Source organism: Nipponia nippon, unplaced genomic scaffold (genome assembly GCF_047370975.1).
Source record: "Nipponia nippon isolate SJK-2023a ecotype South Korea unplaced genomic scaffold, ASM4737097v1 scaffold_5, whole genome shotgun sequence".
Classification (NCBI taxonomy): domain Eukaryota; kingdom Metazoa; phylum Chordata; class Aves; order Pelecaniformes; family Threskiornithidae; genus Nipponia; species Nipponia nippon.
The window spans coordinates 24,553,568-25,130,283 of record NW_028262369.1 but is presented as its reverse complement, the minus strand read 5'-3'; the positions used below and the strand labels follow the sequence as shown (position 1 = coordinate 25,130,283).

Below are 576,716 nucleotides of genomic sequence, written 5' to 3'. Positions count from 1 at the left end.
ACAATCTCAGGGTCGGATTTTTAGGGTGAACAGTCACAATTACCTATCCGAAATGTTCCTTCTGGAAATATTTTTCACTCCTCCTATCTCAGTGCTAACTGCAGCCAGAAAACCTACTGACTAGTCTATTTAAAAAAAATAAATATAATAAGGAAATAAACAGCTAAAGCTGATTCACTTTCATATCTAAAAGAACATTTCTGCAAGATTACACAGTCCTGGGAACCAAACCAAATCCAGGCAGAGTAGCTGCTTTGGAAAGCACACCTATGACTGATTTCAGCTGCTAAGCATGGACACAGGGACTTTAACCTTTTTCAGGCACCAACGCAGGAATGATGCGTAGCTAAACAGCTTACTTAGTTCCATGTTTGGGTGTGTGTGAGAAACTAATGAAAAATGGTGATTAACTTAAATACAGTATTCTCAAAACACATATGCAGCAAATGCTCCCTTTCTCTTTGGACTCTGAAAGAAAGTAGGAGAAAAATCCAGGTATTTTTTTCTAGAGCATGGGAAGTCCTGCAAACCCTTATTAAAGGCCACAGAGAAACCATGCATTTTAATGTCTCCAATGTGCTGATGCATTCCTCTTTGTTACTTGGAAATAATAAACCTACTGTGTACATTATCTGCATGTAGGCTATCCACAGCATACGCCAAGCATGCATCTTAGTAGGTAGGGATAAAATACCCAGGGTAAAATAAGACTTTTAAACCCATGTGGAAATGCTGGCTGGAGACTGTCAGCAATTTATATAATTCATTCTCCTGCCTTATAGATGATGCACATCATTAATGAGCAAATATATTTGCCTGTAGACCAATATCTGAAACTCCTCCTGATAGCTACAGCAGGCATGGGAACAGGCCCTAAATTTGCTAGTACAAATATAAATCTGTCTTTGGTTGAGCTCAATCATACATTAGCCATTGCACAGTCTAAAGCTTGGCTCTCAACGTTTTCAGGCTAATCAAGAAGACAGTTGAGTCAAAGCATTAATAGTTCCTCACTGCAGAGAATACCTTAAGGCATCATAATTCACCTGACTCTGCACAGTTGAGAACAGTAAGGGAGATACTGATGACTGCCCATGCATACCGTTGTGTACAACCTCAGAAAACAACAGACTGCTTGGACGAGCAAAAATTTCATCAAAATAAAAAGAAGGTCTGCCTGATTTCGGCTTTTCGATGTGTACAAATGGTAAAGCGTGGATGGATACTATTATGAAAAAGGGTGTTAGCAACAATGAAAGTCCCCACGTGCACAGGATCCTATCTCTGTGCTCCAATTACCATGTGAGGACAACACAGTTTTAAGGGCAAATTTGCACCTCTGAACAAAGGCTAGTGAACATGATAAGCACACCCTGCCTGGCAAACCGTTACATCTGCAAGAACAATTGGTACATCTAATTGTGAAAAAAACTAACAAAAAATACAGCATCTTTTTTTTGTGAAAACAAAACACTTTTCTAGAATTGCTGTGCTGTACCTGTATTTTTGGGCACCTATTTTTTAATCTTCCTTCACTGAACCTCAAACTCCAATAAACAAGCTACTAATTGTTTTTCTGAAGCTCCTAAAAGGGTTTCATGGACCCTCATTGCGAATTATAATAGGCTGTGTAAGGCATAAGGCTGTGCAAGTGCCCATCCCAGGTCCTTCCAAATGTCAGAGATGCATGTTTCTAGCTGCATTGCAAAGAAGTGCACAGTCCACGATAATTTTTAAGAGAATGCATTTTCAATTCCATAAATAATGCATAGGAAACATACACTTTGCTTGCTACCTTGTGGGAAAGCCATGTTTGATACACACGCCCATTAAGGCTGCAGGGTCTAAGCTTGTCACCAAGGCAGCAGTCTGGGATGGATAATCAGGTCAATGTACAGAAATGAAATTCCCAGCTACTTTTCTCTTAATGTTAATGAGAACTATATAGCAAAGGTCTGACTCTAAACAAGCCTCCCAAAGATGGCTAGTCTTCATCAAACTACAAGCAGACACATGCCAGTGATGTGCAAACACAGCCAGGAGGAAGCAAGACAAGAAAAACTTTAAAAAAGAAATTTTGTAGAAAAATGGCTAATTGTTCCCAGCCCTGAGTGAAACACAGTAATCCCTTACTCTGAATTATTTTACCTCCCAATGGAGCTGATGAAGGAAAACAGAATCTGAATGCTTTGGAAGATTTTGTACTGCCAAATGGAATGTAAAATCAGTGACTTCGGGGTAATTTTGTCAGGTTTGAGACGCCATGGCCAGGAGCTCTCCAACTGTTTGACAAAACAGAGATTAGTTCTCAGAGCTCTTTACCTATTTTTTTTCCCCTCTTTGCAATATTACATTCTGTGTCAGGACATCTGGTCCCACTGTGGGAAGGTGATAGAGTCTCCTCACATGAGGCGATGCGGTTCGGGAAACCTGCCAGCAAGAAGGTCTGCTCTCTGTTCCTGCTTTGTCAGGGAGTTGCGGGACGCGGAGTGCCACGCGTCTTCCCATCCAGAATTGCGTTAGGTATGAAAAATGGCTGCGTGTCACCTACTGCTCCGTGCAATTAATCACCGGCTGAAAAAGATAGGGCACTAGTTACTCTCCAAATGACACGAATACATGACTGTTTAACTCCTTTGGACAAATAGTCCCTTGGTCAAGAATGGCCTTCCTGTTCATAGCCAGGTATAAATAAACACACAAAATACACAGCTAATCCGTCACCTAGAAAGTCACATGGAGCTTAAACGCACTGTCTGACAACCATTCATCTTTAGGAGACACCACCTCTACTGACGAGCTTCACTTCTGATCCCCTTTTACAGAGTTTGGATCAACACAAAAAGCAGTCTGCTTCACCAGTTGCTTCTTGCTTAAACAAATAAAGGAGACCAGAGTCAGGTCCAAAATTTCTCCTCAGTCCAACCCCCCCCTGATTCTACACCATGATAGCTTAAATTGTTTACCACAAACTGTTAAAATGGCTTTTCAACACTAATCATGATTGTTTTGAGATAGTCCAGAATCTAAAAACCTTCATCATGGACGGGAAATTTCCCACTCAGGTCCTGCTTTGGATGCACCCAGCTAGCATTCCAAGTCATGTCTTCATCTGACCATACCCAAAGTTCATTATTTGGTTCCAGAGCTTTGGGTTGCATCCAACTCTTAAATTACTACCAGTTTGATAACAAAAACAAATGCTGTCTGTTTGGCTACTAATTAGTCAACAACGATGAAAGGAAAAGAAAATAAAGCAAAACTTCTCTTCTCTGACAAGCTGTCATAAGGATATGAGGAGCATGAAAATAACAAGTTAGCTCCTCTAGAGCACAAGACACCATGGCAGCTCGTTTCAAAGCATGATTCATACTGTCTTGCAAAGCAGCAACCTATGAGTAGATAAGTATCACTCTGCCAAGGAAACAAGAGGTATGGGGAGAGTCCAAAAACGTTCCTAGCCACAGCAGATCAGCTATTGGAGAGATGGTGAAAGAAGATGAAAAAAAACCAGTTTGCAGCAGCGCCATCCAACATTGTAGCCATTACCAGCAAGATAACGTGATTAACAGACAGCTTTAGAGGTTTAAGAAAATGCTGTGACTTAAAACAGTCATTTTGTGAACAGTAACAGTAAAAGGAATTACATATCCCACTAAGTCCACTGTGGGTAAGTCGAGTTCATAAATTTCCTAAACCTCTTCAATGTACATTCCTGAGACATCACCACTCCATGCACAAAGGAGCACAGCGTGTATTACGCTCATTAAAACCAGTTCCCTGAAATAGAGGCTGGAAGCAGCCCTTCTTTTGCCTAGAGAGCTCATCAGCTGAGCAGGAAAAGAAGGAATGCTGTGGGCATCTTTTCTACTCTCCACTCTGAGCTACCGCGTCCCACCACAGCCTGCTGCTGCTCGGTGTCCAGCTGGCAGGACACATCATGCCACTTCATGTGGCATAGAGGAGGACTGAGGCCTCCATGCTGCCAAGAAAATGCACAAAAATCAACGTGCTACACAGCAGGAATCATGAGACTAGGCAGAGGAAGACAGTACAGTTCAGCAGGTCCCACGAAGCACAGATTACACTATTTTTCTCATGTTGGTGGACCCCACGTTGTGCCCCAAGCTCCCTCGGAAGGACCCAAAATGCATAAGCTTCCCAGCCCCAGTGGCTGCATCCTTCCCTGCTCTCATTTGTGAAGCAATCAGTCACCTGCACAAGAAAAAACACACAAGTATACACCAAAAAACAACAATTCCAGAAAAGTGAATTCCAGGCACATCGCAAGGAGGCGTTCAGGGACTTGGCAGCAGAACAAGTCTGATTCAAGGTCCTGTGATATAAGTGAAATGAGCTCACATCTCACTGCTGTACATGCAGTTTATGAGCTGACATGTTATTTTACATGGTACGTTCCCTCCATCCCAGATGAACATAGAGCAAATAGGCCCTTGAAGGATTCCTGTGAACTGTATGAATACTGGAATCAGATATGAGCAAAACACCAGCCTTCAGAAATGCAGATTAGGAAGCACACAGATCTACAAGGACTAAAACCCACAACATTTAAATGAAGCCACCATGTACGTATCTGCCATGTAGGTACATACGGGCTACCGTACTACATTTTTTCTACAAAATTATTTCGTTGGTTTGAGGTTCAGCAGTTTGGGGATCAAACTCCTTCAGATTTCCCAGCTCCCTTGGAAAACTCCCAGACGGCTTAACAGGAGGGGAACAAGGGCTGGAGGGAAGCCCCTGAACCTCTTAGTGAAAATTGACTGTATTTTATATAACAGGAAGCATACTGCAGTTTCATCTGTTACCGTCCTGTAAAATGTAGTTTATAAAAGCTCAGATCCTCTTTTATCTTCTATAAATGGTAGACAAAGGCCTTTGTTAATCCAGGTGTTAAAACACTCTGTAGCTGCCAATTAGACAGCCTTGATACAAGAGGAAGAATACAGATGAAATAATCTATATCTCGGGTAATGAACTTCCACTGCAGTCAGGACTAGAAACAAACACCTTCTGGGAAGTCATCTGTTGACAGACATTCAGAAATTATTGCTGATACTCAATTTGAGAAATATTCAAACAATTTCCAATAGGAATCATCAAGCACTGTTTCTTACCCGACTACCTTATGTCAATATTATTTTAATTTATATGACATACTTTGTAATAAACTCTATTCTGAAACCAAACCTGAGGTAACATATAACTGCTGCCTTTGGGAGAACAGAGGTAATGATTTCTTACCAAAACATCATTTTTATATGACGTTTCATAAGCAGCCAAATGCACAGCTTGAAAACTAGGACCGCTGAATTTCCATCATTTTGGAGAACTTAAGTAGAGACTATTCTGAAGTTAATATAATATTGACTTTCCAGCACTGATGATTGAACTGTTATGATATAGTAAACGATCCACTGTTAATATTTCACCTTTCTTCTGCACCTTTAATTTTAAGAGATACCCAAAGTTAAAGGATGTGTCGTTGCAGAAACAGGAACTGGGACTCATAAGGCTTGTGTTATGTTCCTGATTGCGACTTTCACTCTTTGGGCCGAGCATTGCAATAGAAACTTTGCCCTGTTCATATAAAAACAAAGCATACACATTACACCTTACAGTAGCTTGATTTCATAACACAAGTATTCCCCATTTGAATTATAATGAAGGTATACCTTGAGCTAGATAATTTACAAAAAAAATCGCTACTTATTAAAAAAAAATGTAGCCTTCAAAATCTGGTTCAAGTCTTTCATTGATCTCAAGTTTGTGGGCCCAGCTGCACTACTTATCTGTGCAGATCCTTATGTGTTTGGTGAATAATGAGTATTTTACATTCCAATACTATCCTGAAGAGGTTTTTTCTTCTGAGACAGTGTTTCTGGCAAATTAATAATTCAGCGATGTTTTCATGGTGGTTCTTTCACCTTTATTTATTGCCCTGACTGAAAGAGACAAAATTTCCCTTTGGAGAAGGAAGACCAAGAACATATCATTTAGAGCAGCTGCCTCAAAAAAAAGTGATTTTCAAGTTCCACTGTAAATTTTCTGTTTTAAATTACCTTTAGCTCTTCTGGTAATCTGTCTGCACTACTTAGGGTTTATATTTTAAAAAGTAATGATAATGGTAGAAAATGTCAGGATGTCAGGTAAATAAGGTTTTAAAAAATACCACATAAGTGTAATAAAGACCTATTGCTTCAGAGTTTATATTTACTTTTATTTATGTGCTTTCATAACTTCAAAGAGGCAAGGAGCTGCTGCACAGCAGCTCTGGGAAAGTTCAGGATATTGGCAGCAAAGGTACAAACCAAGATTAACTGGTAACCCATATCATCTCCAAACCTGCTTCAGCACAAGACACTTTAGTGCACACCTCTCTCTGACAGCCCATGAAATATTTTGCTGTATTGGCACCATAAACCCTTTTTCGTCCCCTCAGTAAAAGGCAAAATAAAAACAAATCATAAGAAATGAAAAATAATTTCTCATGGAGATGAACAAACACAGATTTTCACAAAGTGACAGTGTTTAGTCCTCTGAAAATGGATAGGTTTTCCAATTGTTTTCCAAAATTACAGTTTTGAACTGAAAAGAAAAAAAAAGCAAAAATACTTCTCATTTTTTTAAATTCTACAGTTTTATTCATACATTTTGCCAACTCAAAGAGTGAACAGAGTTCCTCTTCTCAGCGTGAAGCTGGATAGATCATTAATCTAAAAGTAGCTAAGCTCTGACCAAGGACAACTTCAAATTGAGAAAGCATTGGCTGTTGAAGAGATCTTCCCTATGAAATAAACCTCCTGAGACTCAATGAATGTAGACACATAACTTCAGGAAATTCAGTAAGGCTTTGTTTCTTGAAAATATCCCATCATTAGAAAGATGGACCACCTGCACCTCCGCATGCCTCCAAAGCTCTGCTCAAAATCAGTGTTGTCAGTAAATTAAATTGGTTTAATAAAGTGAACTTTTACCACAAAAGAAGTGGAAAAGTTTCTGTGAAGTCTTTCAGGGAGATCACTGGAATTCAAGGTTATATCCTGAAGTTTCCTCAAATAACTTGTGGTAAGAGCCAGTATAAAACTTCAAGAAGTATGAAAAAAGAAACATCATCATAGTACTATAGAAACTCTGCATGACACAAAGGTGGAAACACCGGGCTTGCTGATTTCTAGCTTGCTGATTTATACAATGTTTGTCACCAACACCCTACTTAAAATGGACCATTCTGGCAATATCACTGCTATCATAGCTCTGTTCAACCTATCTCTTAGTGTCAAGAGCGAAAACAAGTTGATAGTGGCTATGCTTTTTTTTTAAACTGTGTAATAAAATATGTGAGTATGATATGTGTAGGAAAGGTGCAAGGGGATAGATAGTAAACAACACCAGGAACAAAAGAACAGGTTTCTAACGTTTAATGCAGTGCCCTACTAAGACACTGTGACCTAAAAGGGTCCATTGCAAAGAGTTGGAAAGTATGTCGCTTCATTGGGCCACTTCTGTTTTTAGGCCCTCTTCTGAGACTGCTGATAAGCACAGCAATTAACGACACCTTTTTTAGAAGATCTGAGGAGAGGAACACCTTTGCACAGGGAACTGGAGTGAGGTCAGCACGCCTGCTGCCATCAGCCTCTGAGCAGGCTGCAGGCTGCTGTCAAGAATCAGAATTTGAACTGGAAACACAGAACCTAAATGCTCCTCTCCCATGTGAACACCTTCACCTAATGCTCGCTCCTATCTTTTCTTCTTTCCAAAGATCTTTTCCGGTGGGTCACGTGTTAATACACAATCCAGGTAAGAAGTGTGGTTATTGCCACCTACACCTTTCTCTATCACCTTCTGTAGACAGCTTGAAGAGGCAAACAGACATCTCACAGGACCTCCATAAATACTCCAAGTGCCCATCTAAGCTTTTAGTGGGATTTATAGTTAACTCATTTGATATTTAAAAAAGTACATGTCCCATAAACATCTGGTATTCTTTAAAATCTGGTCCTGAGTAACTATATTAGCTGATAATTCTCAAATACACAGGACTTTACTGCCCAGCACCAGGGTTTCCTCCCTGTAGCAGTTTGCCTTTTGGAATCAACCAAACACATCAGCAAAAACACAGCACGGTGGCTTTCATTCAGCTCTCCGTGGTTATTTTGAGTCTGCAGCAAGGTCACCATACAAATTAGCATATTCCAGTATGAAATATTCAAAACCAGGCAGCACAGCCTTACCCTACAGACTTCTGAGTTTACTGGGGTCATTCTTTTCAATAAGCTTTATTTCACATAAAGCTGCATTTTAGAGAAGAGTCTCCTCATAAATAAAATAAATAAATGGTTCTTCTCTTCCAGAGAGATCCAGGACATAAATACCAGGCTGTCATGACTGATTTCCACCATCAAAGTTATCAGGCCAGGTAGCTTATAATGTACGTGTTTTCATGACACCTGATTAAAGCTGGTGTCATCACAGTTTTATGGACTACTTAAATGTGGCAATTTCCATTAAGTGTTTTTAAAAAAGCAATTAACAGTTTTAACAAGAGTTCACTAGTTCAAATCATTTCAGCATTGACTGGTAGATTGTCCTCCTGGGTACCATGCTTGACATTTGCAATCTCTTAGCCTCTCACAAGTAGCATTTTGGCTAAGTAGGACGGGAATTATGAACATTACTTGGTACTGCAAATATACCTCTTTTCAGAGGAAACAACAGACTAACAGCAAACCCAGGCACCATCAACAAGCAATTAACAAAACTTGCAAACAATGCTACTAGGGGCAGCGTTTCTGCTAAAGAATTTGATCTCCCATCTAGAATGAAAGCAAATCTGTCTGCAACAACCCACCAAAAAAAGACAGGGAGGCAGCTGTGTGTGAAGGAGAGCTTGAGAAAGACAGATCGCACCCAAATTGTTTAGTGTGATTGACAGATTTTCAAGGAAAAACAAAAATCGGTGAAAATTAGAGTCTGCAGTATTGGTGGAACTGAAAGAAGATCAGGTTTCAGCAGGGTCCTAAACTGAGTGGAGAGCAAAGGGTCAGCAATGGACGTGTCAGCCTGATCATTCAGAAGACACACCAGAAATCAATATGTAAACAAAGCCTTCTTAGCCATTAATTTTTTTAACTATCCTTTTGCTAATAATATCTATTGTGGTGTCACAGTGCAAGAGAGAGTTTTGCGATGCGGATCAAGCCACCATTTAACTAGTAGATTTGAATCTCCTATGCCTTCATGTGATGAACCACACGATCTCCACTGGCACGCAGATATAGCGTGTCTTTACTAATACGGAAAATTTGACAATGTGAAAACAATCAAAGTAATACATCAGAGTACGTTGTCCAAACTATAGCGTGCCTTCTGTTGGGAAATCAAACTGCTGCATCTAAAAGAGATAAAAGGGAAAGAGGAACAGGACAATACCTTTGTTGCAGGACTACATCTACATGGGAAGTTACAGGTTGTTCCTCCTTAGTTTCCTCCATAAAACCGCTGGCTACTCAGAGAGAGAGTGACATCCCCCCAACTTCTTCCCAGCTGGCTGCTCATCACAGCTACTGGGCGCTGCCCGTGACCCTCCAAAAGGCGGTCAAAGCCCAGGGCCAGGCCAGAGACACAGGGCATTTCCCAAAGAGCAATGAACTTCTTCAATGAAGACAGCAAACCTCCCTCAAGACTTCACTCTTCTTTTTTGAAAAGACCCCTTTTTAAGGGTGGTTCTAACACATTACAAAGGATACGGCATGGAAACAATCTGCTTTCCAGCACCCTCCTCCTCATGTAACACAGGCTGGGAAGCCCCTGCACAAGGGACTCGTAGCTTTATGCTTCTCCCAAGGGGAGAGCAATTTCAGACAAACATAAAGAAACAGTTGTTCTTTTACAATGCTCATTTTGGCAATTTTCTCTCAAATCAACATTTCTTCCTTTAATTAGCATCTTTCCTAGCATCTTTCATAGAAACTACAAACAGAGAATGACATTTCACTGTGGCAAAAGAGAAGAAGAAAAGGTGCAGGGATTGCCGGTGGTGTGGAGCAGCAGGCGATGTTGTTCTCCTACACCTGGATTTTATTTGCACTGGGGCAGCAGGGATGGCTCACTGAAGCAGCCCAGCCATGGGTCTGAGATGCCTGCTCTGCCCATACCAGCTGCTGGTGATCCAGCTTCTTGTTCTCACCAAGGTTCACTAATACAAACACATCCTGCAACACATCTCACCAGTGTTGTATTTCGGCCAAATTGCACTGTTGCTCACTGCACAGTCAACTTTAACTAGCGCTGTCTGTGTCTAGAAAATTTGGGCTTAAATAGTTCACAAGGCTCAGTCATCTGTAAATTTCTCCCCAAAAAGATTCAGCAACAAATCATGCCCAACTAAGTCAGTTGCTCTACTCTCAACTATTTTTTCCATCACAATAAGACACAACTAAAAGCATACATGGCTGTCATGCAAGTCTCTTGGGGAAAGCTGTTAAAGTGTTAAGACACACACTGTATTTGACTGGAAGATAACAGTAGTTCAGAAATAAGAACAGTTTTTACTATATAATATTAAAGCAACATATTATCTATTTTACTTCTTAATTGAGACTGCTTTATATAAATTAAAACAGAGGCTTTCCTAAGTTATCATGTATGCTCACAGAAGTATTAGGAGCACTTTTAATTAAGCCATGAAAAGGAGTTTGTTTTCAAGGATGAGGTGGTTTCATCATACTCATTATGGCCTATTCTTAACAGGGGATCTTAGAAGAAGCTCTCATTAAACAGCTGTTTGAAATGAGAGTAGGTTGATGCACGCCAGCTACTCCCACTATTGCAACATCATACTTACAGCTTAAAACAATTAAAGCTCTACAGTGACCACGGAAGTTCTTTGTATTCCTCTTCACGATAAAATTTACCCACAAAAATCTGTGACTGCTACTGAAAGAGACAATTCAGTTAACTTAAGGGTCCAAAGACAACTTACTATTTTTTTTTTCCCATCCCAAATCTTAAAGCCAGTGGGGCCTGTAGATAAAGAATAAAGAAGCCAGGTCTGGAGAGAGCTCTGGAAGTGTCACTCGAATACTGCATCCTTTCTCATTTTCTGCTAGCCAGTCCCTGCCTAGGAGCTGCCCACAGCAACAGCCATTAGTGCCTGGGTGCAAGGCTGCACTGTGCCCTCCCTTGTAACTAGAAAAACCAGAGAAGCAGAAGCTTGAAGGGCTCTACAGCCAGGAGCATCCAGGGAGCTCTTTACAAAGACTGTCCTATGCATAAGTCTTATTTAGGACAGTGTGGCTTGCTCTGGCAGCTTGCTAGTCATGTAACATCATGTCCACTCTAATGAACACAGAGAATACAAGTGTCTTGTGGAGGTATGAAGGAATGTAAGTGTTAGCACTTCAGTAGAAAACCCTGCTTCTTCTAGGACAGTTTGACATTCATTGGCGTGCATACTTCTCCCCAGCATACACTGATTCAGATTTGAAGGAACCCCAATTAATAGAGCTCTATCAATGGAACAAAAGCACCACCTGTCCTACAACTTAGAGAAGTATCACACAGTACTCCTCAGGATTATTCTTTGCAGAAAAACTCCATCAGGATTCCTTTCCTTAAAATATTTGTCATTGTGTGATCCATTTCCAGGACAAGCCCAGAGGCTGCACAGACTGTGCCAAAAAGAAAGGGAGCGGCTGAGCTATCATAGTGGGAGTACCTAGCTCTAGGGTAGCTCACATATAGCACTGGACACTTTGAAGACAGTAACCAGGTTTATCCTGTTACAGATATGGTGAAAGTAAGACACACAAAAGGAAAAAGGATTTGCTTGAAGTCACTCAGGAACTCAAGGACTGTGCTGAAAAGCCTAAACCTGCAAAGAAAACAGAAAATGAAATAGCATTCAAAATTCCCGCAAAACCTCTTTGACCTCATTAAAAAAATTCAGTCAGTGAAAACTCTTAAAATCCTGGACTCCATCCTAAAAGGCAGTTAAAAGGAAAAGCCACTGTGGGCACAAGAAGTTTAATTGCAGAGATGAATGAGGGAAGTTCTCATCTCTCAGCAGTAAACCTTTTAGTATTTATGACATTGAAATTACACTCCATAAACAAAGGAAAAGTTAGAAAAGGGCTGGCTTCATAAATAATGGCACATTGTTGTGCCAGCCTTATTACCTCACGTCTGTTTTCATACAGGCACCAAGCTTTCGCAGAGCAGCCTGTAGTACCCTGCAGCTTCCCTGCAAAGTGAAGTGGGAAAAGTCTCCTTTGCCAAAAGGAAAAAGACCAAACAAAAAGACCACCTTCACTAGAAAACAGTTTCAAAATATACAATATCCTGTTGTGAAACTTCCAGGAGAAGAAGTTGCAACAAATGAAATAGCACCCATTTGGTTGTCTGAGCCAAATACATCTGTGGTGGCAAAGTACAGGTGGCTGCTGGTGTTGTATGCTTATATGGAATGGTAAAAGTGCAAGCTAGTAAAGTGTCCATGGCCTCTTTTTGCTCTGAACCATACACATGGTGATGGTAAAATGAAGGAAGCAATTCTAACAAAGGAAATACTTGACAAAGTTTAAGTCCACACCATACGTATGGTTAGGTCTGGCACTTTTGCTTCCTGATCTATTGGTGCTGAGTCCTAACTTCAAGCACAAGCATGCGTGCATCTTGCTAGGAGGCAGGGGTGCTGGTGCAGATGCTGTGCAGCAAATGCCTGTACCTGCGCAACCCCTTCTCTTGTGCTCCGCTCCACTTACTGAAATCCCAAAGGTTACAGCCGGCCATCCACGGAAAGGAACAGAGAAGCAGCACTTGCAGAGGAAGATTCAGTACCAAGTCTGCTTCTGTACAAATTGCCCTCAAGCCAAAGAGTTTGAGTTACAAGTGTGCATACACTACAGAAATAATTACATCATTTTTAAAGGTAATAAATAAGCAGACAGTAAGCAAGGTTGAAAAGGGGTAGGGAAGAGAGAACAGGTCAGCAGGCAGCAGGATATGAAGCAGAAGAAAGTTAAAGTATACAAAAGCTCTCTGATTCATCTTACTGAATAGTCCTATTGAATTAAGACCAATAAATAAATTAAATTATATCAGGCACAAGTTAATTAGAAAAGTATGAGAAATAAAATAAAGTGAATGAATAAAATTGTCAGAAGTATCTATAGACTCATCTGTATTGCTTAATACAGAGCAGGCGAAGACACTGAAGCAAGCTGAAGGCACAGACGCAAAGCGAATTGGTCTGCCTGAACCCCAGGATGCTCTGGGCACTGCTCCCAGCAGAAACCTGGAGCCAGCTGGGTACGTGTATACAGGGAAGCACAGATGTATATGTTTGTCAAGCATAGTCAGTGGTCACACTGCCAAAAGAAAAACAGCAGACAAACAGTGGCTAAACCATACTATTTTCGGTGGTTGATGCAGCCATTAAAACCACAGAAGAATATGATGAGTTCAAGGCATCATCTTCTCACAGGGCCTGCCAGTACACTGATGTGTTTGTGCACTTGTTGAAAGTAGAAGTTAGGCATTTCCACCACTCTGCTGTCAACCAGCCAAGGTCAGGCTGTTCACTTTACCCCTTTGTCCCCCGCCACCATCTCATGTCCTCTCCCTGAATGTCAGGCTCTCAGGAACACCCTGTGCTCCAGTGACTACTCGCAACAATGGAGCTCCTAAGGAGTACACAGCTTTTAAAGGATCAAGGAAACGTCTTCTGTCTACACAAAGTCTATTGCAATTGTTCCAAAAGGGCCTTTGGGCATTGCTAAGGTAAAGTGCTTATAAAGCTAATGGTTATTCAAAACATAGGCCTTAGAGAGAGAGAGAGCAGAGCATCCAGCAAGCCATGCAGCAGCTAAATGAGGGATTAGAGGTGCTCACAGAAACCACAGTTATTCAACAGAAAGGGAGGAAGTTTTGTTCCAAATAAATTAGTGGAACTAATTAGGCAGCAAGCAGGAATCACACTAAACTACCATGTTACACAGTAAATAAACTCAGCCTTAAGTGCCCCCAGAGAAACTCAATATAGGTGTCACATCTCCTCTTACAAGAGGAGAGGAGGGTACCGGCAGCCTCCAGTTACCCAGCTGGTTTTTAAGCTGTGTTCTCTGGTTTGTAAAATGTAGAGTGGGAGGTTAGAAGTTGATTCATGGTGCGACCTCGGGTTCTGTTCTACAGCTCTGCTCATCCTTGAGCAGAGAAATTACAGCTCCGACAGTCCGACCAAACATCCTCATCTCAGACAAAACCATCTGGGACTGTTTCCTCTGACGGTAAGCAAGAGGGTTGCAGTAGATCTCCCTGCTACGGCATTTCAACAGTCAAGGATTATGACAGACTGCTCATCCAGAGGCAGGAAGGAAGCTGGACCTTGCAGCCCCAGCTCGACTGCAGACTTGCTGCCAAATGAGCTAACCTGTCTGTGCCTTTGACAGTCTATAAAACAGACACAGCCCTAGACATGTCAGAGACATCTTAAGCGACCGAATTAAGATGCTTCCAGGTTTTTATTTGACTTAACATTGCATCAGAAGCATTTGCAAAATCTTTTCACCTTGCATTCAGCCCTCCTTGAATACCCCATGGCTGACACACCACCATACCTTATTGCCACCTAGTTAATTTGAATTTTAAAAGTCAGCTATAGGCTACTGAATTCATAGTCTTATTTGACTTTTGAATCTTCCGTGTATGTTGGGTTAAACTGCACGGCTACCAGTGCTAAACCAAGTCAGACACTATTATCATGCCCTTACTGTAAAGCGAGGAAATTCAGAACTATATTTAATTGCATGGCCCTTTATATTTTCACTCGCCAACAGCCAAGTCAAGTGTCATGTAATGAGCAGCATGAACCAGCAAGACAGAAGAGGTGGATTTCTTTAAGCACAGTGCAGAAATCATGTGAGAAATTATTTTCCTGGTTGTTTGATGGCCCACAGCTGTATAGCTAATAACCATATTGATGCCATGAAAAAACAAAACAAAACAAAACAAAACAAAAAAACCCCCCAACAAATCTACCCTCAACTAAATTCTAACTTTTAACTTGCACCATTTTCCTTAACATTATAAAGTGTTTATTATCAAAATGCTGATACACAAGTGGAAAACATTCTGTCTAATGCGTATGTGTGTATTTGCTGGAATCCCCAGGAGGTTTCTCCAAAGGACGTGCTCACTTCAATGAACCTAACGTGGTAATTAATAAACTCACTAAACAGACTTGGCTGCTGAAGAAAGGATGAACAGAATTGAAGGAAACCCTGCCATGATGGAAGGGTTTTCAAAAATACTGTGAAGAGTATTTTTGTACGGAAGGAAAGACTTTTTAAAAAAGGAAAATGACGGCAGCTAGAGTGAAAGATGAAGAGTGAAAAAGTGGTCAACAAAACAGAACTTCTCTGGGTGGGCAGACAGATTACAGGCTATGAACCAAGACATCAAAGCCTCCACACCATCGCATGCTCCACTCTGGGAAGGCTGGGAGGTTTTGTGCTTAATCCTTATTTTAAAAGGTTACATTAGTGCTTATTGTATTTTGCCTGCTGTGAAGTTACGATTCCTCCCCATGAATTGTATTATACTGATTTTTGTGTCTATTTAATATGGTGGTTTCTTTCTGGTTTTGTCAATAAATTGGATTCCCAAATTATACATAGCATTATTAAGCATCCTAGTCAATTATTAAAAAAATACATCAATGATAACTATCAAAAATTTATTTGGTGCTAAAAAGACATTAACACATCATTGCTGGAGGAGTAATTTTTATTTGCTGTTTTTCCATTATGATGCACTGACCACAATACCGCTCACAGTATGACTTAATTCATTTCCACTTAAGAAGAGGAAACAATTCTGCAAAATTACTGCAGATCTTAATACCACAGGTTCTGCCTTTGTACACAGGCCTGCAAAAACGGGAGTAACTGTCTGCTTTGATGGCTTTTCCCTACAATACTTTTTGGGGTTTTCCCTCAAAGTTTTGTTATATCTATAACTGCTGTAAACCATCATTTCACACCTCCTCCTCTTCATCTTCCGTCTGCACGTGTAGTACTTACCCACAGTTTTGTGGTCAGCACAGACTGCAAGAGGCCTTGCTGCCGAAGGTTTGCAGTATCAAGTCTCCTGGGAAATGTGGGAATGGCCTCTCTGCCTCCAATTATCCCCAAGAGTTTCACCGTGTCTCTGGGCTAGGGACACAGTCTATCAGCCAGTGAGAAACAGTGTGAAGTCTGATGGGAAGACCATTTAGTTTTAAGTTAATTGAAAACAATTCTTCTCAGGCAAGGGGACAGGAGCTTCCCCATGGTTAGGGTACTCACTCGGGATTTGCAAAGCAAAGGTCCAAGTCTGAGGTCTACCTGATTCAAGCCCAGCTTCCCAATGACAGATATTAATGCATCAACTACTGATTCTGGGTGGTGGTTCCTGTCCTCCACCTTGAAAGGCTGCTCTGACTTCTCTACTCTCAAAGGTTGTAGTTGATCCTGATTCCAAAACGAGGAACTTTTATGAAGTCTGTAAAACCTATGACTGAAGAAATGTTTCTCACCCAGCTACGAAGACCAGGTGATGACCTTTTCCTCTTCCAGCAAGTCACGTGTGAAAGAAAACAGAATGTGCAAGGGGACAGCAGCTCCTTTGCACGTGTGTTGTGTGTGAGACACACGGCACGACTCAGCAGTGAGAAAGCATAACACCATGTCACACTCTAGCTTTTCAAAACAACCACTGTTAGTTTCGAAAAGCCTTTAATTCTCCAAGCTGCCAGCCATATAGGATAGCTCCAAACTGTTGAAAGTCTCATAACTGCTGTGTAATACGGCAACATATACTAGGAATGCATGTGGTAATTAAAGACTATCTACAATTATGACTACAGCAGAGGGGAAAGCAGACACGATGACACATGCTGTACTGTTTAAGTTGTCCACAAGGCTGTTGGTGAGAGGAAGACGCAATGCTGCCCCAACAGTAGTGCTGGGAAGGGATGCCAAAGCTGTCAATTCCAAAACGCTGCCCTCCCAAAAAGAAAAAAACAACCAAATGTTGCTGCTTTTATCAAATGCAGAGAGATACGGCTACTTTTCAAGATAGTAAAGCCCCAAAATGGGGAAAATGAATCCCTGTACAAAGCCACAGGCTGACCTTCTTAAGAAATAGGCAAAACTTCTTTCCCCTACCATTTGCACCGCAGAGTCCACACGGCTGCTGCCAGCACAAGATAACACTCCATCCGCTCCTATGTGTTAGCTGCCTAATTGCCAGCTAAGTTTCCATCCTGAATTCTTCCCGTCAGTGCTGGCTGGTAATGATTGATGAAGCAGACAGCACACAGCTTGATTTCTTGGATAGCAGGTTGCTGTTGCAAAGCTGGCAGTTAAGAAAAATCTCATTCTGAATCTTTAAATGGACCGCATTTGATGAGGAAGGCATTGAGGGAGTGAGAATAAACGTGAAGCACCAAGGTGTAATATTGAAGAGTCTCACATTTTATAGCATAACCACTCTTTAAAGAGCCCTTTAATGGGAGCTCTTTAACCCCATTAAACCCTAACCCTAACAGATGTGCTTGGGAATACTCTCAAAGCAATTGCACAGTTGTGCAAGGGTGTTAACGTGAGGCAGCTGCTTCCCTGCCGGTCAGTGAATCCATGATGTGTAACCAGTCCAGTCTCAAATCTGAGGAAGGAGCTCTCCTTTGGCTCTCTGTGTACGAACTCCAGACTAAATACTCTCTGCTAAATACATTCATTTGCTTTGGCAGGGCATATCATTTCCATCCTCCTCGTTAAAGCCTACTTTCAAACAAGCCGCAGGTCATTTCCGTTCCGTATAAATCAGGACAGAGGATAAGGGAAGGCCAGAAATGACACATTTTTAATCCTAAATCTAGCACAAGGTAGCAGCACTTCAGAACTTGTGAAACAGAGGGCAAGTGGCTGAGGAGGGGTGGCCAAGAAGAGCTGCAGAATCACAGTCTTGTCAGAAGCTGGTTTTAATCCTAAGCACCAGCCCAGGGTTTACAGGTCAATCTGTATGGCAGAAGCTCTGCTCTTCATGACTGTACCCCCTCCATCCTCTTCAGGCATGTTGATCAAGGACATGCTTTACAACATGGACATGTTGGCAGTCATTAATGAAAACAAAGATGAGAGGGGGAAAAAAAAAAAGGCAAAACAGACTTGAACAACACAAAAATGGCAAAACTGAATCACAAAGTCAGCAGAGAAAATAGTGTACCTGAATGCAGTTATCCACAGTACGACTGATGCACTTGACAGTCTCCATATCCAGTTGGAAACAGTTCCCACGCTCCTGAAATGCGCAAGCTGCAAAGGCAGCTGCTGAACCCAACATTAGAAAATGGCCCACTTGAAATTTTGGAATAAACATCATTCTTTTCACTGGTGGAGTCTACAGCTTCACTGGTGGAGTCTACAGTCTACATCCCCAGGGATGCTGGGGAACATCCTTGATTTTCTGACGCTCTTCTCAATTGGAAAAACATTTATCTTTGCTGCAATATGCGGAAAATCTTTACTGTGCTTGAGCCCCAGTCTTCACAATCAGATCTCACTCCTAAAATTCACAGCCAGATCCCCAAGGAGGGCAGGAGGAGCTGCGTGGACACAAAGCCACGGTTTCCTTCTGTTTTTGAAGGAATGTGCTGAGAAACTGCCTCCATGCGAGGAAGAGGGTTTTGGATCCACCTCTATCATATGCTGCAGCAACATTCCTGGTGCTGAAGCAACTCTCCTAACTTTCTGCAATTATTGAGGGAGCTGGCAAACACGAATTTGGAGAAATTCAGTAGCATCCCAAGAAGCCTGACAATCTGCTCCCCTGTGTGTTATTGGTGCTCATTCCCTTGGCTTCATCCCAGTCCTTTTCATCCCAAATTTCTCTGACTATCCTGACCCTTAATGTCTTTCCTCTGCACACCTTTTCAGCTATTCCCTTAACCACACACACTCCCCATGATAATAAAAATCCAGCTCATAAAAACAGAGAAATAAAATTGAATGTTGAACTCTTGACATTTTCTATCCATTACTGTATTTGTATGTACTGTCTTTTCCCACTGCTCATTATCATTTGTCTCCATATCAGCCCCTGTGTTTTTTTTAATCCAATTCTCACAGTATTTGATACTTTATATAATCACATACTTTGAAAAGCTGGAGAATCTCAGCTTTTAATGTGAGAATCTCAGCTTCAGTCAAAGTGATTTTCTACCTGCTGGGTTTTGAAAGAGGGGTGCATGGAAGGGAGAGAAAATCCTGAATACATAAATCCTCAGGGGCTCAAATGACACAATGAGAAAGCTAGACCAAAAAACTAAAGGGGAAAAAAAACCATTTCATTCTAATGAAGTCAACTTTCTAAGCCAATCTCATGAGGAAACAGGCAGTAAGAGTGTGACCTACACGGCCTCTGTAGCTATAAAGGGGACTGGTCTAGATTAACACTAATGTCAAGATTAGCTAATATCCTGTTTCAGGAGAGAGTGCACGCAGCAGAGAGACACAGCATTAAAATCTTCAGAAAATCTTAGCGCTCTATCTAGACAGATGTGGGCAGAACTGTCTTTAAGCAAAACATTTTTCAAAGCTTTCCATGAGGTACTGAGGTGAATCTTTGTTTAACTGTAATTGGATTTCCAATGGCAAGAGGTTCTGCCGTTCAAGAAACCAGATAAAGGATGAGCTGGGGACATGGGGGAGAAAGTCCCAAGCCAATTGCTGGTTACTGGGCAGTCGATTTCTCGTGAACAGGTCAGAGGACCGATATCTGTTGAGACCTCGTCTTCAGAGCTTAACAAGCTGAATTATTCTCAAGTGGACATTTTTCTTGGTTTTGGAAAGTTTTAAAATTCTCCATCAAATCTCTGTTAGTGCCACAAAACGTGGTTTGCTATGAAATAATCTCATTACAAGGTTTCTAAGGGTTCACAGTGTGCCCTAGAGTTTACAGATGTCTTAAGTTATCCTCAAATATCACTTTTAAAGTCTGTATGTTAATAAGGTGTGATGTATGAAATTTTCTTTCTAACTTTTACCTTGACATCATTTCATATCTCCTTTCTGTTCAGGAAGCCATTGAGGGATGCATTTTAGCTACAAAGATCAATCTTCTAATCCTGGTATGCTCAGGGAAATATTGGAATGGTTTTGACATGATAAATATTTATTTTTTACTTTTGCATAAAAAGAGCATTTCCATTCATTTGAAGCAGGAATTATGAATCTGATTAGAAATTGGGAAAGAAACAGGCAGCTTCTAATTACCCGCTTTTTGCATGTTATTCTGTTTCTCACTTCAGGCCTAAATACCAGCCTATGAGGATACTTGCACCACCTTCTGAGACACGTAACTCAGATACAGTTAATTGCAAAAAAATATTTTTACATATCTGACAGTCTACTTTAACTGCATAAAGAGATTAATAAAAGATTTACTTGCCCGCTGATAAACAACTTGAGAACCTGCCACATCTGCTAGACTCAGTGAAGTGCCTTGAAACCTACCATGCCACGCCTGGTTTATAGTAATATTTTTTTTTCTTCTCCATTAAACTCTAAAAAGTAATTATCGACAGTTACCCTGATTCTTTCAGCTATCTTTTCCTAATCACAGCTTAAAAAACCTGCAACGTGATTTCTGTATCCAAAATTAAAGCAATGTATATGTTACCACTGCCAAAATATATTCACAGAGAAGTATATCTGCATCTACAGACTCTCTCACCAAAATCAAATACTGTATATATGTATTGCATAAAATAAACTCGAGGACGCTGTATCCTGGGACTGTAAAGTATGTTCAATGCATCACATTTTGATGCTTTCCACTGACTATATCATGGCTGATACAGGTCATTTCAGATTGAACTTTAATTTTGAATATATGCATTAAAATGTAACCAGTCCTAGGGAAGAAAAAATATACCTGTGCTTCAAACGTGTCAGCAAATGAAACAAACTCAATTTTTCATTAATAGAGAATCATTACTCAGTGCGACGTGGAAAATCTAGAGGAAACTTGGGGCGTACCTTCTGAAGGGCTAATCTGTTACAAGGACTTACAATTTGACAAGTGGTGTATAAAAACCACCCTTAAAAGAATATACTAGAGCAATAAATCCACTAACTCAGCAAAGCCGGAAAAGGTCACAAGCATTTAGCCATCCTGTGACGTCAGCTACTTCACTGACATGATTCTAGATTTCAGGTTAAATTTAATGTTGATCTGTAGTCAAGCACTGGATCTGTTTATACAAGACACTGCATTTAGCCCACAAATGATCATGGTTAGTGTCTTTCTTGCCTCATTTTAGTTATTATACAATAAACAGAAAGCAGTGGACTTCCCACAGAATGATCGCAATTACTGATGCTATTCTCATTAGTCTCCTCCCCTCCTATGAAGTCCCTAAATACAGTTTTCAGATCTTGCGGTACTGAAGCAAGAGTACGACACATCAACATTCAGAAGGCTTAGCTGGTGTTGTGGTTTGTCGTGGCCACTTGAAACCTGCCTGTAAGCAATCAGGATCAGTTCCTGATGAGCACACACAGGAACTGGTTGGTCCCTTAGATTAAGTGGGAAAACCAATACCAAATAGAATAACTATTTAATGATACCTGTCTCCTCTTAATGATACCTATAGAGCAACTTCACACACTGTAGTATTGGTAGCAGACTCACAGAAAAAGTTACGAGTAAAAATAAAAAAAAGAGATGTATTTTCCTCCAGTTTGGCATCATCGTCAGACATTAAATACTGAAACTGATACACTTGATCAGTAAATGTTTTGTCACAGTTACATCAGAGTCGAGTCTTCTCCCTCGCTGCCCCCCAACGCCAACAGTGACAGACGCCAGGTAAGAAATGCCAGTACAATATATATAATCTGCAAAGGAAAATCAAATAACAAGAGAAAAAGTAGAGGTCATGATTTTCTTTAGGCATTCATTAATGTCTATTCAAATATAAATACTGAACAAAAATCCGTATTTCTTATTGCGGGAAAGCACACTTGTGCCAAATCCTTTGGAGATTTGGTTCAAGAACAGTTCATCCCTATCTGAAGATTTGCCTGAAATACTGCCAAAAACCACTAACGTTTTATGTTAGCTGAAATAAAAGCTACTGTTGCAGAAGAGAGAAATGCAAAGGAGCTTCACAGGACCGTGTCCCCACTCCTGTCTGTATAGTCATGTACCTTATCAAATCCTCTTTGGTCTTTACCTTTCTGCTACAACTTCAACTGTGCTCATTTTGAAAAGCAGCACAATACACCAATGGCAGATTTCTTCTAAGTTATCTACATCATAATCATCAGAGGAGGTACCTCTGGATCTTCCATTTATTTTCTAGGTTTTATTGGTGCCTTTCATGTTATCCACAGAAATCAAATTGTGAACAGTTCAGGAAAGTTCTTCTGTGATCCCTGTTCTCAGCCTCTTCTCTCCCTTTTCTCTCCTAATCATCAACTCAGGGACTCAGATTTGCACATATATAAGACAAACATCAACATAAACAATTTCAGGTTTGGACTAAACCAGGAATCCGTCACAGAGAATTTTCTGTCTCTAGTGGAACAGATGTGGGATTGGGGCAGGGAAGAGATCTCTAAGCTAGAAAAGTCCCGAATACCACAGATCTCCAAAGTCAGATCTCTGCTGCGGTGCAGAGAGCAGATATGTGCAACACTGACACTGGTGGTGCCCACACGCCCCTGCGTGGTGCAGGGATGCTGCTGATCAGCTCAGAGAAGCGAAGGTTATGATTGCCATGGTATGATGGTACCTGGAGAAAGGGTGACAATCCCTGAACGCACAGGGAGGAGAAGCCATCCCTCCTTCCTGCATCAAGTATGCCCATAATGTAGGGTTACCTGATGTGAATGGCAGCTGCACGTCTTCGATCACTGGTTGCCTATTTACCAGCAAGCTTTTCAAGGAGGTTCCTTAAACCCAGCCAAGTCACTTTACTACTTCTAAACACACACCTACAACCTGTTCACTCCGTCCTCACACGTGCTACTCTATCAACAGAAATATTCAAGCTCATTAGAGCAGGTTGTCAAAAGCACTTGCAAGAAGAGATTTTGTACTTCAGAGGATTCTCGTCAGCTACGAGGTTCCTCTTCAAGAGGAAGAAAAGTAATACAACTGTCCTGATTAACCTGGATTTCTGCAACATCAAACACTTGCAAACAGAATACTCACAAACACCCTGCGAGCCAAAAATTGTTAGCCATCATTTTCCCATAGCTTGTTCGGGTTTCTTGTAAACAAAAACACTGGAGCAAACAGGACACATGCATATTCATCTCAGCATGCTGGATTTATCAATGTAATACTGAGTAACAGTTAACCAAGGGAGATGCACAGACTTGCAGGACTGAAAGCCTGTCACCTGTACTGAGCAAATTAGGGATCTACACTCTCCAACATACTCTTGGAAAGCTGGGGGAGGAAGTTTGCTGATATCAATTTATTCAGGGTAATGAGGACAGATGCTGACCGTGAGGAGCTGCAGAAGGACCTTAAGAAATTATATGACATATGAGATGGCAGAGGAAATTCAACAGAATAAATGTCAAATATGCATGTGGGAAAAACAATCCTAGCTTCACATATGAAATGATGGACTCTGAGCCAACTGTGACTACACAGGAGTGAAATCCTGGATTTACAATGGACAGCCCCATGGAAATGTCAGCCCAGTACTACCAACAGTCAAGAGAAAAAAAGACAGCAGATCAAATGTCAAGAATTATTAGGAGAAAAGGAAATGCAGGGAGGTTATAACAGACTTCTCCAGGATCTTGTATAGCATGGACAGCATGGATGGGGACTGCTTGTTCATGGACTTTTCCAATAATGACACAAGGACCCCTTAAACCAAACTGGAATCATGTCCAAAACAAACAAATACAAGTGATTTTTTTACCTAACAAGAGAAGCTGTGGATGTCACAAGCGTACACTGGCTTAAGGGTAGAGAAGATTAAGTTCACAGAAGAAAAATCTATTCATGCTTACTATCTACACAGAAATCGCTCCTGGCGCAAAGTCCCTGAGCTGAAAACAGCTGGAGCCTGGGAAGCGTTAGAGGAGAAGCGTCATGTGTGCCTGCCCTGCTCATACTCCTCTAGCCTATGGCCACTGCTGGAGATGGGGTGGTGGGCTGGACCTTGTAAATGGGAATTAACAGAATTAGCTGAAGCTCAACTTCGTATCTCTTAGCAGGAATTTGATTTTTGTTCTATTTTTAACCCAACATATGTTGAATTCTTAATTTTACATTTCTGGTTCCAGTGCGGTAGAATTTTGCAAAATGAATAAAAAGAAAGAACGGGAGGGGGAGAGCGGCGGAGTAAAGACGTTGCTTATTTAAAGAAACATACTGGCCTGACTTCCCACCACTCAAGAGACAAAGCTTACCGAGACTTTGGCTACCTACTTAACTTTTGCAAAAGCATCAGCTAAGGCTATTTTCAGAAACTAAGCGTGTGCTGTTTACACAACCACTCCAGTTCTTCCTCCCCCAGTCATAATAACCCATGACACAGCCACATGCAAAAACACCCTGACATAAGGGTATCTGTGTGTGGTCAAGAGTGTCCATCTCAGGGGGATCTTCTGGATGAAGCCAAGGAGCTGTGTGAAAAAGAGGAGGTTTGGGAATAACAGTAATCCAAAGCGATGGAATAGGAAGCTCACAGCAGCAAGTGGTAACATGATAGTTGAACCTCACAGTGAGTTTGTGCTTCTGCTATCAGTGCTCTTTGCAAGAAATTCTGTTCCACAACACACTCGCTTCTGATATTAATTTTGAATGCAAGACAGCTTTGTAGTACCTAATCCTATTAGCATGCTCCTGAAATCTGCAAGAGCAGAAATGTAGGACTGGCCCAGAGACTTACCTCTCAAGCTCTGCTCCCCCGTGAAACAAATTCAGGTTCAATTCAACAGTCCTTGGTCCCTTAGGGACTGATTAGGTAATATTTACCCATGCTGAGCGATAGTTATGCACAACAGTAACACAAATAAAAATACTTAAATGAAAATACTTTGGACAAAATATGCTTTCTTAATCTGGAAAAGTTCATGGAGTTTTCCTTCTGTACATTTCCAACCAAACTGGAAAAAACAAACAGCTGATTACATTTTTTTCCCCACTTTCAGTTTTCACTGAGCTCTTTTCCTACAGTCTCTCTACCATCTCTCCTTTTCCTACCAGGCTTTTTCACAGGCAGGAATTGAAAAAAATAAAGAAAAGAAAAAATACATAAAATAGAATGAGAAAAAAGGGGAGAACTTTTTTTTTTTTAAAGTTGTTTAGAAAACAGATAAAAGTGCTAGATGTTTGAATGAAAATAGTTCCTGTCAATATATATTTTTTAAGAAAAGTTTCATTTTACTGGACAATAGCAATTTTGGCAAAGGGGATGAGGTAGAACACATTTGCTTTGGACAGAAGTGTCATCTCAGACCTGGGCTTATTCTTTGTGCAGCCAGGTTGGGTATCTGCATCTTGCATTAGATGATCCCCAATGACTGTGGTAACAGATGATCACAGAGAACCCTATAAATCGCCTACGGCAGCTGATGAGAACATGTTTGATTAAATGGATTTCTGTCCAAGTTCCTGTTGCACGACAGCCAAAATGTTTTAACATTTTTGTAGATGTGTTTCTGTGCAAAAGAATGAAGCAGATGTTTTCTATCACAAACTGTAGGCTGGTGGCTAGGGCTTAGGTCTGGGAGACAGCAGAGCATCAGTCAACATGCAGGATGAAGAATTCCACTGGAAACCACGCAGTGCATCCGCCAGTCTCCCCCATTTCACGTGATTCAGCAATGGATGTGGTAACAATTCAATTTTAGCTAAAATGATTTTGTTTTTATTGAATTCTGGAATGAAAACAGGTTTTATATCTTTGAGAGACACCATGAAATAGAATAAGCAGCCTGTACTCCACATCCCCTCAGACATCCAGTATCTCAGTGCAGAGACAACAGATTGGCAACAGGGAATCTTTCAGACTCTAAAAACATACAATACCTCTTCATGCACGTTTGTGGTTTGAGGACAGCTAATTTAAAACAAAAAACCCCACACCATTAAGTAACAACAATTATATATTGGAGTTTAATAAATTTCAATGCTTTTATTTAGCTTTTTGAAATAGCAGCATTTCATTTCTCAAATATGAAACATATCCCAAATGGTAAGCCTATCAACTATGTATCAGAACAACTAGCTGACTTAAATTTCACAACTTCTCAAGAATTTTATTACACAGTAAGTCTTAATGAAATACAATACTGGCTGTGATATAATAACTATTGCAAAGTAAAAAATACAGCCTGGTAATGCGACCTCTAGTCAGCTCCCATCTCAGAAAGGAAGCACATCTAGCACTTGCCCAGTGAAGCTGCCCCAGCTTTGCCAATACCCTAATCACAACGTCACCTGGGATTTCACTGGTCTGGCAGCACTGCTGTTCTGTAGACTCCTACCAAGGCCATTGGTCCATGCCCAGTTTTTCACAGCATCTTCGTAACTGCTTAGTAGTGCCACATTCCTCTATAGAGAAACAACCGACTCTGTGCATATCTGATCCATTTAAATGAGGGTTCTAGCTTCAGGTCAACAGGCCCCTGCCCAGTTAATAATGCCTAAATATCTCTACAGGTTGGCTGCATTCAATGGATAGCTAAGGACACTGCTATCACCAGAACTATGTAATATATGCAAGTATATCACACAGGGCAGGATGCGGGCATTGATGCTTTCTGTGGTCCCTAACAAGGAATTTGAGACTTAAGACCTATAACGCTGTTCCAGAGTAACAGGCAGAGTCTGTGAAACTTCATGCTGTCTACACAGGGACTACAGACACATACTACCAGGGCATGGAGCATGCTTATCTTCAAAATACTCCGATACAACAGGAAACATCCTTCTTAGTGATGGGGTCAAGGCTGGGAGAGCTTTCACACATAAACAGCAGATTTTGCGCTCTGAGGATAGCTGAGCTAATGCACACCCCTTCCAGCGACCCATCTCTCATCAGTTCGCATTTGCTCCACATCTGCACAACCTTTATTCATCCCTGAAGGTCTTGGACCTCCATATTGCTGCACCTCTAAGCTATATTTGTTTCTGACATGGAAAAAAAGCCAGACAATGACATGAACAAAAACAGAAGAATTTTTTTTTTTTCTTCCAAGAAAGTTCTTGTCTAGGACAGTGTCCTAGTTTCAAGCTGGGATAGAGTTAATTTCCTTCTTAGTAGCTGGTATAGTGCTGTGTTTTGGATTTAGGAGGGGAATAATGTTGATAATACACTGATGTTTTAGTTGTTGCTGAGCGGTGCTTACACTAAGTCAAGGACTTGTCAACTTCTCATACCTCCCTGCCAGCGAGGAGGCTGGACGTGCACAAGAAGCTGGGAGGAGACACAGCCAGGACAGCTGACCTAAACTGGCCAAAGGGCTATTCCATACCGTATGACGTCATGCTGAACAGAAAACTGGGGAGGTTGGCCAGAGGGGCAGGACCACTGCTCGGGAACCAGCTGGGCATCAGTCAGTGGGTGGTGAGCAATTGCATTGTGCATCACTTGTTTTGTATATTCTTTTACCATTATTATTATTTTCCCTTCCTTTTCTGACCTATTAAATTGTCTTTCTCTCAATCCACAAGTTTTACCTTTTTTCTGATTCTTTCCCACATCCCACTGCAGGGGAGTGAGTGAACGGCTGTGTAGTGTTTAGCTGCCTGCTGGGTTAAACCACAACAGTCTTTTTTGGCACCCAAAGTGGGGCTCGAAGGGTTCAAGATAACGACAGATTTGATTGGAATGTGCTAGATCAAATTTATAGCTGTTATTGCTGTTTAGCTATTAATCTGCAGGCTCCTGTGCTTGCCTCAGGGCTTGCTTGCCCTACTGTATATTAGTCTAGTGCTCATTAGTAGCTGCTTTTTGCTTTCGCTGCTTGCTGTACTGCTTCTCACCTTACTCTGCTGTGCCTGGGAACATTTTGATAACAGCAGCGGCCATGCACCCGGGCTGGCAGATGGCCAGGGCATTGCTGCTGTTTCTCTGCTGCTGTACTGGACAGGCTGGAACTCCAGTGTGAACTTGAGACAAAGGGACTGTGACCTGTGGATGAGTCCATGTGGGAGCAGGACACCCCAAAGCATCTGTGGCTAAGTCCACACCAGAGCAGGTACAGGCTGTGGTTATGTCTGTGCTGCGGCAGGTGTACCTCTGAAGGGACTGTGGCCCAAGGGTAAGTCCACACTGGAACAGGTGCACCTCAAAGCAACTCTGGCTGTGGATAAGTCCATGCTGCAGCAGGTACAACTTGAATTTTCAGTGGCTGTGCATGAGGTCATGCTGGAGCACCTCAAAGCACATAGCCATGGATAAGCCCACAACAGAGCAGGTACTCTGCTGGAGGGACTGCAGCCACAGGTGAGGCCATATTGGAGCAGGTTTACTTCTGAATGGACTGTGGCTGTGGGTAAGGCCATGTTGGGGCAGGTACATCTCTGAAGACATTGTGGCCCAAGGGTAAGTCAACACTGGAACAGGTGCACCTCAAAGCAACTGAGGCTGTGGATAAGTCTATGCCACAGCAGGTGTCCCCCTAAAGAGACTTTGGCTCATAGATAAAGCTCCACTTGGAGCAGGTACTCCCCTAAGGGACTGCAGTCTATGGAAAAGTCCAAGCCAGAGCAGGGGCAAGGGAAGGAGTTCATTGCAATGTTAAACCCTACACTCTGATCCAAAGGAACCAGGGGTGGAGGTTGTCATGGAAATACCTTTAAATTATTGTTATCCTGAATTTGAGTTGCATGTTATAGGAATTACTGTAGCAGGAGCCACCTGAACCAATGGAGGACAAGCTTTACAAGAAGCAGTGCAAGTGCAGCAGTGACCCAACCTGAGCTGGCTTTGGTGCCCAATAACTCCACGCAACACACCACCTCTCCTGTCCTGACTGACCACCATAACAGATGGAGTCCAAAGTCATGGACTAAATGAACTCAATGGACATTTTGTGGATATTTGTGGACATTTTATGGGCATTTTACAAGGGTGGTCCATAGACTAAGGGACTGGTAACTGTGTATTATATTAAAGGATCAGAAAGGGGGTAAGGGTTAATGAGGATGTATTGGATAGTGTGGGACCTGAGCATGACATAAATGGTATGGAATAAGGGGTGGAGAATGTGCTGGTTTTGGCTGGGAGAGAGTTAATTTTCTTCCTAGTAGCTAATACTGGGCTACGTTTTGGATTTGTGCTGAAAACAGTGTTGGTAACACAGGGATGTTTTAGTTACTGCTGAGCAGTGCTTACACAGAGTCAAGGCCTTTTCTGCTTCTCACACCATCCCACCAGCAAGGAGGCTGGGGGTGCACAAGGAGTTGGGAGGGGGCACAGCTGGGACAGCTGACCCCGAATGACCAAAGGGGTATCCCCATACCGTATGACATCACGCTCAGCGTATAAAGCTGGGGGAAGAAGGAAAAGGGGACGTTCGGGGTGATGGCGTTTTGTCTTCCCAAGTAACTTATACTTGATGGACCCCTGCTTTCCTGGAGGTGGCTGAACACCTGCCTGACGATGGGAAGTAGTGAATGAATTCCTTGTTTTGCTTTGCTTGCGTGTGTGGCTTTTGTTTTAAACTGTCTTCATCTCAACCCTCGAGTTTTCTCATTTTTACTCTTCTGATTCTCTCCCCCATCCCACTGCAGGGGGAGTGAGTGAACGGCTGTGTGGTTTAACCCCAGCTGGCAACTAAGCACCACAACAGAGAACATGGATATTCTACTTCACATTTCACATTTTCTTGCTTATTCAGTGCTGGAAGTGGAAGCATCTATTGGGATTTCTGTTCAACTTTATCTCTCTTCCCCCCAAACCCCCATGAAATATTGTTCATTTAAAAACATGAATCCAAGATAAGAATTATTTGAATCACCTGTTCCTCACCTGCTGATGGCCTCTGGTATAACAGGGGCCTTTTATCTTTCATTTATCAATTTCTTATTTCAGGGCATAAGCAATGAGAATCATCACAACCCATAACATTAGCAGTATTTGAGTCTAACTTGCCTGACACTTCTGTTTCAGGAGACACACAGAATTCAAAAGTGACTTGGTGGAGCTTTGAAAAGCTAAAAGAAGTTAAAACTGGCTATTCCTACCATGGAATCTCATGCCGACATAAAATGTTTTGAAAGGATGCTTTGGAGAAGCAAGGATCCCTTGTAAATCAGTCAATATTTGCTTCATATTGAGACTTTAATGCTACCTTTATCTCCACAAAGTTGTCTCCAAGGTCAAGACTCCACCTCGCTCAGGTTTGGGAAGCCATGGAGTACATTCAGAAGAGCTGAGCAGAGGACAGGGGAAATGAGGCTCTTTAACGGCATCTGCTTTCCTAAGCTAACGCCTAACGACCTGGCAAATACAGCCATTTCTGACAGGTAAGACAGTATCTCTGATAGCATTTCCCTCCCCTTACTTTCTTCTGACATACATTCCTATTGCACTGAATTACAGATCATTTCAACATCCTGCAAAACTTGTTACTACGTTATGGGTCTTTGTTCCCATTTTTGTCTGATGAACACTAAGTATTCAAACAGCCCCAAAAATATACTCAGAATAAAGCTAATTCAGGACTGTGACATGACTACACTCTACCCCAAACATCAGCTTAGGGTCAGCAGTTCATAATCAGTCACCCTTAACGTGCAGATAATGCAGAAAGCACAGGTGTAACCTGTCCTCAGACACTTATACAAAGGGCCTTGAACAAGCAAGTTTTATCTAACATGGAAATCAACAGAAAGAACTATCTATGCTCTTCAGAGCAAATGCATCAATCCATATACTTGAACAGAAACATTAAGAACACTTAAAAAATTAGAGACAGACATCCTCAGTTAAAACTCAGTTACAGGACACGACATTTTCTTAGTGAGTCAGACTAAGCAGTTAGCCAAAAATAGTTTAGAGTAAGTCATTTCAGGCAGTTCACCTGCTCCTCAGACTTTAGGGTTCTCAGTTTTGTGTCATTTTATAATCATATTTGCCTAATTTCCAAATTTGTTTTTCCAGCTGACTACCTAAGAAACAGCAAAACATTGTAGCAAAACAGCTGTAAAATGAACATAATAAATCAAAAAGCAAAGGTTTATTTACTTTCCCCTCCTTTCCAGTTTCTTTAAACTACAGCAGTCCTAGGCTTTGCCTGCAAAAAGTAGATAAAACAATACAGACAACAAAAAAACAAAATCCAACAACAACAAAAACTTGAGGCAGCTTTTAATGGATGGCACTCCTTTCATAGCACAAACCTGCAGTTTGTTACAGGGGTTCTAGAGCAACAAATCTCCAGAAGACATTAACCATCTCTAATAGAAACATAAAAATACTAAACTCTTATGCAAAGCATGTTTGTGACTTTTTTTTTTTAAATGAATTTTATATAGCTTCATTCACTTAATATGTTTTTAAAGCATTCAAATTCTTGCAATACAACAAGATAATGGCCTATATCCAGAAGAAAAAAAAAAAAAAGCAATACATCACTCGGCTAACGTTTCTTTTCCATTTTGTGATATAATTCACTATACCTAGTTAGCTCCCTTTTGAAACCAGAAAGGAAATACTGTGAAGAATCAGAAAACAATGAAAATGAAATAAAAACAAAGGAAAAAAATCACTTATATGAAAATATAAAGACGACACATTTGAGAAGTACTGAAGTGTAACATACCAAATTAAAGATATTTGTAAGGAATGGAAGAAAACGCTCTGTCAGAGATAAGCAGTTTGACATCCCCTGTTGCCACATGAAACGGAGTTCAAGGATATAAATCCAGGCAGCTTCTGATAAAATGATGTCAACCTTATTTTGCTTTTGCTGCAATTAAGAGAAGTGGCTGCCTCCACATTGGACTGCTGGCACCTGTGAAATTTCTGGTGCCAGTTGGTCTTATTAACAAATTGAATTCACACAGGAACCCAATGCTAAAGGCACTGCTCTTCTAGCACTTGGACCATAATCTTCAGACCCAGCTACTGCTCAGGGAATTTCGACTTTATACAATAGTCACATTTTCTGATAGTAAGAGCTTCTGTCATCTCTGTTCCTAAAATGGATTTTGTTGCTATTACAAATTGAATTTCAGGTTGGTGGCATTTATTTGATTATAAATTTCAGAGGCTATTTTCTTTCACGCTTTGAGTCCATGCCTGCTCAACCCAATACATTTCCATGCCACAGAGCCGACTGGAGCAGCTTTCAACCAACACATGAAGCAGCCTAGGTTGGTGAGTTTACAGAGATGCGAAGAAGCAAGAAATACAGAAAAGTTTGATGTGTGTTGGAGGAGCAGGCAGGGGTGGTCTAAATCACCATTTACCACAAATCTGTGCTTTTTTAGCAGGCTTTTGCTGATAAATATCAGCTTAATCCTAAAACCGGATGCTTCAATTATGGGATTAACGTCAATCGACATACAGAATAACAGAAAGTAGAACTGATTTCCTTATGGAGGTACTAAATCAGTGCCTCATTGCTGGTTCCACAGAGGCAGGCTGGCTACCATGCAGGGAGACGCTAGGTTTCCTGTGCTGGAAGTAAATAGTGGCTTTTTAAACAATAAAAGCATGAGTTTCACTGCAAAGTCTTTTAATATGACCTGGGTGGTTTGGGAGTGAAATGCAAAGGTGGAAAAAGTCCATTCATACCCAGCGCTCCTTCAAAAAGACAGGCATGGGAAGAGACAACCCTGAAGGAGGACTGCCAGCACTGGAGCTCAGCATCCTGCAGGAGACAGGTTTTTTAAACCCTCTTCTTTTATTCTTAAAACAAAGATACTCCTCACAGTTGAGTACTCCAAAGATACTTCTTAGTGAAATGCTAAATCAGTCAAGAGATGCAGAGAAAGTGTAGTAAGGCCCCCAAGAAACTCTCTGTAGAAAGTGATTCCTTTCTCTCCACGGCCATGGACTCACACACTGACAGAAAACTGAGAAGTGAACTAGCAAAGCTGAAAAAACACTTCGAATAAAGGCGACCTTTTAATTATGGAAGTGAACAGTGTTCCCCATATCAGCCATTTTTCTGTTGGGTTTTTTTTGTGTGGTTTTTTTTTTTCTTTCTTTTTTTTTCCCCTTTTTTAATCCATCTTTTGGAAATGGAATCGATTCCCAACCAATGCATTGGACCTCAATGCATCGGACCTCAATGCATCGGACGTATTTGTTGGCTGGATCCTGTGATCCTTACTCAAAACAACATAGCAAAATATTCAGACAGTGTGCAGCATTGCTTCGGAATATAGCACGTGCTGCGAACATAAAATAGATCACGGTAATAAGAGACAAAGTATAATTTAGATTCTATCCTGAGGAAATTTAATAACCCAGTATTAGAAAAATGTAACTCATTTGACAGCACTTCTTTAAAAAGATATGAGCTCAGAAAGCAGACAAATGCTGCAAGGTTTTTAAGATTTACAAAGACGAATGCACATACTGAGAATTTTGAAGTTGAGTGTGAAAGGCAAGTACACAAGGCCCACCAAAATCATGGTAAATGGCAGGCGGGATCTGTTGGCTACCTTCCCAAAGCCAATCCAACTCTCCTGCACTGCCCAATTCTGGCAGCTGTGGTTCAGTTTCATACTTCAAAGAGCCATCAAAGGCACCTTTCAGAAAGAAAAAAAACAGGAAACAAAAGTACTTCAAGCCCTACTCCTTTGCTTGCAGGGCACTAACATTACAAAGATGCCCGGTGCTCTTTGGGCAGCGCCAAGCTGCAGTGGGGAGGGTCAGGTTCGCCTCCAGAGCTCTCTCTGGGTAAACTCCCTACCCTGAAGTGTGAATGGGGACACAAAGCCAGACAGGAGCCTTCACTGTGCTGAATATGCATGTGGTGTCTCTGAAAGTGCATGACAATAACGAGCTTGCACAATCTATGGTAAATTAATTCAATAGCTAAATGAATTTACTATCCTACAGAGATACTAGAGTGGTAAAAATGGATAAGCAATGTTGCTTATGATATTTTTACAAAAAAAAAAAAATCAGTCGGAGGGGAAAGGAACATGTTGGAGAAGACAGATTTTCACAAATATTTGTATTTGAATTGCTGATGAACTCTTCCTGCTGTTATTTTTATTAATGCTTTAATTATATATGCAATACACTTCATGAATAACTGAAAATATATAGGAGCTATAATATTTTACAAGTAGAGAGACAGTTATATAGCCAACTTCAAATATACTTCCTTTCTGTTAAGGAAACAAAATGCACTGGGACTGTGACCTTTTATGTAATATATTTAAAAGCAAGTATGTGATGGAGTAGTTCTCCTGAGCTCACGTTAAAACTGATGTTGCCATCTGTAGAGCAGTATTTCACTCCATGTCTCCGGGGTTTTTTTTAAGATGTACCGGTCAACTGAAAACACAACGGATACGGAATGGGGCAGCAAATTCTTATTGGGGCATTATAAGTTTTGGGACATGCTCAAGATCTCTATCCTAGGACAATAGCTTATTGTTCCAGAGACACCTTTAAAATAAGCAAAACTTTAAATATGCACCTGCACAGGGATCTGGTAAGGCGAGTGAGCAAAACCAGAAGCCCTAATCATAACGCTACAAATGCATACTGAAGCAGTATTTTGAGACCCAAGTGGAATATGTAGGTGAGTTAAGGAAATACCTAACTAAGCAAAACAGTGGAGTACATTCTTCTTCATGCTTCAGTCACCCCAAAGCAGTCTAGTTGGTTTTGGAATAAGCAGAGAGCGAGTCCATCCCATCAACCGGCTGGTGCAATACCCCCGACACACTTAACACCCAAGAAGAATTAGTCCCACAGCGCTCTCATCCAGTCTTCCCAACCTCATCTTAACACACAAGGTATTGCTATGTTCAGGACACTAACCCCATTTGAGTTGCAGGCCTTGAGGTCTGCTGGAGACTTGCTGTGTTGACCCTTCTGAATAGCATGTAATGAAATCTTTATTATAATTTTCTTTCAACCCACACTGCTAAAATAATTTGTCAGCTGCTTTAAAATGGTCTCTGTTTTTCTGGCCCTGCTTCTGGCAATCTAAGTAGCTGTCATCACTGTAGGAGCAGCCTGCTTGATAAGATAATAATTTTGTTTACATTGTGCTATAGGATGCCACGCTGAGTACAGCGCAAGGAAAATGGCAATCGACAGCATGCGATGTGCATTTCCAGTAAGATGCGGCGTATCTTCCTTTATTACTTCCTCAGAACTGAATGATTTTGGCTGATGTTCTTAAAGGTAAAGAAAAAAAATGGGTTTAATGTATTTCTTCACTGGAATACATTGCAGTAAAACCTGTAATAGCTTTTTTTTGCACCAAACCTAAAATATACAGCATTCAGAAAACAGCTATTTATTGAAGCAGGAAATGCAATACCAAGACTACAAATCACTTTTTACATATAGAAAACTGGAAGTAAATCTGGCTAACGCCTACCTCTCTACCAAAAGTAGAGCTCCCAGTCTCAATCTAGGAGAAGCCAATTTTCATTTGCCATGTCGTTGCAAGTTAAAGGCCTTACTGCATCTCATTTTCATCCTTTGTAAAATGGAGATACAGCCACGTATTTTAAGAAAGGGTCACGAAGCTCTCCTAGTACATGAGATTGTAAATCTACTAGGGAAGTGTACCAATATTTTTACAGCAGTCAGTTGGGTTAGTTTTAATTTGTGTTTGATTAGCAAAGTGCTCTGGGCCAGACTCACAATAGTCACAGAATTCCCTATGCAGCAAGGCAAAATTTAACAATTATAATGGTAGTAATATGTACTCAGTCTTAGCCATTAGCTGTTAGGAAAATGGGTCAACAATAACATAGCTGTATAGCTAGAGGATTTCTCCACCACACATTTAAATGCTGCAGTATAGGGCAGCAAGGAACATGAACCAGATTCCTATTACGTTTAGCATGATCACTGCTATTTTTCCCTTTTCAGTAAGGGAATATTTTTATATACCTTTTTCTAGCTCTCTCCATAAGTTCATTTCTCAGCTGTGTTCTGTTCTCTCCCTCCTATGAAGGGTCAGCCAGAGCTGGAGTACGTGGTCCCAGGAGCAAAGCTGAATCTAGGACTTTGCATTGGAAGGAGAAGCACTGAACAGCTTTGCCAGGTCAACCAAAAGGCAGCATAATGAATCCTTAAGCAGTGCAAGTGCACAGAATGGGTATTTCACATTAATAATTGATGATTTACCAAGAAGGGTTACTGAGTGGTTTTACATCCAAAGTCAGCACTGTTAAGCCCCGTCAGTAGGTAGGAAGAGAGCAAGCCAAGGAGGCGCGAGTTTCTGCGGTACACTTACCGGTTGCTGTGTGGGAGGTAAGTACACAGATCCCATTAAGAAAGCGAGGGGTCTCTGCACACAGCCACCCACGCGCACTCGGAAAGAGCACTACTGCTCCTCTGCCCGGCCAGCATAACTGTAAACTCCATCTCAGAGTCTGACAAGACAAATTGTGAAATTTATCTTTCTCAGACTGGATTGTCCTCCGTGTAATGGGAACAAGAGGCAATACCAACAAAAGAAAAAGCAGCATTAAAGCCCTTTTTGAGGACAGAAAAGGAAGTAGTCATACATCAATATGCTAAGTCAGTGCACAACACATCACTTCAGTCTGGAGGCTCAGCTCAAGCCTTATTGACCCACACAACAGTCACTGCACAAGACCTTGAAACGCAGCTGAGGGCTTAAACAGCAGGACCTACAACCACCAAAGAAAGGGAAATAAAAGTGCAAACAAGAAATGTTTGTCCTTTCCTAACAAAGTGCCCAGCTTTACGTAGCTCAGGCAAAATTTTTAAAGAGCACATTATTGCAGATGACAACGGTGCTTTGTTACTTGAGGACAATTGGAAGTGTCAGAATTTATGAAGGTACGAACGTCAAAACATTATTTCTTCATTAATGGTATCAAAGCCTGTGCTTGACTTAATGGTCACAGTTTTAAGGATTCATCAATGTCGTTCATTTGAAGTCTGCCAAAGTACACATGTAATTTAGTCTGATTGTTTAGGAACACATTTCATCTAACTCCTGTTGTTCAAGAATAGAGTCAGGTGATTTTGGCTCAGTCTGCTTTTCCTAACAACTGGAAACAATAGTAACATGAATTATACCTTACTTCATCCATTCAAATGCAGAATGACTTAAACACATTGATGAGCAAGAAATTGCTGAGACAGAAGCACCAAATTTCACGTTTGAGAAGCCTGAACCTCCCATTTGGAAGTACCAGTAAATTTCTGTGCAGCAGCAAATATAAAGTACTGAATTACTTCCAGCTCCATTTTGTGAAGTGAGGTAAGGAGAAACTACAATCAACATTTACCACGTGTCAGCAAATAGTGTTGCAAACATCATGACTAGAAATCCAGTCACTCATAATGATGCCTTCTTGCCCCTCTGAGAGAAAAAGAGTACAATTACCTCCTGCATTCACACTTTCCAGGCTCCCACTCGGCATACATTAACACCTGCACAGGCCAGACACTACCAGCATTTTGGGTGAGGCCATGTTTAATTGATTTAGCATTTTCAAGCTGATGGTTGCATATGGCAAAGTTAGGGCTACATTCTGGCTTTGTTCCCAAGAACGTAGCACAGCCTGAGCCAAGAGGCAAGAGAGAGATGTGTAGGAATGTATTTTCAAGCACAGCATCAGTCTGTCTTCACCCACTATTGATAACAACACACGCAGGAAAGGCACCAGTAGCAGCATGTTTCACTACCAGCACTTTCTACTGGGTGTACAAGAACAGATACACAGGAGGATTCAAGGCTGCACACATGCAAAACACCTTAATGAAATTTGCATCTACTGACTGTAAGCGATAGTAAACTGTAGCAGAAAAACCCATGCCAAACTGCAAGTTACTATAGCAGCAGAGTGGTGTGAAGCCAGGAGAGCACAAGGCAAAGCTCCTAGCCATTATCTCAAAGGATATTGGAAAAACAAAGGTGAGTATGCGTAATTGAAAAGGCAACTGGATGCCCTCCCTGAAACGCACACTAGGACAGAGCATTTTACTGACACTCGAAGCCAGACAGCTACGTTAATGTAAACATAAAGCAGACAGAAGTTATCAGCTGTGATATGGTGGAAGAGGGTCAGGTGCAACCATTCCACCCCCCATGCCATTGACTGCGCACAAAGCAGATGGCTTGCCACAGATGGACAGATAATTTTTCTGACCAAAATCAACATGCCAAATTATCCTCCAAACCAATGGCAACTGGAGGACACACGAAATGATACCTTCGAAGCCAGCTGGCACATGCCATCCTGGGCTTGGATGTGATCAGTGGCACAATGGGCACACAACTTTGCTTCCATCTGGTGCGGCTGGCAACGGTGGAGGTCGACACACAAGCTGAAGGAAGAGAGCGGTGCGAAGATGAAGCGGTTGACTGATGACAAGAGAGAATTGAACGGGGAGGAAAAAAATGACCTGCAACAAATCAAGTGTGGCTATATAGATGTGTGTCTCTTCAGCAGACTCAATCAACAGCCTGAGGGTGACAGAGATACTGAAATGGTTAAACAAATAGCTTCACGTCGGCCTGCCCAGAGTTACCATGAGATGGATAGATGCAACTAAGAACCACTGACCTTAACAACACAGAAAGAAGCGAGTGTTCTGGAAAATACATAGATAAGCCAAATACACAACAGAAAGATAAATACCAGTATGTGCTACGATTTGCATGCTAATCCATAAAGTCCAAGGTAAATGAACAGACAAATGAGTAGTCTAAATGAGAGAAATGTCAGTACTGCAAACTGCATCGCGTATTGGTAAGTGGTGAACAGAGGGACCCCCATAACCCCACAAGAGTCCTCAATCTCCAACTTGTCCATGTGATGTATCTTCAAGCAAAAAACCTTTCACTAGATCTTTTTTCCACCTTACCTCTCATTTCTCAATCACCACACTGAGAACTGATTCTACATTCGGTTAATAAATATTCCTTACACATTACATTTTCAAACAGCAACCTTCAGATTTTATCTACACCTGATCTGGGCCCTTAGCAGGAGTTTCCACAAACTTCTACAAAATCACCTCTTTATCTTTAAGTCTTTTACTGCAATGCCTTACAAAAGACTTTGTACAGGGGCCATGCAGGAACGGTGGGCATGCTGAGATCACCCATTCTCAGAGTGATTCATTTTGACCATTTGTTTACACGCGTCTATATAAGTGCATCAAACATCTCTAATTCCTAGACTCTCAGTGGGGGGAAACTTTCTTTTCTTTCAATATTTGTATACAACAAGTACAACAAAGTACTATTCCACAATAAAGGTCCCTATGCACAACAGCAAGACAAATAATAAGCTATAGGATTTAAGGGTACAAAAAACAGCGTGCCAACAAGTACTCCAATTTGACAGTGACTCGCTTTTCTCACGCAGGGAGCTTAGCAGAAAGCCTAAAATGGCAAGATGCCAAAATTGAGCTACTCAGCACGAAGGCATGTTTCCTGCACATCATGATCAGCAGCGGTAGCTGTGAAAAAATCAGAAGTCAAGAGGCATAGTCCAGCTGTAAAATGCTTAATGAAGAAAAAGGGGGAGGACAGGACTCACAAGTCAAGGTTATCATCCGGTATTAGCAAAAATAGCAGCACATTGCGTCTCCTGCATTGCCGTACCCTCACAGCTCTCTTCTGCCGGTCCAAGCACCAACCTGTTCCTCTCCACCATCAACTTCTCAGTTTATCTCAACAGTCTGACTGAAAAACCTGCCTTAACACAATAATGTTTTTAAAAGCTGTTAATCACCATAATGTCTATTAGTAGATCATTATTGTCCACAGTCCTAACGCAATTTAGCACTACCTTCTGACTGGTTAGACACCAAGTCCCACAGAACCAGCCAGTTCATCAGAGAGGTGTTCAGCTGATAAAGAAAACACTAAAAAGGCCTGTGTTCTCCCAGGGCAGGTCTTTTGCCCACGGACATTTAAAAACAAGCAAAAGTTTTCTTCTGTTGTTAGGCGTAAGCTGCTTACTGAAGGCAAATGTACTTGTTTTCTGCCAACCATTCAAGTCTCTCTTTTTGTTTGGAGGAAAGGAAGGAGAGAGGATTATCCAGCTAAGTTTGGATAATCACAAATCTTAGGGACAGTGAGTTTTTGTGAAAAGGGGGAGGGAAAAAACTGGCCTGATAAACATATTTACCTTTTAAAATTATTTCCCCCTGGAACTTCAGATACAATAGGATTAAAATGTCAAGACATGAAACCTAAGCTCAAGTGTCTTTCTCAAGGTCTCACATGTAAACAAATCTTGAGATCCCAATTCAGTGTCTCCTAACTGTGTTTAGGTCCTGAAACCAGCCAAGAAGATGACACAACAAGAAGCGTCCTGTTAAGAAACATGCAGAGAGCTTAGAAGTGAGATTTCTGAAGATCTTCACCAGATGCACCAGCAGAAAAAAAGCCATTAACAGATGTAGCTAAAACCTTCCGCAAAATTTCACTCCAATTTAAGTTTCATATTTTAAAAGATGCATTTTGGCTTATGAGTAATGTTTACTTTTCAAGTAAGAAGTAGCTGAATTTTCATTTTTATATCAACTTCTAATTTATTTTTTATTAGATTTTCATCAAAATGTTCCCATGAGCATGGGGCAAAAAGCAAGCAAAATGTGCAATGCAAAAATAAATTCTCTCATTTTTTCTTAGAAACTGTTTTCCTCCTTATCCTTCCACTCATCAAGGGTTAGCTGTTCTGAGAGACTCCTTATTCAACTGATGAAGAAAGGAAAAGGAGCTGGTTGTAAAATATTAACTTATTCAGTTTTTTATCTTTGGGAATCAAACACAGATTAATTGTCAAAATTCTCTGCCTTTCCCTCCATCATGTTATTAGCACAATCCATAGGGAAGAACCCCCTGCACGGCCCAATACTAATTATAATCATGTATATATTTATCAACAGCCAACTCCATTTTCATCTGCTACTGGATGTCAAGTACATACAGAGCCAATCCTTACAGGATGGTTGTCTGTGGTCACTGCAGCTCTGCTTGCATCTCGGACAAAGCCTCCCCCTTCAGGGGAACAGGACTGCACAGACTGTGGCTCTTGGATGTCACTTGACAGAAAATACTAACCTGAACAACTGCACAGTAAGGCACAACTTAATTCCCAAACGTCATCTCTTTCCTTCTAAACTGGGTTTGTTTGCTATATTTATTGTAGCAATGTCTTTTCCATGGTACAAGTAACTGCCCTTGCCAAGCACACTGCTTTCCCTTAGGCTACTTTAAATCTCTCTAAAAACCAAACAATGATCCTTATCTTAATATAAAGTATCTGTGAATAGTCGAGAGCAATACAGAAGAGCTTTAAATTAAGAGAGAGGGGCCAATGATGCAATAAGAGCACTTTGTCCCTAAGTATAAAGCGGATCAAAATTCAGTTTTGATCAAAAGCACAAGCTATTCGTGCCTGGCCATGGAACAGCTCTCCTGGCCCCTACCCAGCAAAGCCCTTAAGTGTACCAGTAGCTCTTAGCCTAAGATTCCAGCTTGCAATAGGGCTGACAAAAGCACAAATCGAGGGTCAAGCCTTCCGCGTCTTACACTCATCTGTCGCATCCCTACCACCCAATTTGGCACAGTAGGTCACAAATACCAGTCCTTGCTCAGAAAAGAGCTAGCAGTGGCACAGCAGGGCTCTTCTGCAAGTCATGATGACCAACATGTCCCCTGGCCAGAAGGCAGCCTGCCTAACCAGACCATTCCTGCCTCTACCTCCACCTTTTAACTGCTAAGAGTTCAGCTAGAGGCAAACAAAACCCCAGGATCCCTCTTGCTGCTGAGTTGCTCATCTTTCCTCACCTTTTTCCCAGTGTCCAGAACAAAACCACTGCACCTTGACCCCCTGCAAGGCTGGTCCTGCCTGTCATCGTTGGATTGATTTGTAGCACTGTTTCACTGTCTCGCTCGCCCTATTTTCTTGGTCACAGTTGGTGAGACACGCCTACTGGCTGCTGTCCACTGCCATAAATTTTTTATATATATTTTTAAAAATAACCCCCACAAGCTCTTAGAAAAGCCTGATTATGATCTGTTGTCTCCTTATTGAAAAATACTGCATTAATGTTAAATAAATTAAAACTAAGCAGTAGCTGCATAGGGAAGATGTGATGTGCACCCACAACTATTGCCTCATTATCACTGTTATTGAGGCCAGTGTCATATGCTGAGAGGAGAGAAACTGCAACCGCTAGCAAGTGTCTTAGCACACTATAAGCAGCAAATAGACTCAAGATCTGAGAGTAAAAGACACTATGCTCAGTGGCATTAGTTCACTTACAGCAACCATTTTTATTTCCAGTCTTTTAGACTATGCAACTGTTGACCAGGACGGATTCTAACAAGAGAGTGACCGCCATTAGAAATGGAAGCAAACTGCGTGGGGATTTAGTGCCTACTTGGACACTGCAGGTTAAACTTTTCCCAGCAAAAGCGAATTTTTTGGTGTTCAAATTCCATTTCATGGCATCCCTTTAAGGCTGGAAGAAAGAAAAAATTAGACTGACATTTAACTCGCACCCTGGAGCCAGCTAATCGGATATAGCAGGCGAGCAGAGCAGCATTAGGAAAAACATGTGAGAAAGGGGGGAAAAGCAATATCAACTGGAAGTACTGCAGCTAGAAACCTGGGAGAAAGTGGGCTGGCACAGGGTGCAGGGAGGCCCAGGGACAACAGTGATATGCAGGAGGGAGACAGTAAGGGGGTGAGCAACGAAGGGATACAGCCAGAGCACAGGCCAGCATAAGGAGAATAAACATTAAGCACAAAAGGAAAGAAATTTTGCTTCATGGGGTAGGAAGCATTGCTCCATGAGAGCAGAGAAAAGGGAAACCAAAAAACAGAATGGGAATGCTAGAAGCATTACTGAATCACTGGAAGCATGACAGGAAAAAAAAAAAAAAAAAAAGAGCAAATGGGGTTCAGGTTTGTCAAACAGCATGCAGAAAAAGCAAGAGGGGAAAAAAAGGACGAGGGCTGGGGGGAAGACCAGACAGAACAGGCTCTAAGAAAGACAGGGAGTCCCAGGGAAAGATCTGACTTATGGAGCACTCGACAATCGGGCAAGAAACCCAGAGGAGAATTATAAAATGCTGTAAACTTAGGGAACCTTAATTCTGTCAAATATAGTGGTAACCAATAGGAATAAGCATTATATTGTACCCACTAGGTATTTTCAAAGTAGTGTGTGAATAATTATCAAGGAGTGCATTGAGGAAAACATCATCATAAGTGCTCATGTAAGGGGATAAATGCATTTCCCTGTAAAAATGCTTTGAATTTTTTTCCTCAACAGCCTCCTCTCAAATAAAATGAGGCCTTTTAGATACTCACAGAACATGGAAGGGGTTTTGTTTGTTTCTCCAAGTATTTCTAAATAACATAGCAACACCCCCAAATATTTCTTAAAGTGCTTTCCTTTTTTTCAGTATGGGTGTAAAATTAACTCTGAAATAATAATAGCTTAAATGAAATGCATTAGTGTTACTTTGCATTTGAAAGCATTTAGTAACAATAATATTAAAAGACTCAAGAATCTCATAGTGCTTTAAAACTACACTATAACTACATATAGCAAATATATTCATCTTTATGTGGATTGGTATGTTCTGACAAGTTCTTCCTGAAAACTACCTGAGCTACCTGACAATACTGGTAGCTTTTTTTTCAAAGGAGGGAATGGATCTTTTAACAATATTACTAGTCCCAATACATTAGAAGACATAGTTCTAATAGAACATTACAAAAATAATATTGTAAAATCTTTTTCATTTCAGAGGGTTTTAAAAATCTAAATCATTAACAGCATCTAGGAGATCAGCTCTAAACAACTCTAAAATTTAAATCAATATATACAAATTGTGCAAAAGCAACAATGACTAGCCCTAAATCGAGAAATTGTTTCTAATCTTTAGTACACGAGGGTCGGACATTCACAGAGGCTCATGTAAAGCTCTGCTAAGAAAGTAGCTCAAGGCCTGAAGTCACCAACTCTTTTCTGACAAATGATCTCTGAAATAGCCACCATCAGCAGTAATATCGGAGATGCCATTGCTCTTACAGGACTAAATGGCAAGGACATTTGAGCAACTGTAGCTGACACTGAGCTAAGAAATGTGAGCAGAGAAACTAGGATACAATATCCAAAAGCTGAAACCTGGTAAGAGTGCAGCGCTTTCTATTTGTTCATTTTTTTCTTCCTTCTAAAATATATGTGGTGAAAGTGTGAGGTGATAAAAGGCCAAGTATCTGTACTTTAACAAGTTACAATGAATACAAGTAAAAAATACCGTATTATTAGAAAACCAGAAATATCAGAGAAGTATGACAGAAGCATGAGATGCTAAGACCAAAGAGCTTATTCTTCTTTTCCTATCGCACTAGAAAGACATTGGCTATCTCAATAGGTATCCCATTTTGAGTGCCACTCCTTAAAATATAAGGAAAAGTCAACTGGGGGGGGACAGGACCCAAACAACTAAGTAGTTTCAGAAGCATGATCAACCAGAAAAGAACCAAGATTTCTTTTTTTTCTTCTTCTTCTCCTGCAAAGCAAAGCCAAGCCAAGACTAAGTTAGGGAGGTGCTAAGCATCATCCAAAAATGTCCAACAAAGCAGTAACACAAGAGGACATTCATCAGTTCTTCTCTGTACAACTGACAGGAGGACAAGCGGTAGAAAGAATTAGGTATTAGAAAAATGAAAGTCTTGTTAACTGCAAGAGTGGTGAAGACCCAGAACAGCCTGTCTAGGGAAGATGGGAAATCAATATCCAAGGTTTAAAAAGAGGTTAGACAGACTGTCAGCTTCTGGGGGTGAGGCAGGTACACTTGATCTTGCCTAAGAGCCTGGCAACATACTAAGTTACCTCCCAAGGTCCTTTCCACATCAGCATTTCTGGGATTTTTTTAATGCTTCAAGTAATTTGTCTCAATTATGGGATAATTTCATATATGAAAGAACATATCCAATATTAGTGTTAGCATATGTTAACTGATTCTCCCCCCCATCTTTTTTTTAAATGGAAGACAATAAATTCAATGAGAAATGAAGTGTTTGTTGTTCTTTTCCCCTCCCTTTTGCTTTGTTTTGCTTTCTTGTCTAAGGGCTCAATGCTCTGGGCATTTGTATCCTTCGGTTTATTTTTCCTCAAAGAATTTTAGGAATAAGAAAATATTTTATGATTCTGCTCCAAGGTCACTACACATCTCATCTTTCTTGTTAATAATAAGGTGTTGTTTTGATCTTGTCCCTTCTTTATTTAAGTACATAAGGTGCCCTAAGGTACATACGAATTGATACTGTGCATGTTTGCTCCAGTGAGCAGAGGAAAAGTATTCCTTGCACTGCAAGTCCCTTCTTGTCCTCTTTACTCACTGGCATCTCTCTCTGACTTTCAGAAATCAATCCAGTAAGAGAGTCCCCAACCACTATCTCCTACTGCAGGAGACATATCCTCCCTACTACTACTACTACAAAAAAAAAAAAAAAAGACAATATTGTTCTCCCACAAGATAAAATCCTGTCCTTTATTTGTAGTCTAGGGAGCAATTTTTGGATTACTGAAGGATTTTGCATTGCAAAACAAATTAGAATATCAGCATTTGCTAAACAAATATTGTCTTTGGGACCTGCAAGCAGAAGAAACACAACATCCTTTCTGTTGCAAATATCATCAGATCTTAGCTCTAACAACAGCTGAGCAGAAAATATAGAAGCTGCAAACTGTAATTTTAAAAAGCAAATATTTTAATTGCATTTTACTCCCAAGCAGGTGCAGAGCAATCTCTCCAGATTCCCCTCAAACCAGAAATTTCAACTTCAAACCCAGTGCTGGTTGAAAAGACTGGAGTTCATTGGTGCTTCAGAAAAGGAATGCAAATTCCCATTTATTTCTGAAGTCAGCTAAACACACACCTTTCAGGCAAGGAACATTACCAGGACCATTTTTGCTATGATGGAGGTGTACTGAGAAAGCAGTATATCTACTTTTTCTAGAACTACATGTTCCGCATAGATTAAAATCACTAGGTGACATTTTTAATCAGTATTTCCATACGGCATTGCTAAAATGAGAACATTAGCAAGTTCATTTACATTTGCAAAGTAAACCAATTTGAACAGTACATGAGCACTAGCAAGCAGCAAGAATGCATGAAGTTAAAAGATTGTGAAGAACAAAACGCTCGTGGGCACTGAGCTACCTTCCCTCTGCTCACCTTTCTCCACATCATGTTAGAGAACACCATTGCAAGGCAGATGTCTTTCTATCCCACTCCTATTTAAGCTCAGATTAAAATCTGTCTTGTGCAGGTCCATTTGGTGCATAATGAAAGAGAAGTTTGCATTTGGGATTGGGAAGTCCCCCGTTGCGGAGGACGCTCGCTCCTGCTGCTGCCTGGTCTGCTCACAGGAATGCAGTGAGGTATTGCCTTCTCTGAGGCCACCAACAGGCATGTAACTGTGTTTGGTGACAAGTGAGGAAAGATTAAGGCAACTGTGGCATTTCTTGGCTTCCAAAGTTGAGAAAAATCACAGCATGATGACAAATCAGATCCCTTGTCCCAGTCAAATAGCTCATTTTTTTCCAAGAAAATTAGATTAGCTGTAAGGCTGACAATTTGTATTCCAGTCTCAAGTCTAGCCTTGTCTAAAACAAGTCTGAAGGAAACACTGACAGAGCATTAGCACCACTGGGTACTGCTTTAATAACTTTTTAATTGCCCACACAAAAAGTCACATCTCATTTCTAAATAAGTTGGTTAATTTAAAAAGCAAAACCACTCAGAGCTTCCCATTGTTTCTAAAGCCTTGTGAAATTAAAAGTACATTTTATTCCAGTTAAAGAACACAAGGATGCAAGACAGGAGCAAGGCTGGCTGTGTAACAGCTCAAACTCATTTCACTTTAGATGATCTTGAGCTCTGAACAGAACACCTGTACCCTCTAGAAATGTTGCATTCTTATTCTTTAAAGAAAGGAAAAAGAAATACAATAGGACAAGATGTAGGAAGATGTAGGTTTAATTGCAACCATTTGTAACCTGCATTTCACCCAGATACATATCTTATTTTTAAGCAGATATTCCTAATTAAGCAGAGGAACTGGTTATCACCAAGCAACTGACTTGCAGAATGGGGTTATCAACACTATCTGATATAACAAAAGTAACCTGAGATATTGATCCAGAATTAGATGCCCATCACAAGTTGCAAGATCCCAGGACCAATTAGGGGACAAGGAGGAAGGATGCAAGACACCAGGACAACAGCTCTTGCATCTGAATAAGGACTCAGCATGACCCTAATCGACTTTTGCCTGGGGAGGTGACAGGGTCTGAAATGGGCTATCTACTTCTTATACATCCTCCAATATCACAATATCCGAGACCCACTGTGGTGTGCATGTGTATTCTTACAGCCCTTCAAGGCAGGGAATCCTACTGCCTCCCTAACCTAAACAATCTACCTGGAGTTATATAGAGTCAGTAATGGAAGGAGAATTCAACATGAGTCTCTTGCATTGCAGGTTAACTTGCTATGCTACTAGGTCATCGTTCCACTCTGGAGATGTCATTCCAGGCTATTAAGGTACTGCACAACTGGAGCAGACTTGCCCACATTTTAAGGAAGCCTAAGAATATGCAAGAATTCATAGTCGGTCTGGCAGTCACAAAAAAAAAAAAAAAAAAAAAGCTTTAAGATAAGGGGATCCTGAACTAACTGTGGTTTTGCATTAAGTATAGCAGCTTATGGGGCACAGTGCAGCAAGCTATTCAAAATCTGAGAACCCCTGGTAATTTAAAAAACAAAACAAACAAAAGAAAACCACACAAACCACCCACACCAAAGATATTAGTTCAAAGTAGTACTGACACATCGTGGTACTGTCAGGGATAAGGCCCTCGGGGACAGCATCATGGTGCTGTGACGCTGTTCTGTATTTTGGAAGAAGAACAGGGATCCTGTCCTGCACTAGGCCTGCTTTTACAGCACTGACATACCCATAACTCAACCTGCAGTTTCAGTCCACCCATCAAATAAAACAATATTTTCCATATCTGCAACCATTTTCTTTCCACAATCTCAGGGTGACATACTGACATTGAAGAGAGCTTGGCAATAAATCTAAAAGGCAGGTAAATATTAGCATATTATTTGCAAATGTTAAGACTGAAGTACTGAGGAGTCTCTGGTCAGAAAAAGAATCAAGCCTTTCTGTCCTTCAGCCCCTCACTTTTATACATCAAAGAGTTACAATGCAAATAGGACAGTGCCAGAAACCAGGCTCTGAAGCTCAGCTAAATGTTCCTTGAAAATTTAAAATTAAAAGCTCACTAGTCTTACGTTGTTTCTGTTAAGCAATGCACGCTGTGGTGCTGGCTCACGGGTGAAACAAATTGCTGCTGTAAGTCTATTAAAAAGGAAAAAAAAAGTCTACCATATGGTGCTGACTGCAGTATCTCTTAGCAGGTGAAAAGCATCCAAAACAGTAGCTACCATACTTAATTATTGTGACAAATTCAGTGATTCAAGGTAGGAGGTTTTTTGTTGCGGTTTTTTTGTGTTGTTGTTTTTCAATAGGCTAATGTGCTATGCAGAAAAAATAACATTGGGGATAAGAGACAAGACGAGGAGAGGAGAAACCACACACTCACATGCGAGCGTTTGTGTCACCCAGAAACGGGAAGGAGTTCAAGCACTGAGGCTGTGAAACTTAAGACAGTGCAGGTCTTGGTGCACCAAAGGAGAAGGATGCACGAAGTAGCAGAGAGTTTCTCACACAATTCTCTTGACTTCCCTTACTATCTAACCTGAGCATCTACTGAAGTAATACCAGCACTGAAACCACATACAACACATCTACACTGATGAAGATGGCGAAGCCAGACAGCGCCTGTCCAGACCACCTGAGAACCTGCCTACACCCAATGTGGACATTACAAAAAAAGCTTTGCTGAATCTCATTTCCTCCTTCTGATCCACACTGTCATGTCCCGACACACCGGAAAGGCTGAAGAGATCTCAGATATCAGGATAAAAAACACAGTGGGGCTGCTGCCCTCGCTGCACCAGGGTTTGGCTTCCCGTGTGGCAGGCTGCACAGGATTTACTGTGTGCCGCCAGGCATCTGCAAACATGATTTTGAAAATGTCACTGGAAACAAAAGGTTTCCCAGCCCCAGCAGTTCCCAGCACTCACCTGTGCTTTTTTCCTCCCCACATTATCTCAGCTGAGTTGTCGATGCAGTTTGATGAAGTTAATCAGCAATTAGATATTTCAAAATTATTTACAATAAGATGGTAAAGTGGTCTCAGGTTTATTACATCCCAGGTTATGCAAGATACACACGCACACATGGTATCTGATGTGCAAGCATGCAAAGCCTCAGAAAGTTACTTGAATAGCTTCAGTGTGGCTGTTGTCTGATCTCAAGGTCCATGATGTCTGGTACGCTCAAAGGAATACTTGGGCAGCAGCTTTAGCCAGACGTGATTTCAACCATGCGTAAATGAAATTGTTGCTTTCACATTTCAGCATCTTCCCTTTAACGCTAAACCAGACAAACAGCACAGCCAAACCCGAGGCTTTCTGAACTCAGAAACAGGACTGAGGGTTCAGGTTTTTCTGCGAGCTTCTGTAGGGGAAGCTAGGGAAACACAGTCCCCATTGCTAGCAGGCTACCACATCCGTGTCTCTCCGTTTTGAAGACTCACCTGCTCTGGATGTTCTGAGTTAGTCAAGAGATAGAGGGAATCCAAAGAGTACTTTAAATACAAACAAGCACACAGACCAAGTGGCATATAAATCAATTAGCCCCATACATAGATGAGGCACACTTCCAAATTATTTGCCATTTAGTGTAAAGTTTCATGGGATACTGCTGGGATCCTCCACAGCTGCACCTGCTCTTCTCCTACTCCCCTCACTGCATTTCAACATCACGCTGTCCATGTGTGTCACACATTTACAAGAATCAGATTAAGTTATTCCAACAATCTGACTTTTTCCCCTTAATAACATAGGTTATGAAGAGTCAAAGACACTTTTGTTCAACAGAAGAAGTCCATGAATAATTTCCCCAGTTCCTCATGCCCTGAATCATAGCTGTCTCCACAGTACACCCACAAAATATTAACCTAATTCAAGCAACAAGAAATGCCCCTCTCCAGTTCAAATAATTGAAAAGTCCCTGTGAAAGACCCAGAGATTTGATTCACTGTTTTTTCCCCAGGATAAACACTTCAGGTGAACTCAGTTAATTATATTCATCACGAGCTGAGCTCCTGAGGTTCCCACAACCCAACAGATTAGTTGCCTTGATGATTTCACACCTACGAGTTTAAATATTTTGTTTTTATCAACATTCTAAATCCTAAACTCTTTAACATCTTGCAAAGGGGATACACACACACACCCATATATACACACACATTTGAACCAGTGATTAAGTAATTTTCTTTCCCTTCTAAAAGCCCAAATTTAAAATAAAACTTTCACTAGCAGAAACAGCTAATAACTTACCCAAGTTCAAAACCAGAGCTTGCATAATTTTATTTCATTATAAAAAAAATTCTTTAATTACCAGGGGTTGGGTTTTTTTCTTCCCTTCATAAGACCCTACAAATCTTAAGGGAAAAAGCCTTTTTGTGGTCCTTCCACACTCTCACTAATTTGCTCAAAAAGCCTACAGTAATTTCCCTGAATAGCTTCCAAAATGAATGCCATAAAACAGCTCTCTCACTGGAACTGTCTTACTTGTGGGTGAGTTGACGGATCAACTCATTACAGGGCTTACTTGGTGGTGGGAGGAACCAACACAACCAAAAACCTAATCAAAAAAGCGTTTGTAGTTTTAAATTCATAAATACACATTTTAAAGCATGCCTACCCTGAGCTGCAAGTGTCTTTCTGTAAGTTAGAAATACACCAAAAACAACACTCAGTGTAGCCACAGCAGCTACTCCTCATCTCAGAAAAGAAAGTCTGACCAGAGGTAAATTTGAAAAGTAATAAAATACAACCTTGCCAAAAATACTGGCCATGAACTACGTACAACTGATACATGCAACTGATCTTTGGTGGCAGGGAGGCATCTCCAGAGGAGACCAAGGGCTCCTGAAAAGGTCACCATATCCCGTACCAACCTCAGCGTGGGCACCAATATGCGGTGTAGCTCAGTGCATGTTTACAGCAGTAATTAATATGAACTTGAAGCATAGAAAACACAAGTCAGGAGTCTCAGCAGCCAAAAGTTGTGGTCACAAGCCCTGGCCAAAAGAAGCCTTTCCTTGCAAGAGCTGCTTGCTGCGTACCCAGCAGCGTGGCATTCCAGCATCATCCCCAGGTGGCAAATCCCAGATGACAAACTCCCCACGACAGCAGCCCAAGGACTGCCGTGAACTGCGCCGCGGAACAAAGCGATGCAGTCCAAGCCCAGCAAGCTGCAGCGATTTTGGCCTCAGCTGCAAGGAGTTAACAAAGGTTCACAAACTGCTTCTGCCAGCCTCAGCAAGCGTCATCGGCAAAGATGGAAAAGAGAAAGAAACAAGAGGGCAGATGACAATGCCTGATCTTACAGTCTAAAGATTGCCTTCAGGTTATGTCTAGTGAATAGGGAAAAGAACAGGGGTCTGTTGACCAAAACTGGTGTCTGTATCATGAGTGGAAACAGGTGACTGAAAATAGCTGAAGAAACATCATGAGAAAACAAACAACGGAAGAAGGTTTCATAGATACCATCTACCCAGGGTTCAATGCCGCTGCCCAGACTGTCCAGCGGTTTTGTTTACCTCGAGGATGCCTGCATCAGTTTGTCACAGCACTGCTACCACATCAGTCACTCCCAGCACAGAAAGGGAACCTTTTTCTACTTCATACGGGATCCTTCCTGCTTCTTTTATGTTTACTCTTTTTTCCACTTGTTACCAGATTTTTAATCCAACATACAGATTCACACCAGAAAAATGGGACAAGATCCAGAAAATGGTTGCTGTAGCCAATGCACCCGCTGAAAGCTGTCAGGAACTGAAGAGGCTCCTCAACTGAGATCACTCACACTCACTGCATCACCTGTCTCACCCTCAAACACATTAGGTTTGTCCAAAGAGATTACCTATTGCTCTAAACAAAACTAAGCAGCCTTATTATTTGACAGAATAAGTCATTTCTGACCAATACCTGAAAACAGGGGACACTGTGGTTACCACTATGGTAACCAAGCTGTCTGAGGCCTTTCAATTCCTGAACCAGTTTAGCTATTAAATGTATTGAGGAGACCTCTTTTTAAACCATTAATTCCACTTAACACAAACTGAGGTTCAAAGAGAAGTGCTCCCTCTAGGTGCATAGGCCAATAATTATCATGAAGTTGTGAAAGGCAACTGAAGTTCTGTGAAAAATCAGTCTCATCCCCTGGTCACAGGCACCCAGAGGGGTAACAGCATCAACACGCCACCTCCACACTTCTACAATCTGACGGTGCGTGACATGCTTTGCTCCTCAGCTCTCTCTCACCACAACCTTTTCTACAAGCTCCCCCAGAAAGGAGCATTAGCTACATAACCGGCATTAGTGCATACCCAGTGCTTCCCAAGCTGCACACTTCATTTATGGAGAACACAAAGGCCAAGCCACAAACCAGACAAAGACATTTGTTACCTGAGCAAGTGCTACCAGCTAAGGCACCTCTAGGAAGAGTCTGAATCCTACAAGCCTATTTTATAGCCAGCTGGTCTTCCCTCCACCTCCAAAGTCACTGAAACATCCCTTATGAAGAAGAACACACCACATGAGAGCAACCCACCTTAACCAAGGCAACAAAACTAGGAACAAAACAAGGATGATTTCTTTTAATTGCAAGTGGACAAACAGGTGCTTTGGGTTCCTGATTAGCTCAATTCAGAACACACAATTTGTCAGGCTTGGATTCAGGATTATGCCACCAACACTCCACGTGTTCTCTTTCTCACTTAATCTGTCATATACTTTGAAGTGATCTGCAAGACTTTAAAAAGCCTTGCTCCTGAGGGTAGCTGAAAACAGCCAACCAAAGCTTAGAACAGTCTAGCAGAAAATATCCTTCCTAAAGGCTAACAGTAAAACCCCAATTCCATTTTGGAGGGAAGCAAGAAACCACAGAGGAATTCTCTAACAGGAAAAGCAAGGTTGACCTCACATATTGGGAGCTATGGCCAGTCTCAGACAGTGATCTATTTTCCAAATACTTATTCACCAGTCCAACCTTAAATGCTGTTATCCAGAATGATCATACTTGACCAATTATGAAAGTCAAGTCAGTCACTGCAGTAAACTCTTGATCCAACTCCAGCAATTCCACATGAATCCTGAAGCATCACTAGTACCGCGAGATGTTTAGCAGCTCATGAGATCACATTTCAGTTTTGACACAACACACATACCAGCACATCGTCAGTCTATGCTTCATCTAGACTCAGGTGAATAGATGGAGTATGAATTTACCACACTACCACTGCTCCAACAGCAGCCATCAGATTTCGGTACAACCCCTGAACACGTTTCATTCCACCCAGTACGCCTGCAGTTAAATCTAAAGCCTCAGGATCCAACAGCATACTTTTCCACAAGCAGATTTAAGACTCTGTAGCTAATACTCTAAGGGACAACTCAATCTTCTGTGATTTAGCCCAAACAGACAATACAGTTTGACGAATTAGTTAGAGATTTTCCCATTAATCTGAGCTTCTTCCAAGAGTTCAATGCCCACAGCAGACTATCTTTGCAAAGAGGGAAGGGGGATGCTTTACCACTAAGGGAATAAGAAGTTAGAGTGAAGACTATCACTAGGCATCTGTGGGTTGAGCAGAGGGGCAGGGACGGATGGACACGCACACACAGCTTGCAAATACAAGACCGGGAACTTCATCCCCAATTAAAATATTAGACAGCAAAAAACTTAGTAACCATCAGTCTTGTCTTTAATATAATGGACCTAACCTTAGAATCTTTGACCACGAACAACCCAGCCTCTCAAAAATTTACTACAGGAAAATGCATTATTAAATCAAATCTGAGCATGGCTCAGAATCTCAACTCTTTGTTCCCTGATGCTGCAAGGATGTATCTGGGCAGGGGGTGGAGGGAGAGGGAGGGGTGTTATGAGCAAGCTGGCTCAACTGATTTCTTGTAAATACCATAAAAATGAACACTTGACCATAATCTATGAATTGGATATAAAGAGAGAAAATAATTCTTAAAGAAATGAGCACTTTTAAGTGCTTCATGAGCATCAAATTGAAGAAAACATTTATGAATTTTCCATCATGTTGTGAAGCATCATGTCAGACAGGATCAACCACATAAAATTATTTTGTGACAATACATGTAAATGGTTTTAACACTCTCTGTCTCTCTAAAGCAATAGCAAAGACTAGCCAAGCCATCTGAGAGTTCAGAATTGTAATAGGGCCTTTGAAGAGATTATTTGCAGACTAATCCTATATTTTCTCATGGAAGCATTCTACAATTTGAAGTACCATATTCACACGGCACATTTCGCCTTCCAAAATTACCTCTGAAAGAGCCAGTGAAAAAATTATACACTGCGTAGACAAGCATATATCTAAATGATATGCATGTCTAACAGAAATAGATTATTTTCAAGGGGTCCTAAACTCAGCTTTTCCATTTGTTCATACAACTGCATGCAATAATAATTTATGTATAAGAATCTATGCATTTCAATCAGATACGCACAACTGCTAGGGCTTTCTGTTTGCTCATTTTTGCATGTTTATATAAAAATAATAAAAACAAACACATTTTTAAAAGTATTACGTTTGGGTTTTTTAAAATCTGAAAAAAATATATTTCTGAAAAAAGAATCTTCATAATGCTGAAACACCTTCAAAGAAGAGATACCTATCAGAACATGGAATTTTAATAACAGTTGCTTGAAAGCAATCACTGAGAGATGTCTTCAACACATCTCCATTACACATCCTATGTGGTGCCTTTACCACAAAACTCTATTTCCTTTATTCCCCAACTATGATTCTCAGGAATTCAGGCTTCTAACCTTGGTCTGCTAGATGTCATCCAAGTCAGATGACTCAAACAGCAACTGGTCAAAAGCATGAGTGTCCCAGTGACATGTTCAAGCACTTCAGTGTACCCCACATTCCCACTGCAGCAGGAAATAGTGAGGCTAGAGTAATCCACTAAGTATTGATTAAAAAAAAAAAAAACAAACCACACCAACCAAAAAGACACACACACACACACACACAACCACCTTGTTTAGGATACAAAGAATCGGTTCTCCAAATCCTTATTTAAATGATAAGAAGAAACTAAGAAACCAAGAAACGAAGATACAATAAGACTAGTTTGATACTTAGACCAACCCAAAAGAAAAACCTACTTGTCATCACAGGAAATTTTCCTGATTGTCTGTTTAAAAAAAAAAAAAAAAAAAAAAGCCTGTTTCTTATCCAAGTGTACCAGCAGATAATGAATGAAAGTGGTTAGGGGTTTAGGAAATCTTCAGGCAAGCTGCAGAGGAAACTGTTGGGATTCTGCTTATTCCAAAGCTCAGCCATTTCATCAGCCAGCAGAGAGCAAGCCGTGCTGTGCAGCACTGCATTACAAGCAGTATGCTTTCCACTGGTTTTGTTTGTTCCTAATGAACTCCGAAGTAATAACACCACACTGGAAAAACATTGGGGCAACAATAAAAATCTGTAGTTGCATTCTTATATCTTTGTTATGCCTGAAAATATCCAGATTGAGAAGCAATAACTTGCTAGAACTTAAACTGAAACAGAAGGGTTTCAATTCACTGCAGCCCTGCTTGGTACAACGTGCTTGAGAGGGTCTTGTACCTGCAATAAAGTGCATGAGCCACAGGAGATCATAGGACAGGGCAAGGGAGAGGCAAGACTGACCTTGATTTCATCTGATTTCATGGATTTGCTAACCTCCAGCCTCATCTGAGATAAAACATTTAAAAAGAAAACATATGTGAATATGAAGCAGCTTTAGCAAGTCAGGTGTATTTATACACAGCACATAATTGCTAAAACTACAGAAGTACTGTGGGATGGATACGAGAAGGCTGCCTGCATCCTTACCACTGTAAGGCAGACCCAAGGTTATGAAAGCTGGAGAACACAAAGAGCATCTCAAACCAACTTGAAATCTCTCTCTCTCTTCCCATCCTTCTTCAAAGCTGCACCACATCACATTGTACCAGAAGGCTAAACGTTATTATTTCTGTTTCACCAGAAGACAGGTAAAGAATAGAAGAGAGTGAGCACCGTCACAGTGGGCTGAGGAGATGAATCGCATCATTGTGCTTGTGCCACTGCATCGCACCTCAAAAGCAAAAACTACGGTGTAGCTACAGTTCCTTACCCAAATTTCCTGCCCACCCTTCTGTTTTCCTCTTAGCCTCTATATTGTTCACAGTAGCCAGTTGTATAGAACTACACAGAGAAATAATTTACTTTCTCTACTTTTTAGTGCCACAATTTCTAAGATGGGAGCAGCGTTGCCTCCCTTCCCCACAGAGATATTGTCGGCCTTATTCTCCTGTTCTGGAAACACCACTGACACTGTCCTGGTGCTGGACACAGAGGAGAATACAGATGACCTGACTCACAGACTACAGCTGCCTTTAATATCTTTTCTAACACGAAGAAATTAGATTAATCTCGTAATCAAAGGTGAATATCATCTTCAAAAAGCCAAGGCTTTTCTCCAATAATAAGCTTGTATCTGTAAAGCCCTGTGGCACAGCAACACAAGGTTTCTCTTTCTGCTGTGTTTTACCATGGAGAGGGGAGAAGAATTTAATTTCACTGCCCCATTCATGGTGCATCTGTGATCCTTATTGAAGTAACTGACTTTTGGGTGCGACAGCAGGAAGCGTCTCCAGAGTGGCTTTCAATAACTTAATTAAAAAAAAAAAACAAAACCACACACACTAAAAAAACCCCAACCAACCAAAAAAAAAACCCACCAAACTCACACCACCTTCTAAATTTGCTTTGTCCATGTAAGGAGGAGTGCATTAGATCAGATAAGGGATATTAAATGGCCTTTAAGTCTGACAGCGAAGAACAGCTCTAATGGGAGTTCCAAATTGTGCTGCTAGCAATATACTGTACTTACAAAACAGTAACATCAAGATGCCAGAACAGTGCCATGACCTATATTTCCTGCAAACCAATTTTCTTCTTTGTAGGGTGGATGGAAAGAATCCAACTGCTTTTTAAGTTCCTTTTTGTTCTGCTGGAACTATGCCTTATCATACACATTTTTCCTACACCCAACTTTTCTATGCCCCACAGCATTTAAAACATGAATTATCTACAGTCTATTTATGCAGTTATAAACAATAAATACTGCAAAACCATGTTTAGGCTGCAATTACCGGATGGGAACAGAATTCTTTATATCTTATTTCCTCACTTTTAAAAGAAGCCAAATCCCTTAAAGGGGAATCTTAAGCAGAATAACGATGTTACAAGGGGAATAGAGGTCACATATTCTGAGGAACTTCTGTGGATTCATTATTGATGGAGTATAGCTTAGCTGATGCTGTCAGAGCATGTAAGTTCGGACCTTAGCATCTCCACCCTCAACATTACAAGTTTCCCCACTCTCTATGCCTTTTAGTACTGCAGGTTTAACAGTGTGAGCAGGGGAAACACTAAGCTTATGCCATAGCGACAGGTTTACTTGAGCTTCTAGTAAGGTGACACCCAAAAAAACACTGCTAGAACAAGGCAAAACCATGACTAAGGACTGAAAGGACTGGGAGACAGAGCCATTTTGTCACACCTCTGAGGATTTTGCCTCGGTTTTGCATGCGTGAAGATGACCAAATTTCCAACACTTATATTTATCAAAGTGAACAATTTACTCTCTTGGGTACTCCCATCCTACAGGAAAATTGTATCCTTTAAGGAGGACATGAGAATCAAGACAACATTTTCAGAAGAAAGGAGGTATGTTTGACTTCTTTTGCTCCCACTGCCATGTGATATTCCTAAAAATTCCATTTTTGTCTCAGAAGGAGGAACTTCACCTATGTCTTGTACAGACACACTACACTCAGAGTGGTCAAAAACACACCTGAAAGGATTTATTATAAGCTTGTTTTCACCACTCACCCCCCTTACAGACATCCTTGCCAAACGCAAACACTCTCCCTCAGGCAGGAAAATTTGGAAATAGAACACCTGATGCAGCTTTTATTCCCAAATTGTCTCACGTGTGTTGAGTGTCAAAAAGAACCATGTTGTGCCACAGCACCCGCTTGTCTCGGGAAAATTGAAATCGTTCAGTGTCTAACACTTTGAATGATTTCCCGACTTCTCACTTGCCCCATCTGCTCCTCTCAGTTCATTTTGATTTGTTTTAGCCTTTGTGTCTGCAGTGGCACCAACAGAACTGCAGCATCACTGCAAGCTCCTCTGCTATGGAGTAGTGCCAAGTTTGTCTCAAATTCAGCCTCCTCCAGAAGTAAAACAAAAAGCAAGATCACTGTCCAGTTCTGTTGTCTCCCACTTCCTCCAAAATATGCACAAGCAGCTACCTGGTTTCAATGAGGAGCTCTAAAAATAACATGCCACCTCTAAGATAACCAACATTAAAATTATAAATCAGATGTCTGCAGAATACAGCAAAGCGCATGAATGTCATATCTCAGCCCCAGTTTTACTTTATCAGTTGGTCCAATTAGCTAAGGAATTAAGTCAAAATTACTTGAGTTTATGTAGCATGTTGTTTCTTTGCTGCTAGCATGGTATTATAGGACCTTTAAGGCAAAAATACCAGCTGCTCTCCAACATTTAAGAAACTGGCATTCTGAAACCAGACACAGAACTTTTAGTTAGGTGGGAATATTGATAAAAACAATAGGTGAGACGTACACATAAAGGGGTTTTTTTTGTTAAGACAGGACACAAGATAGGCAATTACAGTGCTCTCCCTGAAGTTCAAGAGAGTCAGGATAGACCTACCCAGGGTTTTAAAAAGGGCCTTAAATATGATGGAAGAAAGATGTTACAAATAAGCACATGGAAAAAACCCAGCACAATCTGCCCATACAAGTCTCCATTGAAAAAGACTCAACTCTGAGCAGAACCTTAACAAAAGAAACTAAAAAACCACACACACACACTTGTTCATCTTCCCACAGACTTAAAGTCAGTGATCACCAGATTAATGAGGGCCCACAAAGATGCAGGTGTACCCATGAGAAGGTAATCAGTCCAAGACTCACTTCTGAGCCACCAAGGACTGAATACACAATATTGCAAGCGAGAAACAACTGATGGGGAACAGCACTCACACCCCCAACTTATGTTCAGTGTCACTGCAAGCATCATGCTGATAAGAGCTCAAAACTCTAAGACAACAGTGGTCTCAAGTTGCCTTACGTTTACTCTAAAGAAGGCCTCAGCTCAGTGAAAAAAAATTTTAAACCTCTCCAAAACCTTGGCATACACTTCTTCAAGTTCAAAGTACCAAGCAACACAAGGGACTCAAGGTGTGGCTTGAGGTATTTGTAAGGTTTGGTATTTGTAACAAACATTCAGGATATATCAGGTAACCATGAACTTCTGCTTTAGCTTCAGTAAAGCACACAGCGAGTGTACCCGTACTTGGCACTAGCTCCACTATGCTGAATCATTAGCTGGACTTTCTTACAGTAGCCTTAACAGTATACTTTTTCCCCAGTGTTCATTCCCTCCTTCTGGTGCAGCTAATGAAATTTAGCTTTACAATTCAAAAGATGTATGGCTATACATCTTTAAAGAGAAGTCACTAAACACACTGTTTCTGCAGCATCCTGAGCAGCCAGTCACAAAGTTGAGCTGGTCCTGAATTCAGGGAACGTCGTTCAGCGGTCATTGGGGAGTAAATGAGGCAGAAAGCAAGTTAGCCAGGCAGCTGCGGAGCCGAGAGCCCAATCAGATGTGGGAGCTGCAAGGGAAGCAAAGGTGAACAGAACTAGAGAGCCAGCATCCAACATTTGCAAGGTAAAATATGATGTTTGCAACTAATAGGCAGAAGTAGGAAGAGACATCTCACTGGCAAAAAAGGCTGGCTGTTTCATAAACTGCTCTCGTGAAATTCTTTGGAAGTCTAAAGTGCACGTCAGTAAGCATATGTTCACACTGCCTCTTCAATAAAGGGGGAAAAAATAAAACAGGATACATATCAAAAGAATGAATTAACCAGCTTCGATGCACACACCACCCTCCTTCAAAAGTACAATTGCTCCAATCTCTGTTTCTATCTGTTGGCGTCTGCTGACAGGTAAAAATGCTATTCCATTCCCTAATTCGTACTTTTGAAATAAGGGCTACATGATCTCCCTGTCACTGTGAAATTCTTAGCAGCCATGATGTACAGCATAATTCCAATGATGAAATCTTGGACAGTTACTGATTTGTTCCACAACGTACTGAAAGAAAAACTTGTCAGCCGAACGTCTCCAGACAACTGCAAAATACATTATTATTGAAATTAGAGCAAGAGGAACCTTTTTGTATGGCTCTTTTATTAAATAATTCCAAGTGACTCCATTGCACAATTACAGTATCTGAACTTTGCTTTTTAAATGTTGCCATGTGTAAACTTCATTGTGTATTTGCACTTGAAGTGATAATCTGAAGGCAACAGTCTGTAATAAATGAAATTATTAATAAGCCCTAGTCCAGGTCCTCCCACTAACAAACGTCACTGTACCCTAGAACCCTGCACAAGGTGACATTCTCGCTACCAGATTAATATTTTATTTCTTCAAAATTTGTGCACAGAAAGTTACAAGAACAGGCAAGCACTTCTACAGAAAAATAACCTATTTCGATGTAAGACAGCCATTTAGAATTAAAAGGCCTTCCTTGGTCTCCAGAATCAGAATGAACTGGGCAAACCATAACCTCCAGGACCAACAGTGATATTAAGCCTAGATCATTCCTCCACATAGGAAGAATGCCGGGTCTCCTGTGACAATCTGCGCTTGTGCAAAGTAAACTGTAAAGGAAAAAGAAAAAATGCCTGATCACTCCATATCACCATCATCAAGGAACTGCTCAGTTGGAGGATGGGGTTGTCCGAGAGGTTAGTAACGGTACGCTTGTCTTTTCGTATCTAGGTAACCTGTGCAAATCTGGGTCAAGTTGATAATAATCAAACCTAATTACAAACTGACAGCTGTTCAGTGGTTTATACAGTGTTGCCCACTCAAGATTTTATCACAAGTCTCATGATATTTAGCGTTCTTCTTAAGCTCTAATTCCTGAGATTCTCCACTTCCAATAAAAATGAATTGGAGTTTCCATCCCATAAGCTTGGACAAAAAGCTTTAAGCATGACCTAAATGCAATATAATGGTTTCTAAACGCAAAAAAGCACAGATTGTTTAAATTTGCAAGGTTTTTAAAAGGAAAAGATGACATTTTAAAGACTAAGTCAGGAACTGGAATGGTTGTTTGACAAAGCTGCACATGAATCATGTCATTTCAACTCTGGTGCTCAGGATAGACTAGCATCCGCTGTCACAACCAACACATTCGTGGCCTGTGGCAAAATAGGTTGGAAGAGCAGGACTGACCTGTCTTTAGAACGATTCACTTGGCCCTCATGCTGATACACAGCATGCCTCCTCTGCAAACCTCATCTGTCCTTGCTCTCCTTTCAGGGAGCACATTCACTTTCCAAGTTCTCATTGCAACACTTTACACCAGGACACTATTCACTTTTTTTTTTTCATACATTTAAAATTTTGCTGTGTAACTTTACAAGCTTCTTACAGCTGTACAGCCAGATACAGATGGATACAGGTATACATAACACAAGTATTTGCTAAGAACAAGCAACTCCAACAGATAGATTGTTACACTATCAAACAGCAAGGGTAGAGCACGTATTGCCGAGTAAGTGAAATAACGGGCTTAAACCAAAGTCACTGGTTAGAACTACAGCAAAAGTAGTCACCTGCACAAAGAATTACTTCAGTTTTCTACACTTTTGCGACACTAAGTGCCTTGCTATAACTTAACGCCCTTCCTCCAACACTGATGCCTGTCTCTTCGAAAGAACTTCTACCGTCTCCCCTGCTCTAGTCCAGCTCAAACACCTTTAACTCAATAGAGACCCAGATGACAGCAGGGGAGAGGAGATGGTGTACTGTCCTGCACTGGCTTTTGGCTAAGTTCTTCACCTATGCGTAAGAAAGCCCTTCTGGCTTGGAGCAATGGGCCAGCTGGCTCTGTATTCAGTAACCTTGACTCTTTGGCAGTCACCAAGAGCAGACACGTACTGCGATACTTCACCAGAACACATTTCCAGCCTCCAGACATTTGTGAACGTGGCATTTGTACGCCAGAAGCACTGTCACCCCAGGCAATAGTCCTCAGTTCTACCACAAACTTTTCCAGAAGATTGTTTGGTCTGTGTAAGCTTCTAGCACCCGCAACATCCCAAGGCAGTGAACCTTCCTGTGTAACACCACCTTGCGCGGAGCGTCTTTGGTCTGTATCTGCTGCTTGCTCGTGTCATATGACACCCTTCACTTAATTTACTGGAAAAGACAATTCCTTATTCAGTTCTCCATATGGTTTTAATAGGTCTCTATCGTAAGTGCTCTCTTTTCTGGGCTAACCTTCTCCTGTTCCACAACCTCTTTTTTTATGCTGAGGGGACATGAAATCTTTATCTAGGGTAGCTCAATTGAGCTCAAAAAATAGACATTCAGCTAAAAATCTCTCCCTTCTATTTCTGTAAAACAGTTCTTGTCTTCCTAACTTACTCGTCCAAGCCAAACCTAGCACAGCAGTCCAGAACCTTTAAAAGCAGGAGACTTACCTAATTACTCCAGTTTTCTTCCACGTTATACTCCAAAGACACGACTACACAGAATTCAAATTACACAGCTCAGAAGGGAAATTAGACACTGATGACTTCCAAGTTGAGATCTCTCTGGCTTCGGATCAGGGAAACCTTTATGTCTACCACATCAAACCAGCAGGCTAGAATTTTGGTCATGCAATGAAAAAAAGACAGTAACATTTCAACCTGTGACCTGCTGCAACAGCCAAAATGGTCAATACTCACTGCAACCCTTCTGTTTTCTTTCTACACTTTCTATACTTGATTCCTAAGAGGAACCTCAAATATGCATAATAAAAACTGGAACATTTCAGACACTAAGCACAGCTGACCTTTACATAAAACTATTCTATTTTGCTAATGTGTAAGAAATGATCCATTAGTATCCAACATGCCTGTTATGCTTTGTAAAGATAGCGAGGACGCTGAAAAGCTTTCTGTTTTTCCAGCGGTATGTCTTTTCATAGCTCTAAGCCAAGTAATGCATATGCTGCACCAAAGCGGGATAATGATTTTAGAAGCTGTTGATCCTGATGTCCTGATCCCAGGACACATGCTTCCAAACTCTCGCATACAATTTACAATTACACGTTCACTAACCATGAGGCAAATGTTGGAAGGTCATTCGTATGGATAACAGCTATAGAAAACTTGTGATTTAACTGAAGTGACACCAGCATTAGCAATAAAGAGCATACTCTCAACCCTAACCACGGCTTGACTCCAACTCTACACAGTCCTCCTGTGGACCAAGCCACAAAGCCTTTTCCACATGAAAAATATTGAACTAATATAATATAAAGCATGAATTTAAGCTCATTTGAAAGGCTGCAAAACCATGTGTAGGCATGGTTATTTCAATAGTAAAGTTGCAATTTCAGTTTAGCTTCAGCTAACTGAAGGCATTTTAATGTTAAATCTATATAAGCCAGTCCTAATCTGAACGATGTTTCCAATAAGGGCCTGTACCAGCTTAACAGCATAGGAAAAAATAAATCAATTTAAAGTGAGGCTTGTTCAGTCATCATGTACATCTCAGACCTATGACTGGAGGGACTTTGGTCTATTGACAGTAATCACACACTTTAACACAAGCCCGACACCATCTCCTCATTCACCAGACAAATAAAATTTCACATTGGAAAACAATAATGACAAGTTAATATTTTCAGTAATAAGTTATCTTCACAAAGAGCACTTGACCTTCATTGTAATTTCCACACAGCTTGCAGTAAACCACCTGAGTGTGTATAAAATGTAATGAATAAAGAAATATTAAAAATGATAGAATGTTATTAAAGTAGGTCACAATTCAAACAGCACAATTACTGAAAAAACGATGTTTGAAACTACATCACTCACAATCCTTCTCACACTGGATGAGCTACTCTATAATTTATTTTGCCTAACAACAGCTTCTGTCCATATTCTCCCTCTCTTTATCCCCAAAGACTCTCTATTAATGCAGCCCACTGTGCCGCATGACAGCATAATGCCCACATGAGGCATGAAATGTCACAGATCACAGCTTTACACCTGGCCAACATAATATATTCATCAAATTCTTTCAAGCAGTGGAAGCATTTGTTGTTATTTTGTGGGTCAAGCCATACAGAGGCAGATGGAATGGGCACTTTATTTACATGTGAAGTCCCTAAGCCCATTCACTTTATTTATGACGGACAAAATCTGGCCTTACACAGTTATCTAAGAAGCCTTGGACCAAAGACATTGTTATTTTATAAAGATAAGGAACAGTGGTTTCCTCCCAGGCTTCTGGATGACGATGAAAACTCATTTTGTTGCTTAACATCACATTCCACATACTGTGAACATCTTAAAAAGCTCAGAGTTGGGATTTTGATTCACATACTAAGAGGAGATCAACAGAATTAAGACCCATGCCTGTATGTTAAGGCAACTCTAACAAGACAGTAACAGAATGATGAGACTCTCCCAAGCACTCACAACTGCCCCTCTGAAACCCCACAAGTTCTGTAGAAACTGCACCATAAGCCTCCGTAACACAGGTTGGAGCGGTCAGCTCTTTAACCAGAAACTCAAGACACGTGGATGTAGATATTGGCTTTACCCATCCCTCCATAGACTACAAAACAATCTAAACTGTCCACAAATACATGAAAATGTAGAATGGAAATTCCTGGATGCAAAATGTATCACTTTATACATTATGTATATTTTGAGTGATTTTGCAACAGCTTTTTAAATTATTGACATCGATGCTGTCAGAGTTTTGGGGGAAATTTCTATATAAATAGCAAAAATCTTTGCTATAAGGAGAGTATTAACCCTGTTATCTTTTAATTATGTGTGTTGCACATGAGCATTAGTGACATAGGTAGCTTAGAAGCATAGCCTCCTTTTGTTTCAGCTTGCAGGAAAATAAAATCTCAGGACAGGTCTTCCAATAGAAAAGAAAAAAAAGTATCTACTGTTACATTCCTCTTCATATTTTGTTAATACAATTATATATTAAAGTCTGGATGCATATCTAATTTTATCTCTCAGCATCTGCCACTGCTTCATGACCTCTAAGATAACAGACCACAAGGGCTTTGATAAATGCAGAGGTAGCCCAGTAGATACAGAGCAATCCTCTAACTTCCCAGACAATATTTTGACTGAATCACAACAAACACACCATCCCTAAACCTCCAAAATATCATGAAACCTCTTCTCCCCGAGAAGCGTACTGCCATCCTACTCCTTGTCCAACCTGAATACCAAAAAAGCACTGCCATTAAAACACATTCATAACCAGACAACGACTTTTTACAGCGAAGTGCCTTTTTTTTTTTTTTGGAAAAGATTCAAGTTCAGATAGCTAAAAGGAAAATCATGATTATAGAGAAGAAAATATTTTACACATCAACTCCTTTCTCCTGAAACACCAGTTTCAGTAAGATTTAGCATCTATTTACAATGGACAGATGACTCTTCCATCCACTGGTCCTCATGAAACAGGGGTGAGAACCAGCATACTAGAAGGAGAGGGAAATATGCCATGGCCAGCTTGAACTGAAGGGGGACTTCTCCATAGGAAGACTGTAGTTATCTAAATTGGAACTGGGCTTTGACGAGTGGTCTTGCAAAAAATGCCTTATTAGTCCCAGAAACAAGTAATTGCAATGACTTCTATGCATTGACGCAATCCACTCTAAAGACCATCTGGAGTTACCAAGGTGCACTGTGTCATATAACACTCAACCATGATAACTACAGTTGACACAGTTTAGAAGAACCTGCAACTAATAATATGCATGCAGAGAGATTAGTGCTAACATGAGAAAATTCCAGGGAATGGAGGAGTGATGGTGTGAGACCAGCTTTACCTATCCCTCCACAAAAAGGAAGTTAAGTAGAAAAGAAATATCAATCCATAATGCTGAATGTCTTGATTTCCTTTTGGCTTAGCAGCTCAAGGTGAAGAAAACCCCTGGTAACACAGAGCTGCAAGGAAGGTGTGCCCAGAGAGCCCTGGGCCCCCAGGTGCGGGATGCACATTTACCAAAGCGGCATATCCTGAAGGAAGGCAAGGCATTCACTTCATCCTCATGACAAAGAAGTGAAAGCTCAGGCTTTCAAATGAGACGTAAAATAGAGCCCTGACCATTCATCGTCATTAAAGATCCCATGACAATTCTTGCAAGAGTAAAAATGTTAACTAACACGTCCTGGCCAATATCCAACTCGGATAATTGCATTCTGCTTCCTAAATTCCCCTTGCAGTTTCAATTGGATTAGTTTTTCTTCATTTCTCTTCCCCAAACCCCTCCTGCATAATGTTTCTAGCCCAGAATGGCTGCTGTATTCCACTCCAGAGGTGCGTGAATTATCAGTGTTGGGCAATCCCAACATACATTTTGTGTACATTAGTCAGAGTAATACCCTCACCTCTCACTGAGGAGTATTTAACTTTTCAAATGAGAAATCCCACTGATGTTAGTAAGATATTTTTTTCTAAAACGTTGCCCTGCAAGGAAGGGTAAGGGCACCAAACCCAGCCTCCCGCCAATTAGAAAAGTCCTTTGCTGGGCCATATTCTCAGCTTAAGGAACCAGATGCAGTTGTTTTGGCTTCAATGGAACTCCGCTACATTAAAACAGGAGTAAATATTCACACATTATTTTTCCACTAAGTCATTCATGTTTAAATGTTGCAAGAATCAAAGAAGTTGGCTGTTGAATGCATCAATCTGCAGATATAAAAGAGGAATATCTGAACATATTCTCCTCGCTTCTAACTGGCTTGCACAATCTTCACGCTATTTTAAAGGAAAGTTGGAGGTTCTTTAACTTGGCATACGGATGAAAAATGAAAGCGCTGTGAAATACGACTCTCCTGTTGTTTGTTATGTGTACTCTACTGTAAGTATTCACAATACTATGGAGGCAAACTGAAAAGTCCTGACCCAATGCATTTTACGAAACAGGAGGAGCAAAAGTGATTTATGTGCATAAAAGCAAAAACCGACAAGCCTTTGATTTTCTTGTAGAACAATCCCAAAACGATTGTCAAGACTGCTTAGGTTTCTCACCCTCTGCGCTTCCTGTAATAGGACCATTTTATCCAAAATGCTGTTTTATAGACACTGTGTAAAGGGTCATTTCCATCTGCTATCCAGGTTACTCAAAAGAACACTTTTCATTCCCTCTTCCAAGAACTCTTAGCAACAGTTGAGAATGGCTTGTTTCCATTTCCAGCCTGCTTCTGCATCCCTGGTAAAGCATAAAACCACAAACATGCCACCTACTTTGTTCTTTACAGCTCTGATAGCAGAAGGACATCCTTAAAAATCTGAGAGCGCAATTGTAGACAGCCTATAGTCAGATGTATGGGGAAAACAGACAATATACTCATTTTGGTATTTCCGCATAGTATGATAACCCTTCTCCTTTTCCCCTGGTAGACAGTGAATTCACTTAATAGGCGTCACTGTGATAGCATCCATATTTGCCAGCTCCAGGCTGGGCCAGTTGCAACATCATGCATACTTCCCTAAACAAAGTGTGGAAGAGAGCCATGTGGGACCTCCAATACCACCCTACTTCAGTGGCAAACACTCCTAGTTACTAAGGTATGGAATTGAGTGGTGAAATTAAAGGTTGGTACCAGAGGGTGAAAGCACAAGCATGACTTGGGCTCATATGATGAGCACAGATGGATCTGCAAAGGAATTTTATGTCAGAATCAGGTGGTTAAAGAAACACAGACTACGTTCCTGATATGCAGCACAGATACAAAGTTGGTAAGGAGAAAGCTGATCACCAGAAGTGACTGACTTAATTTTCTGCTGCTCAGGTACTGCCATTCTGGATACCAGTCTTGACTCCAGCTCGGCTCCTTCTGCACACGTAGGTGACATCAACATGGAAAACGATACCCATCCCCAACCATATACTCATCTGTTCCCATAGTTTCTCCCCAGTGGAGAAATAGGCTTGAGCTGGAGAACACTGAAGTGTGCATCCTTACGATAAGTAGTGCTCAAGATTACCTGGCATTTCTGCAGTAAACACAAGATGGAAAGCTTAGTCCTTTCACTGAAATTTAATTTCAAAAGTGTACAACTGTTCATCAATGGCCTCAATTTCATGAACAACCTGAAAAAACACTGGAGTAAGATGTCTCTTTCAGCCACTCCTTCCTTCCCACTTTCATTTTTTTTAAGGCTACTCTATCTGGAGTGGAAACGTTAGCATTACTGTGTTCTGAAACACAGTAGTCACTGCCAGAACAATCAATAAAAAAATTAGCATGACTACAGGAACAGAAGCTTGGGATTAGAGAGATCTAAAAATGGAAGGATTTCCCTACCCTCCCCTCTGCATCCTGATGAACCCTTCCAAAACCTGACTGTAAACATTTTAATTCTCTGTCAGCTTGCTGGAGGAAATCATTACAGAGGCAAAATTAGAGAGCACCGGGTGCCGCTCTGCAATAAGCGTCTGTCAGTCAAGCAGGCGTCACCCTGCAAGTCACCCCAAGCACTTCCATCCTCCCATCCAGAAGGGTGCTGGACACAGAGGGTTTACTCAGAGCACTGCTAGAGTGATCAGGCCAAAGCTGTACTTCAGCCAGTCAGTGGTATGATACTTAAATTTTGTATTTATTATTTAAAACAAATAGAGTCATTCTCTCTCCTCTCATGGGTTCAAGCAGTTTATACATTTAATTCAATTTTAAGAGATACGGGTTTGTTTACTAGAGCAAACAAAAGCCAGTAATGAAGAGCTGCACTAGAGAGAAGTAAGCAACCTGCTTGTCTTCCATCAAAATTAAATTTTTAGCACCAAATATTGACATTAGAAGGTAAGCAGCTTAGTTCCATGTCTGCTTTTCACACCTTCCACGTACACACCAGAGAATCTGGTGCGAGATCGCTGAAGAATACGTGCTGACCTATGCTGTGAAACCACAGAAACCACCATCTAGAATGTGTTGGGGTTCCTCAGAATAAAACTTCATCACTCAATTTGCCAACACCATCAACTTCAGGAATCTTCTTCCCTTTTATCTCCAGTTTTCCTCGCCTTCATTCTTTGCAGCATCGCAGACAGAGCAAACCATACACAGAAGAGAATGATGGTATCATGTACCACTGCACATCACCAGAACAGAAACCTGCACTCTACTTAGTTAAGGAAATATATTCAAGCAGAAGACCTCACTGTCAATTAAAGGAAGAAGCGGCGGGGGGGGGGGGGGGGGGGGAAGACCAGAAGAACCTGTTGCAAAAAAAGAGAGAAATATTATTTTATTCAGATTAAACCTTTGGGTCCAGAGCTTCTCTTTTTTTTAGATTTTTGGTTTAGATTTATGACTCATACGAATACCTACAAGCAGTTTAACACCACAATTAAAAAAGCACAATCAATTCAGCCCAGATTGCTTAAATCCAACATAATTATTTCCCATAGAACTACTGAAGTCTACTGAAAACATAGCTGCAGCATTAGAAGGTTATTTGCTCCAAGGACCTTCTTAATATGGCTGTATTGTAATACTGCAGTGCAAAAGCCTATCTAGTCATAAAAAGAAATTTAGCTCAGAAACACAACTTGTGGGCAATGAAAAATACATTTGCTTCAATTTTCACTCATTTAATAATAGCATTATTTAACAAGATTAGTTAAAATGACTATCCTCAAAAGACACAGCAGAGCACCTCTTCTCATGAGACTCCTAGGGCACCGGAATGAAATTCATTTCTCCAAACCAAACATTCAAAGCAACCAGCAGCACTAGAAAGACCATATTTAAAAGGGAGAAAAACATTCTGCGACTGACCAGAAAAAACAGCCCCTCTCTATCCCCTCTATACCCCCCCCATTTTACTTTAAAGCTGCCATGTATTTCACTGGCAAAAGAAATTCTGTTCTTCCACTAGAAGTAACAATATATTTGTCATTACACTTTGATTTTCATTCGAAACCAAGAACACACTGAATTTGCACACACGGGCAAACAGCTACTAAAATCTGGGTGTATACTGTATCACATCACTAGTCAAACCCCATATATCCTTGCATAATTATTTTCTTACAAGGTTATGCCTAATTGGCCACTAACCTAACTGATTAATCATCTACATAAAAAGGCGTTGAGAAAAAGGCTGAAGGGCAACAAAATATTTATTCGGCTTGCAAATATTAAACCAACAGGGGACAGCTGGTTCAAGTTGCTCCTTCCAGGCTGCGCACGCATAGGTGGATGGAAAGAAAACCCTGCTAAAGAGTCACACACACAGAGAAATAAGAAAGAAACCGGTGTCTCACGTTCATTCCCACTACGGCCGCGAAGATGCTCACTACAGCTCTAAGTTGGCTTTGCCCGGCTCTGGAAGTGTTAAATTATTCCACACGCCACCGAAACAGCGGGTTCTCCGAGCAGAGCCGCGGTTCGCATCTCCCCGCTCGCACGTCCCAATCGCGCAGTTCTCGCCGACTTGGCCCTCGCTGGCAGGCGAGGAGGCACCGGGCTGGCCGGGCATCCCTCCCCGCCTCCTCGGCGGCTCCTCCGCTGCCGCCCGCCGCGCCGCGCCAGCGCCTCCCTCCCGGCAGACAAAACTTTGCGCCCAAGTCCGCCGCCGCCGCTACGCGCCTCTCCCTCCGCACTGAGTTACGCGGGCGCGGCCGCCCCGGCAGCGGCACCCGCTCCCGCCGAGAGCCGGGACCCCCCCCACCTGCGCCAGGCGGCAGCGCGGGGCGGGAGGGCGAGGAGGCCACGGGCGACTCCCCCCGCGCAGGGCCGCGGCCGCCCCCGCGGTTGGCTCCGCGCAGCTCCGCGGCTCCCCGCCGCCGCCTCCTACCTGCAGCCGGCGCCGCTCCCCGCAGCGCCCCGCTCATCCTCCTCTGGCGGCGGAGGGGTGCGAGCCCCCTGCCCTTCCCTCCCCTGCGCTCCCGCTGCTGGGCGCGGAGCCTGCGCCGGCGGCCGCGGCTCCCCGGCGAGCAGATCCGCGGCGCTCTCCGCGCAGCGGCAGCCCCTCGGCGGCGGCAGCGCCGGTCCCCTGCAGCCACCGCGCTACCGCATTCCCCCTAATAGCGGGGCGCGCCGCACCCGCGCCTGGGAGCCCCCAACCCCGCCCGGCCCGGGGGCAGGAGGCGGCGCCCGGCGGGCCCCCCCCCGCCCAGCAGCACCGGCCCCCCCGGGCGGCAGCAGCCGCCGCTCGGCCGCCCTGCCCCGGCCTTCCTTCTCGGGGCTCTGCGCCGCGCAGGGTGCCCGGGGAGGGCGAGTGCGGGGCCGCGGCTTGCAACTCGCTGCCCGCCCGCACCCTCCCTTAACCCCACCGACCCCCGGCAACACCTTTCTCATGGCTCCTCTCGCCGTCATCCGCGCCCCAGGCCGCTGTTTCTTCCTTCTGTCCTGGGGGCCGGCAGGTGATTTGAGAGCAAGCTGAAGGAAGTCATTCCAGCGCACAGGTGGTGGTAGAGGGGCCGGGCTGGTCATCACTCCCGGCTTCGTGGCAGGGGGGGCTGCAGCCAAAAGCTGACTTTGGGGAATGGGACACTTGAACCCTCGCCCAGACTGGGCAGCATCATCCCTCTCCAGCGGTGGCCGGGCAACAGGCAGCAACTGCGAAGACTTACGTGCCTTTGGCCAGTAGAGGTAGGTCTCTCAGATCAAGTGTAGACACTAAGAGGCGTTCTGGGCCCAGTGGGATGTGGCGTTGCGCTTCCTTCCCATGCTGACTTCTTTTCCTTGGCCAGTTCTGCCTGGCTCTCCCACAGGAGGTTTCCTTCCTGGCTGCTGTCTCTCCTGTGCGGGGAGGAAGAGTAGATGTCTGCTCTTGCTGCTTGAAAACGGACTTTGAAGGCAGAAATACTTTTGAGCGACAGCTTAGAGCCACAGTAGATCAAACTTCCCTTTTTGTTCACAGTTCGATGTTAAGTATTTATCTTGGAAGCTCTGACCTAACCCAGCTCTGTCAATAGGTGACTGGCCTGCTGGGCAGTGTTCAGGAAGGAGAATTACCATCTGTGTACAGATATCTTCCTTGCTCTTCTTGTGCACTCTTTCAATGGGATGTCACCAAACAGCAAAATTAATCCCTGGCAAGGAAGACATTCATGTGTGAGCTTGCAAACCACAGCAGTGAGACAGTGATTAAAGTTTTTGTCTAATTCTAGGAGATCAAGCTTGTAATAGCTAGAGAATGAGGTTTAAGCTGCTTTACATATTCCTTCACATGTAAGATCATTAAAGCATCCGTGGTTACTGTACCTCACAGGAGAGGCAGCCTTGCTGGAGGTGTTAATAGTTGCTGAATTCGGTGGCTACGGACATGTGCCATGTGACAGGGTGTTAACCTTTTGTCAGTGTGACCCAACACATTTGACTAAACCATTTTTCCTGGCCCCAATCTCTTACCAGCTCTCCTGTGTCGCTTATTTATTACAAGAGTAATAGCTCTTCCTGCTTAAATAGCTTCTTCGATGCAAACCTTGAGCCATTTGACAATGGCTGCCTCAGACATTTTGTTATCCTTAACTCGTGGGTGATAAAAGATGAATAAAGCTGTCAAATACCCTATTGATTATGTGATTGAGATGTACCCTGATTGCCCTTCTTATGTTGAGTTTCTTCCATTCTATTTCTTTTCTGGGCTTTGGGTGTGGATGGAAAGAGGAACCATGCCTACAAAACAGCGCTGAACTTGCAGTCTGTCTGCCCAGTCTTCTCCAATCCCACCACGTCTATGTGAGGAATTCAATTCTCAGCAAAAATACTTGTCAAATCTCAAGCCCTGCATCCTTCCAGTGTTAAATTATGGTGTCTCTGACTTTGAGGCCCCAACAGTTTTCTCGCTTTCGTCTTCTTGCCTGGTTTTGGAGGGAGAAGTTTGGTAGGAAATCCCATCAGGTTCCCATAGTGACTGAATTAAGCCACAGCTGCAGGGTTGTGATTCAGGTACAAAGTGGGATTTGAGAGATTGGGGTTTAGCTTCCAACTCCAGTACAGATTCCTCCCTTCTTTTAGCAAAAATACTTGCCAAAGACAGAGAGGATGATCAGTTGGGTTTAAAAGCTTGCTGTTGGTATGATTAACTCCCTAAGCTTTGGGAAACCTCTCAACTTGCATAGAAAGAGCATAACGATGCTAATCTGTACCAAGAACATCGAATGTACAAATGCTTATCTGCAATCCCATCCAAACAAAGAGATACAGAATCGGGAAATGCTTCCAAAAGATCACTGAAAGAGATCTATATGCAAGTGGCGTCATTAATTTCGTTTCCTTAAACGCAGATGTCTGAGCAAAAAAGCCACATAAGTGCCTCGGAATAAGAGAGCACTGGAGTGCTCACGCAGAGCTGTCTGAGCTCCAGTGCCTCTGAGTCAGCTGGGAAGCAGAGTGCCACAAACAGCTGGGCAAGCAAAGGAGCAAGCCCCGAGAGAGGGAGCAGGAGCAAAGATGCTGCAGTGCACAACTGCAGTGGGGGACTGATTATACTCATCTCAGAGCAGGCAGAGTTTGAAATGGAAATGAGGAGAAGATTTCCCTGCCACACTACCCAGCAGCTACAGTAAATGTTCCTCTAAGAACAACAGGGAAGCAGGCAGCGTGCAGCATGGACTTTGTTTTGTTTCACCGTTATTCAGCTCATCTCAGAGGTTCATTTGTTACTCAAGAAGTCCCATACAGTAATGAAACATTAAGAAAAAACTATTTCTACCTTCACATCTTGACATTGATATTGAGGTCTCCCTGCATGCAGAGACTTCGGCTTGTGTACTCAAAGCACAGCAAATTACCAGTTCTTTACACAAGTCCCATCCTTATGGGCTTGGAAACAAAATATCAGCTGCGATGCAATGCAAAGGCCTCCAGAGCCAGGAATTCAAAAGGCCTCACATCTGAGCTGCAGAGTAAGTGCACTGCTTCCTTTGGCAATCAGGCATGTCTGAGAATGCCTCACGTTATAGTGCCTGCTCAACCCAAAATTCCTATGAGGAAACCAAACCCACCTTCACTGATATACTTCAGTTTTCCCTGAACCTTCAAAACTTCCAGACATATAACATTCAGGCAAGGATCAACACAAACGTCTAGCAAACCTATGCTTCTGCCAAAAAGAGAAGTTTGGCTTGCCTTGTCATCATCCTTCATTGGAGCTTGGGGATATTTTTTTTCCTTCTTTTTTATGACTTTAGGAAACTCCTGGCTTTGTCAGGCAGGACATGCATCTTCTGCTGGCACCTAAAAAAACAAACAAAAAACCCCCTCTGATCTCTGTTTTAGTTGAGACAGAGCTACTTAATCAAATACATGCCCAGGAATACCACAAGTCTCATATGCATAGAAAAATGTTCTGACTTTTTCTGTTGCAATGCTTTTACTTTACGCTTCCCATCCATGAATGGAGCTTGATACAGGTGTCACTACCCCAATTTTACCAGAAAGACAACTGAAGTGAGGTAGCTGGTGTTTGACTAGTGGCACCATCTAGAAGTAGATCAGGTAGCATGACTTGACTTTACATCTTTCAAATACACACAGAATGATTTGGATCCTTAGCTGGACTACAAAGAAGATCTTTCTTTCTGGAGGTTTCTTTTTGACCTCTGTTACAAAAAATACCGTGTGTTCAATGCTCAAAAGCAGGAGACTCTTTCATCGGAAGTCGTTGCTTGGGTGACACTTAGTAGATTGTAGTGCCTCACGTCCCTGCTATTCCCAATGCTCCACCCCCAAGCAGCTCCTTTCTAGGTATTTCTATTTTACTCCTGAGGGTGGAAGAAGGGGGCAGGGAGGCGCGTTCTGGGATTATTGGCACAACAGAGCTACCACTTCTATCAGAGACAAATGATCAATGTTTTCTTTATGATTTCCAGACCAATACAGTAAGGTAAAAGGGATTTCTGAGATACTTCCCAAGAAAATGCATTGCATCACTGTAGTATCCCCTACTACTCCTACACTAAACTCCAATCTTTAGATTAATATTCAGGTGTAAACATTAGTCTGGATTTACATCCATAATATACACACCCACCCCCTTCATCCACTGAAAGAATAATTTAGTATTTTTATTCAATAGTCACCTCCCAAAACCACTACTTCCCAAAGTAAAAGTCAAGTAAAAACCATTAATAATAATTGCACTATTTCTTCCTTAAAATATATTCCTCCATATGATTTTTCTAGAGGAAAACACAGAAAATCTTTTTTGACTGCCTCGTGTTCCTTTTCTAAAACATTTGAGAGATCAAACTTTAATAGCTTAAATATGAATCAATAAAAATAAACTTAAAAATTGAGATTCACATTGCCTAATATTATGTTTGGGCATATTTATACCAGTAGCAATACTGTAGTCATCCAAGCAGGAAACAAAAATAGTCCTACTTCTCCAGTCACAAATAAACTAATTTTAAAAATCAACTATTTCCAGACTACACTTTATATTCTCCTCATAAAAAGAGAAGGATGGTGGCTTGAGGGGAATTCATACTTAAAACTAATTTAATGATAAATTAGTGCAAAACATACATAACGTGTATGGCTGTTTTACAGAAATAAAGATGCTAAATTCAGTCAAGAAATTATTTGCTGTGAATTATTCACTTAGTTCTGTTGGTTCCTGAGCCTTTATAAAGGTTCTGTGGAAAGCAGAAAAAAAAAAAGTCAAGCATATGCAAAGCAAAACAGCATCAAAAGTCAAAGAAGTCTCCAAGGGAGATGAACTTCAATCCCAGAGTAGGGTAAACAAATGGAATTATTTACAATATAACATTATCATTTGCGATGATATTTTATTCATTATTTAATCACACACTGAGTCTGCCTTGTAGCCTGTGGTAGACAACATAGCCATTTTGTTCCATCTTTCACCTGCCATGCTTGAACGTAAATGATATAGTTTATTTAACATTTGTATACATCAGGCAAGCTATTGCCTCCTTCCTGTGTTTGAAGCATACTCCTTTCCCTCCACCTGCTCATAGGGGGTACCCGGATCTCAAGGTCGCAAGAAATTGGTAGATTAAGTGACCGAGTACAGATGACTCCTCATCTCTTTGATCCCTGGATAGCAGGCTGGCACGTCTCCCTCCAGAGATCTTCCTCTTATTGAGCAGGAAAAAACCCTCAAAGAAAATTCAAGTGAAGAGCCAGTGTACTCGGTGGCACGTTGGACTGAGATTCTATTAATTGCCACATGTCACCTTCCGTGGCAAACTGAACTGTTCACAACAGCACAGCGAGTGTGGGAAAACAGACAGACACTTTTCTTGAAAGAGAGATAAGCATAAACAGCAGCAGCAGTACTATAAAATTCTGTACAAGAAAAAAAATCAGCCTGCTTATCACCATTCGCCGTTTGTTTTGGTTGGTGCAGAATTTTCTTACTGGCAAGCTGAGAAGGAAAAGGAGGGTTTGCTGGTCAAGAGTGGTCTTGCACAACAGCCTAGAAAGGATGAGCTTTTTGTCCCAGTGCAGAGTTAAGAAAATGGGCTCAAGATCACACTTTTTTGCTGTAACTGGGCCTTAATTTCACTCTCTATTGCTATTTTCTGTATTCTCTCATGTTGAAGATGTCCAATACTCAAGCTAAGTTTCAAGAATCTCATTATTTCCTTTACAATTTGCATAACCATGTGTATCAATCGAGTGCTAAGCTTAAGCACCTCTTTGCTTAATCCCCTAATTCGCAGGGGCGGCGGAGAGGGGACAAGACCAGGGCGGTTCTGTTCAGCAATGCAAATCAGCCAAAGGAGGGTACTGCTGGGATCAGCATAATCCAACAGCTACTACTATTCAATTTGGAGACTAGGGATGATAAAACCAATTTTCCTAGTCAATCAATCGCCGTGATCGACTTGATTCAAAAAAAATGGGGTGCAAATCAGAGTGTAAGTTAATGAAATCAGCAGAATTATGTCAAATGACACCGCTGAGGATGAGGCCTTGCGTTAGAAGCATCCCACTATTGCTGTGAAGGGAAGTCAACAAATTATAAGAAACCATATAATTAAGAGCTTATCAAAGCACTTTATCCCATCAAGCACTACCTTAGAGATACCAGGTATTTCTTTTATTAACACTTGAGGAAATGAAGAGCAATGAGGATGCTTGAAACATCACAAGGCACTCGGAGCGAGCCAGGAACGGAAGGTGACATACCCCTTTACATCCTAACTGATTAAGGAGGTTACCCAGGGGAACAGGAGAAAAAGAGTTGTCGCTGTCTGAAGCTGATCCGGGGTCTGCTGTCACTGCCAGTTCCATCGGCGAGCAAATCCCAACTAAAAGACTTTTGAGCTTCCTTCCTAACTAATTCTGCTGTTAGCATGATCTCCCCACCAGTCCCTATGAGAACAATTACATGCTCCGTCTCCTTTCCTTCCTATTGGATTGTCTCAAATAATAAAATTGTTTGCAAATATTAATTGTTTCACAAAAAACTAGGACCTTCAGATGGTGATCGCTGAAAATGAGGATTTTCCACTGGAAGAATGAACAAACCTTACTAACAAATGCAAACCTACAGGCTGTGAACAACCCTCTGTCGCATTACAGGGGTTGTCATACTCAGTTTGACTTAACTTTCCAAACTCATTTGATCCTGGTACTGTGTGCAGCGTAATGAAAACAGTATTAGCTTCATTTACTGTAGGTGATTTCTTAATAGCTGATTCACATTCCTCTAATAACCCATCCCCACCTTCCTCATCTAGGGTATACACGGAGCCAGCTGAGACCTTAACACAGACTCTGACACTGGCAAATGCCTCTTTTTGATCACTTGAGGTTGTATGAATCTATAACATACACATCAAAATCAAACATAAAGTAAGGGAAGCATTAATTAAACCATATCAAACACAGACTTGACAAGACTATGATTTAAGTATAAAACTGCCTGAAGAATTGTGATTCAATATTTTAGTTCGTAACCCATTTTTATCGTTGTACAGAGCTGAAAAAAAGGAATGCTTTCCCCCCTCCACCCCCTTCCTCTTTTTATTTTATCTTTCAACTCAAGCTGGCAAGTCTGTCTCAGCATCGCCTATGAAAAAAGGTGACATAAATTGCTCAGAGAGCTGAAAAAGAAGAAAAGCTTGTAAACAAGTTACCTATTCTTATACCTTGTCCCCTCATCCCAAAGACAGAAACAGCAGCACATATTTCAGAGGATGCAGTTTCTTCTCCTCCAGCTCTAAGTCTGAGAATTGCTCCATGCAACACTTATGCAGGGTCCCCTGTAATTCTTTATCTCTATGAAGATCATCCTAGATCACCAAAATATTCAAAAAGAGCACAGCCATTCTCAAAAAGCTAGCAGGCATAGCTGGTTTGATCATTAGGGAACAGTGAGGACTGACTTACCAAAGGTTTACTGTGGATGTTAACCTGGTGTGTACGCAAATGCTTTAGACTAGAAGTCTTGTGACTAAAAACTCTTGTGAGATTTCTGATACTCCCTGCTCAAAGTTCAGCTAGAACCTGAAAATCTAGGGGGTCATGAAATCTACAAAGAATAAAACTTAAACAAACCTTTAAATTTAAATACATATATCCATCTAACATAAATCACATAACCCCTCCTAATGAACATCATGGAGGAGTCAGCTGTGGGCAAGAGCAGAAAGAGATGCGGTACAACAGAGATAACTGCTATAATAGTTAACCCAGAAGTGATCCAAAGGGCTAGCACTGTATGTGGGCATACAACACCTCCTGTATTAATTTGTTAAGTGCTTTCCAGCCTGTCTCCCATCCTTTAATGTCAGACAGGCATATTAGAATATTAAAAAGGCCAGTCAGGCCTGACATTTGACACCAGCAGAGGTCAGGGACACAACCTCCAAGTCAGAGCCTGTTGGGTGGGTAATGCTAACTTTCCTCTAATACCTTGCAATTTCCATTTCTCTTTGACTCTAGGGATATCCTCTTTCTTCCTCTTGATTTCAGGCTAGGCTTTTTTTCTTTCTACACCTCTCTGTACAAACCCTCTTCTGTTTGCTTCTCTGATTTCATACATAAGAAAGGGAAATAATGCCTTTTTTATCAATAGGAATTCATCACTTGCACTTTTTGATAAAAATAGCTACTCTGACTATCTTATATTTCCACTCATGTATCACTGGCATCCAAAAACACCTATCATCTGAGCCTTGGCACTGTGAAAAGATGATCTTACACAAGAATAAGATGCAAAATTTTCCCCTAGAGTGGTAAGAACCTTCCCTGGAAACCTCCTCTTTTGCTGCAAACACAGAGCTGGCCCATTGCTCACTTGTAATCTTCTGCAGTAGCCACAGTCTGAGGCCTTTGTGTTTCTTCAGTTTTATGATGAGTTTACTACCAAGCTATCTTCAGTGTGCTACTCCTCACTTGGATGTGACAGCAAATGAAATTTCATTCACAGCAGGATTATTATTATTATTATTATTATTATTATTATTATTATTATTATTATTATTATTATTATTGAGCTGGCTACATCTGAAAGAGCACAAATGTCATACCATTGCTCCCATACATCACTTCCCCTTCTTTGCCATCTGCTCCTAGAGTTGTCAGTCAAAACAGTTTCAGCATTCTCCGTTACTGTCTTCAAGTTTGCTTCTGCTGACCCAGTTTAATTTCATATTTGCATCTTCATGTTGCATGCATCCCTGCATGCAAGTTAGTGAAGTTTATGTGTGTCATTTATCTCACTCCTCCCTGCTCCCCCCAAAAATGTGTACTTTTGGAAATTTGATATTCATTACTCTTTTTGACAGATCCTGGTACAGCTTGAAAATGCTCCACAAGACTTGTCTGCATTGGCCACATTGATTTATCAGATTAATTTAACTTCTTTGAAGAGGCTTTCAGTAATAATCAGCTCTATTATGTTCACAAAAGTAATTCTAAATGCAGAAATGTTAATTAAGATTCAGGGTTCTGATTTGCCTTATTGTTAAGATAAGGACAGCTCTGAAATTCAGTTCTGTTTGGCTTCCAAAACCTCAAAGAAGTTCAGAGGTCCCAGAAGCAGAAGGCCATCTCAAACTCTTCTCTTTCCGAAATAAATATATGCAGCTTGTTCAGACCTCTGCCCTTGGTCTTCCCCTGCATTATCATAAGGACAAAGCAACAGGCAGTGACAGCATCAATAAGATAAGACGCCTTATTTCTTGACACAGGTAATATAATAGAGATGAAGGCTTCCAAACGACAGGAAAATGTACAGATAGAAGAGACTAAAACATACAGATAGAAAAGGCTAAAAGTAAACTAGAAGATACTAGAAATTGTATTAAAATGTGTATAACATTTCATTTTTCAAAGTTTTCCCCCTGTTCTCAGTTAGTACCACCATCACTTGATGAATAACACCTCGCTGTTTTCCAAGTAAAAATGTGTTGGTGTAAAATGGAGTGCTCTCCTAGAGACTTATCCTAATGCAAGTGGTGGTAGCAAAACTGTACCTAAATGTCTACAGATAGTGAGTGTCCTTTCAGGGGTTTTCTAGCCCCTAGTGGGGAGAAAGGGCTTGGATACTGTACTTGTTGCTATGGTAGCTACTAAAACTGCTGCTTACAAGGATTTTTGAATTGCTCTCTGTATTCAAACATGCTTTGAAATAAGGTTAAAAATCAACAGTTACAGCACTATTAAAGAGCCAATTACTGACTTCTTTATGTTTTCCAAAATAAAAAAAAAAATAGAAGCAGCACTTAATGTCCCCTCTGCATGTCAGTTGTGTTAATACTAAATCACATGCAGTCTGTAAAGATTTTTCAGAACAGGGATTTGAAGCAGCCCTTATAAATAATTTAAATGATTTATATAATTAAATTAAAATGCACTATACTTTTTCTTGATAATTTCAGACATGAGCGCCTGCTATAAATGTGATCCCTAGTTGGAGACAAGCTGCATATCAAACAATACGTGCAAAAAATGGTATGAAAACAGATTTCTAGGCATTGTGTGTATTTCTGGGTTTGAAGAGGTGCTTTTCCCAGCTTGTCTCACTGCGCACATTTCACACTGGCTGCCGGACCAGAATGCTGCACTGAGGCTCCAGATTTGCCACTTGCTCATCCTGATCTTGCCGTCCGAACACAAGGAGAGACTTTCCCACGCCATCTCTGTTTGCTGTTTCAGAGTCATCTAATTGCATTTTCAGAGACAGCCTCCATAGTCACGCTGCTCTCATGAGACAGGACGTTGGACCACACAAGTGCAGTTGTCACAGCCAAGGGTGACAACGGGGCTGAATGAGTCTTTGGATAGGCAGCCACATCTCCCTGGGTTTGCTGAAGCATCTCTGAAGCATTTTTGTGCCCTCATTGTGGTATTCATTTCATTATTATAACTGATAATTAAAGAAGAAACATTGAAATTGGTGTACTAGCTCAGACGGAAGGGCTGTCTATCCAGGATCCTGCCCACTTTAGCCAAGACCAGCACATGCAGTTTTGAGATCCAAATGAAAAGGGAATGGTTGATGCTCAGATAAGACCAAGAGAGAGTGAGATGAACATGCACTAAGGAGTTTTCCTCTACAACTAGCCCCGCAGAAAAGAGATAAAGAAGAGGGCATGGAACAAAGGCTGTGGTGTTCAAGGAACAGCTTTGTTTCGCATTACTCTCAGAGGTTTTTGTCTGAATTAATAAACAATGCCCTAAGGGAAGAGGCTGGAAGAGACTTTGGCAGATGTTAGCCCTTCCTTAGTTGGGGAGACAACCCAGCAGCCATACAGCAGTTATGGAATAATCTGCCCATAGGGAAGCTGCTTCTTAGCTCTCATTAGTTAGAGGTGGGGTTATACCCTCAAGCATGAAGCACAAATCTAGGAATTTTAAAAGCATTAGTAATAAGAAATCCACTACTAGCATTGTTTCAGCTCCTTTTAATTGACCATAATGCAAATAAATTAAAACTGTTTAAAAGATACTTGAAAGGAATTCCAGAAAACAGTCCTCTCTGCTGGTATCATGTTTAAATCTGCTACAATGCCCAAAGAAAATTAACTCACGTCTTAAATAATTCATGCATTTATTGGGTCAGAGGCTTTTTCAGATCTGATGCTCTGCCAATAGAAATGGCAGAGATATAAAGAGAAATCAGACAGGAGCATTATCCGTAAAGTTTGAAACTGGATCTAATCCCAGTCTTCCTGAAGTAAGATGTGTTCTGATGAAAAGCTGTTTTTCAGGCTTGCTCCTTCTGAAAGCAGTGAAGGTTCTCCCAACAGGTGCACTGCATTCAGGTCATATTACTTATAAGCAGAGCCACACAGTTTACAATAGCAATAACAGAGAGATTGTATAAGTTATCTGAATGCAGACCTAGCCACAGTCATATTCATTCTTTCTGCAACAGAGTAAACAGCCAGCACTGGCTTCTAGAGCTACAGAGATGATAATATGAACAGTTTAAAGGTGGACATACTGCTGTACCTTTATAAAAATCAGCATAGCAACTACGGTGTGCACAGTACTATAGGTGCACTAAACCCCTAAAACTTCAGCAACATATATGAGTGACATTTTTCTTATTTCAGCTCCCTTTAATAGACTGGTAAGTGCTTAATATTCATTATAATGAATTGCTACAGGTCTGAGTGGAACCAAATGAGGCATGCCCAGGAAACAAGCTTTTGACATGACTCTGCTAATTCACCTCAGCTGTGGCCTTTAGCGCCACCTGATAGTCCTTCCCCAGATCTCATATAGAAAGGGACTGCCACCATGACCACCATGAGCCGTGCCAATCCGTGTGGTTAGTTTATATTGCAGACAAATGTCCACTAGAGATGAGGTCAGGGCCACCAAACTCATTTTACTCTTGACCGTAAGTCTGTTGAGACCTTTGTTTTCAGAGATGAAAAATGACTGCATTAACCCATATGCTGCAAAGTGCGATACAGCTTTCTGTTATCCTGCACCTGTAAGTCAGCACGACATACCCCAGGATGAGCAAAAAATGCAAAGACTGAGTTAAAATTCTGGAAGGGAAACTTTTAGATCAGTTGTTACCAGTGAACTGTCTCTGTTGGAAGCACTCCAGGGATAGTTGAATTAATTCAGCCAGGGTGTTGCAGAAGGCATGGATAAGCAATCCAACATCCATTTGGGAGAGGTGGTAATGCGGCACTACACTGTTCGGAGATAATCAAATGTCAGTCTGGCAACTCTGCTGATACGATCATTAAAAGATGGGCTCAATTCCACGAACACTCCCAGGTTTTTCATCCCTTGAGATGGAAACAGCTTTACCCCACTTAGAAGAAAAATTAATATTTTGCATATATAAAGCTCTTTTATCCCCAAGGACTTCACTTAATATGGACTAGATTTATAAATAGACTTCCAGCAGGTATCTTTGGAGTTGTGATCAATTACTGATAGTCTGGCCCTTCATGTACAGTGGAACTTGCTTGTAGATGATCTCAATATAATTGTGAACACACAAAGGGCAAAAGGATTAGGGTCCCATTGCTCGTCATGTGCAAGTGTTAGGTAGGCAAAAGAGAATGCTGCTTAAAAAGTTGAACAGACTGATGGAAGACAAATTTTCACCAGGGGCTGAATTCTGCATATCATTTACTTGCCTGTCACTGAGCAAAAGAAGACAAAAGAAGACGTGTTCAAGTAATATTAGAGGTCCAAATAAAAGGTCACACAATTCTGACGCTCCTAGTAAGATTCTTAAAGTATCTTAAATAGAGTCTTTGTGCAATGCGTAGCTTTTTCCAAATAAAAACCGAGTTCAATTAGATGACTAATTGCTCCAAAGAGAAGCATGAAGCCTACCAGAAAACTCTTCACATCTGGGGTCTGACCCTGTCATCATATGTAATACAGTCACTACCATCCAATTAGTATTTCCCATCAGGAATAAGTACACCTGAGGTGACCTGACTCTAGTGTTTATCATTCTTGTGGACCTACCGAAGCTGATGCTGTGTTAATTTTAGCTCTTCAAGAAAGCATCAGCACCAAGTCAGGAGGTTGTAAGAGCACTAAGAGAACACCTACATTTCTTAAAAAAGGTCCAAAAGACAAAACCCTGGGATTAAACTTATTAAAAACAACAGAAAGAGCTAATTCTGTACCTGGTATGGTTATTTCTTCTTACAAAAAGATTTCTTTAACCCAACCACTTGAACTAATCCACCTGCATATTAAATGTATTATTACTTTAAAGGGGGACAGGACAGCTTGTTTCTCACTACTGTGCTAGTAGATAGCAAATGGTAAGTTGTTTTGCCATGAAGCGAGAAAGGCATATCTATTTGACATGCATGACCTATGCTAACTGAGAGCACATTGGACAGCAGCTACATTACCATTAACCAGCATTTACAAATGAAGGTTCATAGCAAGAGAAATGAATGGCAGAGCATTTCTTTTAACATATTCTCCCATTATATATCTATCCAATAACCTTCCAGGAAAATGAGGAGGTCAAGGGAACAGTCCGAGTTGACAATGCTGAATCTCAAAACTACTATTATTAAACACAGCAATTCGGAAACTGAGAATTGCCGATTGAACGACGATGTGCCAGTTAGACCAAAGGTGACCGTAAGGCCAACAAACTCCTTGAGCAGGACCATCAGCCAGGGCAAAAGAGCAAAGAAAGTAAAAATTGGTCTGAGGCAATCTACACCGATGGTGTATTTACAGAAAGGAAGAAATGAGTAATATGCCAAGTGAAAATAAGTATATAAAACAAAAAGCAAAGTAAAATGAAATGTTGCATCACACACATTCTCTAGCTCATAAATACAGATGCTGGAATCACAGAAGGCTGCTGGTCTGAGTCATTTCGCAGTCTCTTGGGAGAGAAAATTGATGTACAAAACATTGAGGTTTCACACAGAAACTTATAAATAAGGACTTCTAAGAAAGGTGTAAACAATTTACAAAAACCACAGATGCAGCGGATAAGTGGAAAGATGTGATTTTTACAAGACAGAACTCTGCTGCAAGAATTTTCCAGAAGCATATGACTATAGCATACAAGCGGTTCTTCTGGGAACTTCTCTCCAATGCAGCTTCTGATGACTGCACCTCCAGAAGGTGGCATTTTTGGTAGGCACTACTTAGTACTGTCAAGGATGGTTCCTGACAATGTTTTGATCCACTCAAGAGCACACACACACACATCCATAAAGGTCAGCAACAATGCTCTGCTCTAGGCAAAAGAGAAAGGGGGTTAGCAGCTCCCTGTTCACATTGTATCAACTTGTCAAATAAAACTTTCTTAGCCACTGATTTCTTCCTTGGCTGTCATTTGTGGCAACTTACCATGACAATTTTACGTAAGCAAAACCAAGTAAAATACGTCTAATGCTCCTTCCACAGCTTGCAGCCCACTGCGTAACCCATCCAGTTTCCCCTCCTTTTGCAAATCCTCAGAGCAAAAGGAAAAGAGAATACAATTTATTGAAGCAGGTCCAGAAGCCCCCAGATGGCAGGCGATTGCAACAGTCATAAGAAAGAAATAAGACAGCTAAGGAAAAATAAAGCTTACACAGCTACTGCTAAACTTACCAAATAACCCTCCCTCCCAGGCTTGAACCAAAAAAGGAAGAACTATTCAGCAGTAAGCCAAATGAAATGAAAACCCTAAAGACAAACTCAAAGCAAGGTCCTTCTTCACATATGATACAGTCTTAATGTATATTCACAGTGGGAGCAGGGCAACGTGAACTCAGTGTATTCTGAATTTCAGGATCTTTCCAGAAATGCAAGTGATCTGTTAAGACAGAGTAGAGGCTCAGATGTGCTCTACCTCTCATCTAGAATAATGATAAAGAAAGAAATGCTGAATATCTCAAGCAAGGCCAGATCTTCAGCTTAACACAGCAACTTTGCTCCTACAGAGCCAGTAGCTTCTAATGTCCACATCTGGAGAAGGAAAAATGTCAGGGGGAGGGAAGAGGCTCCCAGGTAGGGTCACCAAGGGATGTTTTTTTTTATTGGGATGTAGATTAGTTCATGTTGGCAGGGACCTTAAAAGGTCATGTAGTCCAGCACGCCGCTCAAAGCAGGGTCAGTTATGAAAGCTACGTATGCTGCTCTTCCAGCTCCTACTCCTTCTCTAGACAGGAAAAAACTCCATCAGCCGAAACTCTCTTTCTCAGCCCACAGCAGGGAGAGAGATGCTGAGGCACCCTCTAATCAGGGTGCTTTGCTGGCAGCCAGGGAGTGTCTCCTCCCTGTTCTGGCACCTCAGGAAAATGCCTTTTCCCAGCTGGGACAGATCCAGTCAAGCTTCCAGTCGCTGGCACCTCTGAACAGAGAGAAGGGAGCTACCTGGATTTGGGGTCTCCACACATGCTCCCACAAGGTAGCCTCTGGCTCAAGGACCAAGCACTGACCAATAGCATTTGATGTTTTACAAGGCAGTGTGGAAACAGTTTCAATATTTTAGATTCTTCAGACATGCCCCAGAAAATTCACTCCTTAATTGCCTTTAAAAAGAAGGACAGGATTCACCACTGGAGATATAAACATGTCTGTACTTCTGTAACAGCAGGTAGACATTGGAATAGTATATCCTAAAATGCAAACCTTTCATTTCCCATTCCTTTCGATAGAAAGGCACAGGGGTTTTACAGCGTAGCATGAAAGATAAACAAATGCTGACTTCTCTAATCTTCAGAGGAAAGGCAATTTCCCTTTCTCAGTGTTTGCTAAACCCCTTTGTTCAAGCAAACATAAAAAAAGACTTCTCAAAGAAAATTTCACTCCCTTCTCCCCCCAACCAGTATCTTCTAGCCTGTATTTACAGCACAGAAACATATCATGCAAGATATATGAAAGCAGTTACTACTATTAGGCATGGATCTATATTTTGAGTGGTGGTTGTGGCAGCATAATATGTGATTGCCTAGATAGTTCAAAGCATTAGCCACGCTGCATACAGTGACTGTTGCGATAATGACACACCGAGGAAGACATGAGATTAACGTTACACATCTCTGCTACGAGATTCCCCAGATCAGTGCTTTTACCCTTTGCAAATCAACCACCAGAGTGGTTCATACCATAGCATACTTGTGAAGCTAGGAGCTTTATAATCTTTTCAAATTAGTAATTTCATCCCATCTCCCCCAACCCTTCAACAGAAAAAAATCAAATCCAAATAAATTCTGTTATCCCAACAGTTAGTCAGGATATTACCTGTTATGGGACAGGAATGGGAGGAGGTTCCAAGTATCTGGGAATTTGGTTGATTTTTTTCTATTTCCCACACAAACCAAAGAAATTCTAAACCCTTCAGTGCCAATGATGCACCAGCACTGGAAGTCTGAAATTCTGAAGTCTTCAAGGACAGAAAAGCTGTTTGGCTCCCAGGCCTGTTCTGAAGATATGATATCAGGTTAGGAGAGCAGCTAACCTGCATAGGTATTATTCAGAAGATCTTTCAGAGCTTTCACATATTCACGCAACTGATACCACTGAATAAGCACTATAAGTACTAACATAGCATATCTGAGCTTACATCTGCTCCTTATTCAGCCTATTATTGGCATTAACTAAGTGAAAGGCAGAAATGAGATGTCACTTAAGATGGATTCTCCTACACTTATTCACTTGTAGCATTATCTAGGATTCACACATATTCAAAGCCAGAAGATATGTGCTTGCTTTAGTAGGTCTGACATCCTGATAAGAGATGTAACACTTAACACATTAGCCAGAATGTTATACTGTCCTGAGTTCAAGGCAATATCAGGAGAAAATTCCTTCTGCAGATTTTGAAATCTCAGTTCAAAACAACTCATCCTAATACCTCTCATAATTATCATTTGAGAATGGTAAAACGAAAAAAATAAAAACACAGCCAAATCTTAAGTACGGGATACAAAGCCAACCCATATAGGTCTTCTTTCCCTTGAACACTTCCTTACCTCCAAGTACAAATGCAAACAGCCAGCTTTGTTTAACCACCATCATACATTTCTGCCTTTCTCCCATGTAGTATCTTCATTTATACCATTCATTCTATTGATAATGATTTCACTATTTCCAAACATTCATTTCTTTATTCTAACATACTATCAAGAGCCAATCAACATTGAAAATACGGGTGAATCCAACATTTATAAATGCAAGTGATTCTCTGTGTTGTTTCATGTATTTCTAGCTCAGTTAACAAACACAGTTAACTCTTTCTCAGCCTGATGCTCACCTGCAAGTCAACAGCGATAAGCAAAGTATCAAAATAAACTAAACTTTGAAGGAGGTCATTTCTGTCATCCAGTAGCAAATTGTTACCAAAGATATGACATCATAGCAATTTGTTCACACTTCCTGCATTTATGTGGGGTAGCTGAAATCTCTGAATAACCAGAGCAGTGACTTATTTTTTAGAAAGTTTGAATTTGACATATTGACATGAAGGCTTAAAATTTGATGTTTCTTTCAGAGATGAGGATAGGCAGATAATGTAAGCATTTTTTTTGTTTGGGTTTGGTTTTTTTTAATCTAAATTCATGGTCCCTCCCCTTCTATTTACCTCCCATCATAAAACTCAGCTCCCTCCCATCTGCCCCAGATTTGAGTGGGAGGCCAGCTGGTTCAAGACTAAGATACTTTTCCTAAAACACAGAACCAAATACAAGAAGTCCATGAAGGAGGAATATGTTGGTGTCTCACATTTTTTCATATTAATATATCAAACTAAGGGAGGATCAGATAAGGCTCTATCTCAAGTTCGGGTTCCAGTTTGGCTCCTACATGTGCATGCTCTCAGGTGTGGACAGTGTTTCCTGCACTCCAAGCCTGGAGAGGCAGACCAGCCCCAAAGATGCGTATCAGTGGTGATACAAGCCTGCAGAGGAGACACAGGACTGACTGGTACAGGGGTTGTTTGTGGTCTCCTGTCTCTGAACAAGCAGCACTGATTCATGGCCACCTAGCTCAGGGAATTAGCAGAGACAGCAGACATCTGCCTTTACAGACATAGCAGCTGCAGCTTCACAAGAAGTGAGGTTGCATAGTTATACCAAGTCAGATCAGAAGTCAGTCCAATTTCTCCATGCTTCTAACCAAGTTCTTTCCTATAGATGAATTATCCCTTTCTCGCCAGTGCTTTAGTGGAGTAACATGAGCTAATGAACACAGCAAGGATAATGCTCGGCATCTAGTTTATCGCTGTTACCACACAAACTTCACACAAACAATGGGTGCAGTTCTCTGTACAGCTGTAGGTGGTTTGTATCTAGAAGAAGCAGTTAAAACTAAAGCTGATCACTTGATTTGCTAATATTCCACCAAGGTATCATTTATTATGGATACGCTGTTTATTATGCAAGGCCTTGGCAAAAATGCAGAAGAGTTTGAAGAACGGCTTCAAAAACAAACATCGCTTTGTAGGATCCTTTAAAGCACTTGCCCCCAGTTCTCTTTAGGAAGCAGTAGTGACAGAATGATTTCTTTATGTCTATGTCTACTTTCACACCTCTTAAGTCATTTCTCCCCACTTCATAGTGAAGAAATAAGTACAATCATATGCTCCTCTCAGCAGGACTTTTCTGACTCCAGTTATGATGCTCTGGACTTCTCTAGGGCCAAGGGAGTAAGGAATAAACACAGGCTTATTTCCCTCCCTCTTCTCTAACTACAAGCCTTCATGCTCCCTTTTCGCATGGGGCCATAAAAACCTCACAGGTTCAGAGCATGTCCTCAATAAGAAAAATATCCCACAATCTTAACATCTTCTTTACCAGGTGAAGAGTAAAGGCAGAGCATGCAACACAGGAATCGAGGCTACCTGAGTGTGATAGGAGCAGATCTGCAGAGCCCAGCAGCTGTGCTGAGGGCCCTGCATTTTGGGGAAGTTATTTCAGACTAGCCTGAGCTCGATTTAAGTGGTCTAGGTGTTCATTAGCAAACAAATTTGGTGCACTCCTAGAGCATCTCTCCTGACTTAGTTTCATACTAAAGAAATCCACTTTGTGCACTCCAAGAACCACAGTGCAGTGAATGAGAGATTACCTTAAAAGCTTACCACTGACCTGAATTAAAACATCAGGGTAATACCCGCCTGACAAGCACAATTTCTTTTCTGTATCTAAGTACTGGTTTGACCTGATTTACAGCACTATGTAATACAATCCGAGCAGTTCCAGTTCCCCGATGTTAGTCACTATTCACTAATTAAAGAAATATTACATTTAGATAGCTGATGAAATGAGGTCGACAGGTAAGCAAGAAGAAAAGGATGGAATCAACTTACAAATTCAAGATCTTAGGGGACTTAAATTACTTTCATTAAAACACATTTTACTAAGAAAAAAAGAAAATCACCATTTGAAACAAGTTTTCAAAGTCAAAACCCTCTATTCTTTTTTAAACTTTATACTGGCTTTTAACTCAGTTTTTAAGGAATTAGTGCTTCAGTGATAGCTGTGATCAAAGCTTCTCTTTCTGCAGTCAGGAAATAAGGTTGCTACAGCTACCCTGATGACAGATGTGTTTCTAGCACTTCCACACTCCGTTCCAACCTACTGGCTGCAACTGATTTATAGCCTTTCTAGAATACCTTTAATATCTGTCTTTGAGTTTTGTTTAGTTATTTAGCATTCAAAATTTCATTTTATTTGTATGCATTAATAATCCCTGTAGAGGTGATTCTTAGCACCTTTCAGATGTGGTTTGCAAAGTAATTTACAGATGCTAAGTCTAATTACTGCCCATGAGGTTCTGCTCTGCCAGAACATACTACCTTCTCTGTTTAGAGATTGCACAAAGCAGTAATTCATTCAAGCTGATGCTGGATGAACCTGGAAGACACCAGTGAGGCCTTGACCCCAAAAAGACTTGTGCATACAAAGATGCACATGCTGCAAACAGAATATTGAAAACAGGGAAGAGAACGGTCCCAACCATTTCTTTGTGTCATTCCTGGCATAGGTTAGAACAATTCTATGAAGGTCTTAAGAATATGCAGTCTAATCATGGTAGCTGTACAGCTGGAAAAATAAGGGAGCTTGAGAGTGACTGATCAACAGCCGCAGGACAGGCTAACAAGGTGAACATCAGCTGTCCAAGGACGAACAAAGGTCTGTACAAGGCATTGTGATGTTGTGTGGGTGATGAAATACAGACTGGGAAGTGTACAACCGCAGCATATAAAGACATATAGCATGCACTGAACACACAGTGCATGCAATATAAATGAAGCCTGCATGCACACTTTGCAAATAAATAAAATATTCAACCACTTAGTGAGATAAGAAATAGGTGGACGCATAAGAGGATTAGGCTGTATAAAGGGGAACTCTAGCTGGAACTGTTCTGGGGTTAAACTCTTTTCCACCCGCTTGATCCCAAGTCCCTAGGGTTATGTTTGCTCTCTATCACATGGACTTCAATAAAGGTTTGTTAAGCCAGTTTCAAGCCGAGCTGAGTGTCTGCACAAGTCTAAGCACGACTGCTCCCCACTATTAGTCCTTGGACAAACAGCATCACCCAAGAGCGCCAGCAGCGACCAGCAGGACCAAGCAGCCCATGAGGGAGACACCCTTGGAAGAGCTGGCAATGCCAAGCACATGCATCCCTGGTAGGTGTGACAGTACAAGCAAGCATCAGCAAAGTCACAGGTAACTTAGTGTTTCCTTGGCTACCCAATAAATTCAAGCTTTAGAAGCAAAAATCAACCTGGAGTTAGAATATTTGCTGTAAGTATAAAAAATTGGAAGTTTCCATTAATCTATATGTATAAATTTCCATTCAATCTATATGTATTTTTAATAAATGACAACTGTGGCACTGACATAACTGAGTAGACACGTTTTTAGCTGCAGATGCTAAAAATAAGAACCTTCAAAATAAACAGTTCCTGTTTCCACTAACCACAAAGAAAGCATGAAAACATCTACAGAAGTCTTAACTATCAAAGGCGCAGCTAGTGAAATGCCAGATTTTGCTTGGGTATAGAAATAGGCAGTTATAAATCTATTTTAAATGTATATGTAATTTTAATAAGCAAAAAGAAAGCGATCCTGACAATAGTAGTGTTATTGGATTACATCCATTACACTCATTTACAACACAAATATATGCATTTTATAAACAGCAAGCAATTTGTTTTTGTGTTGAGATCTAAATTTGTCTATTGAAATTTATACTGGGGAGGTCATAGACGGAAAAACCCCTGAGATACAGAGGACTATTTATATAGTTGGTACAGCATCTAAGAAATCAGGAATTTTACCAGGTTTTGGTGGGTTGTTTTTTTTCTTTTTTCTTTTTTATTCCAAACAATGTTCAAATATTTCAACAAATATAAGGAAGACTCTGTCAAAAACACAGTAAAATGTATTATGATTGGAGCTAACAAATACTGTATAGACTAATAAACAACGGTTACTGAGATGCATGATTTTAATATAAGTACTTAGATCACGAAAATGTCACTCTGAAATGGCAAAGTACAGAGCAAAATACTCAGCCTGCATGCATGGTTGTTCAGACAGCTGTAATTCTTCCCAAGGTACAGCCTGAGCTCAATTTATCACTCTCTTCAGTTTCAAGGTGTGCTAAAACAGGGATGCATGAGAAAGAAAAGGTCTCATTTTATAGAGCACAGCTAGGCTAGGGATCATTGCAGTCAAGGCATTAGCAGGGCAGCCTAATGGCCAGAGCTAGATACCAGGGGAACGGAGAGAGAACCAAGGTTAGACCAAAACAAAACCCAAGGTCCAAGAAGAAACTGAGAGGGAACGCAGTGGTCTCAGTTGCTTGTCAGCTGAGGAGTAGTTATAACATTTCCCAGAGGCCAGGTGCAGTGCGAAGCCTCAGGCCTGACAAAACCCTTTGCATTTCCAGAGACTATTAAGAAGCCACAGCTGGAAAATAGCTCCTGTCCACACCTGCATATCCTAGACATTCACCTCAACCCTGTTGCAAGAGATTGTCCTGAAGATGTCCTATTGATGCCACATACCACAGGGCTTATTAGAGAATAAGGATAAAACTCCAGCTAGCTCCAGCTTTCCGTCTCATTTCATATCAGCAGTTACCCTTGCTTCCTATTCATTATGTTGATCTTTTTGCTGGCAGAGCCATAGATCCATCCTACTTCACCACTCATTTTCATGGGGAAGGCATGCATGTTGGTGTCTGTTAATTAATTTCCACCTCATCCAAAATCAACTAAATCAGACTCTCAGAATACGCCATGATAGTCAGCACATGGTGCATGTCAAGTCACAGGGCTCTCTTTCTCATCTGGAATTACTACCCAAATGTAAATGCAGAACACAGACAACTTTATCATATAATTTCTGTTGCTTATCCACTTATCTAACACTTCATGAAATGAAAGCCAAAAAAAATAAAATCAAGGCACACTTTAACAGTAGACACTTTGTGCTGATTTCTTCCCATGAATGCATTTTTAACTGGTTTTCCCCCTTAATTTAAAATGATACCTTGCAATCAATTTAAGTTAAGCAGAGGAATGCTCAATGCTCACATACTGCCTATAGTCAGTTTAGGCTCCTTTATTGATACATCTTAGGTTATAGGCATTTTAACATTGTGTTGTCCAGCGTGTAGCTTATAACTCATCAGACAGCTGGTTTTCGGACTAAGTGTAGGAAAACCACTTTAAGCTCTTCCACACACAGAAAATGTTGGACTGTCTCATTTGATAGCAATGTACTCTGAGGACATGGGAGGGTTAATGAGGCTAGGACTAGGGTACGGCTACATGAACAAATTGCTGCAGGGTAGAGGAGTGCAGCTCTACAGCACGTTAGCTGCTCCACAGCCAGCTCTTACCTTGCAGTATAACTCTTCTCCATCTTTCCCTGTAGTAACTTGTTCTCATAGCCATAACCCTAGGAATACGCTGGCATGTTAGCAACAATGCATGCTTATTGAAAGGAGCAGATGTTAAGAATACTTTGAAAGGTTAAGAATCCCAGCATGCCTGAAAAGGGAAAAGAAATACACTGTTTAGCCTTTTAGTTAGCAAGATGAATGCTTGGTCCCCTCTGAAGCAACAGTTGTACCCCCAGCCTCGTTACTGGTGCATGTGTGTGCTGGAGAACCAAGGCTGCAGCTGGGAGACACTGGGGTAAGGAAGTGATGTAGTGACAGAAGGAAACAAATTGTTGGGATCTTGAGGCAATCCTTCACAGAGTGACAAGAGCAGGATCAGACCCTCTGAGATCCACCTCCAGATCTCAGCAGGAGATGTTAAAGGCAGATGGACGGTGCAAGAGGACATGTCTGCTCTTATAGCAGTATTTACTTCTTCTTTGGGGAAAAGGTCGTAAATCACAGAAATATTCGTCAGGCTGGTCCTGGCCCACAAGCTATAGTCAAGATATGCCATGTAAAGTATACCTGCACACCTAGCTGCTGTCAGTAGCAAAACACTCCAAGCATAGCAAAGTACCAAGCACAAGAACTTGCCCTCAAGCAGAACAGAGCAAAGGTCTCTGAACAGGAACAAATGACAGATGAAGCCTTCTTTCCTGCCATGTTACCTCTGTACCTCAGCTTCCCTTGCCAGACCCACCTCTGGCATGGCTCACTGAGGACCAGGGGCGAGCTGAAATGGAGCCCTGGGCAGCAGGTACCTGCAGGGAGGCCCCTGGTCAGGGCAAGTAAGACCTGTTGGTGCACTTGGGCCCGGCCACACTGGCGATGGGTGAGCAAACATTTCCCTTACTGCCCTCCTGCAAGGAAGAGTTAAGCATCATCTCACTGAAGCACTGTGAGAAGCTAAAGTTTTTAAGATTTCTAAAACTTTTTCAAGAATGAGGGTGACATACAAGTGCCAATTAGCATAAATCCCACTCATCTAAATAAATGTTTTAATTAAAATAATTTTAAAAACCCTTCAAAATAATTTTTTCCTGAGGTCAATCAACATAACAGCTCTTCACCCTGACCCTACTGAGACTGGTATATTCTTTATGCTCTGTTTGCAGTCCCACTGACTTTAACACTACTACTGCTAGAAGAAATTACTCTGAAGGCAATGAAGCACCATCACTTTGCAGTGCTGTAAAAGAGATCAGGTGCATCTTCCTCATTGCACACTGAATAATAAAGCAAGCTCTGTGCACTTAAGCAATCATCAGCAATATGGCTAAACGGATGCCCATCCCTCTGTGCTCATTCCAGCCTCTAAGCCAACTCCTTTGTTGTACCAATTTCCCCTCCCATGTTATTTTTCACCTGGGCTGATCCCCAATGAGGATCACTGCACAGCTGTGCCACTGTCTGTGCTGAAATACGAAGAGGGACAAGGTCAAGTGGAAAGGTTAAGGGCTGCTTAATCCTCACTGGATGCTGAGGGAAAGCTCTCTGTAGCTGTGGCCTGGGTTGCTGTATTTCACATGCTGGCCTTGCTTTCTCATGCAACTGAAGTCTAAAATGTTCTGTTTTTAGAGAAGCTAAACAAAACAAAAGCCCACCTTTAACCATAGGTGTCCATTACAGACTTGATTTTGTAATGTCAATCAGTTAATTAAACTGGCTAGCTAAATTTTCTTAGGTAACATATTCTGCTGGTTTTACTACATTACTATATATGTATTTACATATTGTTATAGTGGGGCTTCTCAGGAGGTGTTACTGTGGTAGCAAATGGTAGCAGGGTAATTGGTCTTTACTTTCAAAAGAAAGAAAAAGAGCCTAACACAAAAATAATACTCTTTCCTTACACAGTAAGCTTCAGTAATGAAATTAAGACTTCTAACACAAAGCTATAAAAAGTGACAAATCTCTCTTGCAATTCTTAATTTGTGTTAACCCCTTGACTCTAGCAGGTCTGGAGCTCCTGACATTAAGTGCTAATGCATTTAGCATTAAACATACACGCTAAATGCATTGGAATTATACCATGCTAATGGAAGCATTCATGGCCTGTCAGATAGGTCGAGTATTTGCTTCACTTGGGTGTTTACTATGAGCGAGGCAGCGTTTCAGCATCAAAGCCTTGTCAGAAACTTCAGTGATCTTTATTTGGAGAAATTGCATGGCACTATCCTGCATTTCATTGTTTTTTCTCCTATTCTTATCAGCTGAAGACTGGAGTTTGAAAGGTTACTCTAATTAACGTCTTACCACTAGCTCATTGATATGTAATTTATGAAAAACAAAAACTTTTGTTTTGTTACATCTCTAAAGAGGTATCTTTTGGATTTAAAATACAAGGAGCTTACTGAATATTGAATACAACCAATCATCTTAAGCACAGTGAGAGAGTCCTGTGGTGAATCTGCTCCTTTTGGTATTTGAGTTCAGAGGTTTAAAAGAGAAACAGAAGCAGAAGAAATTAGTATCATTGAGTATTTGGTTGGTAAAATATTTCTCCTATAATATATTATGAAGTGCACTGTCAAGCAAAACCGTGGTAGACTTTTTAATATGCAGTGATACAAGCCTAAGTGTATTGCAGCATGCAACACATAAACCTCTAAGTATTTTTATTCCAATGAATAGATCTATATATTGTCACATATATCAGTATATCAAACAAACATCCTAAAATATCCAGGCTAATTAATTCCAGATCATATATAAACATACATATACATACACAAACACACACATACCTGAGTAACATATGTTTAGACCATTGCTCACAGACCGTACTGGAAATGACGCTGGACTGAAAAAGGGACAAGTTATCCATTATACGCACCAAGACTTCACGGCCATTAGGGGGGGAGGTCACTACCAAGCTCTGACTAACTGCCGCAGGTCTCCTCTACTGTTTGTTTATTTATCAGCATCACTATGCAAAAACATAATGCTCTAGAGAGTTTGTGTTTCCTTTTTAACTTGATGCAATTAGTCACCTAAATTGTTAAGAATTAAGCACAAATCATCCTGGTAGCCACAGAACATGTTCAATTTTGTCCTCTGGATTTCAGGTTACAAGGGCAATAGAGATTTCATTCCAGAAGGAAGCTGACACCCAATTTAGAGTTGCCTTACAGACAGATTAGGCAAATGTCTGGGGGAGCAAAATACACGGCACAGCAAACGTTCTGCCCATGACATATTATGATGTTTGCCCAGGGCAGCAGAATCTGAGAGCTGACAATGGATGGCATCTGGATTTTCAGAACAAACCCCCAAACATTTCTTGTTATTCACAGCTGACAAAGCATCACTAAGACATGCTGCTTTTGATTTCTACCTGTCAGGCTACATTCCAGCCCCTGTGATGCATCCACCTGGAAAACTCAGAGAGACAATTTTATGACAGGAGAAAGAAGACAGCAACTGAATCTTTGCAAATGAGAAAGCCCATGGACTAGTCCGTGTTGTTTCCTCCCAACAGCTTTCCCCATAACCCATCCAATGGCAATGCCCTGAGTAACCTAACTCGGCACTTTCTTCTCTAAAATGCTCTGTTTAAGGTGACATGCATGTCCAGATTCAAATGCTCAATAATTCAGCATTAAAAGACTGTGACAAACTTGAAAAACACAGAGCTGCACTTGCATGGTACCTCTCACTGCCTTTGTTTCCCCACCATCCCTCACCCCACAAGCCTGTGACACCTGAGGGAACTCCACAGAGAGCAAACAGCACTGCAGCTAGTAGGAGCAGACCAAGCAAGCATTAAGATATCTGGTGGGAGGACTCTACCCCACACCACTCAAATCCAGAGCAGTACAGGGGAGAGATGCTCTCCTTTCCTCAGACAAACCAGAGTATCAGGAGGAAAAATATGTCAGTCTTTCTTATATTCTTTAGCAGAAAAGTATATCTGCTGTGTGAAATCACCCTGTTTGTACGCCTTATCCCTGACCCCACCCTAAATACATCTTTTTAGACAGACACTCACTGGGGCAGAGAGCATCTCGGATACAGTGCTTGGCACAACGGGGCTCCATTCTTGGTGGGCTCTTAAGAACAACCATAAACACGATCAGCAATAATAATCCCCACTTAAGTTACTGGAGGTATTTTTAGGCTAATGCCCAGCTTAAAAGCATAATTCATTCACAACAATGAATAGAGCCAGCAGAGCATCAGTAATAATCCTCTCACATTACAGTAAGCATACTGAGACGTTAGAATAGCACAGTGACGATAACTCCTCCTCATTACCAACTGTGAGCTGCAATCTGTGTGAGATATCTTTTTCAACATCAAAAAGCACACAGTTCAGTGCAGGCAGGGGTAAAAGATGGAGACGGATGCCTTACACTACTGAATTTAAAACTAGGACATTTACTATAAGCAAAGAAAGCCAGCCTTTGGAAATGGATGGTTAAAAAAAAAAGGAAAGAAAGAAAGAAAAAAAATCACCTGCTAGTTTCATACCATGGGAAAGAGTAACTCTGCAAACTCCATGAGTCAGCGTATCATCAAGTAATCTGAATATAAAAGCAGGAGCTCTGCAAAGAAGTGCGAATGCTTCAGTAATAATCCCCCTTCACACTCCCTCATCCTTATTTTCCCTTTCATTAGCAGGCACAGTGTTTCCCATTAGCTTATTGCTTCTATACCTGCTTTAGTTTCCACCAGGAATTTCCACTGACTGCCTATCAAGCAGCTCCTCTATTACCCAGTTTCATGGCCTTAGCTTCATTTCTGCAAGTCAATTGCATTACTAAATACTGGGTGTGCAGGAAAAGGAGGCTCCATGTTTAAAGAACCCACTAAGATTCACTCCAAATAGTCATGCCATAACTGTAACATGCAACACGCCTGCTCCTTCTCCTAAGGCACCTCCCCAGGCTCCACACAACACTTCTGCTCTGGTGCTTACCTCAAAATGACTTTGTGCTATAAGTGCAAGCAGATGATTCACATGTTCTGGAGAAATATAAAATGCTAATAGAAACAAAGCAGCTGGAGAAGACTGTTTTTTTCTCCCAGTCACAGGTGCTTCCTACCTGCTCCCTTTCGAAATTCTATTTCTAAATAATTCATATTTTTCATGATAGACTCTTCACCCAGCCAGAAAACCCAGAAATGTATAGACTAATGGCTAAATTCAGCCACAAGTAAGTGGGTTTCAATAATGGCGTGGCACAGTGAGATAAGTTACATCTGATGATGAGGTCTGAGGAGTGGGACATGCTAATAGAGCACTAGGTAACCACGGGAAACACCCTGCGCCCAAAGTAGCCCATGGCTGTACAAGAAGAGTAGAAGAAGATAAAACAAATTGACCTCCCTGTTTGTAATGCCTAGAAATTTACACTGCACTATTCCACCACACACGGTAGCAGTTCCTTATTTTTTCAAATTGAGCTTCATCTCCATTAATTTCTCTTCTTCCTCACTTCCCCTGGGACTCAAAAGGAGGACAGAAGTAGGAGGTCATTAGAAACTGCAGAGCTCCGAGGATGCTGTGAGGGAAGGGACCAGGAAGGATAATGGGATGCAGATCTGGTCACCAGCCTGGCAAATGAGGTGGCAACTCCAGCAGCACTCAGACACACAGCTGAAAATGCCCTGCAGCACTGAGAAATTCTGCAGACACTATGGAGAAAAGGCAGGAGGGATATCCAGCTATATCCAGGGAGGAGGGAGCCTATGCCCTACCTTTACAAACTCTTGTCCCACAAGTGAGGCAAATCCCAGCAATCGAGAATACCTGATTTATAACAATTCTAGGCAAGAAACATTTGTGTCAGGAAGAAATTAGAAAAAAATGCAAACAGAACTGCTGCTCTGCGTAAGAGAGCATTGTGGTTGTCCATGGCAGGCCACCCATGCTATAGAATAATTGGAAAAATCTTGTTAATTGATTTGTATCATTTCATTAGGTCGATTTTCATATTGGATCAAACTACTGAATCTGGGACTTCTGTTAATGGCATCTTCTTGGATATGACACATAAATGAGTATCGTCCTGTCTGCAAAAGCAGCAACAATAGATAACACAGCCAGCACTGTCACAGAATCAAACATCTTTTAAGAGTAATGAATAGCTTTTGAAAAATGTCATGTAAGCTAGTAACTGATTAAACTTCATGATGAAAAGGAGCATGGGCTGCTTTGGCTAATCACTGTTCACTCTCTCTGTCCAAACCCCAGTCCTTCTTTGGGCCAATGAAGATATATCTGAACGTATACCTGAAATTAAAGTGATCTAATGCATACCAGTAATTGCTTCCCCTCACTTTCAGCAAGAAGCTATAGATTAACTTGTTAATTCAAAATGTAGCACATTGAACAGTCTTCTTTCTGCAAGGATGGTTTCAGAAAGCTCAGAAATAAACTAGGACAACACTTGTTATTAAATCTTTAAGGTTTTCTAAAGTAAACAAGAATCTGTGCAGGTGCTCCATGACTTTCTGTTTTAACTTCCTAAAGGCTGTGGACTGAATTTGATGAGGTCAGTTCAACAATACATACATTCTCAGCTGTTTTTTTCTCAAAGAGCAAAGAGAGATGCATCAGGAAGGGAAAATTTACAAAACTATGTGGATTCACAGACACAAAATAAAAAGCAAATGCAAAAAGATAACAGACTTAGATGCTATCGGAACTTAATCCTGGATTCTATGTGTCTGCATTCCTCCCTCAATATGTTACAGACCACTATTACGATTTTATTTCTTCTAGACCTAAGAAATGTAATGGGAAGAAGGTCATTTAGATCCCTGCACTTGGAGGTTCCTGCAGAGGTGTCTCATAGAATAAGGAACATCCTTATGTGAAAAAGTTATTTGTTAGGTGGAGAAGAAACATAATTCTAGACCATCATTCCCATAGGCAACAACTTGAGTCCACACCACCGTCTGTAACTCATTTGTGCTGTCATACAGAAACCAAACACTGCAGTAGACCACACACTCCTATCTGTTGAAGGTAGTTTTCAGGGTAGAGCTGAAGTGAAGAAGCTTTCCTCACACGTTGCTGCAGTTTATCATTCCCATTCATCAACTCTTTCTTTAGGGAGAGATCCAGCCACCTCTAAGTTATGCTTATAATTTGCTGGGATGTATAGTTTAAAGAGCAGAACAGAAAGAATTTCTTTTTGCTAATAAACCAAAGTGATCTGATGACTTAAGGCATGTCAGTAACATAAGAATTAACAAACCCCAAAATTTCAAACTGCCTAACAACTGCTCCCCTCTCCACTACTCAGGGAATTTATCCCTCAGCCTGCACACCTATGCTGAGAATTCTCTAGGCAGAAATTTAGCTCGTTTCTGTCCTTTGTGTTGGAAAAAGCAAGCAGGAAGAAACAGCCTGTAGTTTATCCATGCATAATCAAAAAAATAAGAAGAGCACTGGCATCTTCTGATTTTGTGTCTAAACTTGCAACTGTTGTACATACCAGATAGGACTGAAATCAGCATTTACAAAAGAAAATGAAAAAGATTAAATGTAGGGCTCTCACTGGGTTACTTGCTGTCTGCTATTTGTGAAGGAAAGAAGAGGGTTATCTGACTGCGGGTACCACTGTAAAATTAATCCAGACATAATGTAGTTAGGCTTTGGTTGTTCAATTAAGAGCCTATTTTACATTTAAAGAATACTCACTGTTTCCTCTACAAAATTGTCCTTTCTCAGAGCATATAACATTTTTAAGGCATAAAACAGGGTGCAGAAAGATGGTATGCAAAGTTATTTTTTCATAAGTGATTCAAAGGAACAAAATCATCTTCTTTTTCTCCTCTGATCTTCATGTTTCAAGTAAAAACACATCAAAGAATGTCGCTCCAAGCTCTTTCTTTCTCCTTCTCTGACCACCTCTTCTTCTGCCCCTAAATACAAGGTCCAGAAGTCCCTGCTAAATCTTGGTTTCTTGATTATCTTCTTGGTTTCTTGTTTATCATTTATGATCATCATGATGTAGTAGAGTAACAAGTGCAGCTTCAGTAAATATCAAAGCTCCACCATGCTTGCACTGAGCAAGCATGAGTTTTGAGTCTAATCTAAATAACCAGGTGGACAGTGAATAGCAGAAAACATTTGTGGTAGAAATAACCAAGACCCAGACATGTGGTTTCCCCCAGTGTTCCTGTGCCCTTCGGTGCCTCTCTAAGCCAGCATTCCTCCTCCTCTTCCACTCGTGCAGTCCTGGCGCTACCTTTGCTCCTTCACAAGGGTAGGAGGCTGAGCAAGTGAAGCATAAACTACCACAAGCAGAATCAACCAGCACACAATATCCACCCATCTGGGCTTGCCAGTAGCCCACTGCTGTTAGGGTTGAATTTTTATCTCAGTTCTAGAAAAAAAATCAGTGGAACTGCCCCAGATTTGTCTTGATTTGGTTGGAATAATAATCCAGCACTTTCCTGTGACCCCCCTCTGTTTCTATTCACCTTCTCATTGAATTTATATCCACACAATGGATATTTAAGCCTAGCACCAGTCACCACATTCTTTCCACCAGAGACACAGAGAACAGATTATTTTCTTTCTCTGTGCACCAGTAACTTATCATGGCCCTCGTAAATTTAAAACTACTCTTTTGAAAATAGCATCATCGGTTCCTTGGGTCTCCACAGCTTTAGGGTGCATGGCTGTATCCAGTGGTCTCCACAACAGGGCACATCTCCATGATTTTAGGAAGCATCAGCGTTATCTCTGAAGCTTTTGAGACTACCTCTAACATCTCAGGCTTTAGCAACATGATCAGCAAATTTTGGAATTCTGTTCAGAATTTAGAAAGCAAAACCTGATCAAATCCAAGTCAGATGCTGCCAAAATAATTGTCCCAGTGGAGACATTAAGAATGTTGCCTCTATATCCCTTCAGTTAAGAAGAAGATTCAAGCATAACTGTCTATTACATCTTGTACTCTCTGAGCTGGGTGGTTTAGAGCTATAAAAATTTTTGGCTGGGTTTTTCTTCCACAAAGATTCAAATGCTTATTTAGAGCAAAATTAAATTAAAGTTAATAGAAAGATAGTGTTTAGTTAAAGACAGTGGTAGTTAAACAGTGTTTAATTAACCTGCTGAATTGGAACCCGTGGGACGTTGAGAGCAGAGCACGGTACTTAGAAAAGCTCAGCGAGATGTTTAGTATCGACTTCGTATACAAATACATGAGCTAGAACAGCATTACAATAGTGACTGATTAGTATTTATATTTTAGGGGCAGAAGGCAAACACTAGCTGGAAGCAATCTCATCTCTGTAGTTTTAAACTGTTAAATGCATCATCAAGGATTTCTGCCTTTCTCTCCAGCATTAGCCAGTGATGGAGACTAAATGGATCATTGATCTGTTTCAATATTGAAAATTGGCCCAGGATATGAAGACTGCCCTTTTGCTGAGGGAAACATCTCATCACCTTATCTGCACAAGAACATAAGTGAATTTCAAGCCCTGCTTGGTAACCACATACACTGAGACAAAACTTAATTTTCCACCCCCCTTTTTCATATATCTTGATTTTCTCCCCCATTTGTCTCTGGAAATTTCTGAATTCATCTCTTCAGCTTTATGAATCAGACCTTAGAGGGCAAGAAGATGAAACCTTGATGATATAAATTAACCCCTTTGATATTGCAGCTGCTGCTAGAAAGTAGAGCAGACCTCATCTCTAGAGTTGCCAGTCATTTTGTGATATTTGCCTAGAATTAAAAACAAAGACTGCCAATAACAGTAGAATCCAATTAAAAATTCATTTATAAATTCATTGCAAACAGGAAGATGACAGGGAAATGGTTAAGCAGATCAGTGTTGGCCGCACGAACTGGAACATTCTTAGAATTTCTCCATGAATATCTAAAAATGAACATTTTCTCTGCATCTTCTCCCTGAAATATGTCCTGAGGGTTTCTAATTGATTGATAAGCCAGTGCCAGCTTTCTTCCCAAACAGGCAAGATCACTTACCTCAAAATTTAGGAAGTGTAAAATCATTATCTACACCATTTAAGAATATACTTTTCTTTCCCTGCTTTTACACCTTACTCCTCCTCTCCTCATCTCTTGCTCTTTTGCAGGGTAACAGCAATCAGGTATCCAGAAAAACTGTTCTAAACCCTTTCCTTTGTTTTGTGCATCCCCTTCTCCCCTCCATGGTTTAACATTCTGCACTTGGAGCAGAATTCTCCCCTAGCTACAAATTCTAATATGCCCTGATCTTTCCATTTCTAAATCTGATCCCAACTGGAAACAAAAGCAATTTTATGAATAATAGGAAAGCCTGAGGTTTGGTATAGAAAAACTGAAATGGGCAAGGGGAAGATGTGATCTTTCTGTGATGCAAATAATGTTCTGCATTAAATGTGCAACCAAAAATAAAGCTCCCTGAGGTATATTTGCTAGTTCAGACAAGAAGAAACATCTTTAGCATATAAACACAAAGGGTAGATTGAAATATTTCTCTGTGTGAAAATAGCCAAGGATATAATTAGCATGGTTCTTGGGCTCAATTGTATTTTTCTAAATAGTTCGACTTTCTGCTGTTTGCATTGAAAATATTGGCATATTGGGGTATTTGCACAAAGGTAGCACTGTGTACAATCAATCAACCATAAAATGTAACTGGGAGAAATGTTAAGCCTTTTAAATGCCTTAAACATACAAACGTAAGAAAGTTATGGTAAAAACGGAAAATCAAGGCCCATTCTCCTCTCATCCAGTTCGCATCTAATAATGCAGATGTCCAGAACTAGCATGAGATTTCAGTAATAGGTGGGCTGAGATTCACAAAATGTGCAATGCACATTAAACCTAAGCTCATATTTTTAGCCCTTTGCTAGATATCCTGGACTTTTAAAGTAAAAGTCAACAATTTAATGTAACTAAATTTTAATAGAGAGAATTCATTGACTGATTTAGGGGAAGGGCAGGTTTAATAAATAAATATCTTTTCGTGTTTATCTTACTATAAGGCCAAGGTTACTAGATTTGATGACTACAGATGAATCATGTGAAGTTACGTGACTTGCTGGACTGAAGCACAAAAGAGAACAAGGTGGCTGTACTGTCATGTCGACTTTGTTTGATTCTGTAGGCAACTGAACTTCACAGGCAAGGCTTGGAGAAAGCTAATAGGACTTCCAGCACCTCTCAGATGAGTCAGTCAGGACCTTTGGAATCTCAGTCTATAACTGCATTTCTCAGGGCTGGAGAATCAGTGTAGCCGGTTACCTACAGATCTTGGACATCTACCAAAGCAATGAGCCCATACTGCTGTGTTTTCCTCAGAGGCAATCTGGTTCTATGAGATCTGAGAGAACTTAGTGGTCAGTCAGATTTGGCTGAAATTAGTTGAGGGCTTCAAAAGTTTTCAAAGAAAGACTAATAGATCATGCATACAGATACAGAGATCCAACATGCCTCATTTTCTTGTAACACTAGACTAAAAATTAAAGTCTCTACCCTTTCTGATCACCGTCAGCCCTAGACCAGTCAGATCTAGGAAGGAAGTATAACCCAGAAAAACAGACTACAAAAAAAGCCAAAACAACAGCTCGGAAGTATGACTTGTCACAGTCAACTCATTCAGAGTTTCACCCAGACAGCCGGAGGTTATCTGGGGACATGAAATTTTGCTGATTGACTCAGGGATCTTATAGGGAACTGTATGCACATGCTCACCTTCAATTTTGCAGCTTTCTTTTTTTTCTAAACAAAGTTACTGACGGTACACATAAGTGAGGCTGCAGTACTGTCTCATATATTTATATTAGATAGGTGCAATGTTCAGCCTGTCGATGCATTATGGTAAGAAAGAGGCTTTTATCTTAACCACGTTACTTATAAAATATCAGTGTTGTCAAAGACAGCATATAGATCGTGAAGGACATGAATATTATTAAAACTACTTTTTAAAGAAAACTAGAGTGTGGGTAGTGGTATCTAAATTAAAATGATTGCTGCTAGGTAAATATATAGAAGAGACTTCTATCAGTTTTGCTGTAAGAGAGACAGCTATTACAGAACTGATGGAATTTCTTACACCATTTCTAGCTGCCTGGTGCTGGCTGCTGCCAGGGAGAGGATTCTGGGTGAGAATGAGCACTGAGCTGAGCAAGTACTGACAGTTCCTGTACTCCAGCACTCAGACTTCAGAGTTTAAAAAAAAAATTCTCCTTAAACCACTTGGTTTTCTTTGATGCATATTCCCCACTCAAAATACCTGTCTTATCATCTGTCTCACACCAAAGGATATCCTGCCATTTCCTCATTAAAATAAAGTAGAAATGTGAACGAGTAAATTCAATTAATACATACTCATCCCATTTGTTCAAGAAGGCCCCTAGATTCTGACATTATATCAATTTAATTCAGCTATGGGTCAGATGCATGGGACTCAGATGTGTATCTCTATTTTAATTCAGATGTAGTGAGCATCCTTTGCTGAAAGAAACTCCTTTTGCAACATGTCAGCAGGAGACAATGTATTCAGCTCCATAATTATGTACTCGGTACAATCACATAGCATTATATACAAAATCACCACACTGCTGAAAAAAAAGCCTGAAATGCTAATTAGTTCACAAATTAACATTGATTTGATTTAATGTTGAATAAGGGTTTGCAGCTTATACTTATGATAGAACTTCACTTTCAGGCATGCTCAGACACTTACGTTTTAAATAATACTGTGCAGCTTGTACCAGGTGCACAGTGGGTTCATTATCTATGTATAAAGAGGTATGACTTACTCAAAATAAAATCAAGCATAGAGACTCTAGCACAATGTCATCCAGCAATACAATACCCTTTGGGACTGAGCTACCAAGTAAAAGCACAGTGTAACAATCACCTGTCTTTGTGCTGCATCATGTTGGGGAAAAGTGAGCAGATCGTATTACCAGTATAGTGCCCTTTCCTGTCACTGATGTCAATACTGACAGGCGAAAATCAAAATAATAATGCATATTCTAATAACATTTTGCACTCCTAAGGCATCTTCATGGAAATAACTCAGCTTTCAAAGAGCACCGATGATTTCAGTCCCAAACCACTCCCATGTAGGCAGGGAAATAATGCCCTCCCCATTCTGTCCTTATTCTGTTCATTCAAGGGGTGTTTTGACATTGACTGAAACACAGTGATGGCTTCACCCAGGGAAAATGAAGCAGAGGGGAGTTCAAAGGAAAAGTTTTAAAAAGGGAGCTGTTCAAGCTGGGACAGAGAATATGAACGTTAACACTGGCTGCTCCAGCATCTGAACAGAGGCAATGCTGTTGATCTCAGCTCCTGCTGCTGGAGTTCTGAATCTGGCCATGCACACAGGTCACCTCAATTCAGAACGGGGCTGTGAGCGGAGTTAATGGGGCTGGCAGCTGCCAGTCCTTCAGTCCTGCTAGTACCAAATGCAAGAGTGCCCCTTTGGATCCAGTGCACACAAGCACTGAAAGAGAAGTCAAGCAGGCTGTGTGCAGTTCATTAAGTGGGTGACCACCGTTCAACAAGAAGAACGCACTCTGATCCAGGAAGGGGTAAGACATCAGAAGTGCCACTTTCTGTCCATGGGGAAGGAAGGTCCCTCCATGTGCTAGTTACTGCAATTGCTCTGGCTAGAGCTAGAACAAGGAAAATATTGCAGAAGAACAAGCTGCAGTTAAGGAGTAACTCCCTTATACTTTGGACATGCCTATGCTGCCAAAGGGAGCAAGAAGCTGCTTTCTTAAAGGTGGTGGCCTGGGGAGGCCAAGACAATTGGGATGTGGAGATAAGAGTAAAAACAGACCAGTCAGTTGAATTGTTCACTCTGGTGAAGGCTGTGGCAGGAGTAAAAGATGGCATGGCTAAAGACGAAGCAGAAGATGGAGACTGGCTGGCAGAGCTGGGCAAAGCAGCATCAACTTGTTTGAAAAGTTCCAACTTCCAATACAACTGGTGTTAGAGAAAATACTCCTTTAGGACACTTTGGTAGGGGAGTGAGAAACTGATGTTTTTATCTTGTAGATCAGAGAATGGGCATAGCTGTAGAGGAGGAAATGAATCTAACTCAAATGATCAGTTCCTAAGATTTCAAGAGCTCCTTATCATTTCCTCTGCAGGCTTTTGTTGGTATTTGCATTATCTTGTTTTGTGCAGCTTATAAGCATGAACACCTATAAGCTTATCCCAGTCAGGTCCATTTCCAAAGCTATGACAGCAACCAAAACAAACTGCAGACAGAAGTTTTGACAAGCATCAGGGAATGGGGAACTAGAACAGGTCCATGTCCCAAAGGAATGAGCCACAGGGTAAGCAATACACTAAGCACATGGCAGCGAAGGCACACTGCCTTCCGTTCTCAGCACTACAGAGAAGACCCACAGACCCCAGAGGATCAATAGCAAGCTTTCTAATAACTGTTGTCTTCACCCAAGCCTTAGGGGCCCTGCTCTCCTGAAGGACTGAAAGTTTTTAGTCTGCATGGCTTGAGAAGACTCATACATTCTGTAGTCTGGGCACAGAGAACAAGTATCACCCACTGACCAGCAAGCTGCATCCCTCCCTCTGTTTCTTATCCATTGTAGGTGCTCCCTCCACAACACCAGCAGCCCAGTGGAAAACACAAGATTGTGCCGACAAGTAAAAGAAAGCAAATATCAGATTTATAAGGATATATAATGAAATTATTTGGCTTACACCTGAAAATATATCTAAACACAAAGATTGTGGTTTTAAATCCTACTTGAAAACATGCTTCCTTATTTCTTTATGCTAACTTGACACTTATTAAGAAAACATGGACTGGGTATAAAACTATATTCAGTACAACAGAGCAAATGTTAAAATCAGGACAAAAGAATCCAGGGATAAATTTATATTTGCTAGGATGAAAATGTAGATGCAAGTCTGATATTTTTGCTATTCACAGTTGAGGATTAATTTTATTAAATAATTTCGCAGTTTTCTGGTTCACTGAGTGCATATTTTCTGATAACTTCCCAAGAAGGAAAGTATTTTGTATCTAGCAACTTACACCAATATATTGCTTCATTCAAGCAGCGCTTGACCTGCAACACTCTTATTCTGTTATAGTTCATTTTTTTCAGCCTGTTTGATTTGATCTTTTCTGCATTTGCTTGACCTAGTTCACATATACCATACTGCATATAATGTAATTGTTGAGTGTCACAAATGAATACTTACAAGAGACCACCCCCAAAAATACATAAAAGAGGGGAAGTCATTATTAAAAAGGTTAATCTTCTCAACTGCTGCTATCAGTTTGCATAGATAAACTCAGGATCTCTTTTTGTTTCTTTTATGCAAAATGTCAGCTTGTGTAGACTGTTGCCCTCTATGCCCCACACTAAACATGTTACAATTGCATTATCATAAAGCATTATGTAAAATAAAGTGAGATTAACTTTCAATTATTTGGGTCAAAATTTATTCCAAATTGAAACTCATGCCCCTGCAGTGAATCAGGTCAAAGAATAAAAGCTCTCAAAAGCAGGATTTAAGACCTTGCGCTAACCCACAGACAGTGTCTTCACAATTTGTGGCCAGCACCCATGGCTTACAGATGGCTCAGCCTATGTGAGGCTGGCTGCCACCTTAATGCATGCATAACCTCTTACCCTGAGCTAATTTCATATACCCCTCCCATTTTCAACAAAAAGCATCTCCATACCAATGGCAGGAACTGGAAGGCATCTGATTTTTTCATTTGCTACCCACTAAATATAATTGCTAATGCAGTAGTAGCTGTTGCATTAATAAACCCAATCAACTGACTAGAGAAACCTCTTCACTCTCTTCTCTCCTAACCTTACTGCAATGAGTCATTCCTTTAAGAGTGATCTACAGTTGTATTTTCTGCCAATAGACTCAGGACTTCAAGAGCTGTCATTTACTGGATGGTCACTGGAGATTTAGAAGTGAAGCAACCTTGGCACTGATTCTATATGTGCAGCACATGGCTAGACTTACATCCAACAAAACAATATACTTACCAACCACTGAGAATGATTTTCAATACAGAATAACAAATTTGACATCGAAATACATGTACATCTGGCACAGAGCAAACACGCACGATCCCAGTCACTTTAACTGGCACGGAAAAACAGCAGTCTCTGAATCACCGCCCCGGCACCAAGCTCTCCTCAAGATAAAGGAGGAACAATAAGCTGGCAGCAGCATATGCCAGAGTTATCTATTGAAGCAGCCATTAGAAGGGGAACGTGCTGTATTCTCTGAACTGCATTGTCAGTCCAGCTTAGGACCAAATTCTGCTCGGCAGCTCTCAGTAAAGGCAGTGGGAGCTGTACAAAGGCAGCTCACAAAATAATTCATCCACTGGAAACTACCTCCCTTTGCCTCCACTGCAGAGAAAATAACTGCCACTCAGCACATAGCTAACAATAAAGGTGGGGTGAGGGAAAGGTTGCATTTTTTTTCTGGCAGATGCTTAACTGAACCCAGATGTCCTCAGACAAGTGCTACAGCTTTTCTGGAGTGCCAGTTACCACAAACTGGGAAGTGTAAAGAGGAAACAGGCATTTTAATGTGTTTGGCCTTTCTATCCTCCAATAGAGAAAAGCCCTGACACGTACTGTCCTCTGGTTTGAATTTAACTTGTGATCCTGGAATAAGGGCAATACATTAGCAATGCTGTTCGAATTACTGGTGGACAGTAATCTGTATTAGTGCACTCTGCTTACAAGGAAGAGCAGCAGCATGTCTCTGTGCTAGCGGGAAGACAGACCAGCCTTTAATTCCTGCAGAAGAGGCTCTTCTCAAGGCAGAAGGAGGTCAATCACGGGTCAGAGCACCAAAGAGTTTGTATTCACACAGCTGTAACTCTCAGGGGCACTAGGTGCCTTAACCTTCACAGGTGCGTTTCTCAGTTAGTCAGTAGCTACACGGTAAACACAATTTTAAAGAAGTAAGACTTAAAGGAGTCCAGTATTTGTGTAAAGAGCTTGGTTCTGTCAGTGTGCCTGCATCGCCCTTCTGTCCTCCAACTGGCATTCCACATACAAAGCCCCGAGAAACACTTCTTGAACTGAAGAATTAATAAGATTGCTGGCATTTTTAAATGTCAGTCAGTTTTTACACAAGCTCTCTGCCTGTGGAAAAATGGGAAAGTCACAATCCATAATTGTCCAGCAGGAGTGTCTCTTTTTAATGAAAATGTTGAGGATTCATTTAGAGGATCCTCTGGAACAGACATCTCTTGCACTGCTGTCTGGAGGTTGCCCCCAGAGCTCCTCTCCAGCATCAGCAGGGATGTCAGCTGAGACAGATGATAAGATTAAATGCTATCCTCCTCCCAGGGTAGGCATCAGCACCCCCACTTCCCTGGGGAGACTCAGCAATGAGAGTGCAAGGCTCTCCAGGGCTAAGGAAACAAGGAGGTCAGTGGCTTCTCCCTGACAGATACCTGCTTTGGAGACAGCACTACATGTACGCACTGCTGCCCCTTGTTCCAGTGCTGGGCAGGGCAGGTGCTGAGAGGACAAGGCGGAGGCAGGGGGATGCGGAAGCAAAAGTGCTTTTACTACTTACCCAAATGTTGTGGGAATGGTGAAAAGGTGAGAGTGAATTTTGCCTGGCCTTTAAGTCTCAACTTGAAATTTGTGTACCAAAATTCTAGATACAATCCAAGGGGGTCAGATGTACAGCTCCTCTTAACGCCAACCAAAGTCATGCCTCTAAAACGCCAACTATTGTAGAAAATTTCACTCATATTTTAAAAAAAATCTGATAATTGCAGACGCTTACTATTAGTTTTCTTGTAGAATTCTTCTTGAAGTCACACCATCAGCAAAGCTCTCAAAGTAGCCTGTCAGATTATACCTCACTCCTGCAGGGAGGCATGTTATCAAAACAATCTACCCTTTTAATTCCTCCTGTTTTCATTTTTCAAAACCCCAGCAAGGATGAAAACCAGCCAAACTGCAAGAAACTGCTGTTTGTCCAAGTTCATGGCAAATGTTTGTCCATTGTGTGTCCAAGTTCATGGCAAATACGGACACAGATTAATGAATCCAAAAATGCCTATAATGGAGTCAGGGTATTTAACAGTCAATATGTATTCAAAGTCAGCTCAGACTCCGCAGCTAATCCTACAGCCACAGGGGGTCCCTACCTGAGCAGGGATATGCTGATCTTGATTGCTCGTGTGACCTTTCCTGCCTGTGCTCCAGTGCCACATGGTGAGCAGAACAAGCTGCTTTTGAGCTGCATGAAAGCTGCAGGGTTAACCCTGGAGGCAATCAACACATTTCATCCCTGGCATGACTGCGATGGAGTATATCACATGCTACCACTGGTTATCACGAAACCCTCTCCAGTTCCTAATTTACATATGCACGAATTAATGATCCTTATAATTTTTATTCCGATAAATGGGCAAGCTCTTATAATACATGAGAATTTAAATTTTCACACTCATTTTAGGCTTAAATCCTACCCAAATGGGCACAGTGAAGCAGTTTGGCTGCATGTGTATAAGGCACAACAGCCTTCATCCCCAGGCTCTCAGAGAAGCCAGGGCAAGGGATGGAAATCAAATGGCTTCCCTTTGAGACACAGAGAAACTTATAGCCAAACCTGCATTTTATCAATTAAGTTAACTGCTCTCAATAGAAATACTCAATAGGAAAAGGAAATTTGATCAGTGGTTCCTGCAGCCACCTGGGAATGTAACACCATACACCCTTACTCCACAGAATTCCTTCATGGGATCTGGGAAATTACTTAGGTTGCATTGTTACACTATAAACAAGTTGCTTGTTTGTCTTTAACACAAACTAGTTCTTTAGCTGTAAACTTCGGGCCGTCAAAATTTCTATAGAAATAGAACTAGATGAAGTCTGCCCTAAGGACAGCTCCGCTTAGCTTAGCCATGATAAATCTGCAGCACTTTGTCTCTGTTGGGATTTTACACCATGAAAGCTGTGTCTGTCTTCGTATGGTGAAAACGATTATTTTCTTCTCCATTGGCAGGCAGCATAAAAACTAAGTGTCCGTGTCTCATTTAATAAAACTAATATTTGTACTCTGTTCCTGTACACATATATAGGAGGAGGTTGTGCAAGGCTTCCACAATAGCAGTGACATTAGATTTAGCTTTTTCCTATTCATTATGATTTGAGCTTTTTCAATATCCTCAGCAGCATCTCCCCATCTGACAGCCAGCTACAGCATCTAGGGAAAAAAAGAAAACACAAAAAGCCCCAAAAGAGGCTGGCCAGAGACAAGCCAAGGCAATAATATTTTATAGAAAATACAAAACATTTCTGGGTTTGAATTTAGGAATACGCTTATCCCCATTTATAGCCCAAGATTGCAGCAATGATTGCTAATAGACCTCTGTGAAGAGTAAAAAATTACGTTGATTAGTTTCCAGCAGTGCCATTTGCCTTTGCAAAAAAGCCTGAAGTAAAATGAGTGTGAGAGCTTGTCCATGCTGTGTGAAGGGAAGAATTCAAATTCCACAGCACGCTGGGGAACCAGGTACAAAACCAGTACCTGTGACAAGGGCACCCAGCTGAGTACATGTGCACTGGGCAGCCTGTTTCCTCTGTGCAAACTCTTACCTATATTTATCGTCCATTTTAACCTGCGAGGGTTTTTAATGATGTTCACCTCTTTTTAAATGATGGCAGCAAAATCTGCTGGTCAAATGGTCAAATGCTTAATGCAAAAACACTTCTTGCCAACAGTGAAATGCTGAATGCAAATAAACCTACTGTTCCTGCAATCCTGCCTGAGAGAGAGAGATTGATATTATTTTTTTCCTAAGATACAGGGGAAATTGATAAAAGAGATCTCTTCTGTTTGTCCCAGACATGTTTTTACTTCAGTCACATGTTTATGGACTGCTCACTGGCAGAACTGGAACAGAAGCACTGGTGGAACTGGAATAGAAACTCTGCCAGACCGATGTCAGGGAAAAGGATGCTGAATGTTTCCAGAAGAGAATGCTCTCCTCTAAAACTTCAGCAAGAAGTAAAGAAATTGACCACATGGTTTGGGAGCTGAAGGGTACTTGCAAGATACAGAGACAGGACAATCGCATGTGGCTCTGGACCTACAACTTTGGACTTTCCTTCAGAAGTCTTAAATTATCAATGTTCCTACCTCGACACTTTTGCAGAACCTGCTCTTTGGCCTGTCTGTGACGAAAATCTTACCCCAATAGAATAGCTATACACTATCTCAGAATAATATACAAGAATACGCTTATTAATGTCTGAGAAGCACTCAGGTACCGTGGTGATAAACAGTATTGAAATGCTTAGGTAGGCAAGTGAGTATCAAATACTAACAGAATTCAGAACAATCTCACCAAACATGACCTTTTTTTAACTTGCCTTTGCTTTCATTGCAACCTGCTGCCATGCACTGATGGCCTCAGCCACTTATTCAGCAAAAAAGTAAAATCAAGACTTACTTCTCAAATGTCAAAAAGTGGAAAATATAAACCTTTTTCAAAATTTCCAGGAGTGCTTTATCCACTGTGTATAAATGATGTAAAAGGCTTTTTTGCTTTACTGTTCATTTTTAAAAGAAAAGCAAGCTTCTTAAAAAGATGTATTCACCATATCAAATCAAAAGCACAAAAGGTCCAACAACTGCTGTAAGTGTGAAATATTTGAAGAATTAAAGCTGCTGTGCAAACACTGCCAGCAACTGGAAGTACTAATGTCCAACCTCAGTTGTGTAACAGACACTGGAAGGAACCTTTGCAATAATGAATAGCTGAGGAGTGATTTTCATTCTTATTGTACAGCTCCCATGCACTGGGATATGTTAATTCAGCCAATCTCAGTCATATGTAGTTTAATGATAAAATGTTTTATTTCTCAGCCTCTCCATAGAGCACAGTGAGACTCTGACAACCCTGAATCACCTGAGAGGCCACACACATCAGCAATGCCACCACGGCATCATGTCCCATCCAAGAGCTTGTGCTTATCAGACAATCTTCCTGTGATGTGACTCCTGTTGTCCTTGTCACCCTGCTCAAGAGGAATATTAGTTTGACACAAAAGAGAAGTGATATTCACAAGCGTCAGGGAAAACCAAGTGGTCTCTGTCCAAAAGCTGGTATAGCTGCAGGATTTCCCTTTCCTATCCCTCTCTTGTCCTTCAGCAATGTGAGGGTGGATGGAAAATAAACAGCATCCTGCTCTAGCTCTCTTCTCCCTTGCCTGTTATTGTTATTTTTATCTTTCTTTTACTTTCAGCTGTCCTGCACCAAGAGCACAGACTGAAGCAAGGAATCGAGCATGGAGGACATTCCCTTCCATGAATAAAGGCACTCCCATGGAAGGGTTCAAGCACAGTTGAGAATGGAAAGAACAAATCTCTCAGCACTAGCAGCTCTGGCTTAAGAATGTGGTCTAACTATCTCTTTCCTCTTTGTATTGCCATGTGTATGGTTCTCTATCTATCTTAACCCTGTACATTTAATTTCTGGCACTACCAAGTACATTTTTGTAATAAGCCCTTTCTAAGAATTGTTCCCTTCACACATACACACAAAAAGAAGCTAAATATTGGTCTATTTTCCATCCTACTGTCCCTGCCTAACAAGGTAGTTTGACAGGCAGACTGAAAATAAAAGTGATGCAGGGTTTTTCCTTCATGCCTGCCTACACACCAGCCACTTCCATGCTCTGGAAAAAGACATTTGCTACCTGCTGTGCTGGTCTGTCTCCTTCCACAGGGTAACTGCCTTGGAGATAGGTGATGCATCTGTTCTTGCTCTTACCTTGCCCTTCATATCGATGAGGTACGATTTTAGGTGTATTTCTGAAATGCCTCTGGACAGGGCGTGCGCACACATGCGCGTGCACATGCACATACATATATTAACACACACATATTCATGTGCTGGTGTTGAGCTGAATTCTCCTCAACTTTTCAGGATAAATGTGTACTTTGAGTCTGATTTTCAAAGGTAACTTGTCTTTAAACACATATTGGCACTCACAAACAGTTAAACACAACATAATAGTGTTCATGTTTATAGCCACTTCACCAGACTTAGACGCTAATGCTATGGCAGAGAATTGGGTTCCGTCAGTAGTTCACTACATGGAAAATCCAACAAAGCAGCAGTTACACGTGAAGTCAGCTAAAAGAAAGCAGAGTCTGAATATGCATCACACAATCTAAACTGCACAACCAGGGACAAGAACTTTTAAAAATCTTTATGTAAAGATTACAACAGAGTGCTTTTCAGGGAAATTTAGGGCTTAAGGTTCCCCATTTCTAGAGAGAGCAAAAGAAAAGCCATTTATCTTGACTGGTCAGGACTACGTAGGGACACAGAGATCAAGATGACAGGGAAGCATGTGGAGACAGAAAGCTGAGAAATCTATGGGAGAAGAAAGTGGAACAGGGGATCTGCATGCTGCCTGGAACTGGTATTCCTGTTATCTTTGCAGATATGTTTGTTCAGCAGATAAGCATCCAACTGAATCTCCCTTTAAGAATGACACTAGTATGTTTTCACATCTGACTGCCTGAACCCAAGCAGCCAGGCCGTAATTTTGAACTTAAATGTGACTGGCCTCCCTTTAGGACACCAGAAGTGCTGGGCAAGAAAGATAGCCAGGGTGTCGGGAGGTCAAACCCATAAAGCTCATAGAGTTAAACACATATGTGACTTAGACAACCTGTGTTGGAGTCCTGTCACTGAACCATTTTTGGTAAGGATATGAGTTATTTATTTTTAGAGGGATACGTGTTTATAGGGAAGGCCTCTGCTGCTATGGGGACTGCCATCAGTTGTTGGGCAGTCGGATGCCCGCAGAAGAGCTGGCTCTGATAAGCAGTAGCCAAAATAAATAACCTCTCCTACAACACCCACAGTCGCGCACAGAACTGACACCAGGACATGCTTGCACTCTAACCCTTGCTCTACTCTTGACCCTTCTCATGGCCTCATTTTACTAGTTAAAAATTTGGCTTTTTTAATAATCTCTGAGATTATTATAAATCGAGGCCTGATGTAAGTGGTGGCTTTCGCAAATGTTGGTCTTTGCTCTTCTGGTTCACTTTTCCTATCTGTTAAATGGGAATAACACTCATTTCACAGAGAGAGAGATGACGCATCTGATGCATGAAGATAAACACTGCAGTTACCTCACGTAGGAGGCCACTCCAAGGGTGAAATATGTCTGAGTGTAAACACTACTTTCTGAAAACATTCATTAGCAATGTTTAGTCTAAGGAAATCTCTGTGGCCATATGGGCTCCAATAGCCTTATTAATCTGCTTCATTAGTGCCAAGCAGAAAGTTGCATTTGTTAGACTAGTATTATTTTTTTAAACAGCAGGGGCTTCCCCTTTTCGGTCTGTGCTTCTGTTTGCAGGATTCTCTTTCTCATGTCCCATGTACCTGCACCTCTTGCTGTGTACCTTCCCAAGCACACTGATTGTATACTGACACCTAATTTTGTTCACCTCTCCTTTCCTAATGCATGTTGTCAAACCTGTTTTTCCCTGCAGCAAGGCTTAGTCATAAAATCATTTGGAACTTTTTACAGTGCTGTTGCATTTGCATGCTAATCAGGAAAGTCTTCATCTCCCAGTCCAGAAGAATGATCAAGCTGCAGGCTTACAGAAACCCTTTGCTGGCAGGGTTAGGAATCCCTTATTACTCCCCGAGTCCCTCTCTGAGTTTCATTTAATCTATCAGGATTCAAATCTGGCCTTTAACCTTGTTCACCCCCTCTCCCCCAGTCCTGGCCAGTATCACAGTTTGACCTCCCCAGGTCAATGCCATGGATTTTCTGCCTCCAGATGTTCCTTTCTATTCCCCTGTGCTAATGCTGGTTACTACAAGGATAAGCCTGGATTTCTCAACTCATGGGTGAAGCACTGAAAAGAAATGACCATTTTAACAACTGCTGCTCACTGATGTTGAAGCGATGATATCATTTTACCATCATTCAGGCCTATTTTAGATCTTGGCACTGACTAAGCTAAACAAAACCCACTTTGATCAGTTCTAACGAGATGATAAATACATATATATACAGGTGATGCAAAATCCATTTCTTTCCATGAGATTAATAAACACTTTGTTGAAATGTTGTCCAATTTAATCTTTTTGCTGATAGAAATAATTCAAAATGTTTAAAGGGAAAGGGAAAGTTTCCATGTCCCTAATATAAATCTTGCCTGATTTCAGTGCAGTAGCAAATGTTTGTGTTTTTCTAAATGTTTTTGCTGGTTACATTCAGCCATCATTTAACAGCACTTTTAAAATATTTCTGAAGCAGTCATTTCTGGCCTTAAGTTTCACAACTGCTGAGTTCAGCTTATAAGATTTGAACAGAGATCTGAATTTTCCAAAGATCTCCAGTATGATAGCTCAGGCTCATCTCCAGCACAATCTCATGTAAAAAAAAAAAAGCAGTACCTGCTCCCTACAGCACAGAAAAACTGGCAAGGTCCAAGTTTCTGCTACTTTGGGCTCCTTCCAGGTTGCAGAACATGCACCTTGCCCTACATGCTGCCCTGTTGGCTTTAGCTAGAGCCGCTGTGGGTTATCCAGTTGAACACCATCTGCATTCCCAGGTTCCCCAGACTAATAACATGCATGAAGCTATGTGCACATCTTTGTTTCATTAATAAATCAGGAATTTAAATAAGGGAAGATGGTCTAGCAATCAGGCTGTGGACTTGGGATTCTTGAGTTCCTGTCTTTCCCCTGCTAAAGATTTCTGTCAGGCAGGGTGCCATTCACATGGCCTAACTGTAGGTATCTAAAAGTTAGTTGCCACAGGCTCTGAAAGAAAATTCATCTGCCACTGATTCACCCTCTGGAGAAACCAGTTCTTTCTCATTAACTGTAAAGGGTACCTACAGCTAACTTCTAGCTGCTTAAATTCAGTGGGATGAATCCCACGTTTGTAATCCACTCAATAAAACAATATTGTCCTACTACTAGCATGCTGCATAGGATCTGAAGTTGAATGAAAAAGGTGGTTTTAGACATTTCTTCGCTGCGGACTTCCACTTCATCCAGTCTCTCATCTAAAATGAAAGTAATTTTTGGAAATAGCACCGGAGAAAGGACCAAGCACTGTAAGCACTAATGTAAATTTTCCTTCTTTTCTGCTGGAGGAAAAATCTTTGCTGACAAGAAAGCCTCTCGCTCCCCTGGGTGAATGTAGCTCTGGCTCTGTCTGTTGAGACTGACATAAAGATTATTGCTTGAGATCCTGCTCTTTGTGCTGTGGACATCTGGGACAGGGATTAAAGCCACTGAGCTCATTTGACATATAAGAGACCACTACCACCCTGGAAAAGGGTAACAGACACCATCTGATTGCTTTCAAGCCAGCTGCCTTAAGGGTGAAAGTTAGTGTAACCAGTTTATCATTATTTAACAAACATGGTCATTTAACAAACAGATTTGTAATTTCAGTAGGACTGAACTGACACATAGAAGTTTCCTGTACACAAAATAAAATTTTCAAAACGCTATGATTTTACACCAGAAATGTTAAAATTAAAACAGATGATACATCTTAACAGACGTTTTCCCTTGGTGCATGTTGAAAATAGCTTTTGCCTTTAATATATTTTTGTAAGACTTTAAAGGTGACTTCCATAGTAGCTGTCCTAGATCATTTCTCCCTCTTTCCCAATTTCTGAGAACTGAACCAGATGTCGTATTAAGGATGGATAAGCAATACTTGTAAACAACAACTCACCACACAAAAGAGCCCAAACTCTGGAAAGACTTAGACCGGACCAGGCACAGGTCCTAAAAAATGTTAATGGCCCAGCAACAGACCAGGAAACCCACCGACTCCCAGCTTTGAAAGCAGCTATCGCCTTCCTCTCTTCTGGGATAAGAACTCCTGTCTTCAGCCTTCTCAACAGGCAAATTCATTTGAAAATGGCTGCTTGAGGTTTGAAAGCTGGTAACCTTAGGGAAGCACAGTATTTTTAAGTAATCCTAAGTATTTCTTCACGTATTTTCAATCCCAGCAATTGACAACCTTAACTGGTGTGTAAAAGCTAATGGACCTCAGTAGGCACCCAGCTGAAATAATAACCATCCCTTGAATATAAAAAAGCAGGAACTCAGAGCATCTATAAGAAGCGATTTACCTTGAAAATTAGGATTCATGTAATTAGCATGCTTTTTTCCCACACAGCAGACCCCCATCTCTAAACACATTGGGCCCAATTCTGCTTTCACTCACTCTGTCAAGCTCAGTGGATTTATACAGGTGGAGATACAGGGAGAATCATACTTGCTGCATTTAGCTTTAATTTTAAAATAAATGAATTTTCCAGAACAGTGACAGTATTGACCTTACATATTATCCAAATAGAAATTTTAATGAAACAAGTATAACACTGAGTATAGCTGTAATAGATATGCAAATATTGGTCTTTTCTTAAAGGTCTCCCTATCTGGTCACATGGATTTTTCTTGCCTATGTGGGGGTGAAGGCAGAGAGCATTTATTAGAAGCAGAGAAGGAAAGGATGGCTGCATAGCCATGGAGAATCAGGCCATCAATTAGATTTTCATTCTTATTTCATGAGAATTCTCCCTTGAACAATGATCACAGGAGAGCTGTAAAATTTGCTCCCTTCTTAATTTCCTCTTGCTATGTGACAGCATCCACCTTTGCTTTCCATTGGCACTCAATAGCAAGCCCTGCTCCAAGCCAGGCAAAAAAACCCCATGCACATTTTATTTTAATTGTGCTTGACTAAACAAGGTGTAGGTGTAGGGAACAATTCACATGGATGGTGACTCATCCAAATGTATACAAGCCAATTAAAAAAACCAAAACACCAAACCACAACAATGGTGTCTCCCAAGGTTCCCAGCCCCAGCAGACCAAAATTGCATTTTGCTTACTTTAAAGCTCAAAGACACTGGAAAGTGAACAGAAGGCGGTAACTTGGCCTAGATTCATGTATAAGAGTACAAAGGTTACAAAATAGGAGGTTTGAAAAGCAATCAGAGTCACCAGCTGAGAGAGGTTTAAAATAACAGCCTAAAATCAGGAGCTTCAAAATAAAAGTCAAATAATAAAGACCTACTGAAAAGAGCTAAAAAATACATGATCCGTAATCACATTGTCTGTCTACTAGCCAAAATGAAACTACCTACCCACTACATCTGCCTAACATTTTATTAGACCTTCTTGCCTAAGGCCAGATGCTTAAAGGTATTTAGGTACCTAAAGATGCAGAGAGCTGCCTACTGGGATTTTTCACTCTTTCTAGACATCTAGTTCCCACTTAGAGGATTTCCATGCACTGTTCTGACTGCATGCAGAGCAGTTGCATCACTAGGTACCTCTTAAAATCAGGACCTGTGAATGAGTTTCAACAAAAACTTCCTTCCCCAGCTTTCACTTTCCACAAAAAATCTGGGTGTACATTTCCTGGTGGAACCTGTGAAGGCTAGAATGCTCCTGAAAACTTGCCTTTTAACTCCCTGAAGTGGTACCTGAGCTGTCTTGAAAACCATCTTCTCCCAGTCATACAAGTGGGGCACTTAAAATCTTTCTCTTCAAAAGAGGGGTGCTACTTTGTGCTAAAAGATGGCTATATCAAAAAATCCAGTGGTTATTTGTACACATTTATATGTAGCAGGTGCATGGAGTGAATCAGAGCAATAACATTATCTGTTATTCACAACTCACAATTGATTATCATTTGAAAATGATTCTCAGGGTGCAGATCTTAAGATTTTAGACTTGTGCTACGGAAAGATGCTTGGGTTAGAGAAGAGTTTACACAGGAGTCCATTAGTAGGACAACATCGTCATAGGCTGAGCCCTTAAAGCTTCTTAGAGCTTGTCTGAAACCCAGCGAAAGACACATAAATCAGGGTAAGACCCCTGTCTGGGAGCAAGTTGAGGTCAGGTCCCGAGAGCCCTGTCTCCTTCATTCCTTGCCCAGTTCACAGGACCGTTGCCTGTGCTGCTCATTTATGAAGTATGAGCATTGAAAGGGTCATAGCCCCGCCACTCCCATTCAGGCACTGGAGCTGAAAGCCTACAACAAAGCAGAGCTGCACCCCAACAGTGTAGCAGCCAGAAACCCTGGACAGACCTCACTCAAAGAAGAACACCCTCTGGTCACTGTGCAGCTTAACACCCCTGGGTCTGAAAAGGACACCAAGACATGCTCCATGACTCAAAGAGCACAGACTCTATAATGCATTTTTTAACACCTGCCTTAACCTAAGCACGTGGCATATCCCTCACTTGCATGGACAAAGGAGAGATTCCGTGGTGTCAAGAAAAGGTTGGGCAGATGCCCACAGAAAACAGGGCTAGGAGAACTGCATTTGGAGTTGGTGCCCTGCAAGAGCCAATAGGCTGAGCTGTGAAACTGTTTACTCTGCACTCCTGAGATGTGACTAATAAACTCTGCCAGCCAGTTTGGTTGCCTGGTTGTCATGTGCATAGCTCTGCGCTAGGTGATGACTCTTCAGGCCTAGGAGAGGACAAGGTACCCATAACTTACTGCAAACACCTTATGGATGTATGTATTTCAGACAGTCAGCAAATATCAATCACTGTCGTGGCTAAATGTCACTGCCATTAGAAATGGAGGAGACCTGCAGTGAGAGGCCATAGTTTGTTTTTTCCCGGGTTTTTATTCATGCCGACTCTGCCCTCCCTCCTTTTTGGCCTCTTTGGCATGAGGTACAGCTTTCCTCTGGGTTACTCCAGCCTAGACAGCAACTGATGAACTCCAACTACTACCCGAAGTCTCTTAAACCCTTGTCATAAACCTAATCAGTAATAACTACAACACTGATTCATTCTCCCAAAATTAAATTCTAAATGCTCATGCTCCCTCCATACACCCAGCTCACCAGCCATTTCTTAACTAGGCTCTGAGTCCCTCCTGCTGTTTGCTTCCTAGTGAGCATCCTGCTCTCTGGTGACTTTTCTGGTGATGTTGCTCATTCCTCCTCTTTGGAAATCTCCCAGGGTCTGGCCTGGGCTCATTTCTCTTCCCTTCTGTGCTCAGTCTCATGGCTCTCTCTTGCTGTTCCACTATCAACTCTATGCTGACAACTCACAAATCTGCCTTTCCAACTCTACCCCATACACATAAATCTCTTCAGCACATCATCCAGCATAACCCCCCTGCCAGCTCAAGGGCAACTTGGACAAAATTGAGCACCTTATTTCTTATATCCTCCACCCTCCCCCTTCCTGCCTTTCTCCATTATTTTCTTAATTTCTCCTCCCTCCCTGCTTCCCTCCCCTTCTCCCAGGCTAGCAATGTCAGCACTACCTTTTATTCTTCTGCCACCTCCTTCTCACATGCAAGCTGACAAGATTTAGTGAACTCTCTTCTCCATAATATTTGACCCTTTCTTTCAGTCGTATCAACTCAAACTTTGCCTATGCCCTTTTCATCTTCACAACTTTTCTCTTCTACAACTACAGCCTCCCTCCTTCCCTCCAGGCTGTTTAAGATCCATGATGTTTCCCCTCCAGCCCATCAGTCAGAACTTGGTGCTCCTTCTGTATATTGTTTCATGGACTTCTATTGTAACAACTTTCTAGTTGCGTGTCTACAGCTCTGCCTACACAGAGAGCCTCCCTTCTCCTATATTCCTTTTTGTTCCTTCAGTTTGCCAGCTGGGGCAATCTTGGCATCCATGCCTCATGCTATACAGAGCACATTCTCTGTGCTTCACAGATTCCAAATAACAATGTGCCTTTGTCTGTCCAAAATAGAAAAACCACAACAAAAGACATTTTGTTATATTTTCGAAGTGTGTGTTAGATGGAGCTATTTACTATCTATCTCCAGAAATCCTTCCTTGAAGTACGACAGCCCATGTTGTTTGGAAGCAAATGTAATGCTGGCAGGTAAGTTTTATGGCAAGAATTGTTCTTCACTCCTGCAAAATGAAGGTAACAATGCACTGAGACTTTTCTAGCTGTAGATCTGCAGGTGCTTGGTTCAATTCCAATGTGTATCCAAATTTGTGTTTAAACATGAGTGTTCTGTCATGGCATTCTTGCCTGGGAAAGGGGAGGGGAAACATTTAGGGTGCATCTGAGTCAAAAGAAGGGCTCTAGCATCATCCTTGGGAATGTTAGCATCAACAAAAGCCACACGAGGCATCCCTTCCAAGAGCAGATTGCTAGCGCGAGGCAAGGTATACAGAATGACACCCCTTTATTTCTCGGAGCAGACAGACAAAGGACCGGGCCTCAAAAATGTGGGTTAAAAGGGACAAGCCCTAGCTCCTCCTGTTTGGTCAATCAAACCTCTCATTTCTTTGGCTATTTTTACAAGATCCTGAAAAGAAAACATTTCACTCCAAGGTCAAAGAGAATGCTTTGAATTGTACTAATTAACTTCCTGGTTTTCATTTCAAGACGAAAAACATTAGATCTGCTTTGGTTTGACCCACACCAAATTTATTTCCTCCAGATTTACTCTTTGGTTGCCAAATTGAAAAGCAAATCCTCAGCCCATTAGATGAAAGCTGATGTGATTTGCTCCCATTCCTCACTAAAAGTAGTATCAGTTGGGCCTTTTCATCTCAATGGTAAGAAAAAGACTTTTTTCTCACTTCTATCTGGATCCCTTCCAAGTGTCTCTCATTTTTCAGTCTTTCTCTGAAAAATAAAAAAGGACCCTCTGCAGAAAACTATTCTTTAACCTCTCCTTTGAGTCCCTTCCCAACACAGTCAGTTCACTGGATTCTCTGCGCTCTTTGTATTTCCCAGTAGGAAATGGCTTGGAGTCTCACATTCCCCTCAAGTGCCCTATGAATTCCTTCTCCTTATTCAGGGCATTGAGCTGAGTCCTGTGCAAACTATCCCATCCTACACCCTAGAAAAGGGCCTGTTTTGCCCTTTACAGTTCCTCAAGACTTTTCGAAAATAGAGTAAAAGGAAAAAAAATCTGTTGCATTTGCTCAAAAAGGAAAACCAGTCAAAGCCACAGTTCTGCATATCCCTATAAGCCTGCAGCAATTCCAGACCTATGAGGTTTCCTGGTGTACTTAATGGTTTTCAAAAGACAAAGGCATTTTGTCCATATCTAGGGGAAATCCTGTGAACCTTCCCACTGATGTAACTGGGGTTGATGGGAACCCATTTCTGTGGAAGGAATGGCGTGTAAAAATTAACTCTTAATGCAATCAGGTTTTAGCCCTTTTCAGTTCCCGAGAAAAGCTTCCAAGTGCACACCAGCCTCTCCAGAAACATCAGCAAAGGAAGAAGCCCCCCATTCCAGCAAAACAGGAATCATTTGTTCTGGTCAGAACAGGAGCAGAACTAACAGCAGGGAAGAAAACAAAGCTGGGTGCTTCCACAGCCATTGTTGCATGCATTCCCAGATCCTGCACGGGTCACAAAGCAAAAATGAAGATGTTTTGCACAGACAGGTGCAGGCACTGCTGTGATTAATCAAGCCATAATTAGGGACCTGTCGGCAGGCACTAAATATATGTTCTAGGGCTTCAACCCTCTTAGAAATCTGTGGATGGAAAACTTGCCAGGCAGGAAATTTATAAAAACAGTGAGTCTTTAGATGATGAATGCATACAAGAAAAGAAACTTCCACTAGACTATGATAATGACAAGTCTTTCTATTGCTTCACATCTATAATTTTTTTTCTTTCTATTTCTCTGAGTTTATTCAAGTATTTTAGTATTAATTGACTACATAGTTTAACAGATAAATCCTACCTTCCAGTAAAACAGTCACAATTTCAGCATCTGCAGAGGAGCAGTGGCTTTACTGTTTTGCATTGAGCCATGTACCTGCAACAGTCTGTGGAAGCATCAGGGGTTTCAAATACACTCTGAGAACAAAATAGGTCCCCTCTTCCACTGCCCTCATCTTACATATTCATTTGCACCGAGGCAAAGGTAAAATATCTCCATTTCACAGTGAGCAGAGGGTAGAAGTTCAGTGGCATTTTATAATCTACACATGAATTAGTGCAAAGTCAAGGCTTGAGATATTGTACTTATTTCTATGCAAATGTAAGACGGGGGCCTCCCTTCACACAGAGCAGACATGAGCACTACGTCAACCTGTGGCTGAATGATTAGTACTCTCTGCTGGAGAAACTCATGTGGTTGGTAAACATAGAGGGAAGAAAGACAGGCAACTAAATCTCGATCAGACTTGAGAAGTACCATGAGATACGTCCAGGGGAAGCCCAGAAAATGAAACAAGGTTATCTGGGGAGTCTGTGCCAGTTAATGCTGCCCTGTTCAGGATAAAGCAGCTGTAGGGCTGATGCCACTGGTTTACAGCCACCCCTCTGACAGATTTTAAGTCTTCACATGGATATTCTCCTCTCTCTGTTCCATACAACACATTTCTGTCCCTATATGAACTAGTTCCTTTACATTATAAGACATTTCTTTTGGACTGCTCTGAGATCCATACACTTCTCAGTGAGAGCAGCTCACAGATGAACTCTCAATAGCACAAAGGTGCAAAATGATGAAAGTCAGTGCTTAACAAAATGTTCAACCCTCGAGCTTCTCAGCAGGGTTTTGTAGCAGGTGCTGATTTTCCCACTAATGCATGTTGCTAATTGGAGAAGACTAGTTAGTTAGTTTGAAGCTAGCTCAAGCATGTCTTTATGAGCTGAAGTCACTTTTGCATAGACTTTTGATATTAAAATATGTGCTGTCATGTGTGCTGACACCATGATTTGCAAATACAGAGGCTGTGGGTGATGTGATTAATATCGTGATTGTATTATACAATGCTATACTATGTAATACTACAATATTAAATAAAAAGGGATTCCAAGAACTAAAATGCTGCTTTGGACCGAAACCTAACCTACAGACTCATTTTCTGTAGTCTGGATCTTTGTGTATTTCTTCCTCTCAATGATCAATTGCTCTACCAAATTTACAGCATTTTATTTCAACTGGATATTGGTTAAAATTTTTTGAGGAAGGCAAAGTGTTAGGTGTCTGATTGAGCTCAGTGTTATTAAATGCGAGGGGAAGTCATCTAATGTCTGTTTAATTGTAGCTGCCTTTGGTGAGTAATACTGATGATTAATCAATTGACCAAAGGGGACAAGCTGAGAAGGGGAATAAGGGTGAATCGATGTGCAGGAGAGGATGTGAAGTAAGATGGACTCTGAATCAATGGTGTTGCTACTTGCTCAGTTAGGCTGGCGATAGGGATGTGCCCTCTGCATGAGCTCACGAGCAATGCAAAGAGGTTGCTTCACAACAAAGACATTTCACTGCTTTTTATTTATATTGATTTCCCAGTGAAGTGTGTCTTGGCATTAGGGATTCCCACAGAGCTGGAAAGAAAGATCAGCTTCTTTCCTCAGAGGGTCAAGAAATCCTGAGTGATGAATCTTGTCTTCTCAGGAAAAGAGACAGCAGAAGAGGTTTGGCTCTAAGTTGCCTACTAGAAAGCAAGAACTCAAACTGTGTCATTACAAGGGAGGAAAATATAAAAGTATCTGAAACTGAAAAGCTGTCATTAGGAGGGAGGAATACGTAAAAAAAGCCTGAGCAAAAGAAAGACAGACTGATGAGGTCAGTGCTGTTAAAAGTATTATCCGATACGGTGAAATTTATTTTTGTATTTATTTAGGGCTTTTGTAGTTAAGACAGGTGCTTTCTGTAGACATCAAAACCTCACAGGCATACAAGCTTTCTTCACACCCCACGCCCAGGTAAGCAGTAAACCGATGAGCACAGCTGGAAGAAGTGCTGTCCTCTGCTGGAAGGAATTCACACGGCTCAGCTGTGTCAGCCTCCTGAGTTAATGCTTGAAAGAGAAAGTCCTGTCACTTAGCGCCCTGTAGCTTAGTGCCAAAGCCGGAGGGAAGGGCGCTCCGTTGGGCAGCACTTCAATTCTGAACTACTACTAACTCTGAAACATGTGAAGCAGTACGTGGCTATGAAGTTGTTTCAAGACTTTTCTCTCTTTCTTACTGATGGGGAAATTGGATTAAACACAGAATAAATGGCAAAACAGAGAGTAGCCCAGACATCCAAGTTCCTAGACGGTATCAAAACAGCCAGACACCACCAATCCCTGCAGCATCAGATTGGAAAGAGCCTCACTGATACTGATAAATCATTTAGATACTGTTAGAAATGAAGACACTGTTAACACTGAACTCTGCCTTGCTGCTTTCCTGTACTTACTCTAAGACTTGGTTGGTTTAAAAGAACATGTGTGTTATACTGCAGGTAAAACAGGCTTGTGAGTAAATACGCTTCCCAGAGGAGCTTATGAGAACAAGCAGAAAGGGCTTGGGACTTTTCCTAGTTTCTATTGCCAGGTGATACTCAAACTCTGGATAATCCTGAGGACTCGCATGTAACTTAAATCTTGCAGAGTTTGTGTGTTCACGCCTCATTAGTACCACATGGAATATTTCCCCATATCAGGATGTGGTAATAGACAATAAACTTCACCCTTTAAGCTGCTCCTGAATGTCATAACATAGCCACCTATCTTACAAACTAGACCAAATGAATATGTATATTTTTCTCTCTTTTCTATTTCCCATCTGCATGAAACATATGCCATGTACAGTGATTCCAAGAGATCAGAACAGGGTCTATAGTCCACATGCTAAAATTCGTAATAAAATATGCATGATAGAACCTTGCAGAGGAAATCACATTTCAAACCAGGAAAAAAGCCCTCCTTTTTAATGAGGGTTTAATTAATGTCAGATGGGCTCAGTTGGTAACATTCTTGCCTCTGGTGTAGAAGGTCATGGTTTTGAGCCCTACATTAGGCTCTGGGCTCATAACCAATGCTGACACTGCAATGTACTTCTGCTACACTGTTAGAGGTTCTGACCTTCAAATGAGGTGTTTAAACTAAGATTCCTCCTGCTAGTCTCCGGTGGTTCTTCCAGCTGGAAGCTAAAGATGTCCTGGCATTTTTTAAGCAGCACAGGGAATAGCCCTTGCATCCTAACTTACCCTTGCTGAATAAAGTGGGTTATAATATACAAAGCTGCAACTGTCAGCCATTACTGACAGTTGACAATACACACTAATGAGACTGCTCTGTTTATTTATGTGCTGACTCCACTTACCATACAGGAAATACTCACTGCTTTGTCGTAAAACGGTGAAGGACTTTTTCTCAATGTTTGAAGAGGAGAAATACAAGGAAGATGTTAAAATAACAATAAAGGGTTGATTTCCAAAATGAGAATGCTCTGTGTATTTTCCAAGAAAAATGGTACCACTTAGAATAGGCTAATATTGTAGGCAAGGAGAGACAGAGGAGATGATAAGAAAAATGTGAGGCTTATGAAGTAGGTAACAGCCATTTCAAGACTTCTTGCAAACTATAAGCTGCATTAAAATCAAGACTGACCTTCAGCAGCAATAGGGTTAAAAATCTCAGGAAAATTATTCATGAAATAGCAGTCAGATTGGTATCAATCTATGTGATCTTGTTAATCAGCTGAGTCATCACAAAAGACATCATATGAACCTGTCTGGAAATTACGATCTTTATGATCTGTCCATTTAGACCATCACATATGATTTAGAACTAAATATTAGAACTGCTCCATTTCCAGCCTTGCCAATCCTCCTAGCCCCTGCCCTCCTCTCCTCCCCCCACCACACACATTATTTTAGAACCAAAAAGGTTCTCATTTCAGCTCCAAGCTAACGCTTTTACTTAAAGCAGAATTAAATTTGCACCTTAAGGGAGAAGGCACAAAACTTAAACACGAAGTCTCTTTATGCAAAGTATTAAACTAGCAAGGGAGAAAAAGCAACAGCAAAGCCCAGAACTTCATCTTGGTGTTTCTCACGTGCCCCTCTGAGAACTTTTGCTATACCCACTTAAAAATATTAGATATCTAAGCTACTGAACATTCAAACCTAATAGAGGCTTCCTAACATGAACCATACTCTTTGTGCTTCTGCAGTACCCTGGTGTCCCCCGAATGGCAGTCACAATGGTGTGCTGTAGGACAAATAATCCTAGCAGAATACCTTTCAGCAACATCAAACTTTATCTATTTACTCTAGCTTGGCTTGGGAGGAAAACAAAATGTGTTACAAAATAAGGTCGTGTACACTGTGCCTCCCACAATACAACTCGCTGAGAATAACCGAATATAGTGCAGCAAGCCAAAGCTTTGATTATCTAGAATCTGGTTTATGTTTGGGTAAATAAAATACAATCAATTCACATATAGAAATTTAATTGGATTTATTTGTAAGACATCCTATCTACTCCCTTTTGTTCGCTCTGCTGGGCCTACTGCCCCTTCAGCAAAGAAAAATTGAAATGATGCCATCTACCTTTATGAAATTAAATCTAAGATATTTACGGAGGCTCACTTCATGAAGATGGACTTTTTTATTCTTCAGTAAATAATTTCCGGTCTTCAAGTAACAATTTTAATGTTAGAAAGGCCTGAAAAGTAATTTATGGCTCTGAAAATCAGAGAAACATGAAAAGAACATATGTTTTCAAAGAAGAAGGTAAGCTATAGTCCTATGGAGCCCAGCCGAGCTCCCAGCCAGCCTCCCATGGGCATTCAGTCACAACGCTTTTGTATGGTTGTGTTATTCGAGACTCTGAGTAGTGATAGTATTCTAACTTCTTACTTGACTGATAGCATCTATATAATTCTAGGTATAGTTGGTCTTTTCTTGGAGCAGGAAAAAGGGCTTTCATGGTTCCTTCCAACTATATTTCCTGTGATTTTATATGCAGTGTAATGTTGAATCAGCTTCTAAAAAGGTACAAGGTTCAAGCACAGAGCTGTACTGCATGAACAAGCAACTTAAATGTCCAATTACAGAAGAAAAATTAATCCTTGACTATTTAAGCTAAACTGATCAAGTGCAAATGGCATTATTGCTGTCAGAGAGGAAACTAAAAAGCAGGTTGCCAAAGCCACACACTGGCCCTCTGAGAAGGCATGCACCTAACAGCATGGGGAAGAATTTGGCCCCTGTCGATGAAACCGCTGACTGGCCAGCTAGCATGAGCACCTTGTGTAGGATTTCTCTCACCTAGTATTTTTAGTCTAACTTCAGCAGGGCATCAAGTCTAAATTAGTTGTCCAGGGTCTCACTATAGTGAGTTAGTGAAGAGAGGATAGGCTCCTCCCCCAAAGGCTTCACAGTCTTAAAATGAGTGGGATGAATCATTCTACATAGCTATTTCCACCTCTGACTCTAGAGGGAATTAAAAAAAGTGAATGAAGACCTTAATGATAAGTCTGAAAACAGCACGTCCTTGGTCCCATATTAAAGAAATGCTATTGAAGATAAGGCAGGAAATGATCAGTAGAAAATGTTGCCCTTTCCTTGTACTCTTTATCGCATAATTAATTAAATGTAAAAATTAAAATGACACACAGGAAACTTATAGGATACTCAGAGTTGGACACTTGCCCCTTTCAACAGTGACTCTCAGACTAAAGCTGATGGGATCACTAGGGGTTCCCAGATCTACTTTAATCCTTACAATGAAGTCACTTTTAAGCAAACTCCAGCCAGTGTTTCCCAAGGCTTTTTAGACATCGTAGCTATAGCAACGGGAACCCAAACAACTCTGTTCCCTACACGACATGACTTTGTTGGGTGTTTCTTACAGTTGGAATTCAACTGTGATCAAATGTACAGGTGACAGCTCTGCTGAGGGGGTATAACACACACGCAGCAGGACCTAATCAAGCTGCAAAGTAACCTGAAGAGATGAGAGCAGTGGGAGCTGTAGGCAATACAGGCGAATTCAGGAGCAATGCCAGCCCCACACCACACAGTGAAGAAATCAATCACACTGTCACAAAATGAAGATTAGAATTAGGAGTTTCTTCCTCCATCAAAGTGAGTAACATTAATTCTTTTTATTGTGTTCTTTCATTGAAATGTGCTCTGGTTTTTAATGCGGGTAGATGCCATGCTTGTTACAAAGGACATCTGGAAGTGCAAAATAATATTTCTTTGGTGAAAATGTATAAATGGTTCAAGAATCTCTGCTTTGGTGACTTTTTCTGAAGGCCACCGTCCTCGCCCTGCTGTCATGGCTCACTGGCACAACTTCCAGCAATGAACAAGGCAGTGTCTTGTGTTCATCTCTTGGGAAAAGATATTCATACAAATATTGATTGAGAAGACTGAAGGGCAGGCAGACTGATAGCTGGCTGCAGTAGCAAGACTGCTTTTATAGTATGGCCCACAAGCATGACAGTGAAATCTTTTTTATTCCTTATCATCACCTCTGTCAGTGCATTTTAAAGCAAATTTACAAGATTTAGCATTTGATTGCCACAGTGCATTTAACATCTATACGCCAAAATAAAAATATATTCAAAAGCATTTAGAGTAAAAATGACAAAATCTCAAGTTACTTAATCATTCAGCCATTCATTGGCATCCCTCTAACAAACCTACAGTGCCTTTTGCTTAGAAATTCTTCTTAAATGGAAGCTCATATTGCAGCTAAGCAGTTCTTCCCAGGCTGTGGGAGCACGGCCAAAGGCTGAAGAGACTCCTTTCTGGAAGATGTAGTCACCTCTAGATAGAATATGGTGCAAACAAATGAAAGATAGTGTTCCTTTTTTGTGAGCAGAAGAATCTGTTTTCTAAGGTTTCCATTTAAAGCTCTTTGTTTAGAATCAAATGGCCACACATTCAAACACTCAGGCCCGACAAGAAGTCTGAAAAAGAGTGATTTCATTGTTTGCCCATGGCTGTGAAGAAAAGTCAGACATACATCCTTGGAAATAGGAAAAAAATGGAAAGAAGGTATTATCTCCAGAAGGAAAGGAGAAGCACCACAGAAAAATCTTGTAACAGCAAGATGGCTTGCTAACATTTTCTGAAGATGGCTTTCCAGTCCCAGGAGAACTATTTTAGCCACTTCTTGAGAGAAGAGAACACCTTTTCTCCCTGTAGGTGTAGAAAAGAGGCCTTTGGAAAAGTGCATGTGGTAGAGCTAGGAAGCTGATTCATGCTAGTAATGGGAGTGTACTACCAGAGGTAAAGGCTGCAGCACTTGGAAGATCTCTTACCACTGTGATCAGCTGTGAACCATACCTTTCAAAATACAGAAATAAGAAATTTATTGGTATTCAGCTACAGTGTGAAGCAACAGGAGACAGAGGCTCACTCCACAAACTCCCCACATGCCTTTTGCCTCTGTTCTTCTCATAATGCAAGTTGATCACAACCACCAAGGTCCAGGATTAAATTCTAAATTGTACTAATCATCCTCATCAAAATGACATTTTTTAATTTTAATTTTAAAACTGCATTTTCAAGAACAAATTTATCTATGTTTCAGTTTAAAAAGTGTAAATCATTTGGCTAACCTGACAATTGCTTTTAACTCATTTTTCCTTTCTTCTCTTCAGGGGAAACCTGAAAATTCAATTATTTATCTGGTTCTAGCTTTCAGAACAACAGTTCCCAAACAGCAAAAAAGCTCATCACTCAGGGGCTTTAATCTGGAGTCTGGTGTCAGAACAGACACATACAAAAGTTCAAAAGATTGAGTCAAATTATAATTTTTTAAGCCCTTTTTTAGAAATCTGGATCCTGAACAGTAGGCAAAGAAGGGCTGCAGAACAGAGCAGCTGATACACTACACAACATCCTAGAGTACTTCTAGTCCTTCCCAAATTACAAATAAAGATATGCTAGTGTCTGACATCACCATTGCACAAAAACTACTGACCAAATCTCAATGCATTCAATTACATAGCTTCAATATAATGTCTCAATATAGATTCCACAATACAATGGCATGAACCCCCTCATTAAGTATAAGCACTACCCAACCTGACTCTAATGCAGCAAATAATACCAAATTGGTCATAATTACAACATAAAACTCCTGTTATGTTGTGATTAATTTATTCTTCATTCATATTTGTATCTAATGAAAATAACTTACACTGATAAATAATTCCTCAAAAGTTCACTCCAGTGAAGAACAGAACAGGTGTGGCCCATGTCCCTGGTATCTAAATTGTCCTGGAGATGAGTTTTAATTTGCCATAAATACTTTATGCTGCATCCTTTACTACTGCATTATTCATTTCCTAGCAAAATGTGAGGCAAATAATCTCACATGGGAAAAGACCATAGACGGATATTAGCAAGGAATTTTTTCCTTTTCCAATCAGCCTTCAGGGTTTTCTGGAAAAGCAGGAAAGACTGCTGTTACTGAGAGAAAGGGGCAAGATCTCCAAGAAGTACATAGAACACATTTTTTCTCTATTGGGAAATACTTCAAGATGTTTTAGTTTTGCCAATCCACATAAGAATAGAAAGTCAAAATGTGAATTACATACGAAAATAAATTCCCTTTCAGCCCTGTGAAACATTTCATTTGGATTTCACACATTCTTAAAGTTACTTCAATAAAAATGTCAAAAGGAGTCATCATTTCACACTAAAGAACCCAAAAACCTATTCATTTTCAAAAGTATTCTATATTAACAGTTTGGAGTTTCTCCTCAAAACTTTACCATAAAACCAACTATGGTCTAATAAACCGCCACTTCAAAAACTTTCCATCATGCTAAATTTTTGTCATATTGTGAAAATACAGAAGCCTTTAGGGTGATTTGTTAATGCCAATTGTTCCTTAAAGTACCACGAAACTCAACAACAGTTTGAACCTCTCACTCTATTCTTCCTCAAATATTTAACTCTTCAATCTTTCGGCAGCTCACAGCAGAACAGTACTTCCTGGTGAACACCCCCTGGGCAAGAAAGTGATCCACTTTCTCCAGGAGAAAGTTCTTGACTTAATATTAATTTATCCTGACAAAAAGCACATTAGACCTAGCTCAAAGCACACTGACGTTACTTAGAATTTTTTTCTATCTGATTATCGGGATCTAAACAGACTTCCTGAAAAAATAAAATAAGATAAGATAAGATAAGATAAGACAAGACAAGACAAGACAAAATAAAATAAAATAAAATAAAATAAAATAAAATAAAATAAAATAAAATAAAATAAAATAAAAAACCCCTGCTGTTTCCTAACAAACAAGGAACCTTCAGCGATGGGGCTCAGAAAATGTATTACAGTTTAGACCTTACAAAGCACTCTCAAATCTCCTGGTCTTTCTCCTAGCCTGCTCAGATCCTTCTCCTTCCCCCACTCTGAAAAATATGTGTAAACAACCTTGCCTACCCTTAGCAGGGTATCACAGAGTCCATCCTTGTAGCCAGTCTGCAAATCTGTGCATCTCAGCCGTGCTGCCTTTGGAGGCAGCTAGGAAATAAACTACAACAAAAAAAATGGAGTCCAGAATCCTGCTCCAGTCCTACTGAAATTTGTTCCTTTTGAGCTAAGGGTACAGGTCTCCTGTATGATCTTTTGCAGAATAACTGACAAGAACAAAGCCCACCATTATTAACCTTTCCACTTGTTCCCATAGTTTATTGTGACAAGACAATGCAATAAGCTTGAAGGTAATCAAAAAGCAATTTTGTAGTAGTGAGCTTAAAATGACAAACCTTTCCTTTTCTAAATAAATCACCATTATTCCCACATGGTCCATGCTTGACAAGTTTGTTTCCTTAGTAACAGAGTACTTAAACAGGGTTTGTGTGCAAAGATTATACCTTTAGCCACAGAAGTGAAAGAGGAGACAATAGGACAAAAAGTGGTCCACCCACCTAAGTCTGTGATTTAAATATTTATCAGCTGGGTAATGACAGAAGACAAGGATGTGCAGAAGCCCAGGTATGCCTATTACCTCCATGCATTTTGTGCTCTTAGTGGAGTCTATGGACTCTGAGGCATTTTCAGACTACAGTGCCTAAACTGAATTTAACACTCCCTGATGTTTGTTCAATAGCTCACCTAATGTTGAGGTCAGCTGTCTTATAAATTATTGAGCAGATTAACAGTGTTAGGACTACAATATAAATAAAGGGTATGCACCAGACAAAGAAGACATACAGTCTGTCTGGCTCAAAGACAAAAGAGTGAACAGACAGAAGAAAAGATTAATACGCTGTAGATACATTTAAGAGCTTTCTGCTTTGTTTCATCAGTAATTAAATGACTGATTGCTTTGTAATAGTAAATGTATTTGACTCTGGATACACAAAACCTGATGTTATGCAGTACTGAGCTCAGTCCACTGTTGGAGAAAATCCTTCAGCCCACTCCCTTTGTCGATGCCTAATAAATTCCTAGTTCTCTTCCATCAAATGTGGACAAGTCAAGTAAACACTGAATGGGCAGGCCTTTGAAAAATTTAGCTTGCTCTCTAATTAAACAAGGACAGCTTTTCTAGCAACAAGTTAAATTGGTGCAAAGCAGATTGATTTTCAGTCTTTCAGCAGTTTTTTTAATATATTTTCCCCCTTGTCAGCTGATGGGTTTCAAATTCCTCTTGATAAGCAAATGCCATAAAAGGCTCTACACAGCCAGCATGTTGATAACTCTAAACCAGATATTAATTATATAACCTATCATTTTTACAGTCCTAGGTTCAGCTACCAGCCACTGATATACAAAAAACACTGAGCCAATGTCTATAAAAAATCCCCTGTGTATCCAAAATACAATGCCCACTCCCCTTCTGACCTGACCATTTCAGCAGCTGTCCCGAAGAACCAAATCACAGTAGTTTGTCAAGTGCCAAGTAACTTAATGTGTTGGAAGACAAAGAAAAGAAAATGTAATGTTTCTACTTCTTGCGTCAACATCAACACTTGGAAGGCAGTGTTGCTTGCTAACTCTAAGTAGCAGAGGCCAAGATCGTTTCTGCAGAGAAATTATGTGAATGAATTTAAGCCCAGATTCAAAACTTAATTTCAAATAAAGCTGGTGAGATTGTAATGGTGATGAATTATATCTGTTGTTTACAAGTAAATTTTTTCAGCATATGTAAAGGGATGTTTACAAATTAGTATTAAACTTGTGATTTATAAAAAAGTAAGGTAGTATATATTCTGGTAGACATAGCTTGTTTTAAATTTCAATCAGAAGCAACGGACTCCAACACTCTTTATGACTTAAAGTATTATTCATCAACACTTCTAAATTACCAGGACAAACAGAAGTATTCACCCATTTCCTTACACCTTCCAGCAGCCACACAGCTTGCTCACAGGTTTGATAGGCTACTCAAGGTTACAAAACATGCTGCTACTACCAGAAATATTGCAAAACGCTACTGGCCAAGAAATAACAAGATGGGTGACCTGTTGAAGGTCACCGGATAGCTTATTGTAATGAATGAGGGGATGAATATTGATAATTAAGCTACTTTTGAGGAGAGATGTCTTCTCTTCATCAAAGTCATCTGAAGTGTAGAGACGAGAAGGATTTATGCATTTCACTTTTGTTCGATCAGGAGTTTTCTCAAAGTGGCCCAGAAAACAAGGCTCATATGCTGAAATGTAAGAGCTCCAGATGAAATCTGAGGAGCTGGTAGTTTCATTAGTTACTGAGAATTACCAAGCACAGTTGAGACAAACCAATTTACTTTGTTTGTTACTGGCTTTCAAATAGTGACCACAACAACTGTGAGTCAGTATCAGAGATATCAGTAGCGTAGGAGTGTTAGTCCTACAATCAAAAAGCTCTTTTCCTATATCTCCTTCCTCCTGAGCACCCACTCTCCCTCTAGCATCTTTTAGTGTAAACAACATTCAATATTGAGATGTAGGATGAAAATGAATACAGAGTTTTGCTAGTAAAACAATTTACCTCTATGCATGGGAAATAATGAGCCCTATTCCTTTAACTCTGGAAATTAGGCTGTCTTTTTTTAAATGTACTGAAATATAAAACTTGCTAAATCTAAATTACCAGCTTAATAACATATTTGCCCAAACATTCTTGGATGAAATATCAATTTGGAAGAGGTGCCAGATTAGATTCATCAGAAAACATGTTGCAGAGTAATTTAGAAAATATTAAAATGTCAACTTCTCTCCAACCCTCCCTCTGAAATGCAAGAGAGGAATTGTTCAGCTCAATAATTCTATAGTGTTGTTTTCTTTTCCCTTCCCCCATGTTATGTTCTCTTCTAATTGTCTCCTGCTACAGGAGAGGAGCAAAATGATCCATTATTAAATGTTTTTGCTGAGTGCTTTGTCTTTACCCTCTCTGATCAGGAGCGAAACTTTACCCCCAAGTACAACTTCCATCTTCCCAAACCATGTATAGAGATTAAATTCTGTTGTTCTACACACTCAGTGAGAACCTAGCAAAATGAAAAACGGTTGCACAATTTTTAAGAAATAACATTTTGATCTTCCATCTGTGACAACCCAATGTCTATCAGGTCTTTCAGTAAGAAAGCGGCATTCTGCATTACAGGACTGAAGTGGATTTTGCAAAAAAATTTACTGTTTGCACCAATTTCAAGAACTGCAGTGCAGATTTATGCATTCCCTACTGGTAATTTGCATTAGCAATAATCAGATGAAAAAGCATGAGCCTGCAAGAATGACATTTCCTTCTGCACTTAAGAAATCAAGTGTGCAAAGCTGTTTCCTAACATTTTTTAAAAGATTTTTTTTATCCCATCTATGATAGTCAAAGGTACCTGCAAACTACAAATTAAACCTGTGGTTTAGAATGCTTTTTCATTAACAGCTAGTAAGTTGACTTGGTTTACTTATTTACAGTATTTCAGGGAACAGGATAAAGTGAATCTTGCTGCTAAGCAAAGACTCCATGTTACCATTCCTGACTCTTCTATAGTTTTCCTGCGTGATCTTTAGTAGATTACTTACCTTATCTTTAAATGTGAATATTTATACCAAGTAACTGTACAAAGTATTCAGTAAGGGGAATGACCAGACCACCAAAGTAAATTTTTAAGCATGGAAAGGATAACCCACATTCAGAGGCCAAGGTTATCAGAAAGCCTCTGAACTACACTGGCAGGATTTAACCTCTGACAGGTAGATCCTGAAACAGCTGGGAAAATAATAAATGCATTAAAATAGTACGCTTGAATCTCTGATCCTTTGACTGCAAACTATTGATGCCAGTAACTCATAAGTGTCAGGAGAGATCTCTCATCCACATATTGACTGAGTCTATTCTCACTTTGCTTATAAATCCTGGAAAGATTCTGACTCTGGGAATAAGGTACCTTTCTACCACAACCCATTTGTGCCACTCTGCCTTCTGGCACTGGCAGTGCCCCTCCTTACTCTGGACTCCAAAACTTAGTCTGTACCAGACTGTACTAAACTTGTACCGCATGATGGACACCCCACCCATCCCAGCATCACCCCCACCCACCTCTCAGCAGGTCTGTCTGATTGCCATATTGAGTCCAGCCCCAGAGCAGGAACACAGGGCTACTGAGGGCTTCATCTGCTCTGTGGCAGGCATACCTTTGCCCTAAGCAAGTTCTGCTGCAGAAGAGGCAGCAGCCTAGTTTTAGGTCACTTTTCAGGGTGCCAAAAGGTCTGTGCTGAAAACCACTCACACAGAAGGAAGAGTCAGTATCCGTATTTGGGCCTTTGAACACTCAGTTGCCAAGTAGCAACTTCACTGTCCCACGCTGGGTTTTGTAGGCTCCTGTGGTAGGAGCCTGTCCCTCTTCAGGCAGCGGAGAATAAACTGCTTATGACAGATATCACTCAAAGACAGAAAAACTACTAAGGAGCATTCCCTTTGCTTACTGGCCAGAGAGAGGATAATGACTTGAAGCTTGGGTGTCTGGCTCCAGACCACAATCAAAGTCTTCTATTTACCCACAGAGACACCTGAGATCTTCTGCAAACTTGTGCTTTAGATCTCAACCATCATAACTGTACTTCCCAAGAAATAAGGTCTGTGACAGGAACTGAAGTTTATAGACACATCAGTGGCATCAGGCTATTAATTACCTACTGTCTGTAAGTCTCTTTGAAATGCAATGTGTAAGCTCTAAGCATTATTAATAAATTCTCAGTTACCACGCTGATGTGCAGTTCAAATGGTTAGAATAAACTGTTATTCAAGTCATTATTCAGATGACTAGAATAAACTGTAAAATCCTGGAACAGCATCACTGAGTGTCTGGCTGGAATCTAATATCTTTTAAAACTGAAAATAAAGTCCTGATAATATATTCTAAATGCAACTGATACGGTGGTGTCCATCTGAATTTGCAGATACCTTGAGACAATAATTCTAAGAGATGTGAATATCCACGGCTTCAAGACTTGTTACTTCGAAGGTTCATCAAGAGGACTAGCATACACATGGGAGACCATACCGACAACAGTGCAGCCAGCCCAATCCGAATGGACAATTTTCAGCTAGTGGGGTAAGTCCTGGGTGTCCCTGCTGCCCTGAAGTCAGCTCAGTGAGCGTAAACTAGAGGAGGACGCTGCAACACCACCTCTGTTAGGGAGCACTGCAGCAGGGAAGAATCAGACAGACTTACGAGGGCTGAATCATTGCAGAGACCTATATTCTATAGAGTCCCTGATGCCCTGAATTGCTTTAGTAATCACTTTAGGCCCAGCTGCTTTTAGTGAGTACTTCACCCTTCCGTGCCAGCATTTCTTACGCAGATATACAATTTTAGATGAATTTCTTGATTAGAAGCTCGTAGTTATCCAAGTCCTTTGCTCATCAGTAGTGTGACATTCACAATCTGCCAACACACCACTCTGGGAGATTAAGTAGAATAGATTTTAAATGGTACGTTATTGACATTTCAATTATTTAAGCTTCAGTAGAAAGTGACCAGATGAGGTTTAGATTATATGATCCGTCTCACAAAAAAGTTCTGCCGGAAAGGAGCAGATGAAAAGAAAGGGTAAGGGGTGGCTCAGATGACTATAGATCATAGCTGAGGAGAAGAGGTAGGCAAGTTGGATAGATTTGCTAGGGGGATAGATCCAAAAGTGCTTTATAAAATAGTCAAAGTGATACAAACGCTTTTTCTAAATACCTCAGGAAGACAAAATACCTCAAGGAAGAAGCATGAAGCAAAAGGGCAGCAAGCATGAAATGAAAGGGCATTATCAGCCAAAAACTATCAGTATAAATCAGCCAGAAGCAAAATTAGGAAGCTAGTTAGGTGGTTTATAATCATGGGAAGACCAAGATTCTAGAAGACTTCCAGCGGAGGCAAGACAACCTAACTATTTGTGACTGAGATTATAGCACATGCTTGCCAGAGCCAGCAACAGGCAGGACTCAGAGACTCAGGAAATCTTTCCTAGGCCCGTTTTCCCAAGGAGCACAGCACTCCATTAGAACCAATCGTCATATTAGCATTACGGAAGTGTAAGATATAAAAGCATAAGACGTAAGTGATGTAAAAGCCTAACATTCCAGCTCATAGAAATTAACAGAGGGTATTTCAGGGTTACACAATGTTCTGTGTGACAGTACCTGCATCCTGGATGGAAGGCCCTGACCACAAAATATCAAAATCACTGAAAGTCTGTCATTATATGAATCTCTTATATAACAGTCTGCCTCAGTTTGCTTAAATCCTTGTTGTAAATGTTCTGTGTTGCAGATGGTCAAAACAGCTGGCCAGTAACATTTGTATTCTTATTACTACTTTTATTTTCATAATAGCCAGACAGAATCAGGTGGACCCTCTACACAGGAATAAAATGTATGAGGTTTTTGATTTTCATCTACTAGGGTAATCGTTCCATTTCCAAATAAGTACAGACACACTGAACCTCTTGATAATGACTGCAGAGTGGGGAAGAAGCAGTCAAGTATTCGTTTTTTTGTATTAATAATTATAATAATTAAAACTGTCACTAGTAAGCACTGAAAACATGATGGCCAAAATGTTCAGCCATGGATGTCTTAATCCAGACATCTAAATTCAAATCCAGCCAGATAAATAGGGGACTCTTTTCTAGCTAAGCATTTCTGGCTTCTAAGGGGCTGATCTACTCAAGAACTTTGATAATCACCTCATTTATGAACAACCGCAAAATCACTTGCCTTTTCAAGAAAACACTTCAGCACATGCTAAAGTGCTGATGTAAACTGGGACATTATTTGGGAAATTAAGCAGAGTTAGGTGCCTAATTTAAGCAAACAAGTTAAAACACTTTGGCATAAATTATGCATTTCTGTAAAGATACTCTCTCTCACATAAACAACAAATCAGACATTTTTCTTACACTGTAAAACCTCTAGCCAAAGTGTGAAGATGAGGATATTCTCTTTGATTTTTAGAGAATATCTGAGGCACATTAACTGCCAGACTAGGAAGAATGCTCTGGCAAGAAAAAGCAAAAGATTTTCCAAATTTTATTCCTAGGGAAAAAGTTTGTCATGCTACCTGAAGACATGAAAAGAAAACAGTAAATATAATGAAGCATTAACATCCATCAGGCAGCATGTTTATAGGCAACTGTCTGCTTCACACACCTTGAATTGTATAATGAGACCAAGCGAGTTTTACTACCTATGAATTAGAGTAATCATCCTCAAATGAGCTGCCTGGAAAGTATTATTGTTGCTATGAAATGGAATTTAAATGTAAAAATAACACAACAGATTTGAGTATTAAGTAGGTCCTTATTGACATGACTGGAAACAATGGAAGCCAACCAGAAATTGCCTGTCTCTTTTCGCCATACAAAAGAGAATGGGATCTAGGAAACCACTTTTTCACTCTTCTACAGACCTTGAAACAAATTTTTTTTAACTTGAACCTTCCTGGATTCATCACCCTCAGGGCACCATGAAGTTTTCATTAGTAGCTAATTGCAAACTTGTCCCTACCTCAAAATTAGTAAATTCCTCTTTGGTCTTAGCTCAAACTGAATTCTTAGAAGCCTTAAAACAGGGTTCATAAAGCAAACGTGAATTGACTGCCAACTAGAGAGGCTCAAGCTCAAAGGAGTGCAGAAAGCTCACCTAATATCCGCATCTGGAGAGCCAGAAGCAGGCCACAGCCAACAACTCAACAACAATCCAAAAATGGCAGCATTACAGGATAATGAAAGAAGAGTGTAAAACAGGCATCAGGCATGAATATAAGATTTTAGCAACAAGACCAGACATCACTTTTACAGCTTTCTCCAGAAGGAGGACTGTGATGCAGGGGTGAATAAATGAAGGGGTTTGTGTGTGACAAGCTCAGATGTTGAAACCATTCTTCTCCTCCCCCTTTTCCCTTGGTCTTTCTCTCCTGAGGCTCAGCCAGTTCACTGTTCATCTGGTTGGCTCAACAAAACAGACCTCCTTTCCATTTTATAGAGAGCCACAGACTTCTGGGTATGAAGATTTTCAAAGGCAGTAAAAAAACCCCAACCATTATTGCTCACTGTAAAGACGGATGGTTGCAGCTCTGAGAGGAAGTAATGAATCTGGAGCTAAGTGACATACCCCTTATGATCCACAAGAACGCAGGCTTTCCAGACCTAAGTTCTTCAACTCTACACTAGTCCCTTTCCCATCAGACTCTGGAAGAAGAACTCTTGGCTTGCACCACTGGAAAAAGACACTGCTAGGTTTACTCTACTGTAACAGAAAGGCCAGACACAGATAACCATGAAATGATTAACCAGTGGTTAATTATGGTGTAAAGATGGTAAGTTATTTTCCTGCAATATCTTCCCTTTGTAAGCATAAAGAAATAAAATTTTGTGTTGGACTAGATAACAGACATATGATTCCATCTCCTCTTTGGTGGGTGCACTCCAGAGAGCATAACTAAGAAGGGCATCTCTACATGGAGAGAACCAGGCTGGTAAATATCAAGATGTGGGTAAAGGACAACATTTTGCCCTACATGTGGCACTCTGCACAATTACAAATTTTCTTTACAGGGACAGAAAAGGAGGAACCTGAGTGTTTTGTGAGTTGAGCCAGCTGCCACATGTAAAGATCTCATACGTGCAGCCCAGAGGATTTGTTTTCCTAAACAAACTTGCAGTCATCTGTCTTTTTAAATATAACTTCTGTGACATACAGAGGAAAATCAGAAAGCGATGCTGAAAGTTTTCCATGCTCTATTAATTTTATTATGTAAATCCACTCCCCAATTGATATTTTCATTCAAAACTAGCACAAGATCCGTCATTATTCCTCGATGTAGAGGGAAGCAAAACAAGAAGTATTCAAGCAAGTACTCTCATTTGGATTATTATTTTAATACAGCAGTATTGTCTGTAGGTAATTTTTAAAGCATGTTTGCATAGCAATTCTAGGCTGCTCCTTCCTAGAGGCTGTTTAGCTTTGTCAATATTTATTACTGTTGCTTTTGTAAATACAATAGAAAGTAGAAATGTTTGACTTTAACCTAATAAGCAGATTTTGAGAAATGGACAACAAAATCACTTTTCTGCTTTTTGAGTTATCTGTCTCCATACCTAATAATACAGAAACAAAGGGAAAGCGAAAACTCACAAAGACTGAAACCCATGGAAATACGTGCAAAGCATCCTCAATGTTTTAACATCAGTTCTACTGCCATAGTTGAGTATTAAATAGTTGGTTAAAAACTGCTGTTAAGGTAGTTAATGTAACACACACTCACCTATTCCTGTGGACATACAGACAAATGTACATATTTCATTTAACTGCTACGTTCCTTAAATATTTCAAAGAAGTGTTCCACAATGGCATGGTCTATGAATTATACTTGGTCTAAAGGCCAAACACAGGGTTTGACTCCACTGTGAATACTGTAGCTCAATTGCTCAGACCTAAACAAGCATACAGAAGAAGTTAATTGGAATAGCCAATACATCAAAGCAATAGAAACGTTTTTTTCCCTACAGAAACGTATTAGTCATGTTTTCTGCAAAATATTATCAAATTATGACTTATAGTACAGAGCACCTAGCATTTTCAGGTAAAATTTTTGACTAAACACTCCAAATACACAGCAAGAATTAATCCCCAAAGCAAAGAACTTCCAAGCAAAAAAGATGACAACAGTGGGGAAATGAAAGCAACATAAAGGAGATGTGATTTGCTCTAGCCAGGAATAGACCCACGCACCAGTTCTGTGCGCTGTGACAACTGTGGGAATCAAAGTACAACTTCTGAATCACATTTGACAGTTTAAAACTCTTGCAGATTTATTGAACAGGTTTATAGTACAGGTTTACCATTTCCTAGTGGAAGTTACCACTACCTGGCAGAGACCATATCATATATCTGCCAGACTGTCAGGGCTCTGAGGGCACTAAAATCCTTAATGGCCCTGACCAGCTTCATCTGGGGCTTCCACCCACACCCATGAGATCACAAACTCTAATCTCCTTCCTGAGGTGTGCTGGAGCAGTACTGGTTTCCAGTGTAATTGTAGCCATGCCTGTTTCTGGGCTTGGTGCTCCTTGATCTCGACATCAACCTGCAGACTAACTTCCTGGCTTGACTTTGGCCCTGTCCTATTTGCCCGGCATAGGTACTGTGGGATGTGGCTCTGGCTGGTGAAGCCCCTGCTCTGCTGGTTGTTATTGCTCTTGGCTCCCCATCCCTTGGGGAGCTGTTGGCTTTTGCTGTTCCCTGACAGAGCAGGTAAAGATGCTGTAATAAAGCATTAATGATGATATTAATGATGTATATTTAAGTGGAAGTATTTTCTGATAACAGATTGGCTGACGCTAAGACAGGAGGGTTTTGTTAATATCCTCACAGGTAAGAGGAGTTTGGAGAATGGAAAACTTCAATCCTGGAGCCAAGCAAACAAAATACGCTGCCTCCAATATTGGCATTGCCACTTAGAAACCTTATAGGACAAGTATTCAGAGCTGCTGAGACAAGCAGGAGGTGTTTGAGGCCAAACCTGAAAAGCTTCCTATTGTATGTGGGAAGGGAAAGGTTGTGTCTCTATAGAACCTGTCAAGGCTGAGTTAAACTAATCAGGAGAGCAAAAAAAGAGCTAGGATTCAGAAAAAGTCAAAAGCCTGCACCCAACTTGACATTCACACTCTTGACACGGTCGTTCACTTTTCAAGGTTCACTACACATTTTCTGACACTGAACAAAATTCCAGTTGGGGGTGGAGGAAGAGTTTTTGAAAAATCGCATGCAAAAGCATATGCCCCTATTTGGCACTGGGGAACTCAACACTATCGTATTTTTCACAGTTCTGCTTTCAACCAGTTTTGAGTAGGGTTTAGTAGCTTATAGCTTCATTTTGCTTATCCTTAAATGCTATGAGCATGTTTTGGGCGTCTGGATTTTATGGCTCAATTATTTTACTATGGAACAACTACAACAGTATCCATGTTTTACCAAAGGAAAAAGGCAAGTAAATTTTCCAATTATAAAGGCAACGTAGCACTTGGTGTATATCATTATGAAGCCGTTAACAAAAATGCTACATTTTCATTAGCTAAAAGGCTATTTATCCCTAATGAGTTGTTAAAGACTAAGGGCAAAATTCTGCTTTCAGTTACACCAGCGTAAATCTGTAATCCATTTCAGTGCCTCTGGATTTATATTGGTGTCAGTGAAAGCAGAATTTGGCCTGAATGCTCTTGGATTTAACTTTGTAATCTGTTTCCACTTTAAGAAAGTCATTATTCACCAGTAAGGACCAATCAATAACAGTAATACTGGGGGGAAGGAGAACTCAAAGGGACTTCTTTTTTTTCCCCCTATGGATACTTTAGAACACAACACATTTATTGAAATACAAACTATAGCCTCAAACGTGTAAAGCAAGAACATATTTCAAGACTTCTTTGCAGCCTAAATGCTGGTGCAAATCTACATCTGAATGACAAACACAGAAATTGAAGCTGGCCAGTTTCTAGGGCTTCCTTTTTAAAAGAATAGTAACTGGTAAGCAGGCCATTGACCAACAGTAGGAATGTGTTCTGGGACCAATAAGAGCCCTCTGAACTGTAGCCGCCTACCTCAGCAAAACACCTTTGGCACAATACTCAGTCTTATTAAACATTTGAGATAATTTCTGAATCGTGGCCTTTAAATTGGAGAAAAGTTAGATTTGGTGAGAGTTTGCCACTGGCTTCAGTGAAGCAGGACTCTTGCCTTACAAGATTTATACTGAACTGATTGTACACGATAGATTTACACAATAAAGCAAATTACAGGTGTATAAGGGCCTTACAGGTCATAACACATCCATTAAAGTCAAATATGCTATAACAATGATGTTATATGACTAATACACTTAAATATTTCAAGTGTCAAGATTTTGAAAAATGAATAGAAATGATAAATTGGAAAAGCAAATATACAACAATAGCAAAGAACCTGTACAAATTATCTGAAAGTCATTAATGCGCTACCTCCTGTATGTGAACGTAGCTCTGCTAGCAGCTGACTACAGGAACCGTAACAACAAAGTATGTATTGATAGCTAGTGATACCGTACCATATGTGGTATGGACTAGTGATCTTCACAGCAAACATTCTGGCTCTATTTTTTCACCAAATTTCTTTATGTTGCTTCATAACTGTAGCATATTGTACCTGATTACACAAATGCTACATCTGGTCCTTAGATGAATTAATGCATCTGACTGGTAAATGAACTTCCTTAGCTATTAGTGGCACTTCTGCATTCCATGTTTTTGCTGCGACTCTTTAAAATACTTGGAGTAATAGCTAAGATTCCAGGGCAATGATTCCTTACTGATGCAATCATTTTCTCCCTTATTTAGCATTACATAAAAACAAAAAAGGTACTCTAGCCTTTATAGCTGCAAAGGTAACACGTGTGAAAACACAACAGAAGTTAATATTAAGGACTTGGAAATAATAGAGATGGGCATGCGCTGGGAGATTGATCCCAAAGTAACATTTTCATGAAGCCTAACAATTAGATTTAATAGGTCAAAATATTAAAGAGAAGCTGCAATGGCCAAGATTTTCAAAATCTGTAAAAAGATCAGCTTTCTTATGGTGTGAACACTGTATTTCACAACAACATTTGTTAGGAAGTCTGTTGACTCTACAGATTACTTCAGCCAAGGATATTTGACCACCCTAGGATTCCAGGTTGCATTTTTGGTCATCAGTGACTCTTGCAGAGGGCAACGCAGCCTTTCCTCTCCCAGTCTGACCTCCTTTCAGCTAACCTAATAGGTCTGTTCTCTCTATAAAGTTTTGGAGGTAAAGATAAGTTCTGTTTGCTATACGGTATTCTTGTACAGTAACAGTAGTAAGTGTAACCAGAAAGTATGAAGTTCTTGCTTGCCCCAGTTTTTCAAAGACAGCAGATTGTTGCTAATACACATTTTTCCTATCATCTTCCATGATTGATTCATCTATTCCTTTTATCTACTTTCATCTATGAAAGTATTTGCCATCAGTAAACAAATAATGTAAATATAATTAAATACAAAAGAGAAGGGAGATGCCTTGCATTGTATGAATATTACCCAGGAAAATATTATAATAAGCATGAATAAAACAATGTTTACTGTAAAAGAAGTAGAAACATGCAGCTGTATAAACACTTCTCAGTAAAAGTATGATTTCTCACGCTCCTTTTCTTTACTTAGTTGAATTCAACTCTATAATCCTGTAAGCCACTAAACCCTGGAGAGTATAAATAAAAGTAGAGTCACTGAGGGCTAGCATTAATTCACATTACATGGCAGATAGCTACAGGTAAAATATTAATTTACAATGAAACACAGCCTTTAGGAATCAGTGAGTCCAGTCTCAATATCTGCATGGAGCTGATGGGGAAAAAAAAAACCTTTTCAAGTATGAGTTAAGAGAGGAGGTTCTTGTAGTGACAATGACAGTATTTCAAGATTAAACGTCCCAGCATCTTCCTTCCAAAGTATTCTTACCTTCTTTTGTTTTGATCAACAAGAACAAAACATTGCAAGCAAATAGCAAGGGACAAATATCATGATACCACCAAACACACTTTGGTCTTTGTCCACATCAATCAGCTCTGCAGTTCATAACGCGTGTATTTTCACATTCTTTGGAGGTAAAGAAGCAACTATATCACTTCGCTACTACCGGACTGGAGCACAACTAAAGGAACTGATTTTCCTGGGTTATACAGGAAGCCTGTGACAAAGCAATGAAACTAACCTAGGACTTTTAGGTATAGTCCCTGGCCTCTGAACTATTTATTCTTCCACTCTTTGGGGTTAAAGGGTAGGACAGCTGATCTATTTCTTTGATATTCTCTAAAGGAGAAAAAGGAAACCCAGTACACGGGTTTATGAGGTTTTGTTATTTTGTCATTTGTGTTACTGGATGGTTTGTCCACTGCAGCACATGTTCATCTGTCACATGTTTTCAATCTTCGCTGAAATTCTCCTTTTCTTTTGTTTCCACTTGCTTGTTTCTCCATTTTTTATCCTCACTAGCTCTGCCATCTGGGGTACAGCCTCTTTTCTTCCATTTATTTGCTTTTCTCCCTTTTAGCATGTTTATCACATCTTTGTATGATGTCTCACTGCAGCAGAAGCCAGTGGAGGAACTGTGCACCTACTGCTGATGTGTAGTACACCCAGAGGATAGGATGAATCCAACTCTTGTTTGCATCTTGGGTATCTGAGTAAGGGATAAATAAGGACTCCAGCGATCTCTGGCTCTCATAGCCAGCTACCTGGTACTTGTGGATCGAGATTTAGTCCTGGGAGAATCTCAGCCACCGTAGAATTTGCTTTCAGATTCAAAGTGGAAAAAAGCAGATTCAGTATTCTGTCTATAAGGAGAATGATGATTTCAAAGCCATAGGGCATAAAGCTCAAGCCTTAACCGTTTCCAGGTTGTGATGAATATGAATGTCACGGCAAATTTGCAGATACTCTTTGGAGAGCGTAAGTGAAAAGTCAGCCTTGAAAGACAGTCCATGGAAGTGCTACTGAGGACCTTATAAGTGAGCAAAAGTACTTTAAAGTCAATATAAAATGTCAGTCATAACAAACAGATTTCAGGGCTGCACTCGTGCCTGATGTGAAAAGTGAAGCTTGGAATCAAACCACCAAACTAATTGTTATTTAAGACTTAGAAGATTTGGCCCCAGGCCTCTAAAGTCAGGCTAATGCAGTAAGTATTCAGTTCCATATATTTTTTGTCTTCATTCCCCACTCAGTTTAACTTCCAAGTCTCATCTGACCTTTAGAAAGCATTCATTTCCTCATCTCTAACCTTAAAGAACTTGCATCAGTTTGGGCTTCCAAATGCCCTCGCTGCTTTATCAATCAGAAAGACTTGTTCCAAAGCATCATCCCAATCCTGTTTAGTTTGTGTCTTTTTACACTTACTTTCCCATTAGTTCTATTGACCAGCTTAAAAAGCAGGCTCTACTGACAATTCTCCTTGCAGAAGTCCATGAAATGAAACCTACTATTTCCCACAAGGATCCTAGCATATTAATTTAAAATTTCAAAGGGAAGCTGAATCCTGTTATTGATATGCCACTGATTTCTATCAGGAAGGCTCAACACCCAGATATAATTTATCTTGGCCTAGTGTTTGGAAAATGAAGCATTCGATATTGTGTCCTTTGACAAATGTATATAGGCACTGGATCCCAGAGGTAGCTCTAACAAATGATTTTATTCTTGCATCGTTCTAGAAATGCCTAAAACCAGCAGCTTCACAGAATTGCTTTTGTAGGTTCATACTAAGTAGTCTCACTCTTTTTGGGGAGAATGAAAACCAAACCACTAACCCTCAAGCTCAAAAGCTGCAGAACTCATTTATTTTTAAACAAAATAATTAAAAGAAAAACACTAACCACAAAGACATCACTTGCAGAGTCAAACAGTCTAACTGAATTTGTCCCTGGAAATCTTATTTCACTAGGGAAAAAAATGCATATTAAAGCTAGAGTTTCCCAAGTGAATATTCTACCAAGAAGTGAGAATCTCTTTATTTGCTTTGGATGCAGTCATGTGTCTAATCTTACCATAAATACTGTATGACAGTGTTAGACTGATTTAATGGCAGCTCTATAAATAAAAACCCCCTTGACCTAAAGTACGAGCTCTGCTGCTGCCATGAAGTCAAGATGCTTGCTGGAGCTGAGGGTGTGGGGCAAAGTCCCAGAGCTGCATCCTGGAGTAGGAGACACGCTATTAACAGTTGAAACTTGGATCCTTCCTTCCCTGAGTGGCTCATGTTGAGGTGGGAGAGGGTGGTCTAGCACAAATTCTCACATGGCAGGACACAACTTGTCAGTTGTTTATGAAATGCGGACTGCAGACAGATGTACAGGGATTGCCATTAGGATGTTGACATTTACGGTTGGAAGTGCTTTGCGTTACCATGGTATTCAGGGTACTTGGGGCACTGCACTAGCTGTGTGTTTCTCAGAGGACTCTGGGCATCTGCTCATTAATGTCTAGTTGTTCTTGGCTCCAGAACAGCCGGGTGGTAGGTTAAAGTCACCCATATTCCATGGCGCCTAGGGGATGGATTCACCCTTCCTTGCCCCACCATGGGATTTTCCAGCAGGTAGCTTTAATCATCACTAGGCACCATAGAAAATTCTCCACTGGCTACAGCCGTGGAGAAACACTGACATAAGAGAACCAGTCCTGCCCACATCCTGACCTGCAGATGACTAAAACTATTAGTTTTCCCAGAGACCATATTTCCCACACACATATGCTTCCTGCCAGTGAGAGTGAACTGGGCTCAAAGGATATAAAAATACATTGCATTATCAGTCCAGAGAACAGGACTGGGCTCAGAAATTGAAGTTGAGCTTACTGTGCAGCACAGCAATGCACCTAGCCAACTGGCTAGCTTGGGTAGCGCTGCTTGATTCTGCCTTGGCATTATCACTAAATTCTCCAGACAGTCTCAATACGCCTCTGTGGAGATGACATCATGATATCAAAATGAAATGAGACTATTTAAATGCAAGACTATCGTGGTGCTAGTACAATGTGAAAATGAAACTAACTCAATGTAACCCCACAGGGAGCAAGTTACAGTTTGAGAGAGAAATAAAACAATGTAAATGCATGTTACACTGGACTTAAAGAGCCCACTGAGGCCAGGGTCTGCTGCTGAATTTGTTTGGGCGTTCAGCTTAATTTGTGTCATATATCTTGAGCTCGATGCATTGTTTTACTGAATAGCTATTAACTAAAATTAACATGCAGGAAAGTATGTTAGCGTTCAGGCAGGGTTTGACCTAAGCTGTGAAAAACAAAGACACCATGGAAGTTTGGCATTTCCTTCCTAAGTGGGAAATGTCACCGAAACAACTCAGTGATACAGAATCACACAATTATGACTATTCTAGCATAGTCAAAGAAAGATGTTGACAAACTCACTGGAAACTAGAAGGGGAGAACATAAATGATGAGAGAATGTGGGGATTCAGTCTGAATTGAGGCTACCTGGCTAGGGAGGGGGAAGTGAAGATGCAATGTCATCATAAAGTATTTGAAGGGTGTGAAAGAGGAAAAAGCTAGTTTTAGTCCTTAGGGGAGCTATCAAGGTGTAATGGTGCAAAATTGAGAATAAGAACTATCAGTCTGAATACCCGAAACAGTCTTGCATTAGTGAGATCTGCTGGGCTGTGACAGGGTCTCCCTTGGAAACAGAGGCTTCAGCTGGATCTATGCTAGGTGTGCTGGGATTCCTAGTACAGAAATACATGTTCATGTGCCACTTAGCATAAAAGCGGTGACGTACTCATGAAGCACACACTGCAGCTGTCCTAAGCAATAGCAACAGACATACATGAAAAACTTGGCTTTTTGACAGCCATGCTGGAGGTGATGTTATGGACAGTTCACCAGACATCGTGAGGTCCCAAAGTCTGCCTAGGCAAAATTTCCAGTTGGAAACATGACATAAGCAGATAGGCCCAGAGGCATGGTCATCCTCCCACTGCAGCGCATCCATAGTTCACCTCTTCCATATATTTAATAACAAGAAAAATGCAAGTAGATACCATTTTCCCAGATGATCACAAACCTTAAATGAATTAATGAGTAACAGGTCTACAAGACACAAAAATATTCTATTATCATTTTTTGAAGAAGAACCTGAGATTTATCAGAAGTCTCACAGGAACAAGAAGGGACACTAAAATTTCCCCTCTACTTGCACTGACATAAGGAAGGGATGGAGAGATACACAACTGACATTACCTAGGTCACTCTAGTTCTTTTATTGACATGCATTACTGCAGTGACAGAATACAGATGCTCACAAAGAAGTATTATAGTTCACAAGGCCTAGAATGTCAACAATATTCAGGGAACCTTTAATTCAAATAACCAGAAGTATTTCAACATGTCATTAAAGAGCACTTAATCTACAGCAACTGGCCTTACTACAAAGTCCCTGGGAAATTTTGACTTAGAACTACATGCAGTCACTATACAATTCCTGCTCTGTTGAAGTTAAGTGTATCAGCTCCTCAATTAATAAAAACAATAATCTTAAAAAGACAAAAAATAAAACAGAACTCAATTAGTCTAGATTAGGGATTGAAGACATGATACATGTTAGAGGAATTTTTAGGATATAGGAGTAAAATAATGTTAAAACTGTTTGCTGTGCAGCGTCATCATTATGAAACTCCTTGACTCTCTGCAGAGAACTAAGAAGAAAAGTACAAGGAAACACAGCAGGAGCTGAAAGCACTGAACTATGGAAAAAAAGCCACCAACCCTTTAAGATCCAAAACAGTTACGGTTTCAAATTATGATCCTGACCATATTTAAGGAACTTACTAAGGACTAGAAAACAATGTAACTGAAGGCATAAACAGACTCAGGAAAAGATGTAAATTCTTAGCTTTCCAGAGAGCAGGAATATGGAAGAAAAAAAACAAATCAGACCAAACCAAAAAAAATTGACCAGCAACAAAAAAACGCACCCTGTAACTCACACAGTAGTTTGGCATCTGGAAGAGCTTGATAAAACATTCTAGAGTTGGGGTGGGGCTCAGTTCAGGTAGTGTAGCTTTCTTAGCATTTGTTTGCTGTGCCTAGATTTTGCCTAGACATTAGCCCAGGTTTGTGACATGATTCCCATACCTTTCCTGCAGCTCTTCTAAAGAAACACACCAGACTATGGTTCAAGAGAGAGAATTCCAAAAACAGTGAGTTTCAGTGATTGCCTGTGTTCTCAGACATCAGTAGAAAACGAATAGAAAAATTAAAGCTACCGTGCTGCAGGCTGGTGCCTACCATCTGACTTCAAGAGACCCAAACTTGCCAATTCCATGTCTAGGTTTCAGGTCCAGCACCCTCCCTTCTAACCAGCAAGGCCTCTTATCAGGTATAGCTAGCCTATTTCCAAGCCATCAAAGGATCGGACTCTGGGAAGATTCTGATCTCTGGGTACGTGACAGTTATAAATGGTCTGTGCAGGCCCTATGACAGGCTGCTCACTTGGTAACTGATGAGCTGGTGTCCCGGAGAGCAGAGCCCATGTATTTAGCAAATGACAGAACTGCTATGTTGATCGAATCTATGTGGATAGTAAAGAAAAGCAAATACAGGCTTTACACTAAATGCCCATGATGGATAGATTCATCTTGCTGTGTGCTACTCTGATGCCAATGTATTCATTCAAACTACACATGTAATCCAAAATTTTCCTTGAATTTATTCTTGTTTACAGGAACTCTGAAGCACTGTGCTTCCAAGTGTTTGCAAATGACAAAGTACTATACTCTGCTCCAGGGAAGGATTTGAGTCCATATCCTGAATTAAGTCTGTAGCACATTCTTGCTAGCTGCAATAAATAAAAAGTAGGCTTTGATTTGTCTATGTGACAGTGTAAATCAAAGGAAGTAGAGGGAACAAAACCCCAAGCACATGGCATCTGTGAAATGAGGTGGGGTGGAGGAGGTGGTTCTGTTTCTTCCACAAAGCTTTGGCTAAAATCTTTGGCTTTGAAAGAGCAAAAAGCTCAAACCTCCCACTTAGAGAGACCTCAAACACTTCACCTTTGTGTTCCACAAACTGCATGCAAATCCACGTTTTATTGTCAAAATTAATCACAATACTGAGATTTTAAAATAACTTTTTATACTAAAGGAGAGAATTCTGCAAGTTTCCTAGGTGCCTAGTTTTGGGTCTTTGAAGCCCACCTGTGGGGGATGAGAGATACAGATATAGATTCCCTTTTTTTAAAAAACTCTTTCCTTTATAAATCACACACAATTTTATGAGATACCTTTGTACCAGAATCTCTAAAGCCTCAGGATGCCTGAGCACGCTGTAGTTTTGCCAAGGTTTTTTGGGGTTGGATTTTTTTTTCGTATTCTCTAATTAGATAATTTTTGTAGCAGCAAAAAATCCTAATTAAATTGTCTCAGTATCGACAGTTTCTTTGTTGCATTTTTTTTTTATTACCTTTTCCCTAGGTCAGCCTGATGGACTGGAGCAGACACGTAAAAACATGATCTCATTGAGTCCAATGCGGTACTGCAGTCCAAACCGATCAGCATACTAATCTGAAAATGTTCTATTCGATATTCAATTTTATTTTAAAAGATGCAGGATTTGCTATGTTAGCCTTTTAAACTAACAAAGATACAGAGTAGCCTTGTCTTATTGAAAACATGAAATCACTCCTATCTGCTTCCAAGACTAGTTTCAGAATTCAGATTTGCACAGGCCAACCTGCCTATCAGTCTATGTGACCTGGCAAAGGTTGTTCTCTTGGTGGATGAGTTTTCTGACCTTCTAAAGATGGGGGAATCAAGTTCAATAAGCAGCTTCAACAGCAAGCCCTTCATCCCTGACCTCCAGGCTAGATTACTGCAACTTATTAGACTGTTACAGTGAAACATGCTAATAGATTGCACATTAAGAGTCATTGATGTATCAGCACCTGGGGTGAAAGTCTCTATAGGAGGAGTTCAAGATGCCACGCATTACTTGCAGCCACTGCCACAGTCCATGGGTTAAGCCACTTCATCTTGCCTAGGCTCTTAACTGTCAAGCTTTTCTGCCTCTGTTTTAAAATAACAAGAAAAGAGTAGTAGCTAGAGTAGCTATCTGGATTTACCCTTACATTTTTCACAAGCAACCAAGTTTAAAGGAGAAAAGCAGGGAATAGGAAAAAAAGGTTAGGCAAAAGAAGCCTTAGAGGAAGAGAGAGGTCGCAAAGCAGCTCTGTCTAGTGTTAGAGAGGAAGAGCTGTGCTTATGGCTCCTGCAGGAGAGGCTTGCACGCATGTCCTTTGTTCGTGTTGTGCTAGCAGGCAGAATTGTGTACACAGTCTATAAAAATGACACCAAATCCAAATGACTGTAAGGAACTGATACATGGAAACTTGTAAACCATTATAGCAAAGTGTTTCTGTGCAAAGTTACATATGGCAAAAATGCATTTTTCTTAGTATACTAAAATGAAGCAAAACTAGTATAAATGTTTGTGGGTTTTTTTCCCCTCTAAAATAGCTATGCTTTTATTATGGCATCTTGGTGTGACGACTCTGACCATCAGCAGCCATATCCCTTCACACCCATGCCTGACAGCTATACTGGCAGATGCTGGCAGTGAGTTACAGCCTGACTCCACATCAATGGCAATAAAAGGAAAAGTTGTTTCAAGACCCCCAATCTGCTATTGCTCAGGAAACTGATCAGTGTATCAGATATCAGTGCATGAGTACTTTCTGAACACTTCTCTTTGCTAATGCTGTGCTTTTTTTATCAGCTGCCCTTAATATCCCCATCAAATTCAAGGTCCTCCTTCTTAAAGTCCTAGATATATGAGCTCACGATAGCCATTAAGAGACATCCTCCAAGATGTGATGCCTCTTGACATATATGTCCCACAGGCACTATGAAACATTAGAATGGTAAAACTGAAAGTCCACAGTTAAGAGATGGAGATTTCTTCAGGGGTAGCCTGATAGATTAGGACCTGCTCACAGAGAAAAATCAAGAAGTCCATAGGTCTCAATGGCTTCCATAGTCACACAGAAAAGTCATTTCAGTGGATCCTCTCTCTTGCAATACTGACAACAAAGATAAGGAGACGTCAGCATGTCAAAAGTAAGTCAGTATTAAAAATACTTTGCCAGAATGACAAGAGAGACCAAACAGCCATGAGGAATTGAAGCTGGGACACATTTAAAGACTACACCCTGGGACAGCCATGAGAAGTTCTCTAATACCATACATGGACATGTGTAATATGTATGTTACGTTACCTATGCCCACAAACACTGGCAGTTACTAAAGCTGCAGCCAATGCAGGACGGAGCTGTAACAGAGGTGCGGGAGTAGAAGATGATGCAGGATCAGCAGCATTCATGACAGCAGTCACTACTAAAGACAGGTTAGTTCTCTCCGCACAGCCCCAGGACACACTTCCCCTAGCTTCAGCTAAAATATAAGAATTTGCCCTTTCAATACCAGAGGTCACAACCCACCATATTGTCCAAGACTTTGTCCATCATAGCTATTCACAATAATGAAGGCTTTAGAGAAAGCACTAAAGCCTTCCACAGACTTATCTGAACTCTAGCTTAAGAGTGTGTGATCAAATTGGGCCATCATGCATGACAGCCTGAATGAGTGTGCAGTATACAAGGAATACCTGATATCTATGATTCTGATGCACAGCAGCAGCAGCGTGCAGTTATTTCATCTTGGTTAAAAAAAAAAAAATAATACACAGCATTTGGGGACAAGCACGCTTCCTTGTCACCAAATCATTGTAATTAATTTAACCACTATCATTACAGCTGAACTTTCCAGCCTAGTCAAATGAAGTAAGTCAATTCCTTCTGTGTACTTTTTTTGGATGTTTTCCTTCCTCTGTGGCTAATTATTGAACATTTTTTCTAAGCCCTAATTCATGCCTCCTTCCTGCTTACTGAGGATAAAATGTCATCTGTGCAGGAGCTCATAATCAGCTGATTCTGACAAGCAGAGGATAAAGCACAAAAGGAAGAATATTGTTTTAAGGAGGGAGAAATCCAGATCTAACTACTGGGACTTTTGCCAGGGATTTCAGTGTGAACAGAATAGAGGTCTCATTGTTGACAGTGAAAATTGGACCCTGTTGCTTCTCAAGGGTGTTGTTTCCTTCTAGCTTGTTGGCTGAAAAAAATGGTGAAACACAGACCAGTATAGCCTCATCTGTATTATCAAAGTAATGGGAGGGTGATACAGCTGAGGATATAGCAAAGAAGTGGGCAAAACCCCACCGAACACAATGCTAGCTGAGGTTCTGATTGCTTTGAGAATCATTTGCCATTTTGCTAAAGTGCTTAAAGAAGACATAGAAGCCTTCTCCAGGCTCAGAATTTGAAGACACTCTTCGTATAACTGGCAGTCTATGAAATCCAGCTGACGCACGTTCAGCTCCTCCAAATACCAAGCTCAATTATTTTCCTTCACCCTTTTAGTTCACAAAATACCTCACATGGAATGGGGAGAGAGAGAGAAAACACCAAGCACTGAGAGCACAGAACAAAACCAGAGTTCTCTCATTTCACTCCCTCCTGAACAAGTAGGGCTGGCTGATGTTAAAGAACTGCTATCTCTTCCCCTCTCCATTATCCCTCATACTCTAAAAACAGAATTCTAGAGAAGAAAATAAAAACAGCCTATCCTACTATTTTCATTTTCTTCTCACCTCAGATACATATCCATCCTGATACATCCTTGCCATCCTTGAATTTATTCGCTCACATTTCTGTTTTACAGAAGAGAAACTTACACACTAAAAATCTATGTGACCCTTGCAAGATAGCATAGCAATTTGAAATTTGGAGTCTCCATTCCCTAGCTAGGAAATTCACCATTAGGCCATTCTTACATGACACAGTCAAACAGGCCCTCCTGTCCCAGGACGGTTGTGTCGGGGCCCAAATATGCCAGCAGGCCTTAACTGCCCTGACCAGCCCCAGCAGGGGCCTCCGCGCATGTGCCCACCACCCAGGGCTCCATTTTCAGCTCAGCCCCCAGGGCTCTGATGAGCTTTGCTGGAAGTAAGCCTGGACACAGCCCTGTCCCCTGCTGATCCTGACATGTTGGCTGGGCCTCCCACTCTCTTCTTGGACCAGACCTGTCACTTAGAATTTGTCTGATGATCACTGGACTGTCAATGGGACCCAATTCTATCACCAGCCTTGTGCTGCTCACCCTGCTTGTGAGATGACTAGCCAGTACTATGGTCACCCTCAGCTCCCGGCTTGCTTTCCCTGACAGAACAGCCTCACTCTCGCTGCTCCCTGACAGGTTGTAGAGGAAGAAAAAAAACAAGCCCCAGGACATCAGAAACACAGGTGGAAGCACACCTCTTATCTCCTTGGAGCAGAGATCCTGCTTTAATCATTAGACAGAAACAAGCACGCTGTCAGCACCAAAATAAAATGTTCTGTCTTCATTTGTTACCCTACAGTAGGAGGAAAGCAGACCAGATTTGCAATAGGGGCTCAAAACTGGCTACTACAAGTGTAAATCCAATGGTGCATACTTAATTTTTGCATGTACAATTTTTCATTCAGTCAGTCACTCCTTTCTGATCATTTCTGCTAAAGGAAAGTAAGGCTTGCCAGATAGCAGCTTTTCTGTAAAGTTATCTGCTATCCAGATAAAGAAGAACTGAAAACCTTCAACAGAACCACATGAGATTCACTGGCTCCCAAGGACGATGTTTCAAGTTTACTCCAGGGAAGAGTCATTGCAGTTAACACTGAAAGGAAAAATCACCTTGATAATTTACTAAAGCCAGACTAAAAATGAAGGTGTTGCAAATGCATCAGTTTCAAGACCAACTCAGGCAGCCCAACTGCCATCTTGTGGCTAACAAATCACACTGCTGCAACTTTGCTACATTATTCCTTCATCATTTACTCCATTATTTATTCTATACACATATGGAATAAATCTGACGACAACATATCCCAAGAAGGAATAAGGAGCTCTGATTCTCTAGAGTCCAAATATACAATATAGATCAATGTTGCTAGAAAGGAAAAAGAGATAAATTTAATTAACTCAAGTCTTAGATTGCAGACAGTGGTAGGAGGGGGAGCATCTGGGTTGGGCAGGAGTCATCTAAATTCAAGTACTATTCTGTACACACTGATCTGACAGAAGAAAACCAACTTCAATACCTACATGAAAAAATATCCTCTAGGAGTTTTTTGGAAAATATTTCATTTGACAATTGGGTCAAATACCCAATCCTCTGTGCAATTCTAGAAATTAGGCAGTGAGGGAGTTAAGAAATAGTACTTTTCCAGCAGATTCTTGCATCTTTTGTGGCCCCTTGGGTTGCCCTCAGCCGCCATTTGAAAAGATGAAAAGTGGTATTTGAGACTATGAAGAACCTGCAATGAAACTTGCACAAGAACTTTAGAGCTTCCTATGAGGTTTACCAAGTTTTCAGCCCATTTAGCACTTTCAGTATCTTCTGTTGCTTATGCATGGATCACCTTACACCCTCTTTTTTCACATTGACTTGATGTTGAAATGTTGGTTTGCTCACCCTACTTCTGTGGCACTTGATGAGTTTTCTACAATGGATTGTGTAGAAAAGGCCTGATAAGAACCTGAGAGAAACTGGAGGGCCTTGACCACATCACTCGTGAACAGGAAAAAAAACAGCTTGTATCATTTTGATGGAACTCACCTTGGAAAACAGTCTTTGTATTTGCCATTGCAAACAAAAGATAGAATGACCACAATGCTGTCCACAATACGTGCCAATACAGTTATAACAAACATATCTTTCCCACTGAAATCTCCATGCCAGTAAAAGCTGAAGGAAAAAGTAGGAGGGTCAGATCTTACGGCAAATGCCACAAGCAAAATTTTTACTTTCACTCGTTAAATGAACTGTTTCTAAGATGAGCTATCAGAGCTTCTTTGTAATTGTGCCTCCACTGACTTTTCACAGGAAGGCAGCAGCAAAATGACCAGATTCCAAACACTTATTACCTTTCTCTTTGCCTGTTCCCTTCAGTTCCAACTGGAACCACTGTCCTGAACTGTTACACAGAGCTGTGTGCTCTGAAACAGGTGTCATCAGCTAAAATAAATATCTGGAAGCCGAATGCTACAAAATACATTTGTTTAGCACGTATTTTGGTATCTATCACCAAAAAGTGCTGTCAGCCAGCAGTGTTTTTATCAAATCAAGATATAGAAGACAACCATATTCTTCAAATTTGTATTTTCACATCTGTTTTGTTTGTCTCCAACAATACGAAAGACTGTATTAAGGATATTATACAGGTGACTACGTTACATATCAGGTTTCTATCAACTGTTGTCCCATCAAATGTTGGTTATGATTTGCTCATTAATCCGGTATTGTCAGAATCCCATTTTAAATTGAAATATTTTAGTAAGCTGTAACAGCAGGTTTAGGAACAAAATTTTTAGAAGGTGACAGATATCAACAAATGGAAGACTGCTTAAAAAATGTTTACGCTTAAAATATAATGACTACTGCACATATCCTTTTCAACTTTTATGCTCTAGTCAATGTATTATAATTGAGCTCTACTGAATTACTTTTCTAGTGGATAAATACTGTACACGCTGTAGTGTGAAGAGACATCGTGTAATGTATACTAATTAAGCCATTATATCTGTAGAGAAGATCGTATCTGAAATATCAAATTAGCAGGAATTAAACATCTCAAAGGATTAATGAAATGTTATGGAGCCATTCACTTCCAGGTCAACAGGTTCAGTTTCAGCTTAGTTTAATAGTTATAATGAATTTATGTGCTAGAGATAACAATTCTCTGCATCCATTCATAAATCAGGATAAGAGCCCCTGGCTCGTACCAAGAACAGCAGCCTTTAACCAGCGCAGCCAGAACAAGGTAGCCAGGAATATTATGCTAGGCCTATATTTGGCATGTAGCCTTAGGCTCCATGAGATCAAACAGCACATTTACTGGATGGCTGCAATATGTGCAGGCAGCAATGAGGGACACCAGAGACATTCAGTCACTTCTCTTTACAGATCTGCCAACAATTGCCAACCCCAGCAATAAAGTTATCACAGGCAGAACATTCAACTCCATCTTTTATTTGACTTAGCTAAAAGTCCAGTCTGCTTATCCTGATTCCTCTCTCAGCAGCCCTTGCTGCTTCTAGCAGAGACACTTGCAGCACAAGAAAAAGATGGGGTGGAGGTGCAGGAAAGGAAGAATTATAGCCAACTTCTATGCGGAGTTATCTTACAGTTAATGTGACAGTATATACACAACAAACCTGATTTTCTGGTGGAATCACAAAATTGAGGTTAAACTTTTTCCGAGATTAAATAACCACCATGTCAACAGATTTAGGCATCAGCTCCTTAGTGATGATGGGCAGTAAACAAACAATAACCAGTATACACATAAGAGAAAGTAGTTAAGAAATAACTCATCAAGAACAAATAACTGTATCTTAGTCAGGTATGCATAAAGAGGTACATTCAAGCTCTTTAGATACACACTGAAAGGTGACAAACTGTATAAATGTAACAATCATCCAAAGCCTATCACTTCAGTTTGCTATGAGGACTCTGGTTTTAGACACACACACACATTATGCAGTGTGCCGCAGTAAGCTAAGGAATGATTGGAAACACTAGAGTTCTAGCCCGAGTTTTTCACTAATCTGTGAAGATTTACTAAAAATCACTATCTTACTGTGCTTCAGTATCTCCAAAACTGTTAGAAAGCCCACCTATGCAGGTATTAGGGAAAAACTTAACTAGTATTTATGAGGTGCTTCAAGTGGTCTAGAAATGCAAGTTATGGATATTAGCCCTGACTGCAGGTGACTAAACCACACTCTGCAATATGGATTGGAAACCTAGAGAAGCCACAGTGTACACTGCAGACAAAAAAGTCTTATCCTGCTACCTCTATTACCAACCACACTTTGTCATCATCCTGCTCCCGCTTCAGAAGCTCCCAAGATCTGGAAAAACAACAAGGATTTTCAGCAGAGAGAATTTTGATGGCAGTAAAATAGCTTACAACAGACTATTATATTTGAAATAGTTTTTCAACCAGGGGTATTGAGATACCAACACCACACTGAAAAGAAAAAAAAAGCTGTGGCAGCCTACATAATATATGAAAAAAGCATCAAGCTTGCAGGATTGTTCTCTTTTAATGACTACAAACAGAATTCAAGAACAAAGAGCATTCTAACAGCTGTTTGCTTTGCTTTCCTGGCATTTACGTATTTCAAGTTAAAAAAAAAAAGTAAACATGACAACCCAAAAGTTATAAGGAGCCATTTTTATTACAGGACTGCCCTGAATGCACATCTCCTGCTTATCAAATCTCTTAACGCTCTCACTACAGTAAATGCATTAAGAGATTTAGTGAAATTTGAATTTATTTATTATTTATTTATTATGTATATATTTAGTCTCTCAACAGAAAGCTGCGAAGTACAGCATGCACTATTGGTGGTGGAAAGATGCATTTTTACTGATCTATCTTACCTTTTTTTCACTTTAGCCACCCTCCTGTACGACATGTGTCTTTCAAGTACTGAATTCCTTCAACGATACTTCTAGATCTATTTTTCCTGTGACATACTAAATTACTCAACTGCGATGAAAAGTTTCTACAGACCATCAGGAGCTTGCAACCATAGTATTTTCGTAAGGGATATATTTTGAAATTATAATTTTTATGATTAATAATCTATTAATATATTATAGTTTATATATATTAATAATATATATATTATTATATATACACACACAACCTAAAATGATTATATGTTCTTTAATTTAAAAAGTACAACTTTTACTGTGACTTCCCAAACCTTTGGAAAGCAAGCTTTTTGTAGTTTTTCTGCTCGAGAAAGAAAAAATACCTTAACAATATAGACAGATGTAATGTATAGCATTCAGTAAGAACCGTGGAAAAATTGCCCTCCAAGAGGCAGATGAGCGCATGGCATTTTCTGTGTTGGGCACAATAGAAGCAGAAAGAAGAAACCCCCAAAGCACTTGAGAAAAACATTATGGGTAATTCAAGATGTAAAGTAAAAACTGAAATTTTCAACATCCCATTTTGGACTTGAAAACTATAGTGTTTTAGTGTAGAGGCCTAACTCTTGTGCTTGTGTGTGTACTTTTTATATATATATACACACATACATGTATGTGTGTATGTGTATGTATGGTTTGTAAGGAGAGAGATATCTTTTATTAGACCACTATAGCTGGAAAAAGTACATAAGCCCTTTGTTGGCCTAATATAAGCTATTACCTCTCCCTTGAAACCTTTGCTCTCACATCACCATGATCATGGTTACAAGACTATCATAAAAATTAAAAAAAAAAAAAAATAATCTCCCTTGGTGAACTTAAAAATTGCATCTCCAGCATTCCACTGTAATACTTAAGCCACTTAAAACAGAGAGCAGAAATACGAGACTTGCATAGTTTCATACTTCATCTTGAATGCTATCAAAACTCTATGTTCTCCTTAGTCCTAAAAGACACAAGCATCAAGTTGCATATCAACCAGGAGCCCTGGATAACAAAATGAGCTTTGACACTGGAGCGAGAGAGAGGCAGCAGCATTGGGGTCTTGGTGTTGCAGTATAAACTTAAGGTCCACAGGGAAATCTAAATGGTGTATTTTTCTGTTTACCTTCAGGTGACAACGTCCAAATGCTTCAACACATCACTGAGTGTCTGTTACAAAAACTCCTGTCACTAAGAATAAGAATGGATGGATGAATAATGGTCAGGCTGGACCTTCTGCCTCTTGCCAGTAGTATTGAGCAGAGATTTAAAAACAGCTTGTAAGCAATACGCAGCCAATCTAGACCTATATAATCAGACCCAGAATCATCAACATTAGAGATACATCAACTTACCTCTGAATAGAGATAAGTTACGTAGTTGCTGGCGTTTCTCAAAGGACCCCGGTTCGTCGACTGAAGTCAGTAAAGGAATTACTTGTTTCACAATCTCTTTTTCCAGCTATATTCACTGACAGCACTGAATAGTTTTTTTCCTTTTTAAAAGCTTGCATTCTGACTTATTTGAAGAAATATGATAAAGTCTGTCCCTCTCCATATACAAAAAAGAAAGTTTCAAAATACAATACACTGTAAAATATTATGAATGTGCCATTCAAGTAAAACCCTACCATACATGAAAGATTTTTGTTTTAATACAAGTGAGTAACAAAAAAACTAAGAGCAAATACATCTTAACAGATAAAGGAATGCGCTTTCCCTTTTCTATTTTCATTCACTGCCACCTCTAAGATGGTAAGATCGACATTTCAGTATTTTCATCAACTGCAAAGCAAGGATAACTCAAACATAATAAAGATTAACATGCTGGCTATACTGGCTAGCCCATCATGAAAGGCCGAGTTTTGCCTATATTGTGCATATTAGTCTCCATGGTATAAAATGTGTGGCTTCAGGGGGATTGGGGCGGGGGTGGGGGGGATGCTCAGCATTACATGCCAGTTTCCTGAAGGAAGTCACCTTTTAGGACAAGGTACAGCTGCGAAAGCCGTGCAGTCAAGAAATCTTGCTGTATTTGTCTACTAAGTAATGTATTTCCACATCAGCAATCACTTCTATCCAAACAGATATATCCAAATCAAGTGTCATTGCAGTAAAACTGGTCTCTGATGAGGCACCCTGATCATTTAAAAAAAGACAACAGCCTTCCTTGCAAAGCATTCTAGTGCTAAAAACTGGTTCTTATACAGTGTTTTTTCAGAAGAAAGACTTCCTTGAAAATTATTTAACTCCTTTTTTAAATTGAACTTTGTGCAACCCTTTCAGGTTGCTTTGAAGAGAAATGTTGAATGAATCCATATTCTAAAATGACTTAGAAAGAAGAAAAATCCCAGCAGTAAATCCACCTAATTAAGTGGGGGTGTATCTAGCCCATAGGCTATTAACGCATCTCAGTTTAATATTTTTAAACATACTATATGTGGAACAGGCGGTAAGGTCTCCTCATTATTTCTCAAATGAAGCTGAACAGATCTAACCCAAATTACAGCAAGATAAACCAGACAACTTAAGTGATGAAAACTGTACTTTTTCCTCTGCTTTAGGGACGCTTCTGGCTCATCTGTCCTCTGATCAAGGTGAGCCTGATAAAGCTGAAAACTACACTGTGTGACTGGATTGTACAAGATTATCTTTCCCCTGAGAAGTGATTTATTTTCGTAACTCTTGATGAATAAGAAACTTTCTGCTCCAACACACTGCTCTTCTTGTGTGGGCATGGTTCCTTATTCCTTTGAGAGATCACATAAAAGAAACATAGAATATCAGTGGCTACATCTTCTTTATGCTTCAAAGACAAATTTGCGCGGTAAGACAGACCTTCAGGGACGACAAGTTTCATAAAAAGTAAAAAATATTATCATCAGTTCGTAGGTTTAACTGCAAAAGTTACTGGCATATCTTCCACTTTTTGAGTGTGAGGAAAATCCAGTTTGGGTTGTGAGAGATCTCGCTTTGTAGAATTTAGGGTTTCTTGACCTTTAGACAATTCCAGGAGATGTTGCATGTTAAGTTTGAAAATGAGGCGAGGATCTGGTCCAGAAAGAGATGGGCAATTGCAGCTCTCTCTTATTTTAAGAGCCTGTGAATACATAGGAAAACAAATCAAGCTCATTTAAATAAGAAAAACAAAGGTTTCAGTCACCGATTTGGCTTTCCAGTAAGGTTTGCATTTGCACACAAAGCCTAGTGAGTATAATACTGAATCTGAGTTGTTACTGAACAACTTTTCAACAGAAACCAAGAATTCCTGAGTAGCGATGTAGCAATATGGCAAAACAATGGAAAAAAATGAAGAATGAAGAATGAAAATCATTTTCTCACAGTCTCTCAAAGAATGGATACTCTAAAAGGTACAGCATAAATAAGTAGGAAGTTCTCCAACTATTTTCTGATACTTGTTCACATCAGTACTTTTTACCTTTTAATTTACATTCACATGTAAATTGACTGCATTGAGAAAAAAAGGGCTGTGAATAATTTACTTCATCAGATATATTCTATTATTGAAGTAACTATATATAGATGTTTGACTCAAAAAAGGAGGGAAAAAATCTCCAACAACATAACAGACATTTAACTGTTTGGCACAGAGATCCAGACGGTTGATCAGTATAGTTACGGTCCACTTACACAAGTGATCTCATTTCCAAGAAGCATTTGAATACACAGCTTCCAAGTGTTCTCAGAAAACAATGTCTCTAGAAGGTAAAAATTTATCTGGATAAAAAGATTAGCACTAAGAGACCAAACTTTAAATTACTCCTGGCCACTGAGTAAGTTCCATTGTTTCCATTATACAGATTAGAAAGTAGAGGCACAAACGAGCCAAAGAATTTCCCAAAGAGTCAAAATCCATTAGCACAGGTACACTCCCCCCAGATCATTCTGCCTTGTGGGAAATCTGAGAAAGGTATGGCAATGGATGAATCTCATGTCTCAAAAGTACCATGGAGAAATTGAAATAAAACAGTATGAAGTCAGCTGTTTTAAAGGGTGCTTAAGTTGGTGTTCATTGTAACGAAGCGGAACATACTTTAATTAGTCCATAAAAACAGGCAGCTCATTTTAGACCTAACAATGGATACTGAACAACTAAGTCCAATGCAGTACTTCACAAGCGGTTGTACACAGATCTACTAGTATCCATGGATTCTCCTACAAGACCCATTTAAACTAATCAAGAAAAGCAAGTTCCTATGTATCATACAGCAAAATACCATGTGTAGAATTCTATGGTCCTATGGTTCTAGGTTCTATGTCTCTGCTGAGAACTATTTTTTCAAGATTTGCAAAATGAAACACCAAGAAAACACCAAGTCAAAAACTAGCCTGATATTTAGCATTAATCAATCATCACTGTGGTACGGTCACTTTTATGCAGTATTATCTGTATCTTATCCTCAATTAACAGTATAAAACTATGGGCAGATTAACATCCAGCTTTATTTTTAATCCTTTCATGGAAAAATAAGTTCAAACGTATATTTTATTCCACTTCTTTCCAAACGTGGATTCTTGAAAAGTAATGGCCAGACCTGTCCTGGAGTTGCAGTCAGGTACCTCCTGACCAGTACTAGGGACTGTTAGCAGAAAGCGTGGGTTGATTCATTTGTTCTAGATGGATTAAAGAGGAAGAACAAAGTAACACAGTTTTCATAGCAGTCCTACCACTGCACTTAAAAAACAGAGCAGAAATGTTAATCTGCTTTATACACACTAAATTTGGCTGAAACATCAAATAAAATATTCCACTACACTTATGCATAAGTATTTGCCCATCATTTTGAAATAATCCGGTATTCTTCCACAGAAGACACTGGGAATATCTTACTACAGTAGATATTAAAATAGAAGAGCAGAGCTTCTTAACTCGTTTCTTTATATAAGGAGGTACCAAAACATGTTTCTCCCTAACTTTACTAGTAACTGACGAAGAGTTTGCTGTAAATGGCTAGAAACAAATAGAATTTAAATTTAACAACTGGTTTTGGAAAAAGGTGCATTCCAGGAATGTAGCAAGAGTTTCTCCAGCTGTTTGTTGCTGAAATGTAACATTCCAAATTATTTGATACCCAAATCTGGATTAGGCATACAAATATTCCTCTTGTCTAACTTGTAAAAAAATACAAATAAAGCTTTCAGCATTTGTTTTTCTACAGCATGATCGTCCATGTAGTCACCAAATGTAACCATACCGCTGAACACTCTTCTGCTTCAGTGACCAATTAGTTTCTAAACTGACATTTATGACAAACCAAGAGTTTCTCTTGTTCTCTTCCAGAACATAAGCTGCTGCAAGACTGCATTGATGTCAAGCAGCGTTATTCAAGGCAAATGGAAATATAAAGATTTAGGCTGTATCCTGGAAAGGGTAACATAATCCTCTTTTAAAATAATTCCGCAATTTTAATTCTCTTGTTTTCTTGGCTATATAGTGCCTGGCCTATTTTCGTAGTTTCACGCTAAAGTCACAACAGCAAAGGTAAAAAACCAATACTTCAAAGTTAACATTTTTACCCTCTAAATGTCTTTGCGTTCTTGCTAGACATAAAGCTGTCCAAGGAGGCAGAAGGCATCTATTCAACACTATCAACTCACATGCTATTAAAAAGACTACAGTTATGAGAATGGAAAGCTATGCTGACATGTCATCTCACTGCTAAAGACAGCTATGACTACACACTCTGGTGAAAGTAGTCTTTGTATGTACATTTGTGACTGCCATGCAACATTCAACCCTAGTTAGAAAGTGTTCTTTCGCTGGCTCAGTTGACTGCTGCTATTGTTTTGTGCGAGTAGCTCTAGAACATCATTAAGATGCCAGTAACAGGCTGAGGAGCTTACAATATCATTTTTCCTGAAAGATAAAACAGCCCAACATGGCTGGCCGTACTGTACTTTCAAAATCACTAGCAACTTCAAATCCGGTAATTTAATATTGCTCAAGTAAATTGGTTTTTGACAGTCTGGGTAAGAGGACAAGTAAAAGCATTCTTAATGAAGCACATGCATATTGATATTATAATAAGAACATGTTTTATTGACTGCTTATACTGAAGAGTGTTCTCAATAAACAAGACAGACAGAACTGAGACAAGGTTAACTAGCTGAACTCAGTACGTAGATTCACCTGGGAACTGAGAGTACTTTAATGCTGTTTTTCTCAGGTTAACCTTAAGAGAGAAGAACTGCTGTTCAGAATAAAGACCACCTCCATGCTTACTGGTTCAGGAGATCTCAAATAAGACATTGAAACTATTGCTTGTAAGTAACAAAGGTGAAGCTGTTTTTCTTATCAATACAATTGCAGTCACCTCCTGCAATGTGCTGGGAGAGGGAAAGGCATAAGAATTAGGGAGGTCTGCCTCATCCTACTGCTTTCATATAAAGCCTACCAGCAGAGACAAATCTAGAAAAAGTAATTTTTAGCTCTCAGTATTAATCCCTCACCACTGTCACAGATAGCAGGCTAACTGCTGCATCTTGAGCCCTTACAGTCTTTTGGAGTGCATCTGTCCTACCTCTCCGGCTGTCAGCTCTCTCAGTATAAAAGCCACATCATTCTCTTGTCCGCAAACCAGGCCAAGGGTTATTGTCTCTTGTGTATTAACTGCGACTACCCCGGCAGGGCTGACTTACGCTCTGACCTTGCAATTCTGACAAAAACTAAGAAACAGCACAAGCATGTAGGGACAAAAAGGAAAAAAAAATTAAAAAATAAGAAACGACGAGTTGCAAAATGAATTACAAAGAGCAGGCATAGGAAAGAGAGGTTCTACAAATGAAGTAGTAGTAAAAAGATGATTAAAAGAATGGATAGATTTGTTACTTGATGGAGAAGAAAAGCAACCTTCATATAATGCTAATACTTCAAATCTTTCACTGCTTCTATTGGCACAGAAAAGGAAAATGGTAACAAAATATTTAACAAATTTATGGGGAGGATAGAAACACAGGTCAGTATTTTTTATTCTTACTTTCCTCTAAGTTTTCACATTGATAAGGCCTAATTAATATATTCTAGTACTAGAACTATCTGAAGTAATCTTCACATCATAAGCAAAGGGCAAGTATACCAACCCATTTTTAAGAAGGAAGTGAAATAAATGTATCTTCAATTTTTCAAAAGGCAGCAGACTGAGGAATAAGCAATAACTACCCAAACAAAAAAAATGAACAGCCAATGTGGATTTGACAAGAACAGATCTTGCCAAAGTAAATTAACTTTTTTTTTGACAAGTTAATTGACCTAGCAAACAAAAGAGAAGCAGTAGAGGTGACATATCCCAACTTAGTATTACTCTCGAAATTATCTCAACACAGCATTTCCACAAGAAAGAGTGGGAAACGGGAGTTACAGTGAATCAAAAGAGGAATCTGAGCCAACAACATGATGCCAAAAAAGCAAATGTCACGTCAAGATGAATTTTTATGTTGCAGGCAAGGCTCAGTAGATAACCTTCTGCTTTATTCAGCATAGCTGAGGCTTCAGCTGATGTACAGTGGACTATTTGGACAACATACTAGGAAAAAGGTAGAGAAACTGTAGCAAGTCAGAGAACATTAAAATAAAAGGTTCAGAGATGAACTAGAAGATCCTATAGCTTCTCTCTGGCACTACACTTCCACAATTTTTCTCTCCAGAACAACGGTAAGCATCCTTCCTGCTAGTACAAAATTATTTTAAGATTTCTTTTTCTGAAAATAAAATGCATAGGCCTATTACCAAGCATCTCACCACCTTCCATGTAGGAATTCTAGGAGATTTCAGTTTCCTATTTAACAGTATATACTGTTTTCCTAGTTTACAATCCCAATCTCCCCCAGTCTGAGGGGGAAATCCTTTAAAAACATAGTAAATCTTTTCAATTTCCTTTATTTCCTTCCCAGGACAGTGTCACTTTGTAACTGCTTATAGCTCTCTTATTTATTAATTCCTCAGCTTAGCTGTAGCTTCCAACTTGTTCAGAAAACCAGATGCAAGATCTTTAAAAGACAGGGAACAAGTCAATGAGTTAATTATGTGGAAAGGGAATCCCTATGATATTCCTGCTTTAATTTACATTTCCTGAGACTGTTAAGTCACCTCATTGAGACATGCCATTTCATTACTTGAAGAAAAAAGTCTCACTTTATACGGTCGCATCTTACTGTGAACTTGCTTAGATATCTGTAGAGAAACATCTGTGTGGTCCAAGAAGTCCACAAACTTGTCCCTATTACCCCCAGCTACAGTAGCTGGTCTAACAATAGATATTATATCGTCCTGAAAACCATTTCAGCTTCAAAACCATCAGCATATGAAACACAACAATCTTTGTATCAGTACCTTTAATACAAACCCTTCTATTTTATTTGTATCTTCAGAAGAAGGGCAATTTCAACTGAAGTAATATTCAAAGTCAAATACAGAGGTAAAAGCCAGCAGAGGTTTTGGGGTTTTTTTTAGGATTTAAACCCTTATTTCTTGCTCACGATGGATCTGATATTTAGTACAGTTTCTTCACAGAGAGATACTAGAGAGATAAAAAGGCCCTTTTCAAAATCTGGCTTCTCCCCTTGGGCTCTGAATATCTAATAGCCATTAATACATGGTAAACATACTGTTCTAAAAGGCTTTAAGTATGTGAACAATGAAACAAAAAGGCATTGATGTTGAACAACAACCAAGCCCTGGGATTCCCTTTAAATGCCTAAGATCCAGCTTCAAGAAGGCAGCTCTCAGATAAAGGGGAGTCAATGCTTCAGACAAGAAGCCTCCAACACCTCTACATACCCGCTTTCATTTTTATTCCACTTTAGTAATATTAACCTTACTTATCTAGTGAACTTCTGTTAAAAACAGGAAGCCTTCAGCCTCTGCTTTCTTATCCTACTCCAAAGAATGTTTAAGGTAAAAACCGAATGAAAACATCTCTTCCTCAATTATCTTTTGGAAGAAGATTTCCTCACTTCCACTGCTCTTGGAAGTGAGAGTGGCTATAAAAAGATGAAGGTTGCTCCACCTGCTGAACTGCAAGAGACAAGACAGAAATAACATGACTGCCAGTTCTACACAGTTGCTCAGTTAAATAACTAACTTGCTCAGTCCTGGGCTAGATAGAACATAAGAAGTAATTAATTTCATTAGCACTTCATAAGCCAACCAGTAACTGTAAGAAAATAAAGGATCCTGAATCCTTTGTGTTCAATCTAACTAAAATTGAGGCTCCCCAACGAGTATAATTTTCCATTCAGCTGCTCTAATGTGTTAGAAAATCCATCAAAATAGTCTCACAACCTGTTTTTGCAAAGTACAGAATTTGTGTATAGTAATTTAAAATATTCAGTCTAGTCAGCCTCCAACCTCCTACCTCTATGTTGATTTTGATTTATGCCATTATTTAGAATATTTACTGCATTCATTCTCATCAAAGAATTCATGAAAATCTTTTTTTCTCCTTTGAAATCAGCAAACACATCAACATTTTAGTGCTCCTTCTGCTAATAAATCTGCAACTGCCTTTACAGTTTGGAACTCAGAAAGACTTAGGAGTGACTGAGAGGTTAAAAAAAGAAAAAAAGAGGAAGAAGAAGAAATTAAGAGTTGGTTATAAGAAAGGGAATTTCCAAACACAGTTTAGCTTGCTGAAAAGCAGTGCTACTGTGAAGCACGTTAACACTATCTTTTAAAAAGAAAAAAACTAGGCAAAAAACAATCCATGCTATTTTTTTGTAGTTGAAACCCCCACTATTTAAAGAAATAGTAAACAAACTAAGATTACTAAACTTGGAACAGTTCTCTGTTATTAAGCTACCAGTGAGTAGCACATCAAATTAAGAGAATCCCCAAGTAGCTATCCACTTGGCATTCCTCTGAGAGGAAACCTGAAAGAAAGAACAGAGAAAAGACTGCAGATTGATGGGCAATTGCATGAATTAGTTCCTTGCTCTAGTTCCTTGCTCAAGTTCCTTGGAGTGGGGTAAAATTTGCTCCCTAATGTGACAGAATAGAGACGTGAAGAAAAAAGCAGGCTGCAAAATCTACAGAGACCTATCATAACTAGGGCTATTAAGAAATCTTCTACTGAGGATCTGACATTCTTCTGAGGCACAATTATTCAAGGTGTATTCAATCTCACATCAGTGAGAGAGACAGGATAGGATGAGGCATTCTCTATTTGACAGCCTAGGGCTAGCTACCAAAGCAAGAGAAGTCAAGACAGTTTAGGGATCCAACTTAAAAACTGGCTTCCAAAATGGCAAAAAAGAGAAAAGAATGGATGAGAACTGTGACACTGTCACATCAATACCAGGAAGGCCATTCAAAAGCAAAAATACTACACTTCGATCAGAAATCAGAAAAGAAAAAAAAAAAACCACACCCTAGAATATAATTACATTTTACCTGTGCTATCTTAATTTTTCCTCATTTAATAAAACCTTCAAGGTTGAGAGCTTTGTAACAGAAAATTTCTGTAAGGATAGAGACAGATAAGCACGATGCTAAAGGGGTAGATTGTGAATCAATACCAAAGTAGCTCGTGAATCAATACTAAACTAATTCTGGCAACCTTCCTAAGAGAAAAAGACACACTTCGTTCAACTCTGCTCACCTCTGGGATAAGCCGGTCTAAGTGTTCAGCTCTATTTTCATGAGAAGGGTGTGTGGAGAGCCACTCTGGTAACTTGGGCTGCCCTTGAATGGTTTCTGCTAATTCCATTTGTTGCCAAAATACAGTGCTTGCTCGTACATCCACACAAGCCTGAAAACAGAAAGGAAATGTATACACCACTGTATTTTTAAAATAACACAATACACATTCTAATAGATATTGAATTACAAAAGACATCTTAAATTTTACATCTCCAAAGCCTGTTTAGATGATCCTCTCATACCTGACAGGAAAAGGCTGTTCTAAAATATCTAAAAGCAGTAAAAAACTCATCCAGATAAACACTGGATTTGTTCCATTTAACATCTGTGTAAATCCACTGATCTTAAAAAAACCTTACACCTGAATCAGACAATTCAGGAGAAAAAACTGATTCACAATTTCTGGCATGTACTTGTTCTTTAAAAAAACTCAGCTGCTTATTCTAAGTTGTATTTGCTAGATACAGTACAGCAGAAGAACAAATTAATCATCTCCCCAGATTTAGGTAAATTTACAGGAAGAAGTTTAGAGTAAAAAATACCAAGGGATAATAATTCTTACTTAAATATCTCTAAAAATGAACTGCAAAGGCTTTTCTATAAGTGATTACACTGCCTTTTTCAAGGGTGATCTGTCTAGTCCACAACAGATTAAAATAGTAATTCTGCAGAATTCCTATCTCTCTCCATAAAAGTATATATTTAACCACAGAAAGTCACGGAACACCAAGAATGGCATTCGTATATCACCAACAGACTCCTTTATACTTGCATTTAAGTGGAGGGGGAAAAAAGAACAAGATTTCTTACATTAATTTTCACTTGTTTAAGAGAAAAAGAAACAAGTACCCAGAAGGTAAGAAAATTACGTTCCCCCCCCCCCCCCGAAATACAGAAGTGGTGCTTTATCCTTTGAAATTATTTCTTAAAATTATTATTATAAAAAGATTATCTGCACAAGCAGAGAAATGCTCAGATACCACTTTGCTTCTTTCGTTCTGGTCCTACATCTTGGGTATTACAAAGCAGTGAGTACCCACACAGCAATTACATTTTTTTCATGGATTTTATTATTCCCTTAGATGACTTTAAACTACAAATGCAGTTTCAACCCCAGAACCAAAGTTAATTTTAAAAACTCTTACTTGAAGAAATATTAATAATTATTAAGCAAAGGAAAATTTCCTTATGTAATATTAACACTAGATGGTGCTGCTCCCATAGTTAGCTAACACTTACCTAGCTCTATTGCACTTAGCTAGAAATGAAAAAGTTGGTTTAGTTTCTTTAATTTAGAATTTAAATCCACAAGGACAAAAAAAAGTGACTGAAAAAACAAATTATGAATAAAATGCTGAGTAGTTTCTGACCAAATTTTTGTCTTACTTTAGCAAAGCTGCAATATTTTTTATGGCTGTATTTAGACTAAATCTTTAAATACTAGAACAATATTGATATACTTGGTAATTATCAGCAATCATAGAAAATATAATCACAATATCAAAAAGTTCTTAAATTTTACTGTATTGTTATGAGAATAGATATTATAGATCAGAATATTTTAGGTGTACTACAATACAGTAAAACATTCCTCAGAACTTCTCACAATACATGGAAACTAAGTGAAACAAAAATCTAAAGGGCAATTTATATCTTTACATACAATTAAATATATCCTACTTTTGGAAGTTCACTATTTGGCATCCTCTTTATAAATATGTAGCTTTTTCTTCTAATAGTAATAAACTACATAGAAAGTATACCGTGCAGTTAATAATGCACAATTTTACAAACTTCAATTTTATTACATACAATTTAGCCAGAATGACTTTGTCTTTCCCTACAAACTGCTTTATTTCCCATTACTTCTTTTACTTCTTTAATTTACATATCTTTAAAAATTTGGGAACCCTCCCACACACAGTTTACCTCTGTATGAAGTGTGAAACTCCCTCTGATTATAGCCGAAACTGAACAATGTCTAACTGCTAATAAAACAAACCAGTTGTAGTTACCTTTGCTGCAAACTGAAGTCCCACTTTATCAGCTTCAGCCTCCAATGTTCTGCTGTACGGTCTATCAAATATAAACTGCAAAGAGGCACATCAAAGCGCTATTTCTTTGTTTTGAAGGTGTACAAAGCTAGAGCATTATAGCTATTTTTTAACCTTCTCATAAGAAATGGCGTTTATCTATCATGTTCACATTGCATGTGATCAGTACTAACCTTCTTAATGTAATCTTTAATTCCATTACATGTAATTCATTGATGCTGCATTCAGTGGAAATTAATTCAAACTATATATATTTTCATGGCCCCTCTCATCAGCCAGTCTCACAGCATTTTGCAGCAACTAAAGGGTCAATGCCAACTTTAAACTAGAATTTTTTTAATTCACTCTTTTATTGGCATGAAGATTTTTGTTGTAGCAACTGTACATAAAAAATTCCAGTGGTTCCCTTAAACTTTTATGATGACTGTCTTTAAACCTGGTATGATTTATTGTGTATGGTAAACAGCCCACAGTATGGAATGTAGCCATAAACATTTTCATGCAGAAATCACTCCTTTGTCATGGTTATCCTCCAACACAAGTTGCAAATTGCCATTGAGAAATCAAACTAGAAGACATAAATCTGACCAACTTCTCTCCCATTTTTCTAGGATATGACATTGTATTAACACACACTAAGAGACAGTGGTAGTTTTCTCAAATGTTATTTAGTCATATATACCAGGATCTCCTGGCATATGTAATTCACATACATTTGGGCAGCCCTGCCCTAGTATATCCAGTTATAGTAAATGCAATTCAGGACTTGTTAAAACAGCCTGCTCTTGCATAGATAAGGAACATATCACAACATTCTGGTTTAGGCATCGATTAGGAAATATCAACTGAAGAATGGGGATGTGCAAGGTTAGTGAAGAGAAAAAGGTTTAATCAGCTCTTTATCTGGTTTTAAAAATATGTCCTCCTTACAAGTTCCAGGAAAAAAAAGACAAAATAGATAGAAATGAAGAGCATCAAAGAAGTGGTCCAATCCCTTGAGTACATAAAGGTATCTGTAACTTTTTGCTTCTTTCTAAAATAGTACTGATTGGTAGTTTTTCTTTACTAGGTCAAAAATAAAAGCTGATCCTCTACAGGTTTTTTAAAGGCAAATATGCTGGCTTATAAGTAAGTATAGATGAAGTCACTTTCTAAATTCTTCATTTCCTTACAGACCTTAAACATTGCAATTATAAATATATTTTTAAATTTCTCTGATGATCAAGCCATTACTTGAAGTGGAAGATACATTTCTATTGCTTTGAAAAGTACTTTGGGTCTACTTGAGTGTATATATTCACTAAACAGCAAAGATATCCCTGGCTAGTCTGTCATATATTCCTGAAGCACCATTTCCCAGTTAGTCAGATAAACTATTTGTTTAATTATTAAACATTTCTCAGGCAGGGAAATGAAACTGGTAACAGGACTACCCAAAGCACTAACTGGAACAGAGGCTTCCACAAGCAGACAGTTTTCTATTTCTCCAGTTACAACCACTTGTGGTTTTCTTCTCTGGGAGGTTTACAACAATTTTAAATAAGAAGGGGTAGCATCCATCTCAAAAAAGATTTGCAGAAGTTTAAGAACTAGGAAACTGATGGTCTGAATGCATGTGTCTTAACAGACCATCTCGAAAGAGAGATCTGGGACAGCAAGAAGATGCTAATAAAAAGATCAGCATTTAAACTCTTACCCCTTAAATAGTTTTATTTGCATTTACAGTTAAGCACTAGGTTATGATTATTTACCTGTATGTCTAGCCCAACACTGCCTGCAGAAATATGGCTGTATTTTTAAAAATAAACATAGCAGTACTGCAATCTCTAGTTCAGGACCCACCTATGCTGCAGACTGCAGAAGCAGGGATGGCATCTGAAGAAACGATCACCCTGTAATTGCTGTTACTTCCTTTACTTTTCCTGTATGTACCTGCTACTGGCCAGTCAGACAAGATACGAGCCTAAATAAACTCTGATGGGATTCCATATAGCAATTCTTATGCTAGATATAGCTTATGACCAAGTAGGGTTCCAGATCTGTTATGTTCTGATCATTACCAAAATTTCATTAACATATAAGAGACTTAAATGCGTCCTCTGCAATTTTTGAGAATTCTATGTGTTTCTTCTTCAGATCTAAAATTAAAACTATAAGATAATCTGAATCTCTTGAGAAAACTTGGGCTCTCTTTCACAGTGTACTTCTAGCCAATAAAGTCTCAGCAGTGGTCACATAAAAGGGTCTTGAGGCACCTAACATACAATACTACTCATCTGCTACTGAAAAATGCATTTATGTAAAAAATCTTTTGTCAAAGTGCTAGAATGAAAAATTGGATCTTCAAACTCTAAAACCCTTGTCAGAAATTGGACATAATAAAGACGACAGATTTTATTTTTCAAATGAATTACCAAAGCTCTCTGCGTACGTTAAAGGAAGTTCCAGGTAAGCTGACTATCCAAAATCATCAGTTTCCACATGAAATACAAATCTGATGGTGTGAGGCGGACAAGAAAAGGAATACAAAGTACTGTGTCTGTACATACTAGTGTGCAGGACATGAGTAAAACTCAGAGTCATGCTTTGTGCTATTCCAAGAATAATTCCTAGGTTTTCGTTCCCATATAAAACAACTGCCACTGTAAAAGCAAAGCTAACATGTTTCAGTTCAGAAACACATGACTGAAGAACAACCATCACTGAATCCCGTCAGGGAACTTAAATTTCTTAAGGCAAGCAAACCCACCACCTTTGGAGAAAAAAGCAGAACTGGAGCTAACATACCAAAGGGCCTACAAAGGGTCACTGGAAACTACTTACAGTCAATAATAAAAAATAAACAATAGTCAGGAGGTAAAAAAGTTAAGCCTCTGAGGATATAAAAGAAAAACAAATACTGAAACAGAAGCAAGTACTGCAATGTGGCTTAAATAACCCTTTCATAGGGTGGGATGCTAAAACTTTAAAATGTAAAACACAGTTATGGAAGAAGAAGAAAAGAAACATCCTGAGAAAACGTGCAGAAAGATTCATTTTCACATAAGCACAATAGGCAAATGTTGAATGAAGGAAACAAGCAGACTTTGCATTCCTGGGTGACTAACAGAAACAAAAATTTCGCTTCAAAATCTTTTTTATATGGGATGAAATCTTTGCCAGTATTAATCACTTATTTATCCTGCATTACATAGGGATATGTTTAATGTTACTGAAGACAAGTTTGATCAGAGTTTTAAACCAGGGCATTACTGTACAATATCTCATATATGATAGATCTTTCCTATAGCACATTAGGACTACGAGCTTAAACCCAGATTCCATTTGCAATCTAAAGCAAAACTCCAATCCACGATGCCAAAATATCAGTTGCAGCTAGCCTAGAAGAGGAGAAAAGATGCTGACAGGGAGTTAAACTTTGCTGTCTAAATTATGAGCAGTCTCAGGATTGATTCACACTTTGCTTTTTCCAAATTCAGCTCTTCAAAATGCTGGCTAGCGTTCATCAATGTACTGGTTTCGTAGCTACTTGTACAAATATCCAAGCTCTTTAGAGATAATTTATGTTCAGAATCCACACATCTACCCGTTAGCATACGAACTAACAAAACAGATTGGTTATGTTTAATTTTATGTTTTTGAGGAACCGGGGGAAATCTCAGGAAAAGCATCAAGAGAAGTCAAAGAAACCAAAGAGCTCTTTCACTTGAATTTCAGATGCAAGTTTCATGATGTAAGCAAATTTTCTTAAAAAAAAAAAAAAAAAACAAAAAAAACCCAAAAAAACCCCAACACTTTTTTAAAAATAAATGGATCAGTAACTGTCCAGAGGCAGAGAGTAAATTAGACTGGTGAAGAAAGCTAGCACCACAAAGCCTCTGAATTTTACTTTATTGGAATATATGCTGCCTGAAAAGATTATTTCAGTAAGTTTTATAGCATGGTTTACACTTTAAAAGAGTGTTTAGATGCTCAATTTTCTTATCTTGGAAACCATTCTTACCACTAACAATGTATGTAAAGAATTCCATATATTTTATTTGACTTAGAAACAATTTAACAACTACTCAAAATAAAAACATGGCATTTTAACATATACAACTTTAAAGGGTGAACCACATTTCAAGAAGACAATCATCTAACTTAATTGGCAAGCAGGTACTCAGAGCCTGTTTAGATCTCCCTAAATGATTGGAGTTAGCTGAAGTTCTTGAAGATGACAAATGAAAATATATATCAACTAAAGCGGATGCAGATTTATAAAACCATATTTCATTCAAAAACATACTCAAATATTAATTTTTGCTTATAATATTTCTCCTCTTGCCTTTTTTCCCCCAAACATACTATTTAGTGGTACTGTCTCCCCAAGATTAAAAATGGTTTTCCACGGAACTCAGGAAGAGTAATATGAAACATCAGCCTTACCTCCTGCAACTTGCTCTGAATCCACTGGCCAACAACCGCCAAACTATCACGGGGACAGATGGCCCAAATCATAGCGAGAAAAATGAGTGATAGAAAATCCAAGAAGTGAACCAGGCTGGCTTTCTCTGCCTGCAAACAGAAATTGTTCCGTTTTCATTCCTTACTGTCTGATGTTTCTTTAGAACACAATAGAATTTTGAAACGCTGTAAAAATCACTAATTTTTTTCTACGCAGCCACAGGAACAGGGCAAGCACAAGCTCGCCTGCTTGCACAAAATAAAAAATCCAATTGGATACAAGGTACTTTCAGTCTAGAATCCACACCAACTGCATAAATACAGCTGGAACAAATACGTTTTGGCTATCTCCCAATTTGAGAGATTCAAAGCTTGAGATGAGATGATGGCAGCATGCAGACAGAGTTCTTTAGTAAAAAGGCCATGAGACACCTCAGTTGGAATGAAAAATCTATAAAAAGACCTAGAAGACTGTTCTTTACATTAATTTGAGAAGAGATAGACATCAGACAGGAGCACTAATGTGACAAGGGGACACTAGGCATAATATATTTATTCTTTATTTTCTGTTGTATTCCTTGAATTTGAGAAACTAAGAGAACCTGAAGAAAGAAATTGAAATTCTTCTGTTTTTCAGAGCTCTACTTGACATGCAACAAATTGATCTGAGCACTTACAAGCCGGATCATGCAATACTTTTATCTATGCCAGCTGGGTGACGCAGGTTCCATACAAACAAGGTAAGTTCTTTTTATTATTAGAAATATTTTCTTTAGAAGTTTAACAAGTTAGTTGGCTCAACTGAGCCCAAGAAACCATGGTGTAAACTGTTGCTTATCCACAATCATGTAAGATGCAGGAAAGCAATTGTCCTGTATTTCCACTGCCTTTAAAACGTATTTGCCCATTTCTAGATTAGCTTTGCAATTTTAGCAGGATCTTTATGTTCATAAGCTTCTCATTAGGTCTTCGCAAACTGATGGATAGGTAATGAATACAATTTTTTAAAACAACATGCACAGAAAGAAATCATTTTGGAAGCAAAGAAGCACTTTCTAGCAAATCATGCCAATCTAGAACAGTATGAGCCATATTTCTGTACCATCCTCTTTTTTCATAGTTGTACCTACAAAGCACAACAAAATTATTACATCCATTCTGTTCAAATGGCAAAGAACTACCAATTTCAACATACCCATGTCAGGATATGGAAAAATTAAGTCTGTGAAAGCAATCATCTGTAAATGTAGAATCAAGCTCCAGCCATTCTGGAGTTTGGCATTCTAAAACTGTGTACTACTATAAGAAAAATATAATGTATTTTAGAATAATTTATTAAAGTATATCCACTTCTGTAGATATTACCACGTCTAGGAGTAGCAAACCAAGTTGCTGAGTGCCTCTCGTTCCTTATGTCTGCATTATAGGAGGAGAGGCATCTCCAGACCAAGTTCTAAATGACTGTTAATAGTGAGCCATAATCCATCCATACAGTTATGAAAAAAACACTGGCAGACTTTGTGCTAACACTGACTACTACAAGACTTCTGACAGTTATTAAGTACTACATGAGTACTAAGGATATACTGTATACTCTTACTTCAAACTCAATTTTTCATTAATTAGGAAGAGGCACACTGAAACTTTGGTTGGCAGCAATAGGAAAAATCTTAAAGTCATTAGAATTCATTTAAGAATTTTAGACAGCTTTAAATACTTACTGCATGTTCCAGCACAGCATGAGCTATTTCATGTCCCAAAATGAAAGACAGCTGATGAATGTCAGAAACTGCATTTAGCAATCCAGTGAAAACAAACACTTGGCCGTGCTGTAAACAAAGAGAGTGAAAATTAAGTAGAAGATACATAAATAAAATGCAGTTTCAATATTATTAATAATTTTTGTATTGGATGCAACTTACTGGAAGCACAAAAGCATTTACATCTGGTTTGTCTACCACATGGATAACCCACTTGAGCGCCGAGACCTGTGGGATGTCCTTATTGCTTTCAGATAAATGACCAACAACTCTTTCCACAACCTGATAGCGTGCATCTGTCTCAGGTAACATTTTATTTTTGAATTCCTCCACCCACTGAAAAAAAAATTCATTGATTGCCATGCAGAACAATACACAGTAAATGACTAATTGGTAAACTAATTTAGTGGCTACATACAACTTAGTTAAATATAAGTTTTAATACATTTTTCTTTCATATAGCCGAAGGCAAAATACTAGAGTTCAGGCTTTCAGACCCACAAGTCAAGGATTAATAAACTTAAAAGGAAGCAAACCGACCACAGATCAAAAATAAGATAATACAGTTAAGCTTGGCATCACAATTTGGCAAACCCTTCTATACCTTCCTGAATTTCATTTGAATTTATAATTTTTCTGTATCCATATACTTCTGTTGTAATTTGTAAGGTGGACAAATTTATATAAAAGATGTAATTTGAATATATCCTTGTACTTCTTCTGTTCTTATCTCTCATTCTCTGTCAGCCAGGAATACAGCGACATTTGTGTATGAATTATCACGTTTCACTGGCTTTAGAACAGAAAGTCACAGAACAAAAAGTTACAGAAATTAGTGCAATGGACAGCTTAAAAGAAAGCAAGTAAAGAAAAATTAGCTGATCCAATAAAAAAAAAAGAAGTAGAACTGAATACAGGTGGAGAGTATTACCTTGCAAAGTGACAGCTTAGAAGAGAGGACCTTAAACAAGTGCCAAAGAACGCTCAAATCAGCACAGAAAATGAGACAGTTCTGAGCTTGTACCTATTAACTATGTTTTTACTGCTTCTACCAGATTTCTATATTTCTTGTTATATTACAATAACACAGTTAGAAATGTTTGCTACATACATATAATGCATTCTTTAACCATCATGTGTTCCTGAATGGCTTGCTGATGGAAAGGGAACTCTTAAAAAGGACAGGGACAAGAGGAGGGGGTAACTGATGGGAGTGCTCTGCAGGGTTCTGAGCATGAAATTCAAAACTTATTAGGACACCATTAGGTATGTTTGCCCATCCCATTAACTGGACTACCTCATCACTAAAAAAGGCATTAACAATTTTAGAGTATTTTGAATTTTTTTTTTAAATCTTACCATATCGTATTCCATCTGTGACAGTTCCCTAAAATGCTCTTTTCCAAACACCAACAGTCGAGCGCGCCCAGTGATGGGTGTCTCCTCCAAGTGAGTAAAATAAAACACGACAAATAAAACTCCTAAGCTACTAACACCCAGGAGAATCTTCCATTTATTTTTCCTTGCACTTTCTTTAAAAAGTTCCCGTTTATTAGGAGGAAGTGCCTTCCACCAATTTCTTATGCTCCTGTAAGATACAAACAGTGTCAACTTAGGACATAGTTAAAAAGGAATTTGTTAGTGTCTGCCCTTTTCTGTATTCTATATTACAGTCTCACCTCATGAAAGAGCTTATGGAAGATTATACTTCAACTGGCTTCTACTCCACTCCATTTCTTCCCTCTCACAGGAGAGGAAGGAATGCCCCTTAGTGTCTTTGTTCATCTCCCTCTACCACATATAAATGAGAATGAGAAGGGCAAAAGATACATCTAACACCTCAGATAATGGAAACAACTTCTTGCTGAGCAAACTCTCAGTCTAGGCCCCAGTCCTACAAAATTTTGCAGATATCAAATTGAAAACACTACAAATACACCTACCATTCGCGACAAACTCACGAACACATCTTTGCATAATAGGCTCTTACACTGAGAGAGGAAGTAAAATAGTATTTTACCTGCCAAGAACGATAGCAAATAATTTCTGAGCTGGCTTAACAATAATCCAGAAAAGAGGAACTGGTGCAGCCTGAATTGACAGTGATGTGTGAAAAGATCTGATGATATGAATGTTCCAAGCAGAAAAATGATGTGCGAATTGCCCTACAGAACTGATCTGGAGGGATGTGATCTTCTCCCGCAAAGGCCCAGAAGACTGGAAGCAAAACCTTCCCGAACTGCAGTGTGCAATCTTGTATACTTCTGTATTTGGGACATTCAAAAGACACATCAGTCTTTTACCGATGAAGTTTCTACAGGAGTCAGGGCTACCAGTCAAAAAACAGTTTCTAGTATTTCCACTCAAATCCAGTCTTTGGCATCTATCTTTTGTACAACTGACTTGAGTTCGGCAATATCCTGCGTAAGACCTATAGAGGTTATTGCACTTCTCCTGCTTGGTCAAAGAAGCCAAATGAAAGAAAACACAGTTCCTGCCGGGCAACTTTAGACCACAGATGATATTCATAACTTCTTTGGTTGGTTACCCTGAAACAAAGAAAAAAATAGCAGAGAGGTATTAAGAAAACCACCCAAACACGAAACTCTGAAACTTCATTTCATCTGATCAGATACCATGGATTTGTTTGTCAACAGTTGCATGGCACAAAAAAAGTCACAGTTACAGCTGCATCCTGTCGCAACTTTAAGGTACCAATCTGCTTTCCACTGTGAAAAAGTCAAGGTCTTCTACCACTGACAATGAAACAAAGTGTAATTTTTTTCTTTTGCTTTTATTACCACCCAATCAGAATGGCTGCAGGTGTCCCTTGTGGAAGACAAGTGTGCATCATCACCTTTCAGTGCTGGGCTCCTTGCCACAGGTGCCATTCATACACACTGAGGAAAAACGGGATCTATTGAGCACTCTGCCAATATTTTTCTCTTGAACGCAGCGTGCATTTCTGCTGCACCCGGCCTAGAAACAAAACGACTCCACACAGCGAAACCAAGTGTCTCCCAGCCGGTAGCCTCTCACTCACCGGGCATGGAAACACCTTCCCGCCGGGCAGCCCTCGGCACCCAGTCACCCCTGGCCCGAGGGGCCCCGTGGCGCTTATTTTCAGCCGCTGGGTCTAACAGCGGCCTCCGCTCCCCCCGCCGGCACCGCCTCTCCTCTGAGAGAGAGGAACTGCACTGCCGGCGCCACCCGCCTTTTCCTCGTCCTCCCTTTCTGGCAGCGGCCTGACGCCCCGAGCCGCCCTTGGGGGCTGACCTCAGCTGCCGGCCCTCAGCGCCCGCCATCCCGCACGCAAGCAACCCCCCGACCTCGGTGCTGGCGCGACTGTCGTGATATGGGCAGACGTGGGGGGGGGGGGCGGACAGGAGAGAGAGAGACGAGTCACTCAGCAGCGCCCGCCCGGGGCGGGGGGGCAGCTCTGGCCGCCGTCACAGCTGGACGTCCTCGGGATCTGCGCCGGGAAAGACTTCCTCCACCGGGCTCCCCTACTCACCACCCCGGGAGGCGGAGGAGGAGGGGTCAGACCGGGCCGACGCGGAGACGCCGTCGATGCCGGGCCGAGGCAGAGGGCGGGAGGCGGGCCCGGACGGGCCCGGCACCGCCCCAGCCACAGCCTCGGCTCCGCGCCCCTTCCCTCAGGCGGCGGCGGCGGCGGCGGCGGCGGCGGCGGCGGCGGCGGCGGCGGCGGCGGCAGCCCCCGCCCCCCGCGCCATCGCCGCCGCTTTGTGGAGGCTCCGCCCCCTGCCTCGAGCCCCCTTGCGCGAGGTGAAGGGGGCGGCCGAGGCACGGTGGTCCGCCATTTTGTGGCAGGGACGGCGGCCTCGGCTCGGCTGCGGAGGGAGGCGAGCGGGGGCCTCCCTTCAGGAGGCGCAGAGCTGTGCTGTTGCCGTGAGGTCTGTGTGCTGCCATGCCTCACCTCATGGCTGGGGTTGGCTCTGATTCCTGCGTTGCTGGGCGTGGCTGTTAAGAGGTCCCGAGCCAGACGTTTAGGCCCTTTTCAGTGTGTTATGCCTTGGCCTGTTTGCTGGTTTTGGAGACCTGAAGTGTCAGAGTGCTTCCTGCTACCAGAGAGGGCTGGTGACACTCCTGTGGAAGGGAACAGTCAGCTCTACTGTGACAGTGGTAGGTGGGGAGGTGATGTTGGACTTTGCCCAAATCCAGGAAAATGGGCAAGCTGATAATGATAATACATAACTTTTGGCCTACTTATCTAGCTGACAGAAGTACATCTTAAATGATGCGATGTGAAAAACAGGTTATTTGCTGAGTGAAAGGGTGAGGCTGGGACGTGGTAATGACAGCAGCCCAGGCTTCATACAAGCCTTGGGGGCTTGCATGTAAACAACGGCCCTCTCCTTGTGAAAGGTAAAGGAACACAGGTCTTTGCCTTCAGCAGTCACATATTCTGTGTATGAGCACAGTCATGTATTGTTCAGTGTTGGCTGAGGTATTCATTAGTCCATCCGTTTTTATTGCTGAGGCCCTCTCGCGTGACAGTTCTTAAGCACTGGTGTCCGCTGCCAAGGAAAATACATACTGACCAGATCTTGGAGTCCAGGCCAAGAAGAAACCTTATGTAGTGATAGGTAGAAAGTCTATTTTCAGTAGACACAATTCCTTTAAGACCTGCCCAGCCTCCATTATTATAAGGGGCATGAAGAGTAAAATGTGTCAGTCAATTAGCACAGCATTAATTTTTGTGACTGTCAGCTCCAGTCACAAGAACAGCTGAGCTGTAGCAGCAGAAAGGCAGTTTGTCTAACTTAAGGCCTGTGTGTGTCCCAGCTGTCAAGAAATAAAGAACTGAGATGGAAGCTATCATGAATGTCTCCTGATGCTTAATGTCCTTATTTCTTAGACTTTGTATTTGCCTGCTTTTCTTGTCTTCTTTACCTAGAATTCTCTGTTCCTAAGCCAGTCATGAGGGCTTTTTACCATTTGTTCTGTGGAGCAAATGTCATTCTTCCACCTTGCAGAGTCTCCACCTTATTTCAAGTCAGCTGAAAATGTTGTGGTTTTTTCTTAGCATATTTCTTTTTGCTATTATTTGTTTCTCCAATTGCATTATTTAACTGTTTGCATAGAGGGTATAGGAGCTATTTCTGTATTCCTGACTCACCTAAATTCCTGTTAAACTCAATGGATGTTTTGGGTGTGCAAGGATGGGGCTAAAAATTGTATTCTACATTCGGCACTCCTAAAGTCTCCCCAGGTGGCATCACTTATAATTAAAACTTCAAAGCAGACAAGCAGCAAATACAGCACAGGTAATGATAGGATCTCTCTATCAGATATCAACACTAAATGTCTCTCTGTATGAAAATCTGGTAAACAGTTGAACAACTGGATAGTTATAAAGTGGTGTTTTTCTCTAAATAGACATATAGTTAAAAAAACATTCTAACTAGTCATTTGTACCATGGCTCCTCTTGAATTTTAATGAATATATATACATAGAACTATTTTTTTCTAAGGAAATAAGAGAGAAAGTTCTATGCTTTAGAGAGAGCTTAAGACTCGGTTTGTAGCTGAGATTTTGTTTTCTAGCCTCATCTCTTCTTCAAAAAAAGACTGTAATTCACATTTCTGAAGAAGACCGGAAGGCAAGCTTTCATGGCTTAAGACTGCATAAGACCCACTCAGAGGTCTGAAGTGATGTATAGGTTTTCTGATGAACCTCAGCATGGCACTGAATTTCATTGCTGAAAAACTGATCTGTAGAGTGAATTCAGATCGTGAAGCATTTTCACAGCTGTCTTTTTTTTTTTTTTCCCCCCAAAGATGAAATGCATATGAAACACCTGTGAACTCTGCACATGGTAGGATGGAGCTCACAGTCATTTATCATTACCTGTCCCCAAATCTTTGCTTCAAGTTGCTGTGGAGAAAACCACTTAATATCAAAACCCCTTGACTGACTAGATAGGAGCTTATCAAAGCTTTTGCTCTCCACATACACTATGCAGTAGTCCTTAGCACAATTAAGCAGTTAACACTTTCACAGGTAGAATTTTCCTGTGTAGACGTGGCCATTAGTATTTGTGTATCTCTCTATATAAGTTGTTGTACTGAACTGAATGAGATTTTGTATGTATATGAAATTATTCACACAAGCAAATGTCAAATCCAATAAAAGTAATGAAAAACAGTTTCACTGTAAATATAAAAGAAAATATTTTTCTGTATACTCAGGTAGAAACATTTGGTACTAAAGTCTCCCTGCTACCAATTTTAATCATCGCAATTAAAAAGTTGTCCATTAACAGGTACAGTCTTCAGCTTCAAATGAAAAAGTTATTTGGCTTTTATATAAATCCAAGCAAAAACTAAGTATTAATCGATGGTTTTGTCATTCAAGTTTCAGTGTAATTCACTTCTTCTCATTAGTGTTGGGCTAAAATCTTGGCAGAAACAACATACTCCATCAGCCTTCTGCAAGTCAGAAATTGGATTTAATGCCACTTAGCCTGTTTGTCCAGTTGGAATCCCAGGAGTTCACATGCACTTAAAAGACTAGGCAACACTTTTCATAAATATCAAGATTTTTCCAAATGTTGTTCAGTAGAATATCCTGTCTTGACCCACTGTGAGTGTATTGTATTGTGTACTAAGTGTCCCTTGCCGCATTGACATACCAGTTAGTAGACGCTATTTAAGAATTTGTTAATAGGTAATAACTATTTCTGCTTATTATCTATGTTGTTGATGTAAAAAAAAAAAAAGTAGATTCAAAATGCAGAGGATGAAATTACTCAACCAAACAGAAGTTTACTGCAAAACTGTTCCTCTAAAAGTTGTTATAAAATTCAACACAGTCCTTTCTTTCCAAAACATTGGTGAAGAGGTGGTAAGTAAGGAGTGGTCTTTGCTTGCTGTTTTACAGTATTTTAATGAAAGACTCTCAGTAAAAGCCACAAAAGACTATAGGGTCCCTTCCTACTAAAGAATTGATTTTGATATCCCAGATGTCCCGTTTGTGAGTGCCATTTATTCAGCACTGGCATTCCTGGGAATCACTTAGTGCTGCCAGTCTTACATTGACTTGCACGAGTGTTGTGTACCTTGCTGGCCCAGGATGCTAGTCAACCCAGAGTTAAGTGCGTTAGCTATTTTTCTTCTTCCCTGGGGTAAGATAATTATAGACGAGTGTCCTGGTTTCAGCTGCGATAGAGGATGTTCAAGATACTGAAAAGTTATTGTAATGAAGGAGGAAACATCATAGAAGAAGGTAGCAAAGGTGCCATTTTGTGTTTCCTCCATAAAAACCGTCTCAGAGGAAGAAGTATAATTGTTAATTGTCTCCACAAGGTGGTACCCAAAGTACAGTAATGGCTTCAGTACAAAGCTTAAATACCAGATAAAGCTAAAGGTCAGCGTTTCAATAACAAATCTCCCATGCAAAACCACCCCTAATCACTGCAGAGCATAGCAAACTGCAAAAAACACCAAAAAAAAGAGCATGGGGCAGATCAGATAAACTAATATTGAGAACAGATGAATCACTATTGTGACCTGCAACTGTTAACAGATATAAATTCCTTAATATGCTCTGGTTAATCAGTTGTTATCTCAAACCCTTCATGCCCCACAGCCAAAAAGGACTGTTGTGGTTTAACCCCAGCCAGCAACCAAGCACCACACAGCCACTTGCTCGCTCCCCCCCTCCCTGGTGGGATGGGGGAGAGAATCGGAAGAGCAGAAGTGAGAAAACTCGTGGGTTGAGATAAGAACAGTTTAATAATTGAAATAAACTAAACTAAACTAAACTAAACTAAACTAATAATAATAATAATAATAATAATAATAATAATAATGAAAAGGAAAACTATGAGAGAGAGGAACAAAAAAAAAAACCTGGGAAAAACAAATGATGAAAATGCTTACCATCTGCCGACTGATGCCCAGCCTGTCCCCGAGCAGCGATCGCTGCCCCCCAGCCAGCTCCCCCCAGTTTATATACTGGGCATGGCGTCATATGGCATGGAATAGCCCTTGGCCAGTCGGGGCCAGCTGTCCTGGCTGTGCCCCCTCCCGGCTTCTTGTGCACAGGACAGAGCATGGGGAGCCGAAAAGTTCTTGACTGGTGTAAGCACTGCCCAGCAACAACTAAAACATCAGTGTGTTACCAACATTATTCTCCTCCTAAATCGAAAAGACAGCACTATACCAGCTACTAGGAAGAAAATTAACTCTATCCCAGCTGAAACCAGGACAGCAAGATACTGGGAGTTAAGGAACCAAATGTACAAACGTTCAGATTAAATACATTTTAGGAACTTCTTATTTTGAGGGCCTTAAGATGAAGTAATGAAAATGAACTCCAGCATCACGTATTGCTTTCAGCTTGCCAGATCTGACAACCATTGCACTTTAGAGGGCAACTTGGATGCTTAATAGTTGCAAAACTGACAGAAATTCTGAGAATCTAGCACTTAATAATTTTTATTCTCCTCACTAATTCTTGCACATAATTTGTAAACTGCTTTTAAAGCAGCTGACCTGCATAAAAACATCTGTGAAAATAGAAAATATCACAGACGACTTCTACTAGCTCTCTAAAATGCAAAATTTATTTGGAGAGACTGAAAAAGGGGAGCATTCATTAACTTTCTATACTTGAGAGATTTTGCTTAAGTCCTTCAGCAGAATTGAGACAGTTAGAAAGCCATCTTATTTCTAACAACAGAAAAGAGGACATGAAGATAGGAAGAAAAAAGGAGAATTCAACAGACCTGTGCTAAAAATGAGTGTGTCCACACTGCACAGTGCAGTGGCTACAGCATAGCCACATCCAATTACATTCTAGTTGTTCCACTTAGCTTTCCTGGGTGCAACCAGAAGAGAAAAAATGCTGCGATTTCTCATTTCAAGCCTTGCAAGGACAGACATTTCAAATACAACTTAGCTGAAAAAGGTTGGGTGCATATGCCACCAGTACTGTTGGGCCCACATGTAAAAATCTCAGTGGAAAATTAGAAATGCGTTCTCATTCAGTCTTTCATTTAGATAATACAAAGTCTCCCTAACTGTTTCTGTGGCACTTGATTTGTGCTGGAGTAGGACCGTAACAGTGTTATTCCTCGGCAAATAGGGATCCTCATGAAAATGAGATGTGAATCTTGTCAGGCTGCCTGGCGTGTATGAAATTTTAACTAGATAAATCCTGGTACAAGGGATCTTGTCAGAACTGCTGAATAATAATTGTAAAAGTTCTGGAAGTTGATTTTTCCTGCTCTGATAGCAATTGTAATGACTCAAGATTAATCTTAGTATTAAAAAAAGAGGTAATTGCCCTGAGGCAACTCAGTGGAAACGCTTTGGAAAAAGGATAATTATACCTGCACGAGGAAGACTATCTGTTTAATAGCATTAATTGGTCCAATTAAGGAGAAGTGGAGGACAGGCCAATTTGTTACTTCTTTAACTATTTTCTGAAAAAGTGGTTTGTTTTTTCTAAGGTGATTCCCCAAGATTTAAACATTTTAAGGACTATTGGGGGGATCTTGTATCTAGTTGTCATTAAGTGCTTAACATCACCGGCATGCTGGTGTTTTACCATCTAAAGAAGAGAGGGGTGGGGTGCATTTATGCAGCAGGCATTTTGTTTCACATCCTTAACCTAATCCGGCTATAATCCCAGTCTAAATAGCCATAAAGAGATTATTCTTAATCGGGGGAAGATGGGACAAGAAGAGGATTCTCTTTGTGGTTCCAGAACAGCAGCAGGTTTGGGCTATTTTACCACTGATAAGAGCTATAGCAGGCTGCAGGCTGGCTGAGTGCAGCGTAGGATCTGCTGCCACAAAGCTTTCCCTGGGGCTTGCCTGCTCTAACATAAATAGTGATGTGTGTGTCTGTAAGTACAGGTGTGGGAACGGACATGTGTGTACACACACCAGAACTAATGCAGGGATTTTGTGTCAATGTGTTGGAGAATATATACTTGCATCTATAAGCAGACATGGATTTTACCAGGGGGAATAGAGGGTACAGAGTTTAAGAGGGTTTTAATCCTTCCATGAATCCTTATCTTTCATTTCCTTGCTGTAGTGCTGGCATTGCTTCTGGCACTTCCCTCAGATCTTGAGTGGTTAAAAAAGTTTTAACTAAAAGTTAAAAGCGAAGGCCCAAACCCGCTTTATGCAGTTGCACAAAGGTAGTAGCACTGTACGGAAAGGGCAGCACTATCCTCTTCAGAGCCATTGCACAGAGACAGGAATTTTTTTCTCTGCCAGTGGTTATTTTGAACTTTCTAAGGCAGCCCTTTGCCACTTGGAGTTGCAGAACATAATTTAGGCAACAGACAGCTCTACCTTCATTAAAGCAAGCATACCTGCTGTTACATAATCCAGGTAGGTAATAGCACAAAGGCACTCTTTCATATCAGCTATGGGTTTATTTCTGTATCTACCCACAGACAGGTGCATAAATATGTACGTATTTCTACATACAGAGTATTAAAACAACATTCCAAAACAAAACAATCCCCTGAATACATTTATGCCTGAGCAGACCCCACAGAAACTGATACCGGATTGATGTTAATCACGTTGTTCAGGGCACTGCTTGAAAGCTGTCAGCCAGTGCCGCCTAGAACATAACGCCACCATCGCTATCACCATGCTGGCTGTACTCACGGATCCCACTGCAGAGAGTATAAAGCGTAATTACTTAAATACAACAAAGAAACACACCATTAAAACAGGATGATGTAATCAGGAAAAGGATAACTAGAAACTTCTAAATTAGAATGAATAATAAAAAGCATTTTAATTTTGCAAAATTTAAAGCTGACAGGGACTGCATTTTCTCCTTTTCGGTGAGCACATCAGCAGTGGACAGAAAGTCAAACAAGCTGAACATCATGGACTTTTACAGTAAAATACTTGACCTACCATGTGCAAAAAAGATATTAATATCTAGCCCGGGAGGTGGTATGACTGGAGCAGCAGGAGAGAAATGAGTGCGTAGCAGGAGCAGTGGGTATGTTTGGTTTATGAAGTCCAGATCCTACCGTAGCTTTACATAGCTTTATTCAAGTAGAATGATCTAATCCAAAGAGAGGTTCTCTGAGCTCTGCACTGCAATTAATCTTCCCATTCTTTTGATTAATTGCAGACACACACCTTATCGCTCCCATGAAATGACCCTAGTGCATTTCCAGTCCCCTAGCAGCACGCAGTCTACTGGTGCTTGATGACTAGCAAGGAAATAACTGACCACAACACGTGATTTTCATGGGGCAGTCCTTTAATGATTAATAAAAATATGAATGGCACCACAACAGCTTCTCTTCTCAATCTCAGTTTCTAAAAAGAAAAGCAGGAGCCAAAGAAAGATACTGAAACTGTTACGTCTTCAGATTTTTTCAACGATTAGTCACTTTTGCCTCTCCTAATCAAAATTATGCCTACGTGTTTATATTCTATTTTAATATCTCATCATTCACCTTGAAAATATTTTTTTTTCTTATGACAGAAATGAGGAAAATACAGTGATTTTAAAAGAATGTTGAAAGCCACAGCAGATCCCCAGAAAAGATGGCACATTTCATGATCTGCTCTGATGGAAGGACAGCGCCAACCGCCCAAACACAAAGCTTTTATCAGCTCTGCATAAATTAAGAAAGTGGTTAAGCAAGGTACTTGGAAAATTTTCATTCTGATCCTACATTTCTTCAGCACTGAGGGCTACTCAGCTCCGCATTTTTAATTTAATCCATATTATAAAAGCCTAATTGCAAAATTATGTGGAGTTAGGCTAAGTTCTGAATTTTCCTATGGGACTTGGGAAAATTCAGCCTAGATATTAAATTCTCACTTCATCTTCTATCAGTACTAATGTGTATACTGGACTGAAAAACAACCAGCTTGGACGTCTTGCTGTAAGTCAGTCACAGAATAAACTATAGACCCTGCTCCAGAAGTTTTTGAGTGTCGTAATACTGCTGATGCAATTGCATAAAAAACTTATTTTGGGGAAGCGTGATGCATCTGCCCCATCCTGTGTATCCAAAGCCCCAATTTTTCCAGCAGGTAAGTGAACAAGAATGAGGATAAATGGAAATGGTGTATGTTGAGCCAAAAAATATTAAACAAACAAACGCCCCCACCCCCCAAACAGCAAGTCTCTTCTATATAAACAAAGGCAGAAACAGAATCAAAGCAGCTTTACTTTTTTTCCTGGTATCCTCTTCATTCAGTAGAATCAGAGATGCATATTTAATAGTTTGTCCTAGAAGCAGCACATTACTGACTGTTATTAGAATTTCAAACTAGTAATGTTGAAACTAATTACCAGAATAAAAGAGCTGACCCTGCTGCCATGCCTATGTGTAGCGGTCTCATTTGGAACGTAAGCAGATTAGACTGATGGGACTTCAGACATCCATACACCGTACAGACAACATAACTGCCAGCATTTCAACAACTAGCATTATTTTCTTTAAAATGTCCTTCATGGTGGATATGACCTCCCAAACAAGGAATGTGGCAGATGAGTAGGTAGCAAAGAAGTCCAGTTCTAGCGTCTTGGCCAAATTCCAACTTCAGTAATTACACTCTGCTCTTAAATTCCCCCTGCAGCTCTACTGGAATAAAGCTCTTTTTCAGCTGTCCTGAAGCATTGTGTAGTATTTCTGTGAAGCTGTATAACACTGAAAAATATCTCCTCCCATTAAAATTGCAAGGGGAATTTAGGTAGACAGAAAGCTATTACCAGAGTTTGAATTTGGGCAGAACACCAAGGTTAACTTACACTTGCATTGGGATCAAGGGAGCTTTGCTGACTAGGAGTGTCAGACCCTTGTTAAAGAGCACAAGTGGGAATAGCTCACTGTGCCGCCTGAATACAAACTCAGAAACCTGGGATCTCCTCACTGGAAAGCCACCCCAGGAATGATTCCTAACAAATGGCTCCATATAAAAACCTCTAGTACTGAAGATTATCTTATTAAAACCTTATTTGGTTATTTAGTAATATTTATTAAATTATTTGTTGATTAAAAAAAAGTTCCAGCAACTTTAACCCCCCCATTTTAAAGGAAGTCTTTACCAACAGAAAAGCAGCTATATAACTCAGTTCCGCTAAGACAAGTATTTAATTTCCATAAGTAGATATAGCAAGAACCACTCAGAGTAGTTAAGCAAGCTGAACCAGGCCTGCAGTACCAGTGAAAGCGTTCTGCGTTACGCTAAATAGACAGCTGTAACAGTTCTCTTAGCCTCTAAATTGGGATTAATTTAAAATATTTAGGTAACAGACTCCCAAATTAGTTTATACCCAAAAAAGTCATTCTTACTAAACTAGAATAATTTATAACAATCCCTGTATAAATTGCTCTAAAAAGGAAAAAACCTCTCCAAATTCATCCACGTACACTGACTCTGTTTGCTATTTCTATTTTGTGCTTCTTTTTTGTTTGTTTTTCTTCCTGTTGTTGCCTTTCTTTTTTTCAGATGCCTTTCTTTTTTTCAGATCAAGGCACCTGTAAGCTTGGTGCTTTTATTTCACCCACTTCTTTAACCTCAACTTTCTCATATTTTCTTGTCCACAGCCACCTCAGAATAACGAGCACAGCGATGCCAAGGCCAGCAGTCAGTATCACCACTGTCACCACAGCGCTAACGCCAGCAACCAGTTGTCTCATGCAAAACTCTGGTGGCTTTTCATCAACATAGTAAATCCTTAATTTTTTTTTCCAATATCCAGAGCACCTCTGTTGACAGAGACAGTAAACGTACTGTTGTAATGAAATACAGTGTCATCTTTTTTTCAAAGTAAGAGGCTACGTCGGCTATATCTACATCACACCTAGATTTCTCAAAGTCATTCTGGTTCAGGTGGATTTGGATAAATGGGGAATCATACTTAGCAGCTGCGATGTACTTGGGGTGCAGTTTGTATCGGATCTCGAACAGATGTTTCAGGGCGTTTGCTACATCGGGAACACTGAAAGCACTGGACCTTTTTTTGTGCTTCAGTTCAATGTATATCCAGCTTGTTCTAACCAGTGTGCTCACACACCAGTGTGAGCAGTGCTCACACACCAGCAAGTATCGGTTTGATTGCACTGCCTGGCTTTGAAGATACCACTGTCCTCGCAGTCTGGATTGTAAATGCCATCATTATCTAACAGCCCATGGGGACGGCCCCGGAAGCGCTTCTCCTTCAGGGGATCACTTCTGCCTTCATGAGCAAGCATTTTGAAGTCAGTGTTGGACAGTCTACCTCATGATTTGAACCTACCAGCGTGCAGGTGCAGTTCCCAGACGCATCCTGGGCACATACCGTCCACTTGTTGGTCGCACAGGTACAGTTGTTCTGCGCTGATGAAGCTACCGCCAGAATCAAACCCAGCAAAAACTCAAACAGAAGCTCCACATTGCAGGTGAAGAGTGCGGATAAAGTCCCAAGTGACAGCAGGCAATATTGGAAGCTTTAATCCATTCATGGATTGTTTCTACACACTGGTATGCTGCTCCTTTTATCAAGATTCAAATCAGCCCCACCAAACAGGTTCTCCTTCCGTAACACCTGGCATCTCGTACCCAAATGCTAGAGAAGTCAACAAGCTGCACTTTCATCTATTGCTTCCCAGGGAGCGGCACCAATGCCTGCCTCCAGCTGCCTGCCACCCCTCTTACGTGATGAGGAAACAACAGGGAAATGACAAAAGCCAACCTGAAGCACAGCTCCTGCCTTGGGCTTCCCATATGGATTAAAGCACAAGGAGCTTGCCCTTTTCCTTCTTTGGACTTTTTATGGACCGTGTAAATGCACGTTTAAGGTATTTCTCCCATTTCTGTTGGAAGAAATCCTACTCCTACGCTTCCATCATGGGTTTTCCCGTGTCTTCCATCACACAGCTTCTGTATTCATTCCACTGTCTGGATTCTTATCAGTTACGGACTTCCTCCTTTCTACTTTCATGTATTTATAAAACAAAGCCTTTTGGAGTTTTGTGTCTGCTGCCTGGAGTAGCTGCCAATTCAGAAGGAACAACTGTTCATCAGCTTGATGGCTGCTCTCCTACTGACAGAGCACAGGAGCAGTCTCATCTTCCAGCAAGGAAAGCTTCCCTCCCTGCTTTCCTTTGGCACATATTCATCCCAAGGCAGTACTAGGAATGATGATTTTCATGCTTGCATCACCCTTACAAAGTTGTTAGCCGTTTCTGAAGGAATTTTTCAACGTGAACTTTGAGTAATGCCTTTCGCAGTACGCTCCAGTAACTCCCAAGTGTCCTAATGATCTACAAAGCACGAGTCACCATTTCCATGTGTTTTGGCAGCAGCTGAAAGATATTTTCCAGTTTGCATTAAGCAAGTCCCATTCATCCGATTTGTCAAACATTGTCAGACACTTTATAAATCATTATTTTGGGACGAGTAACGACCACAGAACAGCATATATGCCATTCTCCCATCCACACAACTTGCACACTGCCTTGCGGTCAGCTCCTTTTACCTGTGCTGCTGTTTTCCTGAGGGCCTGCCCTGCTTCAAATCAAGGCAAGCTGGGCTACTTGTAGTGATGACTTGCATCTGTGTGAAGAGTGGGAAGTTACCCTGGCTGCCAGTGAGTATTTATAACACAGTATAGGTTTAAAATTAGAGCCCCAGATGTAAATACCCTCTGCCACTAGAGAAGGGCACAATCTGGAGTTGAACTTTGCAGCTAGAGCTACTTCTAAATAAGCCACAGAAACACATACTACTTGAGGGAGCAAAGATGAGGCAAGTTCTTCAAATTGTTCCTGGATCCTTTATAGCACGTCATCACACCTCTCCGTTTCCCCTTCCTTCAGATAAAAATAACAGTAGCTACCTTTCTTGGAAAATAATTGAGATCTACACTTAAAATTCTTATAAAAATTGATAGGTATTTCAAGTTGTCATATTGACGATACTTTGATAATAGTTTAAGAAATTAAAAATGGGAAAAGAGTTCCAAGTCATTCGTTTACCTATAATAATACGCTTTTTTTTTTTTTTTTTTAAATTTCACATGCCTCCTTCAAAGTCAAAATCCATTTAACTGTCACCTACATACTCATATCTTGTCTTTATTTTATTTGACATTATGAACTTCAGAGAGAGTAGGTTTTGTTTTTCTCCTGTCTGGAGGACAGAGCATCAACTGCTGTAAGCTTACAGCTCACAGCCGGCTTCAGTGAAGCGACGGCAGTTTCTATACGGCTGAGCTGCACTGCCCTTGCACTTAGAAAGCGCTATATGGACGGGCAGTAACAGGGCTTTCTGGTAAACAGGAGTTTGCTTGTATGATGTTTACAGACATTCATGGTCTCGGCCTCATCATTTGACAGTTTCCCCTTTTTACAGACACTTACACTGAAGTAGAGAAAAATTAACTGGTTTGTCAAAAGTAACGTATGGAGGAAAAACCATAGGTAACTAAATGAGATAATCTGCTTTCCCTACTGGTGGGAGATTCTCATCGCTGTTACCTTAAAAACTACATTGTCTCTTCCCTCAAAGGTGGCCAGAAGCACAATGATGGTTTTAGAATATACCCATCGCCAAGCAAAAAGTGTAGAACAGTGGCAAGAGAAGGGCAAAGAAGGAATAATTTTAAGTTGCCCTGACAGAGCTGCATAAATTGCCAAAATAAAAGTGCACTTTTCCATTGACTTTTTTGTCCTGATGGATTCCCCCCCTCTGTAAATAAGGAAAGAACAGACATTTTAAAGACAGAAGTCTTTCCGATTACCTATATACATATATATATTTATATATATTAAAAAATAGATATGTAATGTCTCTATGACACTAAAAAAAATAAAAAGTATTATTTCCTTCAATCCATGCTAAGCTGTAACAGCACTACAAGAGTTAATTATTTAGAACAGCAGGCTGTAAAAGGAATAATCCTGTAGGAAATGTGGAGTGCATTACTTCTTTAGTGATCTCTGCTTCCATGGAAACAGTTTCTCAGCACAATTCTAAATCTCATAAAAATAGGGCACTAGGTCTATGTAAAACAGCACGACATTTCCAATTAAACAACCAGAATGCTTTTATCTAGGCCATTAAATACTTTGTTTCGGTATCAAATATGATTACAATGTTCACTGGGAAGTTAACAACCAGCTACTTCCCATGCGCCGGCTCTGTGGGGCCGGATGAAGTCACCCTGCACGCATCCCGATGCCCCTCGCCGCCTCAGCGGGGTTCATGGCAACAGCACAGCACCTTTCCCTCCCCTTGCAGACGCCAGAGTGCCCTGCTCTGGCACACTGCGCCTGTCGAGGTGCACCGTGCACCTCCGCGCTGCTTGCTTTCCACCTCCGCGGCATCTTTCCCCTACACGACGCAATGTCCTCATAGCTCAGTAACACCCAGCAGACCAAATTCTCTGCTAGCACAGCAGGAAAAAGTTAATCTGGCTCCTGCTGCTGGCAGAAATAGAGCTAGAACCAACACACTTGAATCAAATTTGGGTAATGAATATAGTTCTTTGAAAGGTAATCTGACTATCACCTTCAGAATTCACTGGAGTTGCTCATGAAAACCAACCCGTTACGTTACTTACTTAGTGACCCTACAGCCAGGGTTCTCTGTGAAAACAGCGTGGAAAATACCGATCTACCATCCTGGCATCCCTGCCACAAAGTACCATTGGATAATTTTCTGAATGAAACTAAAGCAGAGGGTTTGTAAGGACAAATGAAAGAAACAAATCTATACCAAGGTACACGGCTACTGCCCATAAAATTTAATCACTAGCCAGAAGTTTACATGCACTAGTAAGAACAGGTTTGCACTTAGTTCAAACCCTTTTTTGTATCAGCTGTGACAAAGCTCCCTCTACTGGTGTTAAACTTCGTTGAATCACTTGGTTATTGTTACCGACTTGGAGTAAAGAAATACCGGATACCGTGCTCAAGAGACAAGAAGCTGTTACAAACATGGAACACATCTTTCAAGGTACTGCATATACAGTCTTTATTAGTAGACTCTTGTATACCATCAATCAGGAATATCAAAGAAGCAAGCAAAAGGAATAAAAGTACTTAATGTCAATGGCAACAGTGTTAACTTTTTTTGTTTGGCTGTGTTTGGGTTTGGTTTTGTTGGTTTGTTTGGCTTGGGGTTTTGTTTGTTTTCCTCAACTGAATTGTTCTTGGAAAGTTACTTATTTAAAAGAACACAGGGGCATTCCCCTCCCCTCCCCTGGAACCCAAGGCATACATCCCTGTGAAGAAGCACTGCTGATAACTGGGATAGCAAAACTTGACTCAGCCAACAAATGCCCATAAAGGATATTTGCCAGAAGTTACATCGTAGGGGGGCTGGGGATCATTTCTTTGTTTTTGAAACTGTTGACTCTTCCATTTGAACTGTATCGTTCTACTTGCTACTCAACCATTTCCCATCTCCTGAGCAACAACTTGGTAAGGCGTAACAGCTCGTCATATAGAAATAGCGTCTTAGTCCACAACAGGTACACTAAAACAAAGCTAGCATGAAAGCAATAGCTGGATGGGGGCGGGGGAAAAGAGCTTCGCAATAAAAAAATTTAATGCCATATGTGTTTGGTAGCAGAACTGGTAGTATTAGTAAAATAGATTTTTATCTCCTTAGAAGCATGCAACTTCCAAACTCGTATTACAAACCACACAGTCAAAATAAATTACGAAAAGTAGGTTAGTTATTTTCTTACCATGGCTCCTGCCAACAAAATTATTACTTAGCATCACAAACGTGGTATTTCCAATCCACACACAGTATCGTGTGATAATACTGGATTACGATGGTACTAGCAGTTACATTTCCTCCCACGCCACCCTGCTACTGAACTCTTAGAAAATTTATGTGGGTATCAAAGGCTCAATACTGCACCACGTCTTCTTCTCAAGAGACAAACTGCTGCAAAAGTATGTTTTACTCAAAACTTCTGATGTAACATCACTGTTAAATCCAATTAATACAACCGTATTACTTTAACCCATTTTAATCATTAAACAGAGATGCAGCCAGCACATTGTTACCACTACTCGGGTAACACTGACATCCATCCTTAAATGGCTGGAAACAGACCGTATGTGGACAACGAACATTATCTACTTCATATTGCTCTTACACAAGTGGTTCAAAATTCCCTTCCTACAAATCAGAACTAATTACAGCTTTTCCTACATACATTTATCCTGTGTGATTTTTCTAGTGTAACCTATGCAAAACTGCAAAAGAATACCTTACGCTGCAGACCACACCACAACTAAGTAGGGAGGGAATGCTTTCTCACCAAAAGTGTAGTTTAAACTAGAAATACAGAAAGCCATGCAATAGTTGTAATTAGGGAGTCCCAAAGATGACATTTTAGAATATATGCAGACTGAGTCAACATGCCTTATCTAGACGGATACACCAAGTTTGTAAATGATACATAGTAGTGGGACCTAAAGCTGCACACCAGCAGATCTGAACATAGAAGAGAGCATAGAACGTTCACCGATATTTTTAAGTCCGTAGTTCTTGAATCTGCATTGGGAGAATCACTGCGTATCAAGGGCTCACATTTTCATACCATCAGGTTCTGCACCTTCCCCTTAGTAACATGTTATGAGGCATGACAGAAAAGTAATTGTAACTTTCTATAAAGGAGTTCCCTCCTTGGGATGTAACTCTACAATTTTAAAGCTTTTCAAACTCTTTATACAAATGAAAAGCTGAAGTTAAAAATGTAAACATAAAAAATATTAAATCCATTTATGTTATGTAGAACTAGATATATACACACACATATATACTTTTTTAAATAAGAACTGAGTCCATTGTCACTCCTCTAGATATAAACTCAAGGTCTTGCTCGCTTCATGTTTTCAAATATATTTTAGACCCAAGAAACTCTGCCCAAGATATATCTGCGTAAATAGTAATAACTGTGTACAAGTCAAGTTTCCTCATGATTTAGAACGCAAAATTTAAAGCACATTTTTTTCTATAAAGATTCACAGTGATATAGTTCATGAAACACTTCCAAGTTGCAATCAAGAAACTTCTCAATCAAAATCAATCTGTTTATGACTAATTAATATACTTGTATGAAATTATAACCGAAGAACTGATACAAAACAGTATGTTTTCTTATTGAACTGCACATTATAGAGAAGACTCCGAATATAAAAGTTGGGCTTTTATTTCTTTAAAAAGACAAATACTTTTCTGCCTGTTGCACTAAGTTTGCCATCAATCAAGAGCTCTTGTTTCCACAGGAAACAGTGGCAATTAGAAGTGGACAAACCACAATGATCTGGCAGAACCACATAATATCTCCCCGTAGAATGGAAGATCACAAAGACTGCAACCTGTAATAAGACAGGAATTACCATTTCCACTGGAAACAAGCACAACTACTACTGAGAAGTCATGAAAACTTGCCAGCTTTTCCTCCCCAAACACAGAAGCAAGATGGCAAAGAACATGCCAAAAAGCTACTTGACCATGGGGAGCAAAGGGGGGAAAAAAAATAATTAAAAAAAAAAAATCAAATTATGTATTAAACCACAACTGAATAAAACTTCAGACTGGATACCAGGAAAATTTGAAATCAGTGAGCTACAAAACTTTCATTTAAGTTCTAAGTTTCTCTTTTGTGAATTCATTCAAACTTACAATCTCTAAAGCATTAAGGAACAAATTCATTCCGAGTTAGATGTGTACCTGTAGATAAAAAATAAGAGAAAATTCCCAAACTGAAAGACTTGAGAGAGGACAAACTCTCCTTGAAGACTGAAGCACAGTATTCTTGCCAGGTTGTCCTTCCCAAATGGCAGACTGTTGGTCAATCAATTAATGGTGGCACTTGTTTTTTACAAAACGTTAGTATTAAGTGTTCCTCATATAGTCAGGTCACACACATTAGGAGTTTTTCAAAGTATGTTTAAACCATATCAATACGATGACACTGGATTCTGCAACAGTTACTATTAAAATGGATAATAATTCTGAAAGAGTTGACATAAAGGGGAGGAGGGGAAGAAAATGAAAAAATAAAAATCAAAATTCCATAATTTTGTTTTGTTAAAGCCATCACATTGGCAATTCATTTGAACATTCATTCTCATTTTCTTCGGCATTACTCTTTTTCTCACTCTTGTATGTGGAAAGGAATAAGTTTTCTATCTGAGTCAAGAACTCTTCAGCAATGAAGCAGTTTGTTACCTTGCCCAAAGTCTTCCTCATGCACTCCAGAAGCTAGTCAAAAGAAAAGGAGATTTTTTTAAAATTGTCATTTTTCCCGAGTTTATTTTTTTCCCTTCTAGCTGATCAGTATTCCAAAGGGACTTTCATTAATTTCTTCGGGATTAACACTACAGAAAGCGTTCAATTGTACAATACAAATTTTAGAAAGGAACAGTCACACAGGAACACATGGGTGATTTAAAACCAATTCTTTGAAACCAATTACACAACAGCTAAATTCAAGAGTATTCTACCAACTCAATTTCAGATTTAAGCTGTTTATAAGCAAAGTCATGTTGAGAGGAAAAAAAAAAATTAGATGTGGGTAATCATTGTGTACGTGTTTTCTGTTTATGTCTTTTGCTTTGGGCAGATTTTCTCTGTCTTGTTTGTGCAATTAATGTTACAGCTGTAGTTATTTAGAACTTCATAGCATTGACTACACTGACTGGAAAATTGAAGTTCCCACTTACGCATGACAAACATGGCACAGCGCTACTTTACTGCTTTTACAAAGGACTAGGAAGTTCAAATCTTCTCTCAACACGCATGCAGTTCTTGACACTGAAAGCATACAGCGTGCTGAGAAGAGACATGATTAATTTGACATTCTTTCTTCTCCAAACCGAGGTTAAAACTTGCATGCAACCGTTGTCCCCAACTCTCTCAAATGAACATTGTTATTTTCATTGTGTTTGTAAGTTAATAAGCTGCACTATAGAAGTCATTTATTGTGATTAGTTTACATCTCTGATTTGTAGAAATGTAACTTCAGGTGACTTCTGATGATACGAAACAGATTTCTATTTAAAGACATTTAAAATAAAAAAGCTAATAATTAAAAGACGAAAACTTACTTTCTGCAAACAAGTCAGGTCAGAATCTCTATGAAAAATTTTATTCATGGGGACACTGCTGTTGAAAGAAAAACAAATAGTGGTGCTGTAGAAAGCAGACACACGTCTTTATTGAAACATCAATAATAAACATGCAAAAATTCTAAACTGGCTGTTCTTTATAAGATAAGTAGACATATACCTATGGCAGAATCTGTATTTTTCAATTATCCATCTTGTTTTTTCAAATATTAATTCCCACTGAGGTTCCTCCGCCATCTGCTGTACTTCAAATCTGTAGGGCAGGCCTGTAATCAATTGAACATGACTATTCAGTGTTTCTAGTACACTCAACTTTTTATTTCTTTTTCTTTATTAGTTTTAGGTGCAATCCCTTCCTTCCCCATAACTGTTCATAATTTATTACTGACTGCAGAAGCTTGCAGTCCCGTTACTTGCCAATGTTAAGGAGGTTAAAGTAAAAGCATGATGTATTTTGGATTCCAAATTTAATTTTGGTGGGAGTAAGGAACAACCTGTTCTCCTCCCTGCCCTCGCCAATTCCTCATGCCATAAGGAAGCACACAGAAATCTACAACATAACAGAAAAATGGCAAAATAAACTGAGTTTTTATAACCTAGTACCACTTACACTGTTGTGGTCTCTCCCAGATCTATGTGGTTATTAAGTGAATAAAAAGGTTTTGTTTCTCTTGTATGAACTGGCTGATGAAGTGGCTGACTATTGTTCTAGATTTCAGAGGAATTTTGTTCCTAAAGGAAGAAATTCTTCTAGTTTATTGCAAGTGGGAGAAGAGGAATTTAGGAAGTATTCTAAAGGAACACCAGAAAACTACTTGCACAACACTAAAAATCAGGGAGAAAGAAAAGAGACTGTAAATTTCAGTAAATCATTAAAAAAAAAAAAAAAAGCCTTTCCAAGATCATAAGAATTTAATGAGATGGAACACGTGCTTTCCAACCATACCTCAGAGTAAGTGAAAAGAAAGCAATAAATACAATTTGCTATTTGAACACATCTCAAATGTGAAAAGTGTTCAGTGTAGAACGCATATCCAAGAGTAAGAATTAATCTACAGAAATATTTATGGCTCCTATGAAATACTAATTTTTGTTCGTTTGCACAGTACTATAGCGCTACTGCCACAGTATAACTTTTCCAAAGAGCGAGAGGAGATACCCGTTTTGTAAAACGTTGATTTCAGGAGATAAACCTAAATATGAAGTCCTCTCAGACAGAAAATGTATGTGACCAAAAAAACGTCTACTTCTAAGGGCAGATAAAGGTTCTAAGTATTTTAACTCCACACCACAAGAGTGGGATGCATGGAAATGAGGATAAAATTACGGCACTATCAGTATGGTAAACAGGAATTATCGCACAGATGTGGTCACCACTTCACATCCCCTAGGACTATGAAGCAAGTCTGCAGGCAGATGGTCTCCCTTGCGTACTTCCACAGGAAAAAACAGAGGGGGAACTGTCGGGTCACACGGATGCTGCTGTTGCCTTGCCAAGAAAACTGGAAACCTCGGAGTTTGGATGCAAAAACAGGGGGGAGGGAGGAGGAGAGAGAAGAGGCAGCTACTATAACTATATACTGTTATCAGGGGAATTTTCCTCAAATTAATGCCAGAGAATGAACAGAAGATCTGATCATCACTTGAAATACCATAAATTTGATATGATATGTTCTTAACTATTCAAGAAAGGAAAACATCCCGTTTTCATGAAATGCCAATGACATTCTTAATCAAGAATTTGTTCTCTCAGGTTGGGATTCATGCCAGCACAGCATTTTATCTTTCATATCTTGTCTTTTCCTGGACAGCTGGCAAGTTTGATCCTTTGACCTTCTGAATGCTAAGTTACTCAAATAAGGATTTTTGGCTGCTCTAGCAGCCAATTCTTTGCTATTATACTTCTGTCTCCTCGATCAGAGGATCTGTTCGGAATTTTGTAATGCAGTGAAGCATAAGTAATACGGGCGAAGCAGTTTCTCAGCTATTCATATGGATACTGTATGTAAATAACAGTGACCCTTGTTCCAACCCTTTAATTCCTTTCACAGATTGTGGGAAATACTAATTGAGAAAACCAATCTTCTATCTATTTGTACTTGTATATTCTTGTCACGACAGCATGGACTACTCTCTAAGTGAAATTCCTGGTTTTGTACGGTACAAGTTACCAACATAAATACATAAACACCCATTTCTCAAGTTCAAGAATAGACATTTTTCCCCTTAGTATCCAAAAGGAAAAGAAAAATTAAGACAATGGATAGAATATCAGTACTTACGGTAAGAACCATCAGAACTGATCTCATCACTAATTACTAGACAAGTAATCTGAGAATATGGAAGAGGATTATTTCGGTTGTAAGGACTTATAATCATTCCGATGAACATGGCTCCACCCCTGGAGAAATAACTCTAAAAACCAAACACAGACAAAAAAAAAAAAACACATACAAGAAATACAACCTTTTTCACAACAGCATTCTGAAGTTAAAAAAAATAGAATTTATGACAATTTATGAATGAACTTATTTTAAGATGCATTAGAGCAATAATGTGTATTAACATTGTAAATACCAGGGAGGCTTTAGGGTTGTTGGGGTTTTTTTGCTATTTATTTATTTTTAATGTACAGACCAGAAAGTACCTGGTATTTAGCTTGAGTGTCAATATCTCGTATCGATGGGTTAGGGTCAAAGGCCGGGTGGGAATGGTACCATCCAATAACACTGTATCCTCTGGCAGCCAGCGTTTCCGAGGCCTGCGTTTGAGATACTGGATCCATCTCGCACTGCAGTCCTGTACTGAGACTATTGCATGGCTCTGCTGCACAAACCTGTTAAAAAAGTCTCCAGATGGATAAATGCAAGAAATCTCCATCAGTTAAATAAAATTTGAAGAATTTTAAGAGTCGTATACCAGATCTTCCTCATGATAGAGTTGATAGGCCAACACTTGAACATAAGCATAACTCTAACATTTCAAGACTACAGTAAATAACGTAAATATATTGAAGTAGTTGCCCTTCAGAAACAACAATTACATCTGTTCAAATTATGTTATCGTAAGTTTTACTATATTAGAGAAAATGTAAAAAGACAAACACTTACTTCTACAATTTTATCAGCTTCAGAGTATCTTCCACCTAGCAGCCCTATTACTTCTGCCATAGACACATGAGAGTGCTGAAATGATATTAAACAATTATTGAAATTCAGGTTGTATAATTTCCCCTAGTTTTGATCTGCACAAGACAGAATACATTGGCTTCATAGCTACAAGTCAGTAACTTATCAATGACATTTAGAAGGAAAACTTAGGACAGCTAAAGCTTCCCAAACACCCAGTGTTTCAATTTAAAGCAAATGGAAAAGATTATGTTTGCTTATTATACACACACATGTATATAGTGCATTTGTATAACACTTCCATACACAAAGCAACGCTAGTTTCAAAAACTGAAGCCTATGCAACGCTGAACAACTGCACCAATTTTGGTACAACCTGTTGTTATTAAAAAAAACACACATTGCTTTATAAACACAAAATCAATTCCCAGACTAGTAGAAAATGAACCCGTAAGATTGCAAAATGGCAGTCTATTTTAGAAAGTAGCTTTAAGCAAATTATATTTAACATATGATGGAGAGTAGTAAGTAGCGATGCTCTTAGTAGTGTAGAACCAGTTGCCTTCTAGAAAAACTAAGCACAATATAAATAAAAACATTGATCTTTAGGGCCTTTATTTAATACTAGAGTCTCACTTCCAGGTCTGAATGGAAAGAAGTTAACATTAAGTAGTGTGTTTCTCAATCTTCCGATGTTGCTCATTAAAAAAACAATAAAACACCACCAAACCAAAAACCTGCAACATATACATCATAGCTTTTTGAAAGATAAAACTTAATCCTCACCAAATCCATTATTAAAAGTGCTTCAGAAGACACTTTCACCTGAAAAGGTTCCTGAAATGATAAATGCAATAATGAGTATAAGAAAAGTAACGTAAATAATAAAGCATTCTTGATTATTCACTCATAGGTACATACCTGTTTTTCTTCAGTGAATAAACAACACGGTATCAGCTGAAAGGGATCAAAGGAGCTATAAAATGAAAGAAAATTTCTCTAAAGATGTAGGACAGTCAAGAAACTTTTCAAGTTTCCCTCTGTCTCCTTGGCAGAGGCAGAACAACCTTGTTTTCTTTACTGGATTTTCTCATCCCACACTAGGATGACTTCCACCAAATACAGAAACTTCACTACCCCCACTCGTGAATTTCAATACGAAACATTTGAAATGCATACGTTATTTCAGACCGTAATACATATTCATGATTTGTAGCCTTTCAGCCTGACACTACCCAAGATATTTGTTTCATTTCTGGAAGATCTATGTTTGAACATGATGTACATTAAATAATACCTTTTTATTTGTCTTGAACCTTTAGAAGATTTTGCAGGTTTCAGTTTTTCTTCCTCTCTTCTTCTTGCTAATTCTTCAGCAGACAGATGCTAAAAAAAAAAAAAAAGTCTCTCTTAATGTCTTAAGTGCTCTTTCAGTAGTGATTCCAAAACCAGCCCAGAATAAATTCTCGACATCAGTGTCCTCTTGATATGCTATCAATTTGTGTGTGTTACAGGACTACTCAAGATAGAGGGCAATAGCCCTAGCAGAATCAAGCACAGTGAAAGTAATGACAGTCAGAGATCTAGTCCACAAGATGCCTGATGAGAGAATTCTTACATTCCTCAAGTCAATCAAATTCAGTAAATCACAGCCCATATCACAAACCACGCATAAATGCAAGTGTGATAACCAAGTAGAAAATCTGCCATTACAATCCGTGGCCAGAATTTATCATGACCCCTCTTTAGGGATGAGTGTTTTCAAACTTTATTTCCATCCAAATACGTATAGGTATGGCATTATAACATTATGGAAGTAATTGTTACAGATACTTATTACTGAAGGTTGCAAATTTAAGTGGTTTTCTATACAGGAAAAATAGGATGTTTATAGTTCTTCACCTTTTTTGTAATTTGAAATCGTAGACATGGACAATTGGATATTTTCTTTCCAAGTCTTCTATAAAATATTTAAACTTGTATGAATTTTTCTAAGCACTTCATAAACCACAGTATTTCTGGGGCTAATGCTAGTAGCTGAATTAATATTAGGAACACATATAACCTGCATTATAAGCACAAAGAAACCATATAGGACTGAAAAAATAAAATTTAAATCTTATCCTCCTACCCCCTACTGCTAGCTTTAGTAAGGCAGTTAACTGAAAACAAAGGGTCATGAAATCTCCTACAAGACAAGGCAAAGAGCTTTATAGGCATAAAACAGCATAGGGCCATACATGCTCACAACATAAACACCTTTGTGAACACCAAAGTACAGCTGTATTTATCAGCAGCATAAAGATGTAACAGCTGCTACATTATTTTCAAATTATTGCTTCCACAAAGAGAGGTTAAGTACCTATTACACAACTGTTTCCCTTGTATATTTGATGCCACGCCACCTGCTAGCAATTAGCAAGAATTAATTCCGTTACAAAAGTCTAAAACACAAAAGGGTTACCTCAAATGTCTGTCCTTCCAAATCCTTTGCATCACACCAATTTCCCCAAGGGTCTCGCACTCGCCGTCTTCTTGTACGCTGCAGCAAGCAATTCAACATGAGTCAAGGATCATACTCCTGAAAAAACTGCCTTTACTTCATTTAATCAGCCATAAGAACATTGTCCAAAAGGTTACTGCCACATGAATGTTACTAACACTATGACATATTTCCAGAAAATAAAGAACACCCTGGAGTTCTGTAGAACTAAGTAGTTCACAGTCTGTCATGAAATATCATCAGTGAAGTTTTCAGTTTTTAAGGCTGTAAAGCATAACACCCAGTTGATGCTCCATGGATCAACATCTCTGACAGCACCAGTGCATTATTATCCAGCTCTGAATTACAGCTCAGACAATACAAAAAACAATAAACCCAGTATGTTTCCATCCAGTGCATGCTACAGTTTTGTACTTCAATTTATTTTTTTAAGTGGGATTGATTTCCTTTTCCTCTCATCAACTAATTTATTTTGCTATGAAGTACTTAAAAATGCTACACTAAACGTGAATATGAAAATTAAATCTGGCAAGCCTTGGTAATTCATGTAGTTATAAATGAGTTACTACTGTGTGCATAAGGCTCTCAGTAAGTCATATCACATACCTACTATACTTAAACAGTTAAAATGCAAGCAACTTAATCACACACTACCAACACACTCCACTATTTTCTGGCTAATACAGGCTAATAAAATACGGGGAGGTGGGTAGGAAGGGGTTGGGGCTGCACGGAAAAGACTGCAACACAATCCTAGTTAAGTACCCAAACAGAAATTGAATGTGTAGGATAGCAGAAGTTAGGGCAGACACCTGCCAGATAGCAGAACTTGTACTTAGAGTGACACTCGAATTACAGGGCATTCTAATGAAACTGCAAACTGAACAAGCAAAGAAATTTCCTGAGATGCCCTAGTTTGAAAATGAAGATTGAAAAGACCTTCTCCATGCTGAATATTTTTTGCTGCCCACACCCCCCTCACCAAAACATACCATGGACTGCAAGCGCTGAGCAAGCTGGTATGCTTCCACTGTGTCTTTGCCTTCTTTGGATCGTGTTTTATCAGCTGGCTGGGGTCGGTTATAGACAGCCTGTTCTACAGGGTACAGAAGAGAGATACGCTGTACTTCAGTAGAGTATGAAGCCACTTATTTCTGGTACAGAGCCAAGAATGACATAGATAAGTGGTAACAACAAATGCCATAAAGGAAAAAGCAACAACAAAAAAACACAGTGAAAAGACATCTCCTGATGGTGATATTACTAACTGATTATATAGCCCTCTCCCACTACCACAGCATTTTTAAGACAGGAAAACCTCCTTCCTTATTGTTAATTTATTTCAGACAAAATGTATTTGCAGGCCATTCCTCCTCTCCTAGGTGACTATCATTCAGCTTTAGACCAAAATCAATCCAGAGAGACTAAACCAACAGTAACTTACAGATGTATATATACTTTTAACTTAATTTTAACTTTTGAATCTTGTAAAAACTAGCCCTGAGGATGAAGACACTGCTTTTTATTTAGGAAATAGTTATAATTCAGTACGGGAAAAGAAACAATAACTTGAATTCTGTCTTACGTGGAGGGAGGGCAGAGTTTCGGATACAGCAGGTATCAGGAAAAAAAAAATCCAACACTGGACACACAGAAAAGCACAAAACAAAAAAAACCACCCCACCAGCTGGTGTGCAGTAAACATGGCGGGGGGGGGGAGAGGAAGAAAAAGAAAAGGTCTTGTGTAAAATCAAAAATACATAACCCTGTAGGCAGGTTACAAACTCCTCTAGATTTTCAAAGGTCATGAGAGACAATCTGCTCAGAAGGTCCTTCCTAGTAAGGACTAACGTGTATTCTTCTGTGTCAGCAGTATACCCTAACATTAAGCAGTCCTTCAACATTAATACCAAAATAGGCTACAGCCATATAGGTTGGAACATGACTATACTAAATACAGTCCAAACAAAGATTCTCTTCTACAGAACTTAAATAGTAATTGTTGTTACAGTTAAGACATTAAGAATACAGAGAAGTTGGAAGGTTATCCACATGGATGCTTGATTCCGATTAAGTGCAGTCATCCATGCTTCAATGAAGTGAACTTATGACTTTTCTTTTTAAAGATGTCCACTAACCTTAATGTTCACACTTCATGTGAAAATACTCATTTTAATAAAAAAGCTGATAGTCAACCATAGATGTGTTCAGCAAGAACTGATCAGAATTGAAGTTCTGAATTGATTCCGATAAAAGTATCTTTACCACAGCCAAAGTTAATTGCTCCTATTAATTCCAAGTATGTGTGGATCCGTCCAATGCAGTTAACATCACCGCAGTTCTTAAGGCCTGGACGCACTGAAGTCTTATTCAGGTATTTGGGTTTACATCTCTCCCTAAAATAAAAGTATAGCACATTGTCAAATAGTAACAGAAATCATGAGGGGAGGAAGGAATTGTGTGACTTAAGCTGAGGTTAAGACAAGCCACTGAAGTGTTTTTTCCCTTCTGCAATGCACACACTACGCACCGCCACGCAGGGCAATCACAGCAAAAATATAAAATTCACAAAACATACAGTTTATTTTGGGGTTATTCGTACACATTCATACTTATGCATGTGTGTTAAAACAAACTCTTCAACACAACTGGTGCCAGGAAGCAATGAACTACTCAGAAGTACTATGATACTGTTAAACTGATAAAAGAACATCTGCATTAGATTAGTCTAAATAGCTCATATAATCATCGGCTTCCTTGGTGTAATAAATAAGCCTGTTTTCACTCTCTATGCACTCATTACTTGCTTTTAAACTGATACTGAATTGTTTCAGTTCAACACTTCTCTGGTATGGAATTCTAGAGTTTCTTAGCAACTAGAATAAGTTGTCAATACACAAGACAACTGAATGAGAACAGAGTTAAACTCAGCTTTCTTTCTACTTAAAAGTAAGCTAACCAACACAACAAGCACACGAAACAAAACTGTTAACAGAACAAACTGTATTTTGAGCCTGCTACCACAAATCACTAAGGTTCCTTAAACTGATTCTTTGGACATAGAATATAAAATATTCAAGTGTACAAGCACTACTCCAAATTGATTCTTAATTCGAAGTATTTTTTTGGTCAACATTATTTGCTCTAGCACAGACTATTTCTTCTAGCTGCCCTTCTGTAAAGGCAGTACTACAATGCTACAGACCTCATTATGGAATTAATTTAATCAGGTATTTTGAGGAACTATTTATTAAAACCATATATGCATTCTTACATATAGGATGACAAAAACTGGAAGAAAATAACGTAACCAAAATGGATGCAGCTTTTTCTGATATAGGACACTCATTTTCATAATGCTCCAAAGTATTGTCATTGCTTAGCTTCCAGAATGCCAGAAAAAAAAAAGGGAAGATGCAAAAGAAGCATTAATAATCAGTGCTGCTCACTGGCAATCTTTATAATGCTACCATAAAATTAATTTTACTCTTTTCAGAAATAAGCTATTAGTACTAAGTAGTGTTTTAACTACAACAAAGCAGAACATGAGTCACCTTAATCACTTATTTCAGTAAATGAAATTAATGCATCTTACCATTGATCCAAAATATAATTCCTAATTTTCAAATAACGCTCTGGTGTTTTGGCCTGGCGCCCTTCAAAAAATTCAGGAATAGCTTGCTTTTCTTCTTCCAGAATGATGCTTCTGTCAACCTCCACTTCTTGATCAGGTGGCTTAAGCTCCTCTGCTTCTTCTTGATGATCTTCGTCCACTTGGCAGGAAGAAGAAAAAAGCAATCCATTATCAGCCAGGTCTCTCTGTTCCTCATTAAGCTCCTGATCAGTTCCTTGTCTAGTACCACGAGATGTTACCAGTCTACCTTGTTCAGCTTTCTCAATAAAATTATTGTATTGCTGGTAATCTAAGTTCACAGATTTATCACCGTTCAGGTGCTGAGAACATGTTGCTGCAACACCTGGAAATACTAACGCATCCACTGTATCTTGCTTGGTATGTTGAGGATCTTCTTTCGGTAAAGAAATTGCAGAACTGTGTCCAACAGATGAAAAAACATGTTCCATTCCTTTCGTTTCTTCAACTGGACTTTTTGAAATAACAGATAATTCAGATTTTCCAGTTTCTTGCTGGAAGGTAGGAGAAAGTAGTTCATCCATGTCATCAGTTATGTCTACTTCTTCATCATCTGACAGCTTTTCAATTTTCACTGCATTCAGATTGGGGTCTGCACGGCCTCTCAAGTTTCCAGACGACCACGCTTCTACCCTTATCCCATCTTCAACGGGAAGACTGCTACCACACTGACTTTGCTCTTCTTTTTCAGAATCACCATTTTTTGCCTTAGGAAAATATAAAATACTTTTAGGAGGCAAAAAAAAAAACCAACAATCCCCTCTGCCTCCCAAATAATCAGAACTATTTTACTTGAACAGCAGACATTCTGAAGTGGTTCTTCCTCATCTTACCCTTTTAATACATTTTAATCCATTGCAATTGACTTCTACACAGCATTATAGGTATACTTTTAGGCCAAGTGTAAATTAATATGTATTTCCATTAAAACAAAAACCAAAAAACTAGACAGTAGTAATTTCTTCTTAAATGCCCCCGAAGTCTCAAATGAGGCTAAAGCTAAAACATACAGCTGAAACAGCTGTATAGTGGTGTTGTGGTTTACCCCCAGCCAACAACTAAGCACCACACAGCCACTCACTCGCTCCCCCTGGATGGGATGAGGGAGAGAATCAGAAAGGTAAAAGTGAGAAAACTCATGGGTTGAGATAAAACCAGTTTAATAGATAAAGCAAAAGCCGCACACACAAGCAAAGCAAAACAAGGAATTCATTCACTACTTCCCATCGTCAGGCAGGTGTTCAGCCACCTCCAGGAAAGCAGGGCTCCATCAAGTATAACAGTTACTTGGGAAGACAAAACGCCATCACTCCGAACGTCCCCTTTTCCTTCTTCCCCCAGCTTTATACGCTAAGCGTGATGTCATACGGTATGGGGATACCCCTTTGGTCATTCGGGGTCAGCTGTCCCAGCTGTGCCCCCTCCCAACTCCTTGTGCACCCCCAGCCTCCTTGCTGGTGGGATGGTGCAAGAAGCAGAAAAGGCCTTGACTCTATGTAAGCACTGCTCAGCAGTAACGAAAACATCCCTGTGTTACCAACACTGTTTTCAGCACAAATCCAAAACATAGCCCCATACTAACTACTATGAAGAAAATTCCCAGCCAAAACCAGCACAAGTGGAAAACAAGTATAGTCTGAAAGTTAGTCTGAAAGACTAACAACCAACAGTATAAGAGATTACAATTATACTACATTTACTGTTTAGTTATACCAGCAATAAAAATACCAAAGTCATTCTAGGAATTTGAAATCAGGTCTGACTTCATGTTTAAATCTGCAAATAAACATATTCCACTTCTCTGAATATGGGAATAAATAGAGTATGTACTTTAACAGCAGCACCCTGAAAAGACAGATTAAAATCAAGGTACGTGTACAACAGCATACTTGTCAAACAGCCTTTCTGCTAACTACAGAGATACTCTGTTTACCTTGTTCTTAAAATACTGCCGAGCATAGCTCTTTACTTGTAGAACAGTACGACTTCCGATCAACTTGGCAATTTTCGTCCACCGGCGGCCGAATTTCACCTAGTGCAACGAAGCACACTTAAGTTACCCAAACTCTAACGTTCCAGACATTGCACTTCAAAAAGAGTTTAAAAAGTGCCTAAAAGAGTTTAAAAACTCCATTATTCATTACAAATGCACAAACAGTACAGCAAACCTATGGTACAGACCCTCGCTACTCATATTCTACCAAGAAGAAAACTGCATCATCCAACAGTAAGTTATTGCTATTCTTCTTAACTAGAGGGTTGTCTTCACCCAATTCGGGCACGCTGTACATTATGCTGCCTACTAACCCAAGGAATCCTACTGAAATTAATTTGTACTTGGCAAAGCAAACCCTATTACATTCAGCACTGTACAACCATAAAATTTCCAAAGACCTTACAATAGTAGTTAAAGGATTTCACTTTATTAGCTGATTTGCCTTAAGTACACACTATACTTCCTGTAGTTAACTACAGCATTATGATTGTACAATTCATAGAGCTGTATATTTGAGATGTTTTGTGATCTCAAATTGTAATCGGCCTCACATGAACAAAATCTGGTAAACAAAGCCATTTGGGGGGATTCATCAATATAAATCTGATTTATCCTTACACTCTTCGTAGATGGCAATTATTTTAACACATTAGAAGTACAAAAGCAGAAGCAGATAAATGTAACATGCTTATTTATATTAATTATTATTTTGTTAGTTAAGATAAACTAATAACTTCTGTTCAAAATATTACATATATAAACAAACTTACCAGTCCTTGTTCAAACAGTTCTTTTTCTTCTGATGTCCACTTTAACGAGTAGCTAGCTGATTTTGTAGGTGATCGCACCCTAGGAAAACAGGAAGCAGAAGTTAGTGCTTTCTTAAAAATATATATTCTCAAATCCCAGTCACTGAAGGCAAGTCCTAACAGGAGGACTACTCTCCGTCTTCTGTAAAACTGAAGGTATTGTTTTAAACACGAATGCAGCTGATAAATAAAATATCGAGAATCAGGCAGCTTCTCCATCACAAAGGCAGATTCAAGGCAACACAATATTCATCGGTAACTAACAGTATGGAAATACATAGAAGGAGCAAACAGAAAAGTTCAGGCAAGAAAGCCAACTAGAATTAACACGGGTTTTTTTTCATAAGGACCACTGTGCTACAAAAAACAAATTTACTACAGGCCTATTATCACCCACAGCAATATTTCTCTGCTTTGAAAGGTCTTTTAAATAATTTTGTACAGCCAAGCAAAAGGAACTAAGGAACCTTTTTTTTTTTTAAATAGTGTCCAGTAACTTCACAAAAATTAGACACCACACTTAAAAATGTGACTCAGTCACTAAAATGTACGTACATGACTTTTCCAGTTTTCTTATGTGGGCTGCAAATAAAAAACAAAGTGAAAATAAAAATTAATAATTGTGATGCTGTTGCATATCTCAGCAAATAACCTTATTTTGGAACTTTTCATTTCTTCTCATCTAACTGAGAACTTTTTCCAGAACACAGCTTACCTCTTCATCGATCTTTTCTCCACTTCCTTTTGATTGAGCCATATTTTTTCAGAAAGTGATTTATTAGATAAATAATATCTGAAATCGTTACTAAGTAAGTTTTCGAAACATCAGGAATATTCGTACACGTGAGAATTCTAATAATCATATAAGTTATACTGGTTCATAATTATTCAACTGCAGAAGCAAATACTGCACTGCTTTCAAAACTGAAATACACAATTTTACACACTCCTACTAGTTCAATGCATAAGGAAGTGACATTTGACTTCTCAAGTCCCATGCTCACTTTACTTGCAGCAAACTAGGTACCCTGTTTCTAAAAGAGCATTTTTCTTTTTTGACTTATAAAACATACTAAAGTAATTTTCACTGCACTGATACCTTATCTATTTTCAAATTAAGCCTCAATAATTCATTCTATTAGAAAAATTTCAATTGCTTTATTTTCTTGTTCCTCTATTACTGTATATTACTACACTAAATTACAAAAAGAACATGAAAATAAATTAGCCCGTGATTACTATTGCTATAACCTACCTAGTTTGTGGGGTCAACTTATGCCAGAAATGCTACTACTGTTAAGACTATTTAAGCCAACACTACTTAAAAAAAAAAAAAAAAAGGGAAGGAGAAAAAAAGTAGCAGCTGTTCCTTCCCATTTTCATCCTGCATGCTGGCAGAAGCATGAACGTAGCCAGACAAAATCAGACAGTAAACCGCTCCAAGTGAAGAACAATTCAGCAAAAAGAACTAGCTATTTTTAGCCAGATCAGCTGTTTGATCAGGTTCACTATGAAGCCACACAAATGGCTGCATCAGCACAATGCTGGAGGTGGCACTGAAGAAGCAGCTGAAGTGGGGACGAATATTGCTATTTTTGGCGCCAGTGCCAGCTTAAGTCCAACAAGCTTTGGAGTAATTTTCTGAAGAATCAGAAGCATCAGAGGAAGCTGCAGGTAGCTAGATGATTAATTCAGGGGTCCTCCTTGATTTCTGCAATCTACCTACAAGGTGACTGAAGCACTGTCATCTTAACAAGAAAAGATTTGTCCAGTTCCTTTGAAAACAGGAAGTCTTCTATTGCTACACAGGAAAACATACAAGCAAATCAGCAAAAGGATACTCTTCTTCCAGCAACATTTTCTCAATGACAGCCCTGTTTTCTTCACTAATGCTGCTGTCCAATGTCCATGGCTGCAAACAACAGAAATAAGTTTTAATATTTGAATTCTGTCACAGTGTTACTTGAGTATCAGGAATATATAATAGTTTCTAAAAGTAAACAAAAAGCACTGGTTAAAAACCTAAGAGCATGTAAATGGAAGGAAGAGAATGGAGAAAACAGAAGTTCTGATAACCTTGCTAGAAGTACCATTCGTTTAAAAAATACTTACGAGACTGTTATCAGTTCTCCAAGATGAATCAAGATAGTGATCCTGCAGCAAGCCTGAAGCTGTGTTTTCATGATCTCTGAAAAAGATTCCAGTGTTCAAAACAACACAAGCATATTCAAACAAAATTAATGCTGTCATAGTTAAAATAATTGCGCAGTAAATAACAAAAACATTAACAGAAGATGACAGAATAAGACACTAAAATTAAAATCATATATTGCAGACTATTATATAAAGTTACTCTCTTATAATATTCCATTAGACATAGCATAAATCCCCCTCAGTAAGTCATCTTTCTTAGTAATCTCAGTAGCAACTCCTCACCTACCTCACTGCAGACTGTACGTGACACCAGTGAAACCCTGACCAGTAAAAATTCTCTTCCAGAAAGACTGAAAGCAGGAGGGGTCACATAAAATACACACAAATGAAAGAAGCCAGAATTTTATGGACAAATAAAGAACTACATTGTTAATATTAAAAGTGTCATTGAGTTGTATTATCTCCACTTAAGATTTCTCCATCTTTCCCCAAATAAGGTAAAAACACCCCCTTATAAAGAAAAAACTGTTTTCCTTCTCAGGAAAGCACATACTTACACAAGTTTTAATAGAATCCTATCATACAGAATTGTTAGTGCTCTTATGGACTTCATCCAGATTATGCTTGATCTTTTCTGTAAATAACTACTTATTACTTTTAGAAATGTCACTGAGGAACATCATTGATCAACTTTCTTCTATTTTAATGCAGCATAAAATCTCCTTAGTAATTAATGTAACTTTTTTTGTCATTCTTTGCTTCCAGAACATTCAGACTTTTTAACGACTAATTAGCCCTATATCCCTTGCAATGCTACTAAAATTAAATTCACCTACTATTCCAAACTGCTTTGTGCCAGCAGTTCAAACATCTCTTTATAGATAAGGATAAATCCTCATGGGCAGCCAGAAACCAATATAACTCCTACTTCATTCAGAGCGTATCAAGAAATGGGTCAGATCAATAGTCCCGCTTGCCCAGTATTCTGTCTCCAACAGCAGCAAGAGCAGATGCTGCTCTAGGACAGCACACGAGTCCAGCCGCTGTCTCCGACACAACCCTCTCATACTCTCCCAGCATCTGCAATTTATTAGATTTGTAGTGTTAGAATTGCTGCCCATTCAGTTCAGCATCTGTTTACAGATCCCTCACCCGTGAATTTGTTGAATCAGTTTTCCACCCCTCCCTATGTTCTGCTTTCTGAGCCTAGCTGCCTCCACAAGTCGCTACCAGTTATGCAACACAACACCTTCTGTCTGTGTATTTTATAGGAGTCTCCTAGCAGCCTCACCACGTGTCCCTGGTTCACGTACTGTTGGATCCGATGACAGCAGTTCTGCATTCACCTCACTTTAATGATTTCATAGGCCCCATTCTCAGCGCCCTGCCCGATGATGCTCAACACTGCCGCTCCCCCCCGCCCCGCCCGCAGCGGCCCTCAATGAGGCTCCAAGGTCTCTCCCCTGAGGCGCCCGGCGGCGGCGAGCACCGGCGGCAGCCGGGGCCCCGGGTGAGCGCGGCCCTGCCCGGGCAGCGCCCCCGGCAAGCGGCAGCGCGGAGGCGGCACCGCGCGGGGCTCCAGGGACGCTCTTCCCCTCGCCGCCCCCTCACGCAAACCCCGGCCGCCGCGGCCACGCAAGCCCTGCCCACGGAGGGGAAGGGACGCGCTCCCCGCAACGGCAGGGCTGCCAGCCCGCAGTACGGCCCTCACTCACCCCGGCGCCGCCTCTCCGGGCACGGCCGCCGGGTCCCCTTCGATGTCCACCTCCAACTCCTCCGCCGCCGCCATGATACCGGCCCCGCCGATCTCGCGAGAAGGGGCGGGAGCACCGCCCCGCGCCGGTGACGGGGCACGCGCGGAGCGCAGCGCGTGCGCAGCAGCCCTCAGTGAAGCTGCGCCCTGAGGAGAAGCCGGGGTGGAGGCGGAGAGATGGCGCTGGGGTAGGCGGGGCGCGCAGGGGGCAGCTGAGGGCGAGCCGGGCGCTGAGGGGCAACTTCCAGGGTGCGGGCGGAGGGGGAAGGGGTGACCGTCAGGCAGGGATGGGAGAGCGCGGGGGCTGAGGGGTAAGAGCGGGCCGCAGCAGAGGGAGGCTGGAGCCCGCCCAGGCCGCGCGCCCAGCTGCCGGCTGCTCCTCCGGGCTGCCCCGCTGGCTGTGGGGTGGGAGTGCTCCCGGGGGAAGCCGTGCCGCGGGGCGGCCAGGAGCCCGCCTGGCGACTCGCCGTTCCTCGCTTGCGGCTGCTGAAGCACGCTGGGCTAACGGCGTTTGCGAGCTGCCCGGGGTGAACCCGGGGCCGTTGAAGGGTGATGCGCTGGCTGAAGAGGGACGCTATTTCGGTGCATCGTGCTGCAGATGTCGGTTTTGCTAGCCTCTGTCTGTGTACTTCCAAGCATGCGGTCATGTGTTTTCATTCATCTAGAAGATAACAGCAGCAGGGTGTTGTGCAGGTTGTGTGGTAAGATGGCTATAAAAGTCACAGTTTTATTCCCATAAGTTCTTAAATTTGTATTCCATTTCACAAGAAGTATTTGTCCCTACATGGTAATTGGGCATCTAATCATATACTGAAGGAAAGCGTGAAGAACCGTGAGGGTTGATTATCGTTATGTGGAAAATGACCACAGAGAACCTTCCGTCGACTCAAGAAAGTGTTTCTGTTTTAAGAGATGACAATACAAATATTTTGAACCAATAAACTCTGCTGCAATCTTTTTGTTCTGAACATTTCATCTTTGTGCTGGAATTGATCTGAAAGTTAAATTAATAAACAGCAAATGTGATTGTTTTCATTATCTCTACTTAAAAATGCAAAATCTAGACAAATGGTATGATGAAAGATAGAAAAATAATTGTCATGGTCTTGGGATCTGTCAGTGCCATGGCATCGGGTATAATACAGAAATGTCTAAAGAGGGTCCAGCCCAATATTGACTGTCAGTGTAGCATATAATAGTGTCCTGAAAACAACATCATTGTGTTAGCCAAGTTTTGGGCACATACTACTCCTCTGGTTGGTTTATACCAAGCCTCTTGATAGGATTAATTACCACAGGGAGTGAGTCTAGTAAATCTAGAGCAGAGCAACCCCACACTAGTAGATTTGCAGGGAGATGCCTCCTGATCTCCAGTCAGCTCAGAGACCAATATTGTAATGAGCATAAGCCAAGCTAATACTACATTACCCTCAGGAGAGCCAGTGCTGTTCAGCTGTTTGCTACCCTGCTTCTCCCTTTTTTTCAGTTATAGCTGCGGAATAAGTTGGATCAGCTCACTCATAAAACCTGCATGCATGATTGGACTGAAAGGGAGGGCAGATCAATCTCTTGTGGCAGCACTCTGCAGTTAGGTCTGCCTAAGCTAAACAAAACTAGTGTTACCTACTCTGGCATCTCTATGCTCTATGTCCTTGAGGATACAGATGTCTCCTTATTGATAATAGAGAGAATATCAGAATATCACATTTGGCTTTTTAAAGATCTGATTTTACCAAACAACGCTCAACTAAGCTATCCATACAGGCTAATATTCACAGATATATGAAAAGTTATTTTCTGTCTTTTTTCTTTAAAGTCTTGATTTATACTGGAGGAGGTCACGCACAATGTGTTTAAGACTGGTGCTTTTGAAATAGGTTCCAAGTATGAGATTTGTGAGAGAAGCAAAAGACTAATCAATACTTAGAAGTTTAACGATGTCTTTAAGATCCTTTTTTTCCATGGGCACCTTTGATTGCTAACTTAATTCTGCCTGCTGTAACATAATTCTCAATCATACTGGGCAACAGCACTATCCAAATTACATTAAAAGAGAATGCTGAATTTAAATTTAGAATTTTTTGCTTTACATCTTCATTTCGTTATTAACATTTTCCTTTTCAAAAGTGTTATAATTTGAGCCTGATTTTCTGTTTTATTAAATTCTGCTACTTGCAATGGGGTCTTTTTGAGACTATTAGCAGCTAGTAAATTTGCTTTTTCTCCTTCTGACCAGTTTATGAGGGAATTTGCAGCATTAAAATGACCAGCCTTGCATGCACAATGCAATGGAGTATCCTTGCTGCTGTCTAAGGCATTAATGGCTGCCCCATGGCTCAGTAATAGATTTATCAAGTCGCTGTGTCCATATTCCGCTGCAATATGCAGTGCAGTCTTTCTCCAAATGTTTCTGTCATCAATATTTTTATTTTTCCCTGATGTCAGAAGAATTTTTACGATCTCTGTGTTTCCTTTGGTGGCTGCATAGTGTATTGGAGTACATCCATCCATGTCCTTAGCTCCGAATCTTCCTTTTTTAGCTAACAGAACTTTCACGATACTGAGATATCCTCTCACAGCTGCAGTGTGCAGGGGAGTCTTTTTCTCCTTGTCTTGTGCATTGGGGTCAGCATTAGCGTTCAGAAGCATCTCTACCATTGTTTTGTCTCCCCTTTCAGCAGCAAAATGTAAAGGTGATTTTGACTGCTTATCCTTAACATTGACATTGGCTTTGTGGTGCAACAGCTGTTGGGCAACATCAGTGTTACCTCTTTGACTTGCAATATGCAGGGGAGTAACAAACTCTTTAGTGACAGCATTAATTTTGGCCCCAGCATTAACTAACAGGCCAACTAATGCTCCTTTATTATGAAGGGCAGCAACATGGAGCGGGGTTTCGTCAGCTTGGTTCATAAGGTTAACTTCCATCCCTTTGCGCAGAAGCAGATTTGCAATGGAAGCAGCCCCAGCTTGAACTGCCAAGTGCAAAGCTGTGTGTGAAGCAGGAGTCTTTATTCTGAAGTTTGCTCCCTTTTCAATTAGAACTTCTGCTGATTCAGCTTTGCCTGTTTCACATGCCAGGAGTAGAGGAGTGTACTGCATTTCATTGTAGGCGTTTATATCTGTACCTCTGTCAATTAAAGCTGCTACAATACCATGCAGATTTTTCTGTACAGCTCTAAAAAGAGCTGACTTCATTATGTCAGGTGACAAATCTTTAGAATATTCTAGTAGTGTTTTGAAGATGGATGGGTGGTTGCTGTTGAAGGCTCTTTCGGCTGTATTGGAGTCAACACTGGCTCCGGCTTCTAGCAGTACTTTTGCAGTATTTTCAGACCCCTGAGAAAGAGCATAACTGAGAGCAGTCTGTCCTCTTTCATCTTTTCCATCAGTGGAGGCGCCAGCCTTTAAAAGCATCTTTGACAGACTGCTCTCATCTTTAAGAGCTGCCATGTGCAAAAAGTTGTGCTGGTTCCTGTAGCTTCTTGCCTCTTCTTTCAGGACCATCTTCAGTATGTGACTGTGTTTATTCTGTGCAGCCAAATGAAGTGGTGTCTTGCCTTCCGTATCCAAACTGTACATATAAGCACCACATCGGAGAAGCACTTTCACTGCATCACCGTGGCCTTTCTCAGCAGCCCTGTGCAGCGGTGTTCTTCCTTTCTTGTCCTTCACATCTGTCTTTGCACCTTTGCTGATCAAATATTCCATTATCGTTAGATGCCCATTAGCAGCTGCGACATGCAGAAGTGTTTCACTTGAGGAGTTCAGTGCATTAATATCATTATCTTCCAGTGTTTTCTCTAACTCAGAAAGATAGCCTTTAGCGACTGCATCAAAGATGCCAACATCAGCATGATCTTTTCTAGGTTTTGCTGCCCTTGAAAGTTGAGTTTCTTTTCCTTTCTTCTTAATAGCCTGTTCTTGCTTTTTCCTTCTAGGACTGTCTTTTTTTTCCTGGTGCCCTTCACTGCTATTTTCAAACCAAACCTTGTCTTTTTCGAGTAAATATCCTACCAATTGTCTTCTAGCATCTCCAATGTTTTCATTTACTTCATTGACATATTTTCTCATCTTGCTATAAAGTTTTGGCTCCACTTGCTTTAAACATGGATAAAAAAAGAGCCTGCAGGCTCGTTCCCCTTGAGAAATTAGTATGTCTAAAACTCGAGAGTTCTTTTCTGTTCGTGTCCTGTAGAAACTCATGACCATCCTTTTTTCTGGGGTAAAAATACCATTGTCTATCAGCCAGTTCAGAAGATGGTCTGGGTCGTTTATGCCTTCTACTAGCTCTTCTTTTTTAGTCCTTACGACTTCAATTGCATATGGATTTGTAAACAGGCTAGTTGAATGCATGATCATGTTGCTAATCAGAAAATGAATTGAGATATTGTTTGATGTTTGAAGTTAAATATGAAATAGCAAAGCAGGCTCACATCATTCACACATTCTTTTCATAGAACTATGAACCAGCGACTGTTGTAGTTCAGTGATGAATCTTTAAAGAATGAGAAAGAAATCAAAACTCCCTCACCTTGGGTTTTCTAGTAGTTAGAAGTCCTGTGATCTTCTCTGTTCTTCCTTAGCAACAAGTGAAGTTCAATAACAAAACAAAAATCTGTGATATGTAAAGATATTCCACTTGGAAGACTTCTTCCAGTTTTTTTTTGTGCATAATTAGGGAGAAAACAATTCTTTTGTGAATCTGATACTTGAAGAGAAGATGTTTGTTTATGGAGCTCCTCTGTTCCTCTGGCCAAGCTGTTTTTTGTAGGTGCCTAAATGACCAGTCTATTGAACATGACAAAAGAAAATTCACAGCATAGTTACTGTTGCCATGATTACATACCTTGTATGATCTTAAATGAAAGAGTAGACGTTGCCAGCTATGTAGGTGAAAGCCCTATAATATATTGAAATAAAAACATGAAGACCTAGATAAAAATAAACTGTATAAGCAGCTAGTTATAAAAAGTGATCCAGCCTTCCTAATATGAGTTACAACTTCAGTCTATGAGGTATATTTAACTTAAAGGCTATTTGGCTTGTCATTCCTGCTGTAACCTGGAGTCTGTCTGGAACTTAATTCTTTTACATGAGGTGGATCAAGGCGTGTGATTCAGTATGCAACATTTAAATTATAATTAAATAGAACTTCAAATCTGTGAATATGTATAGTCTCCAATATGGGTGTAGGACCTTTGAATCTAGCTGTAATTAATTTAACTTATTGGTGTTAAAATTCCTTATGGAGAGAAGGAAATAAACTAATAATAATGTACACGTTTTGAAACCAATGGAGAGAGAAATTGAGATTACAGAGTTCTGTAAGAGCTAGAAGTAAAATGAGTCGAAAAGCTGAAAGCTTGACCTTATTTAAGCAAATGGGAAATTTTGCCATCTGTTTCTTAGTTCAGTGCCCTTTCCGTTGGGTCCTGCTGCCTTTGAATGTATTTTCTTTAATAGTATGTACAATGTGACTGATAAGATTTTTAATTTTTTTCTGTTGACTTTGGTTTTATAAGTAAGATTGCGAAGCTTATTCTAGTAAAAAAAAAAAAGATTTATTGAAGAAATAGCCGGGAAAGGCAAGACTTTTAATATATATTTTGAAAGCTAGCCAGTTACCAAGTCAGCAAATTTGACAGCCAATTTAAGAGCCCAATAATTCCTCTGAAATGCAAAGAAGGGCACTACACCAAGAACAGCAAAACATTTGTCATTTAGTTAATGATTGTTAACACATAACATGGAAAAATATAGTTTATTGTAGGGAGTCAGGAGGTCTGAATTGTGTTCCCAAATCTGCTAATGACTCAGTCTGTGATCTGCAAATTATTTAGTCTTCAGATTTGACTTAACAAAGTACTGAAGATCTATCTGTGTCTCGAGTAAGTTAATAGTCCTTACTCAAAGTTTGGTGAAATGGGATCTTTATGTCATCATTATTATTGTTCCATGCAAAATAGAGAGAGCCATACTTGATTACCTTCGCAGGAAAGTTTTGAGTTCTGGCAATGGAAAATGTTACGTGAGTGCTGAGCAGTATCATTAATATAGACACCACAAAAATTTTTTGAACTCCTGAAAAATTTAAAAACAGAAATTGTGATATTCTTTAAGAGTCTGTTAGCATGGCAGTAATTTCCTAGTGTGCTGAATACAGAAATTTTACTAGTAAACACTACAAATGAAAGGGTGCAGTACTCCTAACTGGCCTTGAGGAGGAACATTTGAACAATATATGCAAGCAGCATCTCTTTCAGAGCCACTGTGGGACTTTATTTTGGGAAAATAATATGCAGCAAATTACTTGTTACTAGATGCAAATAACAGTCTTCAAAATATAATTACACATTTTTTAAAAAAAAATCTTTATTATATGTATGTGACTTATGAGGAAATTCTGTCTTAAACTGAGAATCACATTTGACAAGAAAATTTTGGAAGCTTGTTTTGCATGGATTAATTTTTAGAAATTATGTTTTAAAACATAATTTTTTAATTAGTATTTTAACTACTTTTAGAATTAAGCCTTTGTTCCAACAATGACTTCACAAAAAGATTAAAAACCCAAACAGATGAGAAGAGATTCAGAATTGGCTATTTGAAACATGCTTTTTGTTTATATCTTTTTAACTTACTAGCACTATTCATTTGACATATGAATGTTTTAGAGAAGGGGAAAATATTAAGGTTCCACACCTCTTCTTTAATTGAGTGCATGAGACCACAAACACATGGGATCACCAGGAAGCTCTTCATTAAAAATAAGAATGGCAAAATTTAATATTACTAAAGATCAAAGAAAAGAAATAAGTTGGAGAGAGGAAGAGGCAAATCTTTGGCCTTCTTTGTTATCTTTTACATTTATTTGTCGTTTGAGGGGCATAAGGTGATTATTTTTTTTCTTAATACGTACTTTACAGGCCACTTTTACTTCTCCTGGCTTCTTTAGCTCCACGTATCCAAGGACTGTTCCTTATTAGGTTATTTTGAAAAGAAAATTATAGGTTTTGCTTCTGTCTTCTTTGTCATATAACACTTAAGGATCTTTCTGTTCAGCAGTATGGATATATAGCAGATCAGCTTATATGAATTGAGGAAATTTTATGTTTTACTCTAAAAGGACATTGTAAAAAATTCTGATTGGTACTAGTGCAGGTTCAGCTTCAGTCGTGTCATCAGAGAAACTTCATGCTGTAGGTGTGCTGATTGTGTTTGAATTGTTTGTTGTCAAGAAGCCTGTAGTGAGTAGATTGTCATGACATAGAAATACTGAAAATGTTCACATAGACCACTTAAGCTCTAATTGTTAAATGCAGAAGTGTATATGTAACATTACCTTAACTCAGATAGATCTGTATATACTCAGCACTGACTTTGTGGGAGGATATCAGCTGAAAACAACACAATAGAGTGTAGAGCAGACCTTAAAAAGGGCAGGTGATGCTATTGATAGGAAAGATCTCTGTTTCGGCCTCTGCTGAATAAGTGTCCATATAAGGAGCATCTGCTCACTGTTTTAACCCAGCTGTAGCTGGTCTGAGAAAGGAGGCTTGAGCCAGTTACTTCTGACATGCAATCTCAGTTTTGCTACTAATTTGTGTCCTTGGGCAAATCACTTAGTCTCTGTGCTCTGTTTACACAAGCATTAAAAAAGGAAATTTTTTTCTACCTCACAGACATGTCCTAAGTGTTTATTAATGTTGGTGTAGTGCTTTGAAGTTATAGAGTGCTTTGAAGTTTTTGTCCTTTGAAGTATTGTTTTCTGACTTCTCAAAGATGAACACTTATTTCTTAAATTAACACGTGCCCATGTTTTCTAGCTTATTTTATGTTGCTATGTCATCATCAAATATACATTTAATTTTCTCTATTTTAATTTCTCAAAGATGAAAGCAACCCAAACTACACGTTGCATATTGTTAAATGAACCTGTGAGGTGATGTGCCGTGGGAGTGAGGGACCTGTAGAGGTCACCATTTCTCCACCCAGGCTTTCCCACTCTGAGCCTGGAGCCTGCAGCTGTGGTTACTGTCTTCTGCTGAAACTGCATCTAAGGCAACGGAATGACTTCCAGTAACTTCTTGTGTTCTTTAGGGCATTTTCTTGATAAAATTCATGGAAAGTCAAACATTAATAACACGGTTTTGCTCACCGTGATATTTTTATGTTTCCCAATGTGTACTTTAATTTCATTTAAGACAATTGTTTGCAGTAATGCCAGCTGTTTATTGGGGACATATCTCGCTGTAGAATAACTAGTCTGTAAGAGATAATAAAGCCAACATCATGATCTAAACATCATGAGGGATGGAGAAATATATCTGGGTAATCAAGGCATTCTCATTAATAAACATGGCTCAGGAATAAAGCTTTCTTTTGGATAACCAGAAATCTAAGTGGGGCCTAGCTAGTTGAGGTTGAACTATATTTAGGTAGAGCTAGATTGAGGAACAGCAGTGTTAGAAGTGTTCATGATGATGATTAGAGTGTACTTGACTTATTATAACGCTGGAAAAGAAGCTGACTACTCAGAATGTCTGCAAGAGAGACAAAATGTAATGCTTAGTTTTGCGTAAAGATTAACTGCAGTAAATTAGGGAAGTCAAAAAGGGAGCTTTGGCACTGAGTGATCTTGTTTGTGTAAGTCATATTTCTGTAGAGAGTAGGCTTGGGGCCTTCCTGGTGCTGAGAAATCTCTACCCTGGCTGGTATTTAAATATGGGGTGTTTCCCAGAGTAGTGCTGTCCTCTGAGTGGCACTGGCACACACAGAACGTGTATCATCAGGGGCCTGAGCAGGGGCCTGCTGGAGCAAGGGGAAAGCTGATCGGTCCAGTCCCATGCTTTGCATCTCATACTAGCACACTGGGCTCCCATCTTCTCCTCTCTGCAACTTACGCATTGGCAGGGCATAACCACCCCTGCAGAGTCCTGTGCCAGGTCCTATACTTGAAAGAGGTACCTCGCAGAAGCTTCCCAGCTTTGTCCGCCATTCATGGATGCTTTCAAAATACTAAGTAATAATACTACAGCTGATACAATAGTTCAGATATTGTATTCTATTTGCAATACCAGTCACGATGTTATCCCAACACTATAGTACTATTTCCTCAGTATAAACAAATGAAGATTGTGTTAAGCGCTGTACCCATACAATGCAAAATGTTCTTTTTTCCGAAGATTAGTGTGTACTTTTATGAAGTTCCCAACCTGGGGTAATTGTAAATGGGTAATGCACATCTGCAAAGCACCACTGATGGCTGTAACTGCTGATAGAGCAGGCTGTCAATCTGGATCAAACTGTAGGAACGAGGCTTAATGCACATAACTCAGCCAAAGTGAGGATCAGGATTGTTTTTCAGTTTACCATGCATAGGGAAGTTTAAGAAGAGTGACCAAACTACTTAGAAACCATTTTTTGCCATTCTGGTTTTTGAATAATTAGATTTAAGTATTTTTCCAAAGTTGGAATTACTTGCCAGGTAGTTTTCTGAGAAGCAACATAGTGGAGGTAGAAGGAAAAAAAGCTTTCTTATTTGGCTTCACAGAGCTAAGGAAAAGCAATGTCCGTGTTTCAGAACATAATAAATAAAAGTTGGTTTCAAACAAACAGAAAAATGTTAGTAATGATATGATGAAATATGTATTTAGTTACTGTAATTTTCATAGTGCAAAGTAAAAAAAAGTATTAAAATTTTTGTGTCTAAGTGATGAATATTACTTGTTATTTGTTTCTATACATATTTATTCTGCGAAAGTCTTTACTGTCACAAGCTTAATTTAAATTTAGGAACTAATTTGCCTGTTAATCTATTGACTAAACCTGTATGGACACTAATACTGATTTTACTAATGAGGAGATACCACTTTGCAATTTATTGGCTTAAAGTTGTATCAGTGTCATGATTTTTATAATAACTATCATTTTAGAAGTTTAAATGTGTGCTTTCAGACCAACGCTAATAGAAAGCAGTTATGGCAAAATGCTAGCCCTCATAATGTAAATTATGTAACAGTATTAAGTTACTAAATGCTGATGCAGCTTCAAGGATCAGCAAAACCAAATGGAGAGAGGGCCAGGGTTTTTCTCCAAAATGGGCAGATTTTTTTTCCATTTTAAACCAAACAAGCCCTTGTGGTTTTGAGTCAGGAACATACACTCTGTCAGTGAAATCTTACAGAAGGCAATACTTCATAGAATCTAATCTTAACTGTTGAAGAGCAAGATCCTCATTACCTCCCCTGTACTCATCAGGCTAACCTTACTGGCAGCATTATTCCCAGAAGGTGAATATGGTGGTGCCACTGGATCTCCCACAGAAGCCTTCTGGCCACATTTGCTTTGTAGATGTAATTTGTGAAGAACTATTCTGAATTTATACCAGTGCACAAGCAGAATTTTGTTCTTACTGATTATAAAATGCTGTAGATATAAATAGAGACTAACGTGACTTTGAAAGGAAATAATGTTTTGTCACATCATAAACCAGTTTTAATTGCTGTTATTTATTAAGTTATTACAGTTAGATGTCAAGCATCAGACACAGTGCAGACATTTACCTAAACAATGTCTTGCTAGTGAAGTCTCCACACACACACTTTGAAATTTTGCACTTTGAAATTTTGAGGAATCCATTTACAGTCAAATGTATATAAATTTTATTTATTATGTAAAAGAAAATTCAAATCTATTTATTTTAGTTTCACAGCTTTTTTTTTTTTTCTCTGAACTTGAAGAAATGTAAAACTTATTTCAATTCAGTGTGGAAAAAAATATCAATATTTTTTGTTCTGGTAATAAAAATTATGTTATAATTACTCTGTAAAAAAAATGCAGTATGTCTTCTGAGTTAATGATGATAACCTTTAGTTTCTAAAGCTTACCACTATCTTTTTGCTTAGCACCAGCAGCAAAAAGATACTGTAGCCTTGTGAGTGGGAGAGCAGATAGTAGTGAATAGGGGCTCAGTTAATTCCCTCTTTAAACCTATTAGAGGGCAATTGAAACAGTTGGGCCTGACTGAGTCTAATTGGTCTTCCTGATAGACTTCTTGTAATACAACGGAGAAGATTCCCTGCATCTGTTGCCTTCTCCACAGCTGTCATTTCAGGCCTCCATAAGCTTTACTATTTTTTTTTTCTAGCTGTGTTTCTTGTTTCTCTGTCTGTTTACCTTGAAAGTGGTTTCTGTATGCCCTGCTCTCTGAGCTTGGGAAGGTGGCTATTACATTGTGAGTTCTTTAGGTTTTTCTTTTTGCCATAGTTTTACAGAAGACTGATAATAATTCGCACCATTTAAAAAAATTCTGTGCAAGCTTATTTGTGACCCTTGAGTGACTGTAATACCTACATTACTTCTTTGCTTCCCAATTTTTCAGTAGCATTGTTCACTGCAGAATGGAAAAGCAAGGCAACTCAGGATTAAGAAAGACTGCCTGGCAGTGCTGGTTTAGCTTGTCTTCATTACTTTTTCTTTGTCTAGAGTTTTATATTTAGAGAAGAAGTAAGTTGATTTAGATTATTTCATATTAAATGACTAAACTATAACTTTCATTTAAATTCTATTTTTCTTAGTATTCAGATATCTATTACCAATACATCTTCACTATTCTATCTAAGTCTCCCTATCTATAGCACTTTCCTAGTCTTTAGACAATTCAAGTTACTCAAGGGGCTTGCTTGTAACCACATTTTTTAAAAAATTGGTAGTTTTCCCTTCCTTGCCCTGGAAAAAGATATGGAAGTATTTAATTCTTTTTTTTCTCATTACCTTTATTATCAATCATTTGTGCTCCATCCTGATCAACTGGTTAAAATCATCTTGGAGTTTTACCTGCATTCAGTTTATGTTTGTTGTACATCAAAATGAAATTTAACTTTCCTAGCATAGCAATGCTAGAAAATCATGGGCATGTAATTGTTTCTTTCTTGTTAGTGTTTTAATCTGTTCACAATTCTGTAACTTGGTGAGCACCTTTTGTTCAGTTTCACAGTATTTCTCATTGCTAGAGGGTTTTCTGAGGCATATAGAGTTGATTCTTTCACATGTTATCTCCTCTTTCCCATTCTGACAGCTTCCCCGTCTTCTGTTTGAATCCTCTGGCTTTGACTCACTATTTTGGTTCCCCCAGAATGTATGTGTCGTCTTCTATGTCAGGGTCTGGATTCCTGCACCTCACATTAGTTACAATTCAGCAAAGTGTATAATTATACATCTAACTATAGGGAGGTGCCTCAGTGGAGTGTAAGTTTGACTCCCAGAAACTTTAGTAGGACATTAGCACCTCCTATCTTCTTCTGAATTCTGAATTATGTTTTAGCATTAAGGAACTGATTAATTGGAACACTGAATCAGGACCTCAGCTATTCTCCTGTCTGTTTGACTCTGTGAGAAATAGCCTTGTTGATTTGGATAGCTCCCCAAATCACAAAGTCCTGACAACTCCTCCAGATTCATGGTGTTTGCTTTCCTTGGCATATCCCAAAACATCCTTCTCTGTTCAGCTGCACCTGTGATATTCCAGCAGCTCTCTTTGTTCCCAAGCCATTATGTCTTCCTACTCAGATTTCCATTCAAAGAGTGATTCATGCAGCAGGGGAAAGGCATGACCTAGCTGCCCCCTCAGTTTCCATCGCTTTGCAAATCATGTGTAGTCTCATCTGAACTGGAGCTTTCATTTCAGACTTCTCTATTCCCATTCTTGGAACTAATTCTTTTATTCCTTACTTCTGTAGTCTGCACTGTGAGGAGAGAAATGTTTGCTGCATAAAGAGGCTTTTTTTTTTTAAACTAGCTTTGGTCATAGGAGCGATGAAAACACATGAGCATAGATTTCCTTTCCCCTAGGAATGCCTTTTCTCACAGCAGATGAATACATATGGTTGTTACCTGTGCCGTAGCTGCTCTGTGGACAAAGCACAAGCTTCACTAATTATACCAGCATCCTTTTATTCTAATAATAGCTTTCATACTCTGAATGTTTGGTTCTGATGTCCAGCTGGAGAGAATTGCATACCTCCACCACCAGTCTTCACAAGAGCTGCATGCTTTTCAGTCATTCTTTCTAATGGTTTTGATGCTTTCCATTGTCCCTTGTATTACTTTCCTCTTCATCCTTTGAATATTACTACCTTATGCTTTTTTGAGTCTCCTCTTCCACCATTATTCCTCTATCATCAACCCATCATTTACAACTTCAGTCTCCTTTACTGTGCAGTAGAAGCATTCCCTATTTGAGAAAGTTTTTAAGGTTTGTTTTTGTTTGGTTTTTGTTTGTTTGTTTGTTTTTCCCCTTGCTTAAATAGCAGTTCTGGGTTTACAAGACTCTCAGGGTTAAATTGTGTTCTCTGAGACTTCTGGGACTCCTGCCAGGTGATGTGGAAGATGCTGAAGAGGCATCTAGACCCATTGTAGTCTACCTATAGGCATATTTTCCGCTGTTATGGTTCCCAGTGAAGCAAACTGTTTGGCTCAATATGTATAGCATAATAGTACACCGAATAGTAATATGCCCGCTAGGGATTTTAGAAGGCTCAGATTAAGGAAAGAATAGTGATTTTTAACAAGTACTTGCGTGGTGAATTGGCTACAATAAGTAAAGAGATGAGCAAGAGAATCAACCTTCTTTTTCCCTTGTGTGTCAAGACATAGGGAAAGCTTAGTTTCAACTAAAAGTTAATATAGCATTATGAAAATGGGATCAACATGACATTAAGAAGTGAAAGAAGGGATATTGTAGTGACAGCTCAAGCTATATTAGTACCTTCATGTTTAATTCAATAAAATATCACTATTTAAAATTTATCTGAAGCAGCCAGAGCTTGCAATAGAATTCAGAGCAAACCTACTAGAGAGTATACATGGCCATGGCATCCTTGCTAGAAATCTTGGCAAATTTAACTTAATTGTAGCAGATTACATCTCAGATTTGCACTTTCCATATTGTTGTGGTTTGGTACCTGTATTATTTTCTTTTTGAATCTTTTAAATCAAAAACTATTAAACATCTTTTGCGCTCTGTAGGCTTTCTTTTTGTTAGTTTATTTTACAACAGGTTACATTAATGTTATCTAGATGTGACTTTCAGTTTTGCATGGATTGGCACCAAAACCACCAGGATGGTAGTTTGTTCCCCCTTCCCTTTTACTCACTGGCATAATTTCCATCCAACAAAGCTTTTCAAAAATAAGGAAGGAAAAGGCCTTCCTGTACAAGCTTCCTGTGAATCCTATCCAGATATAAAAGACTTGTGTAAAAGCTTGGCAGGCAATCCCAGCATATGCCACTTAGTGACTTCCTTATTTTATGCTATCATGCTACGTACAGCAAATGAATCTGAAAATCAGAGTAATTTCCATTCATTTTCAAATAAGAACTTTAAAATGGTAAATTTCCTATCTCTGTCTAACGCCCACATTTTAAATTAAAAGTTTTGAATGCTGACAGCATTAGTCATAGGAAATCCTGTATGAACATCCAGCACTTAAGTTGGACCTTCCCCTAGATCACACCATAGAAGGAGTTTACAGGAAAACATTCTGTTACTCTTAAATACCGCGTTGATTTTTAACCCTTTACATGCCATTGTGTCTGGTATGACAGTGTTTTTTTCTAGAGCTCGTCTCCCATTTTCTTGTGATCGAAATGGTATTGAAAAACTATATATTTCAATGCTAAAATTTTCTGTATTTTAATAATGTACCTGTAGCATTCTATAGATACATATGGATACATATACACCCTCCCCCATGAACACCAACAGTCCTCAGTGTCTGCTATTCAGAATAAAATTAATTTGAAGAAAAAATATTGGTTTAGAGTATTATATTGGATATATGGGAACCAAGGGCTTCTAATAGCAGGATGTAGAAGTTCTTTATAGTTGCATATATATGGTTAACTCTCATACCAATATATTGCATAAAATATCATCTAAAATATAAGTATTTTAAAATATTTGATGAAAAAAAAAATGGTATTCACAGAAACACAGAGCTTTGATAAACAGGCTTTGCTGTGTGCAGTTATGGTGGTTAACCCATTACCTTTCCCACCCTTCTGCCCCTACCGCTCCCAGAGATGGGGCAGTAGGCTGGGATACGTGTATCCAGCTTAGCCGATCCACAGCACAGTGTACTGGCACAAGACACTGCCTCAATGTGTGGCCTTATGGAGGGGATAGTAGAAACCTCTTTTGCAGATGTCATTAGAGAGGTGGCCGTCACTGTCAAACAACGTCATAAGCAATTGGCAGAGGTAAAATTTTAAGTTAGATGTATCAGCTTACATTCATTCTTTGTTCTTGAGATACATATTGTCTTGGTTAAAAGTGCAGCAAAATAGCAGGTTACCACAGACAGCAATTCACATGCACCTTAGGCGCTATGGTAGTAGTCTGTGAATGGCAGCGGGACTGCCACTGTGCTCAGGGGAGGATTTACTGGACATGAACTTCAGTCAGCAGTATGTCACTACCTTAAAGAACAGACTCGTACCATAATGCTGAGAGGGCAAGTATATTAATATTCACATGTTAATTATCAGCCTCAAACAAACTGTACAGCTCAGTAAAAATGGAAAGCTAAAAACGCCAACATAACTTTGTAAATTAAACCATAACATGGACAAGGCATGAAAGTAACATATACAACTATGTTGCACAGGATCATTTTCATATTACATGGGTGAACCAACTTTGATAGTTTCTTTGTCTTTATTTAAAAGGAGCCATCCCACAATGGACAGTATATCTCTTAAAAAAAAAAAAATCCTAGTTATCATTTTCATTTAGTGGGAAAATCCCACACATGTTGAGTTACTGTGGAACAGCTGGCTTAAATTAAGGTTTCAGACTTAAGGAAGGAATCCCAGAGCATAAAGTATCAAATAATAGCTAAATTCAAGATTAGGATGAGGCTTGTGATGTTAGGCATAGCAAGCATATATTAAGCAAATGAACTTAAAGAATCATAGTTTTTTTGTAATGCGGTGAATCATAGTACTCCAGTTTTACATCAAAATACAGCAATGCTTAAATATAGTTCAATAAATGAATCAAAATACCTTTTAATATATCATTGTTCATAGGTGAGAGGCTTTAGATTATGCAAAAACTGATGGATGACAATAAAAGAAATAGAAAGCCATTAAAAATTCCCAGTATTTGAGAGTTCTATTCTGACTCTTCTCATGAATTTAAAGAGCCTTTCATATATTTTTGGAGCTTCATCATTATAGATCATCATTTTTGATTGTATAGGCAAAAGTGATAATTTTTCCTGGCTACATGGAGAGTTTCTTTTTGTTTTCAACCTATACTTACAAAACTTCTCTTTTTTAACTCCTAGACTCATGGAGTCATAGTATCATTTAAATCAGAGTGTACATCTCCGTGAACTCAGTATTATTCTGAAGATCCAAACCAGAGGGAGGATTTTGGCCAAGACATAGTTCTTTGGTTTGGGGCTTTTTGGTTTTATTTTTTAAGCCAAGAGCTGGAATGCCTGGAAAAAGGAGAATTAAGTTCAGTACTTTTGCGCTGCAGACCTCCCTTGTGCTTCACACAACCAGCAGTTATGGAAAATCATGTATGGGACTATGAAGTTGCTCCTCATGTAAAGCCGTAGGTGGAATTTGGACTCAAATTCATTACTTACTGTGCTATTGTCTGATATGATATCAGCTGAACCCCAGAAACGCTGAGGAATCTGGTTTTATTTTTGTATGTTAATTGCTAGGCCTTGCTTCTTTCTGTTTCTATACAGTTGCACGAGACAAGGAGTTTTGTTTCCTCTTAATGCCCTTAGATCATTACTGCCACCATAGAAGTCAGACTCTCCTAAAGAGTCAGGGAAGGGGTGAGATCGTTCGTGGTGTGTTTTCACAGATTGATGGGCCTGCACTTCTGTGCTATGACAGGCAGTGTATTCCCAAAGGGGATAACATTAGCTTTTTCTTCTTAGATCAGAATGTGGACATGTCAAAACACTTAGAACTAAATTTCAGGAGAGAATACCATTAGAAAGGCTACAGAAAATCAGGCAGCACTATTCTTCAGCTGAGCTGCTGGTGTTCCTAATTTGCAACAGATTTGGGAATCGAGCTGTTTCTAACAGAAAAAGAATAACTTCCTAAGATTGTTCCTTCCTAGAGCTCATTACTTTGTTGCTTTTGCCACCATACTTTGTCATTGTTACCTTTGGAGTTTGATTGGAAATGTAACTGGCTTTGCTAGTAGCAAATAGGTATTATAGATGCCAACTGTGAGAGCATTTCGTTAACCAAGTTGCCATATTCAACGCACAGGCACATAACCGTGGAAGCAACAACAATTAACATTAAGTTAAAAACCAAGCCTTTCTCATATTGCCAGTCTGGCATTTCCTGTCAGTGAAAAACACAGAAGCAATTTCTGCACATAAGAATGATAATGCAGTGAAGAGAGGGGGCCAAGGAAATAGTTTGAAACTAATTTTGGGTGTGGTAGTGTATTTTGTAAGTAAATTCAAAACAGGCATGGAAGCACGTATCAGGAACATGTGCAAGAAATTCCATTTATAAGACTTTGAATAATAACCTCACTGCCCTCTTAAATAATTTTAAATACATATGCATAAAGTTAGTCATCTAACAAAAACAGTTTCATAAGCAGGTATACTAAGGACTTACAGTTCTCGTTCAAGTTAATGGGTGCATGAAAAATGTTCACTGTGAAAGTCAAACCACGTTTTATAGGTTTGTCCATATGGGAAGTTGAGCGTGTTCAACCAAACGTGTGAATTCAAATTAAGTTAGTAAAACTGGTGCAAAATCTGCCCGGGCATTTTTGTAGTGTAATTTAAATTGGGAAGAATGAATTTAAGAGTTCTGACTCAATCTGTGGTAATTGGAAGATTGCTGGTGAACATTTCTTCCAGAAGATTCCACATCACTACTGCTTGCACCTGCATTTGTGTTCCACCTCCCCTATCGCCCCTCATAATTTCAGGTGTTTGTAGAGCTGCATAGTTAACAGACTACAGGAAGCAATGCAGATTAAAATAAGTATCCTGCAATATTCCAAAAAGCACTACCAGCACACATGAGGGAGTGGAAAAGAAGAGGCAAAGGAGGAGAGAAGAGGTGGCTGCTCAGTCTGGCACCGATGTGGAAAAAAATGCTTACACACATCAAAGCTGAGCTCCCTAAGGCCAGGAGGCGGATCTGTCAGTGCTCGGCTGGCAGCAGCAGCCCTTGTAGCAGTAGTGGGCCAACTGTTTAGCTATTGCAGTCCACAAACTGGCATATAAACCTAAACTGCTTTTTCTTGGTAGCTTCTTAAAACACCACAGCTAAAGCTACTCGAGGTCATGCAGCAAGACCCCAAGTTATATCAAAAAAGTAAGACTGTGCATACTTGTGTACCAGTTTGAAACAATCAGTTTTAAAGGGCTAGAGCTATGTAACTTTCTTATGAAAATAAAAGTTTAGTCTGAGGCTAAGCAAATTCCTGATAAGAAAAAAAGCCTCTTGGGACAAAATGTTTTGCCCTTGCTCATTTTCTTTCTTTCTTTCTTTCTGCTCTGGAAATTCTGACATCCCTGTTTCCCAACTTAAGAAGATACTATGATATTTAAACATGTTTTCTTCCCAATATTTGTCAGTGGCCTGATGTCCAAAACTGGTATATGCAGCATCTTTAGGACTTGTGCTACTTTTTGGCAACTGTCAATCAGTATTTTGAGAAAGAATCAAATTGGTCAACTTTATTGTTACTCTTGCAAAATTACACAGAAGCAAAAGCTGTCAGTAGTTGTGAAGCTTAGTCAGGGGCACTTCCCTAAATACACTAAGCTTAGGTGGTTTTGGGAGTGCAGAAGTGGGAAATAAAATTCAGAAGTCTCTAACCAAGCCAATGTATTAAAAGCACAGATAAATCTGCATAGAGAAAAGCAGCCTGCTTTTTTACAGGTCACAGTTCTGAAAACTGATGTAGTGGGAAATTAGAGAAGGATGTGCTGCTACCTGCAGTGCTGCACTAGAAAGATACTGGTTAGAAATCTCTGCTTCAAGGAGAAGGAACCTGGGCAAAGACCACTAAATTCTGCTTACATTTCATCATTTAAAGAAGGAAACTTTGCTGTTAACTTTCCAAGGGTTGGCTTTGGTCAGTAACCTTGTTGCAGACTAACTGTAAACTCTTGTACCGTCAGTCCTGAAGTCAGCTATACTTACTGTATAGCTTTACATAGTTTTTATGTAATTTTGCATAGAAAAGTACTGTGTTAACTGATTAGAATATATATATTTAGAAATACTTATCTGGTTCAGTCAGGAAGCAGGAAGAATGGACAATCTGTATGATAGCAAAGCCAGACAAGAAAACTACAGATGGATTTTGCCTTGGGAATTTGGGTTCTTTTTCTCCCCTTCAGGTATTTGGGTCAGACACTTGGTAATTATTTAGCAGGATAAAGATCATATCTTGACTGGGGCCCTGAGACACCACTGGAGGGTTCATAGTAAGCCTTGTTTTTAATGACTTCTTGTAAGGAGTTTTGAACAGCTAATCTTTGGGGATACCTTAGTGTTTGCATAGGGATAAAAGAGCATACATTATGTATATGATGCAGTAGAGTAAAACTTTGCATACAAAAATTTGTTCATCACTAACACGTGGTGGATGTTTGCAGAACTTTGCTGTTTAGTAAAAGGAAGCATCTCCTGATTCTAATCAGGTAATCATTACACCCTGGTGTCATCCTATCTGACTAGAGGCTCCTAAATTAAAAAAAGTAGACTGCTGAGGCACAGGCACTTCCAATTAGCAATTTAGTTTACTGAAATCACTCTCTGAAGAGGCCTGCACTTTTCTGTTAACCATAAGGAGAACCTGTGGTGCCTCCTAATCTCGATTAGGTGTCAGAAGTTAAACTGAATAAATCCTGAGCCATATCTTTAAAGTGTTATGGCTTCATTTAAAAAGGAACTTTTTATGTTTGACTTCTCAAAGTGAAAATAAAACAACAACCAGAGCTTGCAAGGTGGGTGCAGCAGCTCACAATTTTTACTACTGTTAAAAGTTCTAAAACTACTTTTGGACACAAATGAAAATGAACTTTTCATAGTTGCTAAGGCGCTTTGATTTGTGGTCACACAGAGGTCAGCAACTTTGAGAATCACATCACTTGAAATAGGTAGGCTCCAATTTTGGTACTGCTAGGCCATGCTTTTAAACCTACCAGTAATCCATTCAAGGGAGATTCAAAACTTATAAGTTATCTCTTTTCAATATGAGTGCTATGTGAATGGCTTTGTGAGTTTGAATAGCAGCATTCACTGGATTATGCCTGCATCGTGCATGTTTTCATGACTTGTTGTCTGAGACATAAAAGGCATGATAACAGCAAACATCTAAAAGTCATGCCCACTAATTCATTATTGTGGATGAGAATTCAGAAAAATAGACGTGAACGGTTGGTTTTGAACCCTTAGTGTCCTCTGAAATAACTGTGATTATTTTATGACTAAAGTGATGCAGGATCTCCCTACGCGTTGCAGTGACTATTTTAAGAATTCAGGGAAGCTGTTAAAATCAATCTTTTTTTAGTACATTTGCCTGATAGTGGGTTTCATCTGAAGGCTTTTCTGGCTACTGCACCATCTGAGCAAAGGCTCCTCTTGTTGCAGGCATCTGTGCAGCTTGTTCCAGGACTGTTTGCTTTTGAGCTCCATCTGCTGGAATTGTGTCCTGTTTCCCACATCTTTGGTGTTATTGTGCTGCCAGGTTTCACAGGAATTGGTTTTAATTTAAGAGAGAATAAGGAACAAAGTTCACAGTTCAGAGGAATTTCTAGCAAGTTGCTGGCCCTTTTGTTTAAGGAATCAACCTAAAGATTGCTTGGAGAATACAAGCCTCAAAACACAAAATAATTGTGGGACTGAGGAGAAGAAATATTAGTTCTTCCTTCACTTTTGTTTACAGAGTTAGTTTCTAGGTGTTTTATATTGATTTGGATTAATCAGGTCAGTCATAACCTATCAAGTTCTGTATGAGATTTCAAAAATAGGTTACTCACTTTACTCATTTTTCTGAATTAGGTTTTTGTTTTGTTTTCCCCTAATGTCTGTTGTTACTCTAGAACTAAGAAAATTAGCAGTGTTTTCAATATTTAATTAACTTTTAAAAAAACTGTTCTTCCCCATTGTAGCTGTGTTTCTAGTATTTCAGAATATTTAAGGACAGAAGGGACCGTGATGAACGACTAATTTGATTTTTGTAGTTCCATTGTTCCTTAACAAAAATGTACTGCAAAGAATAACGTGCAAAATTGGAAAAGAGGGCCCTGCTGTGCAAAACCACTCTAAAACTGTTTAAGTAATCAGAGGCTTTCACAGTAAATTGTACGATGACTTTCTACAAGTTTTCTAAGAAGCACCATTCTCTGTTCAGAGGATATATTATAATGTTCATATGAACAATAATGTATATATGTAGAATTAGGGTTGCCACCAGTCCTTAGGTGCAGACACTGGTGTTGGCAGTGCGTGTAATTCTAAAGAACAAGCACTTCTCTGGAAGACTTTCCTTCTCAAAAAGCAAACCACCTACATTTTGAATTTTCCTTTTCTTTAGTTGGAAGGCTAATACTACCTTCCTTCTCCCTGTCCCTAAGTTAATGCTAGATGTTACTAAGGTATATTCTGTTTCATAATGGGTTTGTGTATATGGTAATTTCAAATATTACTTCCTTGCTGTCCATCTGCCTGTTAGCAATATTTTGCGTTTGCTTCTGATGTTTGCCACTTTTTTTTTCTACACAGAAAACTTTGCCTGAACTGGTTTTAGTTTCTTCATGTGGGTAACTATGCTGTTATACCCAAGTCTTGGGAATAGGGGTAGAGAGGAAGAGATGCAGAACAGAGAAAGCGCTAGGCTTGATATTAAAGATAAGTGTTCTTTTTTTCAGTTCTGCCTTGTACTTCCCATGGACATGGTACACCGCGCTCCATGGTGTACTCCACGGATGCGCAAGCTTGTTCCAGCCTGAGCTGGTCCACCTGCCTCCGCAGTCTATTCAGTAACGCTGCCTGGGCTAATAACCCCAGAGCCGCAGTCAGGGCTATTCACTCAGGCAGAACACTGTCCTGATCCACCTGTATAGCTTCCAATTTCACCTCTGGTTCAGGCTCCACACTCCATCGTGCAGTGTCCATATGTGCTGTGTGATACTAGATAAATGATGTAAGCCTGCTGTATAGTAACCCGGGTGCCTGTTGGTTAGATTCTTTGCTTGCTGCGAAGTTATGGGGATAAGATCATCAGTGCATATGCAGCAATGTACTTCATTGAAAGACCTATTTACTTTTTCAGAAAGTACTTATTGTAATGGATTTCTTAGGGTTCTGCATGGGACAAAACTGTCAGTCATTTTTCACATAGGTTTGGAGGGATATTGTCTATATTTCTTGACAGCTTCCTATAAAATGGAAAGATAGCTAAGGCATCTCTTGGTCGCTAGACTTCGTTGTTAAATGGGTATGTGCTGCCTTGGGCTGGTATTTAAAGTGCCATGTTTTGAGGTCAGTATTTTTTTAGACCTACAGAGACGTAGGCAATTCAAGGATGGGGACTCTATTAGTAACTGCTACTGTGTTCTGAGATTGAAACTGGCTGGTATGTAACTCTTTCCCACTGTAGAATAAGTTGGATTGTTACTGTTATTTCTGTAATGACAAGTACTTTGGATTTAAAATTATTCAGTGAGTAATCATGGTTAACCCCCCCTTGTAGCTCACTTCTGTTCATGGGATAGAAGTGTGAGGGTTTTGTTGGTTTTAGTACAGACCCAAATTCTAATTAATATTTTTGTGTCCCAAACATGTTGTTCTGATTAGAGGCCCTTTGCCTAGGCATTTCTGTGTAGCCTGCCCTGTTTGAAACCCTGCCTTTTTCTGACTTCACTTCCTGAATCCGTTGACAACACTCCCAGCCAAACAAAATACATGTTCACAATGCTGTTATTTGCAAAATATTCCCTTGTGAGTACAGCTGGGGCAACAAAAAGAGAGTTTCTCTCTGAATCTCAGAGAACTGACTATTCCTTATAGAAGTAAGGCACATAATGCAATAGGCAATTTTACTCTCGGCAGTTAAGTAAGTGTTAAAACTTTGCATTTCACCACGTACAAAGCATGCACATCCTTCATTACAGTTGTGCATATTGACCACCGAGTGATCTAGTAATATACTAAGAGTGCTGAATTTTAATCTACGCTGAAGTGAGCCAGATAGCAACAGGCTCATAGCCCACCACACTGTTTACAAAACAGATGGAGGCAGAAGGAATACAAACTTACTTTGCCCTGTCTTAGGCCTGATTCTCAAAGGAGATGTGGGACTGAAGAAAGTGTTCATCTAAGTCACCCCTCTTCTCCTTGTGAAACTGCATCACTGGCACTAAAAACTACCTTGGTTGACAGTAGATTCTCTGACTGGACACCAGTACTTCCTGAGCTGGACCAAGTCAAGTAACTCATGGCACAGAAACCAACCTGTCAGATGATGCCCACTTAACGAGCAGTGCTATTACTCAGTAACTTTTTTGCCCATGTTACAGAATGTCGTACTTGAGAGAGAAAACACATAACTGCAATGCTAAATGGCTGTGTGTGCGTATTAGGATAGGGTGGAGCAGACTGTCACTCAGCTGTATTTAATTAACATAGTATTTTATATAATGTATTTATTTTTTACGTAATTAGGTGATTAAGCAAAATGCTTGCTAGTAACATCTATTCCATAACCCAGCACTGTTGAGAGTTAAACATGCACCTTTGCAGGTAATTAATCTCCTTGCCCTGCTTATTTTGCTAGTTGGCACTTGCTAAATCCCTGTAAAACCACACCCAGCAGTGCTGTGTATTATCCCTCTGCTGTCTATTCCTACATATGGTTAAAATCAACTTACCTTCCGGGTTGCTGACATCAGCAAAATGTACTCTTGGCAAACTACAGTATCCTCCTAGTAACCCTTTGTTTGGTTGGTGTTATTACAGTTGTATTCCTCTGACAGCAGCAAACACCATCTAAACAGTGCCTACCTTGACACTTGGATTATGATGCGGAAGGACATTAGTGTATTGTCATATTTTGAACATTAAAACAACCCCTCATATGATAAAATGCATATAATATGTTAAAAAAGTTAGAAGAAAGATACTTCTATGCTTCCTGTAAGGAACTGACCCACAGTAGTTGCAAGTTTCAGGGTATCATTTTGGTAACAGTAAAGGTATATATATATATACAATTATCTAGCCATCTTGTGAAGTGACCTTAAACAAGACTGTCATTTCAATTAAAATTATGCTTATTCCTATTTTAAGGAAAAAAGAAATTTTTAAGACTGCCTGCTCTAAAAAGTTAGCATTCACTAATAATGAATTTCTAATATTTTCTGGCTTTCTTTTGAGAGCATCTATTTCCTCTTAGATGTTTGGCTCTAACCAGCAAGCAGGAAAACATCTGGTCTCCCTTCAAATATATGCTTATTAAACTAAATGACTTGTTGAAAATCCTGGTATAGTAATTGTTCCACCACCCCACACCCCCCCTCCTGATGAGTTAAGTAGCATGTTTCTAAGGTATCTATTTATATTGTCATTGTACTAGAAAAAACAAGATTTTATAAAAAATACAGGGGAAGTGCTAGAGAAGTTGCTGTTTTCAGCACGTTGCTCTTTTCATTTCCCACTAGGTTGAGTTTTCCCAGGTTTTCTATTGCTTAAAATGTTTTGAACCCATAGTGACACCCAAAAGGGAAAGGATTTCAAGATAGGGAAAGGGTTATAAAGCTATTTTACTGTTGACAGCAGCATTGTCATAAATATTAACAAACAAGGATCACCTCCAACCTAGGAAGGAACACAGGCATAAAGGTGAATATTTCTATTTTTGAAGCCTATAGCATGTTATTATTTTGTTTTTTAAATACAACTGCTTGCCTTATCTTCTTGAGGGCATTAATTTAATAAAAAGCATGACAGATCAAGTCGCCAGTTGCTCCAGTTATGGAGCAATTTCATACACTGGCTTTCTACCCCTCTACAACCTGCTTGAAGTTAACTGTGTGAACTGGACCACTAGAATACAGCAGGCAAGCTAGCCAGGTTACAATGGGAACTACAACTTCAGCACAACTCGAAAAGTTGTATTAGTTTAGTGATCAGGATCTAGTTTCTCCCTCTCCTCCACACACATTCTCCAGGACATGCCTGTAGTTACAGAGTAAGTTAAACATAATCCCTACCTTTTAGGGTTCAGCGTAAAGGGCATTTTCCCAACTCAGGTACTAGCAAAAAAAAAAAAAAAAGTGGGAGGGGGAAATGCATTTTAATTTTTTTATTTTTCTTAAATATAATAGAACCTTCTAGAATTTTTCCAGAAACAGAAACATTACAAAATTATACTTTATTACAAATGGTAAACTCAGAGTGCTAAAAAAAGCCTCTTATTTACAAACAATACTGGGCAGTGCCCAAATAAACAACATAAAAATAACTTACAAAGTCATGAAGTAGTTTATTGACATTAATCAACTTCATAAAATAAAATAAAAAAAAGATATGTACATACACAATTTACTTGAAGGCAGGCAGAATAGTTCTTTTTGTTTATCAGCCTCCCACAAACCTCCCTCCCACTTTTTTTTTTTCTTAAGGAATACTACATAAAGCAATCTACAGTTTCTATTGCAGTTTAACCTTTAATACTGAATGATCATCGAATGTTAGGTCCATGCAGGTCTTGGTCAATGTTAAACGAAGATCTGACATCTCATCTGAGCAGGAACAACACTTCTCGGAGCAGTGCTGGCCGCTTCACTACTAACTCAAGCCGAAGGCTTGCCAGTCTTTCCACACATGCGCTTTGCAGAGCACAGGCAGGACTCAGCCTTTCAGCTTTTACCATTAGCTGTATGCATCTGCCACTTTTGGTTTTTTGTTTTAGTTATACCACAATATCACAGTTCTCATTTCAGACAGTCTCTTCAAAACGTTTGCAACTGTTGTGTTAGCATTAGCTGGCACCCGCTGTTGACATGGTTCATGACCTTCTGCTTAAGCTGTGCAACCTGTTCTCTGAGCATGTTGGCAGTGGATGCCAGCTCTGAGTTCTGGGCTTTCAAAGTTTTCACTTTTTCTTCCAACCTGGCAATCCTTTCCAACTTCCTTTTCCGGCATTTGGACGCCGCAATTCTGTTTCTCATGCGTTTTCGCTCGGCTTTGATTCTCTCCTGTGACTCCATGTCAATAGGGGACAGGGGAGGAGTTTCCCCTGGCATTTCAGGTACAGTCTGAGGCTCTTCTTTCAAAGCCTGAAGCCTGGGATGCTGCACGGGCATCTGGGGGTTTATGTGATGCTGAGGTGCATAGCCCATGTTGTTTGTGTTGTAGTTAGGTGCGGAGTTGAGTGCGTTGGGGTTGAAGTTGCTGAGATTGGCATACACCGGGGGCTCGCTGTGCAAATTCGTATTGAAACTACTGTTGCCGGCCATAGAGGACACAGGTGCCATGCCGCTGTTAACAGGTTGAGCGGCAGAGGTAACGCTGGGCATGGTGTTCTGGTTGTGCAGTTCCGCCAGGGCTCTCACAAAGCCTTCCGCGAACCCCTCTTGCTCGTCAGTAACATTTTTGGGGCAGAGGAACTGCGTCGGGGTCGGCGTGGTGGTGATCAACCCGTTGCTGGACTGGATGATGAGCCGCTCCAGCTCGGGGGAGGCCAGTTTCAGGAGTCCCACGTCGGGGGAGGTGAGGATGTCGGCGTTCTTGTTCCTCAGGTGTGGCTTCAGGTTGCTGGATGGGTCGGACAGGTTCAGCGTCATGTTCTGCTTCAGCACTTTGGCGTTATTATATCCATACCCGCCGCTCTCCGGCGGCACGAAGCTGGCGTTCAGGGCATCCTCGTAGAAAGTAGGCTCCATCTTTGCACTCATAGAACAGAGTCCGCGGAGTGGCGCCGGGAGCTGCGGCAGCGCGGAGAAGCTGCCCGGCCGCCGCTTGCGCCCCGCTCCGCGCGGCCACCCCAACCCTCCCGGCCGCGCAGGGAGGGGGGAAGGAGAAAGCAGAGCCTTACTTCTCGCCGGGGCGCGGAGGGTCCTCCCGGCGCGGGCCGGGCCCGCGGTCCCTGGTGCCGCCGCGCTGAGAGTCCGCCTGGCCTGGCGGGGCGGCGCGGGGCTTCGGCGGGGCGCCTCGCCGCCCTCCTCCTCCTGCTGCTGCTACCGCCGCGGGGCCGGGACGCTGCTCCGCCGCCACGAGTTGCCGCGCGAACTTTCCCCGCCTTCCTGCGCGCCCTCCCCGGCTCCGCGCTGCTGTGCCTGCTCCGCTCGCCTCCACCCGGCGGCCGCAGTCGCGCTGCCGCTTGCCCGCCCCGCGCTCTGAGCCCGCTCCCGGCGTGGAGCCCTTCACTTATCAGCGACCGGGAGCCCGCTAAAAATAGCCCATGATGTCACCCCGCGGGCTCCCCATTGGCTGCCGCCGCCTCTCCCGGGGGAGGCGGGCCGCTGGCCCGGCCCGGTGCATATCAGCCGGTCGCCATGGCCACCCCGCCCCTAGAAGCTTCTCAGCGCCGGCGCGGGGCCTTGTGGGATGAGGTAATGCTGGCGGCGGCTCGGGGCATTGTGGGCTGACGTATTGTTTTTGAATATCTGGTTACCGCGTCCAGAGCGCGAGCGGGGTTGGCCGCCGGCGGCGCCTCCCTAACGGCCACGTACCAACCGCCCGCCGGTGGGGCGGGGGCGCCGCTCGGCCCCGTCGCGCCGCTGCGGCCGTCGCCCGCAAACCGTCGCCTCTCTCTGTTTGTTTTCGCGCCCGTTCGCGTGTGTTTCGGTCGGTGCCTGCGGCGGGCTGGAGGCGGGCCGCGCTCCGCCGTGCGCCGGCGGGTTTCGGCCTGTCGTCCGCCCCCCCCCTCCCCCCCCGTCGCCGGTGGTACGGCCCTTCAGGTGGCGCTCCGGGGGAGGCCTCACGTGATTTCCCCTCCTCGCCGCGGCCCCGCCGCCCGTGCGGCTTCCAGGCAGGGCCGGGGGCGGTGCTCTGGCCGCGGCGGCCGCGCGCGGGGCCAGGGCGGGCACCAACCGCCGCGGGGCGGCCCCCGCCCACGCGCCCGCGGCGCTCCCCGCCGGGGACGCGTCCGCCCCGCCGAGGGGCCCTGCGCCTCCCCTCCCCGCTGGCCGGGCGTGCCTGCGGCTGGCGGCGGCAGAGGCCTCGCCCTCGCCCGCCCTCGAGCCGGGGCTGGCGGCCCTCGGGGGAGCCCCGCCGTGCGGGAAGGGCGTCCCGGCTCCCGGAGCGCCGCCAACACTGCCGGTCGTGCGGAGGGCGTTCAGCCGCCCTACTGAGGGTCCCCGGGCCCCGCGGGCCGCCCCTCCCGCCCAGCCCAGCGGGGGCTGCGGGGCTGGGGGATGCGGGTTTCGTCCGATACCGCCTGATGGCTGCGGGGGTGTACGCAAGGGCACGGCTTTGCCGTTACAGCGGTTGGGGACGTCAATTCCCTGTCTCTGAAACGCGCCAGGATAACAGAGGGGAGAATAAAACCTGACAGGAAAAAACCTGGTTCCAGATGGGTTTCTCTAAACTCGTCCTCCAAGGGAAAGGGGCAGCGACGGCCTAATTTTAGAAAGCATGCCCTAGTATTACTGTGGAAGTACAGGTTAGTCGAGAGGGAAAATAAAGGCTGGAGTTGAAGAATCCTAGTTGAGAAAAGTCTGTGCTGGCATGTTCACCTCAGAGCAACAGATGGGTGATCTCTGGTTCGCTGCGACCTGCTCTATGCTGAATGTGGCGTGCATCAGTATAGTACATATCTCTAATAAAAGGGTGTGCCACTTGTCTGGATTAATTTTTCTTGCCTTTCCCCTCCTCACCTTGCCCTGCACACACCCTTCTCTCTGGGAGGTGTGCATTTGTGAATGCTGACAGGCAGCTACCTCTGGAATACAGTGCAGCAGCTATTTAAGGACAGGCGGTGACAATACGCGGTAGGACAGGGACTGAAGGGGTGTACTGTTGTATCATGTTGCCAGCAGTGCAACAAGTGCTCCTTATGCTTGCAACACAAAGCTGTTCTCTGCTCTTGTAGGGTGGTCCAGCTTTTTATGTCAGTGAAGAACTTGGTCTATCAGGTTAAATCACTTTACAATACGTGAAGCTGGCAAACTTATGTCTAGGTTTGAAAATACACTTTCAAATTCCCCAGTGCTATTTTTTCCTAGATGTAATGACATAATTACCAGTTACAGTGTAGGAAGCAACAATGAAGCAAACAGAAACACAAGCAGCTGTGAAATAAAAGTGAAGGTCTAGCTCCCCTCTTTCAAGTTGTTGATTTCTTTTTCTTCCCCATTTGCCCTGGTGTTTCCACCTGACTTCAGCCACTATATTCATTTGACCATACGGTGGGCACTGGTGTTACTTTATATGATAACTGGAATTACGCAAGTAATACGTGCGCTTCTTTGTACATTTGTGTGAACGGTCTGTGGCACGAAATACAAAGTTTTGGCTGGGAACAGGGGGCTCACCGCATGCTGTTAGTATACACGCAGCCTTCACGTAGGCAGCATCTGTCTCTGTTGCAGGTAGCTCAAACTACTCAACTGCTGCTGTAGCTTCCTCTGCAAATAGTTTTGCCAAACAGCAGTAAGCTACTGCATACGTATAAGAAAAATCTCTGAAATTCATTAATGCGGTGAATGCTGGAAGCAGTTGTTTAACTCCTTTTTAATCTTTACATGCAAGATAAATAGAGGCCAGTGACTGACTCTTCTGGCACATGAACCAAGGGGCATCAAATGAAACTGGCAGGTTCGGAACAGATGAGGGAAATGTCTTCGCAGAATTGTAGTTAAGCTGTGGAACTCCTTGGCAAGAGTGCTATGTGGACAGAGGGATTTTAAAGTGATTAGATGAATTAACAGAAGAGAAATCACTTAAGGGCTATCGAATGCAGTGCATCTCTGGATCTGGAAATCCCAAAGCTGCAAATGGCTGGTGCCTGGGAGAGCATCCTGAGGCAAAACTGCCATGTGTGTGTCCTGGTTTTGTGTGCCTCTCCAGGTATCCACTCTTGGCTCCTGTCAGAGATAGGGTATCTAGTCGGACCTGATGCGGCAGTCCTTGCTCTGTTAAAACTCCCACGAGATGGTCCATAAATGATCTGTCTCTGTTGTGTCAGTGTGCAGTTTTGATGTTTATAAAGGGCTTGTCTATGCAAGGAAGAAATTTTGGAGAAATGTAAGACATGAATTTTAAGTAGTTTCCTATGCGGAGGTTTTTATTGTAAAATAAGAATTATTTTAAAATTAAGCTAAAAAGGTTTTTTTTTCTGGTTTCTGTTATATAGGAAGCCATGCAAATAATTTGCTTTAGTCAGTTTTCTGTATAGACAAATAATACTAATTAAGTTTGTTCTGATTAATTGTTGAAGTATTTGATTTGTTAGGGTTTTGTTGTTTTGTTTTATCTTTTTGGTTTTTTTCTGCATGTTTCTTTAGTCCTAGAAAGCCAAGTTCAGACTACAAGCAACATGGTCAATGTAGCTTTAACCACTCTAATACGTGTTTGTATAATCTAAAAAACTCTGCCTTTACAGTCTGTTCAGTTCAGCCCCACTGATAGCAATGCAAGTTTTTCATTAGCTTCAGTGAGTGTTGGATCAGGCTGCAGATATTAACTTAAAGTCATTTAATGTCTCTTTTTTTTTTTTTTATCCCCCACCCATTTTAGTTTTCTACTTCCTTCCTTCTACAGAGGTGGAGTTTCAGGACTAGACATTCCAGTTTGCCAGAGACGTGTTTCTACTGAGGCCTGTAGCTATGAGGGACACCCATCAGTCCACTCATTATGCTAATCGCTACTCACTTAGAGGTTATTTGGTCCAGGCTGGCAATAGACAGTCAAGCTGGTCATAAAGGTTGTGCATAGCAGGAGAGCTCTGAAATCAAAGACAAATGCTCTTTGCTGCTCCGAGGGGATTTTCTACCTAATTCGGGACTGACTGGCAAGCGGGTGCTTACGGAGGTCTCAGCTTAGATTTCAGCCGAGTGCCCCAAGTTCACCACCTGAGCCTCACTGAGTCCCGCGGATCAGAAGTGGGCCCAGTGAAGAGAGAGAGTGTGATCCTTTGTGGCCATTAGCCAAGGAGCTGGGAATTTTGGTGACTATGCCCTGATTTATTAAACAGCTATTACTTTAGGGCTTTTTTCCCCCTTTCCTGATGTCCTTAAGTAAATATTCCTTTAGTAGTATGAAAGAACACTTACTGACCCATTTATAAACCATAGCCATTTACATGTCTCAATAAACCAACTTGTGGGTAGGGATTGAAAATGAACTATATATCTCTGTTGCTGTGAGAAGCAAATGCTTTGAGCAGCAGTAATGCAGATTTTGATTTATAAAGTTCTCTAATCAATCAATACAAGACTGACTGAGGCAACCAGATAAACTGAATAATTAAATGGCTTTTCAGGGACAAATTAAAATTTCTTATACATACCACATCCATCTAAATTATATTTGGTGTTCAGGAATAAATGGGTTCATTGTTTTGTTTCACTCCTGTGTCACAAATGCTTTTGCCTATTTCTAGACCATCTGAAAAAAAAAAAAAAAGGATAAATGACGGTTTCTGCTGTTTTATATTGGAAACAGTACTCACAGAAAGAAAATGCTTGTTTCCATACAGTTTTTCTTTGAACTTAGATGTATTACACCATCTTGCTTTTTCCCCTCATCAGAGATGTTTCCACAATAATTTCATTATATAAACAATCCTTTTTATTATATACATTTTTTCTTCTGGTTTTTTGGGTTTTTGTTTTGTTTTGTTTTTACTGTATCTTCTCACACTGCTTTTCACTCGCTTAAGGAATTACTATAGAGCAGGTTTCCCCAACTGAGGGAGGCAAGAGTTTGAAAAGTCAGAAGGAGCAAGTATTTTTCTTTTATTTACTACATCAGAGTATAGTGAAAGAAGCTGGGAGTGAGGGGGCACAAGGCACAGAGTTTCCTTAAGGTAAACGGAAGTAAAATAATTCACAAGTGCTCCTGTTCCCAGTTCCTCCCTGGTTCCTCAAGGTGCGTTTTTGTAGTCGGTTCCAAGTCCACCTCAGTCTGCAGCGCAGCAGAGGTGTGGCAAAGAGGTGCCACCTCATCCACCCCTAGCTTGTATGGCCTCTCCTTTTGCTCTTTGCCCCCAGTAGGGCTCATGTGGCCAGGCAGAGATCCAGGAACTGAATCTGGCTGAAAGCTGAGCTGAAATGAAAAAAAAAAAAAAAAAATATATATTTGAGGGTACAAGGCAGGGGTGGGAGTGCATAGGCTGGGGGAAAAATGGGACTCACAGCTTGAAGTGAAGGACCCTGGAACCAGATCTGTACAACAAGACCAAAAGCTAGTCTTGAGCTAGTCTTCAGTTTGCACATGAAAAATACTCCTTAGAACTATAGGCACTTGTAAATGAATATCATGTCCATCTCCTCCACCCTCAATTAGTCATCGCATAACCAAGCTATACGCGTTTAGTCCTTTTCATCTTTCTTCTTGTCAAGCCCTTTAGCCTGTCCCCCTCACCTACTCATCCCACCAATCATGTTAATTAATCTCTGAATGTCTTTGAAACTACTAGTTTGTGGAATGGAGGAAAATGAGTAGGTTGGAGAGACAAGATTGTGAATGATGGAGGTGGAGCAAAGTTAGGAGACTTTGCAAGACCTGTTGGGTTACCTCTGGGGCAGCAACACTGACTGTAAACATGGAGAAAGACTGCAGAAGTAAAGGAGGAACCACCAAAACCATTTCCATTTTCTTAAGAATGCTGTCTGAGCAATTCAAAGCCTGGATGTTTATGCGCAGCAACATATGAATGAAAGATTTGATATGGTTGTGTCTAAAGTAGATAGGATGATCTCCTGTTCACCCAATAGTTAGTTATACTAGATTTCTCACTATTATTTTTCCCATTCCCAGCTAGCTTTTCTATAAAGTGGATTTCAGTGGTCACTGCAAGTGCTCGGAAATATATTTTCAAATAATTAATGAACTACATATTTTTTACTCAAACAACTGTATGTATTGTGTAATTTTTGATCAAAAAACTGATCAAATAGAAATTAACTACATCATTGTCTAGAGATGAGTCTGAAAGGAACCCTGGAGCCTTGCTCCCCATGCTGGGTGTTACAAATCTAAATATCACACCATTAATGTCTCTGTGTTCATTATTTCTATACCATAGCATAGCTGGTGCTCTGAGAGAGTTGGGCAAAGTTCCTGTCCTGTGGAGCTTACAGTTGGAAAAATCCTCTATGCACAAACAAGGCTGGCAGAATAGCAGTTGATCCACAGTGGGAGCCCAAAGAGTGAAGGTAAGCAGTAGAGGAGGCACTGGAGGACATGTGGCATATGGGATGCAGACGGCTGCACTCAGCGTTGTGAGCTGGCAGCATGAAAAAATTTACCATACAAATAGAAGCATACTAATGCTGAGTGGTGGGGAGGCAGATGAACACCTTTGAAAAGATATTTTCTGTGTTTCTGTTTCCAGCAGAGATCCTGCTGGAAGTGTGCATTTTTTCAGATATTACTGAAGAGCAGTTTCACTGTGGAGAACTGAAGTTAGCTTTCTGGCATTTTGATGTTTCAATAAACACGTATTAAAGTAAGTAGTGGCAACAAAATGCATTGAGTTATGGTTGCCAGTCGTGACTGAAAGCCTCAGAATAACTGGATTTAACCATTCAGAGCCCTTGGTAAAATAGCTCTCTTGTGATTAGGGTCTCAGAATGGATACAAAATGCTTGGATTTTTAATTAATAAACAATCTGGCATCCTGTCAACGTTGACACCTCACTCTGTCTTAGCAGCTGTTGGAACAGTAGGCTTCTGGCAACCTGGGATAAAGCAGTGCTTGCAACAGGAGAAGGAAAGGAAGCAAGTCTGCGTGAGACCAAAAATGCCTAGCGTAAAGCACCATAGAGCTTAGGGATTTCCAGTGAGGAATCAGGCTTTCCTTTTCTATGCTGTGGGTTCATGTTTAGACATGGACAGTGAGTTTCTGTTACTGAATGTCACCAGTGGCTGGTGGCTGGCAGATGTAAGGACACCTTTCTGAATTTGAGTAATGTTTCTGACAGTAGTAGCAATAAACAGAGAAAGCATTGAACAGTGAAAGTAGGTCCTGCAGGTCGCTCCTTCCCAGGGATTATAGTGGTGGAGCCTGTGGGGAAGTTTATGGAGTGCCTGCTCATCTAATTCAAATGGAAACAATCACTCTGGATGACAGTCATTTGTGTTGGAGTCATGGTGTGGGAGCAGTTAGGTTTGCCAAATAGCCAAGGAGAGCGTTGCAGGAAGGAAAGGGCATGGCCTGGGTAGGGCAATACCTAAAAGCACGAGCAGAGTTAAAGACTTCCGTTTTGGAGAAGATGCTACTAAACTGCTACTCTTCCTTCAGTCCCGTCTGATTATTGATAAACAACCTGATCTTGGATCACAGCTGACATACCACACAGCGACTGTGTAGCTACTCCCGCTGGTCTGGGCAGCCCTGTCCCCTCACAGGATGGCAGTGTCCTGGCCTTGTCCACAGCAGCCCCTTAGGACTTAAGAACCAGGATATTGGAAACCCTCAAAATGGCTGTTCTTTCCTCTTTGGTAAAAATTGTATGCAGTTGCCCACACTGCAGTGTCTATGTGTTCCCTTGTTTCAAAAGGAAGCAGAGATGGAAAATTTAGTCCAGAATCAGTATTGATCCCTACGTGAGATCTTGTTTTTTACAATGGGGTCAGGAGCACTGTTCACATACATGCTAGAGGAAGTACTGCGTGAACAGCCGGCAGTGCATTTGGCAGATGCATTGGTCAGCTCACAGGACTGTTTACGCAGTCTGTTGAGAACATATGAAACATGTAAAAAGCCGTAACATTTGAATATATATTTGAAACAAGTTCATGAGATCAAGGAAAATTTTTAGGGATAAAAGGACAGTAATAAAACGAAGGCCTAAGGGCTGTGATGGCTGCTAATTGAAATTCAGATTTTTTTTTTTTATTTTACTTTTTTTTTCTTTTTTTTAGGGAGCACAACTAGAAAGACATTCCAAAAAATGGCTGTATGGTATTTAGAGATCCGAGTACCAGCTGCAGTGTGCACAGATTTGCAGAGGTTTCTGTTCAGCTAAGAATGGGCTGTGGACTCGGGTAAGTCCTGTGAGGGAGGTTAAGCACGCGTGTTGTAAGAGCTAATGGTACAAAGTAGCCTTGTTCTATATAAGCATGTTTTGCGCTGATGTTTTACAGTTATTGCGTTCCTTACAGTCAGTATAGGAAAAGGTGTGTGGCTGGCAAATCTGCAAGCCCGGACAAAGCAGTTCTGGGTGTGGATGCTTACAGCCTATTGCCAGGTGCTTCAAATAGGCATTTATGTCAAAGATCTGAGGTCAATTCAATGATAGCCAATTTCAGCCCTAGATGATTACATAAATACTAATAAGAACAGTGGTGTATTTCACATTTACATTATTGGTCTGCAAAGTATTTACCTAACCCTGTAGCAGTAGTGGTGGGGAACATATATCCCTTCAAGGCAATCAAAAGAATTTACAAAGTGAAGCAAAAAATTGTTCACCTCTTTAATATAACCTCATGAGTTTAATGAGAAGTAATCTTATGTTCTGTATACCAGTAGAGAAAAACAGGAGAGCAGAATAAACTCAGATGGGATAGAACTGCAGTCTTCCCCTGTTTTGCCTCCCTGCTGACCCTTAATCACTTTTTTCTATCTCTATGGCTTGGTTTCCCTGCCTGTAAAATGGACATAATGAGACTGAAGTTCTAGTAAAGCATGCAGCTCTATGAGGAATAAATGCTGTACAAGTGGTATGAACTATTTTTATTTTAAAAAATGCATTAAGGAAAAAGGTATGGAAAAGGAATGGAATTTCATCTGGAAGAAGATCTAGGATTAACTTATTGGTATAAAATATTTGTTACTGGCCTCATTTGCTTTTAGGATATCAACCATTGACATTTTTATTGGTTTATCAGCCTTGTAATGCATTTTGAATCTGACCCAGGACTGTGTAGAGCATATACTGGCACCTAGATTTATGCCATTTTCACTCTCTGGTCACTTTCTGACATTTTCACCAAATATCTTCCAGTTGCTATGGGCCTGCTTTTTTTTGGAGTGGTTTTTATTCATTTATTTATTTACATTTAGAGTCTCTGCTGTGAGAGGCTCTGAAAATGATCTGGAGTCGTTGATGTCAAAAATGCTATATAGGAGGAAGCATTACATGTAAGCTTCCCAGAAGGGGGAAGCTGAGGAAGAGTGATCAGCACCTGTCCACAATCACGCAGATAGTTTCTTGGAAGAAAAAGCCTTGATACGTAGTCCAAAACTTTGACAAGAAGATAATCGTGTGAAACACAGGAACTCTTCTGCATGATACACCCCTTGGGAAAGCGGGTGAGAGCAACAGCCACTCCCTCCTCGCAGCAATGGGTATTGCTCGTCCTGGGGAGGTGAAGCCTACAGCCCCCTTGGACACTTCCACCCAATAAATCTGCACCCAAGCTTTCTTGCCTGTTTTTACACGTATGTTAAGTTTTAAAATGCTGTACATATAGCAGTCATTTTTAAGGGCAACTAAGGAGCAATTTTTAGCAGATGTAAATCAGCACAATTTACAATGTCGTTAGTTCCCCAAGTGCTTTCGGCCAGCACTGCTGACAAAAGAGGCAGTCCTGCCCTCTTCCTGCTCCCACGCTGTCCCCTCCCTTGCGCTGACACAGCCATGAGGTGAAGTGTGTTGGGAAATACATCCCGTTCAGATCTATCCCAGCAAAAAAACTGAATGGCTGGGGAAAGAGGCATTTGCTTCTTTTCAGGCTGTCACCAGTGTGTCTCAGTTTAAGGTCCTTGAGGAACCACCATGTTAGTGCAATTCACGGGTCTCCGTGAAAGCCAGGAGCTTCGCTAGTTTGTCCCAACAGCTTCTGGCTAAAAGGGAATTGCTCTGCAGCTGGAAACTCAATCAAGGGAGTTTCAAAACATTTCATTCATATGTGGTCCTCAGTTGATTCTTAATACACCTTTACTATAGCCAGTAGAGCTTCATAAGCCTGTCAACACTGCAGTCGAACAAAGGCTGTCTCAAGACGTTGTGTTGTGTAAATAAACCTTGTGCCTAGCAGGGTGTCACTGAGTTAATGTAAAGCCTGAAAAGGGGAGGGCGTGGGAGCAGCATGCCAGTGTTAACATTCTGTTTTCTGCACAGGATTGCAACAGGATTGCAACAGCCCAGCCTATCTGAGCCGCTGCACGTACCGTAAACATGTCTCTGCACTTGAATTTGATATGGGTGGTGATAGAACAATATACCTTTCTGGGAAGTGGTAATGGACAGCAAGATTTTGTTTTAAGGAAATTCCGAATAAACAATAGCAGTTTTCTTCTTAGAGTGCTGATGCTTTCCAGGTGGCCCACCAGACAGCCAAACAAAGGAAATATATATGGCAGCATTCACTCAAGGGTTAAAGTTTCAGAGTAAGGAGGGGGAATGTCGAAAATCCCATGAACTTTAATAGTTATGCTTATATCTTTGTGGTAGCGCTGACTCCTTTTTTTTGCTTCTCACAGATCAGTAATCAGGGGACAATTGACAGGAATAACCCCCCTGGTAAAAATATACAACTGTTTTTGAAACAAACAGCATTTCATATGCAAAGCTATCTGGTAAAGTGCATGCCCAGGGTGCTTTTTCAGGCCTCATGGGAAGTTTTACAAAGAGTAAGCTACCTTTTAGCAAGTGCTTTTCTGTTAGTTTCAAAATCCTCTGTTGCTTTTTTCTAGAATGATTTTCCTACAAAAGGTGATAGAAACCATAAGAAAAGTCTCAGTAGAGCTTACCGCTCACCCTTCTTTCCCTCCCTCCTCCCCCAAACACTGGGAGCTCTCAAAAATATTTTAGTATCCTGGAGATTAAAAACAGTGTCTTTAATTTGTAGTTGTCTTGTAATAGCTCTGACTTTCACCGCCTTGTCCTCCCCTTTATTGGGAGTACATGTGTGAGCACTCCCTCTAATGTTGTTTATACGCTCGCTGTCAGGTTCAATAAGCAGTTTCTTAGCAGGGCACCTTCCCACGTGAAGGAAATGGTTCCAGTTCTTGTCCTAGCTCCTGCTTCCTCCATGTGCAGTGTCTTGACAAGGCACAGCAGAGAACAACACAAATGGGTATGGGGTATCAGTAAATCTTAGCTGATAAATGGAAATTAACTCTAGAACCTCATGAATCTACTGGCAGCTTAGATGTAGGGCAGCTGTTTACAGGGCATTTTGTAGGTGTTCCAGTTATGCGGGTTTTGTGTAGTGCCTATTTTAAGTTTAGGCATTTTATTAATAGTGGATCTGGAAAATTTTAGAACTGTAGTACACCACAAGTGTAGTACACTCTTGGGCAACACTGAAAAGAATGTGGCAATGTTTAAGGATTCTCTATGTAAATAGGGATATTGCTAAAGAGAATCAAGATAAAAATGTAAATGTGAATAATTGCTCCTAAGACAAAGAGAAATTGGCAAGCAGCCATATAGAAATTAGAAATTTAACTAGTTTTATACTATGGGTACTAAATCATACTGGTGGAGTCTTGGGTCTAGTCAAGTGAATAGCAAACCCACAGCTAACTTGCAGGACCAAGAATTTCCCCTTCATGAATAAGTATAGATAAGTAAAATTTCCCAGAGCAGAAAAACATGTTATAGAAGCAGCCAGATTTTCAGCTTTGAAGTAGAAGAGATACTTTCATTTTCAGTATCTCCATTAGAGCTGCTTTTTGCAAGACCAGGAGTGTTAACTCTTGTGTCTGAGCCAAAATTCCAACCTAAGCAGAATGTACTCATCTAAATTTCCCTTTTGGTTTCATTTGGACAAGGTATTCTTTGGTGTAGTGTTGCTGTGTACTGTTACAGCAGTTGCTGTGTTGCGAGCTTGGGAAGGTGCCCGCATGGAAGAGGTTACATAAAAAGCTAGACCATTATAAGCTCAGAGAAACCCCTGAGTGTGATGATTAAAAAGAGAAAACGATTAGGGAAAACACATCAAAGAGTCTCAGTGAGAGTCCTAAAAGGAAAAATACTGATTATATTTGTTTTGATTTTGTCTTACATGAAGTAAAAGATGTGTGGTGTGTCCTGGGTCGCCACCCTAAGGGGTGTGTACTTAAAGACAACAGAATCAGACTCCAAGACTTCGATGTGGTTTATTTTGGTTGCAGGGCTGGGAAGATAAGATATAATTGTACCATATACATAGTGGTGCTATCAATCTGATAGATTATACTTCCCGTACACCCCTGACCACTTTGCCTACCCTCTGCCTGCTAATCTGTTTCTAGCAGGATAACTCCTAGCTTTCTGACCTTTCAAGAAACTTTCAACTACGATTTTTAAAACAGTCACAAAAATGTTTTTCTTTCTCCAAATGTGCAGTTCTTCTCTCTGATGAAAGCAGTCAGAGGCGTGAGATCGCTAACATTGATTACTAAAGCTGGTGTGCAAGTTCAGGTTCAATAAATTGTGAATCTTAGGGGCTAAAAATTGTTTAGAATTCCATTCTGGGTCTGGGAATAAGAGTAGACATTTATTGATAGTCCTGTTGTTCACACCCTACCAGATTCTAGTACTGTTATTGTAGAACAATGTTAGATTCATTTTTTTTAAAGTTTGTTGGACTTGATCTGCCCTGGGAACCGTGTTAGAAAAGGTCTGAACTAATAAAATATGCAAAATGTGGTTTTAGGGCTCTGCTTTAATGTGGAAAGGGGAAGAAAGGTTTTAGTCTGTTATAGCAAATCCAGTAAGGGAACTGTTTACTTAACGCTCCCACAGTTATTTTTTTTAATGTGCCTTTTCAGAGCTTTTCAAATGGGTTTAGCTCATGTGGACTAGCATATTAAATAATGTTTTCTACTGATACGTGTTTTTCAGTTGTTACTCTGACTTCAGTAGTTACAGTCGTTTTCTTTCTGCCACACTGGTATAGTAGATCCCAAAACACTGAAGGAAAATAACTGAACAGGACTTAGGAAATAGGGGAATAAAAAATATAATCCCTATAGACTTAGAATTTAGGTAGGAGGACTGCATCTGAGTTTATTTTCCCATTAATATATCTAGCATATATAAATTGATGTAGCATTAAGAATATTATGGATTCTTGTTTGATATGGCTTGTATGCATTGTGTGACATTTTTACTTGAGTGATGCAGCCATCCTAAGAAAATGGAAGGCAACAAAGTGTTTATACTGTCCTACTGAGAATGTTGTCTCTCTTCCCAAGTCCATGTCGTACTTGTGTGTAACATAAAAACACATCCAATAGGTGTGTGTATCTGAAAATGGCAGAAAAAGTGCCACTTTCCATCTCGGGAGTTCCAGTGCTTCCCTGGCTGCCTTGTGTTGATGACCGTTTTAGGACTTGTTTTCACATCGGGGAAGACACTGGCAATACTGCATATTATTTTCCTATATCAACAAAAATAATCATAAAAAATGTAGGAACATACTCTGTTTGTGCCAGTTAGGTGATACATTGACTTTGTTGGTTATGCATATTTGGCTTTGGCCTTTTTAGAGCCTTCCCAAGTTTGAGTCCAAGCTGCTGAAGAAATTGCCTTGTACTTTATGCTTTTGCATATAAAGAAGAGGTTTCTTGGAACAAAACATTCTAGGTGAAAGATCCTTGCGTTTTCTTGATTTGGTGACAAGCTGTAAAATCCACCTGTTCTCCTGGCTCATTTGGGACTCTGGAGAGCAGATGAATGAGCCGAACATGAGAAACAGAATGGAGAATGGATGTAGACAGCAACACTTTCCTTCAGACCTTAAAAGGCTAAGAGAATTTTTGTCTGTTTGGGATGTCCTGCTCTTGTGCATTAGGTAGATTGACTTTTTTTTTCAGATGAGGAGTCTAATCTTTTTTCCCTTATTAAAAGAAATATAAAAAAGTCACTCTGTTTATATTAACAGTGGACCTAGATTCATTTAGTTTTGATCTGATCCTCACAAAACTTCAGATCAGTTTGCAAAGGTAATGGAAGTGTAATGGCAAGAGCAGCAGTGGCAAATACCGCCCCCCCCCCCTTTTTTTTTTCTCCTTAATATCAAAGCTAAAAATGTGGTCTTGATTTATATGCAGGATTGCTGATTCGTATACTGTTAAAGCTATATAATAATACATCTAAAGCCTAGCATAGTTTATAAATACACAAAACGTGTAACTTAATAGTTATTTGTGCTGAATCTTTTTTTTTCCCCTGCATACTCTGTCCTACCTTTGTTACTCAGGGCACTAATGCTGCATTAATGCTGTAAGCAGCAAACAGCTGTATTTATCTTCATTTTATTCTTCCAAGTCACAGCAACACGCTGGAACGAAAGCCATTGTCTGTAGCAAACCTTCTTAAGTCTTTTAAGGGCATCCATCTGGATAGATGTTGTGGTTATAGAAGGGCTGATGCTGTAAGTATTCATTCCACTAATGGTATCATTGATTTTTATTTACACTCTTTGCAGGTTGCATGGAGTCTCAGTTTGAGTAAGAATTGCAGAATATATGCTGAATTGAAGAATTACAGGTGTATGGTAAACTAAAACAAGGTTTCTCTATCTGTCTTTAGGATGCTTAATCAAAGCGGTGGCTCAGAAGTAGACTGTTCAGTCTCCAGCGAAGCAGATGAAAAGTGCAGTTGGTAAGCAGCGTTAAAAACCAGGTGCATAAGTTTGAAAACGTTGATCCAAATCACGTTATTATACGTAGTAGAGAAATGTCATGACTTACCAAGATTAAACAAAGACCTGCTTAGAATCTTGTGACTTCAGCTCATAAATGGATTTCATCACTCATTACAGCTGCATAAACAAATGCATGTGGTATATATGCATGTTTTGTTTTTGGAAGTTGTTGTTTTTAAAATCTCCTCAGAGTTTTTTTAATTGCTCCTAATGAGCGTTCCCTAGATCTGGAGCGATGCCTTGTGTACCTGAGCAGCACAGCACAGTCATTGCTTTTAAGGGAATAATTTGCCTGCTTTTCTCCCTTTCTGGCAGCTGAACTGCTTTGGCAAGCAAATTATTTTAAAGGAGAAATTTACAGTATGACACCTGGTGTCAAAACTTTCATTCCTTCTATGAAAGTAGTCTTACCCTAGTGCTCCTTTGGAGCTCTAGAAATGTAATCCCAGCCCAGTCAACAATTGGAGAAAGTCCTATGCAATGTCTGAGCTCATACTGAATAAGTTTGTCACGTACCTAGATATTTTTCTGTTGTTTAATGTAATTTTTCATGTTGTCTGTGGCCTCTTTTCTCCTAATGGGCCTCTCATAAGGAATCCTAGAAATGGATGCCCTGTGATTATCCATTAGTACTTCCCCCATGTTTTCTTGCCAATATGTTACAAGTGGGATGTAGCAAGATTAATCAAAGTTTTGGTCTTCCTGCTGTGATTATTACCTGAAGGCACTAATGATGGCAGTAGTTTGTGATGTAGAGCAGACACTTGTCTGTGGCTTTAAAAAATAGTACAGATCAAAACTATCAAGCCATTCTCATATTTCTAGGTTAAAAGTTGCTGCTCTGAGTTAAACCTATACTATTCAGCTTCTCAAGCTGATAACTGCTGCCTGCTGTTATCAAAGTTTAACCTCACGAAACTAAGATGGCAAAATGTATGGGTAATTCTTTGAATTTCAATATACCATTTCATATTCAGAACTGGGATGCTGTATTATTCCTGGATGGGTAGAGTCTCATTTTAATGTTACCCTGTAAATTACTTTTTTTAACCATATCTAAAGGAAAATTACTTTTTTTTTTTTTTTTTGCCAAAGAAAAATATTCAAGGACACTCCATTTTTGTTGCCATTTTCTGAGAAAGATTTAAAAATCATATTTTAAAATGGATATTGTTGGGGGAAAGTTGTACTTTTTTCCTATTTTACTCACAGCCTCCTCTTTTTGCTTCTGAAAACTAGAGTCAGGAAGGTAAAAAGAGCAACAATATGGGACACTTCATGGTCAGGGGTGCTTTCACATATATCCTATATAGATGGATTTGGCCTGAAGTGGTTTAGTTTGTTTTGCTCCCTAGAAAAATAAAACAGGTAATAAAAAGAAATGTAACTTAAACTGAAGGAAACTGGTTATCTTTTTTGCTTTTCTGTCAAGCAGCCTTAATTTGTAGGCAACTGGGGAGGAGTCTTAATCATGTGTGTTCCTAAAGCTTGCTTAAACAAATTGCTGAGTGTCTGAGGCTTTGAGTGTCCTGCCCCTTCTGTTAAAGTCTTCAGACAATCCAGCTGCTCATCACCTCTGAAAACCTGCCCTCTTATGTAGGTAGCTAAAAAGATGCCTGACATTAGAGACTCGCGCTCCAAAATGTTGCCTTGAATGCCTTAAAATGTCACATTAAAATTAAGTACGGTTCACCCACAAACCATCTGGCTTTACAGATCTGAAAATGATCTTTCAATTAATTAAGCTTTTCTGCTTCCTAATAAGGCCTATTTAAAATGCTCGGAGGCTGGAGACACCAGGGCTGTAGGTCTGTACTGAGCAGGAGTGTGGCTGTGGCCAAGGGTCCCCCCAGCTGGTGGTGGGCCAAGCGTTGCTGGGGAGCCCTGCCTCGCCTTACCTTGCTGCGCTGGCTGTGCAGCTCCGAGTACAGGCCTGGGGAAATACCTGGCTTTCTCCTTATAAGGCCAGCGAGCTGCTGCGGGAGCCCTGTTCCTGCCCCAGCACTTCCCAGCTCTGCTCAGCCACAGTCCTAAAAAGGCAGTTCCTTGCTCCTGCTTCCCACAGCTGAGCTCCCCAGGGAGGACAGCCCTCCCAAGTCAGGCATTTTACTTACAAGGAGAGCTGTACTTATGGATTGTGCTGTTGCTTCTCAAGGAAGCTGTTGTGTTTACAAGTACTGCTGGGGTTATCCTCTCGTTTAGTGAATAAGCAGTCAATAATGAAAAGTATAATAGACTGCAGCGTCTGAGCCTGCAATCCTTGCCGCACAGGCACGTTTTTGCAATGGTATAGATCCCTGTAGGGTCCCACGTGGGGAAGGAGATGCACTGTGTGAAGGAGTTCAGAGCCGTAGTTTTGAAAGTGTATTAGGTTATGGTTTTATAATAGAAAGTACTCAGCAGCAATATGAGCTCAAAGCAATTCATGTCCTTTTTCCTCCCTCCCTTGGCTGCCATTCCTGCACTGCCTCTTTGCTTGTGCTTGCTCAGTTCTTTGTGGGGGCCATGCTGTGTTCTTGGTTTGATTTGTTCTGAAAGCCAGAAAAGAGTTTTCTGCTCAGATTTATAGTGTGGCTTCACAAAAAGTTGTGCTAGTGTAACTGCGTGAGTGGTGGATAGGAAAGAGGGGGAAAAAAACCTGAGTTATTAACGCCTCATGCTCTTCCTAACATGAAACTGAAGCTGCTGTACTCTCCTCCTGAATACAGCCTCTTCAAATGCTGAATATTTTATTAGCTATTTTTACAGGTTTAATTGAAAATTTCTGAAGGATTTGATTATTGGCTTATTTATTTCACATGCCAAGTTACAAGCTTAGTTACAGTCTGATAGATTTTTAAGGACAAGTTCTTTACTGGAGCCAGATTTTGGAAAGGCTTGAATATGCTAATTCAGAAGGGCTTTTACATGGGATTTTTTCTTTTTATTAAATCAACAAATCATCCTAGCTTAATTTGAAAAAATAAAGAGGAGTGTTTTTCAAATTTAAGATCTGTGAAATTCTGGCATGTGCAGTGCACCGAAACGTACTCGTTTCAGAAAGGGGCTTAAAATAATTCTTTTTCAAGGGGGCTGTTTGGGAAAAGTCCATGGATAGTGCGCTCTTTTGAGCGTGCGAGACATTGGGGTGCAGCTCGCAGAGTTTGAACATATTGTACTCGGGCACAGCAGTTTGTGTCTTCAGAGCCACATACTTCCTTAGTTTATCAGACTGCTCCTGGCAATTCTGTTCAACCTTTGGACTTTAAGGCCTCTCTCAGGATGTAGCATTGGTTCCCTAATATCTCTTCTCTTGTCTTTTGCCAAGTTTCCAGCAGGCAATGAGGCCGTGACAAGCAGGGTCACAGGTGTTGAAGGAAGTCAGCAGCACAAACAATTATTATTACAAAACTGGATTCCACGGTTACAAGGATGAAATACTGCTTTTCTTTATGAATCTGTCATACTATCCCCGTCTTCTGTTTTTTTGAGATTATAAGGTGTTTTCTAGCTCATTTTTCTTTTGTACCAGTGCTAGGTGTGTACCTGTGGATTTAGTAGGTGGGGTTAACAGTACTGATGGTATAGATTAAAAAAAGAAAGAGAAAGAATGCCATGCACTCATTTAATGCACATTGTTAGCTGAGATCTGTTGTGTATTTTCTAATGTTGTTTTTATACTGCTGGTTCCTTAAATATGTCTGTCATGTAAAACATGTTAAAACAAGTTATTCACATGTTTGATAGTAAAGGAGATATTTAGGAAGAAACAGAGATCAGGCAATAAGGAAGAGGGTGATTAGAGAGAAACGTTGATCGGGCAATAAGGAAGAGCGTGATAGCAGCTCTGGTACAATGAGGCAGGAGATGGAGTGTCTGACCAATGGCTATGGAATTAGATCATTTAGAAAGAAAAAACATTTACAGCTATAGGTTTTGGACACTAAATATAACAGAGGAACGTTTAACAAAACCCTGGTTGGCAAAGGGATGCTGCTGCCTCTGCCAGACAAGGTAGGGGGTACTCAGAAAAGGTGGTGTTGGAATATGGGAAATACCCCTCGCTACAAAAATTCTTCCCCTTAGCATTTTTGGCTGGCTGCTGGTAGTGGTCCCAGCGTACCCTGTGTGTCACGTTTTGTGATCCAGAGCTTTGGAAGATGTATGTTGTTGGGAAGACACACACATTAAATGATAGTGGCAGGACTGCCAGAAGCACGGTAGTTATTCTGAATCCAGAAAGTGCCCATATGTAGTTTTTAAAGTGAAAAGCAACTTTGCTGCAAAGTGTCCTGTCTTCCATACTGTGTCATTAAAGCAGACTAAACTGTCAAGGTCTTTCAGAAATTTTAGAAAAATTTAGATTTTTTTTTTTGACTGTTAGAGAAGTTCTCTGCATACACAAAGCACTTGAATGCACCCAAACTACAATCTGAATTAACAACCCCCATTTCATGCTCAGTAGTGCCATTCTCAACTTGTGATTGCGTTGCTTTTCTTAGTCCACAATGTAGCAGCTCTGCATGGGGCTCTCGCTAGTCCTTGTTTATGTACAAATTTGTAGCAGAGCAACTCGGTCAGCTTTAGTGATGTTAGTATTTTTTTTATAGACTATTCCAACTGTGTTCCTTTGTCTGAACACAGTTATAGTGAAATCAAGGACATATTCTCTTTCCAGTATGTGAATTAAGTTGAATTGTAGAATCACATTTCAGAAAATATAAACCTACCTACCTCAGAAGGTTTCACTGCTTTAACCATACTGATAAAACAGTGAAAACTTGTGAATGTTTTGAAGGTGAAATGTAGAAAACCTGGGGCCTTTTCAATCACAGAGGGGGTCTGAAGTCCCACTGTCTAATGGTAACCCTCATGTTAGCCCTGTGTGCAGTCTCAGCCCTTTGTTCATTCTCTAATCATCAATCTCCAGCTAATTCAGTGAGACTTGTTGTGGAAAAAGGTGACTAAAGATATCTGAATTTGCCCTTTAACCATATGAGGAATTCAACTACAGTTCTGATAACGCGGGTTAAAGCACACTTTAGAACAAGCTAATGTTGTTAAAAGCATGCATATTAAATGTAATCTGTGCTTCTAAATGGGACCATTATCAGGAAACGTCACTAAGAATCTAAGGAATCTTTAACAAATAGCTTATTACTTCCAGGGATGGGCTCTGTAGGTAGTTTATATAAAGCTAACATTTTAGCATTAGTGTATTTGGTCAGTAAGTAAATACACTTTCATAGTAAGTATATTTCAATGTAAACAGTACAAGCTCATGTGTTCTGAATTGTCAATGTCATTGCCACCTGTGAAAATCAAACTTAGGGAATTCAGAGAATCAGCCATCACAGCTCAGCTTACTTCTTGTTGCTTTAACATAGTATGTTGGAAATCAGAACAGAAGAGTCAGTACTGGGAAAATATTTATTGTTAATTGACTTCTAGTAGCCTGTGGATCATATTCATTGATATTTCTAAGGCTGTCATCATTTCTTTTTCACTAACTGCAAATCCTTCTGTTTTAATACAAAAAATGAACTTTTCAATGCTTGCAATAGATATCCTAAAGGCAAATAGACTAGTTAAAGCCCTCAGTAACCTGGTCTGACCTCATAGCTGACCCTGCTTTGAGCAAGAAGTTGAGCTAGATGTCCTTCTGAGGTCCCTTTCAACATGAATTATCCTATGAGCTTGTGATTTGTAAAAACAATGAATGCTATTTTTCTATCTCCTTTTGGGGTATCATACTTTGAACCTTTTTGAGGTGGTTGCTTTCCAGAAAGGCTGTAACACTGAGCACTGTCACCTGCTTAACTCTAATCACACAGTTAGTCCCACTGAAGTGAAATGGTAAGCAGATGTCCTGTTACCCTTTAAACATGGTTACTCAACCAAGTATGCCACTTTGCACACAAGATAGTGCTAGCCACAGGTCTGGGTGTTCAGTGTGTTGCAGGAGCTAGACCATGTGTATATTATTCCCTTTTTAAAAAGATTTCATTAAGAATATTTGATCTGGCCTGCCAAAAACTTAGCAATGTATGATTAGGCTTTTTTTAAATATCATGGCTTCAGGATTCATTTGGGCTGGGAGGGAAAATATAATATGTCATCTCCAGACATGTGAGATGTCTTCTCTGTATTCTGCAGGTTGTACGCTTTATATGCCATTTGCATTGCAAAAGGCAAAGTAGTAAAATAGTGTCAGGGTGCTTAATACAACTGATGAGGCCTGAGTTTTTTTCATGGGTCCTAAGAGCAACATATGATGATACTAAAGTAGTTTACCAAAAGGAAGGTAGCATTTTCTAGAGCTCTCATCACAAGTGAGTACAGCCCAGCTTTTAAGGGTACTAACCAGAAACACCTTGAGGTGCTGGGCTGTAAACTACAGCAGACCAGCAGCTGTTGTGCAAGCTGTTTGATTCTTGTGGTGAGGATGGTAACCTTAAAAATTGGGTAGGGTAGAGAGCAGGAAATGGGAGCCATTACAGCTGTCCCAAGGGAAGTGGTTCCACTTGTGAATCACAGTCCTGGTTTCGCCATGCTGTGTGGGAGTGGCGTCCTATCCCAGGAAGATATTGCCGGCTTCTGGAGCCTGGCAAGTCTAACTGCCGCAGGGGGAAAAAGAGCAGGAGACTCAGTCCCACCAGCATCACTCCTCTGCAGCCTGCTAACCATCGTTTGGGCAGCTGGAGCAGGGGAGAATCAGGATGCGCCAAGCCCTGTATGGCGCATGAATTAAGTGATATGGTCCATTGCTGACCAGAGAGTGACAAGGACTGCAGTCCTTTACTGAAGACTTTGACCACATGCCACATAGGCCTTGGGTTATCCTGTGGAGAACAAAACCTACTACTATGTGAGACAGCCCAGGTTGCCAAGTCTTGCCTCCTCCCTCCCTCCCATGAGTCACACAGCTCTGGCAGAGGCTGGAGCCTGTCTCGCAGTGGCACAGGACCTCCTGCCCTGGCTCGTACTCCAGCCTATCCTAGAGGAAACCCTCTGTGTAGGCTTCTGGGCCTTCCCTTGCTGCGCCAAAGAGCTGCCACACCCCAGTTTCTTCAGGCCTTCTTGTCAGGGCACCACTGACTTACTCATAACGGATACAGACACTGAAACCAAGCAGTCCCTCCTCTGCTCTGCGTGCTCTGTGGCTCCTAGATGGTTTTTCAGTGCTGGAAGGAATGTGCCCCTTCACTTTGTTCTGTCTAGTCCAAAGCCTCCTACAGGAGCTGTTTCCATCCATTCTCAGGAAGAGAAGGCAGAAACGAGACAGATCCTGGCAGTTGAGTGTTGCTGTTATTTATCCTTCCTATGCCCAATAATGAAATAAATCCCCAAACCACTATTCATCCAAGGCTTGTGTGTGTTTTCTGTAGCAGTACTAGCAATGACTCTACGTTGGTAGCACAAGTCTGCTATTTGCAGTTTGAGAGACAGTGAGTGGGCACAGTGGATGATGTGGAGAAGAGACAGAACTGTGTCTTCCACTTCTGTATCTTTCTGCACTGATTAAGTGCATCTTCTTCCACCTCTGAGGCAAAGGTGCACAGAGCTGTATCACAGCTCACTCACCGATGAGCAGATCATTTAGAGGTTTCTATTGTTCATAAATCATGGTGGAGAGAAAGCTACCATCTGAGTCCCCAAGGTTTCTGGTAATGTTGTGGCTCACCAAAGTTCATTCATCTCAGCCCTTATTTCTCACTAAGAACTTGTCATCTTAATCATGGAGCTAGAGGTGCAGCAGCACCAATAATTTTGGTAACTTAGGTCTTTGATATAAATTTGAGTTAATTTTATGGTATTAGGAAGCTGATGCAATGGAATTTTTGTATCATGAGACGTCTTTGCAGCAACAAAGTCTGTCATTAAATCTTAATGGCAATCCATGAAAGTGCTTGCAGTTTTGGACAAAAGGTGGCACTTATCTAGTAAAGTTAACAAGGGAGTGAAAGTCTCTAGACCTGATAGGAGTGACTTAGGGCAGGTCTACTGGTCTTCTGTGGATGGACTTCAGCTTTATCTGATCATATGTTAAGATAGCCAAGTATAAACTATTTCTATTAGGGAAGTTAAGTGTTCATGTTAAAGTAGCTTGTGGCCTGAAACAATAACCCCTGCTAAGGGCCTGAGTTTATTAGGCCAATAATTAGCTTATTAGGCATACAGCTGTGCCTGTGTAATTTTTTTAATTTCATGTTCCATCTGACTTGCATCCAATGAGTTCCATATAGTTTGTAAAAGACAGTTCATGTATACAGTGAAGAGGTTGTAAAAAGATGTGTTGAAGAAACAAAGGGGGAAACCTCACATAGGAAGTCTCAGGCTTCATGGGAGGGGAAAAGAAATGAGTGTACCTTTTCTACAGAAGTTAGGTTTAGCTGAAGGTCCAGTCTAATTCATAGACAGCAAGCTGGTCTGAAGGAGCTGTGTGGTTCAGAAGAAAGTCCTTGCATCTGCCTGGATCCTGTACCCTCACAGAGGACCTAATGTAACTAGAGAATCTGCTAGAACTATAAGGAAGCTGAGACAAGGTAATCTGCACACAGTTGATTTCTGGGTTTTCAAGAGAAGCTTTGCACATACTTCTAAACTCACGGTTGCTCTGCTTTGCTGTGTTTTCACTATCATACAGCCCACCAGGATTATACGGTGAGCTGGGCTCCTTCTCCAGCTGGGGTTACAGGGAAGAGTGCGTGCAAGTTACAGGGGAATCATCAGGGTCAACAGAAGGCCCCTGGATGAAACAATTGGACTCCAATTCTCCGGAAGGAGCACTGGAAAGAGGATCCACACTGTGTGCTTAGAAAAGCCAAACTAAGTTGATGCTTGGGCTTTGTTCACTCCACAGAGGCTCACCACACATTGTACCAGGTGGGTTCAGAAGTCGATTACATGTTCAAATAGGGAAGGATGTCCAGAGCTGTTGCCTAGAGACAGTAGTCATCTCTGCTTTCACTAGCATCTCAAGAACAGTGCTTTCAGGTGAATTCTGCACCTGCCTATAAGCCTAGGTAAGAGAAAACAGGCACATAGTGGGGTCTTAATGATAGGAAGATTAAAAGAAGAATCTTACAGAGAACTGGAAAGCATGGAAGGGATTTCAGGGGTGGGTGTGCAATATCTTCTGAAAGGTAGAAGAATACTTGCAGAAATTGGATCTATTCAGATGGAAACAATTTCCTTTAGGGACATCTGATAATACTTTCCACAGGCAAATACAGTTTTTACTTCAAAAAGGTACGAAGAGATTCTTCTGGTCTAGGGTAGACTGAAAGCAACTCAAAACCCTGACTGTCCCTCAGTAACTGCCATTTTCTCAGGTAGCTATAGCATCTTGGAAGTTTGTCCTTCATGATAAAAGGAGGACGCCTTTTAATTTCTGTGTAATAAAGCAGCCTTCCCAAACCCACCTGAACACAAAACCCGCCAATCTTACAAATTATTTTGTGTTTGTTATTTTATGTTTTTTTTAAAGACAAAATAGTCAGTAAAGTCAGGAGGGGAAGTGAAATTGCTTGCTACCAAGTTCTAGTTGTTATTTTTAATGTAACAGTACCCTATTCCGGGATGGGAAATACGCATGAGGTGACAGGTGGATGCAGATGGAGCACTAGGAAACTGGGAGGTTAGGTCAGGCCACTGATGCCACGAGTTGAACAAGAGCTAGGGCTAAGATTCCTAGTAAGCCTTCAATTAGATATTCAAGCTAATGAAAGAGAGGCTTAACCTTAAAGGCATTCTCTTCCTGGTGGCTTCTTGTACTCCTGGGTGCCAAGGCTTGTGGTGTTAGGAGCACAGATCTGCAACAGCAGCCTTAATGAAAGTAGTATATACAGCTCAACTATCTATCCAATATCACTGGAGCTTTAGAGGGCATGTGGGCTGAATTAGCATTTCTGATTAACCTCTGCTTTTTGTGCAAATGTTCCAAGGTGTTAATCCTTATGTTAGTGTAATGAGCTGGAAAAGCTTTAGGTTGAAATCCAAGCAGCATCTTAAAAAACAACTAATGTTTTTGTCATTGTCTAGACTGGTAGACTGAACCCAACTTGGTCTAATTATTTTGCAAGTAAGAAGTGTGCTCAGACTGATAGCTTGTACGTTGTGTTTTGTCTTCCAAAAGAATTTTTACAGTCTCTATAAGCTTCAAAAATAGTATAGGTTTGTAACTGAAAGACTGGCAGATGTTTAGCCGTTGTGGATGAAAGCGAGGTTTAAGTACAGCTGTTAATTTCACGTGCTGGTATCATGTAAAGCAGTGCCGAAGACCGATGCATTATAGTTGGCTTTTAAGGATACTAGCACCCTAAGAAATTGTTTATATCTTTCCTGCCTGTCCTTTGTAATGCTTCCAGTGACTACAATGATATACTTAGATAGAAGAGCTGATCTGCTGAAGCCTTACCCTAGAAATGAACTCCACTAATCAACTGCTCATGACTCCAACAGATGTTTCTGTTTTTCAGAAAATTGGAACCTCATGTTCTACTACATTTTTAAATGTTTTTTCTTCTTTTCGTACTAGCAGCAAATGCCCCATTACACATGTGAGCTTCAAAAACCTGTCACATGATACCAGGAACAAATTGTTAAGCCGGTCAGCAAAGTTCAGGTTTGAAGTGGTGGTCCACTGAAGGCGACTGGGTCTTAGAAGCCGGGGAATTGGTTTATAGAACTGCCATGCTGTGATTTTGTTGTAAATGCCAATACTCTATTTCAGCCTCTCGTATGAAATTTGGAGATGTCAGATGAACTCAGATCACAACTCCTTTTTCATAAAAAGATTGAATCACTTTAGGATGTGGAGATAAAGTTAAGTGATACTTTTGGGGATATGAGTATTATACTCTTGAAACCACAGAAACAGCATGAGAATTGTTTATATGATGTTTTTGTATAAGGACTTATCTCCTGCGGCAGGTCAAAATTGCTGAATTTTCAGACATAGTGGAAATACAGATGTGAAGAATTTACTTTTTACTTCGATTTGTTTAGCCTGTTGCATTTAACTTGCCATTCCAGGTTTTACTAATTGATAAGTGATCGATGGATCCTTAGTCAATCAATATCTTTGTATGATTTTGGCAAAGGAAAAATAATGTGGATAGAAAGGTGGATATATTGTCACTCCACAAAGATGCAGGGTACTCCGCTGTCAACAAAATCAGAACTACTTAACGGAAATAAAACACCTGTTACAAAGAGTACAATGGAACCATTACAAATTGTAGGCACTGGAGACACACTTTGGGATTAAAGCAACTCATTTGCAAACCATTTTTCTGTTAGCAGTGAGCAATTAACCATGAACTTTCCCCTACCCACACTGGATTGATTCAGGAGCCATAGCAGAGCATGGCTAAACAGGCAAGACCAGGAAGTTTATCAGTATTCACACGTCCTTAGCTAAGCAGGATCCTGACAAAATGTGGGGTACCATAATCAGAACTTGTTCCTTTCACCCTTTCCCAAAGGAAATATATTAACTTGCTGCTGTTGCTGGATTTGATTGTCATGATAAACACAAGTACAAAGAGCAGTGTGAGTTGCAAGCTGTTTCATTAAGTGAGTGGAAAGAGGTGAGAGTGAGGGTAGAGAGGGATATTGACTGCATCTGCAGCCACTCTTAGGATACTAGGTAGTTCTGAAACGTTTCTCAGCTGATAAAAATTTAATCAGTTAAGAATATGGCCAATAATATGCATTGGGCATGTTCGTAGTTGTTTGCAAGCTGGTGATATGCTCTCTTCTTTGAACATCGCATTCCCTCGTGTTGTTTTAAAGCCAAACTCTAACCTCCTGTGCCGTTTGCATGTATTTGACAGAACTTGAACTTGGGTTGAAGGTCTGGAGCACAGAAGAATTTCTGTCTGCATAGAGATGCTGTATTTTTTTCATGGTTGTGGATTTCGTGTTTGCTTCTTGCGCCGTCTGTGTAGAGAAGGAAACTGAGAAGCCCATAAAAGATGGATAACTGAAAGCCAGTGGATGATCCTCATTAGAACATGTGCACAGAGTGATGGGAGTGGGAGAAGAGGAATTATTAGAGGAAATAATCATCTAAGCCAAGGGATGACAGGACTTCGAGGCGAGCTTGATTAGGAGTGCTAAAATTGGCTGACAAGCCATGGAGAGAAAAGGTAGAGTATTGATTTGAAACTTTGTCAAGTGCCTTTTGAAACTGAGAAAAGAATTATTTTGGTGGAATGAAGGAGCAGGAGGTGGATTAAGCAGAGTCTGGCATGAACTTGGAGGAGGAGAAATCCTGATGTTGTTGCAAATGGTGAGCCCAGTGATCACAGAAATAAGAGGAAGAGGTGGGAGATGGGGGACATGGAGTGGGCAGTACTGAAAAAGGCAAAACTGGGCAAAGAACGGATTTGGGTTCTTTTAGCAAAAATTTAAACAAGCACAAGCATGTGCTGTAGAAAGAAAGAAAATAAGCACTGGAGCAGAAGACAAGATGTAAGGGTGAACAAAAAGAAAACAAGGTTAATTTGTGGATCAGTGGAGAAGCTAGAGGAAAAGCAGATAAGAGGTTCCTTTATGGAATGTGAGAGGGCCTTATTGGCAGAGAAGAACAAGAACACATTGTGCATTGTCAGTTTATCTCTTGGAAGTGATAAGCCAGGTCCAATGCAGAGAGAGAAGTGGGGACAGAAGAAGTATTTGGGCAGCAGCAGTTTTGAGGGCTGGTCAGAGGAACTGAAAAGACTGCTAAGATCATGAATGTGGGTTACAGCTAACTTAGAGGTGAAATTCTAGTGGTAGGAAGGTAGCAGGACAGGAAGAGATGGAAATCAGTCCTCAGGTGTAGGTTTTCACCAGGAAATTTCCTCTGCAAAAGCAGAGGAGGCAAGTATGGGAAAAGAAAGAAAAGAATTAATGGAGAAGAAGAAAACATGGAGAGAATCAAGCTTGTTGATGGGAGAAAGGGAAGATAAAAGTAAGGAGAAAGACTGAAGCTGGGCAAGATATCATTAATGCTAATGGGAAAGAGCAGATGCAAGACGACTGTCAAGCAATGCTGGAACAGACTTAGGCAATGACTGAACTTGGAAGCTCACCAGCAGAGCAGTGGAAGGTACAAAAAGCTTCCATGAAGTCAGGTCGGGGTGTCAGAGTGCTGCTGCAGCTACTTCCTCCCGAGGTGAGCAGGGATGCATGTCACTGTCGCCCTTGTCAAGCCAGAGGGTCTGGCTGAAGTGTGGTCCTCCCGCTCTTTGAATGCTGGGTGCCAACTTGACCAGACCTTCTCTCTTGTCTCATTGTCTTTTCTGATAGGTTTAGTCTGATTTCTTCTCTCCATATAGGCAGTCCTGTAGCACACATAAGAGACTACCTTTTAAAACAGTTGCTTCTCAGAGTAGCCTGCCAGTTGGTGACAGAGCTGATGCAGAGCTTGCTGAAATAAATGCAAAGACTCCAACTGATGTCAGTAGTATTGGATAAGTATATATCTGATTAAAAATCACTTTTCCTTCGGCTGTGTTTTCAATCTCCCTTTCTCTCGTGTTTAGGAGAGTTACACTATGAAAAGCACAAATCAAAATGTAATGTGAAGAGGTAATAGCAGTAAATAGAGTTGAAATGTTGAGTGAGTCTTTTGGACTTAACAGCTTCCACAGTAGTGGTCTCATTATCTGGAGACTGTGATCAGTGTTCTACCTTTTGAAGTATCTAGAAAGATAGCTTGTTACCATGTTAACCTTACCTTTGAAAACAGGCCTGGGGTGTATAGAGAGACCAAAAGTCTGAATGGCCAGTGGGAATAATTTTCAAGTGGCTCCCCAGACTCAAGATAGCTTGATTCAAATACTCATCAAATAGATGAGAGTGAAGATACATGGTCAGCCTAATAGAAGCATTTCCCCTCCCCATTCTGGGGCAAGAGGAGTCAGTAAACCAAAGCCAGCTTTGCCTGTAACCCTAATTAAGGAGCCCCTCTAGATTTTTGGAGGGGTGTAAGAAAACTCTGTTACCCTCTGCCCTGCTTCCAGCCTTGTGGCCAGGGAGATGGAGACACTCCTCCTTCTGGGAAGGATTTCCAAAAGTCTCAAATCTGCTGTAGGGTTGACTTGCAGTAATCTTGTGTGTGTGTGTGTGTGTGTGTGTCTAAACCACATGACCTGGGTGAACGGGTCCCCTTGAGACGGCGATGATGGAAGATCTGCTCTGTTAGTAGCCAGTCAAAGCAGTGGCTGTGTGGGCTACCTGGGGGAGTTCAGTCTCTAGGGGTTTTCAGTCTGGCACCTCTCACCCGCGTTCATGCGCTCGCTCACATACACACAGTGCCATCAATGAGTAGTCATCTGCCGGTCGCACGCCCACAGAGCACATCAGGAAGGAAACGGCTGGTCTCTCAAAGTCAGGAGTATTAAAAAAAAAAAAGGGGAGGGGGGAGGGGAGGGGAAAAAAACCAAACAGCAGGCAGTCTGTGTATTGTACCAATTCCTCCCGGACTGAAGGAATCCTTTGCCCCGTGATTCATGCTGAGCTGTCTGCTCCATCCGGCAGCAGCCGTGTCAGGCAGCCACCCACTTTTAACTGGGTGCCGGCTCTGCCGCTGCTGGCACCGGAGCCTGCAGCGTTTCAGGATTCTTTTGTTAGTCAGGGCACTGGCACTTCCTTTGGCATTTGTCAGTCTCCAGGAAGGCTTGTGTGTAAGCAGGGGCTTTGGGTTTTTTTTTTTGTTATTATTTTGTTCATTTACACATTTGGAACCTGAAGGTTTGATTCAGATTCTTTCTTGCTCTCTGCTTCCTGTAGGTTGAAGTCTCTGTTTTCTGATGATTAGCCAATACCGGCTGTTTTGGCAATGAAGATGTCTCAAATCAGTCCTATCCTGCCTGGCTTTCCAGGAAGAGAGCCCCCCTCCCCTTGTTCTCCACAGCCCCTGCCATCCAAGATTGAAATTTATCAGAGCTGCTGTGGGCAGGAAATTAGCTCCTTTACAACTTGTTCTCCACTGCTTCTCATTCATTTTATTGTTTTAACATTTTCCAGAAAATAAGGCAGAAAACAAACCTGCTTCCTCTTTACAAGTATTGTGCTGTTAACCTGTGAAATGCTTATTTCCCTGGCAGGCTGCTGCTTATCTTTATAGCAGAACCACAAGATTAAAATCAGTTAAAGTTGAACTGAGAGAATGAATAAAACACTGGAAAACATTTAGTCATCCTTTAGCATCCTGAAGATAAGGATTTCTACATATAGGCATCAAAGCTGTAATGAACACCAAGGGAGGGATAGGCTCAGGAAAAATGGAGTGAAGGGTGCTGCCTACAGACTTAGGAATGTACTTGTGAGGAACTTGTTTGGGGGACTGGGTCTTCAACACCTATATTAAGTTGGCTTGGCTTTCCTGAAGAGCTGAGCACCTGCTACTTCCATGCATGCGAAACTCACCTTAGAATTGTATTCAGGTAACAGAAAAGTGGTTTTCGCTTATTTTATGTCTGACTTTTAAATACAGATATATTAATGTTTTCTGTGTGTCTTTCCAACAGCAACATTGGAATATTATTATTTTTGAGATATGCAGAAGGAAGACACTTTCTTAATTAATATCAGACAGTTTTGGTGTTATTCAGCATTAAAAATAAACCTCTGCCTTTGCCGGGAGTAAATTTGGCAATTGTGTGCTCCCTGCTGCAGGAAAACGATGTTTCCCTTTAGAGCTCAGAAGCAAACTTTGGCAATGAAATGAGGCCCAATGTCCATTGATCTCAATGGAAAACCTATTATTAGAAGGATCACTCTGACCACATCCTGCCATCATTTTGTACTGAGAACCACCACTGAGGTCAGCAGGATTTTTGTGCAAATATTTAGGGCAGGATATGGCCCACTTCAGGGCATTCTGAGGGTTGACAAGCCTTCAGCTGAATTGTTCCCTCTTCATGTTGATCCTATCAGCCCACTAAAATCTGATCCATGAACAATTCAAAATCCCACCATCCAAGCTGGTGTTGACTGAAACCAAGTAACTCAGTTAGTGCAATTTGAACACAGACATGAGGCAAGACTCTGGCATTGCACAATGTCCTGACTGACTATGCTGTGCCTTGGACACTGAATGGGTTGTATACTTCTGACTTCTCAAGAAGACAGCAAGGAGTAAATTGCTGCTGTGATAGATAGGCCTGTGGCTTCAGCAAGTGAAAACTGTTGTTAATTGAGTAACTCAAGATTTGTTTTCAGCAAATGCATTGCATATGTGACTAGTGCAGCTAATTTCCTGCTTGCCAAATTCAGTTCTATCAACACTTATTGGAACCACAAGCTCGGATAGCAGAGGGAATGCTCTCTCCTTTATCCTTTTGATATGGGGAATAAATGAATTCTTTTCAGCTTACTGTACATCCGTGTTTTCACTGGACAGCAGAAAACTGTGTCACTGACTCATTGTTTGATCTTGGGTAAATCATCTAATCCTGTCTATCCCAGTACCCTCATGTGCATAAATAATGTAATGACTCTCATCTGTCTTTACAAGCTGTTAGAATAACTTTGGTTTATATAGTTTTAGCTTTACTTTAGTCTTTTCCACAATGTTTTATTGGTGAAAGAAAGAGGCTCTTACCCAAGTCAAAGCCAAAAGGTTTCTTATCCCTGACTGGGTGCTGAAATAATCAGTATTCACAGGTTTTAGCTAATGTGTTTCTCATACCTGTAGGGCCAGGCTTTAAGTTTATATGAATTTGACACTGCAGAAATTTCTCTGATAAAATGACAACCTGGCATTTTCAGCAATAGCTGTTGGAGCAATAGCTCCAACAATAAAAAAAAATATAATTGAAATATAATATATATTTATAATACTTATAATAAATATAAAATAATATAAAATTTAAAAAAGCAATAGCTGAGCTTTTGGAAGGTGGGAACATTCCTGTCCTGTGAACCTAAGTTACATTCTTCCAAACTCTGTACACAAATTCCCTGTAAAAGATGAAATAGGCACAGCAATGAATTGATGCTCACCTGAAAGAGTAGTTACACTATTGCCTTGTTCATATGAAGTGTAATTTAGATTGAAGCCTAAACACTTACAGAACAAATGAAAAGCTTAATCATTTCCCTGTGTATCAACAGCTATAAAGAGAAAAAAAAAAAAAACAAAAAAAACCCAAAAAGCAAACCCAGAACGTGACCTGAAAAGATAAATGGGCCACTCCATTATAGCGAGCCTGCAAGACATTTTCAGCTACAGACCACGCAAAATGATTCTTTGCATTATAATCTTCATCTTGAGGCCCAGGACTAGCGTGGTTTATGGCTGCCTCCTCCTCCTCCTGTAGTTATATGCCTAAAGAAAATGTCACTCTAATGCTGGGAAAAAATGCCTTGCTAATAACAGAACTTCAGGTAGAAATGTATTAGTTTCAAAGAAACTGGTCTCTTGGAAACCTTCTTCACACAGAGATAAAACTTCTGGAGAGAAGAGACTGCAGGATATGAGGATCTGAGAGTACAGGGGATGGGTGGTATTCTCAATAAGAGCACTTCTAAGGGACGTGTGAGAGCAAGGTTTGCGTCTCTGCTTTTTTTTTTTTTTACTTGACTTTTCTCTTTGGCTTTGGTAGAAAAAAAAGTCTACTTTTCAATTTCAGTATTATCCCAATGGAAGAATAAAACTAAAACCTCAAAAATGGTTGCAAAATGGAATTCTTGTTTCCCAGCCAGTTCTGGGCCAGAACAATTCTCTGTTTGTGGAGGGCTGGAGAGAGAGGTTTCCTCTTAAACAGGAAAAGTGTAATCCTGCTACTATACCTTTGTCAAAGGAGATGTCTGGTTCCCCAATAGAGCTTGCCGTGAAGCAGTTTGCGTTCGATCCCACGCAGCAACCATAGCATAGGCAGTAAGTACACTAATGGAGACAGCTTTGTGGTTAATGTGCTGAATCGGGACTCTGACTAGGTTCAGTTCTGGCTTGCCCAGAGATTTCTTATTTAAACTTGAGCAATGCGTTTAATCTGTCTGTGCCTCAGTTTCCTATCTGTGAGAGTTTACCTGCATGAGGAATCAGTGAACTGCTTTAAGTACAGATGTGATGTTAATTTAGTACAACCTGTTAAGCAACCTAACCATTTTAAGGTTAGCTTAAGCCTTTTTTGGAATAGGTTTAAGCTAAACTAAAGTAGCTAATTTTCAACTCAGAGTACATATTTTGCACAGGTGCATCTAAAAACCTCATCAAATCAAGATAATGAAGCAGACAAGTCCATGCACACATGTGCTTGCAGCTTCAAAAAAAAAAATATTTTTTTCTCTAAACCTTGTCTGAAAGGACAGAAACTACCTTTTGTCTGGCTCCCTGCACAAATGATCAAGTAATTTCTAGGCAGTCCTGGAGGTGTGAGTCTACCAACAACCCTATTAGTTGGGGCCCTTTTCCTATGGGCTTCCCCACCGGAAAAGGCCCTATATTCATATATGTTTTGTAGGGAGAATATGATACTCAGACTTCAGGAGTGGCACAAAACCTTATGATTGAGGTTTCTTACAAGGCTCTAATAGAAAGTGAAGGAAATACAGTGAGAGAAGTCTTGACATTGGTCTCCATCATTGCAGAGGCTAAAACAGTAGGAGGCTCCGAATTCAGTGATTTTATTGCTGCCCTTTGCATGAAAATGTGCAGATCCAGTCTGCACAAAGAAGTCACATCACTGAAACGAAAGGGAATCTTTTAACTGCTTCCTTCTATTGTCTTGTCTTACTATCTGCTTTGCCACCGATGTTCTTTTTTGTTGGAATTAACACCATGTTTTTTGTTCCCAGGAATAATAATAGCAACAATAGAAAATTACTGCTTTGCAAATAATTTTGGAAAGTACATATGGAAATCTTTAGGAGTGACAATAGCTGCAATGGATGATAGTTGCTACTAGCAATGAAAATGTTTGGCTTAAGGTATATAAAAAAAAAAAGCATGTCAGAGATGCCGAAATTTCATCTGGATAGATATATGCATAGACTGAGTGCATGATCTTCTCGGGATAGAGGGGAGATTGTGAATACCCTGAAGTCCTGACCTGCCTTTGTAAAGTTCTCCTTACCACAGGCACTAAGTGTTCTTTAATGCAAGTCAAGCACTCCAAATGAGGAAAGAGAGAGAAATTAGTCTGAACAGGAAGCTTCAAATATTCTAAGACTAATTGAGTTTAGATAATTAAGGGGGTTTAGAGCAGTAATTCAGAGGGGAATGAGAGGGGAGGACAGTTTAATTGAGATTGCCTGTCCATCTGTGAATCCTCTGTGCAGCCTTCTGTGGCGTGTCCCGGTTGTCATTCGTTCTGACCTAAAGGAGTTGATGTCGTTTGTATTGACCTTATTAGTTAGCAACACTGCAGGCTTCCCCTTGCGTTTTGTAGCTATTTGTGTACTGCTTCTGGTGCAGTGTATGTGTGACAGTTGTCTGTGTTGTCCTTGACTGGAGGAAATACCCTGCCCTGGCGCGTCTGCCCTTTTGAGACCTCATACTATGCTCTCGGGTCACGCCAGGAGTTGGGGGGATGAGGAGCAGTGTTTGAATGCTGCTTTGTAGTTCAGTAGAGGCTGTTCTGTGCATGCTGGAGCTAAGTCTTCATCTCTGCTACAACAAGGCAGCCAAAATTAGAATCAAAACCCAAACCTCTGCTGCTAGGAGTGGGTTGATGGTGATCATAAGCCTGGCTGGTTCAGTAGGTGAGAAGAGATGGCAGCCAAGCCTCATAGCTTGCCAAGGGAAAAGGTTCCCAATAGCTTTGCGCTGACTGCCACTAAGAAAACAACTTCTTTAAAGGATGTCATTGTATATTCTGCACCTCGGAAGCAAACATGCCTATGTTAGCTGCAGTGCAGCACCATGGATCCCCTCCTGCTTTGTGACTCCCTGTGCAGATGCAGCTGGTTGATGTCTCACAGATCGAGGTTGCCTGCTGCCTTTAAGGGCAGGGAGCATGACAGAGAGATACCCCGGTGTGGCGCTGGGGGCGGTCGACATTTGGACACAGTGGGCAGGAAGCGGATGAGTGAGACTGTCCTATGGTGCAGGAGATGTGCTGGTTGGTGAGGATGGTGCTGAAGAGCTTGCAGCATTGACTCAGCTACTGTCCGACAGCGTGGGCAAACCCAGAGTGCTGCAAGAGCACTGTTGACATCTGAATTTTGATTTAATATTGAATAAATGAGAAATATGGTGCTAGAGCTGTGTCCAGCTTGACCATCCTTCTCTTAGGCCGTGTCCACCCTGCGGGCAAGTGGCGTGAATTCCTATTTTATGCTGACTAGTGCCCATAGACACTCCAGTGATTTAAACGGGGCTGGCCCAGCACCATGCCAAATGTAATTGAGATCTAAATGCTCTTAAAACTGCAGCAGATCACGTTTCTTAATTTAGAAAGAAGCTAGCAGATATTGAGAGGAAAGGCCTTGAAGCCTCTACGAGCACTGACAAATTGTAATGCCCTTCTTGTGCTGTGTTTGTAAATACAGGCAACTTGAGTTGGCGCTCTGCAGGCTGTTCTCTCACCATAAGGACCTCCGAGAAAATAATAAAGGCATCTGGAAGTGGATTGTCTGGGGTTTTCTTCTTGTCTCCTTCTGTTCTTTTACAAACGTTGCAGTGGAGGAGTTGCAGTGAAGCATGAGGGGCCCTTTTCTGACAGACCGTCCCGCTTGCCCCAGGAGTCTGCTCATCAAAAATGAGGAAACAGACTCTAGGATGTTTTTTCATGGGGAGAGCCAGGCAAATGCTCTGTACTAACCTGCTATCATCAGGTGGTTTCCTAGTGATTGTCATCGTTACTACTCCTCTGGGGCTATTCGGATGTGGGAAAGTGGAATAAATAATCAAAGAGGATGTTCCTAGCTGCTGATTTTCAGTCAGATTTGATACTCGTCCAAGATTTAACACTTCTTTCTCTGCCAACCACATACTAAAAATAACATATTTTCAGGATATTGGAGACCACTAGAAAACTGTGGTATTTGGCACTTGAATAGCACCTTTCGTCTGGAGATCTCAAAGCAAAAAGTTGGAGCCTCACCGCGTCTCCTTGGAATTGGGAGAATTTGAGATGTTTTTGAAGCTGTTTGAGATGTAGGTAAACAGGAGACAAAATCTCAGAATGGCTCAAAAGGTCTGAATTTCCTTGCTGAGTGACATCTATTTAAAAAAGAAAAAGCACATTTACCTTGGCAGTCTCAGAGGTCTTCTGTCTGTGCCTCAGAGCATGGTTAGTCCTTCATGGGGCCAGGGGAGATGCACGTGGTGTGTGCAATGGGGATACATTAACCAAGAGGATGGTTCCCTCTGCAGAAAGGTTACAGCCCCCAGTAAAGGTTGGGGAGGAGTTAATTCACATATTGTCGTCACGTTTTGGTTTGGTTTTTTTGTTTTTTTTTTTCCTAGTTAAGCAGAGACTGCTTTCCAGTAATCTAACTTGTTAACTAATACTTCTGGCATAGGGAATGCTTTTTTGACAGAGAATTTTCTTGGGTTTTGTTTTTTGTTTTCCTTCTCTGTACTTTATTTTCTCTCTGATCTTAGTCATTGGTAACATAGAGATGGTGGAAGCAACTAAAAAATAAAAGCACTGTTTGGCTGGAAGAAAACCAGAAGATTAGGTCTGTTTGTGTAGATTGATTGTAATGTCACCAAGAGTCAGGAGGGTTCCCTGCCTGTTTTGTAAGCTGCCTGTTCTGCCCTGAGTATAACATGTCAGACGGGTCTTCTCGGGCCTTGGGAAAGCAGCTGCTTTTTCTCTGTTGGGAAAACAACACATAGGTGGTGGGCTTCAGCCAAAAGTCCAGTGAAAGAGCTTAAATAGAGACTGATCTGAAAGGCGGGCCGAGAGCAAGGCATAAGTTCCCCAAGGAAATGGGATTTATTTGGATTCTCTCTCTGAGTAGTTGAGTGCTTTTCTCCCAAAACTCAAAGTAGCTGTAGAGCCTCTTCCCTCCTGAGCTGAAGCACAACTAATGATTTCTTGTGTTTGATAGTTTTGATTGCTCTCCTCATTTTAATAATTTGCTTAAGTCTCTCAAAGCATCTGTAATTTAATCAAACTGGCAGCAATAGTCACTTGCCTGGAAAACAGCAAGACCGTTCATCCCATGGTGGTGGTGTACACAGCTGGCCATCGAGGCCATGTGCAGTCGCCGAGAGCAAAGCAGATTGTCTTGGGAATCACTGTCTCTAGCAGCTCACGCATCAGCTGGTGTTCATGTTGTGCCACCTCTCAGAAAATGGGAGGTGGATCAGGCCTTGAATTACCACAGGTACTGGGGTGTTTTCATTACTGGGAAGGGGGTGTTCTTATTCTTTGATGTTGGTGATGTGATGGCATGGAGATAACTACAAGAGCCTCCTTACTGTGAGCAAGCATTGGATTGTTTATTTGGCATAAAGAATGAAGTCACCTGCCTGATGAGAGATTTAAACGTTAGGGAAATGTCAAAACTGCCCACAACTATTTGATCTGCCAAATCTCAGGGAAGTTATCATTTCCACCCTGCTTGGGGAAGCTGTTTTTGTTACGTTTTAGCAGGGTGGCTGTACTGTATTGTCTACTTGAATGTGCACTGAAGCAATTTGTTAGCTTCTGCTTGCCTTATCTCACCCCATCCTGACAGATGTGAAGGAGTGCAGGTGGATCGTAGAAGATTTTTTTCTCCCAGTATTGATGATAAGGGACAAGTACCAGATCTGGTTAGAGATTTCATGCCTGACTGTTGCATCATGCTTAGTGACCTTCAAACTCTTGCTTGTATGGAGACTGTGGGGATCTTTTGATTTACAGCACTGATATTTAAGTGGTTGTACACCTTGGCAAGGGCCAAATTACTATTTCAGTTCAAGTCTGTGGGTGATGAGTGAAGAGACACATTTTGGACTCCTGTCACACTGCTGAGAGATTTATTTATTTTTGAATGTTACAGATTTCATTTGAAGTAAAAAAAAGACTTTTTTTTTGCCTAAAGAAGAAAATGCCTTGATGAAACATTTCTGTGTCTCTTTACTTCTCACTCGTCGGGGGTTGCTTCCTCAAGGAATCTCTGTCCCAGCTTTTCCTCCAGCTTCTGATTGTTCTGGGCCTTTCTCTCCATGTTAGTCATTTCTGGCTCTTGCTTGGGTTTGTTCCAGTACCCTTCTCTTCATCTCCAGTTGAAAAAAAAAAATCTTTCCTTTGCATCTTGACTCTCTTTTCCCTTGGCAGGAGACAAAAGGGAGGCACTGCTTGTGCAAAAGTAACCACTTTCAGACCTGTGAACATGAAGTGAGGCTGAGAGAATCAAATGCTCTCCAGATCTGGAGGTGTTGTGCCTGATGTAGAGATGGAGAGATAGTAGATGTTTGGGGGATTCCTGCATTGCTTCTGGGCTGGAGGAGCAGAAGTGAAAGACAAGACAGCTGTTGGGGGGGGGAGCAGAATTCATTCCCCGTCTCTCTGTCTACACTCTCTGGCCTTCTCGGACGACAAGCAAGCAGGTGCCTGTCGGCTGAATTGCAGTAGATATTGCACAAGAAACTGTAGGCTGGTGGAAAGACTCCAGGGAGCCAGCTTCAGCCTACGGACAGTAGGTTTGACTCCCTTAGTCTAGACACTCTCACAGGGATTACGTCAACAATTATTTGTCAGTCTCTATTTATTTTCCAGTGGCATGGTTAGTATTTACTAGTGCTGAGATTCTCCTTATACTCTTCCATAGTCTATCACACAAGATTCACTTCTAGCAGAGTGGCTACCTGGGCCACAATTTCCATGGTTTTTTTGATAATATTAGTGATACTAATGCTTAGGAGAAAAAAAAGGCATAGAACGTACCTAAACATCCACATCCCACTGAGAGGCAAGAGCATCCTTTGTGTATTTTGAGAATCTCCACTTCCAGCTGATGGCCCAAGAGCATCAGATATTTTACTAAGAATTGCACATATTCAATTATGTACATCAGGTTTCAGAATAAGGTCTGAGCATACATTGCTGTCATATTAGCAAAAAATTCCTTCAGTCTCAAAACCACCGATGAAACGAGTGTCACAACTCCAGTTTTTTACACAACAAGCCTACCACTTTCAGGTACAGTAACTTGAGCAAAATTACACACAGTCCCTGGGGAATGTAAATGCAGCCCAACTTTAAACATTAATTTAGGTGCCTAACATAAGAGGGCACTGTCTCTGGGTTCTCTGTGTAGTTAATGAACAGATGACTCTCAGCCGCCTTTTGCAGAAGCTTTTCAAGTAAACCTCTGCTCTGAATCACTCTCTGGAAGAGTTTTCCACTTCCTATGGACTGGAGAGGAGGTCTGAATTAGTAGAATAAAATTTTAAAATAAAGCTGTGTGAATAACCGCCTTTTTACTTCCTCCCTTCTTTTTGCAACTAGGATTAGAAGTTCAAGTGCTGACAACATTTTACGCCCTAACTTCTGGACTCCATTCCCTCCAATGACGTTATGTCAAGTCTCCATAATACAGAGAGAGGGTAACTGAAGAATTGCGTACGTTAAGGATCTGATACAAAATAACCTAAGTCTACAAAATACGGACTTCTTAGAATGTGTTTAATGTGATGCTTGGCTTATAATATGCAGCAGGATAGTACAAGTTTTGCAAGACTTGTCTTTAATGTTTTGGATCCCTGCCCCAAAGTACTGAAAGGGCATTAAACTGTGCAACTTGTTGGTTGTTGGGGAGAGGGAAAACCCATGGAAAAATAAATCTTTAACTCAAAACAAAAATCTAGGAACTTTCTCAAACTCAGAGGATCGATGTTGTTTTATTATTAAACCACTGTGCTGTTGTTCCCATGGAAACAAAGAAACAAATATTTGGAGCTGTGTAACACCTTCCTCCAAAATTCCAGTTGAGAATGTTTTGGAAAGTGTTTCTGTCAATGAGAGCCCTCCTGTTCTCTGAATGACTGCTTTGTGCAGCCTTCCTGGACTCCTGCACAGGCGACAAGGTGAAACTCTGCACTCAACCTCATGAACGTTACTTGTCTTTACAATTCTTTAAAAGGAATTAATTGCATCAGGAGGTCTTTGCCCAGTACAAATGATAAGTTTCAGGCTGCAGCAGTGACCCAAATGAAATGCGTGACAGCGGCGGCATTTGGTCATTTGCTGTTGGTTTGGGTGGAGTTTTTTTAATCCATAATTTTCTGCAAATCAATCATAGCAACATGCCAGATGATTTCACCTTGAACCCGGCATGATCTGTTTGGAAATGGAAGGAAAAAAACCCATGAAATACAACTGACATTTTGACTAAAAATGATATTTACTTTACTAAGATAATATGATCCATCTAGTCATTACCAGTGGGAAGAGATTTTTCTGTGCTGCCAGATATCTTTTACCTGAGGCACCCCATCTGTTTATATTTGCAGGCTGGGGTGAGAGGAGGAAATCTGATCAAACTTAGCAGGTGCTCCTTTTTTTTTTTTTTTCTTAATTAAAATGTTGCTAATGTCTTCTCTTTGTCTGCACACTTGCTTTCACCTGCAGGTCAACCATCACATTTTAACGAGAAAGTTTTCTTGTTACTTTGTTTTCCAAACAAGGAGTTTAGTCCAAACAAGGAGTAGTAAAATACATTGACTCTGGTTTTCTGTGTTGGATTTTTTTAGTGAATATAAGGTCAAAACTGTAGTTAAATATCTCACCACTGGGAAAAGCATCATACTTCTCATTTCCAGTGTGGAAAATAGTCGGTGATGTCTCATTAAGTGCAAGCCCATTTTACAACCTTTCCCTTGCTGGAAGCACTAATCACCTTTTTCTTGTCTACCCACATACCTATTTTCACACAGTTCATAGAAGTTTAATATCTTAGAAATCTCTTCTGCTCTGTTAAATGTCTTTGAAATCTGCTAGTTGGTTTGAAAGTTATTAAGGATGGGAGAGGGAAAGGACATTTATATAATGTTTTTGCACATTAGGCTAAAATATAAATTTTTGATGTGTAAGGAGACATCACGATTATTTCGACTCTATAGAATTGTGCTCCCCTTCTGAACTAGAGTTCTGTATGCTGCATTTACTCTGTGTAATACCGCTTGTACAAGGATGCTGAAGCCCTCTGAATGTGAAGTAAAACAAATACAGTTGTCTAAAACTTTCTAAATTTTAAGGGAATTTTTCTCATCTTTCCCTCCCTAATGAATGTTGACATTATAGTCCAAAAACTGCTCAAAGTTGGAAGGTTTAAATTGTAATCGGCTCTAAAAATCATCCTTTTCAAATTACAGGCAAGCTAAAATATACCAGCATGGGAAAACCTTCCTTCGCTGTAGGGTGAATGAACTGTTCAGATGCCTTTGATGGACCACACACTATAATACCTTTCAGTATTATCAAATAATAACTCGGAAACCCTTGGCCATATGCTATTTGAACTGAAGTCAGAGGGCATATTTGGCATGTGGTTTGTGGTCCCTGGAATATATTGTGACGGGTGGAATATACTGAAATGAGGGGCTAGGAAGTAGTGCTTTTTATTTGTAAAATCCTGCTTAACATAATTAAAGTAGTGTAGAGCAGAAGGAAGTCTTTTGCCTAGGCTAGTGGTTATCTGCGTATCATGGCCTAGCACGTCTCCTGTCTCAAAGGAGTATGTAATTCAAGAAGTGTCCCTATGAAAGGGAGAAGTAGCTTTTGTTCTCAAAACGCAGCGTTGTCATGATTGAGGCCACATGTTCCCTTATGGCCCCTAATCAGTTTGAGGCTGATTCCTATTTAGTTCCTTTCAACCACTATTATTCCAGCTTTATGCTATTGTAAATTCGCTCATTCTCAGCAAGTTATACTGGAGTGATTCTCTAGTGTGTCAGACTCTAGGTATATAGATACTGATATTCTTCCTAATGCACTTTTGCTGCCTTATGCTGGGTAATATTTTTCTACATAATGATTCACAGTAACTGTGCCTCAGGCAGGGGCTTGAGCTAGAAGATTATGCAGCAAAGCTACAATACTTTAAAATATGGATTTTGGTTTCAAAGACATGCGTGAAAAGGGAGGGGTGTTCTTGGGCTGAGGATAGTCTACACAATTTGAACATGTTGCAATATGGTGAAAGATAACCCATCATCTTGCAGAGAGACATTGTGAAAACTCATGTCTTCTAAGCGAAGATCCTGCTGCAGTTGCAGTTATGGGTTATGAATGTTTGAGGAGGCATGCTCAATTGATCAAGGTGGCTATGCATTAATACTTTATAATTACAGCTTATTTTTCAGAACTGTAATTTTGCTAGAAAATGCAGTTGTTACTGCTCCCAGTTAGTTTCATCTTTAATTTGTCTGATAATTGATAATATTTTCTTTGTTGTGAATGCATCGCTGTTTTGTCAAATACTAATAGTTAGATTTGTAGAATTAAAAAATAGTGAGTCTAATAAAGGGAATTCTTACCCAGGCTGGAGAAAAGCTGAGTTGTAGTCCCTTTTCTCCAGAGGGACTTGAACCTTTATCTCCAGCTTCCAGGAATGGTCTTAATCACTGCATTTTAGGATTGGGTTTTCATTTTGAAGAGAGAACATTATGTTTTCTGGATCACTCACTGGAATTGGTCTCTTGCTTTTGAGGTGCGTGTCAAGTCCACAGGGCTGCCGATTTTTAGGTCATTCTCATTCTCACTGTCTGGCTTGATGCTTTTTGAGTTGCTTCAAACAAGGGAGGTGTACCAAGAGAAGGGGCTTATTGGGGCTATAGCCCAGAATATGCGGTACTGCCCGGTTGGGAAACTGGTCCAGATATACTTCCTGCTTATACTTTGATTAAGGTGCAAGGAGCTAGCATGTCAGTTGTTTGCTCCACAGAATTTAAAAGATGGGTTTGTCTGCCAAGCAGTTTTTCCGCAAGTCTTCATCGTACTAACATGAACTAAAATAATGCACTCTGCAATTGCTGTTATTAAACCCAGCGTGACTGTATTTCAGCCAATGCATTTGTGTTTAAGCCAGTGAACTAATGATCAAATCCACAACTTCTAATTGCAACCAGTACATGGTGTTGTAAACATGATGCAGATGGCCTTGCTACCCTGTTAGCTTCCAATTAAAAAAAAAAAAATTACTGGTCAGTTAACCCTGTATGTGTAAGTCTCAGCCTGACATCATTAATGTGTATTTGTTGACTGGAGGAAGGCCCTAGAATTTCCCTTCTTGCATTTTTACTCTTCCTTCTGTTAATGTGATCATTTTGAATTTGATGTTGGCTGCAGAATTTGCAGAATTTAAACATGTAATTTTTAGGAAAAAACAGAGTTGCTATGGAGTAGTAAAAATGATTATTCTTCCTCTAGCCTAAGTTACTCACTTAGCAACAGTCCTAAACTAGGTCTGCTGAGCCTGAATTGATGCTTCTGTGTAGTTGCTTGCCTGTTAAAAATATGAGAATATCTTTATTCTTTCACGAATGCTAATAGTATCTTCATTATTTGATTTTGTTGGAGACAAAATTTGTCCCAGCTAATACTTTTCCTTGACTGATCCAACTGAGTAATTAAGTACATGCCTAGCTACAGTAACCTGAGTAGTATGACTAACTAGAGTATGATTCCTCTTGTACTTAAGAGATTGTGAATATTTGGGTGGGTTGGGACTGTTATGAGCCAGTCATGCTTTAATGTGTTTTTGGTAAGGGTGGTCAGCCATATACTTTTTTAGTGTATTTTTGAGAAATTAAAGATACTTTTGATAAGTTCTGTAAATAGAGGAAGGGGACACTTTTCAGGAGCAAGAGAGCCTTTTTCTGTCCAGTCCTAGGTGTTCAGATGTGCCTACAGTTTTTATCCGGTTTTCCCTGATGAAATGGTTTTGCTCAGTGCGTGTCACTGTGACTTGAGCCAACTCTGTTTAGGCCTGATCAGTGTAGATTCACTGAGCTTTGCTGATTTACTTCCGTTAAGAATCAAGCTTTTCTTCTGAAATAAATAGTGGTTTAAACCCTGTGGCCAGTCTGCAGTGAGCTTTGGGAGACAGCATATTGTTTGGACAAGTCCCCACTTATGGTACATCTTTTTCCAAATATAGTCCAGTGGTACTGCTTTTTTTCCCAAAGCAGATTTGGGAAAAGAAAAAGTAAGCAGTGGCATGTAGGAGGAGAAGTGATGTTCAGAGGGAGCACTGGGATCTCAGCAGCTCTGAAAAGCAGGCCACCTACATAGGGGTCAAAACCACTGTGGGAGCGCAAGGAAGACGATACAACATAAGCTGTAATTATTGTAGTGAAATATCTCCGCATAAAATGTAAAGTGCTTTGAGACCTTGAAAGTCTGGTTTAGTTCTTTGTTTATGCAGCACCTGAAACACCAGAGCCCTGACCTCTGAGTGGGGCTTCTGGGTGCTGCTGTGATACAAGAAGTGAAAAATACTGAGAAAAATGCTCCTGGGACAAAACATGAGATTCTCTGTATTAATGACCTTGCAAGACACAGGAATCTAAGAATGTGTTTGACAGTCTGTCATTGTAACCACTGAAACCTTAAAGGTCCAATTAAAACCTCATAAAGAGACATTCAGTGATGTTTGCATATGTAAAATAAAATGCTTTCTTAGCTCAGCTTTATGAGCGTGTATGGACTCCAGGAATTCTGAAAACATTCATGTATTTTTATGAATGTCATGAACTCAAAATTATTTAGCAAATTTTGCCACTTTTTTTTTTTCTCCACAGGCTTTCACCATTGCTTACAGCCCAAACCACAAATAAAGCATTAAAATTATTGACGTGAGCTAAGCAGGAGGGCTATTGCCAAAAATAGCAGTATTCACTCAGGCTCATTCTATGTAGCTCTGGAAAAATTATTCCCATGCTACAGCAAAGATCACATTTTTTCCTTTCTTCACTAATAGCAAAAATATTACCTTTCAAGTGGTCTGTTATTCCTGCAGCTGGGGGATAAGCAGGTTGGATGAAGTTTAAGGTAGCTAAATGAGCAAGGCTTGCCGATCCAGCCTCCTACTAATACAGTGAATGATTTATGATGCTTTTCTCTCGTGGTGCCTTCCCACCCCCTATTTTTGCCTTCAGGATGACGGCAAAATGAGGCAAATGGGCAAATGAAACCTTGTATTTGACCTAATTGAGCTCCAGGAGCATTGCTCTTTTTTCTTTCCACTTTAATGAAGTGCATGGGAGCAGTTTGAGTGCATGGTTGGGCTCTCGGAGAGTATGTTCAGAATGGATGCTCGCAGTCCTGCCTTGCTGTGCCCAAAAAGACACTTTAACACCAGAAAAAACATGGCCACTCTGAAGTTTGAAAAGAGTACAGGTATGTACATGCATGAGACTTGTCTTGTGTAGTGTGTTAACATCCTCTCAGAGAGATTCAGTCCGCTTGGCTGTGATGGAAAGACACTTTATTCTTGGATAAGAATCTCATGTGTGGTGTTCTCTTAAAGCCGGGATCCCTGATTTGGGCGACCTCCTCCTCCATATCAGCAGCAGCACACAGGAGATCCCTAAATGGACAGAGGACTGCCTCATATGGTGAATGGAGTAAGCTCAAACTTACTCCAAATTATGTATGCAACCTTGCTGTGCCTAGGGCTTGCCAGATGTTTCAAGCTGGCTTCACACAGGAGCTGATATGTCTTAACTTCCATGAGGTTCCCCCACGTACACGTGACATGTCACATATATTAATAACTGTGGCCTTGATAGTGGAGCTCTGGGGGAGAGGCATACGAGCAGCCAGCCTTCATGTGTGAAGCCCCTCTCCCACACTGTATCAGATCTGCTTTTCTGACCGTCCCCTTCAAGAGAGCACAGCACCCTGGCTCACTGGTCCCTTATTAGTTTGTGACACTCTCATCAGGTGTCTGCATGGGAGGAGCTGAGCTAGCACTTGGCATACATAGTCTTTCAAGCCTCCAGAAGCGAATTAGCTGTTTTATGGAGTTCAAACTGCAGCCCTGGGAGCTGTAGCCAATTGCACACGGTCCCAGGCTGAGTCAGTACTAGTGGCAGAAAGAGCCCACCGGTGCTGTTTGGGGGGGAGACGAGACTTTGGAGGGCAGGTGGAATTTACAGAGAAATATAAGCTATCAAATAAAGTGCTGAGAAAGGTGAGACGTGTAGAGGAGAATTTTCTAAAAAGAAACTGATAATCCCAAGGTGTGTTACGTTGTTGAAGGGAATGAGAGGCAAAGAATTGATACTGTCCATTGTGATAAGTTCCCTTTGATAGGTACAACTCTAATTACTAAGAAAATGCACTTTTATGCTTCCTTTGGTCAGTGAGAGTTAGCTTTTGTGCTCAGCAGTGCTGCTTTCTGCACTGAGATTAACCACAGCACAAAGACGCAGATGATTTGTTAGCTGATGCTCCAAGTGATTTAGAAGATTATTTGGGGAGTAAGTTTTGGAGCTGGGTTCTCTTGCCACTAGGTTTGTCTTTTGGCAGATCTGTAACTACCTCACTGCTTGTAGTAAGATGAGTACAACTATTTCTTATCTTCCCCAGATGATATGAAAGGCTAAATTTATTTGTGTGAGAATATAGGTTTTTGAGATCTTAGAACAGTATCAGTACAAGGAATGATCATCAACAGTTTTAAAATGCATCCTTGAGTCCATGAGTCAGAAATAAAATGATCATGAGCAAAAATGAGAAAGAAACCTGGTATTCCTTTAAAGCTCAACCACAAAGAGCTCATCCTGTTGATGAGCTGTCATCAGAGGTGGGATTGCAGAGCAAATGGACAAGTCCTGTACGGTGTTTTGATGGTGACCCTGCAGCTCATTCTGCCCCAACTGAAGCCAGCTAGGCTTTCTGACTTCAGAAAACCCTGTGTTATGCTCAAGCTGTGGACAAATATGCAATGACTAAGAACTTAATAAGCATCACACATCGGGCTGCATAGTGAGATCGAGTTCAGTCCTGCACTTGCTGTGTGTAAAAGGTTTTATCTTGGAGCATAGTAGCAGCATTCCACAGGGAGGGCAGGTAAAGTGTGGGGACTCTGATGGCTGCATGGTGAGAGCAAAAGGAAAGGATGGAGATTTGGGGCTGGAGGGGAGAAAGGCTTATTAAGCTGAGAGATCACTGCCAGTGAAGGTGGGACCTACAGAAAAAGTAGGATCCTGGGAGAGATGTGTGCCTCCAAGCCCCATTGCTAAATAATGTGGAAAGAAACACATGCACATCATTGTTGTAGGAGTTTTTCTCATGAGATCAAAAGGACAACATCACAGCAATCTGTTGCTTCTGCAGAAAACACAGCATCCAAGAGGAGGAGGGGACACATATGGGCAGCAAGAAAGCTCTTGAAAAACAACTAAGGAGACAGCATGGAAGAAACAGCTTATGGAGTGGGGTCAGAGCCGTCCCAGTGCAGTCAGAGAGGAATGAGAAGGCAGATGAGTGGGTGAGGACAGACACCCTACTGAATGTTGATTGTGGCACAGCCTCCATCTGTCCTTCCTTGGTGCACCCACTCCTAGTGCTAGGAATAAGCTGTGATACCATGGAATCAGATTGCTATTTGTAATGGCAAAACTGCTGCTGAGAAACACAATCTTTGTTTCCTAGTGAATAGTAAAGAAAAAATAATAAGTGGTGTTTACAGGCCCAAATTGTTTATCCTTCTTTGCAGCAGCGCTCTTTTTCTCTACAAACTGTATTGCCTGTGCCATCACAGCCTGGAGACCCCACGCACTACGCGCATGGGTGACTTACCTTTCTTAAGCTCCAGTAATTCATGGCTATGAGACCAAGGCACTAAGATACCAAACAACCTCCACATTAAATAATCACAACAGGAATTGATGCTAATATAAAACTACATCCAAGAATTCAATAACTTTCACTGTTGACAACCCAGTAGAGTTTCAGCAGTTATGACCTTCCTGTTGTGAAGATTCTCCTTGAGGACTATGGAGTAAAATAAGTCTAGAGTTGGTTAAATTGTGTATTCCAGCTTAGGCATTAATCTAAAAATGTAAATTATCTTCAGAAAGTAGAATACCTTCAATCTCGTTTAATTCTTGATACATCCATCAAAAAGACTTTGTAACCTCACAGATCTTCCCATCAAGAAGCTGGACAAGAATATCAGATGAAAAAGAGGGTTTTTTTCCTTCCTTATTCTTCTTTCAGACAGTTAGTAGGGAGAGGACAGAACTGTTTAGAATCAGCCGTAGCTACAGGGCAAGTCCTCAAATGTCTGCAATACTAGCATAGCATGACAAGCAGACAGAAAAGTCAGACCAACTTCCAGATGCCAGGTTTGCTGTTAGATTAGTTCTCTCTTGACGTGTGTACTCGGCACTTTCCCTATGGCTGCTTTGATACTGAGGATGGCTCTACAGCTCCAGATGTCTGAATTTTGTGCTGCTGTTAAGTCCGGTTTCAGAGAACAATCCTGCTTAAAAACCTCAGGAGCGGTTGCACAAAGGCACAATGAGATGTCAGAAGGAGGTAAAGAAATGTGGTTTTATTTCGGCACTGAATTTCCTTTGGAAGTATTAGCCATCACTCTTGGTATGAAATGACTGACTCCTCTACATGAGGGTGTTACCACGTTCTGAACCTGACTTTAATGTGGTCCACAGCAGAGCCAGGAGAGGTCACCAGCAAAGGTGGGCTGTGTGTTCTCCCTGAGGTAACAGTATGTGAGCCTGTGGGTTTGTTTTAGGTGTATTTAAGGTGAGAAAAAAGAAACGCAGAGAAAAAAAGAAGCTAAATCTTTATGCTTGTTTTCTTTTCAGAGGGAACACCTGTCTGGGGTAATACTTCATTGCATGCATTCATGAGAAGTAGGAAAGCAGCTCTATTTACTTCGACTTCATTAGTGGCAGACCAGCTTCTCAAATGAGCACAAAGTTTCTTTTTTTTGCCAGCTCCAAACAGATAAAATTACTACTTGGTAAATTCCACATAACCTTTAAGGCTTTCAATCACAGCACTAAACGCTACTGTGCCCCAGCTCCTGCTTTTACTAAATTGTATTATAAGCACCTTAATTATAGTCCATGCTGTCTGATGGGCCATGGAAAAGGTCGTCTTCCAAAGAACATGTGATAACAAGGGTGGAGCGATATTGGTCGTTTTTTGTCTGTTGGGAAAGGAAGGGCTTTGCAGAGAAGAAGATGCATAGTAAACAATGGTAATCTAAATATAGCTCAGACACAAAATATCCCATTCCTTTAGGCTTGCCTTCTCAGGAGGCACTGGCATTAACCATTTTACTGTGGGGATAGCTACACAAAGACATGGTCCTCCTGTTCAGAGCAGAGCTAAAAATGAGGTATGTTTTTGTTGTCATTTTACTGTTGAAGCTGCAGCAGTACAATGGGGTCTCTCACTTGCACTGCTTGTAGCAGTTGAGTTCAGGGCTTCCAGGTTGAGATCTAGTTCAAGGGCAGAGAAGTGAACAAACATTCGCAGTGACTTCACGGTGGTTTGAACAAATTCTCCACGCCACTGCAAAAGAGAAAAATCAGACCTGGGTCTTACAGATGGATTAGTCCCCCATTATAGCCCGTGTCTGCCTCTTTACTTATTTAATTATTTTTATAGGTCAGTTCAAATATAAGTTGGAGGCAGCTCGCTTTTAAAATCTCTGCTGTACTCAGTATAGCAAAGCATCTGGCAGGACGATTTCATTTCTGACTCCCACTGTTAATGGCATGGCTTTGGGCCTTTGGGTAGGCAGGCTATCCTTATCACCTTGGCAGGCTTCCAGCTCCAAATAATAATCCATTAACGTCTGCCCCGCTGGCATTCTTGCCAAATACAAGGGATATCTTTTAAATAAACATTGGCAGTTCCCAGTCAGAGGAAAGAGAAAGGGAGTAGAGGAAAAACAATCCTTGACATTTCAGTGACTTTGCAGGGCTAGCTGACACCTGGTACCACCCTTATCTGCGGGTGTTTATGCAGAGCTGCAAAACACAGCTTCTTCTGTTGGCTCTTTTGCTTTCTTTAAATAGAACTGGAAAACTTAGGAGTAGCTTTCTTGGATAGGCACTCTTTTCTTTGCCTTTTTTTTTCCAGGCTAGGGAGACCCCTGTGTTAACATCTGTGCTCCTGTTTTCCTCTGAAGTACATCAAGCATAGTGTAGCAGGCTTGCGTGCCTCGTACTTTGCCAACAATATTTTTTTCCCACAGTTTCCTCCCTAGTGGATTAGATACAATGCAGATTTACTTTCGTGGGGGCACTTTCCCACCTGACTTCCTATCTCTTCATCCATCAAACTGAACAGCCACATTGATCTGCCAGTAATCAGAGCAACTGGAGCTCACCCCATTCTCATTGTTCCTTGGGAAGTGCTTTTTCTGTTTGTTCCAACCATTTCAGTTTCTTTCTCTGTAGCTGAACTCTCCATGACAGCTTGAGGTTTATTTTTCCAGCTGTTATATTTTGCTTAATAGCAATAAAATTACTTGTTTGGATATTTCACAGTATCAATAAATGAGCTGTCCAGGTTTTATTTCTGCAGTCCAGTTAAGATCTAGCGTAGGATTCATTCTTCCAGAATGTGACTGGGGGACAGTAAAATATTTATTGTTCAAAGAATAACATAGGGTCAAACCTAGCGTTTGCTACCCAAGTCTGGAACTGGATTTCATTTCTGCTTGTGTTGCCTTGATTCACTGATTGCGCTGCTGCTACCTTAGTGTATATCAGAGGTAGCTAAGGGCACAAACAAACTCTCTTTTATTCCATCTTTATAACAAGTTAATTAAAAGATTGGACAGTAGTTTGAAGGATTTGAAGTCTTGATTGTAAGGATATTTTGGTACTTAATTCTCTCCTGCTAATGACTTGGGACTTGGTTTGCAACTACTCCCCTGCCAAAATTTCCTCAAATTTTATATTGCATTTGCAGCATTGTATTTTGCTTGCCCCTTTTCATCTGAGTGATTGAGGATATTCCTGTCTTTCCCTCAGTTTCAAAATAAACACCATCCCCACCCATGATTAAACTTCCTATCAGCATTATTACTGAATTTTCTGATGTGCAGCTAAAAGTTTCCTCTAACCCTATTACTTGTGTGTGGGATGGGGCAGAGGGACGTACCCTAACTGCTAAAGGGCACAGAGACAAACTGACAAAGTGCAGAATGCATTTTTTTGACCAGATCCTCATTTTGGGGCATTAAGCTTCTATGTCGCAACACTTCCTTTTTTGAAGCATGGTGACATTTGAATATGTGAATGTGTTTTCAATGAAGATAACTTGATCACCAGCGTTGGGAGCTTGTATATCTCCTAATTAAAATGGAACCAATCTGAATCTCCCCAAACCAATCTTTGCTGTATTTTTAGTTCAATATATCGCTCCACCCCTGGCCAGCCTGTATATGGTAAACCTTCTGCTATTTCCTGCTCAGTTATTTAATGCTGGAGCCAAGCTAGTTTCAGTTCCTGAAGCAGAACCAAGCAAAGCAAATGTGGTTAGAATGGAGTTAACTGGAAGCATTCCCAAAAGATAGCAGATTTACTCCCAAGCACACGCTGATCCACCTACAGTGGAAAAGAAACATCATTTGCAAATCATAACCTCTTCACTCTGTGTAGATTCTGTCTGGGCACTTACAGGCCTTCGTTAATAGTCTGTACTTAAAAAGAATTACGAAGAAGATGCTGTAGGCTCTTCACAAGCAGACTGTAGTTGAAAATACTGGTAAGCATCTTTGCAGTGGAAGTTATCCCCTTAGTTGTTGAAACATTGCAGCTGAAGTCTAGAAAGGGGGCAAGAGAAGAAGTGTGTAATATTGAGAGGCTGCTTAAAATAGGCAAATGCATATTAATTAAATGTATGTCCCTAAACTGGATTAAGGTGACACATCTGTTGCTCTACTTTCATTGTTCTGTTAGACTGTACCAAACCCTAGCTGCTGGAACATGTAATGTCTCTAATTTTGCTAGCCAGGAAGATCCTTAGATGCAAGTGTGCTCAGGTAGGGAGAAAGGAGGCAGCTGCAGTTGCTGTGTGGGCTAATAAAACACTTCAGCGGGCATATTTAGCAGGGAGGAGCACTCCATAGTAGCGTCCATCTGAGTCCACATCTGGAGCTGTTAATCGACTTTAGATTAGTCTATTGAGGGTCTGCTCCTCCAGGGGAACCAGCATTGTTAGCCCCCCCCGAAGTATGAGAGTGAAGGGTAAATAAATACAAAATTGCTGCATTCAGTACAGGCTGTCAATTTGTGCCAGGTGAGGTCTGTATTCTACTTTCCTGAAAGTAATCCTAAAAACCACTTTGTAGAGTACTCCAGTGGATTTCTGCAAAACTGTCACAAGCACCTGCTTCCCTTAGATGATAAAGCTTGCAGGGCAGAGAGAATATTTACCATGGTTTGCTAAAGAAATGTCTGAATTTCTCCTCCAGTAACTTTTCAACCTGTTCTTCAAATTAGAAGGGTAGAGGTCTTGAAAATAAAATCCTGGATGTTTAGTGAAAATAAAAAGTCAAATACAGTGCAGAGGCCCAAGTTGTCTCTCCCACTCTCGTGCCTCCCCCTCTACCCAGGGGATGATTGCAGTAGAGGTGAAACATTTACTAGACACTGAGGAATCCATGTAGGAATTAGTCTCAAGAAACAGAATCAATAGCAAATCTGGTTTCAGTAGCTCTTCTGTTCACAGGGTTAATTGTTTAAATAAAGGAATACAGTAATAGAAGCGCTTTGCTTCAGGCCTCTCTTTTAGAGACTCTGTAAGTATTTTCTAACCCAGATTTTAAGAACAACAATGTGTAGCTGTGCTGGAACAAGTGCTATTTTTAAGTTTCCTGTGGTTTGAGAAATTGTCAGATTTCTCTGTCTGAAGGATTGAGGGATCCAGAAAACCCGTTCTGAGTTTCTGGTATGAACATTGAATGAATATAAAAATGAATAGACACTGATTTTCTGCATTGTAGAAGACGAAAGAAGATTAAAAATCTCAGCTATGCTAATGTCAATCCAGAGCAGCTCCAGCAACTGCGAGCTTTAGTTAAATAGGTATTATTTAACCTAGTTCAGGAAAATCCCTCCACTACTACAAAACAAGTTTTTCCACTCCTACGGGTCATGACCCTATACGGAAGCAACCCACGCTGATAACCTGTTGCACAACTGATACTGAGTAAGAGTCTTCAAAGAGCAAGTCTCTGCACCTGCTGACCTCCGGTCTGTCTAGCAGGCCTGTCCAGGTTTAAATGATCTAAGCTGCCCTCTCCTGTGCGTATCTAATTCTAGCCATTAATCGGTTGTGCACAAGAGATGCCTTTTTTTGGTGCAAGCAGAGAGAGTTCACATGCAGAGATCTAGATATCCTAGTAAATATCCCATTGTACATGAGGAGATGCTGTCTGTCTTCTAGCTGCATCCGTGATGCTGTGGCTTACCTGCCGCTTTGTGGATTTTGTTATGGAATAGTTTCTGGAGCTCTGTTGGCTCTCACTGGTATGGCTGTTTCTATGTGTGTGTGTTGTCAGGCCTGGTATAACATGTGTTAAGACTAGACAGTAACAATAATTTTCTTTTTTGTTATTATAACACCATAGGTACTATTTATGTGTTTGACATGCTCCCTGTGACACAGCTTTTCTTGTTTCACCGCCAGCAGTGCCTATGAGCATCTTTCTTCTTTGTCTCTCCTGCCCATATATTCATATGCCCCATAAATATCAATAGTTATGATTAAATATAAAAGAGATGCAGTGCCAGTACTTGTGTATTGGCATAGGGGAAGAAGAGGACAGAAGGGGTAAGAGTTTTGTTTTTAGGTAGACTGAAACATTACAGTAGCAGAAACGATGGCACTTACAGTAATGTCACAATCTCCTGAATAATATAATTCCATCATTGCCTGGAAACCTAGCACTTACGCAGGGATGTATTTCACTCTTGAGTAATTGTATAGCATCTCAGCAAATGACTATTACTTTATACATCCAGGAGATCATGAGGGTTCGTGCATATTTGTTGACCACGAGACTTCTTTCCAGCAATGCTACTTGCACAGGCCTTCCCATGCACCTTTGAACCAAATTACCTTCTAGACCACGTGTCACCCTGTGCCCTCTGGCTCTGCGAGTGGAGGGACTCTGATGAGGTTGTGATGGGAGCCTACTGCTCACTCTCGTATAGACTAAGTGAAAGCACTGCATTGCTCCTTGCAATTCAACAAGTTACTGGAGGCGTACACCAGACTTTGAGGCATTTTTTGTCTTTGTTTGATATTCTTCTCTCTGTTTCCTCACCTGAATGAACTTCAAGGCACTGACACCTTTCCCACATCCTCTGAGTTTGGCTGACATCTTTTTTAAGACCGTCAGTAGTGGAGCACAGCAGCAGTCTCTTCTGGTTCACATGAATTTATTAGAATCCAGAAGCCTTTCCTGGGTGCCATTAGACCAAAGAAACCAGCAGTATGGTTCTGCCCATCTGGAGGCATAAGGCAGTGTATATACAATGCTCTTAGCAGGGACTTCTGTAAGAGAAACGTAACATTTTATGCCTTATAATGCACCGATCCTAGAAACTTTAAAAATATGCTATGGGAATGGTAGACAAATAGCAGTTGCATGGCTTATAAAATTCTGGTGTGGCTTTACATTGCAAAATGACACATCTGGCATCTAGCTGAGAGCTTTTTCACTTTTTTTCCCTATCCCAAAGTGCTTTCTCCAGGGAAAAAAATAAAAGTCAAATTGCCTGAAATAACATGCTTTCAATATTAGCAGTGTATGGCTATCTGTGCCCTGTGAAAGCGGAGAAAATATCACATATACAATCAGCACATTATGTTGTTGACCAAAACAAAACTGGAAAGTTTTAAGAACAACCACTGTATAATGTCAGATTACCACGGTGTCTGGTTTTGGGAGTCTCCTTCTCTTCTTTGAGAGTTATTATGCCAACATATGAAAGAGAAAACTAAATGAAAACCAAGAAAGATGTCATTTTCCCTCTTTTTTTTCCCCCCTTTCTTTTCCTGTTGGGAGTGTTTCTGTTTGTCTGAATAAAACTTACCCATTCCAGTACCTAACTACTATTTAAGATTGCCTGCCAGCCTGGGAAGTTGTTATGCAGGTTGCCCTTAAATAGTTTGCATTTGACTGCAGAGCACCTGTTAGTTGATTGGGAGACAGTAAAATTCAGGGCAAAGGCTTCCCAAACACAAAGGATTGCTTGTGGAAAAAGGCCTTGTTGATCTTGGAGGAAGTTATAACCACCACTTGATGACTTTAGTGAGGCATTGTATGGTGTACTAAGTCTGTACATGTGTTTCTGTGTGTGAAAAAACAACACCTGAGCTAAACAGAAGAGAACAGAGCTAAACCGAGTCTCCTCCTAACGGTCTTTCTTCAGGTGTATTTTATGGAGCACTTTTGAAAGAACTTTTTGTGTAAGCCCCTTGGAAGCTCTTTTCAAAACCCCCGTGCAGAAGTGCCGGAGCCTGTGGGCCACCCTCCTGCTCAGAGCTTGCATCTTGTAGCTCACGTCTTTCCAGTTCAGACTTTGGTCCATCACATCAGGTGTTCCAGATCCTGCAAAAGCTGTTTTCCTTGGTGGGAGGTGGAGGAGCTTGAAATAAATGAGAATTTTTACAGAAAAGTGTTCTCTCTTTATCCCAGTCCCTGTTCGTTCAACTGTTACTGCACACTGCTGCACCCTTACCTTTGCTCCGTGCCTCCCGCTTGCTGTGCTCTCCAGAGGCATTTATCCTTTCTCTTAGAGTCAGCTTTGTGTTCTGACTCATTTACTGTTGTGTTTGTGGTTAATTTTATGGGGCAAAGCAACTGGGATGACCTTGTGAAGATCAAAAGAGAGTACTTTTAAGTGTCACCCATTGGTTACATTATTAATTTTCAACTACATTTAGGTATAATATTGACATTCATTTGTTCTTTACAGGAGTGTGCTTGTTTTGAAAGATAGACAAGTAAAAACTTTTTATGATAACATAGTTCATCTCTGAAATAACTTGTTCATTTTCAGAAATTTTGTTTTAAAAGAGCTACTCTAAACTGCCAGAATTCATGAAGATGTTCCCCAGAAGACATCAATCTAATCCAGAGCCCACTAGAGTCTGTGTGAACATCTCTTTGTTTTGCTGGCTTGGTTTCCAGTAAAGCACTGAGTTCTGAAACATGGTGACACCTCTTGGTCATGCTGACTTGTATCTGTAGGATCTCCTTGCTCCTCAGGACCTCTCTTTTTGTGGTTCAGCTGTAGTCTGCCGGAATAACTTCAACTTTCTTAGCAAGAGTTGTTACTCACTGCAAAGCTTGTCAAAATTTCCACTCGCTTTCAGAGCTAGACAATTTAGTGAATTGGCGCAATATGAACACCATTGCCCAAAATGTTTACGGTGAACAAAGCCATACCACTGTTTTTGGCAAAGAGCTATATTCTAAATACTTGCAGGATCTTTTCAATAACCACTGTGTCCTTTCCCAGCAGCTCTCTCAGGGGCTGCTGGGGAGGCTGCTTTGCACAAAAGTGAGATTTGCCACTGGACAGGGCAGCCTTCTCCATCCATAGTGCCTGCAGGAACCAGGTAGGAGCTGGTAGTTATTTCATACTATTCAAGTTACTTCATACCTTTCTTTTAACATTTCAACCAGAAATGAGTTATTTCTTAACCACTGTGCAAGGCAGCACCTCTGAAATCTTGCTGAGTGTGGGATTTACCACCCCACCACACACACACAGTACCTTCTGCCCCACTCCAGATGCCAGAACGAACACAATCCATGTGTTTGAACGTAAGGCATCCAGGCTCAGGTTGAGGGAAAGCCAAGCAGTACACTAATCACATGCAGCAAGCTGATCTTTTGCTGCAGTTTTTTGTTTAAAACCTGATTATTTGTGTAGGCTGGATTCTGAAACATTTGGTTTGGAACTGGACAAGCAGAACCCACAAACTGGATGATTGCCCGGTGTGCTACAACAAAGGCAGAAAAAGAAGGAGCCTCTGGTATCATTCAAGTGCTTGACTGTTTTTTTCAGCAGGTATTTTTTCAGTTCACAGCAGGCCATTGACACCAGAAAGTGCAGCAACAGCAACCTCAGTGGTGAAACTGCCAATGTTACAATCGGAGGGAGATAAAGTGAAGTATTTGTTGGAGTGGCAGTACCAGGAAATGGCTGAGACATCACATGACGGAGGATGTGCACTCTGTAGCAGAGGGACGTATTTACTTACAGGCTAGACTTCCACCAGACTCGACCAAAGGCAGTTTTGGCTAGTTATTTGAATTACCTGACCCACTTGCAGTAGGAAGTCGTTATATAGATAGTAAATACCTACCCCACCCTTGGTAGGCAGACAGACTCTTTGCCAAAATGGTCTAGCTCAGCTTCACAGAATATAAAATATTGTACCTTTCTAGTTAAAGCTGTCATTGCAAAGACATTAGAAGCTGCTGCTGTTCCAGTAAACTGCTCCACTTCTTGGCATTCGATCATTTTGGAGAAAGCCTCTAGGATTTACCTCTTACCACCACTTGGAACACAAATCATACGCAAAGAAAAAGTCTGAAATTTTTCTTAAGGTGCAAATCACTTGCTTCTCCCACCGATGACAAAAGCTCCCAGGCCCTCTGGCAGTCAGGGAAGTTGCCTGTGATGGAGGATACCGATAGGAGCTTTACACAACCATTCATCTGAAGTGTTAAATAGAGACTCCAAGGCAGTTTTTCCTACAACGTTTTTGTTTTATTTTCTTGTAATGAAAGCTGCAGCTAACTTAGCACACATAACATGTTTGGTGATTAATTATTGTTAATTGATGGGTGGGTTTAAAATTTTAAGCAGGATGCTTGAAACATTATCTGCAAGTTATCATTTTTTAAAAAAATTATGTTGCTGTTGTAATAATTCATAACTGTAAATTCTTTTCCCCATAAATAAATGAGAAATCACCAAAATCTGTGGCTTGCAGCAATGTTGACCTTTAGCATAACCCTGCAAATTATCACCAAAATAAGATTCTGATCTTGCTTATACCAGAATATAGTTGGAGAAAGTCCATGAAAAGACAGCAGATTTATACTAATGCAGCTAAGAGCAGGTCTGGTCCAAAATAGATTTTAAAGTAAGAGGACTTACTTCAAATTAGAATGATGATGGCCCTTGCTTGGGCTGTAGCAATAGGTGATGACAGAAAAGGAAGAAGAGAAGAACTGCTTATAGAGGAGTCTTGTCTTCTGCTGCACACATATCTCGGTTTAATTTTGCTTATATTTTGTGAGACTTTTATGTTATGTGAGGATTATGTTTTGTGAGACTTCAGATACTGATACTTAAGATACTGGGATGGGCTGTGGCAGTTAATTTAGCAGAAACTGAAGTGAAAATTTTATTTCCTTCAAAGGTCACTTCTCAGAGTTCAGGAGGTAACTTTTCATTTCATAAAACCAGGGGACAATCTTGCTTGTCCTCCTCTGCAAAACCGGTGACTATTTGCTGAAGTTGACCTGATCTGACGGTATGCATGGGCCTCATGTATTGCTGCTGACTTCTCTGCACACCAGATGCTTGCTGCCTGGGTTGGATAGGCTTAGGAGAGACCACAGCTAAGTTAAAAAGGATTTATGCTCCTATTCTTCTGGATCATTAGTCACATATGTACGGTGTTAAGGACAACGTGTTGCATTGGGCTCAACAAGGGATTTTAATGCACTAAGGCAAAGATCCATAAAGGACATAAGCACCCAGCTCTGAGGCTGGGATTCAGAAGCCTTAATTAGGATGCTACTTTGCCTGCACAGTGAGTTGGGAGAATTCAGTGTCTAGTAATGGGATTCACATGTACCACTACTCTACGCAGGGGGATTGAGTTAGCAAGCTGGAAAAATGCTGAAGAAAAGGATATGTTTCTGTGCTTCAATTGGTACCTAAGCCCTTTTCTTGGATCTGACCCTGAATGCTGAAGTTTCAGTAATATGTACCAGTCAGCCTGTGTTCACAATTCCGCTGAATTTCCTTATGGAAATAAATCGAATTAAACTTTTTTTCATTTGACCCTGTTATTACAGTAGAAAGCCTAACACCAAACTGCACTGGAGGCCCAATGCTATGCTGGAGCCACACTTCCCTTGTTTCTATTCTATTTATGACCACCCTTCATCAGCTAATCACTGTTTGGCACAGTATTAAATTTAATCACTGAACTCCAAAACGTTGTAATGTGTCTACCTACTCCATGGTTCCATTTGGATGGAAATTTTCTATCTTGTTTAAAGACTATTAAAGCCCTGCCTTTCTTGTGCAGAACAAAAGGGTATTGTTTACTTTGTTTTTTGTTATTTTCGTATTCAACAAAAGATTATTATTCTGTCTCCTCAGTGCTGAGATCCCCGTGAACATGTAGACCTCCTCTCTGCTTGCTTTTCTTTCCCCTGGGTGACTACAAAATAGAAAAATTTTCTTCACATAGAAGCTTACGGTTGAAATGCATAAAAGCAAATGTTATTTATCTAAACTTTAAAGGTTTTTCTAATGAAAGTATTAATTAAAAAGTTGATGTGAGGCATAATTGAATAAAGAAACAATGTTACAAGGCACAGCAGCAGTAGCAATAACACACATCTATGATTAAGAATTAATCTTTCATGATATAAAAACAGTTTTTTCGGTGAAAACCTTTTGACCTTTTAAGAGACATGCAGCAAACCCACAAACAGGTAGTTGTTTGTTTGGATTGCCACACTGTAACCTAGGGAGAATAGCTTTTTGATCCTACAACTAGGCAGCCTGTGGGCAGGAGAGCAGGATTCTTGCTTTTTGAGAGCTAGCATCCCATTCACAGTGGGTTGACTTTCAAAAGACCCATTTATTGAATGACGCAAGGTGCAAATTATGACTCACTCTGCACAGGTTAAGTTTGTAAAAATCAACCTATATTCATCTTCCTAGCACCTACACAGCTGCGTAATGTATTTATTATCGCCAGGGTCCCATTAACCCTTTTAAAGGCTTAGAAGTGATCTGCAATACAAGCCAAACAAACTGATGTTCTTACCTAGTGAATTGAAGTTTTTCTCTTTTACCAGTGGTGATCTAGTGAATGGCAGATTTTCTTCTCTCTGGCCAGGATTAGGTCACAGAGTGGCCCAGCAGTCTGAGTTTGAACATTTCCTCCTGTTCTACCAGCCTTTGTAAAAAACACATGGATTGCTGGTGGTGTTTGCTGATATGTGACACTGTGTTTTCCAGGTCTCAACCAGATGAACCAGGTACTCTTCAGTTTCTGAGTCCTCTAATGATCTTGCAATGATACTGTAAGTAATCGTTGCTTATTATAAACAGCCTTTTAAGCAGAAGTTTGGTGCTAGTTCAGTGCATTTTATTAGTTGAAACATTTCCTTGTATTTCCCACTTGTATTGCAACCTACTTTTTATAGTAGATTTAAGGGTATGGGAGCAGTTTCACTGTGTTTGCAAGGCCTTTAAAAGGACAGAACCACCTCTTCACCTTCTCCCCCCATCTCCTTCCCCATCTTCCCTCCTTTCAAAGGGAGAACATCAGGAAGTTTGGAGATTCAGATGTGGTTCCTAAACCTGTGTCAATGAGGAAGGTCTACTACACTGCTGGAAATGGTGTGCAGCCACTTGTTCCTGTATTTCAGCTCTCCTTCCTCTCAGGAAACCCAGACTTCAAGGGAAGGAAAACCCCAAATGACCCTTGTACATGTCATTGCAAAAAATGGTGGTTGCTTAAAAAAAGGGTGTTACCTTGCGTGCATGGCTTCATTTCTCCACCTATTCCTCTACTGCGCAGGTTACAAATAATGACAGCTATTACAGGACTGGCTGTATGGGATGCACACTGAAAAATGAAGCATCTCTTTCTTTGACCTGTCTGTAGTCCTAACTCAGCAGAATTTTCCTTGTCTGGTAATATGGCGGGACTAGAGGAGGCACTGTACCTTCTCTTGTTACTGTGGGTGAGTAAATACTGCAAAAAGCCTTTCTCCAATGTTGAATCAAACACTGAAATTAATTTACTTCCTCTCTGTTCATAAATACTATGTGTCAGCCTTCTGCATGCCACAGTATGCTAACCTACTTGCAGAGATTCCTACAGAAAGGAAATGGCAAAATTGCATGTAAGATTATTTACAGCAAACTAATGTGAAAAATGAACATTCGTTAGATACTTGTCTGTGTCTTTACTCAGGGAACACGTATTACCCTGTGACTTTCATGGTCAATCACATCGAAACATAAAATGTGAGTTTCAGAACACATGTAGGGAGCAGATTGGAACTGAGTATAAAGATATATATGCTGTTGTTTTTAAGCCCATAATAAAACTTTTTGAACACTGATGAATAATAGATGCATTTAAAGGAAATTACGATCTGCTCCTGTTTAATCCTTGAAGGAAAAAAGCAAATTTACTTATGAATTCTGTGTAATGGTTTATTCTTTAAGACAGAACAATGGAGGCTTGGTAAGAAACTCACTGGAATCAATAAAAAGACCCCCATTTTATGCCCCAAGTTTGTAGTCTGCACAGAAGTCTGTTATGGCAGCTGCCACCTTTGCTAACACACCAGGGTTCAGACCAGGTTCCTCTAGGGCTACAGTGGTAATGGCTCTTAAGTCTGGCTGAAACAGTCTGATATTCCCTGTGGATCAGGGACAGAGGTGGACCTGTAACACGCACTCACCTGTGCGTTACGTCAGTAAGTCTAGTATGTGCAGTTCAAGTTGTAGCTCTTGTAAATTAAACAGAGAAATAAGCTGCTTTTTCGATTCGTGCCACTGCTGAAATATGGTCCAAGGCTCAGGTAGATTCCAGCTGTGATCTTGCTCCTTGGTTATGAACATACATTTATGTTCTCAAGACATTAGAGCTCCTTCTACACAAGCGAAAATTGTAAAAACAAAATGAACAACGTTCTCTGTGTACAGTAGAGTTATTTAAAGTGCCTGAGGGTTTGAACACAAGCAGACGCTGTGTTCGCATACAATATAAGCAAGACTTCTGGGTTTTGGCATTTAAAATTACAATTAAAAATACAGCAGGCATGTTTCAGCAACTTTATGGGATGCCATAAACATCCAGAAAAGGGTTCCAGACAAAAGTAAAGATTCACAATAAGGATTCTTTCTTCTTTTTGTTTCCTACCTCGCTTTTTAGTGTGATGTGTTGTGACACACCAAAAAACTAATGAAACAAAAGTAAAGGGCAGAAGGTGTCTCGCTCATTGGAAGCTATTGTACAACTGAAAATGTTTCTTTGGGAGAGTCAAAGTTTACAATCTGTATGGCTCTGTTCAGGTAATTGTTTTAGCTTCCTACTACAAAGCCCCAAACAAGTCTGGAAGGTGAAAAACACTTTCCTTCCTCAGTACAGAAACAGACACAATAGACTCAAAATCTCTCCCTGGCACAAGTTTGCATACCATGACGCTACCTGAATTTTCTTAGATATATTTACCACAGGAATGATGCTACTGCATAGTCAGTCAGCTATTCCCACTGTAGCCTCCTGACAGCATGCCATAGATTACGAAATTTTGTATTGTATCGTGTACCTTTAAGCAACATAGTGTTTACAAATTTATAAGGCTCATCCTGTTATGAATGTGTTTTAAGCATTAAGCTAAGGTGAGAAGAAGAACCTGAATCTCAAGTTAAGGATTTAATTACAAGGCCTTTCTTCCTCAATACTTTTTTTCCTGCCACTTATAAACCCTTTGACAAAAAGAGTTCCTCGGCTTCTTTAGTTTTTTGTACCTGAATTTCTCCTTAATCTACTCCTTAATCTCCAAAATGCTTTGAAATGTTTTTATGACATTGAGTGGAATTTCCTCTAGGATGGTCAGCTCTTTCCTAGCCTTAAGATGGCAGACAAATTGCAGTTTGTTTTTAGGTAGTTCTGAAATCCATCTCTTCTCTTTATGACACTTTAGCAAAGTGTTTTGTTCTATGCATGCATTGAAACCACATAGCCATCAACTGCCCCACCTAATGATGCTCAGCCAAAACAAATCCTCGTCCCCCGTCCCCCCCCGTCCCCCCCCCCGGCTTTCCTGGGTTTCTCTCAGTCCCCCCTGCCAGCACAGGAGTCATGCGTGGCTCCTCTTATTTTTTTTCCACCTCTCACTTTTGCATTCTGAAAAAAATGTAAAGTCTTATATAGTTTTTGGGGTATTCTCAGGGAATTTACCTTCTTCCTTCATGCAGGGGACAAGGAACAGTTAGTCTCTTCTTTCTTCTCACTGGATACCAGTATTGGGATTGTTTTTCAGGAGTTAGGGCTAAGTGAGAATTAGGTTTCTGCCACCCTTGAGTTAAGCAATGCTCCGTATTAGTGATCCAGTGTCTCAATCAGGGCAGGAAGTGCACAAACCAATCCACAGGGACTGGGAACGAGACATCTGCCAGAAAAGAGGGAGATAGAAGGTATCTTAGGGTTACATTTGTTTCCTGTGGCTGTGCATTTGCTTTGTTTTCATTTTCCTTTCCCCTCCCTGTTAGCACAATTCAAGACTATGTAGGAGCTCTTTTTTCCCCTTTACCTGTATTTATTTCCTTTAATTAGGCAATAATTTTGCAATCTGAGGGATTCAGAGGCAATCCTATTCTCCTTTCTACCTTGCTAGTTGTAGCCTCTTGTTCCTGACCCTGCCACAGTTGCAATGCCATGCTGTGAGACAAAGTTCAAAGGTTTTGTTTGTTTGTTTGTTTGTTTTTCTACATTGCATTCCTTCCCTTTCCCTTGCCTTCCTGCTGAGTGTAGCCCCAGCAGCACTTTTCCCCCATTTAGAGCATCAGGCACATCCCTCAGGCCTCCTACTGAATTCTTTACCTCCCTCAAACACGACCTTGGGCTGGATCTCACCCCTCATGCAGGTGCTCAGCACAAAACAAAGTTCAAGTTCATTTAAGAGCTATTTCAGGGGCTTAAGGGAGCATGAGATAGGGTGCAATTTTAACATCTCTCTGTGCAGGATAAATTTGATGTTAATTGTAGTGAAACTGCTGTGGTGGATAGTCTTTCGAGCTATGAGTGACCTTGTGTGCTTATTCCTTTGCAATGGCAGCTAGGTGACTTCTTCATTTATACAATCAACCTGAAACTGTCTTGATGAAATAAAGTTTGTAATTGCTGCTATCACAAAAATCGTAACAGGAAAAGCAGTTGCAGTATGTCTCCAGAATGCTGTCTCCAACTCCTATACCTTGCTGAATGTTGCAGATAGCTTCTCTGGTGATGGAGAAGTGGAGCTCTTCTGAACATGGGACAGATTTGAATAATCTCTTTCACCTGTCCAGCAACACAGAATTGTTCCTTGCCTTTCATTTGCTCGTGCTTTGCCCAGGCTAGTCATGACTGACAAAACTTCAGCTGTTTGGGCAAGTGTATCACAAGCCACTGCACCTCAGTCTTAGGAAATTTATCTTGCTGTTCAAAACAATTCCTCACACTCCTTGACATTTACTCCTATGGGTATTTGTAGGCTGTTATGTCTGCCCTTACTTGTTGTTTAACCTGGCAATAAGCATTTAGCTCTGTCCTCATAAATCATTTCCCCTCCGCTCTTTAGCTGCCTGTGCTCCTAAATATGAAAAACCCAGGCTAAGCCTACCCTTTCGATGACTACTCCCCACAGGATTTTATTGGTGGCACAAAATCATTGCTCAAGCCATGATTTCATTCCTGGCTTATTGCATGATCCTTTGCTGATTATACTGACCTAAGGATCTATATCAGCAGTTCTCTGGTTTTCTTTCCCGTGTCCTCCCACATACTCTTAAGACTTGTTCCACCTCTTCCCCCAACTTTAAAACCACTAATTCAGGCTCCCTCTCCCCAAGAGCACATCTTCTGGGAGTAGTGGAGGCTGCAGGGAGTGTCCCTGCTGCCTCTGATCCCACTTCCTTCATCCCTCACACTTCGCTGAAGGACTTCTCTGCAGCCAGAAGCTGGTTCCCAGGGGCAGCTGGAAGGTGGGCTTCCACAGCACATCTCCTGGGATCAGTGTGTGGTGGGTGCAGCTCCCTGGGGCAGGGTAAGGAAGAGTAATTGGCTGGATTCAAACATCCTCTGCCCAGAACTGTGGCAGGAGCTGGTGGGCAGGGACCTGGGCCACATGCTTACCAGCTGGCTGGGAGAGCATGGTAAATTTTTGCATTTTTGCCCCTCCTGTGGGCACCTGTCTGCGTTTTCAGAGCGGCTTGTCTGGACTTAATGCATACAAATTTCAGGAGCTTTGTGGTAAGGCCAGAATGCACTGTTGATTAAGGCATCTTTGAAGGTATCCAGATCTTAAAACAAATTAATTGCCACAAAATATCACCAGGAAGAATTCAGGAGAACCCTGAAGAAAGTGCATTTATGCAGTTTACGAGGCCACTTACAGTGACTACAGCAAGGATTGAAAATAATGAAGAGTTGTGTAAGGCACAGGAATTACTTCAGGGTGCAAATCAGGCTTTGACTTTTAAGGAGAAGAAAAAAACTTCTTGTGGGTAGATTTGTCCATAGCTGCCTATTGCAAACTTCCTTTTACTTTTTTGTTAAAGTTTTATTAGTGGTTACAACCACAGATACAAGAAGGACCAGAGAGATCCCTAATCTGGCATAGGGTATCATCTCATCAGCATAGGGTATCCTACCATCCCATGCGAAGTAGAGTGTTGTTCTCTTTTTAGCTGGTAAAAATTTGGAAGTTGCAAAATGATCATGAAAGCAAGAGACAGGATGTGATGGAAGGCATTTATTTTCCTAAAAACTCAAAAAATTTAGACAAGCCTCAAGTCTATGCTGAATTTCTTTCCTACTTGCACATTCATTTTAACTCCTCCACTCTCATCTCATTTGTTACTGTGTTAAATGTGGCTGATTACTACAGTGCGTTTTCTTTCAGGGCTCTTTCGTCTCCAGGTTGGAAGAATTGTCCATTTGCCTTGTAGCAGAAGAAGAGTTCGGTTCTAAATTTGGGATGACTTGTTCAAGACCTACTTTTGTTTCACCTCTGAGCTACAGACCCACCTTTTAAAATTCTGAACATTAATTTTGATTTTTCTGAAGACTGAGTTGTTTTCTGATGTGAGGAAGAGGGTCATACATGAGCATGAATTAAGCTGAATTGTATCTGGGAAGTTTAGTCTTGTTTAATGGCTTTGTTCAGTTATTCTACCTGTTCATTATCCTTACATAAACATTAAAATCATACGATCATTACATTTTCTCCTCTAAAATAAAGGAGATTCTTATAAGAAACTTAACTCTCTGCACGTTTTCTTTGTTTCTATATGAGTGGACACATGCACTTTTTTATTTTGTTGAGTAACTACTTTAGCCACATGTTTTTTCCCCTCTGTTTACATCTCTTCAGACACAAGGCAAGCACAGAAGAATTCCAAGTGTAACAGAAAAAAGAAAACTCTGGTTCCTCCCTCAGATCTTCAAAATCATGGAAGTGTTGTATGCCTATTTAAGCTGTGATTTGAAAAAGCCAGTGGTGTTCAGCAAATTGTTTTAGGGTTTTCAAAACCATGGCATCATATTCTGAAATTTGATTTTCCAGGTCGCAAAATGAGAAAGAAGAAATGCAATAATCCACTTGGAAGTGAGGGTCTTTCATTTCTGGCTGGTTAGTAGTTTAGTATAAGTTTAGCTACGTAAACACTGATTCACCAGGAAGGGTTAGTCATTGCCATGCTTCCTTATACTCTGTTACCAGCTTTCATGTTCTTTTTCTGGGCCTTCCTCAGCAGGTCCGTGAAGTCTGACCTCTCTTACTAGCTTCTCATATTCTTTCATTATGTATTGATCACGCTAGAATGATGACCTCTATAGAAACTCCTGGAAATACATGCATTAAGTCTTGAGGCAGGCCTGGCACTTGCTGCACATTCATCAGACTAAATCAGAAACAAAGCTGAAATCCCTTCCAAAAGCGAGGTTGAACATTTAAAATGAACCAGAGGAGATCTCGTTGGAAATGTCTATATTGTCACTATCCTCTCTTCTTTAAAAAGCATGACAACTGAAGCAGGCTGTCTGATAGAAGCAGGTTCTGCACTAACTAGTATTGCGTAAACAAATACAGAAACACTGCAGTTTCAGAATAGACTAGGATCTGCAAAATTATGCTGTCATCCCTCTGACCTCCTCATGAGGTGTGAGCATCTTGTAGGGAGAGATGTGGGACCAAGCTAATAACCTTTGTGTTGGCTGTATGAAACAGTTCCAGCTTCCTCTGCTGTGAAAACATGGCAATCCTTGGTTTAAGGTTGATCCCATGAATTGCTGAATGGCCTCATGCCCACTGACTCAGGGCAGCGTATATAAATTGGGTAAGCAAAAGCTAATTACCTCCCATAAAACATCTCTCCTCTTTTTCTTTTCTAAGAAAAAGAAAAAAAAAGCAATTTAGAATTCAGCTGACTTGAACATTAAATAGAATACATTTTAAAAGCCATGACATTTTTTGAGTGAGGATGAATTTGGAAAACTTCCTTTTTTTAAAAAAAATATGTTTATACTGTGAGTTGTGGACACAAAATTATTACTACTGCATACCTGTAGCTGAAAAAGGAACCATGTACCTCTGAATGTCAAGCGTGGCTTTAATCTGCTTTGCAGCTTGTTTTGTTTTGTTTTTCTCTGTTTCATTTCCCTTTGCGGTGTTAAGCTCTGACCCTGAAAGGTGAGGAAGTGAAGGAAATGGAAGAGTGAAATTTGGGGAGTCTGACGCTAAAAAGCCAAGGGAACCACGAGGCAGTCTGTCTGGTTGCGAGATTGAAATGTAAGTAAGTGGACTCCTCAAATTAATTACGTTGGAACCCACTTACTTATGTATGTGGACTCCCTTAAGCATAAGTCTTACATTATGTCACCGAGATGGCATTTGGGCTTGATTTATGTTGGCACAAAACTAGCTATAAACTGCACATGTGTGCCCATAGTAGCCCCTTTTCAAACAGAGCATGTTTATAGAAACAGGAAACATGGCTGCAGCAGGAGTACACCGAGCCTCTGCTGTGTCAACAACGTCACAAATACAGGTATCCAGGATCTGCACGCTGCGTTCATTTTCCATGTATTTCAACTCAGTCGGTAACTTGGAACACCATTACCAGAGATTAGTGGTTGGTTGATGGAGCGAAAATGACTTATTAAGTGAAATTTACTCCGCTAAAGATGTGTATCTGAACAAGAGCCACAATCCACATTTTAATCTTTTCCTTTCATACTCTGTCTAATCTGTGGCGGGTATTTCATGGTGATAATCTCTCTCTTTTTTTCCCTCCTTGGAGAATGAGGACACACTATATTCATTATATCTGATTCTGTAGTCACATAATTTATCTTTAAAAAGGTATGCACTTTTCTGTCTGAATAAATTTGAAGCCTTCAGGTCATGTTCAGGGAAGTGTAAACTCTGCACTATTTTTTACAGTACATTAGAAACAGTTAAATATATATAAGCAACATTCAAGATTTCTTTTAGGAGATAGAAAGACAGACATAAATGAAGATCAAAAAGAGCAGAGCATTTTTGGTGACTGAGAAAACGGTATTCTTTGGTTCCTCAGATGCATTTATTTGCACATTCAGTCTTCAAGCTGTTTGAGTTGTGAGGTGCTGTAAATAGGCACAAATAACCTTCTCTATGATCCACTTGGATCTGCTGTGCCTGTAGTGAAATAAGAGGGTTTTTATGCTTCAGGAATGCAGCGCCTTTGAACATCTTCTCTGTGACACTGATGAAACCCTTCCCAGAAGGGGAGAGGTGAAGGTGAAGCGAGCCATGGGGGCCCTATCTCCTGCATCTGGGTTGACCTAAAGGCAGACTAAATGAGCTGCACACTGTAGGAGTTCCCTTTCGCAACATCCCTTTCTTCAGATTTTAAAGAAGTCTGTAACAGAGACAGTGGTGTTGTGTACACAAAAGACTCTCCTCTAAGTTTCTAAGGAGAACTGATGATGCAGGAGGAATCGTTTTTTTCATGTGGTATACACCTCCCTCTTTCTCTTCCTCAGTTGGGAGAATCCTTATGTTGGTATTTAAATGATCCAGGAGATCTTTTTAGGGCACATCTCATATTGGGAATTGGAAGAAAAAAGATCTTCATGTTGTCTTAGAGAGACTGAGAGGAAATGCATGTGAATCCTAAAGCCCAACTTCTAAATAAATGCTGTTTGTCCATGAAGATTAGCTTGAAATATGAACAAGTACCAAGTCTTTTAAATGGATATACTTTATCTCTTGCACCTGTAGAGCTGACAGAATGTTTAAGCATTGCTCATAGGAGCACGCCCTTAGCAGAGTAAGCTATAGCGTTAACCAGGTAACTCAGAGAGTTTGGTCTATTCTCAGATCTTACTGAAAAACAGCATTAACGGTGTGTTGCAGTTCTTCCTCGGTGGATGTAGGTAATCTCAGAGAGAATTTGAGTAAGCTATAGGAGTAGGACTATTGTATTACTCACTGAAGACTTACACTCCCTTTGGGGATGGTATGGGAAAGTATTTCTATCAGGGAAATAGAGTTCCGACATCAAGCGTCTTAGGACTTGCTTATTAACTGACTGCAAGTTGGATAAATTTGTCACAATATTTGTAACCTACAGCATGAAAACCAGAGCCAAACAACCTGCCCTTGATGTTCTACTGCATGAAATATTTCAAGTCTGATTGCTGAATGTAGCCCTCAGTGCCCTGGCATGGTCACTGTTACTAGAGGATCACAGGCACTAAAGACAGTAGCTGCAATGTTCTGTTGGGTTTGGGCTGGGACATCTTTTTCCCCCTTTTATTGGAAAATTGCTTGCAGGTAAATGCTTAGTTTGAATTATCCTCCTTTGCTGTTTAACTTAGGGGCATACTGTTGTGTTTGGGACAATATTAGAACTGAATAACAGGCACCCTTATCAGAAGGATTGGGAAACAGATACTGTAGTGCTGAGTGGGAGTCATGGGGGAGGGATTTTTAACTTCCCTGGGTTAGTGCCCAGCACAGGAGTAGATGGTAGGAAAAATCATGTCGGCAGAGAATTGCATGTTGGGTCTCTGTGGGTGTGAGTTGAGGGCACCTCACAGAAGCCTGTAATCCCATCTCTGCTCTCAAGAATAGCAGGCAAAGGCAGCACAGCCTTCAGGGGCTCTCTGATGGCAAAAAGGGCTGCATAGTTTGCCTTGTCAGAGCAATGTCCATGCAGCAGTGTGGCCTTCAGATGCAAAAAGATCTGTTTATTAGAAATTAAAACATTTCTTTCTAACAGGTAAGAAACAGGACGTTTCCAAAGTTCTGCAACATCTTCCAACTGTTTGAGAGAAACGTTTTCCTTCCAGTTCATTAAAGTACTTGCATCTGTTACTGCTCACTGTTCCTGTCTCACAGAGATCCACTGCCTCTGAAGGACTTATATCAATGTGGTTTATTTGGATGAATAAGAGTTGCTGGCTCTAGCATTCGGTTTGTGATGTTTGTGAGGACTCTGAAAGTTGGGAGGTCTCTGAAGGTGCACATTAGAAGGTTGCTGGAAACCAAATGACTTATTTATTTTTGCACCTTAACTTTCATCTGAAATACAGCTCATGGTGTTGTATTGTCCATGTATTTGTGTAGTGGGAGTATGGTTTTAACACTAAGCTTTATTATAACCCCTAACAAATTCTCATATGTTATAAACTTTATGCATACCAACTTTATTTTTTTTCCCTTGTGCGTACTTGAAATTAACTTACATGATAAATGTAGAGCAATCAGAACAGGATATGAAACAGGAACCTCTGGAGTGAGCGTGAGTAGGACACAGATGTAATAGCCTTCAAAAGCACACGCTGCTTGCTGACGTTTGTTGGTAAGGGAATGGCCTGGAATCCCAGCCCATGCAGATGTGTTGCAATAGGCAGAGGAGGAGATCAGTCTTAGTGTCCCTTGATGGCTTCTCCTGAAGATTTGAGGTTATGCCAGCTGCTGCTCCAACCGCCAGCTTTCGTCTCTTGTTCTGGACTAGATCTGGAACAAAGCGTTTCTTCCCAGCCGTGATGTGTTCACGTTTGGTATCTGTGAAGCAGAGACTTGATGTGAACCTGGATGGGGGAGCAGCAGCTTCTTATAACTGGACCTTGCCTCTATTTGCATAAGAATGAGCCGGAGGAAGAAAAATGTTTATGCTCTTTTTGTATGTAAAGTGGAGAAACTAAAGAGATTCACACTGAGATTTGCCAGCTGTGTTGATCACAGAGGTTTGCAGGCCACACTGCAAGTTCGCCCTAGAGCATCTTACACTATGATTCAGCTCCAGCCTCTGGTCCTGCGTAACCTCCTCCCTTTCCCCCTGCCCTCCCTCCATCTTCCTTATCTCCGATACCCCTCATCTGACCCCTCCATTCCTGGTTTCAGAGTGTCTCCTCCAGAAGCTGGACAAATTGACAGATCTGTCAAGAGATGCAGGAAAGGAACCGGGGGTTATCTGAGCGTGCAGGTTATCTAAGGGGTTGCTCTCAAGAAACAGTATCTGTAGGCAGTACAAGTTATCCCAAGCCAGAGACAAGTAGAGGCTGGGCCGGTGAGTTCATCAGGGCCAGCTGTCTTGTGGATACGGGTGAAAGATGAGAAGTCTGAAAATAGTGGTAGAGTTGCCCTGAAGCCAGAAAGAGGTGCCTGCGATTGAGAAACATGGAAGGGAAGTTATTTTTTTGGTATGTATTTGGGGCCTTTGGATTAGCTTCCTTGGTAAGGAAGGGCTTCCTGGAATTCTTCGACCGGTTTTATGCCCAGAAGGGAATTATTTGGCACTGGATTCAATATGCATGTGGGATTTGACTTTGCAGTGAGACTGCCCTGTGACAAACCCCCTTCAAAATATAATCAGCAAAGTTTTTCTCAGATGCAAACTCTGTGTCTGCTTCCAAGTTGGACTCCTGCTTGCTCATTCCTCGGCTGGGTTTGTCAAAACTTCACAACATTTAGTCTTGCTTTTCCTTGCAGTGCTGAGTCACTCTCTGATTTGAGTGAGAATTAAAATGTTTGTTACTGTAAATTTTGCTAGCCTCTGTCTGAAATCCAAGTGAAAAAACCTGCAATGTCAGTTTTCTCAAAAATGAGTTTTTAGAAGAATTTTTATCTGCAATACTTTCATATGTAACAGTTGCACATATTTTGTGTTCTCTGTCACTTGTGGTCTCTTTAATTACACCATGGCAAACTGAACTGTGGCAGAATCAGACACAGAAAAAGCATGACCAAAGGAAAACAGAAGTTTTATTGGCTTTAAAGAGATTTTTCAATGTAAGAGGTGACTCCTCTGTAAAGGCAACATGACATCCTTCTGTCTGCTAAGTTTTCTCTCAGTCCTGTAAAAGACTGTAGGATTTTTATGTCATCCTGGGCTCTTTCTGGCTGTTGTGTAATGCACTGTTAGGGGTGTGTAGAGAACACTGGCCTTTAGTAGCTCTTTAGAGATTTGAGGTTTCAGCTCTGTAGTTCCTTATTTCTGTCCCTGCTCATCCTGGTGAGGCAGGAAGCACATACAAGGTGGTTGGAACAGATCTGTGCCCATGGAAGTTGGATGGCAGTGCATAACGCACCTTTCCCTGAGCAAAAGATGCTCACTTCAGGCAGCCATAGCTTCTCTCTGCTGAAATCCCAGAAGCACATGCAGCTACATATAGCTGACTCTGGGGGATACGCCGGGGAGCTCTGAACATCAAACATCAATCACAGTTGAGCTAACAAGCTAGGCAACTTCAGTGGTGGCAAAGCTGTAGCTTCATGGCTGGAAGAGAAAGCAGGACACCCTAGTGCATATAGTGACTGGTGGGGTACGTACGCACCGCAAAGTTTTTGCAAGCTACGGGGTATTGCACAAATATAACCAAGGCCGTAATTTTAAGGATTATACTCATGCACACAGAGGAAAATTTAGTTTTCAGAATTCTTTACTGGTGATGAAACATAATCCAGAAAGAACACTGTTGGGTTTTCTGATGTCAGTGTGAGCTGACAGAGTTGGGAAGAAGAAAAAGTATTCTTCAATTATAGGCTAAACAAGTTTAAAAGAAGTCACTGAGACATAGCTGGTATGGAGCCCCATACTGCTATTATTATATTTGTCTCTCAGAAAAAAGACATGTTTAAAAGTCCATAAGCTGTTCCCTCTCCTTCTCCCTCCTCTGTTGAAAAATTAGTCTCTTTTTGTCACATGTAAGAGCTGTACAAGTAACAGGAACAAAACATGTAGGTGTTCTGAATAAAGTCATTAAACAACATGCTATTTGTTAAGCACATCGAGTTCTGGACAAATTCATACTGTAGCTTTTCTGTTTCATGTGCTCAGGTGATAAAGAATACTGCAGAACTTTCATCAGTAAAAATTTTATTTCTTGCCTTGAATCAAATTGTGACTTAGAATGAAAATGTCACTGAGACATGGGCTATAGTGAGACTATATGACCACTGTTTCCAATCACCCTGTAATTAGAAGGGGTTTTTGTTGGTGATGCATGAGCTAAGATAATCTCTGCAGGGCTAAGACAAGAATTAAACTCTGCTTTCATCAGAAAAGACAGTAGTTGACAAGCCACGAGCTGAAAAATGTTACATTCAGTGATTCTTCATGGAAAGGGCACTATTACTGACATAGAAGTATTTCATGGTAAGAAGTCTGTCCCCCCAAATGTTAAAATGGAATGGAAACACACTTTTACAATTTCTGCTTTTTTTTCTTCTAGATAATCTAACTAACTTCTTTCTGAATCTTCTGTGATCGATGATACGTTAATGGTATCATATAATTATATGATATAGTAATGATAAATGATAAGTAAAGATTAAATATTAAATGTTATATATTCATATATGTAACATGGCACTGGTTTTGGCTGTGGTAGTTGCTATCCACAGGTATGTCCAGGAGGAAGCATCCAACCCTTAGGCACTGTTCATACACCAGGGAAGTTTGGGAACCTCTGGTCTTGGGGTTGAAGGCACCCACTAACATTGTACTTGATATGCACTCCCACTCAGGTTTGAGTCTACCTACCTTCTCTGTAGAGCTTTTAAAATGCCATTACTCTGAATGATTCATCGCCCACGTAGGGAGGGAGGAATTCAAATCAGATGGGGAGCAAAGCACTCTCCGCTGGGAATAGGAGGAGATAGGGCTTCTGGCGATGGGAGAAGTGGGGGAGGAAATGAAACTGCTGATGGGGAGAATGGGCTTCTGTGGGATGGAAGGATATTGATGTAGTTAAGTGCGACCAGGATGTGAGAGCAACACAGGCATTAGCAGTGTGGAAAAGGAAAATGGATGTTCATCAAGCCCTAGCCCTAGGAAGAAAATGGAGGACAATACAGTGATGGGGGAAAAAAAAGCCTGGCTTTTTTCCATGAGGATACCCAGCTTGCCTACTTGAGGTAACGCTTGTCTTTCTGGTTCATTCAAAAACTGATATCCCTGTCTGTAAGAGATGATGCGCTTCTGGCCATATCCATGCAGGCCATAGCAATGGTATGAGCAGTGCTGTCACCCCTGTGAGTTGCTGGACACCCTTTTAGTTCATTGCAGGAATCAGGAAACACTGATGGCACCTGGCGCACATCACCCCTCCGTGTGCTCTTTGGTGGCACTGGCTGTACAGCCAAGAAGCCCAAAGCAGGAGGTGGGAGCGATCTGCAACAGGAAAGGAAGGATCAAGAGAAAGTAGCTCTGCTTGCATAGTTGGTTGAGGGTGTTTTTGTTGTAGAGCTACCTATTTTTAATGGATACTTTGCCATATCTCTTTTGCTATGAACTGAGCTGTTGCCTCCTATTGCTTGCCTTCACTACAACTTGATTACAAGATACAATTTTGAGCCCATCATGTTTTGGATTTGCTCCTGACCTGCTTATCATTCTAAGTGAGGTTACTGGTAAGGGAACGCTGGGTGCTGGCCACCAGTGCAAATGCTATCATGACATGATCCAAGACTCTAGGGATAAAATGGCCTATCTTTTATTTTAGCCTGTAAGCATTACCACACTTGTCTACATCAAGTATCCACAAATCTGAGATAGGCTTTTGTAAGATGTTTCTAAGATGCTCTTTAAAAAATTCATCTAGAGTGCTCCCCATTTGCTTTCTTGTTTGCAAGTCTTGAGAATGCAGATGGGTCACACTTTCAGGTTTCTTCATGCAATCAAGTTTGAGAAATTTTTTTAGACATAATTATATACCCCCAGGAGCTGGATCCCATTCAACTTGCAGAATAAATCACAACAGTAGGATTGTACCGGATTGAAAAAGTCCAGAGAAGAAATATCACACATTTGTAAAATGCCTCACTTGCAGTAGTTTCTATTTATTTATAATTTACATGTTTATTTACTGCAAAGGTGGTGCAAAAGTACAAGCTGTTTTGTTTAGATAAAACCAAAACATGTCCATTCCTAAAAGTGAGAGAGTGAAATCAGATGATAGATTCTGACTGCTAAATTTAGACAGATTCACCATCTTTTAAATACCACTGTTTCAAGAAGGAGAAGGTTGAAGTGGAAAATACCTGCTCTTCATTATGCAGTGAAACTGGAAGCCGGCCAAAATGTTAGGCAATGTAGTCTTCTGGTCTGAAGTGTGTCTCCCTCTGTCTCTGGGGCAGAGGGAGCACTGACGAAGCTGTCCACACTGTTCGGTTACCGAGGAACCTTGCACATCTCTGACTGCCCCTAGTTCTTGATTTCTCTCCTTTCTGAGAAGGTTCAGAATGCTTCTTGAGTATATTCTCTGTGTTTTGAGATAACATGTGAAAAGGAAGCTTCTTGATTTTTTTTTTCTGTTAGTTGTTGGGGAAGTCTTTTCTTTTTTCCCTTCTCAAATTCACATGACTATCAGAAGTCGAGGAGCAGATAGGTAAGCACTAAAAACAAACGCAGAAGACTGAGCCATCTGGTGTGTGGAGGAGGGCCGACTCCTACAGCTCTGATCTCAGCACTAACGTACAGCATCTGTGCGGGACTGGGGACGGCGGTAATGGGGATGTGCAGCACAATTAGCCACATGAAGAACTGGCACATAAACACCTTGGGGGATGAAGTGCCTGATGCTCAGGCAGCTTTCCATAGCAGCCTAAGGAGCAGAAACAGCCCCAGGGCAGTGGGAAGAGGTCTGGGGACACACATCTCTGTTGCAGGTTCCTTACTGGAAAGCATCGCTCATGGGCAAGTGGGGACGTGTTTTAAATGGTGTTGTGTTTGCTCCCTGTAAAAAAATGTCATAACAAAAAAATCTGAGGTGGTTGCTCAGCCCAAATGAGTTTCAGCTTCCTTCCTCAACTAACCCAATGGGCACAGTGTTCCCTCACAGGCTGAGGGGAGGACAGAAATTGCTCACTGCTGCCCTTGTGGGAGCTTCTTCAGGCTGTGTTGATGCCAGGAAAAATGGGTTCCCAGTATTAGCTTTCTTGAAAGCTAGAAGTCTTGTAGACAAACCAGCCTCAGACCAGTGTTGTTCCATGCTCTGCTTTGCTGTGCCACGGCACTGCCAACCCTGAGATGAAGCTGGTAACTCCTCACACATCCATTAGGCAAAACCAGTGGAGCTTCTGAAATATACTATTTCTTTTGCTGCCTGTTTTGGGGTTGTATTCAGCCCTCACTCTACAGCTACTACCGAGAGAGATATTTTCTTGATGGGAGTGAAACTGATGATTTCTGAGCTTGGGATAAGATGGACTGTCATAGAGCGAGCAATAAAATTGTGAGTGCACATTAAGCTGTTAGCCAGTGACACCCTACTCTGTATAAAGTCTTTTACCTGCTGTTTTACCTCCCATTCTTAGTGAGACTAATGATATTACCTAAGGATACTCCTGAAGGCATAAGTAGTTCATATTTACAGCAAGCATCAAAGACATAAATGGCTACAGAGTTGCACACTATTATTATCTGCCACTTTGGAAAGATGCTCCAGGTTTCTGTGAGATTTAAAGCAAAGTAGAAAATTAGGCTATTTATTCTGCAATTCGCTGGAAAAATAAGCTTCTGTAGAAACTACCACTTCAGAGGTATTTACATTTCTTTACTATGAAGCATCTTGAGAAAGACCAATCCCATAAATAGCAAATAGAAGTTGTTACATTTGGTATAATAAGATAATATTTACAAAAGACTGTGTATGTTCTAAGTATTATGGGGTTGCTGTATAAACTGTGGATCCATTGAATATATTGTAAGAGACTCAAATCTCCTCATAGGAAAAATGAGATAGTGACATGTAAAAGTAATGTGTAAAAATTCCTTCCTGCCCTCCCTGATGATGAGTCTGCACTGAAACAGAAGATTAAATCTAATATCTCTGGCAGACCTAATTCTTTAAAAGCTCATTTCTGAGTAAGGTAACACAAAAAAACACTGACATTTTTAGCTTTAGATGTGGTGCTGCCCGTATATGCATGTGCTTGCAGTTAGAATTTGGGTATGTGTTACTGGTACTTAGCTTTGCATTTCCTTCAGCTCTCCAGTTGTAATGTACCACATGAGTGTATTGCTCTATAGTTATCTACTAGTGAAAACAGTATAAATAGAATAAAGAAAATAAAAATAGCATTTGCTGTATTTGCAATGGTGGTGGGGAAATTAAATTTGGAAAGGCTGATGAGCGGTGGATTGTGCATGTGTATCCCTACTTCCATCCTGTGTCCATCCTTTTCAATGAATAGATGAAGCATTGCAAGAGCTTTAGTGCTTCATTTCTTGTATATAGGCTCACCGTGATAAATGAGATTACAACGCACAGAAAAAACACCACCTGCCAGTGTCTGCAAGCTCAAGCTGAAGTTGATGGAGAATTTGGGTTGTCGCTGTTGCATACAGTGGAAACTCTCCCTAGGGGAGAAGGTCTGATCCAGTATCACATCCTTATTCATCACGCCCTTGCTCCTGCAGATCACAGTGATTACAATATGAAAGAGGAAAATTTGGTACTGGATTAGGAGAAGGGGCCACCCTACCCATGTCCCATGTTGAGGGGATCAGTCATCATAGATACTTAAGGAAAGAAGGTAAGAGATGGTGAATGCTGCTTTCCGTCCTGGGATGCCCTCCCAGCATCTGGCAGGCAGCCGTTTTCAGGACTTGCTGGGCTGGAGGTTGGATCCGACATGTCGTATTTAGTAACCATTGGTAGACCTAGGCCTCAGTGAGTATGATCTTGCCCTAAAAATGTGTCAAAGGAATTACAGTCAGGATGGAAATGGAAATGGCAATCCCAGCGTCCTCAGAGAAGCAGATTCCCTTAGGTGTGTTTCTTTGAAAACACATCTGAAAGATTCAGATACCTAAACATCATTGATGTCTTCTTTGTCAGTTGAATACTTTGGAAATGTTAACCAAAGCAGTTGGTTAACTCTAATCAGTCCAGTAGCATTGGAATTCTATGCTCCAGGTGTAAATTAATCACTCCATTGATAAATAATGGCTGAAGTACCAAAACATCTTATGATGGCTGCTGCAGGTGCAGAAGTAAAAAAACCCTAGGTACTAGTATCATCTTCTCAAGGTAGTAGTTTAAGTCAATTAACTGACAAATGTAACCCCCAAATAACAGCCAACAAAAAAGGACGGGCCAGGCTGCTGCTTCCTAAATCGGATTTGTTCTCTGACAAATGACCGAATTATAGGTCTTCTTAATAACAATGAATGCAGCGTATCGGTGCTGTCTTGACCCATTTACTAGATCATGGTGTCTCTCCCATGCCTTTGTTTTGTTGTTTTTCTTGCCCAAGACTTCTCAGAAGCCTTGAATGCAAGACATAACAACACAGAGCCTGCCCTGGTAGCAAATTGTGCAGTCTTTTGTTTCAAGCACACAGCATGCACCCAGACTTGCTCATAAAATATCCATAGCATAATCATGCGATGCCTGTCTCTCTTATACATTTTTAAGAGCTGTGCCCTAAATCCATTAAAAGACTGTGAGGCATGAATAGAAGAATAATCCTTCCTACCATATGGGTGAGAAAGGAGTTGGGATCAAGTAACTGCACACACAAAACGAACCATGTGAATTTGCTGACTTCCAGACTTCTTCTGTGAGAACACAGTACCTCTTGCAGTCCAGCTCTTTTGTCTAAATTGCTGAAAAGTATTTTGCGTTATAGAACAGGGGAACTTAATACGAAAAAAACATAGCTGGCATAAAGAGAGGTCAGAAAAATAGAACTGTGCAAGAGTCAGAAGATGGTGAGGACCATGTGTACCAATAGAAGGTGCTTTCTGATTTCAGGACGACTAAGTTGAGGGAAAGGCGTCTTTATGATAAAAGTAATTACTTTTGAACTATGAGGTGGTTGCTCTTACTCCGGAAGTGAACCTTGGAAATCCAATTATATACATTGGAAAAAAAAATGGCCTTCATTGTTTTGCCCTTAGGAGAGAAGCAGGGAACCTGATGACATCCCGCATAACCTAGGTGGATGTTCAAAGGAGGAGAAGGGAATTAGCCGCTCAGATTGAAAGGGAATTGTGTGTCTACTTCCCTAAGGCTCTTTATAAAATTACATACTACACCTCTTGCCAGGAGCCCTCTCATCTGATCATTTCTGTAGAACTGTAGTGTCTTTAATTCGGAAAATTTACACTCCACCTAAGTCTAGGTGCCAGATACTTCCTTTCCCTAGTCAATATGTCTTGCGTCTTGGAATCACTTCCAGGTGCCCTCAGAGATACGTTTCACTCTTTAGCCACGTTCAGCATCATCCACAGGATTTCAAACATATAAATGGGGCTCCTGAGCAGCTGGTTTTGCTCCCATGGAAGCTGGGAGGGGACTGGGAGGGGATGGAGACATTGCCCTTACTAGGAGCAGGGTGCTGCGTTCCTGTTCCTCTGTCACTGCCCAGTGACACAGGGTCCCTTGCACTTTCCAGGGCCCATCTTCATTAGTCAATGTGTACCTCTGTCATGAGGCAAGTTTCAGAAATAAATTGCATTGGTATTTATTGTAAAAGCTTACAGTCATAAGGCTAAATACAGGTTTCTATAATTCAGCGGGTGTGAACTCTGACTGAATACAGCCCCACTCAACCACTACTGCAGATGGATTCCTAGGCGGCTCAGAAAATCCCAAGAAAGCAGCACAGCGTTAACTGGACAGAGGGTTTGGGAGCAAAAGTGGCTCCAGCATTTAGGAACTGATTTCTGTAGAATCTGCTCCCAAGTGCTTAGGTCTGTTGAATATGAGGTGATGAATACAAGTCCTCTGGTGATTTTGTACACTTGAACCAAAAAGCCATGTGCTCTGTTAAAAGAAAATAGAAAAGCTTCATAATGCATTCTCGAGAGCCTTGACTGTATGAACTGTGGGACTGCATGACTTTCCCATTATAATTCATCTTAGTTCAGAAATGGATCACATATTGACCTCACTTATTATTGGTGTCACTCTTCTGAGCTTGGTGGAATTCCTTGAGTGAGCAGAATCAATGTTTTCTATTTAGAAACAGGCTAGAGGACAAAACAGCCTCCATATACTCTAGGATTTCACTCTGAAGAAAATCCCTTTGACAGAATCTTCAGTAACTAACTTATCACACAACTTTAAAAGCAAAGTTTACTGTAAATATTAATTTGGGATTTTTCTATCTTGGTCATCTGCTTTTTAAAATGACTTGTTACTAGAATTGCCTTTGCAGCTTGTGATTCTCTTTTCTACTTTCAGTTTCCCTTCTGTACTGCCTCAGTTGTAAGTAGGCTGTGGTTTTCTGAAAATGTAGCTGTAATGTTTGCTGTTTTCTTATACAAGACCTGAGTTAAAAAAAAAAAAAAAACAAAACAAAAAAAAAAACCCCAAATGACCAACTAAAAAAAAACCCTAGCCAAAATCTAATTCTTTCCCCCACGCATTTAAGTTACTACTATTGAGACAAGTTTAACATACACAGTATAATTACTTCACCAAGATACTGTGTTCACACCACACCATACTTGTGCGTATTTTGAGATTTTTAGTAACATTTTTATTGTTAAGGGGTCCCATTGCATAGGGTGTATGCGTCCACAGATCAGCTTGAACACGTGGTATGTGGATATTTGACCATAGCTGCAGGTGATAAGTCTCACAATCATAGTCTGCTTCCTTTGTTTGTTTGTTTTACAAATAGCAACCTCAATCTTGCATTTATGTTCCTGGATCCCAAGTAATGTCAGGAGGCTTCTATATCGGATGGGAGCCCACGCTCCTGGTTTGACTGCTGGTGAGGAATTACAATTAGCAAAATACTGTGACTTTCTGCACTCTTCTCAGAAGAGAGAAGTTATTATTTTAATACCTCATTCTCCGTATTTCTATTTTGATGTCTCCTCTGATTTTGATTTCATTTTCATATGGTAAGTTTGATTCTTTTCTCTTTCCATTTTAAAATACCTCAGATTACTTCAGGCACAAATTTTCTTGGTTGGTAGGTGACCTCAGCTATTGTTATCGTCAGCTTGTACTAAAATCAGCAATACCTATTTTGCTCACATTTCGTCTGGGCTACTAAATGTGCTTAGAGAAGTTAGATTTCCAAATCAAGAGCATGGGATACTCTAATTACTTTTTTCTTCTGTGAGCTAACTTCTGTTTCTGTCCGGGTGTGCTGCAGTGCCTCAGAGCTCACTGAAGCTGTGTGTGCATCTCCGGAGGCTTGAAGATCAACCTGGTTTTGCTGCTGCTGCTGCCGTTCCAGGAGGTGTGATTTCACTGATGTTCCCTGGACCACTCAGCTGTGGGAAGGATACAGAGTTCAACATTTTGCATGGGGTTTGTTTGTTTGACCATGTTTAGCCATCTAAAAACTGTCTTGTCCAAGGTAGTTGTCTGGTCTCCCTCTGTGGAGAGGGGCACCTTCAGAAGCTGCTTCGTCCCATCCCTCTTAGAAACCTTTCCTTGAGGTGATGTGAGTTGTCGTCTGAACACACCTGTTTCTCTGACTATAGGGAAAGCCTCAGATAGTCTGTGGCACCTGACTTTCAGACAGGTAAAGGGAGATGATATAAAGCCTCCCTTTTGTTTAGAGGGAAAAGAAAAATGATCTTGTGTGCCAGATTTGTACATCCAAGGGCTGGAAACAGCAACTTCTAGAGGTGTGTCCTCCTTCTTTTGGTGGTGAACGTAGCACTTCTGGGAATTTCAGTGAAGGTATTAATCAAAGGGCAGGCTCTGCCTCTCTTCCTCAGATGGAGCAATCCCCTGTTCCCTGGGAAGCGCCACTCCAGCAGGTTCCTATTTTCCATGAGTAAGCGTGAGCCAAGCAGATGAAAGCAGGAGAGGCATGTCCCCCGCGCCTGTGCTCTGGCATTTGTGCTGCAAACACTCTTGCCTTCATTTTCCTGCAAAGCTGCACTTGCCACGTCGGGCCTGGCAGCTGCCTGAAACCAATCATTTCGTTCAGATCTGGTTTGCCTGTAACAATCCTGAACTTGTTGACCTATGTGCCTATTAATTATTGATATAATGTTGCATTATTTAGGCTTGTTTCAGCAGACGGATACATTATTACCAGACAGACATTTGCCAGACAGGCTGATAGATAACATCCTAAAAAAGGTCTCAAGTTGCAGTTGTACAATAAAGGACTGTAACTTCCTTACTCTTCCCCCCACCCCTGCCTCTTGCTGGCAAATTAGTGCCACGCTACCTTGAAACCTTAATAGAAATCTAAGTATAATAACAATCTCTTTAGACAACGGGCTTATTCTTGACTTTGTTGGAGCTGTGGTCCTGATGTTGGTCAGTCCTCCAAAAATACGGAGGAAGTCTTCTTAACCAATCCGCTAAAGCTGTTTTTCTTACGATACAAGAAATTGTTTTGTTTTTCAAACCCTCGCCATGGAAAGAACTGATTTCTCCCTGGTTGCTATGCACTGTATTGCAACACTCCAGAGACACAGGCATAGCTTGATGTGTATCTCCCAGGGAAACCTGCCTTTGATTTTTCCAAACCCCGCTGCAGTCATTTTGTCTACAGATCCAAGAAAAAGGCGTATCAAAATGAATTAGCTGTAATTTAAAACATGCATGCTGAGCATTTCTGAACCTTCATAACTGCAGTGTAGCTTCAGCTGAAGCAAGAATGAAGGAACACGGTCCTTCGTGACAGTCATATCAAAATGACAAGCGCAGTGTGCAGTCACAGCTGACGAGCAGTGCTGAATACGTGACAAGCTTGTTAGCGTCTGCGTGCTGCCCTCTTTCCTCTTTCTTTGCTCGTCATGCTTCTCTCTGTCGCAACCAATTTCTCCTCTGATGTCAAAATCCCACTGCTTGATACATTGTCCATACGAAAGCAGAAGAGGAAAAAAAGAGGAAGGAAAGCAGATGGAGGAGGATGAGGACAAGAAATGCAATCTCAAATGTTACAAATCTGACGGCTTGTTTGTTTTCCAGGGGCGTCCTCAGGACAAGCAGTCGGTTTTAGGGAAACAGTTTCAGAAAGACTCAGCTGTTGTTTTCAAAAGTGATCTAGCACCAACTTCTTAATGTCGTGTGGGTACTTACTGCTGCAGCTAGGCACCCTGTGGAGTTTGCAGAGCTGTGTAACCTCCTGCCACCTTGGGTGCCTGTGGTGAATTTTTTCATCCTTTGTGAGTCGCTTATGTCTCATTTCTGATTCACTGCTACAGCAGAGCCATGTCTGAGCACCCAGGGAAGCTCCCTTAGTTCAACCCCAACTTGACTGGTGAGTTTGGCCCCATCATTCAGGGTCATCTCTCTCTTAGACTCTTTACTATGCAGCCACACTAGCATTATCCCATTAGCCAGCCACATGTGCTACCCTTCCACAAAAACAGCACCTCAGCCTCAAAGCCTATGTTAATCCCTTCATTTCCCCCTGTTCAAGCACATTCTTTCCCAGAAGTCCAGCCTTGTTCAGCAGGAGAGGGTCTGTTCAAAAACGATCCTTTAGGTTTGTCAAAAAATATTAACAGACCTGGACAAAACAATAAATGAGGACACCTGCACTGGTTTCCTCACTGCTCTACCATGTATTGTGGGTCTTGGTCAGCGTCTTTGAGATGTCCAGGTTTCCCCCAGCTCATGGCTTCTCCCCCAGTTTATACAGTCTCTCTTACTCCTGCCGACATTTTGTTGTTCTTTTTCCAGACTGATCAGTGAGGGACTGTCATCTCTCATCTCCTTTGTCATGTATCTATCTATCTCCTTCATCCAGTCTATCAGTGCTACCAGGCAATCCCAGCCACTAGACAATCAGTTCCCACCTCTTAGAAATCTGTACTTGAAAAATGGTTTTCCTGAACCATCTCTTTTTTTCCAGTAGTCCTTCATTTGAATAGATGAGCGTCAGAGTTTAGCAGCCCTCCCTTCTAGTCCTGGATAAGATGGAAGAATTTATCCTGCCACCCGTTGTGGGTTTTACCTCCATGTAGGGACAGGGAAGCAACTAACTTCCACACTCAAATCGAATTTTAAATATGTAAAATGCAAGTCCCTAACACTGAATTCACAAACTCTCTGTAGACTGTCTAGATTATTTCAGGCTAGTTTACTGAAATTAAATTACATAAAAGTCATACAAAACAGCACATCATTATGTAAAACTCCACAAAACAAGTGCTGTGATTTTAACTGAGTTGAACAAATAAAACATTAAGTGTAATTTTTGTTCAGGGCCATGTGTTAGCTTTTGAAAACAAAGAAGAAATAAATGAACCAAGTCACACAAAACATATGTCTGCAGAATAATGATAAAACATATACTGTATCTGGACATCTTGTAAGTGTGGTTTTAATTCTTGCTGCTGTTGTGGCTGGAGGCTTTTGCTGTGCAAAAAGGCTACGCTGTGTTCATATTACAATACAGAATGATTTTTATTCCTACTGCATGAGGAATAATGTAATCCTCTTGCACTAAGGTGGTGGGTTCTGAGTCCTTCAGCTTCCTGGGGAGTGCTGGAAACTTGCAGAAAGACACTGTTCAGTCGTTCTGACTGTCTGTGATACAGGTCACCTATCAACCCACCCAGGATATGAAGGAGACTGACTTTGCCTTTGGTGTACAAAACCCTAAACTTGGAGAGTGAGAAGTCCAAAGGAAGGGTCAGCGTGTGACCAGCTGAATTTAAGCAGCCTCATACCAGAACTTCTGTCACTATGCTCTTAGAGTTGCTTTGTTAAAAAAGCCACATGAGAAGTGGAGTGTTTCTGTTCTGCCTGTTGTGCGCAGACTGCATTTTGGGAAGAGAAGCTGTGGTGGTGGCTCTGACCATGCCAAGCAGACTCTCCTGCTATATATGGGGTAGAAAGGCACTTGTCTCTCTTGGCATGTTACAATTCATGCCAGGATTAACCAAAAAGGCATGCTGAGAGGTATTAGCAAGGTCCCTTTGGTAGCTAAAGATCTGTCTATTCCCTGGGTTCATCACTGCCTTACCATCCATTATCCTGTCATCAGCTTGAACTTGTCTTCTACAGCTGCTGCTTCAGCCTGAACCCTGGCTCCTGTACACTGCTCTGGGAGCACAAGTACCTGTATCTTGCAATTCTGCCGTTGCATCTTTGTCATTCTCAGGGCAGCGCAGTTGTGGTGCATTTCTGTCAGTGTTCAGGGCATGGGCCAAGAGTATATCATCTTCATTAGTTTTTTCTTGTTGAGCATGATTTCATATTGTAGGTACACGTGTTTAGCTGTCAGCTTGATTCTTGCAACAAAAGGAAAAACAAACCAGTAATACAGAGAAGTTGCACAAGCCAATCTTTAAATAATGGCATTGGGTGGAACACATGAAATAGGAGCTGTGGCTACAAAGCAGATTACTGCTCCCTATTCCTTCTATGAGCATGATATAAATTACAGCTGTTTAAACTGATGCAGCACCAAGGAGAACATTGAAAGCCTGAAGATGCCTCTGTATCCCTGCCGCTACTCCTGTTTCAGGTTTGTAGACTGAGAAGGGAGGAACCGAGCCCCAAGCCTTGTCCTCTTCCACTGAAGACTGATCTAGTTCCGGTGTACTGAGCAAAAGCATTGCCAATTCACGCTTGTATTTTCTGATGTGACAGTCACTGATGCTGCATGGGGCTTTGAGGTCCCAAGTCACGAAGAACTGAGTAATCAGGTACTGACTTGTCAATGCTCTTTTGAATGGCTGCGGAAAGGGATTTCTAAATACTTAAAGAAATCGGACTTTTAAAATGGACGCATGGTATTCCAAAAATATGGAAATATGGCTTTTAAAATCTTCCATCATTTCAGTTTTTTAAAGGTCTTAGTTTAGATTTAGAAGGTAATGACTCATTTTTGCAGCATTTTATTGTATCACATGAAATATCTTTTTTGGTGAAGGCAGGTTAATGTGACCAGTAGATGCGTATTCATCTGTCAGTACATTTGTATTTAAATCAATGAGTAGTTTAAATGATTAATCCCATTCCAGATTTCTTCAAACATCATCATTCAACATTAAGCTACAAATATCTTCTTTTTAAAAAAACATTTCTTCAAATGTTTGTTTTTGAAACTGTGGTGGTATCATATACCTGCAATATAAATGCATTTAGAGTGGCAGAATGTCCTCGTGTTTTTTTGTATTATAAATGCTTCCAAACACATATTGTAAAATCTAGATTTTGAAGCCCTGAATTCCACAGGATTCCTACAGTTCTATCCAGATTATATTAAAAAATGAAAAGAAATACTGAATTTGAGTCTTTCTTACAGAAGTCATTGACACAACTTCTTCTGGCTTCATTATTTACATGCCAGCATCACAAAATTTTGGCAAGAATGAGAAAAATGGGTTCTTTGGGACAGAGGTAAGATATCTGAAATGCCGCATGCCAGAGTGATTCTCTTAGCCCCCAGCTCACGCTTTGCCGTGCTTTCTCCTGGGGACTTCTCTAACTTGGGCGGTGAGTTAGCACGATGAATTATTCTGATGCCCCACAGCTGACCCCAAGCTCTCCTCTTTCTGGAGGGCCTTACGTGCCCTTCCTCGTCATGAGATCACATGCATCCACTGCAGACGGCAGCATGTAAGAGCAACCTTCTTGCCACAGAGCAGAAAGGGATAAAAATATCAAGCACTATGGGTGTATGAGACAAAAACAGTTTCAAAACCAAAAGATCTTGGTACTTCCATTTTAGGGTATTTCAGCTTCCTAGACACATTTGAAAGTCTTGTCCCTAACATGTATTTCTGCAGAAGCATCCTACGCTTAATGATAGTACGGTAGTAATCCCTAGGACTTTCTTCCTTCACAGATTAAAGTTATAACCTCATTTTGGTTGTGAATTAACTTGTATTATCATCTAGGGCAAATAATGCTTTTGATCAAAATGTTACCGACAAATCTGTTGTTTACTTGAATCGAGACATGAACATGACCTTTGAACTTTTTGAGGAAGAAGCTCCTTTTTATCATGCATTTTTCACCAGAAAAACAAAAACTAGGAGATAATTTTATCCACAATTGTTTTCTTAATCATCAACATCTTTTTTTAATGAAATGGTGATGTTTTATGGGGGAGGGAGGAATAATTTTCTGGGCAGTTCTGTTCTGAACTAAACCCATCTGACATGGATGTACTCGGCACTGGTGAGGCCACACCTCGGATACTGCATTCAGTTTTGGGCCCCTCGCTACAAGAAGGACATCGAGGTGCTGGAGCATGTCCAAAGAAGGGCAACAAAGCTGGTGAAGGGTCTAGAGCACAAGTCTTATGAGGAGCGGCTGAAGGAGCTGGGGTTGTTTAGTCTGGAGGAGGCTGAGGGGAGACCTTATCGCTCCCTACAGCTACCTGAAAGGAGGTGGTAGCGAGGTGGGGGGGTCGGTCTCTTCTCCCAAGTAACAAGTGACAGGACAGGAGGAAACGGCCTCAAGCTGCGCCAGGGGAGGTTTAGATTGGATACAAAGAAAAACTTCTTCACTGAAAGGTTTGTCAAGCACTGGAACAGGCTGCCCAGGGAAGTGGTTGAGTCCCCATCCCTGGAGGTATTGGAAAGACATGTAGATGTGGTGCTTAGGGACATGGTTTAGTGATGGACTTGGCAGTGTTAGGTTAACGGTTGGACTCGATGATCCTAAAGGTCTTTTCCAACCTAAACGATTCTATGATTCTAAGATTTTACAGCTACTTAAATGGATCAGTGCAAGAGGGAGTCATTTACACTCCCCTGGAAGTGGGGAGTGGTGCATATGCACCATCATCAGAGATACTTGATTGAACCTCAAGAAGAATGCTATTAAGCTTTTTGCTTTAATTATGCTTAAAACCATCTCTCTAGTGATACTGGGGCTAATTTTTAATTGATACACTTAAATCAATTCCTTAATGGACACACATTTGTTCATTATGAACTCGTTTTTACGCACAGCCACTCTCAGAGAAAGCAAGCTAATATTGTTCCGTCAGCAGTCAGGTACATTAGAGAAGCAATTGCTATACGTCTCCTTCTGATGTGTTTTGATGGTGCTCATTTCTTCTGGCATGCTTTTAGCTCCCAGTGATTCAGACGTGTCAGCTACTATAGCTGTAAGAAAACATTGATGATGGATTTATAACACCCAGGCTTCAACTTCCTGACCTGAAAAATGGCTAAGTATTTACTTTTGAAGCAAAATTGGTTTTATCCATACAAAAGACATGCTTCCTAAGTTCCCCTATCTGTATTTTAATGAAACATTTTATCCTGGTTATAATTCATGACTCTTGTCAGATGAAGTTTTCTCAATGAGGCATAGTTGGGGTAGCTACTGAATTTAGGGGAAGGAATCAACTTAATCTCTTTAAAAGTAAAGTTGTCTTGTAAAGTGTCAATTGAACTGTATTGTATAATGGTTCTGAAATGTCTCACTGTCCGTATTAAGGAGGAGTTTCTCTAGGCAGAGAGATGCTAGAGCTCTGTCAGAGCAATGGTTGTCCAAGGAGGGATGCTCTTCAGATCTCCCTCTGGGAGGAAACGAAATTTACTGTTGTTGTTGTTATATTGGTTTTAGAGCAGCTCCCATCTGAAATCAGGTCTCAGCATGCTCGGTGTTGAAGAGGTATGAGGGATAGCACAGCCTCTGCACCAAAAGTTAACACTCCAGACAGAGATAGGTTAGAAGAATCAAAGGATTAGTAAAAAATTGCAATATACACAGACAGAGCTCTCTTCCTGCCAGGTGAATTCTAGCAGTGAGATCAGATATCAAGGCTCCAGTCCTGCCATCCTCATTCAGACAGAAATCCAGTTGCACTTCTGAGCAAGCTGTTCCAGCATAAACCCCGACAGATTATTAAATAATGAATTGGATGTATCTAATATTTATTTTCCATCTACATTCTTCCAGTGGAGGAAGAGCTCCCTGAGACAATGTCAGCTCTGGGCCATTCATGCTAAATTTGTTGAAAGCTTTACTGAATCTCCTGAGAGAAAAAAATAATCTGCCTAACAACAATCCCACTGGATGAAGTCAGGAGATCTCGGTTCACTTTTCAGCCTGACTACAGATTTTCCTGTGTCCTTGGATTAGCTATTCAACCCCGTTCTTTCTCAATTTACCTTCCACAAAATGGGAATAACAGTATTTCCCTCACTGACAAGGAACAGTCCTCTACTCAGGTACTATGCTAAACTGTAGGATAGATCTGGGATATATTCTGGGACTGTTTTGTCTCAAGTAAATAGGGTCTCCCATGTGCGAGTTAAATGGGATATCTCATACAGTCATATTTTGGGGGCTAGCTGGATTAGGGAGGACAAGTAAAAGGGCCCGCATTTTTAAAAATATTTCTATGCTGCAAATCACTTTAAGTGTTTTGAAGTTATGTAAGATCATCCCCTGTTGATGCTGGATAGAAGGAGTCAGATTATTTGGCTTTGAAATACATCAGAAAGTGGCTTCTTTCCCTCCCTTCTCCGGCAACTACTATAATATTTCTTCCATCCCACAGGGAGAATTTAGCTTCTAGTACAGGCTACCCCTGGAGCACCTCGAAGTGCATCTCTAATAGGGCCACAGGGATTTTGTAGTATATAATTCATAACCAGAAACACTTCCCTTATGGACAGGTTCCTTGACACACCCTAGGCTGAGGGCAGACAGCTGTGGTTTTCCTTGGGTTTCAGTAGACTGGGTTAACCTTCCTTCTGCAAGTCACAAATGGAGGTATTTAGCTCTTGTCACCCCTGCTGCTGCAATGGTGACTGGAAAATAGAAGTTACTGAGCACTGAACAGGCAGAAATCAGGCAGAAGAAGAGCAAGATGCCCCTATGTGCTGCTCTCCTTGAACCTTAGCTTTAGCATTTAATCTTAAAACAGATTCTGCCCTTGGCCTCCGGATTAAAGGTACTAGTTACGAGAGTGGTTTTTGTGGTATCGACCTCTCTGCAAATACGGTGGAAGCAAAGGCCATCCTGCCACGGTCAGACAGTCGATGGCTTTTGGTCATTACCACACTGGTCTGGATGATGACCTGTCGCGGTGCAGCAGGAGAGTCAATAAAGGAGCTATTCCCTCCTGGGGGAGAATGAAAGTGTTTGGGGTCGTCACACCAGATGAATGGGCTAGCAGGGAACGCAGAGCTGCATCAAGGTGCTCAGCATTGTAAGATACTGCCTTTACTTGCCTGTGGAGGGAACTGAGAGCTGGCAAGGGGAGCGATGAGAGACCCACAGCTGCATAGGTGCGGAGGCCTGCACCTTGGCCTGAGGAGACAGCGGAGCCCAGAAAAGGCTGCTGCCATTTTGGGGGAGCAGAAAGAAACTGAACCCACTTGCCTGTCCTTCTCCCACCCCTCTCTCCATCTACTGAGCCCTGCCAGCCTCCTCGAAGGGGGCCCCAGACACTTCTCCGCTGTGCCAGAGCCTGCGCTGGGAGTTCCTACCTGCTCGCTTGTTTACAGTTCCCTGGCTCAGACCTCATGTCTGCTCTCTCCTTTCAGCTAATTGGCAGACAGAGGCCTCGAGGGGTTTGGTTTAGTGCCATCAGACTCCTTCTAGCTCTGGCGGTGGTGTTCTTCCCCAGACAATGACTTCAATAGCCTCCGGGCACCCCAGATCCTCCTAACAAACATCTCTCATAACTGCCTTATTAACTGATTGCTGTAGTAAGATAATAATTAACACCCTTACTTGTGTCTTAGCTCAGCCAAAAATATTCTCAAGTGGACTTAGAAATGCATAAAATGAATAAATGATTTATGTTTACTATTTTTAATGGAGCTACTTATTAGCAACGCTCTAATACAGAGCACAGTAAAAACATTCCTGATTTTGTTACAGATTTAGAAGGTGGTAATGAAAAGCTGTAGGGAATAAAATGGGGAAACACTCCCTGAGCCAAATTCTGCTCAGTTGTATTTCAAGATCTTGCTGAGTTGAATCCTGGAGAGGATTTTGGCCAGAAAAGCATTGAAATGGAGAGAAATCTCTGTCATCTACTCATTCCAGCTCACCCATTCAGAACTTGTATCAGCCAAGAGAAGGGTGCCTGCCCCGTAAGTATAGACACAAAAACGCAAGTGCAGGACATTTATATCTGCAGCAGATCAGAAGGGCCGTGTTTACACAGGCGCTCTGCGTTGCTGACTGCACGAGGCATGAGAGAGTGGGGAATTTGGCCTTAACCGATGAGGAATGAGAGAGAGGGAAGATGTGCCGAGCTTTTTGTGGCACTCCTGTGCCAACAGAGCAATGTCACTACACCAGGGCCTGGTGTTCATTGAGGGTTTTATGTGAAAAAGTGGGAAAAGTGAAAAAAGCTAGTGGGATGATGCAAGATTTCTTATGTGGGCACTTGAAATAAATTCTATTTCGCTTCTGTCATGGCAGCCTGAAGTAGCTGTGCTGCCTTCAGCATGCAGGCCGTACAATGCCAGCACCTCTGACCTCGACGGGAAGTGGGAAAGTTCATGCGGCCAGTCTTCATTAATTTATGTCGTTTCTTACAGTGATGAGAACACTAATTAGGAAGATATGGCGGCCTTTAGAGAGAGCCCTGATGCAGAACTCTGGGGACATGAATGTTGTGTCTTGCATGATTGCTGGATGACCAGAAATGCCACACTTTCTCCATGTCCTCTGTATAAAATTGAAGGCACTGACCTTTGTGTTTAAGGTTCAGGTGCATTTAGGAGCCCTGACATATGGGAACAGAGCATGTGAACTCTTCACAGTGGATGGGTTTACTTGAATTTAATTCTTCAGCCACAAATATTTTTTGCTAATACCATTCCTGAAACGAAGAGATGGGTGTCCATCGCAAGCTACTGTGGCCTGTGACTGTTGTGTGACACAAAACACACACAATTTCCAGATTTGTTTGACCGACTATCTAAATCACGTTGTTTTATTCCAACTCAGAGAGAAGTCCTAAGCCCTGCCTCCCACTTACTTTTCAAGATCTTCTACTGGTCTCTCTTCAGTGAAGATAACCATGCAGGCACATAACCGGCTTGTGGTTTTATCCTGAGATACGTATTTAGTATTTCAGGATATTTCTTTTTGCATGCACTCTATCCAGCAAATGCTGATAGAACAATTTAGCAAATACCATTAAATACCTGCAAATATTTCTTGCTGTCTTTGCTTGCATCTGTTACGAGAATTAAGAATGTTCATCAGCTGAAATTTCCCAGAAAAATGTAAATGCCTGGCTAGCAAAACCATTAAAGGCATCAGATTTTATTCTAGATGGGCCTTCTTTAAGGTGCAAGAGGTGTCAGATCATTAGTGTCTGGAGATGCTAGAGAATTTTCAAAACTGCCATTTTTTTCACTAACGTGTAAATGAAACATCCCGTGGGTATTACCGACATTTCTTAGGCAGTCCTATCAGTCAGTCACATGTAAGCTAAAGGCTACAGAACTACATTTGTCATGAAGAAAACCAGTATTTTAAGATAACTGCCATACTGACCCCTCTGATGTGTCTTAAAATGATGTATTGCTCTATTTTTTTTAATTTCCAGAAATAAAAACGAATTTGCTTCAGGGCAGAGTCAGTCTAAAAGCTTGTGCTAATAAATCTATGCAGGTTTAGTAGAGCTTAATACATATTCTGCTTCAAGTGCTTTTTAAATGCATTATCACCTTTAAGTAAATACAGTGGAAGACTGCCAAATGCCTGGATGCTGTTCTCTGTAAATTTATGCATTTATATCATTAATGCAATGAAATGTTTAAACTTTCATTGAATTTTGCTAACTGATTTGCAGTTTGAATGGTAGTAATTCTATGCATTTATCAATTACCATTTAAGTAGCTGCTATAATATTTCTGTTTAGGCAGGCAAAGCACACTCACCAAAATACTTTCCATCTAAATTAGATTTGGGATGAAGTATTCGAGTAATCGCAAAACAGAGGATACATCCAAGGTATAAAGAGTTCAGAGCTGCTCATTCCTGACAGGAAACAATATTGAGCCTTGCAGAAATATATTTTAAGGGAGTGTCTCAGGTACTTAGCCTATTGGGTAAATCCTTCTCTGTGGCACACTTGTGATGCAAGTGGGTCTAAATGATGCCTTGTCAAAATTATTATCTATTATGTGTTGCTGTTATGCTGAGAAACAGTGGCTCCGTTGCATGGTGTGCTGTAACAAATTCAGAAGATAACCTTTGCCCCTATGAGTTGATATCTCAAAGATGCACGGTCACTTTATGCAGCTGTATATGGCTGTACAGGGTTCAAGGTAGTGGTGAATTAAGGCTACTGTGTTTTGTGTCACGATGCCACGTGTCGGCTTTTGTGAGCTGTAGACGACTCCTGCTCCTTTTGTTCTTTCTGGCTGCTGGGTGCCTCCCCACCCAGCTCCCCGCCATGTCCTCGCTGCTGTCGGTGACCGTCCAGCCTGAAGTACCAGGCGTGGCAATAGCCATGGCAGCAACAGCTTGAGGAGGGAAATAAAGGATTTGTGCGGGGCCTCCATCTCTGTGCCCCAGCTGCTGCTAGTGTTAGGAGCGGCTGGATGAGGAGAGCTGGTCTGTAGCTGTACGACACAGGCGGACGGGACTCTGCCCCATCACCATCCACTGCCTGGGTGGAGTGAAGGAGGCCACAGATCACATCTGTGTGCACCCACCTCTTGTAATGGTATTGGCATGTTGGGCTTTGGTTGTTAATAGGAGAGGAAGTAGATAAAGCTGCAGTGATATTAAGATGACGATCCTTGTAAAGTGTTTCACCGACTATTTTCTGTAGTAAGTTATGCAAATTTTGTTTTGAACTGTTCTTCCTCCAGCTAGGCAGATCTGTAGGTTTCATGTGGGTTATGCATATGTAGCTGAGAGAAGATTTACCTACAAAATGGTAGCAGATATGAGGATCAGTAGTTTGATCCCTCTCACCTCCAATAGATGTCAATACACAGCAGCAGACTACGTTTATAACTTTAAAATCAAGCCCTACCTGCTTATGAGCCTACCTGGAGGTAGACATTATAGCAAAGTAATTTTAAAAGAGCTGTGTATTGTCTTTTTGAATTTATGCTAATTTACTAAAAGTTTTTGGCAAAAGATTAACATATATGTTAAGAATAGTCTCTGATTTATAAGTGAGCTGATCCACATTAGTGGATGATAGGAGGAATCTCTTGAAATTTTACCATAAGAAAAGAAAGAATACATAATGATCCTGTATATTTTTCTGCCTGCTTTACTCAAGTTTCAAGTTCAGAAACAAGTGAAGAATGGATCGAATGCCTTGCTTGAAGATACAGAAAAACATTTTTCAGCTCCCACTTGGGTTGAGTTTTCAAGAGTGACTAATAAGAAGGTGGTGATTGCTTCATTAGTATGCACTGAACTGAGTTCACAATATAATTATATATTTCAGTTGTAATTAGGACATTTAATTGATTTGTTTTAACTAAATTAACAGACATCAGGAAAAAAAAAAAGATTTGTGGCAGATTTTGAAATGTTTTCCACACAGCCAGCTGGGTTCAGCTGAGCTGAAATATCTGTCTTATTTCTGGATAATGTTATGAAGATCAAAAACCTTGCTATTGAGAAACTGTTATGAAATAATCTTGCATTTCTTCAGCTCTCTCCTTTATATGAGAAAAATGTACCAGTTGAATTTCACAGAATTCTTACGAGATGGGTATGGATACCTTTGGGGAGAGAAAAAGTGACAGATAAAAATGACTTGAATAGAAGATGTTTCCATGCATTGCCATAAGAAATAGGGTTAAAATACTGATTTCCTTTTGTTAGATTGGTTAATTGGTAACTCTGCTACCCAGTTAGGCAAATACAAGCATTATTTAGAAACCATCTTCTTCCTCCTTTTTGGTCACCTACTTCCCTCTGATTTTTTTTCCTGGTTTTGCAACCTGGCTCCATACTTCTTCTTGATTCTAGGTTACTCTAACAAGATGGCTTTTCACTTCCAGTTTTTAGCATGGAAGCAGAAATGCTGATACAGTATGAGAGAGGCTTTGCATACAGTGTGGCTGCTAGAGACAGTGGAAGCATTACAAGGCCTCTTCCATCATTTTTTTACCAGCCTTTTGTCTTGGAGGAGAGGAGGAATATTTAAAGGAGAGCTTAGAAAGTCTGTAAGTTGAACTCCATCTACAGTATTTACATCCAGTCAGATGCTTTATCTGCCTGGGCTGCTTGATCCATATGACCCACAAGGGCTGCCAAAACTAGCCACTGACCCTAGGGCTGAGGAGGCTGGACATCCTGACCCAAAAAGTGCTTACACTATTGAGTTTCTGTGTGAAAGTAATTTGGCTTTTCATTTCTGTTTCTATTGATCATACACTATTTTGAATTTTCCTGATTTCAGTACACCCATGTTGCAAAAATAAATAACAGCCCCAGAATCTACTCCATGCGACTTGTCTTGAGAAAAATGCTGCAAATAAGTGTGGAGACAAGACATGCCTTGGAGGCAGCAGTGGTTTGCTGCTCATGCATATCTGTAGTAGCTGACTGTAAGGAGTAGTTTAGAAACCTCTGGTGTGAGAATGAGGTGGGGCAGCTGAAAGCGCTGTGGTTCCTAAATTTATTCTGCTCTTACATTTACAAGAATACGTGGAATTGAGTGTGCAGCTAAATGCACACAGAATAGGAGAAAGAAAACCTAAAGGAAAAGCAGTAGCTGGGCACTCTTCTGGTAAAACCTGTTCTAGTTTTTAGGAGCAGCTCATAATCCACTGTTTACAAACAGCAGTAACATCAACGTACAGCACAAATGACTCATATTGAGACAAAACCACAAAAAAAAAAAAAAAAAAAAGAAAGCAAAATCCCCAAATTGCCACTGAGCTCTGACACAGGGCACTAAAAATAGGCAAATTCAGAATGAAAGTTATGGCACGGCAAATGGCTCCCCTCTATTAATAAGTTGTGTAGGGACTCTGCACTAAATGGGTGAGACACAGATTTTTCTCTGAAATGTTTTCCTTTGAAAATATGGTTTCATTTGAACTAAAAATTTCTTCAGGAACTTGTCAGAAACAATTTCATTTCATTTAGATATCTTGAGGCAAAGAGATCCTTTGATAACGTCAATCACTTCATGTCAATATTTTCAGAATGTACTCTGCATATTTTTATTTCAAATGATTGTTCATATTTACATATTTTTTGGTTCCTTCAGGAAATGTTTATAATTAAGTTTGGAAATCAGGATGAGAAGGATTCATTTGATCCAATAGAAATAATTCACTTGACACATAATGCTTTTCTATTTTGAATGTCTTTATGTGGGGAATAACAAAATTTATTGCGATCCTGATAACACAGACTCAAAACCTATGGAAAAACATTTGCTTTAATAGCAATGTGTATTACCAGGAAATCTTGAAATTCATGGTTTGTTCTAAAAACCATTTTGTGTTAAGTGTGTTTGCATTGAGAGTGTTGGCTGGATCATTACAGTTCTGTTTAGGAATGAAAACAAGTTTTGAAATAGCAGCTTCTAATGAAACAGTAATTTAAGTTTTTTCTGAGCTGTAGGAGAAAGCAGCGTTCCCGAACACCCTTTAAAGCATGGGATGTTCTGAACTCTACAGTCAAACCGAATGAAAGTCATGGGGGACATGTAGAGAAAACTTGTACATGTGCTGTTGATTTCCACATAGACTGCCAGGCTTTACTTTGCTTTGCTGTGAACAGCCAGCTCAACGTTTAAAACTTGGCAAACTGCGGCGGGAGCAAGGGTGTGCCCCTGCTTGGGCAGGGCCAGCAGCTGCATCTGGGCCCAGGGTGCAGCAGGGAGATGCTGCATAAATAGTTACATCTACAGTGAGATCCAGAAAGCCGTTCATCCCTGAGATATGGATCCTGGTTCTGCTACCCCTTTCCTATCTTCAAATAAAATCCTATTTTTCAGACATTCAGAATACTTGTTGCTATAGTACGACAACAGGATGTACAGAAGCTTAGCACCTTTGGAAATGTGGCCTTATATCCTATGTCATATTTCCATTTCCAACAGTAAACTGAGGAGACTGAAACTTTTGCTGTTTCTTGCCCTTCCCCATCCCATCAGGTTAGACCGTTGGCTGCCTAATGCTAGCTGTTATGAATCCAATCTCCATTTATGTCTGTAAAGTCAATTATATTATTTTTATTATTAATATATATTATGCCTCTGCAGAAAAATACAGCAAAACAGGGAAGGAATTACATACTTGGATCATCAGCACATCAGGGTGATTCATAGCAAGGAAAGAGTTGGTCCCTCTACTACCCTTTCTATCACTTGGTAGCCCAAATTTGTAGTTTATGAAATATCGAGAGTATTTTAGATCTTTAATGTAACACTGTGGTAAAGAATTTTTCTGAAAGGAAATACATATAGTTAGTCGCTTGCTTCTTTGCACTCTAGGAAATCCAAACTTCACATTTTGGTGCCGCATTGCAACAGGAAGTAAAAAGGTCTAAAAACGGAAAGCGAAAGCACATCAGCCCATTTTGCCTTTCGTTTGGGGGGTAGAAATGCGAACTTTAAAAGCACAAATAGTAATCAGATCTCAACTTTTCACTTTTAATGAGTATAGATTCCACAGCCAAAGAGTAAAATTAAAGAATAGTCCCGTGTGCCCTTTTAAAAGTTTGAAGTTTATAGTCTTTTCTCTTTTTATTGTAGGAAACCAAGAATCTGTTTATTATCTGTTTATTATAAGGCAAAAACACTTTCAAATGAAATATCTTTGAATTAGAAAAGACTAAACCTCAAATTAAATGGGAGAGTTTGAATGCACTATTGAATTCCTCCTGCTTTCTGTTAGCAGAATACAGGAGTTTCTGAAATCTGAAGAGAAATTGATATAGGAGTAATAGTAGTAGTAGTAAATTACTTTAGGTTTGGAGCAATATATGTGTGGGTGAAGAGTGTTAGAAAAGCCAGTGAAGCTGGCTGAAGTGAGTTTCCTATTCTGGAAGAAGCTGCAGTCTAAACACAGAATCCATTGAATGTATTAAAAGGTATCTATTTCTTTGCCCGTGTGAGTAGGCCTGGGGAGCAAACCACAGTATCAATCAGTTGTAACTTCAGTGGTGGCCTACCATTCTGCATGTAGCTGATGATCAGGTCTCAGTACTTCCCTGGGAGTGCAGTAGTTCATCCAAAACATGGAAGGAACAATGCAGATAGAAGGAGCAAAGGGTTTGGATGGAGTACCAGGGAGCCAGTCTGCACCCCATGCCATGACATTGTAGCACTTCTGCAGGTGGCTCTCAAAGCTAGTTTTATGAGCCACTGAATCTGTCATTGTTTGCAGGACATGGGCTATAACTGCACTTAGATAAGGCATGTGCAGAGGTATCTGTAACCCCCAGGCCCTCAAAATCTACATAGCCCATAGCTGGCGTCAATTAAGCCACTTTCTGTGGCTTGTCCTGTCTTGTGGCTGTTGAGATGGGGTGGGATGTGCTTTGCCTTTCATTTGCAACTTCTGTCTGGTCACACACGCTTTGTAGGCAGAGAAGAGTATGCTGAGATTTGAGCTTCTTGTAACTCATTAATGGTGTTCAGAGTAGCCTGAGAGAGGAAGGGCTGTAACGAGAATATCATATGGCTACTCTACCAGAGAGTACAACCTGGGGGTGGTTTAACAGCTGTGAAGAGGAGGTTCTCCTTGTGTTGGCTTTGCTTTTGAAATGTAAGCAGGTGTTTGAAGGAAGAGAAACAGCCTGAATGCTGTGTTGGATGTAGCTTGTCTCTGCAATGACTGGTTTTCTCACAGTTCTTTATTTCATCAAAGTTTGGTGAGGCTTTTTTGTCCATTTTGTTATGAATTCCACTGAGGTATTCTGAATGCAAATGCATAAAGCAATCAACTGTGAAATACCTGGATGGATGGAAGTCCTATGGCTTATAGTCCCAGTGGGGTTTCTTACTCACTGAGATAGTTTTTGGTGGACAGAGAGGCATATCTCAGTGCTCTTTGAGATTTCCCAGAATAACTTACGCAGCTTTCCACCGCCTGGAACTGGCCTAGGAGATGCAGCCAATGTAAGTGATACCTTCCCCCATCACATGTGTCACAGTTTTCATGTTAAAATGCAGATTAAGTTGTAACTGGGAGAATAAATGAAAGCTTTTCCTTGTCAGATAATAAAATAGGGGAAATGTCTGTAATTAATTAGTTTGGAGTGAGAAGTCAATCTCAACAAAACCATCGTCAGAGCAGTTGGGAGAACGTTCTGCAGGGGCATGGCAGGTTGCTGTATCGATGATTCATGGCTGAAGAGTGATGTCGCCAGCAGATGCATCTGAGAAAAGGCAGCAAGCTTGGGCTGAAGGCACACAGAGTACCAGCTGCAAGACTATAATGAGAGTCTTTACTCTGTCTAATCCTAAAAATGAGACCATTTACCCTGTATTAGCTGGCACAAGAGCATCATGATCCTTCGAAGAAGATAAGATATACCTGAATGTTGGGCTCCACTATTGTGGAAAGCAAACTGTGAGTTGAGTTTTGCAGGCTCTTCATGGCCCATACAACCATGTATTATCACTCCTGCTAGAGAGATGCTAAGGCTAAGTGTCTGCCGAGCAACTGGGGATTAGAAACCTATCCAACGGGTAGCATACTAATTCCTGGCTTTTGCAATGTTACCCTTTGCTTCTCTCTGTCCTCCAGGAGAATTTTATTTGCTTCAAGCCCTTGGGTTTGGCGTTTCAGAAAGGAAAGGTACTTGTCCATGAATGAACCTAATTGAGGTAACTCAGTTTTTGAGGTCTTTGGGTAAAGGCTTGATTCATTTTTCAGAGGATCTCTTTAGTGATCATTTCAGAAAGCTTCCAATAGGACCTGGCACGAGGGTTACTGGAAAATGCTTAACATCTTGTTAGCTCTGCTTATTTCCAGGGGAATGTAGAGTCTCCCTGTTATTGTAGTAAAATTTGGTAAAATAATAATGTCTGCCTTTGAGCCTTTCCTGAAAGTGTTATGTGTTGCTTCGGTAGTTAATCATATCAAATAATCATATCAAATACTTCAAACTGAGAAAAAAGTATCTTTCTGGAGAACAGTGAGACACTACAGAAAGGCACAAATATTTGCATTGGAAAGAATATTATTAACAACTCATATTTTTCCAAGAAATGTAACATTTCAGTGCCTGATGGTTCTTGTTGTTTAAATCAATGTAGTAGTCTGTATGGGTTAAGCTTCCTAACTAAATTATTAAGTGTAATTAAACTAAGAAATGCATAGCCAAAGACCCCAATTTGTGTTGAGAGATAAATGGGAACTGTAGCAGAGGAGAAATACACTTTATGCGAGCCTGGCTCATGAATTATTTTGCATTTAGCATAAGCAGTCTCCTGGCTACTCTGTTGTGTAGATGCCTAATCTCGTTTAATTTAATTTACTTTCCTCTTGTGGGCAGCTATAGCACCTTTTGCACCAGCTTTAAGGGCTATAAATCCTGAATTCATATAGTCAGCTACTACTTTCCCTGGGGGCTCGAGGGAAAACTTAGATCTTCGAGCACGCGAAAAGGGGTGCTTTGACCTGAGCTGAAGAGTTAATCTGATGAAAACTTGAGCGTGGCCTCGGCTGAGCTCTGTGCTCAGTTGTGGTATTGAGCCAGGGAAGGACCAAGCCAATGAGCATATTCTGGCATCAGCTCTTCGAGGTTACAAGAACCTTATGTATCATTTTATGTATTTTCTTTTCATGTGTATATAATCAATTCCAGTGGCGAGGCTTGTGTTTTGGTTCATACAGCCAAGCCAGGCAATTGACTTGGCTCCATTTTCAAACCTCTTGGCTTGCTAAATGTCAGAACCTAAGTAGGGCTTCTCTTTGTACTCCAGTCTCATACAATTGGCCTGAGTTATGTGTGTTCCCTGAGAGTACATGCATGGCCATCAATACAAATCAAACCTAGTTAGGAGCCAAACACAGAGGTCAGTGAAGCAAATATTTTTGTCTCCCCAAACTACCTTTCTTGCCTCCTGGCACAGCTATGTGAGGCCCTCGCTTGACAAGTCTTCTAAAAGTCCCATATGCCAAGAACTGAAAATGAAATAAAGTAATAATACTAATAATGTAAATGCACCAACAGTCTCTGTTTGTCAAAGTTCCCCAGGGACTCACTGGATTCTTGCAGTTGTGCACCTAAGGGAAACTATAAATTCTCTGGAAGAGGGAGGCACTGGAGGGTTTTTTTGTGATGGTTTCTTCAGTGTTGTTTATCTTAGATCTCCTTAAATAAGGTGGTGGAGAATACAGACTCCTGCAAACAGAAGTGATCAGTTCACCATGAGATATTTAGATTTCCAGTAATACCTAGGAAACAGTGAGATAGTGAACAAAAGAATGTTTAGGAAATTAACATTAAATACATTATCTTTAGATGAGTCTTGCAGGCTTTGACTGAAGAGACTGACAGATGCAATTTTGCAACAGTTTTATTGGAGCATGGTCAGAGATGCTATTCCAGTTGCAGCTGAACCAAGTCAAGAAACTATCACTCTCAAGATGAGCTAGCTCAAAAAAAAAAAAAAGAAGTCCAAACAATAAACCTACTAAAAAGTATTTAGCTAAGCTGGATCATTCTGACAGAGCCAGATGTGGGAGTGTCCGCACATGTGGCTATGTGGCTCATGGAAAAGGGTGGTAACCCCTAACGGGGGGCAGTGGATAAACAGCTGTGGGCAGGCTGGAGGTGGTAACCTCTTAACCTGCCTCAGCTGCTGCTGGAACAGCACGTCGGGCTGTGCCCTTACTTACACAATACTGGGGTTTCTTAATAGACGAATTCTTAGATTAAAGAGCAAGCTGTGGTCCAAGTTCGCGATGGGATGTGCTGCATCTCAAAATGTATGCATAAATATACATTCCCCAAACGTGTGTGCTAAGTGAACATTCAGTCCTTCAGAGCACCAGCACATAATACTGGCTCCGATTCCTCCCGTAGCCATTGTGGTTGGAGCACAGTATGTTCCAAACAGCACATTTTGCTGCATGAGTCTCAGCTGTAGATCTCGAGCAGAGAGAGGCTTCTATTAAATGCATCTGTACTTGTGTGTCTTTGGTCTGTATCAGATTCTCCTTAGGTTACTTAAACTGCTTCCAGACTAAGCTCTCTTATGCCCCCACTGCTCCATGATATTCTTAACCCTCTCCTCACCTACCGTCTATCAATCAGGACAAGCCACTTGCCTGAACCCAGTACAGCGCCCAGCACTGTTTCGCCTTGTGGGAAGAGATATTAATTGGTTAAGCGTGAAGCACACAAGCTGAAAGTAAGGCACTGCTCCACAAGCCTCTCTAAACACAAGGAGGAACGAAGGGCTGTGCTTTGCTGAAAGGTCATGGTGAGCTCACGCCAGCAGGAGGACAGCGTTTTGGGCAGGACTCTCACTGGGTGGAGGGAGCTGCCTGAATCGTTCCAGAGCTGAACTGGCGAGCGGCTGTGTGGAGGGGAAAGCCTGACCACACCAAAAGAAAAAGGGGTGTGGGGCAAATTGGATAGGAAGGCTCCAAGTATTGGGTTGGTTTAGATTTGATGCAAAGAGATGGAAAGAGGTGGTTTACCGCTATTAATACCTTTGTTTCGTTTTTTGCATCTAAAAAGCTATGACAGGGTAATGATGAGACCAACTGTATGCTTTATCATGAGGTTTTTCCTTAGGCTTTTTGTCCCATATGCTCTCAATCTCTGCAGGACCACAATGCTCGTGATTATGTGGATCACAGAGACCCTGTAGCAATTAGTCCTAGCCCAACTCCTGAGTGTCCTGTACCAGAGGAGGGGTTGCTGCCCTGCCCTGGGCTCACCACACACCATCCTGAGAGGAGGTCCGTGCTCTGCTGACTTCTGCTATGTCTGGCAGCAGGTGGGAGAAAGTGGGGTAGGGAAGATCCCACATTATGCTGCCCAGCTGTGATGGGAGACGATGAAATGATGAGATGCCCAGGCATCTTCCTTCATCTGCTCAGCTGCTTTCAATGCCCTGTCAGGAAGGAAACCCCGCAGCACCGAGACATTACCTTGAGGTACAGCCACTGGCACCATGTCCTGAGCTTGGCAGGTCTCTGAAATCTCCAAGATTTGGAGTCTGTGCAGTCTTAAAAACCTATAGCTTCTCCATAGTGGAGTGCTCCTCTGGTACTGTCCTCCTGTACTCTTCTGTTTAGGAAAAGGCAGTCTGTCCATGAGAGAAATATTTGGGAGTCTCCAAATTTCTTTTTCAATGGTATCAGCCTCCATAGCATCGGATACTTTTTCAGAGTGAATGTTTAATACTGCTGGGATAGGTCTCAGGAGAAGGGTGAAAATCAGACTTTAAATTGTGTATTCACTTAGGGTTTGCAAGGTGAAGCTTGTGGATTTAGGCTTGGTCTGGTATTGCTGAAGAAGGTGAATGTGAAGACCTTACTCTTCCCACCTGCAAGTCCTGCCCTGGTAGCCCCAGCTCTGCAGCGTCTAGACAGGCTGTGGTAGCCTGCACCTCATCCAGCACGAAGTGCAGGTACCAGACCTGGCTTTCCTGGCTGGTATTTTTTTCTAAATGATAGCTTTGGTGATGCTCAGAAAGACTCATGTCATTCAAACCTGCTGCAGGCCCACGTGTCAGAACCTGCAGAGCTGGAAGAGTGAATCGCCCTGGCCTCGCACAGGAGCTATGACACCTGTTGGACCCTGTGTCCTACTGAGAAAGGAGGATTCCCTGGAGTATTTGTACGTGAAAAGTGGGGGAAGAGGACTCTGAAGCAGCTCTTGAAAAAGCATGAGAGGAAGTTAACAACGAAGTGGAAGGGGGGACCAATATGGATGTGTTTGAAGGCCCAGAGAGGGAGCAGGGTTTTATATGCGTTGTCTCTGAATGCTGGCCGTATGTTTAGACCTGTATAGAGACAAGAAATGAAGTTGTACAAAGCTTGTATGGTTTTCCAACTTGAAAGGCTGAGGTCCAGCTTAGCTTAATTTGATTAGAATTATTTGATTAGAATACTTTATCCAGTCCAAAAATGAAGAAAAACATGGTCTTTAGTTGTAGAGATACAATTTTATAGGATCAATAGTCACCAGTGTGGCTTAAGAAGGGCACAGAGACAAATCCTTAGGGTGGTGGGGGGAGCAAACTGTCAGGATAAAGCAGAGGCAGTTTCTTTTCTCTGCAGGGTGTCAAATGTATGTAGTTCTTGGCATAAGTTTTCTGAGTGACCTTAGCCTAGTGATATAAATTTTAATTGCAACTTTAAATGATGCTGGGACCAGATGGGTGAAGACCAAAGAAACACTGTTAGCTCTGCCCACCTCTTCTCTGTCAGAGTTTTGCTTGCAGAGTATGGAGAACAGCTTTGGGAGAGGACTTAGGTTGGAGAACGGCTTTGGGAGAGGAGTTAGATAAGGATCATTTGGTTTAGGGATATCAGGAGAGCAGGAATAGATGTTATCCCCATCAGTTTGTTTGTATGTGGATCAGTGCTGTGGAAAAGCTCTTCATGAGCCTCATGGACCACAACGATGGGTTGTGAGGCCTGGGTCTAACCTACCTGAAGCTGGAGGCTTTGGTACCTCAGTATGGCCAGCTGAAGTGCTGGGACTGAAGGACATGTTTGCAGCCATCCCAAAGTACAACCTGGGTTGTTCTGCCATCCAGCAACACCATTTGTCAAAGACACAGGAGAACCCCTCTCCGTACTAGTTAGCTGCTTTTCTGTGAGTAGTTGCTTCCAATGAAAATGAAAGACTAGAAGCTTTGGGAGAAGTTGTCGGGCATCTGCTGGGGTGATGATCAATTAATCCACAGCACGACTCCTTCTTTGCTAGCATTTGCAAGGCATGAGGGTTTCCTATCCAATGTAATGTTTTGAAGAAATGGGTAGTTTTATTTCATACCTAAAATTTAATGGTGGTTGCAGCTAATTTCACTCAGCAAATTAGACAAAATACGTAAGCTACTTCCACCATCTGAACTTGACAACAAATGAAAATAGCTTTTTGGAGGGTAACTTGAGAGTTACTTGAGAGGGTTAAATGCGTCTCACCGGTGCACTCAGTTTGACAGGCTGATGCACTTTGTCTAGATGATAGATATGAAAAACTAATATCTCAGTTTTCAGAGGGGGTTCTGAAACCTAAAATCGAAACCAGATGTGCAACAAAAAAGAGCAGTGTATATTACAAAGTGTTGTGAAATAGCCCAAGGGAGGCAAGTAAGCAAAAACAGCCCTGTTTCTTAGCAACCTGCAAAACAAAACAAGTAACAGCTTGGTTGGCATCTGACAGGGCAGGTTTTGGTCTTTGCAGTGGAAAAGAAGACTGGAGAAAACTTGGAATAATTCTGGAATTTTTGGTGACCCAGAAACACCTTTCTTTTCAACGAGTGGTTACCTGATTTCTCTCCTCCCCTAGACCTCCTCCCTGCAAATGTATAGCAGTTGAGAAACACCGGTGCTCTCTTCTTGTCTTTCCTATCCTGCTACAGCCTAACATGGTGTGGAACATAGATCTCCCTTTTTTATCTTGCTTTCCCTCGTACTAAAGTCAATCGCACCCATAAAAAGCGGGTGGGAAGTGAATGTAAAAGCTACCAAATCAAAGTAATTTTGAAGATTTTGCACAACTCTAAATGATGAGGTAAAGTTCAGTTCCTCAAATGTGGAGGAATATCCAAGTGTAACTTTTGTATAGAAATGGAAAGAAGTGTTGAGTAAGTAAAAAGTTAAACTTAATTAATAATGTCCAAAAGAGTATTTAAATCAGTTTCTGGAAATGGTGCTCCTTTTTTATTTGATTTCATTCAGTTTCTTAATTAAACTAGTACATTCTCTAAACCCCACAAATGAAAAATTCACAGCTCAGATCCCATGATGTTATTAGATAGGTTTAAAATTCAGTCCTGTAAGCAAGAGAGGCACTTGCTCACTTCAATGGGCGCTATGATGTACACTGGAAAGCTCTACTGGCACAGCTGCGTCCATCAGGAGAGTGAAAAAATCATACCTCTCAGCAACAGCTGTGCTGCCAGATGCTGTGATGGGAATGGGCTTCTACCATCAAACCAGTCCATTTGGTGAAAGAGCTTATTCTGCTCTACGATGTCCATCGTAGCTGTTTGCCAAGACAGATCTACTGGTATTTCTGTCTGAGCAAATTCTGAGAAAATCCTTTCTAGCGTAGGCAAGCCACGGGGTATTCCTGTAATCAGCCTGACTCCAGGACCTACAGCTTGAAGCAAAACCACAGTGTGCCCTGAGGTTTGTAATCAAATTGCGAGAGGTAGCATTTGTGATGGAGAGGGAAGGTGGGTGGATTTGACTCGGCTTGGTTATTTTTAGAGAGGTTGAGGCTGCCAGGCAGTCAGGTTTTATGTTTTGGGGTTTTTGTTTTGTGTTGTGGGGGTTTTTTATTTTAACAGAATAAATTTCTTTTGGAAAATGCTGTTTTGGCAGAATTAGAATTTGGGGGAAAGTTCATCTTGATGAAGTTTTCAATGGAAACGTTGATACTACTTGAGATTGAAGTAGTGACTTTCATTTTGACTTGTTTCAGAGTTTAGCTCTTTTTAGCTTCTAAAAATTACTACAATATTAAAGATTAATTATAGATATGAATGGTTTGACATTATCAGATAGAAATTCTTAATGAACTAATTTTGATCCTTTCAGCTAAAAATAGTTCAGAGTTTCCATTCTGCAAACTATTTGATATTTTGCTTTTCTGTCTGATTAGCAGAAAAGCAAATGTCAGTGTTAGAATCTTCCATGGGATGAAAATCCCATTTTTTGGCTACCTCCAAGAAAGCCTTTGAGTCACTACCAAGCTGACTGGATCTGAACAGGTATCTTCAAAAGAAGGCATGGTTTTATTAGTCTTGGGTGCAAAACTGGGAGGGAACAAGGTTGTGTTACTGACTTCTTTCTCACATACTCACGTCGTTTCTCTTGAGGCTTCTAGCAGTTCTGTAGGGCATGAGGCGTCCTCAGCTTCAAAGTCCTTTTAGAAAGATGCAAACAAAAATGATGAAAGCAATAGAAAGTGATTCCAACGTGATATCTGAAATGGGCGTCACTATCTAATCTGGTCCTGTTTCGTGGGACCCATGGGCACCATCAGGGCTCAGCTCATTTTCCACCCCGCATTTTAATTCTTTCTCTGTGAGTCAAAGTGGCAGGACTTGCCCTCTAGTGCTGCCGGCTGTCTGCTAGAGTCAGTGTAACAATAAATTTTATCTCAAACAAACCAAAAAGAAAGTAGCACACTGGAACAATAAAACAAAGCAGGGGATGAAACTGTCTAACCCAAAGAAAATCATAAATGATCAAGATGATGTGTATCCTTCTGTACTATCTCCTGATGCCTGTGCTGTTCCTGATGAGCGTGAAACTCCTCTTTCTTTCAGTGGGATTTCTGGCAGGGGAGTCCCTGGCCCAAGCCCCTCAATAGCAGGCGTCGAAGTAAGTATGTTTTGGGTAGAAGTGTACTGTTCTTTCTTTGCAAATGTATCATGATGCAGAAATTTGTTTTCCTGATGATGAGGAGGTGGACTGTTTTCAGTATCCGTATCTTTTGGCAGGCAGCATTGTTGCTACATATATCTTGCAGTGAGCAGAGGCTGATCTCACTGGTAGCGTGCAGCAAGGAGGGATGCAGGCGCTAGAGGGGTGAGTGGGCAGGTTTTGTACATCAGTACTAGAGTCTCCAAAGAACCATCTCTGTCATCACAGAGCAGCAGCAGAGTGTTGTGGAGATTCACCTCTCAGTAACAAGGTGTCTCAATTGCTCATCATGCATTTCATTTTGTATTGCCCCATATAACTATTGCAGCTGGTTTTCCTGCCTGAAGAGGAGAGTAATTCTTAGATTAAAAAATAACATGACTGAGAACTGCATCCACTGTAGGGTGTTTGCCAGTCTACTATTTTTTTTGCTGTTTGTATTTAAACTCGAAGTAAGTATACCAGTAAAATTTGTAAGTGCAGTCCGGGTCAAACGTGGCCAGTCAGGCAGGTGCAGCTGGTGTTGCTGTGTACACTCCTTTTTTAACTGTGGAGAGAAATGTGGGTTTGTTTACCACTGTCAGTGCCTGAGATCCACAATGTTTAATAAATTTAAATGGTTCTTTTCAAATTGCAAAGGCTTTTACATTTGACTTGCCTTGGCCAATGAAGTCCATTAGTGCCTGAATAAGTGGTAATTAGTGGTAAGGGTCATAGTCATTAGTGTATCATCTTAGCTCCCTCTTTGTAAATCACAATTGGCAGCTGTGGGATTCTTCAGCAGCCCTTGACCAGTACCTGGGGCAGGAAGGAGAGGGCTTCACGGGAGCATTTTGGAAGTGGCTGTTTCTAGTGGTCTTTTTGCAGGGTTGGAATGGGGAGAGCAGCTCATTATAGAGGATGTGCTTCAAGAAACTGGGAAACTTCAAGACAGGGAATAGTTTGGGGGAGATGGCAAGTCTAGCAGTTGTAGGATATTCGTGTCTCTTCCTTTGGTGTCCAAGATGCATTGAATATATTGCAACCCTGCTGTGTAAAATCAGCCTGCTCCTGCATGATGTCTTCTGTGCTGCCCCGTCAGGCTTACAAACGTCATTGGGTCTCCTCTCCTCCTCAGCTTGTGAAGGGTGACGCTCCTGAAATGGTAGGGAGCAGGGGATGGTAGGGAAGACACAGGGATGTATTTACATAAATACAATTTTGTATTTACATAAATACAATTTTCTCTTGAGGCAGCTTTGTCTAAATGAAGCATTAACATGCACATTTTATTCAGTGGGACTCTGTAACATTTTCAACTAGGATAATGTCTTTGTAAATCAGGCAAGGAGATGCTTGAAGCTGTTGTGCATCGGTTGTGCTCTTGCCACTTGTGTTTGAGTGGAAAGGATTTTTCAGAGTGGAAGGTTTACATTAAGTGCAGAGATTAGTTTTCTTTCCTGCATTTGAAAACAAAGTATTTCTGACCTAGAACTCCATTTTCAAGGGGTCACTAGTCACTCTGTTATGCCAGTAATTGCCTTCACTTTATACTGGTGAACTTCAGTACTTTGCATGATATGGTGCTATCATTCATACTTCCAGGAAAGATGAGTAGAGAGATAGACAGACCTCGTGACTCAGTGTAAAATTATTTATCGGATTTAACACCCATAAGTTGGTTTTGGTGCTTCTCATGGGTACCTGTCCCATCTGTGAGAACATGCAGATGGACAGATGAGGAACTTCTAGTCACTTTGCAGCTGTGTTTTGTCACAGGATAAAAGTGTGCAAGATACAGATCAGATACAGCTGCTGAAAAACAAATTGAAACAAAGAGTCTCACAAAGAGCATGGCTGCAGCCAGAGTTCATAAAAGGGCTCTATACGCTTTCTAATGTAATAAGCCTTTATTCTGCCTGGCTAGCCCTTTGAGTAATCGTAAGAGAAAAACTGACATCTCTTTTCAATAGGAAAGAAGAACATTTATTTTATTCCTAACGGTTTTAACAAACCTCTCCATGATGAATTATATATTTATTGTAACTGCATGCTCCAGCCACAAATTCTTGCAGTCTCTTTCCAGCTGAAAGCTCCAATAAAAGACTTCCCCAGATAAAGGCCAGAGGATTTGAGCCATGGTTTTTGTACTTAGATTAATTCAGTTACTCTGATTTCCCTGGACTGGAGATTTCACAGACCAGATGAGTCAAGAGTACAGTAAATGAAGTTGTAAAATATTAAAGAATAGTAATCGTGGAGCCATGTGCCTTAGCTTCTGCTAGCTTCCTTCCTTGATTTTTATTTTCCTGCTTTCCCCCATCAGCTATGGCCTTTCATCCCTTGCAGTCTTCTTTCCTTCATATAACACTGAATACAGAGGTGTTGACAACTTTTCTTCATTCAGAATAGATGTAAAAATCAGTCAAGTTCTCTTTGAAAAAAGGTAAAAAAGGAGCCATTACCCCCGAAGAAACAATCGTTTGCCAGCTTGGCTGAAATTCAGCTGTGTGGGCAGAGGAGATTGTTCAGGGAAGCTGTGTGCCCCTGGGAGCAGAAGCACTGGGGAGTAGCCAGAGAGGAGGCAGACAGACAATAAGAACTGGAAATAAGAACTGAAAATGTGGCCATGAAAGATACTGAGGATGAAGGTATGCGTCCATGGAGGATAGGAGGAAAACAGGCTTTCAACTGTGAGCAAAGAGCCCGACTCCAGTTGATCTAGTCCTGTTTTGTTCTGGGAAACAGGACCTCATAAATAAGATTACACTGGATAAATACGTGACACTGTTTTGCGGCTAATGGAAACATCTTAAAAGACTCTGAATATAGGCCAAGTATGTGGGTCAGTAGAGAAACTACTATTTATATTTGGACCTGCCTATGAATACAGTATAATATCCAGCTGTTGAAAATACTAAGAGAAGTTGCAGAAAAGTTTTTTAGGTATAAAATGCCAAAGACTTTCTCAGGTGATGTTAAAACTGCAATTTTACTTTCATCTCCTGTGAATTCAGTGGGCAGCTTCTTAAAAGTTCCCGTTTGGCAAGGTTATCTTCAATCTGGTGAGTAAAAAGGATCTGCTCCCTGAGTAAAAGCCTTGCTGAATCACAGCATAAAACTGAAATATGAAATAACATATACTGAAAGTGAATTTTGCTGCGGACATTTAAGTATGTCTACTGAGTTTCAGATTCTAAAAATTATCTCTCTTTCCTTGCTGGCTTGTCAAATCCACTTCTGTCTTGGGAAATTTCCCACTCGTAGGTTAGAGGATCTCAGGAATTTTCACTGAGTTTGACCATGCATGCTGCAGGCGAGCTGTATACACATGCAAAACCAGGGTTTTGAAAAGTATGAGTTCCCTATCCACGAAACACTCATTGTAAATTATTCTTGCCTTGTAAAAAAACATCTGTTACAGAATTTAGGATGTGATGCATCCCTTATAAAAAGAGAGAGGGGGAAAAAGGTTGCAGGAGTCACTGATGCTGTGAAAAGGGTATTCGTTATAATTTCTCCACAAGTATAAGCAATGAGCATTTTGGGAGATCTAGGGCTGAGCTCCATTTTGGAACAGGCCCATAGCATCAGTGGGAGCTTTCTGTTGGTGGCATGGAGGATTTTGATTTCCATCAGAGCTGTGGGGTCTTGTTCCTTATTATAAAAAACATATCACGTTCCATTCTCTACTACATCCATTGATGCAGGACAAAGGCTGTTACTTACAGCCAAGCTGGGCTGTAAGTTTGTATTTTTTTTTCTCAAAGTAAGTTCTTTTATGATCGAAATCTATAAGAAAACAGCCAACATGTAATTCTGCACTCAAATAAAATGTCTTTTTTTTTTCCATAAATGCAATTTAGACAGTAATTGGAGTTAGCAAAGCTTTGAAGGTACAGCTGGAGAGAAAAGTAGAGTGCCATGTAGAAGGGTGTAGTTGAGTAAAAGAAAGCTTTTCCAGAGGACATAGGGGCCTGGAAGGGGAGAAATTGGCCATGAAACCTTCCAAACAAGGCCAGAGTGCAAGGTTATTGCAGTCTTCAACAGCTTGCATTGCACTGGTGGCTGGAGCTCATGCTGATGGGCCAGATTTTGCTCCCTACCGTCTCTGTTGCTGAGCCTAATACGCAACTTATCTGTAGCTGTATGGGTGCAACCCTATTTACTCCTGGAAGGGTGACTGAAAGCAGAGTTAAATTCCTTGTATTTAGATATTAGCTCTATCTGAAAGCCTTGAAGATCTGCAAATAAACCCTTCCTGGGAAGTTAGAACAAATGGAGAAAATGATGTGCAGGAGAGGTCAAGTCATGAGAGCAAGATGACAGGGTGAGAGCAAGGTCCCAGTCTGGAACCTCCGGTTTGCTCCCAACTGCAGTGCATGCTCTCTTTCATCCCGCCTGAAGGAAGTGGAAAAAATTATTTCATAATCCTTTGTCATGGGGTTGTGTATGCTGCAGGTCATGTGGAGAAAGCCATTTGTTCAAGTCGCTTAAGCTGAGGCTCCTCAAAAGCTGTTGAAGTCTCACGGCCTCTCCTTCCTCAAAGGAGTAAAGTCCTGCATCCAAACTAAACATGGACGGCTCCTTCCCTACTTAATCTTGAGCGCTGACCAAGACCTGCTTCCTTGTTCTCAATGGTGTCTTTTTCATCTGAGAGATTTTCCTGCCCTTTCTGCAGCATCCTTTAAGCACAGTAGGTCAAGATGAGCTAAAAAGTCATCTTTCACTCTGAAAATTTTAAATTATTGCAGTTTGTCAAACTTTTTAAGATCAGCAGCATTAATAATATTTGGTGTTTTGGCGGTTTGGCCGAGTCCCTCACTGCTGATGTTGTTGGTGGTGTGTCACTGTCAGTATTTTGTACTGAACTATCTAACAGCTGTCTTGGCTTCCTTCCCCACTAAAACAACTGCTGCTTCACAAAGAACACAGATAATTTTGTCTTCCTTGATATTAACAGATCAAGAGAGGCCTTTGCCAATACAAACTCATCTTTTATTTTTACAGTCTGAGAGAGATCCTTGGTAGAATTTGTTGTTCTCTTTTATTCTGTACTTGGAGACTAGTTGACATCTAATCTTTTCATTTCAAGTGATGCTGAGTGGGTGGGACATCTAGAAGGGGGATAAAAACTCTCACAAAAGAATCAAAGTCAAAAGGAAGCCAAAGGCAAAACAAAAAGCCTTGCACAAGGCACCAAAATGAAAGGGCTTGTTTAAAGGCAAGGGAACAGTAACAGCACAGTCTTCATCTAGGTTTTAAAAGGCAGTAAGATGAGAGACGCTGCACTGAGATTAATGTTCGTCTCCCACCATGTCCACAAATTCCACGCTTGTGCGTGGGAAGGAGAGTGGCATCATACACCAAATGGGAAATGCTGCTGTTCCTGCTTTAAAAGCCAGACCTGGACAAAGGTCTGCAGTATCCACAGCAGGCCATTTTCCTCCTGCTCGACAAAGCCTCTCTGCGTGGTGACAGAGGTGTTCACCACGGAGGTGTTCACGGTAGAGTCTGTGGGGTGGGATACTGGGACGTTAACAGTGTCTCCAGCATGACTAGAACGCAAACCTGTGTAATGGATGATCATGGGGCTTGTCCACAAGCTTCTGGTCCAGCTGCAGTCAATGGCAGGCATCCTGGTTGGTCAGTGGTTCAGTACGCAATGGGAGGCCATGACTTGGGACTTTGCATCTGTCATGGTAATGTTGGACAGAAGGTTAGATGCACCCGCTATCAAACAGGAGGAGACAGTCCTTCCTGGTGTGAAAATGCTTACTGCTGTGATCACACTAGGTCCAGTCTTTTTAGATTGTTTAGTAGATCAATTAGTTTTGGATAAAAGTAAGACAACTTCAATTTGAAAATAGTGACTGGTGGGTTAGAGGAAAATGTTAACCTTGAGTTAAGCTTTGGGATGTAAAATAGGGACAGTATTTGTTTTTTAACACCATTAAAAGCAGAACTCCTGTCAAATGCATAGTATTGAAGGGCTCATCCTCCAGAATGCCCTTGGGGATTTTAGATGGTGAATCTCCCAGTGATTCAGAGACGACTTAGGTTCTCTGAAAAATCTGCTAAACACCTTGAAGACTTAGCTTGTGATAGCTGTATGCTATTCATTTCCAGCAACCTGGTCTTTAAAATACCTTAAGTTATGCATTGCTAGTCTATCAGGCAGAACTAAGGTCCTTTCCAGAGCACTCTCACATCTGCATGTTGTGTCACGGTCATCTCAACAGTCAAAGAGATGGCTGTCATGGCTTCCTTTCACTTGTTTCTTCTAGAGTCATCGAGCCAAAAATGTGGCGCTCTTTCCAGGTATTTCCCTAATGTCACCTCTCTGCAATAAAAGATTGGGATCTCTGGGTCTTTGTTATTTGGACTGGTTGAAGGTAAACCGTATGTTTTAGTGCCCCTTATAGCAGAGTATTTAATGGACTTTTTTGCAAACTGGACAGTTCAGAGGGGCGGGAGTAGCAGAATACAGAGTTTTTCAGTACCCAGGGTGAAATCCTGAGTTTGAAGTCAGAAAGGTGAGAATTTCATGCAATCTGATTCAAATTTAGAATTCCAAATTCAGGGCATGACCTTGCATACATACACATGCCTTGCTGTGCCTACATACGTAGTCACTGGTCTATTTAACTGTGAAGATTACCTCTTAGCAGAGTTGGTCATAGAGTATTATTTGCAAGTTATATTCTTGGAGTCATGATGGAAGAAAAGTAGTACAGCAGTGTGGGGGAAATCTGCTAGTTTCAGAGCGGTTAGGTGGGTAAACAGCAATACTTCTCACTCCCTTACTCCCACATGGATAATGAGCTGAACACGTACTATGAGTAATTTGTTTTTTAAGAACTGAAATTGACCCCAGATTAGAGCATCTGTACCGTACTTAATGTGTTGTTGAAGAAACTGAAGGCTTATCATTTGAATTTGGGAAGGTGGCTGCGTTTCTATAAAATGTACTAAGATGAAATTATATGGGGAAAGGATTTTATGTGAAAGAAGTAAGAGATTATTTTTAAGGGACTACCAGAGGGCACCTGGACAGTATGGTATACTATAAAAACCTATAGAGATTGCAATAGAAAGCATGCTACCCCTCCTCCCTTACCCTAGCATCTGGCAAGCAATTCCTATTGATTTCTCAGGCAACCTCAATGACTTCAAGTTTCACAAATTATAAATGTCTACCTACAAACAAAAAAGCCATCTATTAAATTAGTGGACTATTCAGTGAGACGTTTTCTTTTGTGTTCAAGATGTACCTTTACTTTAATGATAGCAGACTGGTGTACCCCACAATCCTTTTGCATTTCTGTGTTACCTACTTGTATGTAAGTTGTTTCTTTACATCTGGTGTTATTTTTGCATGCCTGGTGAAGATGCCCACCTATCAGATTAATATTTATTTAATGACTAGTGTTAGGTAGTAAATAAGCAACACGTAGATTGTGTGATGTAATCTGTGTAAAGAGTAGTACATGTTAGCTGAGTATGCTGGTCACCGTCAAGTCACCCTCTGACTGCAAATACCACACAAAGCTGTGGCAGAGTTGTTTTTTCCTCCCACTTAGAAAAAAAAATCTTGTGATAGCTTGTGTACCAGAGTGGTACTGTTGGCACATTGTGACTCTTTAATGGCTTTACTATAAATAAAAGCAAAATATCTTCATGATATAATTCCTTCTGGAAATATATTGGTGGTGGTTTGTTAAATAGATGTTTCGCAGCAAGGTCAGGGTTTTCTACAATAATTGTGTGATACCAAGTGCCCGAGGCTTATCCAAAAGCTGTGCCAAATGGAAGAATTCATGAGACTGCTCTTTTACCTCTTCTCTATGGGCTGTGTCTAGTCACAACCCAGCCAGCCAGCTGGCCTCCAGGCAGAGAAGCTCGACAGAAGTGGAGACCTGGCTCCCATACCAGCTCTGTCCTGAAGTTTGGGTGCAGTTGAGGTCCAGCCACTTGCCTGTGTGAAGCTCAAGCCTGTATTCAAGCATGGGAGTTTAGGATGGCACTTCATCCCTCAGGAAGAAAAAAAATGCATAAGGGGTATTACCGTCCCATCCTCCTGCACCACAGGTCTCAGGCTTGTCAGAGTGAACGAAAGGGAGCTATAGACAGGACCCGCAGAAGGGAGGTGGAAGAAAGAGAGCCAACGTCCATGGTCTTCTCGCCCCTTTCCTTACCACCACAAATCCTGACAACAGTGCGTTCACCCCCCTGCCAGGTTAACGCTCCTGAGGGCTGGTTGTGTGAGCACAGGACTCCAGTAGCTGGTATACAAGACCTTCCTACCATTTGCCATTTCTCCCAGGCTTCTTCATGCAAGTGCAAAAAATCCAGCTTGAATCACTAACTTTGTATTTCCAACTCCTTGTATGTGCTAAAACTGAGTGAGCTCCTTCTGGTACAGCTCTGCACTGAAATGAATATGCCCTAGTCAAAGCTTCTGCTTGGATTTCAGGTTCATTTATAAACACTATTTCAAGTTTACAGTGGAAGCACTGACACGATCTCTGCCATGGTGGTCTGACTGAGGCACAGAAGGCATAACTTTGGATAAGCATCACTTGAATAGCGTGCCTGAGCACATTTTAGTGCCTAGTCTTCCAATGGTGTCTAATAACTTGGGTTTGTTCCTTATATCAAATGCTTAGGCCTGACCTTTCCAAACTGCTTACATAGAATACAAATAGTGAGGCTTTTCAGAGCTTAGAAAATCATTTCCAAGTTGGAGGGAAGCAAAAAATGCTAACACTTCAGCTGGAAATAGGAATAAGGAATATAATTGTTTCTCTTACTCTGGTAAATATTCAGGTGACACAATAAGCTATGATAGCTATACCTGTTGACAAGTGCTCAGGTTCTGGAGAGTAATTTTTTTTTTTTTTTTACACCTTTCAGTAGTATAAGTTCATCCCCAAACTAGCAAGATCCTAAACTACTTAGGTGCATTCAGAAATTCTCCTGCAAGTCTTGGGTTAGAAACATTGACTCATGAGAGGCCTTAAGGGTTGAGTGGTTTGAAACAAGATCAAGAACTCTAAGACAAGTTAATTAAATATACTGAAGCCTCTTTCTTCCAAAACCTGCTAATCCAAATGACTTGGCCAGCTGAATAGTAATGTGTTATCCCCTCTGCCACTCCTGCTGCCATGGCTACATTTTGTCTTAAGTCAAAACTTTGGCTTTAAGGAAAAATAGAAAAAAAAAAAAAAAAAAAAAAAGCAGCACTCTGGTATGTCTGACTACATACTAATATTAGCAAACGTAACCTTGAAATAGCATCAATGTTCATTAATCTGACCACTGTTCTGGTCCAAAAATGCTCAGATTACTGACGTTCACTGCAATTTTCTTCCCCATGCCACTATCAATAGCAGTCTTAATACCAACCTTTGAATATACTAATTGCCTCAAACTGCCTTCAGGCAAATAAATAATTCTGTGATGCAAGATGAGGGAAAGGAGTTGGTTTCTGAGTAGGTTAACTTGGACATTTTCCAGTCAGCAGATACGTATATGCCCTCACTTAGCTGTTTACAGATTTTCTGCTACAGGAGTTTGGTAATGCATTTTATGCCTATAGGTGGAAACTTAAGGCAAACTTGGGCACTCTGGGCTGTTCTTCAGCTGGTGAAGTCATCATAGCTCAGCAGTAATCAAGAGCTGTTCCAGCTGACACTAGCTATTGCTTTGAGAATCTGTGAGCTGTCTTTGACCTCAGAGCTCAGCTCCATCTGTAAGGTAGGTTTCATGGTTTCATATATACACTGAAGGTATGAGGAAGTGTTTCTTGTGAAATTAAAGGTTTCAGAGGAGCATCTTTTAAGTCTCTGAGAAAGTGAGAGCACGTCATTGTAAGATGTGTTTGTACATAATATAGATTTTAAGTAAATGCTAATTGCTAAATTGTGTGTTACTTTGTCTTCAGAATGTCTTCACTCAGCCTAAAAAAACAATCTCTAATACCTATGAAAACAAAATTGGTAACTTCTTATATACAACCATGTTTGCCCTAATTGGTATCTGTGAAGTAATTCTAGACACCCACATATAGAAAGTTAATTTAGGATTTTAAGAATTATTATTTTTTCCTAGTGCTCTCTCAGCACCAGCTACATAAATAGATCCAGAACATAGCTAGTAAATTTAGAAGGGGCAGGCGGAGGGGACTTGGTTGTGTCTGGGTCAGCTGTGGTTGATGTCCTGGCTTCACCATGGTGGATTCCTTGAGGCGACGACAGAGCCCCATGCCCACGTGCTTCACTGTTCCTTCAGAAACAGAACGTGTTCACTGCTGTCACCTACCACCTCCCTGAGAAACCTCAGACCTGGTCAGAAGGGACACAAATTATTAGTCATCGCACAAGTTTCTCTTAGGAGCTGTAAGTCAGTCAAGGATTATAAACAGGCTGAACAAGATAAGGAATGCATGTGGTATTCCTTATAGTTTTATTCAATGCACTCTAAAACAACTTTGTGGTCCCATTTTCTTCTAAAACTCTGAAAACTGGAAGACCTGATGGTTTCGTTAAGCTAAATAGTTTTGGTGATACCATTGACTGGTAGACTGTTTTTAAAAAGTACACTAGATAAAAGTACACTTAGTAAAGTGTACTTTAAATATAAATTGCCAGCTTCTCTCTGCAAAAAGACATAGCAACTGGAACTTGTCCTCATCTATTGTTTCTTCCCTGCAGTATATAAAAATGATGAGGCGCCTTGTTTCAGCAAATGCCTCTTTCTGATCTCTATAGCTCGCTGATTTTTTTTCTGCATTGGCTTTTGAGTCTTGCATCCCTAAACGGAGCATCATAGGCGGTCATGAGTCACTGTACAGGAACTAAATGTCAAAGTTGAAATAAAGTTTACTGCCACAGTTGGTGTGAACAGTGTGACTGGCGGTGTGTCATTCTCATAGCATGGATGTCTGGGCAGGGGAGAGCTAGGTTGCCCCCCTCTTAGAGGAGAGCATAATTCGACCGAGGTGTCACTGAAAGCACAGCAGCTTCTGCCTTGATGATCTTTAAAACGTACATTTGAGGGATTCAAGAGACCTTGAAAACAAATGTGGTGACCTAAAAGGATATGCAGGGCAAAGCGCTCTCCAAGTCAAGAGAGCCGCCTCTGTGCCGCAGTGTGACTCTGCAGACATGCTCGCACCCCAGCAGTATGGCGTGTTTTCCCAGAACAGCTGCATATGGATAATTGAGGTGATCTCAAACTTGAGGTGCCATGCAGAAGGCAAGGCTCTGCTGGGCTCTCTCCTTCGGCCTAACGCTGGAACAGTATGTGAAAATTTTCTGTCTCGGGTCCTCATCTGACCTCCTCTTAACAGAAACCACTATAGCACTTAAGGGAGAGAGCTAAAGGATCGTGATAGAAAACTCTACCCTGCTCCTGTATTAGGAAGTAACACTCAGGCCACTTGTTTTGGCTCATTTCCTGCCCTAATGTCGCCCTTGCCATCATGGGCTCCCTGTCTTGCAACTCATAGTGTTGAAAAGAGGAGAAGATGGAGGAGTCACTATATGGCCTTGCTGATGACAGCAGAGACTGGGCTTTTTCTGCTACTGACTTGCCCAGGTAGGTTGAGTAAATTGCTTCAGTGTGCTAAGACTCTGGTTTGTCTTCTGAAAACTGTGTGGGGTTTTTTCAAACTATTTTGAGATCAATGGCTGAAGCCTGTTGTTTCACTATTAAGTGCTACAAAACACAAAAAGTTAAAACATGAAAATTAAAAACAAGAAGCAGAAACAAAAAAGTTGCAAGAATTCCTTGCTACTTAAATTGAGACTTCTTGGGATCAAGGATCATCCTTTCTGAAAACTGAGCAAGTGTCAAATGAGAACTGTAAATAGTCAATGATGGTTTAGGACCATGGTTTTCGGCTAGGTTGGGCCACTGTGATGGGAACTCAGCACCTTTGATTTCTAGTGGCGTTAAAGGCACACAGCATCTTGCAGTTTGAATGTTAGGTTTTTCTCTTTTCTTATCTGACTCTAAAGCTTCATTCCCATTCAGCAGAATTCCATAAATAAATAAAATAACTTAAAAAAACCCCAACAACTGACAAACTGCCCTCTTGGTATTTTTAGGTCTTTCATGGAACCTTGTTTATAGAATGTTATTTATAGATATTTTTTTTTTATGTGCTCCCAGCTAACCTGCCTTGCTGGCTCTTTGCAGAAGCCTCTGCACTACTATAGTACATAGCAGCACCCCTGTAAGTGTCAGCATTCCTCTGCAAAGCTGGCACTTCAGCAAGGACGTGCTAGGTACATGACCCAGCTCGGGAGGTACGTATTGTCCTACATAAAGTGCCAATGCTGAGCCTGTTCCAGTTTTATTAATTCCCATTGCCTCCATACAGCTTGAACATTATTGCAGACAAGGATTCATTCTCCTCCTAATTTGTGCCCCCTGGTCATAGTCTGTAATACTTCCTAAGGACAGGAGAGAAAAACTGGGAGCAGTGCATTGTAGAAGTCTGAGCCTGTGGAATAAAATTTAGAGCAAGAAGGGGAGTTGTCAGTTGCTAGAGTTCCCCAAATCAAAGTGAATTAACCAAATCTTTTTAAACGGGAATGAGACAGGGTAGGACTCATGGTTGGAAAGCATCTTGGTAGCAGAGACTTGGAGGATGCAAATGGTAGAGATCTGTGATTCTGAAATGTGTTCCAAATCTGGTCCTTCCAAAGATCAGTTACAGCTGCGCTTTGTGTACTGGTTGTTTGCTACTTGCTGGGACTAGGCTTGGGCCGAATGCCCCTGGTCTCAGAGAGCGCATAAGGTGCCAGGTCAGAGTCTAAGCATTGCTGACTTGCAGCAGCTGCAGCATGGCTTGGATACTGTCAGGATATTCTGCTTTGCTGTCAGACTCTGAATGTCACATTGACTCTTTGGGCACTTCTGGCCTAAAAGAGCAAGGGTGTGCTTCTGGGACTGAGTCCTTTCCATAGACTCAGCAGAAGTCAGCTGTCATGACACCTAAAAGGCTGGAAGAGCCATGGCTAATGGTAACAGGGGTTAGCTTCAGCTGGAGAAGGCACGTGTAAGAAGTAACTTTTCCCAAAACTTGAGAAAAGGTCAAAGCATGTGGAGCTGGCATTCTGGGACAGTCCTACTGCTCGTAACTCATGTAACTCTATCCGTATGAAGCCATTCCCAGCTTTCAGCTCCTTTCCAGGAGCAAGTGAAGCCGTTTCAACTTTGTGAAAATACCTGGACATCACACTTACCTTATTGTAGACCACTTACAGTTTCACCTCTGTCTCATCAGACCCTAAAAATAACTAATTTTTGTCTCCAAAGTCTTGATATCTCTCCAAGCTGTGCTCTTATTGCTTTTGGACCTCCAACTCTTGTGAGTCATATCTGCAAATTACATGAGTCGGGTTTCAGTGGTGACCATCTCAAATTGGCTGGCCATTTAAGGTGGAAAAATTCACCATTAGTTCATGCGTTTTTATTTGGTCTATGGTCTTCGTGTTGTGAGTCTTTGCCATTTCTCTTTTCTCTTATTTTTTAAAGTAAAATGACATTCAATTTTAAGTTTGCATTCAGGGCCATTGTAAGGAAAACTGCTCTGCTGGCCTTGGAGGCATTATTAACTTCAGATGTCCTTAAAACAGAAAAATGAGTTTCAAGTTCTCCGATTTACCTAAAAGCGGTGGAGTCTGCAGGTAACAAATAATACGAGGAGCCTGAGTAGGCCTTGGCAAGCTGAAGGACACTTGGCCAGCATGGCTGTGCTGAGCAGTGATGATGAGTACTGACAGGCACAAGCTGTGGGAAGCATGTAGGTGCCTCCAGCTGCTGCCAGGAGTTTGCAGGGACACTGAGACAAGATCCACTTGCCATGCGGAAGGTAACACAGGAAACATTACGTTTCCCGGAGCAGTGGTGGGGAATGGCAACGAGTGTCCTCTACAAGCTCAAACTTACAAAAAGGAAAGCATTTTGTCAGCTGCAGCTTCTGACAGAATGAGGATTGTGGGTTTCTGCATTCAAAACCAAATTTTGTTAAATTGGCAAGCAGCTACTAGTGCTAATGTGAAGAGTTCTTCCAAACTCTGAGAGAGGGAATTTACACCGTGCTGAAAACAGCAATGAAATCACTCTGCTTCCTTCCTTGCTGCAGCTAGCCTTTGTACTGTGCTTAACGTGTTTGCTGTTCCAGAGTAGACAGGGGACTGCTAATACTGTTTGTCTGGAAGATATGAACGTAATATGAGACAGCTATTCAAAGGCTACTGCTGTCTTGCGAGTGATTTATGGTACGCAGGAAAGATTCTGATGTGTCATGCTGCAGGGGGAAAGGAAAGCGGGACCGGGGTCATGAACAAAAAGGAATTTGCTTATCCAATTTCCGTCTCTTTCTGAATTTGATTGGAACTCACAGTTGTCAGGCTGTGTTTAAGTCTCGTCTTTACCAACGCCTCCTTAACTGCGGAAGGTCAAAACCAATTATTGTTTTGCCTCCAGGGACTTTCCTTCTTCAGAGAGACCTTACAGTGGATATTCTTTAAACCCTTTTCCTTCCAATTAAGGCAACAAATTCCTTTTTTAGAGGGTTTTTCAGGGGGTGGGGGGACAGTAATCGGGAGACTGATAGATTTATCAATAGCCTTGAAAAACAAAGCCCATATGTCTCAGGAAGCCTGAAATCTAATTCCTTTCAATGACTTTTCTCACTCTGAACTTTAAATCTGTCGTTTCATTACACCGGGAATGGAAAGCCCCTAATTTTCCCAGGCTACAATTTTCCTCTGTTTTTTAACCCTCAAATACCATATGGATCTGTGCCTCTGAGTACCCGGTGTTTTTCAAGTTAGATAAAAATGTTTAAGTTCTCTTTTTGGTAGGAACTTACAGCTTTATGGACTGGAGGCAGTTGTGAGAAGCTGAACTTACATCAACAGCTGTAGTCTGACAAGTCATTAAGAAGTATTCCAGATCTTCAGGGTGGAAAGGGGGAACATCCTGAGATAGTTTTAGATTTTTTTTTTTTCCTTTCCTTTGTATTATGGACAGCGTTGTTTTCAGTTTTATAGACAGTATCTCCTTCTGCTCCAATCCATTGATACCTACTAAAGCCTATGTCAACAGATGGCTTTTTTTTAATTCACGTATGTATCATGGGCTACTGTCATTATTCTTTTACCCACTGGAAGGGTTAAATATGCTGTTTCCCCTATATTTTGAATGTGCCATTTGTTGTGGGAGAAATAGCAGCAGAGCAGACAGAAAATAATGTCTCTTGAAAGAGAAAATCCAACTGTAAGGTCGGTGGAGGGAGACTGCTGAGGAACAGTAGGTAGAGGAAGCGATACTTTGGTATTGCAATTGGTACAATACGTTGCAAAAATACTTCATAATTGCTATTTGTATCAGGATGAACTGTGAAAACATAGTACTTGGTGTAAGGTGTAACCGCTGCGCTTCACCAGGGACTCCTGTATACTGTAATGTTTAGGTGGCTGAGATTACATTGACTACACTGGCTGCTCCTACAAAAATACTAGATTGTGCATGATATTAAAGGAACTCTGTTTTTCTGGAGCTGGCAGATTTAAGACCCTTGATTAAATGCATTCACAGCTTCACTGAAGAATTGCAGAACTATGATTACGCGATTATAGCTGTGGTCTTGTGGACTGAGAATAAGGACAGGAATTAGGAGATGTGAGTCTTGTTCTTGATCGGCCAGAGTCTGTTTTGTAAGATCCTGGGCAGGTCACTTAAAATGCTTTGGCTACCATTTGGTAGACCTGTTTTAGATGTTTACTTTCAGAGGACTCAGCTCACTCCTTTGACTGTGTTACCCGCAGAGAGAGTGTGGAGTGACTGGCTCAGATGCTCAGGTTTCCATCCTAGATGCCTGCATTTAATCAGATAATTCCTATCTGCTGTGCATAATGGGGCTGAGGAGTGCCCTGTCAGTCAAGAAGCTATTTGCAATTGGTTTATAAAGGGTTAATCTATTATGAATGCCTCAATCAGCCCTTACATACAAAGTTGAATAAGTCTAGAGGGTGCTCATAAATGACTTACAATTTACTGTTCCTGTCTGCAACATGCGTATAACAAGGGTTAGCCAGGTATTAATCCTTTCTAAAACATTTATAAATAAAACTGGAATACTGAGTGTGGCTGAAATACTCTTAGGTATGACTCTAAAAGCAGAGGTGCAGAGTACTGTTTTCCTTTGACACGGTGCTAGCCTTTAGCCCTGAGATCACATCTGGGCAGACATCACAGCAGCAGTAGTAAGAAATATTTTATTGGTTGAAAAGAATGATACCCTTCTTACCCAGAGTAAAGAAAATCATCCAGGTCTAATAATAACTTGCTAATCTTGCCCCACCGGACTAGCGCAGATAGCGCAACGGAAATTTCCTTTTCAACTACTGGGAGAGCCGGTCCCCAAGGAGGGCTTTTCTTTTGATAAGGTGTCTCTCCTATCCCGTGCTGCTGATCCAGCCTGAATCAGCACGTCACCATGTGAGTGCAGGAAGATCCCAGTCTCAGCCGCTGAGTCACATGAATAACTGGAATAGTTCTGCAAAGCAGAATTAATTCCCAGAACCTCTTCAGGCATATACCAGCAGGCACATGCTTTTGCTCCAGCATTACTTTACAGCGCTGTGATGTAGTGGAAAGGGCATTACTGATATTTTTAATTGAGATAAAGCAGTTTACCTGGTGTTTAGAGTGTTAAACCTTACAAGTTTATTGTTGACACTCTCCTGCTTCCACGAAGATTTAAGAATAAGCCACGACATAACAGGGCTGTTAGGGTTAAGCTCAAATCAACTGTGCAATGACTCAGAGCTTGTAGTCCTTTCAAACCAAGTGCTGGGGAGAGAAGCTTGTTATTATTAACTGTTGAGTAGCTTGTGGTTCATGCAGACTGTTTAGCCAGCAAAGATATCTAAGGAAACTCTCTGGGTTTTTTGATCTATTATACTTTGGCAAAAAAGTCTGAATTACAAGAACAGTAAATCAGCAGCCCTGAGATTCTGGTTTAGCAAAGACCTTAGACTACATGCTTGAAATTTGGGCAGAGAGGTGAAATTGTCTATAGAACCTTTCAGTCCTAAAATTTGTAAAGGATGCCTGTATGTTAAAGAAATGGACTTGTCTAAAACAGGGAAGTGAGGGAATCCAGGTATTGCTCCAAAAAGTGGCCCAGGATGTGGGGGCTGCAATAGGGAAGCAGGATGAAATAGAATAATAGGAAGTCAAGTAGAGGGTTAGTGGTTAATGAAAATTTTGAAAGTTTTTCCTTTTAAGCTGTATTTTATGTTATTTGAATAATAGTGATAAGCTGACCAGACACACGGGGGAATGAAGAAGAAACACCACTTGTACTTCTACCTGTTGCTCTTGAATGAATCACAAATGAATACAGGATAATCTGCTCTACAGTCCAGAAACACTGATAAGAGGAACTGATTACATAGCTTTAATTTCTGACCTCTCTTCATTGTTCTAGAATATTAAAGTCAAAGTTTGTGCCATTTCTCTACAAAAAAATATGCGTTAGTCCTTCAGAAAACCTTATGTGGTGTTACTCTTGACCTGTTATTTTCAATAACCATCACAAAAGAATATGAAATTCAGAAGTTCAACAAAATTGGGAAATATTACTGCAGAGGAGCTCTAGGAACAGCGTTTAGAAGTCTGGATGTCTATGCTTTGTATTTTGCCCACAGATGAAAATGTGGCACTTGCTTGGCCTCAAAGTCTGTACCTTTCCCTGTGATGTATCTGAAACGAATGCTCACTAAACCCAAACTATTTCTGACATCTGTTGCTTGTTTGGATGGCAAAATTTGTGATAATGGTCAGAAGAAAGTGTACAGTCCAGTAGCCATGGAAACCTCATATAGTTTTTTCCTGTTTCTTTTTCTACTTTTTCTAGTGAATGAATTGCTGCTGAATCCAGCTGGATGGCAGCCCGAGAGACTGCAGTCCTCAGCACAGGGCAAACCTAGGCAAAAGCAGTGAGCTTTCTCTTTGCATGTTCTCACCAAAGTGCTATTTTCAGTAAGCAACTTTTTTTCAGGAAGAGTAGTTCAGTGCCTCAGGAAGAGTGACTATTCATTCCCTAGTCTCTCTGGCTATGGCTAGAAAATAAAATAACCCAAACACAAAGTAGCGTATCATGACTCATATCCACATGATTCAACTCCTTCCCCCCATTCCTGCATCCCAAACAGGTGGCCTCATCCAGGCTGCCTCCTGGGAACAGTCCTTGTCCTTTGCTGTCCCCCAAGTGTGCCCAGGCATCGTCTTGGGACAGCACTAGCTAGGAGAGGCTGGTGCCACGCCAAGGCATGTCCTAAAGGTTACACAACCTGAGAGATCACGGATCAAACCTATACCCTGGTCCTTCTGAGTTCACAGTATAGATATATCCTCTCTGAAAGCTGTAAGCAGGGAAGGCAGATAGTGCCAGTGGTGGTTTTGGTTGTGTGATAGGGACATGAGAACAAGGCCAATGCTGGCAGTCTTCTATTCCAAATCCTAGTTCATGGAAGAAGACCTCTCAAACCAGGGAACCCATAGGTAGAACAAGTATGGCCAGGGTTTTCAGGGACTGTCTGAGGTCGTCTGGATGTTTTTGTGTGGTACCTAAAGCTATGGCATCTTGATCCATTCTTGCTGCACCAAGATGCCACTGCAAATCAGCTGCTAACTTTTGGTATACCACTGTGCAATTAAGGTGGTTCAAGCATATCTCATACTGTCTAGATATTGTGCAAATGTTTGCAGTGATGACATATACTTTATCAACGCAATGCATAGGACAGACATACTGTCTGCTGCCAATAAAATGTTTCTCAAATTTGATTTGCACTATCCTATTTTGCAACAAAGAGCACTTGCATAAGGGCTCAGTCCAAGGACTGTTGGTGCTTATAGCAGCTTTCCTCTTGATTTGAGTGGGTTCAGTATTAGGTCCCCAACATTTTAATTGTGACAGCAGCAGCAATGCTGCTGAACATGCTCAGCTGCTCCTACAATCACTGCTTTCAAAAAACTATTTGTTATTTTGTAAGGCTGGCCCAGCATTAACTTCTGAGAATCCAGTCAGCACCTTCACCCAAACGAAACCAGTGTGTGGTTTCATCGTTGTCCTCTGAAGGAACTAGATGAGTCCTAAAACTGTACAGCTACTTTGTGTGATATTAATGCATATATTTTGTAGCTCCATCAAGGAAGGGTTAAACAAATATGTAACATGGTTCTGTTCAGCTTTGCCTTTTATTTATTTTCTCCTCAGGAAAACAGGAGGTTGATAGCAAAATCATGATTTTAGGGCTACATGGTTCAGACAATAATCTGGCTGAGCAGTAAAGCTCAGTTTATGTTCCAAAATGGAGCAGGACAGGTATTTATTATAGGAAAGCCCCCAGAGTGCAATAGTTAGTGGAATGCTCTTTCTATAAAATTTTACAACCAGTTTATAGAATTCCGCAGAGAAGATTGTCAAGATGCAATCTTTATTGTATTTCAGTCCAAATCTCCGTGTGGCTTCTAAATGTCTGTACTAAGTGTGCCTCTAAATGGACTTGTCCCTAGTCACATGGGAAGTGCGTCATGCCAGAACTGATATCATCATTGGATTATCCTACTTGTTAGCACTTTGAATCTTCATAATGCACTTTGAAGTCTTCAGAGGAAGAGCTTCATGGGAATATTTGGAGAGCTTGATTCAGTTCTTAATTGGACTGACTCATGTTGAGTCACCAGGATATCCATTAGCTTCATCTTTAAAATCCAACACTCGGGTTTTCAGAGGACTGTGAGGAAACCAGCCACCCCCAGCTGCTGCTGAGGTTCCATAGCATTGGGATACCTACTTCCACTGTGCTCTCTGGAAAGTGCTGATTTCTAGTCCACCAACCAACACAGGTCTGGCTGCCAAGCCAGCCAATTTCTGTGTTCTTCTGACACCCGGTTGACCAACTGCTTGCCAGGCAGCTTTTGAAAATCATCTCCTACTCCCTGGCTTCAGCATCACTGGCATCTATTACGCACAAAGGGTTCACCACACCCACACCTTGCCATACTGCAGGAAGTATTTGGCTAACAGTGGCAAAGTTAAAAATGCAAGAAGCATTTTCCTTTTCATTTCTAGGAAGGGCTTTTTACTCCGTAAATCAGCTCCTTGAACAAAACAGCAAAAGGCAGTGAGTAAGGCACCTGATGACTACAATAATTTAGGTTGTGGGAAGCAGCAGAATTTGATGTTGAATAAAAATCTGAGTGGGATTCATTTCACCTAACTTAAGCCATCTGAAGTTAAGCATTCAGTCTAAGCAAGTCATCCAACTCTTGATCTGTTGTCAATGGGGACAAGTAGCTGCTCTTGAGATGGTGACTCACCCTGTCTGTCTTCGTTCTGCTGGGCTGAAATGAATTGCCCTTTGATGTCGCTTCCTAATACCACTTCCTAATACTCTACAAAGTATGTAGAGAATCTGGGGTGGGTAGTTTAGTATTGCTGGTTGATGTTAGACAGCTAAAGTTAGGTAAGAAAAAGCCTAGCACTAATACATTGCCATGTGCAAAGGACCATATTTAATAAAAGAGAACACTGTTTATAAGGCCAAAGTCTGACTTGTATGAAAACAATCATGGGAATTGCCTAAACTGTATATAATCAACCAGACATAACTGGTCCCCGAAACATACTGGCACTGACAGATACACGGATGTGGGGTAGAGCATCTGCTCCTGCTTTGCAGGTGTACTGTGAATGCTAGCAGTTTTTCACTTAACCTCGTTCCAGACATGCCCATGTACTGAAAATGTCTTAGTAGCTTTCTTTTCCATTATAGGTGGCACTTGTAGCAGCTTTTAGCTCATTACCACTCCTTTTGGGGTGGAAAAAAGGGAGGCATATAATCTATGGACGACCTTGCAAATCTGTGCTCTATAAGGCCCTTTCCTCGAGGAAGACATTTGCTTCATTCTGTAGCAACAACACCACAGAATGGATGACAAATGAGAGAATGAGCAATTCCAACTATTAGGATAATGAAGGGAAAAGAATCAGGCCACTCGCTCATAAAATTAAATTTTGGCAAACTTAGCCAAACCCATATGTGTGTTCTGGACCCGCTTTATTTTACGTCTCTTTGAGGATCCAGAGAAGGATCTACAAACCCCAGCAACATTATAGGGCTGCTGAAATTTCCATCATGTAGATGCAATTTGGGCCAAGATTTGCAAACCTGTGTTTGATAGAGTAAAAAGAAAATCCCTACAAGGTGTTTGCAGAATTGAGGGTAAGCTACCAATGCTACAGCCTCACCTGAGGTGTGATTTTGCTTATTCATTTTGATACAATAAACCTCTAAAACTAAGAAAAATGAGTCCCGACTTACTTAGACTCACTAAAAAGACCCCATGAAATGATGTAAGTGATCTGTGACAGCTCTCTCTGAATAGCAGGTTTGACTTGAGAGTAACTGTGGGCAATTAAATATTGAATATAATAAGAGGAGTATTTCCTTTGTGTTTCTTACGACATTTCTTTGGTTAATTATATCATGCATCTATTGAATATGTAAAGCATGCTGCTAAAAATGTTCCACTTCAAAAATTAATAAAAATATGCCAGAAAACTAGCTGTGTTATGAATAATACTAGAAATGTTACAAATAATGACGACTATGGAGCCAACGGGCCTACTCCCACAAGTAAAAATTATCAGGCATGAATAAGAATTGCAGGATGGCAACTATAGTACTTTAAATCTTTGAAACACTTCACACATTTTTCACCCTAGAGACACCTTGCAACAAAAGAAGAGGAGAGATGCAGGACCTGATCCTGTACTGTTACGTCAAACGGACCTTTGCCAATGACTTCAACAGGTCTAGGATCAAGCTGTATAATTTGCCTAAGGTTGAACTGGATGTCACTGGCAGGATGAGCTCAGGCTTCTGGACTCCAGCCCTGTGTACTGTTCGTGAGAGCATACGACCACTTACACAGTGTTATCTTTTAGCATGGTGGTGACCGTATAAATCACTCCTGCCTTTCAGTTTCATATCATTTTAATATTAACAGGGCTAGAATTTTAGGAAATAGCATTATGATGTCCCTTCCAACCCAAACTACTGTATGATTATATAAACATATATATATATATATATGCATGTGTATATATATATATTTATACACACACACCCCCCCACACCCACCAGCCCCACATACTTAAGAGCTGGGCATGATCTGCTTTACCTAAAACAGCCTGTGGACCATGAAGACTAAGGCTGTTTTAAGGCTTTCTTTCGGATGGCCACACTTATCCCCCCTTGGATCCCAGGAGAAAGAGTAGTAGAGGTGAAATACAGCTGGGGTAGTAAGGGCTGAAGCAGACCAAAATGGAAGGGCTTAGGGGACAGTGTAGAAGTTACTGCCTTTTTTTTTTTTTTCAGAAGATTGACAGATGTGTAATTCTCGAATAAAACCCACAATCTGAAAACAGGAGGGACTGGCAGAGCTAGACAGCAAGGGGAAGGGGCGAACCTGGCCCTGGTTTCCGCTTGCATTTTGGGCCTATTCCTGCTGTTGTATCAGTGATGTTTGGCATCCTGGTGCTTGCAGATTGTTATTTGGGAAGAAAATCAGTTGGGCTGACTGACAGTATGCTGGATATGTTGTCCTAGGGATAACATTTGCTACATAAGCTGAGGACTCAATGTAGACAGTGTACTTGCATTTTGCCCACGCCTGCACATGCGTAATTCCCATTGATGTTGCTGACGCTTGTTTGTGAAAAGGCTAAGTGAAGCCCCAAGTTATTTCACTTTGCACTATCAACATTTCAGTCTGAACTAATAGCTGTATTTACGGGGACTGATCAAGTCTGATTGAAGTCTTTCCACAGATATTACAGGGCTTTGGGCTGGGCCCTAACAAAAGCCAGATTTTTAAATTTATTACCACATTGCAAAAATGTTCTACATTATTTGCTTATTGTTGAGTAATATTTGATTTTGGAAACTTTTTTCTCTTCCTATAGTAGAATGAGAAATCTGGAAAATCATTGTTTTATGAACAGAACTGGTAAAAAAATGTGAGACATACTGTAACTTCTTAAATGAGAAATTAATCTATCAAAACCCCACAACACTGGACACTCAAAGGGAAAGATGTGTCAGGAAGAAGAACCAAGCTTTTCATGGGTTGTATCCTTATTTTAGGCAACAGTGCCTTGTTGCTGTTTTGTTCTTTGCCAAATTTTCCTTTTATCTTGCTTTAGTTACTATGCTCGGCTTTCTTGAAAAAGAATGTATAACATGGAATGATACCTGAATGGTTAGAAAGATAGTTCACCATCATGTCTTTGTTCATGAAGACTGTCCTTGAAAAAAGGTAAGTGCTGCTAGGATTATTGTAGCCAAGTTTTCTACGGAAACAAGACTCACCACCCGTATGTATGTGGCAGTCTGTTAGTCCCTTTCTAGTAATCCTTGATGGTTTTGGCTGATATTGACCAAATTTGACTGGGAAGCAGAGGTCAAATACATAAAGTTCCTATAGATTTTGTGCAAATAGCTGGCCAGTTAAAGGTCTTCTTAATGTCCCTTACCAGGGAAATGCAAACACAACCCCTATATCAGAGTCCACATGGTAAAGGCAGAGTGGGAAGTAGGTTTCTTTTGTCCCAGTGCTCATGGAACTACTTAGAGAGCAATGAGTTCATCCCTCTCTAAAAAGAAATGCAGCATATTGGCTGCTTCATGAGTGCTTCATGAAGAAAAGGTGCTTTACAGAGGGCTTTAGTGAAGAAGGTGTCACCCCATACTAGTAAAGACTTTGCACATGGAAAAAAGTAGAGGTTTAAAAATTAAAGAGAAAGATCCAAATGAACAGGCGCAAAGATACAGAGGTGGCAGGAGAAGGGATGAGTGAAGGATGTCGAGAGATGTTGACTGGACCAGATGGGTGGGCAGTACCTCCTTGTGTCTGGCTGAGCATTGGGATGCAAAGCTTCACAGTTGTTTCAGAGCACATGAAAAAGCAAAAGGATTAAGTAAAAGAGGTGTCATATGCAGAAGAGGGAGTGAGGAAGCTGATCTTAACAGCTACATTTTTCTACGTATGCTGCATCCTTCTAGAACCACTGCACAAGAGAGACGTAATTTAAGAACTCTTATCTTCTTGGCAGAAGCAGGAACTGGTACAGAGTGGGACAGGGGGTACTTTCAGTTAAGAATGGCTGGGTCTGTCCCTCTGGGCAAGAACCCTGGATATTTTTTCCCTGAAATAACACAGTCCCTTTCCCTCCTTCTTATGCTTTATCTAGACCCTGTAATTACTGAAAGGGAGTTTCCATTGTATTTCTTCAGCTTTTGCTGGTCTTTCACATCTTACTCTATTTCAGATATCAGAGAAGATCTTTTTAGGGCTTAATTCTTAGCAAATGTGGAGGTTTATCAGAACGGACTTGTAGTGCCAAAATAATGTACTTGCTGTGCCCCTCTCAGAGTTAGTGAGAAGAATAAGGTAGGGTGTGAACACCCGACATTTCAGCAAGTCCATGATAACTGCCTGGATGCTCGCTTTTACCCTTGGAAAGTGGAAGTTAGCTCACTTCTCTTTTCCTGAAGGCAGCTTATTTTATGTTTACTGAAAACAAAGGCAAAGCAATAAAGCCACTTTAAGAAGTTCCTTCTACTCTTGGAAGTTCATTTCTGCCCTCATGCTGCAGGTTACTGTCTCCTCTTGGTGCCAGTCCAACTGTGTGTGGAGGTGTGCTTTAAATTCGATCATGGAAATAATCTGGGCTAAAGAAAACAGACAGCCCCCCTGATTTTTATTTGGATTTTTTTTTTACTTGGGTTATTTCAGTGATCCAGTTCTCCGTGTAGTTCCACAAACAGTTGTCTTGCCACACAAATGGATGGCAAGCGTAGCACGGGGGCCGAAGCAAAGGATGGGGAAAGCCTTGCTGCTGTCATAAGGTATCACTGAACTCTGATCGCACAACTCCCTGCTGAGCAGCGGAAATGCTTTGGTTTCACTTGCTTTAGCTTGTTTCTGTATTCGCGACTAAGGCCTACTAGTAGCTATTAGTTGTATCTTTCTTAAGCAAATTACCATAAGCGCATTTCATGAAGTAACTTCTAACCTCACTAAAGCTTTTTTAACTTACTGACTTTAAGACCTGATCCTGCTTCCACTGTCATAAATGACAGAACTCTCCTGATAGTGAGGCTGGCCACAAAATTGAAAAGTCATTGTAAATGCTTTAATACCAATGGATTTAGGGATTTTCTCAAGCACTTTATAGTTATATTCCCAGCTTTGTCTCTGTTTCACTGTCGATTGTCTACTCTTCTCCCTAATCCTCCCTGCGCTTTCTGGAGCTCTATCTTCCCGTCCCACTGGCAGATAAAAATTTGTTGTTGCTAGCTTTAATGTTCTCGATGTATTGACATCTCACTCCTTTCATGTAAACGTAGGAATGTTTTGGTGTTTTCTTTTAGTCTTGAATTGTTTAAAGATAATTCATTCAATCTATTATTCTATTCCTATTAGCAGCCTAACATCTGAGCTTCTAATTACTCTAACCTTGCTGTTTAATTAGTTAAAGCTTGCTCATCACTTTCAAAATTGAAAGTATTAAACACTTCTGCAACATGATTATTTTATATTTGCTGAATGATTAGCATCAGGACGTTTTAACCTTCTCTTTATATCCATTGATGGAGTAATATCCCTTGTCACTTCCCTCCAGAAACCAGAGACATCGACCAAAACTGTCCATAGAGTAATTTCTTTAGCATCATTTGGCTTCTGACAGGGAGAGATTTAGCTCTGTGCTACTTATCATTGTCTTTGCCTCAGCTTTCCCCACTTTTATGGTCCTCTTTCTGCTACGGATCCTTTTCAAGTCATTGCTTAAATGGATCCCAGAAAGACTTGGGCATAGTGCTGCCGATGCATTTGTCTGTTGCAGAACCCACTTGCCCATGCCAGGAATGTATTTGTGATGCACTTATTTTGATTTATGCACTGGGAGATTAAAATTCAGTGCACCTAGATTGATTATAATTATGGAATTATACCCCTTATCCAGTAACAGTAAATGTGGAAACAGCTGTACTGTGTTGGTCTTCATCAGGCGAAGGAGAGCAGGCAGTTATCTAGATATCGCTGAAACTGTGTGAATATTCACACTGAAAAACTAAACAAACCCCTTCAGAACTTAATCTTCTTTTTTAAGGCAATTTACCTGCAAAAGAGATGTAGATTTATTATTCAATAGTAGTCAACAAGTGATTCTGATACTTAGTCTCGTGAATTACTTGTATTCTCCAGGACCATTACTTTTAAATGTTAGCTCTTATCATTACTGCTTGTTATTTGCCACTTAAGCCACCATGTGTTGTTTCCTTATCACTAACTAGATAACTCCCAAACCCACAAAGCCTCATCACTTTAATAAGGCTTTTTTTCTGAGGCTGATTTATGCCAAGAGAGTTGCATGAACACTTACAGCCATGTTCTCTGAACATACTCCCTCCTGTAACTCTCTGTTGTGAAGAAGTAAAAGATGAGAATATGGTTGAAGCAAATTTAGTTTGTATGCATGTGTACCTTTTGGTTACACTTGACCAAGTTATAGCATTGTTGCAAGAGGTCTCAGTGAGAGAAATATTTGAGTTTCTAGTCTACACTAATTTTGAGACATGGAAAAATTATGATAGTAATAGAAACAGGGAGTTCTTCAGATTCAATTTTCAAGAAGACCATTAGAGACTTTTTTCTTATATAATTTCCAATCTTTTCCTACTCAGCTTTGATAATAAATATCCCTTGAGGACAGCAAACATGAATCTATTGAGAATCTTGGACGAGGGGTTTTAATGATTTCATTTAAAGTGCCGTTCGTTCAGTTCTTGCAATCTGTCTGTCTCTTTCTTCAATTCCTTATGTTTTTACTCAAAGAATTCTCCCTTCCAATTAAGTGAATGAACCTTAGAATTGAGTAAGCCTGTCACAGGAAGTAAAATGAATATGACTGATTTTTATAATATAAATTGGAAGCAATTACCAGTTTTCTATCTTCATGCTTGCTTGGAAAATTTACACTTAACCCAGCAATACACCTTAATTAAAGGCCTATCTATCTATCTATATAACCTTCTCCTTCTAGCAAAAGTCCTTCTGTGAGCTATATTAAATTTACTACAGCTTCATCTCTTTATTAATAACCTTTTCGTATATTTTCAATTAAGTTTCTGGTCACATTATAGCACTGAGGTAAGAGCTCTGTCTGACCTTTAATAGGATATGGATAATAGAACATCTTTGGCTCATGTTCTCCTTTGGTAGCACAACCTCCCACTTTTACTAAAAACATCTATGGAACTTGTAGACGGCTAAACGTGCGTGTTGCATCAAGAAAGACTACACCAGACTGCAGTAAAACTGGATGGACATCCATTCACAGCCTCTGAGACTAGACAGTGCTTAAACCACCTCACTTTTTCTAGGTTTTATGGCAAACACCAGTGGGAAACCATGAATGACTCTTAACATAAGACAAAAATATTTTATTTTGACTGATATTTTCCATATGGCAAGTCATGCTTCTCCCCACATGAACCCTAAGGAGTGTATGTGGGGCAGAGGGTTACTTTCAGATCATTAGGACCACATCATATCTGAATTCAGATGTTAATGTTCTGGGATTTGGACACTAAGTAGAATGGACAATTCAGAATACAGAATAGTAAGGGATGTTTATGCTCCCTTCAAACCCAAATTATTTCTGGGTGGGAAGGATATATTTGGTAGCCAGCCAGAGTTTTGTCAATAAGAATATCTGAACCAGCTGCTTTTCTTGCTGTTCTCCCATAGTTGGGTTAATCTGTTGTTCTTTATGTCTTGGGTTTTTTTCTTCTAACCTGTAACTCATGATGCTCTTAAGAATTTTACTGCCAGAGGCACCTATCACGTATTTTTCTCTTGATAGGTGATTATCATTTTACTTCATTGAGTATGAAAACCCCAGCTCTTCTTCAGCTCCATTTTTTTGTTCCTGGATCAGCCTTTTCCTAATTTAGTTCAATAAATCATACAACCAGCCTCAGCTGAAAGTTGCTAAAACACAAAGGGGACATAGTAAGTTAAATCTGCCAAGGTGACATATCTCTGCATTGATTCCTGTTGATATTTCTGTCTCCATGGATGTCTGAGTGTTTAAGAAACCTCATCTGGCATGTCCACATAAAGTGGGGTCTAAAGATCAAAGCAGTAATTTTGTCCCAGATGAGGTGGGGCTTGATATTTCAGATGGAGAATTTGATCTGTGGCAGACCCTCGCTGGATGCCAAGGGAAGAGCTCTGGGACGGGCTTGGCTCAGGGCAGGGGTGCCACTCCTGCAACGATGTGACTCAGCTATTCCCACATGGGTTTGTCCTATTGACTTGAATGCATATTTCACTGAATTACTGGTTGAACCTGCTGGTAAATGTGCCATATCAAAGAGTTGTGGAGCAATATCTTCCTCAGGCGGGTGCTTGGCTCTGAGCACTGCTTTGGAAGTAGCTGAGATCTGCAGATAACGCTCATAGAGGCTGCGTTATTTCCGAGGCAGTCCTGCCTTGGTTTAGACGCAGTCCAATGCATCTTGCCCTGGAGCAGCAGAATCCAACAGTCACTGTCTGGGCTGTATCACCCTTAGTCAGCAGGACTCACACTTCATCACTGTTCAAACTGAAAACGTATTCATCATCATCATCGTTTGTGCACCTGTCACGATACCGCCTTCAGCTCTACCAGTATTTCCGCCCAGTCCACCCATTTACCAGCTTCTTCCACAATTATTTCCAAACTTCCTTCTGTGTCATAGCCTATGTTCCTGGTATGAACTCCCTGACTTTTTCCACCAGTCTTTGCGTATTTAGCCTCTCTTAAATACACATTTCAGCATGTTTTTCTACAGAACTGAATTTATTTCTACACGTATTAGGTTTTGTTCCCGTTCTCCTACCCACTTTCTACTTCCCTGTCTGTCCTGAGACTGTGGATTGAGGAACAATCCCTTGTTTAACATGCATGCAAAGCATGCAAACACATTCTAAATAATTATGCAGATATTTTTCAATTGCTTTCATTGTGATTTTTATTATCATTGTTTTGGTCTTATGATGGAAAGCGGAAGCCGAGTGAACCAAAGTGCCTGGCTGCGAGTGGAGCTGGGACTAGACCCCAAATTTTCCCATTCCTGTTCGGGCTAGAGCACATGACTGTCTCCTCTGTATGTTCTCCCCTGGAAAATTTTTATTTACAGAAATAGAAGTTCTGGAATTTGCATAACTTTGTAGCAGCAGTTTCTGTACTATGCTCAAAAGACCTTTTTTTTTTTTTATATTCAGGCCATGCCAGCTACATTTCTGCTAAATTATAGTAAAGGAGATTACTGTGAACACTGAATACTTCTGTACTGTTACATTTCCTACTGTGAGTTTGCTGTAGTTGCTACCAGGCTGTTCTGTTATTGGGAACAGGAGGGAGTGGCATAAGAGAAAGCATTTCTTCCGAAATGTGGTGCCCATTGGAAAGAGTCTCCAGAGCCATGTGTCTGGGAACTGCATTCAGGCTTGTGTTTTGGGGGCTGTTAATGAAGTGTAGTCCTAATTGCAGAGGAGGGAAGGGACTGTGAAGCAGCAGATCTCTCTCTGTAGATGAGGCACAGGAGGAAACAGGAGGGCAAAGCCAAGGAGGGAGCTGCTGTAAGCAGTGCTGGTGCTCAGGGACCGGTCTCCTATCAACACCAAAGCAGCAGACTCATCCCTAAGGTGCTGTCAGCTTTGCCCCCACAGCCTTCAGGCTGGCTTCTGCTGCTTGGAGGGCCAGCACAGCAGAGAGCAGCAGGGCTGGGTGCTCCAGAGGTATGGAGAGAGGGTTCACCGAGTGATGCACCGTCTCCTCCTGTCGCATGCTAACAGGGGACTGACAGCCCACTTTATTTGTCATCACTTTCTTTCCCTCTTCAGGTAAATCCACCTCCCGTCCAGTGGCCACTTCCAAACCAGGGCTGAACATGCAATGCCGAAAGGAGAGGACAGAATGCTCTGGGAGACAGACACACAGGATTTCCTCCCCGCTGCCAACTCAGCCCCTAACAATCAGTTTGTTTTCCTGGATATAATTTTAGAAAGAACTGGAAGGAAGGAAACCTTTCCTGCAACTTTCATTTCTGGACTGAAATAATTTCTGGATCTCATTTCTGGAACAACTGTTCTGCTTGCTAAGAGATGAACACAAGGGATTTAAGGGAAGGAACTGAGCTCTGACCCTCTGTCCATACACTCCTGCAACTGCTTCTTCTGTTCATCACCTCCCTCACCTTGCACAGGAGACATTGGGAGGGGCTGAAGACACGGTAGGAAGAGCCTGAACATGTTGTGCAAAGTAACACATCCTTCAGTTGCTCAAAGGGACACTGAGGAATGCCACAGTGCTGGAATGCCATGGATCTGTGGAAAGACCTTCTGGAAAGAAGTTGAGGGGAAGCAGAGATGTCAGGCAGCTTGGAAGATGGGATACCAAGGAATTTTGCAAGAGGAGGGCTTGGGCTGAGTGAGATGCCTGGCAAGGGAATGAATTTGCTGGAAACTGAGGAGAAGACGTATGCGCAATATTCAGTTCCTTTGTGATTTAATCCAAAATCATTCCGTGTTTTCCATTTTTCAGAAAGCCCTAGTTCTCATATCATCTGATTATGTGAGGCTTTCTGCCTTCAATTAAAAATAATTCTACTGGTTCTTCAGGTCATAGAGAAAAGTTTGCACAGTTAATCCAGTTTGAAAGGCTGAAAGCCTAGAGTGCAAACTGCATCCCTTTGGGGTAATATGTGTGGGTTTCCTAGTGGCATTCACTGTATTACTTTTTTAGAAGTCACCAAGAGCCAGTCAGAGCTGCAACACGTATTTGGGTTTTTAGGCCATGCATTCTACCTAAAATGTGGTAGATCTGTGGGAGGAAGATGGAACAGCCCAGAAATGGCATAATTTTGACACATGGAAGACAGTGATTCAGTTATTTCACAGGTACATGGACTACTGCAAATATGCAGCTCATAAAAGTCTTGACAGTGTTTAAAGAAGCAGTTTGATAGTGTCAGTCCCCATATCATCATGCCAACTGGTCATTTTGTTTTCTGTATAAGCAGAGGGCTCAGGGAACAGGTGAGCACTTGGTTGGCCTGAGGAAATGTAAGTGTCTTCTAAGGAAGAAGCATTGTTCATGGAGCTTTAATTGACATTTCTTCATCTGGACTTGTTCTGTGAATGAGGAGAGGACCTCAGTCTTTGAGGATGCTAATCCAGCACTTCTTGCTGACCTTAAATTCACCTACGTAATTTAAACCAAATCAATGTACAAGTGACACAATTTCTGCTGAGAAAGTGCAATATGTGCCAACACTTTTAATATTATTTTTTTTTTCTGTCCGTTTAATCTAGTATCTGATGTGAATGGAGGGAAAAAATGATGTACAACATATTCCTTGCACCAAAGTCTTAGAAAAGAAAATGTAAATGCATGAGTATGACACAAACTCCCCTTCTGTTAACATGCACTCACACAGACTTGTTAAAGTTGCCAAAAGCATAGTTAGCCAACCTACAGCATATACATATGTAATTTACTGAAGGGAGGGGACAGGTCTAATTTATGCATTTGGCCCTCAGACCATGGTTTACCTCAATACTTTTCAATGCGCAAATTCTGTAAATCTTACTGAGAGAAAGAATGTCAGCTCGCGCCAGGCTCTGGACATGCTGAAAATGTCGCTCGCGCAGATGATGACTTGTGTTTAATTTGCTGTTGTGGATGGGCCTGAACCAAACTCTCTTGTTCCAAACATCTCTAAATTTAGGAGTTTTTGGCATCCCAGTCCAGATATGACTCAATAGTTCTCTGTGTTCCAAAGAATAAGTATTAGGTTGCAAAGGTGGGAGTCGTTATGTAAATGGCACAATATAAAGGAATATCTATATTAATACTTTTGTTATGCCTTGGAGCTAGAGGTTTGCCAAGGCTTAAGTGGACTTAGGATGAGCTGGCCACATCCAATTAATATAAGTAATGTGACTTTTCTTGAACAAATGTGACTCCTCGGTGCGCATTACAGCTGTTGAGTGTTCCAGCTCTGCTGCGTCTGGTCCTTAGAGGATTAGGAATCTGTATTCCAGTGTTGAAGCCTGTTCTTGTTTCTGATTTTGTTTGGTACTAAATAAATGGGTTCTGATTTTCAGTGCTTCTGTCAGGGAAGTGAAACGTATTGGTGTGTGTTATTGATGGATATACAAGCCCTAGAAAATGAAACAGAATATGAAATTAAGAATTATGTGTCCATATGCAAAGTAAGTGCATTGGACCTCCCATCTCTTTCCTGATGTCACTGCTGTATTCATAGTTTCTATGTCATGTAAGAGTCTTCTAAGGCTTCTCTCAGTGTAGCACCTGAATTTCTGCCATTGATGCCATAATTAACATCTAAGATGCTCTGCTGCTTCTCTCCCTTGTCCAGAGGGAAACCGTATGTGCAGTTTATCATGGGGCTCAGGTGCTGGCTCAGAGAGGGCGAGTGGAAGACGAATGCCTTGAGGTATGCAGTTGTACTTTGCACTTTGAAAAGGTACTGTGGGTTTTGGTCAAGTGTACAATTCTGCTCGGTTTTAAGGAAAGGAAATGGGACTTCCTTCCACAGTCTCCTACAGAACCCTTAATATTATTCAAATGTTTCATGATTCACCTATCATTATATACCAGTCTCACTCCAGGATGTCTCCCAAGTGACTGGGATTCAGCACTGGCAGACAAAAGGGGAGAAAAACAGTGGCACTGAGGAAGATTATTCCAATCCCGCTTATGGCTTCCCAGACTGGGAAAGACAGGCAGTTCCCCCTGCTCCTCCACAGCTCTCTCCGTGGCTCACCATGATCTCCACCTCCACTCACTGCACAGGGCCCCTAACTGGAATTGTTCTTTCCAGTCCAGTGGTCCCTTGCTGCTGTCAATCGTGCTGGGTATACTGCAGTGGAAGAAGCCAGGTTTGTCCCTTTTCTGTGCTGTCTGAAATCCTGTGCAGTTTGAATTACCCACACATAGAAGCAGTAGGGAGTATAATGCAAGCATGGAGCAAGCACAATGTACTGCATGAGGATCAGCTTAGCATGTTGGATCAGTGACACTTTGCAGCATAATAGAAACCGCTTATTCTTTTTCACAGCTGTTCTCCCAAGCATTTTAAGCATACATTCGCCCTCAGCATGCAGGAGATTTACGTATTTCACTTCCATTGACATGGTAGAAGAGACCCTCCTCACTTCCAGATTTGTTCTTTTAATAGGCATCCAGCACAAATGGGAATTAAGTACATGTGTGTGTCCAACAGAGAGTAGACCAGAACCAGCTGTAGGCACAAATAACTGCTTAGGAGGCCCATTTTTTTGTGCTGATTTGGTAACTCACAGGACAGCCAAATCTTCCTTTTTAGGAATGGGAAGAACAGGAAAAATAGAGGACCTCATCTTCAGATTGTATCACCCGTGGAAGAGGAGAGTCAGCAGGGAGAGAACTCTCCGCATGAGGTTCTCCTCTCCCTGCTGGAGCAGCTGGAGCAAATAAGGTTCATCATGGGCAAATGTGAGCTCATTTTGCCTCTACTCCAAGCTGGCAGAGAAGTCAGGGTGTTTTGGGCTCGGCGTCAGTGCTGTGATAACTTGCTCGCGTGATTTACTAATTGAAGTTAGAGATCCTTCAAGATACTGAACGTCTGTGGCATAGACACGCTTCTCTCAGTCTTAGTTGTCTTATGCTCCAAACCTTCTCAAATCATAAATCTAAGTCAAATGTATGCAAATAGTAGAAGGACAACGTGGATTTGGGGAGAGACAGGTAAGGCTCTGGACGCATTCTCACTATTGGGAGATGCAGAGGTGAGTCATCTGCACTGTGTGATGACAACGCAAGCACAAGGAACACAGTCCTCAGCAAAGTCCTTTTAGAATTAGCCACAGAAAAAGCTGAATCTTAAAAACAAAAGAAAATGGTATTAGGAGGAAAGAAGTGGCAATGACTGGCGTCCTTAATTTGATGCCAATGATATCTCAGAGTAAGCGATTTCCCAGAGGATTGTCAGAGATGTGAAATGAATTGTAAGAGCTGCTTTACAGGCATTTGTGGGCACACACACCTGCTTACAGCAAGGGAAAAGACAGTGCGTAAATGTCTGGAATATTACATAAAAGCTGTCTGGTAGACTAGGCAGAGCAATTAAAATCCATCTCGCTTAAATGAACCCTGAGTGCAGGTCAAACAAATCTAATTTTTATTGTTCCTTAAGGAAATGTCTGTATAGGAGACAAAAGGGGGATGCAGCCGTCAGGTTAAAAAATCAAGATGCCTTTAAAAAATTAAATGTTCACAATAGTGCTACAGCACACTAGATAAATGATATATTACAGCGATGGTTTAAAACTAATTGATGACTAATGTTGTAATGCATTTGTAGCTACACTGATCTATTATATATCTTGGCCAAGCTGAAGGGACACTTCAAGGAGAAAAATTGCTAACTGTTTTAACCTGATGGAACTTGGGGAAAAAATAGTTACTTTAAGAGATAAATGGAAAGGTTGTGACCTCCTAATGTACATCTGGGTCTTGCAATGCAAAATCAAATTATCATTAAACTGAATGTGATCTGTGATGGAATTAAAACAACTACAAACCGGCACAGAAATTTCCGTAGAGAAATACAATAGGGCAGTTTGAGCTGGGACCATTAGCTAAAAAGCTGCCTGGCTAAAGAACTGGTGTAACAAGTTGGTAGGGAATTGTTTTGCTCTAAAATGAAAGTTCATTTAATTGGAGACTGCAGGAAAAATGTAAGCATATTTACAGCAATTTACATATGTAAGACATTCTATAAACATTACTTAATTAGTGCATAAATAATTAGCAATTTACCCTAAGTTCTGAGTAACGTGTGTGTCTGGCTCTTGGAGGGGAGGCAGGAAGCCTCGTTTTCCCCTCCTCATTTTTGTCATGCCTGAGGCTCATGCCCGCTGGGTTTTACCCTTACAGTTGGAATTCAGAGAAGATGTCAGTCAGGCTCTGCTTATTTTCACATCTAATTCATGCAAAAACCAGGTTTCCTCCTGAGGCGGTAAACTGGCCCATATTTGCCTCAAAGTTTGGCCTAGGTTCAGTGAATGACTCACTTTAGCTAAGGTACATCCATCTTCCTGGCTGAAACACAATATGGGAAGTGTTGTCAAAGAGCAGATACCCCACAGAACTAGAGCTTACAGATTCAGGACCTTAGAAACCAAAAGTAATAGCTTGTTTCATCCCCTGGTTTCCTGTTACCCAATATTAAGGACATCGAGTGGGTGTAATAAGAATATCGTTACTCAACCCAGAGAATCAGTGTGGGTTTTTGCATGCTAAACAAGCTGCAAATGGCTGGGATGTATTGCTGGAAGCTGCGCTGAGAGGAGCTGCAGTCAGTAAGCCTCCGTGGTCATGGGCTCTGTGCAAAGTTCTATGGAATAAATATGACAACAGGTTACAAATGAAGATAACATTATGGGCCACTGGTAAAATATGGATTACCTTGAAAAGGCTTGTGATTAAAAGGCAAAAAATACCACTGCGATCCTTGGCCTTACCCTCAACCTCTCAATTGATTCCCTTAAATAGGAGTATGATACGAGACCAGTCTCACAAAGACAACCCTCACCACAAGCAACACTAATTTTCTTCTGGTTAAGAATAAGTTAATGTAGCAAGAACATGACCAGCCTGTGATATTGTCTGAAAGCAATGTGTTGCTCCATGATAAATTAACCTTCCAGTGGGAAGGGAAATGCTTGCAATACCAAATTGCAAATATTTTATACTCTGAAGGGTTTGATGTTCCAAAAACCCAAAAGCCTCCATATATTTCAACTGCTGTACATTAGGTTTCCTCCTTTGCATTCATTCAGTTTTGGTTTGAAGCCCAATACAGGCAGCAGCTTGGAAAAATAATTCTCTAGCTCAAGATGGAGCAGCTGAAGTCTTAATTCTGGAGGTCTTTCTTTTAAAGGGGGACATGAGTCTTGGGTCAAAATTTTAAGTTATTCTGATCATGGTATTGGCGTCAGTTTTCAACAACATTAGAAACACAGTGACACAAGTACCACTGAGCTGACTTAGAACATGTGTTTTCTCAAAGGATGATAAACAGTCACGTCCACAGCTCTATCTGGGATTTCTTTCCCTTCACTAACATATTAAAACAAAGCAAATCTAACAAATATTTTTCTTCCCATATCAAGATGACTTCCTAAAGCTGGGTGCTGAGTAAATAGTTCTTGGATGGGCAGTTTTTAAGGCAGAAAAAGCATGCAAAATAGCTTTAGATGAAACTTTGAGCTGACAGTTAATTTAAAAGCAATAAAATAAGGGAAAAAACCTGGGTAAACTTGAAGCACAGCACTAGCCTATCAGATTGACTGTAATAGGTGGTCAAAAAGGATGAGGCTGTATTCTGGAAAACTTGCTTCGTTCAGTAAAAGATTCTTCTCTCTCCTTCCAGTTCCTCAGAGCTTACCTTAAGAGTTTTTGGGAGAAAGCTGAGATACAGCGGTAGAATATACAAATGAAGGAGTGGACAGAGTTAAAGCATCATTCCCTTTGAAGGCAGCAAAAGAGAGTACGTATAGAGGTGGCAGAACCCCCTGGCCTCCCTCCCCAAACCCCGTCACCAGCTTAGGGGGGTCTGTACAGGCCCCTGTGCTCTCAGCAGCCACCCGTAGCTCTAGTAGGTAGCGTGCCCATCATGGTGGAGTTGTGCCCTGCGCATGGGCTTGTTTCTTAGCTTCTGACCCTCGGTGGCCGGGATTCCATTGAGGGAAATGCTTGCAGCCCATGGGATAATTATCTGCCATCCTAATTTTCCAGTCCTGTATCTCCCAAGATGATGACTTTTCCGTGTATGTCGTGATGATGGGGACGAGGTGTCAATTAAAACATCCCATGATATTTCCAGGATTACAACATACTGTAGGTAAAGAAATTGTTCTCGTGTTTGGATCACACTCAAACGACGATCCCAGCAGTTCTTGGAGAGGGTGGAGTTATGCGCCCAGTCTCATACTCCTCCTACTTTTGAAACAATCAGACATAAAATAGCCTAAAATAAGAGTGCAGTTACCATTTATTTCCTTCCTCAGTTTTTTATCTTGCTTTATAACATTTCCTAGCTGTGGCTGACAGAAATGGCAAAAGTGTACAGTATTTCTGATTTTTGTTGTGTCTTGCTTTTTATTTCACTTTCAGTTTTTCAGACTGGTCAATGATTCAAAAAGTTGATTAAAGCTGTGATGGTTTTATCATTGCTTCAGAAAGACAAACTGTAAAATTCAAAAGTTAGCAACCGGAATGGGATTTTAAAGAATGCTTAAAGCAGTTTTCTTCTGCTGCTTGTGCTTAACACTGGAAGGAACTCCGAATTGCAGCTGTCTTCTGTGCCAAAAGGTTTTTTTTTAACTTTTGTACACAGATTACTATATATGTTTTAATTTACTGACAGCATTTGCTCCATTTGATTTATAGTAAGGCTTTACGATTATCAGATTAGTGTAAGAATGCAAGTAATAAATTTAAAATGTACCTTGGATAGTTCTATTATGTTTGCCATCTTTTTCCATGTTCTTTCTAATATTATGCCAATAGTCTAAAGAAGTTTTTGATGTGATGCACTGAATATTCTGACTTGTAAGAAAGCTCAACATTGGGTACGTCATTTACCCGTTCACTGGTGTCATAAGCTATTGCATCCTTCTTCCCTCTTGTTCCAAGCTTGATTGATCTTTCCACAGTTCTGGTTCTGATATGGTTTTGAAACAGTGTTGATTTGTCCAGGAAGCCTTAAGTAAGAACCTAGGCATCTGCTTCATGCCGTTTGGGCAGCTCAAACAACCGCAGAGGGAATGGAATAATCTCCCCCAGACCTCCGACAGCATCGCATTTCCACTGTTTGCCACCCGCCCCCCGTCATGGTGCCTGGTACGTGCGGCACTGGCAGGAAGAGCTGGGGAGACTCCTGTTTTCTGGCCCATGATCTGTGAAGCTGCATGATTTTAGGAAAGACCAGGTTAGCTCCAGGAGGAGGGAAGTGTTACAGCTCTTTTTCTCTGATGCCGCACAGAAGTTAAAAGTTTTCAACATCAGTGTGTATATTCTGATTTCCATCTGTCATGCAAAGCATAAATCCAAAGCGCTATGTGAGATCAATCGTGCCCAAAATATTTAAAGTTACCCAAAATGCTGGAGAATTAACATCGTGCGTTCTTCTCCAGAGTCCTGAGTGGTGCAGACATTCTGTTAATCATATATTACAAACTCAGGCAAAACATTAAGTTTGGAAAATAGATTTCTATAACAAAGATGAAGCAGAATTAAATGGATCCACAAATGTCTTCCTACTCATAGCTGTCTCATAATTGTTTCATTACATTTCTTTGGTTTTATCCTGTTTTGCTGTGACCACCTACTGGCAATGTATCTGTAAGGAAAGAAGAAAAAGCAAGAAATTCTAACGTGTAAGGAAGACGTACAAAATAAATCCTGTGATGTTTTCTAATACGTGAATATTCCTAAATGCCAGACTAAAACATCCCTCCAACGGTTTCTTTTACAGACTTTCCTTGTTCCAGAAACTTGGCCTGAGTTAGGAGGAAACCCCATAACTGTCCCTTAAAAGTTGAATTGCAGCAGTGTGGGTACGATGTTGGGCAAAATTCTTCAATGGTGTAATTCCATGAAAATCAGAAATACTACACCAGGGCTGAATCTGCCCCGTGGTATAAAATTATCTCCCTAGAGGCAAGACTTTTGGAAACAGTATCATATTTTAATTATAAGCAGACAATTTGTTTTGGGTTGTATACAGAGCATGAAAATCTAACTGCTATAGCAACTAGCTACATATATGGTGATTTTATTCCTCTTTCTAGTGCTGTTTGGTTTATTTCTGCATGATTTGCAGGTGGCTAAATGTTCCCACAAACTTCTTTTTATGTACTTGAATGAGCCCCTGTTGAATTTAAGATTTTAAAAGATTACGGTGCTGGCCTTAGAACATAATTTGTACATTTTGCAATGAGTTTAGGAGAAAGGCTGCATGTTGTTTATAATCTGGGAAGTCCAGATTCCAGTTAACAATCTTACCCTTGGAGAACAGACAATTATATTTTTTATGAATTAACAGATGTCGATGGTACTTTGCCTCCCATGACTCTGTTCACTAGTTTCCGAATTCAAAGGGCAAAATGGGATCTGCCTTTTGTAGAAAATCCCGGTCATGGCAAGAGGACACGCTGCTTGAAGCGTGGTTGAGCCTTCTTCGACCCTTTTCCACGCTGACTGGATTTTGGCATCACTGTATGACATATCACCACTGTAACAAACTGCTTCACGTAAGCTGGTCATATTCTATGGAAAAAGTCTTGAAAAGATGTTGCAGAAAATATTTAACCTCTGTTGGTTATTTTTCATGAGATGTAAGGTATTGTGAAATTTAAGGAGCTCGACAGATTTTCACAGCTTGGCTTGTGAAATTCATTTCCAGCTAAACAGATTGTGATTTCACGATTTTGCACATCTGGATTTTGGCACAGAGTTATGATGAAAGATGTCTCTGGCAAATCTGCCTCCCAGACAGAGCAGGGCAGAGTGCCTGTTCCTGGTCAGTGAGGAGCCCCGTCCTGTCCGTGAGTTGTAACCTGCCTGCCCCCACCTATGTAGTTTCTGTTCCATAAGGCAAAGGCAGCACAGCTGTAGTTGGCCCTGACATCAGCGATCTCGGGAATCACCTGAATATAAATGTTAATGATAAAGTCGTATTTCTAATATTTAAGGAGTATAAAGGACTATGCAAAAGTTGCAGGGGTATCTGTACTGTGTGTTCACAGACAGAATCTGTTCTGGGGAGCAAACAGAACATTTTCACATGCTGGCAACATGGATGGGTACAGCAACAATGTGTGCAAAGACTATCGAGCACCCCCTCTGCTACACTGCAGCAGTGGGCTTCTTTTCTGGCCAGGCATCTGGGGGGGGGTGGGTGGGGTGTCTTCTCCTTAACCTAATCCGTGGAGATCTGGCAGTCTTCCCAGAGGGGAACCAGTTGATGAAAACATGACTGCAAGCCAGAATTTTTTCATCATTCACACCACAGAAGGAGAGTTTATAAAGGTGGCAAGTCTCATGCGCATTTTTCCCTTTGTATATTGCTGTATGGCAACAAAGTCATCCTATTTTCCCACCAGGATCACATGGTGTCACAGAACTTCACTTATTCTTATGGCATTGGCAGTACGGTTTTGAAAGAAAAATCCCCGTGTTGTCTGGAATGCTCAACTGTTGGGTACCAGAGTCAGAAAACATCCTGCCTGCCGTGAACGTTAGGAAAACAGAGCAGCCCTGACTCAAGTGCCAAGTGGTTTTTTGGAAGGCTGACTCCCCTGAGAACAGAGGATGTTGGTATCCAGCCAAGAGGGCAGGCAGGAACAGGCAAGACACTGGAATTTTGGTGGAGCCTGAAATATGGTATGCTTTTTTGTATCGGCTTCTGACTTTCGTATTAAAAGATGAGCTACCCAAAATCTAAAGAAATGGGTCAAAAATTGATAAAATTTGAATTATTTTTCTAGCTATATTTAGAGCTGTGTAAAACAGGGGTTTCCCTTTTTGGCTGCTCTAGTATCTAACAGTAACTTAATATCTCTGTTAAAAACAGAAGAACTCCCCCAAAGGAAATTTCCTTTTTTTCCTACTGTACACGCAAAAATTCCTTCTTGTTGTTGCATAGTATTCAGTTGGTTTTTACTTCCCTATTTTTCTGTTTGAATGAATAGTCCTAGTCTAATGACTCAGTAAGCATTTCATCCAGAGTACTCCCCAGCTTCTATTTCCTACACCAGTGTTATACAGCTTCTTAAAAATGAGATTGAAAACCACCCTCAGGTGCTTGTATGAACTGCCTAAGCAAGCACAAGTTACATGGCTCTTTAAAAATCTTTTCTTCCCTTCAGTTCTTATGCTAATCAATACCTAAGTAAGCGGAATTTTCGAATGCTCAAAGAGCCATTTCTGCTTCTGTAAGTAAAACAATCTGCTTATCTGCTTGTTTTGTACATGGATTGGTTTTAGATGAGGTTTTCTCCACAGAAATTCTTGAAAATGCCACGCATAAGTGGGAAAATTGCAAAAGAAGAGTAGATTGCATATATAGATAGATTTTATATTATTTATTTCCTCTTTATCTTAAATTTAGAAAGATTTGAGGGATAATAGATTACATCCCTTTGTGGCTTCATTTCCAGAGTTGCAGAGCAGCTCAGTAGCCAGCATGGCTCGTCTCTAAGCTTCCACCACCTCTGAAAAAACTTAGGTCATGTGAAGTTGTCTTAGCGATGCTACTTATGCTGTCCTTGGCCTCACTGAAGGGTACTGGATGAGAATATATCGCGATAATCTCTCTTTTATCTCTGCTGAAGTTGGCTAATGGACCTGTGTAAGAACTCTTTTTTTTTTCCCTGTAGTGGTAGTTTCAGTACCCCCGCTTTCTGATTTGGGCCCCAAAAGAAAGTCCCAAAGCTGTTTCTGTTCAGCCTTGGGGGCTGAAGTGCACCCCGCTGGACTGAAAGATCTTGTCGGGTATATTTCAGAATCCTGAATCACTGGATTCAGAAATGCCAACAATTTTTCCACTTACTTATTTTTGCAAAATGCCCTGTTGACTGCAAAGCTAGGCCCAGTATTTGCATTTCCAGCACAGCTATGGTGGGCAATTCAGCAAGACATTCTGCATGTAGTTTTTTACTGGGGCATCTCACTTGTGTACCTGTGCACTCCTGAAATGACGGTTCACACTCACATTCAACAGCGGGCTGGGATGTTGGGCCGGAGCTTGCATCCACGGACACTGAGAAACGTTTTTGTGTTCATCTCAATGGAGCGGGACTGGATCTTTATTTCCTTGACAAGGCTGGAAAATGTTCATTCTGTCTCTTTCCCCTACACACACATATTTTCTTCTCTTTATAGAATAAGTCATTTGTCTTTATCTCACCATTCACCTCTCTCGTTGATTGCAGTTAATGGAATTGTCACCTTTATGTACTCATGTTCCATTTCTCAACCTGTCTGGACTTTGGCCTCCAAAGGTTACCACTGCTAGTGAAGTAATATGATTAAGTGAGTCTTTTTAGACAGATTTATGCAAGATTTCTTCTCCAGCAAGTGTCACATCTAGTCTAGTTCTGCAAAAGAGAATATTTCAAAGATGCCAACTGTCATCTAAAACCACTAAATTGTTCTGCAGTGCTGGTTGAGAGGACTGCAGGCCATCTCAGAGCAATGCTGATTTACGCTACCTGAAGCTGTATCCCTACAGCCTGAAACACGGGCTTTTGTTAATAATGAAAAAAAGAACGTTCTTGTCTTACAGAAAGCACGTTTAAAATGGAATTTTCATTAGTTACTCTCTAGTGAAAAGGCAAAAGGGTATATTATAAGTGAATCTGTCTAGAATCTTGGAAAAAGAGGGAGGTTATTTGCAGTGGTAACATCTGAAGCAAAACTATAACAGCCACACTCTAAACAGAAAAGAAGTGGTCTTGTGTTCCATTTAAGGTACATACGTCTACAAGATATTTTCAAGTTTATAGCAAGATTTTGAAATTATGGAGGATTCACTGCACACATATCTACTCTTCCTGCATTTGATAGGAAACACAGATTAATCATCATTATTCTGCACTAATATAACACCTCTTAACCCTCAGCTTTCAGAATATTTCAAAGGAGTAATGAATTAAGCCTCATGTGGTCTTGGGAATATGTGATAATCTAAACTTTATTCTTTTATTTAAAAAAAAAAGCATCTTCAAGACTTTGATTTTGGAGGCTGGAGATCTTGTAACTGTTCTTGAAAATATCTTCATTTGTCACCCCCTTGGAAAGAAACCATGTGAGTGCTAGAGAAGTGCAATGAAATGGAAAAATGTATTAAGGAAAAGTTAATACATTTGTCTGTACTTACAGACCGATAACTTTTTTTTTTGCTATTTATTGGAGCAAAACGACCTGGATAAATCAAGGTACTAATGTGATATAGGTGTAAAAAAGGCAAGATTGATCCCTGCCTTTAACTAAAAGGGTGTATAGGGAATTATTATTGCCACCGTACAAGTCACATCGTTTTGAACGTTATGCACTATGTTGGGCTATGATCACTCATGTTCAGAAAAGATGAATTCTGACTGAAACAAGTGCAGAGAAAGCTTATTAGATAATTCAAAACTTGCTGCTATGAAAATGTAAGTGGTTAATGTTCAACTTAGCAAAACAAAAGTTAAGATGGGATTTAAATGGTGTCTACAAATACACTGTGGGAGGAGAACAAGCAGTATTTATATAAAAGAAAGTGTCAGCAATCCATGAATATACGGAGGACAGAAATCATTAAATTTGTTTTTAATGAACAGAGGAATAGGATTCTGGAACAAAACAGCGAAGAAGGGAGATAGTTGGGAGGGTGAAGAGCAAGAACTATAAACTGGAGCTCAGTACGTGTAGGGAAAGGTTTATAGGATTTGGTTGTCAGAGATAGTAGAAGCACATTCGGGTCCATTTCTCTGGGCTTCATTTTACTGCTTTTCAGTTGAACAAATCCTTTTGGTATATCCACAGTCACAGTGCTATGTTTTGGGTCACTGAACTAACGTGAAACAGCTTGTTTCTGTCTCCGAACTTTATACTTTCTCTCCGTGGTGCACTTCCTTGGTCAGAGTGGTAGCCTTACACTTCAATTTGTTCCCATGGGCCAGGTGCCTGTGTGCCTGGACCGGTCTGGCTCAGATCGGGATGTAAACGTCTCAGAAGAAAGAAATTTGCATCCCACCACGGGAGGCGCAGACCTCCCGGGGAGCAAAGCAGAGCATGAGAGCACACGCTCCCACCGTGCAATGAGCTGACTTGGAATTACAGTCAGGAGGGTGGTATTTTTTTTTTAAATCTATCTATTCAAAGAAAAACATTTGTACTAAGGCAAGAAAACTCAAAATACTTCAGTTTGGGTCTGATGTCCTTTCCTACCCTGCCTAGACACAAGGTATTTCCAACAGAAAGTCGATTTTCACCCAGAAGATTTCAGTTTTGTAGAAGTAGTGTTTTCCATCAGAAAATCATTCCAACGGAAAATTACTAACTGGTTCTAATACAAAGTGACTAGCGAAGCTCTCAAAATGATTCAGTGGCAAAGCTGGAATAAGAACCCACAGCCCCTGACCACGAACCCTGTGCTCTAACCATGAGACAACACTCATCTTTCCCTGAGCAAGGTTGTTCGTGCAGTATTTCTGCCTGGGCCCAAGTGGGAAAACTCTGAAAATGTTGCAAGAGAGCTTTTTGCTACAAGATTTCCTGCTGTAGAATATTTGGGGGATAATGGGAAAAATCCCTGGTGGCTCCCTGGGGCCTCTTCAGAAGTGTTTGGACATCATGGGAACGTGAGGGTTTCCACACGCTCCTCCCTACGTGGGTCACAGAGGGACGTGGTGGGGCCTGCTCCTACCCACTGTTGGTGTGCAGCCACTGCTGGCCTATCTTTCTGTTTTCAAGAGATCCATTTTAAGCAAACCTTAAATAAACTCAGGGTTTATTCCTCATATCAGGAATTTTCCAGCTTTTCAGGTGAAACTCTCGAGCAGTGTAACCCCATGCAGAAACTCTAACTCATGGCTTGCAGTCCTGTTTCATTTATTTAAGAAGTGATTATATATTTATGGCTCAAGGTGGGGGATGTCCTCAGTCCAGACATTTTCTGCTTGTTTCCTTTATTTATTCTTCCCCTGGCTCTCGATGTGGCTTCTTGCACCGCTTAAATGCTAAATGCTTCTGCAACCCCCAATATTTCTGCAGCCTTGTAGGGCAGCAGGGCTGCAGCTGAGAAATACGATTAGCAACAACCCCTTTAACAAAAAGAGCCAAACCCCCTCCTCGTTTCTGTTTTATTTGCTTTTAAATAGGAGAGAAATATGATTCCCTTTCCGAGGCAAAAATACTCGTATCAGTTGAATTCCTGACAGGGCACAGTGCACGCTCGGCTTTCCAGGGCAGTGCAGCTTGACAGCTATGCCTAACACACAGCAGATCCCTTTAGCAGCGCTCGGGGCGAGCTCCACACGCGGGCCCCAAATGCAAACCAGATGCCGGCACCGGCCGGCGCAGCCTTCAAAGGCGAGCGGGGGAGGCTCAGCCGCTCCCGCCTCCCCTTCCCCGCCCCAACGGGGGACGGCAGCGCAAGCGCGGCCGGGCCCGGGGGGGAGCGCGGCGGGCTTCCCGGCAGCGGCCGGCGGTCAGGAAATTGCCCTGTCAGGAAAAGCGCGGTTTCTGTAGCCCGCTCCCTGCGCAGCTAATATAGTGTTTCAGTTTGGACAAGTAAGTGACTGACGCTCGCCAAACCCCGGTGGCGACTAGCCGCGGCCGGGCGGGCTCCCCCTCAGCCAGGCGAGACGGGTGCCGCCCCTGAGGGGAGCGCGCTCCCTCAGCCTCGCGCACGCCGCCGCCGGCCGTTGCGGCCGTTAGCGGTGGCGGCGCGGCCTGGCCCGGCCAGGCCTGCCCTGTCCGCGCGGGCGGCCGGCCCTGCTAGGCCCCGGCGGGCGCCCAGCCCAGCCCAGCCCCCTCTCCGCAGCTCCGGGCTGAAAGCGGAACGCGGTGACATTCAGAAAACTCCTTCCCTGTTCGTGAGGTGCTGCTGGTTGAGAAACGCTATCGCGTTTGCGGTGGTGATTTTTAATTAAAAAAATCTGTGATGCCTGTGTGTAACACCCTTCTCCGGCTTTTTCCCCAGGGAACCCCTCTCGCTGCACCCCCAGGCGGCATGCAGCTTGTCCAGGGCGTGCGTTGGCTGTGTGATTAAATTGCTCTGAATCAGTTTTCAGAGCCTGGTTTTCACGTAGCTGGTGGAGCGTTATAGGATTTACATTCTCATCTCCCTGCCGGGCTTCCCGAAGTTTGCTTTTACTGATGTTTCTCAACAGCACAGCCTATATATAACGCCTGAGTTTAATGAGAACGGGTCTGCCCTTTTTCACAGGCCCTTTGCGTTGACAAGCTCCAGGCAGCATGGGGGGTGCACAGCGCCTGGGGAGGCACTTGAGGTTTTGCAGGGCTGGGGCAGGCACGTCGCTTCTTCCCAATGCCTCCTCCTGCGGACAGTGGTGTAGGAGTCACCATTTTCCCTACCACCTTTCCCTGAGCTTCCAATGGCAGCGCTCAGGTGACCTGACATAGGCAGATGGGACACGTACATCACTTACATAGTTGCTTAATTCTCCAGATCCCTGGGAGATTTCCTTAAATATATTTCTTGCCCTTACTCAAGTTGGTAGTTTCCAGTCTTGTGTCTCTGGCACAGGTATTGCTGGCACTGGTGTCCTCTCGCTGCTTGCTTCCACCGCTGCCTCCTTCCTCTTCTTGCAGCTCCGCTTTCTCGCGCCTTTCCAGCACTGTCTCCTTCACGTGGCAGTTGCTCCTGTGTTCTCATAAAACTTGTGGGCTGGCATGGAGCCCACCCCAATAACCTGATGGAGTTTACTTGTGCTCCACTCCAGGCCTCCCCGTAATGGCTGTATTCCTCACTAGTGACGTGGTCTGCACTGGTTAGGAACTGGTGACCTTGCACATTTTTTCTCTACTGAGGTGCCTGGGACTTGTTAGCTAGTTTAATAAATTTAGCATCAGTGCCTCTTCTCTGGAGAACCTGTAAGAAATAAATGTCAGGGAAGGAGAGGAGCGGGTGCTCTCATCTCTGAGGTTCTTAAAAAGTATTAGACACATTACTGTGAAGGTGGTCTCCTCATTTTTCATCCTTGTGTATTCCCTCATCCTTGAAGACCATTTGCTTAATTTATTGAAATTAACTTTTTTCTAAATGTACTTAAATATAGTACAAAAACATATTGGAATGTTAAAGTGTCTTTAAAAGTTAATGGCCCCCTTCACGAATATGTACTGGTGTATGGTAAAAAAAAAAAATAGCAGCTTTTTTCTTTTTTTTTTTTTTTCCTGGGAAGGGTGCCTGGGATAGGAAGACGAAAAAAGAAAATAGAGGGAATTGGGTTCTTGTAGGTACAGCTGTTTCCAGCTATAATAATCAGGGTAGAAATAAATTTATAGTGTCAGGAGAGACTAAATAAACTAGTACTACGCTGGGAAGGTTTTATGTGTATTCTTAGCCACTTTTGCTACTCTGTCCTGTGTTTCTAACGGTGCTACAGCTAAGTTATCATTTGAAACTGTTGGTTCTTTTGAAAAAAATCATCCTCTTCCCAAATAGGGCTCTTATTAATTTTGTTTCTTGTACTTCCTCAATAAGTCTGCCTTCTCTCTTTCCATAAGCCATTCTTCCTTTAAGCGTTCTCTTAGACTGTTAGAGGTTGATCTGCTTCCTGAGAACTAGTAGATTTACAGGAGGGGATCAGAATAGCTCTGCTGTGTGTTCCTGTTTTGTATCTTGGGCTTTTCTAGTGACTCATGTTGAAATTTTTCCCTGGTACCTGCCACTGGAATATCAAATAGCCTGATGTGCAAAATCAACAGTAGTGGCATGGCCTTGGTAGAAATGTGTTTCTGAGCTTCATTTTCAAAGGGAAATCTCTGATCAGCATTGTCTGTTTTTTTGGCTCTTGTTAGGACCTTCTGGTTGGTGTCTTGAGCTGCTTTCAGTTTCCCCTCTGCATTTCCACATGTGGAAGGGAAAGTACTCAGACCGTTCATAGAATAAAGTTGGAAAATTTGTGACTTTCAGCTGTTTGAAGCAAGCAAGTTTACAAGCTCTTGGCTTCTCAGATGTTTTGAGAAAATCATTGAAGGGAACTTACAGAGAGGTGTTGGCCTGATACCCTTTCAGGCTTGTCTTTGTGGGAGTTTGAAATTATGAGACTGATAGGATCATTACGAAGGCAGATTGTGCATTGATAAAACCAAACCAAACCAACAAAACCCCCAGCTGTGTATGTAGGGCGAAGGAAGAGAATTCACTGGGTTCAGATGAACAAATGTCATTCGTTTTTCACCGTAAAAAAGAAAGGGATATAGACATGTTACACATGCATGGTCTATCTAGATATCTGATTTTTGTGCAGAATTTGTGTTTCTTTTAACCTCAGCTAATGTGCAGCCTCCCTTCCTCTTAAGTAGTTGTGACAGAAACTTCAGGGCTAGTGTTTTTGGAATTGCAGCCCAAATAAATGTTTAATTTTAAAACGACAGATTACTTAGGGCTGTCATTCTTCTCCTGCTCTTACTATGCAAGAGTGAACAAATATTGCATAGTAAACTCTGGATTCGACTTACAGACACATATTTGCTTCTGGGCTGAGCATCTTGAAAAAAGCGGTTTACAGCATGTCTTTAAAAATTGATTTCACTGTTGCATCTACTACTGGCCTGAGTGTTCCAGTATCTGCCAGGAGTAATTATAGATGGTTGGTTCAGATGTTGCTTAAAAGTGTAAGCCTTGATGGGAAATGCAGTGGATTTCAGCCAGAATGCTAATTTTGATGTTTTGTCATTTCATAAAACTGTGAACTCAGAACAAATTATTTTTATACTGATCTACTGATACGTAATCACACAGCTAGTGCCAAATTCAACCTTGAATGTAGCACTGGAATCTGCAGATGTGATTAACGTTAGAGTATCAGCACTAACCTAAAGTTGGCTAATTTGGCATCCATAGTAGCATAATGGCTTTATTTACCCAGGATTCCAGGTAAGCATATGTACCCTGCACTGAAGCTCATGGTGCTGAGGCTGGTTTGCTCCAGGAATGCAGTTTAAAGCTAGTATGTGTATGGTTACATGAACTGTAATTGTGGCTTTTGAATTGCATTCTGCTCCAAGTCATATTTTATAATTTAAACAGATATTTTGTAAATTAACATTATTGTGCTAGGGATGTGTTTACTGTATGCTTCTTTCTTTGTATACTTATTTTATTTTATTTTATTTTATTTTATTTTATTTTATTTTATTTTATTTTATTTGTTTCTCCATTTCTGTTATAGCATAGAAGAGAATGAAAAAATACAAAAGTCACAGTACAGGAATCTGCCTCTCTTTTTGCAGGCAATGAACGGAGATTACTCTTTCTGTTCAGCATGGGGTAGGTTAAAGTGATAGAGATATAGGAATAAGAAAGGTCTTCCTTAGCATTAGATTAATAAGCTGATGGATCCAACCACTTGGATCCATCAGTCATTTTGGAGCCTGTTACCTCCTTTCAACTAGTCATGAAGCTGCTACAGCTAGAATTTATGTAATAATCAGATGGCATTTTTTTTCCCCTCACAGTCAATGTAAACAAGATAGTGTCTTCTTTCAGAGCTTCAAGCATTCTGCGGTGTCATTTGGGACATGTCTGTCTGCCAGATTATTAGCACAGCCTTTAGGGATGCATGCAGCTGCAGTGTCAGAGGAGGGAATGGATCTAAATAGGTTGGTGTGCATGAATTGTATCGATTGCCGGTTTCGGGGTGTGGAGAAGAAAGGGTGCTGCTATATACCCTCTTAATTCCTTAGGTTTTCCTGCATGAGAATTGTGTCTTGGCATGAACTGGTCAACATTTCCTCTGTTTGACAAATGGTAGGTTATGGCAAACATTCAAAATCCTGCAGATGTGTGAGTGTACCTGTGATGTTCACAAGTGTCAGGAGTTTAATCCTGAATTACTAATATGGCTGGGAGTTTTGCCACTGACTTTAATGGATGCGGGATCAGACTCTGCTTTTGAAGTGATGGCCCAGTCCAAGCAGGGCCAAGAGAGCCCCAGAGGGAATTGGAGCTGTTGGGTTTCCCCAGTAGCATGTGTCTTCTCATCTCATTTTGTTGTTCTTGTGGCTCTTTGCTCAGCCTTCCTTTTTCCTGAGAGCTCCTCTTTGCAGCTGTTTCCTGCTGTTCCTGGTGTTAGACGAGCAGTGAAGCAGAGAGCGAGCTGAACTTGTTTCTTTTGTGCGGCATAGTTACAGGCTGGGGAACAAATGGAGCAGCCCAGTTTACCACTGTCATGCTGATAATCTTACAGTGATATTGCTGGTCTGTCTTTGGTCTCACAGTCTCTGACCGCACAGCCTGGCTGCTTTGTGAGGCATGCTGTGGCATTGGTCTCGTGCCTGTTGCAATGCAGAGCCTACCAGGGCATGTAACAACCACATGGGCGCCTTGATCTTCCTTCCAAAGAAAACCAGGGTGAGCAGTAGCCTTAAGTCTTCTCCAAGCATATAGTTGGGAGGAGCTCCCAGATTCCTCTGTTTAGACACACTTTGAGGGCCAGTATTTTGGGAACTGCCTGAAGCTTGAAATCTGTGGCCTTCCATAGCAGGACCACTCTGTTCCTGTCAGTTGACACCAACGTGTTGTTTTTCTACTGCGAGCATCTCTGAGCAATATCTCTACTTGCACAAAGTGGTCTTGGGATCGTTACTTGCTGCTTATTAGTACTTATTACTGCACTGTACTGTGGTACTTATTACTGCCACATCTGTGAACAGAGAGCAGAAAAATGCCTTTTGACTTACCTGACCATGTTAAGATTGTGAGTTCAGCTCGTCACCTGTGGTCTGTAGACAGCTGCAGTGAGCCTTCTGGGGACGATTCAGAATGCGATGTAATCATGAATGCATGGAGAAGGTAAATACGGAACAATTGCTTAATGTCTTCTCTAGCTCAGGAACTCGGGCACATCAAACAAAACTAGCAGGTAGCACTCTCAGAATAATGAAAGGACTTTTTCTTGCATTGCTTACGCAGAACTTTATAACTCATTACCACTGTAGTTTGCAGTTGCGAAAGTTTCCCTGGATTCAAAAACACTGCAAACAAATTCGGAGAGGAAAAAGCCTTCAATGTCTGCTAATCCTAAAGATAAAACTTCTGGCTCAGGAAGTGCCTCTACTATAGATAGCAGGAGGAAGAAGGTGTCCTGGGGAAGTATCACTGGATGAAAAGGGCAGGCATATGCTTTTCTTATGGCTTCTGCTGTTTGTGGCAGGACACTACTAACTGGACCTTTCATCTGACCCAGTGCAGCCGTCCTCTTTAATCAGGGTCCAAAATGCTATTGCTCTTATTTGATCAATGGTACTATGGGCTGTATCTGCCAGTGTGAGTTCAAGAGAAGAACTGAAAGGCGAGCATAATTTTTCTGTTTTAGTACAAATCTCTTCTAGAGCAGATTATAAAGAAAAACAACTTTGTTGTACATTTAAGAGCTTGATATTTGTTGACACTGGTCATGCTGACATCTTTCTGCTGTTCATGAGTGAGATATCTATGTAGGCAAAAGAAGCTGAAAATAAATAAATTTTGGATCTCATTTCTTAGAATAATTTACTTAGTCATTTTCATTTCTCTGCTAATTAGTTACAGCAGGATAAAATGGGATATGTCTTGCTTTATATCAGAGCAGGTGGAAATAGTTTGGCCTGAAAGTATTTAAAATACAAAAGATAAGATAGAATTAAAGGGCAGAAGGCAGTGATGAAGTAATGGCTTTGTCTCAGACACTGAGAAAGGGAAAAAAAAAAAGATATGGAAACATTACAGAAGATTAGTACATAGTGAATTATTTATATATAGAGAAGGAGATACTAGAAAGTAGTAGAATATTTTCAGTCCTGTGGTGGGATTTATTGAGACTATGTTACCATGTTGGGGAGCGTAATTATGAAGGTTTTGGTGGAACAATCTAGGTATTATGGGACTGGGAGCTGGGGTCTGATCCTACTACTAAAATGAGCTGTCTTCCACTATTTGGAGCTGCTTTTCCTTGTTCTGAGATGTGAGAAGGCTCCACAGAATTTACCAGAGAATGGATGAAATTATCTAGAAGTGTTTGGTTTTTAGTGAAGAAGCATACTTTCTTTGGCTTTGTTTTTATTTATTCCAGTTTTGTTATTGTTGACACAGTCCTCACATTCCAAAGACTGAGAGATCTCCTGCATGTACGTGTTTCTGTTTTGGGAAGGGAAAAGGAGAGATGAGGTGTGCTTTTGTTCCTTGTTTTTGTTTTGTTTGCTGTTGGGTAGCTGAAAAATAAATGCTTGTTGATAGTTATAGCATAGTCCCTTGGGCATTTAAGGGTATTATTCTATATTAGTACTGCCCTTCAACACAGTGTTAGAATTCCATGTCTGCTCCCGCTCTTCCACACAGACATGTGCTGCCTTTGTCTCTTCACATCCAAACAGGAATTAAAGATCCTGGAAGAAGAAAGGGAGTTCACTGTCTTCAAGAAAGGATTGCCGCTCTGCTGCCACCGGTTTTGTTAGTTTACTGTAACCTTAGAAAGCCAACAAAGTGCTGAATTTCCAATATAATGTAAAAAATGCTTCTTTTGCTTTATCTCCTTTCCACAATTGAAAAGCAGCTTTTATTTAACATATTTAGATCTTTTCACACTAAGGTTATGAAGCCTAATTTGAGCCTGTTAATCTTTTTCTTGGTAATCCATAGAAAAGAACAGCTGCAGTACTGAAAACATACTGTTTATCCACGATCTCTGGGTCTGGGCAGCCTGCAGCGTTCCAAAGATCAAAGTTTAAAACAGACATGCCAGTCCTTCATAATTCCGTGTATTTAAGCACACAATACCACAAAATCTATACTTGCCGCTGATAAATACTTCTGCTGAGCTTCGGCCTGCATGCATGTGAGTGTGCTGCCTTCCAGTACCGTAGCTTTAACAGAAAGGTACGTCCCGGCAATTTGATAACCATGAAGTAAGGTAGGACAAACTGAGTTTAGTAGTTAGCTGTAATGAAACAGTCATCTGGTTACTTAGTCATTCCTTTTAAATTAAAGTAAACAATGTTAAGGATTTTCTTTTTTTAAAGAAATATTTTTGCAAATGACAGTTTCACCCCTCCTTTTTTTTTTCATTGCCTATGTGAGAAAACTAGCACATTTGTTTAAGGATAAACTGGGAAGTCTGTGGTTTCCAGCACGCACATTTTGAATAATATTTATACAGACTATTATTTAATGGGCCATATAAATATTTATTGTATGCTGCAGCCCTTTGATCATAAATGCTTGTTACAAAAGCCATTCTGTCCCTGCTGTGATTTGCAAAGAAAGAGGCCATTGCTGTTTTAGTGCTTGGAGGAAATTTTGGCTTCTTGTCCTATCTTAGCAGTTGTAGTCATGGACTAACACAGTCAAGCTGGACATGTCTTTTAAAAATTATTTTTTCTCTCTCTCCCTCTCTTTCCATTTGCAAATTCAAATAATAAGTTGTAAATATGAAGCCCTAATTCTGCCATGGACAGACAAAGTCGTATTGAAGTTTTGGGCGCCTTTTTTCTTAGTGGCAAGAAGCCAGCCTTCCTGAGTTAGATACTTCGGGGGTATAAAAGGTACTGGTAATATCACCACTGCTTTCCATGACTTGGGAAGTCCATAAACATGCATCATCCATGCATCAAATATTTTGGTCTCTTGTTAGGAATATTGCACTCAAGGAATTGACATGTCTGACTGGACCTTTAGGACTTTCTATTTCAACCATTTTTCTGGTTTGCTGTTTTTCTCGTGATTGTATTGACTGCAGAAGCTGTATGCTAAGAATCCAGTAGCTAGAAAATCTAAAACAAAGTTTTAATTGTACAACAAAATTCTGTTTGCATATGGCAATGAATGGTGGTGTCCAGATTCCAAAGGAGGAAGTTTGTGCTGAGGCCTTCCTCTACCTCTGAACTCTGTTGAAGAGTTTCTTGATTTCTGATTTGGAGCCTCCTCTTGCACCAAAGGAATCTTTTGTAAACAAAACTGAATGACAGAATTCCTCTTTAAATTCTTAATTAAGTTCTTTGGCTAAATATTTTCCACCAGCCTCACTGCTGAGTTCTTAGGTTCTCAAGGAATACCTTTAGGCAGAGTCCCTAATTGCTGACACTTACAACCTAGAGATGACAGTGCTTTTTGTAGATCCGGCTGACAAGTAGGTGGCATACCAAGTGATTGGTATTCCAGAAAAACCCTTGGCATCAAATGATGTTTTTGCAAGCAGATCAGATTCTATTGCAGAGATGCTATACTTTGAACTGCCTTGGTAACTCCGTGCTTGCTGTGCTTGAAAAAAGGATTAATATTTACCTTTTTAGCCTTTTTTCATAAGATATTGAAGCATTGCTTTGTAAATCTAGGTGAGCTTTACTCAGAGAAAAACGAGTTTAAATAGGTTTGTGGTTCTTGTTTTCGGACTCTGTCACTTAACTCTTTCTTGCTAGTTGTCCACCGATATACAGAAATAAAATAGTGGATATGCATAGACTGGTATGTACTGCTTGAGCGTACAAACAAACTCTGCTTCCAGCGCAGTCACTCACACATGCGCATCCCGGTTGCTTAGTAAGGAAAAAAGGAAAGTAAACATTACATGGGCTGATTGGGTTCCAGGTTTCAAATGTTTGTGGGAAGAATCCAATGCAAAGCCATAATTTTAAGTGCTGAGTAGGAGGTACTATGAGCTTAGTTCTCTAACATCTGTTAAGCTTGTTCTCAAAGTAGCAAAAACACATTAATGAGCTAAAATCAAGGCTGCCATACAGGGAAGAGAAATAAAAATTTAGAGTAATATTGTGTGTGTGTGTGAGAAGCAGGCAGGATGTAACATACTCCTTTTGCTATTTGTATTTTGTGAAAAGCAAGTAAGAAAGATTTGCCTATGTTTAAAAAAAAATAAATCTACTTTGCAGCTTGTGGTTTATTCTCTTCTTTTTATGAGTCAGCAGCTAAAGGCAGTGCAGAAATAGGGAAAAACAGGGAAATTCGTGAGATAGTATCAGGAACAGTCCTATGCGATTTCTTTATAGTAGAATTTCTTGTAAGTAGCTAGCAGCATCTGCAGCCAGCCTTTTAAGCTTTGAGGAGATGGAGTGCAAAATTAAAAAGTGAACATCATCTGTTGAAAAGAATGTCTTAAAACTGCTTTTACAGCCAAGGGCTAAGAGGAAGATGCAGAGTGCTGTAAGTATCCCCAGCTGACAGATGCAGTATTAATCACTGATATCAGGAGAATTGTCCTCTCTGTGACAGAGGCATTAGCTTTTGTTAGTCTGACCAGGTCATAGAGCCAGGGCCAAGAAAATAAAGCGAGCTTTCTTGCCAATATTCCTAGGTGTTAGACTCATGGCACACCATTATTTTTAGCTGATTGCTCATTGCTTGAACAGATGACCTTTCTTAACAAGATTAGTGGTTATTGCACCTAATCTACTGGGCAGAATCAGAATGCTGAGATAGAGTAGCTACTGTTTCCATCAGTACCACAATATGCTCTATAGCTTTGATTTTTTTCTAGTTTCTGATATTGTTAGAAGCTGCATACAGAATGTGGTGTGATAACTGCTTCGGTTTGTACCGGGCTGCTTAGGTGCTTTAGTGATGGACACAACGCCCTCATGCTAATGCCCTCCAAACGAAGAACAAAAAAAATGGTCCCTGGCCCCCAGCAGTGGTAGGCTAAGCACGAAATGACAGATTCAGGCAGTAAAAAATGATTGTATGGGTCACGTTGTGCTAACAGATCTCCACAGACTAACCACGTTTCTGTGAAACACTTAAGGGGCAGGATGAGGGGAAGCTGGGTAGTTTTCTTTAGCCAGGGTGTTGGCTTACGCTGTTTTAAGTGCAAATGAAACTTTGTCCTAATTCAGCCGTTACACTGCTTAATTATTATCCGGAATGATGCTTGGAAGTTTTCTGAGTTAGGGGACTGACTTTTTTTCCCCCCTTTTTTTCTTCTTTATTTCACCTGCTACCTCTAACCCTCAGTGAGAATGGATTTCTAATAGCCATCAACAACAGCGGGTACAAACCAACCATAGATGTGAATAGCCACTTACATTGTGCCAACAATCGAACTGCCACCCAAGGATGGATCTTGACCTGTACTCAAGATATTTCATGGGAAAAAAAAGGCTTGGTTTTCTGTCTTGTAGAAATAAAAGAAGTAAAATACATTGCTTCCTAAATTGAGTACAATTTACATGGCTGTATGATCAGCTGTTATTGTGTGAAGGTAGAAAGAGAACATTTACTGTTTTCTGTTCCACTGCTTTTTCTACCAGGCTTCTGGTATACTTTGCCACTAAAATCTAGTTATTTCAGAAAAATATATGTAGGATTAATTTCAAATGTGAACTGTTTTACTAAGCAGTACTTTTCAAATCTTTCCCCCTTTGCCCATGTCTCTCCCTCTAAACAGCCTATCTTCCATACACAGAAGTAATCCAGGTCACTTCTTTGGGAGACAGGGACTGTTTTTATGTAGAGACATTTTGGTGCTCAGTAAATACTGTGTATTCATCAAATTATAATTGATCCATTCATTTTCTGGAAATCAGAAACTACACATCAGCTGAGTTTTGTGTGTTTTAGAGGCTTATTAGGAGATTCATACAAGCACTAAAGGTGGTACTGGTCTGACATTTTAAATACTTTGTATCAGCTCTTACTTAGCATTCTTCCAGCTTGGTTAAAATGTGAATGTTAGCTATTAATTAAGGACAAACTGTGAGAAATTAAGTACAGTGCATTTGTCACTGTATTAAATGTCAAATAGTGAAACGTAATATAGTGAAGTAAGCAACTCATTGTGAATAATCAATTAACTTAATCTCACTTTGTTCTTGTAGATTGTCAGAAAGTAGGCAGAGATTTCCTGGGATGTTCTGAAACTCAACAGATTTTCAGCAAATTATTTTCTGAATCTTTAAAATTGTGATGATTGATGGTGGATAGCTCTTAAAAACCTAGCTAGTTTGTTTTTCAGGTGTTTTTTTTTCTTTGCAGGGCTCAAAATTGGGTAATATGTACCAGATTGTCACTTAGTTATTTTAATTATCAGCATCACAGCACTTTTTTTGGGAGGGGAAACTGTTCTCAGATTCTGCAGAAATTCGGCCTGACTCACTGTCTCATTCAGCAGTAATATGCCACTTGTTAGCTGGTTGGCGCTGTGGGAAGCAGCAGCTCTTGGCTTCTCGTTCCTCTTCAGTTCAGGGTTCAGTGGAGCAAGGCACATCACCCCTTTCACTGCTTCAGGAGTATAATTTGTTTGCATTGAGGCAATGACATGTCTGTGGTGGTACTTGCTGTCTTGTCCAGAGGTGAATCTAACTTAACAGTCATCAGCAGCTTCCCCATCTGCCAGAATTCAGGAAAACCCTGGAGCCTCTGGATTGAAATTTCTCTTCTGTGTAAAGCACCAGCTCCTGACTGCCACTGAGTTTGGAACTGTACGTTTTCCTTCCCTTCCTGTCTCCTTCCCTCTTCCTCCCTTCATGTAGACATGATACCATATGACCACAGCTCAATTCCTTGACTGTATGAGTCCATGAACTTTTATCATAGCATGCATATTCTTACATGGAAAATGACAAATTGCTTTTCAGAGACTTCTGTACCATGCACCTTATATACAAACATTTGAAGAAAAAACATACAAGTAATGCAAGACTTGAAAACTCAAATTAATTAAATAATGCCAAGTGAAGAGTTGCTGCAAGAAAGAGTTACCAAGCAAAGCGCCTGCACAGCACCTGTCCTGTCCTGTTCAACACGGCTTTCCGTCATCAGTCATTTTATCTGTTTTTAACCCTTTTTTTTATTTTCCCCCAACAGGTTTTATTAAAAATGCACAGTAAGAAGCAGGCTCCAGTAAAATACTATGTCGGAATTGATGTTGGGTCAGCAAGTGTTCGCGCAGCTTTAGTAGATGAGTTTGGGACAGTAGTGGCACACGCAGATCAGCCAATCCAAATTTGGGAGCCCCAGCCAGACCACTACGAGCAATCCTCTGCTGATATATGGGCTGCTTGTTGCTTAGTCACAAAGGTATGTGAAGAAAAACAAAATGAAGGAGATATGTGTTGCAGGTAGCTCTTCAAGTTTTGAAAGTTTAAGGCCTTCCAGTCACTGGCCTTTAATATTCAGTTCTGCGCGTGTTGTATTAGTGTATAACTTGTAACCATCCTTGTGCATTAAAGGCACCTTTAGGGTATGGCTGATGTAGCCTCACAATGTCTGTTATATGGGTGAGGAGCTGAAGGCCAGACTGAAAAAAGCTTGTGGTACAACTGAAAATAAAATGAAAGGCCTTCCTTTGCACTGTTAGCTCAGGAGGAGGACTTACCCACCGCCTTCAGGATTCACATCCGCGGGTTTTGTTTCACTGGTGTATGTTCTAGCCATGAGACAGTTCTTTGAGGAGTCGAGGTTGCTCAGAACCTGGTAATGCATATATTTAAAGATGTGCATTGTGTTGCGCTGGAGTCACGAAGGAGCATTTATTGTAGAGAAGTTGTAATTTGGTTTGTGGATGGTGCTTAACATAATGTCTGTCACCTGTGATCCTCATTAAGATATCTGTCCAGTATTATAAGACCAAAAAACATTATATACATTTGTGGATAGTATCAAGCATAAAATCAGATTGAAATAAACCTTCCTATAAGGGAAAATTTGTACCCTCTGATCCAATGATCTGCCTGTACATGCTGGTGGCAAAAGTAAATTGGTGGCCTTGCTTGGCAGTGCATATATAGGCCATTTCATGCTTCTTAATAAAGCCTCAGCCTGCTCCTTGTCCTAAGGTTGGCTTTTTAAATATTCATGATATGCTTGGTAATTTGCAGATGGACAGTTCACCCATTCTCTTGTTATTGATCAGCCTTTTCAAACATTAATGAGCTTGGCTCTGCAGAAATGCCCTGAGATGAAGGAGATGAGGTGAGGGGGAAGGAAGGAAAAGAAGAGTGTGACAGGAGTGATAGGGAAGAACAGTTTGATGTTAAAGTAGAGCAAGTGTTTTATTCTGCTTATTGGATTTTTCCCTTTGTGAATTGCTTTGTTCTTGCTCTGAACCCCTTTAAATACAATCTCTTATATGTAAGCAATAAAATACAGTCTCTGAAACTATAGCTTTACAGAGTCAGTAAGAGACTGGCACTGTAGCAAGTCTAGTGAAAGTCTTTCGTTATAGTACTAATTAAAATAATGATATTTTTATTGTTGCTGAGAAGTGGCAATTTATTACTGTGTTACATTTTAGGTGTCTTGCAACCTCACTTGGCACTTAATCCATGTGGGTGTTGTGTTTTTTTTCCAGTGCTGCTGGAAGCCATGAAGTTCAGACCTTTTGGGGTGGTGATATTTTTTGGAAAATCTTCCAAAAAGTGTGCTATCCAAACTCTTGGTAGCAGTGCTTTTGAAAAGGTGTGCATTGCAGAGGTATTATCCCTGCTACAGATTTTGACCAACTTTATTTTTGGGACCCTTCACTATTGCAAGACAAAAAGCTGTGGCACAATACTACCAAAGCAATTCTAGAAGATTGTTGCTTCCACAGGTGAAAACTGAGTGAAGTAACTGATGGAAACACTTGGCCCTAATCCTATGTCCACGTTTCACATGCAGCTCAACTCCAAGCTTTTAGAAAAGAGAGAAAATTAACATTGCTAGTTTTCTTTTAGCTTTATTTTCTGATATTTTTGTGCTTCCTGCTTTCATCCAGGGCTGTGGGTAGTAAGATTAAAAAGCTATTAAAGAAATTTTCATGGACCTTTGAATTCAGTTTTGAAAACCAAAGAATTTTGATAATTTGGTGTATTTTTTTATTAGAGATGTTAAAGAATACTGAATCTCAAAAATTTCAGCGTTTGAGCTTGCATTTCTAATTTGTAACTCATTTTCTGTACTCATTAGTTCACAAGGTACATGCATATATATGGATATGTTTGTATTCGTGTGTGTTTTGTATATTTGCAGAAAGTTGTCTGTGGAGTAGATGCTAGCCGGATTCGAGGGGTTGGTTTTGATGCTACATGTTCCCTTGTTGTTGTGGATAAACAGTTCCAACCTTTGGCAGTCAACTGTGAAGGTAGGACTCCAGCACAAAAATTGGTGTTACTGTATATGTTTTGCCACTGATGTGAATGAGCTTACAATTTCATCCAAATACCAACTTATAGGATTGACTCTTGGAGATACAGATGCTAGAAAATCTTTTTTACAAGAGGATTTTTTTCTGGTTTTACTATTTTAATTCTACTGCAAAATTAAATTTGAGATGAGAATTGCTTACTGTTTGGCTAAATGTTTGGCATCCTAAGATGAAATAGATTCACCTTGGCTCAGAGAGACCGCTTCTTAGAGAAATCTGTGCTCATTTTTCTTTTGTGTATGTTTTCTCCTTCAGACTTTAGAAATCATGACTTCATAGTGTGTATAAATGCCCATCCACACTGGCTAAAGGAATACTAAAAATGTAGTGTTAGTATAGTCTAACTTCTTACTCTGTCATGGAGCTGCAGGCAAGAGGTTCAGCTTGTCTATTTTATTATACTCGTGTTCTGTCTTTGTCTAGGACAGTGCTAAACTTCAGAAACAGTCTGTGACCTTTTTCTAAAAATGTTAATTTTTTTATTAGTTTTTGAGTAGATGATTCAGAAGACTCAAGAAGTCTTTGATGCACTGTTTTTCAGTGAATCCCATTTAAGATTAGGTGTGTGCTAAATCAGTAGTTACAGAGACATAATCACAATTCTGTTGATGTTCCCTTTCTATTCTCAGAGGTATTTGTCATCTCCTATCCTTCTCAAAAAACCAGCTTTGCCCCCAAGATGTCCTTCACTAAATTTAGATTAGATTATTTATTTTTCAGTTTGAGAGTCTCTTACAATCTGTTCAATGCCTAATGATGTCTGGGGCTATTTTGGTCTATTGAGTCAAATTCAGTTCTCATTTTATATTCTCTGATATCCCCAAGAACTTTGAGTTTACGCAGTGTTGTTGTCAAATAAAAAGACAAGAATGCACTGAATACTGTCACACTGGTATGGGCATGCAATGGTCTGGTTTCAGGCAGTCTCACAGTTCTAAATTGTATTTGAATCCATGTTAGAAATATTGGTGTGCCTCATGCCTTGTCTTGGAGTATGTTTTCAAGATTATGCATGAGTGGCTGTGTCATGAAGTTAAGTGTGCAGTGTCCTTAGCAAGAGAGGAATCTGAAGTGTCATCTGGATTACTGTTCCACCTGTCTAGCAAGTCCTCTGTAGGTTAATTTTGATAAAATGTTCTTTGCTTGTTCTCATGTGTTATGCAGACTTGTCAAATGCTTTTTCCTTCCACATCCAAAATAAAAGCAATTCAGCAAATTACCACCCCCCAAAAAACTGTATTTCTGAAAGGAATTAGGGTAATTCTCATAACAATAGAAGAGGAAAGAGAATCTCTGTAACTATCTAGCTAGCTGACTCACTGAGTTAATTTCAGCTTATAATGTAATTGCTTGGATTTTGTCACATTTTTAGTTCTTAGTCCCCAAAATGCTTCTTTATATTTTTAACTAAATATGTGTACTTTGTCAAGAAGTTTGGGTTCTTTGAATGAAATATGGTCTACAAGAGCATGGTGTTTCAAAGTTCTTGGATGCTTACAAGCCTGATTGATTTCAGTCAGCATTCTCAGTGCTCAGCATGTCTTAAAGTTGGCTCAGAGGGCTAGAATTTTATCTTTAGATATCTACTATGGATTATTAGCGCAAATAGAATTTGAGTTTTCTGTGTAGAAGCGAAAGTGTGAAGCAGCTTAGAGTCTAGTAACTTACAGTACTGAGGTGGGGTTAAACCAGACCTAAAATAATCTCTCTTATTTTTTTTCCCAAGGACAAAACTATAGGAATGTTATTATGTGGATGGACCATCGTGCAGTCAGTCAAGTTGAGCGCATCAATACAACGCAACACAGGGTTTTGAGCTACGTCGGGGGAGTGATGTCTGTGGAAATGCAGCCACCTAAATTGCTGTGGATAAAGGAAGTGAGTACATCTAAGACTGTGGTGCATTTTTACTAATGATTAATGCCCTTTGTTAATTTCTGAGAATAAAATTTCTAAAACAAAAGTCTTCAGCCTTAGTATTGAACCCAAAGATGTGCAAAGTAAGGCCAGCCTTAAGTTGTGATTAAAATGTTTTGGGTTCTCTTTTTCTTCTCTATTATTTAGAAATAGCTTTGATTTTATTGAAATATAGTGTTTCCTAATTGAAACATTTCATATGCCTTTCTTATCTAATTTTAAGGTTAGATATACAAACAAATTTAGTTGCAGGTAATGGATGAGTCCTCGAAGTATCCTAGGATTTAATTATGGAGGCGTATTTCCTGCTCCGACTACTGTAGCTGGGCATGCTTACAGGAGTGTAGGTGCTACTTCTGGGATGGACTTATAGCAATTTGAAAACATCACCATCTCAACATTGGGTACCCTGGCCAGAGGTACTGCCTTTGAGGCACTGCATCCAGCAGTGAGGGGATGTGTGATGTCTTTGGCTGCAGGTAGAGAAACTGTTCAGTTAGAGCTTCAGTTTGGTTCTGTCCCATCTGTAGGGAGTAGACCTTCTGTGGAGGGAAGGTGCTCTGTTCATCATGTGGAACTTTACCTTTGTCTCTTGTGTTTAAATTTTGTGTGTTACAGAATGACATATGGCCTTTTAATAATAACTGTCAGATAAAAGGAGAAATGCTTGCCACTTTAATTTTTTATAACCTCCTCCAATCTGGCTTTTACATTTGGTCTCAATGATGTTTGCTGTCATTTAACAAAGCCCAAATGTAAATTACTTTCTGCCAGTTTCAAGCAGCCAAAGTCTTCTGTCTTTACAAACATGAAACACATCATATAGTAACAAGGTGCAGACTGGGGAAAGTCAAATGAATTAACTGGTAGAATCAGGTACTGACAGATTAATGATAATAGAGGGTAATTAATGTTGTTTGTAGATGCTATACTGAAATACCGATATCATTCTACTGGTTCTTTCCTTCTTGAGCTCTGAGTATCATGTGTCAGTCATTTTATAAATAATAAAAAGTGAAGCTGTAAAAACCTTAAGTGAATCCATTGTGTTTAAAGCATTTTTATGTTGCAAGGTCTGGAATATCAGTACCTGACTGGTCAGAAAAGCACAGATTGTGGGGTCTCCAAATGTGGTCACCCAGAGATCTAAGTCTACGCTATGGCCTCAAAGCCCTCTGACATAATTGCTGTAGTATAAAGGGGAGAGCAAGTATTGCAGCGCTTGTTCGCTCCATGAGCAAATGGGTAGGAAATAGAATTCACGTTACCCAGCGTGCTAGCCAGTAGCAGAGACTGCCTGGCAGAAGGGCATTACAGAACAGGGCTTGTTCATATGTCCCCTTTCAGCTCCTGACGTACCAGCTGAAGAGATTATTATCCTTAAGAGAGGGTTTTTTTCTTGCTGAGCTGCTCACGCGACAGTTCCTGCATCCTGAATGGACAAGCAAAGACATCCTGCTAAACTGCTTAAGCTTACCCTGCTTAACTCAGGCACTTCAAGCAACATCTACAGTAGCACCTCAGCTAGCTCATGAGCAGGAACAATAACACTTACTATGGAGTTGGTTGTAATCAGTTGAGATGTGGGCATGTACTGTTAAACTTTTTAGCTTTGGAGGGGTATGTGATTGAGTCTTTGCTTACTGCTTCTATACTCGTTGCAAAGTAGGAGGGTGAAAGGAATTGTATGAAGAATGATGGTTTATTTCAGTGCCAATCACAGTAATGTGCCTATGTATTACATGACTTTTAGGGCTAGCAGCACAGGTTTATGTTAGCCTCTGACAGCTGAAATTCAGCCTCATGTAATGCAAGTGTTCTCACTTTTTGCCAAGGAAGGCAAATTTTACAATAACTTTGAATGTCAGATTCTCCAAATGAGAGCTAAAACACCAGTTTGCACATATGTTGTTATTCGGTGGAGTGTCTTCAAGTGGTCTACAAATAATACATTACTTAAGTCTCTTCAGATTCTTTGTTATTAATATTTTACAGGTGAATAAACTATGACACAGGTATTAAAGGTATGGTCAGGAAAACTACTTATAAAATGGTACTTAATGTTTCCTTCATGTTTTTTGAGTTGTATCATCTTTATTTTCTGTGTTTAGTGTATTTCCCTCCTGCTAATACTGCACAGTTCCCAGAGGTGCAGTAGAGTTAGATTTGGATCTAGCTCATACACCAGAAGGAAAAAATACTCTCTTTTGATTGCAGGATTATTTCTTAAGCTAGTAATAATGCACATGCTGGTAAAAAGGAAGCTTGGTTTTCACATCCCTTGGGAGAGTCACAAGATCATCAGGTAGAAAGAAACATTTTATTTTTATTTTAGCCTTTTTAACTGAGAATATCTGAAGCCTTTGCAAAAGTTGAAACTGGAATTCCCGTTGTGCTTCTATTTAATTGTGACAACTGGTATTCAGAAAATAACTGCACTGTACCTGGTTTGCACAGGCCACACATTGAGTCAGTTGGTTAGATGGGAACTTCATGAGCAGAAAATTAAACTCTTTAAAAACATGGCCCTCGGTGTTGCTGAGGAGAAGGCCAAAATGGGATCATTATTGAGCACTGAATGTTAGGGCTGAGATGTGTTGGCAGAACTGCCTGCGGAAGTTTGCATAGTGTCTGCCTGCACTGTGTGCGTGGCTGTGATCATGGCCTTTGGTCTCTCCAGCTTTCCTGGCTACTAATGTCACCAAATATGCTACCAGCAGGATTTCTTTCAATATTGTAGACCTGTTTATTTGTCTTATTTATCCTCACCTCTGCTTATGTTTTCTATGTCATATGGGAAATAACCTTTCCTACCAAGCTACTGCTTGCTCCAGTGAGCAGTGCAGTCTCAGGAGCTGCTTTAAAATAAGATCGCTCTCAAAGCATCCCAAAAGTCTATTGCTATATTGTATAATGCTCTCCCAGAATTTTCTGCCAACCTCTGCAAATACGTACATTTAGTTCAGTTTTTTTCTGAAAACACTCCCAGTATTTCCAGAGCTATTTCCAGCCGTCGGACTGCAAGTGGTGCAGCCTGCTGCTTGATGCAAGAACCATATTGGGTCAGACTAGAAATCTGTTTGACTCAGTAGATGTCTGATTAGTAGTGAGTTTGCTCTATGAATTTAGCTAATCTTTTCTGAACCCACATGCACTTTTTGCACCTACTGTGTCCCGTGGTAGTAAGTTCAATCGTTTAACTGTACTTTATGTGAACAGGTATCTTTTTTTTCTGAAACAAGCTCCTAAAATTTCATTTGCCTTTTAGTTCTCGAAATGTATGAGACCATGAACTATATCATTCCCCAGTCAACATCTCCATGCCATGGACCATAGTGATGGTTTTTTTTCCTTTCCTTCTATTTCTTTCCTTTCCTTCTATTCCTTTCTTAATATTCCTCCCTGATGTTGTCATATACCTGACAGTATCCGAGAAACTTAAGGCAAACAATGGATTGGGCACATTCTTCTATGTGAAGAAGCCCTAATCAGAACTGGCTAAACCGAGGTGTACCCAGAAGCTACTTTGGGCATTTGTCCCTTTGGTAGGCATCATGTTTCTGGAAGGTTTTGGATTAGAAAGGTTGATGTGGCTGCAACACATACAACACATAGGTGTTTTAAAAGCAAAACAAAACAAAACAAAAGAGGCAGCCGTACACTTTTTACAGTCATGTGGGTCATCCTGATATATGAAGATTCACTGTTGACTTTTGCCTTGAATTCCCTGGAACTTTTTTTGAACTCCCCGGGAGTTTCATGTTTCTGCTATTAAATGCTTTTGCTATTTTCCCCTTGTACATCTTTGCCTGGGATTGGTGCTTTGCACATTCCGTGTCTGCTTGCATTGATCTAGGTTTTGTAGAGAGGGTGCAGTGGGGAAAATAACTGTTTTATATCTGAAGTTATGATAAAATAACCTGGAACTAATAATTAAGAACAACTTATAGACCCGTTGACATAACCAGCAGAATTAACTTTTTTATCAGTGGGAAAATGTTTGATACTTTTCTTTTAATCAAACCTCATGTGTTTGTAACAGTAAACAGCATGTAATTAGAAGAACCTTAAAATGAGTCCTAATGAAATATGGTCCTTTCAGTGGATCCTCAGTTCTTTGGAACTCTTAACATTGTTTTCTTGAGCTTCGAAGTTTATTTAGGCTGGCATAAATATAAATGTCTCTTTTTGAGTTTATTGCCTAACTGATAAATATTCAGGATATTCCCTTGACGTTTCCATGTTCCATATTCGTGGAGTCAGTCATATGAAAATGCAGTCTTGCTAATACAAGATAAATTGCACAAATGTGACTGTAGACTAAATTAGTTTGTTAAAAGTCATTTAGGAGACTAGTGATTTAGGAAACTAACTAGATGCACTTTTGGAAGTAAGTTATTAAAGGTATTGATACTAAGTGACCTTTTGGAGTGTTATAATACCTGTAGGTTAATTGTGTCTACACTGTCATCAAAGCCTTCCTCTCCCTTTCCACGATGCTAACGTGACTGTGGAAGGCCACATTAGGAGATCCTGCCTTCTCACTGTTTGCCCTGTGCTCTCTTAACTGTAGTATCTGAAAACTTGATGTCTGTGAGGAAGGGTCTGACATAGGTCAATTCAGCAGTATTGCTAAGTGTTGAGTGATTAGGCTGTCCCTCAAAGAAAGGAACTGAATTTCTATTACTCAAAGAATTTTCATCTAAGCAATTGAAAGTATTACTAAAGAATATGACTTTGCAAATTTACTCTGAATTGGTTGGAAGTAATGAAGAGGGAGGAGAAGGGGAGAAGGCTAAGGTGACCTAACTGTGCTTTTCCATTCCCATCATCATTTTATTAGAATTGAAGTTGAAGATGACCTCACTGACTGTGAGGAATGAGCTGATGTCATTATACGAGAAGTAGATCCTTGTCCTTATCTCTTGTGGCTTTCCTGTTACACTTGTATTTATTTGCAGAGGGATGTTGCAGTTTTTCTTCCAAGTCACAAGTTACTCTCATCTGCTTCTTTTTGACTTTCTCTTCCATATAATGCTTTCTCGTGAAGATTTCTCTTCATCTCCTTACATTCCCATTATACACAGAATAGAGATTTACCTGGAGACTAGAGGCTTCAGGGTGTATTCTGTTTTTCCAACTCTTCATCTCTATTCCATTTTGGTTTTGAATTAAGAAACTAAACTATGAAGGCCATAATAAGTCTTTTGAGATCTTTTGTTTGAATTGTATTGGCTTACGTTCAGTTTAGTTTGATTGCTGCCAAATCATTTTACCCTCTAGCACCTAGTGGTTAGTCTACATGAAATTAATTGGGTGGTCTTGGTGTTTGTGATTGCAGATAGGTGTTCATATGACAAAGCCATCATTGCGAGTGGAATTTGCATGTCGGGGACAGCTGTTTGCAGTAAATGATCAACTGAATGCAGCTACTGTATAGCTTATGGGGCAGTCTTGTTAAAGTGTGCACATCTGTAGTCCAGTTATGAGGAGCATTGTATTTCTCTGCCTGTGTGGACCATGTGTGGTGATAAAGAGAGTCCAGTGTTAAATCTGTAATGTAAACCAAAATGAATATATGATTTTTTTAAAAAGCTAATTTCTGTGGGTACAGTCACCTTTGACTTTTGAATGTGGTCAGCTGCATTAAGAACGTCAACTGTAGGTGAAGTTGAAATAAAGAATCATTATCCATTCACAAATATTTGGAAACCAGCTGAAAGATAATTCTGACAAAGTCTTCCTGAAGTCAATAAGATAAGTTTGAATGTCAGCTTCACTGAAAAGGAAAATAGTCCCTGGTTACTGGGTCTTTCAAAATAACCAATTAAATTCACTCCTCTTGCTGCTATTTCCTCAGATTTCTTAGTTGTTTAGAATTATCTTGCAAAACATAGCGATAGTTCTTTACTTCTATAGCTGCAGGTATGTTTTTTTGCAGCTTTGCTAAGCAGGTTGTGCTGTTTTGTTGACTTTGGCTAAAGAAATTGCATGTTCACTGACTGAATAAATGTGTAGATAGTTCTGGCGGGTAGATGCGTGCATGTGAACTGAAAATGTAGGTACATACTCCTTCACTTGGAAATTATTTTGCTGCAAATGTTTGTTAGCACAACATGACTATACAGATGTCTATGCTGTGGCAAGCCAACACCATAGCAGTGAGAGCATAGCTTAAACAGAGCAATGCAAAACTGCAGTGAAGATCTGTCCAGCTCTAGAATTAGCCTGTTAGCATGTTTTTCCCAGAGGCAGCAGAAGAAAAATTCTTGTTTACTAATTCCTGGCTGGAAATTTTATTGTGGCTTGTGCCAAAATGAAAGGATGCTTGTTGTATTTTCCTCATACTAATGACATTACGAATCAGCTATTTCGAAAAAATACTAGTCCCATTAGATCAGAGGTGCTGTAGCATATTTGAAATGGGTGGCGGATGCTGGACTGGGAGCAGGTATTTGCTTGGTAACTGCCTCCAAATGAAATGCAGTCTTCCTACAGTGTGCTTTCACAACTCTCTTTTTAATATGGTGCATAAGAGCAAAGAAGAGCGTCCCTTTAGCAAAAAAATCACTTCACAGAGTGAATGGCTAGCATATAATTCCTTTGCAATGAATAAGTAAAATCAATAGTTTTTGAGTAATTTTCTTTTTTTTTTTTTTTTCTGGCACAGTGGTCAGTGATCTTTCTGTATGTTACTGTTCACATCTTCAGTTACAGCTGCCTTTTTATGCATCATTGTTCTTCTTTCTGTACACCCGTGACTTGCAGCGACCAATGGGATAATTTGCAGAAACAATTAAAACATCTCTTCCCCTGGCTATGGAGGGAAGAAGAATAGCGGATGTACTGGCATTAGCTTGGCAGCAACTTCTTTGTTGATGCATGTCTTCTCCCTTGCTTGCTGCCTTTGCAGCTGGCTTTTTGTTTAGTTGAATGTGACTGGTAAGATTTTGCCATTGAAATAAATAATCAGCTCCATGTTAAATGAGAATGAGTCCAAGCTACTGGGTTCAGAACTGAACTCTTGATTAGAATTGTTCATAAATGCTTTAACAGCTCTGTTATCAGAATCCATACATAGTGCAGGCATGTGTGCATAAGTTGTACTTTGGACTGTTGAGTTTGGCTTTTAGTTGCAGTTGCTAATCAAGCAGAAGTACCATTTAAAAAAAGGATTAATAGCTGGGAGGTTTGAAGCACCTACACCTCTAAGTGTGTCCTCCTTTGTCTCCCAGCCATATCTCCGCTACATTGCAGTGTGATGAGGCTTACAACATGCACACAGATTGTCCTTCTTGCCTTGTTACAGCTTCTGCCTTTAATGTGCCTGGTCTGTCCCTCTGTAGCCCTTTCTGACCTGGACTCTGATGCTTGCCCGACTTGTGGTGCTATGCTCAGGGTGCCTCAGGGATTTGAAAATACCTGCACATGTCTAAGACAGTGTCTTGGTGGTAGAGATGGTGTGTTGCAGCAAGGCAGTTTTTTCCACTTTCAGCAGTAGCCTTACCCTAAGAGGTTACTTTCCAAGCCCCCCCCCCCCCCCCCCCGCCTCTAGATGAATCTGATAATACAGTTAATTAATGTTTTACCAATTAATTTGAGTGCAACTGGTAGTTGCAAAATTGATCAGTTTGCAGCCTTGGCTCTGGCAAGGATAGGATTTCTGCTCAGAGCATATCTTGGGTATCTTAGAATAGCTCTATCGCGTGGCTTGGCATCAGGTCTAAAGTGTGGGAGATCCAACTTCTAAGTTCTTGCTTTGTCTGAATTGCAGTAGGGCATGGGACATCAGTTTCTTATATCCCTGTGAGTGTCTGCATTAAGTCTTCAGGTGTTCTCTTTCTTCCTTTCTTCCTTCACAAAATGCGTATTTGTTTTCTGTAATTTAGAAAAAGAGAGACCTACTATTACAGATTGCCTGGGAGACTGAGATTCAAATTTGGGGTTGAATTGGGAAAAGCAGACACTTCTTCAGTGAATGAGTCTCTTTTCTGATTTTCAGATGACTTAGACTTTGACCTGATGTGGAACTTGAATGCTCATGCCAGCTTTCTTTTTCACACTAAATGGTAAAACATTTTTCTGCTTCCATCTGTCCCTCCTGGTTTTAATCTAGATTTCTAACACACCATTTTGAGATTATTTTTGAATTTGTGGGTTTTGGCTGATAAGCAGCCATGAAATTCAGACTGATAACCTGTGCTAAATCAGACATCTTGCTTCTAGCCCACTCTTAGTTAATCCCATGGCCAACAGGGATCTGATACAAAGGCTGTCTATAATGGCATTTAAGATAATTTGATTAATACTTAATCGGTATTAGTAATAACAAAAGTCAGGACATCTTTGGTGTTTATATACACATTTTACATTTTACTTCTGGTGGGAAAAAATGTGTTTTCCCAAACATTAGATATCTGAAGATCACTTCATTTTACAAGAAAATTATATACCCAGTAAAAGCAGAAATCAAAGGTTTCCTGTACAGAAACAGACTACCTCAGCAAACCAGTAAAATATGGATGTGAATGCTCTTTCAGCTTTCCCAAGGAGAATGTGCCTCAAGGTGTCTCCAAAAAATTGTATTGGATGCTGGAGCTTGTGTGAAATTCTGCATGTGTGCGTATTTTCAGTCCAGTTAAGGAGCGAACAAATACACATAACAATACAAAATTGTGCATTATGGCTTCATGATAATCTTTGGACTTGTCAAGGAATAAATGGGCAATGGAGGCCTTTCATGTGCTCTCTATCAGTTCTCCCATCCCTCACTCTCCTAAGCCCTTCTTGTCTAGGAAGATTAAAAGACATTGCACTTCATAATTCTTAAACTCTTTGCCCCCAGGTATTTGGGATTATCTGTGAGGATCTCAAAAAATTATTGTTTGGAGGTATAGTTGTTAAAAAAAGCCAAAACAATCAGAGAGAGAGGTGAAGAAAGGGGACTCCATAAGTGCCCCTGGAAAATAGAAAGATCGAATTACTTTCTTTACAAGTGAGTTTGGAGAGTGAGTCGCAGGATATGAATACAGCATTGGGAACATCCCCGGATCTTTTCCACAGTCTTTTTAATGTAGTCACAAATTCCTGACTGTGAGTGAAAATAAATTAGAATTAACTTCAGTGAGTGTCGAAAACATGGAGACTTTTAAATTTGTTTGGAAAAAGCATCAGGGCATGCTATGATTTTTTTTGTCTGTACTAATAAGTGATGACAAAGCATCAACATGGCAAAGAATGATTCATTTAGATGTTTATGAAACACCATATTTTAGTGTCACTAACATGTGGCTTTGGGGAATTCTTGAATTAATAGAATAAGGATCCAAGGAGTATCTTTGATGAAACAGATTCATTTGAAGAGGATAGTTATCCAATTTTTTTTCTGATTAAAACCAATAGCCAAACTACTCTGTTGCTTCTTGAAGACTGTCGGGTATGTTAACAACACATACTGGCCTATATTATCAAAATAATCAGGCTGAATGCCCTTTGTACTAAACTATGGAGCACCTTTTCATTCACATAAAAAGTTAAATTTGGTGTGAGTAGCAGCCACATATGTCTAGAAGGTAAGCTAAACCCAAGTGATTAGGAGCAGGCATCCAAAGATTGTGCATTTTATGTTAAAAATTTGTAATCGGAGCATTTCTTTTTTGAATTCAATAGGAACTCAGTACATTTTAGAAGCTTTTGAAGAACTAAACTCAAAGAAGACAGATTTTTTTTTTTTTTCATGATCCAAAACTAAACAAAATTTTGCTTTTTTTTGTACTTATCCAGTTGTACCTTAGTTTCTAGAATTCACAGATTCCATTTCAGTAACTTTCTGGACTTGCAAGATTTTGGGTTGAAATCACATAGTATCTGAATTAAGTTATAGAGCCAAGTAGTATTTCTTAAAATTGAATTATCTTTTATTTTAATTCACCATGTACATTTTTGATACTGCATGTAATTAATTTTTGTTCCAGAAAACTGATGGTAGCTTTAAAAATGCAGGTAATTTAAATTTTCATGTTAGTTATTGACAATTTACTGAATAATTTGGAAAAAAAAGCTTTGAAAAGAAAAGCATAATAACAAAGCTACTAGACCCTTTGCTAAAATACTTGGGCCTCCTGCTCAACTGTATACCACAGGTTCTTACAGGGTTTTTTTTTGAGGGTAGAGGGGAGGACTTGGAGTTGCTGTTGACAAAGCTTATGCTATCGAGACTCTTGTAGTGTTTAATACTTCTCTAAAAAATCCTCTGCTTCTGGAATCTTGTACAAGAGTCTTGGCCTGAACTTATGGAGAGTAGATGAAAAAGGTGGGACCTGAAAGCTAAAAGAGAAGGCAGCAAATAAATCATCCCTCAGATTTCTTGTGTAGAGATGAAGACCCACATAGTTTCCCATCTCATGCACTTCTGAAGTATCTCTCCAGCTCTACCTTAGCCTGCTAGATGCAGACGTGTGTTCTTGCTGAAGCTGTGTCATCTACAGGGCTCCGTGCCCCAAACACCTCAGCTAGGATTTGTGTTTCTAATACAACAGCTGCTCTTAAGTGAGACAACTTCACACTGTTTCAATTATTTAAAAAGCTGGTGGAGGTCTTTAAAGCAGACTTATCTTTCTGTGGAAGTCTGATTTGTGAACCTTGTGACTTTTGTTTGGTTTTGATATTCTTTAGTTAATTTTACCATGCTGATAGCCAGAGGTGGCCATTGGATGGTATAGTTGTATTACAGGACAGTGATGCTCACTCTTTATGTTACACTGGAATAAAACGTTACACTTGGGGAAACTTTCTTCCCATTCATCATCATCTGATACCTGTGGCAAGAGTGAAGATTGGTTACGTGGAAAAGTAATTTTAAGAATATGTGTTGCTATCATAAGCTGAAACCAGATTGAGCTTTGGAGATAGAAACAAAGAACAGAGCCCAGCCCAGGTGATATGACCAACCTCTTGCTTTCTGGACCACTAGCTCTCTGCAGAGTATAGTGTTGGAAACTCTCTGTAAATGATCTATCTTGGTAGAAGAGGGTTTTTTTAGGAGTTTGGAAATGTCACGTGGCTATCTGGAGCTTGCAGTTATCCTTGGAGGGTTATCCTAGAACTGTCTTCAGTTATTCCCTCAGCTGAAGAAATAAGGTTGAACCTCTTTTCAAATGGGAACTTAGGCATTCATACTGCTTTGTGTCTTGTTATGCATTTCAAGGAAATTTTGCAGAGGGGCAGAGTTTGCAAAGATAAACTTCTGTTAGTTGTTCGTGTGAGTTCATGCGCATGCTGTGATGCCAACTGTGGGGTTGTAGTGTGGATTTAAAGCTGGTTGTTACTGGTTAATCTAGGCCATTGAGAGCCCCTGAATGTCCCAGCTATGGAAAAAAGCTTCACTGAAAGCTTACAGGTTCTTATGTGCTTCGATCATATTTCAGTCATTTTGAAATAGATTTGAAAGCTTTCTTCTTGTGCTCAGAGAGCTGTTTGTTTTCTTCCTGTACTTATAATTCAAAAATACTAGATTTAAAATGATTTATTTTAGGAAGTAGGGCATTCTTCAAGCAAATATTTTTTGAGAAAGTTGTCTGTTGACTTTGAGACTGCTCGGACATTGAGCAGCTGATAGGGAACTGAGAGAGCACACATTATTGATCTGAAACATGTGCCTCCGTGAACTCTTCATGGGAAACTCTTCTCTTATGATCAGTCTGTGGTGTGGGAAAGGCTCAGTTCTTCAGGCTGTAAATCACTGTAAACTGAGTAGAGCAGACTGGATGATCAGAATACTGGGTTTGGAAAAATTGCCATTTTTACTTAAACGGCAGGTTTCTTAATTGCATTAAAATAAGGACATGATCATGCCTAGTCTCTAATATCTGCATTTCTAAAAATTTTTTTGTTAGAACTTGCAAGAGTCATGCTGGGAGAAGGCAGGCTACTTCTTTGATCTTCCAGATTTCTTATCTTGGAAAGCCACAGGTGTCACTGCAAGGTATGTTAATTATAATGATATGATTTGGCCTTCTTAGTCTATTTTCTTATGTATGTTTCTCCTTTAATTCATTTTGACTGAACATGCTGTTATGTACATCTGTCTGTAATTCAGCCTGCTCCAAAACATCTTGAACCTATCTCCTGCTTCCATTGTGCATTCCTGAACACAGTTGTTCCTGTGAGCAGTGTAATTTACAGATACAGTATGTTGCTACAACTGTTGGTTAATTGGTCTTGTACTCCATTTTGGAACATAAATATGATTGCTCTAGTTACTGTGAAATATGCTTCTAATAATTCTTTGAAATCTGTTTTTGTTGACAAATTTTTTGACTTTTTTGAGAATTGGAAGAAAATACTTCTTTGCCATGTGGGAGGGATCTGGTAAAATCTTGTTTAAAATGGTCACTTCACTGTAAAACACAGCAGCTGTATTGTTCCCCAGAAGTGTCCTAGAATACTTGCTGAGCAGTTTAACAAAACCCCTTTAAAATCTTGATAAAAGTGACCAGCACAAGCGAAGTACATTTGCAGCTAAACTAGTCCTTGTGAAAAGTGAGGTACAGTATTATTTATTTAAAATAAAGTCTTATGGACCAATTCCATATCCAGCCCAGTGCAGTTCACAATTATTTCCATTGCAGTTTGTGGAGCTGAATCTGTGCAAAAATTAGTCTAAAATGAAAACTGGCCACAGGATAGTTTCAGTCTCTGGAAGCTGAAGATAGCTTCACATCAGACATGTTTTTTTTGTTTGAATGCTCTCTTGCTCATTAGTTAGTCTCCATGATTGACAGCTATTGTTAAATATCTTGTATTATAGAGCAGGAAAGTGCTAGATGATAATTGAAAGATAGTATCTCAAATCTTCCTTCCTTTGGACTGTTAATCAGGTTCTGCTGTATAACTATGAACAGCGTAACAGAAGAACAACTCTCGCCCCAAAGATCTTGCAATCTAAGTAGTCCTGTCACCTGACCCAACTGTAACTTCAAGAGGATAAATCCCAGGCTCCCAGAGGATGTGCCATGCAGGGTCTCCATCTTGGGAAAGTACTGAAGACTTTGATTTAGAACTAGCACCCTTTGGTCAGGGGACTAGATGGAGAAAGGTGACTGCTTTGTTCCCATAACCTGTATAAGGGTGCAACAGATCAAGCGCTGCTCAAAGTTAGGCACAGTCATGTGTGAGAAAAGTAGCCACCTGTCCTGAAGCAAACCTTTTTGAGGTAGTTGGCAGATATGATGACCCAGAAAATAAATGTCACTTTATTGGGTTACAGATTCTTGCAATTTGTCTACTAACAATTCTGTTTAATAAGACAGGTGAACATTTTCATCTGCTCTTACATGTGGTAGGGGTGTCTTCATTCTACCCTTCTTATTTGGCTAGGGACCATGTTTGGAACTCAGTTCCAAACGCAGTTTTAATTTGGCTTTGTGGTCAGATGATGATTAATAGATGGGTTAAAATGTGTGAGCAAATCATGAAATATTCACCTTGTGCTAATGGTCACCCTGTGCTAATGGCTGAAAAAACTAAAATAGAATACAGTCCAGGTGAGCTTGGAGTCAGTTATTGTTTGGAATTTATTTTTAAAGGAAGGGAAACAGTTTCAGAGAGGATGATGATATATTTGAAAGAGAATTCTTGCTTGAGCAGAGATGAATGCTCCAGCATTGATGAACAGAGTTCCTGCTCTTCCCAGATCTTCCTTGATCCATGGCATGTTCTGTCTATCTTGTTTTTAATAGTGGCAGCCATACTGTATAAAAGAAATCCCTCTCTCTGTCCTTCTTCTTTCCATTTCTCTTAACCTTCAACGTAGTGTAGCTCATGAGAGCAGATGGAAAAGAACAACGCCTTCCTGCAGACTTCAAAATGTAACTGTTATTATGACTAATTCTTTAGCTGTTGGGAAATGAATGATTGTATTGAAGTATAGGAGTCACACTAGCTATGCAGCTATCCAAGTTGCAGAATTAATGGATCGCTGCTAACAACTGATGCTGTGGTAGTGGGGAATCTGGATGGAAACGAAGGTAACAGTGTGCTTAGTACAGTAAAGCTTTTCATCATCTTCCTTTTACTTGTTCCTGAAAATTCTCATTTTGTTTTTTCACGAAACTCTTGCTAGAGTTACGCCATGCCTGGTACTTGCTATTCCAGTGTAGTATTTGTCCATCTGCTTGCTGCATGTACCTGTCAGTGGTTATAATTTCTGTGAGGTCTTTGGGGAAGGGCTGATGTTTTCTTGGGTGTGGTGTTAGTGCCCAGCACTGTAGGACCTAATTCCTCCTGGGAACTTCTGTTGCAATAAATGTTACTAATAACAATGAAAGAGCAAACAGATCTTACAAACTAATGATTATATTCTCTAGTGCTCCTCTAACCTGTACAGGAGTACAATCTGAATTCCTGAGATTAAAATTTTCCGCCTCTTCTGCAGCTTTTGTATGCAACTAAAATGTATGGCAGGAGGTTTAAAAGGAAGTTAGGAGGGGGTATACCAGAGCTTAGAGTATGATCATAGAGTTCCTGTCTACTATCCCTCATGGATGCCTGGGAAGCAGTGTTATTTGTGGGTGTGAGGAAGGGAAGAGAAGGATGGGGTAAGAGTAATGCTGTGGACTTAGTGTAGTGGTGCTGTCAGCTGGGGTCAGGCTGTCATGGCTTGCAGTGGACTTTGGGACTGTCTAAACCCAGTGAAGCTCAGGTTTTGCTTTGGAAGTAGGTCTGAAAAGGGAAAGTACAGTGGTAATGACAGCATCTTGGTCCTGCCTGGCTTTGGCTTTGTGTTCTTAGCTGTAACTTTCTGGAGGTGAGACAGAGAATCTCTCTTAAAAAAAAAAAAAAAAGCTGCAGAAGATGATTATACTCAAAAGTAGAGCTGACTGAATTTTTACTGGCAAGTTCATTTCCTTAGAAATGACATTTTGATTATTCAAAAACTTTTTGATTGTATTGATGAATATTGTAAGGGAGAAAGGAATGTTGGGAAAAGACTTTCTGGACAAAGTCTTCCCTCACCATTTGGTTGAGAGTCTTCTATTTTGGATAAAATAGTTCCTTGGACATCCTCCTTTGCTGCCTTTTTGTCCTCCCCAAAATTAAACCTATTGTTTTGTCTCTAGTGGAATGTCTTATAGGGTAACAAAGGAGGAAGAAAAAGACAGGAAAATAAGGACAAGAAATGTTTTGTTGGAATCAAACCTAATTTTTTTTCCTTCCTCTGCTCTCCCCCATGCACACCTGTTTCTTGGGAATTTCCTTGTAGTTTGGTGAAGTAAAGTAATTTGTCCTGCATATGCTCATAATACTAGGGAAGTAGGAATTTATCAAGTATAAGATTCTTACCGCCTTTTCTCCCTTTGAGCACAAAGGAGCCTATTCACAGGGCAAGACACAGTGTTAGTCATTTGTGAATCATACATAACTTGGCCCTGATAAGGGAAGATTTTTTTTTTTTTTTAGATTTGTTTTGGTGATGGGGATTTTACCAAAATAAATGAAATTCCAAGGGCACTTTTGTAGGAAAGACTCACTCATTGAAACTATTACTCTTGCTTCTTTAAATTTTTAAGGAGCTCTTTAAAACATTTTGTATTTAACATTTAAAAACTATGTATAGTCTTTTTGGCTTCAGTGAGTTTACTCAGTGCACAAAGTAGTGTGTGAGATCAGGATTTGAAGTATTTGAAAAGCAGTTCTTGATGTGTGTTTCTGAGTATGAAATCATTTGTCTTTCACCTTTGATTCCGCTGGCTTGAACTGCCTTGTAGCCAAGTTTTCTCCAGTGGATGTACAATAAACAGTTTATGCTTCTTACCTGACAGGTGAAGACTCAAACATATTCTGAGATTTTTACCTACTGTCTTTGAAGTTGCTATATATCTCACTGAACAGCATCCACCCATCAGTTGCAAAGGATAAGTTACAGATTGTTGATTCCCATTGTTCTTCGACGATTGTTGCCTGTAATATTCCGTATTAAAAATAGTTATTTTTTATTATTTCTCCTTTGGGCTGATGAAGGACCATTGAACTGTTCTGAATGATCCAGACGGCTGACCGTTCTGCATTAAAAAATGTTACTGACAGCTCTTTAGTTAAAAAATTTAAAACTTTGGAACTTCCCTGCTCCTGCCCCCCAAGGTTGCAACAATGAGTATTGGTTTTGCCACTTGAATACTCAGTTGTCTTATTTCAGAAATGCTGTCGTGGAGAGGAAGAGAGAGCTGTTTTTTCACAGACACGTTAGCAATGCTTTTCAGAGGCTCAGCACTTTTACTCATGGTGAGTGTGACTCACTGCTCTCTTCCACCCACCATCTATAACCTCTGATAACTTTTTCTTTATACAGTATTTTGGACAAAGCTATCTTAATAAAATCTAAATGCCTATGTGGTTTAGTTATAGGTTACTGTATTAGGGATGGAGAATTCTTACTAGAGATGCACTTCTGCAACTTTATTGTGTTTCTGAAGTCTTGTGAAGGATTACATTGCAGGTAAGAATATGGCTGAGCTGTTAAATTGGGTAGAATTCACACACAAATTTCTCAAAGGTCATGTGTATTTAGATTCAGCATTCTGTTTCAGGGCCACTTTCAATCATAAGCAACTAACTGGAAAATTAGCTAGTCTCTACTGTGTTCAGCTGTGTGGCTGAACACAGTGACTTAAGGGATAGGGGGCAATGGCGACAAGTTGCTGCCTGGTGCAGGAGGCACGTCTCCTCTGTGACTACCCCACCTTCCCAGGTGCCCTTGCATAATAAGTATGAAGCTCTGCAAGTGGAACCAAACAATAACAAGGACAATGGTTCATCTGGCTTGGAGGGGTCACTGAGGTTAAGTTGGCCTCTGCCCTGTGTCAAAACTACCTCCATAAAGAAAAAAAGATGGATCATTGTCATAGGAGACTCTGTTCTGAGGGGAACAGAAGGCCCAATATGCAGACTGCACCCACTTCTTAGGGAAGTTTGTTACCTCCCTGGGGCCGAGGTTAAAGATATGAAGAGAAAGCTTCCTACCCTGGTACGGCCCTCAGATTACTATCCATTATTAATTTTTCAGGTAGACAGCAATTAAGTTGCAACAAGTAGTCTGAGAGCAATCGAGAGAGACTTCAGGGCCTTGGAATGACCAGCTAAGGGAGCATAAGTAGTATTCTCCTCTATCCTTCCAGTTGCAGGGAATGAAGAGGGAAGACACAGGAAGAGCCAGCAGATCAATACCTGGCTCCGAAACTGGTGTCACCGTCAGAATTTGGTGGGTTTTGATCATGGATCGGTTTACACGACACCAGGCCTCCTGGTGACAGATGGGGTACACCTGTCTCAAAGAGAGGAAAGGATCTTTGCACAGGATTTAGCAGGGCTCATTGAAAGAGCTTTAAACTAGATTTGAAGGGGGAAAGGGATAAAACCAGGCTCACTAGAGATAAGCCTGGGTGCGGCACGCCAGTGTTTGAGGGACAGTGTGCTAGCAAGGTCCTTTGGTCTGCTGTCTCAGTGGAGATAGGGGATGGAGATCCATGCAGCAGTAAAGATGCAAGGGTTATGGATGTGTTAGAAACCACGGAAGTGCCTGAGAATGGTCACGCAGGAATTAGGGCTTCTCCCCCCAAAAGGATGGTGGGATCAGTAGTCCAACTGAAGTGCATCTACACCAATGCATGCAGCACGCGCAACAAACAGGAGGAGCTGGAAGCCATCGTACAGCAGGAAAACTATGACGTAGTTGCCATCACGGATACGTGGTGGGATAACTCGCACAACTGGAGTGCTGCAGTGGATGGCTATAAACTCTTCAGAAGGGATAGGCAAGGAAGGAGAGGCGATGAGGTAGCCCTCTATGTTAGGGAACGTTTTGATTGTCTGGAGTTTAATGATGGTGATGATAGGGCTGAGTGTTCATGGGTAAGAATCAGGGGGAAGGCCAACAAGGCAGATGTCATCGTGGGAGTCTGTTATACACCACCCAACCAGGATGAAGAGGCAGATGAAATAGTCTATAAGCAGCTGGGAGAAGTCTCACAATCACTAGGCCCTTGTTCTCGTGGGGGACTTCAACTTACCAGATGTCTGCTGGAAATACAATACAGCGGAGAGGAAACAGTCTAGGAGGTTCCTAGAGTGTGTGGAAGACACGGGTTCCTGACACAGCTGGTGAGGGAGCCAGCTAGGGAAGGCGCCCCGCTGGACCTCTTGTTTGCGAACAGAGAAGGACTGGTGGGTGACGTGATGGCTGGAGGCCATCTTGGGCATAGCGATCATGAAATGATAAGAGTTTTCGATTCTTGGAGAAGTAAGGAGGGTGGTCAGCAGAACTGCTACCGTGGACTTTTGGAGGGCAGACTTTGGCCTGTTTAGGAGACTGGTTGACAGAGTCCCTTGGGAGGCAGTCCTGAAGGGCAAAGGAGTCCAGGAAGGCTGGACGTTCTTCAAGAAGGAAATCTTAAAGGCATAGGAGCAGGCTGTCCCCATGTGCCAAAAGACGAGCCGGCGGGGGAGAAGACTGACCTGGCTGAAGAGAGAGCTTTGACTGGAAATCAGGAGAAAAAGGAGAGTTTAGGACCTTTGGAAGAAGAAGGGGCAGGCAACTCAGGAGGACTACAAGGATGTCGTGAGGTTATGCAGGGAGAAAATTAGAAGGGCCAAAGCCCAGCTGGAACTTAATCTGGCTACTGCTGTAAGAGACAATAAAAAATATTTCTACAAATACATTAGCAACAAAAGGAGAGCTAAGGAGAATCTCCATCCTTTATTGGATGCAGGGGAAACATAGTGACTAAGGATGAGGAAAAGGCTGAGGTACTTAATGCCTTCCTCTGCCTCAGTCTTTAATAGTCAGACCAGTTGCTCTCTGGGTACGCAGCACCCTGAGCTGAAAGACAGGAATGGGGAGCAGAATGAAGTCCCCATAATCCAAGGGGAAATGGTTAGCGACCTGCCACACTGTGTAGATGCACACAGGTCTATGGGGCCGGATGGGATCCACCCGCGAGTACTGAGGGAGCTGGCAGAAGTGCTCACCAAGCCACTTTCCATCATCTATCAGCAGTCCTGGCTAACCGGGGAGGTCCCAGTCAACTGGAGGTTAGCAAATATGATGCCCATCTACAAGAAGGGCCGAAAGGAGGATCCAGGGAGCTACGCACCTGTCAGTCTGACCCTCAGTGCCAGGGAAGGTTATGGAGCAGATAATCCTGAGTGCCATCATGCGGCACATACAGGATAACCAGGTGATCAGGCCCAGTCAGCATGTGTTTATGAAAGGCAGGTCCTGCTTGACTAACCTGATCTTCTATAGCAAGGTGACCCGCTTAGTGGATGAGGGAAGGGCTGTGGATGTTGTCTACCTGGACTTCAGTAAAGCCTTTGACACCGTTTCCCACAGCATTCTCCTGGAGAAACTGGCTGCTCCTGGCCTGGACGAGTGTACTCTTTGCTGGGTAAAAAACTGGCTGGATGGGCAGGGCCAAAGAGTTGTGGTGAATGGATTTAAATCCAGTTGGCAGCCGGTCACAAGTGGTGTTCCCCAGGGCTCAGTACTGGGGACAGTTCTGTTTGATATCTTTATCAATGATCTGGCTGAGGGGATTGAGTGCACCCTCAGTAAGTTTGCAGACGACACCAAGTTGGGCAGGAGTGTTGATCTGCTGGAGGGCAGGAAGGCTCTGCAGAGGGATCTGGGCAGGCTGGATCAATGAGCCGAGGGCAACTGTATGAGGTTCAACAAGGCTCAGTGCTGGGTCCTGCACTTGGGTCACAACAACCCCCTGCAATGCTACAGGCTTGGGGAAGAGTGGCTGGAGAGCTGCCTGGTGGAAAATGACCTAGAGGTGTTAGTCAACAGCCAGCTGAATATGAGCCAGCAGTGTGCCCAGGTGGCCAAGAAGGCCTATAGCATCCTCGGTTGTATCAGGAATAGTGTGGCCAGCAGGACCAGGGAAGTGATCGTCCCCCTGCACTCGGCACTGGTGAGGCTGCCCCTCGAATCCTGTGTTCAGTTGTGGGTCCCTCACTACAAGAAGGACATCGAGGTGCTGGAGCGTGTCCAGAGAAGGGCAACAAAGCTGGTGAAGGGTCTAGAGCACAAGTCTTATGAGGAGTGGCTGAGGGAGCTGGGGTTGTTTAGCCTGGAGAAGAGGAGGCTGAGAGGAGACCTTATCGCTCTCTACAGCTACCTGAAAGGAGGCTGTAGCGACATGGGGGTCAGTCTCTTCTCCCACGTAACAAGTGATAGGACAAGAGGAAACGGCCTCAAGCTGCACCAGGGGAGGTTTAGATTGGATACAAGGAAAAATTTCTTCCCTGAAAGGGTAGTCAGGCACTGGAACAGGCTGCCCAGGGAAGAGGTTGAGTCCCCATCCCTGGAGGTATTGAAAAAACATGTAGATGTGGTGCTTAGGGACATGGTTTAGTGGTGGACTTTGCAATGTTAGGTTACCATTTGGACATGATGATCTTAAAGGTATTTTCCAACCTAAATGATTCTATGATTCTATCATTCTACTAGATTTATATGGTTTAAGATGAGCTGTAACCAAAGAGAGATTAAACCTGTGGAGGACTATTTGGAAACAGAGGGAAGAATGTCAGGCTGACATTATTGAGGTAGGGAGTGTTCAAAATCATGCTATAAGTCACCTCCCAAAACTACCAAAAAAAGTTGGAACAAACTGAATATTTATGCAGAATAATTTTTTTATATTATTGCACTCTAGTTATGTTAATGGTTGGGGACAGTAATGTATTATCTAGTAGAGACTTCATCTCATATATGAATGTTGACCCAAATAATTTTCCTGTGGAAATACTCGTCCAGTCAGTCATCAATTGCTAGCCATCACGACAGGGAAAACAGTGTAACAGAGATGCTTCATATGCTTTTGGGCGATCTTTGTAAATGATCTCCTTCCAACAGATCTTGGGATCATGAGTTTCTTCAGATAAAATCAGTTTTATAAGAAAGAAATTCATACTGTTATGGTAATTACAGATGGTAAAGTGAAAGACATGTTTGTAGTTCATAAAAAACATTTCTGGGAACCATATAACTAATATTAGGCTATATCTGTGTGAGAGTGAGTGATATCTTTTTAATACATAGTATATTTTCAACAGGAAAATACCTTGACAAATTTTTTTCTTTCATTTATGAGAAAGAGGCTAGTTCCTTGGCTTGTGCATGTTTAAATAGCTGACTCTTTATGTTAAGCAGTGATTAAGTCCTTAAAGTTTATTTGTAACCTGTTCCCAGTTGCTTATCATTAGGGCTAGAGCTGGCTCTGTTGTACTGATTTAAATCCAGAGAACTCTGATGTTAGCGGGGTTGATGCAGAGTATGCTGGGGTAGACAGAAGTAGAGTCTGGCCCATTGCTGAATTGCAATGATGGAAGTTTGTAATAGAACATTAAAGCTAGGTAGGTGCTTTTGAATCCAAGAGTCTGGATTCAAGTCTCTGCTCTGTTATGTCCCCTGTGTGATTTGGAGAAATGAATTAAATCTACAGCTTCGAAGGTGTTTAGGCAGCTGAGTACCTTTGAGGATTTGATTCTTGTTCATCCCTGTGTTTGTTCTTCATCTGTGAAACTGATGCATATATACAGTCCTATGAGGTTGCTTACCTTTACTGCTGTGAGGTATTTCATCGGTGTGGTTAGTGGAGTCCTCACCAAATATTTTATCTAGATAGGCTGGAAACTTTGAAAAGAGAGAGAATTTGGAAGAGGAGCTTGTGTGTAGAGGCACTGTTGAAAAAACAAACTGGTGTGAGTTAAACGATTATTTGAAGGATGCCTGCGTCTTTTTAAAGGATTGAGCAATCCTGGTTAGTGAGATGTGGTAACTGGAGCAGCACAGACACCAGTTTTTTGGGGCCAGCTGCCCTTCCCTTCCTTCCTAGCCTTGCCATGACTAATGTATACCCTTTGGCTGGGATTCTGGCGTTTGGCTTCTTCTTGTTTATATTTTGTGCCTACTTCAAAAGATGCCTGGTCTAAAAATTAGGCCTCTCTGGAAAGAAAGGAGCTAGGGAATATTTCAGAAAGCTTTCATGATTAGCACTGCAGTCCATGTGGCGGTGACAGTATCCTGAATTGCACTTGGGTTTTGTGTCGTGTTTATGAAGTGAAACCCAAGACTTCAGACTTGCAGACTTGTTTGGAGAAGTCTCTGGAGAAGGGAGAATTATCTTGAAGGGCTGGTTGGGAGGGGAGGGATGGTGTTTTTGTGGATTGGAAAAACAAAGTACCATGAATTTCTTGTCATGGAGCCAAAAGCAAGTGTCCCTGTGACAGTATCTTTGCCAAACGAGAGAATTCCACTTCTATCAGGCTTTTAATAAATTCAAAACATGTTCGTTGGTGACACACAGACTGATCCAGTGTAAGAAAATAGGAAATGTATAGCTGGAAAAGTTATCAGGACTGTGAAGGGCAGGTGCAATGTGGGCCGTTACTGTTAGATTTTTTTTTTTTTTTTATTTAAAAACGACATGTTCTTGAGTCTACAGAGTAATCTGAAAGAGTTCTGTGTGCTAAATAAGAAAATTGTTAGCAGGTCTCGTTAACGTTAGCCAGGAAGCACACAGGCAAACAGGAAGCTGTAGCTATTGTTATTGTACAAATGCCCTTTACAAAATATTAGCAAAAGAAGCTTAATGTGTTTTCCACAAGAACAGGAGCCCTTCATAGTGTCTAACTGTATCTGCACAGTGAAGAAAAACTGCATTGTCCCTTTCTAACAGCTTTGACATACATTGCGTTTCAGAGATTTGCATTCAGATCTTCAAATATTGACTACTTTATTTTTTTTAAGATGTTAGGATTGTTAATTAGCTGTGACAGTATCTAGCCCTTAGTTTTCTATTGTGTTCATTTGCTGCTAAAAAAAAAAAAGTCAGCTAGGTCAGTATAGAAAAGGATTGGGGGCAGGCGCGGTAGTAGATGTGTTACTGGCAACTTGCCATGGAGACAGTGAACTCTGAGCCAACCATGAAGTCATTTTGAACTCAGGGAGTCTCACTAATCCAAGGCGATGTGTCTTAATTTGACAAAGCAAAGGCTGCTTGATAAGCAACCCCTGCTAGAAATGCTGTTAAACAGGAGTGTTTGTAAGTTTAGATTGTGGACGAGAAATGTGGTGATATGAAAGGAATCATCTTGGTTTTGGGTTCTTACCTCCCCAAGCCCAAAGGCAGGCTTGGCTCTGTTCTCCCCTGCAGTTCGGGCTGTGCAGTGGCTTGATGTGAAATTTGAGAAACATATGTAGTTTTCTATTTCAGGAAAATGATCTCAGGGATTGAATGTGTGTTTTGCTGGCTGTTAAGCTCTGATCTTGCCTAGTGTGGTAGTTTGAGAGTGTGTGTATATGTGAGTGTGTGTGTGTGTGTCTGTGTGATGGTTAAGACATTCTCCAGTGCTTTAAAAAAAGAAAAAATCAGGGTTCATATATTCATTGCTGTTAAAGGTCTTATTTCTTCAGTCTCAAAATGCAACATCCTACATCATAAGAAGCCTCTTAAATAAATACACTATGATGTACATCAGAAAATGTTTCTGTCTTTTATTTTTCCATAATAGTCATTAATATTTACTTGAGCTGGTGAGTGGTACACACACAAAGTTTTCCATCGAAGCAAAGGAGCTGTGTTTAAACAACGCTTTCATTGTTGATCCTGTGCAGAAGCGAGATATATGCGAACACTGTAATTATTAGCTTCTCTGAGAGTCAGATAATAATCTCCCCTTAATAAAGTTTGTAAAGAGATGGCTAGGAGTCTTTGAGATCTGGCTTGCTGACGTGCTAACTAATGGTGGCACTGGATAACTGCGCTTCACTGAAGCTGGGGCAGGGGGGAGGAGTGTCGAAGGAGGTTGTGGTGTTATGGCCTTAAATTCTGAGGAAAGACAAGGCAGAAACCACAGAGGAGCTTGTTTTTCAGTTCTCTTCATCTCATTTTTTTACACTCATCTTGGTTCTCTTCAGATATAGGCTGGGTGTTCAGGGGGTGTGTGTTTCTTTTGCGTTAGCTTCTGTGAATGCCATCAGGGATCAGACCCTCATGGTACAAGGCACGTTATAAACAATCTGTCATCTTCTTTGAACTCGATTCCTTATGTGAAACACCGTGGAAAGCCCCATGCAAAGTCCTTGTCCCTTGTGAGACTGGGCCTCTGTTCAGCAAGAGCTGTGTAACAATGGCTTTCTTGCGTACGTTTGAACCAGATAAGAAAATAGACATATTTATAAACTCCTGGGTCATTTACAGCCCCAGCAGTGTTTCAGTGTGCACATATATAATGCATGTATTCACAGTAAATTCTTAAAAACCACCCCCTGAAAACAATAACATTCCAGGAGTGTTCTCGTCCAGTGAAGGAAAAGAAAGCTATGTAGCGTGAAGTCTGTGCATTGTATGTGTACATATAGTGCTTAAAAGTAGTAAAACTCACTTAAATTTATTATTCCATAAGGGGCTCTTTCTTCTTTTTTTAATTTTTTTTTTTTTTAAACTTTACTCTTCTGAAATATCTTGCATATGAAAGTCTTAATAAATTCAGCCTTAAAATGCTCTTCTTAAGTAAGAAGGTGGCATTATTATTTTATAGATGGAAAAATAGCCGTATAATTTGAAGGGTAACATTTTTCTAAGTGTTTAGCTGAACATCCAGATTTCTGTCTAACTTGCAGTGAGAATTAAATGTCCTATTCCATAGGCATTTTTAGAGATCACACTATAAATTATTTATTCTGGACCAATTCTTCCTCCAGACTTCCCAAACAAATGCTTTTCACCACTAGAGTGTTCCTCCCATCACTTTCACTGTAATACATGCTTGTAACAACAGTCTTGGCCTGGAAGGCAGTTTACTTACACGTTTGCTTTATTTTTGTTGGCTGGCTATCTAAATCTGTTTAATGTTAGTAACTTTCACTGGAAATTCTCATCGTGCTTTAGGATGACACTGATGGTGTCAGGGTTGATTTACATTATCTCTTTAAAGTAGCATTAGCTTACATAGGACTTTTTCTCTTATTTGTTTTAGCGTTCATATTATCCAGAGAGGAGCCTTTTAACTGTGAAATGTAAATAACCTGACAACGAAGACTTCAAAAGAAAATTATTCTTTGTCCATGGCAGTGATACCAATTTTGCCAACTCCGTAACCTTTAAAATAGTGTACTTTTATGCTTGACCTGTCATCTGCCTATAAAAATAATCTTAGATTAATGATACAGTGCTTTCAAGAATGTGTCTAAAGAAAGCAGACGCTTCTACATATGTGTTCGGTCATTTCTTCATTGTGGTAGACCATCTGCTGCTTTAACTATAAGTAAGATCTGGTTATTGATTTGGTGTAAGTGCCTGGCTATGCCTTCTACATACATTAAGATAGTGAACACTTTTACTGTAGCTTGCAAATTGATGTTGCCAGATAGTGAGCCCGATATTATATAAATATATAATGCGTTGCATAAAATCACCAAGGATTTGTTTTTTCCTTCCCTTGTTCTTTATGCCATTGCCATTCCATTAAGCTGCTCATTAGATGAAAGGTTGTAATTCAGTCTTCAGTGCATGCAATGTATATGTACTTATGGAATCAAAGACATTCCAAGAAAGGTCGTTTATTTTCTTACTACCTTCTTTAATTAAATTTCGATGGTAGGATTCTGACTGTCTGACGAGAGAAACAGATGAAGCAATAATAATTGCAGTGTGATACAGTAAAGATGACTGAATTTATGTTTATTGGTTGTCAGACCCTGCATGCATAGGAAATTTAATTCCCTGGTGGATAGGATAGTTGAAATTTCAGATTCCACTATGGCTGTTAGTTTTATTTTAAAGTGAAGGGGGGAAGTTTTCTATTTTACCTTTTAGTATCAACTGGTTTTGGCTGATATTTGGATTTTATATGTATTTGGCTCAGACTGCTCACATTCAGCTTTAAATTGCCTCTAGAGCTGCTAATCTAAATTAAAACCTGTGTTTGTCCACTTTATTTTCGTTCAAGTGCTCTATCTCAGATTTGTCAGCCTGAGTTATGAGCTTGCTGGTGTTCTGTGTTATGAGTGTATCCTTATATTCTCTTGCGTGGGGATTTGGAAACAAGCAGCACTCCTCAGAGAGCCTCTCCCTGTGTTACCCGTGGTGCTGTCGTCAGCTCAGAGCCCCAGAGCTGTGGCTCTTCTGCCACCCCTCGCAGGCTCCATGTGCCAGTGGCTGTTAAGAGTAGAAGGGAGTCCATGGAAGGTGGCCTAGCAATTGCCTCTAGTACGCACGCACAAGGAATTTTTGTCAAAGTGGGAAAGAAAGTAGGAAAGCCCTTCATACTGCAGAAGTTGATCGGGAAGAACTTATCTGAGGATGTGCAAAGAGAGATAGGCCTATTATATTCAAAATCCTCCCTGCCCCCAAAACCCACTTGCATTTATGCGTATGTAGTACGTGTTGTTAGGATGAAAGAAATAACTCCGACTTTCATTCACTGTAGGTTGAAACTTACGGTTTTGAAACTTACAGCTTTGAATTATACTGTTCTCTCCTTCCAACCTAATTTTCCAAGGTGAGTTCTTTCTTCTGAGGGATCAGGCTGGATCTGCACACTAAGGTGGTTTTATATTTAATTAAAAGTGACAAGAAAGGGAGAACATGCCACAAAATAACAGAAAACTATTTTCGTGTAGTTTCAGTCTTCTAAGATTCCCTCCATGAACCTGTACTTGGAAGTTTTTGATGCTGGTTTGTGGTTGTATATAACGTATCTAATAAAGGCTCTTTTGAGAAAAAGCAATATTATGATATAATTTTACTTTCAAGAAACAAAGTCAGTGTGCTTCCTCTCTTAATGGAAAAAGTAGGCATGATGTCCTTAATTCCCTGAACACAGTATCTGTGTGTGAGGTTAATGCTGCATAATGCTTTCATCTCCCTATAAAGAAGGGAAAATCGGGAATGTGTAAGAGCATGATACACTGTTGACATCTCTTCTTCATGTTTGTCCTTCATGAACAGTATCATTCGTATGTCATACTGAGTAATGCTTGTCCATGACATACGTAATTTGAATGTGTATCTCAAAGACAGATTCAAGTTCTTTAGTGTTCACCATTGCTCATGCTGATGCCCCAGTACCACCAGGTATGAATACAACAGGAGAGCTCTCCGGAGGGATTCCAGCTGGTTTCAGACTTCCTGGTTTTATATACTTTGTCCTGTAGCAACTCTTCCTTTTGTGTATAAGGACAGTTCATAAACAGATGTTGAGTCTCAGCATGGTGCCTGAAATTTCCTGCTATCTCTGACCTGCCTGTACCAACACAGACAATCCTTATTTACACCGGTTAGCTCCACTGGTGATCTGTCTAAGTAAATTTCCTTTTAACTCTTTCTTTTCCAGGTTATGTCTCTTTAAATGTAGATCAAAGGAAAGTTATACCTACTAAAAATGTTAAGAGTCAAGAGATTTGTAATTGCCTAACCTATCGAGAGACATATTAATCAATTAATTAAAGTAGATGCTCATTCGCTGTGGCACAAACAGAATAATAGGGAGAGAAAGGAGGAGGGAGAGTAAAAAGAATGATGTCCAAAATGACATAGCACAAATTGCGTTGTAACTATGATATCTGCCGTGCTGATGGAAATCACTTCAGGCTGATCTCTAAGGCTTCATCCGCTATCTTGTTTACTTGTTGGCTTATCTGAAAGGGCCTCTATTTGTGTGTGTGTGTGTATGCCCACATGTGTGCATAAAATAGGGAATACAGTTTTACCTTATTAAATTTGAAACTCTGCTTGGAGGAATATTGCTCAAGAAAACCACATCAGGCCAAGCTTTTGAAAATGCAGACTGGTTTAGAGAAAGCATTTTAATATATTGAAGCCTCAAGCCATCTACCTCTCTACTCCTGAGAGCTCTACCTGAAAACTTCCAGGGCTGAATAATTTAAGGTTTGGGGTTTTTTAATCTTTCTGCAAGAAATACTAGTCTGATGTTTTATTTTCTTAAAGTCTGAACTCCACATAACTTTTTTTCAGAACTGTTTATCCTCACTCCAGACATGAACCTTGGAAAGGTGGCAGAAAAAACAAACAGCTGCTGTGTTTTTGGGCAGTCTGCATTCCTTTTACTCTCTGAGATCAGACTTGTGCTGAGATTTTCAAATTATTTGTCCTAGGGCTTAACCACTTTCACTCCTGCTTAAAAGTCAGTGAGTTTGCCATACCGGTGCTTGGGAGAGCTGTCATTCAGAGCCTTAATGATTCAAGACCTATGAATATATGATGTGTTCTTAGGGCTTTTTATTATTGTTTCGTTCCAACTTCACGTACCTCCCTAATCATCTTTCCATTTTTGGACTCCAACCTTTTTTTAACTTAAGCATTTTGCTTAAGATATTCTAGGGAATTTTGTTTTCATTTTGGTTTTGGGGTAAATTTGATGCATATAAAAATGTTGTTAATGAATCAGGGTGGAGGCAATAAAAAAGACTGTCACATTCCCAGGGCCCAGAGTCGGAAATTATTTTCTCCTAGCTTGGGGTTCTTTCCTTCACAGGTGGGAGAGGGGAAGGAGAGCCATCGCTCCTGTAGCAGTGTTTTGTGCCCTCTTGGTGAGGCCTCCAAAATACGTTCTGTGGAGCTTGATGTAAGAGGTGGAAGAGTCAGGATAATGCGGGCTTTGTGTGGTGAACTACTAAAGGCGCGTTTAATGGTCAGGGCCTTCATGTGGGTTTGCCTGTCAGAGAGACGTGAAGGTGCTACTTCTACTCGTGCCTCATAAGTAGCCTAAATCTCAAGCATGTCTTGCAGTTCCCTCGCTTTCCAATTCATGGAGCTTCCCTGAGTAAAGAGATTGGTTGTACCAGATGGCTATTTTTGTGATATGGGTTAAATATATTGGGCAGGATGCTGAGACCAAACGTGTGTTTACTAGCAACTAGAGTAATGGAAAAACAAAGCAGTCAATCCAATTCTGAAGGGCTTTTTAGTTAACGGTGTTCATTCTTTTCTTTGGGCCTTTTTCCAGCAAAGCACTTAGGCACGTGCTTAAAGTTAAAGCATGTGCTTAAGTGCTTTGCTGGTCTGGGTCCTTTACTTGCTATCCAAGCATGTTGGTATGAACAGGCTGTTGGTTATATGAATGTTTGGGGAACTGTTCTTCTTTCACTGTTCATTTTTCTCCTCTGAACTTTTTGTCCACTTACGGCCCAGAAAAGATAATTCGTGATTTCAGTATGACACAGATAACGATTTGGAAACAGTCTGTAGGTTATTGGTTGAGATTATTTGGCACTGATTATGAAGAAATTGTGTGTTTGGAAAAATCAAGGTCAGTTCACCCAGAGAAGTTTTCATCTGATGTCTTGCTCCAGCTGAGTAATCTGACTGACAGCACTTGTCATATGACAAGAGCATCCTCAGACAGTTAAGGTACTGTGAATTTAGCCTGTGGTATGACACGTTATTCCTTCTTCCAGAAAATTCTCTTTAAGTAACTGCTGCCTTTTACGTGGCACTTGCTCTTATTTTTTGATCTGGATGTAGATTTGTTTGTTTATTTATTTCTGTTTTTCATTACTGCAGTCCAGAATTGCATATCTCTGATTACTGCAGGACAGCAAGTCTTGTGCTGTTCCTCCTCCTCATTCTCATACCATCCATGGCAAGTCAGGACAGGAGAACTCAGTTAAATTCAGACCTTAGGATTTCTGTCTGCATCTTGCAGCAGTGAAAGTTGGCCTTTCACCTCTAGAGCCATCTTAGAACATTAGTGAGTTAATTTTCTTTGTGCTTCTCTTTGTGAAGGTGCAAACCACTTTAGACTAAGGAAAATGGCTTCATTATGCAGAACGGAGAGCCTGATATTGCTGACTTAATTGCTGGAGTTAGTAAGGACTATCTATATAGAATAAGTCAAGCACAATCCTGCAGTTGCTTATGCAAACAAGTGACTTACATAAATGCTCCAGCTGACGTCAAAGGCACTATTCGTTCAGGTCAGGTTACTCACACCTAAGTCTTTGTAGGACCAAGCTCATAGATAAATCGTAGCTTGCAAAATTGCATTTTAAAAAATTTGTTCTTAAATTCTCTTACATAAAAATGTACAGGGTTTCTATGAAGAGTGATCTTTTTAATTCCATCACTTAATTTGGTAAAATCCACAAATGTGGAAATTCTTGCTTTTTTTTATTCCATTAAAAAATACAAAGCATTAAAGAGAGAATAAAGTATTCTTTATTTTTTCAGGCAGCTAACATAGGGATTTTAAATTGACTTTTAGTTCATTCTTCTCTGTGCTTGCAGCATTTGCAAGTGTATTTTCTGCAATTATTGCAGTATAATTCAAGTATCAAGAAAGGGAAAGAGAAATATTTTAGTGTTGTTAGAAGTGCATGAAAGGGTTCATTAGAGTTTAGAACAGTGGTAAACTCCACCCTTCTGGTTCAACTGTCAGCCTTTCACAGTGTTTAGTCTAAGGCAAGCTCGGGCATTACCCGGCTTACCTGGGAGGGTTAGCTCTGTCTCTGAGAGTGCTGTGGATGTTCATTCCCAGATGAAGTTGTTTTTAAGATTTAAATGAATGTAAAAGACATTGATGTCCACCCTCCTTGTCTAACAAGCTAAAGCATCTGAAATTAGAAGAGTAACATCTTTCTTTTAGCCACTCTTCCAAGAACCCATGGGTTGATTTGTTCATTGTTAGAACAAGTCAAAGTGGAGGTTCATTTTGTCCAGTCCCTTCTCTTTGACAATGGCAGCAGTAACTGTTTCAGAGGAATAAAAGGAGGGAGGAATCCTATAATTGACAAGACGTTAATTTCCTTCTGGGGACAGTTCTTTCAAATCATGCTTAGTTAATGAGGGTTTATGTTCTCGTATATTATTTCTCTCTATCATTATGAGTGGAAGCAGTCTAGATATCCATGTAATGTAGTCTTTTTTTTCTTTTTTTTTTTTTTTTTCTGTTAAGATTTTGGTCCCAGCAATACCCATACCCTTTTTCAATTGCATTATGATTACTTGTTTTGTTTGAATGAATGTATTGCTGTATTCTGAGGAATAATGACACCTGATTTGTCTGCTCTGTAGCCTTCCTTATTTTCTATATTGATCTCCCATTCCTCTTCCTACTGATGTAAATAAGCTGGTTTTTTCATTCTTACTTTATGGAAAGTTGCGTATGCTTTTACTCAGTTCTTTCACCCGTTTCAGAACTCCTTGTGGCTCTGCTTGGGGGGTTTTCTTTCTTTGGTTTGCAAAATCACACAGCTATCCAAAGAATACTGTTGATCTTGCTTTTTTGAGATTTGCTTAAAAATTTACGCTCTTTTTTACATGAATACAATTCCAAAGGACTGTAAACTCGAACCATTATTTTTATTATTATTATTAAATATACTCTAGAAATAGGTGAACTGATACTGTCATTTAAAAGATTAAAATACAAGCATACAATACAGCATATGATGTATGTAAAATGAGCCATCTTGCTTTTTCTTTGATTTAAATGCCTTACCTTAAAATCTAACAGTCAAAAATTTTTTTAAACTTTTATAATAATGACTGTAAATTTTGACCAAATATATCTAGTATTTAGGAATGCCTTATGATTTTAAGAGTATACATTGACTGAACTGATTCTTGTGACAGGAGGTAACAACATACCTCATTGCCTGTGTAGGAATCTCTAATGTGCATCTTTGATTCAGGTGCACATGGCAGCTGAATCCTTTCATCCTAACTAGAGTAAGACTTGAAGGAGGTTTGCCCGAGTAAAGGAGGAGGACTCAATATTGGAGTTTAGCATGTGAAATCGGATCAGTCTGCATCAAAAAGTAGTTATTAAAACTTTCTTTTATTGCAGTACTCTTGGCAATTTCTCTGCTTCTGTTCTGGTTTCACTTAGGCTTTGTCTGGCTACGAGTGCATGACAGCCTAGGTTCCAGTTCAGCATAGTCTGACTAAGCTGGTAAAAACTCCCATTAACTCTACTGACATTTCTTCAGGACTTTATACTCGCACGTATGTTTAAGTACCTTGCTAAATTAGCCTCTCAACAGTTTTGATGTTAGGAATAGATATATTATTTACTCATGAATTAGTAAAATCTGTCTTTATAGTGAACTTGTGAAGAGATTTCTGGACTAATAGTTCTCTCTCTCAAAATATCAGTGTTAGGGTTGGAAGGGTGTTTTTTTTCCCTCACTACTCTAATTCTAACCAATTATATGAAAACAGCACAAACCACATCATGAAGTGTAGCATTGCTCATGTGGAGATTTGCTTTACTAGTCAGTGTATAGAATGTCGGTGTCCACATGGCTGCTGGCCAGACATTGTCCTAGCATCATGCCACACTTTCTAAACCACTGGAAAAGTCCACAGTACTTCCTAAGTCTTTGTCCTCCCTAAACATGGATGTTGGTGGTGCATGTCCCATATTTACTTTTCACACAGTGAAAAGGATAAAGTGTCATGGAGCTAACAACTGCAATCTTCCTATAGCCTGCTGATGCTAATCCTGTGGAATAATAAAGTTTATTATAATACAGCTAAGAGATGTGAGGATACGTGTGGCCATGTGAGGACCAGAGGCTGAAGCACCGACTGGTACTAACAGATGTGTTAGGTGATGCAGGTGTGGATGTGAGCAGTGGTGTGCTGCCTTTATGGTAAGGTTGCTGGAAGGGAGTAATCTCGCTCTGTCAAAAGCCATATGGTGGTAAGGGAGCTTGCCTGAAACCTGACTTCCTTTTTCTCAGTTACTTGTAGTCTTTGCTTAATCTTTTGACTAACTTCATTGAGTGTTTGGTGAAGCCTTGAACTATGGTAAATTTGCTCAAACTTGGACCTCCAGAGGAAAGCTGTGTACTGGCTTTGTATACCAATGCTTTCGGTTTTAATTGTATAATAGTTTTAGCTGCCTGAAGAAGGTAACAGGAGAAGATATGTTTTTTTTAAATACAAACTCTTAATTGAAATAGATATTTGACTTCCTATTGCAGAGTGGTTTGCTTGAAACTACTGAGCTTGAAAGGGTATATTTTTCTGAATAAATTGAACTGAATCACTGCTGATGTTGCATAATGGCAGGAGGTATGTCCAGAGAGCAGGCTGCCGGACTGGAGCAGCTGGATACGTGGGCTTTATTTCCAGTTTTGCTTTTCATTTGCCTTGCCATTTTTTGGATGATTTTTACAACCTCTCCTCTGCTTACTAAGCTTTTAAAACTTACAGTGGCAAAGAGATTCAATTTTATATATGTGTATGCTTCTTGTTACTCTCATATTTAAAGATTTAGACTGTAGCTGTGCATAGGAAGATCTTTAAAATATTCAGGATCATAGTATCTGAATGGTGTCTTTCTGCCTGGGTCTCTAGACTGAGTCTCTGGAGTTCAAGATTCAATTCAGGGGTCTGAATGAGGTTTACTCTTTGACCCTTGGCCAAGTCACTCAATTTCTTTTGCTTCTGTTTGCCATCTTTTAAGGGAATGGATTAATATTTCCAATCCCACATGCTATGTCTGATTTGTCTAGACAATACATTTTTGTGTCTAGGACTGTGTCTCATTATGTGTTTTTCAACAATGCCGAAGACAATGGGCTTGAATCTTGGTTGGGTGTCTGTAATATAATACAGAATGAAATTAATAAAAAAGCAAGCAGTCTGCTGACTGTTTGCTTCGCCTTGCCTCATGACATGGTGAGGCGTATGTGGGTGGATAAAATATTCTTATTTTGTACTTTCTGGTCCAACTCAACATGTTTAGCTAAATGCATCCCTGGTATGAATCCACTGAAATGATTGGCTGTACACAAGGGATTAATCTGACTCGATATGTTGCACTTAGATGGGTGTTTCCCTTCAGGTCTGATGACATAACTTCTTCTAGGAATACTGGATATGAGAGTCTAAGTCTTTAAATTGTTTGCTGGTGTGTTCCTAAAGAGAAACACACCTTTTTTTTTTTTTTTTTTTTTTTTTTAATTGGATTCTTACAAATAGTAAAAGAAACAATCTCATTTTTTTTCAATTGGACTCTGTTACAAATAGTAAAAGAAACATAATCTCATTTTAGTTAGTGTGATTCACCTTTTGTTGTATGACTTTTTTGTCATTTGCAGTGTTTGATGCATTTATTTATATTTTTTAAATGACAAGTTTAAACAGGTTACAGCAAACAATTAGAGACAGGTACATTCTCCCAATGTAAAGTAAATATCTGCATGTGTATAAATATGTGTGTGTGTGTATTTATGAAAAAGTAAAACATGCCAGTTTTCATACAATACTTGTATATCAAATGCATACTTTCACATCTCTGGCAAGATGTACAAAGGTTACTTTTTTAAGGTGCCTTATTCCAACACAGCATTTTATTTATGTGGGTTGATCCTTAGAGTCTGAGTGTCACAGAAGTGGTTTTCCCAACAGTCTGTCATTAAGTTTGAGGTATATCTGTATAACATCAGTGTCATACCTCTTCTGGAGTACAGGAAACACCTACACTTTATGCTTCTCAAGAGACTTCTGTGCTTATTGGGGTGGTAATTGGAGGCCACTCTTAACTCTGGTTGGGGTGGTCAGTAGGTTGATACCAAAGTTTAAAGCACTCTGCTGCTTTGAAACCTTGTGCTGCTATGTAGTCTTTGAAAATGATCCTATTGTTCTTTTTTTTCTTTCAAAGTGGCACCCAGGGTTTAAATATAACATGGAATCTTGTCAGGGAGTGGCTGTAATCAGAGGAGATTAATTATAGATGTGGGAGTAGAAAGTTACAATGTGAATTGTATTTTTCATACAATAAAATCTATCCCTTTAAGCAAGCAACATATTTGCTTAGAAAATTCTGTAATTTAAAAAGCCAGCCAAAAGCCTCCCAAGTGTTACAGCATGAACAGCAAATACTAGAGTGAGATTCGAGTTAATTACACCTTTTTCCCCTTTACAGAAATAATTGTAACTTTTGATTTACTGATTGAAAGACTTTCTTGCCTGCTTACTGATGTTGCCGAGGTCTGTGAGTGGGACTTCAACATGCACGCGTGGTGGTATGTGTTCAGAAGAGTCAAGAGTCCTGCTTCTACATACTGTGTCCTGACAAAAGGCCTAAAAGCCCATGGTAATATGTCTGCCTTGAAATGCCTCCTCTCGTTGAGGTCCTGGAAATAATCTGCAAGGAAACTATGTTAGGGTTGTACAAGAAATTGTTGAGAACTTACTTATATAATACTGAAATGGTGCTGGCCAGCAAGTGGGCATGGAGACAATATTTGTGAAACATGCTTAGCCAGTGCTTTTCTTCACGTGGTGCAACCTTTGCCAGAGTTGGAGCTTCTGCTTACTGCTTGAGAAAACCAGTCGTGGCCATATCTGTCTGTTTTGCCTGCCTCGGGACAGCTGTCCTTTGAGGCATAGGGACCATTTTTGTGCTTGGATCTGTAGCGTACGTTTCCCTGAGCAGTGATGAAGTCTGACCTAATACCTCACAAGTTCGACAGGGAAACTCTTCATTTCACCTTAGTGGAAACTGGACAAGCCCCATTACCCCTTACAGCCCGATGCATTTCTTTGTCTGATAAATAACTTTCGAAGTACTGGTGTAATGCCTACATTCGTTGGTCAGAGATTTGATGGATACCAATCCCTCAAGGCCTGTGATGTAGCTGCAGTTCCCCAAGAGCCTTCCTCTTATGTAAAAGAGTACGTTGCTCTTTCATGGACTGTGCTTTGGCAGGGAGATTTATGCTAGAGGAAGGGAGACCTATTTTACATTTTTAAATAAAAGCTGTGCCACCAGTCCAGTGAGACTTCTGGCTTTCCAGATGTGAGGCCAACAGAGCTGCTGAATACAAGTTCACAAATTTTTAAACCAAAATTTAGTCTTGTTGATTGTGAAGGAGGCTTTTAGGACCATACAAGTTCACCGAGTCAGCGGTGTTCAGAAAAAAAATGGAGGGAATAGCGTATCTTGAAATTCAAACAAATACTTTAAACACAGATTTTAAAGAAACCCTGTGAAATCTTTAGGCCAAATGTAGTACTTCAATATAATTTTTTTGCAACAAAAAAAAATTTGACTTGACAGGGTTTGGAAAGGTATTATATAGTCAAATATCAGTGTCATCATTAGCTTCAATGTATCCAGCTGATAGGTCAAGAGCTGTTCACTGTCCTTTGGGTTGGTGACTTTGTGGATTGGTATCTTCTACCAAACTTCCATACTTGTAGTAAAAAGAAATCTTTTCTACTAGAACTTTATATTTTGAAACTGAAGAGCTATTTTCTGAGATTCAGTTTTCCTCATGGTGAATTCAATATTGAAGATGTTTAAAATGAGATAAGAAAGACTTCTAAACAAAAAAAAAAGGAAGATCCAAATAATTTTTGGAACATTAACTCTTGAAGGCTGAGATCTGGAGTTTAATCCTGTTTCACCTGTGAAATATGACAAAATTGCCATTGACCTTAATGTTAACAAATAGTGGCTTTTCATTGCATCGTGCAGAAGGAAGGAAATTGAGCCTAGAGTTTTATATCTATACTTACATATATTATAGATCTTTTTTCTTCTGTGCAGTTTTAGTGAAGATTTCAAAGTGGAGAGAAAGCTTTGATTTTGCTGTGATATTTAACTAAAAAATCTAAATGGCAGTCAGACTACTTTTTATTATTTATGACAAATCTCAGCATTATCCAGAGCCCAGAAAGGATGAAGCTAGTAGAATTGCTAATGCTGATTACTGTAATTTCCTTGCTACCTTTATTGGCTAGGTTTAAGTCCTCAGACATGCAAAGACTGAAAGTCGAGGCCTCTGAGTGCAACTGGTATGTGTCTGTTAGTTGTCCCAAACAGGCTTCCCCACCTGTCTTTTTTGTTTGGCATGTTTAATGTCTTGTTAGAAGAAGAAAACCCTTTTCAGGCAAGAGTCATATTGCACTGCTAAGACAATGGGTTTGGGCAGGCAGGAATTTCATAGGCTTTGGGTCAAAGGCAATAATAATAAAAAGTGGTGTGTTGTAAATATTAGGAACTTGGGATTTGCACGGTTGGGTGGATGGAACAGACCCTGACATGTTTCGGTTTGTGTACATGCAATTAAAGAGCTGTTGAATAGGTGAAATGAGTAAAATGCAGACAGCGTATGTGAAATAGAGCACACCCAGACTAACTTGGCCCTGTGGTTTAAAACTAATCTGCCTGAGAGATCTGCTGTAGTAACTGAGTGACAACAGGTGCAGCTCTTCTTACACTGCTGTGAACTCAACCCACCGCTCTTTGATTCTTTTTAGCAAATGCTTAACATGGGCAGCATCTCATGCATTTTATACATTTCAAAACTAAATGACTAGGTGTCACATTTTTTCTATTACCTGAGAAGTATTCCCTTAGGACAAATTGCCCTCTTCTTTTCCTGTTTCCCCCAAAGCAGCCAAATACACCACACAGGCAGAGACATTGGCGTGACAGGTATAAATACCACTGGTGTATATGGATCTAATAATCTGGTTCTGTTTCAAAGGTCATGTATTAATGTATATGGCATTAGCCAGAATGGAGCAGAGAATATTTACATGTTTCCTATTACTCTGTGATAACCTCTGCTGTATTTCAGGCTCTTGCAGTACCAGTGCCCAGTTCTGTTTAATATAAAGCTTGGATGCTGGGACTATGTGTGCTGTGTCTTCATTTTTTGTCTGGAACATTTTTGCAAAAACCACAGTCAGATCTGTGACTGTGTTAGAGCGGTGAATTGCTCGTTTTTGTAAAAAGCCTTGAGACTGTGTGGTGCATAATTTGGGACGACATTGACAGCTTGGTCCAGATGTCAGTATGTGGAGAAGTTCAGTTGAGCAGAACCTAAGCCCTGGTTTTCAATTTGAGTTCAAAATCTGTTTTGAATTTCAAGTTTGCAGAACAAAAGGAAAAACATGTTTGATGTTGTGACAGTCACACTCCATTGTTTCAGGTCTCCTACTTGCCTTCAGAATGTCATACAGCTTTCTTAGTTCATGATTCTTTGTAGCTTTAAATAAATCTGGCCAACAGACGACAGAAAGTTACTTTATCCTACTGCACGCTACTCCTTTTGGGACCTGACTATACCCTATCCTAGCTTCTGTAGGACTTAGCTTTGGTACAATCCTCAGCAGGTGCAGTTAGTTCATCACCACCAAGTCACTCTCAGTATGACAGCCAGGTTGCAAGGACATTTTTCATGGAATCAAGAGCAAAGCTTCCATTCACTTCAGGATGGTCAAGACAGGGTACTCTGCCTTTAAAGCTGGTAGCTGACTCATTTTCCAGGCTAACTAGTATTGTACCAGCCCTCTTGAATGGAAGATCATGTACAAATACCTTATGGGGTCACTTTTCAGGGAAAAACTGTTTCTTTTAGTAACTATACGTGTTAACAGGACTTTTATATTAACTTATACTCAAAATGAGGATGACTTCCAGAAGACTACTGCAGTTACAGAGTACGCCCCGAACCGGGTCTTGTTGTCAAAGATAAGCAAGTATTCTCCCAGACAAGGCAGAATCTCTGCAGAGCTGGAAGTCATGTCTTTGCTTTCTTTATCCCTTCTGGAGTGTGGGAGATGGTGTCAGCAAAGAACAGACCAAAGTGTAAAGCTGTGGCATCTCTTAAGTAGGTGTGGAGAAGTTTTTTGTGACCTTTATTTTTTAGATAAATCTTTATGCAGATAACTAAGACCATGCAGTATTTCCCATTTTTAATGTGTATCTGATTTCCTTCTCTCCAAGAAGAACAACAGTGAGAGATAATACTCAGAATGGGTAGACAATGTGGGAAGAGCCACATATCAACTAACTTTGAGCACCTAAGTTGCTTTGGCCATGAGTCTCGTTGCCCTGGATCCTTTTGAAGGTTAGTGGGGGCAAACAGTTGCTTCCTGACAGCATTTTGGGATTTGTCAGTGTGTGTTCAATCACTACAGACTCCCTGAACCTCATAGTTTTCTTATGAGGACATACTGCTGGTGGGTTTTTCAGAGTGCTGAGACTCTGGTCATACAGGACTTCAGCACATCCACAGTCAGTTCTCAGCAAGAGATGTGCAAAAACTCAGAACTAGACAGTAATAGAAAGGATTGTGTAATATGCTGTGCCCAGCCAAATCTACTTTGTAATGAATGTGGCAGGGATTTTTTTTTCTTGAGGCTGTTGGATGCAAGTAGGATCCTATAGTTCTTTGTAGACTAGAATTTGTAAGAAAGAAACTCTAAACATAATTATACTTCCGTTGAAAATCTGGTTTAAATAAAATAAAAGTTTTCCATGCAAAAGGGTTGTTTTTTTCAGTAGGAGTATTCTAAGCAAAACTTTTTGTTCTGAACAGAGAAAGGAAATGTTTCATTTCATTGTATTGGGAATATGCTTGAGGAAAACAGTCTTCAAATTCATGGTATTTCAGCCTAGCAACATACGGCCTGTGCTACTGGGGGGTTCCGCACCACGTCGTCTCAAGTCCTGCAAGAGATCAGGCAGTCGGGAGAGGACTGTTGCCTAGATGATTGCCTGTTAACTCAGCACCTTTGAACCCAGTTGACCCTGGTAGTGAAGTAAAGGGAACATTTGCTTTTATCCATCTGGTTCATCCAGCTTCAGCTAGTGCAAGTCTGGTGTTTATGGCCAAATAATTGAGGCAATTCTGCCAAATAGTTAGGAAAAAAGGAATATACCACAGTGAATATCAGTACTGTTTCTGTTTAATGTCTGCCCTTCATCTCATAAAATTTAGGAGTTACTGTGAATTACACAATTTTCTAATAGCTGAGGCTTGCTTTGTAGGTGTAATAGGTTGGTTCCTTGGCTTCCTCTTCACCATAATGTCTTTCTGGATACAGTTTTTCCAAGTTACGAGTGATGCTATCACTTTCTCAGGGTGATACTCCGCAGGAGAATTTCTGAGCGATTGCCCATAAAGCTAAGACATATCTATGCCATTGGTATTCAAAGGTGAAAAACCATGAACAAACTGCTCTCTCTACATGTGCCTACAGCTTTCTAGGATATACAAATTGAGCAGCTGTGTGTAATTATTACAGCACCTCATCAGGTATGTGGCAGGGATTTGAGTTCAACACATTGGGGTTTTTTTGAACCATGTGGTGAAGTTAATCTGTCATTACGGGCATCTCAAAGAAATCCTTTTTTCTTGAACTGTTATCTAAGAGACCAGAATGCCTTTCTGCAGTGTAATACTTTCTCTTAGATATTAAGGATTTGTATAAAGCTGTATTGTTCAATTAAACATGTACTTTTTATGTGGCAATTGAGTAGTGGCAAGGGTGGAATAAGGAGCTTAAATCCCAGAGAAGTCTAAATGCTCGGACTGTGTTTACAACAAGCATTTTGAGGTTCTTGTGGCCATGAAAATAAAACCTACCAACATAATGGGTTAGTGTTATAGCTCAAATCTGAGGTTGGTCTTCATATCAGAACGTTCCACTTATAGATCTGCCAGTTCATAGAATCGTAGAATCAATCATAGAATCGTCAAGGTTGGAAAAGACCCTTAAGATCACCGAGTCCAACCATTAACCTATCACTGCCAAGTCCATCTATATCATGTCCTCAAGCACCACACCTATCCGTTCTTTAAATACCTCTAGGGATGGAGACTTAACCACTTCCCTGGGTAGCCTGTTCCAATGCTTGACCAGACTCCCAAAAATGAGGAGCCATGACATTTAGCTCTCATCCTTTGAGCATTTTTCAGGGTGTGGCAGTAGCTCATAGCATTGATCTAATTAGAAAAATACATGTTCAGTTCCGATGAGAATTTGTTATGATTCGGTATTTACCATATTTGGGAAAACTTGATGCATTATCATTTCACTCTTTATGTCTAAGTTTTGTCCTAAAGTGATTAAATGATCTTTATTTCAAATACCCTGTCTTTATTTTTCCTTTTAATGAGAGGTTTGAGCTGATTCAGGGAAAATTTTTATTTTTTCCCAGTATTTTCTTCAGCCTAGAATTTATTTATTCACCCAGTTTTTGTCAGAGGTCCTAATTAGATTTCTGTGTCTGGCTTTTAAATCCTTGGAAACTGGAATTTCTTATATCAAATTCTTATTGTCATTGCTGTAGTTGCAGGTCATATGCTTTTCTGTTTTCAAACCAGACACTGAATTGTAATTGTCTGATCTATTCTTAAACTGTTTAAGAAAAAAAAAAGGGGGGGCGGTGGTGGTGTCAAAACTGTTTGAAGAGTAGCCCTGAAATAATCTCCACATATTTATAAGAATATAAATAGTTGTCTCTGTTTCTTTTTTTTTCCCCAAAATGTATAATGTTAATAAATTCTCTCATTGCAAAGAGCAAACAATGCACCTTTCTAAACAGTGGGATTGTGAAAACATCACCAGTCCTCTGGTTGTAAAAACATGGTCACTCCAAAAGAACAGAACGAAATGAAGCGTGATGCATTTAAAATACACATTTCTGTCCTTGATGAGAAAATGGGAGTATGGGGAGTCCGTATAATCATCTGATCTTCTGCTCAGTGTCACATCAGAAGTTGTACACTGGAACAGTGCCTTTAGCTGTCCCACCTCGTGAGAATCCTGCCCTCACTTGTGCATCCTTGGTTCTCATTGTAAACCCCCAAAACGTGGTGAATCTGAGTTCCAGATAGTTTTCCAGCTGTGTGGAATGGCTCTTCCTGTTCTTATTTGGCTTTATTATGTGTACAATATCAGTGCCTAGAAGCCTTAACTTTTTTGTAGACAGTAAATAAAAATAGCTTCTTTTTTTCTGTTGTGTTTGCTGATTTCTTTGTTAGTTTCTGTTACTATGTTTTAATGGAGGAGAGGCAGTCGCTGTTGCTTTGTTTGTGGGGTATTTCTATATAAATGCATGGGAAACTATGACAAGGATGTTTGTCAAGCTTGAAAGGAGCAGAATCCATTCCCTTAGTGGCCTCTTTTTCAAAAGACCAGATTCTTTATTATTTACTGCATGCTTTTTGCTACAACTGTAAAATAAGAAGCCCTAATTTGTCTAGATAGAAGTGCAGTGGGATCTGTACTAGCAGCAAGTTTGTTATGTGAAGTTTTGTCTCTCCCTTTGACTGAATACTTGGTATTTTGAGTATCTAGATGGGTTTGATTGTGTTTTATAGGTACGGGTTGTAGGTGCTGATGTGCGTGACATCTATCAGCTATGTTGCTGTCTTATTTTTAAGTTTCCTGAAGGCAGCAGTCTTCCTTCTTTGTTCAGTAATTGTACCTTGCTGTAGAAGGTGGGGTCATTGTCCAGAGCTGGTTTTCCTAGGCATTATGGTATTATAAGTAACAATATGTCATATAATAATAAGACTTCTAGTTTAATTCTCCTTAATTAGGTCCCTAGGTAGTTCACTTGGATGAAAGGGAGGGTTTACTTTAACTCAAAAAATATTTTCATAGAGAGGAATTTTGTTTGGATTTTACTTATGCAAAATGGCAAGAATAAGTCAAGTGCTTCAATAAAATTCAGTTTGCTTTGAAGATACATGTTCAAATTGTAACATCCTAATAAAAAGAATATGTCTGTGAAAGCACACCTTGGCTAAAAATGAGTCACAAATAAGCTGTCTTGTAAGACATCAAAGAAAATCCATCTCTGAAAGGGATTTCTCTTTGAGAACAGTTATGATGATGTGTTTCCCTGAGATGCATCTGAGATGTCTTGCACTTGATGATACAGTAGTATTCCTAAGACTACAGGCAGCTGAAATTTTCAGTATTATTTAGCATTTTTAATACCTTTTAGTTTATTGACTTTTCAGGCACTATTAAATACTGATATTCTGAGATGGTTCTTAGTGTTCAGACAGAAAGCAGTCTGTGTAATACTAAATCTTCAGGACAGTTATTCATATTTTGGGGTGAATGAGAGGTTGGGGATGTGGATCATTTTAGGAGAAAAACATTCTGTTTGCTGTGATAGCCACTTCTGCAAGTTCTCTTGTCTTTTGTTTGTATTCTGCTCCTGTCGTCTGCCCTTGTGATGCTGTGCTGTCACAGTGAAGTTCAGCATCAGCTTATCAGGAATGAGACTTGAAACAAGAACTTCATACTGCACTCAGCTGCATTGTGGCTAATGCTGTTCCAGCATGTCACTGAATTGTCATCGGCTTCTGCTGAAATACAGACCTAATGATAGTGGTACTTGAACACATGCTATGCAGAAGCTGTGGTAGTTGGATTTGATTTTGCTTGGACACATTCACCTGATAAAGGCATTTTGTACCTGCAGGTATTGAAGCAGTGCTATTTAACGTAATTATCAGTGCATACATAATCTCCTGTAAATTGTAGTTCAGCTTGAACATAAGTAACAGAGATTTTTTCTATGGACATACTGTGTGCAAGACATTGCTATGTAGGTACAGCGTGGAAAAGCACGACTCTTTCTCTGAGCTGCTTGCTAAAGAGCTGTTATGTTCATGCTATGCGGTCCTCTAGGCATATGCATGGCCTGTTATTTGACTGATTAATGCAATGAAGTGGCCAGACCAGGAGTTGTTTCAGCAGAGAAGAATCTTAATCATAAGGTCCTTTTAAGGTATCTCAAGATGTGCACTTCAAAAAGTAACCAATTTTTTTAATGTTAGCATTATGCTTGGAATTTTTGACCGGTGAATGAAGAGATCATTTTGCACAACCTTCTTCCTAGTCACAAGTTTAAAACCAAATGTGTTCATTTTCCTGATTCCGTGCCTATATTGTCTCTTTTCTAGGTCCCTCTGTACAGTAGTGTGCAAGTGGACGTACACTTCAGATGGAGGTTGGGATGACACTTTCTGGAAAATAATTGGTTTGGAAGATTTGGTGAAGGATAAGTATGAAAAAATAGGTATATCAGGGGGTTGTTTTGTTTTATACAATACATTAAAAAGTTATATATGTATATATATAAAGATATAGACATATAAAAAGATCTTTTGCTGTATTATTGTGAATGTTGGCAGAAATGTAGCAGGACTTGAAGCTTCAGATGGTTTGATAACAAGGCTGGATGCCCATAGGTAACAGCTTTCCTAAGGATGCTTTTTACTCGGCATTATCATCAAGAACTGTGTTTAAATTTTATATCTTCTGCCCTTTTGAAATGCCTAGCCTTTCAGTACTGCTCAGCCTCAGCAATAGAGAAGTAAATGGGAGCCTCAGCAATTGATTACATGAAGGAAGCACCTGATATGGGTGTGTTGGATGGCAGGCTACGAAAAAAAGCCACAATGTAATAATTTATAGCTGTTACTGATAGCATGTTTTGCGACCTGTACCAATCTCCCTTATAGTAATTTCCAAAAAAAAGTGCTGCTTCTGCTTGTTATTATCTTCATACTGTTTCCTTCACACTCTTACAGCCTAAGTTTAATTAGAATAGTAGCCTTGCTAATAGCAATTCCTACAGCAGATATTCATTAAAAGTCCATAATGTTAATATACCAGAAAATTTCCAGGATAACTTTATTAGACTTTCCCTGTTAAGTTAATGGACTTTTAATGGATGTCCTAAGCAGACATGTCATTAACAAGAATATTACCAGACATGAATTAAAATATGCTCGTTCATCAAAGTTAATTATCTGAAATTTCCTTTGATTTTTTTTTTTTAATGTCTAGCACTTTGAACAAGTTTGTGCAGCAGTTTAAATGCAGCAACATGAAATGGAAATAGTGTAGGGAGGACTGTAATGAAATGAAACGTAATGAAATATATAAACTTTTCTGATCATTACAAAATATGCTATAAGTAATTTTCAGGTTATCAGAAAATTGTACTTGAAAGATTCCTTAAATAGATTTCAGCTTTTCCCCTTGCAGCTGAAACTGCTTATGCAAAGGTATAAAACGTACTAGGAGTATAAGGCTTTTAGCTTCCTGAGGTTTTAGTCTGAATACAATTCTTAGAACATCTATCACATGTGGCTTTTAGAAAATCTTCAACAAGTTAAAATAAGACTTGCAATAAATATATGTTTTTACCAGAAAATTGAACATCTTGGCAGCTGGTGGTCTCATGAAGGAGTATTTTTAAAGTAAATTATTTATGAAGTGTAAGCTAAGGCTTTAATACAATATTTATGCAATGCACTTCAAGGACAGTGCAAAGCAATTTGCCATTTTAAGTAACTAAACATACATGTTTTAAATGATAAAGTAGCCATTAATAAAAAGGGCCTTTTGTTGAGATGGAAGCCTCATAAAACTAATCTATATATGGCTCAACATTTGGCAAGACAAAAATCATTAATTTCCAATATCAGGCTTACTTTTTTGTTAGAACACAATGTTTACAAAATAAATCAGTAAATTAACTTCCATTGATAGGTGTTTCTTGCAAGACAAAAACGTTTTCCTGAGTTAATGGGGAAAGTGTCTAGTTCCCTGGGCGATTGCATTAATTTTCAAGAAACGAACCATAGAATACCTGGATGTGTCTCAGCTGGAATTGTAGAAGCAGAATCTGATGTCCAGAATTGCACGAAACCGTAGGCTAGAATTTGAAGCTTCTGAAGAGCACTTACTTTTACTCACCTTGAGAAATCCTTTGATTTTCAGATTCTTGGGCTGATTACCTTAGGTGTATCCAAAGTATAACACACTTTTTGTTTTGCATAATAATGCTGAAACGGGGCCTTAGGTAGAATATATGCTTATTTCCATGACCATTTGTCTAACCTTGCCTTTTTTAAAAGGAACGTGTTACATTCATTGTATTTAGCTGTGTGATAAAATCACAAAAAAGCAGGACAGTGACTTTCATTCATGTGTCTATGAAGAGGCAGTAAGGAGTTCTCTGTATGCATGTGGAAACTAGATAGCAACTACTCCTTCATTCCTTTGAGTTTTTCTTCTAACCTGCGCCTGTTGGAGTTTCTTGGAAGGGTTTAGCTTCAGGAGACAAAAGGACACCAAAGCAAAGCAACTCACTTCCCGCCCAGAAGCTACTCAACAATGCTGAGGTCTGTGTTGTGTGCTGTGGAAGCGCTTTGCTTTTTGCCACCCCTAATCTTATCAGTGTCCCTGTACATGGGAAAATGGGAATGGTAATGTTGTTCCAATGGAAGTTTGGGGGCTTTGGTTGTTTTAATGAATGTTCAGTGTTGTTGGACTTGGGAAGAGCACTCTGAATAAGCTCAGCTTTCCTTTACTTAATTTAAATTAATCAGGACAGTGTAGATCCACCTGCCAGGAAAGTGCTATTCAGTCACTTGAGCAGCACTGGTCAAACTGCAGCTGCAATGGTTTTGTATAGTGGAAGACTCCTTTCTACCAACTCCTAAAGTGTCGGCATTGGTGGCGAGGCACCGTCACTGCACAGACCTCCTCCCAGGAGCCCACAAATGCTACACTGAGCACAACGAACAGAGGATCACACCTTGCACAAACTCAGCTCAAGCTATATTTATAATATTGCTTCAGGATGCTGTCCCATAAGTGAAGAGTCTCAGCTGCCGTTAGCTTCAGCACGTTATACAAAAGGAAGGCAATTTCTTTAAGTAACTCATATGGACAAACAGTCAGAGTGTGTGCTTCCAGGAGGCACATGATAGTGTGCTATGGCTGACAGGAAAGACTTCAAAGCAGTAGACTTAGCTGGCTTGCAGATTAAGGAACTCAAAATTGGCAGATAACCTAGGTGGGAGTAGGTTGAAGGGAGATGGTCAAAAGCTCCTCCTAAAATGAAAACAAAACCAAAAACTAACAAGTCTGAAGTAATTCTAGTGGAATTTCCTTTTCTGTTCTCAAGCTTGTCCAAGTCCGTGTATGTCTGCTCAAGGTTTGTTTAGCTCAAAATACAAGGATGTATTTTAATGCCTGCACGTTCCCCTTGTAAAGAGAGATAGTAGTATTTTTCTCACATATCTCTCCTAAAAGATTAGCAGGCTCTGAATCATCATTTCTTTCTAAACAAAGCAAAATGTCACAAGATAAAATTAGCAAAATTTTCTTACTGTAACAAAAGTAAATACAGAGTTTACCAGTTTGAAATAGGCAGAAAATCTATGTGGTTTCTTTTAATCTCTAGTGAAATCATTATTGTTTCCAATCAGAGGGAACTACAGATGAATAGTTATGACTAGATGTTTTTTTTGAAGTAGCTTTAACTTTCATGACACTGGAAATATTTATGGAAATTACCTGAGAACAACTTTTTAATGTATATATTTCTTTATTCTGATAAATGCACTTCTAAACATCACTTTTAAAATGTCTTGCCCTTTAAGAATATATTTACTGTAATCAGAGTGGTGCTTGTGGTTCCAGGTAGTACGCTTCTCTTAGTTTCAGTTTAACTTAACATATGACCTTGTTGATAAGGGAGACCCTCACATTTGACCTTTAAGATCTTCCACAAACCTTTCCCACATCGAAGCGTGGGTTCACATATGAAAATTCCCAGGCCTTTGACAGTTTACATTTCTCAGAGCAGACTAACTTTTCAGGCAGTCCACATAATAAGTTGTTTGTGGTCCCTTCTGTACATCGTGAATTTACTGATCACGTTTGTGAAGGTAAAGAGTGTTATCTGGAGATAATACAAAATTTATTGATCCCATTAATTTGCCCACCAAGAGAGTAGAAGATGGCTTGTATTCAAAACCACTATGAAAGTGTTGTGTACTACAGGCATTAGCATTTATCTGCTGTGGTGAAAGCACATGATAAGTATCTCTTTGTGGTATTATAAAACCTAGAAAGACATTAACAATTCCGTTAAAATTTCATGTACTATAGACCTCTTAGGGTACTGAAGCGTATATTCCATTTGGAGGAAAATGTCTGATGAATTTTCACCATAGCCCTCTACTTCGGGGGCTACTTAAGGGACCAAATAATGATTTTTTATTGGATAGTAATATTTTATGCCAGGTCTTTTTCTGGTTGAAGATGGTGCCTTTGTCTGAGAGGAGCATTGCAGGTACTGCGGAACAGGTTTCACTGTTCTTGTAGATCATGTGTTGAAGGCTAAAATGCTATCTTTTGTAAAGTGGTGTTTAAACTTAAACTTTCATGTGACTGGATAATATGGAGATCAGAGTTTTATGCCTGTCTTCAAGCAGCACTTCTCTATCTGTTTCATAACTCTAAACTGTAGCTTTGCTTAATTTGCTTTAGCATAAGACTGGTAGAATTCTTTCATGTTTGATTTTGACTTTGCAGGTGATGGTAGTGTAAGGAAGAACACCCTCTTGTCCTTACACATCTCTCTATTTAAATCCTGCTCTGGGTCTTTTACCCACTCATCCTTCTTTGCCACCTTCAAGAAGAATGCTTCCTATTTGGCACAGATTGCCTCAATCCATCTCCAGTAGGATTTCTTCTGATTATTTTTTTTTTAATTTTGGCACTGTGTTTTCCATTACGAAGGGTTCGACTTGACTCTAAAGTGCATTTATGGTTAGCGGTCTTTACTCCCGTGCATCAGTACAATAGTGTCACCCTCCTAGTTCCAGCACTCTGACTGTGCTTTAGTGTACAGCCCTAGCACTTTGTAATCTCTTGTCTGTAACTCTTCCCTTAATTCCGGGACTTTGGGGACTAGCAGCTTGATGTTTTCATGTACCTGGACACTTGCATATGCCATTTTTGAATGCCCTGAAAAGAAGGATCTGTAGAATTGTAAGACTGCGTGGATGTTCTTTTCTAATGCTCTTTCATTTGTAGTACTTATTTATAAATTTGTAATGAAGAAAACTGTATATGATTTGGGACTTTGGCAAGATAGCCGTGACTCTCTTGACTGGTGCCTGCTGTCATTCTTACTGTGCACAAGCTTTGTGATATGCTGGGTTTTCAAATGTAGATGCAGCTCTGTGTTCCTTTAGGCATTCAAACAAGTGACAAAGCAGGCTGTTTATTCGTGAACATGTTATTATATGAATGATTATATTCTTGCATCTGCCAGTATCTACTTCCACATACAAAACTAATGAAGATAATGGTATTGTATACCTCACTTTTTACACTTAAATAGAGTCTGCTTAGGTTTTGTATTTTGTCTGTAGTCAGTTTTAATACTTGGAAGTTCTACTCATTTGTGTACATTTAGGCTGAAAATGGAAGATTCAGTCCAGGGTGGGAGAATACAGTCAATATTAACTTATGCTACAGCAGCTGTGAAGGGAATGGTCAATCCATTAGTTCTGCCAGTTTTCTGTCTCTTCCAAGGTCTTTGATGCCAGATGCTCCGGAGTATATGAGAGATTTCCTTGAAGGCTGAGAGAAAGGGATGATGATTTTTTTTTTCAGGTCAGCTTGTAGCTGCCAATTCTTCATAAAACTGGAGTGTAGCAACAAGCTTTAAACACCATGCTTTGCAAATGGTAGAGAATAATAAGTAAAAAGATTCTCTTAAGTATGAGGTCCCTTTATCTGTCTTTCTTTGGTATTTTCCTATCCCCAATAAATTACAACACGTTACAGTTTCAAACAAAATTAAAAGGATGAATCAGAGGATATTTACACTTACATGCTGTCAAAATCCACAGAATTTACAAGGGAAGAGTGTTCCAAATATACTAACGTTTTTCTTGCTTCCTGGCATTTCAGTCCATCCAAGAGCTGTAGCAACTGTAAAGGAGCTGAAACTGGCACAGCGCAAAGTGGTTTTAGGGTGTCTCCCTCCTCAAAACTTGAGGCATTATTTCATAATATATGATTCGGCAGTAAGAAGTTAGAAGGATTTTTTTCTCAGAAAAGCTACACATTCCTGTGATTTCTGTTTTATTTTATGTTTTTTCCATCTTGAGATCACTGAATCACATGAATGGTTGAGGTTAGAAGGGAGCTCTGGAGATCATCTAGCTCAGCTCCCCCTGCTCAAAGCAGGGTCACATACAGCAGGTTGCTCAGGGTTGTGTCCAGTTGGGTTTTGAGTATTTCCAAGGATGGAGACCCCAAAATCTCCCTGGGCAATCCATTCCAGTATCTTGACCACCTTTCCCTAAAAAAAACATTTTTTCTTTTGTTTAAAAGTAGTTTCCTGTATTTCAGTTTGTGCGTGTTGCTACTTGTACTGTCACTGGGCGCCTCTGAGAAGAGTCTTGCTCTATCGTCTTTACTCCCTCCCATCAGATATTTATATACACGTTGATAAGATCCGCCCCCCCTTTCCCCCCACCTCCAAGCCTTCTCTTTGCTGGGCTTAAAGTCTCAGCTTTCTGAGGCTCTCCTTGTACGATACGCCTCTGTCATCTTTGGGGTCCTTCTCTGGACTTGCTCCAGTATGTCTATGTTTCCCCTGTACTGGGAAGTCAAGTATAAACCAGAACACTCCAGATCAGGGAGCAAGGATCACCTCCCTTGGCCTGCTGGTGGCACTCTTCCTAACGCAGCCCAAGAGGCTGTTGGCCACCTGTGCTGCAAGGGCACATCACTGGCTCACGTTCAATGTGGTGTTCACCGGACCTCCCAGTCTTTTTCTGCCAAGCTGCCTTCCAGATAGTCGGCCCCCAGCCTGTCCTGGTGCGTGGGGTCCTTCCACCTCACGTGCAGAACTTGCTTTTCCCTTTCTTGAATTTCACGGGTGTCCTGTCGGCCAGTTTCTCCCGCCTGACATATTCTTCCTCTTTCCAGTAACTGTTCTTTAATAAGCTGGGCTAAACTCGGGTAGCTCAGGTTTCTTCACAGTGTTGCCTGGGTGACATTTTCCATTCCCCTTCCACTGTAAGGAAGGGAACCATCCTTCACCCTGCTTATCATCAGGTTGAGTCCTGCTGGCAGATGGTACCTTTCCACTTCTCGCTCCTCTCTGCTGCAAGAAGTGAGGGGTGCTGTGTGGTGTTCTTTCATCCTCGGGCTCTGTCTAACGGTCGATCTAACAGTTGATCTGTTAAATCAACTAATAGTAAAAGCTTAGAGCTTTCAGAAAATAGTAATTTTTAAAAAATTCCCACCGTCCACTTCTAGAGTTCTGGTCTCAGACTCTGTCTGTCTGGGGAATCATATTTTCTTCTGCTCTAGCAACATTGTGAACTTGTGAACTTTCTCTTGAATATAAAAACTAGGAACATTTTCTTTGAATTTCTGTGTTTAATAGCCATAGGAGAAGCTTTGAGCAGACTTTGAGCCTGTTGTATCCCCCTTTCTTATTTTTCATACAGTTCTAAAAAAAAAAGAAAAGAAAAAAAAGCATTTCTCAGAATAGTTCTGGGTCATTTCTTCTTTTTACCTGACTCTTCCTCTCCCTGGTCCTGATTTGTTCTTCATCTTCTTTTTTTGCTTAATCCTCATGCTGAGATCAATTTTAAAACAGAGATGTCTGCTTTATGAGTCAGGATTCACAAAACCAGGACTGTGGCAAACAATTTGCCGACTTCCTCCAAGTTGGAGGCTGTTTGACTGCCTAAAATTAATGTTTAAGTAGTTTAAAGTGTATCTTAGAACCAGTCTTGATTTTATAATTTCCTGTGATGGAGAGCCCACTTCAGACTTCAAGGTTGTTGATTGTTAGTTGCTGTCATTTCTCAAAATTAATGAATTCATTAAAGAATACACTTTATTTGTGATCTGAATTTTAACTTCCTACTCCTGTCTGGCAGACTGTAATGACATGCCTGACCTGCACAGACTGAAATTTTCTATGTTAAAGGAAAACACTGAGCTGCTTGAGGTTTTTCACCAAAACTCTTCTGTGAACTGTCATACTTCTCAGTCCTTGCAATTACTTTCCTGACTCATTTCTGAACCTTTATAATGCATCAGTATCATCTCAGTACGTGTGTTAGAACTGGATTCTGTGTGAATGTGGTGGGGAATAAGATTGTACAGGTATGAGAAGCTTAGCTGAAAGATTCAAAAGCATCCTTTCAGTAACTGATTAGGTTATTTTTGGTCTGTCATTTCTTTCGGTTTTAAAGAAGGGGTAATTATTTCTTCAAAGAGGAGTTTCTATCATGAATTATTAAAAAAAAGTCCAGTAATAAAAAACATTCTGTTAAGTAATAATCCATAATTAATACAAGCTAAATAGCCTGTGCAATCTTAGTGATGTACTGTACCAAACTAGAGTCTGATTACTTGCAACTCTGGAAGTATAGCAGTAGTCACGTCATCTACATTGATGATCCTTGTATTTAGAGAGACTTTTAGGAATACTGTACTGTAAAGTGCTAGAAATCTAAATTATCAGCCTATTGAAATTATTGTTTGCAAGCAAAAATGTGAGGTCGGGTAGCTGAGTTTGGCTGCAAATACATTGCATCTAGTTACTCAGTAAGGCATCCAAATACATGTCTTGTGTACCCACACGCATGTCAGCATAGTGAGTAGTGAACCATGCATTACAAGAGATGTTCATTCTGCACTGGTTCACTGAAATCTAGTAATGAAAACTCAGTCACGTCCGTCAATGTACGCGCCTAATGACCCAATGATGCAGAATGCTTTTTTTTCTTTTTCTTTTGACCTTTAACCAGGAAAGCTTATCATTTATACATGAAGTAGCTCTCTCTCCTTTCGACAAGAAGGCAGTAGGCTTTGTTGAAGTAGGCACCTATGGTCTGCAGACCAATTTACTCTTCAGCTTAATGAATCAGGATCTGCCTGCACATAGGTTGCTTGCTTTTGCCAGTATGTAGCAACCTAATATGTCTGCCTTAAGTAATTACATGTTAGGTAGTTGAGATGTAGTTCAGCCAAAGGCATAAGCTGTACGGGAGAGTGGGATGGAAAGGACCCAAATTAGATTTGCCTCAAGCTACTGTGGCAGCTCACATAGACAGAGATGAATTTTGAACTGAAGAAAGCCAAAGTGATTTTGTTTAACCAACTGTTTTTCTCACTTTTAAATAAGCTGGCCTATAATATCACAATTTGTTTTGGTTTTCCTGAATGAAAATTATGAAGTTTTTAACTACCAACTAGGAAACTTTACAGAGGGCATTTCCGTGTTAAATAAGCCCCAAATCTGACTGTTTCTAACACCCTTTAATCACCATGCATTCAGTCCTAAGAAAAAATTAATATTATAATTTTATAGTCCACATCATTATCCTGTTTCCTTTTGATCTTAGTGCTATTTTTGCTGATCAGCTGGGTTAAAAATTGTAGAACAATCAGCCATACATATCTCAGTTAAATGTGAGTATTGTATGTAATTGAGAGGGATATTTGCTAATGTATGGTATGTGAGATAGGGTTGGGACAATGTATCGGAAGAGTTATAATATTATTTTTTCAGATTCCTTGCATATCCTAGACTTTTGGCATTCTGTGGATTATTATAAAACACAAAAATTGCAGATTGTCTACAAGCTTTGTAATGAACAATGCATCGAGGGGGACAATCCCTTACATTGCTTATTACAAGATCCATTTGGATGGGTGATGCTTCTTTTTACTAAGGTCCTGTTTCCTTTGATGCTTATTTAGCACCATTTTGTTTAACTAGATAACTTCTTCAATGCATGTTATATATTGCTTATTTAACAGGATATCTGGTTTTTATATTGTCTTTTAAATTAAAAAACATTTAGATTGTCCAGTTTGGGGAGGCTATAAAATGGAGATGGGATGTACCCTTCGGTTGGGTTCCTCTCTGAGGTTGCTGGGATTTCAACAAGGGATTGATAGATCCAAGTTCAAGTTTGCTTGTGTCAATTTAGTGAAGAAAAGGGACATGTCCTTTTGATTTTCTTCCTTTTGTATTTAAAGCCAGATATAAGTGCTTGTGAAATGCAGCCACGTTCTGCATGATAGATGAAAAGCTGTTCTTGGTGAGTATGTCATAGCTGAGTCAGCTGGGCCCCCTCTGCGCTCTGCTTTTGTTGTTTTTAAAAAGGTCTATGTCCTAAAGTACCTAGTTCTGTTAAATATTAGTAAGCCTGTACAGTGAATTTTGATTACTAAAGTTGACTGAAGATGTATTGTCTGCCTTCTGTGTTGCGTCTGGTAAATAGCTGGTTGCTGTGGTAACCGCCTAAAAAGGTAGAGGGTCGTTGGTACCACATAAATTCTTTAAACAAAACCTGATCATAGCAAGTTCTAACATTAGTCTTCGAAGAAGGATAAAAGAGGAGGAAGAGATTCAGACAGCTTTTTCCTTTTGTAAACTCACTGCTTTATAGGGGAAAAAATAGCTAGAAATAGTCTGTCTCGTACGAAATGAAAAGGTTGTGGATTAAGGCATTGCATTAGTGAAACAGCTGTATGAATGTGAAACAGAAAGTTCTCCAGCTTCAGCCATTATGGGTTTGTTTGGTTAGGTCTAATTTTGGAAGTCATTATAGCAAAGGTAAATGACTTGCACAGGAGACTACTGTAAACAAAAGACTCGATACATTTACTTTGGCAGGAGCCTTGAGAAGACTCGGTCCTTTCACTGCCTCTTTTATGCTGCCTTCTGTAATACTCTCACTGCCCGCCTCTGTGTGCAGGCGGTTCTCATTTCCCTTCCTCCCTCCCTGACAGCTCCTTTCCCTGACAGGTAGGATTTAAGTGGGGCAGCACCTGCTGTTGAAATGCTGGCATGTAGCTGTAGAATACCTTTATTTTTATAGTAGCTGTTCCTTGACTTCTAAAGCCACTGTGTTTTGCTCAAGTAAGAATCTATTCTCTCCTGCTCTAGTACTGTTCTACAGTCTGTTTCCAATGCTTAACTTTTTAATTGTGGCTGCTCTTTGGTTGCTTTTTGTGGTTTTTTGTTTTATCATTTAATAGCTTTATACCTACAGATTTTAGGCATACTGATGCTTAGCTGAGTTTTCTAGTTCTTCAGTAAAGAGTAAACCATGAGAATTATAATTCCCTTTCCAGGTCCCTGCCCATGTGGCTAAGGCCCGTGCCCATTCCACACCTACTTACTCACACTTGTGTGGGTGGGGAGGCAACTTCCATGATGAGAGAAAGAGTGCCCGTGCACAGCCTGCTTCTTCCCTTTTACAAAGCTCCTCGTGAACATATCGTATGGGTGTAGCAGAGCTTTCACTGATTTCTAAAGCTGGGAGGATGAAGTAGAGCGGCAGAGTCAGTACCTTCTCCATACTGCACTCGCTTGCTGGCACCTCTTTTCTGCTCTCCCTGACTGCTGGGTGACCCAGGAGACTCCCCTTCGCAACCCCTGTCATGGGTTACTTCTGACTACTGTCGCTTCCCAGATTGTCAGGAAGTGCTTTCAGTTGAGGAGTAACTGTTTAACTTGACTCCTGAAACAGTTGGGTCATACTTTACTGTTAATTATTTTTTTTAAAATACAATATTTTTATGGTGCATCTTCAGATCACAAAAACCCCATCCCTGCATGTTCTCACGCACTTTATGTCCGTGGGGGATAGCAACGCTGCTGGTCGTTCTGGTATATAACTAGTACCAAAGGAATCTACAGGGTCATTTTCTACTGTTGCTGTAGAAGAGAGGATTATCTTTATCTCTGAAATTGCTCCCTTAGTGCTCATTAACTAGAAATACAGTAATTGAGAAGCTGGTAGGAAAAGATTTTGCCTAATAGTAGCCTTGATCTCTAAAATGGAGTTTAACCACATAATAATTACACACTAAAATGTTTGACCAGTATGACTGATATAAACAAGCCAACCATGGAATTGAGTGCCTGGAAAGAGGTTTTATTTCAGATTAATTTCATCTCAAGCTGAAAGATAGTTGTGTGCTTTCAGGTCAGGTGACTGATTCTGAAGAAAAAGATGTGGTTTTAGCTGCATGAACTCTTTTGAACTTCCTTCCACCTGCAGGGTCTTTGAATGTCAGGAGAAGCAGACAACTTTGTTTTACTGGTATTCTCTAATGTCTTAAAAAACCAGAAAGGTAATACAAAAGTTCTCTTAAAGATAAACATCCTGCTCTTCAACTTACTGGGGAAAAAAATGCAAAAGATACACCTTTTGAAAAAGCTACCACAATGTTTTGACTTTACACTAAGAATTAATAAGGACATTTTTTTCCTGTGAGGAGATAGTTTAATGTCATCGCTTCCTTCTGTATAAGCTAAATGGTGAGGTTTGGTTACTGCCCCCAATATTTGAATATAAACCCAAAGTACAAAAGTTTTGGCTATACATACTTGTTTTAAATTTCCAGTATGAGGTTCAGCCTAGCATTTCCGAGGTGGCGGTGTGGCTGTCAGTATAACAGAAACTCTTGGAGAAACGAACACTGAGAAGTTACGTGTGCTGTCTAATCACAAAGTGTTCCATACGCTGCATCTGTCAGGAAGCGGGCACCTTCCTCATGTGAAGAACCAACATCATTTACAGCAAAGACAAAGATCTGAGTGATATGTAAAACTGAAGACCTGTTTTCCACCTGTGAATTTAATATCATAAACTTCTTTTCATCTAACACTAAGGTAGTATAACTATTTCTAGAAGATAATGCTCATGGGCATTAGTGTATTCCTGATATTTTATGATATGCTATTCCTCTTAATTAATCTCTATTGTGGAGGATGTTTCACTTCCTTTCTACACATCAGAATGTGCTTTAGGTGTAATATTCTCAATAGAATTGACTGTGAAAATAGGCTTGTTTTATTTTAAAAAGGAGTTTTGTCAATTCTGCCCAGAAGATTTGTTGAATTTAATAAACGCTACAGATAGGTAGTAAAAGCCATGGTATTGGCAGGGAGGTATACAGGAGCTCCCACTGTGCCTTTCACTGCTTCTCACCCACCAAATCTTTAGATAAACAGGGAAGTGTGTGCGGTTCCAGGAGCTGTCAGTCTCATTGCTTCGGCTGTGGTTCTACTCAGCAGCCAGAGAGGAGGCTGTCATGGGGGGTGTCCTTAAATTCTGAAAGTTTAATGAGTCTAGATTTGTTCTGAGCGATCTCTTTTCACCATGATTTAATTATTGAAGCAATCTCTTTTTGCAAGACAAAACTTAATGTGCATTATGGTAGCAGAGACAAATGCAGACAGGACCTGCCACCAGACTCCCTGGTGACAGGCCTGAGAGGGAAGGGTTGCATTGCTTGTGTTCAGGGTGACCATAATGTTCTTCATGCTTCCTAAAGCCAGTGAAGACTCAAAAAGGGATTATTTAAGTCTCTGAGGAAATACAGCTGCAATAGGAGGAATTTGCTGCTTAAGCCAGTTTCTTTTTCAGAGTTTCTGTTGCTATAGCCACCTTATTCCTAGTAGAAACTGCTGGAAAGGATGGAAATGGAAAAAAAATTGGCCCCGCCTTGTGCAACAGGTGCAATTTTCAGTTGTGAGCACGGGCTGAGCTGAATCGCATTCACATGCACAGAGAATGGCTGCAGGCAGCCTAGTCAGTAACTACCACAAGAACTTGGGATTTCTGCATAAGTATTTAATATCTCTTGGAAAGATGCCAAGCAGAATTTAATTGCTTGTGGTGAAATCTTCCTTCGTGGCTAGATAGGACATTGAATACTTTTGAACTTTCAAATTGCTATGGGACAGCCTGATCTAGCATGGTTGTATTTAATATACGGACTGATAATGAAAGATACTTTTTAATCAGATAGAGTTCTTTGATGCACCTTTTTGTTTTAAATATACCACGCTAACTTGAGGGAGAGGAAGGGAGTTCTTGTAATAACATACACATTTGTTTTTCTGTTTAGTAAATTGACAGGTGTTTGGTTTTTCTTGTGTCTGCGCAGGAAACCACGTCTTGTCTCCTGGAGAGCCTGTTGGAAAAGGTCTAACACCAGAAGCTGCAAAAGATCTCGGTCTCCCTGAAGGGATTGCAGTAGCAGCATCTCTCATTGATGCACATGCTGGAGGACTAGGTACTCGGTCATATATTTACTATTCTTGGAAACAGGAATGTATTGAATTAATTTTAGAAAGCTATTTTTCTCACAGCCTGTTTTGTATCCAGCAATTCTCTCTGATGCTATTCTTATGAAATAGCATAACTAAAATAAAAACCCCCTCACAATAACTGCTAATATTGTTTATAGAAAGGGGTTATCATTGTTTATTTCTTTTCAGCTGAATTTCCAATTTGTTTGTTAGCTTCTGCTAGTTCCACTTTGAATTCCTGAGCTGAAACACTATTGTGTTGGCATGCTAATGTGCTGTGAGTTTGCATCCTCTGTTGCTCAAAACTTTGGGGATAGGCAAGAAAAATAAAAAATTAATATTCTAAGAGAGAAGTCTCGTATCTGAGGCTTGTTCATAGTTAGTCTTCCTTCTTAGTTTTAGAAGTGATTCATGCTTTGTTTAAATAATGCAATAGAGACTTTTTCACATACATTTATGCTAGCACAATGTGGGATATATACCAAAAATCCTGCTTTTGGTCTAGGGGGTTAAACTAGCAAACGAAACTAGAGGGGGAACTGGCTGCTGCACAGCATTCCCCTTCTGTGACTTTGAACTTTTTATCCGTAACTGGAGTGGGAGGCCTGATGCATAGATATTTTTCTTCTCCAGCACAATATTCTGATATGCCCAGTTTCAACTGTGCTGAAATATATTTGGTGAGGCTCAGTGGCTTCATTTTCTTACTATGCTGTTCGGCCTTATCTAAATACAGTCAATAACAAAGTGATTCAATGTAACTTTTTCAGCAGGAAATTGAGGTTCTTTTAGTTTGATAGTTTAGAAAAAAGTCTTACCTTAGAAAGTTTCAGTGTTACTGAAACAGTACTGTTCAATGGAAATCTGTTGCTCATCAGAATATTTTTCTCTAGATCTAAATGAAATATGATTAGCTGCTGAAGTACCAGTTTTGTTTCAAATATTTTGTGGTGTTTTAAATCTCATTTGTTCTTCTAGAAGTTGTGGCCTGGAACTTTAAAAATGTTTAAATCCATTTGCTATGCTTCTGATAACTGTTTCTGATGAGGTTAAGTAATCATGTAGATTGCTTTTCTTATTACCTCAGAAGGATTAGATAGAGATCCAGCTGCAAAAAGGAAGACAGAGTTTTAGTGTCATAGTTGTAGATGTGTTGTGTTTCTACTGTGGCGACTTAAAAATCTGTTTGTGTCAATTAGTATCCTGATTGCATAAAAATGTGTTTAAAACTATGTGCCCTAGCAGTTTTGTGTTCTTAAAAAGGATGTAATAATAAGCGGCCTGAATGATGAACTTGCTGAAAAACTGTATTGTCACAGAGCACATCAAAATGACAGTGGAGAGTCCTCCTTTAATTGGCATCATTATGTGACTACCGGGTTCAGAGCACAAAAAGTTTGCCCAGTAAATTTCACATGCTGCAATCAGTGAACTGAATTTAAAGAATAACAGAGAACTGTTCATTTGCTATAGTCTCCTGTAAAGAAACTAATATTAGAAATATATAGCTACTGGCATCCAACAGAGTAAGATTTCAGTGGATAGAGACAGTCTGCTTATGCTAGTCCTGTTTATCAGAATATGTTTTCCCAGATGGCACCACAAGCACTAGCAGACTACTGAAATCATTGCCAGGAGAAAAGGAATGTATAGGTTGTTGTTAGAGAGGGAGAGATGCATGACAGAGGGAAGAGTTAGCAACGCAGTGGGAGAACCTGCATGCTAATCACACGATAACTGAGTAGAGTCTGGGAAAAGAGGAAGATTTAAGATGGAACGCATCCTTCTTGAATCTGGGAATGGTAGTAAATAGGTAGGGAAACTAGTAGAAAAGACAGTAAAAAGGAAAATATTTGGATAGGAAAAGAGACAGCAGGAGCAAAAGGAGAGCTGTAGAGTGCAAATGTATGTAAAGAGAATGAATAGTGTGGTTACATCTCAAATACTGAACGGCTCTCCTTCATCCATAGCTGTTAATAACAAGAACCTTAATCTTTTTGAAGTCTGGTTTAACCTACAGTGTGTAGAATACAGAGCTGAAAATCCTGAAAAAAACACAGAAAAGCAAAAGGAGAACACAGATAATTAATAGAACTAGGAAGTGAAACTGTGTTCTGATTAAAAGATATTAAGGATGGCAATGCACTAAAGCATATTAATCTTTTAATAATGATAAAAGGGTCACAGAAGAAAAGAAAATAGAGAAGAGATACTTGAAACTGAATTAAAATGTGAAAATATCGGAAATAACTCTTGTAGTTGATGTAAAACTGTTGTTTTGAAAAGGTACTGATGTGTGTTTTAGTTCTTACTCTGCTGTGATCTGTATTGAAATATTGAGGTTTACAGTTTGTTTGAAGGATATGACTTGTATATTAGTAAGCATTAGATTAGTTTGTGGGACAACAACATCCAGTGGGTGTCATTATTCTTATTCTTGTACACATTCTGCTGGTTGTTTTAAAAATAGTTTGTAACAGCAGAGTAACGAAAAGGACTCCTTCATATCCTGCAGGCTAAAACAAAATAACATGATGGACATCTTGTTTTCAGTGTTAATAAGTTTTGACGCACTGTTCAGATCTGCTTTTGGCTGAATATAAAGTGTGTTTTTGCTGGACAGGTTCCTGAAGTTTATGAAGGCTTCAAAGTTTTGAGTAAAATAAGGTAAAGATAAAGAATTATGTAATGCGTATGTCTGTGGAGGTCATCTACGACTCCTGTATCAGTCCATCTGATACCTATTATGGAAAAGTAAAAATCTAAAAGCCAAGTAGTTAGGTCTTACATTTTGACCTACTGTACCAATTTAAAAGAGCCTACAGATAAAAATGTGAGTATGGGTAAAAACAATGTTTACATTGCACCTTCTAAAAAGACATCAGCATTGTTTCAGCAAAAGTAGATAATTTATTGTACAGTATCTAAAATACTGTGGAAGAGATCCAAAAGTACGCATGCCTGCTTTTCTAAAATGTCTCCTGAAGTTTGTGTGATATACAGACTTCTTGTTCTCAGTCTTTCTTGAGAATCTTCAAAAGATTTTGAGTCTGCCTCAGCGTATGAAAAATTGCAACTAAGTTAAAGGTGAAAGTGACTTGTAACAGCAATTAAATCATTTTTAGCAAATAAAATATCTAAGCTTTCATTGTTAGGAGAACGTTCCAGACTTACTTGCTGTCTGACTTCAGTTAATCACAAATAGGAAGACTCTAGCAACTCTAAAAACTAGTAAAGCCACTGACAAAATCCCACTGATTTCAAAAAGGCCCAGAATGCATATTTTGCAGAATGCATGTTTTCTTAGTGATTAAAAATATCTAAACATGAGACTCTTCAATTTTGTATTGTTTATGAAAATACATTTGCAACATATGCTGACAATTCAGTTTAATAGATTTGTTCCCTCTGAAGTGTGAACAATATTTTTAACTCCTTTAAGAAATTCGAATACAGTGTTGGCTAGTACAGGAGATTGCCTTTTAGACAACCCTATCCAAAATTCTTAATATGAACTCATGCATGTCTGTGAGCAGTGACAAATAAGAGGTAGAAGCCATACTTTTAGCTTTCTTTTGTTCCTTACAAATAAACTCTGTGTATGACAGCTGTGCTACTACATAGTTACAAGCCAGGTCGGATAAAGGGACATAAGGACAGAGTTTTAAAGACTGTACAGTTTTAGATATTAATTTTCTGATTATTTAGGTAACTTCCAACAATGATAATACCATGATAACCATGGCAACCACGATAAGACAAACCCCAACAGACCCATTTAATAACAGAATCTTGCAGTGGTGACCTAAACAAGAAGGTGTTAATGAAATATAGCATACTAACCAGCAGTAACACTTGGCATCTTTCACAATGTCCAGCAAATGCTTTCGTGTTCCTTCTACAGTGAGGAGAAATAGATTTTTTTTTAGCAGGACTGGCAAACTGTTCACCAGGCTGCACATCACAGATGCAGATGCAGTGCACAGTCTGGTGACCACTGTGCCAGTTGAAAAGTAATGCTCAAGGAAAAAAAAAGGGCAAACAAAAGAATATAGCTTGTTGGGCTGCTGCATTTTGCTGGGTGCAGCACAATGTGGTGCAAGAATGCAGCCTAGGAGAGGAGGAGGAGAGGACGGGATTTCCACGTTAGCCTCTCGTTAAGTGAACTAAGCATGATGTGATGCATGCTGAAGCTTGGCTGTAGATCTGCCCCATTCTGTAAGCAAGCTCCTGGCTCCTCTCTGGCGTCTCCTGGTGTATGTTTCTGCTGCAGGCTGAGTTCTTGCTGAGTTTGTCCTCCTTCCTGTCCTGTCCTGCACGCAGAAGCTCCTCAGAGCCAAGCACAGTTCCTCTTAGGGAAGGAGTAATCTTCCTTTAGATGGTTCTGTCTGACATGGACAGAACAGCAGCAGCAGTCAAGACAACAAAACTGGCAGCCTTCCAGTCTCCTGCCAAGTTACTCCTTTCTCCAACTCATCCCCTGACAAAACACATCATACAGTATGTGCATGATAAACTGTGAACAAATAAACATATCTGCCATCTACCGTACTGCCTTTCACAACAGGGCAGTCTTTTATTCTGCATGTTAGTGTACTACCTAAGAGAATAAAGGTCAGGTTATAGTCAAAATAACATTTAAAAATTATGATGATAAACATGAACATAGAAGAAATCATCTCACATGCTCACATATCTGGAATAAAAATACATGTTAATCTGATTTGATAAAGTAAGTTTGTTTATTGACTAAGTAGACTCTTTTTGATTTGTGTCAGTGGTGTGAGATACTTGGCAATTATTTGTGTGCGGAAAAGCTCTGTTTTGTGAGGGTTGGCTTGCTCTTCTTTAAAATAGAATTTTAATTTTATTTTAATAGGAGTAATTGGAGCAGATGTGAAAGGACATAACCTGCCATGTGAGAACGAGCCAATTACATCCCGCGTTGCTATGATCTGTGGAACATCTTCATGCCACATGGGGGTAGGTTGTATGCATAGTCCTAATTCGTACAGAATGTACTAACTAATGTTTTTGAAGGGAAAAATGGCCTTTGTCCTTCTCACTCTTCTCCTTTTCCTTGAATTTTTTCTGGTAACTCTATCTTTACCTTTGGATATTAATTATATATTACCATGCATTTGCTCTTAAGCAAGAACTTGAATAGAAGTAGAAATCAATACTGAAAAATGACATGGAAAGTAAAAACCACGATGCTAGAGTGGCTTAAAGAGCAGCCTGAAATCTGAGCCAAAGACTCTGGGCTTGAGTTATCTGTGACAAGCCTGTCACTAATGTGTTATAGAACAGTGTCTTTGCAGAAGGAGTGCATGTCTTCAGTCACAGCCCTTCTCCCCCACCTCTTCACTTAATCAATATAAATCCTTCTACCTCTGAAAGATGCCATGATGTATAGAATTATGATATGTATCATGACTAAAAAGAAAAACCCCAATAAGCAATTTTCACTTTGCTAATTTTTCCTCGGTGAATTAATACAAAAGCTTTTCCTGAGATTGCAATTAAAATTTAGTGTCTGCTTTTGAAATTATACCTTTTTAAAATGCATGAGTCTGAAAGCATTCCATTTAGATAAGTACCCTTTTCTGCCACATTTTTTATTTAAAACTCATTTCGATCTTAAATTTAGACTGATTATAACTTGGATTTTTCCAAAACGAGCAAATGGCAATGAGAGTGCTAGAGATGTTACAGAGAACTAACATGCTTCATGGAGAGAGCTCCAGTAGAGAAAAACAAAGGAAGGTGATAATAAAATGTCAGGCTTAACAGTAAGTTAAGTTGTCTTCGTAGTAACACCATGAATACATGGTGATCTTGAGCATGAATAAATGGTGATCTTGTCACATGGACTGTAGTTCAGCAAAGCATTTAAGCACATGATTGAATTTAAAGATGGGAATAATCCCAGTATTGTGAAGCAGGCATTTAACAAAAGCTTACATCCTGTAGACCAATTGGAATATATTTGGATTCCTTCCTGAACAAGAGTTTCAAACCTCAAACTCCACTACTCTTAGCTTACTCTCTCTCTGAAAAATTACATTGGTATCACTTTGTGTATCAAAGGGCAGGTAGGGCACCATGCAAATACCAGCTCTGGGGGAAGAAGTCACCCTTCGAGCCTGCCACTACTTTTATCATTTCCAGTTTTTTTGATGGGGGTTTCTGCCCTTTCAGAAGAAGCTGTTTGTGTGAACTCTTCCTAACCTGTTTCATTTAGCTGATTTAGTTTAAATCATTAAAATGAGTTGGGTTAATAGAGACATAATACTGGTCTGAAATGAGCTGAGGAGCTCTCAGACAGTTTTCCCAAAAGGTCTAAGGGCAATGTTGAGCAGCTGGAAATGGGCCAGCTGGCTCTAACCTATTCCTTTAGTATAACTAGCCCTGCAGGAGGACATGTGTGTAGTTATTTATTATTTTTTAATATATGTATATTGGTAAGTTCTAACGTAGACCCAATTCACAAATATAGTTTGTTTTGCTTCCCAAACTAGAGCATGGCATATCAGTATAAACACTTTCACAGCGCTTTTTGTGTGCATACTCCATGACCATGAGAGATGTGGCTCCATTAAATATGCTAATGTAACAAAAGTGACATGATAAACTCCATGTTGATGTTAATCCATGTTCTGTTCTGTCTTTAAAGCAACCCCAAAGTCGTACACAGACTGTACACCACAGACAAGGTAGAACCTTTTAAGGCTCTTAATCACTTGGTTGCAAACTCAGGAATAGATGCTTGTGCAGTTTTTGGCTAGATTTAAGTAGATTTTTATTTAAATGTAACTACTCAGCATTTTATAATCGTTTCCTTAACTGCCTGCCTTCACTCATCTGCTCAGAGGTATAACAATCTCTAGCCAGCAGACAATAAGCAAATTCTGAACTTCTCTGGATTTAATCTGAGAAAGGACTTTGGTTTACTATTCTTTTATCTATTACCTGCATAGTCTGCATGAAGTGAATGTAGAGCACACAGAGCAGTTGTATTTGTGTTTTAATGAGACCTGTATGCAGCTGCATTTGGCTGAAATTAGCTGTTCCTTTTTTTAATTAGGGCTATAAAATGAAAGTATATTATACTTGTGTTTTGATAGAAATATATATTTTCTCTCTCTGTGTGCACCAAGGGACCCTCAGGGCTACAGAGATTAATCATCAAGTTTAATTGAATGCAGTGGGAGACAGACCTGTGTGGTCAGGCGGGCATTAAAAAGTGCCTTTGATCTGCCTCAGGTGCACTGAGCCCCAGTGAGCCAGCAACAATAATACCTTTGTGAGATGATCAGAGACGAGAGAGGGAGAAAATGGCCTGTGTGGAAACTCAAGGCCGTCCTTTGTTGTGGTTCTGGCAAACGAAAGAGCCAACTGTCAGGAGAAATTCAGAAAACAGAAAGCAGGGTGAAAGTATGGTTGGATTTCTTTCAAGGGATTGTAACAGGAAACTGTTCAAAATCATCTGCTATGCCTTTCTTCCCCGCCCCCCCCCCCCCCCGCCTTTTTTGGTGAGGGCAGGGGTACTACTGTTGGTGTGTGTCTGTTGGTACAGTATTTCCATTCTCTATTCCATTCCCAATACCCCATGAGTCACCGAAGCAGGTATTGCTTGAACACTGCATTTACTTTAAGAGAAACTACTCCGTGACCCAGTTTTCATTACCTCAAGGACTCGAGAGATCTTGAACAAAAGACTTTGCTAATCATGCCTTTGATATTTTAGAAAGTACAAATGTGAAACCTAATTTTACTCATGTCTATAATAGTTTAATTTGTGGTAGAACTACAATTTTTAAGTGAGGATATGCTTTTGGAATTAACCACTGACAGTTTGGGGTAATCAGACACACACAAAGCATTTTGAGATACTTCAATAGCTCATGAAAGAAGCAGAAAGCTTGTTGTAATTAGGTTACTGATCCAAGTCCAGGTCTGAGTTGGTAGTTGCTGAAAGTCACTGCCACCTCAGGGCTCATCCATTATCCATGAGGAAAAAGAAAAGAAATGACAGTTTTCTGAATATTTTTGGACAGTTATTCATTTTACATGATTCTCTGCTGCTTCCTTTGCCCTAGCAAAAGTCATTGGCAGAATTTGCATTCGGAATGGCAAATAAGCTGTCCTTTTACTTGTGAAGGATTGTGCCTTAGTTTAGGGCCGAGATTAATTTGCTGCAGCTTTGATCTGTCTGTGCAGCAAGGTATTCCTTTCAAGTGACGGATGCTCAGTGGCTGACTTTTCTGAGTGGGCTGCTGCATGTCATCATGCTTTGTAGCCAGGGTCTGTAGGCTCTAGCACCCATATTTAGTTTTAGAACTTTTAGGAGACTTTCCTTGTGTAGCCATGGCAACTACACAAAACGTGTGAGTAGTTTTTCACAGTAGAATGGGAACAGGTTTGTTGCTTTGAAATAGGAGCTTGCATGTTATTCCCAACTAGTAGTTTGCATGGGTCTAACTGACATGCCCTAACTTCTGGGAATAAGGTAATTGGTTTCCCTAAAAGCCTGTCTTCCTGCCAGTGTCTTATGGGTTTTATGGGATATTTTAAAGGTTTCAAAAATCCTTTGTTTTGTTCTGAAACCTTTATGTGATTGGGGGGATTTCAGGTACAGATATCTGTATTATCTTGCTCCATTCCTGAACACAAGCATGCTTGCCCTTTTACAGATGTGTAAAACCACCAAGAATTGAGTTAACTCTCGGGTGCCAGTTAGCAAACAGCAAAACAGTAATATGAACAAGCAGTGTAACAGCGTACTTGTATACAGAAATTTCCTAGTATTCCTTGGAGCAAGTGGTCTAGCAGTACTGCTGCTCCTTTCTGGTAGATAAATCTTGCCGTTTCCCATACCTGATATCAGCATAGCACTCTTACTGTGGGCACGAAATTCACATAATAAAACTTTTTTTTTTCCTCAAAGTAAAATGTTTCATTACACTGTAAAGTTGTTGTCAGAATACAGGTCTGAGTAAACTTACCTGACACCTAACAGACTGGGACCAGACTGGGACTGGTTTTTGGTAGCCAGAGGTTGTGAAAGGAATTTGAAGTAATTTAAAATGGTAAGCAGAAATAAATGATAGTTCTGGAGTGGGAATATTGAGAGTGCTGAGGGTTTTGGAGCCACTAGGGCACAGTGCTTCTTCCTCCAGACTGGGACTTTTGTGGAGGACAAGGAGAGCATGGATGCAGAGCTGCAAGATCCAGAAATATTGAAGCCCATTGTGAGAGAGAGCAGGGATCACCTTTGCAACACTCTATCTTCTCTTTTGTTGTCTGCAGTATAGGGTCCTTGCTAATCTTGTATGTGTACAGGATATGTGCTATTTATGCATATTGAATAAAGTAGGAGAGATCCACATAAAATAGCCCTGTTCATAAAATGTGTACAAACTCTCATTTCTGCCTATTTTGTGGTGAATTAGGCTCACTTAGAGATCAGTGTTCTGCTTTGCACTTGTCCCACAACAGTTTTTCCATTATGAAAATATTTGTCATTCTTGCTCTAACACCTTTTTGGATTCACAGCTGAAGGAAGTAGCCAGGGCAGCTTCTAATGGGAACATTGTCTGGCTTGGTTTCGGCTTACTGAGGTGGGGTGGGGGACAACTTCGCTGGCATTTTGAGTCCCAAATATACAAGGTTTGTGTTCCTTCCTATCCAGAGTCTCTGATAATTTTTTTGTCTTCATTTGGTGATGTGGTCTGTGTGCTTCTTCAGTCATTCCTTCTTCTTTATTAGCTCTCTGTACTCAAAACTTCTTTTTGGGAATTGTCAGGGAATCTTTTCAGGTTTAGATGGACTCTCTTCCTTTGCATCTGTTTTTGTTACTAGTCTGATTCTTCTCATTGGGAACTGACTCACCTGGCTTGGCGTGCAATTCTTTTTTCCCTGGGTGATAATGTGTATTTGGTTTGAAGCTTATAATTTAGTCCTTTTTTAAATTGGAGAGGCACAAGTAATTTATCTTCTATCTTTTCAGATATCTATATGATCTAAAAGACAGAGCTTGAGCAACTACACAAACAGCAAAATGGACAGATCATTTTGCTGTCCCAGTGTTTACTATGGATTATTTCAGGAAGAATATCCCATGCTCTCTTTTACCAAGCCCGACTAGTCTTTGCCTGTTTTCTGCTAAAGGAACTTCAGCTCAATTTGCTTATTCTAAATTTGTTCATTTGATTCTCATGATGACTGGCAAACACAATAGAGCTTCTTTGCTCCACAATATCCGGCCAAGCTGCCAGCTTTGTTCACACAAATAGAGTGTAAAGCACGTTTCCACCCCCAAAGCATGCACAGTACGTGTCCTTTGCAGTACATCCTGGAGTGGAGACTGCAGAGACATGCTGGCTCAAAGTGTTCTCATAGCCTGATCTCTGTAATCTCGGTGGGAGCCAGACCAGCAAGTGGATTCAGTATATTTTGGCTCTGATACGAGAGTCTCCTCTTCAGAACATGCCACGTTGTTAAAGCAGCAGACTTTTGAATAATTACTACACAGGGACTCCTCAGCTGCTTGAAATCATCTGTGATGAGGGGAAAACTTGCAGGGACTAAATAGGCTGGTACTTGCTTTGCCAGCTATATTTAATCTAGTGGGATGGCACTAAGCAATGTGTTTCTGGAGAGTGAGTCGGAGGACTGCGTGCAGCACTTCAGCCTTGCACTCTTCAGTCACTCCTGCACATGCATCCCTGACGTGAAACGTGCGGTCTCCGAGGGGACAGGGCCAGAAGCCCAGGGCAACGTGTCTGAGTGCCAACTGGCCATGACCCAGGGTTTAGCAAAGGCAGCAATTTGTCCTTCTCCTGACCAGGGGAAAGGGGCTGGGTTTGGGAGGGTCAGGCTAGCAGGGAGAAGGGGGAGGAATGCAGTAGGAAAAAAAATAAAAACAAAAGCAAACCTATTGAAGTTAGGGCAGCCTAAACAAGTTTTTGAAATTATCTGTGCTAGCTTTATGAAACTGATAAGGGCCTGCCCTCTTGGTCTTTTAATATCCTTCTCTTCTGTAAGGCCTGTTCTGCATATGAGTCACAGAGCTAGTGTCTTTTAAATGGGAGAAATAAATTAGTATCGCAGGAACCTCTCCCTTGCTCTGTCCTCATTCAGTTCAGTTCTGCTGGCTTATATATTGCATTTGGCAGCAGTCACAGTGCTGACTTCCCAGCTAATGAAGACGTTTTACATTCAGGGAGGGCTGCATGAAATGAAAACCACATTTACTTCATGGCTGTTGTTACAGGTTGCCTGTCCTTAGTGTACACAGATTTAGCCTTCTGAGGAAAGAAAAGGTCACAGAGTCTATTTAGGTGCCTTTTCAGCCTATGGCCTTAGTAGGGTTATATATCCATAAAATTGCCGCCGCCTTCTACTTGTCCCTCAAAGAAGTCCTCCACACCCTTTTTTAATGAGACTGTCTCGTTCCATGTTTTAGCATCCTTGGTTTGAAAAAGAAACAAACAAAACTGTAATATCCCCTTTGCTGGCATTAATTTGACATTGTGTGCTTTGTTTGCTTTGTTTTGTTTTCAGAAGGCGAGAAGTAAAATATTTCTGCTAGCAGGGCATATAAAAGATTGTTGCTTTTCTGGCCTCCTTATTATATTAATAAAAGCTAGGAAGACTTCAGTAGTGGTGGGAGATCATGTGCAGGCAGCCTCCAAAACCCAAAGCACTTACTTGCAGAACTAGTAAACCACAAAGCTTAAGATCTTGAAATGTAAATAGGAAGTTGGAGAGTTTACTTTAGAGCCAGCAGTGGTGAGTCTGTATAATGTTTATTTCTGCTTGCCTCCCAGCCTTTCCTAAAGCTTGGAAGAGATGAAAGGGAGGCTTTTTCAGTAAATAGGTTATTAGAAGTTTTTCTTATGAGCAAGATTCCTTTGTTCCTGGCCTGACATAATTCAAAGCTCAGGTATGCCTTGGTGACTGGGAGAACGGGACGTTCCTATTTAGTGTATGCCTGTCAGAGATATCCAAGTTTTGCACCCTATCACTTTGCTGGTAATCAACCTGTTCAGGGGAATGTAGCTGAAAGCAGTCCAATCTCTGTTGTACATAAACTAGATAATGCTTGGTACCATGTCCAGAAAACTGCAGTCAACTCTCCTTCCCTTTTGTGAACAGATCATTTGACTTCAAAGACTCAAAGAATACATGTGGACAGAGCGAATGCTTTGAAAAATATTCTGCTTGGAGTCTAGATGAAGGCTGATATTTTAGAGACATCTCACTGACATCAGTGAAAACGCTTGCTTTGAAAATTCCAACAGGCGCAGTGGTTTCCATGCTGCAGTTAACTGCAAACTACCCTGTGTGACACAGAGCCATGTATTAGGGTGTTGGATTTCTAATACTAAGCCTTTCTGCAGTGTCTTCTCTTTGGTGGTCTTGGGGTTCTTTGCAACAGTGCATGAATGGGGTAAGAGAGTATGAAGTGTTATTCCCGTTTTATTAGGTGGGAGACTGAGCCACTTCATAGTTTAGTAGGTTTTTAATTGTTATGTCTTCACCTTTATGAACTTCAGCTATGCAGTGCTTTGGGAGTATATGACATCTGAGTGGGAAATTTTGCGTTGTGTGTTTCAAGGTTCTTGCGTGTTCTAAACCGACAGCATTTACACACTACAGACAATAGTGTATTGCACTGTATGATAAACAATGTGTAAACCAGAGATCTGTTTTCTTCCTTCCTTGGATTTTCTATTCTTTTTGATGTGAGCACAATGGATACAAAGGCTTAAGTTGGGCTTCCTCCAGGTCTGACTGCTAAGAGGGCTTCTCTCCTGTTCCTCACTCCTTTTCCCATGTTTTGCCTTAGAAAGAGTGAGCAAGAGAGACTGAGCTTCTTACGTACCTATGTTGACACTACTAAGATCTATCTGGTCTGGCTGCCAGAAATACTGGGCTGCCTAATTTGAGCCTCTCTACTTAAAGCAGTGTTGGATTGAAGGTTACCTGTTAGTAGATCTAGCAGTAGAAGCTAGCACCTTGCACCTTTATTTCTGAACTATAACAGTTGTGTATTTTAATAGGGTTTGGGGTTTTTGTTTCTTCTGTTGTAGGAAGGAGATTGTATTCTGGATTCTGTAGCTAGGAAAGTTATAAAATTGTCTTCCTTCCTTGATGTTAAGATAGCATAGCATCACTCAGTTGTAAGGGACAGGATAACGCAACTTAATTTTGATTCGTTCTTTATGTATCATTATTCTTGTTTTTGTTCATGAAAGTCTAGCAGCAGCAGCGGCCCTTCATTGTAACAGAAGATTTTTATCTTTCCTTTTCTATATCCTTCAAAGTGATGACATCAGATTTGACAGGTACAACACTCTCATCAGTGCTGCAAACTAACCAATTCTGATTGCTCCTCTCTAGACCCAGAAGAATGTGTTAGCCTGAAACCTAGAGTCTTCAGCAAACCCAAGTGTCTTCGTGGGCTGTTCTGTTCTGAGGAGAGCTGGGTAGGGGGTTTCCCTCAGATCACAAGGATGTTTATGTATAATGAATGGCCAGATCCCTTGTTTATCTTGTTTTTGTGAGTAGGCATGAATTTATTAAACAGCCTGCTTACTCTGTGTGTCTAGATCTCATGATGAACAAAAAGGACTCCTTCTTGTGCTCCTTTTCTTATAAGAAACTCTTACTGAACTGTAAAAGAATAACTAAAATATATAAATGAAATGAGATATGATAAGGGATGTCCTTGGTCATCAGTTAGGTTGTCCCTGGGCCCTGAAACAATTAAATAGAATTTTCAAGGGAATACAATAATTGTATGAAAAACAACTTACTAGTTTTAAAATTTTGGAATTAGCCATATTTGCAATGAGTAGTGTGGAATTTGGGGTCAAAATTCCAGATTTTGTTTAGTGTTGCTGGTTTGCTGAATGATTCTGTCAGATCGTTGCCTTTTCTTAGTTTACCCACTTGCAGTATGAGCATGAAACTGAAGCTGTGCAGACAGAGATCTTTCTAATGAAAGGTGTGAATGCTGGGTATTAAGGACGCCATGGTCCAAGGTGATACAGATGCAATGGTATTTCGAAGTATCTTTTTATTTAACAGCAACAGTCAGGCAAACTTCATCAGTATTTGGGTAGTAGGCCTCTTTAGTAAGGCTTTTTTTTCTCCAATTCCAATTTTATTCAGCTTCTCACGAATCAGTAGTTCTTCATCTAAGTTTCCTGTTGCTGCTCCAGCTGTAGGGGGGGGGAAGATCTTAGATGGGGCAAGTTTTATTAGGGAGAAAGTACATCTCTTCTCATATAATCATTCTGGAAGCAAAATGAGAAGAAGCTCACGAGGAGAGGCAGCAGGAGCTGCTGCTTTTCTCCCAGTGTCAGCTGGGAATCACAGTTTATGCTGAGTTCATTGTTTATAACTGTGGGTGAAGGTCTGAGGTCCTCTCTCAGTGTTTACTCTGTCCTTGGGAGTTTGTCTCACTAAGTAAGGGCTGAATAAACACCAAATAAGGTTCTCAGGATTTAGTCGTTTAGTTATTCAAATGTTTAAAAATATGTTTAAAATAGTATGTGATAGCATATCCCATATAATGTAAATCTGCTTCCAGTAACTCAGGGGTATTGCAGAAGATTTATTTTACCTGTAAGTATGATACTATTGTTGGTCATGGCCTTCACTAACATAGAAGGAATACTTACCTAATGGTGAAAAAGGAAAATAAATCTCTAAAATGAACTGTAGTATGCAATAAATAAATAAGAAAGGCCTAAAGGTACATGGGAAGGACATACAGAGTACATAAATACACCAGAACTCATTTGAAAAGATTTTGGTTTTCCTTGATATTTCCCATTTATTGCAGTAAGAACTGCAGGTTTTGGAGAATAATTCTCCCCCATAAATATACGGTTAGAAATAATACCTACATGCAAAAGCTCTTGAGTTTCATGTTTAAATGCCACATCTGAGATTTCTTTCCCACCCTTGCCTTGAATTTCTGTCACATCAGCTACTAAGCTCCAAGTTCTTCTGGATTGTCAACATCTGATACAATGAGTTGACTGGATTGGGGTTATCAAGACTTGGACTACTTAGCATGCATATTAGAGATAACTATGAAAATACTTTTCAAGAGAAGACCAGGATCTTAGGATACAATCTCCAGGAAAGGGTAAGAGACCGGATAGGTCATATCTTCCTACGATTCACAATTCAGCTCTTTGAGAAAAGGTCAGTGCTAGAAACCTCTTATGGAGACCCTCTGTTCCTGTGCTGGCCCAGCATGTCACACTGCTGTCTTCTGGCCACAGTGACAAGGACTGGGCCTGCCTTGGACTACGCAGAGTTTGGCTGGGAGGCTTGGTGGGGTTTTCTTAATTATCATTTGGAGGTGGAGTTGATTTTGTATCTGGTGAGTGAGGTGCAGCATCCACCAGTATTTGTGACACAGCTGTTCCATGTGCACAGTTCCTACCCTTTCAGGTTGGGATGAAGTCTCACTAGTCTCCTAAAATAAGATAGTGCTGCAAGTGGTATCCGAGATGTGTTTGTTTAGGAACCAGAACTGAAGTTGAAGGGCTGTTAGCTAAAGATATAATTCTGAGACACTTAAAAAACTCCAGTGTTCTTGTAGAAGACTTATACTGATCTAAAAGTCAGCATTATAGTAAATTTCTTTTCTAATGCACAAATGGAGCTTTCTACTGAGAGATTGCTAACGTTCATGAAAAATGGGTTTTGTTTGCAATCTCCGACAGTCACTTTTGAAGACTTGGTCTCTTGTGCTGGTTGGAAGTATGAACAGAAATTTGCTTGAACCTCAACTCACTGGAGGCTTGGGAGGACATTCTGGGGAAGAATTATTGTATGCTTACCCTGTCCCTATGCTCTTCCCTAAGCCATGTGTTACTGGCCACTGTTAACACAGGTTAGCAGGCTATATGGATCTTTGGTTTGACTTTTTGGTTATACTTTTTTTAAACATTGAGAAGAGTTAGTTCATATTGTGATGAGCTTTCAAGAATTTAATTTACCATAGCAGCAAATTGTAGTGCTATAAAGTGCATATTTAAAATGGTCTGCAGTTAGTTGTCTGCACTGGAAGATTTATAATCTTCACATAAACTGGCATTTTGTGACAGTGAGTATCTGTCATTGGAAGGGAAGTAAAAATAAATGGGTGGTATAAATTTTTCTAGCTTATTTGAGGCCCTATATCCCCAGTGAGCTATTGTTATGAGATGCACAGAAGTAACTGCTGTGAGTCATGGAGCAGCATTGCTTTAGAAGGGTACATAATAGCATTTCAGCAGAGGACACAAGTAGAAGCTATGGTGTAACCAGACAACCTTTCAGTCCATTTATCAAAACACTTGTAGTTCTCATTTCAAGGAAGGCGACACAGTAAATATGAGCAGAAAAAAAAGGTTAGTCTGTATATCTGTATCCAGACATTTCGCTAAATAAAACAATAAAATAAATCAATACAGAACTGCTAGAGCTTAAGTGCTTAGCAGAAAGCTTCTGAATCCATCATGAATGTGGGCCTTTTTTTTTCTGTTTTGGATCTTGAAAACAATTTAACAGATTCAAGATTTTTTTTTGCCGATTTATGTAAGAAACCTTGACCTTTGGGAATACAAAGAAAAGGATGATACGCTACTGCCTGCCTGTTGTATACTTTCCCAAGCCAAAACATAAAATATGCTTAGTGTTAATGGATACTCATAAAAGGCAGAAGTAAATGTTTGTGAACATTCGGGCTTGGAACAGTCAAAATTCATCTAGTTTAAAGCTGAGCATTTAGTCAGGGTCCCTGATAAGACTTATGAAGTTCCTGCATCTCTGATCTAGGCAGATGGAAATGGTGAACATTGAATGAGTCTGGAATGATTACTCATGAATTCATTCTTCCAGAGCTGAAACTCTCAAGTTGTCCCAGGCTTAGTTCCAAGTTTGCTTCCTGGAATAAATACAGGAGGTTAACCTTATATCCAAGGAGTAAAAACTTACAGGGGTACAAATTTTCTGGTGAGGACACCAGTATTGTTTTTCTTGTTTGGGGAGAGCAAACCCAGGGACAGTTCTATGGGTGGATGCTGTGCTTAGACTTCTCTCTACTCCCGTTGTGATCTCCTGGAGACCTATCTCATACATGACTCTGAATGACCTAACTGTTAATCTGAAACTACTCTCTAGACCCTCCTGGCCTTTCCTTGTGGTGATACAGAAGCTGTTTGATCCGCTTGCTCTAGCCCCTCTCTGGGGATGGTTCTCAGTTTTGGGGTCCAGTGTCTCAACCATCTGACAGATAAAACTCTTCTTTCTACAACGAAAACAGCATCATTCTTCTACAAAGAAAACAAGTACATCTACCCCTGTAACACCTTTTAGTTTATGATATCTTTTTAGAAGATCATCTGTTGGATAACGAGCAGCCTTCCCAGCCCATTGGTCTCAGGAGTACTTTCCTACCATCTTGGTCTGTTTGCCTGTTGCTCAATTCAAATAATTGATTTTATTGGTCAGATTTTCTGTTAATTGGTTGCAGTTTTACCTGAACAGTGTTCAGGACTTGCCTCTTTATAACAGGAGTCTCGGGATCCAACTTCCAAGATGGTCGAGCTACCTAACCCCAAGCTGCCATTCTCTTCCATCACATGTAAAGCTAGTGACCCTGATTCATATATATGACTCAGAGTTTTTTAGTGCTTCATGGGTAGATTACTCACATGAATGCAAATACGAGAGTCTGCTGCTCACAGTGGGTCAGTAAAGTTACCACTCAACTGTCAGGAGATGGCTGGCAGAAATCTGCCAGCTCTCTGTGGATCTCATAGAAGGCTGAGAAGTTTGTGTCTATTCCAGAACATCCATTTTATTTTTCTCCTCTCTAATCGCTTGTCTCACAAAGTGGCTACAGGTAACGTGGTAGTATGATTACTTAATGCTCCTGATACAGATACCATTGAGCCATGCTCCTCTTCTAGCTTGTGCTGTTAAGTGGCCAACTTCCAAACACTCATGTCCTATTGTAGCTCCTATCCTTTGCAAACAGCAGGGAAATTTCAGGAAACATTTGAAACAGGACTTGAAGAACATGTTGTTCAGATGTGGCCCTCTCAGCTTTTGTGGCCAGAGCGCTCCTGGGTAAAGATGGCATGAGGTGGCTGAGAGATGCATCGCATCTCCTAACGCTTCCTTGCACTTTTTTTCCATGGTGCATCATCTGCTTTTAAACAGTGGGTCATGGATCATGTGTTTGTGATATCTGTAATCCTCCTCACAACTCCTTTATGATGGCATAGAGAGAGATAATGAGAATATAGGTTATAGGCTGTCTCATGCTTTTATCAAAAAGTACATGGAGGGACAGGCTCCATATGTACATCTAGGAGATTTGTTTGAATGGGAGGGAGCTACAAGGACATTGCTGGTAGCCTTGTGAGAGTTTGGTAGCTAAGTATTGTACGTTGTTGGGATTTCAGTGTCATTTCTGAACTGGAGCACCCACTCTGTTTTCGTTCTGTCGTGAGAAGAAAATTAATTGCAAAGGTTTAATGCAGCCCTAAATGCAGTGAGCCAAACTTGACTTTCTTACAGTTGAGTTTCCTTGCTCTGATGAGGTAGGCAATATATTGTGAAAATAAAATATATACTCACCCTATTTGATTGAGTCATGCTTGAAATTTTCTTCTCTCTCTCTGTCTGTCTCTCATTTTACTAACATCTTTTCCTAGCTGAAAAGGAGATTTATAAAAATACATTTTTTGGCAGAGAAGTGATATTTTATTAACATTTCAGCATTTAAAAATCAATAATAGTAAGACAAGGAAAATGAAGAGCATTTTGCTTCCAATATAATTTTCATTTTTTCCTGTTTTTATATTCTGCTTTTGAATTTGGAGTTTTGAATGCAAAGAGAGGAAGTAAAAAGTTTACAGTATGAGAGGTAAGTACTGTATTTTCCCCTCAGGAAAATGGCAGAATTTCATAATGTGAAAAATATTATTCTTTTTAAAACAAATCTCAGTTGTTCAACTTTGCTGGTTAATATTTGGAGGCTGATATCATTGCAAGCTTCTTTCATAAGAAGTATTAAAAAAAAATAATAATTTTAAAAGCCAGTTGTATGAACAAGTAATAAGAGTACAGGCAGATGAAGAAATTAACTGAGTAATCTATAGTGTGCATTTGCCCGATGTCAGCAACTCTGCAGTAGCACTCCTGGCCCTGGTTTCCTGTGGAATGTGCGAGGTCCCTGGGATCTGTCACATGATACACCACAGAAAGATGATGTGTAGAGGTGGTTTTGCTGGGCAACTGACCTCCTAGTTTTGCCCATAATGATTTATTCATGCGGTTGTACCCTAAAACATACTAATACCTTACATACCATTGGCTGAAAACTGATGCAGAGTATTGAAAAATAAAGCATAAAATACCCATAGTCAGCTCAGATGAAGAGCCTGGACCTGGCTGCTGTCTAAAAGTGGGCCGCTGTGTAGAGGGGTCTGTTGCAGTGCCAAGGAGTACACTGAGTTAACTACAGTTAAGCCCCGTAGCATCTACTGTCAGAAGGTTTTCTCAGAAATGCAACTTCAAACTGGCTTCTGGTGGCAGACCTCCAGAAAAGCTGCTTATACAAGTGCAGCCTGTGACCTCTTGCATTCCCTGCTCTTGGCAAGGGCCCAATCTATTGCATTTTAAAAGGTAAAATAAAATCCAGCTGAGTAAAACGGGGTTTTTTTGCTAAATTTGATTTTTTTGTTGTTGTCAGTTTTAAGCAACATTTTAATTTATGTGTCTAGCTGTTTTAAGAACCAGGATCTTCTGGGTAAGGGGGGAAACCCCCAAACACTGCTTTATAGTTTCTGCTGGTGGATTAATTTTAAAGCAGTAAATGAGTATGTGGTCACCCCTTGAGTGAGGAGCATGCCTAGTAAAGTCATGTCCAGTTCTCAGTTTTTGAAGCATGCCTAAGGAGCCACTGTGATGTTCTTAGAGACAAAGTGCTGACTGCAGAAGCTGTCTTCAAGAACTCTCTTGTTCCCTACTTTTAGGAAATGAAGAACACGAACATGCAGAATTAAGCAGATTTCCTTCTTCTTCTTCTGTATCTAAGTATCTACTGTCACTCGTTTGAAGAGATGGGTTTCACCTGTATGGACATTTGCTAGCATTCTTAATTATAGACACTAAAAAGCTAGAGCCAACATACCTCCTAAGAGTAGGTGCCCAAGTCCACATTTGGATACCTAAACAGCTGGCTTCATGTTCTAAGTTCCTGAGCCAGAAATCAATGGGAAATGGGGGTCTTTGGTTTTTTTGAAAATCAGAGTACTTACTTAAGTGTCTAAATACAAGTGTTAGCCCAGATCTTCAGACAGTATAAATCAACATATCTCTATGAAAGTTGATGGTTAATATGCTTGTTTGTACAAGTTGAGGCTTTGGCTCCCAAGGCTGGAAGCACAGATGAATTTCTCTTTATACCCTTAAATATCAATTACGTACAAGTTGAATAACTAAAATTATTGTGATTCATCATAATTCTTTAATTAAAAATCATAAGATTTAAAAAATTTTTAAATACCTTTCCTTATTTAGCCTTGAATAAGAAAATCTCACAGTGGAAATGTTTAATAATCTCAGTCCAGTTTTCCTCTAATTAATTCTTGTTAGGTATAAAGCCAGGTTGTGCAGTATATAGTCGCGTTGCATAACTCACCTGAAATATTTTCAGAGATGAGGCAATCAAGTTGCCCTGGGAGTGTGGTTTCTTTACTGGGCATTAATCACATACCTTGTTTGGTCTGTAGTTTGTAGACCAGTTAATGTTTTATGGAAAATTTAGAAAATTAGAAATAGTTCTGCATGCGTGTCATTCACATTTTGCTGCCCTTCTCATAAGGGTTACTATTTGGATTAATAGCTAACAGTAGTCCCTAAGAATTCATCTGTGTCTCCTACTTTTAGGTTGTACTGAAAGTTTTGTCTGGAAAATAACTAAAGCAGGGATTGAACTAGAATACTAGCTCCAAATCATCATAGGAAATTTCAGATCCCAGTCTGCTTTCTGATGCATACTCTCTGCATGTTTCTAATTCTGGTAATTTTTACTTAAGGGTGTTACTGTGGTTGCAATTGTTTTAAGTTTTGTCATACATATTTGTGATATTACCAAGGGCAGAATAAGCAGCAAAATCAAAAAGGTGTTTGTTTTAATATTGTGATACATGTCTTTTGTGGGTCTACTGCACTTGGAACCTTGCTGAGCTGCTGGACTGAAATGTGCTGGACCTGTGTTCTTAATGTTATCATGGTGTGTAAATAAGCAGGATCACTGTCTTCTCCCTCAGCCTCTCAGTTATATTTTCTGGGCATAAACTCTCCTCTGAGACCCCTCAGGCCAACTGCCTCAGGCCCTACGAGCTAAATAGGCACGGATGCCTCTGCCAGAGCTCCAGTCCTGCAGGCAGTCACCCTTTACACTTACCTTGCATGGCACTAAAGGCCATGAGGGGACCCGGGTGACAGAAAAACATGTCTTTACTACAGCCAACACAAAAGAAACCAACTTGGGCAAAAGAATAATACTGAATACATGTTTCTGTTTCAACTTTCCCACTACAGGCCACGCTCTGGCCATAAGTTTATGCTCTGGGCAGTACCCAGAACCCTTTGATGCTCTTGCGTGATTTTTTCTGGTTTGGATGATATCTGCCTTTCTGTCTGTCTCTTTCAACCTTGCCTGGCTCCATAGAAATCCTATCTTGCAGTATCTTATACCGCAAAAATATTGCCTGATGTCTTTGAATATTTTTTTTTTTGTTGCACAACCTCAATAGACATAGTTGGACAATTTTGTTTTGCTTTGATTCATTCTGTTGCCATTCTCATAACTAAATGGGAGTCTCTAAGGTTTAGTAACTTTCCAGGTCTCTGGGTTTGGCAAACCTGTGGTGTAGCTATGGCAACAAATGATGGAGCCTATGTTCAGCAAGGCCTTTATGAAAGTGATTTCATCACATAAGCCAGAATTTTTCAACTGCATGTAAACAGATTACCAAAATCATCTGTGGATGGATGTGTTCAGGCAGCATCCTGAAGGCCATGCTCTGTATCTATGTTGTTGTTGCTCAAGTAACTTGCATGCTTCCAGTTGGATAAAGTTAGCTCTGTGCAAAAATTTTTGTGGCCTAGTCTTAATATCATTGCAGAGCAACTCTCTCACTGAGGATGGCCCATGGGATGCCAACCTGTCACATGGAAGAGAGCTATGTGACTTGCCACCACAAGCTATGCAGCTACATAGCAAACCAATGATGGCCAGGGGACATAGGCTTAAAATATAATCAAATAAATTACTGGTGGTATATGACCTATAGGAATTGGAATAGTAATAAATTTTAATTTCCTTTATGTTCTGAAGTACATTTCTTGTGTCACAAGAACTTATTTTCTTAAATATATTTTACATCAGGTTAAAGCTTGAATGCTGTTACATGTTAAATATATAATTACTGCTTATAATAAATATATTTTAACAAGTTGACTGTACTCACCATAGTCTTAACCTAGGGAATTGCCTCCAGAGTTATAGGGAAGCTTAGTTTTCAGTCCATTTAGTGCTTGAGAAATAATGCCAGGATGGCAGTTTTAGAGTAGGCATCAGTTCACTGAAAATACAATTGCATGCTCCAACTCTGCCCAGGTAATATATGCCACCAGAAAGTGCTGTTATTAAATCACACATTCAGTAGCTATTACTATGACCTAAGTTTGAACCAGAAACCTAGAAATGAAACATTCTTGGGTTTCCCTTTGAATTCTCTCCTTTTTTTATGAATCTGTTTCATTCTTTGTCAGAGAGTTGTGGTCGAATAGCTATATGAGACCCATCTGTCATCAGAAGCAAAATTATACAGTTTTCTTAATACAGGATTTTATGCATCAATGTAAAACCCCTGAATTGAATGAATGTCAGTATTCTCAACCCACAGTCAGTCAGAGAGTTTGGAAGTTAAAAGTCAGCAGAGAAGTTAATGAAAGTATTTGACTTGTCAATGATCAAAGCCCATAACTGTAAAGAGCATTTATTAGTTGGTGACTGATACAGTGCTTTTCCTTGTTTCTTTCCCTACTCTGCATTAATATCTTAGATCTTTTTTCATACCTGCCTTAGCCTAACAAAAGCAGCTGTTATTCTGAATTTCTGGCTATAGAAGCTGATAAGTGAGGTGATTTTCAAACAAATTTTCTGACCTAGCTTCTCATTAGCAAATGGTTGCTCTAAAAAAGTTGTGGCAGTAGAATGAAGGTTTAATTTGGCTTTCGTGTAAGTGACGGTAAGTCAAGAATAGTTCTACTGAAATGTTATTTTTCTCTCTCTGTTGCATACTGCAAGTAAATAGAGAATCTGATAGTGGTACTAGAATGCTGCCAGATAGCAGAGGCCCAGTATTAGGAAGCGGAAATAAAAACGGAAGAAGATGGATATATAGCAGTATACCCTGTTAATATAAAGATTTACTTTTCAGGTAATAGCCAAATTCTCCAATATTGTTATCGTAAGGAATTTTTGTAAGCCTCTACCAGCAACAGATGGTGTCAACTAAGGAAGAAAATTCTGCTGAAACTCATGCTTCCATAAAACTGCTCTCACCAGTGTGGCCTGTTTTATTTTATCTTGTCTCTGATTACTGTAACATTTACATAAAACTGAGGAGGAAACACAAGCATGTGCCTGATCATTATGGCAAGTCTAGCAAAACAAAGCTAAGTAAAATCAATCTCACATTGCGACTTGCTCATTTTATGTGGGATGGCTGTATGCCTAGGTGATTCTTGTCTGTGAAGGCCTGTGTTCTGTTCTGCTCTTTGTACTAAAAGACAGTCCTGGAAGCTGAACTTAGTTTGGATTAAAGGCACTGACTCCTTTGATTCACTTACATGAGCTGTAAGTTAGCCTATAAGCGGTAAGTAGTGCTTTTTTCCACATAGACTTCTACAATAGAGGTGGATTTTTTGCCTGTTTTTGTTCTAGAGGGAGAGGCAAGTGGGAAGGGCTAAAGTAAATTAAATACATTACAGAGCTCATATTAGTGCCATTTAAGCAGGTCCTTTCATACTTTAGCTTAGTTCTATATAGCATTATATATTTTAAAGACATTTTTCATTTCTGTGGGCTGCCAGATGTGCTGCTGATACCTTCTGATCTTAGATAGTTTGACATTGATTTTCCTAGCACACGCCAGGGTTGAAATCTGGTCTGTAACTCATCCAAATGATCTATTCATAACAAAAAGTGCCTTCTGGCAGTTGCACCACAGCTGAATATTGTTAAACTGAATTAAACATTTAATTTGTTTCTGATTGCTCTATAATGTTTACATATCTTACATATTAGTATGATCTTTTATAAAGCACACAGTGAGGTTAAATCCTCCCAGATAGAACTTTTTTCTCCTTTTTCTCCTTTTTCTCCTTTTTCTCCTTTTTCTCCTTTTCAGAAGGTGTTGAACTCTTCTTCCCTTCAAATGAGCAGGAATCTTGGAACTGTTTAATGCTCATCTCATCTGAAATGATGGGCTGAGCAAGTAGGAGTGTTTGTGTTGGGTAGACATGGAAAGGTGACATTTTCCTACACAAAAGAATTCTTCCCCATCCACAGACAGAATAACTGTGAGGTGGAATTGCTTGTTCCAGTATAATACTTCTGTAAGTAAGCATTGTCATGGATGAGGGCAATAGTCGCCGCGTGAATATGTTCAACTGACATATTTATAGATGTGGCTTATGACTCAAAGTGTGAATAGGTTCAGATTCTTCTCATCTCCTGTCTTCAAATTCCTGCTGCAATAATTGTTGTGCAGAGATCATTCTAACATCTAGCAGAGGATATCCTCTCTGTGTTTCAGTTTCATTATATGTAAAAAATAATAAACGTTAATATGCCTCACAATAGGAGTGTGTCACAGGATTAATTTAAGTTCAATAGAAGGCAGAAAATCTGAGGCTCCCTTTGAATACGTATTTTAACTTTCAAAGAAGGATGACATCTCTTATTTGCTTTAAAAATAAAAATCAGTTGCCCATAAATCTAAAACAGATGTTGTTTTTCTACTAAAAAGATTAAGGATTTTCTTAAGCTCATTAAAGGAAAAAAAAAAAAATGACACCACATTGATCCTCCTATATCATCATAAGACTATCTGAAGGCAATAGAAAGCTATGAAAAGGACATGGTATTAGTGTAACAAAAATAGCTCTGAGTCTGGAAATTGTGCTTATCTTCTGGGTTCTGCGGCTAACTTTGCACTATTTCTCCAACCTTACGCTTATGTCTAGTCATGTGTTTTAGTGGGATTGGGTGGTATGTATGCTCAAACAGAATCTGGACTTTTTATTATGAAAATACAAATGCCAGCTGCTGCATGGCTTGAAAAACTTAAGCATCGTCCAAATTGTTTCAAGGAGGGGAAATGGAAACCATTCGCTATTTCTTATGCGTATATCTACAGAAGAATGTTCACCCTGTTGCTTCTCAAAGATTGTGTGTCTGTTTTGGGGAGTTTGTTATTTCCCAATTTTCTCACTTTCCACATGCATCAAAACCCAGAGTCTGCAAAATGTGAATTAAACTCCTTAAGTGGAAGGAGGAAATAGGAAATCTGATGATGCCATATGCGGTACCAATGAAGCCCGGCATGATAGTCAACGTTCTTTATTCCAGTTAAAAGTTCCCACAGCAGAAAAAAACTGATAGCCTAGTACCCCACTGGCTATATTCATTAGTGTGGTGATACGCAACTGCCTCGTTTGCTCTGTTTATGTGTTGAGAGTTTGCTGGAATGCATACAAACGGTACTTCAGTAGTAAAATGATCAGAAAGTCTCAGTGTAATTTGAGAAGAGCCAGCACGGAAATATCCTGTCCTGGCAAATTCCTGTGGTTGTCCAAAATACTAGGCCAGAAGTACTGGCTCCAGGGAGAGTTTGGTCTTTTAATCAATCCAAACCTTTGAATGCTATCAGACATATAGGACAATTTAGTAAATTGTGGACTAATGACAGAAGAAAGGTTTGTTTTTTTTTTAAACTATTGTCCTTCTTGATGTTTAAAGCTTCCTGTGTGTTCACAAAGCATCTTTGTGCCTTTAATATCCTTAGACTAATTGGTTTCTTCAGACTACACAGCAGATGGATTTTAAGTTTGATACATCTAGTGTAGCTAGATTCTTCCTTCAGAAATCACGGTAGAGTACAGAATACTGCAGAGTTTGCTGCATCAAAAATATTTTGAGATGAGACTTCAAAAACCCAGGCCCCTTCTGCCCTAAATGTTCCTTCCCACCTGTAGAGGCACGCCTTGTGTGCACAGCTGTAGGATGGGAATGAGATGGGACGTTTGTGTTCTCGGCATGCTTCCATCACTAGTTCGGAGCAGATACTAACTGGGAATTTTGACCTTATGCTGTGTTCTCAGTAAGGTTAGTGACGTGGAATTGCTCTAAAAGTCAGGTTATTTTAGGATTTGCTTTCTGTTGCATTTCATTTTGTTATTGAAATTGTAAAAGAAGGCTTGCCCCATAGAGGTGTTGAAAACTCAAAGCTGTATTAATTTGTAGTTTTAAGAGAAAACAAAACAAAACCAAATGTCTTTGCAATGTTTTTGACGTAGCTTCATCCACTTGGAGTCATAAATGCCTTTTTAAATTCAGTGCAGCTCTTCTTGCTCTTTAATGGGTTTAGCCAGCCAAAATCTTACGCAGACACACAGACACATGTGCACGCATACATCTTTAGCAAAAGTAAGTCAGCGCATTAGAGCTGAGAGTGGAGAACTGAGCAAAATTCTTATATTTGTTAGATGCATACCTAAGAGAAATCAGGATTGCTTGACACCGTAGTGATGTATTTTGAGAAACTAGTTTTCGTTGTTTTGTTTTCCTACTTAACTTCATGACAAGAATCAGCTGTAATGTAAGTTTATAGCTTGAGCAGACTATTGTTTGTGCAGCAACCTCCCTGCTGGTGTATTTACTAAACATGTGTGATGCACAAATGCCAGTAAACTGCATCTTGGAGCATATTCCCTAGTTGCTAGCAAAAACTGTCTTTAAAGTTTGGCCTGTTTAAATACAGGGAGAATATGCATCAAGTTTAACAGGAACAGGCCTGAATTTTTAATTACTCCTCCTCAAAACTATCCTGACATGAGGTTTGGGCCTTATTGAAATCAATAGCAAACCTCAAGCATCCTTTAATGGGTCTAGAATTTTACTACGGAAGACCAAGGTCTAAATACAAAAAAACATTGTCTCCTTGACTAAGACCTTTCTTTTTTGCTCTTCCAGCATTGCAAACATAGGGACTTATTTTGTTAGGGAATTCTCATGTTTCCTCCTCTTGGAGCACTTCCCACCTTCTAGAGGACAACAGTTGCAGAGTTAGCCTTCCCATTAACATGGACTAGTGGGAAGTGCATTCATGCATCATGTGATGGTGTAGGACTGAGCTGCCGTCCTCTTTTCCTGGTGAAATCATGGCTGCACGTACCTTGAATACCTCTGTTGGTCCTGAAAGTGAAAACATGAATCATGCTTCAAAGAGAAGACTAGTAGCCTGCCAGGGGAGTGGATGACCTGTCTTCTCCAGCCCCCGCTGCAAGAATTAGTAATGTGTTCAGCCAGTGCAGAATATATAACTAGTCTTTGTAGCCAGTGCTTGGACCCAAGTTCCGTTGCCCCATTCCCTGTCACGTGCTGTGCCTTACTTGCTAGACTAGATAGCATATCTCCTTATGCTTTCTTTCTGGACCAGAAAGGAAGTCTAGAAAGTCTATCTAGTCTATTGAAAGTGCAACAGCTTTATAAGAGGAAGGAAAATGCCCTCCACCCTTAAAAACTGGTAATTCGCATCTTCTGAAGCAGAGAAAGAAAATGAACCAGTGTCTCCCACATCCTGAGTGGTCTAACCACTGAAATAGTGCATAGGAGCAGGATATCACTGTGTGTGTGGGTGTTATATTTGTATGCAAGCGGCAGAATACAGTCCTGTTCAAGCTTTTGGATGGTAGTGCTTAGATATCTGCCTTGATGAAAGGGTTCACAGGTGTAAAGGAAAGAGTAGTTTGTGTAAGCTAAGCTAAGGGGCAGAATCTAATGTTTACCCAGGCAAATGTTTCCTGTTGATTAACATATGCCCAGGTTTGCAGCATCTACCCAAGGCACCTAACTCTCCTGACAGCGCTGTGAGAGCACTCAAGCTTGGGGTTCCATTGCCAGCCTTAGGAGCTGATGGCAGATCTCAGGTGACCTTGCTGTTGTCGGTCAGCAGGATTCCCCCTTGATTCTTAACTCTGAAGACATGCAGGATGAGTGCTCTGGAAACACCAGTTGCCGATTACGTTGGCTGTGTTTTCTGATGACAGTCAAGCAGAGTATTGTATCCAACTGTTCATTCTAAGTGTTTTTCTGGAGAAACAGGGCAGTTTCTCTCTTCCTGTAAAATACATCTCCTGTTCCTGAAATTTCTTGCTTTCTGCGTGGCCAGCCCCAGCTGTTCCGTAAATGGGAATGAGTGGGGGCAATTGTGCAATCAGTAGCTGCAGCTGTTTCATCTCATCTAAAAATGATGCAAATGGGGGATGTATTTCTCCACACTCTCCTTAGAGTAAATCTCTACCTATACATCTCTACTCATGTTGGTAACTCCAGTGGAGGAGCAGGAATCATTGCAGTATTGGACTCTGATAGCTGCCAAACATTAGTCGTGAAGTACCTCCTTTGACAGGTAGTTTGAGCTTTTTCTTGCTTTTCCAGGTGAGTGAAACACCCATTTTTGTGCCTGGTGTTTGGGGACCTTATTTCTCTGCAATGGTACCTGGATTGTGGTTGAATGAAGGAGGTCAAAGTGCTACAGGAAAACTGGTAAGTGTTTGGAGACACAGACTCCAAGATGGGAGGTCTGCCGTACCTGCTGTCATTTGGGATAGCTTCACTGTGAATTCAGCCAGAGCTCTGCCTGAAACACCTCCATAAGATCATAGGAGATACCATGCTGCTGAAAGCAACAAACAATTCGTTGATTGTTACATCTCTTACAAACTGTTCATTTGCACACTGATAGGGAATTATGTATGGGGCAGAGCACTAAGGGCATGTCTTCCTTTTATGATCATGGTGATGATTATTATTATTTTACAGGCAAATAGGCATTCATTCTTTACTTTAGCAGGAGGCTGAGATAGACTTTGAGATAAAGGATACTTATTGTCTTATATAGAACAATTGTGCTCATTGATGGGCATAACTGAAAGATGTATTGTATGGGCAGAACAGTAATATATTAAAATGTTATCCTGTCTAGATAGATACTGCATATATTGTCACCTCAATTCTTTCCTTGAGTGCAAAGAGTCTAACTGTATTAGGTTAATTTAATTTATCAATAAAAATTGAAACCAGACTGGATTCTCTAAAAATGAATTTTCTTATTTACAGGGAGGCAGTCAGAACTAAACCACTGATCTCAAATTTAAAGAAAGGCTAGATGTATAAAACAGTATTTAGGCTTGAGTCCAAAAGTGTCAGCAAGACCTTAGTGGCTGCTTAACCCTAGAAGCTTCTAAAGGTTCCTGTGTGTCTCCCTGCTCAGTCTGTAGAAATACTGACTGCCCTTAGGGATGAGGTGCCAAGCTCCTCTTGAGAAACTACAGGAGGCAAACACAGTCCTGTGGGTATCCTCTGTAAGCTCAGCAAACGTACAGGTGGGTTTGGCCTTTCGCAAATTGCAGGTGTAATTGCTCTCTTCCTCAGACCTAGCACCACCCACATTTTAAAAGCCTAGTGATCAGAGCACATGTCCAGGAAGCATAGATTGGTGCATGTCTGCATTTATACATTCTATATGGAACAATCACTGAATGAGAAACAGAAATAATCCTGGATCAGGAAGCCCAGACACACCCTAAGTGCTGAGCTATGAATTGGTGTTCCCTCCTGTGCTCTCTCCTGGGCCACGTGAATCTGACATTCTGCTCTGTACAGTGTCACAGCTTCAGTGGAGAGTCATCCCTCTTCCTCTCCTGCAGCCTCTGCTTCCCATCCTGTCTCCAACCCATCCTTAGCCTCATGGCTAAAGCGCTCTTGCAGCAGGTGGGATGTGTGTGCTTTAAATTTTTCATGTCAAGATGGGGCTGGAATCAAAAAGTGTCCCATTTTATAGGTAACTGCTACAATCAGAAGTAAAATTAAATTACTGCTCAATACCACCATTTTGAAAGGAAAATGGCAAATCTTGTCCATTTCTTTGTAAGAACACTTTTGAGAGGAGAAGTCTGTATGTGCTTAATCCAAAGCAGGTAAAGACACTTAAGGAAGCTCTAGAGAAGGATACAGCAAGTCAGTGTTTTCTGTTGGCTGGCTCAAGGTGGCACCACACTTAAAATCTACCATGACAGTTAGGGCATTTCAGAAAGATTATTTTAAAAATCCTTCCCATTCTAGTACCAGAGAGCAAGATGTTCCTGAGTCATTGAAGAAATTGCTGGAAAAAATGTATGATCTTGTTAGGACCCATAGCAAAACTCAGCTGTAAATACTGTTAGATATGTTAGGGAAGCTGTCTTATTAAAATGTTCTGAGTATATCTCATGTGGTTTTCTTGAGGTTGTGTGTACTGAAAACACATAGGGAGCCATAGGAGGAAACAGTGTATGTACACACTAGTGTGGAGGATAGGTTGCATTCATTATCTTTGTAATTTTAAAGCTGTGGTTGTTTTTAAGACCCTGCTTTCTCATACTTCAAACTCTCTGAAAACAAAAAAAAAGGACATGTTTTGGGATTCTTTTCATTGCTCGATCTATGCCCAAAGGTGGATTCTTTTCATGAAATTTGAACAGTCTGTTGAACTTCTTAAAACTGATACACTTCCTTTTAAAAAATCTCTAATTAATTTTTTATTGATACAGCTGCAGAAAAGTCTGTTGGATTTTGAAAATTGGTTCAGATAGAGTCCAAATGAAGAATTAAGAACTTGGCCTGTTTTGAAAAAGCTTGTTTGTTTGTCTGTCAGATGGGCTTTTGCACTGGATTTTCAGAATTTATAGGAAGAAAGATATTGCACAACAAAGGATGGCATGACATCATTACAAACTGTAAAATAAAGAATAGCAGAAAAGGGTTTCTAGATGCAACCCTCATGTGGCCATGTCTTGAATTAAGGGCATTTAAATATCTAAATTCATAACTTCTGTAACATTTCTGTGTAAACTGCTTTCATATCACACACGTATATGTGATATTTATTTATAGATTTAATTCTGAATTTATAAGCTGCTCCTATGTTCTAAAGAGATTATGCAAGATTCCAAAATTCAGACCTGAGCTTTGTTTTTAATGCATGCACATGTTTGAGTTTTGTCTTTGATGCAAATCTCAGAAAGAACAGGCATGCATTATTTCTATTGCTATGTTCAGACGTGTGCTTCATTATATGTTTTCCTACACTGGTTAAGGACTAGACTCATGCTGTTAAAAATTAAATACCTAATGTGGTTTGCTGCCAATAGGTATTGCCAAATATACTCAGTGCTCTTGAGTAGCTCTAGTTTGGCCTCCTTAGCTTTTACCGTAACCTCTGATGGGATATTATCAAGAGGCCAGAAAACCTGCTGAATTATTGTCTTAAAAGTACCTGATACTTTGTTTTGTGAATAATGGTAGCCACTCTGGGTTGAAAGGACAAACTGGTTTATAAATTTAGTATAAGACAGAGCCTATATTGATTTTTTTATAGCAATAATTGCTTGTCAGGGTATACATTTTGTTTCTTGCAATGAACACATGGAGCATCTATCAGGATGACAACACACCTTGTGTTTTATTATAACAGTGTGATATAGAAAGATGGCAGGGATTTGGGCCAAGAAGATGCTCCTGGTAGAATTCCGATGAAGGTATGCATGCAAGAGAATGGGTGAGACCAGAGGACATGCTCTCAGGTAGCGCTGGACAGGAAAAAAGTCATCCTTTCAGCTTCCTCTTCTGACTGAGGAGCTGCATGCTTAGCATTTTGCCTATTTTCGGTGCAGTATTGGTTGTTTTTTCTTACTGTTTTTAAGCCAAATCCTGAATCCAGTAATGTCAGTGGGAGTTTTGCCATTGGCTTCACTAGGACTAGGACTTAACACCTCATGAGTAATTTAGAAGCTCTCTTGTGTTTTTAAAGTTATGACACTGCATTACCCTTTTCCAGGACCAAACTTTTAAGATGTAATCATCCCAAAAATGTTGCTTTCCTCTTTTTCAGATAGATCATGTGGTCCAAGGCCATGTCGCGTTCCCGGAATTACAGTCAAAAGCTGCAACCAGGTCACTGTTCTTATTCCTTTATTGCATACCTGCCTTACAAATTGATGATACACTGCATTCCCAGCACTGCTATATCCTTATTCTGAAACAGGGGAATTAACAGTCTGATAGTGGGTTGGAAGTATTTACAAAGGCTTGCCAGGTGATTGCTCAAAGATGAAAGCTTTAAACTCCCCTCAGATACCTTCAGCATATCTAAGTGGTGATATTAACTTTTTGCTTTTCAACTTTTTTTATATCCAGTCCAGGGTATTTCTTGATACCATAGCATCAGCCCTGTTCAGCAGACCTCTATACCTTGGGCTAATGATGTGTCTTAATTCGTAGGTGACACTATTAAGCTCCAAGGATAAGATATAGCTTCATTAGGAATATATTATTCAGTATTTTTGGAACAGTCATCTAAAGGAAGGTATACAAATAGACACAAATAGAAGAGAGAAACCCAGGATGAATTTCCAGACAAAACTAAAGATGTAGGAGTGAATTGGAGGTAACTCCAGGATTGCTTGAGCGGGAGGCTGTGTGCGATGTGGAATTTTAGTTTGGTCTGCTTTAGAAGTGAATGAAGACAGTCCAGACACTTCTGTCAGATCTGGACTTTCTCAAGCTATTTTGGCTTGGATTCCTTTTAACATGGTTCACGTCACTCCCAGAGAGATCTTAGCTGAACAGTCAGGCACATAGGATGAAAATTTGATTCTCTCTTAATTTCTTTTTCCTCCTTAGATTAAAGAAAAAACCAGCAAACTCGGTATTTTGTCTTCAGTTTATCACTCTGGTCTAAAACGCAGGGGTCAGTCCTGATAGATGTATTAAGTGCATGCAGTTATACAGTTATTTTTAGTCCTCTCTGAGGGGTTAAAGCTACCTGATTTCTCTGGATGACCCTTCCATGCTTTGTAGTGCCCAATGCCTTAATTGTTTGTTAAGAACTTGACCAGGATTCCCAGAAATGTACTGGACTTCATTCAATATGAAATACATTCATGCTTCCTAGAATTCTCTTTGTTGTTCTTTAAAAAAGGAAATCAGGAAATAAATGCATCTGTGTATGTTTGGAATAAGGATTGATCTGGGTTTTTTTTCCAAAATTTTGGCTTCCAGGCCATTTTTCTGGTGCCCCCATATGAAGCACAAGCATAAGACAAACAATCAGTTTAGTCTGTAATGCCAGGATAAACTTTTTTTTTTTTGTCTTGGAAAAATGAGTATAGAGTAGCCTGCTTGTCTATACTTGGTCCGATACTGAACCGACTGACCCCAGCTAATTTTATAGTGCAAAAAGCTTGGATTGTGATGTGAATAGGACACTAAATACAGAATATCAGCAATAGAACTCCATGTTATCTGAGTCTATGGTGTCATAACTTTGGATTTGAGTCTCCTGCAGGTAGTAAAACTGTGGAGGATAGCATTGATAAAAAGGGTTATAATATTTTATAAAAAGGATGATAATATCTTATAAAGTTAATTTGCTCAATGGTATTTTTATAATGCTTTCCAGATATTACTCTCCTAATGAAATGTTTGGATAGCTATAAATTTAGTAAACAAGTCTCTTATTAATTGCCCCTATCCCCTTTCTCCCTGTCCTTCTCAAACATTTGTTAAATTTAAAGAATTTAATTTGAATAAACAAAAATCAGGAACTTTCCAATTTGAACTGAATTTTTCTCCTTACTTCTTCATTTCTTTCTACACATGGAGCACAAGCTTCAGCCTTATCATAGGGACTAGTAGCAGTAGCTATACAAGTGTGAGGCATTTTTTTAGTGAATAGTGTTGGCCCAAACTTTGGATTATGTGTTTACTTACATTAAGTCAATCACTTAATAAGAACATAGTGTCTTGTTTTGGGGGATTGTTGGTGATGATGGTAAATTATTTGCCTGGAAATCTCAGCAGAATATTTCAGAGAATCTGGTTTATTATGTTTAGCATATTCTCTGTGTGTGTGTAGGAATTTATATCTGTTCAGCTATTGCAAATGGTCATAGAAAGAAAACAAAATGAGAATTCCATACTTAGGTGTGCAGTTGCATCTTACCTTTATGTCCCATGCTAGGCGCAACACTGTGGAGAGTTAGGCTGGTTTTGTAGTGACAAAAAGCACATGCATGCCTAGATCATTAAAAAACAACATCTGAGGTCACAAATCCATGCCTCTTACTTGCTGCTGCCTATCACCTACTTCTGCCTTCCCAAGCCTGTCTTTCCTTTCCTTTCTCCCAGGCTCCCAATGCTGCTAATAAGTAGGTTCGGCAATGGCAAACTGCCTGCCGAGCAGCTGATCTTAGAAGCTCCACTGTGCAGACTTCTGTTCCTTTGCCTATACCAGGAGCAAGAGTTTCTAAGTTGTGTTTATCACTCTTTCAGTAATTTGTGGTAACTTGTTAGGGTGCAAGCGGCTTAGACAGACTTGCCAGAAACCAACTCCTACTGACCACTTGCGCAGAAGACCAGGCTTGTGCAACCCTCCTAGTACTATTCCTATGTTCTCTTTTCCCTTCTTTTACTGGAAGTGGAAAGGGTTGAATTACATTGAGGATTGTCTGGACAGCTGTAAATTTAGCATTTGGTCTAACTAATTGTCATACTCTGTGAGCAACAACAAAACTTGGTTTCTTTTATGCAGAAATTGCTTTGTAGATAGTACATTTGGTCTTTAGTCTATATATTGTGTAGGTCTGACACCTAACCATTACTGATACGGTAAAATCCAGGTAGGCTATAGTAGGAAATAAAAAGAAGAAATAATATGATCATATATGCTTTAATGCATAAATACTTCTCTTTCCTAGAATCACAGCTTCTAACTGTTTGACAGCAAAGATTATATGCCCTTTGGCGCTTTGTGAAGCGCTGTGTTTTAGGACAGAATTTCCTTTCCTTCACTTCTCAAGGCCATTTCCCCATCTAAAGAGAGAGCTCCTGAAGAAAAAGTGGTGAAGTGACACACACATTATCTATCAGCAATTCTGGGATCTTTCAAGCAGAACATAATAATCATATTTGGCAGTTCTCTATACCTCTAGGTGTTTTGGACCCCTTTTCTTTAGATTTAGAAATCTAAGATTTTTAGATTTTTTCCTGAAAGGTACCTGCTGGCATCTTCCAAGATACCTGAATAGATTAAATACCAACCTCTTGTTACTTTCTGAGGTTATGTCCCTAATATGAACATAACGCTGGGCAAACTTGCATTGATTTCTTATCCTCCACTTTCAACATAGTTCTTTTTTAATAGCAATAGCTTGTGCTCAACTCTGCAAGTCAGATCCAGCTGCTACTGATAGCTTTTCATAGAATTGAATAGAAAAAGCTCCAGAGAGCTGATGGTGTAATATTACATATAACACAAACTTGGTAGAAATTGGAACTGGCAAGTGTTTGAAGGATTTTGCCAGTCACTTAGTCCAAATGTAGTGCCTCAAACCCATATCTATATGTAGGAAAAGAAAAAAAAAAAAAAGTAAAAGGTGTGGAAAAAAAAGTGTAATTCCAAGGTTATGTGGATCTTAAGCATATCTGGCTGAACTTCAGCCTCTTTTGTACAGTCCTTGTGTTCTGTCAGAGCTGCATGAATGGCTAATCCTTGCGAGAGTAATCAAGCAACATGGAGCACAGATAGAAGCTGGGATGTCTGGTAGGTCTGTGGTTGAGTGAAGCTTTCCTTTCTTTTCCTTCCTAACAGTCAAGCCATGACTTAGACTGGAAATAACATGACTTTGTCCTTAGCATGTACTGCTTATAGTGCAGTCTTTAGGGATGTAGAAAATAGGCCACTTTTACAACAAGGGGGATAAAATGATTGTGACCTCAAAATTATCATAATTCAGGTCCAGGAAGACACATAAAGTACATTTTAAAGTATGTGAATAATGATGTGAATTAGTTATTTTAATGTCTTCCAAGTGTACTTCATTTTGAATGATACCCTCTGATAGCATACACATGGTAAGGTATAATTGAAAAAACATGCAGCTGAATGGTTGAATGCAAAGTATAAATATACAGCTGCTAGCAGGTCAGAAGTCAAACTAGTAAAGCATATGCCAAATTCCCTTAGGGATCTCATTAGTGCATGATTGAATATACATGTAGAGGCTAAATGAATATCACTGTTTGGGTCTATAGTGGATGAGACAATGACTAATCAATTGTAATTAGGGTTAGATGCTGTTATTGACCCACATGTCTAGAATTAAATGCCCCACTTGGAGATTTCCAAGGAGTTCAAAAATATATATGAATCTGTTTATGATAGTACGAGTGTTTGAAAAAATATTCTGAGCATAATTGCAACATTTTTTAAATGGAATGTCACTAGAGTCATTGTAAGCCAAAGCACTGAAGAATTCACCGTTAGTCCTAAGACTACTCTTGTTCCAGGAAAAAGTCTGTTGGATATTGTGGAGTTGGGTGTAGTATCTGAACTTAGATACAATCATATTGAGGCCCATGTTCGGCTCCTCCCTAAAATAGCAACCACTTGCTTTCTCTCCTCCACCCTTAGTGGTGCATTTTAATCATAACACACACTGAAATAATTATGGTTTAAAAAGGAAAGCTGTAAGTCCAGTGCTATTGATTAATCTGAGAAATTTTTAAACATTTGTAAAGGAATTTGATTTTCATTTCTGTCTGGAACCCTCCTTATTCCTCTCTCTCAGCTTTCTTTCCTCTAGCTTTCTCTTTCGCAGTGTCAGCACCTTTTTGTTAGAGACAAGAATCATCAGCCCCCAAAATATCAAACCACTCTGGCTCGTCTAGGGACCCGTAGGAGTCAATGTACAAACTCAAGATCACAAACTGCCATTATCTCCCCTCATCCTGTGGGATGAAGGAATTCAGATGGCCTGTTGAATGGACGTGCAGATAGACATCCCCACTGCCCGCACCCTGCAATGCCATGGGCTCGGCAAGCAGTCGTTTTTGCCTTTCTCCCGCTTTGTTTTAAATTTGGGATTTGGCATTCTGTGATGGATTTTCTGCATTTGATGGTAGTACAAATGTTTTATGTTTGATGAATAACCTCCCCCACTCTTTTTCCAACTTGTTTTTCTTCTAGTGCTCACAGTATATATACATACTTGAACAGTCACCTGGATCTGATTAAGAAATCTTTGCCTGTGGGTTTCCTCACTGTTGATTTACATGTTTGGCCAGATTTCCATGGTAACAGATCTCCCTTAACAGATCTGACACTAAAGGGCATGGTAAGAAACAGCCTGTCTTTGCAAAAAGGTCAATACAGGGTAAAAAAAAAAGCTTGGAAGGAGCTTTTTTTCAATTTTGAGCGTACTCCTCCTTAGCTATTTAAACTATCCCATAGGATTTGGGTTTCTTGCTGCATTTCGAAGTGTGCTAATGTTTCAGTAGAAAACCAGAGATCACTGTAGTTGAGATATCACTACAGCCACATTTATTTTCTAAAAATACGAGGAGTGTTGTGTGTGTCCCAGTATCTTTCCTAGGAATCACATTTCAGAGCACTGACTAGCAGCGCTTGCTGTTGTTAACTCATCTGTCTACCAAATTTTGCGTTTCTGTTGCAATGAATTTCAACAGAAATTTGAGTATGCCTATCTGGGAAAGGAATGAAATATTCTGAGGAGAGATTGCTTGATTTAAAAGATAAATCTTTAGTAAATGTGCTGTATTGGAGTTCTTGAGTAGTAAATTTCAGCAGAAACTGAAAAGCTCCTCTGCTTATTGATAAAAATGGGTATAGGTGCTCTCATGATTGGAAATATGCCACCATGGTTCTTCATACATCTTTGTTCAAAGGTAAACCTGATCTGATTCTGGCTTGTGGTTTTAAAATTGCTACTTTTGGAACTTAAAGGGATTGAAATATTGTGTTCTATACAAAGAAGTTTTCAGAGCATTGCAGTCTGGGACCAGAAAGAGAGCCTCTGCTGGGGAGGTTTTCAGCCCATCTTTAAATGTTTGGATGTTTCTCTTCACTGAACTTCGTGGTGGTAGATCAGCTAGGTCACAAGCCAGGACGTTACTGTGCAGAACTGTAACTGTAAGAAAATCATAGGGGTATAATTTGGTGATGTCAAAATACCTAGCGATTAATGCAAAAATGTACTTCCAAATGGCATAATGAGCTTGAAGCAAGCATCTCAAGCTACTCACCGGCACCAAAATCTGCTGTATTTGAGGTTGGGATAGGAAGGGGTAGGCATAAGCACTGCAACACGTTTTAAACGACAAACAAGCAAAACATTTTAAAAAAAAAAGGCATATGTATTTCTGGGTCCTAATAATACCAGTATTACTTTATGAAAGAATTATATGCTGCAGCAGATTCAGAATTTCCTTGGTATGATGGCTATATGCAAATACTGGTAATAGCAACACAGTTTTTTCTGCAACAATTATGGCTGCATTCAGGTCTTGCCTATGCTGATATTAATCCAGAGTAACTACAGTGCAGTATTGATTTATGCCAGCGTAACAGAGGTTAAGATATAGTCTTTAATTATTAATTGTGTTTCAGTGTTAGGGAGCTTGGAAGGGAGAGGGAGAAATGCTTTTAAAAAGTTATTTTTATGTAATAGTATTTTCATATTATTACATTAAATACGTTCACGAGCAATATCTGAGTCATAACATAAAACTGTCAGAGTTAATCTATCTCTGATCCCATACAATATGATGTTTGTTCTTTATTTCTTTGCAAGGACGAGAACAATTTATGTGGTTCTTCCCAAGGTCAGGAATAACATGTTTAACATAACATTATGTGTACAGCTCACAAAAGTAGGGCTTAGAATTAGCACTTAAAACTTGTTACAACAAGAAACTATAATAGAAAATAATAGAGTTTTACTTTAGCTGGATTTGTACTTTTTCTTTTTGATCTTTGCACAGGTTGTTGGACTAACATTGTCTCGAGGTCTGGATGAACTTGCCCTTATCTACTTGGCCACGATTCAAGCCATTGCTGTAAGCCATTTTAAGTGCATAAAAGAATAAATGAATTGTCCCATGTTTTGTGGCAGACTGATCATTCCCTTCTGCTAAACAGATTTCTAATAATAGATGAATTCATTTAATGGACTTCTTAAAGGAGCAAGATATTGTTTACTCACATTGGTGACTACTCCCTACTGTAGGATAATCGACAGACTGTGGAGAAAATGCTCCCCTGAAAAGTTTTCTCCTTATGGCAATTCCGTAAATGGAGCTTTTGCCTCTAGTGCAGTTGTGAGGAAAGAGGCTGATACTATATGGGACAGTGTTAACATCATGGGCTGTCTAGAGGGAAGCTGAGAGAGTGGAAAGAAAAAGCTTTGGCAATTGTATGAAGGAACCCGCGCTCCCCTAAAATGCCTCAGCTTCAGATTGTTCCTAAATCCATGGATTTCCCCTGCTTGCCTGTTAGATGGGTCAGAACAGTGTACCACAGCGAGTCAGAGTGGGTCTGCGATTCAGTTCATGCTACAGGCTGAACAGACCAGATCTCATTCCTCCCTCGGTTTCTCTGCTGCAAGGCGAGCAGTTGCCTCACGCGTAACATTTCCAGCTCATGGCTGTGTTTCTGTAAAAGCAGACAGAGGGACCATCTTTATGAAAATGTCCTGGATGTGTGCTAACATGCAGAGATGGGTAATTTTATTGGAATACTTTTGTTTCTGCCATAATTTTCTCTGGAAGCCAGGATTTCCAGTTCACCAGAAGTTCTATTTTGAAGGGAAAACCTGGGTCATAGAAGCTGTTTTGAAACCCTGGTGCAGGGTATTTTCAGTGGGGCATGCTATCCCCAGGCATTTGGTGACTGAAATTGGCATTCTTTTGACATCCTTTTTGTGATTTTTTTTTTTTTTAAAGTTTGTTGAACTTGAGGTGTTTTTGCAAAACATTAACAGTTTGATGAATTGGGGAGTTTTCCTGACAAAACTCTGCTCAGTTGGAAAACTTCCAAACTCCTCTGCTGGTTAAACAACAACTTTGCTAGGCAGGGTCAGCCATCTGGGATATAGAGGGTGGGTGGCTGCTGTAAATTTACTGTGAATTGTACATCTTATGTGTTAACCCTCCCTCTTCAGCAAATAACGAGAACTTAACCCCGGCCTGGAATTCATTGTTGTGAGTTTTGATCCTTTTTAAGATTAATGTAGCTTGGTTATACCTGATGCTTCAGTATAATCCCACCATTTAAATAAGAATGTCTAGGAGAGTTTAAACAGTGCCAGCGACTGATACTGCCCCCTGACAGAAACTTTCCAGTATCGAACAGGTGCTCCGTTATTATATCGTGCTAACGAAGTGGAAACGTTCTCTGCTGGAAATCCTGGGAAAGTCACCTATTATCTCATTATATGATACAACTCAAATTTTATTGTAAGACACAAAACCCGTGTTGAACACTTAATTCAGCATTTGCATATCTTTTTGGTAGCTAATTGCACTGGTCGTGAGTTTTAATATAAAAAGGCCATACTGTAGTTTTCATTGTAAGTTAATGGAAATTAATTTTTCTTAAAACACTATTGAAACAGTAACTAAAAAGTAAACAGAGTAGACTTGGGTTTGACTTGAGATATTTACTAACTGCTAATGTGATACCTAGGAAATTTAATTTTCCTCCCATACTCCGTCACTCCCAATTTTAGCTTCAGTTTTGTTGAAGGAAACAGTTCTCGTTCAGGACAGCCCCAATCCTGTACCATTAGCCGTCCGGCTTCAATGGGTACAAGATAGACTTTAAACCTAAGTAAAAATCTTGTAAAAAGTGTAGGCCTGCCCACAGAATGTTAATCTCTAGTTTTCTTTTCAGCAGGAGACGCTTTTTTCTTTTTATATAAAATTTGCATTTGAAGCCCCTCAATTTGCATTTTCTCCAATCCAGGATTAAATTAGTCCCCCCCCACCCACAGTGACATAAGTCTGGCTTTAATTTAAATTGCTATGTGAATACAATTTTCCAGGCAGGTAAACACAAAATAATTTTCACAGCATGTTCTTTCTCAGTGTCTTTGACGTGTGTATGTTGTGAGAGAAGTTGTTAATAAATTTGAATTTCAGAAGTAGTGCGAGAGAATATCCTTTTAACTATTCATTGCAAAATGCGATGCAACAGTTAGACTGATGAGAACATGATCAGAGATATAATTGTGGCGGTCAAGTCCGTTCTGAGGAGACAGATTCTTTTTAGAGCAGTTTATTTTTCCATAATTAAAATTGTGGCTGTGTGATTTGGAAATTAGCCCTCTGTGTCAATAGGGAAGCGATGGATTTAGTCAGCTGGTGTTGCGGCTGCTAAAGTTCCTCATAACTGCTTGTCTGAAAAACCAAAATACATTTGAAGGCCTATCCAAAGTGGTGCCAGTCATTCATAGTAAACGTCTCCAGTCTGATGAAACTCTGCTAGCTTCAATTTTCAGTAGTTTTTATTTGAAGAGGGGTTTATTGCAAGCTGCAGACCTCTTAATGAACTTGCAGCATAGCATAAAGAAAACTTAAAACGACAGTTTGTGAAAACTTTGACCAGATTGTGTCTTGTGGGGAATCTACCTACAAAGAGTCAGCTTGGGCAAAATTTTGGCTTGAATTTGGCATTTTGTCAAGTCTGAGCTTCAAAATTAACTTCCAAGGTATTATAAAGAGCTGCAAATTATTTTTGGACAAGTAGTTTGTCAAAGAAATGGAAAATGTTCTTGCAAGAGGGAAGAGGGAGAAGGTTGACTTCAGTGAGTAGTTGGAGGCAAGCAAAGCAAACAAAAAGAGAAAAGATTTTTTTTAAAATGACAAAGCATTTGCTTTCATCATTTGCGAAGTGGAACACTGAGCTGTTCTAATTTGAGTTTCTCAGAATGGAGACTAAATGAAAAGTTTAAAAATATGCCTACATTTCAGATGTTTCAATTAATCCAGGCATGAAATGGAACATTTTATTTTGCATAGGGCAAAGGCCAAGAGAAATAGTTAAGCCAATACAAAATTCTTCAGGTTTTCCTTTTTGCTGAAAAGACAGAAAATAGTTTTTTATTTGCTCCTTTTTTTGTCCTGTTTTGCTATTTGGCTTCAGAATTGAAATCACTTTACTGAGAGTGGTTTTCAGATGCTGTCATACAAAGTAAATAGAAGTTTTTGGTGGGGATGTCTTTGCCATGTAAGTTTTAGTTCTGGATCTGGAAGTGTTTTCCGTAGTCTGCCGCGCTTGGTCACAAACAGCTGCTTATCACTGCCTTCAGTTTTTCCTGGTGCCCATTTCTCTGTCTTCTCATAATCTCTGTCTTCACCGTTGTTGGTACTTCCCTGTAAGCCCCATTTCCCTGTGTTATTGTGTACTGGTGCATCTTCGCTTCTTCAGCCAGCCCCAGGATGTTTCCTGCAATATGCTGTGCCCATGTATTTCCCAATTCTTTGTGCCATCTGTTTGATTTTTCTAGTTCTTAATTACAATGCCTGTTACTGGCTGGAAGCTAAGCAGAGGCCGTACCCCTGCAGGTCTGTTCCCAGCCCTGAGGTTACTGGTAGGGGCAGTTAGTAGCATCATTCTTTTTAGCAAATTGTGCTTTAAGATCTGTTCCTGTGGCTGCTCTCCTGTGCTCATCTGTTTTGTTTTATTTTTTTTTCCCTTTTTGAAGTTAGGAACAAGACATATTTTGGAAACTATGCAGGCTGCAGGGCATCATATCAACACACTGTTTCTGTGTGGTGGGCTGAGCAAGAACCCTCTCTTTGTGCAGATGCATGCTGACATTACTGGTAAGTTAGAGGAAGTGCGGGGAGAGGAGTGTAAACTACTGTATTTTAGGTAGCTAAATACTGTGTCTTTGGAAAAATAAATGCTTTCTTTATATAGAACTGTATTTTGCTGGTTGGCCAAAAAGTGTGTAATGAAAAGTTACTTCCTGCGAGACTGGATTTCCTGAAATTTAAAGACATTTGAATAACACAGAGATGCGGTGCAAGCAAAGCTCCATACTTCGTATTGTTAGGAAACAGACTGCTGGAGAAACCTCCAGCATGATTTCCAGTCTGTGGATCTTAGACTTACAGGTTTTTTAAGAAAGTGCGATTGAATAAATATAAAAACTTTGTATGGAATTTTGAAAACTAATATGTATAAATTACATGTGAGAGATGTTTCTCACCATCAGATTTTTATTTTTAAAAATTATTCTAGATCTTCTATAGAAATTACTCCATTCAGTCAGATTAGAAGAACTTACTTAGACAGGGATAATGCCCAGTACATTTTGTAAGCGTGTTTTGCGTAAGATGTGTGTTACTAAAATCTCTACTAGCTTCATCCTGTTTGAATTCTGTTCGACTCCTGACACTTCCTGCTCGTGCTGGACATTGTATCCATTCTATAGGACAGTTCTTTTCTGAATTACTTCCATGTCTGTATCATTAATATGGTTTAGGGGACAATTCCTGGATCCTTGCTCCTGCATGGTGTTGCATTTAGTTTTGTAGAATTCCTGATGGCTGGAAGGTCCTGGGTATGTGGTTCATTACAAGAGGAGGTCTCAGGCTTGCATGGTATTTTTGGTCTCCCTTTAGCCTGTGTGTGTTGAACATCTTAGCACACCTGTGAGTCAGTTGAATATACTTTAAAAAATGTGGAAAAAATAACAAAATTTAGTTTAAAGGACTACAGAGAAACTTTGAATGATGTGTGTTTTGGGTATATTTCAAATTAAGACCAGTTGAGCTGTCATGAATAAAGTTTAAGGCTCAGATTTGAGGCATTTGGTCTGGAGATCTGACTTGCCCTAACATCAAACCATGCTTTATAACCTTGATGTAGGAGGGAAGATGAAAACATGCTCTGTGTACTTACCTGAGATGAAAACAGAAATGGAGAAGCAAAAAGCATAATGCCTATTGAGCTTAAAATTCACTAAATACGTTGTAGTCAAAGTGGTACTTTCTGTTCGTGAAAAATTATGTTGTCAAGTGTGTGCCTTTCCTTGTATAACTCAAGTGTTTTAGGTGAATTTCAGCTACGTGTAGAGTTGGGGTGCTGGTTCATGATGTGTAAAATAAAAGATCCGTGGAAAGGTATTCTGATTAAAATGTAATCAGAAGTTCTTTGACTGTAACTAATGGCCAAGTACAATTCAGCACAAAAAGGCCTTTTTGCAGTCTGGAGTTCTCCCCCATTTGTAAAATCAGTGACTGACAAGGGATGTCAGAGTTCATCTAACTGAAATGCTCTCGGTTGTGTTGAACTCATTAGAGCCTATCAGATAAAATAACTAACATTCCAGGATCAATCCCCCATTCTTTCCTGAAAAGAAAAAAATCTGAATATATTATTGTTAGCTGCAAATGCCCATGACTCAGCCATGCAGACATCCAATAGATAATTTCGCAGGCCACTTAAAAAGTATCTTGATCTTTTTGTTTGCCTGCTAAGAATTCTGTATTCATTCTGATGATGCAGGAAATGTGCAGTAAATTTTAGAGCACGCTGAAAATTGCTTACTGCTTCAATGCCTAGCAAACAGCCATGTAGCTGTAAGCTTAAGGTTTTGGATTTTCTGTTCCAAGTTGACCCAAGTCCTGAGCTGTGGTCCATCTGAACCGGAGGAATGCTCAGGTGACTGATCCTACTCTAATATTTTTCAGGTGGATTTGTTTGGTCAGAGAAATTTAAGGGATGCTGTCATTACACTAGTTTGCTGTTAGTAGTCATTCCAGCAATCAAACAAGGTCTCACTGTATGCACTTTATTTCCCTATCACTCTGCCTGTGCTAACTGTAGGAAGAAATGGCATAAAGACCACTGTGGCCCCTTTATGTCATTGAAAGTTGATTGTAAGGAGCTTTACACTGGTGGAACAGTGCAAAGTTAGCATAATGTAAGTGGATGCTTGGGGTGCAGGGTGAATTTGCTTTGTATCAATAATTATTTCTGATACTAATTTTATTTCTCATTTTGAAAAGTGTGTATTTGCCTTTTCCTCTGTAAGAGTTGTTCATGGCTCACTTTAGATCTTCCTCCAAATTTCAGCTCCTTCTAATCTTACAGCTGGCTCTCAGGAGCAGCATTTTTTGGGGCGTAATATCATTGAGGCTATTCACAGAAGGAAGCCCTCCTCCCACCACTGTGTTTGCATCATCATTCATTGAATGAAATTATCTCAGTAATGGAAATTTAGACACATGCAAAATACTGCAGGAATATTAAATTCACTGGCTTAGTGTGGATGAATGTCTAAAGTGTAGCTAGAAAAGTATTTAGACTTATGCTATTGTTTTAGGGCTTTTTTAAGGAGAATTAAGAAAGCAGGCAGATTTTTATTTGTTTATTACCCTTTTTCCTGCTATTACATTAGTAATACAGGTCTTAGAAAACTTTGTGTGAACCAAGGGAAAGTATGTTCATGACAGTACCCATGGGTGATGAAACAATAATTTTTAATTCTACTTCAGAATATATATTGAGTTTGTTTGTTTTTCCAGTGTTTTAATCTTGTTTTTGAATATCTTGCACAATTTGGAAGACAATATTTCTCTTACGATTTCATACATAGCTTGTGAAAGTTTGCTACTCATATTTTCATGTCTTCCAGCAAAACCAGACTGGCTTTGTTGGCTATATATTTAAAAACAAATACAAACAATCTTTTTTTTGTTTGTTGCAAAAGAAACAAAAAGGATACCACCCTGTTTTCCCCTCGAGGTCAACTTTTAATAGGCACGTGGGTTTGGAGGGTGTGGGTAATAGGTTTATACCAAGCCCTTTAAGGTAAATAGCCAGTGTCAAAGATCTGGGGCTTTGTTCTTTGTATGCTTTATGTTCTGCATTAATATTTTGCTGAAATTGTTTTATTTAAATTCTGCATTTTTCTTGGAGCCTGGAACCACAGAGCAGAGAGATTTACATGAATCTACAGTAGACTGTAGCTCTGAATGGGGTTGTGAACATGGTTTTCAAGTCCTTTTTGATTCCTTTTTTCTTTGTATTTTTTGCTTTAATTATTTACTGTGCCGCTAGTGCTGTATTCTTTCTAACAGAGGCATGGCTTTTTCTTGTATAGGCAAGCCTGTTGTCCTGTCCAAAGAAGTGGAGTCTGTTTTGGTGGGTGCTGCTATTCTTGGAGCTTGTGCTTCTGGGGATTTTGCATCTATACAGGTATGCAGTACCTGATTTTTTTATTTTTTTTTTTTTCATTTTTAATGCATTTTACACTTTGACATTTGGCACTGTGCGCAGACTTTAATTCAAGTGGAAAAGTTTGTACCTTCTGTGCAGCCAGACATGAGCCAGCATTGCTTTCTCTCCACCCTCTTTTTAACTTCATATGTTATTTAGGTGTATTGAAGACTCATTTGTCTTTTGACTGTAGGGACGTGCAGGTAGAAGCTGCTGTCTATGAAGTTAGGCCATGTAATTTTACAGACAAAAAAAAGAATTTGGCAAGGCTGTGATCCTGCAAGAAGGTCACGCTTTCATCTCAGTTATATTTGTCCTACTTTCCTTCCTTCATATTGAGGAATGTTAAACATAAGAAACAACATAGCGCTATTTATGCAGTAAAAAATGACACACCTATACCTCTCGTCTTGCCCGCAGTGAATGCAGAGTTAATAATGAGGATGGAACTTCATGTTTATTCATGTTATTTCAATCCATTAACAGTTGTAAAAGTAGCAGTAAGGCTTTTATGTTCAGTGGATCGGCCAAAGAATGACTTAGCTTCATTATTATAAACAACAGTAGTATACAGAAACCTGAAGAAGGGTCTGAATGCCCAAAATGATATCTGTTTTTCCACCTGGCAATTCCACTGGTAGAAGACATGTCCTGTCCCCAGGCTACACAAGGACACTAAACAGTACATTGCATCCACTTGGACAAAATTATTTATCATGATGGTCCCTATGGTGCGTATCAGGCACAGATATTTGTAGATGAAATTTTGCACAAAAACTCATCAGAATGTATTTTCTGAATAGGGCATCAGCTTCTCAACCTAGTTAAATTGACGCAGTTCCACTGGAATCAATGAAGAGCTCAACATAAGCTGAGGAACTAGGCCGTGTTTGGCATTTTTCCAAATATGAAATTTCCAAATGTGAATATACTACAGTGTGGTATAGGTTAGCAGGAGGAGCAGTTTCCTTTCATAAGAATTTTTCCATTAAAGTTAATCCCATTGCAACAGATATACAGTACAATATATATCTGTATTTAATAATTCTAGTGCTTGCAAGGAGAACTTGTTTTGATAAATACAATTTCAGTAGCAACTTTTGGTGACAGGACTTCATATTTCTTTCTTACTCTTTATTAATCTTCTGCCTTCAGATATGCAGATATTTCCTCCCAAGTTTAGGATGTTTTGCACTATTATGCAATAACTGAACATCTCAAAACTGATTTTATTAAGTCTGTCTTCATAACCATTAGAAAAATCTAATGCTGTGACATTTTCTGTGATGTGTTTTTGTATAATTTTGGTATATTCATTCACCTTTAGTTTTTAATGCTGCCCTTTATATATAAAAATATTTCAGAAGCATATCCAATAATGTCAGAACAGATATGTATCTAGACATATGTACATATATGTCAGCCTGCATAGCGCACTCCTTCAGAAATCTTTTTCAGTGAAACTAGATCCTTTGAACCAGTCATGTCACATACTTTTTAATTTAAAAAGTGTTTACTCTTTTACTGTGATGGTACGTCAGGAGGTTCCAGCCTCTTTGGCTATGGGAATGTGTTTTGGCTTGTCATAAGTACAGTGCAGGTTCTGTGGGTCTTCCTGGAGTAAACTTCTCCGAAGTGCTTACCTGTGACTGTCGGGAGCCGGATTTGATGACTACTTATGCTCCCTTCCTTTGCTTGAATCAAATAAGTTAATACCAGTACATAAAGAAAAAGAATGAGTGCAAATTTCAATGCAGTGGATAAGGAGTCTGCATAAGGAGTCTGATTTCCCAAATGCAGCCTCTGACTTTTTCAGTGCTTCAGCAGCTGTTTGTGTAAGGCCTGGTTCCAAGGGTTTTGCTAGTCAGCAGGAGAGTTTCCTTTTGTTTCACTGAATTACAGGTCAAGCCCATGGGCTTTCCTGGGATATCTCTAAGACAGAAAAGGGGAAAGTAGTTTGGAAACTACTGCTATTATACATCCCACTGGGCATTTGTAGCATGTTTCTTTCCATCATACTGCCTGTGGTGATCACTGGGAGCCAGGTGAGACCCTGAATCCTATCCAGGATGCCACAACGTCGCTGCAGTGTGAAGAAACCACCTGCTAAGTGTTTTGGCTTAGTGTGGGTTCAGAAGATTGTTGTTAAAGAGGTGTCACCTATGGCAGTATCAGTTGTATCATGCAGGAAATAGTCTAGGTTATGTAAAAATATGTTTTAAAGAATTCAGCTACATGAAATCAAGAAACAAGAAACTAAATAAATGTCTTTTGAGGGAGAGGGGAGCATAAATACATATGTAGCATTGCAGTTCCATAGCCGTCTCTTAAATTTATTTTTCTGCCACGTCTTCCAAAGCAAACCTTACTTAGAGGTGTTGCTGCAAGTATTCAGCATTGTTGTAGACTTTGCAAATAATAGAAGTTATTATCTGTCCTCTAAATAGATGGTTTATGCTTAATTATTGTGCTTTCCAAAGCTCATTGTTTGCTCAGTCTGATATTAATGGAGAAAATTGTGTGGTTTTTTACCCTCTTTCCTTATGTCTATGTTTGTTTGACGGGGAATTTTTACTGTATTTGTCCGAGTGATTTTGGTCACGTTTCTCAGAATAATTTTTGGACATTTCCACTCAATATCAAAATCAAAATCAAAATGTTTAAAAGCTATCTGGTTTTCATGGGTTGGCTCAAAATCACTTCTGATAATCTTAGTCTGGCTTTAACATGCTCTGCTGACAAAAGGACCGGCTGCTGAACAGACATGTGAAACCCACTAGTGATAAGCAATAGCACTCTCCCAGGGCACCTCGTATGGAAGTATGTGCATGTGTGCTATGTAGTATGTGCACAGTGAGTGATGCTTCAGGGAGCCAGTGAGCCTATGGAGCAGGGCTGTTCTTGTGTCTGAATGCTAATTCTGATGCTTTGGGGATGTAATGTGCATTAGATGTTAGATTTGACCTGCTTGTGCATTCTGTCAACGTGGGGATTTTCGGGCATGGGGCAGTCAAGTCAGACCCGCTGCTCCAGCAGTCTGCTCTTCACTCAGAAAATCTGGACACACAGAGAAGATCCTCAAAATCTACCAGGGCATCACTTTTAAATAGAGGAAAGAAAAGATGGGTCATCTAGGGGAGACCCAACTCTATGGTAACCTTATATAGTAATTAGAGTTAGGCTTTATTTAGCTTATGGTTAAGAAAAGCATTGGAATTGGATGGCATTTTCTTAGGAGTAAAGTATGTGGATGTGGTGGTTGCTGTTACTCTCATACGCCTGTGCTATCTTGATGCTTAGTCCTGTGGCATTCCATCATCAGGATTTGGAAATGGGGAAGTGTCTGCTTCAGAGACATTTTGGAGGATTGTTTTTCCAAGGACTGGCAGCTTACTTACCTACATATTGCTGTGTAGTGAACCCAGTCAGAAGTGTATGTGAGAAAACAGGATTCTCACCCTTCACTTTCTTGGGCAGTTGCCCACAGTGGCTGGAACACTAAAGAGCTTTTCCCCTGTCCTTTGGTATCCCTCAATAAATTTCTTCTCACAAAGAAAGAAGGACCAACGTACCTCCTGTCTCCTTTCCCTTTCCATAATACAGCAGTGACTATTTGCAGGATGCAGCATTTTGTTCTAATTCTTAATTCTCATATCTTTTCATTCTTATTTTGAGTGATTTGTGGAGTAAAGGTTTTCATGCTTTCTATTGAGCACATCTGTATTAGTACCAGAATTCTCAGTATGCTGAGCTTTTGCAAAGAAGCATTGGAAATGAAGGTTACTGCAAAATTTGTAACCATGCAGGTTAATTTGCTAGATTCTAGTGTGGTTTGAAATGCTCAAGTCCCTTGAAGCTGCAATTTCATCTTTAGGTAATTCTATCAAGGAAAGATTTATAACCTCCATCTCTCATGCCTGGTCACCATATGTTGTTGCTTCAAGGAATGTTGACTTCCCTACTTTCCTCTTCGTTTACTCTCTCTGCATTTTTCTCCTCTGTGGTAAAACTGAATTAAAACAATTGGTCTACCAAAAAGGAAAAAGAACACACAGTGTGGCAAGTTATTACCCATTTCGTCTTTTGGTTATTTAGTGTCTAGAATCTCCAGAAAGGCAAGAAAATCTTGTGAATGTCTTCTTGCAATTTGGGTTATCTTTTCATTTGCCCCTACAAATGGTACACCTTTTTTCTCTTAGTGGTTTTGTTATGTTTTGAGTGTTGTGCCTATGAACCATAACACAGCTTGGTTGAGTCAAAGAAGACAGTGCTGTGTAATATAGTATGACATAAGGATTTTTGAAATATACACTGCATTTTTGGTTTTTGGATTTTTGAAATATGTGCTGCATTGAATGAAATAACCTTAACATTGCTGGCTTAGATGGGTCAATTTCTTGGTTCTAGCCATTCCTTTCATGCTGAGCAGCAGGATCCTGGTTTTCTATGTGATTGTTTCTGTAGTAAAAATATAGTTTCCGGTTTAGCCAGCCAGCAATTCCTTCTCAGTAAAAATGTTCAATAAATAAATGTCAAAGTTTCCAGTATATCCTCATTACTCTGCCTCACTTGTATGTAATTGAAAATGGGAAGAAGGTGCTGTTTTATTTGGCAGTCATCCAGCTCTTTTTTTTTTTTTTTTTTTTTGGATAACCTACTCTTTGGGACAAAGCTGTACACCAGGGAACAGGATTATTGCGTTATAAAATCCTGCAGCCCACTGACTATTCCTTAATTGCATATTAAAGCAATTAATAAAATTACCTGTATGAAACCAGATTACCAGATTTATTTTGGATTTGCTGTCTTAACGTGGGTCACTGTTACTGGCCGCTATGGAAGAGAAGAAACTTTGTATGATTTACTATAATACATTTTACTGCTAACTTTCTGTAATCAGCTTCCAGTAATAATTTTTGGTGTAAAACATTGAGCTAGAAATTAGAGTCTACATGTCTACAAGATTTTTCAGGTATAAAATTGACTTTTAAGGGAGGTGTAGTCTTTGTTAGTTTTGGTTGTTATGAAAGTTGGTGGTATATCCTGCAAAAAGATAGGGAAAAGCTTTTTCGTTGTTTTTATAAAGCAGATTGGAGGTATATAAAAATTAGCCAGATTCTATAGAAAGAGGTGTTAGGTAGTTACCTAATCAGTGGGTTAGCTGAATTATTTAGCAGCAGTAGCAGTTGAGCAAGTGAAGTACCCCTTAGGTACAATTTGCAGCTCTGGAAGCTGTGTGGATCAAGGTCACCTGGCTCGCCTTCAAGATAATGGACACAGAGGCCATAACTATGAAGGAGATATATTGCAGACAGCGGTTTGAAGTTATGATGGTGCAGGTGAAATGATTCACTCATAACTCTGTACTAAGGAACTTGAAAGAGTTTTGTTCGTGCACTGCTTGATGATGCTTAATTTAATGGACATCTCAGTTGTCTAAGGAAGTTGGTGGGTGGTATAGCACAGAGGATGAAATCAAATAACAAAACCCACATTTTTAATGATCTTTATAAGACAAGGTTTATAAAGATCAGCCAGGAAGAACATGTGATATTCAGTGTATTCACCTCCTAACAATGAAAATGTCACAGACTACCATGAATGTAAAGAAGTTCTTGAGTGCAACAGTTAGTCCACAACCTTGGTAATGGACCAACTGGCAATTGTGAATAGACAACATTTCATAAGAACACCCATAAATAGTACTGGGACATACTCAACATTTCTGCTGACAGAACTGGAGGGGATTAGGCTATTTCCATTTCTGGATCAGGCAGTCTCTTGTGTAATTTTATTCCACTTATTTCAATGGACGTGCTTCAGTTGATGATCTGATCCTCTATTCCTCTTCCAAAGCATTACCTGTCAGGTCATGGATTGAAATTAATACAAGCGTCTTGCTGATTTCCATATTTTCAAAAGCAAGAACCAAGTGAAAGACCAGGGAGGGGATAGTTTTTTCCTTAGACTGGTAATAACTTGGGAAATCAAAAGAGGAAATAAAGTGACTTCTCCGTGTTGAGTTAGGGAATGTTGCCTTCCCTCATCTCATTAAAAATTTAAAGCACTCTTGTTTTTGATCAGGGTGAATTAGTAATTAAGTGCTATAATCAACTTGTGTAAACATAATATTGAAGGAGAGCAGTAAATTAATCATTTCGTTGGCTTGCCTTACCCAATTAATGCACCTTTTAGTAAAGGCTTCCCTGCCGTGTTGGGATGGGTTTTTTTCCTCCTGTTCCCTTAATCAGAGGATTTTGGAAAGGCAGAGGAAGGAGATGGTTGTTCTTAGGCACCATGCTGTACACAAGGAGCGTGTTAAGGTGCTGTGATCTTGCCTTCCTTTTCTTCAAAAGCTCCAAATTTGTACATGTACAGTTTGAGCCCAGGGTTTAGCAGAGACCATACTTGGGCAAGGCTGGGTGACAGCTTTTGGTTTTCCGAGTAGTGTTTTGGCTGGGTATGGCCTCTTCATCTAAGTGATTTTTAAAAAATTCCTTCCTGGATGTGTATATCATCAGTCTCAGTTGACAGGATGTGTGCTCCATAAAAAAAAGACTTTAAATTTCAGTGCATAGCTTATATACCTACTGTTAGAGACAGTATTCTACTGGTAAAAAGAGCTGAATCTTCACAGTCCTTTCATGTGTTGTTCTCTCACTTGTGATTGGCAGCGAAGTAATCAAGGGATGTCATGGACAGTTCATGATGCAGACTCTACTGCTTGCTAAGAACCAAACTGTTTTCCATGTAAGCAGCTAAGATCTTCGATGATTGTGGAGTCTATTTGCAACTAACCAGGCCTGGACTCAAAGCAGTAACTTGGCAGTAGAAGAACTTTATCCCTTTACCTCTTTCCTTGGTGTTTTGACACTGAAATACATCTTTGCCTAATTGAAAGGTGGTTTTTTTCTTGCATAATAAAGTTAGATTCAATATGGTATGCATGAAACCACCAAGATACTGGCAATGCCTCTGGCTTTTGTATAGAGTCAGCTGCCTTCTTACCAGAAATCTTTAGAGAAATATAGATGAGAGAGAAAAATTAAAAGGCAGTGATTTGATGGCTACTGTCCAGTTCCTTGTGGCCTAGTGTTTATGGTACAAAGAGTGCCTTTTTAGTTAGCATATTTTGGCCTTACTGTCAGAAGTCTTTGCAGTAAGGGTAAAAAGCAGATGAATCACAACTACTCTTTTGCCCTAAGGATGATACTTCTGTATTAATGCTGAGAAATATAAATGCTTGTCTGTCTCTGCCAAGCACAGAATGAGCTTTCAATCAGTTTGAGAGTGTGATTCCCCCCCCCCCCCCCTCATTTTTCAAGCTGCAATAATTATATAGAAGCATTTCTACTTTCTTTCAGATGACTTCAGTGGACGGTATTTCCATATGGTTGGAAATCCTCTCTTGGTGGGAGTTAAATCACACATAGAAGCACCACCGCTTAGAGAGTCAAACAGCTGAGATGTGGCTGTAGCTGGTAGCACGATGCTTTCACAAAAGTGCTAAGAAAAGTACCCTCTGTCTTGTTGCTGTTTACTGACATGTGATACGGGTTGACATCTGTTGCCCTTCTCATTTGAGGACTGTTTGCTTTACTAACTTTAACATTTCCACATTGCTATGCTGTTGAAGTGCAGATACACAAATCTCCTTGGAGTCCCCAAGGTCCTTTTATGAGAAGCAGAGCTGCCATCATTTGATATCATCCTGCTGGCTGCCTTTTATATTGGAGTTGAGAGAAATAATTCTGTTGCTGTTAAATGTTCTTGGTGGAGCGCAATGTCTAATGCTATATGTTGTCATACGTTTGATGTATTATCAGATCGGTACAAGCTGTACGGTAGTGTTTGGTTCATTGTCACATTAGATGATTTGTAGTCGTTTTATATCACTTGAAATTATTACAGGTAAAAACTTGTCTAAGAAAATGCCAAAGTTTGTTGTAGCAGTTCATATGGCTACTGAAATGACGGATGATCTTAGTCCATAATCATAATGCAAATTTCTGAGTTAATGTAAATCAGTATTGCTCCAGGATTTCAGAGGAGTGACACCAGTTTACTCCAGTGCCCTGATCCAATCAAGCACTTAGGTACATCATCTAACTTTCAAGTAGGCAAGAAGCTCAGTTGAAGATAAGCAGGGCTGCCCGTGTGCTGAAGTACTTTACTGGATCAGAGCCCAAACAGGAATCTGACACACAGTTCACGGGTAGATGACACATCTTGAAATGATAAAGGCTATTACAGCTCTTGCAATTGGTTGATATTATTACCCATTCAGAAACAAGTTGTGGATGCTATAGGTAATAGGATACAAAGGCGGTGTCTTTTGTTAAGTGCTGTCCTTTTGTGGAAACTTAGCATGCTCCATTTTAAATGTCATCCAGTACACAAATGTTCAGATTTGGAATTTCTCAGTAACTCTTTAATGACAAGGAAAGGCAGCTGCAGTAAGTCAGTAATATATTGTCTATAACAGAACTACGCATTTACATTAGCTGAGTATTTGGCACAGAAGTACTAAAGTTGGAGGCAACAATCTCAGAAACCCAGTACTTAAAGGTGTGGCCATATTATTTTTCTAAATGTAGGTGGTTTAATGAAATAGCACACTAATGAAATGAAATGAAACATGGCCTTTTATTTGGGCATTGGTGGAAGGAGATGGGGCCCTGTGTGTTGGGTTATCAATGTGACTTGCCTGTTTATTAATTCTGTCTGAGAGTGGTGATAAAGATTTTATTACTTACTTTTTACACTTATGAGGATGGACTGAAAAGGTAAAAGACCTTTCAGATGCTCAAATGACCAAAGAAATCTATTTAATCCTCTGGCTTTAGGCTGAAGGTGCAGCTGGCTTTGCACATTGGCATAGCTCCATTGACTTCACCTGAGTTCTGTATCTTGCATGCACATACCTGATTATCTTATTAGAAGCAACCATATACATGCAAACACAATCTCTTCTCTCTGTAGGCTCAACACGTATATTGTCATGCCTTTTAGCTTTTAATAAACTTGCATCAGCTGATGTTGGCAAAGAATAAGATTTAGTGTTTTGTTAATCTGCAGAAGTTGACTGTTACTAAACCAATGGTATTCTTCTCATCTGTCAGTAAGCCCAAGACCTGGCAAGCAGGAGAAAATATGCTGCCTAGAATAGTTCAGGTTCTGCTGCTGCATATTTTTGTAACAAACCATGAAATGACCATGGTGGAGTTTGTCTAAGGAGATGTACAATTAGTGGAATTTTTTCAAGTAGATTAAGAGTAAGATCAGCTTGTAGAAGTAGTTTAATAATATCACAACCTTACAGTTTTTCTAGCTTGCTGGCCCTGCCTTTTCTTGAGGAAACCCATAAATATGAGGAAACCATAAATATGTCTTTATAGTAGCTAGATACTTTCGTTAAAATGTACTGTGATCCATCTCCTTTCTATTTTAAGGACAGATCTTACCCACATACTCAGAGACATAGCTGAAGTCATTTGGACCTTGGACTCCCCTTCTGTCCAGGCCATTTAAGCAGGGAAAAGTGTGATAGCAATATTTTATAGGAAGGATGAGTACAAAGGAGGATGCCGTGGATCCCTTGTAATTGTCAGGAGCCAGTAAGGTCCTTTTCAGAGCACGTCTTGCTTAAATGATGTTCAGGATGTCAAACCAGTTAAAGTCTCTCTGCCCTCACCTCTTCAACAGCTGAGCAGAACAACGTTGAAGTTATGCACTAGAGAATTGGAAACTCAATCTGGCTACATTGTGAGATTAATTTTCCATCTGGGATTTGCACTCTTGCTATGTCAGCGCAGGGGATCAGACTGTTCTGTGGCAAAGCACAAGCATGTAGAGTCACAGCACTAGCTGTCTGAAATGCTTGAGGTTTTTTCACAATAAATTTTTTGAAGGACATTATGATCACTTAGTTGTGGGATTTGATGCCAGTAGTTCGTACCACCAGGACATACTTTTGCCACCCTATATTTGAAGAAGTTTTATAACTTACATGTACTATATTGTCCTTTCTCTTAAAGGTGTCTAGAGGGGTTATTTCTCAAAATTTGCCCTATCTGTATAGTTTAACAAGACTCTGTTTACTATCTAGGCATTTCCAATACATTTCATTTTATTGTGGTTAACAGTAAAGACACTTTCCTTTATTCCCTTTCATATAACCATGGATCTGAAATGGTAGAGGAGAGATCCCATAACCTTTATTAGTTTTATTAGCAATAGAAGGCAGTTGCTTTATTAGCATACTGGCTTTCCTCATCCTCAGAATCGGAATCCAGTTCTCGTTCTCCTTTTTTTGTTCAGCTAAGTCATAGGTTCTTGTTTCCTTGGTTTCTTAGCTAGAGACATATGACAACCATTTCCAACCCTTGCTTTCTTTCTTGTTTTGAAGCAACTTTTCACACTCGCTGTGCTTAAACATTTCTGAGGCACAGTTTGATACTAGAAATTGGACAGTGACATGTAGAGAGAATCCATATGAAATTGCTTCATGGCTCTGTTTTGTTTTTATTGGGACAAGTGTTCACGTAATTATTAGCAAGACCATAATTGTCACTCTTGAGCGAAATCTAAGCAGAAGGGCTAACCACCAAGTGGGCATGGAAAAGCATAAGTTGCAGATTTTTGCACAAGATGCTCCTCCAGATGAGGGTTGAAAAACACTAGAAGAACATGAATAAAGAGAACCGCTGTGCCCGTATCTTGCTGTGCCTTGTAAGTGTGTATAAGTAGCAAAGTGAGTTGGACTGTCGTCTTTCACAAGTGCGCTTTTCAGGTAAGAATAATTTATAGGGGATGTACTCAATGTGTAGTACTCCTAGGGGTTGCATTCAGCAGAGCATTACTAACCTTCAGTACATAAATATATTTCGATGCAGGTAGAGCCTGGTTGTGTGAGCACCTGCTGTAAGTTGCTGTTTCCTGCACAGCTTCCAGATAGTCCTTTCCCCGGTAGAAATTTCAGGGAGGAACGTGAGTGTGGAAGCTCTAATGGGAGCACGTTATTCTGTCAAGGAACAGAGTAAAGTGATGTGGCAATGCAGTCCTCACTAAGCAGAGTGAGGAGTGGTTAGATCTCACCATGTCACTTCTTTCGGAGCTCTGGAAGCATAGGAGACCCTGCAAGGGAAAACACTTTGGAAAACAAACCAATTTCTAATCAGTATTTTCTTCTCTGAAGAATCTCTCCACAGCAAGAGTATGTGTGGAGGGCTGTACCATCACCAAGCCCAACCTCCCCCTCCCAAAATTGTGAGGTGGAGGGTGATAATGTGTCACATTTGGAAGGTCCTTTCATTGCCCAGCCCTGTAGCTCAGAATTGAGTTAAAACACCTTGGATATATTAGGAAAATATTGCTGAGTCTAGCACTTGTGTCAGACTCCTTTTGCTTTCAAAATGTCTGGTAAGACTTGAGTTTTGGCTAATTTTCCCAGACTAGCGTCTTCCTATCTGTTGTCATGAAATCACTAATTTCTGTCAACTTTAAGTAGTTTAGATATTGAATCCAGTATCTTTAGACTAGACTGGGGGAAGCAGTGCTCGAGTGTCTTACAGCAGATAAATTGGATATGTGTTAGCCTCTAGGTTGGAAGCTGGCACTTAGCTTAGGTGAAAGAGATGAGTAATGGCTCTAAAGATGCTAAGCTATTTGAAGCCCTTCTGATAAATGGGGTCTTTTTGTGATGAGCTATCCTCACTTTCTTTGACGGGCTGGTATAAAAGCTTTGTATATACAAGCACATTACTCATTATTTACTGGTGGTGGTTGTAAGGTTGTTTAATTTTGCAATAGTCCCATCTAAGGGATGATTCTTGCATTGCATGAAAGGGAGACTAAGCAAGCTTTGCTTTCCATTTGCTTTGTGTAACTTTGCCCCTGTGGAAACATTGGATAGCAGGCACGTTTGCCATAAAACTACAGACTTATGGCTTTTGTAACATGCAAGTTCCACTCATCCCAGAGAAGAACCAGAGGACTGGCATGGAAAGAGAATAAAAGAAACATGAGAAAGAAGATAGGTGTGGTGGAGAATGGGGCTTTTCTTTTTTGGCACTAAATCCCCGATATCCCCACCATCGCCCTCTCCCTACTCCCACTCTGATGTTGTTTATTCTTTCCTCTTGTATTTTTGCTGCCTTCTTGTTTGTGCCTCTCTTCTGTTTATTTTTTCCCACTTCTTGTCTGTTGATTCTTCTTCTCTTCTCCTATTTCATGTTAATCCTCTCCTTTTGTTCTCTCTCCTTCTTTCCCTGCTCTTTCCATATCTCAGTCCCTTACCTGCATCCTCACGTAATAAAAAAGCATAGAGGGAAGGGATGGCTTGCGGCTCATTCAGTGCTGATCCCTCAGGTCTACTCTCAAGGCTTGTAGGACTTCAGTAAAGCATTGTGGTGTATCTTCTGTTTTATGGGTACAGCATAGCCACACAGCACTTCTTGGGCTGTGCCAGTGTTCTTGGACTGGAAGAGGAAAGATTTATGATGACACTGATCACAGTGCTAAAATAAACTGCCCTCCCTTAGCCAGAGGAATACGAGTTTGTAAATGCCAGCGTTTTGTACACAAAATGAAGGACACCAGATAAGGAAGCCAGCTGCCTAGGTTAGCTGTTCAAGATCTGAAAATGGCAAGTCTTTAAAAGCAGAGAGACAGAAAAAGTCATTTATATTAAAACAAACTCTGTCATGAGTCATTTGACTTCTTTTTCTCTTACACACATAGTTTATGTCTCAGGCCTTCTAAGGCCCGAGTAACATCTGATACTCTTTAGACTGAGCCGGCTCTAATAGGAGTAGGTTCCTGCTTCCAGTTACAGTGTACCACTTAGAACTCTATTTAATTTGAGTCTTGTGTTTACAGGCTGTAACTATTACTTATTTGTCATTTTTATGGTAATAGAAAAGATTGTTTGTCTGTGATTCTGTCCCAGCCATGCTGTTGAAAAGTTCTGTGTTCTCAGCAGCAGGAGAGAAAAAGTGACTCGAGATGGGCTTTGGCTTTTTATCTCATTCATTTTTCTCATGTGGCTTCAGTCATGCAGGTCAGCAGGCACGAGTGGGGAGGCAGGTCCCTTGCCATCCCTCCCAACCACTGCCTCAGTCTAACAACATCAGCAGAGCATTGCTCCACATTTCTCACACAGTTTGCATATGAGCTGCACGTGATTTTTCTTCCTTTCTACTTTAAAAGAGATAACAAGAAGTGTACACTGTCTGAAAAATACAGCTTTGCCTTTTTTGCCCTTTTTTTTTACTTTGGTCCTCTTCCTTTCCTTCGTCTCCTCCCTTTTGCTCCCAGGTTTTTGTTTAAATATTTTTACCAAGTGCTTCAGGTGTGAAAATAGTTAATTGCAGCTAGAAAATATGAAAGGTGTATGAATTCTTTAAGTCTCACTAACTGCTTGTGCCAAGGCCTATATAGACCTGAAAGGGGAATGTGAAACACAGCCGAAGGTCGGAAAAGCTTACCGGGGGGAAAGGGTTCGGACACCCCAGCCAGCTTCCCCGGGCAAGGATAACCCTCAGGACCCGCTGCTAGAAGTGACTGCGCCTTAATTAAGCAGCATGACTCTTGTTCCCCCTAGTGGCTAATTACACAGGATGTGTTTCACACGAGCATTGCCTTTGGCTGCCTTTCCACTTCCCTGCCTAATTTTCCCCCCATCCACATTTTTTGCTGTGTTTTGTAACTTTCTCGGTTTCTCCGAATGATGGCATTTGACATTCGATTGTGACTTTAGGAAGCAGGAAGATATGCTATGGATAGATAATACCTTATATCTGCAACACAGCAATAGGATTTAGGGTTTGAGAGGTTTTTGCACATATTCCACCCACGCACGCGCTGGGTTTTTTCTGCAGCATTAGCGGTAAGGGTTAAGGAAGAAGGGCTTTTATTTGTGTATCAGCATCCCTGTTTGTATTGTAACTCCTCAAGTATGAACAGATATGAATGTCCAGAAATGTTAGACACCTCAAATCAGCAGGCTTGTTTAATGTCCTTGAGATAAGAACTGAATTGCCTGGCTTTACAGATCAAACAAATACCATGTAAAATGTAGTGTAGTATTTCTTAGTGACAGAGGAAAAAAACCCTCTATGTTCCCATGCAGTTCTTATTAGCAGCTTGGCAGTGGGAGATAATGCATATATTGGGTGAAACTCATTGGCTGTACTAGTTCAAATCTAACATAAACCATTGTAGTATCAAGTTCTTCTGAGGTTAACTTGGTATAAATAAAAGCAGAATTTTGCCATGAGAACAAAATGTGTGTTACCTAACTCAAGAGTCAGAGTACATGGGCTTTATTCCCAGCTTTGCCACTGACTCTGTCTGTGACTTTGGGCAAGTTGTTTAACTTTGTTCTTCATCCAACTGATTTGTGAAGCAGATCTAGTGATGTTTAAGTACTTCATAGGCTGGTTTTATAGTTATATTAAAGGTGATAGAATGAAAAATGCAAAGAAAATGAATGATGATGCTAATGATGTTGCTCTGGTGGATTAAAATAAGTAAGAATGGAAAGGCTGGTAGACTGACAACCCAGCTGCATATAATTGGAAAATCTTTTGACCTCTGCACAAGAAAACAAAAGCTTACTTTAGAACCGCAACCAGTTTATTATGTGTGGGAATTTTCATTGCTATATGTATAATATGAAAGATGGTGGATATAGTATGACATGAATACAACTCAGAAGTTTATATCAATTTTTAATATTTAGAGCATTCATGACTTTTAAAGGTTATATTATACATTTACAATAAAATGCATTTCATATGCAGAATTCTTGTTTTTAGAAAATACTTGGGCAGCAAAGGGAGACCACATCCTTTAAAGCACAAATTCACTCGTGGCTTGTATTGGCAATTCCTTAGGAACAACAAAGGCTAATTCAAGATCAGCATTTTCATTCACAGGCTTGTAGCTGTAGACATCTAATGCTGTATCTAACACATAACTGAGAGACTGGGTGTTCTTTTTGCTCAAGTATGGAACCTTCTAAACTGCAGTTGCAGACGTTTGCTGGAGACTTCTGAAAATCAGATGTCATCCTTTTTTGACTGCAGTGCAATCAGGATTAGCAGAAACAACAGATGCATCTTGCATTGCTGAGCATTTTTTGATTTGCATCTGAAACTGGTTTGTGACAGGTCAGTAACCCAATGAATGTAATGTAAAACATTCAACAGGGTAAGACCTCCTTGTTAGAACTGTATCCTTTTTCTTGCATGTCTGGGTTGTATTTTTTTTTAATCAAGTTACTGAGTTGTAGAATGGCCTGCATTCCTTCTATTCCTGTAAAAATGAAATGACTGACAGCTTTTCAGTTGCACATGATCCTACCGTTTATTAGAAGAGGAAGAGGCAAGATAGGATCCTACCAAATTTTTCACGTATTATATATAGAGAAGAGATTGTTGAGCATGAGATAACTGCATCTTATCAAGCAGTCTGTTACTGATCTAGTCTGATTTTATATAGATCTGCACAAATTAATCTAAGACCAAAAACCAAGCCAGAGCAGAACAATGGGTAAGTGCATTTAGAAAAGTTGTATAGTAAAATTAAGACTTTCATCAGATAAAAGTAATTTAATTTCCCTCCTCTCGTTCTATACTTGTCACAGCCAAAGAAATACCTTTGAAGAAAAACTAGCTTTTTTTTAGATTTGCTATATTAAGCAATTTCCAAAGTACAAAATTGTTGCTAATGGAAAAGCGAAACAAATCTGGGATTTTGAGCTAGTGCAGTATTCGTGCAAGTAATTAGCCTGTACAAAAGGAGCTTTCATCTTGAAATGACAGATAAGCGCTAAGGACAGGATTGAAAACTGTAAATATGTTAGCACTTTAAGCGAGAGCAGAGCTTCAGCACTTGTTAGACTCATCAGCTGCTGTAAACAATATGGATCTTTGAAATGATCTCTGCTGAGATCTCAGCACATTAGATAATGATATAGTTGTTCATTTTTGCTTCTTCTATTTTGTTTTTTCTTTCAGAAAGTACTTTCTGCAAAGAATAGGTCTATGGTGCTGCCAGCACACACACTTATCTTTCTCCATGAGTAGACCCAGTGGGGGCTGCAGAGTCACTGTGGGGAGTAAAGAACAAGCCTGCAGAGCTGGGCTCTGCCCTTCCCGATTTATGCACAAGTGAGGAACAGTATGTGCAGCTGCAGTACAACTTTCCTCTCGTGGCTGTGCCTCTACCCAAGACTAGGAAGGGCTCTTTGAGGTCATCCAGGCTCGGTTCACAGTTAGGATGCTTCTTCAAGTACAATTTTAAAAGGCAGGCTGTTCAGGAGATGGTGGTGGTAGCAGTTGCTCTTCTGTAGTGTTGTGAAGGGTTAACAGGGACTGAGCTGCAACAATGGAGGGTTTCATGTTGTGAAAACTGCATACAATAGAAATTAATTTGAAACCAATAAATCGGCTTTGCAAAGGACACTATAAAAAGCTTGCATACCACGATAACTCGCAAACGCTTGCTGACCTCGCTGAGGTTCTGATTGGTGACCTACAAGTGAAAAGCTCCATGAGCCATTTGAGTCTCTGCTATTCATCTTTTCTCTCAGCTTGCTGTCTTTAAATGAAAGGCCAGATCCTCAGCAGCAGGAATTGGCTCCATTCTTAGGATCAGCTGAATTGTGAAGCACAAAGTGTTTTTTCTTCAGTTGTGTCCCACATTGGCTAGATTTCCCTCCTAAGTGTTTGACGTTAATCTAGTGGTGTTATTGATTCCCATGGAATATATGAGAAACTGAGGTGCAGAAAGCTTGCATGACTTGTCCAAGATTAAAATTCAGGTGCTGGCATGTCTGATTGCCCTCCTTACAGGCACAGAAGTTGTGCTGGGAAGAGCTTTCCCCCATAAGCACTTCAGGAGCAGTGGGTTAGAAACTTCTCATTAAAGTGAGGGAAGGGGCAAGGTTTGCCTGGAAATAGCAGCCGCAAGGTGCAGCTCACTGGGGGCTTCTTAAAAAATGGGAAATGGGGTAGGATAGCAAAGTAGAAGTAGGAATGGTGACTGGCTGGGTGTTGTAAGGTGAGAACGTCCCTCTGGAGGGATTCAGTGCTCTTCGCCTTTCCCAGAGATAAAAAGGACAGCTTACAAACAAGCTCACCAACCTTCCCACCTGGCCAAAATTTGGGGGTGGGAAGGTAGAGTCTGTCTAGTGTGCTCCCCTCTGCAAGATCTCTACTTTCAAGATAACGCCTGGGGCAGGAGGGTGCTGTATCAGATCTCAGGCTGTGAACCAGCCGAACTCTGCTACCACTTGATGACTCACTCACATGCTAACTGCACTTTTAATTCTAACTGGTGTGTTTTCAGACAGAACCAGCTATTGTTTTGGGCACAGTCAATTATAAAATGTGCTCTTTTTCTATTTGCCAGATGAATACAAATGCTTTCTTAGAAGGTCTCCTAAGGAAAAAGATGCCTCAGATACCTCTAAAAATTCCTGCTGGCAATGCTGGGTGGCAGGTTTAGATTTGCTCATTAAAAGAGGTTATGTAACATTACTGTAATCAAAGGCTCTTTTATGGCTCTGGGGCAGGTGGGGATTAATAGCCCTTGTTTTTGGTTTTGTATAGAAAAATGTCAGGCCTGACAGCTAGAGTAGTGATGAGGGTAACTTTTGACATTTACCAACAAGAATAGTTTCTTCCCGATCAATTTGTGTAAGTTGGCACATACAGGTTTTTCTATGCAATAAATGTAATTGCAATACACAGAGAGGTTGTGCATATAAAAACGTTCCTACTTACCGAGAAGTTTTAATGCTAAAGGAGGACTGTATTTACCATTTCCCAATGGCTTCCAAGAGGTACAAGTCAAACTTTTTAGGAGCAAGGGGAGCAGAACACCTATTTTGATGTGACTATTGCAGTTTCTATGTCCACAGGAATCCCACAGTTCAGGCTGGGATTCTCCCTTGCTGCTGTTAGAGCACATTTGGCAACAGACTGGCCATCCCATCCATCAGACCAGGCTTCTCAGGTTTTTAAGGAATCAAGAGCTTTCTAAAATTTTGTAGCAATATGTATCCAGCATTTAAAGCGCTTTTTAGGAGCAGCGGTCTTCTTAAAGGACAGTTTTAATGGCTGAAGAGCAAATGAGAGCAGCTTCTCATCCCTGGCTGTCTCTGATTTTCAGGCCTAGAGAAGAGAGGGTGCCCCTGTTTTTAACAAAACTGGATAATATCATCAGCTGATCAGTGTGCCTTGCTTCAGCTCTCGCCCAGTTTAGTCACTTGTAGCCTCTAATTTGGGAAAGGAAAATACTTTCTGGAACAGTGTGCTAGAAAAGGTTGCTAACTCCTTTTCTGTAGTAATCATGGCAAGGAAACCAAATGCCCTCTGCCATAGACAGCTATCTTCTCTGTACTGTGCTTCACAAGGAGAAATGGCTATGCAGTCCAGTTCTAAACTCTTAACAGATTTCTCATTTCTTCTAGGTTTTACTCTCTGCCCACCGCATATTGGATATCTATAAAATATCAGTTTTCTCTTAAGTGATATTTTAATTTTTTGTTGGAGATAGAATGTCTGCAAGGTTACCAGCAAGGTTCTCTTCATATCTGAATGCGGTTTTACTCTCTGTTTTAACATCTCAACCTTCTGCTGGTGTACAGTAGTGAAATACTTTTTTTTTTTTTTTTTTAAAGGTCTCGTTTTTTATGAGCCCCTGTCCAGGGTAATTTCCCAATTGCAGTCCAGATTGGGTAAAATGTAAGCATATTTCTGAGGTATAGGGCTTTTTTATAGTAAATCACACATCAGATTAACTAGATAAAAAATAATCCCAAATCAAAACTCACAGCACAGATTTCCCTCATTAACCTCAGGTAGACACTGGAGCATGGCAAAGAATATATTTGAAAGACGAGGGGAAAAGGAAAGTCTTCTCAGCCGGTGTTGGAAAGAATAATTAGATGGAGAAAAGTGAAATGTTGCTAATAGTTTCATTTTCTTGATGGAATAACCCTAAAGCAAAGCGTAGGCAGAAGTTGTTTTTATGACAAAATCCCAGCTAGATACCCCAAAAATGTTAAAACCCACCAAGTGGGGAAATGAACAGAGACGTGTGCAGATTAATTAGATCGAAAAAATGTTTTGACAGCATAAGTGAACATATGGAAAGAATTGAGAGAACCCGATCCAGCTCCCCATGTGTAAATGATGCCTTAGCCATAGCTCATAAAGCAAATACAGATGCAAAAAAAAAAAAAAAAAAAGGCAAAAAAGCCCCTTTCCTATCCTCTCCCCCCAGTAAACCCCAGTCCATTGCCAGATGGCAAATAAAAATTTGAACTCAATGACTAAACGCAAGGAAAGCTGTATGTTCAGCGTGAATGTGAAAAGAAATCAGCTGAATAAATCTGAATTTTGCACCTTAAAGGAAGTGGTGCAGTTTAACTAAATATTGTGTCAAGTACACAGCCGAGTGTCAGGATATCCTGTGCGGATGCAACTTCTCTGTTTTACCCTCCCTTGTCCAAATGAATCCTCCTGCTTTCTATCCAGCTCATTTCTTTTGTTGTGCAAGTTAGTGTGGAAGCACACACCTGCCCTGCCTGCCCTGAAGGTTTTACCACCTAAAATTGAGGGTAAAAGCATTAGGACAGATACTGCAAAGCAGAGGGTGAGAAGGGAGCCAGAAAAGCAAGATAACTTGTTCCAGGTTGGGCAGAAGAGCAGCGCTCCCAGGCTTGGTTTAGTCCATCGCCATCAGTGATGAGTATGGAGAGGGCTGATTTAGCTTTTAGCTATAGTGCAGTCCCCTGCATCGGGATCTGATGTAGGGATCTGCTCTCTTGGCTCCCAGGTGAGCTTCCTTTCTGTTAACAGAGCTGCCTGTCAGCATAACATTTCCAAGCCTAAGAAGTGGGTTAAATCGATATATTTTCATGTGGTTTATATGGACAAACCTTCTTAGTCTATTGTAACAGTGATGCTGTGTGTGATTAACAAATTTATTCCACCTCAGAAGGGGGTGAGGGAAATGTACTGTCTGTCCCAGTTGGTGATGTAGTCAGGGAGCCTCCCCTTTGGTAACGAAGCTGTCAGCCGTGGCATCGCCACCCACAACATGGGACCGGCAAGGAGGCAGAGTGGGCCCCAGGTTGGGGCAATCAGCCTGATGGGCAGGCTGGGCAGACCTCCGTGCTGCTGTGATTGCATCTTATCGGTATCTGTGCTAGCCGTATTAAAGCTATCTTGGATCTTCATACACAGACATTGTAAAGTAGACATATGCTTCGTGAATAATCTATACAAACTCATGTTGGGGTAAGTGCAGCTAAACCATGCCCCCCAGCTCTGGTGCAGACTGCTTAGATGTTGCCCACAGACTGTTGATTCATGGCACCCAGTGCCAGCAATCTGTGAAACTGAAACAGGAGCTAAACACTTGGGCTCTTTCCATTGCCTGGGTAAGCTGAAACCCCTGCTAAGCTGTCAAGTTTGCATCCAAGCAGCTTTGGGCACTAAGAGGTGCCAGCAATGGAGCCCTCACAAAGCAAACTGCTTAATTATTTGATAGTCAAAGGCAACTCGGGGGAGCGCAGTCAAATCAACAACAAACCAACCTATATTTAGTAGCAGTGTGGCTGGACCTTAGACCCAAACATAGTTTCCAGCTGATAGATGATGTGGCAATCATAGCTGACCCTCATCCCATTCTAAATTTGGTCTGCAGAATAAGTAATTAATATCATCGCTAGCATGACAAGCCACCCTTTACAGCAGCTGCATTGCCACTGCTGCTCCTCTTATGGCTTTGTCTGTCGGCTGGCCAGCCTGGCTGAAGCACAAGCTCTCTGTGACACCAAGCTAAGGTGGCCACAGTCTGTCTGACACTCAGTGTAGTCACTGAAGCAGAGTAAAAGTAGGTGCTCTGGAGGTAGAAGTGGTACCGTGGCCTTATCTGCACTTGTCTGTACTGTTATGTGATCTCTTTTCTACTTGTTCTTGTGTCTGATAGTAAGGAGTGAAAACCATGCTCCTACAGTACAGGACAGGTCGAGTGATAACGTCCTTTAATGAGGCATGGAGGGCTGCAGTAGGACTGAGAGCTCTGTGTACCACCTACAATGCAAAATTAGGGACAAACCTAGAGTTTACAAACTGTGTGTACAAGCCAGATCAAACCTGGGGGAAAACAATGGGTGCAGCCTATTTCAGAGAGTGGTAAATGACACTTAAAATAGTAAATTACATGTCCCAAATAACTCGGGGAATCTGTTGCAAACTTTCTGAATCCTGATTCAGTGCTTGAACCAGAAAACTACCTTGTCTCAGTACTGAGGATCCCTCGCGCTGGCCTCTGACAACTGAAGCTGGATGGTTTACGAATAGAATAATGCTGGGCTTCTTCTAAGCTACCTGTCTGATTTCCCTCCACCACAGTAACAGTCTTTAATAAACAAATGCATAAAATATTCTGAGATGGGCCAGTGCTGTTATCAAACATATGGATAGTGAGATTCAAAAGGCCAGTGACTTTTCCTGGAAGACAGACTTGAACTCAAGTCCTGAGTGTCCTGCTTGCTGGACTTCCATCCTTCCATCCTCTTCTCCTTCCCTCTCTGTAGTCTCACTTACAGACACAGACAGACAGAAACACTCTCGCTCTCTGAGGTTTGATATGAACACAGAAACCTATGTTGGAACAGAGCAAAAGGAAAATACAAGCTTGTGTGAAATTTTCCACCTTTTCACTAAATGTATGAAAGCCAAATTTTCACACTTTGGTCTTAGGTGTGAAATTTTTGCTCAGCTCTAATATTTATCCATAATGTGTTTTAAAACTTGGCTCGCTTCATTCAGAATACCACAGAGAATTGAGTTACAGATTCTGGGCTTTGTGCATGCTGCCAAGATCTGCCCCTATAACTCAAACAAATTTAAGGGGGGAAAAAAAACCACTAGAAAAATATTGTATATGGTCCATCACATGCTTTCTTCATGCAGTCATATACCACTAAAAAGTAATGTTCTGCTAGGGCCCTGTTACATAAATACATTCATGTAACTCCTGTAAGCATAGATAAGATGAATTTTGCATCTCCAGGCTATTGAATAAGCAATCCCTAAATAAAAGCCTATAAGAAAATAGCAGCCTTGCTTACAATTCTTAGAAAAGTTTAAAAGTATTTCTTGAACATCAGCATTTCAAGAAATCTATTTATTCCCCTCAAATCCAAATATATCTGTGACTGGACTTCTTAAGATGATGTTAGTTAGCATCTCTTAGTCTTAGCTTATGTGTGTGGAATAGCGATGAGTGAGAGAGAGGTTCTTCACTGTTGAACAGTAAAAATTATTACATATAATGTTATTTACTGTATTTTTTATGAGGACTTAGAATTGTAAAGAAAGTCAGTCTGTTAGTTTGGAGGTACTTACACCTACTGAATTCTGCAAATCAGAACAAATCTGGTGGAGCAGAATATTCCTACATTTCAGTCTATTGTGAATGGGGCAACTTACACATTATTTTCTGCTGGTGCTGGATCTGTGACAGTAGAGCTCTTCAAAAACACCAGAGAGTCAAGACTGACCTGAGTGGGAGTCTGGGTAATATTTTCAGGGTAATGAAGGCGAAATTTGCGTTTCTAGGCTCTGTATGGTTCAGAAGTTGAGACTGACCTTCCATGCATACACTCGTGTCATTCACAGGAATATGTGAAGAAGCATGTCTGCTGGTACAGATTTCTCACTGTGTTTGGCTGTAAGAATGGCAGCATTTGATCACTTGGCTCCGCAATAAAAATGAATACAATTTCCTACTTTTGCATAAGTACTGAGATGAGGTGAATTAGCAGCTTCAGACTGGGAAGAAGAAGAGTAAGCTATGCATCTCATTCCAGCTTGTTCTGAGATTCTTGAAATTAATTCTGTTATAATTTATGATCCAAAACTGGTTTACAGCAGAGTTATTTTTCATCCTTCCCATCATTCGTAGGCCAGTCATTTTTGGTGCAACAGAACCATGGCTGTCACTGGACAAGCCATAAACCAGCAGCATTCACAGAGAAAACTTGCTTCATTTGCATTTGAGTACACCTCTTGGTTTTCACATTGTCTAAGGATCCTTCTTCCAAGTAGCTGGCACACTGTTGCTGTAACTGGAGCATGGTATACCCCCGCAATTTGGTGAGCTTTGCTGTATGCTTTTGTACGTGCAGGCCAAATGCTTTCAGCCGCTGAAATTGTACAGTAAAACCTTAGATGGTATGTGGTTGTTTTCACTGTTAATAACTACGCTAGGTAAAAGTCCAAAGATTTCTTGGGATTATCAAAACAAGTAAGTGGGGAGAACACAGCTGGGAAACTGCATTTGTGCCCAAATGCCTCATCCATTTAACTGTGGATACAATTTTTAAAGTACCTAAAAAAAGCAGAAGCCCAAATTCTTAAGGGGACTGATGTTCCCAGCTCATTAATTTCAATGGGATTTAGTTACTTGACTTCCTTACCGAAGGCTGACATCCCTACATCTGATTTCTCATTTGATTTGTGCTTTTAAGAGCCTACATCCCATTAATTTTCGGTAATATTCAGTCACACAAGTCCTTGAGTCACTACTGAAAATCAGACTTAGGGACTATTCCCAAGTGGGCTGATCTTCCTTGGCTCCCTCTGTAGTCCCAAGGGAGGTGGGCCCCTCTTGTGGGATGAGCAGGATCATGCTGGGTGCTCTGAGACAGCCCTTGCAGGAGCCCATTGCCTAGGGAATCAGAGAAGCTCCATCTCCTGATCTAAAGATAGCCCCTGTAAGCACCTCCTGTGGGCTCCTGATGCCAGGCTGACATGCTTTCCCTGGTGCCTCCTGGCGTGACAGAGTCGCTTGCTGCACTGCGGCTGCCACACAGCGTTAAAAGCCTTTTCCTGTCCATTATTAAAGGGGCAGCGGTTGAAATTCCTAGCTTTTACGTGCTGTGTCCAAATAGGGTTTCCCTAGGAGACAGGGTTTTCCCTGGGTTCCAAATAGGGTTTTTGTGGGAGACCTACTGCCTGTTGAGGCTACCCTGGTGTCTTAAACTTATCCCCTGCCCCAGATCATGCTGAAGAGCAGAATTCAGCCCCCAGTACCAAATGAGTTTGAATGACTACTGACCTTCCCAGCTGGATTGTCCTTCCAGCAGCAAAATGGCACCTTGTTCTGAAATCTTGGTGGGCTTTGGAGAATTTGGTCCCCTGGGCCTGTGTTCCTTCTGTCCCGGGCACGGTAACCCTGTTTGACTAACTCTCTCCATGGTAAGCAGAATGTTTACTGGCTTGTATCTGTCTCAGCTTTGACACTCTAACAAAAGGTTAGAAATCATGAATGCATCCCTTTATTTCTGCTCCACAGTGCCTCTCTTTTTTTCTGTGTAAACCCTTCACTTGCCTCTTGCCCAGCCTTTAGAAATGATGATCAAATGCGAACTTTCAGGGTTTATTTATAGCATAGCCTTTATGGAAAGAGAGAAAAGAAATGATTAAAAAGCAATTTTACAAAATATTTTGTTTTAAGAGAGAATTCATTGTGTTTAAATCACTGTATTCATTGTACTGTCTAGACTGGCAAACAAAGAAGATAGAGCGTCATTCAAATTAAGACTGTGAAATTCTTGGTGACTGGAATTATGGATTTGGATGTCAACCCTCAAACAAACTATTTCTGAACAGCAGTATTATCACTTTGCTATATTTAAGGCTTTGTTGGAGACAGAGCAGTGCACAAGGTTGATCTGATTCAGTAATGCGATTCTAACGTTCCTTTGTTTCCAATTTCATTATAAATTCATATTTTCAATGTTCTGTTCCTCTTTGTCCCTAGAAAATTGTTGAAAAGACTCTCCTCTGGGAGTAAAGTTTTTGTTCAAACTAACAATGGCCAAACTGACTTTAAAAAACAAAAAAACACACAACCAAAATGCAAATTAGGAGAGGGAATTAATTTAGGATATTTTGAGCAACCTAGATTGAGTGAGTTGTTGAAAATTGCTGGCTGTCTATTTTTTTTAAATGTTATTCCACATTCCCGTGGTAGTTGCTGTGAGACCTTAATGCTGTGGATTCTCAAAGATCTATGTATTTTCAGTAGATTTAAAAACACAAAAGTATTTTACCTGATAAACTGGAAAGACATGGCATCTTCCTCCTTAGCTAAACGTGGATAGATGGGTGAACCAGCAGAAGATAAGCAGCAGTGTTCCCTAGTTTAGATCAGGGCTTGAAGGACTGGTTTTCCTTTAGGGACCTCTCCAGCCTGTCCTGCTGCCGGCCCCATCCTAGAGTCATAGAATCATTTAGGTTGGAAAAGACCCTTAAGATCATCAAGTCCAACCATAAACTCGGAGCAGCGGCTCCCTCCCCAGCTGCCTGTGAGAGGATGGGGCCTCTGTGCCAGCAGTTTCGGGTTTGGGGAGACGTCACAGGGAGTGTTAGGAGGCTTTCACCAGCCCTGTGGAGACTTGGTTTCACCCTTTGAAGGCCGCTGCTGCAAAGTGGTTGGTCTGAAGGCTGGAGTGTCGCAGGTGCCCCGTGTGGTGTTGGGCCTCAGCAGGGTGGCAGAGGCACAGGTGGGGAGCAAGGGGGCGTGCAGGAGGGAGCCCGAGGCAGGGCCGGGGCTGCGGCAGCTGGCGGGACAGCCGTGCTCGCCAAGGCTGCCCTCACACCTTCCACGCCTGCTGGAGTCAGCGCTGGTGTCTGTTCTCTCTTGAACCAGCCTGGGGAGACCTGCAGTTAGATGAGTAACAGCGTAAAAATAAAACTTGTCTGAAGATATGTTTATCTCAAAAGGCTGGCATATTTCCCAAAGAAGCAGCAATGCATTTTTCAGCACTGGAAGTCATAAGAGGCCCCAGAGTAAAGCAGACCAGGAGTGTGTAGAATACTTAACGGCAGAAGCAGAACGTGTCCTGGGAATGGCACTGTCTGTGTCCTCTTCTCTTAACCCTGCCCAGAACGGGGCAGCGGCAGGCAGAGCCTGCGTGTGCGGAGAGCAGGTAAATGGCAAAGGTTAGCCCTCCCTTTCGTTTTTTTTACACCTGAGAAAAACAATGGATTTGTCTGAGATGTTTAGACTCTTTAGATGTCTTGGGTTTATTTTTGTGCAGTATCTCCAAGGCAATTCAAGAAGAGATGTAAAGCGAGGAGCAGAAAGCAACGCGACTCTTGCCATTAGTGAGAGTGCTTCAAGGGGCTTTGCCTTTGCCTTACATTTTCTGTAAGACATGAAACTATCTGGAAAAGCAGTACTGGTTGTAACAGAGGGAATTGTCTTTTACTTTGAGGGTTTTTTTTCTGTGTGTTCATTCATTGTTTTGGGTAGCCTCTACATCCAGCTGGTCACGTAAGGGATTTGTAAAAGATAGACTGTTGTAAACAGGAACAATGCTTGAGCAAGTATCTCCTGTTAAAGAACAGGAAATAAATGCCCATTTCTCTTAGTGGGAAAGATGTCAACCTGTCCATGCCAATATTTTAATCTGGCTGGTGTGCAGAGTCTCTGCGCCGGCAAGCTCACATGTCCCAGAGAAAAGAACACACTATCTCACTGGAAGTGTTATTTCAAGGGTGTTTCTTGGGGAATCAAAGTCCAATCAACTTCTGCACATAGGAAAGAGTATAGGCGTATGACTGCCCAGAAATACTCCCTGCTGTTTTATCAGAAGCACGGACAGAGTAAATCCTGAGTGCACCATCACTGGCAATGGTTTTTATTTTGGTGGAGCCACGATCTCATCCAGTACTAACCGCCTGAAATCGACAAATGTAGAAAGTAGGTGTTCCACATTCTAGTAGCACGCTTGGACTGGCAGTATGAAAGGACATGTTGATGCTGAAGGGTGAAGCAAACATGCCCAGAACATGCCAGGTAATGCTGCAGGTTCAGCCAGCCAGGCAGGGCTAGGGACCGCCTGCTGCTCTGGCATACGGGTGGCATCCCAGGCACTTTCTGCCTACCTGTGCATGGGAGAAAGAGTACCTGCTGGCTTAACAGGCAGCCCGCTATACAGGCCAGCATTTAGGTCATGATCAGATTTCTTTAACACAGGGGAAATGGGAAACCAGAAGATGTAAGGCCTGCCATCATCTTGCTTATTTATCCTCAGAGCCTCCCTGCCTGTCCTGGGCCAGTGAAACTGTGCTTACATTCCTCATCTACGTTGTAAAGTTCTAGGAGATCCTCAGCTGTAAAATGCTGGATTAGTTGGAAGCAAAGATTTTACTACAGCAAATATTACAGCCTATAAAATCATCCAACCCTTTTAAAAATCTAGCCGTAGTATTTGACTAGATGGCTTCCAGCAGCAGCACAGTCTGACTGTTCTCCAGAGGTCATTCTGATACTCTCACAGTGCTGTGCTTTAGGCACTAACATTAAAACAGAGTTAGGGTCCTGCTTAGAAACTCCGAACACTGATAGAGATTTAGTCAGACACTGATTCCTGAATCCCGATCTTTTATCTTTAACACTGTTCCATCTGAAAGCTGTTGGTCTAATGCTCCTTGTGAAATGACTTCCACTGAAAACAGCCTGTGCCTGCTGCCTCCACCTTTGCCTGAGAGCTTGATCCTGTATTAACATCAGTGATCAGTGTCTCATTCCAGTGGGATTGCTCAGGAGAATCCGCAGAAAATCAGAATCTCACAGAGATCAGGAAAGGAACCAAATTATTTAGTCCTCTCTCTTCCACATGGGACTCTGTCCCAGAGACTCTTTCTGCAGAGGATTCTGCGAGATCTCTTCGTCTGACTTTGTTTTGGCCAAAAGCAGAGTAGGATCAAAGTCTTGTCTCTTACACCGTTATACTGGAAGGTGAGGGCAGCTCTGGGCTCCCGAACAGAACTTTGCAGGTTACCTTTAGCTTCTGGAGTGCACTCGAGTCCTCCCTTGCTGCAGGGAATTGATACTTTAAGAATATGATTAAGGGATCTCATGTACAGTACCATTTTATTTGCGAAATTTCCCCTCCGGGGATGCAATGTTTAACATTTCCTTTGGTTAGTGTAAATAGTAAAAGATAAGTCTGTTCTGCCTCAGACTCCCAGTAAGAAAGAGGAACAGATTTTGGTTTACTGAGGGGTCTGCAGTACTTTGTTCTCATGACTACTATATAATGGGATTGAACATATTTTATGCCATCTGGCCTGTTTAGCCGAAACAAAATACATCAGTAATGTTCCGATTGGTTTTGAAACATCTTGTTCTTGTCAAAAAGTATTTTAAATCAAAACAGGCTTTTCCAGTTTGTGTTTGTCTTTTACTAGGAGGCCATGGCGAAAATGGGGAAAATTGGGAGAGTCGTGCAGCCTAACCACGAGCATAAAAGGTAATCCTGACTTTTGTGTGTTCATCCGCGAGAATGTACTGAAGGTGAAGTGAAGGTCTGTCTCTTCATAGCTCTGCTTGAATGCAGTAGTATGTGTCACCCAGGTTCTTTAAGGATTGTATGCGCATCCCACTCTTTAACCTGGCTGAAGGCAGTCGTCGCTGTCGCTGTCGGTGGGACGTGAGCACCGCAGCCTGCCAGCCTGCCCGTGCCCGCGGCTTTCCGTGGCAAGCAGACGCCACCGGCAGCGCGAGGGGTGCGGTGAGGGGTGCCGAAGCTGCCAGGAGGTCAAAGCAACCCAAGCTGCATTTCCAAAGTGACTGCAGTTCCCGCCTCGCTGGGGCCTGTGCGCGGTTTCACGTCTGCTCCGCCAACGAGCCGTGTAATCCCTCAGGGAACCGGCGCATGGGGGCGGGGCGCGGCGAGGGCCCGGGGCGCGCGGGCGCTGCGGGGCCGCTCCCGCCCGCGGCTGCTCCCCGGCGCGGCCGCGCACGGGCACCCCCTGGCGGCGGCGGCGCGGCGCTGCCCGGGGGCGCGGGGTCCGGGCGTTGCACGGGTGGGGGGCCGTGAGCGCTCCTTTACAGAGCCTTGGGGCGCTGCCAGCGGGTGTAAACGGGCAGAAGAGCAGCGAAGCCCCAGTGCCTACCCACTCCCACCGCGGAGGAAAAACTGTCTGAAAATCAAAGCTGGCCATAGGGTAGACAAAAGGTGTAATTATAACTTGAAATCACTTGTTTGGGTGGAATCTGTGCTCTGGCAGCATACAGGACTCTGATCCTAGTAAAAGTTGTAATTAGGAAGGAGTCAAAGCTTCTTTGATGCTAAGCGAAGGAAGTAAACATGTCTATTACAGGGGATTTCAATCTTAAAATCTCAGGCTTTGTTGAAATTAACTTTCAGATTCTATGACAAGAAATATGAAGTATTTTTGAAACTTGTGGAACATCAGAGAGAGTATCGCTCCATCATGAACAGCTTCTAATCCAGAGTTGTGTAATCTGGGAACAGCAGGGATAACGAATTTCCAGATACTTGTGATGAGGGTAATTTCTTCTTACTGTACTGTCCATGTTAAAACTATACTTTTATTATTTAAAGTGTACATTTTAATTTTTAATGAGAAATAAAATGCACTCACTTCACTGCGAAGCACTGGGTATTTTCTGTCAATAATCCGTACAACGCAGGGACAAGGAATAATCATTTGCTCCAGTCAGAGAAGACAAGAGAACCAGCTGCGGGTACCCCGGTGCCGGTGTTTAGACTGGCCACAAGCAGGAACAGCACAAGGAACAACATAACTGACTTGATGGACTTGAATTGCTGCCCTTTGCCGTGTTTTTCACAGGTAACTACACCTGGCATCACACATGGTCCTTTTAATTTTACTACCTGCTACAGCTAAGACCCAAACATGATTTCCATTGGAAAGTTCTGTTTGTTTGGGGTTTTTTTCATTCTGATTATAGTACTTCTTTGGTGGCTGATACTCGAGAATCACTTTTGCAGCTCTGCAGTCTTTTTGTCTCTGTTTTCTTCTGTTTCCTGCTTCCTTTTTTCTGTCTCCATTCTTGCAGCGCAGTTGTTTTGTTATCAATAATTTGTGCCATTTTGTCTTTTGCAAGTAACCCGCCCTCAGTGCGCATTAATCACTGTGCAGATGTGAAATGGCCCACTGTTGACATTGAAAGATTAGGTTGAGCAGACACAGTTGCTGAAAATAAGTTCATAATGCAGGTGCATTCCTTCCATCCTGCCAGCTGCCTCGCGGGGAGTCAGCCCTGAAACAGCCCAGCTCTCCCTGTCCATTCTCATCACGTTACTTCAGCCAGACCCAGCTCAGAGCATGTGCATCTACACAGCCCACCAGCTGCAGAGCTGAACTCAGTGACGGCAGGTACGGGCAACACAGAGGGAGAGAGAAAGGGTTTTCCTTCCTTAGGCTTGCATTTATCAAGGCTCAGAAAACTTCTTGGCTGCCTGCTGGCCAAATCCAGTCAACAAAAGGCTTTTATTTGTTCCCAGGTGATTTTGAAGGTTGCCCTGGATAGTTAGTCTTACAAGGTACTGCCAGGCTCACAGCAACAGGTCATGGCATAACTGGGTGTGGAAGGAGAGAGTTGGGACACTCTGGTTGCATACAGCAAAAATGTTTCACCCCTGACAGTGCAAATCATTTTGATCTTGCAAGATCCAAACTCTGCCAGTGCCTTGAGTGAAATTCTCTCAGAAATTCTTTCTTTCTCTGCCATTTGTCTGTTACTTCTTAAAAGATGCTAGTCTGTTTAAAAAGCAAAACCAGGGTCCCCAGCTGAAGGAGAGGATTAAGAAGCAGGGGGTGACAGAACTGAAGACCATATTCAGATCAAATACAACTCTGTTAGAGGTCACTCATGAGAACCCCTCTTTTCTTCAAACTGCGAACTGCGGCCCTCTTGGTGAGCCTGTATTATGCAAGAGAAACAACCTACAGTCCCTTTCCATGGAGTCAGTGCTCATATGGATGGACTCCATCTTTATACACTTAGCTTGATAGAAATTCCATTCTTTAGTATTGGCATAGGCTGTAATTCCCAGTTAAATGCAAACAGAAGTTACACAGTAACAAAATTACACTTAGAGAACTTGTAAAATAATAGTTTCTGGGTTTTTTTACGTTAGTAGTCAGCACTCAAAAACATCTGGTAATTTTTTTAAAGAAACAATGCACTTCCTGCCTTGTAGTGCATGGAAAAGCAATTGTTGCCATTTCCAAAGTACCCATTGTTAAAAGAAACAGCTTTACAAGTTCAGGGACATAATTAAAGACAATGAAAGTTGATGGGAATAAAATGAAGAAACAGCATAACAAAAAGAGTATAACAAGCAAGAAAACGACTGCAACATAATGGTATATCATAGCTTACAATTCAGGGGCACAATAAAATATGTCAGCTGAAAATACGTAGAAGGAAAAAACAGTTGGAGACCAGTGTACTGTGAACAATAAATATTCATAAATTTTAATATATCTATTTTAATATACAATTCATATGTAAAAATGAAGTCCACTGAGTGCAACCACATAGCAAATGTACAGATTATACAGGGACAGATGCGTAGGGTTGTCTGGCAGTGTACCAGCATTTTTAACCATTTGCGGCTCAACACAAACAGACATGCACACACACACCCCAACTTGGGCAAACTTTCCGTAAACTTCCTGCTATTTATATCATCATCATAAGATTGGCCTTGATCTCTCTGGCTGAACTGGTACCAAGACTTACAAGGAAATCACAAGGAGTGTATGAAGTCTGGAAAGGAAACAAACAGTCATGCTGACTTTGTTAAAGCTTAGATGCACAGAGTTCAAGGAAGCTATTACCTTGCATAAGCTTACATGAAAGAGTTACACAGAGATTTGTTCACATTTTTTGCATGATCTTTAATGCTTTTATCCCCTTGTAATACTTCTACTTTATAGCTGCATTTTTGTTCCAACCCAGTGTTACTACCAGTTTCATATTATCCATTTTAAAATCAGGACTGTACTCATTGCAGAGCTGTAAAAAAATCTGTATTCCAGTGGATGTGTAATCAGCCGTGATAACACAAAGCACTGATACAAGATTTTGTAGGGATACTATCTAACATCCCTTGTGTCGTACAAGACTTAGCAAATTGTACAGTTTGCTAAGTTCTCAAATTAAAATTTTATTCAAATTGAGCCAAGCTCAGGAGTTCTAAAACTCTTCAACTGCAAGTTGATTGGCATTGCAATTTTAAGTTCTGTTCATAGCTTTAGGCTGAATTTTCAATTCAGGCACTTTGTATGAAGATAAGTTACAGAAAAATGCAGCATGAAAGAGTCTAGCAAGTATACAGCGTAAAACTAGCCTTCTAAGCACTTGCACATCGAATCACTTGGCCGTGCCAAATATTGCTGAGTCCTGCTTCAGCCTTTGTCAGCAGTAGAATGACAAATCCATCATACGCTGCCCCAAATCAAAGAGAAGCATGTCATCGCTTGATGAAGTTTGACCAAGGAATCCACGTCTGAGTCAGTCAGGACTCTGACAGCATGCTCTGAGCTGCAGACCTTGCCATATTTACCCCATTAGATGCAATTTGCTGACAAATGTTTATCATGCAAATTAAAAGAAGGGAAACAACCACCATGTCATCGGCTGTTCCAAGAGTCCTACAGAGAGGCCCAGGCTTCATGTCAAATGGAGAAGACAAGCATATGATAGTTCCAAAGGAGCAAACAGCAACTCTTAGGAAAAAAATCCATACGAGACCACCCCAGGTGAAGATGCCTCGCAAGGCAAGAGTCAGGAAAAACAGCGTGTCAGAAAGGTAATCTGCAAACTAAATGTTCAGATGAGTTACATTATTTTGCATTCTGATGCATGCAGTTCTTTCAGTTCAATGTGTCTCTTAAGCACTTTTAGATTCAAATCTCTTGAATGCAGAAACTTTACGTGCTGTCCAAATCCACCTATGCTGTTCAGTTATTTTGCAGTATCTAGAGGCACGCGTCTAAAAGGAATCCCCACTGCCCCAGCACTTTGAAAAGAAAGTATTATGCTTGACATTGAATCCTTTTGGAAACTGAGCCTTAATGGCTGCACTGAGTATATGCCTGTCTTTAAGATCTGGCATCAAGTGTAGGCTATGAATGCTTCAAAATCAAGTCTCACCTTGGTGTGGACAGGAACCATAGGACCAAGTGATTATTCCTCTTCATTAATGCTAGTTTGTTGGGTTGAAAAGTAATATTCTCCTCTACAGTGCTTAGTCTAGTCTGTAGATTGAAACAGACTCCACAGTCCTTTCAGGCCCCCTACCAGGATGTGACAGGAGAGGGAGATTTGCTCTGGTGATATTCTACACCCTGTCAAGAATGGGCCTCACTTGTGGTGCCTTCAGCCCTCATCTTTCACATCATTTCCACTGCCTGTCATGTCTCTGTACCAGCTGGGATTCCAGCTTTAAGAAAGTGCAGAGCCAGCATTGTCTCTTCAAATTTGGCAATACCTGGGGAAAAAAACAGCTGCTTTCTAAGCTGGAATCTGATTTAAAATTTTAGAGTCAAGTTAAAATCCTGGAGTTCAAATCTGAGTTCATATTTGAAAGTTCCAGCCTGACCACCTCTAGTTCTGCTTTGCTTCCTGTGTCTCACCTCACACTGCTTTCTCCTCCCTGCCAGGGTGACTGCAGACGGACTCCTCTGAGCCAGGAACTCCGAGAAGCACCTTTACTAGAAGGTGCTAGACCCAGCAGTGGATGGTAATACTTCCACTATGGTACTGCCAATAAGTGCATAAAAAGGTAATTCACATGGTGATACAAACTAGTTCTCATTGCTGGGTCTCTTTCAGTCCTCTATGTGTTATGCAGTACTAGGTAAATGTAGATTTATAAATACTTACGGGTCGAGGTTGCCCTGAGAAACGCTTGTTGTAATCTCTAATGTCGTGTACAATTGTTTGCTTGGCTTATCTTGTTGCTTTTCACAAGAGATGTTATCCAGAAGAACCACCTTCATAAGAAAAGATCATCAGCATTAGCACAGTGTATTTTAATCTCCCGTATAAAGGATAGTGTTTTGTAGTATGTGTCCCTCCATAGTCTCTCTATTGCAACTGGACCTTTGTCCAGCTCCCGCAGTTCCACAATAGGAAGAACATTTTCCTTTTATAACATGCATACAACCTTCCAGTACAACAGGCAGCCTCTGACCGGGGTCAGATGAGATTAGGAACTTTCATATTGCTTCTTATGGAATGTTATCCCAGAGATTCAATAAACTGGACAAAAGTAAAATGCTGGAGGCCTGTTTAGTATTTCACAGAGTTGCCTGATATGACATGAGTCAAATGATAAATGCAAATGGCTGCAGGGTCATTCAAGTCTAAGTGCGTTTTGAAATGCTACGGAAAATTAGAGGGTAAATAAAGTTGATCCTAAGAGCTCAAGCTTGTTATTTTGTATGTATCATAATGCAGATGTGTACAAGGGAGGTAAGTCTTACCTTTTGTCTGCAGAGAGGGCAGGTTATTGCTGCTAACCAGGGACTATGTTTCCAATATGTGATCAGACAGGAACCTTCCAAAAAAAAAAAAAAAAAGATAAATTGTATTAAGATACATGAAATATATTTGAGGATATTTAATGTTTACAGGGAAGTTATCAGAATTAATAAACCCCCTTTCTACAACTGACTGTAAAAAGGAATGTAATTCTTTGCTTTCATTTTAATACATGGTTTTACTCTGCAAAGTGACCATGTAAAAATGGAGCCTTAGCTCTTCTACACTGGAATACACAGAGATACATGGCCCTCCTAAGGGAGGCTTTGATTCAGTTTCTTTTCCTGTGGATAGCATCTTATTCTTGAAGGTCCCCTGGCTGCGGCTGAAGCACTCAGGAATACAGGCACCCTTCAGAGCACAGCGTTGGCTGCTGTGGACAAAAGCAGCGCAGCTGCATAAAGGTGGAGTTCCTCCAGAGCTAGCATGACTTCTAAGGATTATGAGGGCCAAGTATCCCAAATAAACCAACGCGCACAGCCAAGGGGCAGCCTGGTGATGCAGATTCCTGGTGGCACAACATATGTCTTGGTGATGAAGTATCATACATTGGGCTGTTTTGTCTCTTTGCCCCCGCATTTCAACTCTGTTACTGTTCTGGAACTGCGTAGCTCTGGAAGAGTGAGTTGCTGCATTCTTTTTGATTCTTCTTACCCAGACAACTGCTAACTAATTTCCAAATACAACATACTAAGATCTCAGGTGTGAAAGCGGGCAGAGTCTGAGGACAGTAAGACTAGACTGCACATATAACTGACAGCAGTGGTTGACACACATGAATGTCAGGGCTGGCACTAACAGCAAAAACAGCAAAGCATAAATAGCATCTAATCAGAAGCAGCGCAGCTTGACTTTCAGCTCCCGGGCGCAGTGTGCAGTGTGACAGGTCAGGAAAAAAAAATCTCTCAACATTTAAACTGATCAAATTTGACAAGGACCCCAGTGAAAACAAGCAGAAGGCTGCGCTGCCATTTTGATGGAACTGTTTTATTGAATTGAACAATGGTCTTTGTTCTTAAAAATAACCAGCAAGTAGTATTATAACAAGAAGTCTTCAGAAGCCCTCAGTGCAGGGTTTTTCTGCACCCAGACTTACTTTGTCTATTGTGACTGAAAAGGGGAATACTGGAGAAACTGTGTTTGAAATCAAGTACAAAAATCATCAGTTACATCTTATACACTAGGAGTAAGGATGTTAAATTTGGCCCAAAGACATTTTTTATGAACCTTGCTCCAACTTGTGCTTTTTACTTTTGTTTTCATCTAGTGCAGGGTTTTTCTTTATGACTCTTGATTTTGTTTGCATACACAGACCAGTTGGCTGGGCACATGGCCTTGTTTATATCTAAATCCCCATGCGGTATGTATAAACTCAGTCTGGCAGCCAGCTTCCAGCTTTCGCTTGAACTTTTGCGTTTGACAAGTATCACGCCTGACTTCAGGAACTGCTTTGACCCTCTGGATCCAGATCCTGTATCGTGATCCGTATGGCTGTATTGCTGTGGCTGTGCTCAGTCCCAGTGATGACAGTGGGGCACTCATGGATCCCATAGTTCTTCAAGGGCTTTCAAAAAAGAAGCCTGTGGAAATCAAAATTTGCTGCATGCAGAATCCTTTGTTGAGTAGAACAGGAAGGGAAGGACTCCTCTGAAGTTGACCTATTTGTGCTTCGGTGCATTTTTCATAAAATAGACAAAATCCTGTTTTAATCTAGCCTGCTACACAACCTTCTGAGGGAGTCTGTACGTTTCTCTAAAATACCTCTGTGGTTATTGTTAATTAGAAAAAAATAATATTGCTCAAGGATCGCTTTTCAGTTGAACTTCCTGAACATATGGTTCAAACTGAAGCTGAAAAGGAAAACTTCAGGACAAACTGTATGAATTACTACTAATAATAAAATCAGACATTTTTTATAAGTCCACATTAATCTTCTTTAAAAGCTCTGGGTTGACCACATTTTTTAAATAAAACTTTTACCAGAGCGGAATTTATTAAGAGAGCTCAGCATTGCCTTAGCTCTGTTCCACAGGGCATCAAGAGAAGTTTTATTACTGATTCCAGTCACAACAGACTTAGAGCTACGCAGAATGGTTTTGATAAGCCCAATGTAAATTTTTATTGGTTTAAGATATGAAAAACAGACATGTTACAGAGGCCGCTTCTACTGTATAAACATAGTCATGACATATATAATGCATTGCATTGGAATCAATGCTTCAGAGTGTAAATGATGATGTACTTGAGGAAATTAAAGCTAAATATATACAGCTAACAATAACAATATATAACAAGCTTGTATATGGTGCTTCTCCTCTGCAGATCCCAAAATAAAATAAAGTCCATATCATTATGTCATATTCACAGAGGGAAAAGGGAAAATTAACCAGGCCAGAGAAAGAGGAAAGCTGATGATCTTTGTTGTTATGTCTGTCTTTGTACTTGAAACTATAACTACTGTGACATTATTTGAAACACGTTTTGAGGCCATGTGCTTGCTGTTTGTCCTGGAGTGGGATATATTCAAGGCATCCTTTTCCTGTATGTTATAAAACAGTGTTATAAAAACATGAAACAACCTGAAGTATTAAATGGTGTCACTCATGAGGTAGATGAGTCCTACAAAGTGTCCCTAGCTGTTGGTGATCCACTGATTTGTTGTGGTTTCAGAGGATGGAGGTAGTGGCAGTGGCGATGGGGAGTTGTGCTGTGTGAGCATCATTTCCATCTAGAGAAAAACGACACTTCCTAAAGATAAAGATGTGCTTTTATTGCACCAGCATTAACAATACAGGCCCTTGTTCTCATTGATGCTTAGGTCCTTTTATAACACGGTGAAAAAAGTGTAAATGGCTTGTAAATATAACTTGCACTTGCTTTAAGGTCTCTGTAAAATGCCGGAGCAGTAGAAAGGAGCTTTATGGTTCTGATCAGTGTCTTCTGATGTGTCTTGCTGTCGCAGTACCAGATAGTACTGCCTCCAGCTGCCTGCCTGCCCCTTGCTAGAGATTACTGATCTCATGCTGCACAGTAGCCCTGCAGTACCCTTCATGGGCAGTTTCAGCCTCACCAGATCATGAACTCCAGTTCTCTTCTGCCAGCCCTGCTGTGGGGATGACAGCATTCAGCAAGGACCCTGATAAGCAGCTGGGGCAGTGAGGTTGTAAACTTCACCTGTAAATTCACTGGACGATGTATCTCAGAGGTCTGAGAGAAAGAATGTTCGGTCCAAGTATGCTGGTGGCCTTATCCTGCTGCCTTTCAGAGCAGGTGCAAAGCTCCCACTGGCTTTCGTGGTGCAGAATATGGGCCTTAAAAATCCTGAAATCCCCTTTATAAATGCAATTTTGAACATAATTCCCTCCACTATTCTATGCTTCATCCTTGTATTCCCTTTGAAAAATTATTTAGATTTTGTAATCCTAACCATATGGCTTAGCCGCCTCAAAGAAGGCATTTAGCAGACACATTTATCTAGAGAATTATGGTTTTACTTAGTTTATCCAGTGACTGTAGATGCACTGTGGGAGGACAGGAGACCACACCATGGGCAGCCTCAACAGAAGGACCCTCTAAATCTGGATCTGTCCCTTTTCTGTTAAGACAGATCCTGGGCTGGAAGAAACAGTTACTGAGCATGCATCATGATGAGATGTCTTTGAACATTTTTCCCCTGTATGACCACACAGATTTACTTAAAAAACAATAAACAGATTAAAAGAAGGTTTATACATGTAGAAATTCACTTTTTGAATTGTTTAATAAATATGTAACTTCCGCTATTTTTTTTTTTTAGAAAGCTTTTACAGGACTACAAACCAATGTAATTATGCCTTCTTGCTCCAGATCACTTCTGCCTTGTTTTAGGCAAATGTTTCACGTGGGAAGCAAGTCTGTGGAACAGAATCAGACCTAAGCCCAATGTGTCTTACTCCCGATTTTCACCAATATAAATACAATCAGAATTAATTTTATGGGATAGCTGGATTTTTATGCTGTTGATTAAAAAGACAAGCTGTCTTCCCAGAAGTGAGTTAATGCTTGAAGATAAGACTTCATGTTTGTCACATCTTGAGCTTTCACAGTTACGAACTGTGTGATTATTAGACTGATGATTTTTATAATAGGGTTTTTTGCATAGTTGAATACAAATCGTGTGATTTTCTGGTGCATTTTACCCATTCCATGACTTTGTGTTGTAATTTAACAGTGTCTTGCGAGACGATCTGTTAGTTCTTGTCGTCTTAAGACTTCTTGGGCATTTCAAAAGTGGCACCTTGTAGATGTGAAAGTAATGAGCAAATAAAAACACGGTTACAGATTTTTTGGGGAGATACAAAGATGGGACTTCTCCTGCTTCTAGTGAGAGCACTTACATTAATTCCAGGGAGAAGGGCTTGGTCCTGGTTCTTGCATAGAACTTGATATTTCTGTAAGAAGAGTGCTTTATTTAGCAGCCTGTATAAGCACTGCACTTTCAATCCAGAAAACTTACCACAGAATAAATGTCCACAGTTGGTTTCTACCGGGAGAGTAGCTGTCTGGAGACAGATGGGGCAGCTGAAGTCACTGTGATTACTAGGTTGCCAAATTTGGAGTGATTCCTGGAAGAGAAGTAGTACAGAGTCTTCAATAAATTAGTATTTTGATTGACGTATTCAGTTCATTAATAATAATTTACCGTGATTAGCAGAGAGTCACAGAAACTAAGTATAGATGTCACGCATAACTAATCGTTACCTCAGCAGATAATGAAAATTAGGCACAAAGAAATGAAGTGCTTTGTGTAATTCTGCAGAAAGGACCAGTGTCAGAGGTTAAGATCATGATGCCAGCTTTCTGCTTCCAGTGATATAGCCACACACCACTGGATAATATTTCTGTTTTGAAAGCCAGTCGAGTTTGCACCGCTGGCTTGTCTAGCTGTCATTATTCATCAGACAGCACCCGAAGTCTGCCTCAGTAGCTTTTGGATCTTTTTCCTCCTCCTTTGTAGTTATGGCTATCACTTAAATGTACTGAAATAAAGACAGGTGTGTTCTCTGCCTTCCTTGGGTGGCAGAATGGTATCTTTAGTGTGTACCATAGGCTATGTAACAGAAAGACTCCTTTATTTAAGTAAGAAGATGGCTTCCAAACAATCCTTCCCTTTGCTTAGCAAAGTCTATAATTAAGAATAATATTGAGCTTCGTTTTTAGAGCAGGAAGATAAGAATTTTGTAAGCCTCTGAAATGCTAAAGCAGCGTTTTGAAGCACATTTGTATTATAATATTTCTGTAGGGGACAGGCTGAAGGATGTACGTGGGTCTTCTGGTCTTTCTGGACTTCCTAAATCATTGCCTGAAAGCAGTAAAAATCTATTTGGCAGTATATTCATCTATGCCAGGATTGTTTGATACAGTGGGAGATTCTTACTTGATATTGAGTCCTTACCACATTGAAAGTTTTTGCTACCTTTATTATGATGCATTAGATAATCTGTAATGGGTAATGACCTGCGTACTTCATCTTAGCACACCATGGAGAAACTTGCATTTGACCATATGTTCAATTGCCGTAACCACAATGAGATCAGTCTTTGAAGAAAATGTAATAATAATGTGGTTAGTGTCCTTTCTTTCTCAAGATAAAGTTATTTCAATGTTTCTATCAGTCCCAGAAACAGAGGAGTGCTTCTGAAATTGGGAGGGAGCTTCCAAGGAAGTTCCTCCACTTTAAGGCAAAGTCTTGAAGGTTATCGACTGTGCACTGCCTACACACGTTTTGCGAGGTTCAACAGGAGATGGCATTGATTACAGTTTTATTTTGTATTTTGATCAAAAAATGATGAACTTTACATGTTTCTTGATGACCACAGAGGTCCAGCATTATATGGAATGGGTATTATTTCTCCATTACTGAAGTAAGGCATTCAGGTGAGATAGTGGCATACTTCAGGATTTCACTATCGCAGTATGCTTGCTGTCCCTTGTCGCCCAAGGGATTGCTTATTTGTTTTTCAAATACCTGATTAGCACTTGTCTACATGATGGATCAATGAATACACTTCCAAGTATTTGATCTATTTATAGAAGTTTTGATAAAGAGAAAATCGAATAGGTTCTATATTTTGCATGTCAAATACTGGAGGATCCAGAGTGACTGTGAAGATTCAAGCTCATTTGACAACAGACAGAGATTTTATTTAAGTAATTAATTTTTCTAATGTAATAATTCCAAGAAAGAAGAGAGAGGTCATCATGTAGGTCTGCCAAATGAGTGAGCAGGAAACCGATCTCTTGCCACAGCCATGTCTAAAATGACAAGTTCACCAAATCAGTAATTTTAAATCAGCATCTTTAATACCAGTCTTTCCTTCCTATAATGAGGATCTGTAAATATGAAGAACCAGAGGTTTTAAAACAACGTGCCGTAACTACTGGAAAAAGTCTTTCTCCTTTACGGTTTGTGAAGTTATAGATGTATTTGTTTCTGATTCTCAACAGAAAAATTTCAGGTGCTGAAGGGGTTTACATTGTTTTCAGCTTTTCCTCTCTATGCACTGAGAAGATTATCTCCTGCTGAGGTAACAACCCCACGATAGCCCAGCAAAGCTGGGATGACTGGATATGAGTAACTAAAACATAACAATGATCAGATTCAAGCCCAGTACGCCGACAGGTGAACTGCAGGCAAGCAGGCTTTAATACAATGCTACTTAAAATTCATATGGCAAATCACATTCCTTTATTTTGACTTCCCATGCAATAGTGATGGGGCATTTGCAGATTCGGAAGAGCATTATTTCAACTGATACAAGCTGTAATAGTTTTCATCAGCTGAGGAACTGCCCCAGAGCAGTTGTGTTTATAAACACTGCATACATGACATAAGCCAGTTAGGTATCTACTCTTTACTTTTGCAAAGTAATAACACACACATTTCTTTAGCTTTGTCTCATACAACAAAGGGAACCAAATGTGTTTCTGATTATGCAATAGATACTGAGTCAAGGGAAATCCAGCATTCCCAGACCATAACCGACGGAAATTTTGAAAAGCTCTCTTGCCCTCTGCAACCTCAACAAGTTGAAACCGCTTGTGTATTTTGTATTAGAATGTGTTGTACAGTAATTAACTTACTATATGACTCCTAGGGGACAGATGATTATAGTTTTTTTCCAGGTGACTCATCTGATGACTTAATGAGCAAGTCTGCAGAAACAGAGTTTGTGCTGCTCAGAAAATAGGAAAATTGAATGTTGCTGCGTTGCTGTATGATACCAGTTCTGGCTGCTGAGGTAAGCTACGATGCGAAGGGGCTGGAAACTCGTCAGCTGAGGGCAAGTTGCTGTTGAGACCTTGAAAATGCTCTCAGAGCATTTGAGTTAGAGTTAGGACTCTACGAATTAAAGCAAAGAACCAGGCAGTGATCCTATACTAATGACACTAGGTGAAGAATACGTGCATGTATACGATGAAGAGAAATCATTCAAACTCGGTACCGTGAAGCAGCATGTTTTATCTTCTTGTAAGCTCTCTCTCACTGAATGAAGCGAGGTGGGAAACTCGACCAGCTCTGGCAGTATGACACAGGTGGCAAATTCCAAGGAAAAAAAATAGGCAGTTCTTTACATTTACAATTAAGCAGGGGACGTTCTTGTTATGGATGCTAGAAATCTCTGAGTTCAACAGGTACTGGGCATCAAGTACTATTAAATGCAAAGGCAGTACCTCTGACCGAGGAAGTTCCTGAACCAGAGATTGCTAGAGAATGAAAGAGTGTTCTGGGGAAGCATCGTTAATGGTTCTTTATTCTTCTGTAGGCATCCATTGCTGCAGAGAGGGCAAGATGGCCCTGGTTTGACCTGGTATAGCCATTCTTACATCAACAGAGCATTTAGGAGGAAAAAGAGACTCAGAGTCACCTTCAGCAAAGATATCAGTGGCTTAGTCTTGTCCTGAGTGGATAGGCTAGAAAAAACATGCCAAATCTTTCATTTATTTTTAGTAGATTATGTGCACATAATCAAATTTCTGATTTATTTAGTCCAAGCACTCAAAATGGTGTGCGAGTTGGCTTTATCCTAGTTATAAGGGGACCGCCCAGCTGGATCTGATAGAGAAGACAGATGATATCCGACATAGCTATAAGTCTGCCAGAATTAATTTACCCCTTCCAAAATCTTGAGCCAGCCTTTGAACATTTGAACTAGCAGATTGAATTAGAGATTGAAGTAGCGATTATGGCAGTTAGTATTTTGTGTCATGAGGCTGTGAGTTTTTGATGGCATTAAATAGTCTTAACAAAATAAAATATTTAGTGTGACTTTGCCTAAAATGACAGATTTTTAGGGAGCTTCCTCTCATACAGTAGTTCTACATGTAATTACAAACAGTAATTAAAATTGTCATTCCTGTTAACATGTTAGGCTGGAAACTTTGTGAATGCTCATAAAAGTTACTATTTCATAGCCTTGTGTTTGGATCTTGGTGCATATTTGACCTTTGAAAATCCCAGGCCTGGATACTGCCATAGTGATACTGCTTTGATGAATAAGGAGGGGACTATGGAAGTAGTTTTCTGTGGAGCATCCAGAAATTACGCTTCTGTGCCAGGAACATCTCTGCTTTGGGAGAAGTGGAGCAAATTTGCGCCATTTGTCACCAGAAACGTCATGTTCCAGTAACTGTTGATGAGCTGCAGTCAAATTAGGGAGTGCTACAAATTACCGTAAAGAAAACCAAGCGTTCCTTCAGGATTCATACTGCTCACACTGGTGAGGTTTGAAATGAGTTTGTTCCCAAGTCCAAAAGGCAGAGGGAAGCGCAAGAATTCCTCATACTTGAAACCACAGTATTCCCAGTGTGTTATATGAAGGAAGATACCCAAGTCAAGATTTTCCACACAATTTTCTTAATACTGCTTTGAACACCTAATATTAGCTTTTGTCCAAGATTAATCTTTAGAAGTCCTAAAATATTGGTGTTTCTAACCCATATGTTCTTGGGAATCATGCTACAGCCAGAATGGGACGGTACAATGCATAGTCCAGTAGAAGTCAATTTACTTCATTTGGACGAAATGGGGGAAAAAAAAAACCTACCCAAAGTTCAGAAGCCGATTATTCTGAAAAACAGACTTAGAATCCAAAGATCCAGAGAAAGCCTTAAACTCTGCCACCTCAGATTTTAACTCTGCCACCTCAGATTTTAAGTGCCACAATACCTCTTTTGCGTATCCCTCCCACCATGAATTCCCTAGTCCAGAGTTATGACTCCCAAGCACCTTATATAGCACAGAGACTGAGGCATACACGGATGCTACCCAAATCCCCCAGGCCCAGTACTGGAGGTGCCTACCACTGGCCAACAGTAACACTAAACACATAGGTTATGTCTAAACTCTCAGCATTTGCAAGGAAAACCCCATCATGTTGTGAAGCTGGGGGACCCAGCATCCTCTCAAGGGCACAGGAGTATTCTTTGAAAGAACCAGGCAGGGCTCAGCGTTTTCAGGGAGCGGCACTGGCCACCTTTTAAATAATTCTCAGTAGTGAAAGCTTTCACCCACGTAGGGAACGCTGGCGTGGCGCTTTCACTGACCAAAGAGATTCAGCCCCCATGTCCACTGAGAAAACCCTCATCAGCACACCAGTGGAGACCAGCAGCAGTTTTCACCAGACCACGTGCCTGAACTAGCTAATGGACATAAAGTGACTCCTCGTGTAAAAATACTGAGAGAAAATGAACCCACCCACCTCAACAAACTAGCAAGACAGTAAGTTGAACGTACTGTGACATGCATCCTCATATATGACACAACTGGCTTTTGAAGAGTTAGATTAAGATTACAGGAATTGCAATGGATGATGATGTTCAGTGCTTCACATCAAATTTTAAATTTGCTGGTTGGCGAAGACAGTGGGAAGTTTACGTGTTTATTTTTAAATACAGTTTTAATTTTTTCTAAAATCAGGTCCTTGTGTTTATATTCCTTTCTCAGTGAGCACCACAGGTGTTACTTGCTTTTGGGGTCAAATTTGCAAATGAATTTTCCATGTAGGTACCTCATCAGGGGCCCGGCTTTGAAGCTGTTCAAGCCCCTAAGTTCCCTATGTGACAGTCAGATTTTTGAGAAAAAGGAGATCTTTTCAAATCCAGACAGTTCTTTTGGCTTAAAATGAAAGCTGAGCATTTTAGAAAATAATTCTAGTAGAACTCTGCAAAATTAAGCTATTGTTCTAATGTGCTGCCAGTGGATTTGATGCATTTTTAATACTTATATGCAAAAGAAAGGCATGAAGTAGTGATCAGGTCCTTGATTATGAAGCCAGAAGCCTTTCTCTCTGTGACATAGCTCAGCTCACGACATCTTTCAGTTTTAGCACAAGGAAATTTAGTTTTAAAGCATCGGTGATCAGTCCATTCTCATCAGCATGTTCGAAGAGAAGGACTTAAATTTTAAAAGCACTTAGCAGATTTGAGTGCTAACAAACATTTATTCATTTTTCCATGAACACGTGCCATTATTTAGAAGTAAAATAGACCTTGCTTTGAGGTTTAAACTTGTTAGGAAGGCATGGTACCCTGTGACCTCTTGGTCAGATTCCTGTGATAAGCGAGCAGCTGCTCCATGTCTCAATTACAAGGCCAATTACGATGATCAGGGAGGATACACAGGACAGCTCATTATTTGACCATACATATTTAACCTAATCATAAGCAAATTAAAAATATGTCATATTTTGAAGGGAATAATTGATTCATGCAAGTTTTCCAAAAGTAATATAATGATTAAAAGTATAAATAAATACATCCATTATTTATTCATAATCATTCTAATGAACGCTTCCTACCGTGGTTCAGAAGACCTGCGTAAAGTTTGGCTTACCATTCCTCTTCCCAGAAGTTTTTGAGAGGAGCTGAATAGGTTACACCAGCTGACAGCGTTGGTGTGGAGTCATTCACTGAGGCCAGCGCTGCATCTTTGTCAATTATCAACTGTAGTTGCCCAATGGCAAAGGGTGTCGTGGTTTAACCCCAGCCAGCACCAAGCACCACGCAGCCGCGCGCTCACTCCCCCCACCCCAGTGGGACGGGGGAGAGACTTGGAAGGGTGAAAGTCAGAAAACTCGTGGGTTGAGATAAGAACAGTTTCATAATTGAAGTAAAATGAAACAGAATAGTAGTAATAGTAGGAGTAGTAATAATAATAATATAATACAATAATAATATACAAAGCAAGTGATACACTATACAATTGCTCACCACCTGCCGACCAATGCCCAACACATCCCCAAGCAGCAATCAGTGCCCCCCAGCCAGCTCCCCCCAGTTTATATACTGGGCATGGCATCATATGGCATGGAATAGCCCTTGGCCAGTCGGGGCCAGCTGTCCTGGCTGTGCCCCCTCCCGGCTTCTTGTGCACAGGGCAGAGCATGGGGAGCCGAAAAGTCCTTGACTGGTGTAAGCACTGCCCAGCAACAACTGAAACATCAGTGTGTTACCAACATTATTCTCATCCTACATCCAAAACACAGCACTATACCAGCTACTAGGAAGAAAATTAACTCTGTCCCAGCTGAAACCAGGCAAAGGGTCTGTCAGGTTTTCTAAATTACAATTATGAAAGAAACCGGGGGGGGGGGAGGTCGGTCCCCTCAAAGAAAGCAAATCTGCTAAAAAAGCAGAGGAATCCTGGGAAAAAACTAACAGCCCTCCCTTTCTAAAACATCTAAATAAATCTTCTCCCTGCAAAATATGTTTAACATAATTGAAAAGATACCTGAACCTAATAAAAAAATGGCATTAATATTTTAAAATATTAACTTGATCAAGGGCACACTACAGGTATTTTGATCATCTGATAGAATAGCGGTTTATCAGTACTATTGTGAAACAGGCTTAAAACTTGCCAGACACTTGTGAATTGCGTAACTGCAGAATTAGATTGTGTAACACAGTATTGTCCAATTAATCAAGTAAAGTGCAGAATTTAAGCAGGAGGTCTAACATGCTAAAAGAATTTTAATAGATGGGCATATATACTTCATAAGGTATTTATTTATTTTTTGTCGTGCTCTATGGTCCTTAAGAAAGGCTTGATTTCTGTAAAGATATTCTCCAATTTAATGCCGCAAAATTAATAAGGAAACCTGTTAAGGGCTTGGTTTTGTGCAGCGTTAACCGTCCTGATCCTAATTCAACAACGCATTGAAGCGCATGCCTAATTTTCAGCCCTCAGGTAACACATAACCTCGTATGGAGGGGTGGAGTGGGAGTCAGTAATGTTGGAATAGAAATACACTTAGAACAAAAATAATGCCCCTGGCGTTCCTGCTGAAGCACTGATAAGCTAAACAAAGCACTTTTCAAAGACTAATAACCGGATGGGATTTGTAGCATAAACAATGCTCCTTGTTAGTCACCAGTCCCCAGGGCATCTTCCTCACTTTGTTACAGATAAATTGGCAACAAATGAAATACTGTATGCGATTTCCTGCCCTGGGTAAGCAGGCGCGCTCGCACGCCAGTGCGATAGCTGTCATTTATTATTTATCCAAGTATGTATACAAATCTACAGTGTGATTTAATTACTTATTAGAGGTGCCAGACTGACAGATGCAGAAGCTGGAGCCGTTTCTTTATCCAGAGAACTGACACCGTGTAAGCAGTAGCATCCTCTCCAGGCTGTTGCAGTAAAATGCTTCACCTCGATGGACTCCCTAAATATCTGAGCAGAGCTCTTTCTCTCCAACCTTTTCCCAACTACTCCACTCGGCATGTTAAATTCATGAAGACTGCTAACAAAGATGTCAGTTATTCCTGTGATTTTTAGACAGGAATGTTGACACACTGGAAAATTGGTTTGAACACATTAAATCTATTTTAGGTAGGCCACTCGAGTATTTGATTAGCACTAACTCAGAAAGGGATTTGAATGGTTTTAATACAGAGGTGAACCCCCCCTCTGACTAAATAATAGCAAAAAGATTATAGACGGTTTGTAAAGGTGAAACGAGCCCAGAAGATTTCCTTTTTCTTGCCAGGGGCTGTATGCATAGTGCTACGGCTCTTTTGCAGCCACTTAGGCCCTTACCTAACAGAGACGCTAGTCTTGGAAACGATGCTAAATTCTGCATTGTTTCAATGAGCAGGATTTTGGTTCCATTTTTTATGGAACCAGTTATTGCTCGGTTACCATTACAGTTGAAAGCACTTCTCCCCACCCCCAGGCACAGCTAGGTGCAGGACAGCAGGGAATCTGCAGTCTTCTCACACTTTCACTTAGCGCCCAGTCTTTAACAGGGAAACTGAGATTTTTATTAGGCTTAACTCATTGAATTTGACCATACCTGTTTGCCAGGGAAAGACTGTTAAATAATAGCAAAGTTCCCTTCCCATAACTCCAGAATATTTTGAGAAAGACAACGGACACAAGAAAATCTCTTAAACTTCTATGAATCTGCGTTAGATATAGATCTATAATCAGTAAAGCCACGATTGCCCGTGGCCAGCCATTCCTACTGCCTTGCTAGCTTTTTTGGTCCCAGTACATGCCTGAAAGTTGCAATCCTGGATCCATTTTGTCTAATTGTAGGCTGGGCTTTTTTGGTGCTAGATCTTTGGTTGAGGCCTTAAAGCACAACTACAGTGCAAGTAATACTGTTTACTGATAATAAGCTTGTGATTTTGGCTTTGGAGTTTGAGCTGGCAAACACTTATGTGCCTGAGTTATTTTGCATAGTCAAACAGTCCCATCAAAGCCAACAGGTCTGTTCATGCCAACCGCTCATATTATTGGATTATTAATTCCCAATTTTACAAATAAAGTTTCTTATTCTACTCCACAAAAGCTTACCTAACCAAAAACTGGGCCTGAGAAGTATGAAGATGGGATTGAGAAGCACGAAGATGTGAAATAGCGCTTCCTGGCAGCGTCTGGGAGCAGGGCCTATGTAACGGCATTTGACACAAACCAGGGGGGGTTCGGCTGAGGTGGAGTTCTGCATTATGCACTCCCAGTGTGTCCCAGCTGTGACCTAATTCCATCCTGGGATGTAATAGCGGCTGCTGGCTGCTGGCTACGTAGGCAGGCTTCACAGTGTTCTGCTCAAATGAGGAGCTAAGCTCTCAGAACCACTGTGAACCTGGTTCCTATGCAAGAGCAAAAGATGTCAGACCAGCTGTCAGTGAAGAGCATCGGGAAAGCAAGAGAGAAATCTCTTTAAATGGAAACATAAGTGAATGGCTAGTAAAATCAGACAACCGTAACTTTTATCTCAAAAAACGATCCAAGTGCAAAATGCAATTTTGTGAGAAATGCCAATAAAAATAATTCTAACCTCCCTGGCGCTGCTTGGAGAGAGCAATCTGTTACAAAGAGGCGACCCCCCTGCTTTAGGAATTGGCTTTCACTTTTTGGAATATGCTATATCAAGAGCACCTTAAAATAGGAAAGAAAATGTGTTCAAAATTTTTAGGCAAATTGAAGCTTATTTTCAAAAGAAAAAAAAGAAAAATTACGTTGATATAAAAATGATGGGAAATCAGCTCAGTTTTGACAGGTGCATGCTAACTTGCTTATTTAATATATAAAAGTTGCGGTGACTATCAGCACAATTCATCGCATGCTTTCCATACCTACAGCCATCCTGCCCTGTTTAGCTATGGTTGGGTTTTAGACATTTCTGTGTTATGTAATAGCAAGTGATAGCTATGACATTTTCATGTAGTGTTTCTATTTTTGAACGCAGACTTTTCTTCTTTAACTAGAGAATACTTTTTAAATACGCCATTTAAAAACATGTCATGTAGTAATTTTTCACACCAACTTATAGATGTTGAGAAAGGAATACTCTTTAATAACTTAGCTGTTAATTTGCCACTTACAAATAATGAACAAATTATTACCATTTTATTCAGCTGATCTTCTATACTGATGATAATGTTTCTGAATAATACGATAATGGTATATAATAGGTAAAATGGAACACAGAGTTTTGAAAATTATTTTGTGTTTAGAGAGATTAGAGATATTACCAGGATTAGTTTCTCTGTGCAAGACTACCTACCAGTACCCTGGCACAGGATCAATCTAAAGGCATTACTTCTTTTTGGAAATTAAGTTCGTGATTTTCCTGATCCTGAAAAAAACATGCTCATGAGCTTACTCGTGGAGTAATCGCAGACTGTGGTGAACACTGGAGGTGTTTGGTGCACGAGATTAAATCAGTGCAAGGATATTCTCAGGATCAGAATCTACAAACCAAATGGTCTTGTTGGGACACAAAACCACCTGCCAAACTGGTGCCTTAGTCAAATGGAGTCACAACCTTGCACTGGCTTTTCAACACTGTTGAAAAGCTGGCTGTTTATGACAAATACGTCTCTGTCACAGTTCACATCCCAGTACTGAATTTTTTGTTACTGGCACCAACTGAAATTGTATCTGAGAAATTTAATACACGTAAACTTGTAAAGCCAGGAGCTGCTACCATGACAGTGCACAGAGTTCCATGATGCTAATTAATGCCAGTTAGCTAATACTGGAATTGCCAAAGCCCACTTTCACTTGTGACCTTGTTCACTGGAAAAAAGATAAAGAGTTCTAAAATAGAAGTGCAGATATCTGTGAGAAAGTAAACAAAAATCCAGAAATAGAAACGCATAGATATGAGATCGACAAATGTTAGAGAAACAACCAAGGCAGCGAGAGAGCATGCTAGGAGGGAAGGTTACAGTGACAAAGTGAGGTCTTGTTGAGAAAAATGATGCCGTAGAGGTGTAAGTATTTTATCTTGCTCGAGTCACTGTTCATAAAAGTGCCCAATTCTGAGATGTTTCCCCGAGATAATTGAGGTAGATCATTCCTTAAAGATGTTAACCATTTATTCTCCTGCTTTATACAAGCTTCATACATTCATTGGCTTCATACAAGCCAGAAGGTACAATTACAAAGATCTGGTCACAATCTTTTTTATAAATGTCAGTAGTTAGTTCTCCACCTCTGACCTGCTTTGTTTCCAGTATAGCTTTTTATGGAATTTAATGAGGTGTCACGACTTTTGGCTCTGTGGCATTATTTCCATCTTTTCTCTAACCTCCCCCCACCGGGAGTTAATTACACTAAAGCAGAGATAATCCGTCATTCTCCGCGCTCATCTTTTCTAGATCCTTAAGGAGTGACCAGGTAAGGTAGTCCTCGTATAGTCCATCTTGTCTTCTCCTTTTTGACCCTGCAAGGTGAATTTCCTTTCCCCAGGAGAATTTAGAGACAGGGGACTGGTCAGACACGCTCACATATATAATTTAAACAGAAGCCACATTTCTGCAGAGCCTGTGGCTCTGAAGAGGACTGAGGCAAGTAACTTAACAATTGCTTCAAATCAAGGCCAAGCAGCCTCTCTGTCCATTCAGCTCCTTTCCCCTTCTCTTCTTTCTCCAGTAAAGGATAAAAAACTGTCTAGGTTTTGTTTATTTGTCTTACACGTGAGATGATTAACAATAGATTCCTACTTTGCAATTTAATATTCTCTGTAATAAAATGTGATCTCCATAGCTCATGTTAACAATATTGTTAAAGTAACATCTGTTTCAGTTTATCAACGCCTTCTTCACTGGCATATGATAAACCTTAATTAACATTTTTATAAGTACTTGCTATTTTTTTCTGAAACTACTATAATAAAGTAAAGATACTAAAATAATAACACAATAATTGTGTTATTATTATTCTGTGTAACAGGTGTAGATGCATTTGTACTCTATAGGCACACTCACTGAATCACATGGGCTAAGATAACTATACCGGACATTTTGTAGCCGAGGACCCCAGAATTACTCCAGTCAAAACAAAATTCATTTTAAGACAGACTAGAAGTGCCAGTCCAAGCCTTCGTGGTTTTAATGAGATTACTATTTCTTACCACCATTAAGTCTGTGGGGATCAAAGAAAATGTTCACTGAGTTAAGATGTGCTAAGAAAAGTGTAAAGAAGAGCATAAATGGCTCAGGAATTCCAGGAATCCCACTGGCTTAAACAGTCTTTTATTAAAAGCAAATGTTCTCATAGTTGAATGACTTCCAAGAAGGGCCTCGAGTGATGAAAGTATTTCCATCAAATGTGAAAATACTTGAAAGATGCTTATTCTGTGTGAAAATATTTCCACCTTTCGAAAAAGCCTGAATACAAGACTCCTTTGATGAATATACTCTCATACAAGGTATTACTTTTCAGAATTAATATACAAAATATCCAGAATTCCTACTATTTTTGATAACAAATAATTATAATGACTTACTTTCATCTCCTCTAACAGCCAGACAAAATATTTCAGAGTATTTTACAAAATAGATTCTTCAGTTATATAGTGAAAAATTTTACATTCATCATCATGACATTGCTCCCATTTCCCTCAGGGCATAACTGACCTGGAAAGTATCGTACAGCATCTTCAGAGACAAAGTAATGGGATCTCTTTCAAACACATCACAGCACAGCAGTCAGTCAGGTTGGCTAACTGTGCAATATAGACATACCCTATATACCCTACATCGTCCTACCCCCCCTTACCTAAAACACCATTAACAGTACCTCCTGCCCTCACCAAAAATCATACAAGTACATAGACCAGAAACACTGTGAAATGGTCAGCTATCCCAGTCGCACTTCAGCCACCAGGACTGTCTCTTTTTACTGTTCCTGGTTTTATCCTTCCTTTCCATCTCCTCAAGCTGTTTTTCTCAGATAGAAATAAGGAGGCAAGCCAGTACCATGTGCCCAAACAGCTCCTTTTCAGATCATTGTAAGATTTTCTCTGTACCTCAATGACTCCCTGCTCTGGGAGTTACTGCTCCTGTAAAATGCAATTCATGGCGAGATTGGAAAGCAATAATGAAATAAGCCGTCCATCCCGTCCCCGACGTTCTTACACACAAATGGAGCAAGCAATGAACTGGTACAGCTGTTACAGCTGACACAGGTCTCTTGGGTAACTTTCTACCTGGGGGTACAGCAGTAATCACAAGACTGCGAGTGCTGACTGCCAGGGACCTGCAGGTTTTGGAAGCCTGTTCTGTCTCTTGTGCAACCAGGAAACACAAACCTGCAGGAGACCAGCAAGGTACAAATAATCTTCAGCCAGTCAAACAACGCGAGTTCACATTAGAATCATGATGTGGTTTTTTCCTTCGTATTTTATGATTTTTATGTGTTCGGTTCTGCTGAATAATCTTTATTTGATTGTAAGAACTTCTAAATTGGTCACATTTGTGGAACAGACAGATAGCCAATCCCTTTTTCATGAAAATAAAACAACTCCCAATACACACAGAGCTTGATTCAAAAGGAAGTGGTAGCATATACACTGGGAAGATGTAAGAGATCATGACAGGACGTGAAGGGACGTGTGGCCCAGGGAATACAGCAGGCATCAAGCCAGTTTGTATTGTGTAATAATTAACTGCACACATTTTGGCGATTGCTTAGTTTCTAGTTTCTGCATCTGAAAAATTCAAATATGCCTCAGCCCCACAGAACATCATGAGGCTTATTTGATGCTTCTGAAGATTTTGAAAGATGCTCGGGAAGTGCAGACTTCCATAAACTGTATCAGACAAGCTACTAAATATGACTGAAAAACTGAGAATCATTTTTCATCTCATGTATTCTAATGGCGAGAAATGTGCAAGTTACATAACTAACCACCAAGTGTCACTGTTCGGTATTTTTACATTCTGACGTCTTTGTTCCCAAGTGCTTAGAAAATCCCTTTTAGATGCAGTCCTGCAAATGAGGATTTTCCAACAAAAATAAGAATATTTTTAAACTCTACAAGAGACATGCATATCTGCCACACAAGGTACAGGCAAACTCAAGTGTCTGGATATGCGGCTTTCTTGAGCAAGCCACCAAGGAATGTCTGAAATAAATATTGTTCATATTACAGGATATAATAATGTAAGTCCCATTGAAAATAAAAAAAAAAACCCCAAACTTAGGAATTCGATTTTATTTTTAAGCCCAGCAATTTAAATTATTGTAGCATATGCCATTCTTTTTTGTTAAGAAAGGTAGACAACCCTTACTGAGAGATTGTCAGATGCTTTGTCAAGAAGGCAAAGGACGCACTATCAAAAAGAGTGAACACATTTTAAAGAAGTTCCCATTGTGAGAAGTAATTTAACCTGACTTTAAAATGTAGTAACAGTGGACATGGGACATCAGGAGATTGAACTGCAGTCCTGGCGTGAGGTGGCAAGCTAGTCTTCCCTGTTTCTAGAATGTTAATACAGGTCATAATCTTTGATGGGCACAAAACCAGAATTTGCTGACAGACATTCATGTCAGCTGCAGCTCATGAAGAAATTTCCAACCAGGTATAAAAAATAAAAAACAAAACCAAACTACCTTACTCTGCATAACTTAAATAGCTTCCCTTTGTTACTATTTCTGCCCGCCAGCTGAACTCTAAGCACAGCTTGCCCGTGCTTTGGTGTTCCTGATGTGTCCCTGTGTAGCTGCAATTGGAAAGATGTAAAAAAGCTGCACAGATTTCCACATATATTTGTATTGTAGTTCTCTGTAGAATTTGGTATGCCGTAAGTGTAACGTTCCTTAGAAAGATCCTTGCTGTGTGCTAACGCTGGTTTATCTGGGTGGGCACTCAATCATTCAGAGTCAGCTGTTTGATGTGGGTGCAACTGCCAGGCGTGCAATCTCTTCTGACATAATCTCAGATTACCAAACCTGTATAGCCTGCCTTGTATGTCAAATGAGCGCCTCCCACAGATCTCAGACAAGTTCCCTGCACTATCGGCAGTCCATAACACTTTTCCAGCATAGGCATCCCTTATGAATAATGATTTCTAGATGCTTTTGAATGAGGAGGAGCCCTGAAACAGGGGTATTAGGCTTTGGCTGGATCTGGTTACACTCCACCCTTCCCTCCTCTCTGCACTGTATAGCCCTCTAGGGGAAAACTGTCCTCTACAGTAGTTTTTCCATGTATGGAAGATGACCCCACTGAAACAGAGTATGTTGTCAGGTCCCTGAGTGCACGAATAGCCTCACTTGGTGCCTCCATCCACACCTTCTGCCCACGGGCCGCTCTATTTAAGCTCAGGCCTAGGCCTTCAGCAGAGTCACAGTCGTACCTGTGCCTGGCCATGGACTCCACTGCTCTGGACTGTGACCGGTGGGCTGAATTCCCAGCTTGACCTCAGAACTGCCCAGTGATCATGGGACTGTGCCTGACTCTGGTTAACCTCGCTGGGCCTGACCCTGACCGGTAGTTTGCTTTCTGGGCTTTACCTTGTACTTGCATTATCACCATGAACTTGCCTGACCATCTGAACTCACGGTTGAATATCCCTGAACCTCCCCCGGCTCGCCTCGCTCAGATACTGTGGGATGGGGCCCTGGCTGGTGAAGCCCCTGCCCTGCTGGCTGCCTTCTCGCTCTTGGCCCCACGTTCCCTGGAAAGCAGCTGGCTTTTGCTGCTCCCTGCCTTATGTAG

The 576,716-nt window shown here is 40.4% G+C and overlaps 7 protein-coding genes across 39 annotated transcripts; 2 read left to right on the top strand and 5 right to left on the bottom strand.

Moving 5' to 3' along the window:
* Nucleotides 1-161,445: 161,445 nt before the first annotated feature.
* On the bottom strand, nt 161,446-203,937 carry OMA1 (OMA1 zinc metallopeptidase). 6 transcript variants are annotated; one of them, XM_087730913.1, is made up of 9 exons: nt 203,916-203,937; nt 184,727-185,255; nt 184,066-184,294; nt 182,869-183,042; nt 182,668-182,775; nt 180,929-181,057; nt 176,462-176,536; nt 174,406-174,555; nt 161,446-166,889 (listed from the first exon to the last, which is right to left on the bottom strand). In XM_087730913.1, the coding sequence occupies exons 2-9, from the start codon at nt 185,233-185,235 to the stop codon at nt 166,671-166,673; spliced, it is 1,593 nt and encodes a 530-aa protein (XP_087587039.1). In that variant the 5' UTR covers nt 185,236-185,255; nt 203,916-203,937; the 3' UTR covers nt 161,446-166,670. The 6 variants fall into 6 exon arrangements, with proteins under 6 accessions (XP_087587039.1, XP_087587038.1, XP_087587035.1 ...); XM_087730912.1 differs by lacking the exon at nt 203,916-203,937 and adding an exon at nt 186,221-186,355; XM_087730909.1 differs by lacking the exon at nt 203,916-203,937 and adding an exon at nt 185,750-186,293.
* Nucleotides 186,277-194,308, top strand: LOC148052088 (uncharacterized). Its single transcript, XM_087730915.1, has 2 exons — nt 186,277-186,620; nt 194,206-194,308. The coding sequence occupies exons 1-2, from the start codon at nt 186,277-186,279 to the stop codon at nt 194,240-194,242; spliced, it is 381 nt and encodes a 126-aa protein (XP_087587041.1). The 3' UTR covers nt 194,243-194,308.
* TACSTD2 (tumor associated calcium signal transducer 2) lies at nt 196,205-198,272 on the bottom strand. Its single transcript, XM_087734867.1, is given in 6 exon segments — nt 196,205-196,426; nt 196,429-196,496; nt 196,499-196,747; nt 196,750-196,905; nt 196,908-197,164; nt 198,196-198,272. Coding segments are annotated over 6 exon segments (1,029 nt in total).
* Nucleotides 203,618-220,946, bottom strand: MYSM1 (Myb like, SWIRM and MPN domains 1). Of its 3 annotated transcripts, none has more exons than XM_087730879.1 (20): nt 220,772-220,946; nt 219,015-219,090; nt 218,744-218,814; nt 217,618-217,707; nt 217,458-217,484; nt 216,864-216,942; nt 216,031-216,129; nt 214,041-214,804; nt 212,711-212,841; nt 211,438-211,541; nt 210,407-210,484; nt 209,240-209,328; nt 208,864-208,918; nt 208,729-208,779; nt 207,925-207,999; nt 207,462-207,650; nt 207,097-207,229; nt 204,975-205,080; nt 204,794-204,848; nt 203,618-203,948 (listed from the first exon to the last, which is right to left on the bottom strand). In XM_087730879.1, exons 1-20 carry the CDS (start codon nt 220,843-220,845, stop codon nt 203,784-203,786), a joined length of 2,511 nt encoding a protein of 836 aa, XP_087587005.1. In that variant the 5' UTR covers nt 220,846-220,946; the 3' UTR covers nt 203,618-203,783. The 3 variants fall into 3 exon arrangements, with proteins under 3 accessions (XP_087587005.1, XP_087587004.1, XP_009459594.1); XM_087730878.1 differs by having other exon boundaries at nt 204,794-204,851; nt 220,772-220,945; XM_009461319.2 differs by having other exon boundaries at nt 204,794-204,851; nt 217,618-217,695; nt 220,772-220,945.
* On the top strand, nt 220,934-551,277 carry FGGY (FGGY carbohydrate kinase domain containing). 26 transcript variants are annotated; one of them, XM_087730888.1, is made up of 25 exons: nt 248,375-248,450; nt 254,090-254,219; nt 254,399-254,512; nt 255,931-256,053; nt 262,539-262,610; nt 271,013-271,178; nt 271,280-271,518; nt 274,473-274,787; nt 287,025-287,122; nt 307,811-307,875; nt 413,260-413,472; nt 415,405-415,516; nt 417,306-417,457; nt 429,391-429,479; nt 461,265-461,380; nt 475,120-475,248; nt 480,144-480,247; nt 504,090-504,197; nt 507,583-507,644; nt 512,719-512,866; nt 514,533-514,607; nt 518,255-518,375; nt 521,666-521,760; nt 550,074-550,135; nt 551,036-551,277. In XM_087730888.1, the coding sequence occupies exons 11-25, from the start codon at nt 413,272-413,274 to the stop codon at nt 551,115-551,117; spliced, it is 1,656 nt and encodes a 551-aa protein (XP_087587014.1). In that variant the 5' UTR covers nt 248,375-248,450; nt 254,090-254,219; nt 254,399-254,512; nt 255,931-256,053; nt 262,539-262,610; nt 271,013-271,178; nt 271,280-271,518; nt 274,473-274,787; nt 287,025-287,122; nt 307,811-307,875; nt 413,260-413,271; the 3' UTR covers nt 551,118-551,277. The 26 variants fall into 26 exon arrangements, with proteins under 26 accessions (XP_087587023.1, XP_087587008.1, XP_087587019.1 ...); XM_087730886.1 differs by lacking the exon at nt 271,013-271,178; XM_087730895.1 differs by lacking the exons at nt 271,013-271,178; nt 271,280-271,518.
* On the bottom strand, nt 222,167-225,171 carry LOC104009338 (CARD- and ANK-domain containing inflammasome adapter protein). The gene has a single exon (XM_087732994.1). It carries the CDS (start codon nt 225,169-225,171, stop codon nt 222,904-222,906), a length of 2,268 nt encoding a protein of 755 aa, XP_087589120.1. The 3' UTR covers nt 222,167-222,903.
* Nucleotides 246,185-248,231, bottom strand: JUN (Jun proto-oncogene, AP-1 transcription factor subunit). The gene has a single exon (XM_009461230.2). It carries the CDS (start codon nt 247,791-247,793, stop codon nt 246,849-246,851), a length of 945 nt encoding a protein of 314 aa, XP_009459505.1. The 5' UTR covers nt 247,794-248,231; the 3' UTR covers nt 246,185-246,848.
* Nucleotides 551,278-576,716: the final 25,439 nt, after the last annotated feature.

Coding starts and splice junctions, on each gene's coding strand:
- OMA1 (XM_087730913.1), bottom strand. CDS start 185,235: ATGAATATCATCTGTGGTCTAAAGTTGCCCGGCAGGAACTGTGTTTTC. Junction 184,295..184,726: donor TTTGCTATCGTTCTTGGCAG/GTAAAATACTAT, acceptor TGTATCTTACAG/GAGCATAAGAAATTGGTGGA. Junction 174,556..176,461: donor GACTTCAGTTTGCAGCAAAG/GTAACTACAACT, acceptor TTCTGTTTTCAG/GCTTGTGTGGATGTACGAGC.
- LOC148052088 (XM_087730915.1), top strand. CDS start 186,277: ATGCCGGGCCGAGGCAGAGGGCGGGAGGCGGGCCCGGACGGGCCCGGC. Junction 186,621..194,205: donor AGCTGTGCTGTTGCCGTGAG/GTCTGTGTGCTG, acceptor TTCTTATGACAG/AAATGAGGAAAATACAGTGA.
- MYSM1 (XM_087730878.1), bottom strand. CDS start 220,845: ATGGCGGCGGCGGAGGAGTTGGAGGTGGACATCGAAGGGGACCCGGCG. Junction 219,091..220,771: donor CCCGGAGAGGCGGCGCCGGG/GTGAGTGAGGGC, acceptor AATCTTTTTCAG/AGATCATGAAAACACAGCTT. Junction 205,081..207,096: donor CAGTTCTGATGGTTCTTACC/GTAAGTACTGAT, acceptor AATTGATTACAG/GCCTGCCCTACAGATTTGAA.
- LOC104009338 (XM_087732994.1), bottom strand. CDS start 225,171: ATGATCATGCATTCAACTAGCCTGTTTACAAATCCATATGCAATTGAA.
- JUN (XM_009461230.2), bottom strand. CDS start 247,793: ATGAGTGCAAAGATGGAGCCTACTTTCTACGAGGATGCCCTGAACGCC.
- FGGY (XM_087730897.1), top strand. CDS start 413,272: ATGCACAGTAAGAAGCAGGCTCCAGTAAAATACTATGTCGGAATTGAT. Junction 504,198..507,582: donor AAAGTGCTACAGGAAAACTG/GTAAGTGTTTGG, acceptor CCTCTTTTTCAG/ATAGATCATGTGGTCCAAGG. Junction 550,136..551,035: donor CCTAACCACGAGCATAAAAG/GTAATCCTGACT, acceptor ATTAACTTTCAG/ATTCTATGACAAGAAATATG.